The sequence below is a fragment of the Ranitomeya imitator genome, chromosome 8 (assembly GCF_032444005.1).
Source record: "Ranitomeya imitator isolate aRanImi1 chromosome 8, aRanImi1.pri, whole genome shotgun sequence".
NCBI classification, from domain to species: Eukaryota; Metazoa; Chordata; class Amphibia; order Anura; family Dendrobatidae; genus Ranitomeya; species Ranitomeya imitator.
In genome coordinates, this window is record NC_091289.1 from 51,142,393 (window position 1) to 51,719,108 (window position 576,716).

Here is a 576,716-nt window from a genome sequence, read left to right on the forward strand (position 1 = left end):
ACAGCACTCTGTCAGATCACCGATCTGTCTGAGAGCAGTGCAGCGTTACCAAGTGCCTGCTCTGAGCAGGCACTTGGTAAGCCACCTCCCTCCCTGCAGGACCCGGATCCGCGGCCATTTTGGATCCGGGACTTACTGCAGGGAGGGAGGTAGGAGACCCCCGGAGCAACGCGATCACATCGCGTTGCTGCGGGGGTCTCAGGGAAGCCCGCAGGGAGCCCCCTCCCTGCGCGATGCTTCCCTGCACCGCCGGCACATCGCGATCATCTTTGATCGCGGTGTGCCGGGGGTTAATGTGCCGGGGGCGGTCCGTGACCGCTCCTGGCACATAGTGCCGGATGTCAGCTGCGATAAGCAGCTGACACCCGGCCGCGATCGGCGGCGCTCCCCCCGTGAGCGCGGCCGATCGCGCTGGACGTAATATTCCGTCCTTGGGAATTAAGGCCCACCCCACATGGACGGAATATTACGTCCAATGGCAGAAAGGGGTTAAAACATTCAAAATCGACAAGAAATTGGAGATTACAGGAAAAAAAAATGTTAATCTTTCCTATATAATGACTTGTATATAAGGCAAAATTTAAAAGTTAAGTAAACCAAAATGTAGTTTTTATTAAAAATTGGAAATTTCAGTGCAATTTATGAAGGAAGCATGAACTGATAAAATTTAGATGGAAGAGGGACTCATCTACATCCTGTATTAGACATAAAGCAGGGCCTTATACACATTCTGTTCAAATTGTCATGTTGTGGTACTCCTAGACTCATAAAGGCTATGCACTAAGTGCAAAGCCTGCCAAATATTACAAGTAGGGTCATCCATACATGTTGGGGTTAACTATTCCTGCCTCTCTTTGATTTGGGAGTGGCTATTTCTTGGCTCTCTTGCTGGCAGCTTGTGTCAGTGATAGTTTGGGGCTTGCTGGGACTGCTACCTGTGAAACCCCTGTGTTCCTTTTGCCGCTGACCTCCCTTACCTGTTCCTGACCTGTCTCCTGTACCCAACCTAGTTTGACTCTGGTGTGTATCCCCTCTTTTTGTGACTCAGCTAAAACTCTGACTTTGTCTCCTGTTTCCCGTTTTTGTTACTACACGTCTGTCTGGCTTTTTGACCTTTTGGCTTACTCTGACTCCGATCTCTGTCTCACGTCTCTGGTACTGGAGAGCTTCATTCAAATATTGTGAGCAAAATGTAGTTGTGGTACTTCTACACTTATTATGGCTTGGCACACAGTGCAAAGCCAGACAAAAATTACAAGCAGTGTCATCCATACACCTTTGAAGGCACCAACTGGAGTACCTCATTCAAATATTAAGAAAGTGTAGTTGTTGTACATCTAAACTCATAAAGGCTCTGCACACAATGCAAAGACAGAACATTTTTCTAAGGAGGGCTATCCATGCCTCCTTTAAGGCACCAACTGGTGTGCCTCATTCAAATATTAAGAATGTGTAGTTGTGGTACCTCTACACTTGTAAACCAAGTTGAGCTTGTTGGCCAAGCATGGTACATGTGTAAGCTTGTCAAGCTTAACAGCCGCCACCAGATTATGGCTATTATCAGACATGACCATATCTGGTTGCAGGTACAGCGGCAAGAGGCACAGATCTGTCTGGTCTTTTATTCCTTTCAAAAAATCTGCAGCGGTTTGTGTCTTAAACAAGTTAGCTTCAGCAGATCCTGTTGCCGCTTTGCTGAGGCAGTGCTGCAGAGTTTCTGGCTGATGTGATCATCTCTGCAGTGGCGTATCCAGGGGGGGCATCCGGGACATGTGCCCCGGGCGCAGCCAACAGGGGGGGCCCCAGCAGGTAACCTGATGATGTGGCGGTCCAAGGAGGCTCCTCGTCGAGTCATACCCAGGGGTGAGTCGGCAGGGGAGGGGGAGCGGGGGGGCTGTCTAATTATACTCACCTGTTCCTGGTGCGGTCCCTGCAGGTCCCCGGTTCCCCTGCTTCTCATTGTATTGAGCGGTCACATGGTTTTTTTTTAATCGCAGCAACAGCAAATGGGGCAAGTGTCTGTATGGGGCATCTTATGGACCCCTGTTGTGAATTCCGCTCTTGGGCTCCCTCCGGTGGTTGTAAGTGGCACTTTTGTGAGTTCTGCTCTTGGACTCCCTCTTGTGGTTTCTAGTGGTATGGCTGCTCCTTGGAGTTAGCTGTCATCAGCTGCCTCCACTTATCGTCTCTTCTGCTCCGCTATTTAAGTCTGGCTCTTTCTTCAGCCTGTGCCACTTGTCAATGTTTCCTGGCTGGATTCACATCTCTGCTTTGATTCTCCTGGTTTCCTGACCAGTTCTGCAAAGATAAGTTCTGGCTTTGCTCATTTCAGTCCACATGTTGTGGACTTATTGTTCTGTGCATTCTATATTTGTCCAGCTTGTCATTATGGATTATTTCTGTTAGCTGGAAGCTCTGGGAAGCAGATTTACCCTCCACACCTTTAGTCAGGTGTGGAGATTTTGTAAACTCTGTGTGGATTGTTTTGTAGTTTTTATACTGACCGCACAGTATCCTTTCCTGTCCTATCTATCAAGCTAGACTGGCCTCCTATGCTAAAATCTGATTTCATTTCTGCGTATGTGATTTTCCCCTCCTCTCACCGTCAATATTTGTGGGGGGCTATCTTTCCTTTGGGGATTTTCTCTGAGGCAAGATAGGTTTCCTGTTTCCATCTTTAGGGGAAGTTAGATCTTAGGCTGTGCCGAGGGGTCTAGGGAGCGTCAGGTACCCCCCATGGCTATTTTTAGTTGCGCTGCTAGGTTCAGGGTTTGCGGTCAGTACAGATACCACCTCCTTCAGAGCTTGTCTCATGTTGTTCCTAAACCACCAGATCATAACAGGAGCCATAACGTTTGTGCAGCATTATATGGGGCAAGTGTCTGTATGGAGCATCTTATAGGGCCATAACGTTTGTGCAGCACTATATGGGGCAAGTGTCTGTATAGAGTATCTTATGGGGCAATAACATTTGTGCAGCACAATAACGAGGCAAGTGTCTGTATGGAGCATCTTATGGGGCCATAACGTTTGTGCAGCACTATATGGGGCAAGTGTCTGTATGGGGCCATGACCCACATTTGTGCAGCACTATATGGGGCAAGTGTCTGTATGGAGCATCTTATGGGGCCATAATCAATGTTTCTGCAGCACTATATTGGGCAAATGTGTCTACGGAGCATCTTATGGGGCCATTATTAACATTTGTGCAGCACTATATGGCACAAATATCTTTATGGAATATATTATGGGGCCATAATCAATGTTTCTGCAGCACTATATTGGGCAAATATGTCTATGGAGCATCTTATGGGGCCATTATTAACCTTTATGCAGGATTATATGGGGCTCCTGATTCAATATGGATATTCAAAAACACTTAACCTACTGATGTCTGAATTAATTTTTCTTTTTTTGGTATCTATTTTAACATTATGGGGATTCAGGAATGTACCTTGGCTTGGTCATACAGATTCAATAGCGTTAAGGTTCAAATGGGGGAGGTTGGGGGGGTTGGGGGGGGCGCCAAACTGATCCTTTGCCCCAGGTGCAGGAAAGGCTAGATACACCTCTGCATCTCTGAGATAACAAAACAGAGATGAAGGATGACAAGGAGCAGGAGAAAGTGCAGGAACTGGTGTAGAAGGTGGAGAAAATCCTTATAGAAGTAGGGCCAGCAATTCTCGGCATCAGGAATACATGCGGTGTGCCAAGGTGAGACTCAGCTTTGTCCTCCACAATGTTCACCCACTGTGCCATCAGGGAAATATATCATCCACGAACACAAGCGCATGTCCACTTGCTGTTCGTTAAGTGGACAATCCGAATAAGTGTGTTGATAAGGGCATGGGTGATGTTCCTGGACACGTGCTGGTATGAGGCAAGGACACCACACAGGGAGAAATAGTGGCGCCTAGGGACCAAATATCAAAGGACGGCTGCCACTTTGAGTTGGCAGAAATCCTCCATGCTTTCAAGGCTAAAGGCAACATTTCCATGGCAAGCAGCCTGGAAATGTGCCCATTTAGTGTTTGGGCCTGTGGGTGGGTGGCTCGGAACTTTCTTTTTCTTTCCAAGGTGTGGGGTAGGGGACAAGGATCTAGAAATCCCTAATGATGGTGCCTCAGAATGTGCAAGGTGGGAGACATCTGTGCCAGTGTCATGGACAGGGGATTAGAAAGCACCTAACACAGGGAAAGAGGCAGTGGTGTCATCGGCTGGCACCAATTGTGGACATAGGTGTTCGGCCTACCAAATTGGGTGCTTAGATGACATGTGTCTGATCACGCTGGTGATGGTTATGCTATTAGTGGTCAAGCCCTTGTTGATCTTGGCATGACACAGGATCCAAATGCCAATTTTTTGTTGTTGTCTCAGAACTCTATTTAAAAAAGTCCCTGACTGAGGAACATCTAACTCTTTGACGGACAAATTCACGAGTGTTAACTAAGAACCCTTTGTTATTTATATGCACTATTGCTTTTTACTTAATTATAGAAGAGGATATGTTCATTTTGCTTCTATTGCAGGTTTTGTCAACTTAATTTATGATAAATACAAAAATTAAATGTGCAAATGCTTGTGAAATCCACTTTTTGTCCACCATTGCTTTGGATTTAAATAACTGATGTATCATATTGTCAGTATTCTAATATTGTAATATAAGGTTTTGGAGCACTGAATAAGGGATTCTTATTTCAGAATACTTTTTTAAAATAATTTGCAAACATCCATTATTGCTATTTTATCTATTAATTTCAGTATCTGAATGTATTCTTAAAGAGATTTATGCAATATAACACCGATAGCAAATCTTTAGGACCTTATCTACTCCCACCAATCAGCAGAAAGACTGATCACTCTTGTCTATTGGCTATGTCTGGTAAGGCTACTTAGCTATATCCTCTTAAAGAGGACCTATCACTTGCCATAAATATGTTTTTTACTTGGTGTAAATAACGCTGTTCTCTTGAATATGGCAATGTTTTTCTTTTGTTCCTGCTCCTCTCTGCTCCTGAGCTAAAGCCCTCTCTTTTCTCCATGCAAATCTAGTCTTGACTGCCAAATTTGTGTAGTGCTTGACAAGGCTCCCATAGAGAAGTGTTGATGATGATGGCCAACATTCACTTTACATGTAAATAGTAGATGACCATATCTCATTGGCTAATAATGGGGAATCACAAGCAGGCAAAAAGCACATGGAGACTGCATTGTCTAAGATTAGAGGTCAGTATTTTTAAGCCACATTTTCTGCACAAGGTTCAGTACAACTCATTTCCCAATTGCTACCTTTATAAGCAGGGAGAGCACATCAGCAGTGTATTTAGAAACGAATGGCGTCCAGACAATTTGAATATGATATCCAAATAGCGTCCATCAGAAAAAAAGAATAATGTTTTCCAGCAGCCATAAAAATGTTCAACATTTATTGAGCATCCATTCCATAGCTGTCACGAGTGTGTCTCATTAGCCTGGGAGCAGGGGTGGATTAAGGGTAGCCAGGGCCCCAGGCTGTTCAGACACTGTGGGCCATGTGACGGGGTCATGTTACAGGGTCATGCGACGGGGTCATCATATACCTGAACCAGATTATTCCAGAAAAATAGTTTCTGTGTGAAACTATAACCTGTCAAACATCCATTGATCTAGTCAATTTACCCTTCAGTTAGGAAGAAAACAAAAAACACACAAAAAAAACAATATTATCACCATAAGTGCCAGTATTCACAGGAGATCTGTACTTGGTATGCAGTGTCTGTGTAGAGGTAATACAGTGATCAATGGTGACATTATACACAGGAGCTCTGTATATAGTGTCAGTGTATAGGTAACACTGACTCACCAGTGACTTCTCTAGGTGAAGTCCTTCATCTTTCATCCAGCACAGACCGCCATCACTTCATCCAGCCAGGTCTCGTCTCTGCAGGAAATAACACAGTTATCTCGAGCTCCGATTGCAGAACACATTACTTAATTTTTACCAACTTCTACATTACACCACATGAATAAAAAGAGGCGACATAGGGTCACTCTACACAGTAACAGGACCGCCCCCCATTTAAAACAGTGTCCTCAAAAAATAAAATAAATACATCACTGCAGTAATAAGCTCCCTTAATTAGCCCCTATGGTAATCCCCCATCCTGCCCCGTGTATCTCATTCCTGGCTCCAGCCATATGTTCTCCCATCCTGCCCTCATGAGTATCCATTCTGCCCCATATGATGTCTCCATCCTGCCCCATCATTCTCCATCGTATCCATCCTGCCCCATGATCCTGCACGATCTGTCTCCAATCCTGCCCCATGTCTTTCATTCTGCCCATGTCTCCAATCCTGCCCGATCTGTCTCCATTCCTGCTCCCAGTGTGTCCAGCATCTCTGCCCCCAGTGTCCAGCACCTCTGCCCCCAATGTGTCCAGCATCTTGCCCCCAATGTGTCCAGCATCCTGCCCCCAGTATGTCCAGCATATTGCCCCCAGTGTGTCCAGCATATTGCTCCCAGTGTCTCCAGCATATTGCCCCCAGTGTGTCCAGCATATTGCTCCCAGTGTCTCCAGCATATTGCCCCTAGTGTGTCCAGCATATTGCCCCCAGTGTGTCCAGCATCTCTGCCCCCAGTGTGTCCAGCATATTGCAACCAGTGTGTCCAGCAATCTGCCTCGTGTGTCCAGCATATTGCCCTCAGTTTGTCCAGCATATTGCCCTCAGTTTGTCCAGCATATTGCCCTCAGTTTGTCCAGCATATTGCCCCCAGTGTGTCCAGCGTATTGCCCCCAGTGTGTCCCGCATTCTGCCCCCAGTGTGTCCAGCATATTGCCCCCAGTGTGTAAAGCATATTGCCCCATTGTGTCCAGCATATTGCCCCAGTGTGTGCAGCATATTGCCCCCCAGTGTCTCCAGCATATTTCCCCCAGTGTGTTCAGCAATCTGCCCCAGTGTCTCCAGCAATCTGCCCCAGTGTCTCCAGCATATTGCCCCCAGTGTGTCCAGCATATTGCCCCCAGTGTGTCCAGCATCTCTGCCCCCAGATCTAATTTGAGTGCTATCCTTTTCTTTCACAGGCCCAATCATTTCAATAGGCAAGTTTGAGCCACAAATGGGATCAAATTGAATTTTTTTCTTTTTTTTAGGAAGATCGGTCTGCAAAAAAAAGGATACGAGATCATGCTATGCAATATAATGAGTTCTACCCATGAAGAATAGGTAGACACACACAGTACATGAAACATGGACATCTGGATGAGGCCCTATGTTAAGGATTGAATGACAATAGAACTAATCCTAAGCCTGGGGTCACATCACCGTATTTTCTCTCACCTGAGAGAATCAGGCCGATCACATAAATAGAATTCTGATCAAACACTGATTGGCGTTTGATCAGAGTGTGATCTGATTTTCTTGGATGAGAAGATGGCAAAAAAAATCTCCATCTTCTCCCTTCTGTCAGTCCTTGGAATCGAACTGCACTCAGATGCCATCCGAGTGCAGCCCAATGTTTTCCATTCGTTTGCGTATATGACTTCTTACTTTTTCCTTGTTTCATTCGCATTTCTGGATTATTCTAGACATTTTCATACTTTCTGTCAACACAGACGTAAAATAACGGCGTAAAATACTTTTTTTTTTTTTTTAAACAAAGACCAAAAAGAACTCATAGAAAAACGATTTGTATTTATTATGAAATAGTAGATTTCATCCGTAAAACTCAGCACTCCATCAATGGAAAAAAATTAAAACAGCTAATGGACGCCGAAGTCCAGAAGTCACAAGAGAGACAGACATTTTAGGTGAAATTGCTCCTTTATTTTAGACACGGTAAACGTGTCATTTAAAGTTCCTTTTTAAACAAAGGTTTATAAGGGCTGTTTACGTGTCCCGGTGGCCGTGGCTTTTATCCGGCTCTGCGGGGAACTGTCGTTCCATGGTCAGGGGAGGAAAAGGAGGAGAAGGTGAGCTGAAAGTTATTTACCATCTGAAAACCAGGTTGTTCAAAGCCCTTTATTAACGAACCGCTGAGTAATGGATCAGAGAGTTTACAGGCTCGGCATATGGACGCCGTCTTTCAAAATGATCAAAAACTAAAGTGAGCATTCATCATCTAATAAACCATAACGATAGGAACAACAGTTTAGAACATGTGCTTGAGTGAAATGCCTCTGTTAGTTGTGATTTATCGAAATATATCCTAATTCATAGGGATTCCCAAAGATCGTCACCTTGGCCGCAGCCGCTATTCACGTTATTGTGTTATACAATCATGGCCGAAAGTGTTGGCACCCAGAAAATGAAGTATTCCTCCTAGAAAATTATTGCAATTACACGTTTTAATATAATAATAATAATAATAATAATAATAATTTTATTTATATAGCGCCAACATATTCCGCACACACATTTATTTCCTTTGTGTGTATTAAAACAACACAAAAAAAAACTGAGAAAAAAAAAAAGGACATCATTTCACAATTTCATAATTTCAAAAATGGACCGGACAAAATTGTTGGCACTTAATATTTGATTGCGCACCCTTTGGAATATATAAATGCAATAATCCGCCATGTCCAGTTTGCCTTTTTTTTTCCTCTGTTATTTTTTTGTGTGGTTTGCCTTTTTTTGTCCTCTGTTATTTTTTTGTGTTGTTCCAATACACACAAAGGAAATAAACATGTGTATAGCAGAACGTGTGTAATTGCAAACACTTTCTGGGAGAAATCCTTCATGTTCTGGAATCATTTTAAGGGTGCCAACAAGTGATGAGCGAACGAACGTTCTTGGATAATGTGTTTTCTGAGCATGCTCGGGTCTTATTCGAGTATCTTGGGGGGTGCTCGTATAATATATTCGAGTCCCTGCGGCTGCATGTTTGGCGGCGGTAGACACCCGCAACGCAAGTTGTTGTTGCCAAACAAATAGGTAATCCCTGCATGCAGCTGCAGGGACTCGAATATATTAGACGAGCACCCCCAAGATACTCGAATAAGACCCGAGCATGCTCAGATAACACGTTATCCGAGCACGTTCGTTCGCTCATCACTAGTGCATATACTGTTCTCGGCCATAATTGTATAACTCAATAATAGCTATATTTTTGGTGGTAGAATACCAAGGGTATTATTGCATCTAATTTGTAACATCAAATAAGATCATTGCTTTGATAAGCCTATCTAGTTCAAGACTGCACATTTTTGTAATATTATCAGCCAAAAAACGTCTTATCTGTTGTGCACCATGCTATTACACACCTACTTCAAAAGAAGGCTGCCATACTGTGATCTGAACCATTTTTTTTACAATGCATGCCATAAATGTTAGAAGCATAGTCCTAGTAGTGCGCATAAAGAGATTTTGCCATCAGGTTTTTGCTATTCCATTTCAAAGTACCACGATGTAGAGACAGAGAGCCAGATTCCAGCGATGTATCACTTGCTGGGCTGCATCCTGCAGTTTTGATAAAATCACTGTTTTATCTGCTGCAGATTTAGCAGTTCTCTGAATACTGAGCTGTGTAGATCCCCGCCCACACCACTGATTGGCTGCTTTCTGTGTACACTGTGCATTGACAGAAAAACTGCCAATCAGTGGAGGGGGTGTGGTTATACAGAGCTCAGGAATATGGAGGACTACCGGGCAGCAGGTTTACTAGTCCTCTGGTGATAATCTCCTTCTGATAAAACAATGATTGTATGAAAACTACAGAAAGCAGCCATGTAAGTAGCACAGCTGGAAACGGGGTCTCTGCCTGTATTTAATGACGCTCTTAGATTAGGTGACAAAAATCTGGGGAATATCGGTTCAGGTCTCAGGACGATCGCCTTCTGTAATGAGAGAAGTGACCATTTTTGTAAAATGCTGATAAGAATTGTAAGTTTGTGCTCATAAACGGAATTAGTAAAAATCTGCAGTACAAAATATTATCATCGCCCCACTTTGTGCAATTTTGTTTTCATTCTTTAGATGGAAAATGTATAAAACGTTGTCTACAATGTGAAAATCGACTGTCGGTCACAGCCTATATAGGATTTATCTGGCCTTTTACAGCTAATTGTCTACATTTAGGATAGACCATGAGTATAAGATCGGGGAGGTCCGACCCTTGGAAAACAGCTGATCCCCTGAATGAGGCGGCGTTGCAATATCAAGTGCAGAATCTACAAGAAGAGGCTCGGCATGTGCCAACTGGAACCAGTCTGAATCCCAATATAACACTGAAAAAACGGCATTTTTCACATAGCGGCTATGGCCTCATCAAAACACTGATTGGCCGAGGTGAAAAAGAGCCAGACTGCCCCATGTACTGTCCTTAGGGAAAGCCATTAATCCGAAAGGGCTGGATAACCCCTTTCTTTTCCCCTTACTGTCAAGATGTAACTGATTTCAATGTTTTATTGTAAAAGTGATAATTAAGATGAGTCATCATGGCCATTAAATTAGGTCATCGATGTGTGACCGGTAGGTGTAACTACCGTATGATCCTTCATTGCTTATTATTGGGCAGAACAGGACACACTCCAGTGGGCACCATTACCCCTCTAATGTGTGTCCAGGAACATTAGTGGATCCATACGTGCTGGTGTCCATGGTACTCCAACCAGGCGTATGACAGAGCTTCTTCATTTTGCTGATCACACGACCCCAAATCACACATTTATGGTCTATCCTAAGCACAGCCCAGCGTGTTTTCCACTGCCAACCTCTTAAAATTGAACATTAGTAAAATGAAGAGCTTGTAACCACCACTTTATATACCCCATTTTTCTTTATAAACGTGCAGGTTGTTTTTTTCTGTAGATCCACGAGCTGAATGATGTAGGTGCAAAGAGCCTGATTCCAGCGATGTGTCACTTACTAGATTGTGTGCTGCTGTGTTCAATAAAATCAGTGTTTTATCACTGAAGGGCTAGGTGTTTCATAATCAACTGCTCTGTGTAACCCCGCCCCTCACCACTAATTGGCAGCTTCACACCAATCAGCGGTGTGGGCGGGGTTATACACAGCTCAGCATTCTGAGCACAGCTAGATCTGCAGCTAAGAAACCTATGATTGTATCAAAAGGACAGCAAGCAGACCAGTAAGCGACACATCGTTAGAATCAGGCTCTCACCCCCCTTCATTATGCTGTTCTCAGATCCTTGTGACGGATTCCCTTTAAGCACGTCTATAAAGGAATAGGGGTCACTTAAATTAAATATATACTGCACCTGAGTAGTATAAACTGTGTCCCTCAAAATAAATATGGCAAAAACGGGAAAAGAGAAAGTCTTATCTGGCTATATCAATATCACCAAACACTTACGGTACATGTCAGTCAATGCACCTTGACATTTATTCCATTTTGGACCGGCACTAAAAACGTATGTACTGTAATTGGGAACAATGGGGATAATCAACTAAAACTCAACCTCTCAAACTCCACTCGTCACGTGAATGTGTGAATACCCCAGCAGTAACATGTGACTCGGAATGACATAGACTCTTTGTTTCCATCGGGTTCCAGTATTTGCATTCTACGCCCGTCCTGTAATGTTATGGTAAGGAGCACGTTCCTACTTAGCAGCTTTACATCCTTCTTCATCAATTTCTCCTGGGCACAGTAGAAACTTCATGATTTAGTATAGGTCATGATGAATATGAATTTGCAATAGATTGTCAACAATTTGGTTACAAGAGACTGATCAACAGAAGTGATGTCCCTAACGAATGTAATCTGACGATCTGTATGCGTGGGGTTCACCAATAAGAAAAAACAATGTTTAACCCAAGTCAAGGCCGTTACCTCTCCTCCACCAAATATTTGTATTGCCACATAAAGATACCTTTTATAATACAAACTGTCAAGAAGTCCCAAGCAAGGTTAAAAATAAAATATATATATAAATAAAATAATATATATATATATTATATACTATATGTGATAGCCCCAGAAGCTCGTTACAGTACAGCCGTTCTTCCACTTCCGAGCCTGAGAGCTCAGCCAACGTCACCCGTCGTCTCCTCTCCCGTTGCATTGCTTGGCTGGCTCACACAGTGAGGTAATGTAGCGTTTCCTGCTGGTCTGTTCGGGAGCCCTAAGGCTATTCCCACCCATAACAGAGCTAGGAAATCATCCTTCAGGAAACTAACCTGCCACCCAAAAAACGAAGCACACAAACAAAAACAAAAAAAATCTCATCTGTTTCTTCGACTATTATTGCCAAAATCCACATTTCCTGAGACACTACTGGTAGGAATTCCTCTTTCCGTAACGGGTAATTTTGCAGAACTGCTACAACTTTCTTGGGTTTCTGAGGGAGCAGAAGTTTGGTAAAAATCCATCACCCATGATGGCATTGAAAGGAAGCCCTGTGGATCAACTGCGTAAAATTGCTTTGCTCCTCTTACCCTAGAGGAAGCGACAGATAGACTGTTTACGCTGCTGCATTTTTTCATTACACCACCAGGTGGCGTTAAGGAGGGAGGTGGTGAAAAGAGGGATGTGAGGGATAAACTACTAAAAGTCTCTGAGGGCTCACTTGTGCCTCTTAGGCTTCCTCCAGCCCCTTCTTCATCAGAAGGGTCCATAGAGTCATGAAGAGTACATCCAGGACTAGTGCTACCGCCACTGCTATGGCTCCGCTGATGCCTGCGAACCTTCTGAAGTGCAAAACTAGGACGGTTGGTTCTCCTCTGTACCATGGATAATGAAGAAATAGGAAGGGTGGTACGATGTGATGTAGGAGCTACTCGGAGATCAGGGAGGTCCAAGGTGCATTGGGGAGAGTCACTTAGATTTAAACTGTCCTCAAGAGTTGTCTGTAGGCTATCTTCAGAGGTTGGGCTGCCACTTTCAATGGATGAATTGCTTTCTGTTGTCTGAAAATAAGGGAAATCTCCATAATTTACTGAAAAAAAAACCCAATGTAATTACATTTGTCAACACTTTTTTACGTTTTTAGAACACAACTTACCTGCCTAAGAAGCGCACAGTTGACATCAGTTGAGCGTAGCGTTGCCCAAGAATCTGGAGGAGAAAGTTTGGGGAGACTATTCTTGAGGGTTTGTTCTTCTGAATCAGAATCTGTGTTAGGTATAGATGGATGGAAGAACTCTGCAGGCACTGGTAAAAGGGGGATCAATGAGTCTGACGGGCAAGGCTGCGAAGAAACTAGAGGAGCAAAAATTCAGAATGGGAAGTGAAAAAAGAAACGGTTAGTAACACTGTCATGGCAAGCTTGTTTCTAATTCTGCAATGCAAGGCTACATATTATTATTACTATTATTATTATTAGTGGTAGTTGTTATTTTAAAACAGATAGGTCTTCACTTTTTAAGACTTTGTAATACATTATGATTTTGTCTGGCGGGAGTTGAGAACTGGAGGCTCTATGGTGGAGACTTCCCGCCAAATATAAGAAGGCAAAGAACCAAAGCACTCCAAAAGAAAGTAACGGGAATAATCCCATACAAACAAATTAACCAAAGTGGAGGTCTGAAAAGGACCTTGTTCACGGCCAGAAATTGAAAAGTAAAGTGGCACATCTAAAAATGGCGTTAAATTGATCTAAAGAAAGTCAAATATGAGTTGGCATAAAGTTAAACTAAAGTAAGATATGGAAAATTTGTCATCTATCATTATAATAAACTTGGTGTATCCATTCTTGTTCTAAACTGTCTAAATTATAGACAATACTAATAATTGTTCTTCAGTATGAAAGGAAATCTGTCCGAGTAGCGGACAACTCCTTTAAGGCATGCAGCTAAAGGCATTGCTAAGATGATGTAGGGGCCAAATACAGCAGGCTTTTTGTGACCTCCGTCACAGAGGGCAGCATAATTTGGTGACAGACTTGCTGATTTCAGTTGTTGTGTCACACGCGGCACAGGTGGATTGTGGGCCCATTATGAAACGGGACCGAACTTGCCTAGGAGGGGTGTAGCTAAGCAGCCACCTGGTTTTCACTCAACCTCCTGATGGTGGATTCAGGCTTCAACTGCCAGGTACCACTCCTAGGCAGCCCCTGGTACTGCAGCTGCCAAGCCCAAGGGTCGGGTTCACTGTCACAGACTGGAATCGGAGTCACAGACAAGGCTGGATTCACAACCTGTTCAGACAGGTGCGGCTTCAATGCTCAGATATCAACATAGCAGCTTTATATTCAGGGTCTGGCAGTGGGACTACAGAGTTCAGGTACCGCCAGAGTGGCTTCACGATTAAGATACTGCCAGTTCGGATTCAGTGGTCAAGAACTGCTGAAAAGGCTTCAGGGTAACATACACACTATACAGGAATACGGGAACAAAATCAAGATAACAAACTAACTTTAGTAGAATAGAACCGGGCACCTGGCATCATACAGTTTCCCACAAGAGTTGTGAGGAAACTACAGGGGTTGCTCAGGCACCTCCTTACTAGGAGGGTGCCTTATATACTACATGCCTCCCAGCTATTGGCTGGGGGCATCTTCAAGGTGCACATGATGCCCCTTTAAGAACATGGGAGCAAGCGCCACTGAAAAGCCTGTGTGGCATTCACAGGAAGCATGAGATGGGGAAGTCACCGTGTGGCTAGGGTAATGAGTATGTTGGTGCTCCTACATGAGGGAGGAAGGAGAACCATGCAGGGGTGTCGGCATTGGTGTTACTGTCTGTCACTCTTTGCTAATGGTAATTAGTTGTGGAGAACTTAGGGTATGTGCACATGTAGGTTGGATGTCTGCGAATTTTTCCCATTTGTTTTTGTAAATCCGCAGGTAAACCGCACTGCGGATTACCAGCGGATTTACTGCAGAATTACCGCGGATTTACCACGGTTTTCAGTGCGGATTCCACCTATGGTTTTACACCTGCGGATTCCTATTATGGAGCAGGTGTAAACCACAGCGGAATCCGCATAAAGAATTGACATGCTGCGGAATAAACAACGCAGCATTTCCGCATGTTTTTTTCCGCAGCATGTGCACTGCGGATTTTATTTTCCATAGGTTTACATGGTACTATAAACTCATGGAAAACAGCTGCAGATCCACAGCATCAAAACCGCTGCGTATCCGCAGCAATATCCGAACAGTGTGCACATACCCTTACTCTGCACTCCTTGCAGCTGCCAAAGAAGTAAGTTCTCCGAAACTAATTAACATTGACACATAAGTGACAGATCGCTGAAATCAGCATGTCCGCCACTAGGGTTGAGCGAAACGGGTCGAACATTTTCAAAAGTCGCCGACTTTTGGCTAAGTCGGGGTTTCATGAAACCCGATCCGACCCCTGTGCGGGGTCGGCCATGCGGTACGCGACTTTCGCGCCAAAGTCGCGTTTCAATGACGCGAAAAGCGCCATTTCTCAGCCAATGAAGGTAAACGCAGAGTGTGGGCAGCGTGATGACATAGGTCCTGGTCCCCACCATCTTAGAGAAGGGCATTGCAGTGATTGGCTTGCTGTCTGCGACGTCACAGGGGCTATAAAGAGGCGTTCCCGCCGACCGCCATCTTACTGCTGCTGATCTGAGCTTAGGGAGAGGTTGCTGCCGCTTTGTCAGAAGCAGGGATAGCGTTAGGCAGGGTCCATTAACCACAAAACCGCTTGTGCTGCAGCGATTTGCACTGTCCAACACCACCCTCGGTGTGCAGGGACAGTGGAAGTTTTTTTTTTTTTTTTTTTCCCCTCAGCGCTGTAGCTCATTGGGCTGCCCTAGAAGGCTCCCTGATAGCTGCATTGCTGTGTGTACGCCGCTGTGCAAACCAACTGCTTTTTTCAAAGCACAAATCCTCTTGTTCCTTCCTTTCTGCACAGCTATCTTTTTTGTTTGTCCACACTTTTTATTTCATTTGTGCATCAGTCCACTCCTTATTGCTGCCTGCCATACCTGGCTGAGATTACTGCAGGCAGGGAGACAGTAGCTGCCTGCCATACCTGGCTGAGATTACTGCAGGCAGGGAGATAGTAATTGTAGGACATTCCCTGTTTTTTTTTTTTTTTTTTTTTTGGTGGGAGATTAAGATTGGCAATTTGGCATTTCTGCTAGAGTGCCATCCCTGTGTGTGCCATCTCTCTCACATAGTGGGCCATAGAAAGCCTTTTCATTTTTCTGTATTTTTTTTTGTGGGGTGTATAAATTCTCCCTGATAAAAATACAGTGGGAGATTAATATTGGCCTTTGGGCTTGTGTGCCAGTCCTGAGTGTGCCATCTCTCTCACAAATAGTGGGCCATAGAAAGCCTATTTTATTTTTTTTGGGGTTTTATAAATTCTCCCTGAAAAAAAGGGAGATTAATATTGGCCTCTGGGCTTGTGTGCCAGTCCTGAGCGTGCCATCTGTGCCAGCCCTGAGCGTGCCATCTCTCTCACAAATAGTGGGCCATAGAAAGCCTATTTATTTTTTTTTTTGGTTTTATAAATTCTCCCTGAAAAAAAGGGAGATTAATATTGGCCTCTGGGCTTGTGTGCCAGTCCTGAGCGTGCCATCTGTGCCAGCCCTGAGCGTGCCATCTCTCTCACAAATAGTGGGCCATAGAAAGCCTATTTAATTTTTTTTTTTGTTTTATAAATTTTCCCTGAAAAAAGGGAGATTAATATTGGCCTCTGGGCTTGTGTGCCAGTTGTGAGCGTGCCATCTGTGCCAGTCCTGAGCGTGCCATCTCTCTCACAAATAGTGGGCCATAGAAAGCCTATTTAAATTTTTTTTTGGTTTTATAAATTCTCCCAGAAAAAAAGGGAGATTAATATTGGCCTCTGGGCTTGTGTGCCAGTTGTGAGCGTGCCATCTGTGCCAGTCCTGAGCGTCCCATCTCTCTCACAAATAGTGGGCCATAGAAAGCCTATTTAATTTTTTTTGGGGGTTTTATAAATTCTCCCTGAAAAAAAGGGAGATTAATATTGGCCTCTGGGCTTGTGTGCCAGTCCTGAGCGTGCCATCTGTGCCAGCCCTGAGCGTGCCATCTCTCTCACAAATAGTGGGCCATAGAAAGCCTATTTATTTTTTTTTTTTGTTTTATAAATTTTCCCTGAAAAAAGGGAGATTAATATTGGCCTCTGGGCTTGTGTGCCAGTTGTGAGCGTGCCATCTGTGCCAGTCCTGAGCGTGCCATCTCTCTCACAAATAGTGGGCCATAGAAAGCCTATTTAAATATTTTTTTGGTTTTATAAATTCTCCCAGAAAAAAAGGGAGATTAATATTGGCCTCTGGGCTTCTGTGCCAGTCCTGAGCGTGCCATCTGTGCCAGTCCTGAGCGTCCCATCTCTCTCACAAATAGTGGGCCATAGAAAGCCTATTTTATTTTTTTTTTGGGTTTTAGAAATTCTCCCTGGAAAAAAAAAGGGAGATTAATATTGCCCTTTGGGCTTGTGTGCCAGTACTAAGCGTTCCATCTCTCTCTCTCTCTCAGTCAGTGGGCCATAGAACGCCTATTTTTGGTTTTATTTGTTTTATAAATTCTCCCTGAAAAAATCATTTTATTTTATTTGGTTTCTAAATTCTTCCTGATAAAATCACATTTTTTTTATTATTTTTTTTTCTAAAGTCTCCCTGAAAAAAAAAAAAAAAAACAGTGGGAGATTAATATTGGCCTTTCTGCTTGTGTGCCAGTCTTGACTCCTGGGTGCGTCATCTCTCAGTCAGTGGGCCATAGAACGCCTATTTTTGGTTTTATTTGTTTTATAAATTCTCCCTGAAAAAATCATTTTATTTTATTTGGTTTCTAAATTCTTCCTGATAAAATCATATTTTTTTTATTATTTTTTTTTCTAAAGTCTCCCTGAAAAAAAAAAAAAAAAAAACAACCAAAAAAAACAGTGGGAGATTAATATTGGCCTTTCTGCTTGTGTGCCAGTCTTGACTCCTGGGTGTGCCATCTCTCTCTCTCTCTCTCTCCAATTGTGGTCCATAGAAAGCCTATATTTTTTTTCCTTGATTTGGGTTCTAAAATCTACCAGAGAAAATAACTACATCAATCATTGGTAGAAAAATATTGGCCTCTGGGTTTGTGTGCCACTCCTGACTCCTGTGTGCGTCATCTCTCAGTCAGTGGGCCATAGAACGCCTATTTTTGTTTTTATTTGTTTTATAAATTCTCCCTGAAAAAATCATTTTATTTTATTTGGTTTCTAAATTCTTCCTGATAAAATCATATTTTTTTTATTATTTTTTTTTCTAAAGTCTCCCTGAAAAAAAAAAAAAAAAAAACAGTGGGAGATTAATATTGGCCTTTCTGCTTGTGTGCCAGTCTTGACTCCTGGGTGTGCCATCTCTCTCTCTCTCTCTCTCTCTCTCCAATTGTGGTCCATAGAAAGCCTACATTTTTTTTCCTTGATTTGGGTTCCAAAATCTACCAGAGAAAATAACTCCATCAATCATTGGTAGAAAAATATTGGCCTCTGGGCTTGTGTGCCACTCCTGATTCCTGTGTGCGTCATCTCTCACTCAGTGGCCCATAGAAAGCATATAGTTTGTTACATTTGTTTTCTAAATTCTCCCTGCAAAAATCTTTTTTTTTTTTTTTGGGGGGTTTCTAAAGTGTTCCTGAAAAAAATAAAAATAAAAAAAAAATAATAGTGTGACATTAATATTAACATTTGTGCTTCAGTGACAGTCCTGCGTGTGGGGCATCTCTCTAATTTGCAGCCACCAAAAAAAGAGTGTGTAACATTGGGCCTGATTTTCGCTGTGGTCTCACCAACCTGTAAAGGGGTAGCTAAATCATACTGAAGTTATAGCTCACCGTGTAAGTTGTGTGACTGCAACAAATAACGTTAGTTTGGTTACGTTTTTAAAACAATGAGGAAGTCTAGTGGAAGAGGTCGTGGCCGGGGGCGTTCATTGTCAGCTGGTAATGAGGGTAGTGGTAGTGGTGGAGCATCAGGTGGTCGTGGGGGAAAAAATATTGCACCTAAGTCTGGAGCTGTGGAGCCAGGTTCGTCGTCCGGCTACACAAGGCCTCGAACGCTCCCTTTTCTGGGATTAGGAAAACCGCTTTTAAAGCCGGAGCAGCAAGAGCAAGTTTTGGCTTATCTTGCTGACTCAGCCTCTAGCTCTTTTGCCTCATCTCGTGAAACTGGTAAAAGTAAAAGCAGCGCGTCGTTAGTGGATGTTCACGGTCAGGGACAAGTCACTTCCTTGTCCTCTTCAGCAAAAACAACAACAGAGAAGAATGCAGCAGGCGACACAACGGGTTACTCCATGGAGCTCTTTACACATACCGTCCCTGGCTTAGAAAGTGAAGCAGTTAACAGTCCATGCCCATTACAAATTGAATCTGACATGGAGTGCACTGACGCACAGCCACAGCCAGACTACTATGCTGGTCCTTTGACTCAGACCACAACATTGCCCTCGCAGGGTGCTGATCAAGAATCAGACCCTGATGAGACTATGTTGCCCCATCACGAACGCTATACCACCGAACGACACGGTGACACAGACGAAGTTGCGCAGGAGGTACAAGAAGAGTTATTAGATGACCCAGTTCTTGACCCCGATTGGCAGCCATTGGGGGAACAGGGTGCAGGCGGCAGCAGTTCTGAAGCAGAGGAGGAGGAGGGGCCGCAGCAGGCATCAACATCGCCACAGGTTCCATCTGCCGGGCCCGTATCTTGCCCAAAACGCGTGGCAAAGCCAAAACCTGGTGGAGGACAGCGTGGCCATCCGGTTAAAGCTCAGTCTGCAATGCCTGAAAAGGTATCCGATGCTAGAAAGAGTGCAGTCTGGCATTTTTTTAAACAACATCCAATTGATCAGCGCAAAGTCATCTGTCAAAAATGTTCTACTTCCTTAAGCAGAGGTCAGAATCTGAAAAGTCTCAATACTAGTTGCATGCATAGACATTTAACCACCATGCATTTGAAAGCTTGGACTAACTACCAAACGTCCCTTAAGGTTGTTGCACCCTCGGCCAATGAAGCTAGTCATCAACGCAACATCCCTTCCGGCAGTGTAGGACCACCATTTAGCGCACCACCTGCTGTATCTGTGCAGGTATCTTTGCCAGGCCAAAGCAGTCAGGGTCAGGGAATCACCAGTTTCGTAGTAGGAAACACTGCATCTAGGGCACCGGCGGCAACAATACCATCTCCCACCGTCTCTCAGTCTGCCATGTCCACCGGCACCCCCGCTAGTTCCACGATCTCCAGCTCTCCAGTCCAGCTCACCCTACATGAGACTATGGTTAGAAAAAGGAAATACTTAGCCTCGCATCCGCGTACACAGGGTTTGAACGCCCACATAGCTAGACTAATCTCGTTAGAGATGATGCCCTACCGGTTAGTTGAAAGCGAAGCTTTCAAAGACCTGATGGACTACGCTGTACCACGCTACGAGCTACCCAGTCGACACTTTTTTTCCAGAAAAGCCATCCCAGCCCTCCACCAGCATGTTAAAGAGCGCATCGTCCATGCACTCAGGCAATCTGTGAGCACAAAGGTGCACCTGACAACAGATGCATGGACCAGTAGGCATGGCCAGGGACGTTACGTGTCCATCACGGCACACTGGGTAAATGTGGTGGATTCAGGGTCCACAGGGGACAGCAAGTTTGGGACAGTTCTGCCTAGCCCACGGTCTAGTAAACAGTTGTCTGTAGCCGTTCGCACCCCCTCCTCCTCCTCCTCCTTCTCCTCGTCCTCCTGCAGAAGCAAGAGCTCGTCCACAGACCGCAGTCGCACAAACACTCCATCCGCACCTGCCACTGTTGCACACCAGGTCTCCCATTATGGGGCAGCTACTGGCATACGTCAGCAGGCTGTATTGGCTATGAAGTGTTTGGGCGACAATAGACACGCCGCGGAAGTTCTGTCCGAGTTCTTGCAGCAAGAAACGCAGTCGTGGCTGGGCACTGTAGATCTTGAGGCAGGCAAGGTAGTGAGTGATAACGGAAGGAATTTCATGGCTGCCATCTCCCTTTCCCAACTGAAACACATTCCTTGCCTGGCTCACACCTTAAACCTGGTGGTGCAGTGCTTCCTGAAAAGTTATCCGGGGTTATCCGACCTGCTCCTCAAAGTGCGTGGACTTTGCGCACATATCCGCCGTTCGCCTGTACACTCCAGCCGTATGCAGACCTATCAGCGTTCTTTGAACCTTCCCCAGCATCGCCTAATCATAGACGTTGCAACAAGGTGGAACTCAACACTGCACATGCTTCAGAGACTGTGCGAACAGAGGCGGGCTGTTATGTTTTTGTGGGAGGATACACATACACGGGCAGGCAGTAGGATGGCAGACATGGAGTTGTCAGGTGTGCAGTGGTCGAAGATTCAAGACATGTGTCAAGTCCTTCAGTGTTTTGAGGAATGCACACGGCTGGTTAGTGCAGACAACGCCATAATAAGCATGAGCATCCCCCTAATGCGTCTGCTGATGCAAAGTTTGACGCACATAAAGGATCAGGCGTCTGCACCAGAGGAAGAGGAAAGCCTTGATGACAGTCAGCGATTGTCTGGTCAGGGCAGTGTACATGACGAGGTACCGGGCGAAGAGGAGGTGGAGGATGAGGAGGATGATGGGGATGAGTATATTTTTAATGAGGAAGCTTTCCCGGGGGCACGGGAAATTGGTGGCGTGGCAAGGCCGGGTTCTGGTTTTTTGAGGGACACAAGTGACGTAGATTTGCCTGCAACTGCCCCTCAACCAAGCACAACCGCAGATTTGACAACGGGAACTTTGGCCCACATGGCGGATTATGCCTTGCGTATCCTCAAAAGGGACACACGCATTACAAAAATGATGAACGATGACGATTACTGGTTGGCCTGCCTCCTTGATCCTCGCTATAAAGGCAAATTGCAAAATATTATGCCACATGAGAACTTGGAACTAATATTAGCAACAAAACAATCAACTCTTGTTGACCGTTTGCTTCTGGCATTCCCTGCACACAGCGCCCGTGATCGTTCTCACACGAGCTCCAGGGGCCAGCAGACCAGAGGTGTTAGAGGGGCAGAAATCAGAAGTGGCGTTGGCCAGAGGGGTTTTCTGACCAGGTTGTGGAGTGATTTTTCTATGACCGCAGACAGGACAGGTACTGCAGCATCAATTCAAAGTGACAGGAGACAACATTTGTCCAGTATGGTTACAAACTATTTTTCATCCCTTATCGACGTTCTCCCTCAACCGTCATTCCCATTTGATTACTGGGCATCCAAATTAGACACCTGGCCAGAATTGGCAGAATATGCATTGCAGGAGCTTGCTTGCCCGGCAGCTAGTGTCCTATCAGAAAGAGTATTCAGTGCTGCAGGTTCAATACTAACAGAAAAAAGGACTCGTCTGGCTACCCAAAATGTAGATGATCTAACCTTCATTAAAATGAACCACAACTGGATTTCAAAATCTTTTGCCCCACCCTGCCCGGCTGACACCTAGCTTTCCTATGAAAAGGTCTTGCCTGTGGACTATTCTGAATGACTTTTCCAATCTCGTAATTTTCTTCACCTGATTGTCCAGCATACGACATGTTTCCACCTCACGAAATGGCCAAACTCCCCACACGGGGCCGTGCTATCGCCACTTTGCGCTTGGACCCTTGAGAGTGCTGTTTGTCTGAAGAGGTGGGTGTGGCCGCTTTTGGTCGACGGCACTGCCACTGGGTCCCTCATAGTACAATAAAGTGTCTCTGGCGGTGGTGGTGCGCACCCAACGTCAGACACACCGTTGTAATATGAGGGGCCCTGTGCCTGTAACGCCGGCCACAAGACAGTTCCCCCCCCCAGCTCAAACAGTGCTCTACCACTAGCAAAATTATCTCTCACAGCTTCACCAATGTGTAGTCTAGGCGCTGACATCCTTCAATGCCTGGCACTGACAATACCATTGTTTTGACATTTTTGTTATGTTAGGCCTTCGAAGCCTGTCTGCGGTCCCTTCTTTCTACAACTACTACACTGACCAGGCCACTGCTGGCCGTGTTACCCTGGAACCAATTTAAAAGTGCCTACAGTCAGCCCAATTTTGTTATGTTAGGCCTTCGAAGACTGTCTGCCGTCACTCCTTCCACTAGACTTCCACTGACCATACACTGCTGCCCATGTACCCCTGGAACCAATTTAAAGTGCCTACAGCCAGCCCAATTTTGTTATGTTAGGCCTTCGAAGCCTGTCTGCGGTCACTCCTTCCACTAGACTTCCACTGACCAGACCACTGCTGCCCGTGTACCCCTGGAACCAATTTAAAAGTGCCTACAGCCAGCCCAAGTTTGTTATGTTAGGCCTTGGAAGCCTGTCTGCGGTCACTCCTTCCACTAGACTTCCACTGACCAGACCACTGCTGCCCGTGTACCCCTGGAACCAATTTAAAAGTGCCTACAGCCAGCCCAAGTTTGTTATGTTAGGCCTTGGAAGCCTGTCTGCGGTCACTCCTTCCACTAGACTTCCACTGACCAGACCACTGCTGCCCGTGTACCCCTGGAACCAATTTAAAAGTGCCTACAGCCAGCCCAAGTTTGTTATGTTAGTCCTTCGAAGCCTGTCTGCGGTCCATTCTTTCAACTACTACTACACTGACCAGGTCACTGCTGCCCGTGTACCCCTGGAACCAATTTAAAAGTGCCTACAGCCAGCCCAAGTTTGTTATGTTAGGCCTTGGAAGCCTGTCTGCGGTCACTCCTTCCACTAGACTTCCACTGACCAGACCACTGCTGCCCGTGTACCCCTGGAACCAATTTAAAAGTGCCTACAGCCAGCCCAAGTTTGTTATGTTAGGCCTTGGAAGCCTGTCTGCGGTCACTCCTTCCACTAGACTTCCACTGACCACACCACTGCTGTCCGTGTACCCCTGGAACCAATTTAAAATTGCCTACAGCCATGTGTTATTATTTTAGGCCTTCGATGCCTGTCTGCGGTCCATTCTTTCAACTACTACTACACTGACCAGGTCACTGCTGCCCGTGTACCCCTGGAACCAATTTAAAATTGCCTACAGCCATGTGTTATTATTTTAGGCCTTCGATGCCTGTCTGCGGTCACTCCTTCCACTAGGCCTCCACTGACCACACCACTGCTGCCCGTGTACCCCTGGAACCAATTTAAAATTGCCTACAGCCAGCCCAATTTTTTTATTTTAGGCCTTCGATGCCTGTCTGCGGTCCATTCTTTCAACTACTACTACACTGACCAGGTCACTGCTGCCCGTGTACCCCTGGAACCAATTTAAAATTGCCTACAGCCAGCCCAATTTTTTTATTTTAGGCCTTCGATGCCTGTCTGCGGTCCATTCTTTCAACTACTACTACACTGACCAGGTCACTGCTGCCCGTCTACCCCTGGAACCAATTTAAAATTGCCTACAGCCAGCCCAATTTTTTTATTTTAGGCCTTCGATGCCTGTCTGCGGTCCATTCTTTCAACTACTACTACACTGACCAGGTCACTGCTGCCCGTGTACCCCTGGAACCAATTTAAAATTGCCTACAGCCATGTGTTATTATTTTAGGCCTTCGATGCCTGTCTGCGGTCACTCCTTCCACTAGGCCTCCACTGACCACACCACTGCTGCCCGTGTACCCCTGGAACCAATTTAAAATTGCCTACAGCCAGCCCAATTTTTTTATTTTAGGCCTTCGATGCCTGTCTGCGGTCCATTCTTTCAACTACTACTACACTGACCAGGTCACTGCTGCCCGTGTACCCCTGGAACCAATTTAAAATTGCCTACAGCCAGCCCAATTTTTTTATTTTAGGCCTTCGATGCCTGTCTGCGGTCCATTCTTTCAACTACTACTACACTGACCAGGTCACTGCTGCCCGTGTACCCCTGGAACCAATTTAAAATTGCCTACAGCCAGCCCAATTTTTTTATTTTAGGCCTTCGATGCCTGTCTGCGGTCCATTCTTTCAACTACTACTACACTGACCAGGTCACTGCTGCCCGTGTACCCCTGGAACCAATTTAAAATTGCCTACAGCCAGCCCAATTTTTTTATTTTAGGCCTTCGATGCCTGTCTGCGGTCCATTCTTTCAACTACTACTACACTGACCAGGGCACTGCTGGCCGTGTACCCCTGGAACCAACATCAGAAAATATAAAAATAAGTATTTTGCTTATAAAAAAGAAAATACTGGTGAGATATCAAATGCAGACATTTTAACATTAAAAACAAACACACAACTAAAATCTGGTACAGTACTAAAAATGGCCACCAGCTACAATTACTTTCTCCTGCAAGTAGTTAACTGAAAGTTTTTTTAAATTGAAAACACACATATGGCATCCACCGAGTGTTGTCCTGTCGCGTCTTCTTTATATTATTGCCGAGAAGATGCAAAATAATGAAAATAATAAAATCATTAATTACCAAAATAATAGAGAAAGTCAACACCACATTGCAAATAAACATTCATTCCAAATAAAGAAGCAGGGCGCGTCCGAGGGTGAGTATATACCTAATAAGAATCTAATCACCCTCGGACGCGCAATGCTTATTTCCAACAGCCTTCCTTCCTAAGAATCAGCCCTTCCGTCGTGTAGAGAGACGTTGTGTTACACTCCAAGGTGTTCCCCAGGTTGCCTTTCCTGAGCTTCGATCTTCCGGCTCTCGTTTAGTAGTTCTTGGAAACTACTCTGCATTAGGCCTTCAAATTGGGTATGGGGTGTAGAGAGATGGTGTGTTCCACTCCAAGGTGTTCCCCAGGTTGCCTTTCCTGAGCTTCGATCTTCCGGCTCTCGTTTAGTAGTTCTTGGAAACTACACTGCATTAGGCCTTCAAATTGGGTATGGGGTGTAGAGAGAGGGTGTGTTACACTCCAAGGTGTTCCCCAGGTTGCCTTTCCTGAGCTTCGATATTCCGGCTCTCGTTTAGTAGTTGTTGGAAACTACACTGCATTAGGCCTTCAAATTGGGTATGGGGTGTAGAGAGAGGGTGTGTTACACTCCAAGGTGTTCCCCAGGTTGCCTTTCCTGAGCTTCGAAATTCCGGCTCTCGTTTAGTAGTTGTTGGAAACTACACTGCATTAGGCCTACAAATTTGGTATGGGGGAAACATTGGCGCATCTGCGGTCCCTCCTTCCTCTAGGCCTCCACTGACCTGTCTACTGCTGCCCGTGTTCCCCTGGAACCAATTTTAAATTGCCTACAGGCAGCCCAATTTATTATGTTAGGGCTTCGAAGCCTGTCTGCGGTCCCTCCTTCCACTAGGCCTCCACTGACCTGTCTACTGCTGCCCGTGTACCCCTTGAACCAACATCATAAAATAAAAAAAAAAGGATTTTGCTTATAAAAAAGAAAATACTGGTGAGATATCAAATGCAGACATTTTGACATTAAAAACAAACAAACAGCTAAAATCTGGTACAGTACTAAAAATGGCCACCAGCTACAATTACTTTCTCCTGCAAGTAGTTAACTGAAAGGTTTTTTAAATTGAAAACACACATATGGCATCCACCGAGTGTTGTCCTGTCGCGTCTTCTTTATATTATTGCCGAGAAGATGCAAAATAATGAAAATAATAAAATCATTAATTACCAAAATAATAGAGAAAGTCAACACCACATTGCAAATAAACATTCATTCCAAATAAAGAAGCAGGGCGCGTCCGAGGGTGAGTATATACCTAATAAGAATCTAATCACCCTCGGACGCGCAATGCTTATTTCCAACAGCCTTCCTTCCTAAGAATCATCCCTTCCGTGGTGTAGAGAGACGTTGTGTTACACTCCAAGGTGTTCCCCAGGTTGCCTTTCCTGAGCTTCGATCTACCGGCTCTCGTTTAGTAGTTGTTGGAAACTACGCTGCATTAGGCCTTCAAATTGGGTATGGGGTGTAGAGAGATGGTGTGTTCCACTCCAAGGTGTTCCCCAGGTTGCCTTTCCTGAGCTTCGATCTTCCGGCTCTCGTTTAGTAGTTCTTGGAAACTACACTGCATTAGGCCTTCAAATTGGGTATGGGGTGTAGAGAGAGGGTGTGTTACACTCCAAGGTGTTCCCCAGGTTGCCTTTCCTGAGCTTCGATATTCCGGCTCTCGTTTAGTAGTTGTCGGAAACTACGCTGCATTAGGCCTACAAATTGGGTATGGGGTGTAGAGAGAGGGTGTGTTACACTCCAAGGTGTTCCCCAGGTTGCCTTTCCTGAGCTTCGATCTTCCGGCTCTCGTTTAGTAGTTGTTGGAAACTACGCTGCATTAGGCCTTCAAATTGGGTATGGGGTGTAGCGAGAGGGTGTGTTACACTCCAAGGTGTTCCCCAGGTTGCCTTTCCTGAGCTTCGATCTTCCGGCTCTCGTTTAGTAGTTCTTGGAAACTACACTGCATTAGACCTTCAAATTGGGTATGGGGTGTAGCGAGAGGGTGTGTTACACTCTAAGGTGTTCCCCAGGTTTCCTTGCCATTGCTTCGGTCTTCCGACTCTCGTTTAGTAGTTGTAGAAAAGTACACTGCATTAGGCCATACAAAATGGGTATGGGGTGGAGAGAGATGGTGTGTTACACTCCAAGGTGTTCCCCAGGTTGCCTTTCCTGAGCTTCTATCTTCAGGCTCTCATTAAATTGTGGTTAAATGGAACAACTGCATTTGGCGTACTAGTTGGTTTGGGGCCTACTATCGGTGTCTGCCACTCCTTGCTGTTCTCCTCCACTGAACAAAGCTGTGCCGCCTGTTTACTACGGTTGCCAATTTTGAACTGCATTTCGACTACTTACTGATTTGGCCCTACTCTCTGTGTCAGCCTCTCATTCCAGTTGTCCTCCACTGCAATGCCCCCTGGTTATTCCTGTGTTACCAATTTTGAACTGCATTTAGCCCACTTTCTTCTTTGGGCCTATATCTGTGTTTCCACTTCATCGTGCCCATTGCCCAGCCAGTGATAGATGAGTCTGCTGGTACATTGACCCATAACGCAACATTCCCCGTGCACGCTACACAACAACATTGTGACCCTGCTGAAAGTCAGGTTGCTCTTCCCGCATACCATACCACCTTACACGGGGACAAAGAGGAAGGTGCAGATGAAAGTGCAGGTTCCTTCATCAGGTGGGGGGAGGAATACTAGTTGGCGACGTCACTGGCACAGGGCCTCTCATAGTACGCAAAAGTGTTGCTGCCGGTGGGAGGCGCCCCCGCCGTGCAAACACACCGCTGTACTTTGAGGGGCCCTGTGCCAGTGCCAATGCCAACGAGTGGGCCCCCCCTGCTTGCTCAGGTTCACAGCACTTGCAAAGTTGAAATACTTACCTCTCCCTGCTCCACTGCCGTGACGTGGTCCAGATTTCCTGGGCCCACTAATTACTTGAACCAGCCCTACCCCCCACAACTTTAGCCAAATGACCCCCAATTTCAAATGCCTTCCAATTATTATAAGGTAAATTACGCTTGACAAGCTTCATTAAGAAGAATGGATGGTTTTGACATTAAAATGGGCACTCTAGGTGTTTTCCTGGCCCCCACTCACTGCCGACTATGCTGCCCCATTGACTTGCATTGGGTTTCGTGTTTCGGTCGATCCCGACTTTACGTCATAATCGGCCGATTTCACTCGACCCGACTTTGGACATAGTCGGGTTTCGCAAAACCCGGCTCGACTCTAAAAAGGTCAAGGTCGCTCAACTCTATCCGCCACCACTTTGTAGTGCTCTCCGTGAGGACAGTGTAACAGAGGTGACAGGTTCCTAATAAGCATTGCTTAAGATGCTATACAATGAAGTCATACACAACATCTTGATGCTAGAAGGAAAAGCTAAGTTTATGATGTCCCATTTGTAATTCCTAAAAATTAGTGAAGAGCGAGTGTGTTCGTTACTCAAGTTTTCCGAGCATGCTCGGGTGTTCTCCGAGTATCTTGGGCGTGCTCGTAGATGATGTTTTCCCTGCAGCTGCATGATTTGCGGCTGCTAGACAGCCTGAATACATCTGGGGATTCCCTAACAAACAGGCAATACCTGTATGTGTTCAGGTTGTCTAAAAGCCGCAAATCCTGCAGCTGCGGGAACACAAACGTGTACGAGCACGCCCAAGATACTGGGAGAACACTCGAGCACGCTCGGAAAACCCGTGTAACGAGCACACTCGCTCATCACTACTAAAAATAGCTAAAATCCTGACAATTGCTTCTCAACAGTTCCAATTCTCTCACATAAAGGCCAGAGACTGCACAATATTTAGAGGCTGATGACTTGAGCCTGATTGTTGGTCATGGTCAAAGATGAGACACTACACATTTTCCCTTATTTTTTCTTCCCTCCAGTGGAAAAATCTGTCAGTTTCCAGTCTGTAGTTTCAATGTAGAGAAATAAAACTGTAACAAATAACCCAATTTATTCTGCGAATAAAACATTGTGTTGCACTGACTGCAGTGTATTAATTTAGAATTGCGAGAAAAAGCCTGAAAGGATAGAAGTCGTGTTATTGTATGTTTGGTGGACAGAATGCTGGAACATTGCATTTGTAGAGAAACATTGTTATCTAAAGGTCAGTGCCACTCCACAAGAATTGCGTTAGTTCTACAATTTGCCTGAAAACGAGGAGTCATTTTTTTTTTCTATTTTATAGAAAAGCTTTTGAAGCCAAACCATTTTAAAAAGCATTTTCTTCTAAAAGAAACACTCCTCACCTGGGTGGCTCTCTTCTTTGAGCCAACTCTCCCACGACTCTGCTGGGGTTAATGAGACTTTGTCAATCTCACACAGATAGCGATCGGGTGTAGGGGAACCAGGAATGCTTGCAAGAGGGAACAGGTTTTCGCCAAATACTCCAATCCCCAAAGAATCTGGGCTGTCATGGCCTTCCTTTTTAATAAAATAAATTCATGAGTTTTGCAGACAGCTTAATGAAGTCATTAGTAATACAAAATTAGATGTTCAAATCTTTTTTGCCATATCACACACTAAAGACAAGTATGTTAAAACGATTTTTAAGGTTTTTTTTTAATGAATGAAAGATAGATTAATATGCAAGCAGTCTAAACCACAATCAGTCTTAAATAATGAGCGGACCATCGGAAGCACAATATGACAAGACGATTTGGTCCAAAACTTGGAATGAAAATAATGTAAACAATAAGTGTAATGATAACTCATGCATCTGCCCCAGGTTGGGTTTTACCCTCTCAGCTTTTCTGGTTGTCCAGGTCAAAACGCAAGACATTGTAATGCTTCCTATGTACTGTAAATGTGTGATAGTTTTACTTTATGTGGGGATCTGTGTGTCTTTGTCAATTTGTACTCTTTACATTCGTATGTAGAGTTAAGGCGCATCCAACATGTGGAACATCTTGCTGTCGGCTCCAAATAAAAACAATATGTTCTTTCGGTCAAAAAATACATACGATCAGGCGTCACCTTGTTCCACAAACATTAAAGGACCCCATGTTCGCTAGACTAATGTTGGTTGATCCCACTGATATCGTTGGGATGAGACTACAGTCTAGTGTGGATAGGGGTCTCTTGACTCTTGGGAGACTAAAGGACTCGACATGTCCGATTTCCGATGGGCTATCCTTTTGATCAGAGGAGTCCACCAGGAGCTCTCTCATAGAGAACACGTGAGCACTCGGCCGAGTCAAACTTTCCTGTGTATGGGTGACTCAGGAAAGGTAGTTGTCGACTGAGCAGCTACTTTTTTTGTACAGAAAAGGCTGTACACAATTCAGCATGATAGGGCATTATCCAGACAAAAATGTGGTAAGTAAAGTGGTCTGACACACCTGATGCAGTTGTGTGAGACACAACATTAATGGAGTTTCAGGATATGATATCCTGCTACTACAGTTCCCCAGGCTGGAGGATCCAAAGTAATATTGAGGTAACAGGAGATGCGGGTATCCTGCACTGCTAGTTGAAGAATCAAGAAAATTCAATACACGACATGCGAGGAAAAGTGCGGATTAATCTCTACGTGTTTTGAAATACTCTGACTTCTTCATCAGGAGGACCGCAAAGATACTTTGTTCTTTACCTGATGAAGTCAGAGTACTTTGAGACGCGTAGAGATTAAACCGCACTTTTCCTCACATGCCTTGTATTGGATTTTCTTGATTCTATAACCAGCAGCACAGGATACCTGCATCTCCTATTACTTCAGTTTTAGTACTACTTGATCTCATGTTGGTTGATCCTAGCAGCTGGGCCACAATTCTGAAATCTTCATTCCACAATCCATAGCAAAACATTGCTTGTGCTAATAAATTAATAGTCTATTAATCTCTCATCCCGAACTCTGTCCAAAAAAAGATGAATTGTGCTGTTGGAGGTTGGATAATTTCAACTTCTTGGGACATATCCATTTACAAAGAGATGAAAGAAATTAACAGCATCACAATGACATGAGAAGAGGTTGATATGGAATAGAATGATGTTATTTCATGAAGATATGAAGCTCTGTATCTGGCATACGTTTCTGAATCTCTCGATTAATTTAACTGGGTTGTATTATATAGGAGATCACTTGGATATGCTATTAACATGCTGATATGTTTGCATGTTGATGTGATCTGGTGGTATGTTGAAATGGGTTGTTTACTACTCGGACAACCCTTCTAAATCCCTACATTTCCAGATTGTAAAATAACACTTCTACTCACTCTTGGTGCAGACGCCGTTCCAGCGGTGTCAGTCCTGGCTCTAGCACTGGCTTCACTCTCTGATCCCATGGATAAATACCCAGAGGAAACTAGCGCTGATATTACTCTCTCACTTCCTCCGGATGTATGTGATAGGTGAAGGTGAGGAGACTGAAGAGAGGTCTGATTGGCCACGGGGATTGTGTGACATAACAATGTCATGTGATTCCTGGGAAAGCCAGTGCCAACAGATTTGGAACTACGCAGGCACCGAAGGTGGGTACAAGTGTTATTTTACCCCCTTAGTGACATGACCACATTTTTCAAATCTGACATCACTTTATGTGGCAATAACTCTGGAATGTTTCAACATATCCCAGTGATTTTGAAATCAGCAATTTTCAAACTTTGAATGATTATCCCTCTATTCCAGGTGGTCACACCACACAAAACAGTTAATAAATAACATTTCCCTCATATCTGCTTTACATCAGCACTATCTTTAAAATGTTCTTTTATTTTGATAGGATGTTAGAAGCTTTAAAATTGTATTAGCAAGTTTTCATTTTTTTCAAGGAAATTTACAAAACATATATTTTTAGGGACCTATTGAGTGCTGAAGTGACTTTGGGGGACCTATATACTGTATATTGGTAAAACAAAAAAAGTGATACCAATAAAAACAGCGCCCCTCAACGTATTCAAAACTGCTTTCAGGTAGATATTAACCTTGAATGTGCTTTTCAGGAATTAAAGGGAACCTGTCAACCCCAAAATCGAAGGTGAGCTAAGCCCACCAGCATCAAGGGCTTATCTACAGCATTCTGAAATGCCGTAGATAAGCCCCCAATGTAACCTAAAAGATGAGAAAAAGAGGTTAGATTAAACCCACCCAGGGGCGGTCCCGCTGCACCGATGGGTGTCGCGGTCCAGTCCAGGGCCTCCCATCTTCTTACGATGACGTCCTCTCCTTGTCTTCATTCTGTGGCTCCAAAGTACTCCAAAGTTTGCAGAGCAAAGTACTGCAGTGTGTAGGTGCCGTGAAAGGTCAGAAAGGCCAGTGCCTGCACACTGCAGTACTTTGCTCTGCCCTCAACAGGGCAGATAAAGTACGCCTGCGCCGGAGCCGCAGCAGGAAGACAAGAAGAGGACGTCATCCTATGAAGATAGGAGGTCCCGGACCGCGACGCCCATCGGATCGGACCCCCCGCCCAGGTGAGTATAATCTAATCTTTTTTTTCATCTTTCAGGATACATCGGGGGGCTTATCTACAGCATTATAGAATGCTGTAGAGAAGCCCCTGATGCTGGTGGGCCTAGCTCACTTTCGATTTTGGGGGTGACAGGTTCCCTTTAATGCAAAGTGACATGACAGGAATGAAAAATGTTTTTTTACCATCTAAGTGTTTCTAGCTTCTGAACAGTTCACTATAGCCTTGGCCCTGAATTGCCATGGCAACTATCAAGACCACACGATGCTGATGGGGTTAAAGAGGGAGTAGCCACACTCTATTAACCATCTAGATGCCGCAGTCACCATTGACAACAGCATCTAAAGGGTTAAATGGCCATGGTTGGTGCCAACACTGATCATGGCTGATGCAGAAGGGTGTCAGCCATAGTGTACAGAAAATAGCTGCTGCATTTTCACCTATCGGGGGATGACGTTTACTTATATCTCAGGTCAGTTTTAAATTATTTTCGGTGATTTCTAAGGGGCTACAAAGGAGAAACAGGGATTCCGAAAAGGTTGTCCGAGTAGTGGACAACCCCTTTAAGTACAAGTTATTAATATTTCAATATCAGAACAAAGTAGGAATAGTGCATCAAAAATTTGATATAAGATTCCAACATTAGTATAATTCCACGTTTCATATGCCAGTTTTGTGCTCTTATGTACACCCTACCACCATTTTAATTCTTTTATACCTTCAAAACAAAACTTACAGCTGTGTCCATCTAATGCAATGTGATCTCATTGGTCTCTCTGGCATTATATTAACCTTTAAAAACACTAATGTTAACATACTGATAATCAAAACTTAACAAACTGGTAATGTTTTCTCAATGACAATGACTTGACTTTAAGGACACATTCAGATGACTATGGCCTCAAAAAATTGATCCATTAAAAACAGATGGAGTCTGGTGGTGCCATCTGTTTTTTAATGGAGCCTCATAATTTGAATGGATGATTCTGATTCCCCCAAAAAAGGATAAGAATAAAACATGTACTGAGTTTAAAGTGATTGTCCGGTCAGAGGATTTGATAGATCAGCAATATCAGATCAGTGGGGGTTATTTGCTCCTATACATAAGTCATCGATATCATCTGACCGGACACCTACTTTAAAGAAACGGTCACAAAAATCCATTTTTTTTACTAGAGAGTGCATGAACAAGAAATATTGTCACTTAAATGTTTTCCAAAAAGAGTAACTACCATAATCATTGATTACTTATCCACTCAATAGGTGATAGATGTTAGGTTATGTTCTCGTCACATTTCTCTAAGGTGCTCTCCGTTGGGATAGTATGCATTAGTAAGTGTATTGGAAAGCATCAGAAGAATATGGGTGGGTTCCTCTAAAACAGCGTTCATGAGAGCATTCTGTTGGAGGTATCGATTGAAGAATATTATTTACGTACCTCTCCAACATATAGTCTATAGGTGTGACAAGACCAGGCGCCTAGGCTGGTGGAGGTCCAATGTATGACTACAACTCAGAGAAGGCTAAATGCAGGACCAATAGTCAACACTACTAATTTAGCAATGGGTAGGTCCCAGCAGTCAGACTTCTGCAAGCCTTCATTTGATACCTGTTCTTGATTTGCATACCCTTTGGAAGCATTCTCTGAAAGACTGGAGGAAACCACATTTTTACAGGTATCAGAAAATCCCTGATTTTTTTCAGTCCTTCCCGATCATGAAGATAAACACTCTGAGTCATTAAATCTGTATATTTGTCAAAAAGCTGTTACTAGGAATAGAAAATAAACAACAAAATATCCTCTGGATTGGACATCTAAGATGTTGAGCTAGATTTAATGTTGGGTATAATTTTGAGAGGTTACAGAAGGCAATCACTTTTGCACCCTGTCTACAAATATTAGCCAGTTAAATAGGACCTGTCACCAGGTCAAAAGTGGCCAGTTTTGCTTTTACATTATTCAAACTGCTCCCATGTATAGCCATTTTTTTTAAAGCTGCCAAACATTTACAGAAACAGAAATAGAACTTTTATTTATTGATCATTTGTATGATCTTTATCAATGGCGCATCGCTCACTGGACTGTTTGAGAATGCGTCTTTAGGTTACTCTGAATAATTACCCTATGAACACAGATGTCTTGGTAAATACCATAAAAATTAGTACAAAATATAAAGGCCCATAATTCTGGCACCATGTTGAGGATTAAATGAAAAAATAAGCAAAAAACAGAATGCCCAGAGGAGCTGTTGGAATAAAATAAGAGAAAAAACTGATCAATTTTGACCTGGTGATCAACACAAGTTTGGAAATCTAGAACAACTAGAGTTGTTGTTTTTTTGTTTTGTTTTTTTTTTCTCCCTAGAAGACATCATGCAGTGGCGATTGAAAGTTTATGAACCCTTCAGAATTTTCCATATTTCTTTATAAAATTTACCTAAATCTACATCAAATGTTCACACAAATTCTAGAAGTAGAAAAAGAAAACCATATCAAACAAATGATTAAAAGATACTAGGATTTGTCACTTTTATTATGAGAAAAATGATCCAATATCACATGTCTGTGAGAGTCAAAAGTATGTGAACCTTTGGCTTCAGTATATGGTAAGGTCCTATTGTGCAACAACAATTGCATCTAAACATTTCAGGTAATTGTTGACTAGTCATGCACATCGACTTGGAGGAATTTTGCCTATTGCTCCCTAAAAAACAGCTTCAACTCTGATACATTGGTCAGTTTCCCCCCCATGAACTGCTCATTTCAGGTCCTTTCACAACATTTCGAAAGACTTAAGGTCAAGACTTTGACTTGGTAATTCCAAAACGTTACCTTTATTCTCTTTTAACCATTTATTTATTGAGCGACTTGGGTCATTGTTTTGCTGCAATCTCTTGAGATTCTTCTCATGGACAATATCCTGACATTTTTCTTCAAAACTTGCTGATAAAATTCAGAATTTATTGTCCCATCAACGATGGCAGCCGTCCTGGTCCAGAAACTGGAAACAGGTCCAAACCATGATACTACCACCACTGTGTTTCACAGATGGGTGAAGAGTTTTTATGCTATAATGGAATGTCTTTCTTTCTCCAAACAAACCTTTCATGTTGGTATTATTTATCTACAAAACATTGCTAAAGATCATCTGGACAAGCCAAAAAACTGCAGATGAACAGCAATGTTTGTTTTGGAGAGCAATTCCTTTTTTTGCAATTCTGCCATGCACACCATTGTTGTTCAGTATTTCCTGATGATGGGCTTGGGATTCTTTGCGACATTGCAGAACATAATATGCTTTGCATCTCAAGTAAACTTTGTAGGTCGACCACTCCTGGAGAGAGTGATAAAAGTCTTGAAGTTCCTTCATTTGTACACAATATGCCTGAATGTGGATTGATGCAGTCCAAACTCTTTAGAGATGGTTTTAAAAAAAAATTTCCAGCCAGATGTGCATCACAAACTCGAAGGTCCTCAGAATTCTCCTTTGTTTAAGCTTTGAAACCCTTCCACCAATGTGTGGTCAAGACCAGGATTTCATAGATTCTTGTTTCTCAAATAATACAGTTTGCCCAATCACAACTAATTGTCATAACATTGATTGAAAACAACAGAACCAAATGTCACCTTATACTTATCTGTTAATCCTAGAGGTTCACATGCAAACATGTGTTACTGAAGCTTTTTCCTCAATAAAAAAATGACAAAGTTTTAACATTGGTGATTAGTTTACTTGATTTGATCCTATTTGCATCAAACAAATTATATGCTGGTCTTCAGACAATACGTGACTGAAGCCTGGATCCCAACACCAATTATTTGTGTTTAGGGTTATTGGGTTGTGAAAAGCAGAAAATTCAAGCATTTTGCAAGAATAAATTTTGGGCTGTTAACATGAAGAATGAAAAATATCCTTGTATAATGGTATTTGGCCTTAAAATATTGCTATATGAACAGTGGATGAATATTCTGTATGATCCACTTCTCTCCTGTCCTGTATCTTTCGAAGAAGAAATGAAGGAATAGCCTGTTCTATAGAAACATCTACCACTGGAGTGTGTTGACAGGATTTAATCATTACATTGTGAATCGACCATGCATGTTCCATTTTCAGGGGTACGTTCCTCTGGTTGTTTCTGAACTAGAAACTTATTTTTAAAAAAGTTATTGGACTTTTAATGAACAGTGAGGTTGACTTTATGACTTTACCAAAATGATTTTTTAGAGTTTAATGTGGATTTCATCTTTTCTATTTAACTAAAAACACCTTGATATGTTTGGGAGAACCTTTTAGTTTTCATAATTTTTAGTTTTCTTCATTTTGTCCCATTGTTTTAAGTAAAAGAGGAACTATTAGCTATTTTGATATTTCTGTTAAACTCGTACAAGAAAGTCCCAGGATTGCAAGTTAGATAGGAACAATGGGTTTGTTCGTGACCCAAATTTGTGAGCAAGTTGGAACAGGGCTTGTAAAAAAACAAACTAATACCTCATTGCTGATCTCTCAGGCCACTCTGATGCTTGTTTCACGCTTGATTCTTCTTTATGTCGTAGTGCACAGCATGCCTAGCATCTTCACTATAGGCTAGGACCTCCGGTCGCGTCCATGACCCAGAAGTTACTGCACAAAAAAAGATTGTGACATTACAATCTTATGATGTGCCGTGACTTCCAGGGCATGGGCGTGACCAAAAGTCCTGGCCTATAGTGAAGGAGCCAGGAATGTGGCGCATGACTCCAGAAAAAAAATGACCAGACAGCGGGCAGAAGGATGGCTGGAACGGTGAGTATTTAATTTTTTTAACCAATACTCATCTCATCTTTTACCTCTACCGCCAACTCGATGCCTCACATCATAAGTCACATCTTCTGGCTCTTCATTATAGGCCAGGACTAACGTCTGGGTCCAGATCTCAGAAGTAACTTGGCGTAATAAAGTCACAGCACATGTCTTAACATCATGACGTCACACCCTTGCAACAAGAGTGACCCTGGAAGTCTTTGCTTATGGGGAAGAGCCTGGAGATACGGAGCGCAATGGCAGAAAGAAGAGGACCAAAAAGCGGGCGGTAAGCAGTGGGAGGCTGGACAGGTGAGCACTGAGCGGTAGGGTGAATATTAGTTTTTTTAACATCCATTATTTATTTCTATGAGTTGTATGTACATTGAATGTTTGTAAGTTGAGGAGTCCCTGTATTGCCCATGAAGTAACAATTCTTGAGCAACTTTGTCCAGAACACTTTATTATAATGTTCCTCTGTTATTCAAAGAAATTTATGACTAAATTGATAACTGGGTGTTACCATTCCCCTGGTCAAATTATAATGCTGAAGGTGCTAAAGAATTGTTATATTATGGTGAATATAATTATTTACTAAGCCAGATATGTCAGGAAAGTTGGCAGGTGCTCTTTAATACATAATTGAAAGAAGTGTTAAGTGCATCTTGTGAAGCAAGAGTGTGTGATCCAATCTCGAGACCAAGTTTCAAAATATACTGTGGTGATGGTGAAAATGTAGCTACAGCTGTTAGAAATCTGTGTGTTCTTAAAAGTAAGCTGCATTTTCACCGCAGTGATAAGTCACATATCAAATCGGCAAATATCAAAAGTTCTAGAAACCATCTTGACAGCCTGGACTTACACTATGGTAAATACAATGTGTTCGCTTAGCGGACAAATATCTAGTTTATCGGGACAAACATCGGGGATTGTCTGACTGTAGGAGAAGAAGGACTAAGCAATTTAAGCAGTTTATGGTTTAGACTTTAAGCAGCTTAAGTCTTGGAGAATGTATGGAACATGCAAAGTCACATGTGGCTACCAGAGGGTTAGTGATAGGAAGCCTGCCATCACCATCGATATATAACTTTTTGAGGTTTCTCGTTTGTTTTTTTCATACTGTAATTATATTTAGACTTGATTTAATTTAAATTTAATTTAAATTGTTTTCCCGAATACAATATATTGGGGACCTGTCACTTTTCTGTTTGTCAGATGTATTTTTTAAGAGATTTTGTGATTTAAACTATTACAAATATAAATGATAAACCTTTACGTTTTTCTATGAGGTAAGAGACCTAGTCAGCAGCTTCCACACCCTCTTAACATACCCAGGAGTCACTTAAAATTAGATGTTATGAAAGAAAAAAACATCTCACAGACAAAATCCAAGATAAAAAACAAACACATTGCTCTTACACATTGCACATATACCAGATTGTGCTCAGGCTCATTTCTTTGGTTTTGTTGTAGTTTGTTGCACTTTGTACAAATAGCAGCGTAGCTTCTTATGGGCAGGTGTCTGAACAGTCAGGCCCCTATCCTGCTCTGCACTTATTCAAACTGAGTTTGGCTGATACAAGGTAAGAAAATACCAGAGACAGGATAGGACTGCCCCGATTTGGTATACCTTGTCGTGGTAGGATAGCTTTTATGTTTTCTTTATGAAAATCATGTTAACTAAGTACCCTATGTTATATACATGAACTATGGCTATTTGCTTATTTAGTTACTATTGTGTTGTCCCATCAGTACAAATTTGGGCATATAGCTGTCACTCAGTTCTTCAGGATTCAGAACTGCTTAGAAGCAGAAGACCTCAATCTTGAGCACTCTGCCTGTCCATTTATTTCATGAACGTCTGAAAGACTGTCATGTACTACTACATTTCTGCTGCAGTAGCTCTAAACTTTAATTTCTATGTCAGACAAATTGTGTCTGTGTTGTACGGAGATAGACCAGCTACCACTGAAGACAGCAATGCTGCTGTGGTAATGATTGTGAATAATATATTGTTCCTGATATGTTTCCTTGTGGTGACAATTGTTAATTGCCTTGGAGGTTGCAGTACTAGCTCACGGTCACAAGATGTCACAGTCTAGAATGCAGGTGAAAGGTTAAGTCTGCAAGCAACACAGCAGGCACAGAAACAGTATGAGAGTTAAGTCAAGCCCATTATGGGGGGAAGGGAGGGAGTTGGGAATCTTTGGTTAGTGTGAGGAATGGAAGTAGTGTTCAGTTAGAGAAAGTGTGGTGAAGTGACAGCAGTCGCAAGTGATAGGCAAATCGGGACAACGTGGGCCTAATAATCTGGGCAGTGATTTGCCAAAGAACCCTTCCGTGTGAATCTATCTACCAGCCTGGGAACCTTGAGAACCTTGAAATGGATGTCAAAGCACTTGAGCGCACTCAATCTGTGAAATTACAGGGAAATATGGATTCAAACTCTAAGAGGCAGGAGGTGATGCAATCTCGGTGCACTGCTAGTGGTGGAGAAAAATTCGTAGTGCTGTAGAAGTTGGCAAGAGGGATACTTTACCCATAATGAAAACCAGGGCTGAAGTTGTTTCTGGTACCTGTGGAAAAGATGACAGCCCGTTGGGCCTTATCCTTTAAGCTTGTTTGTAAAGACTGCCAGTTGTGAAGTAAAAGTTTGATAGTTTTTACGAATACCATGTCCCCTGCATTGATTTCTGCCAAGGTTCCAGAAAAGGGAGACCCGAAGCCAATGGAGGTCTGTGGGCCAGATGTCATGAGTATGTCATGGCAACCTGGAAGATCTGGGGGTAGAAGATCACTGCGTATTGTGAATCGCAGATCTTCCATTTAGAGTATTTGGATCCCATATTAAATGAATTTGGTTTCCTTTGGTGCTAAAGAGGTTGACAACCCTTTCTATGCTGGTCAGAAACATGCAGCTCCATTTTAGCTTCTTCTGATTTGGTTGTTAACTCTTCCTACAAAACCTGGCTAGACCCTCTGTGTCCTGCCAGTGAAATCTCTCCTTCCTTGCTCTTAGGAGATGCTGTGCTGAATAGGAGTTCATTGTTGCTATTGGAGATTTGTCTTACTGTGCTGTGTGCTAAAGCACAATAGTTGAAGTTTGGAGTTGTGGTGTTCTGTAATTTGTTGTTGTGCGTGGGTGTTTATCTCCTAGTCCCTGTTTCCATTTAGTTTATTCTTCCCAGTCCTTATGATCTTCTCTGTTGTTGGTTAGTGCTTTTGTATAATAGAGGTTTTCTGTTACATCTGTTTTGTCTTTGTGTCAGGATTACCTTTCATTTCTGTCCCATGCCTCATGGGGTGGGGGGAAGAGATAGATTAGGGTTTTTACATGAGCATAGTAAGGTCGTAGACTCGGGCCTCTCTACCTTTAAGAGTACTCCTGGGACAGGGATAGTTAGGGTCCCGGCTCCAGGGACAGTTTGATGCCCCTTTTCCTTACTGAAGTCCATCACAGTGTGACACCAGAAGTAAGTGTGATGCACACCACACGCAGCATGACTACCTCGCTCGGGCATCTTACAGTGTCACCAACTAACAGAGAAAAAGAAAGGACGATTCCAGCTTTTTGTTTGATCAAATATTTTTCCATGTTTATTCATTATTTTAAGAAATCCATGTGTATACAAGCAAAGAACAGGAACACAATATAGTGACACGTTTCAAATGCAAACAGCAGTCTTCCTCAGGGCATTTTCAGGCCTCATCTTCAGCCATGAGGAAGAAGGCTGTTTGCATTTGAAATGTGTTGCCATATTGTGTTCCTGTCCCTTGCTTGTATCCACATGGATTTCTTAAATTTTCTTGAATAAACTTGGAAAAATATTTCATCAAGCAAAAAACTGGAATCACCCTTTCTTTTTCTCCATTGAACATTTCATCTGTCAGAGCACTACTCCTTGCCTCTTGGACATATTGGAGTGAGCTGGCTTTCCATTTTTCTATATTTTTGTCACCAATTAACAACCAACTGTAGTATAGTGACCTATGTTATAGGTAGGGGGCACTGTATGATCTTCCCAGAGTGCGCATGGAGGCGTATTGAGGCCATAGGAATGGATGGCAATCACAGATGTAACTGTGGTGATAAGTCACTCTGCACTGTCAGCCTGAAGTAAGGATGTTCTGGAACCTGTAGTCCTACAAGTGAAGTGTGCTGTTTAGCTAGGGAGGCTGGCAGGCTAGTTCTGAGAGATGGGAGGGTCAGACTAGCCACACACACACTCCCACCTAGGGGAGTGGTTACAAGCATATAATGTGACTGAGGTTTGGTCACATGGGCTCTGAGTGTGGACCTGAATGGTCTGTGCTGGAAGGTCCTGGAGAGCCCATGTGTTGGGAGTGTCGTCTCTCTGAAGAGCACATGGCAGGGGCTCTGGACCTCGCACAGACCAGACTGTGGAACGGATGGAGATCCGTGTTGCACTGACTGGGGTCAGAGTGAGAATGTCGGAAGGATGCCTTTAAGGAAGAGAGGTATCCGAGAACCTGTGCAGCTGTGAAGCGACGACAGGTAACGGATGGAGATCCGTGTTGTACTGACCGGGGTCAGAATGAAAGGAAGAGTGAAAGAAAAAGAGAGACATTGTGTCTGGGGCACCTCTGAGGCCAAGAGGTGTCCAGGAACCCATGTAGGTTGCCAACTGGTAACGGTCTGAAAACCGTGTATTATGCTGATTGGGATCAGGGAGGTACTGTGATAAAGCTGAATATGTACAGACGATGTTCATGCTGTTGTCAAGTTCCTGAAGATGTGGTTTATGTGGATGTGAACTAACACTGGCAGGAGTCAGTGTGTAGAGCCGAAGCTCCTGAGGTAATCCCTGGTATGGGATAAAAACCTGTAATATACGGCAGAGACGTATCTGCCATTGGAACAGACTGTCGGGGTTTAATATGTTCCGTTGATGCATGTAATGTAATGGAGAGAAAAGACGTGACTACCGAATGTTTTGTAAAGCCACACGTGTTAAAGTAACAGACTGTGTGTAACCTGGCTTACGGTGCGGTTTATGATGCTTTATTAAACCAGAACAGACTTAATTTGTGTGAGAAATCGTGCCTGTATGCGTTATTCCCGTGCAAAGCAAGTGTCCCCCAAGACCCGAAGTAAGGGAAATGCTACACAACAAAAATAGCTAAAAAACAGGACCCACTGCTTCTGAACCATTACAATTATGCTCCTACTGTGAATCAATTGTAAAAAGGTTTCTGTAGGTTAAGGGTAACGCCAGACGGAGCAGCGTCACAGTTTTGCAGGTGAAACATCTATTCACTTGCAAAATCAAGTAATTAACTAGAAATTTGAAAACCTCTGTGGTTTTAAGTGGATTTTCAGTTTTACCAAGACAAATTAGTCTGGCCTTACCCTTAAGGTACCGTCACACAGTGGCATTTTGATCACTACGACGGCACGATCCGTGACGCTCCAGCATTGTAACAATATCGCTCCAGCGTCGTAGACTGCTGTCACACTTTGCAATGTACGACGCTGGAGCGATAATTTCATGACGTATGTGCGATGTAGAAGCCGTTGGTTACTATGCGCACATCGTATACAATATCGTGCACACCTTTGTTACACCATGCGATCATGCCGCCACAGCGGGACACTAGACGACGAAAGAAAGTTTCAAACGATCTGCTACGACGTACGATTCTCAGCGGGGTCCCTGATCGCAGGAGCGTGTCAGACACAGCGAGATCGCTGGAACGTCACGGATATATCGCTGGAACGTCACAAATCGTGCCGTCGTAGCGATCAAAATGCCACTGTGTGACGGTACCCTTATTCTTCTTTGCTGAAAAAATAGAGAAGATGTTAAATAGAAGCCATTGAAGTATGCTGGAGGTTTAATCACTCAACTTAATAATAACTACTCCTTAGTTGACTATGCAAAGGTAATTAGTAGAGAAGAGCATCTTGCTTCAAGGCAAATGGAATTTACTTTGAATATCATGACAGCCTCCTTATTGCTAGATTTCAAAGGGCCAGGAAGGGGTTGAAAAAAGAAAAAAAGTACTCAATCGATTTGTCTCCTTTGGTCAACGTTGCAGTCGTCACTGGGCCATAATTGGCGTTTTCTGCCATCTTTAGGCCACATTCACAGGTTCAGTTTTTGTCAGTATTTGCTATGCAAAATCAGGAGTAGAACAATCAGAGGAAAAGTACACAAGAAACAAGTCACCACTTTTGATTTTGGATTACAAATGCTGATGTAAAATACTGACCAAAGTACTGAACTTGTGAACATGGCCTAACTTGCATTCACTAGGCCATAACACCATAACTTTAGTCAGCACAGGAGACACCGAAGATACTGGGCTCTGGAACATGCCAAAGATGCCTGATGAGTCAAAAACATCAAAGTTGGCCAAGTGAAGACAATAGTTTTGGAGCAGAGATGTCTATTGGTGAGGGTTGCGAGAAAATAATGTTTTCAATTTTTACATACAGTGGGGCAAAAAAGTATTTAGTCAGTCAGCAATAGTGCAAGTTCCACCACTTAAAAAGATGAGAGGCGTCTGTAATTTACATCATAGGTAGACCTCAACTATGGGAGACAAACTGAGAAAAAAAAATCCAGAAAATCACATTGTCTAATTTTTTAACATTTTATTTGCATATTATGGTGGAAAATAAGTATTTGGTCAGAAACAAAATTTCATCTCAATACTTTGTAATATATCCTTTGTTGGCAATGACAGAGGTCAAATGTTTTCTGTAAGTCTTCACAAGGTTGCCACACACTGTTGTTGGTATGTTGGCCTATTCCTCCATGCAGATCTCCTCTACAGCAGTGATGTTTTTGGCTTTTCGCTTGGCAACACGGACTTTCAACTCCCTCCAAAGGTTTTCTATAGGGTTGAGATCTGGAGACTGGCTAGGCCACTCCAGGACCTTGAAATGCTTCTTATGAAGCCACTCCTTTGTTGTCCAGGCGGTGTGCTTTGGATCATTGTCATGTTGAAAGACCCAGCCACGTTTCATCTTCAATGCCCTTGCTGATGGAAGGAGGTTTGCACTCAAAATCTCACGATACATGGCCCCATTCATTCTTTTATGTACCCGGATCAGTCGTCCTGGCCCCTTTGAGAGAAACAGCCCCAAAGCATGATGTTTACACCACCATGCTTTACAGTAGGTATGGTGTTTGATGGATGCAACTAAGTATTCTTTTTCCTCCAAACACGACAAGTTGTGTTTCTGCCAAACAGTTCCAGTTTGGTTTCATCAGACCATAGGACATTCTCCCAAAACTCCTCTGGATCATCCAAATGCTCTCTAGCAAACTTCAGACGGGCCCGGACATGTACTGGCTTAAGCAGTGGGACACGTCTGGCACTGCAGGATCTGAGTCCATGGTGGCGTAGTGTGTTACTTATGGTAGGCCTTGTTACATTGGTCCCAGCTCTCTGCAGTTCATTCACTAGGTCCCCCCGCGTGGTTCTGGGATTTTTGTTCACCGTTCTTGTGATCATTCTGACACCACGGGGTGGGATTTTGCGTGGAGCCCCAGATCGAGGGAGATTATCAGTGGTCTTGTATGTCTTCCATTTTCTAATTATTGCTCCCACTGTTGATTTCTTCACTCCAAGCTGGTTGGCTATTGCAGATTCAGTCTTCCCAGCCTGGTGCAGGGCTACAATTTTGTTTCTCGTGTCCTTTGACAGCTCTTTGGTCTTCACCATAGTGGAGTTTGGAGTCAGACTGTTTGAGGGTGTGCACAGGTGTCTTTTTATACTGATAACAAGTTTAAACAGGTGCCATTACTACAAGTAATGAGTGGAGGAAAGAGGAGACTCTTAAAGAAGAAGTTACAGGTCTGTGAGAGCCAGAAATCTTGATTGTTTGTTTCTGACCAAATACTTATTTTCCACCATAATATGCAAATAAAATGTTAAAAAAACAGACAATGTGATTTTCTGGATTTTTTTTTCTCAGTTTGTCTCTCATAGTTGAGGTCTACCTATGATGTAAATTACAGACGCCTCTCATCTTTTTAAGTGGTGGAACTTGCACTATTGCTGACTGACTAAATACTTTTTTGCCCCACTGTACGTCTCTGTGCTATATACTACATGGCTGTGTTATATACTGCATGAGCTGTGCTGTATACTATGTGGGCTGTGCTATATACTATGTGGCTGTGCTATATACTACATGGCTATGTTATATACTACGTGGGCTGTGCTATATACTACGTGGGCTGTGCTATATGCTACATGGCTGTGCTATATACTTTGTGGGCTGTTTTATATGCTACGTGGGCTGTTATATACTACGTGGCTGTGTTATATGCTACGTGGCTGTGCTACATGCTACTTGGCTGTGCTATATTTCTCTGCTGTATCTGTGCATCATGAATCATGGCATGTGTTAAAGAGGGAGGCCCACTGAGACTCTTTCGCCTGGGGCCCTCAAAAACCTGGATCAGGCCCTGGCTTCACTGATTGTTCGCGGCTGGCTGGGCGTGACCAATCAGCGACAGGCGCAGTCCGGCAGCAAATTGGCGCGGAATTTGAACCACGCTTCGCTAATTGGTCACACCCGGCCGGCCGAATCCTGTGTATAAATTGCATTATTCTGAAGACTTCATAAATAAACTACATACATATTCTAGAATACTCGATGCGTTAGAATCGGGCCACCATCTAGTAATATATATATTCGTTTTGCATTAAACAAATTTCATGTGAATCGAATTTCCTGGTCAAATTCAAGCAAACTGCCGTCTTCAAATTTCAGCAGACTCACTCATCACTAGCTATTTGCTTATTGTGTTCACAGCTACCAATGGCAAAGAAGTCCCTCCTATAATATCATTTTAGACACAATGGTATGTAACAACACTTTTGATTAAAAAAATTCTGCAGTACATTTTGAAGAGATAAGGAAAGAAAAAGTAAATGAAAAGATGCTGTGTATTCCGTTGTGTGGTTTTGCTTTAGGGCAAAGTGTGTTATACAGACGTATGCTGTGTGAAGATCAGTCAGCATACTGACCAATGTAATTCAATAGAGTTGTTCAGAAGACAATTTTTTTTCACATGGACCAACTGAACCGAGCCTATGTGTGGAAAAAATAGCAGCATGAGCTATTCTCTTCCAAATATTTGATGAGACCCGCCCATTAAAGTGGGTTCATAATGGGTGCATAAAAAAAAATCAGATCCCATATGGATCATCTGCATTGCATCCAATTTTTACAGATACTTTGCCATTATTAATCAAGGAAGCTGTATTTGATCAATTTTATTTTAAATGTTGATGTATAAATACAGATGTCACATGGTTGGAAAATTCAGACACACAGATGGCACACAGATGATAATATGAATGAAAATTGTTTTGGAATTTTTCATACATTCATCTGACCCTGGACTTTTTAATTCAAACTTGCAAGTGTTTTCATTGATAGCTCTCTCTTTGTTTCCAGGGACATAACTGGCAAAGTAACATATAGAAGGTAAGAAAATGTTGTTAGTTGTGCAAGGTCCAGCAGGAAGTACACAGTATGGACAAAAATATTGGGACTCCTATACATTACTTTTACAGGAGCTTTTATGACATTTTGCTTTGAATTCATAGACAAGCCTTGCAGCTAAAAACATCCACCATTCTGGGAAAGCTTTCTACAAGATTTTGGAGTCTGCCTGAGGGAATTGTGTCCATTAATCCAGAGGAACATTTGGGATGTTGGATGTGATGTTGGACGAGAGGGACTGACTTGCAATCTCCATTGTAGTTCATCCAAAAGGTGATGGATGGGGTTGACATGAGGCATCTGTGTGGGCCAGTCAACATCTTCCAAACAAACTTCACCCAATTATTCCTTTATGAACCTTGCTGTGTGCCCTGTGTCAGTCATGTTGGACCAGAAAATATCCAACCTTACACTGTTTCCACAAAGTTCAATTGTCCAGAATGTCTCACTATACTGTAGCATTAAAATGTATGTTCACTGTAAGTAAGGGGCATGACCTGACCCCTCATAAACAACCCAATAACATTATCCTTCCTCCACCAAATTTTGCAGTTGGCACAGTGCAGTCAATCAGGTAACATTATCTTCATCAGGCTTCCAGATAGAGGAGCATGCTATGTCACTCCACAAAGCATGTTTCCACTGGCATTGTGCTTTGTGAGTGTAAGGCTGTAGCATCAGGCTTTGTTTCCTTCCCTTCTAGCAGCTCCGTTTGTGCTAGTCCATGCTGATTTACTGTGGTAGTGCAGCAAGCACCACTGATTTCATCATCCTAGGTCTTTAGGGCCAGTTTAGCCGGCCACCCACCTTCTTAGTATTCAGAATGTTTAGCACCCTGCTACAACGTGCTTTTCCTGAAGATAACCTCACTTTCCTATAGAATCTTCTCCAGTCAGGTGATTTATTATTTTCACAGTTATGTAACAGTTAATCACAATTTACTGTATTTTTGGAGAATTGTGATGTGATATTTGATCTAGCCAAAAGAGGGCAGCGGCAAGAGGCCAGAGTTAGAGTGCAGGGGTATTGGCAGTTGGTGGGCGGTTGGGAAGAGTGAAAGGAGAGTCTGGGTGAAAGTGAAGCTGCGCATCCTTGGAGAAAGTCTGGATATGGCGTTACAACTCTGGATCTGTTCTTGATGACTCTGGGATGAATTGTTCGGCTTGACATGAGCCGACTAAGTGAGGACAGCCTAGTACAGAGCATCTTGGGTTAGGCCACGTGAGACCTTATCTCTAAGGACTTAGGAAAGCCCTGCATTGAAGAGACCGTAATTCCCTAAGAGCTTCAAGATTACGTTTCTATATGTATGGACTTAGGGAAGCCTTGCATTGGAGAGATCGTAATTCCCTAAGAGCTTTAAGACAGCGTTTCTAAAGCTAAGGACTTATGGAAACCCTCCATTGGAGAGATTGGCATTCCCTAACAGTGTTTACAAAGATCTTTTACTTTAGTTTCAGGATACATCCGTACCATGCTACATCTGAATATATATGTGCATATGTAAATAGCCTTATAGATGTCCAGTTAGTTAGGAGAAAAGGCCTCTTCTGTAAGGGACACCTTGAAAACTGTTCCGAGAAGGCGATTAGTAAAATGCTGGCACAATACTGTCATTTTATTGATTTATACTTAGAAAAAGTTAATTGTGTTGTATTTTGCTCAATTATATTTGTTAATTCTGTTTAAGTGCACATGCATATACTTTTATTCGGTGCTATTAAGAGTAACTGCTGTAATTGTATTTGTTACTTTTACACTGTTTAACTACCATCCTTTCCGTTGTTTTATAAACTGGTTAGTAAATATTCATATTATACTATCTCATCGTTGTGCATGTCTTCTGATTGTTGCTGTACACCTTGTCTTGTAGCCACCCTTCATCCATGTTTCATGTAGAACTTCAAGCAGGGTACAGCATCACAAAGCAGAATGTGACCAGGATGGTAGTGCCATAGTGTCCCTGTCGCTCTCCCGCTGACTCTAAATGCTCCTAGTCTGACCTTGTCAGCAGGGTTCATACTGAGACCACTTGCAAAATTTGACAGCAATAACATGCCAATCGAAGAATGAGCTGATCACATGCAAAGTACATGAAGACTGTACAACCTAGCTGAGGAGCTGCATTCTGACATCACGCTGCATGTGCTAGAGGGAGAAGCCCTGGAAATGGTGACACGCCATCCAGCATCAACATGAAAAATTCTAGAAGGCATTGTGGCCATATTAGAGGTTTATGGAGAGAGAGGCTCAGCCGCTCGTTTTCAGATGCTTCTTTAATCAGCAAGAAGACGAAAGCATCTCCCAGTATATAAATGCTTTACAGAGAATGATACAGATCTGACAAAAAAATGCATGGCTGTAGCCTCTATTTTCACCAATCCTGACACCATCCTGAAAGAACAGTTTGTCCAGGGACTGATGATTTATCGCTGAGACGGACATTGCGGGATCAGATACTGGCAAATGAAACATGGCAGTTTGCTCAGGTAGCTGCTCAAGCTTTGGCTTGGGAAGGTGGGGATGATATGGGCTCCAGAATGGGGTGGGAAGAACTGAGACATCAGACAAATGTCCCTTTGTATAGGTCACCAGAAGAGACCAAGGACCGGATGGCTCCAGCGCTGCCTGACCCACCCCCAAGGACAACCTTGTCCATACTAGGACCAAACCTGAGAACAGCTGAACACTCTCTACCCTGGGGTCCAATACGATGGAGGTGCTGACAAAGAGGGCATGTCTCTCAGAACTGCCCCCAGATCAGACAACGGATGGTAAAGTTCAAGCCAGGACGTTTAAATGAGGATCACCTCTAGTGATGGATATACTGGTTGAAGACAAGAACTTGCACTGCCAAGTAGATACAGGAGCCAAAGTCTCCACTGGAATACTTTGAAACCCATTTTGGTCACTTTATCAAAGCCGAGAGAGGAAAACTGATTAAGCTGATGGCCATTAACTAGACGGAGATTCCAGTCCATGGGATAGCGTGGATGCATGTGACAATTGGAGACCTGGATGTGGGTCAAAAAGGATTTGTGCTGGTGGATGGGCATTCACAGTCAGGAACCTCGATTAGGAATGAATATCCTGTGTGATCTAGACTGGATGATGTTCCAAAAACGTGGGTTTCCTCTGGGTTCTCTGATTTCCCCCCTCATTCCAAAGACATACTGATAGTGAATCTAGATTGTGAGTCCCATTGGGGCAGTGATGATAATGTATGTTAAGCCCTGTGGAATAAGATAGCACTATATTATAAGCAAAGCATAATAAATAAATAAAATGGAATGCCTTTTGGACTCACCATTGCACCATCGTGAGTGCATTTAATGGACCACTGTTTGGGAGAGCTGAACTTTGAATCCATCTTGATCTATCTCGACAATTCATCATTCATGCATCCACCATTGAGCCAATTCTATGAAGACTACGACAAGTGCTGAGTGCTGGCCCATCTATAGGCCCACGGTCTGAAGCTGAAGCCTCAAAAATATCATTTGTTTCAGACAGAAATCGAATATCTAGGGCGCATCGTGTCTTTGGGTGTAGTCTACCCAGCTGGAAGAAAAGTAGAAGAAGTAAGGAATTGGCCTCAGCCACTGACTCTTCGAGAGCTGCGAGCCTTTCTGTGACTAACAGGATATTATCGATGTTTCATCTCTAACTTCGCTAAGAAAGCCAAGCCTCTTCACAAGTTACTGAAGGGGACCACAAAAGGCTCAAAGAACTGGCCCATTGCCTGGGGATCCTCACAACGATGAACTCTGGATCAGATGAAACAAGTCTTGACCAATGCTGCTGTGTTAGCATATACTCAATATGATTGTCCATTCATTCTATATAAAGACAGAAGTCTTCCTGGATTGGGAGCAGTGCTGTACCAAGAGCAGGGGAGACAGGAACAAGCAATAGCATACGACAGTCAGTCTTTGAGAAACTCCAAACGAAACCCAGATAACTATAATTCCTTTAAGCTGAAGTTGTTGGCGTTCATCTGGTCCATGCCTGAGAAATTCACTGAATACCTTACTGGAGCTTGGTCCGGACTGACAATAATCCATTGGCTCATCTGCAAGGTGCGAAGCTGGGGGCCATGGAATAGAGGTAGGTCGCCCGAAAGGTGATGTTTATTTACTCCTTCAAGTACCATTCCGGCAAAGAGAATGCTAATGCTGAGACTTTGTCTTGAGTCACTTTTCCTGTTTCCTCTGGAGAGGTGGATGAAGAAGAAGAGATAGAGACACCAGACTTATGTTGAGTGAAACCTGCTGCCCTCATAACCAAGACTAATGGAGTAACAGCAGTCCAGATGGTGTTGCTCAGCAGGACGCAGGCTGAATGGGCCCAGGCCAAACATGATGACCCTGTAATCCAGATGATCAAGGGCTGACTACTAGAAAGGGAATGGCCTTCCTTCAGTGATGGCCTGGGCCGAATTGTTCTCAGATAACTGGAAGATTCTGCATCAGTGGGAAACACTCCATGTTAAAGATAATTTTCTGGACAGTGTATTTGCCGTCAGAGAGAAAAAAGAAGTGACAAGTCATGATTCCTAGCAGCCTGGATCGGAGTGTGGCTAAGGCTATGACTCAGAAACATGAGGCAACAAAGTCCGACAGTGCATTGTTCACAGACATGAATTTAGTGACAGTGATGGACTATGTTTTGGGGACTGAAAAAAAAAACATATGTTACCATTCACCTCTCTGGCCCCTCTACTCTTGACTGTGACTCACTTGGTCCTTGTTGCATCTTCTAATCCTTCACTACTTGTGCTAAAGTCCTTTCCATGAAATCCTGACTTTGATCATCCGGGTCTCATCAGAACCATAAATCCAACCAATTGTTTGAGGCCCAAGGTTTCCATCGAGAGTGGTGGGGGATCAAAAGATGCGACGAGGACCAGATAGGTAATAGTGAGGAGCGGAGGGGCCGGAAAAGTGAGTGGAGAGGGAAGTATAAGGATTTTTTTTTAGAATATTGCTTTTATTATGCTCTTGAGTCTATAATAATCACAGAGCTTTATAAGGGACATTAAATTTGTGGAGAATAACTTCTTTGCAAATCGAATCTCCATGAAAAAACGTTATGAACAAGAAAATTTTTGTCTGATCTGCTCATTTCTGCTCAATAAGAATTTCTCAGACTATTAGAAGGTGACTGCCGGTATGTTTTAAATGTATTTGAAAAAAGTCTAAACTATTTTTAGTAGGGACTGAAATGAAAAAGAAAAAAATAACAGAAACTTTGTGATCTCTGATAAGGGTTTCTTCTTACTTGTATTCAACAATTTAAAGCAATGAACAACTGAGTGGGCTGAATGCTAATTCCCGGATCACTGGGTGTTCAAGAATATGACTGATGCAAATTTAATTATAAGATAATGCTTTTTCATGTTAAAATGATAACACATTTCCACAGAGTTTACTGATTAAGGATATTATTTTAAGTGGGGCAAGATTAACTGGACTAATCCGTACAAGTATAGTGAAGCATTAAAATGGGCTTCTAATTATGATGTAATTACAGACTGAATCAAATGTATGTACACATTTACCACCATCACATCTTGTAATACATTTTAAACATTTATTGAACTGGTAATGCTTTATCAATAAAAATCACCCAAGATAAATGATTTAACATTTCTAAGAACAGACCTGAAATCTTGTGCCAACACGGACTCTGTGGGACTTTTTCACTAACGCAATATTTCTTTGAAAAAAAGGGAACAAAATCCATATTGCCAATTTTCTTTATAATAACTTGTGTGGGATTGTTTTTCTGTAAATGTGAATTACTCATGACCTTCAGTTATGGCTGACCTTTTGCAATAATTATGAACTATGCTAACCTTACATTGAATGCGGTCTGCCATACAGAGATCAACAGATATAGAGCTTCATATTGCATCTGTCAGTGTGGATAGGTGAAGAATTGTGGAAAAACGTCTTTGACCAAAATGGTCAAAATGTAAAAATGTACATTGACTAAAGCATAGTGGAGATGGTGAGGCCCATGAAACCAACCCCCCCTTTGCGATTCCATTTTTTTTTTACACCTTTTACTTGCATTTTATTCCACAGTTTGTACAGGATGGGCCATATGTATGGACACACCAAAATAAAATGGGAATGGTTGGTGATATCAACTTCTTGTTTGTGGTTCATTAGTATATGGGAGGTGGAAATCTTTTCAAGATCTGTGGTGACCATGGCGGCCATTTTGAAGTCGGCCATTTTGGATCCAACTTTATTTTTTCCAATAAGAAGAGGGTCATGTGATACATCAAAGTTATTGAGAATTTCACAAGAAAAACAATGGTGTGCTTGGTTTTAACATAACTTTATTCTTTCATGAGTTATTTACAAGTTTCTCTTTGTTTACAGCCATTGACACGTGGCAGAGGTTAACACGTGAGGAGCGGAGAGAAATTGTGTTGATGTCTAGTGAACACAGTACCCGGGTCACTGCAACAGATTTCAATGCAAGACACCCTACGCAAGAAAACCGTCACCACTACCATGTTATTTAGATGTATCCATATAAATGGCCCACCCTGTAGTTGGGTATTGCATTATTCTGTAGAAAGAATGTCTCACATGACCCTCTTCCCACTGGAAAAAATAAAGTTGGATCCAAAGTGACCGACTTCAATATGGCCACCATGGTCACCACCCATCTTGAAAAGTTTTTCCCCTCCCATATACTAATGTGCCACAAACAGGAAGTTGCTATCACCAACCATTCCCATTTTATTTAGGTGTATCCATATACATGGCCCACCCTGTAGTTGGGTATTGCATTATTTTGCAGAAAAATGCTCAAAAGTACCATTTTGCATCCAACCCAATCCTTTATTATATATTGTTACATGATCGTCCATGGTTTAATGTCATGATAGGTGAATAGTTGGACATATGAAACATAATTAAAACATAAAAGGATCTAGGTTGTTAAAGAACCATATAAAACAATAAGAGACAAAATGTAAGGAATTCCATCATAATTTTGACCCTAAGTTGAATAACTAGGAACTAGGGAAGAAGTGCAAGCATATCCATAAAACATACTTTCAAAATTAACTTTTAATACTTTAGTTCTCTATTCAAATAATGTCTGAAGTGTTCACTGAGTGCTCTTTCTCTTTTGAAGTGTCCTGTGTATAGTTGAGCAAAAAGTGCCTAGATCCTGTGTCCAGAACAGTCCTCCATGGCATCCTTATAAGGGCAGGCATCACTTTTGCAGACAACATCTTCCATCCAGCATCCTTCTCATCTTTGGTGCCTACAAGGTCTTGCAAAGTTATGATGTCATATGAGATCTAGTGACTAAGTCTCACATGATGTCATTACCTCATTGGGCTTAGTAAGCACAAAATGGGCCCAGATGGGCTGAAGATGTGAGCTGCAAAAGTAAAGATTGCACTGGTGTGGCTGCCACAGAGAACCAAACAGAGCGCTGTACCAGAGGATCACAAATATTTCGCTCAACTCTAGTTCTCTTTCAATGATGGCAATCACTTCTAAACATCTCTCATCCTGCAGACTTTCACGTAGTTCAACATCTTCTGCAGAGTACCAGGCAGAAAGAGTTTGGGAGTGGTGGCTGTCATTACATTAATGTGCCTAGTAAGCACAAGAGGTGTCCTGGATGCAAGGCTGAAGATACCACCTGCTGAGGGAAAGACTGTGCTGGAGTGGCTGACACAGAGAACCAGACTGAAAGCCAAACCAGAGCAGCAAAAATCTTTTTGCTCAACTCAAGTCTTCATTTAATGATGGCAACCCCTTCCAAATAGCCTTCATTCTGCAGCTTTCTATTTAATTCAACCTCTTCTGCAGAGCAGCAGATGGAAATAGTTTGGGAGTGGTGGCTGTCAATTAAGAAAAAGTTCCATCAACATTTTTAGCCTCTTAATATATTGCAATCATCGTATTATTTAGCACTGACTTACAATTTCTCATTTTCCCTTTCTACCCAGTTAATTATTTTCTTTTCCATTAGGTATATGACATAATGTGATTAAATACTGACTAGCTGAATCCTTCCAAGCTCTATGTAGAAACCGGAGATCAATTTTCCCTGCATGAGTCATCACTCCAAAAATGTCTGGCAGGGGGAATAGCAGAGTGTCTGGGTCAGGAGTCGAAGAGAGGGGTGATGAATGCAGGGAAAAGAGACTTCCTGTTTCTACACAGAGCAGAGAAAAGAGAAGAATTAATTGGATGAAAGGCAAAATGAGCAATTGTAAGTACACAGTGCTATATAATATGATGATTGCAATATATTAAGAGGATAAAAACTTTGATTGCAGTGCTTCTGTAGCAAAATGACACTACACAGATGAAAGAATGTCCAGTAGATACTTCAAGAGACATTTTTATATGGAACAGGAGTAGATAAAAGTTGATTTTCTAAGTTAAGAGTTATTAGTGTGTATGTGTACACTTCTTTTCTTAATACCTATGTAATCTCAACGTTTTGAGGGGTCATAAATCTTAGCATATTCCCTTTTAAGTGTTGAAAAATGTATTAAACCAATAATGTTACGTCTGCTATGAAGCACCATTCCAAAACAGCCAATTTGGTATTTTTATGAAGCCATAAAATGAGCACAATGAGGTGTTATCTGGATGGTTCTGATGGCGTCCTAATCAAGACAATGCATGTAGATTAGGGAAGTAATTAAAATCTTCTCTGTTTAGAATTCCAATAATTTACAAAATTTGCTTTTACCTTCATCTCCTTTAACTGACTTGTGACACCTTGTTCTTCTGAACTGAGATCATCAGTCAATACTGAAGAGGACTTGTCAGAGGTTAAAGAAAAGGCCTCCATTTCTGCCAGCTGGACCTAAGTAAAACCATTATAAGTGATATGGATTTGTGAGTTGCCCCGTTCAAACATTTTACTTTTTCCTACTTAGCATACAATCTCCGATTAGAGAATTAAGCTTTCAGAAGCTTTATTTAAATCACCCCTGACTGTTTAGTCTACAGGAGTGCAGGTATTTTATGTTAATCCAATACGTTAATCCCACAGTGCACAAATTCAATACAACTCATAAGCAATGCATGGAAGCCAGCAGTGTTGTTTGCAGATAAACCCCTTCTAGTACCCTCAGGACTGTTGATCTCCAGGAGACCACAGTGGCTTACTATGTTTAATAACTAAAGGTACCTTCACACTCAGCAAATTTACAACGAGAACGACAACGATCTGTGACGTTGCAGCGTCCTGGATAGCGATCTCGTTGTGCTTGACACGCAGCAGCGATCTGGATCCCGCTGTGCCATCGCTGGTCGGAGCTAGAAGGCCAGAACTTTATTTCGTCCTCAGGTCGGCGTGTATCGTCATGTTTGACAGCAAAAGCAATGATGCCAGCAACGTTTGAGATGGAGCGAACAACCAGTGAGAACGATAAGTGAGTCGCCGTTACGTCACTGGTTCGCTCCTGCATCGTTCTGGAGTTGCTTTGTGTGACGTCTCTACAGCGACCTAAACAGCGACGCTCCAGCGATCGGCTCGTTGTCTATATCGCTGCAGCGTCGCTGAGTGTGACGGTACCTTAAGAGCCTGGAATAATCAATACATTGCAGCCATGTTAATTGGCATTTATACCAACACTTTCCACATTGCTGTGGACTTTTTGTCAATGGACATCGTTAATCAAACAGTGGTTTTACATTTCAAGACGACAAGGTTAAATGTGGATAATTAGAATTGTAACAACATTGCAAGATGCCAATTGGGACAGTGTCAATTAACCAGACAGGATGTGCAAATAAGCACCCAGGTACCGAGTGTGATGTGTGTAGTATATACTGCATAGCTAAAGCGCCAACTCTTTGACTTTGTTTGATACACAAATTGCATTTGCATCTGTTTGTAAAGTTTGAAAAGGTACAGGAAGGATACAATAGGATGTCCATCCAGCTGCCTTTGACTATTGAACAAAACAAATTATCGATCTGGATGAAATGAAAAAAATTCAGTGGCTGAGCCTAGGGTATACCCTCATAAAGATTAGACTAAGGTCCAATGCCGATATCAAGAACACCCACAACCAAGCTATAGACTAGTACCAGATAAAACACCAGGCAGAGAATAGATATAAAATGCCTTTATTATATATGACTGGCAATTAAATATATTTTAACAATCCATAATTTGTGCGCACAAAAAAACAAAGGGAATTATTTATCAATAAAAACATATAAAACCAATGTATGTATACAATAAAAGATGGAATATTATAACGGACTGACCCAGAAAATAATATAATGTTGTTTATATATAGGTAGGAGCAACCACTAGAAATAGCCTCATGTCTAAAAAATACATGTCAGGTGACCAAAATTGAAAAAATGGAAAAAACCTATATAAAAAAGAGCCAAAAATAAAGAATAAATATAAAAAATGCCAAAGGTGGTATATGAGGAACAACTGTCCTACTAAAGTGCCATGTGATAAAAAAATATATATCAGTGCACAAAGAATAATGTGCAAAATAAGCAATATACAATAATAAGTGCAATTTTAGCAAAAAGTGTATACAATGGTAGTGCATAAAATCCACATCTAAACCATTTGGCTCCAAAATATATGGTAGTGTATCCAGTAATCAATTATGAAAAAATATATAGAGCTGTAGAACAAGGTGCAATCATCTGTACAATACTGGAATTTCAATCAGAAGTATATACTGTATCATAGAGGTTTGCCCCACAAATGTACTGCACAGTACTAAGTGAATAAAGGTGCTAACGTGCAGTATAAAGTGCTAAACTATAATAAGAAGAGACACCTCATGTCTCCAACGAAATCTATGCGGCTTATCACTGACAGGCTCCTCTGGAGTAGCGCACACCGCAAGGTGCAAATTAGCATAAATAATGTGGAAGCGCACCGTACCTTATCCACAAAAAGCTCTGGGTCAGTCCGGTCCTTTGCAAGAGCGCACCCCGACGCGCGTTTCGGATCTAAGTCCTTCGTCAGGGGGTGACTCATGGAGCGCCAAGGCGCTATATATATAGTATGTGTCCCCAAACTAGTATCAGCTGCCCGGGTGTAGGCGGCGCATGAGCGGTCCTTTCGTTTCCGGGATCCGGACCGTCCGCGTCACGCAGCCGGACGTACGGAGGCAGAGTACCCGGCTGCGTGACGCGGACGGTCCGGATCCCGGAAACGAAAGGACCGCTTTTTGTGGATAAGGTACGGTGCGCTTCCACATTATTTATGCTAATTTGCACCTTGCGGTGGGACTCCTGCTGGAGTTTAATTGTAGCTGTGTGCGCTACTCCAGAGGAGCCTGTCAGTGATAAGCCGCATAGATTTCGTTGGAGACATGAGGTGTCTCTTATTATAGTTTAGCACTTTATACTGCACGTTAGCACCTTTATTCACTTAGTACTGTGCAGTACATTTGTGGGGCAAGCCTCTTTGATACAGTATATACTTCTGATTGAAATTCCAGTATTGTACAGATGATTGCACCTTGTTCTACAGCTCTATATATTTTTTCATAATTGATTACTGGATACACTACCATATATTTTGGAGCCAAATGGTTTAGATGTGGATTTTATGCACTACCATTGTATACACTTTTTGCTAAAAATGCACTTATTATTGTATATTGCTTATTTTGCACATTATTCTTTGTGCACTGATATATATTTTTTTATCACATGGCACTTTAGTAGGACAGTTGTTCCTCATATACCACCTTTGGCATTTTTTATATTTATTCTTTATTTTTGGCTCTTTTTTATATAGGTTTTTTCCATTTTTTCAATTTTGGTCACCTGACATGTATTTTTTAGACATGAGGCTATTTCTAGTGGTTGCTCCTACCTATATATAAACAACATTATATTATTTTCTGGGTCAGTCCGTTATAATATTCCATCTTTTATTGTATACATACATTGGTTTTATATGTTTTTATTGATAAATAATTCCCTTTGTTTTTTTGTGCGCACAAATTATGGATTGTTAAAATATATTTAATTGCCAGTCATATATAATAAAGGCATTTTATATCTATTCTCTGCCTGGTGTTTTATCTGGTACTAGTCTATAGCTTGGTTGTGGGTGTTCTTGTTCTTAAATAGTGGTTTCAGTCCACATTTTTTCTTCCACAGAGCACTGGTCACTTATATTATATTTTATAAGCATATATATTTATAGGCATTTTCACATAGTTATAAGTATATAGTGTTGTGGTGTCTCTGTGGTTGTGTTTAACAATGCCGATATCGCCAGGATCAGCCAACATTCCAATGGACACTCTATCAACAGATGACGTTGGGCAAAAGGAATATCCGGCTAATTAAATTTTAATAATCGATTTTTTTGTGTGTCTGAGAGGAAAGCTGGTGTCAGATAAGTCTGGCAGTGTCTCCCCTAATGATGACACAGGAGTACTTGTCAAACCAAGTGTTTCTGTTTATGGAAGAGGTGGTAGAAATAGCTAGGCAAGAACTAGTCTGGCTAGTTGGGAAGCTCTGGTACTGGATGGTACGTTACCGGAAGAAAGATTGCCAGGAGAGCAAGGGACAGCACAGAGGAAAGGATCTATGATCAGTGAGAATTATTGTGAGATGTCGGTAACTGAACTGAATTTGCTGAGTAAAGTTGTTTTGTTAAAAATGGACTTGGACTCTGTCAGTGTGTGATGATATCTGGGACCGGGACCATGCAACCTGAGGAGAACGCCAATCTAAAAGTGATTGACTTGCATTGCACACAAATCACACAACAGATGGGACATTGTGCTTTCTGTGCAGGGTGCCAGGGTGTGCTGGAACAGCAGCACCTCGCCATGACTACCACCCTGGCCACCTCACACTAGATCAAGGTTATAAGCTCTATGTAGATAACTTTTATACCTACATCCCACTCTTTATGTCCCTCTCAGCGCAAGCTACTGCAGCCTGCAGTACTGTCAGCAAAAATCAGAGAGGCCTCCCTAAGACGCTAATCAGGCAGCTGCTCAAAAAGGGCGAGAGCAGAACCCAATGTAGTGACACCACGCTGGTGGTCAAGTACACAAGTTCACAACTTACGTATGACAACCTGATGCACTCTACAGAACTGTCACTTGCCAAACTGAGGCACTCTACACAACTTACGTGCCAAACTGATGCACTCTACGCTACTCACATATGCCACAACATTATAAAATTTACATAGCAGGAAACATTAGATAAATTCCAATTTGCATCATTTGTTGGGGGTTTCCACTGTCAAGGCATAGCAGGGGCTCTCCAAGTGTGACATGACGCCCGCAGACAATTCCACCAAAGTCTGCATTTCAAAACATCACTCCTTCCCTTCTGAGCCCTGCCATGTGCAAAAGCAGTAGTGTTCTCTAACATATGGGGTATTGGCATACTCAGGGGAGAAATTGCACAACAAATTTTGTTGTCCACTTTATCCTGTTACCCTTGTGAAAATAATATAACTTGGGGCTCAAAGAACATTTTTGTGGAAAAAAAATGATTTTTATTTTCACGGCTCAAAGTTATAAACTTCTGTAAAGCACCTGGGTGTTCAAGGTGCTCACAACACATCTAGATAAGTTACTTGAGTTGTCTAGTTTCCAAAATGGTGTCATTGTTGGGCGTTTCTACTGTTTAGGCACATCGGGGGCTCTCCAAACGCGACATGGCATCTGCTCTTGATTCCAGCCAATTTTACGTTCAAAAAGTCAAACTTCCCTTCTAAGCCCTGCTATGTGCCCAAATAGCAGCTTTCCCCCACATATGGGATATTGTCATACTCAGGAGAAATTACACAAGAGCGTTTCAGGTCCATTTTCTCCTTTTACGCTTTGGAAAAATAAAATAAAATTGGGTCGAAATAAATTTTTGTGAAAAATTTAAATGTTCGTTTTTTCCTTCCACATTTCTTTAGTTCCAGTGAAGCACCCGAAGGGTTAATAAACTTCTTGAATGTGGCTTTGAGCTCCTTGAGGGGTGCAGTTTTTATAATGATGTCACTTTGGGGTATTTTCTGTCATATGGGCCCTTCACAGTCACTTCATTTGTGATATGGTCCCTAAACAACGGCTTTGTAAATTTTGTTGGAAAAATGAGAAATTTCTGGTCATCTTTTAACCCTTCTAACTTCTTTAAAATATGTTTCAAAAATTGTGCTGATGTTAAGTAGAAATGTGGGAAACGTTATTTATTAACTATTTTGTGTGATATAAATTTCTGGTTTAAAAGCATAAAAATTGAAAGTTTGAAAATTGAGAAAAAGTCATATCGAACAAATTTGAGCATTATCAATGTACAATGTGTCAGGAAAATTTTTTCTCCTAATCGGGGATCAGTTCAAGCGTTCCAGAGTTATTATCACATAAAGTGACACTAGTCAGAATGATAAGATTTGGCCTTGTTATGAAGGTGAAAACAGGCTAGAGGTTGAAGGGGATAAGTATGTTGTTTACAGGACACCGTTGTCTACTACACTATTCCAGACTTCTATTTGTAGTATACTATGATATGTTCATGGTTGGGCTTCAGCAGTAATCACGAGGAGATGCTCTGTACACTTGCTGTCATATGCCAAATAGAGTGTCAGCCACATCTGCAGCGTTCTATTCACCAAATAACTGACATTAGTTGTCACCTGACTGCAAGTATGACTGCTCTTGAGCCAGCAGAAACAAATGGTAACTGAGATATATATATATATATATATATATATATATATATATATATATATATACATACACACACACACACACACACACACAATTGTACTCAAAAGTTTACATACCCAGGCAGACCCAGGCATACCAAAACTTTTTCTTCACTCATGGTTAGTGGTTGGGTGAAGCCATCTAATGTCAATCTACTGTGTTTTCTCTTTATAATTCATAATGACAACTCAAAACATCCAAATGACCTCGATCAAAAGCTCACATATCCCATTTTTTAATACCGTGTACTGCCCACTCTTCTTGGCAAAAAGCCTCCAGTTCCTGTAAATTCCTGGACTGTCTAGCATTAACTGCACGCTTGACATCTCCCCAGAGTGGCTCAGTGATATTGAGATCAGGAAACTGAGATGGCCACTCCAGAACCTTCACTTTCTTCTGCTATAGTGAATGACAGGTCGACTTGGCCTTGTGTTTTGGATCGTTGTCATGTTGGAAGGTCCAAGTACGTCCCATGTGCAGGTTCCGGGCTGATGAGTGCAAATATGCCTCCAGTTTTTGCTGATAACGTGCTGCATTCATCTTTCCTTCAACTTTGACCAAGTTTCCTGTGCCTTTGTAGCTCACACATCCCAAAACATCAGCATGCTTTACAGTAAGAAAGGTGTTCCTTCCATCATAGACCTTGTTGACCTCTCTTCAAATGTAACGTTTATGATTGTGTCCAAAAAGTTCAATTTTGGTCTCATCACTCCAAATTACTTTGTTCCAGAAGTCTGGAGGCTTGTCTCTGTACTGTTTTGCGTCTTGCAAGTGAGATACTTGGGGCATTTGCACAGTAATGGCTTTCTTCTGGCAACTCGACCATGCAGCCCATTTTTCTTTAAGTTCCTCCTTATTGTGCATCTTGAAACAGCTACACCGCTAGTTTTCAGAGAGTCCAATATTTAAGATAATGTTATTTGTGGGTTTTTCTTTGCATCCCGAACAATTTTCCTGGCAGATGTGGACTAAATTTTTGTTGGTCTACCTGACATATCCCATTTATCAATACTGTGTATTGCCCCCTCTAACGTCAATGACAGCTTCAAATATTTTGTGGTAGTTGTGGATGAGGTTCTTTACTTTCTCAGATGGTAAAGCTGCCCACTCTTCTTGGTAGAAAATCTCCAGTTCCTATAAATTCCTGGGCTGTCTAGCATGAACTGCATGCTTGAGATCTCCCCACAGTGGCTCAATGATATTGAGGTCAGGAGACTGAGATGGCCACTCCAGAAACTTCACTTTGTTCTGCTGTAGCCAATGACCGGTCAACTTGGCCTTTTGTTTTGGATCGTTGTCCAAGTACGTCCAATGCACAGCTTCCGGGCTGATGAGTGCAAACTTGCCTCCAGTATTCGCTCATAAAGTGCTACATTCATCTTTTCTTCAACTTTGACCAAGTTTCCTGTGCCTTTGTAGCTCAGACAGCGCCAAAATATCAGCGATCCACCTCCATGCTTTACCGTAGGAATGGTGTTCCTTTCATCATAGGTCTTGTTGACCTCTCTCCAAATGTAACATTTATGGTTGTGTCCAAAACGTTCAATTTTGGTCTCTTCACTCCAAATTACCTTGTTCCAGAAGTTTTGAGACTTGTCTCTGTACTGTTTTGCATATTGTAGTCAAGATGCTTTGTGGCATTTGCGCTGTAATGGCTTTCTTCTGGCGACTCGAACATGCAGCCCATTTTTCTTAAGTGCCACCTTATTGTTCATCTTGAAACAGCCACACCGCTAGCTTTCAGAGAGTCCTGTACTTCAGCCGATGTTATTTGTGGGTTTTTCTTTGCATCCCGAACAATTTTCCTGGCAGTTGTGGACAACATTTTTGTCGATCTACCAGACCATAGTTTTGTTTTTACAGAGCCCCTGATGTTCCATTTGTTAATCACGGTTTGAATGCGTCTTACTGGCATTATCAATTCCTTGGTTACCTTGGTTATCTTTTTGCATCACTTTCATGTGTTATGCAGTTCAACTACCTTTTCCCGTCGATCCATTGACAATTCTTTTGCTTTCCCCATGACTCACAATACAGAAACGTCAGTGGCTGGATGAATTATGCAAGAGTCTGTCTGGATCCGAGAAACTCGCTCAGCTTTTATGCACACACACTGATTACAAGAAAACAGGTCACAGGTGAGGATGTTAAGGCCCCTTCACATTTAGCGACGCTGCAGCGATACCGACAACGATCCGGATCGCTGCAGCGTCGCTGTTTGGTCGCTGGAGAGCTGTCACACAGACCGCTCTCCAGCGACCAACGATGCCGGTAACCAGGGTAAACATGGGGTAACTAAGCGCAGGGCCGCGCTTAGTAACCCGATGTTTACCCTGGTTACCATGCTAAAAGTAAAAAAAAACAAACACTACATACTTACCTACAGCCGTCTGTCCTCCAGCGCTGCGCTCTGCTTCTCTGCTCTCCTCCTGTACTGTCTGGGAGCCGGAAAGCAGAGCGGTGACGTCACCGCTCTGCTTTCCGGCTCACAGCCAGTACAGGAGGAGTGCAGAGCACAGCGCTGGAGGACAGACAGAGGTAGGTAAGTATGTACTGTTTGTTTTTTTTTACTTTTAGCATGGTAACCAGGGTAAACATCGGGTTACTAAGCGCGGCCCTGCGCTTAGTTACCCGATGTTTACCCTGGTTACCAGTGAAGACATCGCTGGATCGGTGTCACACACGCCGATCCAGCGATGTCTCCAGGGAGTCCAGCGACGAAATAAAGTTCTGGACTTTATTCAGCGACCAACGATCTCCCAGCAGGGGCCTGATCGTTGGTCGCTGTCACACATAACGATTTCATTAACGATATCGTTGCTACGTCACAAATAGCAACGATATCGTTAACAATATCGTTATGTGTGAAGGTACCTTTACTTTTAGTAGCCATTCAAACCCATTTGTGTCAACTTCTGTGCATGTTATCAAGCCAAAATCACCAGGGTATTTGATCTTTTGATCTGTGTCATTTGAATGTTTTTTTTTTTTTTTATGATTTAAAAAGAGTAAACACAGTAGTTTGACAATAAATGGCTTCACCCAACAACTAACCATGAATGGAGGAAAAGTTTTGATGTTATCATTCACATTCTCTGAAAAATGGTCAAGAAAGCAAAAATTCTGCCGGGGTATGTAAACTTTTGAGCACAACTGTATATATATACTGTCTATCTATCTATCTATCTATCTATCTATCTATCTATCTATCTATCTATCTATCTATCTATCTATCTATCTCAGTAACAAAATATAAATATGTACAGTGTATATATATATATATATATATATATATATATATACAGTTAGGGCCAGAAATATTTGGACAGTGACACAAGTTTTGTTATTTTAGCTGTTTACAAAAACATGTTCAGAAATACAATTATATATATAATATGGGCTGAAAGTGCACACTCCCAGCTGCAATATGATAGTTTCCACATCCAAATCGGAGAAAGGGTTTAGGAATCATAGCTCTGTAATGCATAGCGTCCTCTTTTTCAAGGGACCAAAAGTAATTGGACAATGGACTCTAAGTGCTGCAATTAACTCTGAAGGCGTCTCCCTCGTTAACCTGTAATCAATGAAGTAGTTAAAAGGTCAGGGGTGGATTCCAGGTGTGTGGTTTTGCATTTGGAAGCTGTTGCTGTGAGCAGACAACATGCGGTCAAAGGAACTCTCAATTGAGGTGAAGCAGAACATCCTAAGGCTGAAAAAAAAGACAAAATCCATCAGAGAGATAGCAGACATGCTTGGAGTAGCAAAATCAACAGTTGGGTACATTCTGAGAAAAAAGGAATTGACTGGTGAGCTTGGGAACTCAAAAAGGCCTGGGCGTCCACGGATGACAACAGTGGTGGATGATCGCCGCATACTTAATTTGGTGAAGAAGAACCCGTTCACAACATCAACTGAAGTCCAGAACACTCTCAGTGAAGTAGGTGTATCTGTCTCTAAGTCAACAGTAAAGAGAAAACTCCATGACAGTAAATACAAAGGGTTCACATCTAGATGCAAACCATTCATCAATAACAAAAATAGACAGGCCAGAGTTAAATTTGCAGAAAAACACCTCAAGAAGCCAGCTCAGTTCTGGAAAAGTATTCTATGGACAGATGAGACAAAGATCAACCTGTACCAGAATGATGGGAAGAAAAAAGTTTGGAGAAGAAAGGGAACGGCACATGATCCAAGGCACACCACATCCTCTGTAAAACATGGTGGAGGCAACGTGATGGCATGGGCATGCATGGCTTTCAATGGCACTGGGTCACTTGTGTTTATTGATGACATAAGAGCAGACAAGAGTAGCCGGATGAATTCTGAAGTGTACCGGGATATACTTTCAGCCCAGATTCAGCCAAATGCTGCAAAGTTGATTGGACGGCGCTTCATAGTACAGATGGACAATGACCCCAAGCATACAGCCAAAGCTACCCAGGAGTTCATGAGTGCCAAAAAGTGGAACATTCTGCAATGGCCAAGTCAATCTCCAGATCTAAACCCAATTGAGCATGCATTTCACTTGCTCAAATCCAGACTTAAGACGGAAAGACCCACAAACAAGCAAGACCTGAAGGCTGCGGCTGTAAAGGCCTGGCAAAGCATTAAGAAGGAGGAAACCCAGCGTTTGGTGATGTCCATGGGTTCCAGACTTAAGGCAGTGATTGCCTCCAAAGGATTTGCAACAAAATATTGAAAATAAAAATATTTTGTTTGGGTTATGTTTATTTGTCCAATTACTTTTGACCTCCTAAAATGTGGAGTGTTTGTAAAGAAATGTGTACAATTCCTACATTTTCTATCAGATATTTTTGTTCAACCCTTCAAATTAAACGTTACAATCTGCACTTAAATTCTGTTGTAGAGGTTTCATTTCAAATCCAATGTGGTGGCATGCAGAGCCCAAATCGCGAAAATTGTGTCACTGTCCAAATATTTCTGGCCCTAACTGTACATATATATTTTGGAGGTGTGGGGGCCAAAATAGAAATCACAGGGTCCCATGGCAAAAGTTCTATGTGCGCCCCAACTTGCAGGGCAGTAATAATTAGGGCAATCTGACCTGTTCGGAGCTTTTGTTTGCACAAAAGATCATGGTTCTCGGCAGCATATCGTCCTGTGTAAACGTGACCTACACTGCCAAGAGTAGAGTTGAGCGACCTTGACCTTTTTAGAGTCGAGCCGGGTTTTGCGAAACCCGACTATGTCCAAAGTCGGGTCGAGTGAAATCGGCCGATTATGACGTAAAGTCGGGATCGACCGAAACACGAAACCCAATGCAAGTCAATGGGGCAGCATAGTCGGCAGTGAGTGGGGGCCAGGAAAACACCTAGAGTACCCATTTTAATGTCAAAACCATCCATTCTTCTTAATGAAGCTTGTCAAGCGTAATTTACCTTATAATAATTGGAAGGCATTTGAAATTGGGGGTCATTTGGCTAAAGTTGTGGGGGGTAGGGCTGGTTCAAGTAATTAGTGGGCCCAGGAAATCTGGACCACGTCACGGCAGTGGAGCAGGGAGAGGTAAGTATTTCAACTTTGCAAGTGCTGTGAACCTGAGCAAGCAGGAGGGGCCCACTCGTTGGCATTGGCACTGGCACAGGGCCCCTCAAAGTACAGCGGTGTGTTTGCACGGCGGGGGCGCCTCCCACCGGCAGCAACACTTTTGCGTACTATGAGAGGCCCTGTGCCAGTGACGTCGCCAACTAGTATTCCTCCCCCCACCTGATGAAGGAACCTGCACTTTCATCTGCACCTTCCTCTTTGTCCCCGTGTAAGGTGGTATGGTATGCGGGAAGAGCAACCTGACTTTCAGCAGGGTCACAATGTTGTTGTGTAGCGTGCACGGGGAATGTTGCGTTATGGGTCAATGTACCAGCAGACTCATCTATCACTGGCTGGGCAATGGGCACGATGAAGTGGAAACACAGATATAGGCCCAAAGAAGAAAGTGGGCTAAATGCAGTTCAAAATTGGTAACACAGGAATAACCAGGGGGCATTGCAGTGGAGGACAACTGGAATGAGAGGCTGACACAGAGAGTAGGGCCAAATCAGTAAGTAGTCGAAATGCAGTTCAAAATTGGCAACCGTAGTAAACAGGCGGCACAGCTTTGTTCAGTGGAGGAGAACAGCAAGGAGTGGCAGACACCGATAGTAGGCCCCAACCCAACTAGTAGGCCAAATGCAGTCTAACATTAACAACTACTTAACGAGAGGCTGAAAATGGAATTTCAGGACAGGAAACCAGGAGAAAAGCAAGGAGTGGCAGACACCGATAGTAGGCCCCAAACCAACTAGTACGCCAAATGCAGTTGTTCCATTTAACCACAATTTAATGAGAGCCTGAAGATAGAAGCTCAGGAAAGGCAACCTGGGGAACACCTTGGAGTGTAACACACCATCTCTCTCCACCCCATACCCATTTTGTAGGCCTAATGCTGTGTACTTTTCTACAACTACTAAACGAGAGTCGGAAGACCGAAGCAATGGCAAGGAAACCTGGGGAACACCTTGGAGTGTAACACACCATCTCTCTCCACCCCATACCCAATTTGTAGGCCTAATGCAGCCTACTTTCCGACACCTACTAAACGAGAGCATGAAGATCGAAGTTCAGGAAAGGCAACCTGGGGAACACCTTGGAGTGTAACACACCATCTCTCTCCACCCCATACCCATTTTTTAGGCCTAATGCAGTGTACTTTTCTACAACTACTAAACGAGAGTCGGAAGACCGAAGCAATGGCAAGGAAACCTGGGGAACACCTTGGAGTGTAACACACCATCTCTCTCCACCCCATTCCCCATTTTTTAGGCCTAATGCAGCCTACTTTCCGACACCTACTAAACGAGAGCATGAAGATCGAAGCTCAGGAAAGGCAACCTGGGGAACACCTTGGAGTGTAACACACCATCTCTCTCCACCCCATACCCATTTTGTAGGCCTAATGCTGTGTACTTTTCTACAACTACTAAACGAGAGTCGGAAGACCGAAGCAATGGCAAGGAAACCTGGGGAACACCTTGGAGTGTAACACACCATCTCTCTCCACCCCATACCCAATTTGTAGGCCTAATGCAGCCTACTTTCCGACACCTACTAAACGAGAGCATGAAGATCGAAGCTCAGGAAAGGCAACCTGGGGAACACCTTGGAGTGTAACACACCATCTCTCTCCACCCCATACCCAATTTGTAGGCCTAATGCAGCCTACTTTCCGACACCTACTAAACGAGAGCATGAAGATCGAAGCTCAGGAAAGGCAACCTGGGGAACACCTTGGAGTGTAACACACCATCTCTCTCCACCCCATACCCATTTTTTAGGCCTAATGCAGTGTACTTTTCTACAACTACTAAACGAGAGTCGGAAGACCGAAGCAATGGCAAGGAAACCTGGGGAACACCTTGGAGTGTAACACACCATCTCTCTCCACCCCATTCCCCATTTTTTAGGCCTAATGCAGCCTACTTTCCGACACCTACTAAACGAGAGCATGAAGATCGAAGCTCAGGAAAGGCAACCTGGGGAACACCTTGGAGTGTAACACACCATCTCTCTCCACCCCATACCCATTTTGTAGGCCTAATGCTGTGTACTTTTCTACAACTACTAAACGAGAGTCGGAAGACCGAAGCAATGGCAAGGAAACCTGGGGAACACCTTGGAGTGTAACACACCATCTCTCTCCACCCCATACCCAATTTGTAGGCCTAATGCAGCCTACTTTCCGACACCTACTAAACGAGAGCATGAAGATCGAAGCTCAGGAAAGGCAACCTGGGGAACACCTTGGAGTGTAACACACCATCTCTCTCCACCCCATACCCATTTTGTAGGCCTAATGCTGTGTACTTTTCTACAACTACTAAACGAGAGTCGGAAGACCGAAGCAATGGCAAGGAAACCTGGGGAACACCTTGGAGTGTAACACACCATCTCTCTCCACCCCATACCCAATTTGTAGGCCTAATGCAGTGTACTTTTCTACAACTACTAAACGAGAGTCGGAAGACCGAAGCAATGGCAAGGAAACCTGGGGAACACCTTGGAGTGTAACACACCATCTCTCTCCACCCCATTCCCCATTTTTTAGGCCTAATGCAGCCTACTTTCCGACACCTACTAAACGAGAGCATGAAGATCGAAGCTCAGGAAAGGCAACCTGGGGAACACCTTGGAGTGTAACACACCATCTCTCTCCACCCCATACCCATTTTGTAGGCCTAATGCAGCGTACTTTTCTACAACTACTAAACGAGAGCATGAAGATCGAAGCTCAGGAAAGGCAACCTGGTGAAAACCTTGGAGTGTAACACAACCTGTCTCTACACCCCATACCAAATTTGTAGGCCTAATGCAGCGTAGTTTCCACCAACTACTAAACGAGAGCCGGAAGATCGAAGCTCATGAAAGGCAACCCGGGGAACACCTTGGAGTGTAACACAACCTCTCTCTACACCACGAAAGGGCTGATTCTTAGGAAGGAAGGCTGTTGTAAATAAGCATTGCGCGTCCGAGGGTGATTATATTCTTATTCGGTATCTACTCACCCTCGGACGCGCCATGCTTCTTGATTTGTAATTAATGTTTATTTGCAATGTGCTTTTGACTTACTCAATTATTTTTTTAATTATTGATTTTATTAAATTAATAGTTTAACATCTTATTGGAAATAATTTAAAGGAGACGCGACAGGACAACACTCGGTGGATGCCATATCTGTGTTAACAACTCCAAAAAACTTTCAGTTAACTTCTTGCAGGAGAAAGAAATTGTAGCTGTTGGACCTTTGTAGTACAGTTCCAGATATTTGTTGTGTGTTTGTTTTGATTGTTAAAATGTCTGCATTTGAGATCTCAACACGATCTTATTTTTTATAATCAAATTAATTTTTTAAATATTTTATTAGGTTGGTTCAAGGGGTACACGGGCCGCAGTAGACAGGTCAGTGGAGGCCTAGTGGAAGGAGGGACCGCAGATGCGCCACTGTTTCACCCATACACCATTAGTAGGCCTAATGCAGCGTAGTTTCCAACAGCTACTAAACGAGAGCCGGAAGATCGAAGCTCAGGAAAGGCAACCTGGGGAACACCTTGGAGTGTAACACAACCTCTCTCTACACCACGGAAGGGCTGATTCTTAGGAAGGAAGGCTGTTTTAAATAAGCATTGCGCGTCCGAGGGTGATTATATTCTTATTCGGTATCTACTCACCCTCGGACGCGCCATGCTTCTTGATTTGTAATTAATGTTTATTTGCAATGTGCTTTTGACTTACTCAATTATTTTTTTAATTATTGATTTCATTAAATTAATAGTTTAACATCTTATTGGAAATAATTTAAAGGAGACGCGACAGGACAACACTCGGTGGATGCCATATCTGTGTTAACAACTCCAAAAAACTTTCAGTTAACTTCTTGCAGGAGAAAGAAATTGTAGCTGTTGGACCTTTGTAGTACAGTTCCAGATATTTGTTGTGTGTTTGTTTTGATTGTTAAAATGTCTGCATTTGAGATCTCAACACGATCTTATTTTTTATAATCAAATTAATTTTTTTTATATTTAATGATGTTGGTTCAAGGGGTACACGGGCAGCAATAGACAGGTCAGTGGAGGCCTAGTGGAAGGAGTGACGGCAGACAGGCATCAAAGGCCTAACATTGGGCTGGCTGTAGGCAAGTTAAAATTGGTTCCAGGGGAACACGGCCATCAGTGGCCTGGTCAGTGTAGTTGTAGTTGAAAGAACGGGACGCAGACAGGCTTCGAAGGCCTAACATAATAACATAGGGCTGGCTGTAGGCAAGTTAAAATTGGTTCCAGGGGAACACGGCCATCAGTGGCCTGGTCAGTGTAGTTGTAGTTGAAAGAACGGGACGCAGACAGGCTTCGAAGGCCTAACATAACAAACTTGGGCTGGCTGTAGGCACTTTTAAATTGGTTCCAGGGGTACACGGGCAGCAGTGGTCTGGTCAGTGGAAGTCTAGTGGAAGGAGTGACCGCAGACAGGCTTCCAAGGCCTAACATAACAAACTTGGGCTGGCTGTAGGCACTTTTAAATTGGTTCCAGGGGTACATGGGCAGCAGTGGTCTGGTCAGTGGAAGTCTAGTGGAAGGAGTGACCGCAGACAGGCTTCCAAGGCCTAACATAACAAACTTGGGCTGGCTGTAGGCACTTTTAAATTGGTTCCAGGGGTACACGGGCAGCAGTGGTCTGGTCTGTGGAAGTCTAGTGGAAGGAGTGACCGCAGACAGGCTTCGAAGGCCTAACATAACAAACTTGGGCTGGCTGTAGGCACTTTTAAATTGGTTCCAGGGGTACACGGGCAGCAGTGGTCTGGTCAGTGGAAGTCTAGTGGAAGGAGTGACGGCAGACAGTCTTCGAAGGCCTAACATAACAAAATTGGGCTGACTGTAGGCACTTTTAAATTGGTTCCAGGGTAACACGGCCAGCAGTGGCCTGGTCAGTGTAGTAGTTGTAGAAAGAAGGGACCGCAGACAGGCTTCGAAGGCCTAACATAACAAAAATGTCAAAACAATGGTATTGTCAGTGCCAGGCATTGAAGGATGTCAGCGCCTAGACTACACATTGGTGAAGCTGTGAGAGATAATTTTGCTAGTGGTAGAGCACTGTTTGAGCTGGGGGGGGAACTGTCTTGTGGCCGGCGGTACAGGCACAGGGCCCCTCATATTACAACGGTGTGTCTGACGTTGGGTGCGCACCACCACCGCCAGAGACACTTTATTGTACTATGAGGGACCCAGTGGCAGTGCCGTCGACCAAAAGCGGCCACACCCACCTCTTCAGACAAACAGCACTCTCAAGGGTCCAAGCGCAAAGTGGCGATAGCACGGCCCCGTGTGGGGAGTTTGGCCATTTCGTGAGGTGGAAACATGTCGTATGCTGGACAATCAGGTGAAGAAAATTACGAGATTGGAAAAGTCATTCAGAATAGTCCACAGGCAAGACCTTTTCATAGGAAAGCTAGGTGTCAGCCGGGCAGGGTGGGGCAAAAGATTTTGAAATCCAGTTGTGGTTCATTTTAATGAAGGTTAGATCATCTACATTTTGGGTAGCCAGACGAGTCCTTTTTTCTGTTAGTATTGAACCTGCAGCACTGAATACTCTTTCTGATAGGACACTAGCTGCCGGGCAAGCAAGCTCCTGCAATGCATATTCTGCCAATTCTGGCCAGGTGTCTAATTTGGATGCCCAGTAATCAAATGGGAATGACGGTTGAGGGAGAACGTCGATAAGGGATGAAAAATAGTTTGTAACCATACTGGACAAATGTTGTCTCCTGTCACTTTGAATTGATGCTGCAGTACCTGTCCTGTCTGCGGTCATAGAAAAATCACTCCACAACCTGGTCAGAAAACCCCTCTGGCCAACGCCACTTCTGATTTCTGCCCCTCTAACACCTCTGGTCTGCTGGCCCCTGGAGCTCGTGTGAGAACGATCACGGGCGCTGTGTGCAGGGAATGCCAGAAGCAAACGGTCAACAAGAGTTGATTGTTTTGTTGCTAATATTAGTTCCAAGTTCTCATGTGGCATAATATTTTGCAATTTGCCTTTATAGCGAGGATCAAGGAGGCAGGCCAACCAGTAATCGTCATCGTTCATCATTTTTGTAATGCGTGTGTCCCTTTTGAGGATACGCAAGGCATAATCCGCCATGTGGGCCAAAGTTCCCGTTGTCAAATCTGCGGTTGTGCTTGGTTGAGGGGCAGTTTCAGGCAAATCTACGTCACTTGTGTCCCTCAAAAAACCAGAACCCGGCCTTGCCACGCCACCAATTTCCCGTGCCCCCGGGAAAGCTTCCTCATTAAAAATATACTCATCCCCATCATCCTCCTCATCCTCCACCTCCTCTTCGCCCGGTACCTCGTCATGTACACTGCCCTGACCAGACAATCGCTGACTGTCATCAAGGCTTTCCTCTTCCTCTAGTGCAGACGCCTGATCCTTTATGTGCGTCAAACTTTGCATCAGCAGACGCATTAGGGGGATGCTCATGCTTATTATGGCGTTGTCTGCACTAACCAGCCGTGTGCATTCCTCAAAACACTGAAGGACTTGACACATGTCTTGAATCTTCGACCACTGCACACCTGACAACTCCATGTCTGCCATCCTACTGCCTGCCCGTGTATGTGTATCCTCCCACAAAAACATAACAGCCCGCCTCTGTTCGCACAGTCTCTGAAGCATGTGCAGTGTTGAGTTCCACCTTGTTGCAACGTCTATGATTAGGCGATGCTGGGGAAGGTTCAAAGAACGCTGATAGGTCTGCATACGGCTGGAGTGTACAGGCGAACGGCGGATATGTGCGCAAAGTCCACGCACTTTGAGGAACAGGTCGGATAACCCCGGATAACTTTTCAGGAAGCACTGCACCACCAGGTTTAAGGTGTGAGCCAGGCAAGGAATGTGTTTCAGTTGGGAAAGGGAGATGGCAGCCATGAAATTCCTTCCGTTATCACTCACTACCTTGCCTGCCTCAAGATCTACAGTGCCCAGCCACGACTGCGTTTCTTGCTGCAAGAACTCGGACAGAACTTCCGCGGTGTGTCTATTGTCGCCCAAACACTTCATAGCCAATACAGCCTGCTGACGTATGCCAGTAGCTGCCCCATAATGGGAGACCTGGTGTGCAACAGTGGCAGGTGCGGATGGAGTGTTTGTGCGACTGCGGTCTGTGGACGAGCTCTTGCTTCTGCAGGAGGACGAGGAGGAGGAGGAGGAGGAGGGGGTGCGAACGGCTACAGACAACTGTTTACTAGACCGTGGGCTAGGCAGAACTGTCCCAAACTTGCTGTCCCCTGTGGACCCTGAATCCACCACATTTACCCAGTGTGCCGTGATGGACACGTAACGTCCCTGGCCATGCCTACTGGTCCATGCATCTGTTGTCAGGTGCACCTTTGTGCTCACAGATTGCCTGAGTGCATGGACGATGCGCTCTTTAACATGCTGGTGGAGGGCTGGGATGGCTTTTCTGGAAAAAAAGTGTCGACTGGGTAGCTCGTAGCGTGGTACAGCGTAGTCCATCAGGTCTTTGAAAGCTTCGCTTTCAACTAACCGGTAGGGCATCATCTCTAACGAGATTAGTCTAGCTATGTGGGCGTTCAAACCCTGTGTACGCGGATGCGAGGCTAAGTATTTCCTTTTTCTAACCATAGTCTCATGTAGGGTGAGCTGGACTGGAGAGCTGGAGATCGTGGAACTAGCGGGGGTGCCGGTGGACATGGCAGACTGAGAGACGGTGGGAGATGGTATTGTTGCCGCCGGTGCCCTAGATGCAGTGTTTCCTACTACGAAACTGGTGATTCCCTGACCCTGACTGCTTTGGCCTGGCAAAGATACCTGCACAGATACAGCAGGTGGTGCGCTAAATGGTGGTCCTACACTACCGGAAGGGATGTTGCGTTGATGACTAGCTTCATTGGCCGAGGGTGCAACAACCTTAAGGGACGTTTGGTAGTTAGTCCAAGCTTTCAAATGCATGGTGGTTAAATGTCTATGCATGCAACTAGTATTGAGACTTTTCAGATTCTGACCTCTGCTTAAGGAAGTAGAACATTTTTGACAGATGACTTTGCGCTGATCAATTGGATGTTGTTTAAAAAAATGCCAGACTGCACTCTTTCTAGCATCGGATACCTTTTCAGGCATTGCAGACTGAGCTTTAACCGGATGGCCACGCTGTCCTCCACCAGGTTTTGGCTTTGCCACGCGTTTTGGGCAAGATACGGGCCCGGCAGATGGAACCTGTGGCGATGTTGATGCCTGCTGCGGCCCCTCCTCCTCCTCTGCTTCAGAACTGCTGCCGCCTGCACCCTGTTCCCCCAATGGCTGCCAATCGGGGTCAAGAACTGGGTCATCTAATAACTCTTCTTGTACCTCCTGCGCAACTTCGTCTGTGTCACCGTGTCGTTCGGTGGTATAGCGTTCGTGATGGGGCAACATAGTCTCATCAGGGTCTGATTCTTGATCAGCACCCTGCGAGGGCAATGTTGTGGTCTGAGTCAAAGGACCAGCATAGTAGTCTGGCTGTGGCTGTGCGTCAGTGCACTCCATGTCAGATTCAATTTGTAATGGGCATGGACTGTTAACTGCTTCACTTTCTAAGCCAGGGACGGTATGTGTAAAGAGCTCCATGGAGTAACCCGTTGTGTCGCCTGCTGCATTCTTCTCTGTTGTTGTTTTTGCTGAAGAGGACAAGGAAGTGACTTGTCCCTGACCGTGAACATCCACTAACGACGCGCTGCTTTTACTTTTACCAGTTTCACGAGAGGAGGCAAAAGAGCTAGAGGCTGAGTCAGCAAGATAAGCCAAAACTTGCTCTTGCTGCTCCGGCTTTAAAAGCGGTTTTCCTAATCCCAGAAAAGGGAGCGTTCGAGGCCTTGTGTAGCCGGACGACGAACCTGGCTCCACAGCTCCAGACTTAGGTGCAATATTTTTTTCCCCACGACCACCTGATGCTCCACCACTACCACTACCCTCATTACCAGCTGACAATGAACGCCCCCGGCCACGACCTCTTCCACTAGACTTCCTCATTGTTTTAAAAACGTAACCAAACTAACGTTATTTGTTGCAGTCACACAACTTACACGGTGAGCTATAACTTCAGTATGATTTAGCTACCCCTTTACAGGTTGGTGAGACCACAGCGAAAATCAGGCCCAATGTTACACACTCTTTTTTTGGTGGCTGCAAATTAGAGAGATGCCCCACACGCAGGACTGTCACTGAAGCACAAATGTTAATATTAATGTCACACTATTATTTTTTTTTTATTTTTATTTTTTTCAGGAACACTTTAGAAACCCCCCCAAAAAAAAAAAATAGATTTTTGCAGGGAGAATTTAGAAAACAAATGTAACAAACTATATGCTTTCTATGGGCCACTGAGTGAGAGATGACGCACACAGGAATCAGGAGTGGCACACAAGCCCAGAGGCCAATATTTTTCTACCAATGATTGATGTAGTTATTTTCTCTGGTAGATTTTGGAACCCAAATCAAGGAAAAAAAATATAGGCTTTCTATGGACCACAATTGGAGAGAGAGAGAGAGAGAGAGAGAGAGATGGCACACCCAGGAGTCAAGACTGGCACACAAGCAGAAAGGCCAATATTAATCTCCCACTGTTTTTTTTGGTTGTTTTTTTTTTTTTTTTTTTCAGGGAGACTTTAGAAAAAAAAATAATAAAAAAAATATGATTTTATCAGGAAGAATTTAGAAACCAAATAAAATAAAATGATTTTTTCAGGGAGAATTTATAAAACAAATAAAAACAAAAATAGGCGTTCTATGGCCCACTGACTGAGAGATGACGCACACAGGAGTCAGGAGTGGCACACAAGCCCAGAGGCCAATATTTTTCTACCAATGATTGATGTAGTTATTTTCTCTGGTAGATTTTGGAACCCAAATCAAGGAAAAAAAATATAGGCTTTCTATGGACCACAATTGGAGAGAGAGAGAGAGCGAGAGAGAGAGAGAGATGGCACACCCAGGAGTCAAGACTGGCACACAAGCAGAAAGGCCAATATTAATCTCCCACTGTTTTTTTTGGTTGTTTTTTTTTTTTTTTTTCAGGGAGACTTTAGAAAAAAAAATAATAAAAAAAATATGATTTTATCAGGAAGAATTTAGAAACCAAATAAAATAAAATGATTTTTTCAGGGAGAATTTATAAAACAAATAAAACCAAAAATAGGCGTTCTATGGCCCACTGACTGAGAGATGACGCACCCAGGAGTCAAGACTGGCACACAAGCAGAAAGGCCAATATTAATCTCCCACTGTTTTTTTTTTTTTTTTCAGGGAGACTTTAGAAAAAAAAATAATAAAAAAAATATGATTTTATCAGGAAGAATTTAGAAACCAAATAAAATAAAATGATTTTTTCAGGGAGAATTTAGAAAACAAATAAAACCAAAAATAGGCGTTCTATGGCCCACTGACTGAGAGAGAGAGAGAGATGGAACGCTTAGTACTGGCACACAAGCCCAAAGGGCAATATTAATCTCCCTTTTTTTTTCAGGGAGAATTTCTAAAACCCAAAAAAAAAAAAAAATAGGCTTTCTATGGCCCACTATTTGTGAGAGAGATGGGACGCTCAGGACTGGCACAGATGGCACGCTCAGGACTGGCACAGAAGCCCAGAGGCCAATATTAATCTCCCTTTTTTTCTGGGAGAATTTATAAAACCAAAAAAATATTTAAATAGGCTTTCTATGGCCCACTATTTGTGAGAGAGATGGCACGCTCAGGACTGGCACAGATGGCACGCTCACAACTGGCACACAAGCCCAGAGGCCAATATTAATCTCCCTTTTTTCAGGGAAAATTTATAAAACCAAAAAAAAAAATTAAATAGGCTTTCTATGGCCCACTATTTGTGAGAGAGATGGCACGCTCAGGACTGGCACAGATGGCACGCTCACAACTGGCACACAAGCCCAGAGGCCAATATTAATCTCCCTTTTTTCAGGGAAAATTTATAAAACAAAAAAAAAATTAAATAGGCTTTCTATGGCCCACTATTTGTGAGAGAGATGGCACGCTCAGGACTGGCACAGATGGCACGCTCACAACTGGCACACAAGCCCAGAGGCCAATATTAATCTCCCTTTTTTTCAGGGAGAATTTATAAAACCAAAAAAAAAATTAAATAGGCTTTCTATGGCCCACTATTTGTGAGAGAGATGGCACGCTCAGGGCTGGCACAGATGGCACGCTCAGGACTGGCACACAAGCCCAGAGGCCAATATTAATCTCCCTTTTTTTCAGGGAGAATTTATAAAACCCCCAAAAAAATAAAATAGGCTTTCTATGGCCCACTATTTGTGAGAGAGATGGCACACTCAGGACTGGCACACAAGCCCAAAGGCCAATATTAATCTCCCACTGTATTTTTATCAGGGAGAATTTATACACCCCACAAAAAAAAATACAGAAAAATGAAAAGGCTTTCTATGGCCCACTATGTGAGAGAGATGGCACACACAGGGATGGCACTCTAGCAGAAATGCCAAATTGCCAATCTTAATCTCCCACCAAAAAAAAAAAAAAAAAAAAAAACAGGGAATGTCCTACAATTACTATCTCCCTGCCTGCAGTAATCTCAGCCAGGTATGGCAGGCAGCTACTATCTCCCTGCCTGCAGTAATCTCAGCCAGGTATGGCAGGCAGCAATAAGGAGTGGACTGATGCACAAATGAAATAAAAAGTGTGGACAAACAAAAAAGATAGCTGTGCAGAAAGGAAGGAACAAGAGGATTTGTGCTTTGAAAAAAGCAGTTGGTTTGCACAGCGGCGTACACACAGCAATGCAGCTATCAGGGAGCCTTCTAGGGCAGCCCAATGAGCTACAGCGCTGAGGGGAAAAAAAAAAAAAAAAAAACTTCCACTGTCCCTGCACACCGAGGGTGGTGTTGGACAGTGCAAATCGCTGCAGCACAAGCGGTTTTGTGGTTAATGGACCCTGCCTAACGCTATCCCTGCTTCTGACAAAGCGGCAGCAACCTCTCCCTAAGCTCAGATCAGCAGCAGTAAGATGGCGGTCGGCGGGAACGCCTCTTTATAGCCCCTGTGACGTCGCAGACAGCAAGCCAATCACTGCAATGCCCTTCTCTAAGATGGTGGGGACCAGGACCTATGTCATCACGCTGCCCACACTCTGCGTTTACCTTCATTGGCTGAGAAATGGCGCTTTTCGCGTCATTGAAACGCGACTTTGGCGCGAAAGTCGCGTACCGCATGGCCGACCCCGCACAGGGGTCGGATCGGGTTTCATGAAACCCCGACTTAGCCAAAAGTCGGCGACTTTTGAAAATGTTCGACTCGTTTCGCTCAACCCTAGCCAAGAGCAATAGTAACCTTGACCATTTAGTGTTTTTTTTTATGCTACGGGTTGTTCAGTATGAATGGAATTTTGGACGATCTGGATATTTCCATCAGGCAGAAAAGCCTTCATGTGCATGTAACATATGAGTTTTTAAAACAACTTCTTTTTTAAAGGGATGTGGCCCCACAAGCATATGGTATCAAATCAAGAGAATTAGGACTCATAAGATGCACTACTCTCTTTGGTATCATCCAACAGTGACCTTGAGTTTATAGTAAAATATAAGGGATTGTTACTTATGCAATTTGCCCTTATTAATAGATGAATGTTGTTTTTCTGTCCCTTGTCCACCAGTACGAGATCCCTACATCAGTCCATAGTCACTCACTAATCATGGAAAAAGAAAACCCCTACTTCAATTTCATCCTCGTTTTCCAAAGTCATTGACGTGATGCAGATGGAAAAGTGACATCTTCCTTACATGACATATGACATTCTGTGAAAACTGGAAATATTGGATGGAATTTCGACAATCTACGGAGTAGAGAGACATCTTCAGAAACTGCTCTTGAAAGACCCTCTGTGGAGATACTTCTCTTGTTTCTTCTGCACAAGAAAGAGCAGAGGTATCTGTTCATACAAAGACTTCTTACAGCACCTTGTCCCCTGTGCCCCATTTTTTCGTTTACCTTTTTTTTGTTCTTTTCACTCTCTCTGCTGTAATTTCTCCTCTATTTATATGTTCTTTGATCTCATTTCAGAAGCTAGGCCAGCCTCCTTTCGTTCTATGCATCAGCAGTAAAAATAGTCAGTCATCTAGCTAGTCATCTAGCTCAGTCTGGTGCCGAGTCAGAAATTGCTGTCATGTATCAAGCACAGGACCAGAAGTGAACATATTTGGACGCGATATTGAAGCAATTACCAGAGGATCAGGCCTCTGGTGTAATGGAACAAAATTAGTTAAAAGTTATAAAACTTACTATTTAAAGGTAATTCATGGGGGGTTGTTTTTAATATATTTTTAGGCTGGACAAAATCTTGAACTCATTATCTACCAATGTCCTTTTTTAGGGATGCCTAATCTTTAGCTTCTAGCAACTAAGATTTTATAATTTTTATAATTAGGTCCAATTTTTTGTGTTGTGTTTGTAAAACGAATGTTTTCAAAATAGGAAATCATATCATTGTCATTTTTAATTGAATATTGGGACGCCCTTTTCTGAAAAATCCGTACTTGTAAAAATTTTAATTTGGCAAGTAATGGGTTAAATACAGATTCACTTTAAATTGGGACACTTGTCAACATGCTGGTGTCAGATATTGTAGGTTAGCCACATTTAGGTAAAATTGGTTGAGCTACAATATCGAACACAGCAGAAGACAGGATTAAAGGGAACCTGTCATCAGGATTTCCCACTATAAAGTACGGCCACCACCTATAAGGTCTCTATTAGAGTATTCTAGTATTATACGAGGGGCGATCCAAAAGTAATGATAATCGGTTATTTCTAGTGTTGAGCATTCCGATACCGCAAGTATCGGGTATCGGCCGATACTTGCGGTATCGGAATTCCGATACCGAGATCCGATACTTTTGTGGTATCGGGTATCGGTATCGGATACATAGAGATGTGTAAAATAAAGAATTAAAATAAAAAATATTGATATATTTACCTCTCCGGCGGCCCCTGAACTCAGCGCGGGTAACCGGCAGGCTTCGTTGTTCAAAATCAGCGCTTTTAGGACCTGAGAATCACGTCCCGGCTTCTGATTGGTCGCGGGCCGCCCATGTGACCGCCACGCGACCAATCACAAGCCGCGACGTCACCGCAAGCTATTAACGCGCTCATTTTTAAAAATGAGCGCGTTAATAGCTTGCGGTGACGTCGCGGCTTGTGATTGGTCGCGTGGCCGCGACCAATCACAAGCCGCTACGTCTTTGAAAGCCATTAACGCGCTCATTTTTAAAAATGAGCGCGTTAATAGCTTGCGGTGACGTCTCGGCTTGTGATTGGTCGCGTGGCGGTCACATGGGCGGCCCGCGACCAATCAGAAGCCGGGACGTGATTCTCAGGTCCTAAAAGCGCTGATTTTGAACAACGAAGCCTGCCGGTTACCCGCGCTGAGTTCAGGGGCCGCCGGAGAGGTAAATATATCAATATTTTTTATTTTAATTCTTTATTTTACACATCCCTATGGATCCCAGGGCCTGAAGGAGAGTTTCCTCTCCTTCAGACCCTGGGAACCATGAGAATACCTTCCGATACTTGATGTCCCATTGACTTGTATTGGTATCGGATATCGGTATCGGCGATATCCGATATTTTTCGGGTATCGGCCGATACTATCCGATACTTTCAAGTATCGGACGGTATCGCTCAACACTAGTTATTTCTATTGCACACAGAAATTAAAATACAATGTTTTCGTCTCTCTTAGGTACCCACTAGTCCAGGAAAAAAAAAATTACTTAAATAGACCACGATTCCCGGGAGCTACATTCATTTGAATATGAACTGCCGAGGAGTGAACATCAAAATGGAAAAAAACGAGCTCAGAGCTGTCATCAAATACCTCTGCTTGAAAAAAATGACTACCAAAGACATACACAGCGACTTGGTGGAAACATTGGGGGACTCTTCTCCTCCATATTCCACAGTTGCACGCTGGGCCAAGGAATTTAAGCTGGGAAGAACATCGACGGAAAATGAACATCGTGAAGGACGCCCATCCACGTCCCTCAATGAAGAAAACGTGAAAAAGTTGAAGAAGTTGTATTGGCAGATCGAAGAGTGACTCAGGCATGTAGCTGAGGTCACAGGGATCTCATATGGCAGTATTCAAAGAATCCTTGCAAAAGAATTGCATATGAGAAAGGTCTCCGCGCATTGGGTGCCAAAAATGTTAACCGACGAACAAAAGAAGAAATGAGTTGACATTTCAATAGCAAATCTCGAAAAGTTCCAAGCAGACAAGGAAAATTTTTTGTCACGTTTTTTGACCATGGACGAGACCTGGATCCACCACTTTGATCCCGAAACTAAACAACAATCGATGACATGGAAACGAGCCGACGAACCGACGCCGAAGAAATTCAAAGTGTCAAGCTCAGCAGGGAAGGTTATGGCGTCCGTTTTTTGGGATGCTGAAGGAATTATTATGGTGGACTATTTGGAGAAGGGAGCCACTATTATGGGCTCCTACTACGCAGAACAAATAAGAAGATTGCGGGAGGCTATCAAGGAGAAAAGGCGCGGCAAACTGCGGGCTGGAGTGCTGTTTCACCAAGATAACTCGCCGGTTCACAAAGCTGCAGTTGCCATGGCTACCATTCAAGAAGCGGGCTTTGAACTGGTGGAATACCCCCCCTATTCACCAGATCTAGCCCCCAGTGACTTCATTCTCTTTCCTCGGCTCAAGGAACACCTCCGGGACAAGAAATTTGACGACAATAGCGACGTGATAACCGCTGTTGGGGATTTTTTTGAGGGTCAAGATCAAGAATTTTTTTCGAAGGGAATTCTAAGTTTAGAAAAGAGATGGACTAAATGTGTAGACTTGTTAGGAGACTATGTAGAAAAATAAATTTATTTTTTGACTATATTCATTGTGTTTAGTATTGATTATCATTACTTTTGGATCGCCCCTCGTATGTATACCTTCTTCATCCCCTTTGCATAGTACAAAAAATAGCTGTATGTATGGATATTATTTTTCATATTCTATCTCTCAATGTTAATATTAACCTACCCTTAAAATTCTTGTCTTTGTCAGTGGGCAAACTGACAAAATCAGCAAGTGACCAAATATTTATTTTCCCACTGTACATATGGCTTACTAGAATACTGTAAATGAGGCCTTAAAGGTAGTGGTCATACTTTTTATTGGGAAAACCTTGTGATTAGTGTTGAGCATTCCGATACTGCAAGTATCGGGTATCGGCCGATATTTGCTGTATCGGAATTCAGATACCGAGTTCCGATATTTTTGTGATATCGGAAATCGGTATCGGAGTGTGCGGTGCGTATGGTTCCAAGGGTCTGGAGGAGAGGAAACTCTCCTTCAGGCCCTGGGATCCATATTAATGTAAAAAATAAAGAATAAAAATAAAAAATATGGCTATACTCACCCCTCCGAAGAACCCTGGCTGTCACCGCTGCAAGCGTCCGCCTCCGTTCCTGAGAATGTAGTGAGTGAAGGACCTTCAATGACGTCGCGGTCAGGTGAGCAGTCACGTGAGCAGTCAGGTGACCGGTCACCTGACCGTGACGTCATCAAAGGTCCTTCACTCTCCAATTTTCAGGAACGGAGGCGGACGCTTGCAGCGGTGACAGCCAGGGTTCGTCGGAGGGGTGAGTATATCCATATTTTTTATTTTTATTCTTTATTTTTTACATTAATATGGATCCCAGGGCCTGAAGGAGAGTTTCCTCTCCTTCAGACCCTGGGAACCATCGAGGATACCTTCCGATATTTGTGTCCCATTGACTTGTATTGGTATCGGGTATTGGTATCGGCAAGATCCGATATTTTGCCGATATCGGCCGATACCATCCGATACCGATACTTTCAAATATCGGAAGGTATCGCTGAACACTACTTGTGATAGATTCCCTTTAACAATTATTATGAGATAAGCTTTTATATAACTTACAGCATGGCTAAAAAGTGACAAAGATCCCATCTATGAACCCAGATTTCCAGATTACAAATATACGAAGTTAGGAAAAGTAAGGCACGTCTCTCTTCTGTCAGCGAGTTTTGCTGGGAGTCCATTATATACAGCAATGGAGTATTTTGACACAGATCAATGATCCCTGGGTGAATATCTGTCTCCATTTACTTGTCAAAACTTGAGCAGCCTAAATGACACTTGTTTACAGAAAACCGACCCTAAAAAAAAAAACTGCATACTTCAGTCTCCTGGAGTGCGCAAAGGATTTATCTAGATGTGAGGGAGTTTAATGAACCTTCACATTGCATTGTGCATCAGACGAGATTGTAAGCAGGGATACACAATATTTGGAACAGATATGTGCCTACGGGAATAGGGAGGCTTGATCTGCACAACTGAGGGCCTGTTGACATTCAGATTTCTCTTCCCCAGAGAGATTACAGAAGCTGATATAGGCAGCCTATATACTGTATATTGTATTATAATTCAACTAAATGCAAACACCATCATTGGGGAGACGTAAAAAAAAAATATTGGCATACGGTCCCTTCAAATAACATTGGTGTTGGAAATGCCCCACATTAGCCATGAAAATATTTAGGCAGAAATTCAAGTTTATTCCTGGAGCCTAGTGTTTAAGCACTGTAGGCAGATCATGCTGCTCCCAAGGGCCCTTCTGGAGAGGAGGCCTAGTTCTGGTTCCCGTCATCACTGCTGTTTGGTGGATCCCATTGCCTTGGGCAAACAGGCTGCAAATTACCCAACAAACTATCCAAATCGTGCGCTCGTTGGGTGAAATTCCCTAACAAACAGGCAACCCTTCACATGTATTCAGGCTATCTAGCAGCCACAAATCATGCACCTACGACGACACAAACTAAATCTATGAGCACGCCAAAATACTTAGAGAACACCCGAGCATGCTCGGAAATCTCAAGTAACGAGCATACTCGCTCATCACCATTACCGATCGTTCTGTGTTAATAAGATGAGTGGTCAGCCTGTGTAAGCAGACCTTTAAATGATTGGCCAATGAAAAACATTGGCAATTATTTAATAGCCTCCATTGGCCGGTTTAACCGAGCCTAAATGAGTGAGGAATTGGGCCAAGGTTCATGGAAAGTTATTTTAAGAGATGCCCTTCTTTTTTAGGTGACAAAATGAATACCATAATAGGGGTCCATTTTTCCCTCTGGTTTGTGGTCCCCGTTATTCTCTGTAGGTTATGATCAGATTCAGAACATGTCCATTGCTAATCAAAGCATTTCGGTTCAAGAATTACATGAAGGAAACTTGAGTTTTACGGCTTCATTTAAATAAATATTCTGAAAAATGCTTCTCTTAAACAAGATTTTACTGATGCCGTGTTTTCGGCATATATGATGGTGCTAAATGCAGCCTATAAATGGAGATGAGAAGACTGTGCCGAGCTCAAGTGAAATATATGTAAATGATCCATGAACTGATAAGAGACATGATTTCGACAGAAAATGTGAAAATCTGGGTAGAGTCATAAAGAAAATAGCATCATTAAGTCACTTGCCATAAAAAATGTCAATTCAAGTAAGAACGGCTATGACCTTGCTCTGTTTGTCTCAGAAGGAAAATCTTCAATATTTCTGCATGCAATTTCTATTATCAGATACATCACCTCTAACCCAATATTTCTCGCCTTGGCGTTCCTGATTCTTCAAATTTTGATACATAGAAATATCCAGAATGCTACCTTGCTGGTACAAACTGTTAAAGAACTGTAAAATGACTGACATAATCTTACCTATAGAACATTCAGTAATGCGTATTATCCGTAATTGTCTTCTAAAATCTATATATGACATTGGATTCACAAAAACTAAAACAAGAAACTAAATAGGCGATAAAAATGTCTGCTTGAAGCTTAAAGGGATATTCCCATCTCCAAGATCCTATCCCAATATAATAGGTGTAATAATAATAATAATAATATTATTAGCAAATACCTCCAATTAGAAATGTAGTATAGTTCTTCTGATTTGCGATGTCTCTTTCCTCATATGCAAGACATTGCAGGACCTTAGGTATCTATGGTTACGTCCACTGATAATGTGAGTCAGTCAGTTGCTAGTGGCCGTAACCATGGTTACCCAAGGTCCTGCACTGCCTGCACATGAGGAATACATAGCGAATCAGAAAAAATTATACTACACCTTCTGTAGTATATTGATGTGTGCAAAATTGAAGAATGGTGGAAAGAAAGAACGGACATTCAATGTATTGGTACCTTCCGGAGTTTTGCTGAATGAGACAGTTCTATGCGAACCGCAACATTTTTTTTTTTTTTGGGGGGGGGGGCAGTCACATAGTGATTGTATCGGGCTGGGTCAAGTAAGGCAAAAACTTTTATAAATATTCCTAGGCAAAAGTTTTATGGAGGCCGGTCTGGCTGTCTACTAGTGTCTATTATGGATGGAAGAGATGCCTATCCTGTGCACGCCTTGAAGTACAGAAAGCCATTGCTGTATAGAAGCTTTCTATGAAACTAATACAAAAAAATGAGCAGTCTGCCACAAGATTTTTTCTAATTAACAGTAAAGACAGATGGAGCATTGAAGCTTCAACTAAGGGCCCATTCACAGATCCGCTTAAAAAAATGTAAGCGTGAGAAAGTCCGTTCTTACTATCCATGTGGTTTTCTGCTAGCAGTCAGTGTGTACATACAGTGAAGGAAATAAGTATTTGATCCCTTGCTGATTTTGTAAGTGTGGCCACTGACAAAGACATGAACAGTCTATCATTTTAAAGGAAGTTTAATGTTAGCATTGAGAGAGTGAGAATATCAAAAATAAAGTTCAGAAAATCACATTGTATAAATTATATAAATTTATTTGTATTTTGCAGTGAGAAATAAGTATTTGAGCCCTCTGGCAAACAAGACTTAATACTTGGTGGCAAAACCCTTGTTGGCAAGCACAACAGTCAGATGTTTTTGTAGTTGATGATGAGTTTTGCGCACATGTCAGGAGGAATTTTGGTCCACTCCTCTTTGCAGATCATCTCTAAATCATTAAAGGGAAGGTGCCACCAGTTTTTTTTTTAGTTTTTTTTTTTTTTGTGAAATTAAGCTTAAAAAATTAAAATGTATTAATGCATTGTTTTCACTGTTTGCAAACATTTCTATATGAAAAATAATATATTTTCCTACATATATATATATATATACCACTAGGGGGAGCATTTTCCGTTTTAGACCTCAAGCAGCTATAGTGAGACTTACCAGCTTTACTGTTAGCAGCAAAATTGGGGCAGTAACTGCTGACATCACCATTTCCCTCCCTTTTTGGGTGGTCTAGTATCCCTGGGGCAGAATGAAGAGTAGCATCACAGGGCAGAGCCATTTTGTAGGAAACTGCCCTGTGATCTGCTATCACCAGCAGTTACTTTTTTCTCTCTCCAATCAGTCTCTCTCACCCAGATGACATGATTCTCTCACCTCCCTCCACAATGCCTGGCCATTCACTGCAGTTCCTTATCTTCTCTTACAAAGGGATGAATCACAGCTCCTGCTCCTATAATGCTAATGGTACACTGTTCCTCCTGGATGCCTCTGCTATTCTGCTGGACTTTTCTCCTGCATTTTACTACTGTCAGCCCTCAATCTAGGATCTGTTCTGTTGGAAGCAGTACTGCTTATGTTTAGTTAGTAGATCCAAGGCCTCCATGAATATGGCAGCAGAACACTCCCACTACTGTGAATTTTGCAGCCACAGAGGCATGCCCAGCTCACAGCAGTGACTGCTCCATTACAGTAGATGGAGTCAGTGGAGGTCTGTTATCTGCTATGACCATGAGGTGCCGTATTATGACACTGATAGTGTCATGCTGCTGCTGTGATAATATGTCAGCCCCCAGTGCCTTCTTTAAGCTCCTATAACACACAAAATATGTTTCAAATGCATTCAAAACTTGGTTATAACAGCATGTTATGCTACATTTCATTGATTTATTAACGATCTTCAAACGCGGTACCTTCCCTTTAAGATTTTGAGGCTGTCGCTTGGCAACTCGGAGCTTCATCTCCCTCCATATGATTTCTATGGGATTAAGGTCTGGAGACTGGCAAGACCACTCCATGTCCTTAATGTGCTTCTTTTTGAGCCACTCCTTTGCTGCCTTGGCTGTATGTTTTGGGTCATTGTCTTGCTGGAAGATCCAGCTACTACCCATTTTTAATGTCCTGGTGGAGGGAAGGAGGTTGTCACTTAGGATCTGACAGTACATGGCTCCATCCATTCTCCCATTGATGCAGTGAAGTAGTCCTGTGCCCTTAGCAGAGAAACACCCCCAAAACATAATGTTTCCCCCTCCATACTTGACAGTGGGGATGGTGTTCTTTGGGTCACGGGTAGCATTTCTCTACCTCCAAAAAAGGCGAGTTGAGTTAATGTCAAAGACTTTAATTTTTGTCTCATCTGACCAAAGGACCTTCTCCCAGTCACTCACAGAATCATCTGGGTGTTCATTGGCAAACTTCAGACGGGCCTGCACATGTGCCTTCTTGAGCAGGGGGACCTTCGGGGCACTGCTTGATTTTAAACCTTTACGGTGTAATGTGTTACCAATGGTTTTCTTGGTGACTGTGGTCCCAGCTGCCTTAAGATTATTAACAAGTTCCCCCCGTATAGTTTTAGGCTGATCTCTCTCCTTCCTCATGATCAAGGATACTTCACGAGGTGAGATTTTGCATTGTGCCCCAGATTGATGTCGATTGACAGTCATTTTGTATTTCTTCCATTTTCTTACTATTGCACCAACAGTTGTCTCCTTCTCACCCAGCGTCTTACTTAAGGTTTTATAGCTCATTCCAGCTTTGTGCAGGTCTATGATCTTTTCCCTGACATCCTTATAAAGCTCTTTGGTCTTACCCATGTTGTAGAGGTTAGAGTCTGACTGATTAATTGAGTCTGTGGACAGGAGTCTTTTATAAAGGTGACTATGTAAGACAGCTGTCTTTAATGCAGGTAACAAGTTGATTAGGAGCGTCTAACTGGTCTGTAGGAGCCAGAATTGTTAATGGTTGGTAGGGGATCAAATACTTATTTCTCACTGCAAAATGCAAATAAATTTAGATAATATATACAATGTGATTTTTCGGATTTTATTTTTGATGTTCTGTCTCTCAATGTTAAAATTGTTAAAATGAATTATTTCCTTCACTGTATTTACCACTGTATGATAGATAATAGATAGATAATAGATATATGCATAGATAGATAAATAGATAGATAATGGATAAATAGACGCACTTTTTTCCAAAAAATTTTTTAGGGAAAATGGGGGTGCGACTTATGGTCGGAATATACTTACAAATACTATGGCGGCGATCCCAGTTTAATGCTGCAGGGCAATGCAGCCTCCCTTCCCAGGCTGGTGCAGCTGCGGGGAGTCGGCGGTGGTGCTCCTCTGTGGGGAGTCGGCGGTGGTGATGCTCTGTTTGATGGCAGGGCTCCGCTGGCATTTCAAAAAAGCTCTGATGCCCCGCAGATCCAGTCCTGCGATGCGGTGGTCTCTGGGAAAATGGCCACTGGGGGTGGCACATGCTCAGATTCAGATCTCAGCAGAGAGATCTCATCCCAAGATCCACCGGAGGCCACCGCATCGCAGCATTGAATCTGAGGGGGCCTCTGGGCTTTCACGATATGCTGGCAGAGCTCCGCCAGCCCACAGAGCACCACAGCCTCCGCAGCTCCACAGAGGAGCGCCACCACTGCCGCTACACAGAGGAGCACCACAGAGCACCACCACCGCCACCCCACAGAGGAGCACCACCACCGCTGCCGCCTCACAGATGAGCACCACAGAGCAGCACCACCGCCACACCAGCTTGGGATGGGATTTCCCGGAGGCCACCACACCAGCCTGGACCACCGAACAACCCCTGTGACCACTCCTCCACCTGTGCCGATCCCCCCGGTAAGCTGAATTTGAACTGTAAGACGGACTCCCATTTGACACATTATATTTTTTTCCTATATTCCTTCTGAATATTTGAGGTGCGTGTTATGGTCTGGAGCGTGTTATATTCCAAAAAATACGGTAATAGATAACATAGATAGATATATAGATACATAGATAGATAATAGATAGATGCAAAGATAGATAATAGATAGCTCTATAGATAGTAGATAACAGATGAGTAATGAGCAAAGATAAAGCAGCCAGCTGTGAGCTGATATTATCAGGCTGGGAAGGTCAATGGTTATTGGGCCCTTCCCAGCCTCAAAATACCAACCCGCAGCCGCCCTACAAGTGGAGCTGGAGATTAATTATTGTTAGAAGATGCACTTGTATGTGGGTGGGTACATAATGTACTTCTGTAACTGTTTTGTTAATTATTGCATTTTGGGGAAGATTTGTCAAAATATGTGAAAATAAAAGTCAATTAATTGGCCAGTTTTGCATATAGGTAAAACGTCTATTGATTTTCTAAAGGTGCCCTTACAGTTTGGTTGACAGGTATCTCAATCAGCTTAGTTCAATCTACTTCAGTATGAACTATTAAGGGATATGGATGTCAAATAGGGGTTCCTCCATTTTTGGCCTTCTTCTCTTAGCCAAGCAGAGCGCCACTAACAAAGAATAGGTCTTGCTATGGCTGTCCCCATATTAAAGGTTGACCATGACCATTCATTGAAATGACTAACATGTTATGCCACATGCAGCAGCCAAAATGTAAGCCCCTCTGTAGCATCAGAACATGAAGCCATATCTATTGTGATTGTATAACATCTTTATAGTGGATGTTCAACTTTAAACATTGTTTTACAAGTTACATACATAGAAAAAATTGACAAAGAGTAATATGGAGCCACTTGTCATGCACTGATCATGTTACAGCCATGTAACGGGGTCTACCAAGCTGGGGTACCTCTTTCACTACCACCCCGTGTTTCAGGAGGTCTACTCTGCTTTGGTTCGAGTCTGAATGAAGGACGCTGGGCTGGCTGGAATTGCTTGGTTGCATGGGCGCATATAAAAAAATCACTGTTTCTCCACGTATTTCCAGTCTAACAAAACTTTACTCACAGGACACAGAATATATCACACAGATACAGAGTAGGCCAATAGAAAAGCGGCAGGCCAGACATACATTCTATTTACTATGGGAATTACAAAGGTGGGGGAGGACAAAAGGGGAATATCGTGTCCCCTCTGCACAGGGGCGCAGCCTGTGGGCTGATGCATTAGGGACATGCATCTCATATGGAACCTATTATACATACATATAACTGCACAACATATTCTGGGTGCTGAGTGGTTCCATAACACGTAGCAAGCCTGTTTTAAAATTCATAGCTGCAATCACAATGCTTCTGGTCATGGACAAGTTTGGTATCAGACATGTTGTCTAAAGGTGTAGCTGCTGTAATATAATTTGGTAGAAGAGGGTTTGAAAAATATTGGAGATATTATTTCATGTCAATCATTTGCATCCTATTTGGCAGGGGATTATAAATCCCCCTTCTCATGTGCAGCTGTAACAGGACTCCTAGCTAGTCAGGGGGGGGTCAAGCCTCAAAAGGCTGTGAGTGAAAGATCTCACTCCTTGAGCCAGCTAAGCTCAGAACAAGAGGCTTGCTAGCAAAATAGATACCATGCAGTCTAACTGCTTTGTTAAGTCAGTTATGATTTCATATATGGATTTATTGTAAATCCTGGTCACACTTCACTTCCATTTTTGAGATCTCTGGACTGGACCGAATGCCTTTCAGGGCCTCAATCTGTTGTGGCACCACAGGGTGGAGAGATACACAGAATGTCTAGTAGGAGTCAGGTAGCAAATCTGTGTTTCCTGTCAATGGGTAGCAGGGGCCTGTCCGGATCCAATGGTGCCAAAACCACCTCCCTAGGACCGACCATTAAAGATTTATGACTCGGTTTTGGTGTTTTTAGCTGCTAGAGGCAAGGGATGGGAATTAGGTTCAGTCCAGAGGGCAGGAGGGAAGTGGATAAAGGTTAGTGTAAGGCCATGTGGCCTGTCTATCTGTTATACTTGCGGTTCACTTTGAAGGTGGGGACCATGTCAAGTACCATGCTGTGAAGGATCTTTTCAATCAGCTAGCAGCCCATGCCCCCTGTGGCCCAGCACACACATGGTTGAACATCAACCTGGTAATTAACATGATCCACCTGCTTATATCTTTTGTACTACCACTATTTGTATTTGAATATCTGACCATTGTATATGTATAACCATTGTGTATATAGTGTATTGCCTAGTGTGCACTTAAGGTGATTAAATATGTAATTTAACCTTGGGCTGCTCTTTTATCTCGATCCACGAATCCACCCGTCCGTTTCTCGGCTTAACTTTCCATGCTACCGGGGCTGGTTTCTGGCATGACATGATCCTATTAAAGGACCGACCTTATATATAACGAGGAACTGGTGGCAGTTTTACCGGGCTGACTAGGTGCTGCTTCACGGTTGCTAGTGAAAAGGGCCTCTCATCCTGTCAGTGACTGTGTGCGCCACATCCTCTCACTCCCTAGGCCTCCTTGGAGCTTTGTGGACAGGGGGTGTCTGTGTAAAACTGTACTAAGCTGACCATACGTGTCCCTAAGGGGTGCAGTACGTCACGTTGGTGAAAGTAGGGAGACCGCATTACGTGATCCTTCTGATGTAATAGTGACCTCAAGCAGGGTGTCGAGATGCGGGTTCATCACAGAGGGAGATAGGTTTCCATACATGAAACTACTATACTATGCCTAGTGAAAAGGCTACATTTCCCAGAATGCAAATCATTGGAACAAGTTTTCTGCATACACTAAGGCTATGTTCACATGTACAGTAGTGATCAGCTAGAACGGATCTAGCCACAATCTATTCTGGATCTGTTTTTATAACGCCTTTCTGACCTCGGATAGTACGTCCAAGGTCAGATCCCCTGCTTTGATGTGGGCTTCGGCGGTGAGCCCACATAAAGCCACGACATGTCAGCTGTTTTGAACAGCTGACATGTGCGCACAATAGCGGCGAGTGGAATCGCGATCCACCCGCCGCTATTAACTAGGTAAATGCTGCTGTCAAACGCTGACAGCGGCATTTAACTATCGCTTCCGGCCGCGCGGCCGGAAATAGGCTCATCGCTGACCTTCGTCACATAATTGGGGTCAGCGATGCATCAGCATAGCAACCAGAGGAATCCTTGAGACCTCTACGGTTGCTGATGCCAGGTTGTTGTGAGCGCCACCCTGTGGTCGGAGCTCATAGCAAGCCTGTAATTAAGATACATAGGAGCGATCTGATGATGTAGCAGAGCCGATCAGGCTATGCCAGGTTCTAGCCTCCCATGGAGGCTATTGAAGCATGGCAAAAGTAAAAAAAAAAAAAAAAAAGTTTAAAAAAAATATGAAATAAATAAAAAAATATAAAAGTTTAAATCACCCCCCTTTCGCCCCATTCAAAATAAAACAATAAAAATCAAACATACACATATTTGGTATCGCCGCGATCAGAATTGCCTGATCTATGAACAAAAAAAAGGATTAACCTGATCGCTAAACGGCGTAGCAAGAAAAAAATTAGAAACGCCAAAATTATGTTTTTTCGGTCGCCACGACATTGCATTAAAATGCAATAGCGGGCGATCAAAAGAACGTATCTGCACCAAAATGGTATCACTAAAAACATCAGCTTGGCATGCAAAAATAAGCCCTCACCCAAGCCCAGATCATGAAAAATGGAGACGCTATGGGTATCGGAATAAGGCACAATTTTTTTTTAGCAAAGTTGGAATTTTTTCCACCACTTAGATAAAACATACCCTAGACATGTTTGGTGTCTAATGAACTCGTAATGACCTGGAAAATCATAATGGCAGGTCAGTTTTAGCATTTAGTGAACCTAGCAAAAAAGCCAAGCAAAAAACACGCATGGGATTGCACTTTTTTTTTGCAATTTCACCACACTTGGAATTTTTTTCCCATTTTCTAGTACCTGTCACGGTAAAACCAATGATGTCGTTCAAAAGTACAACTCGTCCCACAAAAAATATGCCCTCACATGGCCATATTGATGGAAAAATTAAAAAGTTATGGCTCTGGGAAGGAGGGGAGTGAAAAACGAGCATGGAAAAACGGAAAATCCCAAGGTCATGAAGGGGTTAACATTGAAGTTTATGGAAAACTGATCCGTTAATTAGCCAGATGTTTTTCCTTCATTCCAAACAAACTAATTTTTTTTGCTTACTGGATCCAGCAGAGATCAGTTTTTTAAAAATGGACTAAAAAGTTGTGTCAATGCATCTTTTTTTTTTTTGCCAACGGATTGCTGATGGATCTGTTGTAACTGATCACTACTGGACATGTGAACACAGCCTAAGGGTCGTTTTGGATTGGCAGATAAACAGCTTTTAAATGAGTGCCAATTGATGATCGTGCTCATTATCTACATTTATTATAATGCATATTAGGCCTGTCCCACACGTCCAGATAATTCCGGTACCGGAAAAATCGGTACCGGAGTTATCCGTGTCCGTGTGTCCGTGTGCTCATGTGGCACATCAGTGTGGCGCACGTGCGGCAGCCGTGTGCCGTCCGTGTGCCGACTGGGTACCACACGTACCGTGCAGGAGACAGCGCTAGAGTTAAGCGCTGTCCCCTGCTTTGGGTGCTGAATCCAGAATTCATTTCTTCTCTCTAGCAGCGTTCGCTGGAGCGAAGGAATGAAAAATCATTTTTTTGTTTTTTTTGTTGTGAAAATAAAGTTCCCGGTAATCTCCCCCCTCCCTCCTCCTGTGCACCCGCCCGCTGGCATTAAAATACTTACCCGGCTCCCTCGATGCTTCCTCCAGCATCGCAGCTCTTCCTGTATGAGCGGTGACGTGGTGACGCTTATTACAGTGATGAATATGCGGCTCCACCCCTATGGAAGGTGGAGCCGCATATTCATCACTGTAATGTGCGGCACCACGTGACTGCTCATACAGGAAGAGCTGCGACGCTGGAGGAAGCATCGAGGGAGCCGGGTAAGTATTTTAATGCCAGCGGGTGGGCACACAGGAGGAGGGAGGGGGGAGATTACCGGGAACTTTATTTTCACAACAAAAAAATAAAAAAAATGATTTTTCATTCCTTTGCTCCAGCGAACGCTGCTGAAGAGAAGAAATGAATGGGGCGTCAGCACCACAAGCTGGGGGGACAGCGCTTACTGTAGCGCTGTCTCCTGCACGGCACACGGACTGCATCCGTGTGCGGTACGTGTTTTACATGGACACATTGACTTTAATGGGTCCGTGTGATACGTGCGCTCCCACGAACACTGACATGTCTCCGTGTTTTTCAAACGGACACACGGTCCGTGAAAACACGCTGACATGTGCAGAGACACATTGATTTTAATGTGTCTACGTGAGTCAGTGTCTCCGGTACGTAAGGAAACTGTCACCTCACGTACCGGAGCCACTGACGTGTGAAACTGGCCTTAGTCAGCGTAAAGCTCCCATACACACCAGGTAACTGTCAGCCAAACAACTTCTCATCAGATCATTTGTCCAGCAGTTATCTCACCTGACTTTCCCATACACAGAAGCGCTCAGTCCAAGATCAAACATGCTGGATCCTTATCTCCTTCAACATCAACATTGTCTCCCCAATACACATTAAACTGTCTACCAAACCCCTCAATATCGTGATGAGTTCAGCCAACATTAGTCTAATGTGTACGGGAGCCTAAGGCTACTTTCACACTTCCATCTTTTTGAAGACTTTGCAATGCGTCGTTCAGTGCAAAAAAACGCATCCTGCAAAGTTGCCCGCAGGATGCGTTTTTTGCACATTTTGCACTTTCAATGTAACCTATTTTGTGTGACGGGTCCGCTATTTTCGACAGCGCATGCGCGGCCGAAACTCCGCCCCCTCCTCCCCGGAACTCATAATGTCTGAAAACTGCATCCGCTGCCCACGTTGTGCATTATTTGCACAACGTCCGTCGGTTCGGGGCCGTCGCAAACCGAAATGTGAAAGAGGCCTAAAGGCTACATTCCCATATTCAGCTCCACTGTGGACCTCTAGCAGCAGAGATGCCGCAGAGATATCTGCAGCAACATTTACTAGCAGCATAAATTGACATGCTATGATCTTAAACCTGCAGTTTCTATCACTTTATGCTGTAAATATATTTCAAAGCATGTGCATGAGATTTTTTTTAAGTCACATACACTATCCTGGTACAGAAAACAGAGCAGATTTTCTGCAAGTAGATATGCAATGAAAAACCTGCTGTTTTTGCACCTTAGCCTAAAAGATACAAGAAGTTATCAATGACTGTTCACTTGTTGCCCATGATCATCATTTGGGCTGTCATTGCTACCTGTTAAAGGACCTTACTTCCCGAAAGAAATTCTGAAAGATTTTAGCTTTGAAGACTGCAGATTTGGGAATGCTACTCTAGGCTATTGCACAGTATAAAAAAAGTGAAAAGATACTATAAAATAATTTTCACTGAGTTGTTATTTTATAATGTGTTTTATCCCTGGCCATAATGTGACCTAAGTAGAACTCTCCTTACATCCAGCACAAAATCGAAAGAATTTATTGACCTAAAACCAAAGTAGTGAATAGCATAGGTCTGGTCTGTACTTTAAGAAACTAGAAAAGTAACAAACCCAAATTTTACCTCCTGCTTATCATGGTTGCACTTTTCACACTCGGCTGGTGAAGAATAGTGATGGAAAACCGACCCAGAGAGGTTATCAATTATCATCAGTTCTCCTTCAAATGAATCCTTGATTATCAAAGAAACGCTGTCCAGCCACAAGTTCTCCTAGAAAAAGATCATAAGGTGAGATGTTAGCAATGTAATACTCACATTATATAAAGAAAGACCATCATTAAAAGGAATCTGTCACCTGAATTTGGTGGGCTATGTAAATGCCCTGTGTCCGGTCCGATGGGTGGTGTTTCCTCTTCTTTCATTCACCCCTTCCTTTCCCGCTGGCCGCAATATTTTCTTGAATTTGAGTCAGTTTCCTCCGTAGTTCACGCGTGCGCAAAGCAATCTTGCCTTGCACACGCGCATTATGCTTTGCCCAACTGCGGGCAAAGGCGAAAAGCATTAGTGCGCATGCGCTGGCGCACTATGTCCTGGAGGTATATCGCTGTGTTCCGGGACATAGTGCGGCGGCGCATGCGAACTAATGCTTTCCAGCTTTGCCCGCAGTTGGGCAAAGCATACTGCGCATGCGCAAGGCAAGATTGCATTGCGCACGCGTGAACTATGGAGGAAACCTTTTGAAATTCAAGAAAATATTGCGGCCAGCGGAAAAGGAAGGGGTGAATGAAAGAAGAGGAAAAGACACCCATCGGACCGGACACAGGGCATTTACATAGCCCGCAAAACTCAGGTGACAGAGTCCCTTTAACGGTAAAAAAAAGTTGCATACAACATGTAAATGAACCAAGATTAAAAGTGACCACTATCCATGGGATAGGAGATAACTTCCCAATCGCCTGGATTTCGACCACTGGGACCCCCACTGATTCAGAAAAGTGAGATTCTGAAGACTCCCATGTGAATGGAGCAGAGGTCCATAATACGCACCTCCGCTTCATTCATTCTTAATGGGACCACCAGAAATTGATGGGAATAGTTTGGATGGTGATTGGCACTCCCATTAAGAATGAATGAAGAGGAGGTGCATATGATCGAAAACTGCTCCATTCACACGGGGCTGTTCAGAGCCTGGTTCTCAGGAATGGTGGGGATCCCAGTGGTCACATTAACAGCAATTATCTTCTCTCCTGTGGATAGGGGATAGTTTATAAACTTGGTACAGACCCTCTAATGAAATCATATGAAAAGAGTTTTCCTATATTATATCTTTATAGTGTGTTATTAGGTCATGCCATCACTTTATGAGACCCTCTAGTGATCCTGAGAATGAAAGGATTGAGTTATGGATTTAGATCTTTACTGTTTTTACTTACACAATGGTGCACCGGTCACCCACGGTGAAGGATCCACAGAAATGCTCATTTCAACCTCAGCAATTCACCATATACCATAGACATCAAGTATTAGTACGGTAATAGGACTTGTCATTGAAAGTTTTCTCGTTAATTGTTGATAAGGAATTAAATCGCTTGTAGCATTTCATTGTATTTAAGACCTCATTTGCTATAGATTTCACAGACAATGTGCTATACCACTCACATAGGAGTCTGTATGTAGTGTTATTTGTGGCTGATCCTCCTGACGTCAGTTGCACGGGAAGAAGACAGTGATTCACTGCTCTACAGAAAAGTCAGTGCTCATGTCATTCATAAGCACTGATGCACTTCTTCTCTTGTCCATAGATAAAAGAAGTCACTGGAAAGTAGGCTGTCTGTTTCAGCAGCAGTCTAAGATTAAGCTGTTAACCCTATAGGATCAGGCCTTGATCACCACAGCTGGTAAGGTTATATATATATATATATATATATATATATATATATATATATATATATATTGAACAGTATGGACATTTATTACAACTGCACAACTATTGCTGACTCATTTATATAGTCCTATGGGTACAATACTAACTCTACAGGTCCTCACATCTAGGATCCTATAAATATAATACTGACTCCACAGGTCGTCACACCTAGGACCCTAAAAATTTAATACTGACTCCACAGGTCCTCACTTGGAGGATCCCATAAGTATAATACTGTCTTCACAGGTCCTCACTTCTAGGATCCTATAAATATAATACTGTCTCCTCAGGTCCTCACATCTTGGATCCTATAAATATAATACTGTCTCCACAAGTCCTCACTTGTAGGATCTTTTAAGTATAATACTGACTCCACAGGTCCTCACTTCTAGGATCCTATAAGTATAATACTGACTCCACAGGTCCTCACTTCTAGGATCCTATAAATATAATACTGACTCCATAGGTCCTTACTTGTAGGATCCTATTAGTATAATACTGACTCCACAGGTCCTCACATCCAGGATCCTATAAATATAATACTGACCCCACAAGTCCCCACATCCAGGATCCTATAAATATAATACTGACTCCACAAGTCCTCACATCTAGGATCCTATAAATATAATACTGACTCCATAGGTCCTTACTTTTAGGATCCTATAAGTATAATACTGACTCCACAGGTCCTCACTTCTAGGATCCTATAAATACAATACTGACTCCAAAGGGGCATGACTAGGTGAGCACTTGACTTTTCACTGGAGCCCCTGATGGTGAGGTTAGTCTTGTCTCCCAATAAATACCAGGTGCTGACGGATCTAGCTGTAATACAGACCGACAAGACAAGTAGGTAAGGGGCAGACAGGCACTACTGAGAACTACTGGACTAAGACCTAAGAACTAGCAAGCTTGTTTGGGAACAGACTAACAATGTTGCACGGGCATCTTCCCATCAGGTGAAGGTGCCTCGTATAATAAGTGCTGCCAGCCATTGGCTGGGGACACTTTAGCATGGCATGTGCTGTCACTTAAAAAGGGCGGGACCGTGCACACACAGTGCCTGGGATCTATGAGCAGACCCCGAGCAGGAGAAGGAGGCGGAAGTGTGGTGAGTGAGTGAGTCGCGTCCCTGCTGGGCGAGGTGGGGCAGAGTGCAGGGACACTGGAGCTACAAAAATGATGAAATGGTCAAATACTCACTTGCCTAAAATTTCTGCATACATTGTACGTAGTATACTGTAGACAAAAATATATCCAGCGGAATGCATATATTAATTGCATATTTTTGCAAGACAACAATATAAAAAAGAAAATATAAAGCCTGTAAATGATATAGCCAAATAATACAGAAGTTAATATTTGGGTAAAGGGTTTGTCAACTACTTGGCCAACCCTTTCTCAATTCCTGTTTGCCCTCAGTAAAATAATAACTCTTACACTCACCTCCGCAGGCGACATTGTTCTAGCAGTGTGCGCACTAGCTCTCCGGGGGCTCAGGTGACACTGTTATGAAATGCTGGCTTCACTCTCCTCGCCTTCAGACAAATCTGACATCCTCTGGATGTCTGAGCTGTGGCTTCTCCCTCACCTCTTCTGGATGTCTGATTTGTCTGAAAGATGGATCAGCGAAGTCAGTGCTTCATAACAGTGTCACGTGAGCAATAGGAGATCTAGTGTCCACTTTTGGCACAGTGCCGGCACGGGAGGTAAGTATAAATGTTATTATTTTACTGAGGCAAAAATTGGGTTTGACTAGGGGTTGTCCAAGTAGTGGACAACCCTTTAAGATGCCAGTGTCATTGTTTGGACCTGATTCTTTAATACTACTTTACTGGTGCGCCTAGTGAATAATAGCATTTGCCACATACAAGGGCCCCAATTGACACATGCAGCTCATGTGGAATACTGTCCTAACATATACAGTTTATGGCATTTGGTGGTAGTCTACACTTCTGATACTGGCAAATAAACAATATATAGATGTCATACATTGGCCCATCAGAACTTCAGAAGTATAGTAGTCACGGGATGTCTTTACATACTTACTTGTACTAAGTGAAACTATCTTTCTAATGCAGCCTGTAGACTTATTGTGCACAGACCATTAGTTCTACTGCAACCTACAATTTCTACAACTATCTCACACTCACCAACCACGTCCAATGGCCAAAAAAATGTCATATCAATGAAAATATCCTCTTTTCGAATATCATTTAACCCTTATTTTTTAGGCTAACCAATTACTTAGGATGTTAATGTTTTTTTAATTTTAAGTAAATTTATTGTTAAGTGTTTACTTAGATTTTTTTTTAAGTCTAATGTACAAAGCAGATGACCAATCAATAGCACACTAAGTTGGAATCCATATTACATTTGGAGACTGCAGAGAGTTGTCTTTCCTTTTGAGTTTGATGATGGTTTTGCTCATATCTGTAGTCATGTCGCAATATTTGCTAAAGGGTAAACCATTTAATTATAAGCTAACTACCTCCACTAGATAGAAACTGGAAAAACAAATGGGTTATTCTGCACTGCCATAGAAGAAAGGATGAAAGACACCAATCTAATTGCATGTGGTTCATTTGTCACCTGCCATTGAATCTCCTGTCCAGTTTCTCATCATTACCTCCGCTAGATGGCATTATAAAACAGTTTTTTTCCTTCTGGAGAGCTAATTTACATAATTTTTTCCCCCAGGTAGCATTGCCTACCATATAAGTCTCCAATATGTCAGTTAACAGTCTCCACAAGGAGAAACATTGCTTCCTAGACCCACATCAAATGCCACTCACCTAGACAACATGCACACTACACTGATGAGGGGCAAAAACCCTAAACAAGTTTTTTTGCAGATGAAGTCTCGTGGAAGACACACTAGTTTAAAAAATGTCAGAAGTAATGTTGCTAAGGCTTGTAAAAGGGTTTGGCGTGAACTTATAGAGTAGTTACCTACAATATATAGGACTAGAGAGGTCACTTTTTTTCTTTTGAATGTGAACTCATTCGTATGCTGATAAATCAGTATCATGATCGGTTTATGCAGCTGGTTTGTTGCAGAAATTTCTGTAATTGAACATTGGTCCCATTGCATCTGAATCTTACCTTTTTTTGCTGTTGGTGCTTGTATATTAAAGAAGCTTTGTGTGACTGTACATGTAGTGAAGGGTTATTATTATTCTCACCCATCACAGTCTTCTCCAGTTTCCAACAATGCTCCAATCTTCTTCACATGACTGACGTTCCGACTCTTGGTATCACACTGGGGTCTATATGTGAGCCGGAAGTTGCTATTACAATGTAAGCCTATGGAAGGTCTAAACAAAGCACCAAAGACTTACATCATACAATTGACCTCTTCGCCTGTGTGATCCGGCGAGTCGGAATAAAAGTCACATGGGTGATAAGAGGACCATAACTGCGCTGTACACCAGGGAAGACCGCGATTGGTGAGTAAATTAAAGACTTTATCTTCATTAAAAAAGTGATTACCGTACCTTGTGCAAAAGTAGTAAAATGTTAACACTATAAATTGGGTGTCAATGTATTAGACCTGCTCTATAAACTATATCATTATTTATCCAACACTGAATGGCATACAAAAAAATGTTAAAACCAATGCCAAAATTGCTGGCTTTAGGTCATCTAGCCTCTCAAAAAAATGAAATAAAATGTGACCAAACACTTATATACTCAAAATTGTACCAATAAAAAGTACTGATTCAAGAAAACAGCTCAAGCTAGAAAAAAATATATATTTTTTTTATATTTATGGTAAGTGACAGGCCATCTTTAAAAGTCCTATTTAGTTCTTAATGAATGACAGCAGGTAACTATCTGACTTCAATCTGTTAAGTAGACTTAAGTAGACAAAGGAGGATGACAGGTTGTAGCTCCATTCACTTTAACAATCGTTTAGTATAAGGTGCGACATCATTATAGAGATAAATGAATCGATTCTGGAAAAAAAATCTAACTTGTGTTGAATCTTAGAAAATTTGCTGGACCCGGTGAATTCAAACAATTTGAGATTCAATATGCTCGAAACAGCAAAAATGCCTGCCAATATTTTACACAATGGTTAGGATTATACTGTATCAGCCACAAAAAGCTCATATGACTTCGATTTTGGCTTCCACATAATGCCCCACATTTTATAGTATGGTACATTCTTTGATTGCCTGTATAAAACCCAAGGCAGGGAGTGCAGCTGCCATTTTGGGGTGAAACTGTTTAGTAAGCAGAAGCTCAGATCACAGCTTATCAATAAAAATATGTTAACAAAAAAATCTTTGAATATACTATACAGATTATGTCAGAGAGAACAGCAGTGAAGAACGATTACCATCCGTTTACCATAGCCAAATATGTTGAGTTCACGTTGACATTATACTAAGGGCTAATTCACAAATCAGTCTCTCATAAACAAGTGCTATCCATTATTTTCACGGTTAGCACTAGTACCCCTGACAGTCTATGGGACTGTTCACATGTCTGATTTTTATTCTCGGACTGAATGGTCCATTCAAAATTGAGGAGACATGACCGATATTGATCCAAGTGTCAAATCAAAATTGGGAATTCAAGTCTATGGGTCTTTGAAAAAATCTGACAGCACTTGGATGCAATCCCTGTGCTGTCCATTTCTCACTGATAGGAAAAGGTGGAGAAACCTTTTTTTAACATCAGTGAAGAAAACTGATGAAATTCTCATGAAATTTTGAAGAAACTGATAAAAATCACTGATGAACTTGTTTTTTCTTTTTCTTGTATATCAAACAATCTTATGTCTGAATAAAGCCTAAAGGTACCGTCACACTCAGCGACGCTGCAGCGATATAGACAACGAGCCGATCGCTGGAGCGTCGCTGTTTAGGTCGCTGTAGAGACGTCAAACACAGCAACTCCAGAACGATGCAGGAGCGATCCAGTGACGTAACGGCGACTCACTTATCGTTCTCGCTGGTTGTTAGCTCCATGTAAAACATTGCTGGCATCGTTGCTTTTGCTGTCAAACATGACGATACACGCCGACCTGACGACGAAATAAAGTTCTGGACTTCTAGCTCCAACCAGCGATGGCACAGCGGGATCCAGATCGCTGCTGCGTGTCAAACACAACGAGATCGCTATCCAGGACGCTGCAACGTCACGGATCGTTGTCGTTCTCGTTGTATAGTTGCTGAGTGTGAAGGTACCTTAAGGCTGTGTTTGTTCTAATGAGCTTAAAAGGAGTTGTACACGTTCCTTGGAGACCTCGGAGTGTTACACACATTTTTCTGGAAAAATTTATCAAAGGTGGCGAATTCAAATATTAACTCCAGGATTTCTAACGTTTCATTCAGATACATTGTGTGGAATTTCAGTGCTGAGAATTATCTACACCTCATCGAATACATAAGCTGAGCCTATAATTTTTAAACCTACATTATTTACCTGAGCTGGGGAAAAACACCTCAAATTACGATGTCCCTCTGTCGCCGGTCTTCCTCCTCGTCCTCCATTATCAAGAGCAGAAACAGGTGACGTTTGAGAACAAAGACCATGAGCTAACTCCATCTCGATCTCAGCGTCTAGCTCTGCGTCCTCCTGTGCTTCTTTATTGCTGTCATCCAGGTGCTTCATTAATACTGCAACCACCACATTTATTAGAACGAACTGAGCTGTGAGCACAAAGCTTACAAAGTACAGAGGGGAGATGAACTGGAGATTGCTCAAGCAGCTGCGGTCATCGTTGGTGCAATCACGGAGTGTATCCTGTGTGCAGATCAGAAGGAACAGCTAAGAATCCCAGTAATTAAATGTAACAAAGAAATAAAACAGTCACTGTTGCAAACAGGTTGAAAAATTTGACTGCCTGGTTAATGAACTAAATACCTATGACATTATACAGTATGTTAGTACATTCCGTGTTACTGCATGTATTTATTATTATGCTAATTATTGATCCAGAATGTAACCTGTCAAGGACAGAAAATGAGCTTTGCTTCCGATTACTGCTGTAAGATAATCTTCCTGTTCAGGAACCACATCTACAGAGAGGGTCTCCTGCTCTAGGGGTCCTGGAGACACAGATTACCTATTGATTTCAATGGTGACTGAGTAAGGTCTCATGCAGATGTCTGTGCAAATAGGTCCAAGCACGGACTTGCCGCGAGTCTCATGATCCAAGAGTGACATCTTCATATAAATCTATGACGCGGTGATGCTTGGGTCGGGAAACTGCAGCTAGTCCGTTCATTGTGGTCCATGCTCCAACTAATTTGCATGGATGTCTGCATGAGCCCTAATGCTTAAATTCCTCTAAAGGCTCATGCATACAGCACAGACCAAAAGTTTGGACACACCTTGTTATTTAAGGATTTTTCTGTACTTTCATGACTATGAAAATTGTACATTCACACTAAATGCATCAAAACTATGAATGAACACATGTGGAATTGTATACTTAAAAAAGTGTGAAACAACTGAAATTATGTCTTATATTCTAGGTTCTTCAAAGTAGCCACCTTTTGCTTTGATGACTGCTTTGCACACTCTTGGCATTCTCTTGATGGGCTTCAAGAGGTAGTTACTGGGAATGGTCTTCCAACAATCTTGAAGGAGTTCCCAGAGATGCTTAGCACTTGTTGGCCCTTTTGTCTTCACTCTGCGGTCCAGCTCACCCCAAACCATCTCGATTGGGTTCAGGTCTGGTGACAGTGGAGGCCAGGTCATCTGGCGTAGCACCCATCACTCTCCTTCTTGGTCAAATAGCCCTTACACAGCCTGGAGGTGTGTTTGGGGTCATTGTCCTGTTGAAAAATAAATGATGGTCCAACTAAACGCAAACCGGATGGAATAGCATGCCGCTGCAAGATGCTGTGGTAGCCATGCTGGTTCAGTATGCCATCAATTTTAAATAAATCCTCAACAGTGTCACCAGCAAAGCTCCCCCACACCTCCTCCTCCTTCATGCTTCACGGTGGGAACCAGGCATGTAGAGTCCATCCGTTCACCTTTTCTGCGTCGCACAAAGACACGGTGGTTGGAACCAAAGATCTCAAATTTGGACTCATCAGACCAAAGCAGATTTCCACTGGTCTATTGTCCATTCCTTGTGTTCTTTAGCCCAAACAAGTCTCTTCTGCTTTTTGCCTGTCCATAGCAGTGGTTTCCTAGCAGCTATTTTACCATTAAGGCCTGCTGCACAAAGTCTCCTCTTAACAGTTGTTGTAGAGATGTGTCTGCTGCTAGAACTCTGTTTGGCATTGACCAGGTCTCTAATCTCAGCTGCTGTTAACCTGCGATTTCTGAGGCTGGTGACTCCGATAAACTTATACTCAGAAGCAGAGGTGACTATTGGTTTTCCTTTCCTGGGGCGGTCCTCATGTGAGCCAGTTTCTTTCTAGCGCTTGATGGTTTTTGCCACTGCACTTGGGGACACTTTCAAACTTTGCCCAATTTTTCGGACTGACTGATCTTCATTTCTAAAAGTAATGATGGCCACTCGTTTTTCTTTACTTAGCTGCTTTTTTCTTGCCATAATACAAATTCTAACAGTCTATTCAGTAGGACTATCAGCTGTGTATCCACCAGACTTATGCACAACACAACTGATGGTCCCAACACCATTTATAAGGCAAGAAATCCCACTTATTAAACCTGACAGGGCACACCTGTGAAGTGAAAACCATTCCCGGTGACTACCTCTTGAAGCTCATCAAGAGAATGCCAAGAGTGTGCAAAGCAGTCATCAAAGCAAAAGGTGGCTACTTTGAAGAACCTAGAATATAAGACATAATATCAGTTGTTTCATACTTTTTTGTTAAGCATATAATTCCACATGTGTTAATTCATAGTTTTGATGCCTTCAGTGTGAATGTACAATTTTCATAGTCATGAAAATACAGAAAAATCTTTAAATGAGAAGGTGTGTCCAAACTTTTGGTCTGTACTGTACGTCCATGGTTATTGGTCTGATCTCGGATCACAGTGCACGAACTGGCTGGGGGTCTCCCAACCCTATCATGACAGCTTCATGTATTCTATGAGGCTTCCATGCTCGGTTAAGGAGAGACACGGCCAGACCATGTATTAAAGTCCAAGATCAGACCAAAATCCATGGACGTCTGCATGAGCCTTAAGGGTGGTGCAGTAAAATTGAACTCTTGCTTCAGATTACGGTACTGGGGTGTACTGTATTTTTTATTAGGACCTTAATGTTATAGCATAAAGCACAATTTTTTTTCGATATACATAACTCCCGAGAGTCTGGGGGCTTAAACGGAATCCCACTCCATAAGACTACATTCAAAGAACCTCAATTTTGGTCCTAGTGTTGTCCGCGGTAAAAAATATCTCAAAGAAAGCACTAAAACTAATAGCATTCAATTGGGCTTTCAGATAACTGTTTTTTTTTATTATGAATCAAATGTCCTCATGAGAAAAATGACAGCATGCACTAGTCTCTTCTGAATTTGAGACTCACCTATCCAAGTCAAAAAATTTGAGCCCGTACGGATCAACTGTAAAGCAACTGATTTTTTCCATTACATTGCCATTATTAAAATAGAAAACTGGTTTTGTTCTAGTTAATGTTATTCCCTGCTGATAATACGAATGACAATACAGATGCAAAAATTGTTTGATTTTTTAATGAAAATCGGACAATTTTTTATACGCTATTGTAAACTTAGCCTAAAACAAGCCTTAAGAAAAAACAACCCCACACTCCAATTTCTGAAAAAGAAAAATGTGATTTTTATTTATTTGTTTAAGCAATCCAAAGTCAATGTCTAGCAAGTATTTCGGTCTATATCTTAAGATTTTCAGTGTTTTCTAAAAAAAGATGTAGAACATAGACGTGTAGAGCTTCAGTATAGGTCTTCTACCTCACCATATGTATGGAAGTGCAAATATTTTGGTTTCCTTGGCACATACACAGTATGGCAGCACATGGATTCACGCAGCGTAAACCTATAGAATACTATGGAAATTATATTTCACATTTATACCATAAGGATCCATAATGCAAATGATGAGCAAATCTGCAAAAATTTGAATTTACAGATTTGTTCAAATTTGTCAAGCAAATTCGAATTATCGCAACTTTATTATTTAAAAATCAAATATGTATATTAAAATGTTGTAGCGTCACTGAGCCGTTATTTGTCCCGCCACATAGTCCAGGCCAGACCGAAAAAGATGTCTGGACAGGAGAGGGGCTGTGCGGCGGGACAAGTGACAAATGAGCGAGTATAATTTTTAATATTTTTTTTGTTTTGCTCCATTTACCAGAAGCAAAATTGCAAATAAAACTGAATTTGGAGGATTTTTTTTAAACTGAAGGCAAATTACTGTAGATTCGCCTTCAATTGTTTTGCTCCTCTCTGCATAATACCCGCTATCTTTTTTATACAGAAAAAGTTGCTGCCAAAAGTTCATGTGGACACACAAATCTATAACAAAATCTATTATTAGCTATAGACAACGATGTATTACCTTCATTATTCCATTCCAGTTATCTCCAGTAGAAACTTGGAAAAGAGTCAAAAAAGCCATTCCGAAGTTCTCAAAAGTAGCATGTCGACTCATTCCTTCGCATGGATGATCATCATTGCATACTGTGGGGGCAAAATGTTCATATTATGCATATATATATATATATATTTATTTTTATATTAATATATTTGATTACTTCTGAATTCTTTTTTAAAAGCAATATTTCTTTCAATTACTCACTAAGTTTCCCAAACAGCTCAACTCCCAGAGCTGCATAGATGAAGAACAGAAGCATGAACAGCAGACCAAGGTTTCCCACCTGAAACAAAACAAAAACAAATGACACACAATAATACAGTGCAGTTAATAATAAAACAATATAACAATGGAAAAATCAGTATAAATAGTATTATACACTGTATATAGTAGCTTTGTAAACATATCTACAATTAAAGGGAATCTGTCAGCAGGATTTCATCCCCAAACAATTTATATACGCATGTAACTCTTTCAAAGACAAGCCCAGCGATACCTTTACATGGGTCCAGCAATCCATTACTCTATTACTGAGAAATCAATGTTTTAATTAATATGCAAATGAGCTTAAAGAACTATGGTAGATCTAAAGCCTCTGTCACTCCAGCTCTATTTCCCTTGTAGCCGTCGCCTCCTTCCACTTGACTGACAGCCTCTGAGCTATTTGACTTTTTTTTAAAGGAGTCATCAATCAAGCAGGGAGCAGGAGGTATCGAGCTGGAGTGGCAGAGGCTTCCAATCTCTACAGCCTCATTTTCACATCAATTCAAACTCTGATTTCTCAGCAACAGCGGAAGGGACTGGCCATGTAAAGATATTGCTATCCTACATCTTTACATTAATCTTTACATTATCTTCTAGACTTGTCATTAAAGGACAATTTTAAAAGACAATTTATACATCTATAAATAAATTGTTTGGGGGGTGAAATTCTGCTGACATATTCCCTTTAAAGGCAAAGGCTTTGTCACACCGTTAACGGCGATAAAGGGGCAGGACGGTGTACTGGGACCCACACCTGTCCCTGCCACTATAATGGGGCCCTTGCTTTCCCTTATCTCAGGGGTACCTATAATGGTTAGGAGGCCTGAGCCTCCAGCGTATCCCTGTCTCCTGTGCAGGTCCTATCAGTGACCCCCCCCAAGGGAGGTGGACTGCACCAGTGTATAAATACGACAATTAAACAGGGTATGCAGACAAGGTAACTAAAATCTCAAACTCACCAAATGCTCACACAACCACAGAGGAAACACAAAGAAGGGAAGAGAAGGAAAAAACAAGGAAGGAAAACAGGTTTAACATGCAACCAAAACAGCAGACAATGGCTGTAGATAAACCTCCAAGCTCCAAACACCACTGCTCCTTCCCACTTCAAGCCAGGCAGCAGAACTGATCACTGACAACAGTTGTAGTCAAAGCTGAGTCTATATAGGAGCGGAGATTACAAAAACCAAATCAGCTGAGAGACCAAGCTCTCAGTAACTTCAGTAACCAGGTTTAACTCCTGCCCTGCTGGCACAAGACAGCCAGGTCAGAATTCAGGAGAAGAGCTTCTGTTCATCGTGTGTGAATGAGGCCCAAAGCGCTGCGGTTCTCTGGAACCTCTCTGTCGCGTTAGCCTCATGACAGGCTTTTTAAGCAAAGCCCAGTTTTGGATTACTCTTGACGCACTACCACTAACCATGATGAGTAGTTAGGAATTAATATACAGCTTGTACCTTACTGGACATATTTTTTTATTCTGCAACATTCAAAACACTGTATCTTGAAGGAATGGTGATGGATCCGATTTACTGTTTTAGGCTGGTTTCACATTTGCGGATGGAGGTGCTGCGGAGGGCTGCGTATGTCTTCCGTGAAGCTCAGCCAACAGCCGCACCCCTATGGTCAGCTCCGCCTATGTCAGCATGCTGCATGCATACCCTATCTTTACCATTAGGTACACAGGCCATGCCAATGTATATGGATGCCTCCGCATGCGTCGTTTTGACGGTGCAGCGACCTGTGCCGAACGCAACGAGTTGCAATTTGGTGCAGTCGCCGCACCATCAAAATGACACATGCAGAGGCATCCGCATACATCGGCATGGCCTGCGTACCTAATGGTAAAGATATGGTACGCACACTGCATGCCGATGTAGGTGGAGCTGACCGGAAGACGTACGCAGCCCTCTGCAGCACTTCCATTCGCAAATGTGAAACCAGCCTTACAAAGGTTTTGTTCCTCGGACAATTTTGAATGTTCCTGATAGATTTTTTTCATGCTGATTTCAGAAATGACATCAGATTTTTCCTATAGAGGAAAAGAAAATGACAAACGGCTTTACAGGAGTGCCAAGCTGGTGTTAGGGGTTGTTAAAACGGAAGATACACTGCAGCTCCAGCCGGATGCCTCGCAAGAGGATCAAACAAGAGCGGACAAAAGAACGGTCATAGGAGCGCATGCGAGACAGTGAGTTGATATAAAATCTTCATTAGTTTTCAACGGAATACCTCCGTTTTCCTCAGGTGGCAGTTAACAACTGCCACCTGAGGAAGACGGAGGTATTCCATTGAAACGCGTTGTGGAAACTAATAAATGAAGATTTTATATCAACTCACCATCTCGCATGCGCTCCTATGACCGGTTTTTTGTCCCATCAGATTTTTCCTATCACGTAAGGTTTTTGAGAAATGATACGAAACATTATAATATTCTGTTATGATTCTAAAAACACAGATTATAAACGAAAGTCGTCTGCAAAACACTTTTGAACAATTGCTTTTGCTACTGACATCGATGTACAAGTACAGTATGTACTGTCCCGGACGTCATAATGTAGACTATAAAGTGTTGTTTCTCAAAAACCTTACGTGATACAGACTTTTGGAGCACTTATTCGTGTTCAGCATATCAAAATCTATAAGATACAATTCAATTTTCTCAGGTGACAAGAACTTCCCTGAAATTTGTTGCGCAGTATTATATGTAATCAGGATAAAGCTTAAGCAATATTTGATCATGGACTGGAGCTGGTACAAATCACCAAAAAAAGCAATATTAAAGGGAAAGCTCCTAAACTGCACCACACCTGTACAAAGGCTGAGTTTGATATTATAGCTCAACTCTATGAGGGTATGTGCACACGCTGCGGATTTTGCTACGGATGCGCAGCAGTTTCCCATGCATTTACAGTACCATATAAAGCAATGGGAAATGAAATCCGCAGTGCACATGCTGCGGAAAAAAACCGCGCGGAAACGCAGCGGTTTATTTTCCGCAGCATGTCAATTCTTTCTGCGGATTCCGCTGCGGGTTTGCCCCTACTCCAATAGAAATCTGCAGGTGAAAACCCGCAGAGGAAACCGCAAAAGAAACCACGGTAAATCCACAGTAAAAACCGCAGCGGTTTTTCACTGCGGGTTTTGCAAATCCGCTGCGGAAAATTCCGCAATGGAATCCGCAGCGTGTGCACTTAGCATTAGAGTGGATGAATCTGAGTTACAATATCACATATAACCTGTAGCAGGTGGAGCACTGTTTTACAAAGAAAGCAGCAATGTTTTTTTTGTCTTGGACAACCCCTTTAACCCCTTCACCTTGAAGTCTGTTTTCACCTTCCTGACTAGGCAAATTTTTACAATTCTGACAAGTGTTAATTTCACTCTGGAACATTTTAATGGATTCCACTGATACTGAGATTGTTTTCTCGAGACATATTGTACTTTATGATAGCGGTAAAATTTCTTTGATATGACTGGCGTTTATTTGTGAAAATTTTTTTGTAATTTTTTTGTAATTTTTAATTTTTATGCCCCTAAATCAGAGAGTCATTTTGCACAAAATAGTTTCTAAATAACATTTCCCGCATGTCTACTTTACATCAGCCCAATTTTGGAAACATCATTTTTTTTGTCAGGAAGTTATAAGGGTTAAAAGTTGACCAGCAATTTCTTAATTTTATAACAAAATTTGCAAAACCATTTTTTTAGGGACCACATTACATTTGAAGTGACTTTGAGGGGCCTATATGACAGAAAATGACACTATTCTAAAAACTGGACCCCTCGAGGTACTAAAAACAATATTCAAGAAGTTTATTAACCCTTCAGGTGCTTCTCAGAAGTTTATATCGTTAAGCCGTGAAAATAAAAAAAATCACGTTTCCCACAAAAATCTTTTTAGCTACAAATTTTGTATTTTAACAAGGGCAAAAGGAGAAATGGACCCCAAAGCTTGTTGCGGAATTTCTCCTGAGTTCACCGATACCCCATATGTGGTCGAAAACTACTTTTGAGGCACAGTGAAAAGCTCACAAGGGAAGTAGCGCCAAATTACAGTGCAGATTTTGCTTTGAGGGTGCCATGTTACATTGGTAGAGCCCCTGAGGTGCCAGAACAGCAGAAGCCCCCATAAGTGACCCCATTTTACCAATTAAACCACTCAATGAATTCATCTAGGGGTGCAGTGATTATATTGACACCACAGGTGTGTCACAGAATTACACCATTGGGCAGTGAAGAAAAAATAATTTACAGTTTTACCACCAAGATTGTGTGCTAGCCCCAAGTTTCACATTTTCATACTGGGAAATGCATAACAATGGCATCAAAATTTGTCCCATCATTTCTGCTGAATGTAGAAATACCCCATATGTGGCTGTATAGTCCTGCGTAGCCATACTGAATGACTCGGGATTTGCGTCATGGAGCACATATTTTCCTAGACTAGTTTGCGGATTCCATATAAAGATCCCCTAAGTGCTAGAAAAGCAGAATCCCGCCTCAAGTGACCACATTTTGGAAATTATACCCCTTTGGGAATTTATCTACAGATTTTGTGACAATTTTGACTCCATGGGTATTTTCCAGAAACAGGCAGCAGTGGATGATGCTGAGTGAAAATTGCATACTGCCGTTGTAGTGACCAGTACATTGTAGTGACCAGTATGTTAGTCACCAGTACATTATGCCCAGCTCATGCTTCCGGAGATACGCACCTGTAAATTAGGCGGGCTCTTATCACCACAGAAATACCAAACATGTGGGCGCTAAATGTGACTAAAGGTACCTTCACACTGAACAACTTTCCAACGAGAACGACAGCGATCCGTGACGTTGCAGCGTCCTGGATAGCGATCTCGTTGTGTTTGACATGCAGCAGCGATCAGGATCCTGCTGTGACATCGCTGGTCGTAGCTAGAAGTCCGGAACTTTATTTGGTCGTCAGGTCGGCGTGATTCGTCATGTTTGACAGCAAAAACAACGATGCCTGCAATGGTTTTTCATGGAGCGAACAACCCGCAAGAACGATAAGTACGTCACTGGATCGCTCCTGCATCGTCCAGCTGTTGCCGGTGTTTGACGTCTCCTAGCGACCTAAACAGCGACGCTGCAGCGATCGGCTCGTTGTCTATATCGCTGCAGCGTCGCTTAATGTGAAGGTACCTTTAGGCATACTGGGGCTCAGAAGGAAGGGAACATTTGGTTTTGGGAGCAGAGAATTTGCTGAATTTCTTTTAGGGAGCAAGCAGCCATTTACCTTTTCCAGAGCTTTTGTGCTACCAGTAACATGAAAGTCCACTATAATTCCGTTAGATGGCAGACCAGAGTGAGGGCTTGATTTTTTTGCGAATTGAGTTGAAACTTTTATTGGGAACATTTTACATAATGTTTGGGATCAAATTTAGCCGGTGCGCTACGCTGACCACTTACTTTGTGGTTTCCATTTAAATCTCTGAGTAACGTAACAGATCAAACACCCAAGGGATGCATTCACTATAATGAGGCAGCAGAGTAACTCTGGACTCCACCTGGCCTCTGTTCAGCGGTGTCCTTTTTTCAGCAGTGCATAAAACTGTGGCCAACAGAACTTTTATGCAATCCTAAAAAGACGTACTGTACACCGCTGGATCACAGGTCCTATGACACACACAGTGCCTCCATCTGCCTCATTAACATGAATCTTCTTCTCTGTCTAAACCACACATTTCAGAAAATTACATGGACACCCCCGTGTAAGCACTCAGCGCAGAGCACAGGATAAGGCCTCTTTCACACTTCCGTCGGTACAGGCCCGTCACAATGCGTCGGGCCGACATACTGATGGACGTTGTGAAATTACTGCATGACGTGGGCAGTGGATGCAGTTTTTCAACACAACCGCTGCCCATTCTGCAGTCCAGGGAGGAGGGGGCGGAGTTTTGGCCGCACATGCGCAGTCAAAAATGGCGGATGCGACGCACAAAAAAAGTTACATTGAACGTTTTTAAAAGATTACTTTTACTGCGGAAACTAGTTTTTGCATCACAATATTTAGACAGCTATAATTTTTCCATATTTTGGCCCACAGAGTCATGTGAGGTCTTGTTTTTTGCGGGATGAGTTGACGTTTTTATTGGTACCATTTTCGGGCACATTACTTTTTTGATCACTTTTGAACAAAAACCAGCAATTCAGGAATTGGTTTTGGGATTTTTTGTATACCGTTCCATGTGTGATAAAATTGGAAGATGGAACTGTATGGCAGCTTGTTTTTTGCAGGACAAGATGCTGTTTTCTGCGGTACCATTTTTTTTTATATCTGTCTTTTTGATTGAGTTTTATTGCACTTTTTGTTCGGCGGTGTATGATAAAGCATTGTTTTTTGCCTCTTGTTTTTTTTACTGTATTCACTGAAGGGGTTAAGTAGTGGGACAGTTTTATAGGTCGGGTTGTTATGAATGTGGCGATACCAAATATGTGTACTTTTATTGTCTTTTTATTTACATAAATAAATGTATTTATTTAACCCCTCTCTGACCTTAGACGTACTGTCCCGTCGAGGTGACCTGGGCCTATCTGACCCTCGACGGGATAGTACGTCATAGCGATCGGCCGCACTCACGGGGGGAGAGCGGCCGATCGTGGCCGGGTGTCAGCTGACCAGCGCAGCTGACATCCGGCACTATGTGCCAGGAGCGGTCACGGACCGCCCCCGGCAAATTAACCCCCTGCACACTGCGATCAAACATGATCGCAGTGTTCTGGCGGTATAGGGAAGCATCGCGCAGGGATGTGATCGCGTTGCTCCTAGGGTCTCTTACCTCCTCCTCCTTGCATCAAGCCCAGATCAAAAATGGCCGCGGCATCCTGGTCCTGCAGGGAGGTGGCTTCACAGCGCCTGCTCAGAGCAGGCGCCGGGAAGCCTCCTTGAGTGCACGTCAGATCGCTGATCTGACACAGTGCACAGCAAAGTGTCAGACCAACGATCTTACACTATAACATGATGCCCCCCCTGGGGCAATGTTATAGTGTAAAAAAAAAAATATTCACATGTGTAAAAACAATTTTTTTTAAATTCCTCCCAAAAAATATATATATTGTTCCTATAAACACATTTCTTTATCTAAATAATAAAAAAAACAATAAAAGTACACATTTTTAGTATCGCCGCGTCCGTAACGACCCAACCTATAAAACTGTCCCACTAGTTAACCCCTTTAGTGAACACTGTAAAAAAAAACGAGGCAAAAAACAACGCTTTATTATCATACTGCCAAACAAAAAGTGGAGTAACATGCGATCAAAAAGACGGATATAAATAACCATGGTACTGCTGAAAACGTCATCTTGTCCCACAAAAAACGAGTCACCACACAGCATCATCAGCGAAAAAATAAAAAAGTTATAGTCCTCAGAATAAAGTGATGCAAAACTATTTTTTTTTTCTATAAAATAGTTTTTATCGTATAAAAGCGCCAAAACACAAAAAAATGATATAAATGAGGTATCGCTGTAATCGTACTGACCCGAAGAATAAAACTGCTTTATCAATTTTACCAAATGCAGAACGGTATTAACGCTTCCCCCAAAAGAAATTCATGAATAGCTGGTTTTTGGTCATTCTGCCTCACAAAAATCGGAATAAAAAACGATCAAAAAATGTCACGTGCCCGAAAATATTACCTATAAAAACGTCAACTCGTCCCGCAAAAAACAAGACCTCACATGACTCTGTGGACCAAAATATAGAAAAATTATAGCTCTCAAAATGTGGTAACTCAAAAAAAATTTTTTTGCAATAAAAAGCGTCTTTCAGTGTGTGACGGCTGCCAATCATAAAAATCCGCTAAAAAACCCGCTATAAAAGTAAATCAACCGCCCCTTTCATCACCCCCTTAGTTAGGGAAAAATTAAAAATTAAAAAAATGTATTTATTTCCATTTTCCCATTAGTTTTAGGGTTAGGGCTAGGGTTAGGGTTAGGGCTAAGGTTAGGGCTAGGGTTAAGGCTAGGGTTAAGGCTACAGTTAGGGTTGAGGCTAAAGTTAGGGTTGCCGCTGAAGTTAGGGTTAGGGTTTGGATTACATTTATGGTTGGAAATAGGGTTGGGATTAGGGTTAGGGGTGTGTCAAGGTTAGGGGTGTGGTTAGGGTTACCATTGGGATTAGGGTTAGGGATGTGTTTGGATTAGGGTTTCAGTTATAATTGGGGGGTTTCCACTGTTTAGGCACATCAGGGCTCTCCAAACGCGACATGGCATCCGATCTCAATTCCAGCCAATTCTGAGATGAAAAAGTAAAATAGTGCTCCTTCCCTTCCGAGCTCTGCCATGCACTCAAACGGTGGTTCCCCACACATATGGGGTCTCACCGTACTCAGGACACATTGGACAACAACTTTTGGGGTCCAATTTCTCCTGCTACCCTTGAGAAAATACAAAACTGGGGGCTAAAAAATAATTTTTGTGGAAAAAATTTTTTTTTTAATTTTCACGGCTCTGCGTTATAAACTGTAGTGAAACACTAGGGTGTTCAAAGTTCTCACAACAAATCTAGATAAGTTCGTGGGGGGGGTCTAGTTTCCAATATGCGGTCACTTGTGGGGGGGTTCTACTGTTTAGGTACATTAGGGGCTCTGCAAACGCAATGTGACGCCTGCAGACTAATCCATCTAAGTCTGCATTCCAAATGACGCTCCTTCCCTTCCGAGCTCTGCCATGCGCTCAAACGGTGGTTCCCCCCCCCACATATGGGGTATCAGCGTACTCAGGACAAATTGGACAACAACTTTTGGGGTCCAATTTATCCTGTTACCCTTGAGAAAATACAAAACTGGGGGCTAAAAAATAATTTTTGTGGAAAAAAAAGGATTTTTTATTTTTATGGCTCTGCGTTATAAACTGTGGTGAAACACTTGGGGGTTCAAAGCGCTCACAACTAGTGTTGAGCGATACCGTCCGATATTTGAAAGTATCGGTATCGGATGGTATCGGCCGATATCCGAAAAATATCGGATATCGCCGATACCGATATCCGATACCAATACAAGTCAATGGGACACAAATATCGGAAGGTATCCGTAATGGTTCCCAGGGTCTGAAGGAGAGGAAACTCTCCTTCAGGCCCTGGGATCCATATTAATGTGTAAAATAAAGAATAAAAATAAAAAATATTGATATACTTACCCTCGGATGGGCCCTGGTTGTCACCGCTGCAATCGCCATGCTTTTCTTCCTAAGAATGAGTGCTTTAATGACCTTCGATGATGTTGCGGCTTGTGATTGGTCGCTGAGCGGTCATGTGACCGCTCACGCGACCAATCACAAGCCGCGACGTCATCGAAGGTCCTTAACGCGCTCATTCTTAGGAATGAGCGCGTTAATAACCTTCGATGACGTCGCGGCTTGTGATTGGTCGCGTGAGCGGTCATATGACCACTCAGCGACCAATCACAAGCCGCGACGTCATCGAAGGTACTTAACAAGCTCATTCATAGGAAGGAAAACATGGCGATTGCAGCGGTGACAACCAGGGCCTGTCCGAGGGTAAGTATATCAATATTTTTTATTTTTATTCTTTATTTTACACATTAATCTAAATCCCGATACCGATTCCCGATATCACAAAAATATCGGAACTCGGTATCGGAATTCCGATACCGCAAATATCGGCCGATACCCGATACTTGCGGTATCGGAATGCTCAACACTACTCACAACACAATGAGTTCCTTAGGGGGTCTACTTTCCAAAATGGTTTCATTTGTGGGGGGTTTCAATGTTTAGGCACATCAGTGGCTCTCTAAATGCAACATGGCGTCCCATCTCAATTCCAGTCAATTTTGCATTGAAAAGTCAAATGGCGCTGCTTCCTTTCTGAGATCTGCCATGCGCCCAAACAGTGGTTTACTCCCACATATCGGGTATCAGCGTACTCAGGACAAATCGTACGACAACTTTTGTGGTCCAATTTCTTCTCTTACCCTTGGGAAAATAAAAAATTGGAGGCAAAAAGATCATTTTTGTGAAAAAATATGATTTTTTATTTTTACGGCTCTGCATTATATACTTCTGTGAAGCACTTGGTGGGTCAAAGTGCTCACCACACATCTAAATAAGTTCCTTAGGGGGTCTACTTTACAAAATGGTGTCACATGTGGGGGTTTTCAATGTTTGGGCACATCAGTTGCTCTCCAAACACAACATGGCGTCCCATCTCAATTCCTGTCAATTTTGCATTGAAAAGTTAAACGGCGCTCCTTCCCTTCCGAGCTCTCCCATGCACCCAAACAGTGCTTTACCCCACATATGGGGTATCAGCATACTCAGGACAAATTGTACAACAAGTTTTCGGGACTAATTTCTTCTCTTACCCTTGGAAAAATAAAAAATTGGGGGCGAAAAGTTCATTTTTGTGAAAAAATATGATTTTTTATTTTTATGGCTCTGCATTATAAACTTCTGTGAATCACTTAATGGGTCAAAGTGCTCACCACACATCTAGATAAGTTCCTTAGGTGGTCTACTTTCCAAAATGGTGTCAGTTGTGGGGGGTTTCAATGTTTAGGCACATCAGGGGCTCTCCAAACGCAACGTGGCATTCCATCTCAATTCCAGTCAATTTTGCATTGAAAAGTTAAATGGCGCTCCTTCCCTTCCGAGCTCTGCCATTCATACAAACAGTGTTTTACCCCCACATATGGGGTATCGGCGTACTCAGAACAAATTGTACAACAACTTTTGGGGTCCTTTTTCTCCTGTCACCCTTGGTAAAATAAAACAAATTGGAGCTGAAGTAAATTTTTTGTGAAACAAAGTCAAATCTTCATTTTTATGTAAACATTCCAAAAATTCCTGTGAAGCACCTGAAGGGTTAATAAACCTCTTGAATGTGGTTTTGAGAACCTTGAGGGGTGCAGTTTTTAGAATGGTGTCAGACTTGGTTATTTTCTATCATATAGATCCCTCAAAATGACTTCAAATGAGATGTGGTCCCTAAAAAAAAATGGTGTTGTAAAAATGGGAAATTGCTGGTCAACTTTTAACCCTTATAACTCCCTAACAAAAAATATTTTTGGTTCCAAAATTGTGCTGATGTAAAGTAGGCATGTGGGAAATGTTACTTATTAAGTATTTTGTGTGACATATCTCTGTGATTTAATTGCATAAAAATTCAAATTTGGAAAATTGCGACATTTTCAAAATTTTCGCTAAATTTCCATTTTTTTCACAAATAAACGCAGGTATTATCAAATAAATTTTACCACTATCATGAAGTACAATATGTCACGAGAAAACATTGTCAGAATCACCAGGATCCGTTGAAGCATTCCAGAGTTATAACCTCATAAAGGGACAGTGGTTAGAATTGTAAAAATTGGCCTGGTCATTAACGTGCAAGCCACCCTTGGGGGTAAAGGGGTTAAAAAATATATTTTGGTTTTCTTCTTTAGTTAAGGAGTTTTAAAAAAATATTTTGACACTTTCTAATTTTTTTAAAAACTTTTTTACATTATCCCAGGGTGAGACATCACTGTATTACATTAGATCACTGATCTGCAGTGCAGAGTATCACATGAGGATCTGACAGGCAGGGAAGGAAGCATGCCGGTGCCTGCTCCCAGCAGGCACGCACAGGCCACCTTCCCTGCAGGACCCAAAAGGACCCCGCAGCCATCTTGGGGCCGGGGGCCTCCATGAAGTCCATAACAGCAAAGTGATCGCATTGTGTTGTCCTGATGGAAGCGCACAGAGAGCTTATTCCCTGTGCGATGATCCTTTATGCCGCTGTCACTACTGACAGCGGCATAGTAGGGGTCAAATGCCCGCAATTGGTGATAACACCGATCGTGAGCATTGCTGCGGGGTGTCAGCTCTCACACAGAGCTGACACCAGCACGCGATCGTCTCAGCGCTCAGAGTGAGGCCGCACAATCGTACAGCCTTATGTATACTGCTCTTTGCGGGAATGCAGCTCCCGCAGACCAGACCCTTAACCATGTCGGGAAAGGGTTAATATTGCATAGTGAAAACACTTAAAGGGAACCTGTCACCTGAATTTGGCGGGACTGGTTTTGGGTCATATGGGCAGAGTTTTCGGGTGTTTGATTCACCCTTTCCTTACCCGCTGGCTGCATGCTGGCTGCAATATTGGATTGAAGTTCATTCTCTGTCCTCCATAGTACACACCTGCACAAGGCAAGATTGCTTTGCGCAGGCGTGTACTATGGAGGACAGAGAATGAACTTCAATCCAATATTGCAGCCAGCATGCAGCCAGCGGGTAAGGAAAGGGTGAATCAAACACCCGAAAACTCCGCCCATATGACCCAAAACCAGTCCCGCCAAATTCAGGTGACAGAGTCCCTTTAATTATCATCAGTGACTGCTGACTACAGATTGTTAGATTGCATTGTTGGCAGGAACTTTAACACGGCCGCGAAATGATAAATCTGTCATAGTTTGTGTGGTCTATGAAAATATTCAGACTCATCACATGCTTCAATATTGTGGAACATCTTGATAACACAATCAGACAAGGCAAATCATCATCATCATCTGCCATAGACTCTGATGCTGCAGGGAACAGAGACAACAGCCATGCAGCTTCTGTCCCGTCAAGTGACTTTAAGAGAATATATGGTAAATAGGACTGGAAGGGAAAGAGCGAGGATAGGTCTATAAATTGGGAAAATACATCAGTGTGTGTACTGAAGGTCCCAGGAGATTTATCAGACGCATGAGCAAGAATATGAAGTAAGAATCAGCTGGTCTGGTGTCGGAGCGGTGATCTGATTTGAAATCAATATCGTTGTTGTCTTTTTCTGGTTCTCCTCTTAATGATCACCTGCCTAAGATTTCTAGGAATAAGGCTCGCTCGAGACCAACTCATCCATCAGGAGACTGACATAAATCTCATTACACTTTCTGTCATCCACAACTCTTTAAAAAGAAATGCATCTGTAGTTTTCATTGTCAATTATGCTGGCGTGGGGAGAACAGTTCCCTTAGGGGTAAGAGTATGGTTGATTGGAAGCAATCAATAGTAGATGAAGAGGAATATTGATCTAATAGGTGGCAGCTCTGTTATGATGACATAGCTGAAGAAGGGAAAAGGGAAGACATAGAAGAACACATGAAAAGGGACTAACGGAGAATTCCATTCACTACAGTTAGATCTATCATCAATGTAGACTGTCGGGGATTGACTAAAGTACAACCTAAACTATTGAAGGGCCTGAAAGGAGTTCAACCACAATCAATGTACATTTTAATTATTAGATCTTAAATTAATAATAAGTTCCACAATTGGTTGTGTTAGAAATATGATCCTGTGCTGAGATAATCTTACAATTTTCCCCGTGCTAAGTACTGTGTGTTGGCTGTGTCTGTCCATGCAGGGATGCTCCAGTTAATGGTTGGCACATACCATAACTCCTGGCCGGGGGAGAAAGCAAAAGTTACTTAATGACATGTGAGTATATAGTTGAAACAGCAGGAGCACACAGCTGCTGCTGCTTTCTAAGGTAACACATTTCCCTGCCTGTTTTATCACAGGAGTGAGAGTTTAGAACGCATTTCTTGATTTCTGAGCTCGTAAATCAGGTTAGTGATATAGGAATTGATGTTATATATCACTGACTTGATTTATGATGAGCTGACAGGCCTGGTTATGTGGCAGAAACACTCATTCTTCTAATTAAACAAGGTAATATGTGACCGCAGGCGGGGGAAATGTGTTACCTCAAAAAGCAGCAGCTGCGAGCCCCTGCTGTTTTGTCTGTACCCTTATATTATTGTTGCCCCCATCCCCCAGCCAGAAGCTGTTGTGTACGTTGGTCTCAGGCAATACGCAGTACATAGCAGGATCAAATATATCATCTCACTACAGGAACATATTTTTAACATATCCAATTGTGAAACTTATTAATTAATTAATTAATTAATTACAATGTACTTTTTTTTTTTGGGGGAGGGGAACCTCTTTAAAGGCCACTCTGCCATGTAAGAAAATACTACTGCTTATTATATTTGTAGTGTGACATTGTGATGTTTGTTATCCCTGTACTGTTCACATTTACTCCTTCTTAAAGGGTTGTACCTACTATTTTTATATTGATCACTTATCCTATAAATAGGTCATCAATATTAGATTGCTGTGGTTCTGACACCCGGTATCCCTACTAATCAGCCATTCTGGGCAGCACGGTGGCTCAGTGGTTAGCACAGCAGCCTTGCAGCGCTGGGGTCCTGGGTTCTAATCCCACCTAGGACAACATCTGCAAAGAGTTTGTATGTTCTCTCCGTGTTTGCGTGGGTTTCCTCCGGGCACTCCGGTTTCCTCCCACATTCCAAAGACATACTGATAGGGATTCTAGATTGTGAGCCCCATCGGGGGACAGTGATGATAATGTGTGCAAACTGTAAAGTGCTGTGGAATATGTTAGCGCTATATAAAAATAAAGATTATTATTATTCTTCCAAGAATGCATTTTGCCTATTGTTGTCTATTAGTTTACCTGCCCTGAACTAAAAGCCCAATTCTCTCATCTCTTATGCCTTTACGCATAACAGGAGAGCAGGAGCAGAGAGACAAAGACCTGCCGCCACTTTCTGTCATCTGTCTCTGCTAAAGATGGATTACACATTTGTAAAAAAAAATAGCCCTAATAAAACATGATGAGCAGCAGCAGTAGCCATCCATAGCAGCACCTTAAAGACAAACTGTCGGTCCTGTAGATTGCACCTCACTATTATGTTATGTGCTTGATGCCGTGTTATCAATAGTTTCAGAATGTTTTACATAACAGCACAAATAAACAACAATTACCAGCCGGAAAAGTCAAAATACATAATCCATAGTGAGAAATGTATTGTGACGCACACTGGAGAATTCTCTTATCATCTGTTCACACATTGGGAGATATAATTCAGGTTCCTTCAGGGTACTCGGTTGCTTTATTGTCACCATTAACACTATTCTCAGCTGTTGATTTATGCTTTTATGCCCGAAGTGCCAATGTAAGACTGTATGTTATTAAGACAATTCTGTGGCTCAGATTTATCAAGCTAAAATACCGTGGTATAACATTTATGCACTTTTTGAAGCACTAAAGCACCTTATGGCAAGGGAAGCCCTCCATCAGATTAGGGTTTGTGTGGGGACAGCCGTCGAGGAGCGGGGGCGCCATTAATGTATGTTAATAGGGTGCCACCCTCCGCTGATAGGCAGGATCCTAGTAGGGACAGTCCATAATTGGTCCCAAACCAGAGAAGATTGCACCTTACATGTTTTATACATTGTTTGCTTGGTATTGTTGCATTTTCTACCCCACCCTATAGGGTCATCTAGAGATAGACGACGGTGAGGTATAGGGTGCCAACATCCGCTGGTAGGTAGGGTGCATGGTATATAGTGCAGCATAGGATTAGGCACTACCTTTGCCTTTCCTGCAGCATGTGTGTTTTATGGTGATGGTTTTGTATAGAGCACTGGTTAAGAGACATATTTTAAGGCATTATTTAATAAAAGTGATATTTTTAATGGTATGTTTTCATTTAGGGCCTTTTCTGTGAGCCAGCCGTAAATCATGTAGCTGCGTCAACAAAAACTAAATTTGTGAGCAGTCAAAAATACTCGGAGATCACCCGAGCATGCTTGGGAAAACCCGAGCAACGAGTATTCTCGCTCATCACTACTAGAGTTAATCTGCCAAAATTAATTTTGGGCAACAAGCTCGATTCAGCCTGCAGATTTGATTTGGAATAGAAATTAAATAGAATATACCACAAAAAAAATATTTATTATGGTCTGAGGTCTATAAATGTAGAGGAAAAAAAAGGGTTAAAAACTATAACATTATATACTCACCTGTCCTGAGACAACCTCTCACTTTTCCTCACACCACCTTAGTTCCCAGATCTCTGCACATCAGATTTTTGTCCTGTCGGCCTTCCCTTCCTGAGCTGAGGCCAGAGATTGCCTCAACAAGGTCAAGTGGGGGCGCAACATGGCATTGACATTAATGTTATGGATCACCCCAAGCAGTCATGTGGAAGGGCCAAGCATGTCATTAACATTCGTCACCACCCACAGGCCTAAGTACTGGGAGGCAGCACCATAAGATTTGAAAATTGGATTGCGGCAAGAAAGGGAGCAGAGGCATAAGGATGAGTGAGGGAGGTGGTCCTAGGACAGGTGAGTATATAAATATTTTTTTTTGTCCCTGAACAGTGCTTAAAAGAAGATATTCTTTTGAATCATATTACAAAAATTTAAAAAATGTGGGATTTACTGTACATGAATGGGAAAATTTCAGGAAACTCATAACAAATTTATTACGAATTAATCGGCTCATCACTAAATTGAACTAATAGTGTAGACTAGACACAGAGATTAAATGGCTGTTGGGTGTAAGATAATTCAGACGATCGTTCAGCTGCCAGCCATCTCGGCCGCCTCTCCCATATCCAAGAGTGCTTGTTCGGTTAAGCGCTCCTATGTTCTCTATTAGAAAGCCGTTGTGAAACACATCTGGTTGTGGCTTTTCTCCACGCCCAAAATTGGACATGCTGGATTGATATTTCCCTTGACAATAAATCGTCTCCCATACACATTAGTCTATCGGCTGAATCTGCCAATGTCACTTTTTTGGCCAACAATAGTCTAAAGTTTAGGGTGAGCTTAACGGTGCGCAAGATTTATCGAACAGTGTGCACCACTAAAATAAATCTGGCATATTTTAAACTTTTCCAATCGAATTCATTATAGCATCTGTGTCTGTTTTTGTCTGGGCTTTGGTGTTTTTTCACTTTGCGTTGAATTCTGTTTTTAATTTATAGTCTATTTTATCTGTGTTCGCCTATTTTTTATGTTTGGGCTAAATCTATCAGTGTGGGTAAAATGTACCAGACTGGAGTCCAGGGCGGATAGCATAAAAAGGATTTGCAGGATTTAATACAAGTGAGCGCACCTTTCAGCTGAAGGCAGGATTAGACCTAAATGGGTTTTAAAAGGGTTGTTTAATGACTGACAGCCCTTTTCATATGGAAGTTACATAGATTTTCCTTTTACAGGGATTAACATTTCTTAACATAAAACAGCAAAATCCCCATAGATGTTAGATATTGTAATTCATACTTGCTAACTTTTCCGAAGGTATGTCAGGGAGATTCTGAAAAGAGGCGAACAAAGCATCATGCTACATTTTTTGGCCTTATGCCCCACCTGCTTATATTGGAAGCTATGCTCATGTTATGTTTCTGCTATACATTTGTGGCTCCATCAAAATTTCTGAAAAATGTGGTCTAAATGGTAGCCAGAACACAGGATTTCGCTATAATGAGGCAGATCGCGTCACTTTTACTCCGTCTGGTCTCTGTTCTTAAATTGTCTTTCTTCAGGCGGGCATCTGAGTACGGTCAACTGCACTTTTCTGCCCACCTAAAAGGATCTGCTCTGCCAGAACTGAGACAAGACAAAGCCCAAAGGGAGTTCATCTGCTTCATTGTAGTCAATGCCGTTGATGGGGTTTTAGTCTAACCTCCACTTTTCAACTTGGCAGAAACATAGTGTGAACTCAGCCAAGACTAATAAAGATCAGAGATCAGACCCATTAAATAAATACACACCCCAAATCTCTTGCTAAATGCAGATAACCAGACTAGACACCTAAAATAAATATGAAGCCATGATTACAGCACCAAAATATAAACCTATGAAGAGATCATACATGAATAAAAATCATGTGACGTTAGTCTCTACTCACAGACAAGCTGTGAGGCTGGATAGTCAAGAGGTCCAAAGTCAAAAGCCAGGAAGGTAAATCATACACACAGGGGTTAGACAAAGGCATAGTTAGGTAACAATCCGGGGACAGAATTCCAAGAAAGTAGCTGATCACCACAAAAGGACTAGGCAAATGCAAGGTCAAAGACAAATCCAAGGTTCAAGCAACTGTATGAAGGTGTACCAGGTCAACAGCTCCTCTTGTGTGTCTGGGCCGGAACTGTCGGACTGTCACCATTATTCCAGGGGGAAGACATTGCTGACTGCTACAGCTCTGAACACCTGACTGGTGGGGGTGGGTCCGACTTAAATAGGGATGTGAGCGGGAAGACAGGAAACTTGACGGGGGACGAGCTTGTGAGTAGAGAGATGGTTGACTCCCTCTCGACGGACCCATGCCAGCTAGCTGTGCCTGTACTCCTGGCTAGCAAGACTGCTGACACCTGCTACCCTCAGATCAGAGAGACATCAGCACCATGTAGTGACCAGGATGGAGTGTATACCTTGGCTCCGCTCACCACCGCGGAGGCACTGCTTAGTCCCATTCTTGCGGTGCCCATTGAGAACCTGACTGTGCCTGTGCCTGCTGGACTGTGCGCTTCTACTGTGGCCTTGTATACTGAACTATCTGCTTCATCCTCTGTGCCACCGACCTTCATCTCTACTTCACCATGTGCCCAGATCAGAAGACCAATTGCCGAAGGACCCGGAGGATTCATCACTGCAAGGAAACAGTGCATCGCCCTTCTGCGGGAATGAATTGGAGACATTTTGCGCCGCCTGCGGCGCCACCGAGGGATCTTCCAGCCACCTTCCTCCAGTATACAGAGACTGATAAGTTGACCCGTTGTTACCTTCTGTATTTGTCTTTCCCCCATCCACAAAAAATAACGGTTACCCCCTACTTATACCATCACTGTTTTATATAAAGAACCTGTTAACCCTTGCTCAGACAGAGCAGTGACTGTGTGTCACTGCATCCTACGCACCTGCTCGCATCCTACACAACAAAGATCAGAATACAAGACTAGGAGCTTAGATCACACACCTCTTAACCCAAGCTATTATTGACAGAAATCTAAGGCAGGGAGCTGGCTAAATAGCCAGGCAATTAGTCTAAACTGGAGACACATGGATAAAGCCCCACCACACCCTAACCCTGATTGGATGACTAAACTGTCACTCAAAACACTAAAAGCTCAGCACGCCCCAGCATCCGATTGGAGAGTTGAGCAGTCCTAAACATACTGACCGTTCAGCTCACCCCTGTCCTAGATTGGACAGCAGAACTGTCATTTACTGCATACAAACATACTGATAGGAGGAATCATGACATATCATCTGAACAAATACAGATCCTTTAATAACATGCACATTATCATGGGATTCTGAATAAATACAGACGCCAGAAACCCTATAGTAAAAGAAAACTCAGATCAGACACCAAAGAGAACTACAGATCCTAGGACAGATATCGCTAACCCAGACCCCAGATCACACTCTCTTACTAAAACACCTAAACCAGACCTGCCTTCATACAAACCTCACACTAAAGCCCTGGATATACTGAAAGATTTGGTTAACCTTTAATAACTTAAGGGAATTGTCCATTCCTAAGACAACCCATTTTGATTTCCTCTATTTTCTCCCAGAAAAACAACACCTATACTCACCTTCGTTGCTGGAACTGTTCTACCGATGTTGATGCTGGCTTTCTCGGGAATCACATGATATTATGTCACTCAAAGCCTTTAGCCAATCAGCTCTGCCTCACTGTCCCCTCCTTTTGGCAAATCAAGACAGCCATCCTTCGGATGTGAATTACATCCACAAGAGAGGAGAATGAAGCCACCACTGATTGGCCTCAGGGATTGCATGACATAATGTCCGCAATCACTGGGAGAGCCAGTGACGATACCAAAGGAACAGCAGCTGACGTGTGTATAAGTGTTGATAGTTTACGGGAGGGAAATATAGGGACACAGAAAGGGCTGTCCGAATAGTGGACAACCCCTAAAATGCCCCTATTAAGGGCAGCTCAACCCGTCGACATCACTGGGCTCGGCCGACAGTCCAAGTTGACAGGGGCCACTGGCTGTCTGATGGTCAGGAGAGAATTTGATCGCACATGTTTGATTTCGAACTGCCAATAACATTGTCCCTCCCCCGAGGTAAGATCCCAGCCGTCATGTCAGCCAGAGGCTTTCTCATAGAGAACACAGGAGCGTGTGACCGAAAAAGAGCTCTTGAGCATGGGAGAGTTGGCTGGGATGGCTGTCGGATGAACGGTTGGCCAAAGCTTTTATTCCTGTAATACATTAGCCCAAAAGTTGAATTTGTACTTCAGATTTTAAAAGACAATATAAAATAAGAACTTTCCAACCGAATACCTCCTCCGCTATAAATCTGAATAGTGTTGTTTCACCAGCAGGTGTACAGATTTCTGCAAGTCCCGAAACAGATGTACGGGGCAGTCATAGAAATTTGTGGAACAAATCTGGTATGTCTAAATATATCCCTAAGTGCCAGCATGACTTCCTAAGAAAATGTCAAACTAATATAGATCATTGTTAAGAGACGTGATCACCATTCACCATATACATTTCACGTTTCATAAATGAATGGGAAAACTAAACTTAACAAAAGCGCTCATAGAGGACACAGGACGGGCCATTGGTTGGCAGGAACATATTTCATTTCAGCAATAAAAGGATTGTTCAAATGTAATCCATGTCGCCAGCATAGGGCCGACATTCAAGGCAAGGGACGAGATGGATTTCGTCTACCCTCTAAAGCTAATTGTACATTGGCCTTATAGATTTTGCCTTCCTCTGGATCATTATTTTTAACTCAAAGTACATATTGTAAGTCTGTCTCCATCCTAACCAATTTACCACACCAAGAAAAAGTTAACCTACTTTTTCCCTTACATTGCCAGATATGACATTTATGATCTAAAAACCTGACATTTAAGGTATAATACCAGTGATACAGTTTGAAGGGAATCTGTCACGAGGTTTTTTCTACCTAATCTGAGAGAAGCATAATGTATGAACAGAAACCCTGATTCAAGTGATGTGTTACTTACCAGGCTACTTGCTGTAGTTTTGATAACAAATTATAGTTTTATCAGCAGGAAAATATCACTAGTAAACTTGATCCCATATAGTCCTCCATATTCATGAGCTCTGTATAACCGCTCCCCCAAAATTGATTGGTAGTTTAATGCCTATGCACAGTGTACACAGAAATCTGCCAATCAGTGGTGTGGATGGGGATATACAGAGCTCAACATATAGAGAACTGCTAGATCTGCAACAAATAAAACTGTGATTTTATCAAAACTGCAGCAATTAGCTCAGTAAGTGATACATCACAGGGTCTCTGATCTTACATCATGCTCCTCCCAAATAGGGTAGCAAAAACCTGGCGATGGATTCCATATATCAAATATTTGCATGAATCGTTGCGTGTGCCGGGTCCAGCTGTATCGCTGTGTCTGGCTCGCTCTGGCATTACAATCACAGTCTATTTGCACCTGACAGTGTATTTCAGTGACTGATTTTTGGGGGATTTAGTGGAGAAAAAAAATTAAAAACTTTTCCAACTGTTCATTCAGTAAAACATGGACAACACTCATGTGGCACTTAGATGGTATCCCTGTGCTGATGTTTTTTTTTCACCGATCCATTGATTTGACTAGGGGATTTGATCTGTGAGTCGTATTAAAAACAGTCATGATTCCTTTTTTATGGACACTGAAACATGTGAGCAGACCTATAGATCATAATCGATACGTGTTATGTTTTATCCATGAAAAATGCAGATAGAACATGTGAAAAATGGACGACTGAAAGAGATTTTTGGAGGTGTAGAACATGTGAGGGTCCTCACTGTGTACATCTCCCACCCATCCAAAGCTATTTTAAATTAAAGCAGATTCCTACCTTTTCTGAGTATCTTTTCTATGACCAATGTGCATGACCAGCTCTATCCTCACCTACTGTATCCTCACCCATCCCTTGTAGATTGTGAGCCCTCGCGGGCAGGGTCCTCTCTCCTCCTGTACCAGTTATGACTTGTATTGTTCAAGATTATTGTACTTGTTTTTATTATGTATACCCCTCCTCACATGTAAAGCGCCATGGAATAAATGGCGCTATAATAATAAATAATAATAATAATAATGACATTTAAGTCTTTATACATGCTGGCAACCAGCTTATATGGCTCCTATAGAGCTGTACAGCCCCATTGCACTGCCAAAGAAAGGATTGTGGGTATCTGTGTGCACAATGACATATGCCCCTTAATGCACTGCATCTATACTTATTTTTTTAATTCTATTTATATTATGAATTTACATAAACAATTGCACAAAATTATTCCAAACTGTACACAAATCGCCTGGTGCCCTCCTCCTCCCGACTCTCGACTTTATCCACAGTCTGGATGCCGATACGGTTGAAAGTATTGGTGGAGGAGGGAGCTGTCAGCTGACGCTCTCTCCTCCATCATTCTCCCTGTGCACCAGAAGTCTCAGTGCAGGAGACACGATGATGTCATTACATCGCAACGGCTATGCTGAGCAATGCAGACCACAGGCTGAAGATACCATAGCAGCGTGGAAATGGAGAGGTGGGCCAACATGCTACTTGTGAGGCCATCTTACTATTTGGTGTGCTATGTGGAGCCATCATATTATTTGGAGGGCTACTTGGGGTGACCAACATACTGTTTCGAGTACTATTTGATGGCCATTATACTGTTTGGAGGGTTGCATCATGACCAATTATACTCTTTGGAGGACAGTGTGGAGGACAATTCTACTGTGTACAGGGCTGTGTGGAGTTCATTATATTGTGGGCAGCGTTGTGAGGGGGCCATTATAGTGTTTGGAGAGTTGTGTTGGGACCATTATACTGTCTGTACGGCTATGTTGGACGCCATTATACTGTTTGGATGGCTAGTGGGGGCTATTATAATGTGTGCAGGCCTCTATACAGTGTGGAGGATTGTGTGCAGGCCACTTATCATGAATGTGCCGAACTCTGCTGGGACCTGCGGTACATCTGAGATTAGAAGAGCTCAGCATTTAGCTGAGTACAGGTCCTCTTTAAATCTACACAGCCATTCATGGGTTAACAGGTTTCTTGTTCCATGGAAAGGGTTTGGAGTTCCTCATTATCTATTGGCTGTGCTGCTTATTGGAACCACCCTGTTATGATATAAACTTGGGCCTGACTTCCCTCCATGCAAGCAATAGAATCTTCATTCTGATCCTGCCTCCATAGGAGAAAGTGGTGCAGAGAGTTGCTTTTCGTCACTTTTAGATTGTTTCATGTGGTTGTGAATACCTCTATTCTCCCTTTTGGTGTTTTGTTGGCGTTATTTCATGTAGCTTTTCTGGCTATTTACTGTGCACCGATTTCCCCTTCGTATTTTATTCTGTGTGTTTGCTGCTTGATTGTGCATTGGTTTCTTCCTGTCTGTCCAGCCTGTGTTTACCCTTTCACTACTGCCCCTTTCCTCCCTTGGGGGGAGGGTGGGAGCAAATTAGGATTTTTTAAGCGAACAGAGAGGTATGAGCCCCAGGCATCTCCACCTTCAGGGGTAACCCCGGGGTTAGGGATAGACTAGGATGCCCCTAGATTAATGGACAGTATAGGGTCCCCCTGCCCCAGCTTTCCTACAGTTACAGCATGACACTACTATATCGTATTAAGGGCCACTATACTGTATGGAGGGCCATCATACTGTATGGAGGGCTGTGTGCGGGCCCTCAGACTGTGTTGGGGACTACGGAGACCATCATACTGTGTTGGAGTCGCTGTGAGAGCATCATACTGTGCGCGGGTGTACTGTAGGGTCATCATGCTGTGCGCGTGGAGTGTACTGGAGAGGAAGTCACTATGAGGGTATCTTATTGTGTTTGGCGGCACATATGTTGGCACCATACTTTCTGGGGGCCATAAAATGGGTATCGTAGCTTGTGGAATACTAACGGGCTCCAATAAGGGCAAACTTATTAATTCTTGGGGTGCTATTAGGATTTTTGTTATGGGGCCCATGATTTCTATGTACACCCTTGCTCCCACTGTATGATTCATCACTGTAAAATCTTCAGTTACACTGACCATAAAACAAAATTAATTATACAAAGTAGAGTAGTTAGACCTTAACATTACCTGCGGCAGAGCCTGAACCACGGTGTCCAGTAATGCCCTCATTCCAGTGGCCATTTTTAGCAGCTTTAACACTGTATATTGGAGACAATTGAGAACAAAGTGTCACCAGAAAAGAAACAGTATTGTATCTTATCATTTGCCATCATCATTAGTTAATAAGATATTGACTTCTAACATACTGACGTTCTTATTATATCCATTGTAGGGAGAACATGGTGTACAGAGACTGCTGCAGCTGGGAGCCAACAAAGTTTCACAGGGCGCTTCAGACATTTCTACATAACGGTCTGAGATCAGACCGCAATGCATGGACTGGTCTGCGCTCTCTCGACCCGAGCATGAAAACTTCATAGAAATATATGACGATGTCACGGTCGAGTCAGGAGAGCCATGGCCAGTCCATGCTTGGTGGTTTGATTTCAGACTGATTTGCATTGACGTCTGAATCTGCCCTAATAGACATTAATCCCTCTTTTGTTCCATTGCTTTGGACTACAACTCCCAGAAACCTTTGCTTTTCTTTGTAACCTGGAAGAGGAAAAGTAGCAGCAGAGGAAAGGACAGATTGGCTGAGAATTACCAAGAGTTTCCCACTGCCACCTAGCTTAACTCAGAGGAAGATTCTGAAATCCATTCCTTGTGTCTCTAAGCACTTGGTCCCTGCAGGCCCATGTTGTATCCCTGTGTGACCGAAGACCTGATACATTAAGGAGTGAGTGGCTACTGTTGTGATTTCTGGTTCCACGGCTGAGGAAGTTATGCTAGAACAACCTGTTAAGGGAGAATTGTCGTGCCGGAACTTGTGGTTCCATAAGCCAAGAGTTAATAATAGGACAATCAATAAGAGGGATTTTGCTTTCATTAAGTTATTAAGTGCACCAACGGTTCCTGTAAGTGCGCCAACATCCACAGCAAACAGGCCCCTATGTTGGACTGCATTATTTGTATTGCTTTAGCCTTTTGTATGTTAAATGTGATTAGTTAGGAGTGTGTTTGCTGTCACTTAAAAGCAAAGTGTTAGGGTACCGTCACACAGTGGCATTTTGATCGCTACAACGGCACGATCCGTGACGCTCCAGCATCGTAACAATATCGCTCCAGCGTCGTAGACTGCTGTCACACTTTGCAATGTACGACGCTGGAGCGATAACTTCACGACGTATTTGCGATGTAGAAGCTGTTGGTTACTATGCGCACATCGTATACAATATCGTGCACACCTTTGTTACACCATGCGATCTTGCCGCCACAGCGGGACACTAGACGACGAAAGAAAGTTTCAAACGATCTGCTACGACGTACGATTCTCAGCGGGGTCCCTGATCGCAGGAGCGTGTCAGACACAGCGAGATCGCTGGAACGTCACGGATATATCGCTGGAACGTCACAAATCGTGCCGTCGTAGCGATCAAAATGCCACTGTGTGACGGTACCCTTATCCTTAACATCCAGGTCCACTGCAAAGCACATTATGTACCTTGAAGAAAATAATATTCCTTCTGCATTTACATGGTATCATTTGTTTTGCTGTTCCTTGTTATTCCCTCTGCATTTTTCACCAATAATCCTGCTATAAACCTGTTAGATGTTTCACTCTCACTCTCCTCCCTTGTGAGTGTGTACCGCCCTTGGACATGAGTTTTCCAAGTTGACCCCTGGCAGAAGAGGAGGACCCTCCTACATTCCACTAGAGCTACCAGAAAGATTTGGGTTGAGGCACTGTGCCATATTGAGGTGAGAACTACTGGACACCCTGCCCACTTTATTAAAGGGTATTATATTATATTATCATCGCCATACTATTATTTGGTTATTTCATTAAATAAATATTTTTTTAAGTATTTATCATTTTGTCTTTTTTTTTTACTTTATTTTATTACCTCTAGTGATGCGTAATACCCTCATGATACGGATAATAGTGGGATTGATAGGCAAAGCAGCATTAATTTCAATTTCTTCCAAAGTGATTCCCATTACAGATAGGAGCACGATGGCCAGATCCAACTGGTTCCACCTGCATAGGAAAAAAAACACATCCTTGAAACAGCCATACATTTTCTTTCATAGAATCACAGTTTAGATGCAACGCTATCCAGGTCTTACTAGATTCCATATTTATACAGATAAATGCTTTTAAGGCAGAATTATTCTGTACAAATGAAGTATAAAGAATACATATCCAATATAAGAAAGCCACTGTATATAATCCAAGGCATTTAGAGGTACAATAAATGGCTCCTGGTCTTCAACATGAGCTCTATTAAAACAGAATAGTAGAACAACCGTATGCATAAGCCCTGAAGGAGTTTGGGTTTTCATCGGCTGTAAGCCATAATCTTCAACATTAACAGAAATAAACACTTGAAATAGATCACTCTGTTTGTAATGACTATCTAATACAGTATATGAGTTTCACTTTTTGTATTGAAGAACTGAAATAAATTAACTTTTTGATGATGTTCAAATTTTGTGAGAAGCACTTGTATCTAGTAGAAGAGAATTAGCTTCAAGTAGCATTAAAGAATCTTTGAAAGCAAATTTCAAAATACAAGATGCCTACATTTTTTATAGATCTTCCAGACTTGGTGAAGCCAGTGTACTTACTTTGAAAATCCATATTAGAATGTCAGCATACTCTTTGTAGATTGTGAGCTTTGCGGGCAGGGTCCTCTCTCCTCCTGTACCAGTCGTGACTTGTATTGTTCAAGATTATTGTACTTGTTTTTGTTATGTATACTATACCCCTCCTCACATGTAAAGCGCCATGGAATAAATGGCGCTATAACAATAAATAATAATAATAATAATACTCTTTTGTGAAATCTATGCCTGTCTATTATTAAAAGGAAGCTTTTATGAGTCCAGCTAAACTAATTTAAATTTGAAGATCACACTGCCTTTCTGGTATGGATTCTTGGAGTGAGTACACCAGGTCATCAAGTCTAGAATATCTATTTATTTTTTGTAGATTCAATTGAAAATCTGGTGACAATTCCACTTTAAATTTTTGTCGACAAGTTGTTCTGCTGGAATTGTTTTCATAGTGATTTCCTCAGGCTTCTCATAAACCTCTCCTGGATGTCTGCAACAAAGAACAGTGTCCGAACATTTGGTTGTCTATTTTTTCCTCTTCACCAAACCATGTACTGTATGCTGCATTTTGCTGGAATGAGAAAGTCTGGAAATTGTCTAATTAGTTCTAATTGTTCTATTAGGGTTCACGCGCATGACTGATTTTTCCGAGTGCTATCAGTGGTTTTTACGGATAGCAATTGTACTTATAAGATTCTGTGGGGCGGTGAAAGGTCCACAGAAAAAATCTGAATAATTTCTAATTGTTATCAGAGTGTCGGATCAAAGTTGGCAATGTGGCAATGCAAGTCTATCAGAATATTGGAATATTATTCCAAGATCTGTTGATTAAAATGAACTTTGTGGGACAACCCCTTTAAAACCCCTTTCTGACCTCGGACGGGATAGTACGTCCGAGGTCAGATCCCCCGCTTTGATGTGGGCCCCGGCGGTGAGCCTGCATCAAAGCCAAGACATGTCAGCTGTTTGGAACAGCTGACATGTGCCCGTAATAGTGGCGGGTGCAATCGTGATTCACCCGCTGCTATTAACCCCTTCATGACCCAGCCTATTTTGACCTTAAAGACCTTGCCGTTTTTTGCAATTCTGACCAATGTCCCTTTATGAGGTAATAACTCAGGAACGCTTCAACGGATCCTAGCGGTTCTGAGATTGTTTTTTCGTGACATATTGGGCTTCATGTTAGTGGTAAATTTAGGTCAATAAATTCTGCGTTTATTTGTGATAAAAACGGAAATTTGGCGAAAATTTTGAAAATTTCGCAATTTTCACATTTTGAATTTTTATTCTGTTAAACCAGAGAGATATGTGACACAAAATAGTTAATAAATAACATTTCCCACATATCTACTTTACATCAGCACAATTTTGGAAACAAAATTTTTTTTTGTTAGGAAGTTATAAGGGTTAAAATTTGACCAGCGATTTGTCATTTTTACAACGAAATCTACAAAACCATTTTTTTTAGGGACCACCTCACATTTGAAGTCAGTTTGAGGGGTCTATATGGCTGAAAATACCCAAAAGTGACACCATTCTAAAAACTGCACCCCTCAAGGTACTCAAAACCACATTCAAGAAGTTTATTAACCGTTCAGGTGCTTCACAGCAGCAGAAGCAACATGGAAGGAAAAAATGAACATTTAACTTTTTAGTCACAAAAATTATCTTTTAGCAACAATTTTTTTATTTTCCCAATGGTAGAAGGAGAAACTGAACCACGAAAGTTGTTGTCCAATTTGTCCTGAGTACGCTAATACCTCATATGTGGGGGTAAACCACTGTTTGGGCGCACGGCAGGGCTTGGAAGGGAAGGAGCGCCATTTGACTTTTTGAATCAAAAATTGGCTCCACTCTTTAGCGGACACCATGTCAAGTTTGGAGAGCACCCGTGTGCCTAAAAATTGGAGCTCCCCCACAAGTGACCCCATTTTGGAAACTAGACGCCCCAAGGAACTTATCTAGATGCATAGTGAGCACTTTGAACCCCCAGGTGCTTCACAAATTGATCCGTAAAAATGAAAAAGTACTTTTTTTTCACAAAAAAATTATTTTAGCCTCAATTTTTTCATTTTCACATGGGCAACAGGATAAAATGGATCCTAAAATGTGTTGGGCAATTTCTCCCGAGTACGCCGATACCTCATATGTGGGGGTAAACCACTGTTTGGGCACTCGGCAGGGCTCGGAAGGGAAGGCGCGCCATTTGACTTTTTGAATGGAAAATTAGCTCCAATTGTTAGCGGACACCATGTCGCGTTTGGAGAGCCCCTGTGTGCCTAAACATTGGAGCTCCCCCACAAGTGACCCCATTTTGTAAACTAGACCCCGCAAGGAACTTATCTAGATGCATATTGACCACTTTAAACCCCCAGGTGCTTCACAGAAGTTTATAACGCAGAGCCATGAAAATAAAAAATAATTTTTCTTTCCTCAAAAATGATTTTTTAGCCTGGAATTTCCTATTTTGCCAAGGATAGTAGGAGAAATTGGACCCCAAATATTGTTGTCCAGTTTGTCCTGAGTACGCTGATACCCCATATGTGGGGGTAAACCACTGTTTGGGCGCACGGCAGGGCTCGGAAGGGATGGCACGCCATTTGGCTTTTTAAATGGAAAATTAGCTCCAATCATTAGCGGACACCATGTCACGTTTGGAGAGCCCCTGTGTGCCTAAACATTGGAGATCCCCCAGAAATGACCCCATTTTGGAAACTAGACCCCCAAAGGAACTAATCTAGATGTGTGGTGAGGACTTTGAACCCCCAAGTGCTTCACAGAAGTTTATAACGCAGAGCCATGAAAATAAAATAAAAAAAATTATTTTCTCAAAAATGATCTTTTAGCCTGCAATTTTTTATTTTCCCAAGGGTAACAGGAGAAATTTGACCCCAAAAGTTGTTGTCCAGTTTCTCCTGAGTACGCTGATACCCCATATGTGGGGGTAAATCACTGTTTGGGCACATGCCGGGGCTCGGAAGTGAAGTAGTGACGTTTTGAAATGCAGACTTTGATGGAATGCTCTGTGGGCGTCACGTTGCGTTTGCAGAGCCCCTGATGTGGCTTAACAGTAGAAACCCCCACAAGTGACCCCATTTTGGAAACTAGACCCCGAAAAGAACTTATCTAGATGTGTGGTGAGTAGGGTTGAGCGAAACGGGTCGTTCATTTTCAAAAGTCGCCGACTTTTGGCAAAGTCGGGTTTCATGAAACCCGATCCGACCCCTGTGCGGGGTCGGCCATGCGGTACGCGACTTTCGCGCCAAAGTCGCATTTCAATGACGCGAAAAGCGCCATTTCTCAGCCAATGAAGGTAAACGCAGAGTGTGGGCAGCGTGATGACATAGGTCCTGGTCCCCACCATCTTAGAGAAGGGCATTGCAGTGATTGGCTTGCTGTCTGCGGCGTCACAGGGGCTATAAAGGGGAGTTCCCGCCGACCGCCATGTTACTGCTGCTGATCTGAGCTTAGGGAGAGGTTGCTGCCGCTTCGTCAGAAGCAGGGATAGCGTTAGGCAGGGTCCATTAACCACCAAACCGCTTGTGCTGTAGCGATTTCCACAGCCCAACACCACCTTCGGTGTGCAGGGACAGTGGAAGCTACATTTTTTTTTTCCTCAGCGCTGTAGCTCATTGGGCTGCCCTAGAAGGCTCCCTGATAGCTGCATTGCTGTGTGTACGCCGCTGTGCAAACCAACTGCTTTTTTCAAAGCACAAATCCTCTTGTTCCTTCCTTTCTGCACAGCTATCTTGTTTGTTTGTCCACACTTTTTATTTAATTTGTGCATCAGTCCACTCCTTATTGCTGCCTGCCATACCTGGCTGAGATTACTGCAGGGAGATAGTAATTGAAGGACAGTTCCTTTTTTTTTTTTTTTTTTGTGGGAGATTAAGATTGGCATTTCTGCTAGAGTGCCATCCCTGTCTGTGTCATCTCTCACTCAGTGGGCCATAGAAAGCCTATTTATTTTTTTGCTTGATTTGGGTTCTAAAATCTACCTGAAAAAATCACTACATCAATCAGTGGGAGAAAAATATTGGCCTCAGGGCTTGTGTGCCACTCTTGACTCCTGTGTGTGCCACCTCTCAGTCAGTGGGCCATAGAAAGCCTATTTATTTTTTTGCTTCATTTGGGTTCCAAAATCTACCTGAAAAAATCACAACATCAATCAGTGGGAGAAAAATATTGTCCTCAGGGCTTGTGTGCCACTCCTGACTCCTGTGTGTGCCATCTCTCACTCAGTGGGCCATAGAAAGCCTATTTATTTTTTTGCTTCATTTGGGTTCCAAAATCTACCTGAAAAAAATCACAACATCAATCAGTGGGAGAAAAATATTGGCCTCAGGGCTTGTGTGCCACTCCTGACTCCTGTGTGTGCCATCTCTCACTCAGTGGGCCATAGAAAGCCTATTAATTTTTTTGCTTGATTTGGGTTCTAAATTCTACCTGAAAAAATCAATAAATCAATCAGTGGGAGATTAATATTGGCCTTTGGGCTAGTGTGCCAGTCCTAAGCGTGCCATCTCTCTCACAAATAGTGGGCCATAGAAATCCTATTTATTTTCTTGGTTGATTTGGGTTCTAAATTCTACCTGAAAAAATCAATAAATCAATCAGTGGGAGATAAATATTGGCCTCTGGGCTTGTGTGCCACTCCTGACTCCTGTGTGCGTCCTCTCTCACTCAGTGGGCCCTACAAAGCCTATTTTTTTTTTATTTGTTTTCTAAATTCTCCCTGAAACAATCATTTTATTTTATTTTGTTTCTAAATTCTTCCTGAAAAATTCATTTTTTTGTATTTTTTTTTTCTAAAGTCTCCCTGAAAAAAAAAAAAAATCAAATCAGTGGGAGATTAATATTGCCCTTTCTGCTTGTGTGCCTGTCTTGACTCCTGGGTGTGCCATCTCTCTCTCTCCAATTGTGGGCCATAGAAAGCCTATTAATTTTTTTGCTTGATTTGGGTTCCAAAATCTACCTGAAAAAATCACTAAATCAATCAGTGGGAGATAAATATTGGCCTCTGGGCTTGTGTGCCACTCCTGACTCCTGTGTGCGTCCTCTCTCACTCAGTGGGCCCTACAAAGCCTATTTTTTTTTAATTTGTTTTCTAAATTCTCCCTGAAACAATCATTTCATTTTATTTGGTTTCTAAATTCTTCCTGAAAAATTCATTTTTTTGTATTTTTTTTTCTAAAGTCTCCCTGAAAAAAAAAAAAATCAAATCAGTGGGAGATTAATATTGCCCTTTCTGCTTGTGTGCCAGTCTTGACTCCTGGGTGTGCCATCTCTCTCTCTCCAATTGTGGGCCATAGAAAGCCTATTAATTTTTTTGCTTGATTTGGGTTCCAAAATCTACCTGAAAAAATCACTAAATCAATCAGTGGGAGATAAATATTGGCCTCTGGGCTTGTGTGCCACTCCTGACTCCTGTGTGCGTCCTCTCTCACTCAGTGGGCCCTACAAAGCCTATTTTTTTTTAATTTGTTTTCTAAATTCTCCCTGAAACAATCATTTCATTTTATTTGGTTTCTAAATTCTTCCTGAAAAATTCATTTTTTTGTATTTTTTTTTCTAAAGTCTCCCTGAAAAAAAAAAAAAATCAAATCAGTGGGAGATTAATATTGCCCTTTCTGCTTGTGTGCCAGTCTTGACTCCTGGGTGTGCCATCTCTCTCTCTCTCTCCAATTGTGGGCCATAGAAAGCCTATTTATTTTTTTGCTTGATTTGGGTTCCAAAATCTACCTGAAAAAATCACTAAATCAATCAGTGGGAGATAAATATTGGCCTCTGGGCTTGTGTGCCACTCCTGACTCCTGTGTGCGTCCTCTCTCACTCAGTGGGCCATAGAAAGCCTATTTTTTTTTATTTGTTTTCTAAATTCTCCCTGAAACAATCATTTCATTTTATTTGGTTTATAAATTCTTCCTTAAAAAATCATTTTTTTTTATTATTTTTTTCTTCTAAAGTCTCCCTTTTAAAAAAAAAACAACAAATCAGTGGGAGATTAATATTTACATTTGCGCTTCAGTGACAGTCCTGCGTGTGTGGCATCTCTCTCATTTGTTGCAACCAACAACAGAGTGTGTAACATTGTGCCTGATTTTCGTTGTGGTCTCACCCACCTGTAAAGGCGTAGCTAAATCATACTGAAGTTATAGCTCACCGTGTAAGTTGTGTGACAGCAACAAATACCGTTAGTTTGGTAATGTTTTTAAAACAATGAGGAAGTCTGGTGGAAGAGGTCGTGGCCGGGGGCGTTCATTGTCAGCTGGTAATGAGGGTAGTGGTAGTGGTGGAGCATCAGGTGGTCGTGGGAAAAAAAATATTGCACCTAAGTCTGGAGCTGTGGAGCCAGGTTCGTCGTCTGGCTACACAAGGCCTCGAACGCTCCCTTTTCTGGGAGTAGGAAAACCGCTTTTAAAGCCGGAGCAGCAAGAGCAAGTTTTGGCTTATCTTGCTGACTCAGCCTCTAGCTCTTTTGCCTCCTCTCGTGAAACTGGTAAAAGTAAAAGCAGCGCGTCGTTAGTGGATGTTCACGGTCAGGGACAAGTCGCTTCATTGTCCTCTTCAGCAAAAACAACAACAGAGAAGAATGCAGCAGGCGACACAACGGGTTACTCCATGGAGCTCTTTACACATACCATCCCTGGCTTAGAAAGTGAAGCAGTTAACAGTCCATGCCCATTACAAGTTGAATCTGACATGGAGTGCACTGATGCACAGCCACAGCCAGACTACTATGCTGGTCCTTTGACTCAGACCACAACATTGCCCTCGCAGGGTGCTGATCAAGAATCAGACCCTGATGAGACTATGTTGCCCCATCACGAACCCTATACCACCGACCGACACGGTGACACAGACGAAGTTGCACACGAGCTACAAGAAGAGGTAATAGATGACCCAGTTCTTGACCCCGATTGGCAGCCATTGGGGGAACAGGGTGCAGGCGGCAGCAGTTCTGAAGCGGAGGAGGAGGGGCCGCAGCAGGCATCAACATCGCAACAGGTTCCATCTGCCGGGCCCGTATCTTGCCCAAAACGCGTGGCAAAGTCAAAACCTGTTGGAGGACAGCGTGGCCATCCGGTTAAAGCTCAGTCTGCAATGCCTGAAAAGGTATCCGATGCTAGAAAGAGTGCAGTCTGGCATTTTTTTAAACAACATCCAATTGATCAGCGCAAAGTCATCTGTCAAAAATGTTCAACTACCTTAAGCAGAGTGCAGAATCTGAAAAGTCTCAATACAAGTTGCATGCATAGACATTTAACCACCATGCATTTGCAAGCTTGGACTAACTACCAAACGTCCCTTAAGGTTGTAGCACCCTCGGCCAATGAAGCTAGTCATCAACGCAACATCCCTTCCGGCAGTGTAGGGCCACCATTTTCTGCACCACCTGCAGTATCTGTGCAGGTTTCTTTGCCAGGCCAAAGCAGTCAGGGTCAGGGAATCACCAGTTTCGTAGTAGGAAACACTGCATCTAGGGCACCGGCGGCAACAATACCATCTCCCACCGTCTCTCAGTCTGCCATGTCCACCGGCACCCCCGCTAGTTCCACGATCTCCAGCTCTCCAGTCCAGCTCACCCTACATGAGACTATGGTTAGAAAAAGGAAGTACTTAGCCTCGCATCCGCGTACACAGGGTTTGAACGCCCACATAGCTAGACTAATCTCGTTAGAGATGATGCCCTACCGGTTAGTTGAAAGCGAAGCTTTCAAAGCCCTGATGGACTACGCTGTACCACGCTACGAGCTACCCAATCGACACTTTTTTTCCAGAAAAGCCATCCCAGCCCTCCACCAGCATGTTAAAGAGCGCATCGTCCATGCACTCAGGCAATCTGTGAGCACAAAGGTGCACCTGACAACAGATGCATGGACCAGTAGGCATGGCCAGGGACGTTACGTGTCCATCACGGCACACTGGGTAAATGTGGTGGATGCAGGGTCCACAGGGGACAGCAAGTTTGGGACAGTTCTGCCTAGCCCACGGTCTAGGAAACAGTTGGCTGTAGCCGTTCGCACCCCCTCCTCCTCCTCCTCGTCCTCCTGCAGAAGCGAGACCTCGTCCACAGACCGCAGTCGCACAACCACTCCATCCGCAGCTGCCACTGTTGCACACTAGGTCTCCCATTATGGGGCAGCTACTGGCAAACGTCAGCAGGCTGTATTGGCTATGAAGTGTTTGGGCGACAACAGACACACCGCTGAAGTTCTGTCCGAGTTCTTGCAGAAAGAAACGCAGTCGTGGCTGGGCACTGTAGATCTTGAGGCAGGCAAGGTAGTGAGTGATAACGGAAGGAATTTCATGGCTGCCATCTCCCTTTCCCAACTGAAACACATTCCTTGCCTGGCTCACACCTTAAACCTGGTGGTGCAGTGCTTCCTGAAAAGTTATCCGGGGTTATCCGACCTGCTCCTCAAAGTGCGTGGACTTTGCTCACATATCCGCCGTTCGCCCGTACACTCCAGCCGTATGCAGACCTATCAGCATTCTTTGAACCTTCCCCAGCATCGCCTAATCATAGACGTTGCAACAAGGTGGAACTCAACACTGCACATGCTTCAGAGACTGTGTGAACAGAGGCGGGCTGTTATGTTTTTGTGGGAGGATACACATACACGGGCAGGCAGTAGGATGGCAGACATGGAGTTGTCAGGTGTGCAGTGGTCGAAGATTCAAGACATGTGTCAAGTCCTTCAGTGTTTTGAGGAATGCACACGGCTGGTTAGTGCAGACAACGCCATAATAAGCATGAGCATCCCCCTAATGCGTCTGCTGATGCAAAGTTTGACGCACATAAAGGATCAGGCGTCTGCAGCTGAGGAAGAGGAAAGCCTTGATGACAGTCAGCCATTGTCTGGCCAGGGCAGTGTACAGGACGAGGTAGCGGGCGAACAGGAGGAGGAGGACGAGGAGGATGATGGGGATGATTATATTTTTAATGAGGAAGCTTTTCCGGGGCCAGTGGAAATTGTTGGCACGGCAAGGCCGGGTTCTGGTTTTTGGAGGGACACAAGTGACGTGGATTTGCCTGAAACTGCCCCTCAACCAAGCACAACCACAGATTTGAGAACTGGAACTTTGGGCCACATGGCGGATTATGCCTTACGTATCCTCAAAAGGGACACACGCATAACAAAAATGATGAACGATTACTGGTTGGCCTGCCTCCTTGATCCTCACTATAAAGGCAAATTGCAAAATATAATGCCACATGAGAACTTGGAACTAATATTAGCAACCAAACAATCAACTCTTGTTGACCGTTTGCTTCTGGCATTCCCTGCACACAGCGCCCGTGATCGTTCTAACACGAGCTGCAGGGGCCAGCAGACCAGAGGTGTTAGAGGGGCAGAAATCAGAAGTGGCGTTGGCCAGAGGGGTTTTCTGACCAGGTTGTGGAGTGATTTTGCTATGACCGCAGACAGGACAGGTACTGCAGCATCAATTCAAAGTGACAGGAGACAACATTTGTCCAGTATGGTTACTAACTATTTTTCATCCCTTATCGACGTTCTCCCTCAACCGTCATTCCCATTTGATTACTGGGCATCAAAATTAGACACCTGGCCAGAATTGGCAGAATATGCATTGCAGGAGCTTGCTTGCCCGGCAGCTAGTGTCCTATCAGAAAGAGTATTCAGTGCTGCAGGTTCAATACTAACAGAAAAAAGGACTCGTCTGGCTACCCAAAATGTAGATGATCTAACCTTCATTAAAATGAACCACAACTGGATTTCGAAATCTTTTGCCCCACCTTGCCCGGCTGACACCTAGCTTTCCTATGTAAAGGTCTTGCCTGTGGACTATTCTGAACGACTTTTCCAATCTCGTAATTTGCAGCACCTGATTGTCCAGCATCCGACATGTTAACACCTCCCTAAATGGCCAAAGTCCCCACACGGGGCCGTGGTATCGCCCCTTGGCGCCAGCACCCGTGAGAGTACTGTTTGTCTGAGGAGGTGGGTGTGCCCGCTTTTGGTCGACGGCACTGCCACTAGGTCCCTCATAGTACAATAAAGTGTCTGGCGGTGGTGGTGCGCACCCAACGTCAGACACACCGTTGTAATATGAGGGGCCCTGGGCCTGTACCGCCGGCCACAAGACAGTCCCCCCCCAGCTCAAACAGTGCTCTACCACTTGCAAAATTTTCTCTCACAGCTCCACCAATGTTTAGTCTATGCGCTAACATCCTTCAATGCCTGGCACTGTCAATACCATTGTATTGACATTTTTCTTATGTTAGGCCTTCGAAGCCTGTCTGCGGTCACTCCTTCCACTAGGCCTCCACTGACCTGTCTACTGCCGCCCGTGTTCCCCTGGAACCAATTTTAAATTGCCTACAGCCCAATTTTTGTTATGTTAGGCCTTCTTAGCCTGTCTGCGGCCCGTTCTTTCCACTATTACTACACTGACCAGGCCACTGCTGCCCGTGTTCCCCTGGAACAAATTTTAAATTGCCTACAGCCAGCCCAATTTATTATGTTAGGCCTTCGAAGCCTGTCTGCGGTCCCTCCTTCCACTAGGCCTCCACTGACCTGTCTACTGCTGCCCGTGTACCCCTTGAACCAACATCAGAAAATATAAAAATAAGTATTTTGCTTATAAAAAAGAAAATACTGGAGAGATATCAAATGCAGACATTTTAACATTAAAAACAAACACATACAACAAAAATCTGGTACAGTACTAAAAATGGCCACCAGCTACAATAACTTTCTCCTGCAAGTAGTTAACTGAAAGTATTTTTCAATTTAAAACACAGATATGGCATCCACCGAGTGTTGTCCTGCCGCGTCTTCTTTATATTATTGCCAAGAAGATGCAAAACAATGAAAATAATAAAATCATTATTTACCAAAAAAATAGAGTAAGTCAAAACCACATTGCAAATAAACATTCATTACAAATAAAGAAGCAGGGCGCGTCCGAGGGTGAGTATATACCTAATAAGAATATAATCACCCTCGGACGTGCCCTGCTTCTTTCCGACAGCCTTCCTTCCTAAGAATCAGCCCTTCCGTGGTGTAGAGAGAGGGTGTGTTACACTCCAAGGTGTTCCCCAGGTTGCCTTTCCTGAGCTTCGATCTTCATGCTCTCGTTTAGTAGTTGTCGGAAAGTAAGCTGCATTAGGCCTACAAATTGGGTATGGGGTGGAGAGAGATGGTGTGTTACACTCCAAGGTGTTCCCCAGGTTTCCTTGCCATTGCTTCGGTCTTCCGACTCTCGTTTAGTAGTTGTAGAAAACTACACTGCATTAGGCCTACAAAATGGGTATCGGGTGGAGAGAGATGGTGTGTTACACTCCAAGGTGTTCCCCAGGTTTCCTTGCCATTGCTTCGGTCTTCAGACTCTCGTTTAGTAGTTGTAAAAAACTACACTGCATTAGGCCTACAAAATGGGTATCGGGTGGAGAGAGATGGTGTGTTACACTCCAAGGTGTTCCCCAGGTTTCCTTGCCATTGCTTCGGTCTTCCGACTCTCGTTTAGTAGTTGTACAAAACTACACTGCATTAGGCCTACAAAATGGGTATCGGGTGGAGAGAGATGGTGTGTTACACTCCAAGGTGTTCCCCAGGTTTCCTTGCCATTGCTTTGGTCTTCCGACTCTCGTTTAGTAGTTGTAGAAAACTACACTGCATTAGGCCTACAAAATGGGTATCGGGTGGAGAGAGATGGTGTGTTACACTCCAAGGTGTTCCCCAGGTTTCCTTGCCATTGCTTCGGTCTTCAGACTCTCGTTTAGTAGTTGTAGAAAACTACACTGCATTAGGCCTACAAAATGGGTATCAGGTGGAGAGAGATGGTGTGTTACACTCCAAGGTGTTCCCCAGGTTTCCTTGCCATTGCTTCGGTCTTCAGACTCTCGTTTAGTAGTTGTAGAAAACTACACTGCATTAGGCCTACAAAATGGGTATCGGGTGGAGAGAGATGGTGTGTTACACTCCAAGGTGTTCCCCAGGTTTCCTTGCCATTGCTTCGGTCTTCAGACTCTCGTTTAGTAGTTGTAGAAAACTACACTGCATTAGGCCTACAAAATGGGTATCGGGTGGAGAGAGATGGTGTGTTACACTCCAAGGTGTTCCCCAGGTTTCCTTGCCATTGCTTCGGTCTTCCGACTCTCGTTTAGTAGTTGTAGAAAACTACACTGCATTAGGCCTACAAAATGGGTATCGGGTGGAGAGAGATGGTGTGTTACACTCCAAGGTGTTCTCCAGGTTGCCTTTCCTGAGCTTCTATCTTCAGGCTCTCGTTAAATTGTGGTTAAATGGAACAACTGCATTTGGCGTACTAGTTACATAGTTACATAGTTACATAGTTATTAAGGTTGAAGGAAGACTATATGTCCATCTAGTTCAACCCATAGCCTAACCTAACATGCCCTAACATGTTGATCCAGAGGAAGGCAAAAAAAACCCATGTGGCAAAGAGTAAGCTCCACATTGGGGAAAAAAATTCCTTCCCGACTCCACATACGGCAATCAGACTAGTTCCCTGGATCAACGCCCTATCAAGGAATCTAGTGTATATACCCTGTAACATTATACTTTTCCAGAAAGGTATCCAGTCCCCTCTTAAATTTAAGTAATGAATCACTCATTACAACATCATACAGCAGAGAGTTCCATAGTCTCACTGCTCTTACAGTAAAGAATCCGCGTCTGTTATTATGCTTAAACCTTTTTTCCTCCAACCGCAGAGGATGCCCCCTTGTCCCTGTTTCAGGTCTATGATTAAAAAGATCATCAGAAAGGTCTTTGTACTGTCCCCTCATATATTTATACATTAAAATAAGATCACCCCTTAGTCTTCGCTTTTCCAAACTAAATAGCCCCAAGTGTAATAACCTATCTTGGTATTGCAGACCCCCCAGTCCTCTAATAACCTTGGTCGCTCTTCTCTGCACCCGCTCCAGTTCAGCTATGTCTTTCTTAAACACCGGAGACCAGAACTGTGCACAGTATTCTAAGTGTGGTCGAACTAGTGACTTGTATAGAGGTAAAATTATGTTCTCCTCATGAGCATCTATGCCTCTTTTAATGCATCCCATTATTTTATTTGCCTTTGCAGCCGCTGCCTGACACTGGCCACTGAATTTAAGTTTGTCATCCACCCATACACCCAGGTCTTTTTCATTGACGGTTTTGCCCAGAGTTTTAGAATTAAGCACATAATTATACATCTTATTACTTCTACCCAAGTGCATGACCTTACATTTATCCCCATTAAAGCTCATTTGCCATTTATCAGCCCAAGCTTCTAGTTTACATAAATCATCCTGTAATATAAAATTGTCCTCCTCTGTATTGATTACCCTGCAGAGTTTAGTGTCATCTGCAAATATTGAAATTCTACTCTGAATGCCCCCTACAAGGTCATTAATAAATATGTTAAAAAGTAGAGGGCCCAATACTGACCCCTGTGGTACCCCACTGCTAACCGCTACCCAGTCCGAGTGTGCTCCATTAATAACCACCCTTTGTTTCCTATCCCTGAGCCAGCTCTCAACCCACTTGCACATATTTTCCCCTATCCCCATTATTCTCATTTTATGTATCAACCTTTTGTGTGGCACCGTATCAAAAGCTTTTGAAAAGTCCATATACACTACATCCACTGGGTTCCCTTGGTCCAATCCGGAACTTACCTCTTCATAGAAACTGATCAAATTAGTCTGACATGAACGGTCCCTAGTAAACCCGTGCTGATACTGGGTCATGAGGTTATTCCTCTTCAGATGCTCCAGTATAGCGTCCCTTAGAATGCCCTCCAGGATTTTACCCACAGTAGAGGTTAAGCTTACTGGCCTATAATTTCCAAGTTCAGTTTTTGTTCCCTTTTTGAATATTGGCACCACATTTGCTATACGCCAGTCCTGCGGCACAGACCCTGTTATTATGGAGTCTTTAAAGATTAAAAATAATGGTCTATCAATGACTGTACTTAATTCCTGCAGTACTCGAGGGTGTATCCCATCCGGGCCCGGAGATTTGTCAATTTTAGTGATTTTTAGACGCCGCCGCACTTCCTGCTGGGTTAAGCAGGTGACATTTAATTGGGAATTCTTATCACTAGACATTTTGTCTGCCATGGGATTTTCTTGTGTAAATACTGATGAAAAAAAGTCATTTAGCATATTGGCTTTTTCCTCATCCTCATCCACCATCTCACCCAGACTATTTTTAAGGGGGCCAACACTATCATTTTTTAGTTTCTTACTATTTATGTAGTTAAAGAATATTTTAGGATTATTTTTACTCTCTCTGGCAATGAGTCTCTCTGTCTCAATCTTTGCTGCCTTGATTTGCTTTTTACAGAATTTATTTAATTTTCTGTATTTATTTAATGCCTCCTCACTACCTACTTCCTTTAATTCTCTAAATGCTTTCTTTTTGTCACTTATTGCGCCCCTTACAGCTCTATTTAGCCATATTGGTTTCCTCCTATTTCTAGTATGTTTATTCCCATACGGTATATACTGTGCACAGGTCCTATCCAGGATGCTAATAAACGTCTCCCATTTTCTTTGTGTATTTTTGTGTCTCAGGATATCGTCCCAGTTAATTGCACCAAGATCCTCTCTCATCCGTTGGAAATTTGCCCTCCTGAAGTTTAGTGTCCTTGTAACCCCTCTACTACACATCTTTTTAAAGGATACATGAAAACTTATTATTTTGTGATCGCTATTTCCCAAGTGACCCCCAACCCTTATATTTGATATGCGGTCTGGCCTGTTGGTTAATATTAGGTCTAGCAGTGCCCCCCTTCTTGTTGGGTCCTGAACCAGTTGTGAAAGGTAATTGTCTCTCATAATTGTCAAAAACCGATTACCTTTGCTGGAACTGCAGGTTTCTGTTCCCCAATCTATATCAGGGTAGTTGAAGTCCCCCATAATAATGACTTCTCCTTGAGTCGCAGCTTCATCTATTTGCTTTACGAGGATATTCTCCATTGCTTCCATTACTTTTGGAGATTTATAACAAACCCCTATCAGTAATTTATTATTTTTTCCCCCTCCCCTTATCTCCACCCACAGGGATTCTACATTTTCATTAAATTCACCTATATTATCGCGCAGGATGGGTTTTAAGGATGATTTTACATATAGACACACCCCTCCCCCTCGCTTATCTGTACGGTCATTTCTGAACAGGCTATAGCCCTGCAAGTTAACAGCCCAGTCATGGCTCTCATCCAGCCACGTTTCAGATATCCCCACCATGTCATAATTATGCTCCAACAACATTAGTTCTAATTCGTCCATTTTGTTGGCGAGGCTTCTGGCATTAGTATACATGCACTTTATGTTCCTCTCTGTACTTCTATTTCTTAAATTATTAACTGTTCTGACCCCACCCCCCATGCCACCGCCACCCCCAACTTCCTTATTTGTGCCCAGGTCTCTGTCTGCACTATCTTCCCCTCCTATAAAATGAATACCCTCCCCCCCAATTCCTAGTTTAAACACTCCTCCAACCTTCTAGCCATTCTCTCCCCCAGCACAGCTGCACCCTCCCCATTGAGGTGCAGCCCGTCCCTAGCGTAGAGCCTGTAGCCAACTGAGAAGTCGGCCCAGTTCTGCAGGAACCCAAACCCCTCTTTCCTACACCAATTCTTGAGCCACTTATTAACCTCCCTAATCTCCCGTTGCCTCTCTGGCGTGGCACGTGGTACCGGCAGTATTTCGGAAAATACCACGTTGGAGGTCCTTGCTTTCAGCTTGCAGCCTAATTCCCTGAAATCATCTTTAAGGACCTTCCACCTACCTCTAACTTTGTCATTAGTGCCAATGTGCACCATGACCGCTGGGTCCTCACCAGCCCCTCCCAATAATCTGTCCACCCGATCAGCGATGTGTCGGACTCGAGCGCCAGGTAGGCAGCACACCGTTCAACGATCCCTGTCTTTGTGACAGATTGCCCTATCTGTTCCCCTAATAATTGAATCGCCCACTACCAGCACCTGTCTGGCCTGCCCTGCTCTCCTATTTCCCTCCTTACTGGAGCAGTCACTCCTCCGGCTTTCAGAGGACATGCCTGGCTGCAGCAGTGCTACCCCTGTACTGGCACCCCCCTCATCTGCCAACTTAGCAAACTTATTGGGGTGTTCCAGATCAGGACTAGCCTCCCTGGCACTCTTCCCTCTACCCCGCTTCCTAACTGTCACCCAGCTAGCTACTTCATTGTCCTGCAGCTCCATCCCACCATCCCCCCCCTCAACTGTCCCATTGAGTGTCTGCTCCGTGAGCAGAAGACTCCTCTCCATATTGTCTATGGATCTCAGTGTTGCCAGCTGCACATTTAGAGTCAGAATCTGGGTTTCCAAATGCACAACGTGCTCACATCTCGCACAGCAGTATGCACCCTCGATCGGCTGCTCAAGGACTGCATACATGTGGCAAGATGTGCACTGGATGGCATTAACAATCGTGGAGCACATTTCCTAATGGGGATTGCACCAGACAGAACAGTTCAATAAAAAAATAAAAATAAATACAAAGTATTAATAAAAATCAGACCACAATTCAGTAATTCCTCCCTTGGAAACTCCCTGAATCCAAAGTCACTGAATCACAAGTCACACTTACCGCCGTCCACACTTACGCTCAGCTCACACTCAGCTCACTCACACTCGCTCTGCTGAAGATTTATAGATTTTTTTTTTTCTATTTCCCCTCAACAGCAATCAACCTTGCTGTTCAAATGCACTTCCAAAAAGGACTTGAGCCCCAAACAGCTGCCCCTTATAAACCCTTAACTATGAGCCCCCACCCTAAGTTAACCCTTATGAATATAGCTACCCCCAATTCAGCAACTCACACCAATTCACACAGGTATTTGTTAAAGGCTTTCCAAATACCTCTTCACTGAATCACAAGTCACACTTACCGCCGTCCACACTTACGCTCAGCTCACACTCAGCTCGCTCACACTCGCTCTGCTGAAGATTTATAGATTTTTTTTTTTCTATTTCCCCTCAACAGCAATCAACCTTGCTGTTCAAATGCACTTCCAAAAAGGACTTGAGCCCCAAACAGCTGCCCCTTATAAACCCTTAACTATGAGCCCCCACCCTAAGTTAACCCTTATGAATATAGCTACCCCCAATTCAGCAACTCACACCAATTCACACAGGTATTTGTTAAAGGCTTTCCAAATACCTCTTCACTGAATCACAAGTCACACTTACCGCCGTCCACACTTACGCTCAGCTCACACTCAGCTCGCTCACACTCGTTCTGCTGAAGATTTATAGATTTTTTTTTTCTATTTCCCCTCAACAGCAATCAACCTTGCTGTTCAAATGCACTTCCTGTTGGTTTGGGGCATACTAACAGTGTCTGCCGCTCCTTGCTGTTCTCCTGGTTTCCTGTCCTGAAATTCCGTTTTCAGGCGCTCGTTAAGTAGTTGTTAATGTTAGACTGCATTTGGCCTACTAGTTGGGTTGGGGCCTACTATCGGTGTCTGCCACTCCTTGCTGTTCTCCTCCACTGAACAAAGCTGTGCCGCCTGTTTACTACGGTTGCCAATTTTGAACTGCATTTCGACTACTTACTGATTTGGGCCTACTCTCTGTGTCAGCCTCTCATTCCAGTTGTCCTCCACTGCAATGCCCCCTGGTTATTCCTGTGTTACCAATTTTGAACTGCATTTAGCCAACTTTATTCTTTGGGCCTATATCTGTGTTTCCTCCTCATCCTGCCCATTGCCCAGCCAGTGATAGATGAGTCTGCTGGTACATTGACCCATAACACAACATTCCCCGTGCACGCTACACAACAACATTGTGACCCTGCTGAAAGTCAGGTTGCTCTTCCCGCATACCATACCACCTTACACGGGGACAAAGAGGAAGGTGCAGATGAAAGTGCAGGTTCCTTCATCAGGTGGGGGGAGGAATACTAGTTGGTGACGTCACTGGCACAGGGCCTCTCATAGTACGCAAAAGTGTTGCTGCCGGTGGGAGGCGCCCCCGCCGTGCAAACACACCGCTGTACTTTGAGGGGCCCTGTGCCAGTGCCAATGCCAACGAGTGGGCCCCCCCTGCTTGCTCAGGTTCACAGCACTTGCAAAGTTGAAATACTTACCTCTCCCTGCTCCACTGCCGTGACGTGGTCCAGATTTCCTGGGCCCACTAATTACTTGAACCAGCCCTACCCACCACAACTTTAGCTAAATGACCCCCAATTTCAAATGCCTTCCAATTATTATAAGGTAAATTACGCTTGACAAGCTTCATTAAGAAGAATGGATGGTTTTGACATTAAAATGGGCACTCTAGGTGTTTTCCTGGCCCCCACTCACTGCCAACTATGCTGCCCCATTGACTTGCATTGGGTTTCGTGTTTCGGTCGATCTCGACTTTACGTCATAATCGGCCGATTTCACTCGAACCGACTTTTGAGATAGTCGGGTTTCGCGAAACCCGGCTCGACTCTAAAAAGGTCAAGGTCGCTCAACTCTAGTGGTGAGCACTTTGAACCCCCAAGTGCTTCATAGAAGTTTATAATGCAGAGCCGTGAAAATAATAAATACGTTTTCTTTCCTCAAAAATAATTATTTAACCCAGAATTTTTTAATTTTCCCAAGGGTAACAGGAGAAATTTGACCCCAATATTTGTTGTCCAGTTTCTCCGGAGTACGGTGATACCCCATATGTGGGGGTAAACCACTGTTTGGGCACACGTTGGGGCTCGAAAGTGAAGTAGTGACGTTTTGAAATGCAGACTTTGATGGAATGCTCTGCGGGCGTCACGTTGCGTTTGCAGAGCCCCTGATGTGCCTAAACAGTAGAAACCCCCCACAAGTGACCCCATTTTGGAAACTAGACCCCGAAAGGAACTTATCTAGATGTGTGGTGAGCACTTTGAACCCCCAAGTGCTTCATAGAAGTTTATAATGCAGAGCCGTGAAAATAATAAATACGTTTTCTTTCCTCAAAAATAATTATTTAGCCCAGAATTTTTTATTTTCCCAAGGGTAACAGGAGAAATTGGACCCCAATAGTTGTTGTCCAGCTTCTCCTGAGTACGCTGATACCCCATGTGTGGGGGTGAACCACTGTTTGGGCACACGTCGGGGCTCAGAAGGGAAGTAGTGACTTTTGAAATGCAGACTTTGATGGAATGGTCTGCGGGCGTCACATTGCGTTTGCAGAGCCCCTGGTGTGCCTAAACAGTAGAAACCCCCCACAAGTGACCACATTTTAGAAACTAGACCCCCCAAGGAACTTATCTAGATATGTGGTGAGCACTTTGAACCCCCAAGTGCTTCACAGACGTTTACAACGCAGAGCCGTGAAAATAAAAAATCATTTTTCTTTCCTCAAAAATGATGTTTTAGCAAGCATTTTTTTAGATTCACAAGGGTAACAGGAGAAATTGGACCCCAGTAATTGTTGCGCAGTTTATCCTGAGTACACTGATACCCCATATGTGGGGGTAAACCACTGTTTGGGCACACGTCGGGGCTCGGAAGTGAGGGAGCACCATTTGACTTTTTGAATACGAGATTGGCTGGAATCAATGGTGGCGCCATGTTGCGTTTGGAGACTCCTGATGTGCCTAAACAGTGGAAACCCCTCAATTCTACCTCCAACACTAACCCCAACACTAACCCCAACACACCCCTAATCCCAACTGTAGCCATAACCCTAATCACAACCCTAACCACAACCCTAATTCCAACCCTAACCCTAAGGCTATGTGCCCACGTTGCGGATTCGTGTGAGATATTTCCGCACCATTTTTGAAAAATCCGCGGGTAAAAGGCACTGCGTTTTACCTGCGGATTTTCCGCGGATTTCCAGTGTTTTTTGTGCGGATTTCACCTGCGGATTCCTATTGAGGAACAGGTGTAAAACGCCATGGAATCCGCACAAAGAATTGACATGCTGCGGAAAATACAACGCAGCGTTTCCGCGCGGTATTTTCTGCACCATGGGCACAGCGGATTTGGTTTTTCATATGTTTACATGGTACTGTAAACCTGATGGAATACTGCTGCGAATCCGCAGCGGCCAATCCGCAGCCAAATCAGCACCGTGTGCACATAGCCTAATTCTAAAGGTATGTGCACACTGCGGAAAACGCTGCAGATCCGCAGCAGTTTCCCATGAGTTTACAGTTCAATGTAGACCTATGGGAAACAAAAATCGCTGTACACATGCTGCGGAAAAACTGCACGGAAACGCAGCGGTTTACATTCCTCAGCATGTCACTTCTTTGTGCGGATTCCGCAGCGGTTTTACAACTGCTCAAATAGAAAATCGCAATTGTAAAACCGCAGTGAAATGCGCAGAAAAAAACGCGGTAAATCCGCCATAAATCCGCAGCGGTTTAGCACTGCGGATTTATCAAATCCGCAGCGGAAAAATCCGCAGAGGACCAGAATACGTGTGCACATACCGAAACCCTAACCCTAGCCCTAACCCTAGCCCTAACCCTACCCCTAACCCTAACCCTACCCCTAACCCTACCCCTAACCCTAACCCTAACCCTACCCCTAACCCTAGCCCTAACCCTACCCCTACCCCTAACCCTACCCCTAACCCTAACCCTACCCCTAACCCTAACCCTATTCTAACATTAGTGGAAAAAAAAATTTCTTTATTTTTTTATTGTCCCTACCTATGGGGGTGACAAAGGGGGGGGGTCATTTATTATTTTTTTTATTTTGATCACTGAGATATAATCTATCTCAGTGATCAAAATGCACTTTGGAACGAATCTGCCGGCCGGCAGATTCGGCGGGCGCACTGCGCATGCGCCCGCCATTTTGGAAGATGGCGGCGCCCAGGGAGAAGACGGACGGGACCCCGGCAGGATCGGTAAGTATGATGGGGTGGGAGGGACCACGGGGGGGGGATCGGAGCACGGGGGGGAATCGGAGCGCGGCAGGCGTGGAACGGAGCACGGGGGGTGTGGAATGGAGCACGGGGGGGCTGGAACGGAGCACGGGGGGGTGGAACGGAGCACTGGGGGGTGGATCGGAATGCAGGGGGGTGATTGGAGCACGGGGGGGTGATTGGAGCACGGGGGGAGCGGACAAGAGCACGGGGGGGAGCGGAGCACTGGATGGAGGGGAGCCGGAGCAGTGTACCGGCCAGATCGGGGGGCTGGGGGGGCGATCGGTGGGGTGGGGTGGGGGCACATTAGTATTTCCAGCCATGGCCGATGATATTGCAGCATCGGCCATGGCTGGATTGTAATATTTCACCCGTTATAATAGGTGAAATATTACAAATCGCTCTGATTGGCAGTTTCACTTTCAACAGCCAATCAGAGCGATCGTAGCCACGAGGGGGTGAAGCCACCCCCCTGGGCTAAACTACCACTCCCCCTGTCCCTGCAGATCGGGTGAAATGGGAGTTAACCCTTTCACCGGATCTGCAGGGACGCGATCTTTCCATGACGCCACATAGGCGTCATGGGTCGGATTGGCACCGACTTTCATGACGCCTACGTGGCGTCAAAGGTCGGGAAGGGGTTAACTAGTTAAATGCCGCTGTCAAACTCTGACAGCGGCATTTAACTAGTGCTTCCGGCCATCGGGCTGGAAATGAGCGCATCGCCGACCCCCGTCACATGATCGAGGGTCAGCGATACGTCGGCAGGACAACCAGAGGTCTCCTTGAGACCTCTATGGTTGTTGATGCCAGATTACTGTGAGCGCCACCCTGTGGTCGGCGCTCATAGCACATCTGCATTTCTGCTGCATAGGAGAGATTTGAGCTTCGCTCCTATGTAGCAGAGTCGATCAGGCTATGCCAGCTTCTAGCCTCCCATGGAGGCTATTGAAGCATGGCAAAAGTAAAAAAAAGTTTTAAAAAATATAAAAAAAAAATAGAAGTTTAACCCCTTCATGACCGGGGGATTTTTCGTTTTTCCGTGTTCGTTTTTCGCTCCCCTCCTTCCCAGAGCCATAACTTTTTTATTTTTCTGTCAATTTGGCCATGTGAGGGCTTATTTTTTGCGGGACGAGTTGTACTTTTGAACGACATCATTGGTTTTAGCATGTCATGTACTAGAAAACGGGAAAAAAATTCCAAGTGCGGTGAAATTGCAAAAAAAGTGCAATCCCACATTGGTTTTTTGTTTGGCTTTTTTGCTAGGTTCACTAAATGCTAAAACTGACCTGCCATTATGATCCTCCAGGTCATTACGAGTTCATAGACACCAAAAATGACTAGGTTATTTTTTATCTAAGTGGTGAAAAAAAATTCCAAACTTTGCTAAAAAAAGAAATAAAAAAAAATAAAAAAAAATTGCACCATTTTCCGATACTCGTAGCGTCTCCATTTTTCATCATCTGGGGTCGGTTGAGGGCTTATTTTTTGCGTGCCGAGATGACGTTTTTAATGATAGCATTTCGGTGCAGATACGTTCTTTTGATCGCCCGTTATTGCATTTTAATGCAATGTCGCGGCGACCAAAAAAACGTAATTCTGGCGTTTCAAATTTTTTTCCCGCTACGCTGTTTAGCGATCAGGTTAATACTTTTTTTTAATTGATAGATCGGGCGATTCTGAGCGCGGCGATACCAAATATGCGTAGATTTGATATTTTTTTTATTGATTTATTTTGATTGGGGCGAAAGGGGGGTGATTTAAACTTTTATGTTTTTTTTATTTTTTTCACATTTTTTTAAACTTTTTTTTTTAACTTTTGCCATGCTTCAATAGCCTCCATGAGAGGCTAGAAGCAGGCATAGCATTTTTCACATTTTTTTAAACTTTTTTTTTTAACTTTTGCCATGCTTCAATAGCCTCCATGAGAGGCTAGAAGCAGGCATAGCACGATCGGCTCTGCTACATATCAGCGATCTGCTGACCGCTGCTATGTAGCAGAATTGCACGTGTGCTGTGAGCGCCGACCACAGGGTGGCGCTCACAGCGACGGGCAATCAGTAACCATAGAGGTCTCAAGGACCTCTATGGTTACCATTCACAAGCATCGCCGACCCCCGATCATGTGACGGGGTCGGCGATGACGTCATTTCCGGCCGCCCGGCCGGAAGCGGTAGTTAAATGCCGCTGTCTGCGTTTGACAGCGGCATTTAACTAGTTAATAGGTGCGGGCAGATCGCGATTCTGCCCGCGCCTATTACGGGCACATGTCAGCTGTTCAAAACAGCTGACATGTCCCGGCTTTGGTGCGGGCTCACCGCGGAGCCCTGCATCAAAGCAGGGGAGCCGGCATCGGACGGTATAGTACGTCCGATGCCGGTAAGGGGTTAAATCACCTCCCTTTCACCACATTCAAAATAAAACAATTAAAAAAAATCAAATATACACATATTTGGTATCGCCGTGTTCAGATTCGCCCGATCTATCAATAGAAGAAAGGATTAACCTGATCGCTAAACGGCGTAGAGAGAAAAAAATTAAAAACGCCAGAATTACTTTTTTGGTCACAGCGACATTGCATTAAAATGCAATAACGGGCGATCAAAAGAACGTATCTGCACAAAGAAGATATCATTAAAAACGTCAGCTCGGCACACAAAAAATAAGCCCTCAACCAACCCAAGATCACGAAAAATGGAGACACTACGGGTTTCGGAAAATTGCTAAATTTTTTGTTTTTTCTTTTTAGCAAAGTTTGGATTTTTTTTTTACCCCTTAGATAAAAAAGAACCTAGATATGTTTGCTGTCTATGAACTCGTAATCACCTGGCAGGTCAGTTTTAGCATTTAGTGAACCTAGCAAAAAAGCCAAGCAAAAAAACAGTGTGGGAGTGCACTTTTTCTGCAATTTCACCGCACTTGGATTTTTTTCCCATTTTCTAGTACATGACATGGTAAAATATTGTAATTTTCACACAGACCACTGGGGATATTCTAAGCATTACCTTTCTGCTGTTTCAGGAAACAACACATGTGCATAGCTACAATGACCAGACTCTGACTTTATTATGTTTTACATTGAAACATCTAATGAGCTTGTGGAAAGATCACTGTGAAGGGAGGAGCAGGGTCAGCTGTGACATCTCCTATTTAGACAATCTCATAGATTGTAAGCTTGCGAGCAGGGTCCTTACTCCACTTGGTATCTGTTGATTTATGTGATTATTGTTATTCTGTAATGTCTTTTATTGTCTGTACAAATCCCCTTTAAGATGTAAAGTGATGCAGAATATATTGGCGATATAGAAGTAAAATTATTATGATATTATTATTGGAGGATCCTGTGTTAACAGCTGTGTATATTGGTGTTATGTGTCATTGTCATCATGCCTCTGATGATAATGAGCTTGCTGAAAACTCCTTCTAAAAGGACAGGAAGCATGAGTCTAAAACAATAGCTTGACTGGTCACTCTGAAAATTGGATAATTATTACTAATTTTGTTTTTAAGAAAGATTTAATATGATTAAAAAATAACTGCTACAATATTTTTTAAAATGCATATAACTCAAACAACTTAATAATATTCTGATGGTAGATTCCATGTAAGAGCTTGTATCCGTTATATGCAATCACATACATTAAGCAATGACTGTAATGTGGTCAGAATATGGAGGAGGGTGGGTTTATATTACTCTAGTTACACTTTTCATTTTTTTTTACCTTTTAAGACATTTAAGGGCTCTCTTCTGCCATTACCTTCTTAAGTGCAGCTCAATTACAGACTAAAATTAATGGTTACTATTAGGTGAAATTTTCAGCCCAGCACTTTTTGCTACTTTTGCCTCCACTGGTTTATGTTGCACGTCTCCCGTGTTCATCCAACACTTTGGTAAAAGTTTTCAACTTATAGAATTGACAGCCATACTTAGCAATAAACTGACAACTTGTTCTATTCCGAAATGTCTGTAATTTCTGCTTTCCAGAAGAATTATAAGGCTATGTATTTCATTCCGAGCCCCTGCAGTTCCATAACATTTAATGACAACATGAACGCATCATGCAGCGCCATGACAGAAACTATGACAGACTCCATTATAATTGCAGTAAAAAAAAAAAGGAAAAATAAGGTCTTGCTGCTGGAGATGTTCCAGACAAAATGATGGCACCAGGAGAATGTACCACAAATATATATTTATTTCTAAATAATAGTGTATGGTATAATGCACAATCACTATAGAAATAAATCAATAAACAAATAACAAAAAATAACGCTATCATAAGAAAAGGTATAAAAATCCGTTACTGTGCACAAATGCCTGCAGGAAAACCAATTTTTTATTTTTTGTTTTCCTCAAATAATTCTCGACTGGACTAGACTGCCAACCGTGCCAAAGCGAGTTGAGGGCAGCAGTTCGACTGGTGATCATTTGTTTCCTTGAGAGTTCTGCCTGACGGCACAACTTATCCTGGTGCGCGAAATTCCCTTTCCTGTCTTCATAAACTTTCGAGGATATGACACATTAGGCATCATTTCTTTTTTTTTTTTTCCTTTTATACCTTTTTGCACACCATTATAAGTCAATGAGTCCTGCGATCACTGTTGGGAATCTCGCACACAGTGGAGGCTTTAACAATGAACATAAGCGCCAATGAATCAGTGAATAAAGCCTAGTATAGACTGTGGGATATATTGATCAATATTGTCTGTTTTTAGACCATGTACATTCATCAAAGTAATTCATGCTGGAGTATTTTAGACCATTTACCATAATTTTAAATCTCTTAGGGCTCAAAAAGACATCTTTGCAACATTGTCAGAGCATGGACCCACATTACACGGACTGGCAACAGTCTCCTGACTTGAGTGTGAAAGCCTCATAGAAATATATGAAGAGGTCACTCTCGGGTGGGAAGACCCATGTCCAGTCCGTACCTTACGGTTCCATGCTCAGACTTCTTGAGTTTTTCATGTACAAATGCTCTCCATGTTTTTCACTGATTGCATACATGCCTATGACAGTCTCTAGGGCTCTTCACGTGTACGTGTTTTTTTGCTGATTGAGTGGTCCGTGCAAAATCAAAGAAACATGTCTGATATTGATCTGAGTGTTGGCTCAAACAAAGCAATGAATTTCTATGGGTCTGAGAAAAAAAATCAAACATCACCCAGATGCCAACAGAGTGCTGTCCATTTTTCACAGACTGATAGATTGAAGACGCTGGAGAAACTCTTTTTCTTTACTCTCGTCAGAGAAAACCTGATGAAACTTTGACCAAACGCTGATGACACTTTGATGAAACGCTGATGACACTTGGGGCATGTCGACATCTGAATGAGGCCTTACTTTGTGCCAGAAATGTGCACCACAACTCTGGTGCTTTTTTTGTGCACAGTGTTGCACATTAAACCGCACCGCTATCCCACCAGGCGACATTCAGTTCTATGAGACCAGATAAGAGGTTGTTGGACAAGAAACATATAGATTCTAAAACAAATCATAAATGTGGTGCAATTCACAAAAGACATCTTTTTATTGTTTACTGCAAATTGTGCCAGAATTCTGGTGCATTTAACTTGATAGATCGCTCTCATGGTTTTAATAATGAGAGACCAGATAATGAATGATGGAAAGCACCCTATAGGTGACCAGATAAAGAAGGATAGATATGACCCTATAGGTGACCAGATAATGAATGATGGAATGGACCCTATAGGTGACCAGAGAAAGAACAATGGAAAGGACGCTATAGGTGGTCAGATAAAAACCATGGAAAGGACCCTATAGGTGAGCATATAAAGAAAAATGGAAAGGACCTTATAGGTGACCCAGATAAAGAACGATGGAAAGGACCTTATAGGTGACCAGATAAAGAACAATGAAAATGACCCTATAGGTGACCAGATAAAGAATGATGGAAAGGACCCTATAGGTGACCAGATAAAGAATGATGGAAAGGATCCTATAGGTGACCAGATAAAGAATGATGAAAACAACCCTGTAGGTGACCAGATAAAGAATGATGGAAATGACCCTATAGGTGACCAGATAAAGAACAATGGAAAGGACCCTGGAGGTGACCAGATAAAGAACAATGGAAAATACCCTATAGGTGACCAGATAAAGAACAATGGAAAAGACCCTAGAGGTGACGATATAAACAACAATGGAAATGACCCTATAGGTAAGCAGATAAAGAATGATGGAAAGGACCAGATAGCAGAAATAAAGAGCTTTAAAACAACCAATTTGGCTGACAATGGTTTATATTCCGCAGATATTTCATGCTCGAGAAGACAGAAAATCTAGAGCACAAACAGCTGAGGGTACGAGAGAAGGATGGCGCACTTTAAAATCCTTAAATTGCTTTTTTGGAAAGAATTTGGAAACGGTCTTGTAGAATTAAATGTAGCAAAAAATTATAGGACATAAGCCTGAAACATCATGATAATTTGCCGTTAAATTGGAGAACATTAAAATTTATGTCAGTGTCGCTCTATGAGCCAGAAATCTCCTTTTCCCTCAAGACAGAAAGCTATTATGTGTAAAAAGTGCATAATAGTGCACGATAGAGAAAATTGTCTCTGGCAAAAACAGATCTATATTTCCACCTGGACACTGTATTCAAGCTTTTAATTGGCTGACTATCTCACTAGGTAGAGAAAAATGTGTAATCTCATGTCACAGATTGTCCTGATTTTTTTATGAGGCTCAGCACGCCGGACAGCTCCTCGGCCAGCCTTACATATAGCAAGCTGAGCTCATCAAACATGCATTTCCAAAGCATACACCTTAGCTAATTACACTATTTACAAGGATCGGGGCCATCATTAAAGGAGTCTGCAAAGTAATCTCTTGCGCTACCCAACGTACACCCTGCTGATCAGGAGCCCTGATGATTCCAGCTTAATTACTCTACGTCCAACGTCTGCTTCTAGATTCCCGACTTTCATTTAGTTAGTGAAGGCAATCACTACGCACCATCAATAAAGCCAATAAAAGCCTAATGATGATATCAATAAAATATGTAAAGACGAGGAGATTACCCGATCATGAAAAGTACCTGATTGGATTTTGAAAGTAATTACCGTAGAAGTTACATAATTCTGCCCATGCGTTGAAAAAATCCCTAATGATCTAAATCTCATGTAATAGTCAACAGCAAACAGCGTGATAGCAATTATTGTAAGTAAAATTCACCCAAAGTCTGGATTTATATTTTATGTAATAGTCTATGACGTCATGGCTCGGTGATATCGTATTCTCCCTATGCTCAGATATATAGTTAAGACTACAATACGTCCCCCATAATTGTGATTAACTAGGTGATAGGTGCTTATATTACATGGAGTATGACTATTGCATGTTTATCCAATGAAGAATAAGGCCAAGTTCACACGTTCAGTATTTGGTAAGTTTTTTACATCTGTATTTGGAAGCCAAAACCAGGAGTGGGACAATCAGAGGAAAAGTATAATAGAAACATATGCATCACTTCTGCATTTATCACCCACTCCTGGTTTTGGCTTACACATACTGATGTAAAATACTGACCAAATACTGCTAGTGTGACCATGACCTAATGCTGGAATTCAGTTTACAGCTCCTCCAAAGGCGTATGTCTTTAGAGACTACAGATTTTCCCATTACTGAGATGGGACATGATAGTTGGTGTTCTAAAGATCTTTGGAGAACTGTAACTACTGTATCATTTTAAAAGAACTTGCAGCAGAATGTCTGTCTGCCTCTAGCTCCTCCCCCTCCATAGAATCTTAGGAGCACCAACTGTCATCTCTTATCTCAGTAATGGGAAAAAAAATGTCTTTATCTGAATTTCTATTTTACCGATTTTACCTATGAATTGAGAGTACAAGATGTTAGGGCTAGCGGAACGCACCAAATGATTAGAAAGATGGTATAAGGTGCGTTCGCAGCCCGGGGTCCACCATGCAGAGATGGAACCTGCTGCTGAGTAATGATGAACTATATGGTGGTATAATGTGGATACACACGTGGGTTAGCTTCACCCGGTATGAAGGAAGTGAACAGGGCCGCGATACCGCACAAAGAGCGCAAGCAAAGAGTCACAGAACTCTGTCCCAAGACTAAGGGAAAGAGTTCCTCTAGACCTCTTGCGCTCGACACCACTACTGGGGTGTCAGAGTTAAACAGAAATAATAATATATTGCACAAGAGTGCGTGCAATGCAGCTCTGGTGGACGCCACTAAACACCTAGACTTGGGCCAGGAATGCGCTCTATTAGCGCACGGTGCCGCACTGGTGGTCACTGCAATTAGATGCTGTATCGTGTGCTAGGTGTGCAGGTAGCACTGTCGGCGCTGGATAGCAAGCATCCACCATTCGCAAGCAGTCAACAACACTAGGAAGGGGATGATTAATGAGCAACAGTCACACATCTACACACACACATTATCAAGTATACACTAGCGCATGGCCGAGCGGCCATGCGAACCTTTTATAGCAGTAGGGCTATGGGACCTTCCAGATGGTCCAATAGGAGCCGCAACAGGACCCGAGCATGTGACCCCCAACCTCCAATTTGAGGTCGTCCCATGGGCATGCTCAGTATGGGAAAAGCAGGACTTAGTCCCAGAAAGACCAGCTCGCTGCTGATCAGTGATGGCTACAAAGGCAGAACCTGGAAGGGCAGCAGTAACCAGTCGCACATTATCAGCTTGAGCCATATGCTGGGACCGACGTCTCCGCTGAGCAGACTCCACTGCGGCTGGCAGCAGAGATGGTTCGAGATTTCCCTGTGCAGAGGCTGGAACTCGACACCTAACACAAGATCAGTCCAGAAGGAGAAATAAGCATATTTCTCTTATAAGATATATTACATTCACCAATGAACAACATTTCCAGGGATCATTCAGAGAGGCAGAAGTCAAATTTCACTACCCAATATATCTAATTTAATACAAGAGGAAATATGGCCACCTCTCAGCAAATTAAATATTGTCAAAGCCTCCGGGCGAGATGACATTCATCCATGGGTACTGAAGGAGTTGAGCTCAGTAATTGACAGTCCGCTGTATCTCATCTTCTTAGTAACTCTAATTTCGGTGTCACAAGATTGGAGGATGGCTGACGTGGTACTGATATTTAAGAAAGGTAAGCAGTTGGATCCAGGCCACTACTGTTTGGTAAGTTTGACATTATGGTGTGAAAAATTTTGGAGGCCATTATAAGAGATGACCTGCAGAGATATATTGCAGAGGATAACATAATAACTAACAACCAGCATGGATTCATGAAGAATAAGTCTTGTTTAACCGATATGTTGGGTTTCTATTAGGAAGTAAGTGCAAATCTGGATGTTGGTCATGCGGCTCATGTGATTTATCTGGAGTTTAGAAAGGCATTTGCTATTGTACCACATAACAGCCTTATACTGAAGCTATAGAAGCAAGGACTGGGGGAAACTATATGCAGATGGGTAAGAAATTGACTAAATGCCAGGAAACAAAGAGTTGTCATAAATGGTACGCTCTCTAAGCCTTTAGATAAAATAATGTCAGCAGTGGGGAAAACAAGGATCTGTACTGAGAGCAGTGGGGACTTCAAGGATCTATGTTAGAACTAATTCTTTTTAATCTCTTTATTAATGACCTTTTGGAAGGGATTGAGAGTAAAGTGTCAGTCTTTGCTGATGGGTATCGTTTCTCCTTATGGAGAGTGACATACCATCTCTGGCTTGTCAAGGTAAGGAGGCTTATTCGCCGTGCAATGCTCCTCTGGGAAATATAATATGTAAATTGCCTCTTCTGAGAAAAAGAGTTAGTTTTAGAACAAATTAGTTCTCATGCTTCGCACTGACGAGGGCCAACAGCCCGAAACACCGTGTCTGCGAATTGAGATACTGATTTGGCTTTTCTTCTAAGTCATATTGCACGACTCGTTAAAGAGTTGATTGTGACTTGTAGAATCGCTACTTCCAACAGGTGGCGCTATAGAAGAGTTTAAGGCCTCTTTTTCTCAGAAGAGGAAATTTGCATATTATATTTCACAGAGGAGCATTGCACGGCGAATAAGCCTCCTTACCTTGACAAGCCAGAGATGGTATGTCACTCTCCATAAGGAGAAACGATACCCCTTAGACCCCAGTCCAGAGCCTCTCACCTAGCCAAATTAGTTCTCATGCTTCGCACTGACGAGGGCCAACAGCCCGAAACACCGTGTCTGCGAATTGAGATATTGATTTGGCTTTTATCCTAAGTAATATTGCACAATTCGTTAAAGGGTTGATTGTGACTTGTAGGATCGCTACTTCCAACAGGTGGCGCTATAGAGTTTCTCAGATGAGGCAATTTGCATATTAAGTCTTTGCTGATGGCATAAAACTATGAAGGATATTAAAAACTGACCTTGACATTACAATATTGCAAAACGACCTGGATAAGATGTCAGAATGGGCAAACACTTGGCACTGAATGTTGAAAAATGTAACGTAATGCACCTAAACCAGAGTAATCCTATTGCTGCAAATATATTGAATGGGAGAATACTCTGGTCTACAGAACATGAGAAGGACTTGGGTATCCTGGTTACAAGTAAGCTGAGCAGCAGTATTCAATGTCAAGCAGCAGCTGCAAAAGCCAAAAAGATTTTAGGGAGTATAAAAAGAGAGATTAAATGCTGTGATCCCAAAGTACTGTTACCTCTTTATAAATCACTGATGAGGCCACATCTAAAATATGGGATACAGTTTTGGTCTCCACATTAGATGGGGTGAAAGTTCTCTCCAATAATGGGAGGTTGTAAAAGTGGGGCTTGTTTAGCTTAGAAAAAGACATCTCAGAGGAGATCTCATTTACATGTATAAATGTATGTGTGGCCAGTACAAAGGACTGGCACATGTCTTATTCAAGACCATAGTAAGGACCAGGGGGCATTCGTTATGGGTGGAAAAACGGAGGTTCCGTCAGCTAAATAGGAAAGGGTTCTTTACAGTTAGAGCAGTGAGACTGTGGAATGTCCGACCACAAGAGGTATGACAGAAAAAGATGGCATACAATTAATTCAAATTTTTAACCATGTATATAGCTGGATTATTAAAGCCTATCATCAATTACTACATAGAACCAAACAAAAAACATAATCACAAGGCTAATATTTATATATCAAAAAATACAATTTTTATTGAAAAAACATCATTTAAAACCATACTGCCAAAACTGGGAAAGAAGGAGAGGACAGATAAACTCATTACTCATAATCATGATGATCAATCATAATCATGATTGTGTCACACAAATATGTAAGGCTACTTTCAAACTAGCGTTGGTACGGGCCCGTCGCAGTGCGTTGGGCCGATGTACCGACGCATGCTGTGAAGTAAAAGGCACAACGGGGCAGCAGATGCAGTTTTTCAGCGCATCCGCTGCCCCATTGTAAGGTCTGGGGAGGAGGGGGCAGAGTTCTGGCCACGCATGCGCGGTCGGAAATGGCGGACACAACGCACAAGAAAAGTTACATGTAGCGTTTTTTGTGCCGACGGTCCGCCAAAACACGACAGATGCGACGTGAGGCAATCCGTCGCAATGCGTCGCTAATGAAAGTCTATGGAGAAAACCGCATCCTGCGGGCAACATTGCAGGGTGCGTTTTTCTCCAAAATGACGCATTGCAATGGAGGCCAAACGACGCTAGTGTGAAAGTAGCCTAAGTAACACATTGGTTCTGACTTATATATGTCCACCTAACCACGGCACCACCCAGCTATCAATAATCAACATACCCGTCCAAAGCATAGTGCTCAATATACATAATCGGGTAGAATGACCTTAGGGTAACCTCGATAAGAGGTGCTGTTGCCACCTGCCCCCTGGGGCGGACGCGCAGTTCCAGGTGGCAGTACATGCACTACACTATACCACATCTAATACTACTACTGCTGATTTTGACACTACTAGACTTCTAGGAGAAGAAAAACAAAATGTAAAAAGATAACGAAAGCTGCAGTAAACAAATATCTGAAAGATAAGAAAAGTTTTTGTTTCAGTCTGAGCTTACAACAAAAATAATATATATTTTTTAGACTAATCATCAGTTTGAAAAAATAAAAATGCGATAGGAAAACCTCTAGAGGTCACACAGCTATCATCTTAGAAAAAGTGTTATTTGCCGATAAAAGCTGTAAACATAAAATGCGCTAATGCACTCCAACAGAGGTTTGCATCGTCTGACACCGCGCAGTGGATCGCTCCGATAGAAAATATATAAAAGTTCATCGCTGGGTCAAATATTGATCCACGAAGTAGTCAAAAAGACATTCTGGAGTCCGAAATAATCCCATAATATAACTCAATAAGGTAAATAAATGGAAATATACAGACTTGTCTGATTGAACAAGGGCAACAATGGAGTTATTACTTCAAATGGGTTTGCAAACATGGTTATCTGCAAATTACCTTCTAAACCTTACTTATCAACTCCGATCTATGTCACCTAAGGAAGGCTGTTTGTGGCAAGATAAAGGATACAAACCCGGTTATAATTGCATTAATGCAATCCTTTTTGTACTTTACAAGATGCTCATTTCTTATTGCCGCCATACACATCAGGGCTCATGTAGACATCTATGGATCTCGGTCCGATCACGGAGTGCAAAGCAGGGACTGGCTGTGGGTTTCCAAACCCGAGTGTAACATCCTCATAGAGATATATGAAGATGTCATGCTGGGGTCAAGAGGGCTGCTGGCCAGTTTGTGCATTACGGTCCATGATTCGACCTCATGATAGCTGTTGGCCAAACGTTGGTAAGGCCAATTGTTTGGTCTGCTTTCCCCTACACAGGAGTGTTGATTCGGCCGACATTCTAAATATCTGACAAATGTATTTATTTCCATAGACATTCAGGCTCATGTAGACGTCTGTGGATCTCGGACCGATCACGGAGTGCAAAGCATGGACTGGCAGTGGATTTCCCAACCCGAGTGTAACATCCTCATGGAGATATATGAAGCTGTCATACTGGGGTCAAGAGGCCTGCCGGCCAGTTTGTGCATTACAGTCCATGATCGGTCAGGCTGGTTTCACATTTGCGTTTTTTGCCGCTGCGTTTTTGCGCAAAAAAAGCATGCGTTTTTTTTCCTATACTTAACATTAAAAACGCATGCTTTTTTTGCATGCGTTTTTTTGCATGCGTTTTGCCCCTTTTTGCAGCCGCATGCGTCTTTTCTATGCATGCGTTGTGTTGCAGAAATGCAACATGTAGTAATTTTTAGCAGCGTTTTTTTGCCGCAAAGAAACGCATGCGTTCCTAATAGGAATATACTCACCCTCGGACGCGCCCTGCTTCTTTCCGGCAGCCTACCTTCCTAAGAATCAGCGCTTGAAGGACCTTCGGTGACGTCGCGGCTTGTGATTGGTCGCGCGAGCGGTCACATGGGCGGTAGCGCGACCAATCACAAGCCGCGACGTCATCTAAGGCCCTTCACGTGCTGATTCTAAGGAAGGAAGGCTGCCGGTTAGTACCAGGGCGCGTCCGAGGGTGAGTATAGCAATATTTTTTATTTTAATTTTTTATTTTACACTTAAATATGGATCCCAGGGCCTGAAGGAGAGTTTCCTCTCCTTCAGACCCTGGGAACCATTGGAAACCCAATGCACTGCATTGGGTTTCGTGTTTCGGCCGACCCCGACCCCGACTTTTCTATAGGATCGGCCGATTTCACTCGACCCGACTTTTGAAAAAGTCGGGTTTCGTGAAACCCGACCCGATCCTATAAAAGTAAAAGTCGCTCAACCCTAATCCTAACCCTAACCTTAACCCTAAAGGGATCCTAACCCTAACCCTAAAGGGATCCTAATCCTAACCCTACCCCTAACCCTAACCCTAGGGATCCTAATCCTAACCCTACCCCTAACCCTACCCCTAACCCTAACCCTACCCCTAACCCTAAGGGTTAGGGTTAGGATCCCTTTAGGGTTAGGGTTAGGATCCCTAGGGTTAGGGATAGGGGTAGGGTTAGGGTTAGGGGTAGGGTTAGGGTTAGGATCCCTTTAGTGTTAGGGTCAGGATCACTACCCTTAACCCTAACCCTAACCCTAGCTATTTCTGTTTATAGTGGGTTTTTTACTTGATTTTGATGATTGGCAGCTGTCACACACTTCTCATCATGCGTTTAAAAAATGCAAACGCATGTAAACGCGTCAAAACGCCGCGTATTTTTCACCACATGCAAAAACGCATGCGTTTAAAAAAACGCAGTGTTTGCACGCGTTTACATGAGTTTTTTCACTATGCGTTTTTTTTAAACGCATGCGTTTTAAAACGCAAGTGTGAAACCAGCCTCAGAGATTCACAAACGTCTGCATGACAGCTGTCGGCCAAACTTTGGTAAGGCTAATTGCTTGGCCTGCTTTCCCCTACACAGGAGTGTTCGTTTGGCTGACTGTCTAAATATCTGACATACGTATTTATTTCCATAGACATTCAGGGCTGATGACTGGGGTAAGATTTGTGCCAAAGCGCAAGGAGGCCGGTGCCACTTGTCAGACGCTCCGGATGGCGTGCACCTCTTAATGAATCAGGAGCGGCTGACTCCAGGACACCTCCTCACCATCACCGATAAGAAAATCACTTGTCTTTATGAGCGGTACCATATATTGCCTTTTCTCTCTTTTTTTTTACCCTACTGCACTAAGTCATAAGATACATATACCAATGTTATAATTTGTTTAATTTTTGTCGGATCTTTTAACACATGTCTTAGAATTAAGGTTGATTAATTTTTTAAGGGCTTTTTCTTTGTGTGGCTGTTTTGGAAAATCGGTAATTAATAGTGATGAGCGAGCGTGCTTCGATACTACGGTGCTATCTGAGCATGCCATGTGCTAACCGAGTATCTTCGGCTGCTCGAATAATATGTTCGAGTCCCCGCAGCTGCATGTATCGCGACTGTTCAAGGCAATCGTTCCATGCTTTAAACAACATGCATGGGGACTCGAACGTATTTTTTGAGCATGCCGAAGACACTCGGTTAGCACTCAATCATAATAACACCTTATCCCAGCACATTTGCTCATCACTAGTAATGAACAATTTTCCTTGATTTACCTATTTCTATTTAATTTTTGGATGTGTCTATAAATTTGCTTTAGTCTCCATTCCCCTGGACCTTCAGGTCAGCCCTCCCTGACTTCGATTCTACAGTTCTAAGATTGCACATAAAAGACATTTCATTTTTCTTGTGTAGCATTGTATGAACCCACAATAAACTGTAACAAAATCCCTGTTATGAAAAAGGAAAAGTGTTTTCTTGCAAACCTTACAGCTGATTAAACACTGTAAACTGCACAAGGGTGCCTGGAGGACTCATACATCAAAATGGAAATGCCAGGACAATTACTAGATAGTAAGGCACAGGAAGAAATCGCACAATTCCCCAATCTTTTGTCGTCAGAGTGTAAGACTTAAAATGTCTCCTTTGTAACAGAAACCATTTCACCTTTTCTCAACTTAGGGAGGTTTTAAAGTGCAGAAAACAGTTGCTGCACTGCGTTTTGTTCTTTTTTGACTCCAAAGCTATTTTATACTAATTTACATTGTAGGCATTGGGCTTTATGACTCTTCAGCCTAAGCAAAATGTACTGCTCTCAAAAATTTACATCTTAGTGACGGAGCCAATTTGGTACTTAATGACCAAGCCAATTTTTACAATTCTGACCACTGTCAATTTATGAGGTTATAGCTCTAGAATATTTCAACGGATCCCACTGATTCTGAGCCTGTTTTTTATGACATATTGTACTTCATGTTAGTGGTAACATATAACTTGTGTTTATTTATGAAAAAAACGGAAATTTGGGAAAAAAAATAAAATTTTGCGATTTTCAAAATTTTAAATTTTGTACCCTTAAATCAGAGAGTGGTGTCACACAAAATAGTCAATAAATAACATTTCCCACATGTCTACTTTACATCAACACAATTTTGGAAACATAATTTTTTTTGTTAGGACGTTATAAGGGTTAAATTTGACCAGCGATTGCTCATTTTTCCAACAAAATTTACAAAACTATTTTTTTTAGGGACCACCTCAGATTAAAAGTGAGTTTGGGGGTCAATATAACAGAAAATACCCCAAAGTAACACCCTTCTAAAAACTGCACCCCTGAAGGTGCGCAAAACCACATTCAAGAAGGTTATTAACCCTTCAGGTGCTTCACGAGAATTAAAGCAATGTGGAAGGAAAAAATTAACATTTTACTTTTTTCACTAAAAATTTACTTTGGAACCAATTTTTTTATATTTTTACAAGGGTATCAGGAGAAAATTGACCACAAAATTTGTTGTGCAATTTCTGCTGAGTACGCCGATACCTCATATGTGGGGGAAAACCACTGTTTGGGCGCATGGCAGGGCTCAGAATGGAGGGAGCACCATTTGACTTTTTGTACGCAAAATTGGCTGGAATCAATGGTGGCACCATGTTGCGTTTCGAGACCCCCTTTTTTTGCGGTCACCGTTATTACATTAATAACGGTGACAGCAACACTGAGGTAGGTAAAAACCATCCAGAATCATGTTCTCTTGGGTCTTGGCTACCCCAGGTAGCCGAAACCCCAGAGAAATTCCGACCCTGGAGGGTGCTATACACTTATTTCACCATTGAAAAGTGTCGCTGAGGCATAAGTACCCATAATTGCCACCTTTAAAAGGCATATCAGCGATCGCTAAGGGAGCGCTTTCATATTACTGTATACAGTACATCCAAATCCATTACTTTTCAGGGATCTCAATCTGTCCAGTTAGGAAACATAAGCCATTGTGAATCAAGTTCACTTGCTGTGGTGCAAATGACAGTGACAACAGGAGCGCTGGAGAGGAATGGCAAGACAACCCTCAAAAGGGATTATTTAGCGGTGGGCACAGCCAATCCCTGTCTTCTTCTCCTGACCGATTTTGTCTTAGTTTGGAACGTGGCTTTGTCACTACTGGTAGTGTGAGGCAGTGTCAAAGCTCACAGACACAAAAAGCGGACTTAAAAATCCTCAAAAAATGTGAAAAAAGTCACAGAGAAAAAAAGCAGAGATGAATACCTGCTCAGGCCTCCAAAACAAATGCACTGGCAGGGTACAATGGACCCGATTAATGATGGCAGAAACACAGGTGCAACAATACCGGTGAAACAACCACTTTCAATCCAGTGTTGGCTGTTTTGGTATGTTGGTGCACAAAAAGATAAAAGATAATAGTCGGTATGTGGCATTATGCACACAAGCAATGCATGTGCCTATTAGTAATGCACATGCTGGCTGGCTGCCCAGTGCTACAAAATGCATGCTGTGTGAGGGTCCGCTGCACCCTACCAGTGCATTTGTTTTGGAGGCCTGAGCAGGTATTCATCTCTGCTTTTTTCTCTGTGAAGCAGTATCTACAGCCCATTCGTGTTGCACAGATACTCCAGCTCATATGTGCTGTTGCAAGGTTTGTTTTGTCTCCTAGCACAATCTCAGGAGCATGGAGCAGATAGCAGCACATGACAGACACAAATGGAGAAATGGACCAGGTAATAAAAGTGCATCAACCCAGTAGAATGATAGGTTTCTGCTTCTTTATGCTGGAAGAACACATTGAACACTGCCAGAACCCTGCAAAACTATCTCCTGTTGGCTACTAGTATGCATGTTTCTGGCCAAGCTTGCAGAAATAGACTTTTTGAGGGCTGCATTAAGGCCCAGTGCTCTTAAGTGGGTCCTTTCCTCAAAGTTCACCACAATGCAGCTTGACTGGCATTTGCCAGAGCACACCAGCAGTGGCAAGTTCATCACTGGTGTCATATTCACTTCATAAATTAGAGCAGGTTCATACTAAGCAAATGTGACAGACATGAAATATTCTGGAGACTCTGTGGTGAATGTTATGCTTCCTGTAAATCATCCAGCATGAACGGTTTGGCGATGAGTCAGTAATAATGGTCTGGAGAGGCATACCATTGGAGAAGTGCAAACCTCCATGCAAAAGACAATGATACACTGACTGCTGTTAGGTACCGGGATGAAATGCTCAGAGTCTTCTACTGTTGCATTAGGCCCTAGATTCCTCCTGATTCAGGATAATGTCCAGCTTCATGTCAACAGAGTGCTTAGACAGTTCATGGATGACAAAGGCTGACTATTCAATGAGCCTGGTTTGGATCTAGTCATGGTCTTCTACTGGCGCTGGTCACGGACTTCTACTGGCACAAGGAATGGATCTTCCTCACAGCTCAGACTTTCTCAGACATCTGTCTGCTCTCAAACCCTTCTGTAATGATGGTGGCTGTAAGCTTACATGGCAGCCAAACAACCTGCCCAGATACAGGTTCTGGAACAAACTCTTCCCTTCTTGATCTGGCCAGGGCATTTATACTTGAAAATAGAAGTTTACATACACTATATAAAAAGACACATATGCATGTTTTCTCCATATCTGACATGAAATCAGTTTACCAGTTTTATCAAGAGGACTGGGCTCAAATTCCGACCAACTATTGTGATATCTCAAACGTTTGACCCAATCATTCAGTTTGAGGGAAATGGTACCAAATACTAATGAAATGTATGTAAACTTTTGACTTTGCAGTAAGTAATAAAAATGCCTTTAAACATTCTCTCTCTCAGAATTTTGGCATGTGGAAAATATTAATAATTATGGTAATCCTAATTGACCTAAATCGGGAAAGGTTTATTTTGATTTCATGTCGGATATTGAGAAAAACACGCAGATGTGTCATTTTATATAGTGTATGTGAACATCTAGTTTCAACTGTATATTTTGTAACTGCGACACAACAGTCACCTGACCTGGTGTTTTCTCAATTCCCTTTCTTGGGAACATAGACTTCTGCTCTTGGGGTTCCTACCCCTATAATTCTTTCTTTACTTTTGCCTTTGACCAGCAGATGGCAGTGTTCACGTGTTCGCTACTTTGCTTTTGTCTGGCTCCTTACATGTCTGTAATGTGGCTATGTCAGTGGCTGTCTGGCAACTGTAAAATGGCTACCATGGACAGGCTGAGTGCAAATCCCAGGCTTTGCTCTGGTCTTCACCATTTATTCCCTACATAGGGGTCTTGACTTAAATAGTTGGCCACAGGCTGGGACCACCGAATAAGCTGCTGTTTGGTGGTGCAGGCTGGCCGAAGAGGTCAGGTAGTTGAGTCAGAACCAAGAGGGCAGGAAAAGCACAAAATTGGAAGATGCAAGAATAGTCAGTTGGTGTTGGTGGACAGCCATTTTCAGGTCTCTCCACAGATGCTCAGTTGGGTTTTGGTCAGGGCTCTGGCTGGGCCAGTCAAGAATGGTCACAGAGTTATTCTGAAGCCACTCCATAGTTATTTGAGCTGTGTGCTTAGGGTCATTGTCTTGTTGGAAGGTGCCTGGTTTTCTCCACACATACCGCTCAGAATTATCACCAAAATGGTCTATTTTCGTCTCATCAGACCAGGGAATCTTATTTCTCATAGTCTGGGAGTCCTTCATGTGTTTTGTAGCAAACTCTATGCTGGCTTTCATACGTCTTGCACTGAGGGAGAGGTTTCCATCGGGCCACTTTGCCATAAAGGCCCGACTGGTGGAGGGCTGCAGTGATAGTTGACTTTGTGGAACTTTCTCCCATCTCCATAAAGCATCTCTGGAGCTCAGCCACAGCGATATTGGGTTTCTTCTTCACCTCTCTCACCAAGGCTTCTCTCCCACGATTGCTCAGTTTGACTGCATGGCCAGGTATAGGAAGACTTCTGATGGTCCCAATCTTCTTCCACTTAAGAATTGCCCACATTTCTGTTTTTTTTTCAGTCAAGATGGGGTGCATAGAGTATATTAATAAGAAACAAAATAAACTTTTTTAGATTTTATGAAATGGCTGCAATGAAACAAAGAGTGGAAAATTTAAAGAGGTCTAAATACATTCTGTACCCACTGTATATCTGTCAGCTTCCAGCAGTAAGATGGAAGCTTAAGCAGGGTGTGGTGCTCTCCAATATGATGAAGCAGAGAGCTAATAGCTCCAGCTGGACAGAACACACATCATTACTGCCAGAATGAATAGCACTGCAGGCCTCAGGCACACTAATCTTAGTGACTGGACAGAACCTGCGGGCATTTGGTTCTGGCATCTCTTCTATCATGAGTGCCGCCCACAGAGTGAATACGGCAGTGTCTGACAACAGAAGCAGAGGACATTTGACAGTATTAGTGCATCTGATGGTGTCAAATAGCGCCAAATACCTTCCAAGAGCTTACTGATGCCCTAATCCATGTCTAGGAGGACATCCCATGGAAACCTGGAAAAGGCCTAGAGTTTATTTTGAAAATGGGCATCACATTAGCTTTGCGCCAGTTACTCGTCACAGTACCAGACACTAAAGCACCGTGACAGAGTGCAGCCCTCACAATCCATCGGCCACCTTAAGATCTTACTATGATGCCACAAAACCTGACGAAAAGTGACAGATGCCATCACTGTAAGACTCTGTGTGATTGTAATTCAAGTTGTCAGATCTTCTAATTATTGAAACTCATCATCTCATCAGAAAAACCTTACTATGTGTAGGTGCTGTACATATGTCCATGAACAAACCGTTTACCTGTCCTTGAAAAAACGTCTAAATCCAAAGGCCACCAACTTCAGCACAGCTTCAAGTACAAATACTGTAGTAAACATGTAGTTGCAGTACTTCAGGGCAATTTCTAATGACTGCAAAAAAAATCATAATAAATAATTTTCAATGAGAGATTAGTGTTACAAAATGTCCATAATATAATATTCCACATAATACACTGAACACGTGCAAGAAATATTTAAAATGTAGCTGTCATTTCTAGGAGAATTTGCAGCAGAATGTCCGTGTCTGCCTCCAGCTCCTCCCTCCTCTTTCCCCTCCGCCTCCTCTCCATAGAATTCTATAAGCACCAATTGCCATCTGCCATCTCAGTAATGTAAATATCTGTTCTTCACTGAACACAAATTTTATCTGTAAACTCAGAGAGAAACATCAATCCAGGAGGGAAACTAAACAAATTTCTCTGATATAAAAATATTACAATGTTGGATATTGTGCATACTATTGATTTATGAACTACAAATTGAAACAATGATTACTTTTTAAAGGGATTTCCTGGTTTTAAAAATATATATTTTCAAATACTCTATTATTTATTGAAGTTGGCTTTGCCTTTATTGAACTTGATTTACTTGCCAGAGAGGAAAAGTGACCTCTTAGGGTCTAACACATTTTGAAGGCCCAGCTCATCCAACTATAATACCAGAAGTCAATTGATTACAATCTTTATTTCTACTGCAAATCATGCAGTTTGCTTCTCGGGTTTCCCAGAGAATCCAATTAATTCTTGAGAGTTTCAACAGTTACCCTCCCACCCAGGTTACTACTGCTTCATCAGAACAACTTTCTAATAAGTAAACTTCAAAACTATCATCAGAACCTCATATGACATTTGGACCATGTTTATAACTTTTTTGGTTCCATCTGAACTTGTCCCTGATGGAGCCCCAAAGAAACCATTCACTATATTGAGGCAGAGAGTGACTTTCTTCCCTGTCTGGCCTCCGTTCCAGCATTGCTGTCTTTTTTAGGTGGACATACTGCCTAACAGATGCCACCAGAAAGGAGGCCAGATAGACTACGCAAGTGACTATCTACCTCAATAGTGCAAATGTCTCTATCGGTGCTCCGTGGGGGCGTCTGAAACCTCATTTTTCAGAAGTTCTAATTGGGCCATCAATGGAACCACAAATATGTTGTCCATACGTGATGTGACCAAGCCCTGGCAGATATTTTGTAAACTGAAAATGTATCTAAATAGATCAATAAGATATACAAAAGCACGAAACTCACCTTCGGTTGACTGTAGTGCTCCAACGACATTGTGATAACATTAAGGCAAATGATAATTGTAATGAATATATCCAGGTAATGGCTTGTACAGACCGAGTGAATTAAGAGACGTGCAGGGCAGTAGGTGGCATAATATGGCAAACGTTGGGCTTCTGTGCAAAACAAGGAAAAAGGAGACTTTTTTTAGATACATTTGAGAGCAAGAAAAGCTGGAAAACACTTGGGGTATTTAGAAACAAGACAATGATCTGTTCTATGGCCAAAGGTATACGGAAACATTGATGTGCACATCGAATTTTGTTGACTTCTACAACAGCGCTGACTTCATTTTGCAGCATGATTGTAGGAATTTTAATTTATTCCCATTTGAAAGTTTGGTCACAAATGCTATATAGTCTTACTCATAGTTTGGAAAGTTTGAGAGAAGGCCTCGGTAATGGCCAGTAAAGTCTTTTCACGTCAACCTTAAAGCACCTATCCCGCATTTTTGGTGGTGCAAACTCATCTAAGTTCCCTGTCCCTAGTCCTATACTTACCAGTACCGTCTTCATCTGTTCCCTGCACCACTCTGGTTGTCTTCTGCAAATTGTGACCTGCTAGAATGCTCCAGTGTTTTCTGAGTGAGCCCAAACACATAACTCAATATATGTCTATGAGGGCCAAAACGAGACCAGAACGAGCCTCTCATAGAATTATATTGAGAAATTGTGACCGTTACCTCTTACTTCTGGTCAGTTCCGCTCTCAAGATGTTAGAGCAGGATGGGCAGCACGGTGCCTCAGTGGTTAGCCTTGTACCCTTGCAGCACTGGGGTCCTGGGTTCAAATCCCACCAAGGACAACATCTGCAAGGAATTTGTATGTTCTCCCCGTGTTTGCGGGAGTTTCCTCCAGGTTCTCCGGTTTCCTCCCACACTCCAAAGACATACTTGTAGGGAATCTAGATTGTGAGCCCCAATGGAGACAGTAATGATAATGTCGGTAAAGCGCCGTGGAATAAGATAGCGCTATATAAGCAAAGCATAATAAATAAACATATAGATTATGATGGCTGGTGAGTATATCACTAGTGGCAGGGAACATACATTAGTGGCACCACTCCAATAAAAACCCAAGCCATGATATGATGAAACTGTCAGGTTGAAGCATAGAAGAGGTTCTCTACTCTTAGTTCCTTAAACCAGGATGGCACAGCTACAAAACAAATCTGAGCCATTATTTCTCCCAAACTCCACAGTTGGCACAATGCATTTGGGCAACTGGTTTTCTGATATGGGTTTACCTGGAATTGCACTTCTCGATCCTTGAGTCTGCATATGGTAACCACTTGCTTACCTGTTGCTCATTTAAAAGCAGTTGAGCTCTCCAGTATAATTAACTCTGCTAAAAGCGTACCGTATATGTCTGTAGAGACCAAATGACTATATTCTTTTTTGCTCCGCTTAGCGATAGCTGTAGCTGATATTGCCGATTCACTGGTTACAATGGGTATCCGTATACTTTTGGTCATTTAATAGAGGTACAGATGAACAGATGACAAGTATTTGCAGCAGATGAAATATTAAGATGAAAATAGAATATTAGGTGCAAAGAAAAGACAACATGAAGGATCACAAGAGGGCATGATTTTCCATCAGACAATGCTTCTAAACTTAAAGCCGATCATTTAAAAGGGAATCTATCATCAGGCTTTTGCTACACCATCCAACAGCAGCATCATATAGGAGCAGAGATGTATCACTTACTGCAGGTTCAATAAATCACAGTTTTGTCTTCGGCAGATCTATCAGTTCTCTGAATGCTGAGCTCTGTATAACCCGCCCACATCACTGATTGGCAGCTTTCGGTGTCAACTGTGCATAGGCAGAAAGATGCCAATTAGTGGTGGGAACTGGCTTACACAAATCTCATGAATATGGAGGACTACATGGCAGCCGGTTTACTAGTCCTTTAATAATAATATCCTGCTTATTAAACGATAATTGTATCAAAACTACGGAAAGTAGCTCAGTTAGTGACACATTGCTGGAATAAGGGTCTCTGTCTCTACATTATGCTGCTCTCAGATTCAGTGGAAAAACCTGTTGACAGACTCCCTTTAAGTTAATCCATTTGCTTTTGTGCTGGGAGAAAGCTGATAGCTCATGCCTGATAATGACATTATACATATACTGAGACCCTTGCACTCTCACGCTGCCCTGAGTCTTGGGTCAAAAGAAATTCTATGAAAAAAATGTATTTCTGAGTGACAGAGGAGAGCAGCACCCCGCTGGACACTTTAATTCCTCCATTTTAGCAAACAGTACGATTCTCTATGACATGCCAAATTTTTGTGCAATTTTTTTTTAAAGTTATACCTAAGTGCATTGATGGCACCCAAGGCTTTACCTCCTTACTAGGTGGAAATATTCCAATAATAGAAATTGCAATATTGTGGGACATCACATTCCCTGCAAATCTACTGCAGCCCTGAAAATCTGGGACAGAGAATGGTCCTGTGTTGGTGTTGAGCAAAAAGATTCACTGTTCCTTGGTTCAATGACCACATCGGTAGACCGGAGTGACCGCCTCTAGACCGGAGCCTTACGAACCTCCTACTATGTGCTGAGTATTAGGCCCCATGACATTATACGTTCGTCATATTGCAATGCAATGATGTAGTGAGGCATACTGTACTGATGAACAGAGGTGTCAAACTGCATTCCTCGAGGGCCGCAAACAGGTCATGTTTTCAGGATTTCCTTGTATTGCACAGGTGATAATTTAATCACCTGCACAGAATGATTTCAGCACCTTGTGCAATGCTAAGGAAATTCTGAAAACATGACCTGTTTGCGGCCCTCGAGGAATGCAGTTTGACACCTCTGCTGATGAACATGCAAAGGTCAGAACTTTGAAGTGCTCTAGCATCCTGCGGCTGCTGAAAAAAGGGCTTGAAAATATTTTTGCTCCACTCTATAGTTTACTTAGTCTATGCGCACTATCCACAGAACAGATCACAGAATAACTTGTGTTTTGTGACATATTTACCAGCACTGCTGGACACTTCTGTTATACAGAGTCACTCTATACCAAGCAGCAGTGCTAATGTTGGCTGCTGCTTGGTACAGAGTGACTCTGTATAACCGAAGTGTCCAGCAGTGCTGGTACAGATCCAACTAATCACAACGACCTGTCAGCGTAGCAATGTGAGGGAAATCAATAGGCGCCCACATTGACCTATGTAACATATCTCCTTTCTCTGCTAAACAACCTAAAAGTAGAAAAAGCAAGCAGCACCGCAATACTTATCAAAATCTGGTGAACTTTATTGGACCTGGTGGCATGGCAATGTTTCGGTTACAATTAACCTTTTTCAACCCTTTTCCTTTCTTTGCCTGTTATTGTAAATTATACCACCCTGATAAGCTAATAAAATAATAAAGGATTTTTTTTATAAAAATGATGAAATTGATTTACAGGACTCTGGTCGATTGGCAACATTAGTCTTCTGTGGTCACCACTAGTGATGAGCGAGTATACTCGTTGCTTGGGTGACCTCCGAGTATTTATGACTGCTCTGAGATTTAGTTTTCATCCCGGTAGCTGAATTACAGCTACTACCCAGCCTGAATACATGTGGGGGTTTCCTGGTTGTTAGGTAATCCGCACATGTAATCAGCAGGCTAGTAGCTGTAAATCATTCAGCTGCCGTGATGAAAACTAAATCTCGGAGCAGTCATAAATACTCGGAGGTCACACGAGCATGCTCAGGAACACCCGAGCAATGAGTATACTCGCTCATCACTAGACATGAGCCTTCTTTACCGATCATCTCTACTTGCCAGCATCCCTAGCCATCATGGTGGCGCAATGCTGGCATGGTGTCGCATGAGACTACCTAATCAAAAGAAGAGTCATGAATGCCATCAGAGAAAGCTGTTTTGAATGATGAATATGGCTACAAAGGTCCTCTCATCTGAATTCCTTTTCTTTTTTCTGACCCAATAATGTTCTTGACAATTTCTATTTCACCTGGTTTCCTACCCTACAGTGGCATGTAAAAGTTTGTTCACCCTGGTCAAAATTACTGCAATTGTAAACAGTTAAGCAAGTTGAACATAAAATGATCTCTAAAAGGCCTAAAGTTAAAGATGACACATTTCCTTTGTATTTTAGTAAAAAAAAATATACGGTATATATTTTCATTTTTGCATTTTAAAAATTACAAAAAGGAACATGTGCAGATGCAAAAGTTTAAGCTCCTTTGGAGATTTGTGTGCTCAGAAAACTTTGACTAAGGTTTCAGACCTTAATTGGCTTGTTCTCTGTCATCATTAGGAAAGGCCATATGATGCAAATTTCCATCTTCATAAAAACCCAGTCTCCTCTAGCCTTGTGCCAAAAAACAGCAGACATGGGTTCTTGTAAGCAGCTGCCTTGCACTCTGAAAATAAAAGTGGTCAAGGCCCACAAAGCAGGAGAAGGCTACAAGAAGTGTGGGTACTGTCCTAGGACAGGGAAAGATAGGACCTTGTGTGGAGCCATAGGCAGCAAGGGACTCACCTCACAGCTCGAGAAGGAAGGCTTTCTAACCTCACCTGAGAAAGGGATCCATAATTGCTTCCAGGCAGACCGGACCTTACCAACACCTGTTACCGGTACCCTGGACTGTGTCCGACAGTAAAGAGGCAAAGAGACTGCAACCTTGTGTCCTCTGATTATTTCTGGCATCACACTATCCTTGCCAAATACACCAGGAGCTTTGAGGACCCACTTTCACCTGTGGGAAACCATACCATGCCCGCTGCCACAACATCACCCCAGTGGATCCCATTAAGTAGCGTTGGTCACCCCTGACCGAATACCACAGGTGGCGTCACAAACTTTCTTATTTCTTATAACCCATTTAAAGACCTTCCCTTTAATTTGGAAGCCCAGGGCCACGGACCGGGTCACTGCCATGTGACTTCCCTTTTAATAACCACCGGACCCGGTACCGAGTACCCCTAGGCCCAGGCAGGGGCACTCCACATGCAAGACAACTCAGGAATCTCACAGAACTAAAAGGATTTTCCAAGGAGGAATGGATGAAAATCCCTCAAAGAAGAATTGAAAGACTCTTGGCCGGCTACAAAAAGTGTCTACAAGCTGTGATATTTTCAAAAGGGGGTGCTACTAGGTACTAACCATGCAGGGTGCCAAAACTTTTGAATCCTCCCTTTTTCTTGTTTGCAACTCTTATAATGCAAAAGATGAAGGAAAAAAAAAATATATTGTCTAAAATATGAAGGAAATGTGTCATCTAACTTTAGCCCTTTTGGAGATAATTTCATCTTCAACTTGCTTAACTGTTCACAATAACAGTAATTTTGACCTGAGGTGCCAAACTTTTACATGCCACTGTACATTTTTCGGATGTGGTTTTGTTCTCTCTGGTTCTGACCTATACTCAGCTTATTCCACTGGCCAGCAGCTACTCCGTGGCTTCAACCCAGGGACCCCTGCATCAAAAGTCAGATCCCATATTGGGATGAATAGATGAAAACCAGGGTGTTCATGGATTCTGGTGAGCAAAGTGGCTCCACAAAATCTATCCTTGAAAGCATATTTTTTAGTTGATGGATTTCTGATGGTATTCCGATGATAGCTGGCTAAGGAGCTATGTCAAATTCAACCTCTCAGCTGTTTTGCATCTGTATTAGGCAATCATTGTGGTCATTTTACTTCCATCTATTTATGTGAAGCATTGGAGAGAATGGACACATCTGCAATGCTTCCATTTGACATTGTTCACATGCAGCTAAAATAAATAACATCGAAATTTTACAGCCAATCTTTATCAAAAATCTTGAATTTTTTTTTTTTTTTTTTTAATGAAGACTGCATGCAAAGATGCCTCATTTTTTATTCAAGATGCACTGAAGCAATATTAAAATGGTGGCAAAGATGGGGAAACATTATAATATATAGGATGTATTTTTATCCTTTTAACTTGGTTAGTAAAAAATGTAATGACCGTATATATTGTCCCATCATAAATTACATTCCCATCACCTTGTCAAGCAAGTCGGAGTGCAAAAGTGTTTATCACAGTCATTTCATGCCATCATAAGACTGAAAATCAGCTTTCAAGCAATAAAGTTATACAGTCAAAAAAATTGACCCAAAACGTGTCAGCGCCTGAGGCAGCCTTAGTATAAAATGATAGGAATAATCAGAAAGAGCTCAATCACTCCAGTCAATGTTTATAAAGTTCAGCTCTTCTTTTTTTTTACCAGTGAGGAAAGTCACCTTGAGATCCTTGGGGGCTATAGAAAGTGTCTTTCAACTTCTGGTATGGTTTTGAAAAATAAAAAAAAGTGTTTTGCAAATGCAAAAGTACTACGGATGAATGAAATAAAACATGGTGAACTATGGCTGAACAGAAAAACACATGAACAATGACAATGGATTTGGAAAGTTAACCCCATTCACTGCCAGAGGGAGTTTGCAGCTGCTTGCAAATTTCCTCCAGAAAGGAAGCGGTTACGGGTAAAGGGTGGGCAAAATACAACAGAAATATATGCAAATTAGTAAGTTATTTTTGCATATGATTACAAGCCACCTCCTTCTTCCCTTATCTATCTTTCTTCACTCCCCCTTTTTCTTCTGTTTAGTGATTTACAATTTTTATTGGTCACATTTAAGTGGACGAGGGGTTAAGATGCAGTAATGGGATTTCCGTTTTGTCTTTGGCAGTTCTTGTACAGTCATTTTTCTATATATAAAGTCTACTAATGGCTCTTAGAGCATAATAGGAGTTGCCTTTGGACAGGCGGCATTAGGGGTTCTCCAGAATTAGAAAAACATGGCAGCTTTCTTTTAAAACCCTGCTGTTGACATCGGTCAAAAACGACCGAACTTGAACTTCAATATTCTTTAAAATTTTCAAGATGCGGCTCTGAAACCCGTGGCCGACCGACCCATCCTCATTTAAGTCAATCAACCACAAGTTTCAGAACCACATCTTGAACACCCCCAAAAATACCAAAGTTCAAAATCGGTCTCCCCAGACCGAAGACAACAGCAGGGTTAAAAACAGTGCCACACCTGTCCATAGGATGCAAGCGATATTGCAGCTAAGCTCAGGGGAGCTGAACTGCCATTCGGGATACAACAAATGGACACGTGTGATGCCGTTTCTGGAAGAAAAAGTTTTTCTATATCTGTGTAAACCCTTTAACCTGGCATATACTGTATAAAACCTATGGTGGGTCTATATATCAAAGCTAACTTGAGAACTATACATTATTAACTGCTAGCTTTAAAAAAAAACAATTATTTAGATTAAAGGGTTTTTTCCATGAACAAAGTAAATGTTAATCAATGTTTTAATCTATAGATCATTAAATTATTATAAATTTCACAATTGGATCTGTTTTTTAAAAAATGTTCCTGTGCCGAGATAATCTTATAAATGTGCCCCTGCTGTGTACTTTGTAATGGCGGTGTCCATACGGAGACAGGGTCTGATCATCCCACAACTCCTGAGCAGGGGAGAAAACTAGAGATTATACAGACAAAACAGTAGGGGATCACAGCTGAGTCTGTCTATGAGGTAAAAGGTTGCCTTAAAAACAGGCAGTGAAATGTTTTACCTCACAGAAAGAATCAGCTGTGATCCCAAGCTGTCCTGTCTGTATACTCTTTTGCTTCCACCCCAGGAGCTGTGGTATGATCAGACACGGCCCTGTACGGTCAGACACGGCCATTACACAGTATACAGCAGGGGCACATTTATAAGATTATCTCAGCACAGGAACATTTTATTTAAACACATCCAATTGTGGAAATTATTATTATTCCAAGATCTATTAGGTAAAATCAACTTCAATTGTGGGAAAACCCCTTTAATATAGTGGATTTTTAGATCTGCAATATCTGAAAAATCATAGTTTATTGCTCCCTCACTACTAAAATAACATATTTAGCCCTTTTCTTATCCCACCAAGCAGATAAGATTAAATTATATCTTTACTTTTTATTAAAGAGTCCCCCCCCAAAAATTACCATAATATAGGTAACATTAAGATGGCCATGTAGAATTATTAATAGAGAATTTTCTTCATTAAGCACAATGGGGCAGCTTTTCTACTGATTTGTGCCACATTTTGGTGCAAATCGTTGCATTTAGTATTAGACCGTTTCTTGTGATGTGTCAAACATTTTTGCTCGAAAAGGGGGCATGTTTTCATGGGTAGGATTTGGCTTAAAATGTACCAGTGTGCACCACATTAGTGTAAAATTTGGAAAGAAAAAAAACAGCAAAAGTATGTCACCTAAGGCTACTTTCACACATCAGGTTTTTTGTATCAGGCCCAATCCGGCGAATGTTGGAAAAAACGGATCCGGCGCAGATTGTGAAAAACTGATGCGACGGATCTGTTTTTTTGATGGATCCGGCTAGCATATCTACACTGCGTGCAGAATTATTAGGCAAATTGTATTTTGATCACATGATACTTTTTATACATGTTGTCCTACTCCAAGCTGTTCAGGCTTGAGAGCCAACTACCAATTAAGTAAATCATGTGATGTGTAGTGCTGAGCGATACCGTCCGATACTTGAAAGTATCGGTATCAGATAGTATCGGCCGATACCCAAAAAGTATCAGATATCGCCGATACCGATATCCGGTACCAATACAAGTCAATGGGACACCAAGTAACGGAAGGTATCCTGATGGTTCCCAGGGTCTGAAGGAGAGGAAACTCTCCTTCAGGCCCTGGGATCCATATTAATGTGTAAAATAAAGAATTAAAATAAAAAATATTGATATATTCACCTCTCCGGCGGCCCCTGGACATCACGCTGGTAACCGGCAGGCTTCTTTGTTTAAAATGAGCGCGTTTAGGACCTGAGGAATGATGTCGCGGCTTCTGATTGGTCGCGTGCCGCCCATGTGACCGCCACGCGACCAATCAGAAGCCGCGACGTCATTCCTCAGGTCCTAAATTCCTAGAATGAGGAGTTTAGTGCCTGAGAATGACGTCGCGGCATCTGATTGGTCGCGTGGCGGTCACATGGGCGGCACGCGACCAATCAGAAGCCGCGACGTCATTTCTCAGGTCCTAAACGCGCTCATTCTAGGAATTTAGGACCTGAGGAATGACGTCGCGGCTTCTGATTGGTCGCGTGGCGGTCACATGGGCGGCACGCGACCAATCAGAAGCCGCGACGTCATTCCTCAGGTCCTAAACGCGCTTTTTAAACAAAGAAGCCTGCTGGTTACCAGCGTGATGTCCAGGGGCCGCCAGAGAGGTGAATATATCAATATTTTTTATTTTAATTCTTTATTTTACACCTCACTATGGATCCGATACCGATACCCGATACCACAAAAGTATCGGATCTCGGTATCGGAATTCCGATACCGCAAGTATCGGCCGATATCCGATACTTGCGGTATCGGAATGCTCAACACTAGTGATGTGCATCTCTGTAATGAGGAGGGGTGTTGTCTAATGACATCAACACCCTATATAAGGTGTGCTTAATTATTAGGCAACTTCCTTTCCTTTGGCAAAATGGGTCAGAAGAGAGATTTGACGGGCTCTGAAAAGTCCAAAATTGTGAGATGTCTTGCAGAGGGATGCAGCAGTCTTGAAATTACCAAACTTTTGAAGCGTGATCACCGAACAATCAAGCGATTCATGGAAAATAACCAACAGGGTCGCAAGAAGCGTGTTGGGCAAAAAAGGCACAAAAGAACTGTCCATGAATTTAGGAAAATCAAGCGTGAAGCTGCCAAGATGCTATTTGCCACCAGTTTTGCCATATTTCAGAGCTACAACGTTACAGGAGTATCAAAAAGCACAAGGTGTGCGATACTCAGGGACATGGCCAAGGGAAGGAAGGCTGAAAAACGACCACCTTTGAACAAGAAACATAAGATAAAACGTCAAGACTGGGCCAAGAAATATCTTAAGACTGACTTTTCAAAGGTTTTATGGACTGATGAAATGAGAGTGACTCTTGATGGGCCAGATGGATCAGTAAAAGGCAGAGAGCTCCACTCCAACTCAGACGCCAGCAAGGTGGAGGTGGGGTACTGGTATGGGCTGGTATCATCAAAGATGAACTTGTGGGACCTTTTCAGGTTGAGGATGGAGTGAAGCTCAACTCCCAGACCTACTGCCAGTTTCTGGAAGACAACTTCTTCAAGCAGTGGTACAGGAAGAAGTCGATATCGTTCAAGAAAAACATAATTTTCATGCAGGACAATGCTTCATCACATGCCTCCAACTACTCCACAGCGTGGCTGGCCAGTAAAGGTCTCAAAGAAGAAAAAATAATGACATGCCCCCCTTGTTCACCTGATCTGAACCCCAGAGAGAACCTGTGGTCCCTCATAAAATGTGAGATCTACAGGGAGGGAAAACAGTCCACCTCTCGGAACAGCATCTGGGAGGCTGTGGTGGCTGCTGCACGCAATGTTGGTCGTAAACAGATCAAGCAACTGACAGAATCTATGGATGAAGGCTGCTGAGTGTCATCATAAAGAAAGGTGGCTATATTGGTCACTAATTTTTTTGGGACTTTGTTTTTGCATGTCAGAAATGTTTATTTCTATATTTTGTGCAGTTATATTGGTTTACCTGGTGAAAATAAACACGTGAGATGGGAATATATTTGGTTTTTATTAAGTTGCCTAATAATTCTGCACAGTAATAGTTACCTGCACAAACAGATATCTTCCTAAGATAGCCAAATCTAAAAAAAAACCACTCCAACTTCCAAAAATATTAAGCTTTGACATTTATGAGTCTTTTGGGTTGACTGAGAACATAGTTGTTGATCAATAATAAAAATAATCCTCTAAAATACAACTTGCCAAATAATTCTGCACGCAGTGTAGATTATTGGATAAAAAAAAAATTGGAGCATGCTCAGTTTAAAAAAACGGAATCCGGCGCCGGAATCTGTCATTTTCTGAATCTCGCACCTTCCAGCTCCCATAGGCTTCCATTCTAGCAAACAGCCAGAAGCTGGCAGAAAACGGACAAAACGCAATGTCATCTGGTGCAATCCGGCACTAATACAAGCCTATTGGAAAAAAAAACAAATCCGGCGGCAACATTCGCCGGATCCGTTTTTTTTAAATTTAGCCGGATTTAGCCTGACAGCGAAAACCTGATGTGTGAAAGTAGCCTAAGAGGTATTGTAAATTTGGGCTGAAGTGTCTTAAATGGAAGCAGTTTATTCCTATATTATCTGACAGCAGCATGATTTAGAGACAGAGACCCAAATTCCTAGTGATGTGTCACTAAGTTTACTGGGTGCAGCAGTTATGATAGAGCGACATTTTTCTCTGCTGCATATCTAGCAGGGCTCAGTTCTTGTACCACCCACAGCACAGTTTTATGTGTGCATTGTATAGTGACAGAGATCAGCCAATCGGTGCTGGAGGCTTGGGGCTGGACTAGGAGGCACAAGGCCAGTTGTCCTGCAGTAATCACCTCCCGTTGATAAAACACTGATTGTATTGAAACAGTAAAAAAAACCAGTAAGTGACACATTCCTGTAATCAGGCTTTCTTCCACTATATCATGGTGCCTTCAAAAACCTGCTGACATATTTCCTTTAAGGTGTCTCAAATGTTTCATCCATCTTTGGCCACTGTGATCCAACTGGCACATTTTAAGACTAAGAATAGGACAGGATGAGTACATCCGGCCATTGCTTTTACTTGATAAATAGACCCTCCAACATTTATTTGTTTAAACATGGCCGATCGATGTCTATTATCTTCCTTTGTTCAGGTCAATAGGGTCTTCAAACTGAAAGTTAAATGTGCATGGTAGATCATGAACACTAATAGTGGCATTGGAGGAAGGAGGAAGAAGATAGGAAGAAGTTATAGTGCCTACGAACCGACCGAACACTTAGGCTTTTTCTTACTCCTTCGTTTTTTTTCCAGACGTCTCAATCGCTTTTCCTCTCGTCTTCGAGCCTCTTCTGCTTCTTGATGCTGTCGGCACTTGTGGAAGTTCTCTACCACTACACCCACAAACATGTTTAACACAAAGAAACTAACAATGAGCAGAAAAGAAATGAAATAGAGTAACATCCAAGGGTTGTGGTTGGTAATGGGCTGGAAAAAAGAAGAAAGGCAAACCATTAAGGACTATTTCCAGCCATTTTATTATTCTTTGTTTAAACCTTTTCTTTTTAGTTTACTAAACAAAAGCCTTCAGTGATTTGTGAACGCAATTCGGCATCTTAACGGCACATTCGAATTCTAAGAACAGCTGCAAATATAAACTCAAGACGGGCTAACGCTAGCAGCGAAGAAGCACGAGTTTCTAAATCTTTTCCAGTTTTATTCTTTTTTAAATAATCACCCTCTAAACGGAAATGAAGGTAAAGTGATTGTGAAATATTTTAGAAAGCCCTACAAGCATGTAAAACAGCAGGCCATATGGCGCTAAATCAATTCAACTGGGAATAACAAAGCAAGAAGAGAACTTGGGTACAGTAATCCAATTAACAGCAAGCTAAGTAGCGGCAGCGCTCAATGCCAAGAGGCAGCTGCAAAAGCAGATACAATTTTAGGGTGCATATAAATAAAAACAAAAGCTGTGCTCCAAATTTAACATTGCCTCAAGATGAAAATTGCTAGTAATGCATCAGCTTAAATATTATTTTTAGCTTTGGGATAAGGAATATATAAGAGCTGGTGCGGGACCTAAGGTGGTCAACTAAATTTATAAATTGACTTGGTGGTGTCTCATAATTAAAAGCTGGACAAATGTAGATTGTTTAAACTAGCAGTGTTATTTTATGTATAATATATATGTTATACATATAGTATTGACCACTGTAATCGATTGGTGGCTGTTACAAGGATTTGTTTCTCGCTGTTGTGGCCAATGATTAGCTGCAGTGCTCATATGAACTGAGCAGGAACAAGTGGGGGACCTAGAAAGTGTTGGAAAAGGAACAGAAGAGGATAAGTATTATGGATTTTAAGATTTTGCAGCATTCTAGGTATAATTTTTAAGAAAACTCGTATGATTGCCAGCTGTAAAATAATAGCACTTAGGCTACGTTCACATTAGCGTTTTGCGTGTTTGCATCATGCGCCCCTATATTTAACATGGGGGACGCATGGACATGTGTTGTGCTGCGTTGTGTGACGCATGCGTTTTTTTGCCGCAAGCGTCGGGCGCAGAAAACGCAACAAGTTGCATTTTTCTTGTGTCCAAATTTCGGCAAAAAAGGATGCATGCATCGCAAAACGCAGCGTTTTTGCGTGCGTTTTGGTGCGTTTTTATTTGCGTTGTGCGTTGCGTCGCCGACGCAGTCACGCACAACGCAAATGTGAACATAGCCTTATACTCACCTTTGGTGCTGGCGCCATTCCAACGGTGTTGACTTTCTCAGTGATGACGCAACATTGTAACGTCACACAATGACTGCGGCCAACAACTTTACTGTCCCCACTTTGAACAAATCACATCCGGAGGAAGTGAGAGCTGCTGCGCATAGAAGGCAGGTAGAACGAAGTGGCCACAGTGATTCTGTGACGTAAGAATGTCACGCGATCACCAGGAGAGCAGACTCCGCTGGAATGGTGCTGGCCCTGTACGGTGAGTATAAGTGTTATTATTTTAATAGGGGCAAACATACAAATTGAGAAGGTTTTGTCTGAGTAGTGGACAATTCCTTTAAGTCAATGTACTGAAAAATCTACTCAATTAGTTGATTTTTTTTATTTTAGTAGGTGGCTGGGAAAATCTTATCGTTTAGCATGTTTTCAACCAAAATATTGATCATACAAGTGGACTAGACAAAGATAACTATCACTTTGGCTTCGGAAAGATATGTACAGTATGTAGCATAACATACGGTCATGCTTTACCATTTCCCCCCAAAAATTACCTCTTAGTTTAGATGTGGTTTCTAGAACTCTGAAATTACTTCCATTATATCCTGGATCTAAATATTTTTTTTTTTAATTAAACTAATCGAAGTGATGGCAGTGTTGAGGTTTTATACCTGTTGGTCCACAGAGACTGCATCTAGTCCATTGTACATGATATTAACCCATCCGTCTTTAGATGCCAAAACAAACAGTGACATTAAGGCCTAAAACAGAAAAGGGCAGATAAGTATGGAGAGACTATAGAAGTGGCAATGCAGCACAATGGTGTTATCACCTTGTTTTTTTAGGTATTACCTGTCCAAGGTTATCAAAGTTGTACTTGTGATGCACCCATTTATAATTGGCAGCTTCACAATCTGACCTGTTCGTGACATTTCGAACATCTATTCCAAGGCAGTAGAAAAATTTTCCCTTAAAAAGCTAAATACAGCAAAAAGAAATATACAGTATATTTATGGAAATTAAAGATGATATACAGCCGCAAATGTAATACATTTTAGCAATGTGGCTTCCCAAAATTGGGAGTTAGAGTAGCATTTATATCTATATATTTGTGTTCACGTGGCGTTTCTGTTCCACATTAGTTGTATTTTATCCTTTATACAATGCTCCGCTAGAAAATATGAAGGTACGCTTAGTAAATTGCCAACAGATCTTATCTAAGAAATTAAGAGATCTTGATAGATGGATGATAATATAACATAACAAGTGATCGTACCTGTACCCCGAGGATCCCAAATATTATAAAGAAGGCACAACAGATCAGGACAATATTTCCAATTGGTTTTAGAGAAGATATTAGGGTTTCTACGACGAGTTTCAACCCTGGAGCTCGGCTTATTACCCTGATTGAAAAGAAAAATACACGAAACAGAGAATAGTTATCTTCATTCCTGTCCCTTGGAATATAATATTACTAATAATAATACTACTAATGATATAATATATTTTTTTAATTAAACTTTTATATATGTAACCTGAATGTAGAATAAATCTTTTGACTAGACTTTGGTTTATACTTAAAAGGTATCTGTTAAAAGAATTATGTGCTCTAACCAAAGTGTATCGCAATGCCGGTGTCCCTGTCTGGTCCTTCTCCCTCTTCCCAGCAGGGACGCCGACATACTCACCGCACTGGACACATCGGTGTCCTTGTTCCTTACTGTACTTCCTCCTGCTTAATGCATGCCGAACACTTCTCCCGGCAGGGCATCTAGTGCGTGGGCTTGCCGGTTATTAAAGAAGCAGAGTGCACACTTTGGAAATTGCATTAAGTATTTAAGGCATGTTCCCCAGTAGGGAGGCGCCTGAATAATGTTATCCATTCTATTGTTTTGTGCAACTAGTGAGTTGCCAAGACCCTGTATTTAGTCTGAACCGTTTCCATTATCTCGTCTTATGTAGCTCTGATTCCTGACACCGCTCCGGTGGTACCTTGTGCCTGAAACCACACTAGCAGTACGTGAACTCTGACACCACTCCCTGTGGTACCTGAGTTTGACACCACAGGAAGAAGTGTCCTCTGGGTTTCACCCTTTCAGCTTCTGCTCATCCAATCTGCCTGATTGACAGCTCTCTCCTGATACGCAAATTGGAAAAGACTTGTAAATCAAGCTGAGATTGGCAGGGATATTCCAGAGGGGAGCTACACACTGGACTCTTGTGTGTCTTAGGAATTAAGCAGCTATTCGTAAACTATATCCACTTTGCCCAATTTGCAAAAGTACTGTACACTAAAATAGGTATCTATTGTATTTTCAGCATACTTTTGTTTTCCAATCATCAATTGCGTTTGGCCCTTCTAGCATGGAATACCTCCAGAAAAAAATACCAATATCCAAGGAAGTTTAGTACAGTAGCTTATGAAGCCAGCAGCAAAGAGAGGAAAGTAATCAGTGACCACTGATCAGTTACCTTTGTATGACCCTATGTTTTTCCATGTATGTATTATCTGCAAAGTCAGACTCTTTCTAATTATAATCTTAGCACTACATGTAATACATCTTATGCTTTGCTGGTTGAGACATTTGGAAACCACAGATTATGTGGACCTACTCTATGTCTTATACAGACTAGGTCAGTTTCTATTACATTATAGCCATTTTTAAAATATTTTTAATTATTTTTGCAGCTTGTCTTGTTATTGATACAATAGAAATTTTTTTATGTGATCACCAGTATATACATATTTTGTTAATATGATGTACTATATGATATGTAGCAGTTGATCCCTTTTTATATTGGTGGTGCCCTCTAATCATTAGTTACATGTAAAGAATAAAATGCTGCAATGATTTGGAAATCTCTTATAGCCATATTTCTCAGTAGAACATAGATCACAGAACAGGTGAATATTGGAAATTTTTTGTATTTCCTTCGAAAAAAATTTACTCGTTTAGGAATTGATGGCTGCAGCACATCTAAAAAAAGTTGGGACAGGGTTAACAAAAGACTGGAAGGGTAAGTGGTGCTAATGAAAAACGAGTGCAATTTTCAACTGAGTCACATATCTGTGTTTAAAAAAAAGCATGTTAGAGAGGCAGAGTCTCTCAGAAGCAAAGATGGTCAGAGGTTCACTAATCTGTGAATATCTGTGTTTAAACATTGTAAAACAGTTTCAGCAAAATTTTTCTTAACATAATATTACAAAGACTTTGAATATCCCATCACCTACAGGACATATCATCAAAAGATTTGAGATTCTGGAGAAATCCATGACAAGGGGACAAGTCCAACGGTCAATAATGGGTGTACAGGATCTAAGTCCCTCAGGTGGCAATGCATTAAATACTGGCACGATATGTGTCAGCAAAACTTCCAGAAATCATTGCCTGTGAACTCAGTTTGCCTTGAAATCCACAAATGCAAGTTAAAGCTCTATCAAGCAAAGAAGGAACCATATATCAACCCAATCCAGAAACTTTGCTGTCTTCTCTGCATCAAAGCTCATTTAATATGGACTGAAGCAAAATGGAAAACGGTTCTGTCGTCTGATGAATCGAAATCTGAAATTCTTTATGGAAACCACAAATGCTGTGTCCTTCAGACTCAAGAGGAGAAGGACCATCTAGCTTGATTTCAGTGGACAGTTCCTGCATCTTTGATGGTTGGGGTTGCATTAGTACCTAGGACATGGGCAGCTTACACATGAAAGGTGCCGTCAATGCTGAGCATTATAGAGAGGTGTTAGTACAGCTTATGCTCCATCTAGGCAATTTCTATTTCAGGGAAGACCTTGCATATTTCAGCCAATGCTAAACCACTTCCAAAATCCATCACAACAGCATGGCTCCACAGAAGAAGAGTTCATGTGAAGAAGTAGCCACCTGCTGTTGAGACCTTTCACCACTACAAAATATTTGAGACGTTTTTATATGAAAAATTTGGCAAAGACCCCGTTGGGCATTGAGAATCCTACATCAGACAAGAACGGGACAATATTCCTCTCTCAAAACTCCAGCGATTGTCTCCTCACTTCCCAGATATTTACAGACTGTTGGGAAAAGTAGAAGGGATGCTTCACAGTGGTAGACATTACTGTCGCTGAATATTTAGAGATGTCTTGCTGCCGCCAATTTTTAAATAAATTAATTTTTAAAAAGAAATGGAAAATGTCCAGCGTTCACCTTCTGATCTGTGATCCATGTTCTATTGTGCATAAAATATGACTGCAACAAATTTCCAAATCATTGCATTATTGATTTACTTCCATTTAAAAAAAAATCTCAACTTTTTTTAGAATTGAAGTTTTGCATAAAATAATATATCACTACTTTCTACCAGTCACCCCATGTTTCAGCTTTAAGAAAATACAAGTTTAATTCTATTCACCTTAGAGGTCGTAATGTCCGTAAAAGTCGTAAAACTCTCAAAACTCCAAGAATTTTTGCTCCACCAGCGGATGCCACAGAAACCACAATATCAATTAATGACACAAAGACAAGGAACCCATCTAGTATATTCCAGCTACTGCGGAGATATGCCTGGTCTCCAAAATAAAGTCCTAGAGAAACCACCTGAAGAAAACAAGGAAAGACATAGAGATAGATTATACTGGAAATAAAGATAAGCAGAACTTCATTTCCATAAAGAGAGGACAAATGTGAATAAATATTTGACTGACTCGGATTGGAATACATTGACATACCTTTAATGTCATCTCAGCTACAAAGATAGCGGTGAATATGTAGTTTGATATACTGAGAAATAGTCTCTCCTGTCGGAGATAAGGAAATAACATTAGTATAAATGGAGCTGACACAAGAGAAGAAAGGTAAAGAGGCTTAGGACATGAGATATGGGTCTTACAGATAATAAATAACAGATACATAATGTGAGCAGTTATTTTGGGTTACACTTAAACCATAGCATCTAGCACATTATAGCAACTGAAAAATAGCAAGACTCAATGAGATGTGAAGAAACATGGGTGTATGGGATTAAGGGGAAATAAGGTCAAGCATGCACACTGCTTCTCCATTCAATATCTGCAGAGTCCTGCTCTTGGGATCCCTGGGGATCCCAACTACAGGAACCCAGTGATCAGCTTATTATCTCCTATCCTTACGAATCATGAAGACGGCCATAAATAAATGCTATCCGCTCATCCCCATGTCATGCCAATGGGCACATGTCCTTTTTTTCCTCGGATAGAGCTGGTCCAGAAAAAAAAGATTGCAGCATGCTCGATTTGTCACCCGATATTCATATCGCACTTGGCCATGTAACTCAATAAAAATGTGGAAACCATCAGACTGAACTCAGATGACAGTTCGATTCTCAGGAACTGACAGAATGGAGAAGATGGTGAATTTTTTTTCGTCATCTCCTCATTCAATAGAATCAGATCAATCAGATTTGCCTAATTTGCCAGATTCTCTTGGATGAGAGAACATACTAGTGTGACCTCAGCCTGACATGGTCCAAACACTGCTGACTATGTAGGGGCAGACCTCTTTGATAGAAGGAATGGCAGTAACTATTGTCAACTTATTCTTACATTTTTAGGTAGAATAACAGAAAAATACATACCGTAGTTATGAGAAAACTCGCTCCAGAATTGTTGATTTATAAGGAATACTTAAGGTACCGTCACACATAACGATATCGTTAACGATATAGTTGCTTTTTTGACATAGCAACGATATCGTTAACGAAATCGTTATGCGTGACAGCAACCAACGATCAGGCCCCTGCTGGGAGATCGTTGGTCGCTGGGGAATGATCAGGACTTTATTACGTCACTGGATCACCCGCTGACATCGCTGAATCGGCGTGTGTGACGTCGATTCAGTGATGTCTTCACTGGTAACCAGGGTAAACATCGGGTTACTAAGCGCAGGGCCGCGCTTAGTATCCCGATGTTTACCCTGGTTACCATTGTAAAAGTAAAAAAAAAACACTACATACTTACATTCCTGTCACGTCCCTCAGCGTCAGCTTCCCTGCGTCCCCCAGTGTCAGCGCCGGCCGGCCGTGAAGCAGAGCACAGCGGTGATGTCACCGCTCTGCTTTCCGGCCAGCGCTTACACAGTGCAGGGAAGCTGACGCTGGGGGACGCGACAGGAATGTAAGTATGTAGTGTTTTTTTTTAACTTTTACAATGGCAACCAGGGTAAACATCGGGTTAGGAAGCGCGGCCCTGCGCTTAGTAACCCGATGTTTACCCTGGTTACGCGGGGACCTCGGCATCGTTGGTCGCTGGAGAGCTGTCTGTGTGACAGCTCTCCAGCGACCACACAACGACTTACCAACGATCACGGCCAGGTCGTATCGCTGGTCGTGATAGTTGGTAAATCGTTAAGTGTAACAGTACCTTTACTAGTTACTAAAACAGACACATCAGGAAAGCCAACAAGTCTTTTTTCAGATGTAATTTGCATGCACTCCGATGGTTTCCGCGGACTCATTGACTTGCATGGCTGAGTGCGATTCCCATATCGGATCCAACAATTTTTTTCTCAGACAAATCAGACATGTGCACAGCCTCATAGACTAGCATTGGTCTGAGTGTGACCCGATCAGTGTCGGATTGGGGTGCCAAGGACCCACCAGTAATAGTGGCTTTGGGAGGCCCCCTTTTCACGTGCATACAAATATTATACTACCCTCATTCACAAATCTACCTATATCTCTATATAATAATATACTGGGTAGTTTGGTTAATGACTGATGAGATGCTGCTTTTTTCTGTACAGAATGAATCAAGTGAATTATGCCAAGTACTGCCCATATAGTGGGATTGGAAGCCCACATCTGCACAAAGGCCCACTGGGGGATCCCCTATTTCCTTATGGGCCAGTAGGAGCCTGGATCCAATGTTTTTTCGTATCACGCTCGGGCCAAAAATACGGCCATGTGCATGAGCCTTCAGACTATATAGAGGCCAAGTACTGCCTATATAGTGGGATTGGGAGCCAATGTCTGCACAGGGGCCCACTGGGGGATTCCCCTATTTCCCTATGAGCTAGTCTGAGCCTAGATCTGACATTTTGTCAGATCGTGCTGAGGCCAAAAATATGGCCATGTGCACGAGCCTTCAGACTATATAGAGGCCAAGTGCTGCCCATATAGTGTGATTGGGAGCCAATATCTACACAAGGACCCTCTGGGAGATTCCCCTGTTCCACTATGGTCTAGTCTGAGCCTGGATCCAATGTTTTGTTGGATCACGCTCGGGCCAAAAATATGGCCATGTGCACGAGCCTTCAGACTATATAGAGGCCAAGTGCTGCCCATATAGTGGGATTGGGAGCCAATGTCTGCACAGGGGCCCACTGGGAGATTCCCCTATTTCCATATGAGCTAGTCTGAGCCTAGATTTGACGTTTTGTCGGATCGTGCTCAGGCCAAAAATAGGGCCATGTGCACTAGCCTTCAGACTATATAGAGGCCAAGTGCTGCCCATATAGTGGGATTGGGAGCCAATATCTGCACAAGGGCCCACCGGGAGATTCCCCTGTTCCCCTATGGTCTAGTCTGAGCCTGGATCCGATGTTTTGTCAGATCGACATGACCATGTGCACGAGTCCTCGGACTGTGCAGAGGCACAACCCCAACTAGAAGACCCAAATTGTCAATTTATTCATACACTTCTATGAGAAATAATAGCAAAATGGTGGAGCTATAAGAAATGATGGTTCATTGCAAGCTATACAAACAATTACAGTTCCGAAATAGCATACAATCACTGTAACATATAAATGCATATCTTGCACATGATAACATGATTATATGGTAGATTGGAGCTCATTTTACCAACGGATCATTACCATGAGATATTCCCCATTAATCTGCATAGTATCACAATGCTAAGATGGCATCTGCCGGAGTTAGCAGTGTTTATTCAGCACGCTCTGAAGGGGTTAACCTTGTCGTTCCTCTCTCGGCTTACTGACTTAATCAGGTTATATTACTACAGTCACTCGAAGAAGAACCCGGCATTCCAGAATAATAAAGATGATTCTCACCGTACTCTTGTGCTCAATCTGAGGCCTCTCCAGAGCAATAGTGATGCAGTTGAGGAAAATAAATGCGAGGACCACATAGTCGAAAAGCTTGTGTGCAATTATTGTCTGACACATGATGCGAAACCTGCATGGAACGGAGACAGAGGCAATCACAGCTCAATCCGGAGACGATGCCTAAAAAAACCCCGCCACTCCACGACACCACTCAATGTATTAGCTCCGTGTATGAAATAATCATTGTGGTCTACACAAAAGCGATCAGCGCTTGTATTATTCCTGTCTGTCAGACCAGATTGAGGACTCAGCGCTTGCTGGATTATATTCAAGCTTATGTCGCGCAATACTTCGGTAATTAAAACTTGGTGCCAGAAAGTTAAATTGCATATTTTGGCTAGCGAGTGCTATAATGAATGATCTCATTGTAACGTACAGTGATTTCCGTGCCATAACATCCTTGCAGCTGCCGTCCAAGGTCCTGGAAAACCTCTCAAGCTTGTCAAATTTTTTTTTTTACGCTTTGACTCTGAGCACAGCTATTTCTGCGTCGCGTGAACCTCATCTTATAGTTTCATGGTAGTTAGTGAACTAGAAGGAGTGGAGCAGGGAGACAGCAGGATGCTCCATGAGTGTTTTCAGCCATCGGATGAAAGAAAACAGCTTCGGAGTTTAATCAAACGCAGCTTTTCAATGCTTTAGAGAGCCGAAATGCAAATCTACCGCCATAGGAGTCCGGAAATGTAATCTCAAAACATAAATTACTGCACTGATCTATTTTCTGGAGCACTACATAAAAGGCAAGGGGTTATGGTGTTGCTCTATTATGCCAATTTGATTCCTAAACCAATACATATTTCCGTGTGTTGCTCATTCAATGAGTTAGAGTCATTTTGATAGAGAATTATTAAACTTCCAGTCTAATATTTTGCATCTTGGGCAACCGGTGATTATTTTGCATCATTACAGCTCTCCAATTTCTGATTCAATAATTGCCTGCTGAGTTTTGTTTTAGGTACAAAATGTTTTAGTCCATAACATAAAATGAATAATTTAATGGATGTGGTTAAAAGGGGGCTGGCTGGTTTAGATGGTCCTCTCTCAGAAATCAGACCTTTCAGATTAGGAGGGTTCATGCTGCTAGGAGCAAATAGAAATAGCGACCTAGTGGGCTAAACCCTTTAATGTAATATAATCTGAGTAACCTTAAAAGGACTTTTTTACTATTTTTTAACTTTTTTTTACTGTTATTGATTAATAAATGTGGGTAATGTTAGGAGTCGAGTTCCCACCGCTGCACAGGGGGAATCTCGAACCATGTCTGCTGCGGTCTCCCATTCTGTATCGGCCGCAGTGGAGCCTGCTCAGCGGAGACTTCGGTCCCAGCATCTCACTGAATCTGATACTGTGCAAAGGGTTACTGCTGCCTCTCCAGGCTTTACTATTGTACTCTGCACTGGTCTGCGGCGAGCAGGCTTTTCTGGGACTAAGTCCTGCTTTGCACACACTGAGCATGCCCAGCGCAAGATCTCTCAGTGGAGATCAAGGGTCACATGCTCAGGTACTGCAGCAACTTCCATTGGTCCTCCAGGAAGGCCCTGTACCTGGTCAAGTTCTGTGGCAGCCTTCCATTGGTCCTTCTTGGAAGGTCCTGTAGGTGCTACAGCTATAAAAGGTTCTCATGACCGCACGGCCATGCGCTAGTATCAATTTATATATGAGCTCAGCGCCAGTGTGGTCATGTTTTGTATGCAGTCAGGGACCCGGCTGAAATAAGCCCCTAGAATGCTGGCACCTCCGGCGAGGAGTTTTATGTGTGTGTATTCAGGGACCCGGCTGAAATAAGCCCCTAGAATGCTGGCACCTCCGGCGAGGAGTTTCATGTTTGCATTTGACTGCATGACCACCATCTGCTCTACTAAGTAGCTGTGTGCCTCTGTGAACCAAACAGGGCACAGCGTTATCTTTGCTAACAGACTCTGTGAAGTAACAGAGTCTGTTTATACCACTATATAGTACCGCCATATCTAGCTGCAGGTGCTTTCCTGCATGGTGGATCCCGGGTTATGAACGCACCAACTTCCTCTAATAAATATATATTCGGTGCGTTACGCCAACCCTAACAGGTAGATTGCTTGGTTTTAGAATTGCTTCAAATTCTCATCATGGTTTCCTATGGAAACTTTATGCCATATTAGTAGTGTGCTGAGAGGAACACTTGCTGAATCCAAGAAGTACCAACCAGTACTGTCTGCTTAAATCATTGCTGTTCCACTGATTCTGGATCAGTTTTTCTTTTTCTTCTGTGCCCCTCCATTTTAAAGTCATAACCTTCAAAAATAAAGATGTAAGTATTCCTTTAAGTAACTGGGCATGTACCCACAAAAATTCTCTGTGGGCGTGGCCTTATTTTGATTGGCTAGCATCATGGGGGGAAAAGGGAAAGGCCTACATAGAAGTTCTGGGGCATATGGCAACCCAATTGAAGGGCAAATTTACATCTTTATTTCAGGAGGGCATAACTTTGGAACGGAGGGTCACAAAAGAAAAAGACAAACTGTTCCTGAATCAGTGGTGAAGCATGAATTGGAGTAGGAAAACGGTTTAAATATTAAAAATCCAGCGAAAGATGCTCTTTAAATAACGCAGCACTAAATAAATTGCATTTTATTTAGTAGCGCAAGAGTACTCCTTTGCCATTCAAACAGCAATTATTTTGGGAGAAAGTCCCACTAGGTATTGTTGTTATTCAATAGAAATATTGTCTCATTTGGACAGGATGGCTTCTAACAGTTGCTGCAAATTAGATAGAGTGCTCTGAACAGCCTGTTCTACTCTGTACAAAAATGCTCAATATGATTAAGATCTGGAGACTGTGAAGGCCAAAGAAGCAAGGAAAACCCACTGTCATATATTTGGAAGCAATCCATACCCATATGACTTTGTGGGATGGTGCAATGTCTTGCTCAAAGTGTCCTTTATCTATTGAGGAAATAAATTAAAATGAAAAAATGAATTGGTCTTCTCAATGCTTAGGTAAAACCTTAACCCCTTAACGACCTTTGTTTTTGCATTTTTGTTTTTTGCTCCCCTTTTTCCCAGAGCCATAACTTTTTAACTTTTTGGTCAAAATAGCCATGTGAAGGCTTGTTTTTTGTGGGATAAGTTGTACTTTTGAACAATACCAATGGTTTTAACATAGCATGTATTGGAAAACAGGAAAAAAAATTCCAAGTGCGGTGAAATTGAAAAAAAAAATGCAATCCCACAGTTGTTTTTTTCTCCCCATGTTCACTAAATGCTGAAACTGACCTACAATTATGATTTTCCAGGTCATTATGAGTTCATAGACACCAAACATGTCTAGTTTCTTTTTAAAGTGGTGAAAAAAAATTGCAAAGTTTGCTAAAAAAAAAAAAAGAAATTGCGCTATTTTCCGATACCCGTATCGTCTCCATTTTTCATGATCTGGGGCTGGGTGAGGGCTTAATTTTTGTGTGCCGATCTGATGTTTTTATTGACACGATTTTGGTGCAGATACGATCATTTGATCGCCCATTATTACATTTTAATGCAATGCTGTGGCGACTAAAAAAACGTAATTCTGGCGTTTTTACTTTTTTCCTTCTACACCGCTGAAAGATCGGGTTAATTCATTTTTTATATTGATAGATTGGGTGATTCTGAACACAGCGATACTACATATATGTATATTTGTTTTTTTTAATTGTTTTATTTTAAATGGGGCAAAAGGGGGGTGATTTGAACTGTTTTTTAAAATTGTTTTAATATTTTTCAAAACATTTTTTTTTTACTTTTTCCATGCTTCAATAGTCTCCATGGGAGACTAGAAGATGCAATTGTCTGATCAGCTCTGCTACATACAGGGGATGATCAGATCGCCTGTATGTAGCAGAAATGCTCACTTGTTATGAGCACCGACTACCTGGCAATGCTCATAGCAATCAAGCTATGACAACCATAGAGATCTTCTGGAGACCTCTGGTTGTCATGCAAACCCATCAGTGACCCGCGATCACGTGATAGGGTCATCGATGAGCTGGATTTCCGGCGCTCTTGCTGGAAACGCAAGTTAAATGACACTGTCAGAGTTTGACAGCCGCATTTAACAGGTTAACAGCCGCGGGAGGATCGCGATTCCACCCGCTGCTGTTCTGGGCATATATCATCTGTATATATCAGCTGTCATGTGCCCGGAAAGGTGCAGGCTCAGTGCCGGAGTCCGCACCAAACAGCAGGAGTCCGACATCAGCGTACTATTACACCTGATGTCGGAAAGGGGTTAAAGTCCAAATCTCCTTCCACATATAACAAAGGACCCGAGTACAACAACACAGAAACAATCCTTGCACTATCACTCCACTTCTACCACCTTAAAGTCTTTACACCTGAGAGGAAGAGTTCATCAACTGCTGCTACTTGTTACAAATTCTGACCAATTCATCAACATTGTGTAACTGAAATCTGGATTAAACTGACCAACAAATGTAATTCCGCTTCTCAGTGATCCAGTTTTTACACTGGATATTGCCTTTCTAGATAGCATTTGACCTGGACAACAATTGGCCACCATTGGCCTGACTATGAACTGCATCTGAGTCGGAAAGAATCTTGCCATTCTCTTTTGACCACATTTATGGAAGAGATGCTTACGTTGACACGGTCCCCTTTCACTGGATATTTTTCCTTGACCACATCATACTTATTACACAGAATTCACAAAGCCATTGAGAAAACCCATCAAGTTTGTAACTACTGACCCCGGTTAGTTTAGCACCAATAGCCATGTTTTATTCCAAGTCGATAATATCACTTGATTTTCCCACTAGTGATGAGCGAGCATGGTTGGATAAGGTATTATCCGAGCCTGCTTGTGTCCTAATCAACTATTTTCGGCATGCTCGAAAAATATGCTTGAGTCTCCACCACTGCATGAACTCGAAGGCTGTTGGACAGCCACAGCACATGCAGGGATTGCCTACCAAACAAGCTATGATGAGAGGTTAGAAAAGTTGGGCTTGTACAGCTTAGAAAAAAAACGCCTCAGAGAAGATCTCATTTATATGTATAAATACATGTGTGGCCAGTATAAAACACTGGTGCATGACTTATTCCTTCCAAAGACCTTAGTATGGACCAGGGGGCCCTCGTTAAGGGTGGAAGAAAGGAGATACCAGCAGCTAAATAGGAAAGGGTTCTTTACAGTTAGATCGGCAAGACTGTGGAATGCCCAATCACAAGAGGTAGTATTGGCAGACATTAACAGCTTTTAAAAAAGGGCTGGACGATTTCCTTGATACACATAACATTATAGTTAAATTAGTGACAAAATATACAATTGGTGGAGAAAGGTTGAACTTGATGGACCAAGGTCTTTTTTCAACCTATTTAACCATGTAACTATGTACCTATGTCAGACCCTGTACTAGACGGGCGCCCAATTTGAGGGACCTCCTTACTAGGAGTCATTTTAGGAGACCAACAGTGAGGTTAAATAGAGGTATTATCCTCAGGGGTTCCTTTCCATGTGGGGACTGCAATGTATGTCCCCACATGGCTCCTACCCGTGACCTCTTTGTTCACCCCACACTCCTTAGTAGGCACTCCCTCAAGGCGTATATTAACTGTAAATCTAGGGATGTCATTTACGCCCTCATCTGCCCGTGCAAAATGCTGTACGTGGGACAGACCTCACAAGAACTGAAGAAACGTGTCCAGAAGCACATTTCAACAATCCATCTAGCTGCTTCAGATTTGAGAAAGGGCAAGACTCTTACCCCGGTGTCTGAACACTTTTTTGCTCACCACGGAGGTTCTTCAACTAATCTCAGGGTGGTGGGTTTGCATAAACTCACTCCAAATGAAAGAGGAGGGGATAGACATAAAGCACTTTTACAAATAGAATCTAGATGGATTTTTCAGCTACAATCAGTAGCTCCCTTTAGGCTGAACGAAGAACTTCTCTTTACGGGATTTCTGGGTAGCTGATCCATCAACGCAACGTATTCAGCCCGGCCTCATTGTGGTTTTAACATTCTTATTCTTTTATAGTCTTCATTGGGATTGGATTGACCCGTTTCAACATCAATTGCCCTGTAATCTGTTGGATGTCGGTCGCTTTTTCACCTGTACATGACCTGTGGGCGACTTGGACCATTGAAGGACAGTGGTATCTGGACGATTACGGAATCGGGACTCGGCTATGGGCGACTTGGACCCTTGAAGGACAATGGTATCTGGATGGCTATGGAATCGGGACTCGGCTATGGACTCATTTGAGCCTGGATCATCTTGGGGCATGATGACTGTATTTCGGTCGGTTGTACTAATCCCCTACTGTTATGTGAGGGATACAGTATTTTAGATGGACAGTTTCTGCAAGTTCTTTGGAGGAGGGATATTTTTGTCCTCTTCCTTATATATGCCTGTACATTGCCATCAGCAAGTGGATATGCCGACGTCGGGCTTGGACAAATTAGTGGTTCCCTGATTTTGGAGCTTTTTTTTTTTTTTTTTCTTTTTTTTATATTTATATATGTCTCCTTTATTATATCTGGGACGGTTGACATTATGGTTGTTGGTTATTATCAATATTTTTGTGTATTATTTTCCTGCACCCATTTATTTATGGGTATGATATATATAGTCACCTGCTTTATTGTATTGCATTATATCATATCTGCATTACCAATATATTTCCCTATGTATTACTGTCTTGTACCCATTTACTTATGGGCATGGTATCTAGCCGCTCCATTGTCTTGCAATGTACTGTATATTAACATCATATTTTTCTTTATTCAGGTACACTTATATTGCCCATGCCCGTATGGCATGCACTTGCGTTTTATTGCGTCCCGTTTTGAGTCGCAGGTCCTTGTGGCCAGCACTTGTGCGCTATTGCGTCATGCTTCTTGTTCTATGTGCCTCTGTGCTTCACCTGTGCCCTCTGATGTACTTCTAGACGCTTGTGCAGCGCGGCTCATGATTTGAGCCGCGTCTGCGCATGTGTCATTCATCTCCATGGAGATTACCGGTACTTCCATTTTTTTTTTTACTCTGAACCAGTGTTCGTCTTCTGGTCTATACCTCCCGCCCCTGTGCGACGCAGCTGTGCACACTTCTGATGATGATCATCTGCATTTATACGTGAGTTATTCATCCCAGCACCCACTTCCCCTGACGAAGCCGCTGCGGCGGCGATACGCGTGGGGTTCTCTCCACACACCCTTTTCTGATTCCATGCCAGTCACTTAGGGCATGGATAGCTGCATGGCATTTTAGAGCCAGTTTATCTGTGGGCTTCGGCTTATTTTCTTCCACATTCAGCTGAGTATATACGGCATTATATCGCTTTCATTGTTTGCATGGGCTATCAATCTTGTTGACTGTTTTCTACCCTGGTTGATGGTCTTTTGGTGAGCTTTTGGACATTTTTTTTTCCTTAGGCTCACTATGCTGATACATATATAGGGAGTGCAGCACATAGGGTCTGGTTTTCCTTATCTACAGGTCTTTTGCACGTCATACAGACATCTCCCTTTTCAGCTATTATATATATATGCTTCTTTGCAAACATGTGGTGATTTATACTGCCAGCCCTACTTATCTTACTATATTATGTTAAAATATTTCTTGCAGACATATTATGTGTGATTAGGGGTGTTCTGTACACACTTGTTGTATTTTTAATGTTTTTAGATGTTCTTTGCTGTGGTGTTTAATAAACTATTTGGTATTTTTCTAGTCCTTGTGGTTGTGCTGGCCTGTTTGTAGTCCAATCTTTTTTTCTTTTCTTTGCCAGACCCTGTACTAGACATGATATACTGTAGGGATTTTGTCCAAAGTATTCCTTTTCTGTTATGCTGACCATACCATGATGCACTATACTACATATACTCATATTTGTTACTCAACCAAATTTCAACACAAAAGCCATCATCAAAAATGTAAATTTAAATGGTCACTGTTCTTATTGACAACTTGATATCATTCGATAGGTAATGTGAAAAAAAGAGAATCTGAAAATCTTGCTGTTCATTCCTGTTATTAAGAAATGGAAATTAATTACAGAAAGTGGGAAAGAGTCTTTCTGCTCTTGCTCTCCTGTCTGTCAAACTGCATACAGGATTTCAGGTCAGGGTAGGCAAGCCAAATGGTCGATGGTAGAAACAATGTATGCTGTAAAGTGAGAGAAGAGGAACCATCCACTGAAAATTACAAGTTATAAGCTTAGGAATCCGATCCTGGGCACAATATACAGTTGTGAGAAGTTTTGTGTGAAAGGGACACGTACGTTTTTTAAAGAGTTACTAAACTTTCACTTTTTTAATAATTTTGTCCAGCACAAAAAAAGCTATGAAAATTTACAAATCAATTTATTGGGGAATTTAGCTTCATTCCTTCAAAACATTACATGTAAATGGCTTCTATACCCTTTCTTTTCACCAGTCCATTTTCCTGCTTTCAGATTCATTAAGCATACTCATTTGGAGTACAGATGATGGCAGTGACAGGGTCAGCACCTGTGTTGTCCTCTGAGTGTTGTGTTTATTAAATAATTTCCTGAAGCAGCTAATCCCCACAGTTACACACAGGTGGGGATACTTTCACTGCCATCATCTGTACTCCAAAAATCTGATTTACATGCCGAAGGGCAGCCGGCTGGACCACAAGAGACCATAAGGATACAACTAATAAGTTTTAATGTGTTACCTGTTTTGCGGTGAGAAAAGAAATATGGACCAGTCTTCCCGTAATTCACACCAGTCAGGCCGGTACACTTCAATCATTTTTCTGATTCGGAAGCATAAACTCTGTAGAGAGAAGCGATATAATATCTTATGGCGTTACACGGCACTACAACTATCTTCTTTTTTATTTTCACTTAGCATTTACAAGTCACTTGTTTATATGTAATTGGAGCTGTCATCTGCTGCCTCAATTCAGCAATGTGTCATTTTTCCAGTAAACTCTGTGAATGTCACAGTGTTTATTCCGCAATCCTAAAAACACCATTACGTTCTGCTGCCATCAGTCCCTTTCATGTAAATACTTGGCAAAGATCCTTTGAAGAGTAATATTGTGCTGATTATGGCCAATCCAAGTCTCTGTTGACTCGAGTCGACACATCTCTATTTAATGGATTAATTATATGTTATCATATCATAATTGCTACTTAATGGTTGCTGAATCGTGTTTACCCCATTAGACAAGTAACATTGGTGTGGATCAGATGCAGTAGCACTCACATAAGCCCTAGAGACTTGTAGTAATCTGGATATGTGCCCACACAAAGCACCAATAGTGGTCACCTGTGTGACCTCTACACAGTGGCGCCGCTATAATGAGGCAAGACGAACAGCTCGCCTCAAGCGGCATCCAGTCCCTCAAAACAGGGGGCGACAGCGCGGCGCGACCCCCTGCAGTCAGATGTACTAGCCATGAGCATGAGGCTTTGTCACCAGCAGGAGGCGGCGGGGATGCCGGGCGCGGTGCTGCCTCCTCACACACTAACTCGTCCAGTTATAAGTAAGTACTGAGGGACAGGGTGGGGAAGGGGTGAGCGGCCCCAGCCAGGGAAGACGAGCTACTTGTGATTGAAGCAGAGCCTGTGGGCGGGGACTGTGCCTGCTTTCATGCTACAAAGTAGCATAGCTACTGGAGGGGCAGAGGGGGCCATCGCCTCGGCCCTGTCACATGAAGGGGCCCACCGGGAGCCAGGGCCACTTCTGTGACGAGGCAGAACACAGCATAGGAGCAGAGCATTATAATGTCTGCTCCCATCTGATGGAGACTCTGCAAGCTGGCTACTAGCACAGTGGCCGGCTGCAGTCTCCCTCCCGCAGTGAATGGTTTCGCCTGTCTGACCTGATCATGAAGTTTTTCCCAGACTGCAGTTTTCTTCACTCTGTGCACGCTGGGATTGGCTCAGGCACGCTGGGCCTAGTGTCCAGTCCACATGTTGCATTTCACCTAGACACTTCGTGGTCCTGCCTGCAGACTTTATCAGTAAGTGGGGATTGAACATTTTAGGTTTATTAAATTCAGGTTTGTCACTGTGATGTGAATGTGAGACCATTGGGGTATTGTGGGGGCTGAAAGTGCGTGAGGGGGGACAGGGTACTGAGGGGGTGGATGTGAGATGATGGGGGTATTGGGTACTGAAGTGGGGGAGGGGAGACAGGGCACTGGGGGGTAAATGTGAGACCATGGGTGTGTTGTGGTGGGTGAAGTGGGACAGGGCACTGAGGAGGTGAATGTGAGTTGATGGGGCATTGGGGCTGAAGTGGGGGAAGAGACAGGTCACTTGGGGCTGAATATTATGTTTTGTTATGATATTATATGTGATCTATCACACGTAATATTTGCTGTCTGGGGAGGCTGGACATGGGGGGGTAGGGGGCTTTTGATACGTACCACCTGGGTCTTTTATGACTATTAGTATATGAAGCCCCCATACAATAACCAAGAGCTGCATCACATTTACAGCACCACTCCAGCATTTTCTTTTATTTCACTGCTGGAGCGGTGCTGAAAATCCAAGTCCCCTGCCCCCTCTCTGATACTCATCTTATGGCATTTTCATCTGTTTTTGGTTTTTGTCTCTGCTCGGCTCCGTCGCCTGCAGTTTGTGACCTGTCTGCTGCTCCAGAATTTCATGGAGCAGCACAGAGGTCAGTAATCAATGTGAGTCTATGGGAGCCTCGGCCTCTTTCTCACTCTCAGGCTATGTGCACACATCGCAGATTTGGCTGCTGATCCGCAGTGGCCAATCCAGCAGTTTTCCATGCGGTGTACAGTACCATGTAAACCTATGGAAAACCAAATCCCCAGTGCACATGCGGCCGAAAATACAGCGCGGAAACGCTGCGTTGTATTTTCCGCAGCATGTCAATTCTTTGTGCGGATTCCGCAGCGTTTTACACCTGCTCCTGTATAGGAATCCGCAGGTGTAAAAACGAAGGCGAAATCCTCACAAAAAATGCAGGAAATCCTCGGTAAATCCACAGGTAAAACGCAGCACATTTTACCTGTGGATTTTGCAAAAATGGTGTGGAAAAATCCACACACGAATCCGCAACGTGTGCACATAGCCTCATAGTCTTACATTGAGCGCTTGTGACATAGCTTCTAACTTCTGGCCAGTCAGAAGCTGCGCTCACAAGTTTGAGCCGCGGGACTGCAGCAGTGCCACAAAATAATGAATACGCCAGAGGATGAGTAAAAGACCGGGGACTTGCGCTTAAAACACCACTCCAACGGTGGAAAAAAATCCCTGGTAGAGTTGTGCTTTAATAATAAGCAATTTAATACTATGAAGTTGATAAAGGCTTGGAATAAATGTCTGCAATCACTTTATGTGACTGCAGACTGCCAAATCATGACATGGAGCTGGGGGCCCATCATACTGTGTATAAGGGAGCTGCGGGCCCATCATACTGTGTATAATGGAGCTGCGGGCCCATCATACTGTGTGTAAGGGAGCTGCGGGCCCATCATACTGTGTATAAGGGAGCTGCGGGCTCATCATACTGTGTATAAGGGAGCTGCAGGCCCATCATACTGTGTATAAGGGAGCTGCGGGCCCATCATACTGTTTATAAGGGAGCTGCGGGCCCATCATATTGTGTATAAGGGAGCTGCGGGCCCATCATACTGTGTATAAGGGAGCTGCGGGCCCATCATACTGTGTATAAGGGAGCTGCCGGCTCATCATACTGTGTATAAGGGAGCTGCGGGCTCATCATACTATGTATAAGGGAGCTGCGGGCCCATCATACTGTGTAAAAGGGAGCTGCAGGCTCATCGTACTGTGTATAAGGGAGCTGCGGGCCCATCATACTGTGTATAAGGGAGCTGCCGGCTCATCATACTGTGTATAAGGGAGCTGCGGGCCCATCATACTGTCTATAAGTGAGCTGTGGCCCCATCATACTGTGTATAAGGGAGCTGCCAGCTCATCATACTGTGTGTAAGGGAGCTGTGGGCTCATCATACTGTGTATAAGGGAGCTGCGGGCTCATCATACTGTGTATAAGGGAGCTGCGGGCTCATCATACTGTGTATAAGGGAGCTGCAGGCTCATCATACTGTGTATAAGGGAGCTACGGGCTCATCATATTATGTATAAGGGAGCTGCGGGCCCATCATACTGTGTATAAGGGAGCTGCGGGCTCATCATACTGTGTATAAGGGAGCTGCTGGCTCATCATACTGTGTATAAGGGAGCTGCAGGCTCATCATACTGTGTATAAGGGAGCTACGGGCTCATTATATTATGTATAAGGGAGCTGCGGGCCCATCATACTGTGTATAAGGGAGCTGCGGGCCCATCATACTGTGTATAAGGGAGCTGCACGCCCATCACACTGTGTAAAAGGGAGCTGCGGGCTCATCATACTGTGTGTAAGGGAGCTGTGGCCACATCATACTGTGTACAGGAGAACTGTGAGGGACATCATACTGTTTGAAGGAAGCTGCGGGCCCATCATACTGTTTATAAGGGAGCTGTGGACCCACCATACTGTGTATAGGGAACTGTGAAGGCATATTGTGCATATGGGAGCTGTTGGCCCATTACACTGTATATAGGGGAGCTCTGGGGGGCATTATACTTTCTATAGTGGAGCTCTGTCAGCATTATACTGTGTAAAAGGAGCAGTGAGAACATCATACGGTGTATAGGGGAGCTGTGGGGGCCTTATACTGTGTATAGGGAAGCTTTGAGCTCCCCTATACTGTGTATAGGGGAGCTGTGGGGGCCTTATACTGTGTATAGGGAAGCTTTAAGCTCACCATACTGTGTATAATGGAACAGTACATGAGGGAACTTAGGGGACATTATTAAATGTAAAGTGGGCACTTAAGCATTACTGTATTTTTATAAGGGCATTCGTAGTATTGCGACCATCAAAGTTGCATATCGTCACAATATGGCGGTAAAATCAATGTTCGTTTTGTATATAGATTTATTTTCAATAACAGAGCGGTCATATTCTGAGGTCCCACTATATTCACAATTAGAGTGTGCAACCGTCACTGTAATTCTCTCGTGCCCCCCCCCCTCTGTTCTCTCGTGCCCCCCTCTGTGCTCCTATGCCCCCGGTATTATGCACTTGTCACTGTCAGAATATAGCAGTGATGCCAGCAGAGTAAATCCCAAGTCATAAATTCCTTCCTTAATATGACAATGGTACCAGTCCCCCTGGCTGCCTGCTGTGTGCCCTCTTTGGTATACACCAGGTAAGCACAGGAGCCACAGGCAGAAGGTGACTGTGTGACCATGAAGGTAAATAGAAGAGGATGTGTTATGTTTGTATTGTATCCTGCCTGGCATTAAAGGGGTTATCTGAGATGGGGAAAATATACAGTATATGCATACTAGTTTATTTAAAATAAATCCTATACAGAGAGATATTGCCCTCCTGTCACCCCCGGGAATTCAGCCACAGACCTCTCTGGTGGTCGACAGCAGCTTTGGAAGTGATGACTGCACCATCTGGATGTCACAGAACAGATAAAACCTGTGATTAACTGCAGCGGTCAGGTGACTGTGAGGGTATGTGCACACATATTTTTGAGGGCTGTGGATTTTTCCGCAGCAGATTTCAGAAATCCGCAGGTAAAAGGCACTGCGTTTTACTGCCGATTTACCGTGTTTTTTTTTTGCATATTTTGTGCAGATTCCTATTATGGAGCAGGTGTAAACCGCTGCGGAAACCGCACAAAGAATTGACATGCTGCGGAATGTAAACCGCTGCGTTTCCGCGCTTTTTTTTCCGCAGCATGTGCACAGTGGATTCCATTTTCTATAGGTTTACATTGTACTGTAAATGCATGGAAAGCTGCTGTGGACCCACAGCGGTGGATCCGCAATTTGTGCACATAGCCCTAGACGTTTCTCTGAAGGGGGGCCTGTGCCAGTCACCTGACAGTTGTGGGCTTTAATTTTCTCTTATTTTGCCAAATTTTCAAAAGAGTCAGGGATGGTCTTAAAACATAAAATTAAAAAAACCCTATTACATTACTTAGAGATTCTCATTCGTGTCGGTGTTCCCCTCTGATACCAAAAGTGTTGTCGACCTGTGCATTATTTACATGACCGCTGCAGCCAATCACTGACCTCACAGTCATTTGTTGTACGTAATAGTACGACCACTGCAGCCTGTGATTAGTGGGGGTCAAATGGTGAAGGCCCCTGCAATCATTATTATTTATCGTACATCTGGATACAGATCTACAGTACGTAGCAATTAAAGGGGTGTTCAGGGCTGTAGACACATTTCTGCACTCTATGTAAATTGAAACTACTGAATGCATGTCAAGAGTAAATGTAATGTAAATTGAATGTAAGTACAGCGTAAACCAGATTTATTCATACTGATTTTACTATGGGGGGGGGGGGGCGCCGTTTTGCAGTTCGCCTCAGGCAGCATAGAGGCTAGGTTCACCCCTGCCTCTACACTGGGCACTAAGAGGGAAGAGGTCCAAAAACATAATAATGTTGTCGTTCTCTAAGTATTTATAAGATATGGATGGGCTCTCATTACCATCTCATGTGAATGCTCCATGGTGATGTTGCATGGACAATGTGTGTAGAAAAAGTATTCGGCGCATCCAACTTGAGTTGCTTAGATGACTTATTGAGCAGGCAAACCCAACTACGGTTGACATTTGGTACAATAGTGCTGCAGAATCAATCTGCAGACTAAATAAGCCAAGATAAGAGCCCCTGCTAAATGGAAGATTCAAAATGGATGTTTCCTTTTAGCGTCCATTATACATCTTGCTTTATAAATGGTCCAGTACTGGATTAAGCCCTGTGGAAACCCCTAGTAAGTAGAGTTGAGCAAATTTCTTTGGGTCCCCGCTTATCCCGAAAGCTATAGCGCTTACCGAATAAGCTGCAGAGGGAACCCAACACACAAGCTTTCAATGCATGTGCTGTGACAGTGACACCGCCACGACACATGCAGCTGTGGCGCCAATCACCTGATCAGCCGGCGCGCTCCATGTATCCGGGTTCCCTCTGTAGCTTATTCGGTAAGTGCTATAGCTTTCGGAATAAGCGGGGACCCAAAGAAATTTGCTCAACTCTACTAGTAAGTCAAAATCTTGTGGCCCCCTCCAGCAAATTATTTTCTAATACATTATTACATTTATCAACAACAACTTTATTAAATCAATTAAATTTTAAGAAATGGAATAAAAATGAAGTTAGTCAAATTTCATTCTAAGCCAGAGAGGTAATGTCTACCATGGGTGTCTTTTTCTATATACTCATCTGTGTTCCCGAAGCTTCTGCTCATAAATGTTCCATTATGATCTAGAGTTGGCAAGAACTTGCGGCCACATACCTGTAATCCGCTCCCAATCATTAGCCAATCACACAATTACCATGCCTGATTGCATTGATGCCCCTCCTCCGCTGCTCGACAATTCTTGACTATGCCCAGCAAAAGCTAAATCAGCATTTCACAACTACTTGCTCTAAGGTTCATAATGGAGCTCCGTTGCTCCATTTGGTCTTCATTTTCAGCCGCTAATTCTACATTTCGTTTAATAACAAATCAATATTTTTCATCCATTGCGCAGGTGCCCCCAATAGACATGCCACCCATAGGCTAATGCCTACTATGTCTACGTGGTAATCCGGCACTGTCTTCACTGGACATTGTTGGGTTGCCTGCCACTAAAATGTTTAAAGGGTTTTTCCCAATATATTAGGTTATTGCCTATCCACAAGATAGGGGATAACTTATTGATTGCTGTGAGTCCAATCTTGAAGGACCCCTCGTGATCCCAAGACTGAGCTCAATGCTCAACCTCTGTTCCATTCATTGTCTACGGCGTGCCTGAAAATAACTGATCTATGTGCTGATCACAGAAGAACTAAATCATATATGTTAATTTTCACACTTTTTAAATTAACTTTTTCCAAGTCAAAGAGTAGACAGCCTATTGATTTCAGACAGCATTACACAGGCAACCCATTTATTTCAATGTAAACAGCATAATGTTCATTTTTCCTGCTGGGCGTATTGACACTTACTGCTGGGTGATAAGACAGATTACATCTGATCGCTAGGCTTTTCACAGCTGGACACACTGAGATCAACCTATTGTTGGAGGATCCTTCTAAGCAGACAGATATTAATAAGTCATAGTAAATTTGATGATTTTTGTAATTTTCTGGTTCTATTTTTAGAGCAGTGTAGACCACCATATGATTAATGTGCAACCAATTCTATTCTCTATGCATATTACATTCACATGAAGGAGGAATTAAAAATGATGACAGTTTATGGTATTAAAATACTGCAGCATGGTGTATTCAAGAGGATACTGTGTGGACCAGACACGTAGCTAACCAGGATGCCAGTGCACAGTGTGCTGAATTTCCCTTATATCATTAGTAAAATATATGACGTAAATAAAAGTAAATAAGAAGAAGACAATAAGATACTGTAAGTCCCAAATATTGTACTATATGTGTACAAAGATATCGGGATAGGGAATTACTTCAAGATCGCTGAGGGTCTGACCACTGGGAGACCCCCAAAACGGAAAACTGGGGTTCTAGAGTGCCTTGTGTGAATGGAGGATTGGTCAATCACAGGCAATACTATTCCATTCATACAGGGCTCGGTCATCTCTGGCAGCCCCATATGTAGCTACCACCATTCCATTCACACAGGGCTCGGTCATCTCTGGCAGTCCCATATGTAGCTACCACCATTCCATTCACACAGGGCTCGGTCATCTCTGGCAGTCCCATATGTAGCTACCACCATTCCGTTCATACAGGGCTCGGTCATCTCTGGCAGTCCCATATGTAGCTACCACCATTCCATTCACACAGGGCTCGGTCATCTCTGGCAGTCCCATATGTAGCTACCACCATTCCATTCACACAGGGCTCGGTCATCTCTGGCAGCCCCATATGTAGCTACCACCATTCCATTCACACAGGGCTCGGTCATCTCTGGCAGTCCCATATGTAGCTACCACCATTCCGTTCATACAGGGCTCGGTCATCTCTGGCAGTCCCATATGTAGCTACCACCATTCCATTCACACAGGAGTCTTTAGAGTCACAGTTCTAGGAATCACAGGGGTCCAACCAGTTGGATCAGCAGTGATTGGGAATTCACCAGTATAACCTTTTTGCTGGGCACTCAAAGGGAAGAGGTACAATAACCTAGTAATGTTGTCATTTTCTAGATCTGACTTCATATAGATAAGGAATAACTGCCAAACTTGAAAATACCCTTTTACACACTTATATGGGCAATAATCAGGAAATAAGCATACAGAGGGATGATCATTCTCAATTATTAACCCCTCTAAAAAGAAAGTCATCAGACAAACCAGCAAAATGTTAGTTCATCCGATGCAATGATTTTTAAGCTGGGTTAAAAATCATTGCTATCGGCAGCACATTGCGAGTCAACAGATGATATGCTGTCAATAACTTGATATTCTATGCACATACAATGATTTTTCCTCCTAGATATTCCATCATCAACTGTAAGTTATTAAAAAAAATAGAAGCATTTAGGAACCACAGCAACTCAGCCACAAAATGTCAGACTTTGCAAAGTTGAAGAGCGGGGTACTCAGTGATGACTGCATAAAAGTCGGCAGCACTCTGCTGACTTAGTAACTGTAAAATCCAAACCTGTTCTGACTTTACCATCACCACAAACACAAAATTACAAGCAGGTCATCCATATACCTTTGAAGGCACCAACTGTAATACATGTAAGACTCATGCTGGTGTGGTAGATGGAGGCAAGTATATCTCGCCCAGGTGTTTGTCCTATGTGAATTAGGCCACTCAGTATCTTCAGGGTGCTAATGGGTTAATGATTGCAGGAATAAAAGATGACCAGCTGGGTGTTTCCAGTCTCTGCCTGGGGCACACAGATTGCCTGCCTGTGTGAGACAAACGTGAGTGAAGAGCTCTGCTCAAGATCTGTATGATGTTAGCTGGGTGGGAGAAGCCCCCCCAGTTGTTGAGATAGCAACGTGTTTGTTTAGTTAGTGCCGGACAGGCTAGGGTTTATTTTTATGTTTTGTTTTTTGTGTTGCTTTCACGTTAATAAATCTGACCTGAGGTCAGCCTGCTCAGAAACCTGCTGTACGCCTCAGATTCAATGCACAAACCACGTGTCCTTTGACCCCAGCAAAGGCGATCCCAGAGTGTTTTGTCACATTGTGGTGGAGAACGCGGGCATACCGTGGCACAGGCGACAGCATGGAAGACGTGGTGAAAGCCTTAGTAAAGTCCACTGCCGTACAGCAGCAGGCCACTGCCGCACAGCACGAAGCTAATCGCTTGATGGCCGCACAGCTGAAGGAGTTACTGGACATGACGGTTGCAGACCGCCAACTTCTCCAACAGGTGGCGCAGCGCCTGGTGAGCATGCCTGACGCTGACCCGGAAGCAGAGTCCAGAAGGATCCATGTGAGTCGATACTGGCAAAAGCTGACTGCAGAAGATGACGTCGAGGCATATCTGACAACGTTTGAGCGGACGGCATTGAGAGAGAAGTGGCCGAAGGCACGATGGGCCAATTTGATTGCCCCGTTTCTCTCCGGCGAGGCCCAAAAAGCTTACCATGATTTGGACCCGGAGGTCGCTCAGGACTTTGAGAAGCTGAAAGCTGAGATCCTGGCCCGGCTGGGTGTGACGACGGCTGTCCGTGCACAGAGGGTACATCAGTGGACATACCAGCAGGATAAACCAGCGCGGTCTCAGATGTTCGACCTGATCTACTTGACAAAGAAATGGCTGCAACCTGAGGTACTGACAATACCCGAAATAATCCAGCGGGTTGTCCTGGACAAGTACCTGAGAGTACTACCCCCAGCGCTGAAAAGGTGGGTAAGCCAAGGAAATCCCACGACAGCCGATCAACTTGTGGAGTTGGTCGAGCGTTATTCCGTGGCAGAAGGACTTCCCGACGACACCGCCAACCCCCGGTCTGTGCCTCCTCCTCGTGGAACCGGTGAGACTGTTCCAGGGACCACGGGTGAAGGAAAATCGCTTAAAACTGTGGGGGAGGAGTCCGGGACTGCTCGCACTCCGAGACCAAGAGTATTGGACGGTGGTCTCAGTAGGGGACCTGTTAGGTATTTCCGCTGCCATGAGAAGGGTCATGTTTCTGCGAACTGTCCTGTTACCGCTGAACCCATGCAGTGCGACGTTATAGACTCTAGAAAACGCATGTCTTTGGTTACACAGCTAGTGAATGTGAATGCGGGTCAAAATGATACAGTGAAACACCTGTGTGAATTATCTGTTGATGGGAAAAATGTTGTGGCATTACTAGACTCTGGAAGTGTGGTGACTCTGGTGAAAGCTAGTCTAGTGGCACTTCCGTCTGGTCCGTCTGACAAGTTTTCTGTGACGTGTGTGCATGGTGACACCCGCTCGTACTTAACAGCGGTCATATGGATTTCTACTCCCTATGGGTCAGTGCAGCACAAAGTGGGACTCGTTCCCGCATTGTTACATGATGTAATCCTGGGCAGGGATTTTCCCTATTTCTGGCAGTTGTGGGAGAATCAGTTGCTCCTTCACGGTAGCTGTACCCGTGAATCTTCTCCCATGCCATCTGGAGGTCCCGAGTCCCTAGAGGAGACCCCACAGGAAGATGTTGCTGGGGAGGTTAGTGAATCTAACCTTCAGTACCCCTTCTCCGTCATGGCGGGGGAAACAGAGGAAACTGAGGAACCTCAGCGAGAGGCGGAGGCAGACAGCCATCCGGCATCCTGCCTGCCAGATTTGGGAGTCCAGGTGGATGACTTCCACAGCGAGCAAATGAAAGATCCTACCTTGACTCCGGCTAGGAAAAATGTAAAAATGATAGATGGGGTACCCGTAGAACCTGACACTAGGCTAGCGTACCCGTATATGGTTCTTGAAAATGATTTGCTCTACCAGGTAGAAAAAAAAGGGGAAGACACAGTACAACGGTTAGTGGTACCCAAACCTTATCGGCGGAAGGTACTGGATTTGGCCCACGGACATATAATGGGGGGACATCTGGGGGTACAGAAAACCACAGAAAGGATATTGCATTGCTTTGTGTGGCCTGGAATACATTGTGATGTGCGTAACTATTGTGAGTCCTGTCCAGAGTGCAAAATCGCGGCCCCTAAATCTCAGTTCCGTAGCCCTTTGGTACCCCTTCCTATCATCGGGGCCCCTTTTGAGAGAATTGGGATGGATTTGGTTGGGCCCCTTCCCCGATCCGCACGTGGGCACCAACATATCCTCGTCATCGTGGACTATGCCACTCGTTACCCGGAAGCCGTCCCTTTGCGTAACACAGCTACCAAGACGATCGCCAAGGAATTGGTACAAGTGTTTAGTCGGGTGGGAATTCCAAAACAGATACTCACCGACCAGGGGACTCCCTTTATGTCGAGGGTAATGAAGGAGCTCTGCAGGCTCTTACAAATAGACCCGTTGCGTACGTCTGTCTATCACCCTCAAACAGATGGCCTGGTTGAGCGCTTCAACAAAACCTTAAAACAGATGCTCCGGAAGGCGATAGACAAAGATGGGAAGAACTGGGATTACTTGTTACCCTATTTGCTGTTTGCCATTAGGGAAGTTCCCCAGTCTTCCACAGGATTTTCGCCTTTCGAACTGTTGTACGCCCGTCGTCCCCGGGGACTGCTGGACGTCGCAAAAGAAACCTGGGAAGGTCAAGTCACTCCCTTTAAAACGGTGATCGACCATGTAACACAAATGCAGGATCGTATTGCCGCTGTCATGCCCATTGTTAGGGACCATATGTTACAGGCCCAGGGAGCCCAGAGGCAAAGTTATGATAGAGGCGCTAAGGTCCGTACATTTGCACCCGGCGATAGGGTGTTGGTCCTAATCCCTACGGTGGATAGTTAATTCCTGGCGAAATGGCAGGGCCCGTTTGAGGTCCGAGAAAGAGTTGGTGAAGTGAACTATAAAGTGTACCAGCCGGGTAAGAGAAAACCGGAACAGATTTATCATGTAAATCTGATAAAATCCTGGAAAGACCGCTCTGCCCTAACGGCGGATCTGCCCCGTCCGGTTTGTTCACCTACTGTACCAGAGGTGCAGGTTGCTGAGACTCTCTCAGAACGACAAAAATCTGAGGTTAAGCAATTTTTGTTACAGAACCGACAGTTCTTCTCCGAAAAACCTGGCCGGACGAAGTTGGTGAAACATGAGATTGTCACAGAGCCTGGCGTCACTGTTCATGTGAAGCCCTACCAGATTCCGGAAGCCCGCCGTGAAGCCGTCTCCCGGGAAGTGATGGCAATGTTGGACTTAGGAGTCATTGAGGAGTCACACAGGCCTGGTCCAGTCCAATTGTGTTGATACCTAAACCGGATGGCTCCATCCGGTTTTGTAATGACTTTAGGAAACTGAATGCAGTTTCTAAATTTGATGCGTACCCTATGCCCCGGGTCGATGAGTTGATCGACCGGCTTGGTAAAGCCCGATACATTACGACCCTGGATTTAACAAAGGGGTACTGGCAGATTCCTCTGGCCGAGGCGGCCAGAGAGAAGACGGCATTTGCTACACCGGAAGGTCTGTTCCAGTATGTCTATATGCCGTTTGGACTTCACGGAGCTCCCGCAACGTTCCAGAGATTGATGGATCGAGTCTTGAGGCCTCACAGACAGTACGCTTCTGCCTACCTGGATGACATCGTAATTTACAGCATGGACTGGGAAACTCATCTACAGAAGGTACAAGCCGTGATTGATGACCTGCGAGATGCAGGTTTAACGGCAAACCCCAAGAAATGCCACATCGGGCTTGAAGAAGCCCGATACTTGGGCTACGTGATTGGCCGAGGAGTGGTTAAACCCCAGATCGACAAAATACAGGCAATTCAGGGCTGGCCACAACCAGTGAACAAGAAACAAGTGCAGGCTTTCCTGGGGATTGCCGGCTATTATCGCCGGTTCATACCCAATTTTGCAGCCATGGCTACTCCCTTGACGGATCTTACCAAGGGGAAGGGTTCCGTCATGGTAAAATGGACCTCAGCTGCTGAAGAGGCCTTCCACAGCCTGAAACGGGCTTTGTGCTCTCAGCCCGTACTAGTGACTCCTGATTTCAGCAGCGAGTTTGTGGTACAAACTGATGCCTCTGATACTGGTGTCGGAGCTGTACTTTCCCAAGTGAGGGACGGAGTCGAACACCCGGTCCTCTATCTCAGTCGGAAACTGAATGTACATGAGCAGAGGTATGCGGTGGTTGAAAAAGAGTGCCTAGCCATTAAATGGGCTCTCGACTCCCTCAAGTATTACTTGGCTGGTAGGAAGTTTAGGCTGGTCACAGACCATGCCCCTCTCAAGTGGATGCACCTCCACAAGGACCGTAATAGTCGGGTAACCCGGTGGTTCCTTGCCCTGCAGGCTTACTCTTTTACGGTGGAGCACCGACCTGGGGTGCAGATGGGGAACGCCGATGCCCTATCCCGAGTGCACTGTTTCAAAAGTGTTCTTGCTCGACCGGAGTGGTCTGAGCAAGGGGGGGGGATATGTAAGACTCATGCTGGTGTGGTAGATGGAGGCAAGTATATCTCGCCCAGGTGTTTGTCCTATGTGAATTAGGCCACTCAGTATCTTCAGGGTGCTAATGGGTTAATGATTGCAGGAATAAAAGATGACCAGCTGGGTGTTTCCAGTCTCTGCCTGGGGCACACAGATTGCCTGCCTGTGTGAGACAAACGTGAGTGAAGAGCTCTGCTCAAGATCTGTATGATGTTAGCTGGGTGGGAGAAGCCCCCCCAGTTGTTGAGATAGCAACGTGTTTGTTTAGTTAGTGCCGGACAGGCTAGGGTTTATTTTTATGTTTTGTTTTTTGTGTTGCTTTCACGTTAATAAATCTGACCTGAGGTCAGCCTGCTCAGAAACCTGCTGTACGCCTCAGATTCAATGCACAAACCACGTGTCCTTTGACCCCAGCAAAGGCGATCCCAGAGTGTTTTGTCACATACATCATTCAAATATTGTGAACAAAGTGTAGTTGCGGTACTTCTACGCTCATAAAAGCACTGCACACAGTGCAAAATCTGCCAAAAGTTACAAGCAGACTCATCCATACATCCTTGAAGGCACCAACTGTAGTGCCTCATTCATATATTAAGAAAGTGTTGTTGTGGTACATATACACTCATAAAGGCTCTGCACACAATGCAAAGCCAGAAAAAAATATAAGGATGGTCATCCATAGATCCTTAAATGCAACAACTGAAGGGCCTAATTGAAATGTTGAAGATTTAACAAATACTTTGTGTGCTGCTGTCATCTGGTGGTGTGGAAAAATTGAGGCAAATCGAGGCTTTGTTCATTTCTATCAGAGTGAGCGTGTCAGCGTTTTCTATTGACAGCCCAAAGCGCCTTCCCTCGCGGCACTAAAAACCCACTCGAACAAGATGCTAGAGGTAGGGCAGCACAACACCTCCAAGGCATTGAGGTACAGCTCATGTCAAGTGTCCAGCTTTGAGATGCAATAGTTGAAGGTCACAGAGAAACTAGGGAGAATACTGGTTTGGTTGACCAGGTATTTCTCGACCATCTTTAAAAACTTGTCAAAGATGGGGATTTTTTCAACATACAGCTCTGGCATTAATTAAATTATGAGACCACCACATCAAAACCCTGCCATGGGCAGCCCAATCTCCAGACTTGAGCTCCATTAAAAACCTCTGGAATGTAATCAAGAGGATGATGGATGGTCACAATCCATCAAACAAAGAAGAACTGCTTAAATTTTTGCACCAGGAGCAGTGTGAAAGACTGGTGGAAAGCATGCCAAGATGCATGAAAGCTGTGATTAAAAATCATGGTTATTCCACAAAATATTGATTTCTGAACTCTTCCAGAGTTAAAACATTAGTATTGTCGTTTCTAAATGATAATGAACTTGTTTTCTTTGCATTATTTGAGGTCTGAAAGCACTGGTTATTTTTTTTAATTTTGACGATTTCTCCTTTTCAGAAAAAAAAACCAAAATGTATTGCTTGGAAATTCGGAGACATGTTGTCAGAAATTTATAGAATAAAAGAACAATTTACATTTTACTCAAAAATATATCTATGAAGAGAAAAATCAGACAAACTGAACATTTTGCAGTGGTCTCTTAATTTTTGCTAGAGCTGTATTTTCCATAATGGCCTTCTGGTATAGCAGCATTTGCTATTATGACGTCATTGCCACTAACAATCTTTGTGGAGTCCTAAAAGTCTTGGAGAACAGCACAAGTCAGACATCCATGCCCACTTTTAAGTTTTTATGTGTGTAGATTGACCAGAAAACTGACAGGAGTGTTGGAGCTGGTATTCAACAATTGGCCTCTGATGCTCACAAAACCTTGCCAGCATGTGGAGTTCCAGCACAGCCATTATCACACACAACCATGCCTGGTTGGCGCTTCAGTGACGAGAGCCATCGATCTGTCTGTTGTACTATTCCTTTCAATAACTCTGCAGTGGTGTGTGCTTTGTCTCTTAGACGCATAAGCTTCAGCAGAACCTTTTGCCACCTTGCTGAGGCAGTTCTGCAAAACTTCTGTCTGATGTGTACAACGTGTTTTGAGTTAACACATTGAAGATGGAGGAAGAGGAGGAAGGGGTGCAGGAACTGGTGTAGGAGGTGGAGGAAACTCTGATAGAAATAGGGCCAGTATTCTTTTGTGTAAGCAGAACATGTGCCGTGCCAGGGTTGAACTCAGTCCCGGCCTTCACAATGTTAACCCAGTGTGCCATCAGGGTAATGTAGCATCCTGGGCCATAAGCATTTGTCCATGTGTCGGTCGTTAAATGGACAATCCCAGTAAGTGTTTTGGTAAAGGCACGGGTGATGTTCCTGGAACGAGCAGGTGCAAGGCAGGGAGGCCACACCGGGAAATATATTGGTGGGTGGGGACTGAGTGCCGAGGTACAGCTGTCGCCATTGACAGTGGATTGGCAAGCATCTAGTACAGAGCAAGAGGCAGTGATGTCACCTGCTGGCATCAATTGTGGATACAGGTGTTTGCGCCACCGAATCAGGTGCTCAGATGACATGTGCCTGACCATGCTGGTGGTGGTTAGGATCTTAGTGGTCAGGCCCCTGCTGATCTTGGCATGACACAGGTTGCAAAAGACAATTTTTTTCTCAGATCTCTATTTAAAGAAATTCCAGACTGAGAAACACCTAACTCTTTGACAGAGATATTCATGATTGTCTGTGCTCTATGGAATAGTTGCGCACCTTCTCCATTTGGTTACCTCACTGCTTCTTCCTGCCTGTTTCAGTGCTGTCAATCCCTCCCCCTCAGCGATGCTGGCCTTAATCTGCCTGCCAGTTTCCCTGCCAGTGACTTCATCATCCACCACCTCGTCTTCCATCGCTGCTCCCTGGTCCTCCTGACTCTTTAGCTTAACAACAACCTGACTTTTTGGCAACTGTGTCTCAACATCATCATCTACCTCCTTAGACAAAGTTTGCCATTTCCCACTATCATCTTCTTGTAACTGAGGCTGCTTTAAGTTTTGTGTATCACTAAACAGCATGTCCTCGGACATGCAAGATAAGAAGACACAATCAAGAAATAATTATGTAAAGAGCTCCCCAGTGTGTCCTAGTGTGGGATAACTGGTCTCCTGGGACTCAACATGGCAGGAGGGAGGAGGATCAGGGTGAGGATAAAGTGATCCAGACTCTTGTCTGGTAAGACTGGACGATGTGGAAGACTGGGCAGTGTTGGCATGAATGCTGGAATAATTATCTGCTATCCAACCAACCAACCACTTATTGGCACTGGTGTGGCTTCAGAAGTGGTGTCTCGTGCCTCCCTGCAAAGTGGGACAAGAAGCTATGTTTCTTGGATGAGCATGTTGCTTGTGCAGTCACACCTGCCCCACATCCTTGCCGTCTGCGTGCACCATCTTCAGAACTTCCACTTCCTTGTCCCTTACTGCATGGCTTACTCATGTTCTAATTGCTAGGTCTCTAGTAACCAAGGTTCCTTGATCAATTGAAACAAAGTTTTTTTTAATAAAAAGCAGGCCAAGCGTTTTCTTTAACCCCTTAGTGACAAAGCCAAATTTTTTAAATCTGACCAGTGTCAATTTATGTGGTAATAACTCTGGAACGCTTCAACAAATCCCAGTGATTTTTAGATTGTTTTTTCGAGACACATTATACTTTATGATAATGGTAAATTTAGGTTGATATGTTTTGTGTTTATTTATAAAAAATATCAGAAATTTGAGAAAAATGTTACAAAATTAGCAATTTTCAAACTTTGATTGATTATCCCTTTAATCCAGGTAGTCCTACCACAGCAAAACATTAATAAATAACATTTCCCTCATATCTGCTTTACATCAGCATCATTTATAAAATGTTCTTTTATTTTGTTTGCATTTTAGGAGGTTTAAAAATGTAGCAGTAATTTTTCATTTTTTCAAGGAAATTTACAAAATTTATTTTTTACAAACTTATCCATGTTTGAAGTGACTTTAGGGGTACCATATATTGGGAAACCCCCAAAAGTGATACCATTTTAGAAACAGCACCCCCTGACATATTGAAAACTGCAGTCGGGTAGTTTATTAACCCTTCAGGTGCCTTTCAGGAATTAATGCAAAATGGCATGACAGAAATGAAAATGTGTATTTTTACCACCTAAATGCCTCTAACTTCTTAACAGGTTACAACAGCCGTCAGACTCTAAGGCCACTATTTGGTCGTGAATTGCTATGGCAAACATCAGGACCACACAATCATGATCTGAGGGCACCAATTGGGATAAAGAGGAAGCCCTCACACTCTGTTAACCATTTATATTGATGTAGTCACTATTGACAGCAGCATCTAAAGGGTTAAACAGATTTGGACGGTGCAAACACTGATCGTGGCTGATGCAGCAAGTTGTCAGCTATAGTGTACAGCCGACAGCTGATGGATTGTCACCTGTATGGGCACGCTATTCTCTTATATCTCAGGTCAGTTAAAAGACGTATTGGCGGTCATTAAGGGGTTAAATTTCAACTACTGTGATTTCACAAAAAGCAGGTTACACTGCATGGATGGCAATAGTCAATTTTTTAAACAAAAAAAATTGGCCAAATCTTGCAAGCCAAGTGTTTTTTTTTTTATTTCAAACCACCATAAGTGGAAGTGCATTGAACAGCAGGGTGGATTGCTGCGGAGGGGAAAAAAAAACTCTTTAAATCTTCTGCTTAGCGAATATGAACGAGCTGAGTGTGACCGGAGCGTATGTGCGAACGGCGGTAAGTGTGTGACTTGTGATTCAGTGACTTTGGATTCAGGGAGTTTCCAAGGGAGGAATTATTGAATCACTATCTGCATTTTATTAATACTTTGTATTTATTTGTATTTAACTTTTCTGTCTGGTGTAATCCCAATTAGGAAATGCGCTCCACTATTGTTAATGCCATCCAGTGCACATCTTGCCACATGTATGCAATCCTTGATCAGCCGGTCAAGGGTGCATACTGCTGTGCGAGATGTGAGCACGTTGTGCATTTGAAAAACCAGATTCTGACTCTAAATGTGCAGCTGGCAACACTGAGATCCATAGACAATATGGAGAGGAGTCTTCTGCTCACGGAGCAGACGCTCAATGGGACAGATGAGGGGGGGGATGGTAGGATGGAGCTGCAGGACAGTGAAGCAGCAAGCTGGGTGACAGTTAGAAAGCAGGGTAGAGGGAAGAGTGCCAGGGAGGCTAGTCCTGATCTGGCACACCCCCAAATATTTGCTAAGTTGGCGGATGAGAGGAGTGCCAGTACAGGGGTAGCACTGCTGTAGCCAGGCATGTCCTCTGAAAGCCGGAGGAGTGCCTGCTCCAGTAAGGAGGGAAATAGGAGCGCAGGGCAGGCCAGACAGGTGCTGGTAGTGGGCGACTCAATTATTAGGGGAACAGATAGGGCAATCTGTCACAAAGACAGGGATCGTCGAACGGTGTGCTGCCTACCTGGCGCTCGAGTCCGACACATCGCTGATCGGGTGGACAGATTACTGGGAGGGGCTGGGGAGGACCCTGCGGTCATGGTGCACATTGGCACAAATGACAAAGTTAGAGGTAGGTGTATAGTCCTTAAAGATGATTTCAGGGAATTAGGCTGCAAGCTGAAAGCAAGGACATCCAACGTGGTATTTTCCTAAATACTGCCTGTACCACGTGCCACGCCAGAGAGGCAACAGAAAATTAGGTAGGTCAATAAGTGGCTCAAGAATTGGTGTAGGAAGGAGGGGTTTGGGTTCCTGCAGAACTGGGCCGACTTCTCAGTTGGCTAAAGGCTCTACGCTAGGGACAGGCTGCACCTCAATGGGGAAGGTGCAGCGGTGCTGGGGGAGAAAATGGCTAGAAGGTTGGAGGAGTGTTTAAACTAGGGATTGGGGGGAGGGTGATCATTTTATAGGAGGGGAAGATAGTGCAGATAGAGACCTGGGCACAGATAAGGAAGTTGGGGGTGGCGGTGGCATGGGGGGTGGGGTTAGAACAGTTAATAATTTAAGAAAGAATAGAGGTACAGAGAGGAACATCAAGTGAATGTATACTAATGCCAGAAGCCTCGCCAACAAAATGGACGAATTAGAATTAATGTTGTTGGAGCATAATTATGACATGGTGGGGATATCTGAAATATGGCTGGATGAGAGCCATGACTGGGCTGTTAACTTGCAGGGCTATAGCCTGTTCAGAAATGACCGTAAAGATAAGCGAGGGGGTGGGGTGTGTCTATATGTAAAATCGTCCTTAAAACCCATCCGACGTGATAATATAGGTGAATTTAATGAAAATGTAGAATCCCTGTGGGTGGAGATAAGGGGAGGGGGAAAAATAATAAATTACTGATAGGGGTTTGTTATAAATCTCCAAAAATAATGGAAGCAATGGAGAATATCCTCGTAAAGCAAATAGATGAAGCTGCGACTCAAGGAGAAGTCATTATTATGGGGGACTTCAACTACCCTGAAATAGATTGGGGAACAGAAACCTGCAGTTCCAGCAAAGGTAATCGGTTTTTGACAACTATGAGAGACAATTACCTTTCACAACTGGTTCAGGACCCAACAATAAGGGGCGCACTGCTAGACCTAATAGTACGGCGGCGTCTAAAAATCACTAAAATTGACAAATCTCTAGGCCCGGATGGGATACACCCTCGAGTACTGCAGGAATTAAGTACAGTCATTGATAGACCATTATTTTTAATCTTTAAAGCCTCCATAATAACATGGTCTGTATCACAGGACTGGCGTATAGCAAATGTGGTGCCAATATTCAAGAAGGGGAAAAAAACTGTACTTGGAAATTATAGGCCAGTAAGCTTAACCTCTACTGTGGGTAAAATCCTGGAGGGCATTCTAAGGGATGCTATACTGGAGTAAGAGGAATAACCTCATGACCCAGGATCAGCACGGGTTTACTAGGGACCATTCATGTCAGACTAATCTGATCAATTTCTATAAAGGGGTAAGTTCTGGACTGGACCAAGGGATCCCAATGGACGTAGTGTATATGGACTTTTCAAAAGCTTTTGATATGGTGCCACACAAAAGGTTGATACATAAAATGAGAATAATGGGGATAGGGGAAAATATGTGTAAGTGGGTTAAGAGCTGGCTCAGGGATAGGAAACAAATGGTGGTTATTAATGGAGCACACTTGGACTGGGTCACGGCTAGCAGTGGGGTACCACAGGGGTCAGTATTGGGCCCTCTTCTTTTTAACATATTTATTAATGACCTTGTAGGGGGCATTCAGAGTAGAATTGCAGATGACACTAAACTCTGCAGGGTAATCAATACAGAGGAGGACAATTTTATGTTACAGGATGATTTATGTAAACTAGAAGCTTGGGCTGATAAATGGCAAATGAGCTTTAATGGGGATAAATGTAAGGTCATGCACTTGGGCAGAAGTAATAAGATGTATAACTATGTGCTTAATTGTAAAACACTGGGCAAAACGGTCAATGAAAAAGACCTGGGAGTATAGGTGGATGACAAACTCATATTCAGTGGCCAGTGTCAGGCAGCTGCTACAAAGGCAAATAAAATAATGGGATGCATTAAAAGAGGCATAGATGCTCATGAGGAGAATATAATTTTACCTCTATACAAGTCACTAGTTCGACCACACTTAGAATACTGTGCACAGTTCTGGTCTCCGGTGTATAAGAAAGACATAGCTGAACTGGAGCGGGTGCAGAGAAGAGCGACCAAGGTTATTAGAGGACTGGGGGGTCTGCAATACCAAGATAGGTTATTACACTTGGGGCTATTTAGTTTGGAAAAACGAAGGCTAAGGGGTGATCTTATTTTAATATATAAATATATGAGGGGACAGTACAAAGACCTTTCTGATGATCTTTTTAATCATAGACCTGAGACAGGGACAAGGGGGCATCCTCTACATCTGGAGGAAAGAAGGTTTAGGCATAATAACAGATGCGAATTCTTTACTGTAAGAGCAGGGAGACTATGGAACTCTCTGCCGTATGATGTTGTAATGAGTGATTCATTACTAAAATTTAAGAGTTGACTGGATGCCTTTCTTGAAAAGTATAATGTTACAGGTTACATATACTGTACTATATTCCTTGATAGGGCGTTGATCCAGGAAACTAGTCTGATTGCCGTATGTGGAGTCGGTAGGGAATTTTTTTCCCCAATGTGGAGCTTACTCTTTGCCACATGGTTTTTTTTTGCCTTCCTCTGGATCAACATGTTAGGGCATGTTAAGTTAGGCTGTGGGTTGGACTAGATGGCCTTAAAGTCTTCCTTCAACCTTAATAACTATTTTACTATGTTACAATAATTTCACAAAAGCAGATTAAACTGTATGGATGACAATAGTCAATTTTTGGAGCAAAACAAGTGTTCACCTGTAGCAGGCCAAGCAGTTGTGTTGGATTTCAAACCAATGTAATTTCACACAAAGTACGTTAAATGGTATGGATGACAAAAGTCAATTTTTGGAACAAAAAATGTGGTCACTTGTAGCAGGTCAAGAATTTTTTTAAAATTTCAAACCACTATAATTTTACACAAAGTGCGGTATTTTAAATGGTATGGATGACAATAGTTAATTTTTGGAACGCAATTGGATGCTTTAGACAACAGTAGATTCCAACTTTGTGGGAATAGTTTGAGGAAATCCCTTTCTGTTCTCCATGACTGTGCCCAGTGCACAAAGTAAGGTCCACAAAGACATGATTGGGTGAGTTTGAGGTGGAAGACGTTGACTGGCCTACACTTGACCTCAACCCCATCTTTTGGTATGAACTATAACAGAGACTGCAATCCATGTCCTTTCTTCTCACATAAGTAGCTGACTCCACAAATGCACTTTTGGGTCAATGGGCAAAAATTATCACACAAACGCCAAAATCTTGTAAAAAATCTTACCAGTAGATTACAAGCTGTTATTGCTGCAATGTGGAGACCAATTCCTAATTGATGCTTATGGGTCTAGAATGGGCTTTCATAACAGCTCCAGTAGTTGTAATATGGAGGTATCCCAATACTTTTGTCTGTATGTTTTGTGTACTAAGGCATTTAAGCCACAAAAAGAGGTATTCAAGGGAAGTTGCTGAAAAATTAAGTATTTGTGCATCTGACAGCTGACCAACTGGTAGGTGAACAGACATCATGCTCTCCACAATATCCAACAAGCACCATGTGCTTGTCTTCTCTTTACATTTAACGTGTAATAGCAAATGAAGAGTTATAGAACGTGTGGAGTTATGAACTGTAAAATGATTTTTGGAATATCTCGACAGGAGTTGCATACACCATCTGGTTCAATGTTGCCACCTGCTTGTTTGTATAATAATTAATAGTGATAATTAAAGTGTCTTATGATTGTAATTGAAATAAATGTTTGATAAAATGGCAACATTCTGAGGATTCAATGCAATGTATTAATAATGGAATATAAAGGACCTGTATATAACTAGATAGGTGTTTGGCAAACTCTGCTCCATATACTAGCTACTGATAAAAGGGGAGCTATGAGCCTTTCCCTCAAGGTACACAATTGAGAAACATCTGTAATGTGCAGGGGCAGACATAGCACTGGAGCAATGTGTGCAGCCGCAAAGGGAGCCAAGGAGTAAAGGGGAAACTACGACCTCGAAATCATCAAACAGCTCCTGTCGTAGACCGAATTATTGGACTTGCCCTTTTCTGCTTACGTCTGCTGCTGGTATAGTGATTTCATTAGGATGCACTGATCCCATTACTTACATAATCAATCTCCTCTTCTTCCTCTTCTTTATCTTTGCGATTGTTCATCTTGGGGAAAACATCTTTCATGATCTGAGAAGCTTTTGCAGACGTGTCATGGTATTCTCCAGATGAACAAGTCACTTTGCTGGGTGCCTTGTGATTTGTATGTAGCCCAGGGTGATCTGGGATATCTTGAGAGCCCTTATTGTCTAGAGACATTGCCCTCCTGTGCTTTAGACTGGATGATCTTCTGGAATGGATTCTCTCTCTATGGTCCTCTCCCCGAGAAAGTAAAGACTCATGTTCTGCTGTACTTGGTCTTGGTTTTATACTGGGTCGACGGCCTAAACTGTTCCAACTAGACCTACGGCTTCCCCATCCGCCAGTTCTGTTCCAATGAGTTGGGCGAGTTCCTGCCTGCAAACCATAATACCAAAAATGTGATAGTTAATCTTTCATGTCATCAATCATTTAAATGCTAAACATTTTGTGTCTATAGAAATGATTGAAAACTATATAGCTTAAGAAATATATGTCTCTCTTTGCCATATATTGACAAGTTAATATCCAGATATTTTTTTGTTTAACATTTTGAAGAGCACAGCCCATAAAGCAAGAATCTGTTCAGATTTGTTCCCTGACAATACAAGTCAATGACAAGTGTTGTTTATATGGTTACACAAAAAAGTTGTACTATTAGGCTAGGGTCACATCAGTGTATATTCTCTCGTCTGAGAGAATCAGGACAATTATGCAAATTAAACTTCGATAAAACTCTTCTCCATTGTGTCAGTCTATCAAAATCGGACTCACCCAGATGACATCCCTGTGCAGTCTAATGTTTTCAACGAACTCACTGACTTGCATGGCCAAGTTTGTTCCAAATATTGGATCCAACTTGGGCATACTGTGACTTTTTTCCTTGGCCCGGCTCGGTTCAAGGAAAAAAATCTAACATAGAATAACATTGGTCTGAATGTGATCCCGTGTTTTTGCACTTAGACCAAAAATACAGTCATGTGCACGAGACCTTATATCTACTATATAATTGTCTAAGGGTCACTTCCGTCTGTTTGTCTGTCTGTCTTTCTGTCTGTCTGTCACGGATATTCATTGGTCGCGGCCTCTGTCTGTCATGGAATCCAAGTCGCTGATTGGTCGTGGCAAAACGCCCACGACCATTGCCACGACCAATCAGCGACGGGTGCAGTCCGGCGGCAACATGGCCGCTCCTTCCTCCCCGCAGTCAGTGCCAGCTCCGTACTCCCCTCCAGTCAGTGCTCACACAGGGTTAATGGCAGCGCTAATGGACCGTGGTGTAACGCACTCCATTAACGCTGCTATTAACCCTGTGTGACCAACTTTTTTACTATTGAGGCTGCCTATGCAGCCTCAATAGTAAAAAGATCTAATGTTAAAAATAATGAAAAAAAAAACATGATATACTCACCTTCCGCTGCCTTTCCCGCTCCTCGCGACGCTCCGGTAACCGCTCCATGCAAGCGGCAGGTTCCGGTGGCAAGGATAGTATGCAACAAGGACCTGCCATGACGTCACGGTCATGTGACCGCGACGTCATCACAGGTCCTGCGCTACCAACCCTGGGACCGGAAGCTGCCGAGGGCACTGCACACAGGCAACATGACTACAAGGGCTCCCACGGAAGGTGAGTATATGTTTATTTTTTATTTTTTAACCTGTGACATACGTGACTGGGCAATATACTATGTGGCTGGGCAATATACTAAGTGACTGGGCAATATACTACCTGGCTGGGCAATATACTACGTGGATATGCATATTCTAGAATACCCGATGCGTTAGAATCGGGCTAACATCTAGTTGTAAATAATTTGCTACTTTTTCTTCAATTTTTCAAGTTTTGGAAGAAAGTTTGGAGGGTTAGCTTTAAACTCACTAAAAAAGAGCAAAGACCCAGAGACATGACAAGTAGCAAAAACAAGTTTCCTTATCAACAGTGACCAGCCATATAAATACAAGAGAAAACCTCATTATGAAAAAAAACTCTTTATTCTTAAAGAGAATTTGTCACGTTGCACATGTAGTACGATCTGTGGACAAAACAACGAGAAGCGGAGTAGAATGATATATAGATTTATTGGAAAATATTCTGAATAATTTCATTTTTTTCATTAGAATCCCTGATGTTTGTAGGTAAATTAGTCCAGTGGGCGGTGCTACTAGTGACTGACAGCTATCACTGCAGGGACAATACAGGGAACACTGTCAATCACTGATAGGCATGCCCACTGGACTCATAGGGACACAAACATCAGGGATTTTAATGAATAAAATACCAGTTTTGCTGAAACTTTTCCCTCAAAATACTGTACAGGTCAAAGTTTGGACACACCTTCTCATTTAAAGATTTTTCTGTATTTTCATGACTATTAAAATTGTACATTCACACTGAAGGCATCAAAACTAGAGTTGAGCGACCTTGACCTTTTTAGAGTCGAGCCGGGTTTTGCGAAACCCGACTATGTCCAAAGTCGGGTCGAGTGAAATCGGCCGATTATGACGTAAAGTCGGGATCGACCGAAACACGAAACCCAATGCAAGTCAATGGGGCAGCATAGTCGGCAGTGAGTGGGGGCCAGGAAAACACCTAGAGTGGCCATTTTAATGTCAAAACCATCCATTCTTCTTAATGAAGCTTGTCAAGCGTAATTTACCTTATAATAATTGGAAGGCATTTGAAATTGGGGGTCATTTGGCTAAAGTTGTGGGGGGTAGGGCTGGTTCAAGTAATTAGTGGGCCCAGGAAATCTGGACCACGTCACGGCAGTGGAGCAGGGAGAGGTAAGTATTTCAACTTTGCAAGTGCTGTGAACCTGAGCAAGCAGGGGGGGCCCACTCGTTGGCATTGGCACTGGCACAGGGCCCCTCAAAGTACAGCGGTGTGTTTGCACGGCGGGGGCGCCTCCCACCGGCAGCAACACTTTTGCGTACTATGAGAGGCCCTGTGCCAGTGACGTCGCCAACTAGTATTCCTCCCCCCACCTGATGAAGGAACCTGCACTTTCATCTGCACCTTCCTCTTTGTCCCCGTGTAAGGTGGTATGGTATGCGGGAAGAGCAACCTGACTTTCAGCAGGGTCACAATGTTGTTGTGTAGCGTGCACGGGGAATGTTGCGTTATGGGTCAATGTACCAGCAGACTCATCTATCACTGGCTGGGCAATGGGCACGATGAAGTGGAAACACAGATATAGGCCCAAAGAAGAAAGTGGGCTAAATGCAGTTCAAAATTGGTAACACAGGAATAACCAGGGGGCATTGCAGTGGAGGACAACTGGAATGAGAGGCTGACACAGAGAGTAGGGCCAAATCAGTAAGTAGTCGAAATGCAGTTCAAAATTGGCAACCGTAGTAAACAGGCGGCACAGCTTTGTTCAGTGGAGGAGAACAGCAAGGAGTGGCAGACACCGATAGTAGGCCCCAAACCAACTAGTACGCCAAATGCAGTTGTTCCATTTAACCACAATTTAATGAGAGCCTGAAGATAGAAGCTCAGGAAAGGCAACCTGGGGAACACCTTGGAGTGTAACACACCATCTCTCTCCACCCCATACCCATTTTGTATGGCCTAATGCAGTGTACTTTTCTACAACTACTAAACGAGAGTCGGAAGACCGAAGCAATGGCAAGGAAACCTGGGGAACACCTTAGAGTGTAACACACCCTCTCTCTACACCCCATACCCAATTTGAAGGTCTAATGCAGTGTAGTTTCCAAGAACTACTAAACGAGAGCCGGAAGATCGAAGCTCAGGAAAGGCAACCTGGGGAACACCTTGGAGTGTAACACACCCTCTCGCTACACCCCATACCCAATTTGAAGGCCTAATGCAGCGTAGTTTCCAACAACTACTAAACGAGAGCCGGAAGATCGAAGCTCAGGAAAGGCAACCTGGGGAACACCTTGGAGTGGAACACACCATCTCTCTACACCCCATACCCAATTTGAAGGCCTAATGCAGAGTAGTTTCCAAGAACTACTAAACGAGAGCCGGAAGATCGAAGCTCAGGAAAGGCAACCTGGGGAACACCTTGGAGTGTAACACAACGTCTCTCTACACGACGGAAGGGCTGATTCTTAGGAAGGAAGGCTGTTGGAAATAAGCATTGCGCGTCCGAGGGTGATTATATTCTTATTAGGTATATACTCACCCTCGGACGCGCCCTGCTTCTTTATTTGGAATGAATGTTTATTTGCAATGTGGTGTTGACTTTCTCTATTATTTTGGTAATTAATGATTTTATTATTTTCATTATTTTGCATCTTCTCGGCAATAATATAAAGAAGACGCGACAGGACAACACTCGGTGGATGCCATATGTGTGTTTTCAATTTAAAAAAACTTTCAGTTAACTACTTGCAGGAGAAAGTAATTGTAGCTGGTGGCCATTTTTAGTACTGTACCAGATTTTAGTTGTGTGTTTGTTTTTAATGTTAAAATGTCTGCATTTGATATCTCACCAGTATTTTCTTTTTTATAAGCAAAATACTTATTTTTATATTTTCTGATGTTGGTTCCAGGGGTACACGGCCAGCAGTGCCCTGGTCAGTGTAGTAGTAGTTGAAAGAATGGACCGCAGACAGGCATCGAAGGCCTAAAATAATAACACATGGCTGTAGGCAATTTTAAATTGGTTCCAGGGGTACACGGACAGCAGTGGTGTGGTCAGTGGAGGCCTAGTGGAAGGAGTGACCGCAGACAGGCATCGAAGGCCTAAAATAATAACACATGGCTGTAGGCAATTTTAAATTGGTTCCAGGGGTACACGGGCAGCAGTGACCTGGTCAGTGTAGTAGTAGTTGAAAGAATGGACCGCAGACAGGCATCGAAGGCCTAAAATAAAAAAATTGGGCTGGCTGTAGGCAATTTTAAATTGGTTCCAGGGGTACACGGGCAGCAGTGGTGTGGTCAGTGGAGGCCTAGTGGAAGGAGTGACCGCAGACAGGCATCGAAGGCCTAAAATAATAACACATGGCTGTAGGCAATTTTAAATTGGTTCCAGGGGTACACGGGCAGCAGTGACCTGGTCAGTGTAGTAGTAGTTGAAAAAATGGACCGCAGACAGGCATCGAATGCCTAAAATAATAACACATGGCTGTAGGCAATTTTAAATTGGTTCCAGGGGTACACGGGCAGCAGTGACCTGGTCAGTGTAGTAGTAGTTGAAAGAATGGACCGCAGACAGGCATCGAAGGCCTAAAATAAAAAAATTGGGCTGGCTGTAGGCAATTTTAAATTGGTTCCAGGGGTACACGGACAGCAGTGGTGTGGTCAGTGGAGGCCTAGTGGAAGGAGTGACCGCAGACAGGCATCGAAGGCCTAAAATAATAACACATGGCTGTAGGCAATTTTAAATTGGTTCCAGGGGTACACGGGCAGCAGTGACCTGGTCAGTGTAGTAGTAGTTGAAAGAATGGACCGCAGACAGGCATCGAAGGCCTAAAATAATAACACATGGCTGTAGGCAATTTTAAATTGGTTCCCGGGGTACACGGGCAGCAGTGACCTGGTCAGTGTAGTAGTAGTTGAAAAAATGGACCGCAGACAGGCATCGAATGCCTAAAATAATAACACATGGCTGTAGGCAATTTTAAATTGGTTCCAGGGGTACACGGGCAGCAGTGACCTGGTCAGTGTAGTAGTAGTTGAAAGAATGGACCGCAGACAGGCATCGAAGGCCTAAAATAAAAAAATTGGGCTGGCTGTAGGCAATTTTAAATTGGTTCCAGGGGTACACGGACAGCAGTGGTGTGGTCAGTGGAGGCCTAGTGGAAGGAGTGACCGCAGACAGGCATCGAAGGCCTAAAATAATAACACATGGCTGTAGGCAATTTTAAATTGGTTCCAGGGGTACACGGGCAGCAGTGACCTGGTCAGTGTAGTAGTAGTTGAAAAAATGGACCGCAGACAGGCATCGAATGCCTAAAATAATAACACATGGCTGTAGGCAATTTTAAATTGGTTCCAGGGGTACACGGACAGCAGTGACCTGGTCAGTGTAGTAGTAGTTGAAAGAATGGACCGCAGACAGGCATCGAAGGCCTAAAATAAAAAAATTGGGCTGGCTGTAGGCAATTTTAAATTGGTTCCAGGGGTACACGGACAGCAGTGGTGTGGTCAGTGGAGGCCTAGTGGAAGGAGTGACCGCAGACAGGCATCGAAGGCCTAAAATAATAACACATGGCTGTAGGCAATTTTAAATTGGTTCCAGGGGTACACGGGCAGCAGTGACCTGGTCAGTGTAGTAGTAGTTGAAAAAATGGACCGCAGACAGGCATCGAATGCCTAAAATAATAACACATGGCTGTAGGCAATTTTAAATTGGTTCCAGGGGTACACGGACAGCAGTGGTGTGGTCAGTGGAGGCCTAGTGGAAGGAGTGACCGCAGACAGGCATCGAAGGCCTAAAATAATAACACATGGCTGTAGGCAATTTTAAATTGGTTCCAGGGGTACACGGGCAGCAGTGACCTGGTCAGTGTAGTAGTAGTTGAAAAAATGGACCGCAGACAGGCATCGAATGCCTAAAATAATAACACATGGCTGTAGGCAATTTTAAATTGGTTCCAGGGGTACACGGACAGCAGTGACCTGGTCAGTGTAGTAGTAGTTGAAAGAATGGACCGCAGACAGGCATCGAAGGCCTAAAATAAAAAAATTGGGCTGGCTGTAGGCAATTTTAAATTGGTTCCAGGGGTACACGGACAGCAGTGGTGTGGTCAGTGGAGGCCTAGTGGAAGGAGTGACCGCAGACAGGCATCGAAGGCCTAAAATAATAACACATGGCTGTAGGCAATTTTAAATTGGTTCCAGGGGTACACGGGCAGCAGTGACCTGGTCAGTGTAGTAGTAGTTGAAAAAATGGACCGCAGACAGGCATCGAATGCCTAAAATAATAACACATGGCTGTAGGCAATTTTAAATTGGTTCCAGGGGTACACGGACAGCAGTGGTGTGGTCAGTGGAGGCCTAGTGGAAGGAGTGACCGCAGACAGGCATCGAAGGCCTAAAATAATAACACATGGCTGTAGGCAATTTTAAATTGGTTCCAGGGGTACACGGGCAGCAGTGACCTGGTCAGTGTAGTAGTAGTTGAAAGAATGGACCGCAGACAGGCATCGAAGGCCTAAAATAAAAAAATTGGGCTGGCTGTAGGCAATTTTAAATTGGTTCCAGGGGTACACGGACAGCAGTGGTGTGGTCAGTGGAGGCCTAGTGGAAGGAGTGACCGCAGACAGGCATCGAAGGCCTAAAATAATAACACATGGCTGTAGGCAATTTTAAATTGGTTCCAGGGGTACACGGACAGCAGTGACCTGGTCAGTGTAGTAGTAGTTGAAAGAATGGACCGCAGACAGGCATCGAAGGCCTAAAATAAAAAAATTGGGCTGGCTGTAGGCAATTTTAAATTGGTTCCAGGGGTACACGGGCAGCAGTGACCTGGTCAGTGTAGTAGTAGTTGAAAGAATGGACCGCAGACAGGCTTAGAAGGCCTAACATAACAAACTTGGGCTGGCTGTAGGCACTTTTAAATTGGTTCCAGGGGTACACGGGCAGCAGTGGTCTGGTCAGTGGAAGTCTAGTGGAAGGAGTGACCGCAGACAGGCTTCCAAGGCCTAACATAACAAACTTGGGCTGGCTGTAGGCACTTTTAAATTGGTTCCAGGGGTACACGGGCAGCAGTGGTCTGGTCAGTGGAAGTCTAGTGGAAGGAGTGACCGCAGACAGGCTTCGAAGGCCTAACATAACAAAATTGGGCTGGCTGTAGGCACTTTAAATTGGTTCCAGGGGTACATGGGCAGCAGTGTATGGTCAGTGGAAGTCTAGTGGAAGGAGTGACGGCAGACAGTCTTCGAAGGCCTAACATAACAAAATTGGGCTGACTGTAGGCACTTTTAAATTGGTTCCAGGGTAACACGGCCAGCAGTGGCCTGGTCAGTGTAGTAGTTGTAGAAAGAAGGGACCGCAGACAGGCTTCGAAGGCCTAACATAACAAAAATGTCAAAACAATGGTATTGTCAGTGCCAGGCATTGAAGGATGTCAGCGGCTAGACTACACATTGGTGAAGCTGTGAGAGATAATTTTGCTAGTGGTAGAGCACTGTTTGAGCTGGGGGGGGGAACTGTCTTGTGGCCGGCGGTACAGGCACAGGGCCCCTCATATTACAACGGTGTGTCTGACGTTGGGTGCGCACCACCACCGCCAGAGACACTTTATTGTACTATGAGGGACCCAGTGGCAGTGCCGTCGACCAAAAGCGGCCACACCCACCTCTTCAGACAAACAGCACTCTCAAGGGTCCAAGCGCAAAGTGGCGATAGCACGGCCCCGTGTGGGGAGTTTGGCCATTTCGTGAGGTGGAAACATGTCGTATGCTGGACAATCAGGTGAAGAAAATTACGAGATTGGAAAAGTCATTCAGAATAGTCCACAGGCAAGACCTTTTCATAGGAAAGCTAGGTGTCAGCCGGGCAGGGTGGGGCAAAAGATTTTGAAATCCAGTTGTGGTTCATTTTAATGAAGGTTAGATCATCTACATTTTGGGTAGCCAGACGAGTCCTTTTTTCTGTTAGTATTGAACCTGCAGCACTGAATACTCTTTCTGATAGGACACTAGCTGCCGGGCAAGCAAGCTCCTGCAATGCATATTCTGCCAATTCTGGCCAGGTGTCTAATTTGGATGCCCAGTAATCAAATGGGAATGACGGTTGAGGGAGAACGTCGATAAGGGATGAAAAATAGTTTGTAACCATACTGGACAAATGTTGTCTCCTGTCACTTTGAATTGATGCTGCAGTACCTGTCCTGTCTGCGGTCATAGAAAAATCACTCCACAACCTGGTCAGAAAACCCCTCTGTCCAACGCCACTTCTGATTTCTGCCCCTCTAACACCTCTGGTCTGCTGGCCCCTGGAGCTCGTGTGAGAACGATCACGGGCGCTGTGTGCAGGGAATGCCAGAAGCAAACGGTCAACAAGAGTTGATTGTTTTGTTGCTAATATTAGTTCCAAGTTCTCATGTGGCATAATATTTTGCAATTTGCCTTTATAGCGAGGATCAAGGAGGCAGGCCAACCAGTAATCGTCATCGTTCATCATTTTTGTAATGCGTGTGTCCCTTTTGAGGATACGCAAGGCATAATCCGCCATGTGGGCCAAAGTTCCCGTTGTCAAATCTGCGGTTGTGCTTGGTTGAGGGGCAGTTGCAGGCAAATCTACGTCACTTGTGTCCCTCAAAAAACCAGAACCCGGCCTTGCCACGCCACCAATTTCCCGTGCCCCCGGGAAAGCTTCCTCATTAAAAATATACTCATCCCCATCATCCTCCTCATCCTCCACCTCCTCTTCGCCCGGTACCTCGTCATGTACACTGCCCTGACCAGACAATCGCTGACTGTCATCAAGGCTTTCCTCTTCCTCTGGTGCAGACGCCTGATCCTTTATGTGCGTCAAACTTTGCATCAGCAGACGCATTAGGGGGATGCTCATGCTTATTATGGCGTTGTCTGCACTAACCAGCCGTGTGCATTCCTCAAAACACTGAAGGACTTGACACATGTCTTGAATCTTCGACCACTGCACACCTGACAACTCCATGTCTGCCATCCTACTGCCTGCCCGTGTATGTGTATCCTCCCACAAAAACATAACAGCCCGCCTCTGTTCGCACAGTCTCTGAAGCATGTGCAGTGTTGAGTTCCACCTTGTTGCAACGTCTATGATTAGGCGATGCTGGGGAAGGTTCAAAGAACGCTGATAGGTCTGCATACGGCTGGAGTGTACAGGCGAACGGCGGATATGTGCGCAAAGTCCACGCACTTTGAGGAGCAGGTCGGATAACCCCGGATAACTTTTCAGGAAGCACTGCACCACCAGGTTTAAGGTGTGAGCCAGGCAAGGAATGTGTTTCAGTTGGGAAAGGGAGATGGCAGCCATGAAATTCCTTCCGTTATCACTCACTACCTTGCCTGCCTCAAGATCTACAGTGCCCAGCCACGACTGCGTTTCTTGCTGCAAGAACTCGGACAGAACTTCCGCGGTGTGTCTATTGTCGCCCAAACACTTCATAGCCAATACAGCCTGCTGACGTATGCCAGTAGCTGCCCCATAATGGGAGACCTGGTGTGCAACAGTGGCAGGTGCGGATGGAGTGTTTGTGCGACTGCGGTCTGTGGACGAGCTCTTGCTTCTGCAGGAGGACGAGGAGGAGGAGGAGGAGGGGGTGCGAACGGCTACAGACAACTGTTTACTAGACCGTGGGCTAGGCAGAACTGTCCCAAACTTGCTGTCCCCTGTGGACCCTGAATCCACCACATTTACCCAGTGTGCCGTGATGGACACGTAACGTCCCTGGCCATGCCTACTGGTCCATGCATCTGTTGTCAGGTGCACCTTTGTGCTCACAGATTGCCTGAGTGCATGGACGATGCGCTCTTTAACATGCTGGTGGAGGGCTGGGATGGCTTTTCTGGAAAAAAAGTGTCGACTGGGTAGCTCGTAGCGTGGTACAACGTAGTCCATCAGGTCTTTGAAAGCTTCGCTTTCAACTAACCGGTAGGGCATCATCTCTAACGAGATTAGTCTAGCTATGTGGGCGTTCAAACCCTGTGTACGCGGATGCGAGGCTAAGTATTTCCTTTTTCTAACCATAGTCTCATGTAGGGTGAGCTGGACTGGAGAGCTGGAGATCGTGGAACTAGCGGGGGTGCCGGTGGACATGGCAGACTGAGAGACGGTGGGAGATGGTATTGTTGCCGCCGGTGCCCTAGATGCAGTGTTTCCTACTACGAAACTGGTGATTCCCTGACCCTGACTGCTTTGGCCTGGCAAAGATACCTGCACAGATACAGCAGGTGGTGCGCTAAATGGTGGTCCTACACTGCCGGAAGGGATGTTGCGTTGATGACTAGCTTCATTGGCCGAGGGTGCAACAACCTTAAGGGACGTTTGGTAGTTAGTCCAAGCTTTCAAATGCATGGTGGTTAAATGTCTATGCATGCAACTAGTATTGAGACTTTTCAGATTCTGACCTCTGCTTAAGGAAGTAGAACATTTTTGACAGATGACTTTGCGCTGATCAATTGGATGTTGTTTAAAAAAATGCCAGACTGCACTCTTTCTAGCATCGGATACCTTTTCAGGCATTGCAGACTGAGCTTTAACCGGATGGCCACGCTGTCCTCCACCAGGTTTTGGCTTTGCCACGCGTTTTGGGCAAGATACGGGCCCGGCAGATGGAACCTGTGGCGATGTTGATGCCTGCTGCGGCCCCTCCTCCTCCTCTGCTTCAGAACTGCTGCCGCCTGCACCCTGTTCCCCCAATGGCTGCCAATCGGGGTCAAGAACTGGGTCATCTAATAACTCTTCTTGTACCTCCTGCGCAACTTCGTCTGTGTCACCGTGTCGTTCGGTGGTATAGCGTTCGTGATGGGGCAACATAGTCTCATCAGGGTCTGATTCTTGATCAGCACCCTGCGAGGGCAATGTTGTGGTCTGAGTCAAAGGACCAGCATAGTAGTCTGGCTGTGGCTGTGCGTCAGTGCACTCCATGTCAGATTCAATTTGTAATGGGCATGGACTGTTAACTGCTTCACTTTCTAAGCCAGGGACGGTATGTGTAAAGAGCTCCATGGAGTAACCCGTTGTGTCGCCTGCTGCATTCTTCTCTGTTGTTGTTTTTGCTGAAGAGGACAAGGAAGTGACTTGTCCCTGACCGTGAACATCCACTAACGACGCGCTGCTTTTACTTTTACCAGTTTCACGAGATGAGGCAAAAGAGCTAGAGGCTGAGTCAGCAAGATAAGCCAAAACTTGCTCTTGCTGCTCCGGCTTTAAAAGCGGTTTTCCTAATCCCAGAAAAGGGAGCGTTCGAGGCCTTGTGTAGCCGGACGACGAACCTGGCTCCACAGCTCCAGACTTAGGTGCAATATTTTTTCCCCCACGACCACCTGATGCTCCACCACTACCACTACCCTCATTACCAGCTGACAATGAACGCCCCCGGCCACGACCTCTTCCACTAGACTTCCTCATTGTTTTAAAAACGTAACCAAACTAACGTTATTTGTTGCAGTCACACAACTTACACGGTGAGCTATAACTTCAGTATGATTTAGCTACCCCTTTACAGGTTGGTGAGACCACAGCGAAAATCAGGCCCAATGTTACACACTCTTTTTTTGGTGGCTGCAAATTAGAGAGATGCCCCACACGCAGGACTGTCACTGAAGCACAAATGTTAATATTAATGTCACACTATTATTTTTTTTTTATTTTTATTTTTTTCAGGAACACTTTAGAAACCCCCCAAAAAAAAAAAAATAGATTTTTGCAGGGAGAATTTAGAAAACAAATGTAACAAACTATATGCTTTCTATGGGCCACTGAGTGAGAGATGACGCACACAGGAATCAGGAGTGGCACACAAGCCCAGAGGCCAATATTTTTCTACCAATGATTGATGGAGTTATTTTCTCTGGTAGATTTTGGAACCCAAATCAAGGAAAAAAAATGTAGGCTTTCTATGGACCACAATTGGAGAGAGAGAGAGAGAGAGATGGCACACCCAGGAGTCAAGACTGGCACACAAGCAGAAAGGCCAATAATAATCTCCCACTGTTTTTTTTTTTTTTTTTTTTTTTTCAGGGAGACTTTAGAAAAAAAAATAATAAAAAAAATATGATTTTATCAGGAAGAATTTAGAAACCAAATAAAATAAAATGATTTTTTCAGGGAGAATTTATAAAACAAATAAAAACAAAAATAGGCGTTCTATGGCCCACTGACTGAGAGATGACGCACACAGGAGTCAGGAGTGGCACACAAACCCAGAGGCCAATATTTTTCTACCAATGATTGATGTAGTTATTTTCTCTGGTAGATTTTAGAACCCAAATCAAGGAAAAAAAATATAGGCTTTCTATGGACCACAATTGGAGAGAGAGAGAGAGAGAGAGAGAGAGAGAGAGAGATGGCACACCCAGGAGTCAAGACTGGCACACAAGCAGAAAGGCCAATATTAATCTCCCACTGTTTTTTTTTTTTTTTTTTTTTTTTTTTTTTTCAGGGAGACTTTAGAAAAAAAAATAATAAAAAAAATATGATTTTATCAGGAAGAATTTAGAAACCAAATAAAATAAAATGATTTTTTCAGGGAGAATTTATAAAACAAATAAAACCAAAAATAGGCGTTCTATGGCCCACTGACTGAGAGATGACGCACACAGGAGTCAGGAGTGGCACACAAACCCAGAGGCCAATATTTTTCTACCAATGATTGATGTAGTTATTTTCTCTGGTAGATTTTAGAACCCAAATCAAGGAAAAAAAATATAGGCTTTCTATGGACCACAATTGGAGAGAGAGAGAGAGAGAGAGAGAGAGAGAGATGGCACACCCAGGAGTCAAGACTGGCACACAAGCAGAAAGGCCAATATTAATCTCCCACTGTTTTTTTGGTTGTTTTTTTTTTTTTTTTTTCAGGGAGACTTTAGAAATAAAAATAATAAAAAAAATATGATTTTATCAGGAAGAATTTAGAAACCAAATAAAATAAAATGATTTTTTCAGGGAGAATTTAGAAAACAAATAAAACCAAAAATAGGCGTTCTATGGCCCACTGACTGAGAGAGAGAGAGAGATGGAACGCTTAGTACTGGCACACAAGCCCAAAGGGCAATATTAATCTCCCTTTTTTTTTCCAGGGAGAATTTCTAAAACCCAAAAAAAAAATAAAATAGGCTTTCTATGGCCCACTATTTGTGAGAGAGATGGGACGCTCAGGACTGGCACAGATGGCACGCTCAGGACTGGCACAGAAGCCCAGAGGCCAATATTAATCTCCCTTTTTTTCTGGGAGAATTTATAAAACCAAAAAAATATTTAAATAGGCTTTCTATGGCCCACTATTTGTGAGAGAGATGGCACGCTCAGGACTGGCACAGATGGCACGCTCACAACTGGCACACAAGCCCAGAGGCCAATATTAATCTCCCTTTTTTCAGGGAGAATTTCTAAAACCCAAAAAAAAAATAAAATAGGCTTTCTATGGCCCACTATTTGTGAGAGAGATGGGACGCTCAGGACTGGCACAGATGGCACGCTCAGGACTGGCACAGAAGCCCAGAGGCCAATATTAATCTCCCTTTTTTTCTGGGAGAATTTATAAAACCAAAAAAATATTTAAATAGGCTTTCTATGGCCCACTATTTGTGAGAGAGATGGCACGCTCAGGACTGGCACAGATGGCACGCTCACAACTGGCACACAAGCCCAGAGGCCAATATTAATCTCCCTTTTTTCAGGGAAAATTGATAAAACAAAAAAAAAAATTAAATAGGCTTTCTATGGCCCACTATTTGTGAGAGAGATGGCACGCTCAGGGCTGGCACAGATGGCACGCTCAGGACTGGCACACAAGCCCAGAGGCCAATATTAATCTCCCTTTTTTTCTGGGAGAATTTATAAAACCAAAAAAATATTTAAATAGGCTTTCTATGGCCCACTATTTGTGAGAGAGATGGCACGCTCAGGACTGGCACAGATGGCACGCTCACAACTGGCACACAAGCCCAGAGGCCAATATTAATCTCCCTTTTTTCAGGGAAAATTTATAAAACAAAAAAAAAAATTAAATAGGCTTTCTATGGCCCACTATTTGTGAGAGAGATGGCACGCTCAGGGCTGGCACAGATGGCACGCTCAGGACTGGCACACAAGCCCAGAGGCCAATATTAATCTCCCTTTTTTTCAGGGAGAATTTATAAAACCAAAAAAAAAAATAAATAGGCTTTCTATGGCCCACTATTTGTGAGAGAGATGGCACGCCTAGGGCTGGCACAGATGGCACGCTCAGGACTGGCACACAAGCCCAGAGGCCAATATTAATCTCCCTTTTTTTCAGGGAGAATTTATAAAACCCCCAAAAAAATAAAATAGGCTTTCTATGGCCCACTATTTGTGAGAGAGATGGCACACTCAGGACTGGCACACAAGCCCAAAGGCCAATATTAATCTCCCACTGTATTTTTATCAGGGAGAATTTATACACCCCACAAAAAAAAATACAGAAAAATGAAAAGGCTTTCTATGGCCCACTATGTGAGAGAGATGGCACACACAGGGATGGCACTCTAGCAGAAATGCCAAATTGCCAATCTTAATCTCCCACCAAAAAAAAAAAAAAAAAAAAAACAGGGAATGTCCTACAATTACTATCTCCCTGCCTGCAGTAATCTCAGCCAGGTATGGCAGGCAGCTACTATCTCCCTGCCTGCAGTAATCTCAGCCAGGTATGGCAGGCAGCAATAAGGAGTGGACTGATGCACAAATGAAATAAAAAGTGTGGACAAACAAAAAAGATAGCTGTGCAGAAAGGAAGGAACAAGAGGATTTGTGCTTTGAAAAAAGCAGTTGGTTTGCACAGCGGCGTACACACAGCAATGCAGCTATCAGGGAGCCTTCTAGGGCAGCCCAATGAGCTACAGCGCTGAGGGGAAAAAAAAAAAAAAAAAAACTTCCACTGTCCCTGCACACCGAGGGTGGTGTTGGACAGTGCAAATCGCTGCAGCACAAGCGGTTTTGTGGTTAATGGACCCTGCCTAACGCTATCCCTGCTTCTGACAAAGCGGCAGCAACCTCTCCCTAAGCTCAGATCAGCAGCAGTAAGATGGCGGTCGGCGGGAACGCCTCTTTATAGCCCCTGTGACGTCGCAGACAGCAAGCCAATCACTGCAATGCCCTTCTCTAAGATGGTGGGGACCAGGACCTATGTCATCACGCTGCCCACACTCTGCGTTTACCTTCATTGGCTGAGAAATGGCGCTTTTCGCGTCATTGAAACGCGACTTTGGCGCGAAAGTCGCGTACCGCATGGCCGACCCCGCACAGGGGTCGGATCGGGTTTCATGAAACCCCGACTTAGCCAAAAGACGGCGACTTTTGAAAATGTTCGACCCGTTTCGCTCAACCCTAATCAAAACTATGAATTAACTTAACAAAAAAGTGTGAAACAACTGAAATTATTTCTTATATTCTAGGTTCTTCAAAGTAGCCACCTTTTGCTTTGATGACTGCTTTGCACACTCTTGGCATTCTCTTGCTGAGCTTCAAGAGGTAATCACCGGGAATGGTTTTCACTTCACAGGTGTGCCCTGTCAGGTTTAATAAGTGGGATTTCTTGCCTTATAAATGGGGTTTGGACCATCAGTTGTGTTGTGCAGAAGTCTGGTGGATACACAGCTGATAGTCCTACTGAATAGACTGTTAGAATTTGTATTATGGCAAGGAAAAAGCAGCAAAGGAAAGAAAAAGGAGTGGCCATCATTACTTTAAGAAATGAAGGTCAGTCAGTCCGAAAAATTGGGAAAACTTTGAAAGTGTCCCCAAGTGCAGTGGTAAAAACCATCAAGCACTAACAAGAAACTGGCTCACATGAGGACCGCCCCAAGAAAGGAAGACTAAGAGTCACCTCTGCTTCTGAGGATAAGTTTACCCGAGTCACCAGCCTCAGAAATCGCAGGTTAACAGCAGCTCAGATTAGAGACCAGGTTAATGCCACACAGAGTTCTAGCAGCAGACACATCTCTACAACAACTGTTAAGAGGAGACTTTGTGCAGCAGGAATTCATGGTAAAATAGCTGCTAGGAATCCACTGCTAAGGACAGGCAACAAGCAGAAGAGACTTGTTTGTTAAAGAACACAAGGAATGGACATTAGAAAAGTGGAAATCTGTGCTTTGGTCTCATGAGTCCAAATTTGAGATCTTTGGTTCCAACCATCGTGGCTTTGTGCGATGATGAAAAGGTGAACGGAAGGACTCTACATGCCTAGGTCCCACCGTGAAGCATGGAGGAGGAGGAGGTGTGATGGTGTGGGGGTGCTTTGCTGGTGACACTGTTGGGGATTTATTCAAAATTGATGGCATACTGAACCAGCATGGCTACCACAGCATCTTGCAGCGGCATGCTATTCCATCCGCTTTGCATTTAGTTGGACCATCATTTATATTTCAACAGGACAATGACCCCAAACACACCTTCAGGCTGTGTAAGGGCTATATGACCAAGAAGGAGAGTGATGGGGTGCTACGCCAGATGACCTGGCCTCCACAGTCACTAGACCTGAACCCAATCGAGATCGTTTGGGGTGAGCTGGACCACAGAGTGAAGGCAAAAGGGCCAACAAGTGCAAAGCATCTCTGGGAACTCCTTCAAGATTGTTGGAAGACCATTCCCGGGGACTACCTTTTGAAGCTCATCAAGACAATGCCAAGAGTGTGCAAAGCAGTCATCAAAGCAAAAGGTGACTACTTTGAAGAACCTAGAATATAAGACATAATTTCAGCTGTTTCACACTTCACTTTTTTGTTAAGTATATAATTCCACATGTGTTAATTCATAGTTTTGATGCCTTCAGTGTGAATGTACAATTTTCATAGTTAAGTAAATAAGGCAGCACACTGCAGCGCTAAAACATGGAAACATGAAACATGAAAATTGAACTGCATTACTGCACTAGAAATATGAAAAATGAGAGCTTTTAGCGCATAAAAATGGCCAATTTTATGTGTATCTGGTAGCCACTTTACGGCATCTCTCTTATACCAGGTCCTAAACTTGCCTTTCCTCGCTGAGAATAAACGTCTCCATCTGAATGGGTTCATGTGAAACCTCTTCTTAGACTAAAATTCTCTCTCTCTGTGTGCTGCCTTATTTACTTAACTACAGGTCCTTCTCAAAAAATTAGCATATAGTGTTAAATTTCATTATTTACCATAATGTAATGATTGCAATTAAACTTTCATATATTATAGATTCATTATCCACCAACTGAAATTTGTCAGGTCTTTTATTGTTTTAATACTGATGATTTTGGCATACAACTCCTGATAACCCAAAAAACCTGTCTCAATAAATTAGCATATCAAGAAAACGTTCTCTAAACGACCTATTACCCTAATCTTCTGAATCAACTAATTAACTCTAAACACATGCAAAAGATACCTGAGGCTTTTATAAACTCCCTGCCTGGTTCATTACTCAAAACTCCCATCATGGGTAAGACTAGCGACCTGACAGATGTCAAGAAGGCCATCATTGACACCCTCAAGCAAGAGGGTAAGACCCAGAAAGAAATTTCTCAACAAATAGGCTGTTCCCAGAGTGCTGTATCAAGGCACCTCAATGGTAAGTCTGTTGGAAGGAAACAATGTGGCAGAAAACGCTGTACAACGAGAAGAGGAGACCGGACCCTGAGGAAGATTGTGGAGAAGGACCGATTCCAGACCTTGGGGAACCTGAGGAAGCAGTGGACTGAGTCTGGTGTGGAAACATCCAGAGCCACCGTGCACAGGCGTGTGCAGGAAATGGGCTACAGGTGCCGCATTCCCCAGGTAAAGCCACTTTTGAACCATAAACAGCGGCAGAGGCGCCTGACCTGGGCTACAGAGAAGCAGCACTGGACTGTTGCTAAGTGGTCCCAAGTACTTTTTTCTGATGAAAGCAAATTTTGCATGTCATTCGGAAATCAAGGTGCCAGAGTCTGGAGGAAGACTGGGGAGAAGGAAATGCCAAAATGCCTGAAGTCCAGTGTCAAGTACCCACAGTCAGTGATGGTGTGGGGTGCCATGTCAGCTGCTGGTGTTGGTCCACTGTGTTTCATCAAGGGCAGGGTCAATGCAGCTAGCTATCAGGAGATTTTGGAGCACTTCATGCTTCCATCGGCTGAAATGCTTTATGGAGATGAAGATTTCATTTTTCAGCACGACCTGGCACCTGCTCACAGTGCCAAAACCACTGGTAAATGGTTTACTGACCATGGTATTACTGTGCTCAATTGGCCTGCCAACTCTCCTGACCTGAACCCCATAGAGAATCTGTGGGATATTGTGAAGAGAAAGTTGAGAGACGCAAGACCCAACACTCTGGATGAGCTTAAGGCCGCTATTGAAGCATCCTGGGCCTCCATAACATCTCAGCAGTGTCACAGGCTGATTGCCTCCATGCCACGCCGCATTGAAGCAGTCATTTCTGCCAAAGGATTCCCGACCAAGTATTGAGTGCATAACTGAACATTATTATTTGTTGGTTTTTTTGTTTGTTATTAAAAAACACTTTTATTTGATTGGATGGGTGAAATATGCTAATTTATTGAGACAGGTTTTTTGGGTTATCAGGAGTTGTATGCCAAAATCATCAGTATTAAAACAATAAAAGACCTGACAAATTTCAGTTGGTGGATAATGAATCTATAATATATGAAAGTTTAATTGTAATCATTACATTATGGTAAATAATGAAATTTAACACTATATGCTAATTTTTTGAGAAGGACCTGTATATACAAGTTGGCAACTTTAGGTTCAGCACCTGTTCACACTTAGTCTATGTTTGGATGTGACGGTCAGGTTTTTGAAATGTACAATTTTCATAGTCATGAAAATACAGAAAAAACTTTAAATGAGAAGGTGTCCAAACTTTTGGTCTGTACTGTATATATATATATATATATATATATATATATATATATATATATATATATACAGTATACAGTGGGGCAAAAAAGTATTTAGTCAGTCAGCAATAGTGCAAGTTCCACCACTTAAAAAGATGAGAGGCGTCTGTAATTTACATCATAGGTAGACCTCAACTATGGGAGACAAACTGAGAAAAAAAAATCCAGAAAATCACATTGTCTGTTTTTTTATAATTTTATTTGCATATTATGGTGGAAAATAAGTATTTGGTCAGAAACAAAATTTCATCTCAATACTTTGTAATATATCCTTTGTTGGCAATGACAGAGGTCAAACGTTTTCTGTAAGTCTTCACAAGGTTGCCACACACTGTTGTTGGTATGTTGGTCCATTCCTCCATGCAGATCTCCTCTAGAGCAGTGATGTTTTTGGCTTTTCGCTTGGCAACACGGACTTTCAACTCCCTCCAAAGGTTTTCTATAGGGTTAAGATCTGGAGACTGGCTAGGCCACTCCAGGACCTTGAAATGCTTCTTACGAAGCCACTCCTTCATTGCCCTGGCGGTGTGCTTTGGATCATTGTCATGTTGAAAGACCCAGCCACGTTTCATCTTTAATGCCCTTGCTGATGGAAGGAGGTTTGCACTCAAAATCTCACGATACATGACCCCATTCATTCTTTCATGTACCCGGATCAGTCGTCCTGGCCCCTTTGCAGAGAAACAGCCCCAAAGCATGATGTTTCCACCACCATGCTTTACAGTAGGTATGGTGTTTGATGGATGCAACTCAGTATTCTTTTTCCTCCAAACACGACAAGTTGTGTTTCTACCAAACAGTTCCAGTTTGGTTTCATCAGACCATAGGACATTCTCCCAAAACTCCTCTGGATCATCCAAATGCTCTCTAGCAAACTTCAGACAGGCCCGGACATGTACTGGCTTAAGCAGTGGGACACGTCTGGCACTGCAGGATCTGAGTCCATGGTGGCGTAGTGTGTTACTTATGGTAGGCCTTGTTACATTGGTCCCAGCTCTCTACAGTTCATTCACTAGATCCCCCCGCGTGGTTCTGGGATTTTTGCTCACCGTTCTTGTGATCATTCTGACCCCACGGGGTGGGATTTTGCGTGGAGCCCCAGATCGAGGGAGATTATCAGTGGTCTTGTATGTCTTCCATTTTCTAATTATTGATCCCACTGTTGATTTCTTCACTCCAAGCTGGTTGGCTATTGCAGATTCAGTCTTCCCAGCCTGGTGCAGGGCTACAATTTTGTTTCTGGTGTCCTTTGACAGCTCTTTGGTCTTCACCATAGTGGAGTTTGGAGTCAGACTGTTTGAGGGTGTGCACAGGTGTCTTTTTATATTGATAACAAGTTTAAACAGGTGCCATTACTACAGGTAATGAGTGGAGGAAAGAGGAGACTCTTAAAGAAGAAGTTACAGGTCTGTGAGAGCCAGAAATCTTGATTGTTTGGTTCTGACCAAATACTTATTTTCCACCATAATATGCAAAAAAAATTATAAAAAAAACAGACAATGTGATTTTCTGGATTTTTTTTCTCAGTTTGTCTCCCATAGTTGAGGTCTACCTATGATGTAAATTACAGACGCCTCTCGTCTTTTTAAGTGGTGGAACTTGCACTATTGCTGACTGACTAAATACTTTTTTGCCCCACTGTATATATATATATATATATATATATATATATCAATCTGACCTGCTCCTTATGCTCTATATCATCCCACCTGCAGATCAGATTCCATTTTCAACAAGACAGGTTCCCCTTAAGTATTACGAAAGACTGACAATTTTTCCACTTTGTGATCATGGAAACTATTATGGATATCAGTATCCAAGAAGTATCGTTTCTCCTTGTGGAGAGTGACATGTTAAGCATTTCGAGGTGAGGAGACTTAAAGCCGCAATGCTCCTCTGGGAAACAGGAGCATTGTGGCTTTAAGTCTTCTCATCTCGACATGCTTAACATGTCACTCTCCACAAGGAGAAACAATGCTTCTTGGATCCCGGTCAGACGCCTCTCAATCAGCCAAACCAAATCTCCACTTTGCACTGACGAGGGGCAGTACCCCGAAACACAGTGTCTGCAAATTGAGATTCTGGTTTGGCTTTTATCCTACGTCATGTGACAAGGCTCGTTAACGGGTCGACATTGACTGTTAGGATTGCTACTTCCAATAGGTGACATTAGAGTTCTAGTCCTCTTCCTCTCTGAAGAGACAATTTGCATAGATATCAGTAGAAATTCACTGAGATGACCACCTACCTGAGATCTCTGGTCGTAGGTCGTTCGTCCTAGTGACATGACGCTGCTTTTCCTGCCGTCCATGGCTATATGCATTTGATCCCTCTGTAATGAATTCCTGGACGTGTTCATCACTCCTGAGATCTGCTGGCTTGTTAGAGGGTTGTTTTCTAGGTGTCCATTTGGAGTCATTGGAACAGTACAAAGCTTTGGATCTAAACGTACAATTAATAGAGCTGGTATGTTCATCTACTAACAATTACATGGGCTACATATCTGATTTGTCCTGATGTCACACATAGCAAACAGGATCGGAGCCTTGCTTATTATTAGGACACTTTGAGTAGTTAACATAATGGATATTTTTACTCTTACCTGACCCAGTCTGGATTTCACGATACTTGTCACAGTCATCCATGTTTGAAGAGCTCCTTTCTTCATCAGAATATGACCTATTGGCATCACCCTGTGAGTAAGAAAACTGTAATAAGCATTCATTATATTCATTTACGTTTCATTTTGATTTATTGATGAACAATATAGTGAAACTGTATGAAGGTCACTGAGCAATTTACTGCCTGTTCTGTACCATTAATTGTGTTTTGCAGACATCCAAACAGAGGATCATAATTCTGAACCCGCACAAGAGTTGCACTGAAGATTCACCTTCACCTTACATTGAACATTGGGGTTACTTAGGCTTTTATGAATCTCACCAAAATGTTAGGGTGATTTCTAAGCTGTGGCACCACAGATATTCCTGAAAATGGTCAATAAACTGACGTAAATATACATAAGTAGCAAAAATGAAAAAGAAAAACATGCACCATTATGAAATACAAAATATCTAAAAGGCAACCTTGGAAATCTTGCTCGTCTTTTGTTGAGCACAGAAAGATAGGTTTCATTATAATGTGTTCCTAACTCCTGCTGCTGTCACCTGCACAGACTACCTATTTTATCGCATAGTTGTATTGTACTGTACTACATTTTTCATTATATTCCTATAAAACTATTTTATAAGAATTGAAAGCAATGAAGTCAATGCAAGTTAGTGGAACGCCCGCCAGGGCCATGGGGTGCTCGGTACCGGGTCTTGTACTTAAAGGGATGTGTCACGGCAGCAGTGACCCGGTTCGTGGCCCTGGGTGCCCAAGTAAAAGGGAAAGTTTGTTTGTGACGCTAACTGTGGTATTCAGAGGTGACTGATGCTCCTTAAAGGGGTTCTCTGGGGTGATGTTGTGGCAGCAGGGATGGTATATCTTTCCACAGGTGAAGCTGGGTCCCCAGGGCTCCCGGTGTATAGATAGAGATGGTGCGTTGTGTAGCAAGAAACGGAGGACACAGGTTTGCAGTCTATTTACCTTTTTTACTGATTAATTCAGGCAGCCACAGTACAGGGCACCAGAACACCAGATGCAGGTGTGGTCAGGCCAGCTTGGAAGCGAGTTGGGAGTCCCCCTTACCAGGTGGCGTTGGAAACCTTCCCTCTAGTGCTGTGGTGTAGTCCCTTGCTGCCTTAGGCCTCACACAAGGTCCTCACATGTTCTCTCTGTCCTCCTTGCAGGTAGGACACTACCTGTATTACAGGTAGCTTGAGCCTTTTTACAGGCTCTCTATCACGACCCGGGCTCTATGCGCTACTGTGTCCTCTGGTTTCTATGGTGGACAGGTGAGTTGTAATCCAGCTGTCCTGCCGGTTTCTGCTGTGAGATGTGGAGTCCTTCACAACCCCGGTCTTCTGGCTACCGGTATCTGCGCTGAGTAGGGCGGTAGCTCAGTCGCAGCTCTTCACTCTCCTGCATTTCACTTCCCCTTCACGCTCTCTACAGCTTGTTCTGCTTTCTTTTCTATTTCTTTCCTTTCAGGAGCTGCAGCACCCTCGTGGCTGTACAGCCCCTCTCTCAGACTCTCTGCCTCAGACTGCTCCAGTCTGCTGTCTGGCACTCACTGACTCATCACACTCACTGACTTTCCCTCCAGACCAGAATATATATATAGGGGAGCCACCCACAAACTGGATCAGAGCTCCCCTTTCTGGCCTGGATTGTGAACATGTTGCATGCTTGTGAATACCTGATAAGAGAGATCCTTCCTCACTTCCAAGCATGACATCACTCTTCCCGTGAGGAAAGCAGTGCCACTGTAACAACCTAGAACCTGGGGTGTTACATTAGACTTTAAAGGGAATCTGCAATGTTTATCATGTTGTAAAGCTGTGTGGCCGCTGAAAGTCCGGCTGCGGGGTGGAAATGAACTAGATTCAACCCTTGCTTTCAGTCATAGAGGTGCGACTTCGGTCACTGCTCAGTGCGTAGTCAGCAGCAGCTCAGGAATTGACTAACAGCCAGGTAAGCAGTGCATAAGTACTGATCCGGCTATCAGTCAGTGTCGGGACGTGGTGACAGCTGCCGCTCATTATGCACTAAATAGTATCTAAAGCTGCGCCGGCCACACCTATTTGGAGGCTGCTGGGAGGAATAAAGTTAATTTGCTCCTGGCAGCGGGGCTCTCAGTGCAGTGCTCTCAGTGCAGGAGCTGCACAGCTTTTAAACATTATGAACCAGAAGATTATCCCCATATCTGCAGGTTAATAGTGTTCCCTTTAAGCGTCCCTATACAAATGTAACTAAAGTAAGCCGAACGGAATCGGCTAACATGCTAATGTGTAAGGAGTCTTGCTAACTGGTTTCTGACAGGTGATGTTAGAGAAAAGAAGAATCTGGTTGTTGAATTTTATCATCATTATTCCTTTTTAATCCTATGTTGGCATTGAACAAAGACTATCTGTATATATGTATACTTACCCAGCAGTTAATGTATCTATAACATTTCCATTATTTTCTAATTGTGTGTGAAAACAGAACAGTGAGCTTCCATCTATGAAGGCAAAACTAGTTATGGAAGATAGCTGTCATACCAGGGCTAAATGAAGAGGGCATGAGCATGATTTTAATCTCATTGTCCAACCTTATGATATTGTTGACCTATCATTTATGCTAGTGTAACACCCCAGGTAACTGCTTGTTACAGTTTTATTGCCTTCCTCTCAGGGAGGGTGATGTCATGCTTGGTAGTGAGGAAGGATCCCTTTAACAGGTATCACAAACATGCAACATGTTCTTACTCCAGGCCAGAAGGGGGAGCTCTGACCCAGTTTGTGGGTGGCTCCTCTATATATATTCTGACTGGAGGGAAAGTGGAGTAGTCTGTCAGAGAGTTCAGGAAGACAGTAGGAGCCATGCAGACGTGAGGATCTGCAGCTCCTGTGAGGAAAGCAGGGGTCGTGCAGACCGTGTTCTGCAGCTCCTTGAAAGTAAAGAAAGGAACAGGACAGTTTGCAGAGAGAGTAAAGGAGGAAGAGAAGCAAAGGAGAGTGAATAGCTGGCAGGAAGCTGCGCCTGAGCTTCCTCCATGCTGAAGCGCAGGAACCAGTGGCTGGAAGACCGAGGTTGTGGGGGTAACTTCATGCCCCACAGCAGAAACCGGTGGACAGCAGATTGCAAGTCACCTGTCCACCATTAATATCCAAAGTCACAGTAACACAAAGCCTGGAGTCATCTGCGAGACCCTGTAAAAAGGCTTGAGTTGCCTGTCATGCGGGAAGTGTCCTACCTAAAGGGGGACAGAGAGAGAGTAAGGACCTTGTGTGAGGCCTAAGGCAGCAAGGGACTACAACACAGCACAGAGAGGAAGGCTTCCAATCCCACCTGTTTAGGGGGATTCCTGAATCGCTTCCAAACCGGCCGGACCACACCAGCACCTGTGATCCGTACCCTGGACTGTGGCTGCCTTACACCAGTAAAAAGGTAAAGAGACTGCAACCTTGTGTCCTCTGATTCTTTCTACACCATCTACCTTCTGTCCCTACTACACCGGGATCCCTTGGGACCCAGCTTCACCTGTGGGAAGTCATACCATCCCTGCTGCAGTACCATCACCCCAGTGGACCCCATTAAGCAGCGTCGTTATCCCTGACCGAGTACCACAGGTATCATCACGAACAAACTTTATTTCTCATTTCAAATCCCCTTTTCTTGGACGCTCAGGGCCACAGACCTGGTCACTGCCACTGTGACTACCCCTTTAACGACCACCGGACCCAGTACCGAGTATCCCTAGGCCCTGGCGGGTGCTCTACTAGATCAGTACAGCTCCATGAACTGTGCAGTAGTGACTCTCGAGTACTGCAGCATATCCCTTGTTGAAGTGAATAGGAGCTGAGCTGCTGTACCCTAGAATGGCTACTATACAGTGTGCGGAGCTGTATTGTTCTGGCTCCTTGCACTGTATAAATCTGACCTGCAAACAGCTGATAGTTTGGGATGAGAGATGTTGGACTTTTTCCAATCTGATATTGATGAGCTATTTGGAGGTCTTAGACAGCCCCTTGAATTTAAGGGTCTGGTCTGAATTCATTTGTGTTGTTATCAAAGCCAGGGTGATGGTAGAAAGGCCAAAAATGTCTGAGCAGAAAACCTGTAGTTGTCATAGTGGTCATGGCTGGAAGGAGAACAAAAATAATCAAGAGACTATCTCATGAAGGAGCAGTCACATCTGTTGACCTTTTTATTTTAGCAATTATTTATGTTCCATGAAAAGCAAACAAATATTCTGACATTTTTGGGTGAAAAATCCACTGCCTATGGTCTATTTAAAGGGAATATGTCAGCAGGGTTTTGCTATGGAATCTGATTAAGGGTGCTTAGTCACCGGAAACGCGTTGACCTTGGTTTTATAATATTTTTTTGTATGCTGATGTTTTGTCCTTTCACTATATTTTAAGTGAAATAAACTATGGATTTTTCACTATTTCGTTGAGCTGGATCTCCTTCTCTTTCCTGTTCGTCTACGCCCTGACACAGCGGTTCCGTGCTCCGAGCTCTTGGGAATGTCGGTATGGTGAGCTGGATTTTGTTTTTTCATGGAATCTGAATGCAGCATGAGGTAGGGTCTGAGATACTGATTTCAGCGATGTCTCACTTATTAGCCTGTGTGCTGCTGTTTCAATACACTGAGTGTTTTATCAGCAGCAGATTATTAATGCTGGACTGGATCCCACGAGAGACCTAGTCCAACCACGCCCCCAGCATTGATTAGCAGGTAACTGTAAATATTCAATGTACATAGAAAGCTTTGGCGTGGGCAGGGAAAGCTTTTTGAGCTCTCCTACATGCTACATCTGTGTCACAACTGCTGCATCCAGTAAACAGTGATACATCGCTGGAATCAGGGTCTATTTTCCTACATTATGCTGCTCTCAGAAGAGGTAGCAAAAACCTGATGACAGATTCCCTTTCATTTGCCTTTGGGTGTAATAACTGGCTAGATCTAAATTTATCACAGTAATTTGATGTTGACCCTGGAGTGCCAAGCACTTTATGAATGAAACACTTGACCCTGCCACACAACGGAAGTTTCTTGTGTTACGCATACCAATAAGGTCATTTTAATATTTTCCACTTAAGCAATTGTGGACAAGATTTGCTCAAAAATGCCAGTGGGAAAACGGACTGAGCTATTCCCACGTAACATATGGTTGAAACTAATTATAATTAGAGACTTGTAATTGCTGGCTATTTAAACATTAAATCCTTTTAATGCACATTAATGATCGTGTATGCAGCTGTGCCATCAAGCTTGACTTATATCCCTGGACAACCTGGGACACGAGTGAAATGTGTTTAATTAACAATTAGGCCATTTGCCACTAAACCCCATAAATAGATATATTTTTTTCTTGCTTTTTTATCTTGCTTGGTTTTAGAATATTCAGGTATTCTGTTCCAAATAGTATGTGGATACTTGAGCCTGCCATGTAGAAATAAGTTGACATAAAGACCACTAACTACAATGTCAAAGCTATAAAATGAGCAAGCCTTGCCATTCTGATTGCAACAATACCTGAACATCTGATCTCCTAGTTTACGTCACGGCTGCATCTTGAGAAGCATGACCTTGTAATCAGTATCACAATAGCAATCTGAGGCTATGAGACAGGCCAGTGGAAGAAATCACTAATGTAGGAATGATGAATAAATATATCGCACTTCATTATGTATGAGCAATGGAGACAAAATAAATGTCAGTCCCAGTTAAACTGCTTTGATTTAGCATAAGACTTACAAATGGCATATTTCAGGAAACCTAGCGAGTGGCTCTTAAAATAGTAATGCTAATAGTAATGCTCACTGTTTATGGATAATTTGACAGCGTTCTTTCAATCCCTGTTACAACTGGAAAGAATAATTAGGTAAAAAAAGTTTCCTTCTTTAATGGCCTATGACTCGATCTTGAGCCATGGCAACTTGATGGATGAACAATCTGTAGGAAGATCGATCTTGGTGAAACCTAGATAGGTCCACCAGGGTCTTCTCCACCGCTATCTCGATTTTATCAAGCAATCGAGTTGCTGGTCTTCTTCTTCACCTTGCATCTTCTATTCTTCCACCCATGATGTCCTTCTCCAGTGATTGTTCTCTTCGTCTGATGTGTCCAAAGTAGGCAAGTCGTAGTTTGGTGATCCTTGCTTCCAGTGACATGTCTGGCTTGATTTCTTCCCAAATTGATTTGCTTGTTCTTCTTGCCATCCATGGTGTTGATAACATTCTTCTCCACCACCGCACTTCAAAGGTGTAGATTCTTCTTCTGTCTTGTTTCTTTATTATCCAGGTTTCACACCCGTAGGCTACCACAGAAAAGACCAAACTATGAACGAACCATGATTTTGTTGCCTGTGAAATGTTCTTCGATTTCAAGACCTTGTCAAGTGTCTTGATTGATGATTTGCCCATATCTATTCTCCTATTGACTTCCGGTGACGTTGATGCTTCTTGAATGATCATCGATTCAAGTAGTCTGAAGTCCTTTACAACTTCCAGTTTGTCGCCATACCTCTCAAATGTGTGCCCGTCTTACCTAGCAGTAGCCAATATCTTTGTCTTCTTTGTGTTGAGTAGCAGTCCCATGTTCGAGCTTTCCATCTTGACACTCCGTAATAAGTCCTTCACTCCATCTACGTTTGTTGCTATCAATATTGTATCCTATATGCTGCCAAATTATAATTTCTATCAGTATGCTTTCATTTCTCTGAAAACTGGACGCTGTTTATGAAACGTTAGACATATTTTCCAAATGATCCAGTTCTCCGTCACCACCAATAGACTTTGGCAGTGTATAATAATATAATAAAAAAAAAATACAATATCATTTTACCTCTGCTTGGAATCCTTCAACCAAAATAGCAACCAGTAGATTGAAGAGGACGTAATTCCCAAATGTCATTAAGGCCACAAAGTAGAGAGCAGCCCAAGGAGAAGTACTGGCCATCCCATTATACAGCACCACGTTCCAGTCTTCTTGTGTCAAGATCTGGGGGAAAGTCGAAAGATAACACAGTATTTTTGAATTGTAGACTTATACAAGACATACATTTTTAATCAGTAAATGTATAGCTAGATTACAAGCAGGGCAAAAAGGCATCATATAGTTTCATAGCTTTTAAAGTTAAAATTTGACATAAGTTTACTGAGGTCAACCTATAACCTGACATGGCACTGGTGTCATCAGTGTTTTAGAACAGGGTATCACCAGTGTATGGTCCGTGTGTCCATTTTTACCATCCATGAGTCCATTTTTACCATCGGTGTTTCATCTATGTGCCCATTTTTACCATCATTGTGTCATCCGTGTGTCCGTTTTTACCATCAGTCATCAGTGTTTTTCACAGATGGATAAATAAATAAATTGCAAATCTTCTCATATATTTTGCAATGCTAAATATAGACAGCACACAGATGCCATTTTTGTGTTACACACATTTTTCACTGACCCATTGACTTGTATTGGCTCTTTTCATCCATGATACCCCCCAAAATAGACCTGTCTCTGTGAGTTTTGCTCGGACACATGGTCCATGTAAAAAAAACATATGTTAGCAGCACCATAAATTATAATGGGTATGTGTTCTATCTGTGAAAAAAAGGTATACAGCACATAAATGAAACACAGATATCTGAATGAGGCCTTATTCAGATTCTGAACCAGCAAGGGATGTTTAGAAAAAAAAACGAATTATTTGTAATGAGAAGGGACTATAAAAGATTCTGTACTGCAGGACTAGTACAAGCTAGTAAAACTCATATTTCAAGACTAACGCAATGTTTTATTTAAAAAAAATGACAGTGTATATATTTAAAGCCTAGAATGATATGACTCTGCACCTAGAGATGGGCGAACTCGAACAGTAAAGTTCGGCATCCGTACTGAACACCTACTGTTCACCAGGAAGTTTGTGTTATTGTTCGGATTTGGCTACCCAAACACCGGGAGTCTGCCACGCTTTCATGTGCACGACAGCGCAGCAAACACAGCCTCTGATCAGCGGCAAAATCATCACCGCTGGTCAGATAGCTGCTGTTCCCAAGCGATCAAAAGACAGTGTGAGCCCGTCGCTATGATGGGAGGTATAAATTTTACCTCTGGTCACTGGTGTCAGCTGATGGGACTACTGCTACCATCAGCCGACGCCTGCTGCCTCTAATAACAGTGAGAGCAGGAGCAGCTGATGGGACTACTGCTACCATTTGAAATCAAAAGACCTTCCCCCATTTTACAATGGACCTCCTGAGTATTTTACATCAGTATTTGTAAGCCAAAATCAGGAGTGGAACAATTAAAGGAAAAGTACAATAGAAACATATGCACCACTTCTGTATTTATCACCCACTCCTGGTTTTGGCTTACAAATACTGATGTAAAATACTGACCAAATACTGTTAGTGTGACGGCAGACTTACAGAAATTACTGATGAAACTCATTGCTGGAGGTCTGCAGTAAATGCTTTCTGTTGGAACATGGCCTTAAAAAACCCCATTAAACAATCCCATTTTAAAAGTTACACAAAGTTATGTAAAATGACTGTAATATAATTAATATAAATATAATATAAACTGCTACAAAGTACCGCTATTAATTAACTATAATGTACATTTGCATAATTTTACTTCTGCTTTTTCCCTTAACACGTGAAAATAAATGCATTGTTTGAGACCAGAACATATTGAAGATTTTTTTTATATTGAAAAATGATAATGTTTTTATTTATAAATGAGAAACCAGCTGTCGAAAATTGAGAACTGCAATTTGATTCTTTTAAAATGTGCTTTAATGCAGATTTAATTAATTTACACTGCATACCGGATAGATGAACAATCTATTCTAGACAATACTAGTAATTAATCTGTTATAGCAAAATAATTAGATAAATTACCACAAAGCACAATAGGTAAGACAATTATCATAATAAAATAACAACAAACTTAAGAAAAGTTAAATGTCGTCCACACACGACAATGGGAGAAAAGTATTTATTTCAACATTCAACAATGGAAGCAATTTACTGAGCAGATATTTTTATTTTACCGTTCATTCTTTATTTTTCTTTACAGTCGATACCACGGAATAAGCCATTAGATGGTCTATATACACAACCACCAAGACTGTGCTTGGCCTATATAACAGTCAGGTGGGGTGGCTGGAACACACTATTTTCTTCTTAAACCCGCCAACATCAGCTAGCTAGACCACAGTGATGGTCGGTCTTCGAAGCAACGAGTTGGAAACAAAAGTGTTAATATGTCAAGAGCAGCTGCCAATTTTCATAAGCAGAAAATTGCAAAAATACTTACTTTTACTATCTGACAATATCAATCTTCGAAGATCAGAATAAACCTTTAAGAGCTACAAGGTTGCTGAAGGACTACTTAGATGTCATTAATTATGTCCTGTACATAAATAAATAAATAAATAATCTTTATTTTTATATAGCGCTAACATATTCCGCAGCGCTTTACATTTTGCACACATTATCATCACTGTCCCCGATGGGGCTCACAATCTAGAATCCCTATCAGTATGTCTTTGGAATGTGGGAGGAAACCGGAGTGCCTGGAGGAAACCCACGCAAACACGGAGATAACATACAAACTCTTTGCAGATGTTGTCCTGGGTGGGATTAGAGCCCAGGACCCCAGCGCTGCAAGGCTGCAGTGCTAACCACTAAGCCACCGTGCCGCCCCTATGTACATATGTTATAGCATATATTTTATGGCCAAGTGTCGCCATTGTACATGAAAGGCTGTGACGGGACAAAGACTTGACAGTTTTCTGGATGACAGCTGAGGGGAAATTATGGAGGTCTGACATGGCCGAAGAAGAGCCTGGTGCTCAAAGAGAAGGGTGATCCTGTTATGCTGTTCCACTATGCTATGATATTTCAGAAGAAAGCAGACTTATGGGCTCTGATTTTTTAAGACTGGTGCTGTACATGAATGGAGTAAGTGGTGCCTGATTCGTTAAGTAGGGCACAACACATGAATCAGGCACATGAATCTGGAGCATCTTATAAGTGGTGTGTGCCTCCATGCTCATCGCAAAAGATCTTACTTCAGGCAGCATTCTAGAGTAATATTTCTGGAGTAAGGTACACCATGACTGGTCATCAATTAGATCGGCAGATATTACCATGCCCACGTCCCTTCCATGCTCTGTTCTCTTTGGAGAACCTGGCCAGAACTGTCACCAAAGAGGATGACAAAGTGATGAATGGCAGATGATGTCATGATGTGTGTCGTGAACTCCTGAGAACCTACGCAAAGCCTTCCTTGGATCAACGACACTTGAAACTCCGGCAAATAGCGAATGGCCTGAAATTCCAATGTGAGCAGCGGGCGTTCAGAAGATGTCATGTGAACCATATGGATGGAAGTGAGTAGCAGAGGGACTAAAGAAGTGAGCAGTGAGGTGAGTATAGCAATTTTCTTTTGCTTTTTTTTGCCTTTTGATGGTTCATTATGATTCAGAAAAATGGAGGTAAGGGGTTGCCAGTTTGCTGAGTCTGCAGAGGTGAAGAACAAAAAAAAATCCTTTTAGCAAATGTGGGTTTTTGTAAAATTCGTGTAGCATTCAATTCCACTAGAATTTATTCTTTCAGCTCTATTTGTGACAACTGGAAAAATGATTGTTCAGAGAAAAAAAGGTGAATGGTGCCATGATTTCTGTGTCATGCCAACAGTAAAGCATCCTGAAACCATCCATGTATAGGAGCTTTTCATCCATGGAGTGGGCTCACTCACAATTTTGCTTAAGAACGCGGCCATGAAAAAAGAATCTAGAAATACAGTGGGGCAAAAAAGTATTTAGTCAGTCAGCAATAGTGCAAGTTCCACCACTTAAAAAGATGAGAGGCGTCTGTAATTTACATCATAGGTAGACCTCAACTATGGGAGACAAACTGAGAAAAAAAAATCCAGAAAATCACATTGTCTGTTTTTTTAACATTTTATTTGCATATTATGGTGGAAAATAAGTATTTGGTCAGAAACAAACAATCAAGATTTCTGGCTCTCACAGACCTGTAACTTCTTCTTTAAGAGTCTCCTCTTTCCTCCACTCATTACCTGTAGTAATGGCACCTGTTTAAACTTGTTATCAGTATAAAAAGACACCTGTGCACACCCTCAAACAGTCTGACTCCAAACTCCACTATGGTGAAGACCAAAGAGCTGTCAAAGGACACCAGAAACAAAATTGTAGCCCTGCACCAGGCTGGGAAGACTGAATCTGCAATAGCCAACCAGCTTGGAGTGAAGAAATCAACAGTGGGAGCAATAATTAGAAAATGGAAGACATACAAGACCACTGATAATCTCCCTCGATCTGGGGCTCCACGCAAAATCCCACCCCGTGGGGTCAGAATGATCACAAGAACGGTGAGCAAAAATCCCAGAACCACGCGGGGGGACCTAGTGAATGAACTGCAGAGAGCTGGGACCAATGTAACAAGGCCTACCATAAGTAACACACTACGCCACCATGGACTCAGATCCTGCAGTGCCAGATGTGTCCCATTGCTTAAGCCAGTACATGTCCGGGCCCGTCTGAAGTTTGCTAGAGAGCATTTGGATGATCCAGAGGAGTTTTGGGAGAATGTCCTATGGTCTGATGAAACCAAACTGGAACGGTTTGGTAGAAACACAACTTGTCGTGTTTGGAGGAAAAAGAATACTGAGTTGCATCCATCAAACACCATACCTACTGTAAAGCATGGTGGTGGAAACATCATGCTTTGGGGCTGTTTCTCTGCAAAGGGGCCAGGACGACTGATCCGGGTACATGAAAGAATGAATGGGGCCATGTATCGTGAGATTTTGAGTGCAAACCTCCTTCCATCAGCAAGGGCATTGAAGATGAAATGTGGCTGGGTCTTTCAACATGACAATGATCCAAAGCACACCGCCAGGGCAACGAAGGAGTGGCTTCGTAAGAAGCATTTCAAGGTCCTGGAGTGGCCTAGCCAGTCTCCAGATCTCAACCCTATAGAAAACCTTTGGAGGGAGTTGAAAGTCCGTGTTGCCAAGTGAAAAGCCAAAAACATCACTGCTCTAGAGGAGATCTGCATGGAGGAATGGGCCAACATACCAACAACAGTGTGTGGCAACCTTGTGAAGACTTAGAGAAAACGTTTGACCTCTGTCATTGCCAACAAAGGATATATTACAAAGTATTGAGATGAAATTTTGTTTCTGACCAAATACTTATTTTCCACCATATTATGCAAATAAAATGTTAAAAAAACAGACAATGTGATTTTCTGGATTTTTTTTTCTCAGTTTGTCTCCCATAGTTGAGGTCTACCTATGATGTAAATTACAGACGCCTCTCATCTTTTTAAGTGGTGGAACTTGCACTATTGCTGACTGACTAAATACTTTTTTGCCCCACTGTATCTAAACATCCTCAAGAACAACTTCTTCATATGATCCAGGAGAAATAAGGCATTGCTAGCTCCTGGAAACGAGAAATGCCTTATCGTGGCTTCCAGGTACACATGAATTGGCCAACTTATGCGCTAAACTTTCTCAATTTTTTCATATTTCTAATGCCGTAATGCAATACAATTTTCATATTTCATATTTACATGCTATGGCGCTACAGTGTGCTGCCTTTTTGTTTGAGAGTATATGAGTTGGTGACTCTAGGTTCAGCACCTGTTCACACTTAGTCTACGTTTGGATGTGACTGTCAGTTTTTTGAAGTTTGTATTCATTAGTCAGGATTAGTGTTGAGCATTCCGATACTGCAAGTATCGGGTATCGGCCGATATTTGTGGTATCGGAATTCCGATCCCGAGTTTCGATATTTTTGCGATATCGGGATCGGGATGAATATTTATGTGTAAAATAAAGAATAAAAATAACAAATATGAATATACTCACCCTCGGACGCGCCCTGGTTGTAACCGCTGCAACCGGCAGTCTCCGTTCCTAAGAATGAGCGAGTGAAGGACCTGTGATGACGTCGCGGCTTGTGATTGGTCGTGTGAGCGGTCACATGAGCGATCACGTGACCAATCACAACCCGCGACGTCATCGAAGGTCCTTCACCCGCTCATTCTTAGGATCGGAGGCTGCCGGTTACACCGCTAAGGTCCAGGGTCCGCCGGAGGGGTGAGTATATCCATATTTTTTATTTTTATTCTTTATTTTTTACATGAATATGGATCCCAGGGCCTGAAGGAGAGTTTCCTCTCCTTTAGACCCTGGTAACCATTCCAGGGTACATTCCGATATTTGTGTCCCATTGACTTGTATTGGTATTGGATATCGGTATCGGCGATATCCGATATTTTTCAGATATCGGCCGATACAATCCGATACCGATACTTTCAAATATCGGAAGGTATCACTCAACACTAGTCAGGATTTGGCCTAAGAGCTGATATCCGGTATATCAGGGCGAAGGGAAGACATCGAATAATAAGCGCCAACGATGGAAATATTGAGTCTTTATATAAACTTGATGCATTTCTTAATATAAGTAAAAAGTTATGAAATGTTTATAATTGTACCTCAGCAACCATAGAATCATCTCATAGATGTAAACATTATGAAGCAACAAACTGGGTGAAAAGCAAAATTTGTGTCAGTCTCTAAACTTTTGGCCAACACTGTAAATTTACCCTACTTTCCTAATATAAGCCAAGCATACTAGGTTATTTTCTAGATATGATAGTCAATGTATAGTTGACAGCTTCCAAAGAAGCGCACATTCACACATTCAGTTTGGTAAGAAATTTGTAGCAAAGATAAAGCAGTTGGAGTGTTATGACCCCTCCATTAAAAAGAGTAATATCAAAAAATCGTATTTCTTTAGGTTTTAAAGTACATATTTAATATTCCAAATTCAATCTGCTGGCATTGTACCAGTTGGGAGTGTTGATTTTACAACTAAATCCTTTGGTACCAGATGTAAATAACTCTCAGTAGCCAATAATTGAAATACATTTCCAGTGACTCATTACTATTGGAAAGTTGCACTCATGTACATAATAATATGTGAAGAAAGGTCATGTGAAATGTGGGCTTTTCAAATAGTCTAAAACCTCCGATTTGTCACAGCTACAGTGCACACACAAGCTGTATTTGACATAAATCCAAGAAAATCAGCTTTGGATGCTATAACATTGTCCCTCAAGGCCGTAACCAATGCTTAAGTTATCAGATATCATTGTTGGAACACCGGAAATGAACATGAATCAACAACTCGTGCACATGGTTGTTTTATAGCTCAGGAAGTCTTTGACAATGCAGCTTAAAGGGGTTGTCCAGCCATTTTCTAGTGCTGAAAACGCCCCCCTCAGCTTATACACGAGTCAATTGTCCAGAAATCCGGCAGGGGAGGGGGATTGGTGGAGCAGCGGGTCACAGGAGGCAGAAGCCGGCGGCTGCGGCTGTAACTGTGCCCGCTGCTAAAGAGAAATCAATATTAATTTCTCTTATAGCAGCACACAGTGACAGCTGCCAGCTTCCAGAAGACATCTTACTCACCCACCAGCGTGTCCTCGCAACATGTCGGTGGTCCCGGCACCTTTGCAGCATCTCGATGGTTCCGATTTCCAGCAGCTCTTCTGATGCGATCATGTGGCGCCGCTCATTAAAGTAAGGAATATGCACTCGTCTCCACTCCCATAGACGTGGAGCGCATATTCATTACCTTAACCCCTTAGCGACCGCCGATACGCCTGTTAACGGCGGCCGCTAAGGGTACTTAAACCACAGCGCCGTTAATTAACGGCGCTGTGGAAAAAGTCCATAGCGCCCCCCAGAGGCCGATTTTCTACGGGGTCTCGGCTGCCGAGGGTAGCCGAGACCCCAGAGAACATGATTCGGGGGTTTTTTAACCCACCCCGCATTTGCGATCGCCGGTAATTAACCGTTTACCGGCGATCGCAAAAAAAAAAAAAAAATGCGATCTCTTTTTAATTTCTCTGTCCTCCGATGTGATCGCACATCGGAGGACAGAGAAAAGGGGTCCCAGGTGGCCCCCCAATACTCACCTAGCTCCCCCGATGCTCCTCGTGTCTCCCGGTGGGCGCCGCCATATTCAAAATGGCGGGCGCATGCGCAGTGCGCCCGCCGGCCGGCACCGGGAGAATCTTTGGGGTCTCGCTGCCGGGGGTAGCCGAGACCCCAAAGAGCATGATCGGGGTCGGTATTACCGACCCCTGTTTTGCGATCGCCGGTAATTAACTGTTTACCGGCGACCGCAAAAAAAAAAAAAAAAAAAGTTAAGTGTAATTCTCTGTCCTCTGATGTGATCGCACATCAGAGGACAGAGAAATAGGGGGATTCGGGGACCCTAGCATACTCACCTAGGTCCCTGGATCCTCTTGCTGCTCCTCCTGGCCGCCGGCAGAAGAACATGGCGGACGCATGCCCAGTGCGCCCGCCATCTGTCTCCATCTGCCGGCCGGCAGGAGAACAGCAGTTGGGGCTAAAATTAGGGTTAGGGGTAGGGTTAGGGGTAGGGTTAGGGGTAGGGTTAGGGGTAGGGTTAGGGGTAGGGTTAGGGTTAGGGGTAGGGTTAGGGTTAGGGTTAGGGGTAGGGTTAGGGTTAGGGTTAGGGGTAGGGTTAGGGGTAGGGTTAGGGGTAGGGTTAGGGTTAGGGTTAGGGGTAGGGTTAGGGGTAGGGTTAGGGTTAGGGGTAGGGTTAGGGGTAGGGTTAGGGGTAGGGTTAGGGGTAGGGCTAGGGTTAGGGGTAGGGTTAGGGCTAGGGTTAGGGCTAGGGTTGGGGCTAAGTTTAGGGTTAGGGTTGGGGCTAAATTTAGGGTTAGGGTTGGGGCTAAATTTAGGGTTAGGCTTCTTTCACACTTACGTCGGTACGGGGCCGTCGCAATGCGTCGGCCCGACATACCGACGCACGTTGTGAAAATTGTGCACAACGTTGGCAGCAGCTGTAGTTTTTCAACGCATCCGCTGCCCAATCTATGTCCTGGGGAGGAGGGGGCGGAGTTACGGCCACGCATGCGCGGTCAGAAATGGCGGATGCGACGTACAAAAAAATGTTTCATTGAACGTTTTTTTGTGCCGACGCTCCGCCAAAACACAACTGATCCAGTGCACGACGGACGCGACGTGTGGCCATCCGTCACGATCCGTCGGCAATACAAGTCTATGGGCAAAAAACGCATCCTGCGGGCACATTTGCAGGATCCGTTTCTTGTCCAAAACGACGGATTGCGACGGAATGCCAAACGACGCAAGTGTGAAAGTAGCCTTAGGGCTAGGGTTAGGGTTGGGGCTAAAGTTAGGGCTAGGGTTGGGGCTAAAGTTAGGGTTAGAGCTGGGATTAGGGTTAGGGTTTGGATTAGGGTTGGTATTAGGGTTAGGGTTGGCATTAGGGTTACGCTTGGGATTAGGGTTAGGTTTGGGATTAGGGTTAAGGTTAGGGTTGTGATTAGGGGTGTATTGGGATTAGGGTAAGGTTTGAGGTTAGGGTTGAGATTAGGATTAGGGGTGTGTTGGATTTAGGGTTTTGATTAGGATTATGGTTAGGGTTGACATTAGGGTTGTTTTGGGGTAAGGGTTGTGATTATGGTTAGGGTTAGTGATTAGGATTATGGATCAGGTTGGGATTAGGGTTAGGGGTGTGTTGGGGTTAGGGTTGGAGCTAGAATTGGGGGGTTTCCACTGTTTAGGTACATCAGGGGGTCTCCAAACACGACAGCCAATTTTGCGCTCAAAAAGTCAAATGGTGCTCCCTCGCTTCTGAGCTCTGCCGTGCGCCCAAACAGTGGGTTACCCCCACATATGGGGCATCAGTGTACTCGGGATAAATTGGACAACAACTTCTGGGTTCCAATTTCTCTTGTTACCCTTGTGAAAATAAAAACTTGGGGGCTACAAAATCTTTTTTGTGAAAAAAAAAATATTTTTTATTTTCACGACTCTGCATTCTAAACTTCTGTGAAGCACTTGGGCATTCAAAGTTCTCACCACACATCTAGATAAGTTCCTTGGGGGGTCTAGTTTCCAAAATGGGGTCACTTGTGGGGGGTTACTACAGTTTAAGTACATCAGGGGCTCTGCAATCGCAACATAATGCCCACAGACCATTCTATCAAAGTCTGCATTCCAAAAAGGCGCTCCTTCCCTTCCGAGCTCTGCCGTGCGCCCAAACAGTGGTTTACCCCCACATATGGCGCATCAGCGTACTCGGGATAAATTGGACAACAACTATTGCAGTCCAATTTCTCCTGTTACCCTTGTGAAAATAAAAACTTGGGGGCTACAATATCTTTTTTGTGGAAAAAAAAATGTTTTTTATTTTCACGACTCTGCATTCTAAACTTCTGTGAAGCACTTGGGCATTCAAAGTTCTCACCACACATCTAGATAAGTTCCTTGGGGGGTCTAGTTTCCAAAATGGGGTCACTTGTGGAGGGTTTCTACTGGTTAGGTACATCAGGGGCTCTGCAAACGCAACATAATACCCGCAGACCATTCTATCAAAGTCTGCATTCCAAAACGGCACTCCTTCCTTCCGAGCTCTGCCGTGCGCCCAAACAGTGGTTTACCCCCACATATGGGGTACCAGCATACTCAGGACAAATTGGGTCTAGTTTCCAAAATGGGGTCACTTGTGGGGGATTTCTACTGTTTAGGCACATCAGGGGCTCTCCAAACGCGACATGGCGTCCGATCTCAATTCCAGCCAATTCTACATTGAAAAAGTAAAACGGCACTCTTTCTCTTCCAAGCTCTGCGGTGCGCCCAAACAGTGGTTTACCCCCACATATTGGGTATCGACGTACTCAGGAGAAATTGCACAACAACTTTAGTGGTCTAATTTCTCCTGTTACCCTTGTGAAAATAAAAATTTGTGGGCAAAAAGATCATTTTTGTAGAAAAAATGCAATTATTTTTTTTCACGGCTCTACGTTATAAACTTCTGTGAAGCACATGGGGGTTCAAAGTGCTCGCCACACATCTAGATAAGTTCCTTAAGGGGTCTAGTTTCCAAAATGGTGTCACTTGTGGGGGGTTTCCACTGTTTAGGCACATCAGGGGCTCTCCAAACGCGACATGGCGTCCAATCTCAATTCCAGCCAATTCTACATTGAAAAAGTAAAACGGCACTCCTTCTCTTCCAAGCTCTGCGGTGCGCCCTAACAGTTGTTTACCCCCACATATTGGGTATCAGCGTACTCAGGAGAAATTGCACAACAACTTTTGTGGTCTAATTTCTCCTGTTACCCTTGTGAAAATAAAAATTTGTGGGCAAAAAGATCATTTTTGTAGAAAAAATGCAATTTTTTTTTTCACGGCTCGTTATAAACTTCTGTGAAGCACATGGGGGTTCAAAGTGCTCGCCACACATCTAGATAAGTTCCTTAAGGGGTCTAGTTTCCAAAATGGTGTCACTTGTGGGGAGTTTCCACTGTTTAGGCACATCAGGGGCTCTCCAAACGCGACATGGTGTCCAATCTCAATTCCAGCCAATTCAACATTGAAAAAGTAAAACGGCGCTCCTTCACGTCCAAGCTCTGCGGTGCGCCCAAACAGTGGTTTACCCTCACATATGGGGTATCGACGTATTCAAGAGAAATCGCACAACAACTTTTGTGGTCTAATTTCTCCTGTTACCCTTGTGAAAATAAAAATTTGTGGGCAAAAAGATCATTTTTGTAGAAAAAATGCAATTTTTTTTTTCACGGCTCTACGTTATAAACTTCTGTGAAGCACATGGGGGTTCAAAGTGCTCGCCACACATCTAGATAAGTTCCTTAAGGGGTCTAGTTTACAAAATGGTGTCACTTGTGGGGGGTTTCCACTGTTTAGGCACATCAGGGGCTCTCCAAACGCGACATGGCGTCCAATCTCAATTCCAGCCAATTCTACATTGAAAAAGTAAAACGGCACTCCTTCTCTTCCAAGCTCTGCGGTGCGCCCTAACAGTTGTTTACCCCCACATATTGGGTATCAGCGTACTCAGGAGAAATTGCACAACAACTTTTGTGGTCTAATTTCTCCTGTTACCCTTGTGAAAATAAAAATTTGTGGGCAAAAAGATCATTTTTGTAGAAAAAATGCGATTTTTTTTTTTTCACGGCTCTACGTTATAAACTTCTGTGAAGCACATGGGGGTTCAAAGTGCTCGCCACACATCTAGATAAGTTCCTTAAGGGGTCTAGTTTCCAAAATGGTGTCACTTGTGGGGAGTTTCCACTGTTTAGGCACATCAGGGGCTCTCCAAACGCGACATGGCGTCCAATCTCAATTCCAGCCAATTCAACATTGAAAAAGTAAAACGGCGCTCCTTCACGTCCAAGCTCTGCGGTGCGCCCAAACAGTGGTTTACCCTCACATATGGGGTATCGACGTATTCAAGAGAAATCGCACAACAACTTTTGTGGTCTAATTTCTCCTGTTACCCTTGTGAAAATAAGAATTTGTGGGCGAAAAGATCATTTTTGTGTAAACAAAAGCGATTTTTTATTTTCACGGCTCTACGTTATAAACTTCTGTGAAGCACTTGGGGGTTCAAAGTGCTCACCACACATCTAGATAAGTTCCTTAAGGGGTCTAGTTTCCAAAATGGGGTCACTTGTGGGGAGTTTCCACTGTTTAGGCACATCAGGGGCTCTCTAAACGTGACATGGCGTCCGATCTCAATTCCAGCCAATTCTGCATTGAAAAAGTCAAACGGCGCTCCTTCACTTCTAAGTTCTGCGGTGCGCCCAAACAGTGGTTTACCCCCACATATGGGGTATTGGCGTATTCAGGAGAAATTGCATAACAAAATTTATGGTTACATTTCTGTTTTTACACTTGTGAAAATAAAAAAAATGGTTCTGAATTAAGATGTTTGCAAAAAAAAGTTAAATGTTCATTTTTTCCTTCCACATTGTTTCAGTTCCTGTGAAGCACGTAAAGGGTTAATAAACTTCTTGAATGTGGTTTTGAGAACCTTGAGGGGTGTAGTTTTTAGAATGGTGTCACACTTCATTATTTTCTATCATATAGACCCCTCAAAATGACTTCAAATGTGATGTGGTCCCTAAAAAAAAAATGGTGTTGTAAAAATGAGAAATTGCTGGTCAACTTTTAACCCTTATAACTCCCTAACAAAAAAAAATTTTGTTTCCAAAATTGTGCTGATGTAAAGTAGACATGTGGGAAATGTTATTTATTAACTATTTTTCGTGACATATCTCTCTGATTTAAGGGCATAAAAATAAAAAGTTTGAAAATTGCAAAATTTTAAAAATTTTCGCCATATTTCCGTTTTTTTCATAAATAATCGCAAGTAATATCGAATAAATGTTACCACTAACATGAAGTACAATATGTCTCGAAAAAACAATCTCAGAATCAGCGGGATCCGTTGAAGCATTCCAGAGTTATAACCTCATAAAGTGACAGTGGTCAGAATTGCAAAAATTGGCCTGGTCATTAAGTACCAAATTGGCTCTGTCACTAAGGGGTTAATGAGCGGTACAACGTGATCGCTTTTCATAGGAAGAGCTGCAGGAAGCTGGAACCATCAAGATTCTGCAAAGGCACCAGGGCCACCTAGATGTTGCGAGGGCATGCTGGAGAATGAGTAGGATAGGGGATAAGGAGCCAAGCATAACAGGATGGGATGGGGAGCCATTCATAGCAGGACAGGCACCGGGGAGCTATGCATAGCAGGACAAGGACTGGGGAGCCATGCACACAATGACAGGAACTGGGGAGCCATGCATATCAGGACAGCGATGGGAGAGCCATGCATACCAGGACAGGGATGAGGCGACAATGTATACCCGGCTTATACTCGAGTCAAAATTAGGTGCCTCGGCTTATACTCGGGTTGGCTTATACTCGAGTATACAGTATATGGTACTTGTGGTCACATGTCCGCTATACCCCAGCACTGGGACCAGAGAATCCTCACAGAGCGCAGTGAATGCAATGTGAGGATTCACAAGTCTGCAGTCACATAGAAAACTGCAGACTTGTAGTTCAATACCAGACAGCCCCTTTAGAAAGAACCGGTCAATTGACAAAAATATGTAACTTTTCTACCTGGTATAAATGCCGCTCCACTCCTAAATTTGGTATTGTTTAATTTTTGTTCCAGTGCCTATCCCTTCCTGTAAAATAGCCCCTTTTCCCTTTTTCCTGTATATTATTTAGTTTGTGCTTTGTGTCTTTTTTTTTAATTTGTACCCAATTCATCATTCTATTGTATCTGTACCTTTTCGAAGTCTATTTCAAAGTATATACCTGCTCGTCTCGTTTTTCTTTATTTTACGCTTTGTGAGCATAGTGATTTTAGATGTTTTCGACTGACTGTTTTTTGGCGACTTTTTTTTTAATTGCTAAACTCCACTCCAATTTCCTCCAGGAGTGATTTTCAGAATGTCAAGCAAAATGTCCCATTTTTTCAACATTTTAAAAAAGAAGCCACTTTTTGCTAAAAAAATTTGCAAAAATGGTTAATGACCGGGGGAAAAAAAGCCTGTTTTTGACATTGCACAAAATTCAAGAACCATATGTGCCATTTTGATGGATTTTTCACAATTAAATTTCATCAAATAAAACAAGACAAAAAAGAAAAATGTAATTTAAAAAAAACAAGAGATGAATCAGTGACAAAGTATTTTTAGCCAACTGTGCGTGGTACTCAAGAAAACACTAGCAGAGAAGAGATGAAGACCACACCCGATTGATTGAAAAGACTAAATTTACATAAAAAGACAAGGGTTTATAAATCAGGAACGGAGAGGAGGCAAACCAAAATAAAAATAAAAACAGATTTATGGAGAAATACTCATTGCATATAAAATATTGAGGTCCATCATAAAAGATGAGCTGGGATCCTTTTCTGGGAGATAAGCAAGGCCTTTCACAAACTCTTTTTTGGAGAAAGGATTTTCTAATCTTCGAGAAGAGGTTTAATAAAACAAAAACAAAAGGGTGAACATAAAAATATCAGAAAGGATCCATAAAAGCCACAAATAAAAGTTACACATAACATTATTGAATTGTAATAATTTTGAGGGCCTCAGACAAAATTGACAGAACAGTAAAAGTATTTACAGCACCCAAGTGTTAACTACATATCAATGAAAAAAATCAAAAGCAATACATTAAAGAATCAATCCAGTGTTTTGTTCTAGGCTACTTTCACACTAGCGTCGTTTGACGCACGTAACAATGCGTCGTTTTGAAGAAAAAACGCATCCTGCAAAGTTGCCTGCAGGATGCGTTTTTTCTCCATAGGCTTTCATAAGCGGCGCATTGTGACGGATTGCCACACGTTGCATCCGTCGTGCGACGGATGCGACGTGTTTTTGCAGTCCGTCGGGACAAAAAAACGTTGCTTGCAACGTTTTTTTGTCGGTCGGGTCCGCTTTTTCCGACAGCGCATGCGCAGCCGGAACTCCGCCCCCTCCTCCCCGGACCTTACAATGGGGCAGCGGATGCATTGTAGAACTGCATCCGCTGCCCCCATTGTGGTTTTACTTCACAGCATGCGTCGGTACGTCGGCCCGACGCACTGCGACGGGCCTGTACGGACGCTAGTGTGAAAGTAGCCTTATTTTACTTCTGCAGTGGCGTCAGTAATGTAAGTTCCCTGCCTCTAGTAAAATATTTACCAGCCGCCGTCTTCTTCTGTGGTCGGCGCAGCTTTACCGTCTTCTGCAGATTGTGAGCTGCCAGATCGCAAGTTATTTTTCCATGAATGTTTATGAGAGCTGGAACAATGCCAGAATGGGGCTCTCATAGATTTCCATTGAGAGTTTGTGACCCTTACCTCTGACTTCCGGTCAATCTGAAGTTGCAGTCATAGGTTGGTGCATTGGGATCAGGGTGGTGCTGGGAAGAGCCGAAGACTGTTGCTGGTATGTATGTTAGCAGGGTATAAGAACTTACATTAGTGGCATCTGCATTCAACCCCTTGGCGTATGTATGTGTGAGTATCCCACTGTGCTTTTTCCACTTTATACGGGAACTGGTAGACACTACGTACTATGTCTTCAGTCTATGGTTCTGCCAACAAGGCTTGAAATATTTGTATGTGCATGTTATAAGTGCATAGCGTCTCCATTGCTTAGTACCAATTGCATATTGGCTGAAGTTTTTAGTGTCTCAAAGGTTTTATCATCATGATAAAAGTTTGGCTAGGGCATTGCACGCAATTTATTAATAAAGAATACCATTTCACGCAACGCGAACCAAGAGGGCTCATCCCAAAATTGCCAAAAGAACCTGTGATTTGCTTATCCCCAGGGACAATCACTTTTCATGACTAGAAGAACAGTCAGATGCCACATCAACATATAAAATATTGAATAGTTGATTAAACTCCAAAATATGTTCAAAATTGTTTGGGTACAAGAGATGCATCGTGCAAGTAAAAAAGTCAACGGTGAGTTCTCTACCACCAATTTCTTATCCCACTCCAACCAGCTGGAGAATGTACCATATTCTTGTTTTTTTCCGTATTATAACAGTGTTTCTCACTAAATATAATTTCTGGGATACATCATCTAACACAAAGCTTCTTAAATTCAAGCTACAGCTGTATTGCACTCATGGTTTCACATTAACATAATATTCTCAACCATGGGCTGTTAACCACCTCCTGTTTCCATACATCTCCTTGATTTTATGTGGACTTCAAAACCTCTCAGGCGTACATTAATATGCACAGAATTTCAAGCATTCAATGCTATTTCAGAAATGGTGGAACATAAAATTACTTTCCCTGACAGATATAAAATCACTGCCACTGGAAAGCAGCTAGTGGAGTAAAAACAAAGATCCGAGCCTGGGCGTCCTCCAAATTTCTAACAACTAAATATTATATTAATAGCAAACTATATGTTGTTAGAAAGAATATGCTTATTATTACCATTACTTTGTGCATATTACATAATATTTTGTGTAGTTTTTGAGTCAAAGTCAGAAATTGGTCAAAAAAGGATTGGAAAGACTAGAGGAAGGTTTCAACCTTTCGGATCTACTTTTGGCTTTGGCTCTAAAAGTCTCCCGGAAGAAGCCAGAGGTGAAACGCGCGTCGGGGAGAGGAGACGCCACAGGGAACTTTTGTAAGGTATATTGGGCTCTCTCCATATTCTTTAACCTTTTATTTACCCATAGTTTTGGCGGTATTTGTACCTGCATCCCTCCACGCTGTTGGATATAGGGCATTTTTGCCATTGGGATAAGCCTAATGTTTTCTGGTATTATTTTACTCTGGAGTTCCCGATACCTTTTTATTTTTCTTCTACTCTTTGCAATTTCCTGTAAGGATAGGGCACACTGCACACTGTCTGTCATTGTACTATTGCTCCTCGATTATGTAGGGATATTTGTGCACATTGATGTAATCCTTTTTACTGAGGTATTTATGATATGCTATTACCCTGTGATAATTAATGATACATTGATAATAGCACTGTGCACTTTATATATATATATATATATATATATATATATATATACATATATATATATATATATATATATATATATATATATATCCTTGATTGTAGGGAGCCTTTGGAAATATATATTATTAATTTGTATTACTACTGTGGATTTAAACAATTTAGCCTTATTTTGTTATTTAAGGGTATTGGTACCCTCCCTTTAGGATTAATTGTGGTTGGTGGTGTCTCCCTATTTTTTGAGACATCTTGCTTCTTTATTTATGATTGTTTTTTAATATGCTGAAATAAACTTACTCATTTTATCTATGGATCTGTGGCGTCCCTGGGGGTCCAGTGGCCACAGGGTGCTGCACCTCATCAATAGGTGTGGTATTCCACTCTCAGGTAAGGAGGGGGCACTGCACAGAACCCTACACCTGCATCCAACATTAGTCAATTCAGTCAGGGCACCTGGACGTACCCTAAGGGAGGAAGGTCTGATATCAGGTTGGATAGGAAAGGGTGTTGGAGGAGTGGGTGTGACAGGTAGAGTAGGGGAGGAGCTTACTAAGCAAGAGTCAGGAAACATCTAGAAAGTTAGTCAGTTGGTGAGAGGAGTGGAGCTGAGCAGACATGAGGGTCTGCAGCTCCTGTCAGAAAGAAAGACTGAAACAGACAGAAAGGAGCTCGCAGAGAGAGGGAGCTGAAGGAAAGTGAAGCTAAAGAAGAAAGAGACAGAAGGGGTTCCTAGAGGCATGGGTAGCGACCAAACTCCCCGTGGGGCTCAATCCAGAAGTGGAGGGACCAGGTTGCAGGCAAGGGGACCGGCCCCATTCTAGTGGAGAAACTAAGGACTCAGTTAGCTAACCGGAGGCTGCGGTATCTGTATGTGCCACAGCCACATCTGAACACATTCACTGAAAAGGCTGCCATATAGGATTCATCGCACACCGCCCGACAAGATCCGCGGCTGCTGGCTTGGGACACTGTGTGGCAGGTGCAGAGCAGGAGAGGCGAAGCCAGTGCAGAGAGATGGCCAGAGAAAGGAACATAGAAAGAGGGTTCTGGAAGGTGTAACCAAATTGCTGGAGAGCTGGCTGGACCAAAAACCTGGAGGACACAGCACCCCGGCTGGGGCAACTAAGAACTGTGATTTAAGCATTGGAAACTGCACCCTGCTATGTCCTCACATGTATTTATCATCAGCATCACCATCTTTTACAGCGTAAGTGCCCCGGGACTAAAGCTCTACCTGTGGAGAGCTGTACCAACTCTGCTGCATCACCATCAATCCCAGCGGTCTCTTCAAGCAGCGTTGGCTAACACGTCACATTTGCCAAGTACCACAGGTGGCGTCACGAACATTTATCCCATAAACTTTAATCCCCTTTTATTGGTCGCCCAGAGCCATGGATGGGGTCACTGCTGTCGCATCACCTTCCCTTTAAGAACTGGCCCTTTACTGAGAATCCCCACAGCCCTGGCGGGTGCTCCAGATCTCTTATTTATCACGGATTGATGGACATCCGTGCTGTTGATGTGTATATATTATTGCAATATATTTGTCAAGATGTAAAAAGTTATTTAAATAGCCAAAATGTCATATATTTCAAGAAACCAGTAGAGGAAAGGAAGAGTTAAGCAGATGCCCAAATGAACGCACAAAGTATCTGTTTTCATTTTTCATTTTTCAAGACCTGGAAGCTTATTGGTTTACTAGATAGTGGCATCGGGTATTCTAGAATATGCATGTCCACGTAGTATATTGCCCAGCCACATAGTATATTAGCCAAAGACGTAGTATATTGCCCAGTCACGTACTATATTGCCCAGTCATGTAGTATATTGCCCAGTCATGTAGTATATTGCCCAGCCACATAGTATATTGCCCAGCCACATAGTATATTACCCAGTCACGTAGTATATTGCCCAGTCACGTAGTATATTGCCCAGTCTAGTAGTATATTGCCCAGCCACGTAGTATATTACCCAGTCACGTAGTATATTGCCCAACCACGCAGTATATTGCCCAGCCACATAGTATATTGCCCAGCCACATAGTATATTACCCAGTCACGTAGTATATTGCCCAGTCACGTAGTATATTGCCCAGGCACATAGTATATTGCCCAGCCATGTAGTATATTGCCCAGCCACGTAGTATATTGCCCAGGCATGTAGTATATTGCCCAGTCACGTAGTATATTGCACAGCCCGCGTAGTATATTGCCCAGTCCGTGTAGTATATTGCCCAGCGCACGTAGTCTATTGCCCAGCCCGCATAGTATATTGCCCAGCCCGCATAGTATATTGCCCAGCCTGCTTACAATTTTCCGGATAGCACCATGTTTCCCCCCAGGATTAGACATGGCTGTAGCTGACTGCTTATAACAGATGTGTGGCCGTTTCAGTATAGTCTTATATTTTTCAGTTCCCTTGTATTGGGGGGAGTTCTGTTGATTTATAAAAAGTCAAATTATATGGTGTTGTTTTTTTACTTGAATGTTCATGTCATGTGCATGTAGCATTGGTCAGCCAGGCCTTCCAGCTGTGGACTGCGGACAGAAAGGGGGTCCCATGATGGACTTTATATTTTGTTTCATAAGTGATGTAATTTAGAAACGATGCCATGTTCTTTAAAAGGAATCGGTGAGCAGGTTGTTCCTATGTAATCTGAGGACATTGAGATAGGGGCTGAGACACAGATTTCAGGGATTTGTCACTTATTAGGCTGTGTGCTATTTTTCCCACAAAATGAATCTTTTATCAACAAGAGATTATCGCTGCCCAGACTACCTCCTTCATGCCAAGTAGTTGTCATTGCCCTGACTACCTCCCTTGTGCCAACTAGTCCGACCACGCCCCCTTCCTCTGTTAAGCAGTCAGTATACAAAGTATACTGTGGTGTGAAAGGGGTCAGCTTTCTGGGCTGTGATTCATGCTGTGTCTGAAAACACAACTGCTGTATCCAGTAAACTAAGTGATACATCATTGGAATCAGGGTCTCTGCCTCTACATTATGCTGCTCTCTGATGAGGTGGCAAAAACCTGCTGACAGATTCCCTTTAGGCTATGTGCACACGTCAGGATTCTTTGCAGACATTTCCTGAACAAAAACTGACTTTTTCTGCAGGAAATCCACATGCGTTTTTTTCACAGTTTTTGCATGTTTTTCTCACGTCTTTTGCGAGTTTTTTTCCGGAGCTTCCCAATGCATTAAATAGTGGGAAATCCGCAAAAAATCTGCAAAATTAATGAACATGCTGCGTTTTTTACCACGATACGAGCACAAAAATTGCGGGTTGTATTCTATTAATAGGATGCTTAATGGATGTTTTTTTTTCGCGGTTTTATCGCGTTTTTATAGCGAAAAAAATGCTAAAAATCCGGAATCCGGAACGTGTGCACACAGCCTTAATCAATATGAAGTTTCTATGGAAAATTGGCCATAACCATTTGGCTTATACATACTTGCGTACTATTTTGTAGTACATCACTATTAGTAAATCTGTACCCATCACACATCTTTACAAGAAATATCCCTGGAATTACAAGTTAAAGTCCAAATTCTGGGTCTGTGAATTGAAAACAATGTTCTTATTACTTTGCAATTCATTTTACATTAATGTTGCTTGCCCAGTGCGTGCTACTTTTCATTATTCAGCAATATGCTTCAGAAAGGAAGACAGGTAAGAGTTATATCTCAGGGGGTTTTAAATACTGTCTTCTGGGATCTCAGCCCACACAATGATTCAGGTATGAATGCAAATATTGTACTGATGTATTATACTTATGTTAATATGTAACTCAGGCTGAATTCTGCATAATGTGTTGCCTAATTGACAACACATCTTAAAGGGGCTTGCCACATGATTGTCATTCAAATAAATGGATGTCTATGTACCGTAATATACAGTATATGGATATAGGCTGAGTCTGCAAGAGTGAAAGTTAAGGTGTGCAGCAGCTATTTGTGCTGGCTAGTACAGGGATTCTCAGCAGGCCACCCCTCTTTGAGCTACATATTCCAGAATAAGATTTCCTCGCTGAAGCAAGCTTTTTAATTCAGAAGTTTAATATAGAGTAAACCATGGTTCAGCCAGGACAGATAAGTAAAAAATGTATATACATCCATTTAATCTCTGCTGTTCCAACACTTCAAAGGCGATCTACCCTGCTGGGTTATAGGCGTAGAACTCCTGTATTCCTTACAAGACAGTTGCTGACAATTAGGCCGGGACCACACATGCGAGAAATACGTCTGAGTTTCGCATGGTAATCCCCGGCCCTGCCGCCTGCACTCCGGAGAGGAGCGTGCGGCCGCATAGCATAGCATACATGAAGCCGCTCACTCCGCTCCTGAGTGTCGGGTGCAAGGACGGGGATTACCATGCGAGACTCGGACGCATTTGTCGCATGTGTGATCCCGGCCTCACTGATATAAGCCCGGCAAGGTATGAGAATAATGAGGCCAGTGATTATGTGCAGCGATCACATACATGTATATACATCCATTTAATCTCTGCTGTTCCAGCACTTCAAAGGCGATCTACCCTGCTGGGTTATAGGCGTAGACCTCCTGTATTCCTTACAAGACCGTTGCTGACAATCAGGCCGGGACCACACATGCGAGAAATACGTCTGAGTTTCGCATGGTAATCCCCGGCCCTGCCGCCTGCACTCCGGAGAGGAGTGTGCGGCCGCATAGCATAGCATACATGAAGCCGCTCACTCCGCTCCTGAGTGTCGGGTGCAAGGACGGGGATTACCATGCGAGACTCGGACGCATTTGTCGCATGTGTGATCCCGGCCTCACTGATATAAGCCCGGCAAGGTATGAGAATAATGAGGCCAGTGATTATGTGCAGCGATCACATATATGTATATACATCCATTTAATCTCTGCTGTTCCAGCACTTCAAAGGCGATCTACCCTGCTGGGTTATAGGCGTAGACCTCCTGTATTCCTTACAAGACAGTTGCTGACAATCAGGCCGGGACCACACATGCGAGAAATACGTCTGAGTTTCGCATGGTAATCCCCGGCCCTGCCGCCTGCACTCCGGAGAGGAGTGTGCGGCCGCATAGCATAGCATACATGAAGCCGCTCACTCCGCTCCTGAGTGTCGGGTGCAGGGACGGGGATTACCATGCGAGACTCGGACGCATTTGTCGCATGTGTGATCCCGGCCTCACTGATATAAGCCCGGCAAGGTATGAGAATAATGAGGCCAGTGATTATGTGCAGCGATCACATACATGTATATACATCCATTTAATCTCTGCTGTTCCAGCACTTCAAAGGCGATCTACCCTGCTGGGTTAGTGGCGAAGACCTCCTGTATTCCTTACAAGACCGTTGCTGACAATCAGGCCAGGACCACACATGCGCGAAATACATCCGAGTCACGCATGGTAATCCCCAGCCCTGCCGCCTGCACTCCGGAGCGGAGCGTGCGGCCGCATAGCATAGCATAGCATACATGGAGCCGCACGCTCCGCTCCTGAGTGTCGGGTGCAGGGTCGCACGTATTTCTCGCATGTGTGATCCCGGCCTCACTGATATAAGCCCGGCAAGGTATGAGAATAATGAGGCCAGTGATTATGTGCAGCGATCACATGAAGGATAAAGGACATAACCACTACAGTCAAGGTAAATAGAATACTGTTGAGAAGGATCAGGGATTTGACACTGGAAATGCAAAGATTAAGTCGGCTATAAATATATAATTTGTTTTACTTATTTATATATAAAAAAAAAATTAAATGCTCTTATAAATGTAAGTATAACCATCAGACAGGCTGATCAGACAGCATTAAAGTCTTGTTCTTACTTATCAAGCACTCCCCAGTCTCATTATTTCCTTTTTGCTGGGTGGGCAGATTTTCCTGCATGAGTGACAGTTCAGTCGAGCAGCATCGATGCCCGGCTAGCCTGAATAGTGCGCACTCTCGTTGTTATATTGAGGCATCCTTTCCTGTTTGCTGCATTGAAAGCTCAATGAGGCTGGAGAGAGATGGCGGAGAATAGGAGCGAACTGCTCAATCCAGCGATCCTGGCTGTCCTCAGTGCAGTGCTTACAAGCTCAGTAGGGAAGAGCTTGTAAGCACTGCATGTATTTGACCACTGCTCATAGACAGTAGTGGTGGCCAGTCCACTTGGCAATGAGCAGTGTACAATTAAAGTACTATTAAAGAAAGTCTACAATTAAAGACAAAAAAGAAACATTATCTTGCGAACAGTGAAATTGTTTTAACAAAAAGTAATTTACAGAGCTGCTTGTTTTTAAATGAAGATCACAGCAGAGCAGCTGACAGTAGAGGTATGGAAAGCATATTGGTGTCAGTCTTGCCATCTATATATATAATTGTTTAAGGTCCACTTCCGTCTGTTTGTCTGTAAAGGAAATCCAGCGTTGCTGATTGGTCGCGCCCGGTCGGCCACGACCAATCAGCGATATTGGGGCAGGATTGCTTCACTTTTTACTATTGATGCTTCCTATGCAGCATCAATAGTAAAAAGATATCATGTTAAAAATGTAAAAAAAAAATCATGATATTCTCACCTTCCGGCATCCCCGGCAGCTTTTCCCGCTCCTTGCGATGCTCCGGTCCCAGTAATGCTTTGCGGTAATGACACCAGATGACCGCTACATCATCAAGAGTTATTGCCACAAAGCAACACTGGGAACGGACCTGGCGGGAGCATCGCTAAAGGCCTGGGCTGGATCCAGGGGCTGCCGGAAGGTGAGTATGTAACTATTTTTTATTTTAATTCTTTTTTTTAGCAGGGATATGGTGCCCACATTGCTATATTCTATGTGAGCTGTGTTATATACTATGTGGGCTGTGTTGTATACTGTGTTGGCTGTTTTATATACTGCATGGGCTGTGCTATATACTACATGGGCTGTGCTATATACTACGTGGGCTGTGCTATATACTGCATGGGCTGTGCTATATACTGCGTGGGCTGTGTTATATACTATGTGGGTTGTGTTATATACTACGTGGGCTGTGCTATATACTACATAGCTGTGCAATATACTACGTGGCTGTGCTATATACTATGTTGCTGTGCTATATACTACATGGGCTGTGTTATATACTACATGGGCTATCTTATATACTATGTGGGCTGTGCTTTATACTATGTGGCTGTGCTATATACTGTGTGGACTGTGCTATATACTATGTGGCTGTGTTATATACTACATGACTGTGTTATATATTATGTGGCTGTGCTATATACTACGTGGCTGTGCTATATACTTTGTGGGCTGTGTTATATGCTATGTGGGCTGTTATATACTATGTGGCTGTGCTATATACTATGTGACTGTGCTATATACTACATGGTTGTGCTATATACTACGTGGGCTTTGTTATATGCTATGTGGGCTGTGCAATATACTATGTGGCTGTGCAATATACTTTGTGGCTGTGTTATATACTACTTGGCTGTGTTATATGCTATGTGGCTGTGCTATATGCTACATGGGCTGTGTTATATACTATGTGGGCTGTGTTATATGCTATGTGGCTGTGCTATATACGACGTGGCTGTGTTACATACTACATGGCTGTGCTATACACTACGTGGGCTGTGTTATATGCTACATGGGCTGTGCAATATACTACGTGGCTGTGTTACATGCTATGTGGCTGTGTTATATGCTACGTGGTTGTGCTATATGCTGTGTGGGCTGTGTTATATACTACGTGGGCTGTGTGATATGCTATGTGGCTGTGCTATATGCTACATGGGCTGTGTTATATACTACATGGGCTGTGTTTCATGGTATGTGTTAAAGGAGGGGGCCACTGAGACTCTTTCGCCCGGGGCCCTCAAGAACCTGGAGCCGGCCCTGGCTTCACTGATAGGTCGCGAACAGCAACAGGTGCAGTCCGGCCACAAATTGGTGCGGGATTTGAACCACGCTTTGCTGATTGGTCGCGCCCGGCCGGCCGAATCCTGTGTATTCATTGCATAATTCTTAAATCTTCAGAAATAAACTACATACATATTCTAGAATACCTGATGCATTAGAATTGGGCCACCATCTAGTCACAAATATTACTTGGATTTAAAAAAAAACGCATCCTCCTCCCCCTTAGTCACCGCATTAGTTTGCCTAGGCCAATTTCACAGCATGGATAAAATTCATAAAAAGAGTATAATCATGTAAAAATACATATTAAAAATATATTATTCATGAAGAATTTATGGACTTACCTGGAATACTGTAACTATGGCCCACAGCAAAGAATCAAAGTTTTTCCGGTCAGGTACAGTATCTCCGGAGTCTGTTCTAAGACTAAATTTACACCCAAAAATATGCATCCCAAGAATACTGCATGGGGAAAGAAACAAAAATTATTATTACTATTATATTCATTGAGACATTGATTGATTTTTTCTAGATAGATATTTAATACAGGTTTTTATCCCTTATAATAATCTTGCATACCTTTAAGGGGAATCTGTCTGTTGATTCATGCTGCTCAAACCACAGGCAGTATGGATCAAAGCCTAAGGCCGGGGTTACCCTTGCGAGTGCAATGCGACAAACTCACGCGAGACGGGAGCATGCGGCTGCATATATTTCTATGCAGCTGAGCCCTCTGGTCCAAACTGCCGGCGGCAGTGCCGGGTATTGATGTGAGAGACTCGCCCAAGTTTCTCGCATTGCACTCGCAAGTGTAACCCCGGCCTAACTGCGCAACTGCAGCCAGGTATTTTTTTTCTGAAATGCTCTGGCATTACATAGAAAACATAGTTAAAAGATCCTGATGTATACACATGGGAATAGTCTGTCAATCAACTAGAGCGGTGTTGGGAGGCGGCAGGTCCAGACTAGTCAGGTGGCTTCCTATGATCTATGTTTTTTTGAAATCTGAAACACCGAAACATGTCAGAGAAAAACATACATGGCTGCAATTCTGGTCTCAGGCTCTGATTCTTGCTTTGCATAATTTGGGTAGCATGAATCAACTGGCAGGTTCCTTACAAGAAAGACTGGGGTTCCCAGGGTCCACCAGTAACATTGACTCTACTGGCCCACTGTTCAGCTATGTGCAAAGATCACGTAAGACTCTTTAAAAAATATGCCTATGTTTCTATATATTAATAAACAGGGTAGTTTGTTAAATGAAGGTTGATATGATGCCCTTTTCTGTACATGATGAAATAAGTGAGTTATTCCAACTACTTCTCATATAGGTGGAGTGGAGAATTCATTCCTCCATGGGGGCCCACCGGAAAATTCTCTTCTTCTCCTACGGGCCGGTCCGACCATGCATGTGACTAGATCTTTCCATCAGCCTCCTCCAATAGAAAAACAGCTTTCCCATGTGAAGTCTGTATTTAGAGGAAGCTGATGGACACGTCTGGTTATACGTTCCTCCATCTGAAGCCACTTTCAGAACAGGAGCCTGTGAGGAAGGCTTCACTAACAAGAGCAGGAGGAAAAAACTAAATATATTTTATTAAATGCCACAACTATAACACATTGGTTAAAAGAAACCTGTAGAGTCAGACTCTGTTATTAAACTGCAAATATTGGGTTAATCTGTAGGTTAATACTGCTATGGAGGTGCTCAGCCATTAAGTTCAAAATGTGATGCCCAAGAGAAAAGTAACCATATTTCTTCCAGGATCTGCCAGCTTTCAGTCATACAGGTGTGCCTATATGGCTGCAGTCATTTCTTACTGCACTGAGAGAGCAGCTGCTGTAAACCCTTATGTACTACTGACCCGGCTGTCAATCAGTACCGGAACGTGCTGTCGCTCTCAGTGCCAGGAGCAGTGACTGTATCTGTGCCGGCTGCATGACTGAAAGCCGGTGGCTCTCGGGAGAAATAAAGTTAATTTTCTCTCAGATGCCGCACTTTCAGTACGGTAGCCAGGCACTTTCGTAACACTATAAGCCCTCAGTTTAACCCTATATCTGCAGGTTAATAGCTTTATTGGACCTGACAGGTTCCCTTTAACTAAAGATAAACTAGACAACCCCTTTAAGTTTCAACAGCTTTTATAATAACCAAGGCCAAAGAAATTTCTCAGGCTTCTCTTGCAGATGTGTCAGTATACTATAAGTAGCGTTTTGGGGCAATTGCAGTAACAAGTAGGTTAACAATGCCGCCATATTGAGATTAGTAATTCTAATATAAAGTATTATGATTATATTGTAAATAAATATTTAGCATTTTTTTACCTGAAAATAAAGATGAAGAGCATAAGTAACATGCAGAACGTAGCCACATTGTCCATTGTCTTCATTAGGACCACCAGCTGCCTCCTCAGCGCAGGCATGAATCGCACAAGTTTTAGCACCCGCAAGAGACGGAAAGTTCTCAGAACGGACAGCCCACCGTCATTCTGCCCTATAATCTCCCAGACACTGAGAAAAAGAGACCAGCACTAATTAGGAGCAATTAATAGAAAATGTGATGATTAGACTGGAAAAAGAAATCAATACACATAATACACATTCCTCAACTTCTAATTCTTCTTAAATTCTCCTTGGATGAAATACCAAGTCAGTAATTACAGTGATTTTCAAAGCCAGTGTGCAAAAGAGCAAAGTTATTTTATCAATGGCCGATTAAACCTGCTGTAGATATTAATAATGCTGGGGACTATGAATTGTAAATGATCATTATAGAGAAAAAAAAGGCTTAATGATTCCTAGTTATACATATTTCATAACTGAAGACTCAGTTCTTCAACGTGGATCCTTCTAGGTTAGAAGGGTCTTGTTCTGTGTGTGAAAACATCTAATTACAGGGAAGGGTAGGAGAAAAATGATGAACACAGCGATAGCAAATGACTGCAACAAGAAAGATAACAGAATACACGAAGCCTGAAAAGTGGTAAAACAAACAAGTGCTGGGAAGACGGCGATGAGTCCATAGTAGAAATGGAAAAGTGAGATATGATCACCATGGTCCTAAGAACTGAACATGCCATGCAGCTTGTGGGATCATAAATAACCATTTTATTAATGACAGCATATGTAAAAAAAAAAAAGCGAAAAGTGGGAGCACAGAGTGGGTCACATTGACTATTAAAGCACCAGTGGATCTTCTGGTGGACCCAAGATCTGACACAGTGAGACCTTCAGGTTTAGCAGAAGATTCCGTTGTATGGAGATGAGTTTATCGACAAGCAACAAACATTAGGTTTTATTTCTCATCAGATGATTTCCCAATTATCAATAAGAACTAATTGATACTTTGATGATAATAACACATTCACAATGCAATTATAAGTAGATGGCCAAGTTCTGCGTAAATGGACCCAGGAGGTTTAGAATCTCATGTAGGTATAGATCGATTTAGTTGTTGTATAACCCTGGCCTAAAATCACCCATAAAAAGCTTTGATCACCCATCTGAATATGAATAAATAGTAATAATCTGAAGAATAGGTAATAAACGTATGAAGTCTGACTACGGGAAACTCCACCGATCTTAAGAATGGATGTCTCATATTTCCAATGAAAATTAAGGTGACCACTGCTTATATAAACAGTGAATATTTCTTTGTTCCGTTCATGCATGTGATATGGGACCCCTATTTTTGGAATTCTTGGGATCAGTGGGAGTACTGCTGGTTGGATGCTCAAAGCTAGGATGAAAAATGCTTTTCGTTCCATAAATCTTTTAATGAGGAATTTAAAATGGCATCTCACCCTACTATGATATACAGATACTGACAGAAGCCATATTGCCTACTGCTGTCCTACCAGTGATTCGAATAAATGACTGTCTATTGGCTGCTGAGATTTACTATACTGTATTATATGCTGGTATGTTTTTTTTAAAGGGGTTGCTTCATGATGGCAAACCAAGTGTTAGGGTTGGTGGAACGCACCAAATATATTTATTAGACAGGATTGGTGCATTCGCAACCCGGGATACACCATGCAGGAAAGAACCTGCTGCTAAGTAAATGGCGGCACTATATGGCGGTAAGAACCAGCTCTGTTAGCTTCACAGAGCAGCCAAGAAAGCAAAGCTCTGTGCCCTGTTAGACTTTCACATAGGCACAGGCTAACTACCCAAACGAGAGCAGTCAGTGGTCATGCATGCACATAAAACTCCTCGCCGGAGGTGCCAGCATTCTAGGGGCTTATTTCAGCCAGGTCCCTGAATACACACAAACACAATCTCCTTGCCGGAGATGCCAGCATTCTAGGGGCTTATTTCATCCGGGTACCTGAACACATACAAACACATGACCACACTGAAGCAAAGCACATAACATAGGAAGATACTAGCACATGGCCGTGCGGCCATGCGAGCCTTAAATAGTTGCAGCACGTACAGGACCTTCCTAGAATGACCAATGGAAGTTGCTGCAGTACTGAGCATGTGACCCTAGATCTCCACTAAGAGATCTTGCCCTGGGCATGCTCAGTGTGTGCAAAGCAGAACTTAGTCCTAGCACCTACAGAACCTTCCAAGAAGGACCAATGGAAGTTGCTGCAGTACCTGAGCATGTGACCCTTGATCTCCACTGAGAGATCTTACCCTGGGCATGCTCAGTGTGTGCAAAGCAGGACTTAGTCCCAGAAAAGCCTGCTCGCCGCAGATCAGCCTGGAGAGGCAGCAGTAATCCTTTGCACAGTATCAGTCCCAGTGAGATGCTGGGACCGTCGTCTCCGCTGAGCAGGCTCCACTGCGGCCGATGCAGAATGGGAGACCGCAGCAGACACGGATCGAGATTCCCCCTGTGCAGCAGAGGAAACTCAACTCCTAACACCTAGTATATGTGACCTATTAGTTCATATGGATGACATAGAGGGAGGTTTCCTCTACTTGGACCCTTCTTTATGAGTGAGTCCTGTTCTGGTGGACTCAAGCCACCCTTGTATTCCAAGAACAGTAATTTATCTAAATGGTCGCCATGTAATATTAGTCTAGAAACCTTATTGCTGCACAATAAATGTCTTGCTGGCTGTGGCTTTCCCTGACAAAATCAACTGTTTGCAAGGGGGTCCTAAGTCAAAGAGCTGACCGCCCATGGGTTATACTCTGAAATGGTTTTCCGTGATGTGATGCTCTCATCAGATACAATAAAATATTATGACTCGGTCTAGTGAAAAAGAGGTCTATTTTTCTATAACAAAGGTATCTATAACCTTTAAATGTGAAGCAGCATGTAAATTTTCATCATTAGAAACATACTGTAAGCCTAATACAAATATTCATTTATTTAATTGCCCAAACTATACACTGATCTAATGTACAGATTCATCTGCATTATCTGTACACAGCGGGGCAGCATTTTATTACATAAAGACAGAAAATCATGGAAACTCAATCAATATACCAGAATAAAGCAGCATGGATGAACCATTATGGAAACAGGAACACATGGGCTACTTGCACAGTGAACAAGTCTGTATGATCATGTTCACACACCACCAAGAAACCTGAAGACACAAAAGAGAATAGTAAAACCAAAAACACTCAGTTTGAAAAAATGTTGCAGTAATCCGCAAGTGCTAGTAAAAGATGTAAAAAACAGGGTATTTGGTTGATACGTTTTTTGCAAAAAATGTATACTAAGCTGCTCTACCAATCTTCACGGTATACCCTTATCAGAGCAGTCCTAACTAATGTATGCAATCCCTATCTGATGTATTTAAAAACCTGATCATCTGTATATAACCTGTGTGAACAGGGTTCAGAGAGGAAAAATCCATGTGTGCATACATGGATTTTTCCTCTCTGAACCCTGTTCACACAGGTTATATACAGATGATCAGGTTTTTAAATACATCAGATAGGGATTGCATACATTAGTTAGGACTGCTCTGATAAGGGTATACCGTGAAGATTGGTAGAGCAGCTTAGTATACATTTTTTGCAAAAAACGTATCAACCAAATACCCTGTTTTTTACATCTTTTACTAGCACTTGCGGATTACTGCAACATTTTTTCAAACTGAGTGTTTTTGGTTTTACTATTCTCTTTTGTGTCTTCATGGATGAACCATTGCAGATATAAGCAGCAGGTAACACCTTCACTAATTACATTAATAGCGTAGATGATTACCAATCTTCTAGAATTAAGCATATCAGTTCATTTGGGAAACTGTTGTAGAAGTTGAGAAACAAGTGTAAAAGACCAACTGCAATACCTGATTATGACAATGATGCCATCAAAGATGTTATATGGGTTTCGAAGATAGTCAAAAAGACCAAAGGCAGAAAGCTTCAGCATCATTTCCAGCGCAAACATGCTGGTGAAGACGATGTTGCTGATCTCTAGGATATTGGTGAGTTCCTCCGGCTGTTGGAACAAACAAATAAATAGTATTAGATCTATTAGTAATATTGGCTGCTATGCAATACAGGTCACCAATATCCAACATCTGACCACTGTAAACTAATAAATTGGCAGAAGAATGTAGCAACAGAACTAAGAAATCACCATGCCAGCGTGCACCTGTTCGGCATGATCTTTCCCTGGGGCCATAAGATCAGCCTAATATATAAAATGACTTATCATTTAGTCATGTGGAAAAAGACAAGTGGAGTAAACAGAAGGCCAAGTGGAATAACACCTTCAAATGTTCTAGTGCTCAATAGGTGTCACAGCAGTTAGGCCGATTGCATGTCCTAGGACTATAAATGGCTCGCGGACCAGAAGTTCCCCACCTTCTGGCCCATGAGCCATTTATAGTTCACAATGTAATTTGCTCCAGGACTCGGGAAAAATTTTTTAGCCACCGACCTTTAATTCTTTCCTAGAGTGCACATGTAGCATTCACTACTAAAAGCCATAGCACGCTACACTGGATTACATCCTGATACTGGCCAGTTCTGGGATGTTCTTTGTGGGCAGAGTTAGCGCATTGTGTGCTTCTGTCCCGCTTCTTTGTGTGATGAATGCATTAGTCGCACGGTCTCATGTGTGATGTATACAGCAGAATTTCAGTGTCTCCATGGGATGCATATATAGCAGTCTCAGTCTCTTTACTATGTGATGTACATAAGACAGTCTTGGTGTCTCCTATGTGATATATATATATATATATATATATATATATATATACAGCAGTCTCAATGTATCTTATGTGATTTAAATATAGCAGTCTTGGTGTTTCCTATGTGATGTATATACAGCAGTCTCATTGTCTCCTATGTGATGTATACAGAAGTCTTAGTGTCTCATATGTGATGTATACAGCAGACCTCCCACTGGTGGAGTTCTATAAACATTACATGAGCAGTGATGAATTTCCCTCTTTGAGGAGACATGCCGTGTAATATAAATGTGTTCAGAGCAACTGAATCAGTTCTGTTCTGTTTGTTTTAAAAACTTATCACAAAGAGTTGATGGTGCACCAGACTGACAGATGCAAAGCTGTAACAGTACCGTATAAAGCTGGAAAAGTACAGTATTTTTTAATTATAAGATGCACTCCCCCACCCCAATTTAAGGGGGAAATGGGGGTTTCTCTTACAATCCAAATGTAACTTACCAATAAGAGGCAGGTGTGGTGGAGTGGGGTCCAAGGAGGCATGGTCACTGGTGCAGGAAGCTAGTGGGGGCAAGAGTGGGACGATGTTGAGGAGGAGGAGGCCTTTGGCAGTGCGAGGCTGTGACAGGCCTCGGGCTTTCACAAAATTTCATCTCGTCAGAGTATCCGCATTTACCATAGTTTTCAGTGCAACGGACATTGGGAAAATGGCCGCCGAAGGCGGCGCATGTACGGATTGAGATTTCGGCTCCCAAGATCTTGGCTGCCGAGATCTCAATCTGTGCATGCTCCACCTCCATCTGCCATTTTCCTGAAGTCCACTGCAGTGAAAATATTGGGAAGTACGGGGACTCTGCCGGCATTTTCTGATAGCTCAGAGCCCACCACAACCATGCACTGCCGAACAGCCCTCCTCCCAGTCCAGGGCCTGCAGCATCACCCCACTCTGGCCTCCGCCACCAGATTCCTGCAGCAGCAACCCTGCCTCCTGGGACCACACTCTACTGCAGCCGCCTAATTCTCCAGTAAGATACAGTAAAAGAGGATTGTAAGATGCATCACCATTATATTAAAAAAAGTTGTCCTATTTTCCTCTCCAAAAATTGTCCTGCGTTTTATGGTCTGATGCATCTTATAATCCGCAAAATCCGGTAGTTGCAAATAGCAACATCATTAATACCAGCTACTTCCCGTTCCTCATCAGGGTGACGCAGTTTCAGCAATCACATAAGGGGTAAGTTAAATGTTTGATCAAATATAGTAGGCTAATTTTTATTTGATAAGTTTGTAAGGTCCCATAATGATGTTATAAATATCCAAATGGCCCTTTTCAGCTCATAAAAAAATATTATTGTTTCATCACAATAAGCTCGCTATTCGATTCTCCAATAACCCATTCTACAGCCACCAATAGTCAATGTAACACAAAGGCTACAGAAGGTAAACAGTACATACATAGTAACATAGTAACATAGTTAGTAAGGCCGAAAAAAGACATTTGTCCATCCAGTTCAGCCTATATTCCATCATAATAAATCCCCAGATCTACGTCCTTCTACAGAACCTAATAATTGTATGATACAATATTGTTCTGCTCCAGGAAGACATCCAGGCCTCTCTTGAACCCCTCGACTGAGTTCGCCATCACCACCTCCTCAGGCAAGCAATTCCAGATTCTCACTGCCCTAACAGTAAAGAATCCTCTTCTATGTTGGTGGAAAAACCTTCTCTCCTCCAGACGCAAAGAATGCCCCCTTGTGCCCGTCACCTTCCTTGGTATAAACAGATCCTCAGCGAGATATTTGTATTGTCCCCTTATATACTTATACATGGTTATTAGATCGCCCCTCAGTCGTCTTTTTTCTAGACTAAATAATCCTAATTTCGCTAATCTATCTGGGTATTGTAGTTCTCCCATCCCCTTTATTAATTTTGTTGCCCTCCTTTGTACTCTCTCTAGTTCCATTATATCCTACATCCTATTATATAAATACAACATTTGATTCCAAAAATGACTTTTAGCCATAAACACATGCAGTTAAGTAAAGTTAAAAAATGCCCCCAAGGTGTCCCACATTTCATAGAACTTTTGTTAGAACACACAGCAGGTCTTTACATTGAAGTTTGTAGAACTTTAAAACTTTTTCTTCATAAAACTGAAATATCCTTAATTAGATGCTTATAAGAACTTGCTCAATAAACGTTCTCTTTGGGAAAGAACAACTCATCTGTGGTACTAATCATATACTGTACAATATGTTTCCTGCCTTCCTTCTTCTTGATCTGTCAAAGTCGGGAAAGTTAGATTTTTTTTTTTAAATTATAATTTTTTAAGACATAAATAGTTGAACCTGCAGCATCATAGGAAGGAGAACCATGATCAGTCTGGGCATTGCGGTCCGTACACAGACCATGGTATATGGCCTACTGGACTTGGCCTAATTCTGTTACTTTTCAGAAGAGCTTCTGCATTTTAGGGTATTTTAACGCTGAAATTTTGCCAAATATTTTGGAGTAGTTTCTGCTTTAAAGTCCACATCATACAATGCTTCAAACACTCTTTCAATAAGCTTCCTATTGGAAAACACTCACATATTACACTTGGTACTAACATTTTACATGTTTTTTCAAGCAAGGAAAAAAATACAATATCTCGATTCTTGAGGCACTTCTGCCTAAAAAGGCTTCGAATTTTCCAACTGAATCGGATAGAAGCAGAAAAATGGCCTTCACTAAAACAGCATAAAAACACACCAGTAAAATCAAAAAGCACTTAAAATAAACCACTTACAGTTCCTAATGTACCATCTCTTGGATTTTTTTAATTCTGTCTTCCGTGTACATTTTCACGTTTCTTATGCTTTTTTTTGTAGAAAAATAACACAAATAATGCCTTACTAACAGCATTTTTGAAAGAAAAATAAACACTGCATTAATCAGTCTTCTCAAAGATCCCCAATGACGCTGTTAAAAGTCTGACATGGAAAACCCCTTTGATTTATTATGCTGATATTCCAATTGCTCACAGTTGCTTAATGTACAGTATACAGTAGCAGAAAATGTTACATTCTTTGTATTTCTAATTAAGGGGATTGATTGTAAAACGCTTAACAGCTATTTTTCTTCACATTTACACCTAGATATTACAAAGAAGACAAGCTGTGAACGGTGCCGACACTTGCAGCATAGAATATAATTGAATATACAGAACATGCCGACTTAACATTTACACGTTTGTTTGCTCCTTGACAATATTTTTGCTTAATCACTTTCTACATCAACCTAAAAAAAACTTTTCTGCTTTTACACACAACTCAAATTTGGATTTAGAGCTCAGCAACACTGATAATGGAGGAACAGATCAGCAATCTCGAACCTGCTAGGAGGAATACATGGCGTGATAGTTTTTGTCTTGTATGCTCTAACATGTCACAATGACCATCTCATATGAGACAGAATATAATGTTCTTCTTTCACTGTATCATCTTGTAATTTTAATGTTTCACACATTGCAAGTACGATGAGAGAACCTTTTAGGCGGGAAACCCACTTGCAACTGCAATGCGAGGAACTCGCGCAAGTATCTCGCCTCAATACCTGGCACTGACCACCGGCACTCAGGACCGGAGTGTGCGGCTGCATGTGTTTCTATGCAGGTAAACGCTGTGGTCCAAACTACTGGCAGCAGTGCCCAGTATTGAGGCAAGAGACTCGCGTGAGTTTCTCGCATTGCAGTTGCAAGTGGGACACCGACCTTAAGGTTCGGCTTGGCAAATTTCCCAATGTTCGCCAAACTTATTTGAGCCCCATAGAATTCACTGGGAGGCAAAACCAAATGCATAGACAACACCTTCAGGGGGGCCCAGAAGCTGTCAAAACAGCTCAAATTAGGGGCAGACACCAGGAAAAGTGGCATCAATTAACACAAAGTACAAATAGTATAATTGCACAGCAAGGGATAGGGCCTGAGATAGGGCTTGGAGCAGCATTTCTAGCTTAAACACTGATCAATAACAGGTGGATGAGTGACAGGTGTAGGCCTTATGCTCTGAGAGCCTTGCCAAATTCAGGCAACACACATGAAGAAGGCCCAACTTGAGTCCAAACATTTCCAAAAATTAGGGGCAGACCTGAGGAAAACTGGCATCATTTAAGCCACAGTAGAATTTTTTTTAGTGGCACAGCAGTGAGTCATGGGCCATGCATGAGACAGGATCTGGGCCAGCATTTAGTTTTGAAATTAAGTTGAAATTAAGAGGTGGATGAGTGAAAGGTGTAGGCCTGGTGCTCTGCGACCCCTTCCACTACAGGCAATCCACCAGCTCCATCTGGTGATCCAACTTGGAGTGTCCACTTTTCAAAAAATGATCTACAAGACATACCACTGTGCGGCTACCAAAGAAATGAAGTCAAGCAGCCCTGTCCAGTAACAGAAGTTGTCAGTTGTATTTGGATAGGACAAGCCAGTGTTTGTTCATTAGAGCTTTCAGTAACATTACCACCTATCCCATGAACACTTTGAAATCCACACCTATTCCCCATTCCACCATGACCTAGGTCCAGAACTGTCAGTCACCTGTCACTAAATTAATGACCAGTATTTATTTGCTGAGATAGTATGGCTGGACCACAAAGGATATATATGCTGAAATGTAGACTGGTGGATGGACCACACAATTGGCACAAAAGATTTAGATGCTGAAAAGTGAAATGGTGGCTGGACCACACAATTAACACAAAGGATTTATATGCTGAAGTGGCAACCGGTCGCTGTCCCAAAGAAAAAAACAGAACTATGGATTCATATGCTGAAGAGGTGACTATACGCTGTAGCACAGCATTTGCACTCCAAATTTACCGTATATGGTGGAAAGCCGATTTGACACAGGATCCTATCTATCTGAACTAGATGAGAGTAAACCGCCTAGCTAACTGACTATCTGCAGAAGCAGCCTCACTATGCTGTTACACTCACAAAATGGTGCCAAAGCCCCATGACAGCTTTTTATATGCAGAGGGACGTGTGAGTTCAGCAGCCAATGACACAAGCCCTTGTGCCTGGATGTTGTGGATGGTTTCTGCATACTGATTGGCTGTCAGAATCTTAACATTAAGATATAAAAAATAAAAATAAAAGTCTGTCGCTCCTCTGACCTCTCCCCACCCCTTCCCCTCATCAAACACGTGCCCCCACCCAACATACAGCACCACTATCCTAACCAAAGTCCTAACAAAAGCATTAGGGAAACTCGATCATTTCTCACAGTTTGACCAAATTTTGACGATTTTGAGGAAAATGCTTGGGAATCCAAATACGAATCTGAAGGCCTGCCAAATTTGAGATTGGCAAACCTTTTCTGAACAAGTTTGCTCAACTCTAGTACCTAATACATACAGTGGGAACAGAAAGTATTTCATACCCCTTTAAATTTTCACTCTTTGTTTCATTGCAGCCATTTGGTAAATTCAAAAAAGTTATTTTTTTCTCATTAATGTACACTCTGCACCCCATCTTGGCTGAAAAATAACAGAAATGTAGAAATTTTTGCAAATTTATTAAAAATGAAAAACTGAAATATCACATGGTCATAAGTATTCAAACCCTTTTCTTAGTCAATAGTAGAAGCACCCTTTTGAACTTGTACAGCCATGAGTCGTCTTATGAATGATGCAACAAGTTTTTCACACCTGGATTTGGGGATCCTCTGCCATTCTTCCTTGCAGATCCTCTCCAGTTCTGTCAGGTTGGATGGTGAATGCTGGTGGACAGCCATTTTTAGATCTCTCCAGAGATGTTCAATTGGGTTTAGGTTAGAGCTCTGGCTGGTCCAGTCAAGAATGGTCACATAGTTATTCTGAAGCCACTCTTTTGTTATTTTAGCTGTGTGTTTAGGGTTATTGTCTTGTTGGAAGTTGAACATTTGGCAAAGTCTGAGGTCCAGAGCACTCTGGAAGAGGTTTTTATACAGGAGATCTCTGTACTTGGCCGCATTCATGTTTTCTTCAATGGCAACCAATCGTCCTGTCCATGCAGATGAAAAACACTCCCATAGCATGATACTGCCACCACCATGTTTCACTGTTGGGATTGTATTGGGCAGGAGATGAACTGTGCCTGGTTTTCTCCATACATACTGCTTAGAATTATCACCAAAAAAGTCTATCTTTGTCTCATCAGACCAGAGAATCCTATTTCTCATAGTTTGGGGGTCCTTCATGTGTTTTTTAGCAAATTCTATGTGGGCTTTCATATGTCTTGCCTGAGAAGAGGCTTCCGCCAGGCCACTCTGCATAAAGGCCCGATTGGTGGAGGGCTGCAGTGATATTTGACTCTGTGGAACTTTCTCCCATCTCCCTACTGCATATCTGGAACTTAGCCACAATGATCTTGGAGTTCTTCTTTACCTGTCTCACAAAGGCTCTTCTCCCATGATTGATCAGTTTGGCTGGACAGCCAGGTCTAGAAAGACTTCTGGTGATCCCAAACTTCTTCCTTTTAAGGATTATGGAGGCCACTGTGCTCTTAGGAACCATGAGTACTGCAGAAATTCTGTTGTATCCTTGGCCAAATCTGTGCCTTGCCACAATTCTGTTCCTGAGCTCCTTGGCCAGGTCCTTTGACCTCATGATTCTCATTTGGTCTGACATGCACTGTGAGCTGTGAGGTCTTATATAGACAGGTGTGTGCCTTTCCAAATCAAGTCCTATCAGTTTAATTAAACACAGCTGGACTCCAATGAAGGAGTAGAACCATCTCAAGGATCATAAGGAAATGGACAGCATGTGACTTAAATATGAGTGTCTGAGCAAAGGGTCTGAATACTTATGACCATGTGATATTTCAGTTTTTCTTTTTTAATAGACTTGCAAAAATGTCTACATTTCTGTTTTTTTTCAGTCATGATGGGGTGCAGAGTGTACATTAATGAGAAAAAAATTAACTTTTTGAATTTATCAAATGGCTGCAATGAAACAAAGAGTGAAAAATTTAAAGGGGTATGAATACTTTCCGTACCCGCTGTAGTTTTAGAAAACATTGCATTATTAATGTAAACAATGTTAGTTGGATAAAGACAAAACTGCTTTGAATTTGCAGATAAGTCAATAGTAACAAATATTACAGTAGAATTTCTCCATTGAAAGGTATAGAAATAAAAATGTGTGACCAAATTCTTCTGACACTAGTAGACTGGAAAAAAACACAGCTCTCTACACCTGTATCTCAACTATCAGAGGAGCTATATCATAAGCATAAGCACATCTATGAGCTGCGGAGATGGGCTGGAATATCCGAAGGAATTAATCTTTACCTTGGTTGACTGAACACAAGGATCTTTTCTCCAGTCTGAGTCCTCTGTTCTCAGTCTGTCACGGAAAAAAAAATACATCTTCTCCTGTCGCAGCCCTTCTTCAGTAGCCCCAGTATGTGTTCTTACAATACATCTCCTCTGTCAGTTGAGACACAGGTGTTGGGAATTGTGTTTCTTCAGACTGCAGCACGTCTTGACATGTGATTAAGACAGGCAGTTCTTTTAAGTATGTAGCTGGGGGCCATTTTACTTCATTCTTTGAAAAACCAAGGACTTTCATATTTGTTTTGCTTTAGACTGACTACTGATTTTAAATTCTTTGTGCCATCATTTTATGATGACGTCTGTGGTGACCGCTACATTAAAAAGAGAGGGCAAAAAAAATTATACCCCCTGGGCTCCTACAAAGGATTTTCAAAATGAACAGCAAAGAGATTTGATGGAACCTAAAAGGATTGGACTTGTTCCCTCAATGACTCCTTGTCATAATTTAGTCATATGGTTCAACACTATGCATGCCTTTAGTCAATTGACATTGTACCTGTTAATGATTTTCAAATACTAATCCTCTCGTTCCTTTTTTTTTAAGGAAAAATTTCATTTCAGATTAGCAAACTTGCTCATCGCTGCAGTATGTACTGTAATAAGGGATGGGAAGTATTCCTCAATAGCATGTATGCCTTTGACAGACTGACATTTAATTTATTAAATTATTTTTTTTTTATTTAAAAAAGAAATACATTTCAGGATCAGCAAACTTATTAAATTTTATACAAATTGGTCAGATTATCTCAGATAGAATGCATTGTAAGAAACACAATATAATACATACAAAAAGAGCATTGATCATATTATAAGTCTCTAGGTTCTCTAATAACCATTAGCATTATCATTCTTCCAGTACAATAATTCACCTTCATATGTATTTATTGGTCTCCAGTCTCCTGTCAATCCCCTTATTCTCATTAACAAAACTGGAAACTTTTTTTCTCTTTTGCTAATTAGTCTTGCCGTTTAACTACCCTGAACAAATTAAATTAATCTCCTTGGTTTCCAAATTAATTTTCCACTCATTCTCCCTTAGTGAAACTTGATGATACTTAAGTTTGTAAGTATCTTTCTCAAACACATTTACCAGTAAACAACTCCATTTAAAATTTTCCGTAATGGGAAGAAGAAGTAGATGTACAGGAATACAATTATACATTCTCCAGAATGTTAGGACCTATGGTCACATATACAGATGAGGGGATTTGGCGAGGTTCTTATTCGCCAAATTGCGCTTATTTTACTGTGAATTTATTTTCTGTAAATTGATCACCCTTTATTATACTCTGGGGTCTAGATAGACCCCAGGGCATAATAAAGCATAGGATTTTGAAGAAGATAAAAAACCCCATTAATACTCACCACTCACCTTCACTACACATTGTCACCCATATGGTCCTCAGTGCCTCTTACCACCGCCATGCACTGAAACCAAAGGCTTCTGCACACTAGGCTGGGAATTATGGCTTCAACTAGGCTCTGGATGTCCCTGAATGCAAAGGTTCATCTCAGCCTAGTTGCAGCCTGATGTCCTGGCCTAAAGTGTTTGTCATCATAAGGTCATGGTGCACATCACCACAACCTTAAAATGCGTATGCACAAAGCCTATCCACTGCTGGAAGTCCCTGCCTAGCATGAAGAAGCCCTGGGTTTCAGTATGCAGAGGCAATAGGAAGAGACAGTGAGAACCATACAGGGGAGAGCAAGCAGACGTGGTGCCTGCAGAGGGCAGAGTAAAGTACTGCAGTGCGCAGGCGCCGAGAAAGATCAGAGAGGCCCGGTGCCTGCGCACTGCAGTACATTGCTCTGCCCTCAACAGGTCAGACAAAGTATGCCTGCGCCAGAGCCGCAGCGTGACTACAAGAAGAAGACATCATCTTAAGAAGATGGGAGGCCCCGGACCTCCTGCCACTTCTGAGGAATGTACTGTGTGTGATGCTAAAGTGGAGGAAGAGGAGGAGAGACCACTTGATGCAGAGCTTGCCATCCACTGGAGCACATGCTCTTTCTGAGTATCACGTAAAAAGGCTTACTGCTGAGCGGCTGCCAAAGAAAGGGCATTGAGTAGGCCGGCAAATAACTGATGTTGTCAGTGGTCTGTGGATAGGACGAGACGGTGTTTGTTCAGTTGAGCTTTCATTCACATTAACACCTCACTTTTTCCAACTCATGTTGTAAGTAGCCTTCCCCTCTTGTACCCGGCTGATTCACAACCTTAGCCCCACAGCTGTCAGTCACCTGTCACTAAATGAATAATCAGTATTTATTTTCTTAGATAGTGTGGCTGATCAACACTGTTATGCCTAATGATTTTTAAGTGAAATTATAGCCTTCTAATTGGCCACTGAAACACAGTTTTAGAACAAACGATTAGGAGTAGATAATTGGGCTTGGTGGATGAAACACTATAGTAAGCCTAACGAATTTAAGTGGAAATCTAGCCTACTGATTGGCCATTGAAACATAGTGTTAGCACAAACGATTTGGAGTAGCTAATGTGGCTTCCGGACACTGCCACACAGTTTTTGCACAATCTACTTCGATGCTGGGAGATCGATTTCACACAGGATAAGTTCACTTTCAGCAGTATCGGCTCTAGCGCAGGAGCTACCTCTCTGCACTGTGACACTGAGGAAATGGCGCCAGCAAAACAACATTTTTATTTAGCCAGGGACATGTGACTTCAGCAACCAATCACAGAAGACTTTGTGTCATGATGTTGTGGATGGTTCCTGATTGGTTGCCGGATTCAACACACATAAAGTTAACGGAAGAAAAAAAAAATGTGCGCCGCTGCTGTAGACTCTCCACATGCTCCTCTGACCTAGACACACCACCTCCCCTCATCAATATTGTCCCCCCGCACCCACGCTCATCATACGGCACCACTGTCCTTGTCAAAGTGATACAAAATCATTAGTGGAAATGCGATAATTTACTGAACTGTGACTGACTTTCGCTGACTTTTAGTAAAAATGCTTGTGAAAGCGAACACGAATCCAAATGTGCTACGTTTGTGCTGAATTTGAGAATTGGTGAACGTTTTCCGAACATGTTCTCTCATCTCTATTTGGGATAAATCACATGCCCCTAGAGTCTTTTTGTAATGGAACAACTCATAAATTCAATATTAGATTTCACTGATGGTACAGTATATTCCCCTGTGCAATTAAATACAAAATAACAATGGCATTAAATGTACACATAACCTTATAATATACTACGTGGGCTGTGCAATATACTACGTGGACATGCATATTCTAGAATACCCGATGCGTTAGAATTGGGCCACCATCTAGTAACCTTATAAGCATTTATATTGTCCCCTTTTCCGATACTAATTAGGGCTTTGACTAGTCGATGGGGTGTTAGTTGCTCGACTATTCAGCTTTCTTTAAATGTTATCACGCCAATGTGGTCGTCATAACATAATTTGTAGGCACTATCGTCATCATCAGCTCTTGTGCATTATCAGAAGTTCAGTGCGGCTCTGAGTGCACCTCTGAAGCCAGGAACCGAACACCCGACTGCAGAGGTGCATTGATGGTGCCGAAATGTGTGACGCGTGTGCACAAGATTTGCAGGAGCTGGTGATGATGACTGCTCCTGGAAATTATGTTATCACGCCCACCGGAGCATGATAACATGTAAAGATTTATTTTGGGATTGCCTGCACAACAATTACCTGACTGTCAAGTTTTCTACAAGATTTACTTGGGATAGGATCCTACTTGGGCACCATTCACAGGAGTGCCGCAATTACCATTTTTGGTTAAAACTTGTGGTTACGACTGTAGCACTCATTGAGTACTATGTATCTCCAAAAGAGAGGACATAAGCGGTGATAAATCACTTCTGTCTTCTTCTTGGGGTCCCGGTGTATGCCTGCAGTAGATAGCTAAACCCGGGGCTAAAAGAGGAGGCGCCCATGCATAGAGAATCACAGGAGTTGCAGAAGGAAACACAGAAGAGGACATAGTTGGGGGTCACCATACGTGAACGTGCTACAGCAAAAAAAAGACTGAGGTCAGAATGGCGCTGCGCTGTGTTCGCTGAACAATTCAGTGGTGCGCTCATATTGCACAGCGCTACCCTAATGAGAAGAAAAACATGGAAAAATTCTGGCACAGCCATCCAGGGAATTAAAGGTAGATTCTTTATTGTGAAGTAGTTAAAATATTAAAAGGCGAGGCCTCGTACCTGTTAATGCTTTAACTACTTCACAATAAAGAATCTACCTTTTATTCCCTGGAGGGCTGTGCCGAAAATTTTCCCTGTTTTTCTACCTATTTTCCTATGATCACCTGTTAGGGGGCCAGGTCGACTGCTCAAATCAGTTGGTCAGAGATCTAGATCCGAAACGATCCCTTTGTATCTGGAAAAATTGGGAGCAATGCAAAAAACATTTTTCATGAACTTACAGGAGGTGCTGACCACATCCTACCCTCTGATCCAGAAATGTGAACAGCAGCTCAGAGCATTAATATAAAGGGTACAGTACAACATAAAAAAAGAACACTTGCACTGGTGGCAAGAAGGCAACTCAGTCAACCAAGCCACATCTCTGCTGCAAGACGGCTAACGACCACCCACGGCAAACAATATATCAGTCCTGAACAGTTTACTCCATAACAATGGGGTTGAGGAAGTGTATGCATGTAATTTTTGTAAGAAAATGGAGGACTCATTTCCAATGTAATAAACCTGACTAGGGTTGAGCGACCTTGACTTTTTTAGAGTCGAGTCGGGTTTCGCAAAACCCGACTATCTCAATAGTCGGGTCGAGTGAAATCGGCCGATTATGACGTAAAGTCGGGATCGACCGAAACACGAAACCCAATGCAAGTCAATGGGGCAGCATAGTCGGCAGTGAGTGGGGGCCAGGAAAACACCTAGAGTGCCCATTTTAATGGCAAAACCATGCATTCTTCTTAATGAAGCTTGTCAATCTTAATTTCCCTTATAATAATAGTTAAGGTAAGGTAAGTATTTAAACTTTGCAAGTGCTGTGATCCTGAGCAAGCAGGGGGGGCCCACTCGTTGGCATTGGCACTGGCACAGGGCCACTTTCATCTGCACCTTCCTCTTTGTCCCCGTGTAAGGTGGTATGGTATGCGGGAAGAGGAACCTGACTTTCAGCAGGGTCACAATCTTGCTGTGTAGCGTGCACGGGGAATGTTGCGTTATGGGTCAATGTACCAGCAGACTCATCTATCACTGGCTGGGCAATGGGCAGGATGAGGAGGAAACACAGATATAGGCCCAAAGAATAAAGTGGTTTAAATGCAGTTCAAAATTGGTAAGAGGACTAACCAGGGGGCATTGTTTTGTTCAGTGGAGGACAACTGTAATGAGAGGCTGACACAGAGAGTAGGCCCAAATCAGTAATTATTCTAAATGCTGTTCGAAATTGGCAACAGTAGTAAACAGGCGGCACAGCTTTGTTCAGTGGAGGAGAACAGCAAGGAGCGGCAGACACCAATAGTAGGCCCCAACCCAACTAGTAGGCCAAATGCAGTCTAACATTAACAACTACTTAACGAGAGCCTGAAAATGGAATTTCAGGACAGGAAACCAGGAGAACAGCAAGGAGCGGCAGACACTGTTAGTAGGCCCCAACCCAACTAGTAGGCAAAATGCAGTTGTTCCATTTAACAACTATTTAACAAGAGCCTCAAGATTGAAGCAATGGAGAGGCAACCTGGGGAACACCTTGGAGTGGAACACACCGTCTCTACACCCCTGACCCAACTTGTAGGCCGCATGCAGTGTTGTTTTCAACAACTACTAAACGAGAGCCAGAAGATTGAAGCAATGGAGAGGCAACCTGGAGAACACCTTGGAGCGGCAGACACTGGTAGTAGGCCCCAACCCAAGTACTAGCCCCACTGCAGTTAGATTTACAAAAAAATACTAAACAAGAGCCTGAAGATCAAAGCTCAGAAAAGGCAACCCGGAGAACACCTTGGAGCGGCAGACACTGGTCTTAGGCCCCAACCCAAGTACTAGCCCCACTGCAGTTAGATTTAAAAAAAACTACTAAACGAGAGCCTGAAGATCAAAGCTCAGAAAAGGCAACCCGGAGAACACCTTGGAGCGGCAGAAACTGGTAGTAGGCCCCAACCCAAGTACTAGCCCCACTGCAGTTAGATTTACAAAAAAATACTAAACGAGAGCCTGAAGATCAAAGCTCAGAAAAGGCAACCCGGAGAACACCTTGGAGCGGCAGACACTGGTAGTAGGCTTTAAACCCAAAATTTTGGTCAATGGAGTTTATAAAATGTTAAAGGGGTACACAGGCAGCATTGGTGTGGTAAGCGGAGGACAATTTCTATTTGGGACTGCAGACAGACTTAGTAGGCTGTCCCCTGTGGACCATGCATCCACAACATTAACCCAGTGCGCCGTAATGGACATGTAACCTTTTGTGGACATGCCTACTGGTCCATGCATCTGTTGTCAGGTGCACCTTTCTACTATTAGATAGCCTGAGAGCATGGACAATGCGGATTTTTACATGATGGTGGAGGGCTGGGATGGCTTTTCTCGCAAAAGAAGTGACGACTGGGTAGCTCTTACCGTGGTACAGCGTAGTCCATCTGGGCTTTATAATTATAAATTAAAGAAAAAAAGTAGGCTGTATGCACTTTGAAATAGATTCCAGGGGTACACGGGCAGCAGTGGACTGGTCACTGGAGGACTAGTGGAAGGAGGGACCGCAGACAGGCGTAGTAGGCCTAACATTATAAAATTGGGCTGTAGGCACTTTATAATTGGTTCCAGGGGTACACGGGCAGCATTGGTCTGGTCAGTGGAGGAGTAGTAGAAAGAAGGAACCGCAGACAGGCTTCGAAGGCCTAACATAATAAAATTGGGCTGTAGGCACTTTATAATTGGTTCCAGGGGTACACGGGCAGCATTGGTCTGGTCAGTGGAGGAGTAGTAGAAAGAAGGGACCGCAGACAGGCTTCGAAGGCCTAACATAATAAAATTGGGCTGTAGGCACTTTATAATTGGTTCCAGGGGTACACGGGCAGCAGTAGACAGGTCAGTGGAGGCCTAGTGGAAGGAGGGACCGCAGACAGGCTTCGAAGGCCTAACATAAAAAAAATTGGGCTGTAGGCACTTTTAAATTGGTTCCAGGGGTACACGGGCAGCAGTGGTCTGGTCAGTGGAGGAGTAGTAGAAAGAAGGGACCGCAGACAGACTTCAAAGGCCTAACATTAAAAAAATTGGGCTGTAGGCACTTTATAATTGGTTCCAGGGGTACACGGGCAGCATTGGTCTGGTCAGTGGAGTAGTAGTAGAAAGAAGGGACCGCAGACAGGCTTCGAAGGCCTAACATAATAAAATTGGGCTGTAGGCACTTTATAATTGGTTCCAGGGGTACACGGGCAGCAGTAGACAGGTCAGTGGAGGCCTAGTGGAAGGAGGGACCGCAGACAGGCTTCGAAGGCCTAACATGAAAAAAAATTGGGCTGTAGGCACTTTTAAATTGGTTCCAGGGGTACACGGGCAGCAGTGGCCTGGTCAGTGGAGGAGTAGTAGAAAGAACGGACCGCAGACAGGCTTCGAAGGCCTAGCATAAAAAAATTGGGCTGTAGGCACTTTATAATTGGTTCCAGGGGTACACGGGCAGCATTGGTCTGGTCAGTGGAGTAGTAGTAGAAAGAAGGGACCGCAGACAGGCTTCGAAGGCCTAACATAATAAAATTGGGCTGTAGGCACTTTAAAATAGGTTCCAGGGGTACACGGGCAGCAGTGGTCTGGTCAGTGAAGGAGTAGTAGAAAGAACGGACCGCAGACAGGCTTCGAAGGCCTAACATAAAAAAATTGGGCTGTAGGCACTTTTAAATTGGTTCCAGGGGTACACGGGCAGCAGTGGTCTGGTCAGTGGAGGAGTAGTAGAAAGAAGGGACCGCAGACAGGCTTCAAAGGCCTAACATAAAAAAAATTGGGCTGTAGGCACTTTATAATTGGTTCCAGGGGTACACGGGCAGCATTGGTCTGGTCAGTGGAGTAGTAGTAGAAAGAAGGGACCGCAGACAGGCTTCGAAGGCCTAACATAATAAAGTTGGGCTGTAGGCACTTTATAATTGGTTCCAGGGGTACACGGGCAGCAGTAGACAGGTCAGTGGAGGCCTAGTGGAAGGAGGGACCGCAGACAGGCTTCGAAGGCCTAACATGAAAAAAAATTGGGCTGTAGGCACTTTTAAATTGGTTCCAGGGGTACACGGGCAGCAGTGGCCTGGTCAGTGGAGGAGTAGTAGAAAGAAGGGACCGCAGACAGGCTTCGAAGGCCTAGCATAAAAAAATTGGGCTGTAGGCACTTTATAATTGGTTCCAGGGGTACACGGGCAGCATTGGTCTGGTCAGTGGAGTAGTAGTAGAAAGAAGGGACCGCAGACAGGCTTCGAAGGCCTAACATAATAAAATTGGGCTGTAGGCACTTTAAAATAGGTTCCAGGGGTACACGGGCAGCAGTGGTCTGGTCAGTGAAGGAGTAGTAGAAAGAACGGACCGCAGACAGGCTTCGAAGGCCTAACATAAAAAAATTGGGCTGTAGGCACTTTAAAATAGGTTCCAGGGGTACACGGGCAGCAGTGGTCTGGTCAGTGGAGGAGTAGTAGAAAGAAGGGACCGCAGACATGCTTCGAAGGCCTAACATAATAAAATTGGGCTGTAGGCACTTTATAATTGGTTCCAGGGGTACACGGGCAGCAGTGGTCTGGTCAGTGGAAGAGTAGTAGAAAGAAGGCACCACAGACAGGCTTTGAAGGCCTAACATAATAAAATTGGGCTGTAGGCACTTTACAATTGGTTCCAGGGGTACACGGGCAGCAGTAGACAGGTCAGTGGAGGCCTAGTGGAAGGAGGGACCACAGACAGGCTTCGAAAGCCTAACATAAAAAAAATTGGGCTGTAGGCACTTTAAAATAGGTTCCAGGGGTACACGGGCAGCAGTGGTCTGGTCAGTGGAGGAGTAGTAGAAAGAAGGGACCGCAGACAGGCTTCGAAGGCCTAACATAAAAAAATTGGGCTGTAGGCACTTTATAATTGGTTCCAGGGGTACACAGGCAGCATTGGTCTGGTCAGTGGAGTAGTAGTAGAAAGAAGGGACCGCAGACAGGCTTCGAAGGCCTAACATAATAAAATTGGGCTGTAAGCACTTTAAAATAGGTTCCAGGGGTACACGGGCAGCAGTGGTCTGGTCAGTGGAGGAGTAATAGAAAGAAGGGACCGCAGACAGGCTTCGAAGGCCTAACATAAAAAAAAATTGGGCTGTAGGCACTTTCTAATTGGTTCCAGGGGTACACGGGCAGCAGTAGACAGGTCAGTGGAGGCCTAGTGGAAGGAGGGACCGCAGACAGGCTTCGAAGGCCTAACATAATAAAATTGGGCTGTAGGCAATTTATAATTGGTTTCAGGGGTACACAGGCAGCATTGGTCTGGTCAGTGGAGGAGTAGAAGAAAGAAGGGACCGCAGACAGGCTTCGAAGGCCTAACATAATAAAATTGGGCTGTAGGCACTTTATAATTGGTTCCAGGGGTACACGGGCAGCAGTAGACAGGTCAGTGGAGGCCTAGTGGAAGGAGAGACCGCAGACAGGCTTCGAAGGCCTAACATAAAAAAAATTGGGCTGTAGGCACTTTATAATTGGTTCCAGGGGTACACGGGCAGCATTGGTCTGGTCAGTGGAGGAGTAGAAGAAAGAAGGGACCGCAGACAGGCTTCGAAGGCCTAACATAATAAAATTGGGCTGTAGGCAATTTATAATTGGTTCCAGGGGTACACGGGCAGCATTGGTCTGGTCAGTGGAGTAGTAGTAGAAAGAAGGGACCGCAGACAGGCTTTGAAGGCCTAACATAATAAAATTGGGCTGTAGGCACTTTAAAATAGGTTCCAGGGGTACACGGGCAGCAGAGGTCTGGTCAGTGGAGGAGTAGTAGAAAGAACGGACCGCAGACAGGCTTCGAAGGCCTAACATAATAAAATTGGGCTGTAGGCACTTTAAATTAGGTTCCAGGGGTACACGGGCAGCAGTGGTCTGGTCAGTGGAGTAGTAGTAGAAAGAAGGGACCGCACACAGGCTTCGAAGGCCTAACATAATAAAATTGGGCTGTAGGCACTTTAAAATAGGTTCCAGGGGTACACGGGCAGCAGTGGTCTGGTCAGTGGAGGAGTAATAGAAAGAAGGGACCGCAGACAGGCTTCGAAGGCCTAACATAAAAAAATTGGGCTGTAGGCACTTTCTAATTGGTTCCAGGGGTACACAGGCAGCAGTAGACAGGTCAGTGGAGGCCTAGTGGAAGGAGGGACCGCAGACAGGCTTCGAAGGCCTAACATAAAAAAAATTGGGCTGTAGGCACTTTAAAATAGGTTCCAGGGGTACACGGGCAGCAGTGGTCTGGTCAGTGGAGGAGTAGTAGAAAGAAGGGACCGCAGACAGCCTTCGAAGGCCTAACATAAAAAAAATTGGGCTGTAGGCACTTTCTAATTGGTTCCAGGGGTACACGGGCAGCAGTAGACAGGTCAGTGGAGGCCTAGTGGAAGGAAGGACCGCAGACATGCTTCGAAGGCCTAACATAAAAAAAATTGGGCTGTAGGCACTTTATAATTGGTTCCAGGGGTACACGGGCAGCATTGGTCTGGTCAGTGGAGGAGTAGAAGAAAGAAGGGACCGCAGACAGGCTTCGAAGGCCTAACATAATAAAATTGGGCTGTAGGCAATTTATAATTGGTTCCAGGGGTACACGGGCAGCATTGGTCTGGTCAGTGGAGTAGTAGTAGAAAGAAGGGACCGCAGACAGGCTTCGAAGGCCTAACATAATAAAATTGGGCTGTAGGCACTTTCTAATTGGTTCCAGGGGTACACGGGCAGCAGTAGACAGGTCAGTGGAGGCCTAGTGGAAGGAGGGACCGCAGACAGGCTTCGAAGGCCTAACATAAAAAAAATTGGGCTGTAGGCACTTTAAAATAGGTTCCAGGGGTACACGGGTAGCAGTGGTCTGGTCAGTGGAGGAGTAGTAGAAAGAACGGACCGCAGACAGGCTTCGAAGGCCTAACATAAAAAAATTGGGCTGTAGGCACTTTCTAATTGGTTCCAGGGGTACACGGGCAGCAGTAGACAGGTCAGTGGAGGCCTAGTGGAAGGAGGGACCGCAGACAGGCTTCGAAGGCCTAACATAAAAAAAATTGGGCTGTAGGCACTTTATAATTGGTTCCAGGGGTACACGGGCAGCATTGGTCTGGTCAGTGGAGGAGTAGAAGAAAGAAGGGACCGCAGACAGGCTTCGAAGGCCTAACATAATAAAATTGGGCTGTAGGCAATTTATAATTGGTTCCAGGGGTACACGGGCAGCATTGGTCTGGTCAGTGGAGTAGTAGTAGAAAGAAGGGACCGCAGACAGGCTTCGAAGGCCTAACATAATAAAATTGGGCTGTAGGCACTTTAAAATAGGTTCCAGGGGTACACGGGCAGCAGTGGTCTGGTCAGTGGAGGAGTAGTAGAAAGAACGGACCGCAGACAGGCTTCGAAGGCCTAACATAATAAAATAGGGCTGTAGGCACTTTATAATTGGTTCCAGGGGTACACAGGCAGCAGTGGTCTGGTCAGTGGAGGAGTAGTAGAAAGAAGGGACCGCAGACAGGCTTCGAAGGCCTAACATAAAAAAATTGGGCTGTAGGCACTTTATAATTGGTTCCAGGGGTACACGGGCAGCATTGGTCTGGTTAGTGGAGTAGTAGTAGAAAGAAGGGACCGCAGACAGGCTTCGAAGGCCTAACATAATAAAATTGGGCTGTAGGCACTTTAAAACAGGTTCCAGGGGTACACGGGCAGCAGTGGTCTGGTCAGTGGAGGAGTAGTAGAAAGAAGGGACCGCAGACAGGCTTCGAAGGCCTAACATAATAAAATTGGGCTGTAGGCACTTTAAAATAGGTTCCAGGGGTACATGGGCAGCAGTGGTCTGGTCAGTGGAGGAGTAGTAGAAAGAAGGGACCGCAGACAGGCTTCGAAGGCCTAACATAATAAAATTGGGCTGTAGGCACTTTATAATTGGTTCCAGGGGTACACGGGCAGCATTGTTGTTGTCAGCGGAGGCCGATTGTAATGAGTGTCTGCCAGTTAGTAGTCCCAAACAATAAATACATGTTAGTCTCTCGCATGACAACAAAACGAAACCACCAAAGGGTGCAATCATTCGGTACTGGGGTGGGCTCCTCTGCGTAGTTTCAGACCTAGTAATTTGGCACAAAGTATTTACTTGGGTAAATATAGGACACTGCCCCTGACTATGTTAAGTACCATCATACATGTCAACACAATGGTATTGTCAGTGGCAGGAATTTACGGATGTCAGCGCATAGACTAAACATTGGTGGAACTGTGAGAGATAATTGTGCAAGTGGTTTAGCAATGTTTGAGCTGGGGGTGGGGGAAATCTCTTGTGGCCGGCGGTACAGGCCCAGGGCCCCTCATGTTACAACAGTGTGTCTGACGTTGGGTGCGCACCACCACCGCCAGAGACACTTTATTGTACTATGAGAGACCCAGTGGCAGTGCCGTCGACCAAAAGCGGGCACACCCACTTCTTCAGACAAACAGCACTCTCACGGGTGCTGACGCCAAGTGGCGATACCACGGCCCCGTGTGGGGAGTTTGGCCATTTAGGGAGGTGTAAACATGTCGTATTCTGGACAATCAGGTGCTGCAAATTACGAGATTGGAAAACTCATTCAGAATAGTCCACAGGCAAGACCTTTTCATAGGAAAGCTAGGTGTTGGCCGGGCAAGGTGGGGCAAAAGATTTCGAAATCCAGTTGTGGTTCATTTTAATGAAGGTTAGATCATCTACATTTTGGGTAGCCAGACGAGTCCTTTTTTTAGTTAATATTGAACCTGCAGCACTGAATACTCTTTCTGATAGGACACTAGCTGCCGGGCAAGCAAGCTCCTGCAATGCATATTCTGCCAATTCTGGCCAGGTGTCTAATTTGGATGCCCAGTAATCAAATGGGAATGACGGTTGAGGGAGAACGTCGATAAGGGATGAAAAATAGTTAGTAACCATACTGGACAAATGTTGTCTCCTGTCACTTTGAATTGATGCTGCAGTACCTGTCCTGTCTGCGGTCATAGCAAAATCACTCCACAACCTGGTCAGAAAACCCCTCTGTCCAACGCCACTTCTGATTACTGCCCCTCTAACACCTCTGGTTTGCTGGCCCCTGCAGCTCGTGTGAGAACGATCACGGCGCTGTGTGCTGGGAATGCCTTAAGCAAACGGTCAACAAGAGTTGATTGTTTGGTTGCTAATATTAGTTCCAAGTTCTCATGTGGCATTATATTTTGCAATTTGCCTTTATAGCGAGGATCAAGGAGGCAGGCAAACCAGTAATCGTCATCGTTCATCATTTTAGTAATGCGTGTGTCCCTTTTGAGGATACGTAAGGCATAATCCGCCATGTGGGCCAAAGTTCCAGTTGTCAAATCTGCGGTTGTGCTTGGTTGAGGGGCAGTTTCAGGGAAATCTACGTCACTTGTGTCCCTCAAAAAACCAGAACCCGGCCTTGACACGCCAGCAATTTCCAGTGGCCCCGGAAAAGCTTCCTCATTAAAAATATAATCATCCCCATCATCCTCCTCATCCTCCTCCTCCTCTTTGCCCGCTACCTAGTCCTGTACACTGCCCTGGCCAGACAATGGCTGACTATCATCAAGGCTTTCCTCTTCCTCTGCTGCAGACGCCTGATCCTTTATGTGCGTCAAACTTTGCATCAGCAGACGCATTAGGGGGATGCTCATGCTTATTATGGCGTTGTCTGCACTAACCAGCCGTGTGCATTCCTCAAAACACTGAAGGACTTGACACATGTCTTGTATCTTCGACCACTGCACACCTGACAACTCCATGTCTGCCACCCTACTGCCTGCCCGTGTATGTGTATCCTCCCACAAAAACATAACACCCCGCCTCTGTTCGCACAGTCTCTGAAGCATGTGCAGTGTTGAGTTCCACCTTGTTACAACGTCTATGATTAGGCGATGCTGGGGAAGGTTCAAAGACCGCTGATAGGTCTGCATACGGCTGGAGTGTACGGGCGAACGGCGGATATGTGAGCAAAGTCCACGCACTTTGAGGAGCAGGTCGGATAACCCCGGATAACTTTTCAGGAAGCACTGCACCACCAGGTTTAAGGTGTGAGCCAGTCAAGGAATGTGTTTCAGTTGGGAAAGGGAGATGGCAGCTATGAAATTCTTTCCGTTATCACTCACTACCTTGCCTGCCTCAAGATCTACAGTGCCCAGCCACGACTGCGTTTCTTTCTGTAAGAACTCGGACAGAACTTCCGCGGTGTGTCTGTTGTCGCCCAAACACTTCAAAGCCAATACAGCCTGCTGACGCTTGCCAGTAGCTGCCCCATAATGGGAGACCTGGAGTGCAACAGTGGCAGCTGCGGATGGAGTGGTTGTGCGACTGCGGTCTGTGGACGAGCTCTCGCTTCTGCAGGAGGACGAGGAGGAGGAGGAGGGGGTGCGAATGGCTACAGCCAACTGTTTCCTAGACCGTGGGCTAGGCAGAACTGTCCCAAAATTGCTGTCCCCTGTGGACCGTGCATCCACAACATTCACCCAGTGTGCCGTGATGGACACGTAACATCCCTGGCCATGCCTACTGGTCCATGCATCTTTTGTCAGGTGCACCTTTGTGCTCACAGATTGCCTGAGTGCATGGACGATGCGCTCTTTAACATGCTGATGGAGGGCTGGGATGGCATTTCTGGAAAAGAAGTGTCGACTGGGTAGCTCGTAGCGTGGTACAGCGTAGTCCATCAGGGCTTTGAAAGCTTCGCTTTCAACTAGTCGGTAGGGCATCATCTCTAACGACATTAGTCTAGCTATGTGGGCGTTCAAACCCTGTGTACGCGGATGCGAGGCTAAGTACTTCCTTTTTCTAACCATAGTCTCATGTAGGGTGAGCTGGACTGGAGAGCTGGAGATCGTGGAACTAGCGGGGGTGCCGGTGGACATGGCAGACTGAGAGACGGTGGGAGATGGTATGGTTGCCGCCGGTGCCCTAGGTGCAGTGTTTCCTACTACGAAACTGGTGATTCCCTGACCCTGACTGCTTTGGCCTGGCAAAGAAACCTGCACAGATACTGCAGGTGGTGCGGAAAATGGTGGCCCTACACTGCAGGAAGGGATGTTGCGTTGCTGACTAGCTTCATTGGCCGAGGGTGCTACAACCTTAAGGGACGGTTGGTAGTTAGTCCAGGCTTGCAAATGCATGGTGGTTAAATGTCTATGCATGCAACTTGTATTGAGACTTTTCAGATTCTGACCTCTGCTTAAGGTAGTTGAACATTTTTGACAGATGACTTTGCGCTGATCAATTGGATGTTGTTTAAAAAAATGCCAGACTGCACTCTTTCTAGCATCGGATACCTTTTCAGGCATTGCAGACTGAGCTTTAACCGGATGGCCACGCTGTCCTCCAACAGGTTTTGACTTTGCCACGCGTTTTGGGCCAGATACGGGCCCGGCAGATGGAACCTGTTGCGATGTTGATGCCTGCTGCGGCCGCTCCTCCTCCGCTTCAGAACTACTGCCGCCTGCACCCTGTTCCCCCAATGACTGCCAATCGGGGTCAACAACTGGGTCATCTATAACCTCCTCTTCTAGCTCGTGCGCAACTCCGTCTGTATCACCGTGTAAGTCGGTGGTAGAGCGTTCGTGACAGGGCAACATAGTCTCATCAGGGTCTGATTCTGGATCAGTACCCTGCGAGGGCAATGTTGTGGTCTGAGTCAAAGGACCAGCATAGTAGTCTGGCTGTGGCTGTGCATCAGTGCACTCCATGTCAGATTCAACTTGTAATGGGCATGGCCTGTTAACTGCTTCACTTTCTAAGCCAGGAACGGTATGTGTAAAGAGCTCCATGGAGTAACCCGTTGTGTCGCCTGCTGCATCCTTCTCTGTTGTTGTTTTTGCTGAAGAGGACAAGGAAGCGACTTGTCCCTGACCGTGAACATACACTAACGACGCGCTGCTTTTACATTTACCAGTTTCAAAAGAGGAGGCAAAAGAGCTAGAGGCTGAGTCAGCAAGGTAAGCCAAAACTTGCTCTTGCTGCTCCGGCTTTAAAAGCGGTTTTCCTACTCCCAGAAAAGGGAGCGTTCGAGGCCTTGTGTAGCCAGACGACGAACCTGGCTCCACAGCTCCAGACTTAGGTGCAATATTTTTTTTTCACGACCACCTGATGCTCTACCACTACCACTACCCTAATTACCAGCTGACAATGAACGCCCCCGGCCACGACCTCTTCCACCAGACTTCCTCATTGTTTTAAAAACGTAACCAAACTAACGGTATTTGTTGCTGTCAAACAACTTACACGGTGAGCTATAACTTCAGTATGATTTAGATCCCCCTTTACAGGTGGGTGAGACCGCAAGGAAAAGCAGGCACAATGTTACACACTCTGTTTTTGGTGGCACCAAATGAGAGAAATGCCACACATGCAGGACTGTCACTCAAGCACAAATGTCAATATTAATCTCCCACTGTTTGTTTTTATTTTTTCAGGGAGAATTTAGAAACCCAAAAAAAAAAAAGATTTTTTAAGGAAGAATTTAGAAAACAAATTAAAAAAATATGATTTTTTTCAGAGAGAATTTAGAAACCAAATAAAAAACAAAAACAAATAGGCTTTCTATGGCCCACTATCTGAGAGAGAGAGCTGGCACACCCAGGAGTCAGGACTGGCACACAAGCAGAAAGGCCAATATTAATCTCCCACTGTTTTTTTTTTATTTTTTCAGGGAGAATTTAGAAACCCCCCCAAAAAATGATTTTTTAAGGAAGAATTTAGAAAACAAATAAAAAAAAAGTGATTTTTTCAGAGAGAATTTAGAAACCAAATAAAAAACAAAAAACAAATAGGCTTTCTATGGCTCACTATCTGAGAGAGAGAGATGGCACACCCAGGAGTCAGGACTGGCACACAAGCAGAAAGGCCAATATTAATCTCCCACTGTTTTTTTTTATTTTTTCAGGGAGAATTTAGAAACCCCCCCAAAAAATGATTTTTTAAGGAAGAATTTAGAAAACAAATAAAAAAAAGTGATTTTTTCAGAGAGAATTTAGAAACCAAATAAAAAAACAAAAACAAATAGGCTTTCTATGGCCCACTATCTGAGAGAGAGAGATGGCACACCCAGGAGTCAGGACTGGCACACAAGCAGAAAGGCCAATATTAATCTCCCACTGGTTTTTTTTATTTTTTCAGGGAGAATTTAGAACCCCCCCCCAAAAAAAAAAGATTTTTTAAGGAAGAATTTAGAAAACAAATGAAAAAAAAGTGATTTTTTCAGAGAGAATTTAGAAACCAAATAAAAAACAAAAACAAATAGGCTTTCTATGGCCCACTATCTGAGAGAGAGAGATGGCACACCCAGGAGTCAGGACTGGCACACAAGCAGAAAGGCCAATATTAATCTCCCACTGTTTTTTTTTTATTTTTTCAGGGAGAATTTAGAAACCCCCCCAAAAAATGATTTTTTAAGGAAGAATTTAGAAAACAAATAAAAAAAAAGTGATTTTTTCAGAGAGAATTTAGAAACCAAATAAAAAAACAAAAACAAATAGGCTTTCTATGGCCCACTATCTGAGAGAGAGAGATGGCACACCCAGGAGTCAGGACTGGCACACAAGCAGAAAGGCCAATATTAATCTCCCACTGGTTTTTTTTATTTTTTCAGGGAGAATTTAGAAACCCCCCCAAAAAATGATTTTTTAAGGAAGAATTTAGAAAACAAATGAAAAAAAAGTGATTTTTTTCAGAGAGAATTTAGAAACCAAATAAAAAAACAAAAACAAATAGGCTTTCTATGGCCCACTATCTGAGAGAGATGGCACACCCAGGAGTCAGGACTGGCACACAAGCAGAAAGGCCGATATTAATCTCCCACTGTTTTTTTTTATTTTTTCAGGGAGAATTTAGAAACCCAAAAAAAAATGATTTTTTTACGGAAGAATTTAGAAAACAAATAAAAAAAAAAGTGATTTTTTTCAGAGATAATTTAGAAACCAAATAAAAAACAAAAACAAATAGGCTTTCTATGGCCCACTATCTGAGAGAGAGAGATGGCACGCTCAGGACTGGCACACAAGCCCAAAGGGCAATATTAATCTCCCACTGTTTTTTTTTTTCAGGGAGAATTTATAAAACCAATAAAAAAAAAAAAATAGGCTTTCTATGGCCCACTATATGAGAGAGAGATGGCACGCTCAGGACTGGCACACAAGCCCAAAGGGCAATATTAATCTCCCACTGTTTTTTTTTCAGGGAGAATTTATAAAACCAATAAAAAATAAATAAATAGGCTTTCTATGGCCCACTATTTGAGAGAGAGATGGCACGCTCAGGACTGGCACACAAGCCCAAAGGGCAATATTAATCTCCCACTGTTTTTTTTTTTCAGGGAGAATTCATAAAACCAATGAAAAAAAAAAAAATAGGCTTTCTATGGGCCACTATTTGAGAGAGAGAGATGGCACGCTCAGGACTGGCACACAAGCCCAAAGGGCAATATTAATCTCCCACTGTTTTTTTTTTCAGGGAGAATTTATAAAACCAATGAAAAAATAATAAATAGGCTTTCTATGGCCCACTATTTGACAGAGAGATGGCACGCTCAGGACTGGCACACAAGCCCAAAGGGCAATATTAATCTCCCACTGTTTTTTTTTTTCAGGGAGAATTTATAAAACCAATGAAATAAAAATAAATAGGCTTTCTATGGCCCACTATTTGAGAGAGAGATGGCACGCTCAGGACTAGCACACAAGCCCAAAGGGCAATATTAATCTCCCACTGTTTTTTTTTTTTCAGGGAGAATTTATAAAACCAATGAAAAAAAAATAAATAGGCTTTCTATGGCCCACTATTTGAGAGAGAGATGGCACGCTCAGGACTGGCACACAAGCCCAAAGGCCAATATTAATCTCCCACTGTTTTTTTTTTCAGGGAGAATTTATAAAACCAATAAAAAAAAATAGGCTTTCTATGGCCCACTATTTGAGAGAGAGATGGCACGCTCAGGACAGGCACACAAGCCCAAAGGCCAATATTAATCTCCCACTGTTTTTTTTTTCAGGGAGAATTTAGAAACCCCACAAAAAAAAAAAAAAAAGAAAAAAAATTCAGGCTTTCTATGGCCCACTATGTGAGATGGCACACACAGGGATGGCACTCGAGCAGAAATGCCAATCTTAATCTCCCACTACTTTTTTTTTTAGGGAGAATTAAAAAAAAAAAAAAAAAAACAGGGACTGTCCTACAATTACTATCTCCCTGCAGTAATCTCAGCCAGGTATGGCAGGCAGCAATAAGGAGTGGACTGATGCACAAATTAAATAAAAAGTGTGGACAAACAAACAAGATAGCTGTGCAGAAAGGAAGGAACAGCAGCATTTGTGCTTTGAAAAAAGCAGTTGGTTTGCACAGCGGCGTACACACAGCAATGCAGCTATCAGGGAGCCTTCTAGGGCAGCCCAATGAGCTACAGCGCTGAGGAAAAAAAAAAAAATGTAGCTTCCACTGTCCCTGAAAACAAAAGGTGGTGTTGGACAGTGGAAATCGCTACAGCACAAGCGGTTTGGTGGTTAATGGACCCTGCCTAACGCTATCCCTGCTTCTGACGAAGCGGCAGCAACCTCTCCCTAAGCTCAGATCAGCAGCAGTAACATGGCGGTCGGCGGGAACGCCCCTTTATAGCCCCTGTGACGCCGCAGACAGCAAGCCAATCACTGCAATGCCCTTCTCTAAGATGGTGGGGACCAGGACCTATGTCATCACGCTGCCCACACTCTGCGTCCACCTTCATTGGCTGAGAAATGGCGCTTTTTGTGTCATTGAAACGCGACTTTGGCGCGAAAGTCGCGCACCGCATGTCCGACCCCGCACAGGGGTCGGGTCGGGTTTCATGAAACCCGACTGTGGTAAAAGTCGGCGACTTTTGAAAATGAATGATCCGTTTCGCTCAACCCTAAACCTGACTAATGATACAACTATGATCCTAATACAATTTCCATTCTTATGGCCCTAACCGATGGATAGAAATATTTCCAGACTGTCACATTCTTCGAGATACATTATTAAATGCAGTGTATTACTAGTGCAGCGGGGACTCTGAATACACTGTTATATCAAGTTCCAAAATACAGAAAAAAGGCAATACATTTAAATTATAATAATTTGGCATATTGAAGAACTATTCAGGATTCCTGTCTGTAATATGCACAATTATCTTTTGCAACCAAACCTTCAATACCTCAAAGAAGCCAGGCTTAGCTGATCAGGAAAAATGAGGACAGACATATTGTGATGTGTGTAATTACAGCTGAATAACATGCAATGATAAGAAATGAGACGGAGCAGGGATGTATGGAATTGCACTGAGCTAATGACAGTATCATTGAAGACACAACTAGATGCTAAATGGAGGTGACAATCGTCACTTCCGATCCTTTATTTGATCTCCTTGATACAAAATAATGAAGAACTCGTAGGTTATTTCTATAGAATGAACCTTTAAAGATACAGATATATAATTTTAGGTGGCAGAACATGATGTTCCATTAAAGACACCAATATATGTTTTTTAATGTGCCCATTATGTCTTGGAACATTGTCATGTGTTTCCAGAAGAGCCAAAGTTCTAGCAACTTTCATAACATAATGAGTTGACACATGTAAGGTGACCCAGACCACTTCCTTACTCCCAATGTGCACCATATGGGTGTGCAAAAGAAGTAAGGTTGCCCCCATCTTCCACTGCACTGGCCCAGCTCAACGGTTCATTAATGGGAATGTAGGAGAAGAGGGATGAGCTGGTGATCCCAGGACAGAAATTACAGCATGGCTGTTTTCACTAATGTTGTGCAGCATAGCAATCATGGACAAAATCTGCATGAATCTTGTAGTCTGGTTATTTGGCTACTTTAGAAAATTGACCCTCATGTATCATTGACCCTCATGTATTATTAGTCAACTAATAATGTGGGCTCCAATGGGGAACCAGACTTATGTGAGTTTAGAATCTCGTTCCACTCTGCTTTGGATAAATTAATGGGCTCTTCTCAAGTTGTTACATGAGTGACATTGCAAAATACTTATAAAAAAAGCAACTTTGCAATTTATTTCTTATTAAAAATCCTCTTCATTCTCAATATTGTTTACCGCTGATTGCCTTGTTTACCAGCCACTGCTGTAATCTATTGGAGCGCCCCAGCCAGGGCTTAGGGGTACTCGGTACTGGGTCCGGTCATCATTAAAGGGGTAGTCACGGTGGCAGCGACCTGGTCTGTGGTAGCTCGGATGGTATGGCTTCCCACAGGTGAAGCTGTGTCCCCAGGGCTCCCGGTGTAGTAGATAAAGATGGTGTAGTAAGAAACAGAGGACACAAGGTTGCAGTCTCTTTACTGGTGTACGGTAGCCACAGTCCAGGGTACCGGATCACAGGTACTGGTGTGGTCTGGCCGACATGGAAGCGACTCAGGAATCCCCCTAGCCAGGTGGGGTTGTAAGCCTTCCCTTCTGTGCTTTGTTGTAGTCCCTTGCTGCTTTAGGCCTCACATAAGGTCCTCACGTTCTCTCTGTGCCCCTTGTTGGTAGGACACTACTCGCATGACACCACCTTCGGGTGTTAATGGTGGACATGTGACCTGCAATCTGCTGTCCACCGGTTTCTTCCGTGGGGCATAGAGTTACCCCCACAACCTTGGTCTCCTGGCTACTGGTACTCTGTGCTTCAGCGTGAAGGAAGCTCAGTTGTACAAATATTATAAACTTTATTGAAGGCAAAAAGCACTGAACACTGCAAAAAAAACACATAAAACACATAAAAACCATACACATGGTAAATACAGAGACCCATAATAGGGTCAAACCCTGGTTCAAGACCCCCACACACAATAATGTGGCTCAATGCAACTGGATAGCTGGTAAACTGAAGAAAAATACACAGTGCAGTCCTAGAGGCAAATAAACATTATATGGTATAACACGTAGGCCTAAACTCACATCTGAGCAGAAAATATCAGGTCCAATGTACCTACAAAGAGGGTCTAATCTGCAAAAACAGCCCCTAGTCAATCCTAAAAATTCAAATCCAGCACAAGAGCACAAGAATCGTGCCAAACAGGTATAGAGAATGTAAAATAGAGGTACATGACCTGTGCAAGGACAAAAAGTGAAACCAGGCCCCTGTGAGGAGTCAAGGAGTGGTATAGGATAAGCAGGGAGGGGGAAGAACCAGGGCACAAAACGCCCGACTGATGTGTACTTCTGCAACACAAGACATCACTGATGAGTGCATAAATCTTCCAAAACAAAAAAATTGCCGTCCAGTAAAGGAGATAAAACATCTTGCACCTTTATTAATATTTTTTAAAACCTGTAATGCAAACTGTGCATTCCCTGAACCATGAGATACCTCCCCCCTCATTGGAAGGAACACACAGTGTGTATTAAAACTCATATGCTGGAAAACAATTTTTGCCTTACACAGCTCTATTTATCTGATTCCATTAACCATCAAAGGGTTGTCTTGCAGTTATAACTTATCACTAGTGATGAGCGAGTATACTCGTTGCTCAGGTTTTCCCGACCACGCTCGGGTGACCTCCGAATATTTGTTAGCGTTCGGAGATTTAGTTTTCATCATGGCAGCTGAATGATTTACAGCTACTAGCCAGGCTGAGTACATGTGGGGGTTGCCTGGTTGCTAGGGAATCCCCACATGTAATTAAGCCGGCTAATAGCTGTAAATCGTGCTGCTGAGGCGATGAAAACTTAATCTCTGAGCAGTCATAAATACTCAGAGTTTTTTTGGTGTTTTCAGGGTGTACATTTGAAGGAGTGTATGCAGATGTTTTGATAGAGCTAACAAAAAAGCAACATTCTTCAACCAGTAGTGCAATCATTTCTAGTAGCCCAAAAATTCCTATTGATAGCCAAAAAAAGTGGAGGCATCACTCAAGCAAAGCTTGATCAAAACTTCGGTTGGGAAGTTGACATTGCTCCACACTTTTGTATACTTTCCACAACCAAATAAGTATGACTTCTGGTGTTTCAAATGCTGGAAACAGAAATTAGAAGATCTTTTGAATTTCGTATTTGTCAAGCTTCACAGAAATTTGGCCAAAAATTCAATTTGCCGCAAATGCAATTAGCAAATCTCAATACTTGGAAAATAAAAGTAGGGAGAAGAAAGAAGAAAAGATAACCCATATTTCATCCAAAGAGTAATACCCAGAGGACTAAGCAAAAGGTTCAGAATGCTTTGAGGATGGAGCCCTTGACCAGGAGAGTATGGTGCAGTATGCACAACCAATATGGCTGTGCTCAGTTATGACGTCAAGTAAACACAAGCTTTACCAGACAGGACACAACAGAAGAACAAATAGAATAATCAGCCATATCTTCATGGAAGGAAACCATATAATATTTTAACAAAAATGTATTGGATGGTTGCCCTGTCTAGGACTCTGTAACTTTTAGATTGGAATGATGGAATGGATCACCATTTTCAATTAGCAGCCCCCAAATGTATGTCTGGCAGCGGGGGTCTAAGTGCCATCGCCAGGCAGGTTCACAATGCTATTAACCTGCAGATTAACCCCATATCTGCAGGTTAATAGCGTTTTTTCAGGTAACAGGTTCTCTTTAATAAGGGAGGCAGTATAGGAAGAATGAATCCATGCCAAGCACCTCACGCTCTGTTAAATATTCAAAGAGCCCCCTGACATTTGCTATCATAGTTTTTTACAGTCCGTTATAATTGCCAGTTTCTCAAATCATTAAATACCTTTCAGCTGCATCAGTGACTATTATTTTAGAAATGTGACATTTGTTTTCCGGAATACATAGGTGTTGGTTTTACCACTGCTCCTGTCACTTTTTCTGTCAATTCTTCCCAGACTAACATTCATCTGGTAATTTGGTCCTAATAGGCTATTAATCACCTGTCACAGCAATCCCACTGAGATGGAATATGCTGCGGAAGAGACAAGCGGAAAGGTGGAGATAAGGAAAGCCTGGCACAGAGCGGCAGAAGGAGGCGGCACGCGGAGGATGAGTAACAGGCAAACAAATAATGATCAGACTTAAAAAAAAAAAGTCTTTACCCCCTGAAAAGGGACATGAGTTAAGTTTCAGGAGAATAATTGGTTATGGTGAAAGTTGGAAGCTTCTGAAGTTTGTCTCTACTCTTAGTAAATGAGTAAGAATAATTATTTGTTCTCTAGTTGCAGACATATCAAATGATCTCCTACTAAACTTCTCTGTCAGGAACTGGAACCAGTCACATTGTAAAAGCCCTAAGTCTTACTCACAGTATTTCGTTTTCTTTCTGTCTTCAAGATCCCATACTGGGATTTGAGCTAAAAGAAAAAAAAGCCGACTACATAAACTTCATGTGAACAAAGCCTTATACTGTGCAGATCCCCACAAGGCATGAGAACAGGAGTAGTACAACCTGCCGAATGCAAAGTACTAATTGTGAGGCCCGGAGCCTATGGTGGAGGCAGGGGCGTCCCACCCAAAGTGGTGGACACTACGGCCGCTTTGGGGCCTGTGAGCTATGGGGGTTTGGTGTCAGGGTTTTCACTCAGCGCAAACTTGAAACAGGAGAGGTCTGTGTGGAGGGAGCAGTAAGGAGGAGCATCGTTGTGATAGGTAATGGAGAGAGGAAGCCAGTGCTGAGCTACAGGGACGGGGCCACAGGAGGGCCGGACTCCACCATCCAATCCCCGCTGAGCCCGCGCTCCTGTAGTATTATCTCCTGTCATCACTGAGCAGCAAGAGCAGCATAACCTCTGCCGGGGTGAGTCTGTCCGAGCCTGTGCTAGTTAAGTATCTTGATGGTGTCCTGACAGGCTCCAGTCCAGACCTGCTGCAAAAGTGTAGGATGGGGCCAGGGCTGTAGTCATGGCCGACAGTAGCCCCTGTATCACCCTGTGGTCCCCTCTCAGCACATAATCATGTTTTTTTCCCTGAGTACCTCAGTGCTGCTTCTCTGTGTTATCTGGAATCTCCCGATATGGGGACGTTTTCTCTACAGACGGGTCCGCAATTAAAGAGTCACAGTCTGGCTTCACTTTAACTTCAACTTCTTTACTCAACACAGCATCATCCAGGGCACAATCAGTCACAACAAAGCTTTCCCTTGCCTCTTCTCTCTGCCGCTAAGCCTGTCCCCGGGACGGATCGTATCCTCTGGTCCCTCAGTGTCCTCAATGTCCAGAATTTCTGCCTCTCATGGGGGTATTCTCAGCCGTTTCGCCCCGGTTCTTAGAATAGTAAACTCTACCACATGTTGGATACTTGTTCCCGTTCTGCTTAGCCTTCTTCCTCTAGCAACTGCAGTCTCACTAATACTGCACCACTAGCACTGCTGCTGCTGTTCTCTCTTCTGTGTTCTGGCCCCCTGGATGCTAACTGCTGGGCCCACTCCTCTTACAATGTTGCATGGCACGGTGTTGCCCTGGGCTAGCCAGCCCAAAGTGAGCCACACAGGCACCCCAGCCCCCAACTGAACTGAACATGAAGACCTCACTTACTTATCCCACCGTGCCCCTCCTATGTTAACTATATCCTATCCTAACTAATACTATGCTATAAGGCTAACCCTGTAATGCCCCATCTAGTGGGCAAACTAGACTAATACTTCCCCCTTTTAGAATATACTCCCATCTAGGGGCCGACCCGGGGTAACTCACTTTCTCTATCTATAACAGGGGTACAATACACATTTACATGACATCAAATGTACTTTAAGTGCTATATACATTTAGCAGGAATGGTAATATACATTATTAGTGTAGCAGTACCAAAGATACAAAAGTGATGATACACCAGTGAGTGTGGCAGTATCACATTACATAAATAAAGGGCATTTGGCAAAACAGATTAGATAAATGTCACATCCCCTACAAAAGCATCATCAATGAGTCAGCTGGTGTGCTCACTGACAGTATAAGCCACACTGTTAGCACACCGGTCAGCTCTCTGAGGATACTGTTATGCCCTTACTAGTGTTGAGCGAGCGTTCTCGGATTGGTCAGCCATAGATCCTGATAAGCAGAGAGCGCGGTCAGTGCAGGCGACACTCTCACCTCACCTTTTGCAGAGAAGGATAAGACTGGCTGTGCCCCATCTGCCCCCTGACAGAACACAGCAGCCCCACTCTCAAGATTCTCACAGGTGTCATTTACACTTCCAAACTGCTCTGAAAAACTTCATTCTTCAGAGGATCTCATTACGTGCAGCAGCAGTATAACAGCAGCAATAAAGGCAGTCATTTCACACAGGTTAAGTCAGCTTACAGTGCACTTGAGCCGCACTTGTACGAAGCAGGGATCTCTCTATCACTTGACTTATCTACCAAGAGCCGACTGGGCTTATCGCTGTCCCTCCTGAACACAGCAGCCTGTCCACTTCCCTAGACTCTGAGTAGTAGGCTGAGTATCGGGACAGATAGTTTTTTTTACTATTTGTTTGCCCCAATAGTACACTCAGTACAGGCATTTAACAATGTCCCAGTCATGGCTCCTCTCACAGCCTCTCAACAATCGCCAGCTTCTTCCTCAGTGACAGTACAAATTACTATCATACGAAACTGATAAGCGCGTTCTAACTAAATGAAGCAAATGTGCATATAATAGCTGACTGTGACTATATTACGTCAGCGTACAAACAAAAAGTAGACAGGTTCCCATCTGAAAAACAGAAAAATCAGAATAACAGCATATGAAAAAAAGTCCTCTGCCTCTGTTCTAAGGACTTAGGAAATACCCGTATGGACACTCCTGAATACGATTGAATACAAAAATACATGGAGTACAGTCCAGTAATCTTTGTACAAACAATTTTTTTAAATATAAAGGCACATTAACATGAAATAATAAGTTGTATCAAGGCAAACAGCATAGATAGGGATGGATAAACAGAAAAATGGGTCTCTCTGTCTGTATCATGTAAAGGGGTGGGGGGAGCAATCATTAGAATTATATATAATATAATTTCAAAAAATGCCAGTGCTTACAAAAGCATATGGGCACTAATACAGAGTCAAAGTTTGCCAATACCAGGCACCTACCAATATAGGGTCTATAGAATATGTAGAAATAACAATGCACTAATTGCTATAAACAAACATGAGTCAAATAATGCTCTTACCCATAATTCCTCAGAGAGACACCACTATAGCAGCCCCAATGCGCGTTTCGTGTTGGCTTCTTTGGGGGGGCCATCAAGCTCCCTGACTATAAGGTGACTGTATGCTGATATTATTTTTCATGGGGGGCTATTTTATTATACAAGGGGTTGTCCAAAACATGAACAACCCATTTAATGGTAGTTGTACTTAGGTCAACTCTGTTTGCACACACTGAGAAGGCTCCTCAGGCATCCCATGTGATCTCACTAGCAGCATTGCTATGTACAGTAGCCCACCAGTCCTCTACAACTGGAAAGGCTATATATGTCCAAAAGTGTGGGGCCCAATACTGCATAGCACATAATCTATGATGGCAACAACATTAAAAACTTAAAGGGAGCCAGAATAAACACCTATACACTAGTTATTGGCTGCATCTGTCTTTTGAGGCTGATTACAGGGGACCCCATTTTGTGGGGAAACTTTACCGTTCATAGTGATATGCACTTTTTCAAACATATTTACCCCATATCCAACAGATTCTGACAAGTTGAAAAGGTGAATACTACAGGTGGACCGGTCCTACCCCATCCTTCAATTCCATGCCCAGTGACATGTGACTATGATTCCTGGTCCAGCCTCATGCTCTCCTCCCCAAACTTAGCATCCTTTGGCTGCTTGTGAAAGCTGTGTCTTGGGATATGTGCAATGTGACCTCAAGCCTCTGGTAAGTAAGTAGAGGTCCACTTTGCCCATTCACGGGTCATTCAAAATGATCAATTCAAAAATTATCCTGCCACATTCAGTTAAACATTTCATTAATTCACCACTAATGTGATGGCTGGAGCTGCTTCTCTTTGGTGAGGCTGTGATGTTAGGTGATATTAAAAATATTGCTACTTGTGACTGCTTTTTCAGGTTTACTTTGATCAGCTGAGCGCAGTTGACTCTTTGCGACCATAAATTTAGAAAATAACTATTCCCAGTAGCAAGTTGTTACACATATGCATATTTCAAAACATGTCTCCTCAAAAGTGGTGAATTTACCAATGTTCACGTAACGGTTATAGAACTCAACCAGTAGAAAATCTGCAGTATACATTATATAGGAGACACCAGAAAGTGCCATATATACATCCCATAGGATACACTGAGACTGCTGTATATACATCACATAGTATACACCGAGACTGCTACTGTATATATTTATCATATAGTATACACTGAAACTGCAGTTTACGTCACATAGGGTACATCAAGACTGCTATATATCACATAACGGAAACTAAGACTGCTGTATACATCACATAAATGGTACTAAGACTGCTGTGTACATCACATAGATGACGCTGAGACTGCTGTATATATCATATAAGTGAAATGGAGACTGCTGTATAAACATCACATAGGATACACTGAGAGTGCTGAATACATTACAGGAAAGAGTGCAGTGCGCAAACTCCTGCCAGAAGGAACGTACTGGCAATGACATTGGGCAGCATTGGACATAATGTAGAATTGAGTGCATGGCAGTAGAATTCAGTAGCGAATGCTGCAAACTCACTTTGTGTAAGAACTAAAGGACTGGTATCAGAAAAAATGTGGTTGGTAGCCCAAGTACTATGGCCAATCAGAATTATGCCCGAGGACTGGACCAAGTGACAGCAAGAAGTTTTCCACCCCTGCTTTAAGGGATGCTTTTGATTCAAGCTAAAGTGCTAATAGAATCTAAAATCTTAGTTTTTTCTTTTTTCTTTTTAATTTTAATTTGTTTTTATTTCTTTTAATCAGAGACACATACATAGGTTTAATTTGTAGTCTGCAGAGGGCAAGTTATTCACAGAGAAGACTAGGTATAAAAAAGATCATATGGTTGTTCAGCCAAAGACTGTCACATTATAAATAGAAAAAGAACTCTACAATGAAAACATGTTTTATCTCAATACTAAAAATAAAAATTGCACAAACTACAAAAATTACCCCATAAATATAATATTAGAAATGTCATACCCAAAGATATATCTATGAATATCTCATAGTAAACAAATCTGATGCATAAATATCCAAGCCGATAAATAATGTTACAGATAAAGCCAATCAGCGGTGCCATATATTAATGGCTCAACACACTAATCGGGATACATTTCTAGTAGGGACGCCATAGGAAAAATCATGATATTCAAGGTTTTTTAGACATTACTCTAATTCCTCTATATAAATTGCCTTCCTGACCACGTTGGTTGGCACAGTGCAATATGGTAGGATGTGGCTTCGTGATGGCCCTTTATATTGGGAAATGTGAGTGGATTTGGGGTATTTTTCCTAGTAGATTTGGATCTCCAATTCTCAATATATATCTACAGTCATTATTAAATCTTAGACATGATGAGGCTGGTGTGATTACTTTAAAATTCCACATCAGCTGGAGCTAGGCTCATAAAATGCTAATTGTAATATTATACAATTCTACATCATAAGTCCCTGGCGGGGGGGAGAGTGGAGCAGCTGGGTCAGGAGCTGAAGAAGGGAAGGAATGTGCCCTCCATGGACTTTACAATGATGTAGAATTGTAGTTCTAATGATGACTCATGCAGGGAAAAGATACTTCCTGTTTCTGCATAGAGCTTAGAAGGATTCAGCGAATCTGCTTTTAATCACGGGATGTCATAGACCCAGCATTGGACTGGAGCACCTTGGGCCCACCAGAGAAAATCATTCTTGGGGCCCACTATGTAGCTACATAGAAATACATTCAAGACCATCAATTGTGCGGTAAAACACGCTAATATCAGGGCATAATATAAGGTAGTACATGTCTTAATTATGTAGCAGGGGTTGGGGTAGCCCCCTCATAGAATATAAAGTAGCCCCCCTCATAGAATATAAAGTAGCCCCCCTCATAGAATATAATGTAGCCTCCCACAGAATATAATGCAGCCCCCCATAGAATATAATGCAAATCCCTCATAGAATATAATGTAGCCTCCCTCATAGAATATAATGCAGCCCCCCTCATAGGGTATAATACAGCACCCCACAAAATATAATGCAACCCCCTCATAAGGTATAATGCAGGCCCCCATAGAATATAATGTAGCTCCCTTATATGGCATAATGCAGCTCCCTTCATATAGTATGATGTAGCCACCTGAGATAATAATGCAGCCCCCACATATAATATAATGCAGCCCCTCCACAGAATATAATGTAGCCCCCTCAGAGTATAATGCCAACCCCTCATAAGGGAACCCCCATAGAATATACTGTAGCCCCTCATAGGGCATAATGCAGCTCCCCTCACATAGTATGATGTAGCCCCCTCAGAGAATAATGCAGCCCCCACAGAATTATAATGTAGCACCCTCATAGGGTATAATGCAGCCCCCCTGAAAGGGTATAATGCAGCCCCCTCCACCATCATCATTTTTCTCCCCCTCTACCATCATACTCATTACCACCTCCATCATTGCCTCCTTCCCCACCACCATTGTCCTTTCCACCACTACCATATTTGTCCTTTACACCACAACCATCATTGCTTTCTTCCCCACCATCATCATTGCCTCCAGCACCATCATCATTGCCCCCACCACCATCATCATCATCATCGCCCCCACCACCATCATCATAGCCTCCAGCACCATCATCATTGCCCTACCACCATCATCATTGCTCCCACCACATCATCATTGCCTCCAGCACCATCATCATTGCCTCCAGCACCATCATCATTGCCTTCAGCACCATCATCATTGCCCCCAACACCACCATCATCATTGCCCCCACTACCATCATCATTGCCTCCAGCACCATCATCATTGCCTCCAGGGCCATCATCATCATCATTGCCTCCAGCACCATCATCATTGCCCCCACCACCACCATCATCATTGCCCCCACCACCATCATCATTGCCCCACCACCATCATCATTGCCTCCAGCACCATCATCATTGCCTCCAGCACCATCATCATTGCCTCCAGCACCATCATCATTGCCTCCAGCACCATCATCCTCATCACCATCATTATTTCTTCCAGCACCATCATCATTGCCTCCCCCCACACACACACAGCTTCACACATGGAGGCAAAGACACACACACACGCAGGCACACACACAGAACCACAAACAGCTGCACACATGCAGGCACACTCGTGCGCCCACACACACACAGCGCACCCACTCACCTCTCTGAACGTTCCCAGCAGCCGCAGCACATCCCGGCAACTTTCTGTCTGAAACAACCACGCTGAATGATGACATCATCCAGCCGCGCTGATACAGACAGGAAGTGCCGGGCAGGAAGGAGGACAGTGTGGATCCCTGCAGCTCTGCTCTGGTCCCAAGCTGCAGGGATTGCAGTCAAGGATCTCCCCCCTTTAGGTGCCCACCTCTGGGGCCCCCCATTCAGCAGCAGCGGCAGGCAGTGTTAGCCTTAGCCTGTGGCTAACGCTGCCCACCATTAAAGTGAAATGGTATTCACGCTTCTCCATGCCCATGGGGACGTGGGGAAGTGTGAATATTCATTTCTTTTTAGCAGCGGGGACAGGCACCAGAAGGGCCCCCCTTGACTCAGGGGCCCCATAGCAGCTGGGTGTGCCGCTATTAGCGACACTCCACTGGCTGGGGGGCCCCTGGAGCAGTAGGGGCCCTAGGCAGCTGCTGGCCAATATGCCAGCAGGTGTCAGTGCCTGGGCCCACCGGAGAATCCTCCGGTTCTTCGGTGGGCCAGTCCGACCCTGCATAGATCTAATGCAAAAGAGAAGGATTAACTGGGTAGAAAAGCAAAATGAGCAATTGTAAGTACACAGTGCTGTATAATATAATTGCTGCATATCAATTAAGAGGATATCAACTTTGATTGGAGTGCTTTTTTAAGTTTTTTTTGCTTTACTTTTTTGTGCAGGAAGCTCTATTTCTAAGACACTGTGTGTGAAATAATGTTCATTTTTAGCCTATTTAAGTGAAGGGTAGCGCAAGATCCAATTACATTACCAGCACACTTAAATTAGGAAATGGGATAATCTGCAGTAACATAACATATGCCTATCAGCATCTTTCCTTTCACAAGTAGACATGTTGCTATAAGAGACCGAGGAACATGCAGAATATCCAATTCCCCTTGGCTCCCTAATCAATCTGTCAGTATACACAAGCCTGTATTATGCTAATGGATTTGAAGGGCAACAGCTGTAATTTATTATTGGTTCATTCTTTCTTTATATATACAGTGGGGCAAAAAAGTATTTAGTCAGTCAGCAATAGTGCAAGTTCCACCACTTAAAAAGATGAGAGGCGTCTGTAATTTACATCATAGGTAGACCTCAACTATGGGAGACAAACTGAGAAAAAAAAATCCAGAAAATCACATTGTCTGTTTTTTTATCATTTTATTTGCATATTATGGTGGAAAATAAGTATTTGGTCAGAAACAAAATTTCATCTCAATACTTTGTAATATATCCTTTGTTGGCAATGACAGAGGTCAAACGTTTTCTGTAAGTCTTCACAAGGTTGCCACACACTGTTGTTGGTATGTTGGCCCATTCCTCCATGCAGATCTCCTCTAGAGCAGTGATGTTTTTGGCTTTTCGCTTGGCAACACGGACTTTCAACTCCCTCCAAAGGTTTTCTATAGGGTTGAGATCTGGAGACTGGCTAGGCCACTCCAGGACCTTGAAATGCTTCTTACGAAGCCACTCCTTCGTTGCCCTGGCGGTGTGCTTTGAATCATTGTCATGTTGAAAGACCCAGCCACGTTTCATCTTCAATGCCCTTGCTGATGGAAGGAGGTTTGCACTCAAAATCTCACGATACATGGCCCCATTCATTCTTTCATGTACCCGGATCAGTCGTCCTGGCCCCTTTGCAGAGAAACAACCCCAAAGCATGATGTTTCCACCACCATGCTTTACAGTAGGTATGGTGTTTGATGGATGCAACTCAGTATTCCTTTTCCTCCAAACACGACAAGTTGTGTTTCTACCAAACAGTTCCAGTTTGGTTTCATCAGACCATAGGACATTCTCCCAAAACTCCTCTGGATCATCCAAATGCTCTCTAGCAAACTTCAGACCGGCCCGGACATGTACTGGCTTAAGCAGTGGGACACGTCTGGCACTGCAGGATCTGAGTCCATGGTGGCGTAGTGTGTTACTTATGGTAGGCCTTGTTACATTGGTCCCAGCTCTCTGCAGTTCATTTACTAGGTCCCCCCGCGTGGTTCTGGGATTTTTGCTCACCGTTCTTGTGATCATTCTGACCCCACGGGGTGGGATTTTGCGTGGAGCCCCAGATCGAGGGAGATTATCAGTGGTCTTCCATTTTCTAATTATTGCTCCCACTGTTGATTTCTTCACTCCAAGCTGGTTGGCTATTGCAGATTCAGTCTTCCCAGCCTGGTGCAGGGCTACAATTTTGTTTCTGGTGTCCTTTGACAGCTCTTTGGTCTTCACCATAGTGGAGTTTGGAGTCAGACTGTTTGAGGGTGTGCACAGGTGTCTTTTTATACTGATAACAAGTTTAAACAGGTGCCATTACTACAGGTAATGAGTGGAGGAAAGAGGAGACTCTTAAAGAAGAAGTTACAGGTCTGTGAGAGCCAGAAATCTTGATTGTTTGTTTCTGACCAAATACTTATTTTCCACCATAATATGCAAATAAAATGATAAAAAAACAGACAATTTGATTTTCTGGATTTTTTTTTCTCAGTTTGTCTTCCATAGTTGAGGTCTACCTATGATGTAAATTACAGACGCCTCTCATCTTTTTAAGTGGTGGAACTTGCACTATTGCTGACTGACTAAATACTTTTTTGCCCCACTGTATATATATATATATATATATATATATACTGTATATATATATATATATTTTTATATATATATATATATATATATATATATATATATATATATATATATGGAATTATTAGCTTAATTGTAAAGTGCTGCGGAATTTGTTGGTGCTATATAAATAAAAATTATTATTATTATTATTATTATTATTATTATTATTATTATTAGCTAGAGCAATGTCTAGGTGGTATCTGTGTAATATCTGATACATACCATTGTTTAGCTACTGTTGAAAGTACAATTATAATAATTAATGCATTGTATTGTTATTAAAATTTCACTCCTCATGTATTAAGGGCATTATGGAAAATATTACTCAGTGGTGCTCCTTTTTTGTATTTACCAGAATGCAGCATGTGCCAATCAGTGACCAAAGCGGTCACATCCTATACTATTGATGCAAATTGCCTGTGTAGAGATGAAGAGGACTTGAATTCTAGTGCCACCTTTTGGAAAAAGCAACCCTAAAAGTCAATATTTTACCCTTTAGCAAGCCTTGCCACATGACTTAGGACAGGGGTGTCAAACTGCATTCCTGGAGGGCTGCAAACAGGTCCTGATAATTTAATCACCTACACAAATAATGAGTTGGTGATTAAATTATCACCTGTGCAGTACAAGGAAATCCTGAAAACATGACCTGTTTGCAGCCCTCCAGGAATGCAGTTTGACACCCCTGACTTAGGATATAAGTCAAGCAAAAAACTCAATTTGCAGACATATGTTTCGGAGTGTTGTTCCTCAGTGCAAAGCATGAGATTTGATTTGCAGCATAAGAGCCCTCAGATTAGGGCCTAAAGGGTAATGATTCACCTAGTGATGAGTGATATGCCTGAAATACACTGCTGTGCAAATTCATTGGGACAAAGCATTTAAGTAAAATCGTAACTTGGTTACCAGTCAGTGATTCAAACCAGTTTTAATATATAATAAATAAATCTTGGTCAACTAGCCAGTGGAAAAAGGTAATTTTCAGAATTAGTATGTAACAGTGCATTATAACATTTTATTGTTTTGCTTTGTCTCAATTAATTTGCACAGCAATATACCAGGGTAAGGACACTTAAAGGCCATGCAATGCTCCTGCGGGAAATTAAATATACAAATTGTCTCTTCAGAGAGACATAGGGTATAAACATTAGAGCCACCTTTTGGAAGCAGCAATCCTAAAAGCCAATATCAACCATTTAACGAACTGACTATTTGCATATTTAAATTCCCAGAGGAGCATTGTATGGCCTATAAGTTTCCTTACGCCAACTCAGTAATATCCACAAGGTATTTTCAAGCTGGTTAGGGGCCATGGATATTGACCTCCAGCCTACAAATAGCAGCCTGCAGCCACCCCAGAAAAGGTGCATCAATTAGATGTGCCAATTCTGGTGCTTTGCCTGGCTCTTCCCACTTGCCTTGTGGTGGTTCATATTTGTGGGGTTGATATCACCTTTGTATTGTCTGGTGACATTAAGCTCACGGGTTAGTAATAGATGCGCTATTTCTGGGCAGTTGCGAGCTGCTATTTTTAGGCTGATGAATATTGGCCCCTTACTAGCCTGAGAATACCAGCACTCAGCTATCAGCTTTAGCTTGGCTGATTGTCAAAAATGGGGGGGACCCCAAGCCATTTTGTAAAATTATTTATTTAACCCCTTAAGCCGCGAGGGTGGTTTGCACGTTAATGACCAGGCCAATTCTGACCACTGTTCTTTTATGAGGTTATAACTCTGGAACGCTTCAACGGATCCCGGTGATTCTGACAATGTTTTCTCTTGACATATTGTGCTTCATGATAGTGGTAAAATTTCTTTGATATTACCTGTGTTTATTTGTGAAAAAAATGGAAATTTGGCAAAAATTTTGAAAATGTTGCAATTTTCCAACTTTGAATTTTTATGCCCTTAAATCACAGAGATATGTCACACAAAATACTTAATAAGTAACATTTCCCACATGTCTACTTTATATCAGCACAATTTTGGAACCAAATTTTTTTTTGTTAGGGAGTTATAAGAGTTAAAATTTGACCAGCAATTTCTCATTTTTACAACTCCATTTCTTTTTAAGGACCACATCACATTTGAAGTCATTTTGAGGGGTCTATATAATAGAAGATAACCAAGTGTGACACCATTCTAAAAAGTGCAACTCTAAAGGTGCTTAAAACCACATTCAAGAAGTTTATTAACCCTTCTGGTGCTTCACAGGAATTTTTGGAATGTTTATAAAACCTGAACATTTAATTTTTTTTCACAAACAATTTAATTCAGTTCCAATTTGTTTTATTTTACAAAGGGTAACAAGAGAAAATCCACGCCCAAAGTTGTTGTACAATTTGTCCTGAGTACCCCGATACCCCATATGTGGGGGTAAACCACTGTTTAGGCGCATGGCAGAGCACGGAAGGGAAGGAGCACCATTTGACTTTTCAAAGCAAAATTGGCTGGAATTGAGATGGGACGCCATGTTGCTTTTGGAGAGCCACTAATGTGCCTAAACATTGAAACCCCCCACAAGTGGCACCATTTTGGAAAGTAGACCCCCTAAGGAACTTATCTAGATGTGTGGTGAGCACTTTGACCCACCAACTGCTTCACAGAAGTTTATAATGTAGAGCCATAAAAATAAAATTGTACCCCAAAAGTTGTTGTGCAATTTGTCCTGAGTACGCTGATACCCCATATGTGGGGGAAAACCACTGTTTGGATGCATGGCAGAGTTCGGAAGGGAAGGAGCGCCGTTTGACTTTTCAATGGAAAATTGGCTGGAATTGAGATGGGACGCCATGTTGCATTGGGGAGCCCCTGATGTGCCTAAACATTTAAACCCCCCACAAGTGACACCATTTTGGAAAAGTAGACCCCTTAAGGATCTTATTTAGATGTGTTTTGAGAGCTCTGAACCCCCAAGTGTTCCACTACAGTTTATGACGCAGAGCCGTGAAAATAAAAATTCTTTTTTTTTTCCACAAAAATTATTTTTAGCCCCCAGTTTTGTATTTTCCCAAGGGTATCAGGAGAAATTGGACACCAAACGTTGTTGTGCAATTTGTTCTGAGTACGCTGATACCCCATATGTGGGGGGTAACTACCGTTTGGGCGCATGGCAGAGCTCTGAAGGGAAGGAGTGCCATTTGGAATGCAGACTTAGATGGATTGGTCTGCAGGCGTCACGTTGCATTTGCAGAGCCCTGATGTACCTAAACAGTAGAAACCCTCACAAGTGTCCCCATATTGGAACCTAGACTCCCCAAGGAACTTATCTAGATGTGTTGTGAGAACTTTGAACCTCCAAGTATTTCACTACAGTTTTTAAAGCAGAGCTGTGAAAATAAAAAATAATTTTTTTTCCTACAAAAATGTTTTTTTAGCCCCCCCAATTTTTTTTTCCAAGGGTAGCAAGAGAAATTGGACCCCAAGAGTTGTTGTCCAATTTGTCCTGAGTGCGCTGATACCCCATATGTGGGGGGAACCAATGTTTGGGCGCATGGCAGTGCTCAGAAGGGAAGGAGCGCCATTTGGAATGCAGACTTAGATGGATTGGTCTGCAGGCGTCACGTTGCATTTGCAGACCCTCTGATGTACCTAAACAGCAGAAACCGCCCACAAGTGACCCCATTTTGGAACGTAGACCCCCAAGGAACTTATCTAGATGTGTTGTGAGAGCTTTCAACCCCCAAGTATTTCACTACAGTTTATAACGCTGCACCGCGAATATAAAAAATAATTTTTGTCCCTCAAAAATGTTTATTTAGCCCCCCACATTTTTATTTTCCCAAGGGTAACAAGAGAAATTGGACACCAGATGTTGTTGTCCAATTTGTTTTGAGTACGCTGATACCCCATATGTTAGGGTAAACCCCTGTTTGGGCGCACGGGAGAGCTCGGAAGGGAAGGAGCACTGTTTTACTTTTTCAACGCAGAATTGGCTGGAATTGACATCGGATGCCATGTCACGTTTGGAGAGCCCCTGATGTGCCTAAACAATGGAAACCCCCAATTCTAACTGAAACCCTAACCCAAACACACCCCTAATCCCAACCACACCCCTAACCCCAACCCTAACCACACTCCTAACCCTGACACACCCCTAACTCTAACCCCAACCATAAATGTAATCCAAACCCTAACCCTAGCCCCAGCTCTAACCCTAGCCCTAACCCTAACCCTAGCCCTAACCCTAGCCCTAACCCTAACCCTAGCCTTAACCCTAACCCTAACCCTAGCCCTAACCCTAATGGGAAAATGGAAATAAATAAATTTTTTAAATTTTTTTTATTTTTCCATAACTAAGGGGGTGATGAAGGGGGTTTTTATTTACTTTTATAGTGGTTTTTTAGCGGATTTTTATGATTGGCAGCTGTCACACACTAAAAGACCCTTTTTATTGCAAAAAATATTTTTTTGCGTTACCACATTTTGAGAGCTATAATTTTTCTATATTTTCATCCACAGAGTCATGTGAGGTCTTGTTTTTTTGCGGGACGAGTTGTTTTTATTGGTAACATTTTCGGGCATGTGACATTTTTTGATCACTTTTTATTCTGATTTTTGTGAGGCACTATGACAAAAAAACAGCTATTCATTAATTTTTTTTTGAGGGGGGGAGTTTATACCGTTCTGCGTTTGGTAAAATGGATAAAGCAGTTTGTTAGGAGTCGAGTTTCCTCTGCTGCACAGGGGGAATCTCGATCCGTCTCCGCTGCGGTCTCCCATTCTCCTCCAGCCGCAGTGGAGTCTGCTCAGCAGGGACGTTGCTCCCAGTGTCTTGCTCGCTCTCACTCTGTACAGAGAGTTACTGCTGCTTCATCAGCTCCTGCCATTAAAGTCAGTGCTGGTCAGCGGCGAGCGGACTTCCCTGGGACTAAGTCCTTGTTTGCGCACACTGAGCATGCCCAGAGCAAGATCTCCCGTTGGAGATCGAGGGTCATGTGCTCTGGCTCTGCAGCGCATTCCATTGGTCCTCTTGGCAGGTCCTGGAAGGCCTTCCCAAAACCCTGTCTGATGACAAATGCACACTTAGCAGGATGCAGCAGACCTCCAATGATAAAGGCTAGGGGCGGCACAGGTGCAAACTACTTGATAAAAACAACCACCCCAACCGAACATTGCAGGGGTTGGCTGCCTAGCAGAAAAAATGCACATTGATATAACTCACATAGGACGCCAGTCACACTGATAGGTGCGGTGCACAGTGTCTGTATGCAACCTATTGATGACGCCCCTAGTATTAACAGGCGGGCTGCCCAGCACTATAAAATGCAGCGCACAGTGAAAGACGCCCCAGAAAAACCTAGCCCTGGGGCGTCTTTCACTGTGCGCTGCATTTTATAGTGCTGGGCAGCCCGCCTGTTAATACTAGGGGCGTCATCAATAGGTTGCATACAGACACTGTGCACCGCACCTATCAGTGTGACTGGCGTCCTATGTGAGTTATATCAATGTGCATTTTTTCTGCTAGGCAGCCAACCCCTGCAATGTTCGGTTGGGGTGGTTGTTTTTATCAAGTAGTTTGCACCTGTGCCGCCCCTAGCCTTTATCATTGGAGGCCTGCTGCATCCTGCTAAGTGTGCATTTGTCATCAGACAGGGTTTTGGGAAGGCCGTATCTCATGGTATGTATTTTTTCTGAGTTTTTTCTATGTTAGCAGGTCCTGGAAGGGCAAAGTTTCTGTGGCCACTTCCTGTCCTGCAATTATATAAACTGCGCATGACCGCACGGCCATGCGCTAGTGTACAATTGAATACGTGTTTGTTGTGAGTGCAAGTTGTTCATTAAATACCCCTACCCTATTGTATGACTGTTCGCGTATGGAGTATGGCTGCTATCTAGCGCCCGACAAATCACTCAACGTGTCACACACGTATCAGCGTCTATTGCTGTGACCGCCAGTGCGGCGCCACGCGCCAGTAGTGCGCTTCCTGACCCATGTCTGGGTGCTTAGTGGTGCCTGCCAGCATGGCACAGTTCGCACTTCGGTGCTCTAATTATAATAGTTACCTAACACACCCTGTTGCGGTGTTGTGTCAGCAAGTGGTCTAATCGGACTTCAATCCTAGTTGGGGTTAAGTTCGCTGACTGCTTGCTCGCCTTCTATGTGCGGTACCGCGATCCTGTGACGCAACAGGATCGCTTCCTTCACGTTGGGTGAAGTTTAACCCACGCGAGTATACTTATGAGTACCGCCATATAGTCCGTCATTACTCAGCAGCAGGTTCCATCTCTGCACGGTGGACCCCGGGCTACGAACGCACCGTACACTATCAGTCTTATTATTTGGTGCGTTCCGCTAGCCCTAACACAGTTTTATTCTTTGGGTCAGTACGATTACAGCGATACCTCATTTAGATTATTTTTTTATGTTTTGGCGCTTTTATTTTTGCATCGCTTTATTCTGAGGACTATAACTTTTTGTTTTTTCACTGATGATGGTGTATTGTGGCTCGTTTTTTGCGGGACAAGATGACGTTTTCAGCGGTACCATGGTTAATTATATCTGTCTTTTTGATCGCGTGATATTCCACTTTTTGTTCGGCAGTATGATAATAAAGGGTTGTTTTTTGCCTCGTTTTTAAAAAAAATTTTAACGGTGTTCACTGACGGGGTTAACTAGTGGGACAGTTTTATAGGTTGGGTCATCACGGATGCGGAGAAACTAAATATGTGTACTTTTATTGTTTTTTTATTTAGATAATGGAATGTATTTTTTGTAACAATATATATATTTTTTATTTATTAAGGAATTTTTTTTTTTTTTTTACACATGTAAACTTTTTTTTAAACTTTTTTACTTTGCCCCGGGGGGGCATCACATTATATTGACAGATCGCTGATCTGACACTTTGCTGTTCACTGTGTCAGATCAGCGATCACACAGGCACAGCAAGGAGGCTTACCAGCGCTTGCTCTGAGCAGGCGCTGGTAAGCCACCTCCCTGCAGGACCCAGATGCAGCCCCGTGGCCATTTTGGATCCGGGCCTGCAGGGAGGAGGAGGTAAGAGACCCTCGGAGCAAAGTGATCACATCGCGTTGCTCCGAGAGTCTCAGGGAGCCCGCAGGGAGCCCTCTCCCTGTGCGATGCTTCCCTATACTGCCGGAACACTGCGATCATGTTTGATCGCAGTGTTTCGGGGGTTAATGTGCAGGGGCGGTCCGTGACCACTCCTGGCAAATAGTGCCGGATGTCAGCTGACACCCGGCAGCGATCGGCCGCGCTTCCCCCGTGAGCGCGGCTGATCACACTGGACATACTATCCCGTCACTGGAAATTAAGTCCCAGGTCACCTTGACGGGATAGTACATCCAATGGGATTAAGGGGTTAAATAATGTAAAAAACAGTGTAGGAACCCCTCTATTCTTGATAACCATCTTACTAACGCTAACAGCTGAGGGTTGCAACCCGCTGCTGTCAGTTTTGCCTGACTGGTTATCAAAAATACAAGGGAACCCACATACATTTTTTTGTAATTAGCTATTTATAGTGCATTTTATGGGTCAATTGATGCCGCTTTTCCTGTTGTCTGCCCCTAATTTTAATTGTTTTGGTAGCTTTTGGGCCCCTGTGAAGTTATTGCCTATGCATTTGGTTTTGCCTCCCATTTAATTCAATGGTGCTTGGCTATGTTCAGCGAACTGTTCGACGAACATAGCTGAACCGAACCTTAAAAGGTTCGCTCATCTGTAGTATTTTTTTCTATTTTGATTACATTTGCAACACTTTTTACATCTTTCTTATAAATTGGATAACCATTTCAACATTGTGCAGTTCCATTCTTACAATATAAATCTTATTGTTGTTGCCAGCAATGTAACAATTTTCTGAAGCCATATAACTACCCCATAGTGTCAGATGGATTTTTATATCTTGCTACAACAACTATTGTCAAAAAAAGCTAAAGATGTTTTCATATCACAAGTATATTGAACAGCTGCTTAGAGAAAATCAGCTGCTCTCCATGGTGCTGAAAACAGAAGTAATGGATATTTTAGGTTACGTTCACAATTGCGTTGCGTCGGGCGCAGGTTCGGCGACGCATAGCGACGCATGCATCATGCGCCCCTATATTTAACATGGGGGCACATGGACATGCGTTGTCTTGCGTTTTGTGACGCATGCGTCATTTTTGGCGCAAGCGTCAGGGCGCAGAGGACGCTGCATGTTGCATTTTTTTTGCGTCCAAAATCAAGCCAAAAATGGACGCATGCGTCACAAAACAATGCGTTTTTGCATGCGTTTTGAATGCGTTGTGCGTTGCGTCGCCGACGCAACGCCCAACAACGCAAATGTGAACGTAGCTACTATGCTTTCATATAACAAACTGATACCGTTCTATAAATCAATAACTTGAAAACTAAGTAGAATGAGCAATGCTTTTAGATCCCTACTGGTCCTGTTATTTTATTTAGGAATATTAGTGACAGCAATGACCTATCAGAATTCGGATTGAAATATGACCGTATTCCGGGACTGAGTCCTGAGTCCTATTTTATGCAGAACATTCTTCATAATAGCTATAATTTTTCTTCTTAACCTTTTGGTGGGAAATGTTATAGGAAACAAGGATCCCTGGAAATCCATCATAGTTGTAATTAATCTAGAAGTTAATGTATCCTGTTAAATTAATCAAACAGTAGCTCAGAAAAGAAAAATTAACAAATAAGGCAAAGCTTTCTTTTGCAAACTGTCTAGGCATCAAGTGCTGCTCCTGTCTGGCATCTGTTCAACCTGATGCTTGGCTTCAATGCACACACATGTCAGCGCTGTCATGTAAACCTGTGTGAAGTCATATGAGGTTACATGTAGGAAGTGATTAATTGCATTTTGGAGAGGTGTCATTTTTTAAAGAAAAATCTGCTTTTTAGCACCTTAACGCACTGCCTGGAGTCCAATATATTATGGCCTACAGGAGTTTTTTGAGGAGTTAACAAAAACTACCCCAACTGTTTCTTTTACTAAATATAGATATTACATGATGCCTGTGCAAGAGATTTTTTACCGCACTTTTGATTCCCAATGGCCGCCTTTGATTATATTTTCCACTTCCTGATGCGGGGCTTGTCTGAAGAGTCGATGTTAGAATGTGTAGGAGGGGGCAACCCAGGCAATTTCCTATATCCCTCAATCCCGAAAAGGGCCACCAGTGAGACTCATACTTTTATAAACTAGAAATTGTAATGATTAATTCAGTCCCGCATTATCAGTTTGGTTTCCGAGGTTAAAATGGTAAAAGGATCTTCGGTGATATCAAGGTCATGAGACTAAATGTTCTTCAACCTGTGGGAATATGGAGGAACTAAAGTGGAGTAGAGAACCTGGTAAGTCTTTTACAGTGTGTGTGTTTGTGAGTGACAGAGTGTGTGTAGCATTCACATATTAAAATACCAACACCGAAAATGAGTATGAGCCGGCAATCACCCAACAAATGAGCAAAGTGTCATGGTTAGGACATGATTAATGTCCTGTTCTCTCAGGGTTAATGTTGTTGGCCTCTCTTTCAATGTGGGAATTGTGGGAATGTGGGTATTTATACTCACTCCAGACTAGGTTTCGCTGTCAGCTATATGTTCTGTTTTAGTCTGTGTGCCTGACCCTTGGAGTGTGTGCTCAGTTGGCATAGTGTTTCCCTTGCTCTCCGTGCCTTAGTCTGTTTGTTGGTTCTTCTGGATTACTGCCCTCTGGCTTCACTTCAGACAATCCCCTGTCTCTCCCCTTTGGTACTTTGTGATCTCCTGGCTCTGATATTTCTTTGTTAGACAACTCTTGTGTTTATCCTTTCTCTGCACCCTGGCATCTGGCTCTGCCCCTGACCACCTCCCACTTTGTCACATGATTCAGGTCCTGTTTGTAACCAGGTTAGTTAGCCAGCATTTTGCTCAGCTCCCTTGCTGCTGTGTGCAGCATTCCCCACAACAGTATTACCAGGGAGCTGTGACACAGAGCAAATGGCAGTAAATAGATTTACAGTAACCAAGTCAACTTATTTGGTCATTGCTCATTACCATTAAATGAAACATTATGTGCTGAACATGTAGGTTTTATATTTTTTGTATATTAAATTTGGTTAAAATTTTAAAGAAAATCTGCCACAAGGTGTCTGTAATCCCATCTGAAGATGCAGAGACCCTGATTCCATAAATGTGTCACTTACTGAACTGTTTCCTGCAGTTTTGATATAATCCCTGTTTTCTCTGCTGCAGAACTCCCAGTTTTCTGAATTTTGAGCTCTATATAACCTCACCAATACCACTGATTGGCCGCTTTCTATGTATACTGTGCATAGGCAGAAAGCTGCCAATCAGTCGTGGGGGCAGGGTTATACAGAGCCAATGAATATAGAGCATTACATGGCAGCAGGTTTACTACACATCTAGTGATAATGTCCTGGTAATAAATCAGTAATTTATCACAGCTAAAACAAGCAGCCCTGTAAGTTACACATTGCTGGAATCAGGGTCTCTGTATCTGCATTATATGTATTGTAGGGTGGCTAATGGTCGCGTATTCAATAGGAGGTATGCGTCACAGAGATGGCTTTCTCTGTGATGTAACCCAGAGTATTTTCTTTAGTGCACGTAAGCACTGAGAGTCTCGTTTGGTGCACCTGGGACTGGGTTGCGGGCAGCTATGAAAGATGGGCGGGTCTGGCTACCCACATACCTGGGTGTGGTTAACGGCCTACATAATGGAGGCTGTTGTTTGGCACATGGTCTGTGATTGGAGGTGTGGTGGGCTCCAGTGTGTGCTCAGACACTGACCTGAGCGGGCGGACCCGCAGTGCTGTATGGATTGTTTGTTTTCTGTTTGTTTTCACTATGTGCCACAGAAGGACATCTTTTGTTTGTGTGGCACCCCTAGGGGTATTTGCCACAAAAATAGTTACTGACAGTAAGTACAAATACTAAAATAGCAAGACTGCACTACCACCTCCGGCCAGAAGGGGGAGTTCCAGAGACTCCCCTTGATCCATTCTGGTCTGAGAGAAGAAATGGCATTTGGGCCAAGGAGCTGATAGTGAGAGGTCATACAGTTGAATCTCTAACAGCCCTGTGACTGTTACCAGGCCTAAATCACCGGCCTGAGGAGAAGAGGGATAGAGAAAAAGGACATTGTGAGAACCGGGTAGCATTAATCACTACCCAGAACAGGCGCAAAGACGGATACCGGATCCGTGGCTGTATTCATTATATATAATACAGCAACCGGAAAAACGTGAGGTGATATCAGCTTCACTAGGGTCGGATGCAGCAACAGACACAGAGTTCAGCGGTACTCCCAGAGGGGGTAAACCGATAAAAGGACTCGGGTTGCCCGTCGAACCAGGACCCGGAGGGGACAGATTGGGCCGGCAGCCAGTTCACATACAGCAGCAGGGCCACACAGAAATTGCGCACAATAAGAGGCGAAGACCCCGGCAGGGTCAAAGTAACTCAGAGTTCCCATACAGACTCCGGTGACAGGACTGGTTGTAAATCCTTTTATGTTAAAGTAAACTGGTTAAACGTTTCAGTGCCTCAGTCTTTCATTTGGACAATAGCCATCTATCCAGGATCAGGATCGTCACCGCTGGGAGAACCTGCTGCTGATCAAGTAAGTGCCTGTCCCCTCATGATACCCCTTACACTGTGCATTGCCTGAGGCCACAGCACCGGGTCAAGCCACCCGTGACATCCCCCTCAAGAGACAGACTCCATTGGTCCGGTGCTGGGTATCCCGGTCTCCTGGGCGTCACAATTGCTTAAACTTAAGCAGGTTTATTGAGCTAAGAAACCTGACTTGACATTTTTATGAAAACCGCTTCCTGTGCTTACCTCAACCCACAGCCCAGTGAGTAAAACCTTACAGTATATATAACATGGCAACAGATTTCATTTAAAGGGGTACTCTATGGAGACCAAATATTTGTTCAATTGCATTAACCAAGGGATATAATGAAGCCAATCTCTAATCTCAGTTGCAAGTAAGTGATTTTGAAGACCTACTAGTCACCGCTGGCCGAAGGCTGAGAAGTTTTAAGATGTTCTGGTGGCATCACGTCACCAAAGAAATGCTGTTCTGGATCGCTCCCCTCACAACTGGCATGCTGAGTCTTAGCTCCTGGGGCAAGCAGTTGTGGCCCTGACAAAGCCGAGCTCAGTAAGTGCTAAGTGTGCAGAGCGCAGCAGCTGTTAATCATTTAACTGCTGAGCTCTGCATGCAGTAAGAAGCAATGATTGAGAGTGGGCCCTTCCATATAAGTGAACCAGAGTGGCTGCCCCTCTACTATGCTACTATATGTGTATATATACTGTACATATCATGCTTGCTGTACTGTAACACTGATGGACAGTTGCAGGCAGGGCCGGCGTTAGCACCCGGCGTACCTGGGCAAGTGCCGGGGCCCTGGCGAGACAGGAGGGCCCATTCAGGGCCGGCGTTAGGGGCAGGCAGCTGCCAGTTTCTCGGGCCCCCACTCCCCCAGGGGCCCTCAGCTAGCGGCACATCACGCAGCTGCTATGGGGCCCCTGTGAGGCAGGGGTGCCCACTTGTCACGAGCGCCAACTCCCCCGCCGCTGCTTTGAACTTTACCAGCGTCTGCCGGTAAAGTTCAAAGCAAATGATGGAGGAGAGAGCGTCACCTGACGCTCCCTCTCCCATCATTCCCCACTCTGACACTGCCACTGCAGGTGCGCAATGATGTCATCGCGCACTCGCTGTGTGCCAGGCAGTGCAGTGGCAGCCGCCGAGACCGGAGCAGGGAGGGAGCAGCGTGGCGCGGGAACGTTGAGAGGTGAGGAGTGTTTTTTCTTGTTGTATACTACGTGGGCTGTGTTATATACTACGTGGGCTGTTATATGCTACATGGGCTGTGCTATATACTACATGGCTGTTCTATATACTACGTGGGCTGTGTTATATAATATGTGGCTGTGCTATATACTATATGGGCTGTTATATGCTACGTGGGCTGTGCTGTATACTACATGGCTGTTCTATATACTACGTGGGCCGTGTTATATAATATGTGGCTGTGCTATATACTATATGGGCTGTTATATGCTACATGGGCTGTGCTATATACTACGTGGCTGTGTTATATGCGACGTGGGCTGTTATATGCTACGTGGGCTGTGCTATATACTACATGGCTGTTCTACATACTATGTGGGCTGTGTTATATAATATGTGGCTGTTCTATATACTATATGGGCTGTTATATGCTACGTGGGCTGTGCTATATACTACATGGCAGTGTTATATACTACATGGGCGGTGTTATATAATATGTGGCTGTGCTATATACTATATTGGCTGTTATATGCTACATGGGCTGTGCTATATACTACATGGCTGTGTTATATGCTACGTGGGCTGTTATATACTATATGGCTGTGTTATATGCTATGTGGCTGTGCTATATACTACGTGGGCTGTGTTATATAATACATGGCTGTGTTATATGCAATCATGAATCGTGGTATGTGTTAAAGGGGGGGCCCACTGAGACTTTTTCGCCCGGGGCCCTCAAAAACCTGGAGCCGCCTCTGCATGCAGGACAAGAAGTGCATGTAAAGAGCAATGCGGGCATGATACAGTTCATTGGGGGAATCATTACATGATGGTGGGAAAGAGAGGAGCAGCATTTGTTGAGGTGGACTTTACTGTGTGGGTAGGAGAATGAGAAGAGTAGTGGAAAGAACAAGTTCTGGTCAAGATTGCTGGGATTTGTTCTTTGTGTTGGAGCTGCACCCTTTTGCAGGAGAGAAAATGTTTACAAAAGTGATGGTTTTTCAGGCTACAACAAGAATAAGGTGACAAGGCAAAGTTACAGAAAAATGAAGACAGGAAAAATTTACATTTAGAGGTACTCTGCATATATTGGGTATAGACCAGACAATCTCTTTAACGAAGCACTCCATCAAAGTGTTCATTCTAATAATATTGCAGTCATCATATTATACAGCACTGTGTTCTTACAATTGCTCAATTTGCCTTTCTACCAAGTTAATTATTCCCTTTTTGTTAAATCTATGACATGATGTGATCAATAACTGACTAGCTGAGTCCTTCTAAGCTCTATGTAGAAACAGGAGGTCAATTTTTTTTCTGAATGAGCCATAAGTCACTGCAAAAATCCCTGGCAGGGGGAGGAGCGGAGCAGCTGCGTCAGGAGATGAAGATGGGAATGATAAATGCAGGGACAAGAGACTTCTTGTTTCTACATAGAGCAGAGAAAAGAGAAGAATTATCTGGGTAGAAGGCAAAATGAGCAATTGTAAGTCCACAGTGCTATATAATAATAATATGATGAGTGCATTTTTTGAGTACAGTTGTCTCCATTTGTGTACAGTTATAATTTATGATAAGGGCATTTGCAGTTATCGTAGATCTAGGTATCTTGATGTATTATTTTCCTGTACAGCCATTGCTTTTTGTGTTCATATATATTCCTTAACTGAACTGAACTGTGAATTTTTCACAGACATTTTCATTTTACTGTTTTTATGGTTTCCGTTGTTGTATCATACACAGTGTGGCTGCATAATGACGATCTACGACACGCAGTAAATATAATGATTATACAGTTTTTATTTTACTTCACATTTTTACCAGCAAGAAATGAAATCTTTTCAGCGAGAGACGTTTTATGTCTGTCTTGATTCTCGAAAACATTCTAACGACATCCCGCTGCTCGCTGTATTGCAACTCCCACTATGAAGGGAATTAGTAATAGTTCAGCAACATCTACAGAACTGCAGCTTCTTTAACAATAATCGAAAGAGCCGGAGAATACTGTGGTGTAGACAAGATAGATTTAAATCACGAACCCAAACGGCCTCCTATGGGGTTGATCAGGAGTCACATCGCAGAAGCTCTTTACTGCTTGTATTTTATTACAGAGCCTTAATGTGGCCTCATTAGTGGCTTGTTAAGCCTCACATACATGATATTAATAATAATCTTTTATTTTTATATAGCGCTAACATATTCCGCAGCGCTTTACATTTTGCACACATTATCATCACTGTCCCCGATGGGGCTCACAATCTAAATTCCCTATCAGTATGTCTTTGGAATGTGGGAGGAAACCAGAGTGCCCGGAGCAAACCCACGCAAACACGGAGAGAACATACAAACTCTTTGCAGATGTTGTCCTTGGCGGGGTTTGAACCCAGGACTCCAGCGCTGCAAGGCTACTGTGCTAACCACTGCGCCACCGTGCCGCCCATTCTCCATTGTTCTCTTTATTCAAGCTCCCTTCCATGTAAGCATTTAAAAGTTTATGAACAATGGAGAAAAGTTTTCCAAACCAATCAACTTTGGAAAGACTGGTCAACTGAGTTATGTTTATGGGGTATGATATGAAAAAAAACCTGGAGAACCCACCAGGGAGGCCCATAGTGGCCTCCACGGACTCAATATTATCCCCCATAGCGAGATATATTGAGAGAATCCTCACTCCTTTCATACAAAAGTCCAGATCGTTCCTGTTAGACACGGGCTCTTTTTTGAAACGTATCAGCGAGATCAACATCATCCCTATAGATGCCCTCTTGGTGACCCTCGACGTTAAGGATTTGTATACCTCTATTCCCCATGAGGAGGGTATCCACTCGGTCCGTCATCTACTTGAAGAAACCGATATGGATACTGACCAAATATCACTATGTATTGACCTCTTAAGGGTCATACTTACGTCGAACTTCTTCTTGTTTCAGAACACATTTTACCTACAAAAACGGGGGACCGCTATGGGGTCACACGCAGCACCTCCATATGCAAATGCATATATGATACACTTTGAGGAGAGCATTATATACATGAACAGCTTGTTTAAGGAGAACATCATCACATGGAAAAGATACATCGATGATGTATCCTGTGTATGGCGGGGTTCAGAGGAAACCCTCCACGCCTTCCTGTCACTCCTGAATACCTCTTGGCCTGGCATTACCTTTACTATAAACTATGATCTCTGGAGCATGAACTTTCTAGACACATTGGTAATCAAGGACCTGGGTGGTCGACTGAGCACAGATCTCTATTCCAAAAGCACAGACCGCAACAGTCTCCTACCTTTTCAAAGTCTCCACCCCCATCAACTAAAAGAGCCATACCCAAGGCACAGTACCAGAGGGTCCAACGTATAGTTTCTGACATCAACACTAGGGACCAACGTACACAGGAGATGACACAGAAGTTCCAAGCTAGAGGGTATCCCCTACCTATCCTGGAGGAATCCAGGGCTATTACCAACAGACCTAGGGCGGACACAACCTCACGTATCCCATTCGTGCACTCGTTCCACCCCTTCATGTACAAACTCCATAGGACTATACGCAGTAACTGGCCGATCCTATCAAATGCCTTTCCCAATGTAGCGGAGTTCCAGCACCCATTTCTTCCGTGCTTTAAAAGAGCCCCAAGCCTGCGGGATAGTCTTGTCAAAGCCGATATCGGCACTAACACCACTGTTAGACAGAGTTTTTTAGGTAAACCCAGGGAAGGCACTTTCCCTTGCTTACATTGTGTTCAATGCAAAAATGTCTTGAAGGGTAACGTAGTCACACATCCATACTCTGGTAAAGAATTCAAAATCAGAGGGTACTTTACATGTAGTTCCACATATGTCATCTATGTCATCAAATGCCAGTGTGGCCTACTATATGTAGGGGAAACATCCCAACCAATTAGGGATCGTGTGTCTAAACACAAATCTACCATCCGCTGCAATAATCTTCTGCTGCCGCTGCCCTACCACTTTCATACATCTGGACATAATATTTCCCAATTAAAATTTCAAGTCCTTGAGCAAGTTCCCATACAGCGCAGGGGGGAAATAGGATACTGATGCTCAGGAAACGCGAGGCAAACTGGATACACACCTTGGATACATTGTCACCAAAAGGACTTAATAGGGAATATGAATTATCTGCATTTATTTAAGGTGTTTTGGTGCTTTTTCTAGTTACTGATGTAGTAATGTTTGAAATGCCTGACATATGCTTGTCAATAATGTATACTAATATATGTCTTTGTTTTCTAGAGTCATCTGTATTAATGATTGATTGGCACATCACGAACCACTGTCACCACCGGATTGATCAGCACTCTCTGTGTCTATATTCTTGTTCATTACCACCGTTCACTACGGACACACTCTCTCTAGACTTAGTAGCATCTAGCGGCATTCTAAGTATATATGTCATAGCATTCCATTCACGCATACAGGTCATAATGCTCTGCACCGCACCCACACCCTATATCGTCAGGGGTTCTATATAACGCCCTTATTCCATTTCTTCTTGTTACTCCCATACACACATAGTCTGTAGTATTTATTGCCTCCACCCCCCAGTTCTGCCCACCTATCATATCGGGTTTTCTCCTTATCCCCATTGCAATCCTAGGGATAGATACGACTCACACATGGGACCCCGCCCCTTCTCCCCTCTTCCTGGCTCCTCCCACCCTCGGCATTTCTATGTGCCTCCTTTACTCCATGTAAATAACTTATGTCCTCCCTTCTCTCCACATTGCCACCGCGCCTTACAGTGGCCCAGGTGCATTGTGTCACATTTGTAGCCGACCCTACATCAATGTTCACTTTTTCCCAGGGCCCCACTTTGTCTAAAACTGGCCCTGGCTGCCAGATATAGTCTTATGATCCTGTTAATGTATCTGTTCCCTGTTTTGACATTTCTTTTGTTCCTGCCTGACAATTTTGTACCTTTGCTGCCCTCTAGCTTGTGACCCAGCTATATGACCATTCTTTTGTCCTGGTTTGCTCTTCCAGACAGCAACCCTTCCATAGAAGCAATCCAGTGAAGGCATTTTAAGACCAGATCCCTGTAGAGGGGTTAAAGGGTGAAGGCCTATGGTTCCTCTGTTATCTGACAGAAGGAGTGGCTTGCACCAATTCTGTCCGAGGTAGCCTTTTTGGGCATATGGCCTTTGACAGAAGCAACAGGAGGCTGGAGAGCAGTGCGCTCCTGAAGGTTAGAACATGGGACAACCCAAAGTTGCAATGAACTTTACTAACAGAAACATACAACGATATGGCTGTGACGTACCTGCTCATGGTGCTCAATGCCCATACTGATTGTGTTCACAAGAATAGCTATCATGATTCCACGATTAAAATATTTGCTGTCCACTATTCCTCTGAGCTTCACACGTATTTCTGCACCAAGTCGTTCACAAAAGCCTTCATCTGCATCTTCTTCTGCATCCTTGTCAAGCTCAGTCATGCTGCCACCACTTTCCTTCTCGCTGGCCTGTCCTTGTGTCCCTTCTTGGCTGGATTTGTTGCTTTCTGCTGCGGAAAGCTTTCGCCCATCATCCCATTTACCTTTGGTACATTGAGGGCAGTTTGAAAGGTCGGATGTTAACGTCATTGCGATGGGCTGTACAATTGCATGAGAAGTATAATCCAATTGACTGTGCTTTTGACATACCCCTAAAAAAGGAAACAGTCAGTTACTCTTATTTTGTAAAGCACAGTGACCTGTTCAATCAAGTCGCAAATGGAAGAGATAAATCCAATGACAGCAATGAACCACTGCCCAGCTAGCATGTCTTTTGTAAGAATTTAGAGTCTTCCAGAAAATAAATCTTCCAGAAAAGTAACAGAGGACCCAATAGTTGCTATTTATAACGGGTATAGAAATAAGATACACCAGAAAACTGGCATAAAAAAATTGTAGTGCAGACATTGGACAACTTTTTCAAATTTTGCACCACCCTCAAAACTTAAAAAAAATATTTAACGCTTAGCCTTAGGACAAAATACTAAACTTTATACCAGAAATAGGCATCAATCTATGAGTTATTGTAAATTTAATTTATGCCAAATGGAAAACTCAAGATCCACCAAATTTATTAAGGGGTGTGAGCATCTTAATATATTTGTCACACCTTCTCAAGCTGATTTGTTTTCCAGACTGGTTTAACCCCTTTACCCCCAAGGGTGGTTTGCACGTTAATGACCGGGCCAATTTTTACAATTCTGACCACTGTCCCTTTGTGAGGTTATAACTCTGGAACGCTTCAACGGATCCCAGTGATTCTGACACTGTTTTCTCGTGACATATTGTACTTCATGACAATGGTAAAAATTCTTTGATAGTACCTGCGTTTATTTGTGAAAATAACGGAAATTTGGCGAAAATTATGAAAATTTCGCAATTTTCCAACTTTGAATTTTTATGCAATTAAATCACAGAGATATGTCACAGAAAATACTTAATAAGTAACATTTCCCACAATTTTTTTTTGTTAGGGAGTTATAAGTGTTAAAAGTTGACCAGCAATTTCTCATTTCTACAACACCATTTTTTTTAGGGACCACATCTCATTTGAAGTCATTTTGAGGGGTCTATATGATAGAAAATACCCAAGTGTGACACCATTCTAAAAACTACACCCCTCAAGGTGCTCAAAACCATATTCAAGAAGTTTATTAACCCTTCTGGTGCTTCACAGGAATTTTTTGAATGTTTAAATAAAAATGAACATTTAACTTTTTTCACAAAAAATTTAATTCAGCTCCAATTTGTTTTATTTTACCAAGGATAACAGGAGAAAATGGACCCCAAACATTGTTGTACAATTTGTCCTGAGTACGCCAATATCCCACATGTGGGGGTAGACCACTGTTTGGGCGCATGGCAGAGCTCGGAAGCGAAGGAGCGCCATTTGACTTTTCAATGCAAAATTGACTGGAATTGAGATGGGACGCCATGTTTCGTTTGGAGAGCCCCTGATGTGCCTAAACATTGAAACCCCCCACAAGTGACACCATTTTGGAAAGTAGACCCCCTAAGGAACTTATCTAGAGGTGTGGTGAGCACTTTGACCCACCAAGTGCTTCACAGAAGTTTATAATGTAGAACCGTAAAAATAAAAAATCATATTTTTTCACAAAAATTAACTTTCCGCCCCCAATTTTTTATTTTCCCAAGGGTAAGAGAAGAAATTGGACCCCAAAAGTTGTTGTACAATTTGTCCTGAGTACGCTGATACCCCATATGTGCGGGTAAACCACTGTTTGGGCGGATGGGAGAGCTCGGAAGGGAAGGAGCGCCGTTTGACTTTTCAATGCAAAATTGACAGAAATTGAGATGGGACGCCATGTTGCGTTTGGAGAGCCACCGATGTGCCTAAACATTGAAACCCCCCACAAGTGACACCATTTTGGAAAGTAGACCCCCTAAGGAACTTATCTAGAGGTGTGGTGAGCACTTTGACCCACCAAGTGCTTCACAGAAGTTTATAATGCAGAGCCGTAAAAATAAAACAAAAAATTTTTCCCACAAAAATTATTTTTTTAGCCCCCAGTTTTGTATTTTCCCGAGGGTAACAGGAGAAAGTGGACCCCAAAATTTGTTGCCCAATTTGTCCTGAGTGCGATGATACACCATATGTGGGGGAACCACTGTTTGGGCGCATGGGAGGGTTCGGAAGGGAAGGAGTGCCATTTGAATGCAGACTTAGATGGAATGGTCTGCAGGTGTCACATTGCGTTTGCAGAGCCCCTAATGTACCAAAACAGTAGAAACCCCCCACAAGTGACACCATTTAGGAAACTAGACCCCCCATGGAACTTATCTAGATGTGTTGTGAGAACTTTGAACCCCCAAGTGTTTCACTACAGTTTATAACGCAGAACCGTGAAAATTTTAAAAAAAATCTTTCCCCAAAAAATTATTTTTTAGCCCCCAGTTTTGTACTTTCCCGAGGGTAAGAGGAGACATTTGACCCCAAAAGTTGTTGTCCAATTTGTCCTGAGTACGCTGATACCCCATATGTTGGGGGCAACCACCGTTTGGGCGCATGGGAGGGCTCGGAAGGCAAGGAGTGCCATTTGGAAAGCAGACTTAGATGGAATGGTCTGCAGGCGTCACATTGCGTTTGCAGAACGCCTAATGTACCTAAACAGTAGAAATCCCCCACAAGTGACCCCATATTGGAAACTAGACCCCCCATGGAACTTATCTAGATGTGTTGTGAGAACTTTGAACCCCCAAGTGTTTCACTACAGTTTATAACGCAGAGCCGTGAAAATAAAAAATCTTTTTTTTTCCCCACAAAAATTATTTTTTAGCCCCCAGTTTTGTATTTTCCCAAGGGTAACAGGAGAAATTGGACCCCAAAAGTTGTTGTCCTATTTGTCCTGAGTACACTGATACCCCATATGTTGGGGTAAACCCCTGTTTGGGCACACGGGAGAGCTCGGAAGGGAAGAAGCACTGTTTTACTTTTTCAACGCAGAATTGGCTGGAATTGAGATCGGACGCCATGTCGCGTTTGGAGAGCCCCTGATGTGCCTAAACAGTGGAAACCCCCCAATTATAACTGAAACCCTAGTCCAAACACACCCCTAACCCTAATCCCAACAGTAACCCTAAACACACCTCTAACCCTGACACACCCCTAACCCTAATCCCAACCCTATTCCCAACTGTAAATGTAATCTAAACCCTAACTGTAACTTTAGCCCCAACCCTAACCCTAACTTTAGCCCCAACCCAAACTGTAGCCCTAACCCTAACCCTAGCCCTAACCCTAGCCCTAACCCTAACCCTAGCCCTAACCCTAGCCCTAACCCTAACCCTAGCCCTAATCCTAGCCCTAACCCTAACCCTAGCCCTAACCCTAGCCCTAACCCTAGCTCTAACCCTAACCCTAGCTCTAACCCTAGCCCTAACCCTAACCCTAGCCCTAGCCCTAACCATAACCCTAGCCCTAACCCTAACCCTAGCCCTAACCCTAGCCCTAATGGAAAAATGGAAATAAATACATTTTTTTAATTTTTCCCTAACTAAGGGGGTGTTGAAGGGGGGTTTAATTTACTTTTATAGCGGGTTTTTTAGCGGATTTTTATGATTGGCAGCCGTCACACACTGAAAGACGCTTTTTATTGCAAAAAATATTTTTTGCATTACCACATTTGGAGAGCTATAATTTTTCCATATTTTGGTTCACAGAGTCATGTGAGGTCTTGTTTTTTGCGGGACGAGTTGACGTTTTTATTGGTAACATTTTCGGGCACGTTACATTTTTTGATCGCTTTTTATTCCGATTTTTGTGAGGCAGAATGACCAAAAACCAGATATTCATGAATTTCTTTTGGGGGAGGCGTTTATACCGTTCCGCGTTTGGTAAAATTGATAAATCAGTTTTATTCTTCGGGTCAGTACGATTACAGCGACACCTCATTTATATCATTTTTTTATGTTTTGGCGCTTTTATACGATAAAAACTATTTTATAGAAAAAATAATTATTTTTGCATCGCTTTATTCTCAGGACTATAACTTTTTTATTTTTTTGCTGATGATTCTGTATGGTGGCTCGTTTTTTGCAGGACAAGATGACGCTTTCAGCGGTATCATGGTTATTTATATCTGTCTTTTTGATCGCGTGTTATTCCACTTTTTGTTCGGTGGTATGATAATAAAGCGTTGTTTTTTGCCTCGTTTTTTTTTTTTTTTTCTTAAGGTGTTTACTGAAGGGGTTAACTAGTGGGCCAGTTTTATAGGTCGGGCCGTTACGGACGCGGCATTTTATTTTATTTAGATAAAGAAATGTATTTATGGGAATAATATTTTTTTTTTCATTATTTAGGAATTTTTTTTTTTTTTTTTTACACATTTTGAAAAAATTTTTTAAACTTTTTTACATTGTCCCACGGGGGGACATCACAGATCGGTGATCTGACAGTTTGCACAGCACTCTGTCAGATCACCGATCTGAGAGCAGTGCAGGCTGCTTCACAGTGCCTGCTCTGAGCAGGCACTGTGAAGCCACCTCCCTCCCTGCAGGACCCGGATCCGTGGCCATCTTGGATCTGGGTCTGGAGCAGGCAGGGAGGGAGGTAAGACCCTCGCAGCAACGCGATCACATCGCGTTGCTGCGGGGGGCTCAGGGAAGCCCGCAGGGAGCCCCCACCCTGCGCGATGCTTCCCTGCACCGCCGGCACATCGCGATCATGTTTGATCACGGTGTGCCAGGGGTTAAAGTGCCGGGAGCGGTCCATGACCGCTCCTGGCACATAGTGCCGGATGTCAGCTGCGATGGGCAGCTGACACCCGGCCGCGATCGGCCGCGCTCCCCCCGTGAGCGCCGCCGATCGCGCTGGACGTACTATTCCGTCGGTGGTCATAGGGGCCCACCCCACCTCGACGGGATAGTACGTCCGATGTCAGAAAGGGGTTAAGAAATGCAAGAAAGAATTGCAAATTACATTCTAAGACGAATGTAAAAAAAACAATGAATGATAGAAGAGAATTTATTTTACTTATCTTCTACATATCAGTCTAGGCATCTGATGTGTCAGAAATACACGCAGAAAACAACAAAGAAGTCTGAAAACTAAAGCATTAATCGAAATTAAAGTGCTATGTGGAGCGGCAGTCATTTGGCACTGCTTAGAGGATTCAGTTACTGGAAATACATTGCGACATTCTTGTCCGTCTGTCCTATCTTTTGATGCCCTTTGTCATTAAGTATTATATCTTTTTCTAGTTATAGAAATATGTGAGCAAAAAGATTGATGCCTGTCACGTGTATCTATGCTTCATCAGTAAATTATGTTAAATGAATTTCACCTTTAAGTTATTACTACAGTTTGGGAACAAGCAATACTTAACATACAATATGTAAATAGCCTCTTTAGAGAGGAAAAGGACTTGAGGAGCATTGCATGGCCTAAAAGTCTCCTTACGGCTGCTTGACGCTTTCCACGACTAGAAATGTTCCTCCTTAGATAACATACAGCACCTTCATTTTATTGTACAGCTACTAGGACAGTAAGTTTTAGTAAAGTTTTTGTCAAAGTTCAGATTTGCAAAAATCTAATCTGTGGAAACAAGCATTACATAACATACAATATGTAAATAGTCTCTTTAGAAAAGAAAAGGACTTGAACTCGAGGCCTAATTAGACACTCCATTTGCAGACTCATGTTTCAGGGTGTTTTCCACTCATTAGTGCAAACAATGAAGTCTGATTTGGCTGGAGGAGGGCCTTTGACTAGAAACAATTCTCCTTGCAGAGAGTGTCAAGTTGGCGAGCCTAAAAGTAAATACCATATCGACATCCAATAGGTGGCACTAGAGATCTTGTGCTCTTCCTCTCTGAAGAGGCTAATAGCATATTTAAACACCACTCCAAAATCCTTTTTAATTTCACCACTGGAGAGGTATCAGTAGTGTCTGTTCCTTGCCCCTAGTAATATACTTATCAGCCAATGTCTTCCGCTCTTCTCAGCGCCGCTGTGGTCCTGTGCCTCCATTTTGTTACCACAATTGTTGTCTGACCTGAAGTAAGATGTAACGATCACAGGGTCCCACTCTAAGTCTATCGGAGCCTCCTTCTGGCCTCCTTCTGGCTCTTATAGACGTACATTGAGTAGTGACTTCCAGATCGCCTAGCAAACACTGGGGCGTTCCGGCAGGTCATAACCTGCAGAAGATGACCGGATCGGTGAATATAGTACTAGGGTCAGGAAACTTAGATTAGTGTCATCACTCCAGTGGTAAAATAAAAACAAAGTACTGGAATGGTGCTTTAAATTCCCAGAGGAGCATTGCATGGCCTAAAAGTCTCCTTACTTCTGCTTGAAACTCTCCACAAGGAGAAAAGTTCTACCTTAAATAACATACAACACTCTCTTTTTTTATTGTACAGCTACTAGGACAGTAAGTTCTAGTAAAGTTTTTGTCAAAGTTCATATTTGCAAAAATCTAAATTGTAAATGCGTTACACTGAGACATATGAAAATAGTGTATAACAGTATCTTGCAGAGTTTTGGCCCACAACAGAATTAATGTCGTCCTTACTGAATTCTCTCTTCGCGGCCCTGGACTTGCTGTCACATAAGATTGAGGCCTCTTTTAGTTTATCATATTTTCTCTTCTAATGTTCTGATTATAATTAACACATGACTATATTGAGCTTGACAGGGGAATGAACATTGAAGTTCATCCTCTGTAGTGAAATATAACATTTAGTGGCATTTAAACATCAATAAACAGTTTTATAAACCTCGGCTAGCAGTTGGGAGTGTTCTTCTTAAAGCTCATTTTAGCATTTAAAGTGTGCGATAACATTTTTAATTATTACTCTGTCTTGCAGAAACTGCAACAATGTAGTAAGAATGGTGTATATACACATGCACCAGATTTGTTGCAGAAATCTCTGAGATCAAAAATCAGCTCTATACATCTGAATGGGGTTAAAAGTGTTGTTGGCGCGTATCACGTGTGCTATGTTTGCATTGTAGGTGCAAGTGCACTGCAGCCGAGGTGCAAGGTTCAGTGGCTAACGCTCTTACTTTGCAGGAAATTGGAGTCCAGGAGCCCAAAATGAAGAAAGATATGTATATAGTCTGTAGAGAGTCTCCCTGTAGTTCCATGGGTTTTCCGAAGAAATCCTGGTCTTCTAATAAACACCAAGAGCATAGTGATGGACTAATTAACCAATATGTGATGTAAAATTTGATTTAAGTGATGCCACTTTCTGTACGGATCTGGTGAATATGTTGGTGCTGCAGAACTGTGCAAAAGTCTTATACAGCTGTGGAAAAAATACTGCAAGTTAAGAATGTGGTCACAAATAGAAGTGTTAATAGATAGGTTAAAAAATACAAAGTGAATGAGCAATAAAAAGAAATCAATATTTAGTGAGAATGGCATTTGCCTTCAAAGCAGCATAAATTCTTCTAGGTACATTATTTGTACACAGTATTTGTAGGCACTCGGCAGGGAGGTTGTTCCAAACATCTTGGAGAACTAACCTCAGATCTTCTGCAGATGTACGCTTGTGCATAACCTTCTGTCTCTTCATATAATACCAGACAGACTATACGATGTTGAGATCCAGGCTCTGTGGAGGCCATATCACCACTTCCTTGGTCTTCTTTACGTTGAAGATAGTTCTTAATGACATTAACTGTATGTTTGGAGTCATTGACCTGTAGCAGGACAAATAAGGGGCCATCCTGATGGTATTGCACAAGGAAGAAGTATATATTTCTCAGCATTGAGAACATCATTTATCTTGACCCAACTTAGTTTGTGGAAATATAGTCCCAAACCTGCAAGGAACCTCCACCATGCTTCACTGTTGCCTGCAGACACTCATCATTGTAACTCTCTAAAGCTGTTCTGCAAGCAAACTGTGTTGTTACAGACAATTACTTCATCTTTTGACCCCTCAGTACAGAACACTTGTTGCCGTTTTTCTGCATCTCAGTTCTTATATTTTTATTCATACTTCAATCTCCTGTCCTTGTTTCCATGACAAATGTATAGTTTCTCACCATAATTTTTCCATGAAGACCACTCTTGAGTCTTGACCAGATTTTTTTTGAACAGTAGCTAGGTGTAGTTTAGTCACGCTGGTTGCCTCCAGGTCTAAGCTGCTGGCACTGCTGGATACTTTACGATTTCGAAGGGAAGTAAGCATGATGTGTTTTTCCATCTGCTACACTACTTTTCTTGGTCGACCACGGTTACCACAGTCCTCAATGTTGCCCATTTCTTGGTTCCTCTTCAAAAGAGTTTTAACGGCAGAGCTTGAAACCCCAGTCTGCGTTGAAATCTTTGCCTGCAAGCGACATTGCTGATACAGTATAACTACCTTGTGTCTTGTTGCTCTGCTTAGTCATGCCCTTGTGTATAGCAAGAAACTGTCCTCCACAACCTTTGCAGTAGAGATTGACTGTTCCTCACCCAATTTTAAGCTTCCTACACTCCTTGACTTTAAGGAAATTATTCTAGAAGAATTGATTCTGTGTTGAAGCCAAATATTGGTCGCATCATATATTGATTTTACTTAGATTTCTCTTTTGTTCATTGCATTTGCATTGTGTCAAATTATCAAAATAAAACATGAACACTTCTATATTTTAAGGCATTCCTACTCTGCAGCATTTTTTCCACGCATGCTTAAACCTTTTGCACAGCACTGTGTAAAAAACAACTTGAATAAATAAGTATCCACTTTCTTCTCTTGACCAATGAGTCTTGTGGATGCATGTCAGATTACAGAAGAACGTTTCTCATGACCTAACTTTATCATATCCTATGTATTGTGACATCTCTATGGAAATACATTGTAATGCCAGGAAATGCCATTAATATCTTTGTATTTAAAGCTCTACCAATGTCAATATATATATAGGATATTACAGCTGTATATTATAAGAATATTAGGAGGCACTCATGAATTCACTGATGACTTAAAATCATGAGGCTGGAAGCTGAAATGTGTGAAGTTATATAGTTCTTTGTTTAAAAAAAAATGGTTCTGCTGAAAATGCAATGTGTGTTAAGAGGTTCTGTAGATGAGCTGCATAAAACAAGTTTTGGGTTTTCCAAGAATGTAACAGTGATGGCTAATTGGCTATTCGTTAAGAAGTGGTTGTGCTTGGCATTGCAGCTCCACTCCTTTCACTTTTATTGGTAATAAGCTGTTGTGAGCTGCAGTACCAGTCACAGCCACAACAAGCTGCACGGCGCTATGCCTTGAGGGATTCTTCCCAAAATATGAAATGATCCTCTATCCAAAGTATACAGGACAACTTACTGATCGCTGACGCCGCCTCGACTGCCCGTGATCATGAGAATGGGGCTCTTAGAAACCCATCTTGAAAAGAGCGGAGCATGCTTGACCTTCACTTCTCTCATTTCCTATGGAACTGTTGTGATAAACCTAAACGCAGCATTCAACTTTTTCCGGCAGTCATATAGACAATGAATGAAGCAGAGGTTGTGTATATGCAACCCCCACTCCATTGAAGACAGGGCTTTGTTCCAGGGTTGCCCAGTTATCAAATTCTTTAGGCGTCCCAATGGTCGGACCACCAGGCATCAATAAGTTATCCCTCATCCTATGAAAAGGGAATAACTTAATATTTTTTGGGGGAATGACCCTTTACGCAGATTCTAGCATTTTAAAATGTTAATTAATCATCTATGATATATCTATTAATTCAGTATCATTAGTTCCGTATGGTAGAATTGCCCAGGGCCTGGTTGTTGCAGCCATATTAGGCCATGTGCACAGGTATAATGGTCCACTGCGGATTTTTCCGCAGCGGATTTGACAAATCTGTAGGGCAAAAACGCTGCGTTTTTGCTGCAGATTTATCGCGGTTTTTCTGCGGATTTCACTGCGGTTTTACACCTGTGGTTTTCTATAGGAGCAGCTGTGAAACCGCTGCGGAATCCGCAGAAAGAAGTGACATGCTGCGGAATGTAAACCGCTGCGGAATCCGCAGAAAGAAGTGACATGCTGCGGAATGTAAACCGCTGCGGAATTCGCAGAAAGAAGTGACATGCTGCGGAATGTAAACCGCTGCGTTTCCACACGGTTTTTTCCGCAGCGTGTGAACAGCGGTTTTGTCGTTTCCCATAGGTTTACATTGTAATGTAAACTCATGGGAAACTGCTGCGGACCCGCAGCTGCGGAAACGCTGCGGATCCGCAGCAAAATCCGCATCGTGTGCGCATACCCTTACAGTCACCTCAAATGGGAATTGGGGCAATTTAACCTAAAGTTTTTCCTACTTTTTTCTGTTTTTAAGAAAACTAAGCAATGTGGCCATGTGATTACTGAATATCAAGAAAATAATATACGGATCTTCACCACTTCCGTTGCCTTTTTTTTTCTTTCAAGTCACAGTTTGCTCCGGATAAGGCAATAAAAATACACATTAAAGATGCCGTTTTTGCTCACATAGACTAATAAGGCAGAGCTGAATTTGTCATTCTTACACAACTGGTGCTGTTCTTTCCCATTGATCCCCAGCTTGGTGTTGTTGAGCTCAATTCGACTCTGTCTTCGGCTTTGAAGGCTCATGTAAAGCCCGACCGTACGACGCTTGGCCTTCCGGAGGATGTGGCAGACATATTGAAAGATCTCCTCGTAACAGTCCCCAGGCTCGGCATAACTAGCGACAGTGCTGGAGGATAAATACAAAGCCCTCTGCTCCTGCATCAGCTGGTGCTCCCTTTGCTTGGTCTCGGAGAATTGAGTGGCTATTACAACTAGGCACAAATTGATCATGAAAAACGATCCGACCTGCAGTAAAAAAAAAAAGAAAAACAAAATGACAACGGTCCACACCGGAACCTTGGCGTACAACTGGCATATTCAGGTGTTCACACAGTTGTGAAAAACTTCCAGCTCCAGGGATGAAAGAGATTCATTGCTTTTCTTACTGAAACAATGATTATAGCGAGAGAAAATTATTCAAAGCAGATGCTTTTTAATTTCTTAAAAGAAAGCCTTTAACTCTCCCTTTAAGCATTGATCATGGCTTGGTTATTAAATGCATTTTCAACATATTTCATTCTTGATCTTCTGATAATCTACATAATGTTATAACTATTACTTAATAATTCTGTTCCCATTCTGCGACATGCTAAATAAAATAAGAAAGCCTGACAAACTACAACCAGAGTGTCACAATTCTGTTGTTGGAATATCCAGGGCCAGGGACACCTTCCCTGTCCCTAACACTAGGGGTGCCATAGCTATCGCTGCATTACTTCTGATGGTGAAGAAGCCGGGGCCAAGTATACTGGATACTTGGCTGTGACTTGTGGTGAAACTCCGCCCACAGCCCAGTCAATCAGGAGGGGTGCGCGCGACTGGCTCACGCCCGGGGGAAGGCACGAGATTCGGAACTTGACGTGACATAAGCGGATGTCAGCAGCGGCTGCAGCCGGAGTCATGTGATGGGGAGTGAGCGGTCAGCGTTAGTGCCACTCACAGGCACAGATGGCAACTATAGGTATTTACAAAAATACTTCTTTATAAGGTTTAAGTCAGTGGGGGCGTTATACAATATAGTGGACAACTTCTTTACCTACATCATCTCGCTGTTTTTGCTACTTCCCTTTTGATGACTCTTTGTTTGAGAGTCTCAGTACATGCTGGGATACTTAAACGAAGCATCATCAGGGCAGAAGATGCTGTCACTGCTTTAACCCTTGCTCTCTCCCGGAAATGAAGCATTATCAGTGACCTTTGTTTCAGGAGTTGTGATAGTCACTGCTTGATGTGCACTTGTGTGATGTGCACAGTGACAGTGCGCTCTTTCTCACTGACTCAGTTCAGCAGTAACGAGCGCACTGTCAAAACACATTATCAGAATACCCAGCGGTCACAGACCCATCCTGCCCCCACAAGTGACTTGCCTATTGCAAGAGCACTTCACTGATAGATTGCTTCTGTATAACATCACAGCAGCTAGGGCTTTTAAATTTCCTGGCTTGGGTGGCTCTGGTCTCTATACAGAAGTCACATCCTGTGAATTTGACTTAAATGTCTGAGATGAGAATAATCCTTCAAGGCTATGGAATTGTGGCTGTATTTTAAAAATGTAAATATATATATAGCGATGGTAGGTAATCTGTGGCATAGGATATGAAATCGGTGGGGGTGCTAGTGTCAGACCCCCGGAGTGTATACCTGCTCCAGCAGTGATCAGATCTGAGCAATGTATGGAGCAGAACATAGAGGGCTGAATGGGAGTATGATGGCCTCAGACAACCTCTTTGAATAATGCGCTCAACTTACAGAAGAGAACTCTGCAGTCTTTGTTCTTCATTGTTTTTAGGTAGCAGTACTGTATGCAGCAGCTGAAAACTGGAGACTGCATATAGCACAATACACACGTAACACGTATTTCTAGGCTTACTCAGTATGCCCAGGCTATAGCTTCAGGCACAACTCTCTGAAAAGGCTTTGTATTATGTCATTCCAATGTCAGCTACTGCTGCCCCCTGGTCCAGACAGCGGCGGACACCAGTGTGTGAAAAATGGAATGGCGATCACTGCTGAAGCAATGCAAAATCATGGATATGAAGCAATGTTTGCATTAAATTCAGCAGCAAGTTTCTGCTACCCAATCTGATTGCAGCATAGTACAGAGATAGAAACCCTGATTCCAGCAATGTGTCACTTACTGAGCTACTTGCTGCACTTTTCATAAAATCACAGAAGATTATCATTAAAGGACTAGTAAACCTGCTGCCAGCCATACTCCTCCACTATTTGGCAGCGTTCTGCCTATGCAGAGTGTACACTGAAAGCTGCCAACCAGCGGTGTGGACGGGAATATACAGGGAACTGCTAGTTCTGAAGCAGAGAAAACAAATTTTTTTTCAAACCTGCAGCAAGAAGCCCAGTAAATGATACATCGTTGGAATCCGGGTCTCTGCCCCTACCTCCTACTGCTGGGTCAGAAAAAATTGGTGACAGATATCCTTTAAACAATTAGTAAAAAGCATCACAACTCCGCATCAAGCAAATGACTTAGTTAAATTAATATATCACCCTTCCAAAAATTCTTCAGTGTAGAAAAACGAGGGAACAAGTGGTCTTATTTTTGTGGTTGTTACATTTTTGATCAGACTTTGCACCTAATTGTTCTTGGTCGCTGCGTATAACACAATACACACGTAGCGTAAATTTCTCGTCATACTCCCGACAATACGCCCGGCCTGCGGCTCCGCTCCAGTGTTTTTTAGAGAAGGTAACCGCTCTGTGCCAGCTCTGTGACCTCTCTGGGTCTCATTAGTGTGGGAACGCTTGGCGCCTCTGCAGAGTCAAACCGTTAGGAAGCTAAATAGCGGGCAACTACAACGGTTCCAAGATAGTGATGTTCTTCTCGGCAGAAACTCAGCAGGTCAGGAAAAGCTCCTAATTACACCCACTGCTGCATTTGGATTCCTTTTGTTTTACAATGTACCATTTGAAAGCAACTTTTATGTGAGTCGGTAAACAACATTTACAGGCTTTTGGGTGAATTCGGAGAGATTTCATTTCCTCAGCTTGATATGATAGCATAGTTGCTGACTGCCGTTTCTGCTATATCTGACTCCTCCGAGTCAAGGCCATTGTGGATTCTTGTACAAGTAGAAAAATATTCCAATGAACATTGTTGGTGGTGGGTACCTAAAATATCACTAAGTAAAGTACAGTGTACATATAACTATATGTCCGCCTAATCACCACCCAAGTATGGAAATATACGGATAACTGCAAGAACAATAGCATAAAAAAACCTCAGAACACCACAAGGCAGTCATGAAATCCAACAACATTTTATTAAAGACACAATCAACAATAAAGGTATAACAGACAAAAAGGTACAATGGGGCTAAAAGAGATGACAAGGACCTCATCAGCATCAAGCCAAGCCCAAGGTAGGGTACATCCCTATATGCCTAATAACCTCAAGGAAGGTACGATACCGAAACGCGCGTCGGGGTGGACGGGCGTCCCTGTGTGTGCTCTCTGCCATCTGCACTAGGTAATGTGTATGCATATAAAGTTATTAAGTATATACTTGCTGGCACAGCAGTTGTGGAAAACTTGTATTGGTCTACCCATTGATTGATTATATGGTTGGCATAGCTGTGTGTCAGTGGTCGCTATCAGTATTGTACTTTTCTGCACTTGGCGGTATGCGGATTCTCTGCATACAATTACCGCTCTCAGGGATGTACCCTACCTTGGGCTTGGCTTGATGCTGATGAGGTCCTTGTCATCTCTTTTAGCCCCATTGTATCTTTTTGTCTGTTATACCTTTATGTTGATTGTGTCTTTAATAAAATGTTGTTGGATTTCATGACTGCCTTGTGGTGTTCTGAGGTTTTTTATGCCATTGTGGATTCTTGCAATGTCTCCACCACTTAAAAAGAATCCGTCGCCAGGCTTTTACTACCACATATGAGAGCACTGATTCAAGTGATGTATCACTTACTGGGCTGCTTGCTGCAGTTTTGACAAAATCCCTGTTTTATCTGCTGTAGATCTACAAGTTCTCTGAATGCGGAGCTGTTTATAACCCCGCCCACACCACTACACTGTGCATAGGCAGAAAACTGCCAATCAGTGGTGGGGGCAGGGTTATACAGATCTCAGAGAGGACTACAGCACGTTTACTAGTCTTTATCAAAACTACAGTAAGTAGCCCCATAAGTGACATATCACTGGAATCAGGGTCTCGGTCTCTACAGTTTGTTCCTCTCAGATTAAGGCAAAAAACCTAGTGACAGATTCCTTTTAAAGACTAGGTTCTCAACTTGTGGAACGTGGGAGGTGCATGTCATACTATATCTCTATCTTTCAGATTACACTGTGCTCAATCATAGCCTTAGTAGGTTTTCTGATTTGTTTGCGTAGGAGGTACTTGCCTTAAAGGGTTATTCTCACATTCTTTTATTGGGGAAAAATTGAAATAGTACATGTAAAACAAGTAACTTTGCAATTTACCTATTATTATAAATGATCTTTGCCCTCAAGAGCTGAGCGATTTATGAAATGTTTTGCTTACTGCTCGTTGCATAGCTGATCACCATTCTGAAGCTGGCCAGATGGCTGGAGTACACTGTTATCTTATGATCTGACCCCCTTCAGTCACTTCATTCTTCTGAAGACGCTACATGAGACAAATTTGCCTCTACGGTGTCGGAGACGTGCACAATACGGACCAGTGGTGCAACGATGCTACTGGTCTAAACTAGAAATCCTTGATTGATGCTGGGGCCACAGGGTTGGGGGACACGTGAGTATTGTGGCAAATATATAGGTAGATGAAAAGTCGGCACTCAATAAGATGAAGTGAAATAATTTAGCAAAATATTTATTCGTGCAATTCAATTTATCCCGAATATCAACGTCTCAGCCCTGAATCGGGCCCTTCATCGGAGTATAGCGGATTGCTAGTGTTGCGGTGAGAGAATCATGTGTGCAGTCCTAGAATCCGCACAACCCTGATGAAGGGCCCGATTCAGAGCTGAAACGTTGATATTCGGGATTAATTATCTGGATATATTGAATTCCATGATTACAATATTTCCTTTGTTTCACTTCATCTACCTATTACGGATCAGAACTTACTTGGGCACCAACTCATCGACGCGAAGTGACGTATTTTATTACCTACAATTGTGATAAATACAAAACATTTTTTTCAGTCCTTCCAAGAATATTGCTTGTCCAAGTCCAACGGTGCCTGGCAGCATGAAGAATTCGATGAAAAAAATTCAGTCTCTCTATCAGATCAGCTAGTTGGTCAAGGGAGTCCATAAAATCTAAGAAAAAGACCTACATCAATGTTTGGGGTACGTCCCTGCATCGCTTCTTTGCTGCAGCTATGCACAGATCAGTATTTACCACTTTGAATATCATTGCAAAAAAGAGGGTGAGTACCGAAAAGGATGAAATACGCATGGACATCTGCAAGATAAATTGACATGCTGCAGATATCAAATTCGTAGAACTTTTATTTTTTGCAGCATTTGCTTGAGATTTCTTAAAATGAAAGTGCAATGGAAAGTCTTCTGGATTTTGATTATCTGGAACCATACCCCAAATATTACAGCTTCTATCTTCTCTTTTCCAGCTACACAGCACCCAGTGATCACTATGATGCACACAGAACCATCAGAATTGCTGATGCTTCTGTAGGACCTGTCAATCACATGATCGCTGAGTCCTTGGCCAGCATAGCAAAGCTGCTGGTTCTTAAAAAACCAAGATCATCTAAGCTAGCAAAGGCTGTTGTGCAGCCTGGCTTTCAGTCATGGCCGGTGTGGCTTCAGTCACCACTCAGTGCACAGTGAGCCCCGATACTGACTGACAGCCAGCTGTCTACTGATACACTGCTGAGCCGGCTGTCTGTCAGTGCAGGATGTGGTCAGAGACGCTGCTTACTACGCACTGAGCGGTGACCAAGGCCCTTCCAGTTGTGCCACTATGACTGAAAGCCAGAGGCTGCAGGGAGGAATAAAGTTAATTTCCTCTCAGCAGCCAAACTTTCAGTGTGGTGGCCGCATGGCTTTAGAACACTATTAAACTGCAGATGAACCCCATATTTGCCGGTTAATAGTGTATTTTCACATGACAGTTTCTCTTTAAGCTTTATTAGTGTCCCATTTGTCAGACCCCCAGCGATTATCAACTTATCACCTTTTTTTATCATTCCATTAATGAACAACTTTTTTAAAGCATACATTACTTACTATAATCAGCAGAATGAAGTAGATAAAGTTATAGAAGGAGTGTGCATCCATGACGTAATACATAATCTCTACCCAGCCCTCTAATGTAATGACCTGTAAGACAGAGAACAGGAATTGGAGCATGCTACTTTTTTTTTTAGAGCAATGACCTAGTTATAGTTATTTTTACAGCTCATTTATAGGCAATAATTCTATCATAGTCACTTGAAAATGTCAATTACAAAACTCCACCTGAAATATGACAATCCAAGCATAACCAATGTTATCAAAGTTAATGGCGCCCTTATGGGGATTGGTGTTGCTGGTGCGACAAACATTGTAGTACTGATTCCAGTTGACACACATGCCGCTGACATTAAACTCCTGTCGGATGGAATTGTAGTAATAATAGTCCTCTTTATCCAAGCAGCATGTATGTCCCCGATCCCTAAGTGGTGGGATCTCGTGACAGCCCATGATTCCATTATCACCAGACAATGAACAGATAAATGGCATTTCATCATCTTCTTCAGGCTGGTAATATGGTGGCAATGTGATATCGCCTTGTCTGAAAGACATAAATCGAAAAACTATGATGAATAATAATTCATATAATGAAGCATACAACAATGTCTAAACAGTATTCAAATGGATAACACAACATTATGACAGAAATCTTTGATGCCACAATAACTCAGTACACATAAGTAAAGACTAAGGACACCATTGACAACGTCCTTGCACAGTGCCGTCATGGGGCACATTGTAACGTCACAATGTTATAACGAACATCAACTGAAGCCTAGTTGGCACCTTGGGGGATAGACAGAGCGTAGAGTCAAACGCCTAGTCACCTGGAAACCACGGCTCAGAGTGAAGCAGAAGGCTGGAGATGAGTGATGTGCGGGAAGGTGAAAAGAAGAGGCGCAGAGGACCGGAAAGTGGGCTGCAGGCCAGTGGGAAGATGAGCCTTAGGCCGGGGTAACACTTGCCAGTGCAATGCGAGAAACTCGCACGAGTCTCTCGCATCAATATCCAGCACTGCCACCGGCATTCGAGACCAGAGTGTGCGGCTGCATGTATTTCTATGCAGCTGAATGCGGTGGTAGTGCCAGGTGTTGATGCGAGAGACTCTCGCATTGCACTCGCAAGTGTGATCCCAGCCGTAAGGAGCAGTCAGACGGCCATATAAATTGGACGAGGATCTCAACGTAATGCTCGGACTGGCCAATGCATGAATCTCATGCTCGGGTCAGGAGAGCCGAAGGCCAGTCCGAGCATTGCATTGCGATCCCAGTTCTAGTTATTCAGCTGTGTGATTCTTCCCTCAGTATTAATTTTTTTAACCTTTTGCTGACCTTCTTTAGCTCAGCAAATTGTCAGCCAATTCTCAGCTGTTTTGTTGAATTTGTGGATCTATACAGGTACTATACAGATGATCAGGTTTTTAAATACATCAGATAGGGATTATATACATTAGATAGGACTGCTCTATTATGGGTATATCTTGGCGATTGGTGGAGCAGCTTAATATACATTTTTTTTGCAAAAAAAATGTATTAACTAAATACCCTGTATTTTTTTCATTTTTTGACTAGCACTTGCTCATTTACTGTGACTTCTTTACAACAGAGTATTTTTGACCTCGCTGTGCTCTTTTTGTGTCTTCATGTTTCTTGGTGGTGTGAACAGGTTTCTACAGACTTGTTCACTGTGCAAGTACCGTTTTTGGTTCTATAATTGTTCTCTTGTTTCTACAAGACTGGGGAGTCTACCACTCCTCTGTGGGCCATTTGCACTAAAGCTGTTCCATCTTGCATGTCCACATGGATATTTTCTCTCTGAACCCTGCTTATACAGGTACTATGCAGATGATCAGGTTTTTAAATACATCAGATAGGGATTATATACATTAGATAGGACTGCTCTATTATGGGTATAACTTGGCGATTGGTGGAGCAGCTTAATATACATTTTTTTGCAAAAAAACGTATTAACTAAATACCTTGTATTTTTTTCATTTTTTGACTAGCACTTGCTCATTTACTGTGACTTCTTTACAACAGCGTATTTTTGACCTCGCTGTGCTCTTTTTGTGTCTTCTTTGTTGAATTTGTGTAGAGCACATAACAAAAATATCTGCATCCTGGAGAATATGAATTTTTGTAAAATTTTAGATGAATTTATCTCCACTCTAATAAATTATTCCACCTCTAGGTAAAAAAAAATGTGCCATAAGTTTCACTTTGAAATCTCCTTTACGACATTGATGAGCAGGCCTCCTTCTTTTCATTCTTCATCCTGCTCCTACAGTAGTGTCAGACATTTCTCTTGTGTGTGTCTCCCTCACAGGAATACATGTCATCCACACATCTGATTTTCTCGCACGAGTGTTATCTGTGGTTTTCGCAGATAACACTCTTACATACAGTATGATAGTTTATGGGTCTGTGCACATGTGTACATTTTTTCCTGAACCAAATGTTCCACGGAAAATGATGGAGACATGTTTAATTTTTATTCGAGCCTTGGATCAAAATTGTCAATGCAAGTCTTATGGGTTCCTGAAAAATCTGAGAGTGGTCCAACATTTCCTTTTTGGGGCCGTAGGCTATATATGGTATATATGGTTGTGTAATCATCAATTGTGAGAGCTGTATGCATCTTATAAGCATATCTTATAAGAAGAAACAGTCTTGGATAGCAAGGTTTGTGCAAAGTTGTCCTTGTCCTTCTTACTACTAATAGTGTCACAAACCGACATGGTTGAGTCCAGCGGATGACACAACGAACACCAACAATTTGATGGAATGGGGAGAGGAAGGCCCTAATAGTAGGGAACAAAGGATGGGGCACCTCTTGAGCTCCAACCTGTGCATGTCTCTAAGCTCTCCTAACGCCCTAAGTGGGTCCTTCCCCCCCAGTACCGTCACGTGCCTAGTCCCTCTTTGTCACCTCACTGTTCCCTGGCTAGTGCACTGGCCAGCAAGGACTTTAGCCTCACCACTGCAGATGGTGAACAACTCCGGGAGAGGGACAACAACAAGACAGACAGAAAAAGGGGAAATAGAACTTAACACTGTCCCTGCTGAAAAGCACCACACAGCTGAGGATAAGGCACCAGGACCATGAACTCCATGAACACAGCAGAAGCACCACTGCAACCAGAGAGCTCTTTACTCCAGGTTTGGTCAACATAGATTACTCTATTACCAACAGTCAGCTGATGCTTCATATGACCTTTTAAAGGATGGTGGAAGTAGTCACCACCCACATCAGCTGACTAGCAACCAAAGCCAAAAAGTTGCCAGCAAGGGAAACTGACATTAATCCTTGCTGGCCCAAAAGGAAAAAAGCTACGTTTTTACATTTAAATTATAGCCGAAACAGAGCTGCCACAAATCCAAAAATGAATCGTGACAAATAGGTTTCCAATCTGTTTTTAATGTATTCATAAAGTATACAACTTTAAAGAGATGTCAGGTGCAGGCCGATGATCTTCCTACCATTATTTTAGTAAAAAGTGAGCTATAAAAACTATAATACAAAAATATTTTGTACAGCTGCAAATTTTGTGATACTCATTGCTATTTTTCTGAGCCAGTTTCTTCAAAATAGCGGACATACTTCATGAATATTGTGCAGAATTAACACTATTCGTTTTTTGTCTTTGACTTGTTTTGAACCCACTTAGCGCAAAAGTCACACATTTTGTAAAATGGTTGTAAAATTTGCACCAAAATAATCACTCTAGGGGGAAACTAATACGCCAAATGTTGGGGATTTTTTACCCCTTCATGACATATGACGTAAATTTGCATAATATGTCTTGAACTTACATCTTATGCATTACCCCTGCCTTTAATGCTAGCTTGAACGCCCCCACACGTGATGGATGATTTAATCAGTCATCATGTTCCTCTAACAGCCACTTTGCCCCAACTTTTAACCTTTTTAATACCACTGTCGATCTTTGACAGCAGCATTTAACATGTACCAGCAGAGGGGAGCATCCTTCCATGTGCTCATCGGTGCACCTGTGATGTGATCGTAGGGTGCCGAAGGGTTTCATGACAGCCGGTGGTCTGCTGAAGACTCCCTGTGCCTGTCATTACAATCCTCCTGTGAAAGCCAGCCTGTGACTGGTGTTCATAGCAGATTGAGATTTTAGCTATATGTAGCAGGGCTGATGCACTGCTTTGTATAGCACAAGAAGTCCCCTAAGGGGACTATTAAGTAGAGTAAAAAGTAAAAAAAAAATTAAATATGAAAAAAATAAAAAAGACAAAAGTTCAAATCACCCCCTTTTTCCCCCATTAACCCCTTTGAGACGAAGCCCTTTTTAATTTTTGCATTTCTGTTCTTTGCTCCCCTTTTTCCCAGAGCCATAACTTTTTTATTTTTCCATCAATATGGCCATGTGAGGGCTTCTTTATTGTGGGACAAGTTGTGCTTTTAAACAACACGATTGGTTTTACCATATCGTGTACTCAAAAATGGGAAAAAAATTCCATGTGCGATTAAATTGCAAAAAAATGCAATTCCACAGTGTTTTTAACATTTTTTTTTACCATGTTCACCGAATGCTAAAAGTGACCTACCATTATGATTCTCCAGGTCATTACAAGTTCATAGACACCAATCACGTCTAGGTTCTTTTTTATTTAAGTGGTAAAAAAAATCCAAAGTTTGTTAAAAAAAAAAAATTGTGCCATATTCTAAGACCCATAGAGTCTCTGATTTTTGTGATTGGGTCAGGGTTTATTTTTTGCGTGCCGAGCTGATGTTTTTATTAATACCATTTTGGTGCAAACTGCAGATATGATCTTTAGATCGCCAGTTATTGCAATTTAATGCAATGTTGTGGCGACTAAAAAAACTTACCAAATATTTGTAGGTTTGATTTTTTTTTATTGGTTTATTTTGAATGGGACATATTTTGTTATTTCTTAAATATTTTTAACAACATCTTTTTTTTACTTCTGGCATGCTTCAATAGTCTCCATGGGAGACTAGAAGCTGCCATAACCCGATCGGCTCTGCTACATACAGGCGATGATCAGATCACCTTTATGTAACAGAATTACTCACTTGCTATGAGCGCTGACCACCAGGCAGACCTCTGGTTGTCATGCCAACCCATCGATGACCCGCAAGATAGGGTTCACCAATGGTTGGATTTCCATCCCGATGGCCGGAATCACGCATTAAATGCCGCTGTCAGCATTTGACAGCGGCATTTAATGGGTTAAATGCCACAGGTGGATCGCAATTCCAACCTCGGATGTCCCGGGAACACGTCAGCTGTTCAAAACAGCTGACGTGGCGGGAAAGATGTGAGCTCACCGCTGGAGCCTGCATCAAAGGGAGAGAAGCGACATGCGAAGAACCAGTACGGCGCATGCCGCAAAGGGGTTAAAAATAAAACTGTTAAAAAATACATATTTGGCATTCCTAAAAGTCCAATCTATCAAAATATAAAATAAACTAAACTGATCAGTAAATGGTGTAACAATAAAAAATCAAAAAGTCTAAATTATGTTATTTTGACCGCCACAATAGTGCAATAAAATGCAATAAGAGGCAATCAAAACATTGTATCTACTTCAAAATGGTATCAATAGAAACATCACCTTGGGCGCAAAAAATAAGCCTTCACCAAGCCCAATATTCCAAAAAATGAAAATGTTACTGGTCTCGGAAAATGTCGACAAAAGCAAAATATTTTTTCAGAAATGTACAAAAAAAATTTCACCATTTAAATAAATAGAAGCACTATACATGTTTGATATCTGCGTACTCACTCTGACCTGGGGAATCATATTGCAAAACTGCATTTTTTTTTTTTCAATTTTAAAGCACTTGGAATTTTTTTCCATTTTCCAGTACACTATGTGGGAGAATAAATGGTGTCATTCAGAAGTACAACTCTTCCCACAAAAAAACTAGCCCTCATTTGGCTCTATTGTCAGAAAGATAAAAAAGTTATAGCTCTTGGAAGAAGGGGAGGAAAAAACAAAAAAAATGAAAAATGGCCATGGTGTAAAGGGGATAAAAAGTCATATTTCATGACTCTGTAAAAAACAACAAAAAAATCCACAGTGGTGTTAAAATCAGAAAACTAACTAAAGCACAAAAGACTTCAAAAGGAGGAAATAATTTGACGAATTTTATAGCTAGTCAAAATGTCACTGATAGATAGGTATTCACACCAAACAACGGACAAAAATGCTGTGAAGAATCTGGCACAACTTCTGACTGACCGGAAGTCTGAGGTAAAATCCACAAGCTCTCAATGTAAATGCTTGTGCACGCGACAGATATCCCTGGTCTTCATAGATAACACCCTGTACAGTACCCATGATATTCTATGAGGGTTCTCACATGTACGATCTTTTCCTCGGACCGAGGGAAAAATCAGAGACATATCCGATTCTGACCTAATTGTCAGATCAATATCGACAACAAGTCTATGGGTCTGTGAAGAAAATCGGAACAGACTGATTTCTCTCCACTTGTAAGAAAAACTGAGGACTCTGGTGAAAATCTGATCAACGTCTGGTCTGAATAAAAGGATTATTTTTCTCGCATGTGAAGAAATAGGTCATGTGACCCTACCCGAAGTCTATGAGAGCCTCGTTCTGGACTTATAAACTTACATTGAGCTGTGACTTCAGGACATTTCGTACATACTGTGGTAAAAGTTACTGTAAATCATGATTCTCCCAGAAAGTACAATGACAGAAATATCTAACTTGTATATATTATTTTTTTATCATATATCATTTTTTATTTAGGTGGAGAAAAAAATTCTGAAATTTAAAAAAACTATATATATATATATTTGTCAACATATATCATATTCCAAGATGTTGAACATTTTTGTTTTTCAATTGACTGAGCAAGGTAATCTGTAACTCTAATCTAATAATTTACAAATTAAAAACACTTAGTTGATTCTTTTCCATTACAGCTGCCGTGTAATATACCAGCAAAAACTGAAAATCCTCAGTATGGCCATCCCCAGGAAAGTTTTTTTGAAAAAAAAGCAAGACCAATTTTCTTCTACATATGAACATCTTATTAATGAAATAAAAATTAGGTCCCGTGCATACGACCAATTGTTATTTTGGAAGAGTACTATCGGTGGTTTACACATATAGTACTCGTACCCATGATATTTTATGGGACTGTGCACATGTCCTATTTTTATCCGAGTCTCAGATTCAAATTGGCAATGCGAGTCTATGGGTCCGTGAAAAACACTTGACCACACTTGGATGACATCCGAGTGTGGTCCGATTTTCACGGACTTATAGGGCCTGAACTGTATAAGAAAAGGCACTGGGACAGCAAAGGAGTAGGAAAGGGTTAAAGAAAAATATGGGAAATTTTGGGGGCTCCTCTGTGTAAAGAGGTGAGATTATTACAGTACATATAGGAGTTTTGACACTAAAAGGCTAATCAGCCATATTACCTTCATCTTGTTAATGCCCCGTCTTCATGCTTTTTCTTTGATAGGCTTGGATTTTGGTGTATAAAGATGGTTTATAGATCCATACATGAAGGTCCAAGGATTTGGTTACAGTTGTTGGTTTATGGATATTTTGTAGCATATTTGACAAAAGGTTTATATATAAAATGCTTTTTATATGGTGTTGTTATGTAAAGTATAAATATGTCACAGCATGGGCCTGTTTCTTGTCCATGCCCAATTATGTTCATTCAGCAAGGCCCGTTGTAATACAGCGTTTGGCCTTTGGGGGTTGAATGAGGAGATCGGTGGAAAGAAAGGAAATGGGCATGGATGGAATTTTGTTGGAATATTTTTGTTTTTTAATAAAGCTGTGGTCAGCCCACTTATCCTACATAAGTTTCTGTATTTTCCTTGTTGGGTAAAGAGGGAATTTATATAAATCAGCCATGTCTTCGTAGGAGGCTGATGTATCACACTCCTTCCAGTGTGAGAAAATGGAGAAGGAGGAGAAACCTTTTCTGTCCACATCTGAGAAAAACTGATGAGACTCTGATCGAACTCTGATTAGAAAAATCAGACAGGTTTATACGGATGGAGAGAAAACAATCATGTGAACCTGCCCTAAAACTAGAGTTAAATTACTTATTTTCTCTCATCCGAGAAAATTTGTCTAATTATGCTAATCATACTGTGATCAGATAGTGTGCTCTGATTTTCTCAGATGTGGATAATACCAAAAAAAAATCCATATTCTCCATTCTGTCAGTCCGTGAAAATCGGCCTGCACTTGGTTGTCATCTTAATGCAGTCTGATTTTTTTCACGGACCCATTGAAGTGAATGGCCAAGTGCGATCCGATAATGGGAAGCAACTCAAGTACACTGAGATTTGTTTCCTTGTACCGACTTGGCAAAAGGAAAAAATCGGACATATGCATTTTCTGGTTGTGTGCACAAGCGCTTAAGAACCTAACGGGGCACATTTGTTAACACCGTTTTATTCTTAGGCTGAGCAAAGTTAGACTACAGTTTTAAAATTTACCAGATTTATCACAGTGGCTCATGATTTTCTAGGTTAAGTTTATAACACTTATTAGTGAGCTTACTTTGAGCCAGAAATTTGTGCCAAAATTGTGGAGCATTTTTGGGTACAAAATATATAAGTTAGGTCCCACTCTTTTTCATTGAGGCCACACCCTTTCTAGAATAAGACACAAAAAGTGTCTAATACATTTTTGGAGCAATTATGCCAGAATTCTTATATTCAGCTTGATAAGTATGCCCTATTATGTTCCCTACATTAATAAATATGATATCTAGCAGACAAAAATAGAATCTGAATTAGTCCAATCTTGTAAATCATTTTAATGGTGAGCAAACAATATGCTATTAATTATAAATAAGATTTTTATTTTAACTGGCCAATTATTACTGCAATTAGTCAAATTTGTATCATGAAGATGATTGCTGTAGAAACCAATATTAATTCATTACGGAAGAGTCGTGGGGTCATGAGATATATTAATAACATCATTTTGAGTCTTAAAAAAAAAGTCAAATTCTTTTTCAATCATGTCTGAATTCTGATTTATTTCTTTATTTTTGCTTCTGGAATTCTGTCATTTATCTCAAAACTTTTTAATCTCAAATTCCAGATAATAAAATTTAGAATGTCATGAGACTATCAGGTGAGAAAGCATTCAAAAAAGAATATATAGAAGTAGGGTTGAGCGACTTTTCTTTTTATAGGATCGGGTCAGGTTTCACGAAACCCGACTTTTTCAAAAGTCGGGTCGAGTGAAATCGGCCGATCCTATAGAAAAGTCGGGGTCGGAGTCGGCCGAAACACGAAACCCAATGCAGTGCATTGGGTTTCTAATGGTTCCCAGGGTCTGAAGGAGAGGAAAGCCGCGACGTCATCTAAGGTCCTTCAGGCGCTGATTCTTAGGAAGGAAGGCTGCGGGTTAGAACCAGGGCGCGTCCGAGGGTGAGTATATACCTATTAGGAATATACTCACCCTCGGACGTGCCCTCGGACGTTTCCTTCCTAAGAATTAGCGCCTGAAGGACCTTAGATGACGTCGCGACTTGTGATTGGTCACGTGACGCCCATGTGACCGCTGACGCGACCAATCACAAGCCGCGATGCCATCGAAGGCCCTTCAGGCGCTCATTCTTATTAAGGAAGGCTGCCGGTGAGAACCAGGGCGCGTCCGAGGGTGAGTATATCAATATTTTTTTTATTTTTATTCTTTATTTTACACTTAAATATGAATTCCGAAACCGATTCCCGATATCTTAAACATATTGGAACTCGGTATCGGAATTCCGATTCCAGATCTGAAGATCGCCGACCTCATGGCCGACCCCACACAGGGTCGGGTCGGGTTTCATGAAACCCGACTTTGCCAAAAGTCGGCGACTTCTGAATCTGGCCGACCCGTTTCGCTCAACCCTATATAGAAGCATTCACTACTTTTTAATCAAATGTTTTCTGTAGGTGTCCACACCAAAATATACAATAACAATCGTCTTGGGATTGTTGAGTTTTTGCTCAAATTTGTCATGCATTTTGCACATTATGTAATGTGCTTTTTGAAGAAGGATTTGTAATCTGTAATTTAGCTCAAAAAAGTATTGATTACGCATTTAAAAATGCAACTACCGCATGGTTTTTATATGCGATTCTTCACATTCTCCACAAAAACTTATAGTGAGAAAATGCACCAATAAACACATAGATCACCATCGTCTTTAGAAGCTCAGTGGCCATGAAATTTCATTAAATCAAACCCACTTTGCTTCTGCAGTTAAACAAAGCAGAATTTCACAGCATTTTTTGCCATATGGGAACATAGTCTCATATTGATATCAAGAAGAATAAATTATTTCTCAAATTGGTGCATTTTATTCTAATTTATATTACATCTTTATATAGATAGCTACAAGTAATGGATGAATCCAAACAGTAAAGGTCAGGGTCCATACGCAACATCTAGTGTCCATGGATGGACCCCAAACACAGAGTTCTCGAGGAAATCCATGTCACTGTTTGGGTTCAGCATCACGAACATTGGTTGTTTCCCAAGCTGTCATCTGTGTGAGAGGTGCAGATGACAGTATGTGAGCCATCAGCTGTGACCGGTGGTAAAGAGTACTAATAGATACGCCTCTTCTAGGGTGACCGCAGGCTGCTATTATTAGGCTGAGAAGAGCCAATATCCATCGTCCTTTTCCATTCTGAGAATACCAGTGCCAAGCTATTTGATTTAGCTTGGCTGGCTGTCAAACATGGGGGGAACCCAAAGACATTTCTTTTAAATATTTATTTAAATAATTGAAAAAAACAGCTTGGGACACCTCTATTCTTGATAACCAGCCATGATAAAGCTGGCAACTGGGAGTTGTAGCCTGCAGCTGTTGGTTGTGCCCGTTCTGGTTATCAGAAATAGACGAGACACCATGTCATTTTTTTAAATTTATTTATTTATTGCACAGGCACCAGCTGATGAATACTCATCTCATCAGTGTCACCTGCTTTCGCTGCAACCAGCATCAGCAGGTGTAGTATGATGAGAGCAGTACTCTCATTAGCACACGACTGTGGCCGGCAGCACCATTTTAACTGCCAATCACAGCTGCTGGCTCACATGCTGTCATCTGCATGACAGCATGGGAATTGCAGCGCTCTGACTGGCGCTAATGATCTTACCGCCGATCTGAGCCCATGTTTGCCGTGCTGTGACCCAGATGACAGAGTAGCAGACAACGTATGTTTGGGCCTCCCATTCAAATGAATGATGTCTGGGTTTGGGTTCAAGTTCGGGTACTGTTCTGGATCCCGAACCGAACTTACTTCTAAATAATCGACCAAACCCGCCAGACCAGAACATCTATGGGTTCCCACATCACTAATAACTACAATACCATGACGACTTTCACATTTTTAATTGACATAAATGTTCTGTTTTTGAGCATGGGTCTACATCTGTCATCACTCATCAGATATTGTTGCAGTAAGTGCGTGAGTAATTTGCTGTCTCTGTAACATGCACTGTGCCTACACTTGACTCTGGAATAGTTTGGACTAGACTGTGTATTACCATCAGTTAATATGTTTATCTCTGAGCTCGGATAATGAACACTGATTTTTTAATAGCTTTTATAATCAGCAAGCTGTACTGCACACGCTGAAAGAAAGACAAATACAGACACAGTTTTAATCCATTAATGATAATGGCACTAATGCCTCCTAGAAATAACTCACTGTATACATGCCAGCTATGCACTATCTATAAAGTCAAAAATAAGAACACCACAACAAAAAGAGCTATTTGGGTGCAAAGCTCCCTAATTATTTACCAAACCTTCAATATAAGTCCAAAAGAAAGGTTCCCACCCAGGAACCGAAACGTCGCCATGTTGGGCCATTAAATAAGAAGCTTTTTCATCTGAATGATGTGCTGCCTCCAATCTTTTGGACTTATCTATGTATCTACAGATAGAAAAAAAAAGCTGCAAAGTAAGAAGTGTCAACAATAATTTATTTTTAGCAATTTTCAAAATGGAAATTGAAATCTAAATCAAATCGATATTTGTTGTGACCACTCTTTGCCTTCAAAATAGTATCAGTTCTTCCATGTACACTTGCACAAACTCAGGGATCTTGTAGGATTACAATCATTACAATCAGAAACAGTCATTACCTGAAACACAAAAAACTGGGCAGGAGGCTTAAAACCAGGTGATTGACAGCCAAATTGTGCCACAAAAGTGAGGTTGTGCACCTTTACAAGATTGAGGACAGCAACAAGGTAGTTATACTTCATCAGCAAGGTCTCTCCCAAGCAAAAATATCAAAACAAACTAAAGTTTTATGCTTTACAGTTCAAGCTCTTTTGAAGAAGCACCAAGAAATGGGCTGAGGGCCATAGAAGCAGTAATGTGTCAAGGAAACTTAGTGCACCAGATGAAAAACACATCCCGATCACTTCCCTTTAAAATAAAAAACTGTTCCGGCTGACATGTGCCGGAATAGTTTTGGGCTCATCGCCAGAGCCCTCAGAAAACAGGGGGAGGCCATGTTAGATGTAACTATACATCTAAGGTTGGAAAGGGGTTAAAAGTAGAATTAATTATGAATAAGGTAGGGAAAATTGGGAATATACCAATATCGGTGGTGCTCTTCATACAGTCTAATTCAACAGTAAATTGGAGGAAAAACGAGGCAATTACCAAATAGTAAAAAAAATCTCTTTTTATCTGTCAATCCATAAAACCAAATGCATCTTCAGAGGGGAAGAGTAGCAGGGTGCATGCATTTTTGCATTGATTTATTGTCATTGAGAACTATTTTTATCTTACAGAATAAGTTGAAGTAAGGATATGGCCTCTACTGAACCCTGATCGCACATAATCGAATATGTGTCGGATTACACGAAGAGACAGAAGGATTAGCACAACTGACATCCCCAGAAGATCTGCGGCTAGTTCTCCAAGATGTTTGGAACAACCTCCCTACTGAGTTCCATAAAAGCTCAAAGGATGTTTACACCAAATATTGATTTGATTTAAATTTCTTTTCTGTTCATTCACTTTAAATTTTGTTAATTGATGAGAATAAGCTAATACCAAATCAATATTTGAAATCATTCTTACCTTGCAGCATTTGTTTTATAACTGTCTAAAATCCTTGTACCTACGTTTTACAATTTTCGGTCAGTAGAGCTCTGTGAGAGCTTACTTTTTGTGTCAGAAAGTGTGCTTTTCATTGGCTTAAAGGGACCCTGTCACCAGGAATAAAGCTGTTAACCTGCAGATGTGAGGCTAATCTGCAGGTGAAAAGCGTTATGATGTTGTCTGGTGCCTGCACGCAGCCGAATGCAGCGTAGAGAAAATGATCTTTGTTATCCCCGCCAGCATTTAGTCATAGGGGCTGGGGTGCCGCCGGTTCAGTCACCACTCTGAGAATACAGAGCTGCCACTGCAACCATGCCCCCGGCCCTGACTGACAGCTGGTGGCAATGAAGAGCCAGTGTCAGTCAGTTCCGGGGGTGCGGTTAAAGGGGCCACTCTGTCAGAGACAAGAGTGGGGTTACAGCAGCCGCGACTGAACCAGCGACGCCCCGCCCCTATGACTGAATACCGAATGATGGTGGGCAGAATAAAAATCATTTTCTCTCCACTGCATTCGGCTGCATTCAGGTGCCGGGCAGCATCATAGCGCTGTTAACCTGCAGATTAACCGAATATCTATAGGTTGAAAGCATTATTTCTGGTGACAGGTTCCCTTTAATTTTCTGGCACATGCAACTTGTTAATTGCTTCTTATTACACTTTTTAGGAGGTGGAATGTATACTGAGCAAAAATATAAATGCAACACTTTTGTTTTTGCTCCCATTTTTCATGAGCTGAACTCAAAGATCTAAGGGAGGGTATGTGCAGATGTTAAGGAATTGTCAGAGCTTTGGACGCAGCACATGTCCGCTGCGTCCAAAGTGCCACTGGCTATTGAATGGAGGTGAATCTGCATGTGTTCACTGAGCTGTGCAGATTCACTGCATCCAATATACTGTATGGGTGAAAATTATCTTGCAGAGACTCGCATCTCCACAAGATAAATAAACATGCTGCAGTCTGGAAAGACGCGCCACATGTCCGTCTCCGCGAATGAACTCATCGTGAGCATGAAATTTCTTGAAATCCCATCCACTATGCTGTATTATCTGGATGCTGCGGGTTGGACGCTGCGTAAGTATTCTACAGGCCACAATCAGCAACCTGATAAACTTCATGTGAAGGATATGTGTTGCACTGCATGAGGACAATGGTGGTCACACAAGAAACTGACTGGTTTTTGACCCCCTCAATACTGTAAAACTGCACATTTTAAAGTGGCCTTTCATTGTGGCCAAACACCTATGTAGAGCAAAAATAAATCACGGTCTTCCGTGCTTATGATTTAGGGCATTTTTTGTTTTTATTGAGGCCAGTCTGAGGCACAACTGTGCATTAATCATGCGGTCTAATCAGCATCTTGATATGTCACACCTGGGAGGTGGATGCATTATCTCGATAAAAAAATAGATCTCTCTAACAGATTTAGATATGAGACATTTGAGAGAAAAAGGTCTTGTGTGTACATAGAAATAGTCTTAGATCTTTGCGTTCAGCTCATGAGAAATAAGAACAGCAACAAAAGTGTCATGTTTATAGGGTTGAGCGAAACGGGTCGGCCATTTTCAGAAGCCTGTGTGGGGTCGGCCATAAAGTCGGCGATCTTCTGAATCTGGTATCGGAATTCCGATCCCGGGTTCCAATATGTTTGCAATATCGGAAATCGGTATTGGAATCCATATTTAAGTGTAAAATAAAGAATTAAAATAAAAAATATTGCTATACTCACCCTCGGACGCGCCTTGGTACTAACTGGCAACCTTCCTTCCTTCGAATCAGCGCTTGCAGGACCTTGCGGTGACGTCGCGGCTTGTGATTGGTCGCGCGAGCGGTCACATGGGCGGTCGCGCGACCAATCACAAGCCGCGACGTCACCGCAAGGTCCTGCAAGCGCTGATTCGAAGGAAGGAAGGTTCCCGGTTAGTACCAGGGCGCGTCAGAGGGTGAGTATAGCGATATTTTTTATTTTGATTCTTTATTTTACACTTAAATATGGATCCCAGGGCCTGAAGGAGAGTTTCCTCTCCTTCAGACCCTGGGAACCATTGGAAACCCAATGCACTGCATTGTGTTTCGAGTTTCGGCCGACCCCGACCCCGACTTTTTTTATAGGATCGGCCGATTTCACTCGACCCGACTTTTGAAAAAGTCGGGTTTCGTGAAACCCGACCCGATCCTATAAAAGTAAAAGTCGCTCAACCCTACATGTTTATATTTTTGCATAGTATATAAAAGAAACAGTAATTCTGGAGTTATTTGTTTAATTGACACATTAACTTAATTCTGCAGTTCGATGTGAAAATGACAATATTGTATATATAAATATATATATATACAGTATATATATATATATATATATACTGTATATATTCATATATATATATATATAATGTTTTACTACTTTAAAAAATCAATTTATTTTTATTCTTTTTTTGGGAATGGGGATTGCAATATTCTGAAGCCCAAAGTTATTTAATTTTTTCTGTTGACAGAGTGGCTTCAGGGTTTATTTTTAGAGGGACAAGTGAAGTTTTTACTTATGTCATTTCTGGGTACATTCAACGTTATTATAACTTTAAATTACAAATTATTGTAAGGTTTGAGGAACAAAAAACACCAATTTTGGTACTGTTGTTCATATTTTTTCTTATGGCGTTCACAGTACAGGATAAATATTTATATAGTTTGATGGTAGGTTGTTTGTTTTACTATTTTTTTCCGAAGAAAATCACTTCAAAAGGGTATTCTCGAGTTCCCAGTTATCTTTTAACTGGTGGATAGAGTATAACATCTCAATCACTGGGGGTCCAGCTGCTAGAAGCATCACCAATCCCGAGAACCAGGGCTCTTCCATATAAATTAAGCAGTGATCAATCAAATGCGCTGCCTTTCCATTTATTCTCAAAGGGACTGCTGGAGATAGTCGAGCACGACGATCTAATGGTCTTCAGCTCTCCCATAAGAATGAAGGCTACAGTGCAATGAGCGGCCTCCTCTCCATCCATGATTCAAATGATGAAAAAAGTCCACTTTTTTCATCATTTGTTGGAGTGCTGCCTCCTTTTTTCTTCTTTATTATTTATACAAATGGGTATTTGTTTGGAGAGCCTTGTACTCTGAATTCATCTGTTCCATTTTTTTCTTATAGATAGATAGATAGATAGATAGATAGATAGATAGATAGATAATTAGTTGATGGGCAATCCTTCATTGACATTCTTTATGCTTTTACCAGCTTTGGTACTTCCTTACTATGAAGTGATGTAAAGGTGTAAATTGTGTATACAAGATAAATGCTCCTAGGATGTTGAAGAAATACATTGAATAATCAGACACAACAGCACACAAACAAGTAAAAAGTACATAAACATATAGAAAGTCATAAATCTTCAAATGGACTTACATAGTAAAGTTCTCTTCTAAGAAGCATCGATTACGAAGCAGTCCTGCCCAAAGCTGCACCCCAATGATTCCAAATATGAAGAAGACAAAAAAACACAGAAGAAGGACATTCCCCAGCATAGGCAATGTATCCAGCAGCAAGTTTACCAGGATCCTCATACCTGCAGAGGAGTGAAAGAAAAAAAAAACTGCAGAAATGGAAGAAGAAATTGTGAAGGAATATGTATAAATAGTATGCCAAAGATTAAAACAAGGACAGCATGGTCAAAGATGATATGGCGGAGAATGAAAGATGGTCATGGATAGTGAGAAGTTGAAATGTGCAAGGAGCTTGGAAAGGAGACGAAAGGATAACCCCAGATGACAGAACATTTGGACAGAAACAAAAGCAGTTTGTCCCATCAGGTATTGATGGATTGATCTTAGTAGTTCCAAACCGAGCATACAACATAATAGTAACAGAGCACATGGAAAGCAATGACGAGATCACAACACACAGATGGTCAAATTGTTGACTAACGCACCCAACATGCTGCGGTGTGACCTTATTGTGATTTATTGCTGTACATGCATCAATCTGGCTTTTAATATGGTGAAGGGACTGCTGAAAATTGTAGAGGATAAGACCAAGAGTAATTTATCCAACGTAACAATTTTTCACAGAATGAAATAAATTAGTTTATTTTTGTATTATTTCCTGTTGATGCTTTCCTGCTGCCACACAAGTATACATATCACGGGAGTAGGGTGATAACTGCGGTCTGGTCTCTCCTCACTCCCGCTCCCTCACAGATCACTGCGCATGCCGGTTCATACTATGTATAGTATGTTTTGCTGAATAAAGAGCACACTTGGAAGAAGCGCAAGGGTGAGTGCTGCATCATTTTTCTTCTCATTATATGGTCTTGTACAAAACTCTGACGATTGCATAGCACCACCCGCAGCTCACAGTAAGGGAGACCTTATCTGTCCTTCTGAAACAGATCGTTTAAGCGAATCTCCAATTGCGCTATAGTGAAGCTCTGTGCCGATCATCTTTCTGTTTCTTGGTATAACGAAGTTTGATGTAAGGTGCCGATGAGTTGCGTCTACAGTTGGGGACCCATCAAAGATCTCAGACTTGCCAAGACTACATGCCTATTAGAAATGACTCAATGCAAAAGAGAGGAAACACGTGTTCCATGGTGCAGAATCCTTTGTTAAAAAGTGCCAACTAATTGGGGAGAGACAGGTGCTCAAGGTAGTATGCTCACATATAGGCGATATGCTACCGCCATCTCCTATATAGCAACAGTCGCACTCAAAAAGGAATTTTCAGAGTATTGGTTGAGCTGAAAAACGTGGTTTTCTTTATTATAGACACCAGAACAAAAGTTATCACCGCAGTGTTTCGTAGGTAATGTTTCGACCCACAGGGTCTTTTTCAAACCTTACTTAAATCAGTAGAAATAGGGCTGGAGGGCACAGGTCCCTTGAGGGGTGAAGTGGTCCCGTTGGGGGCTGGAGATAGAGAAATGCTGGCATCTGCGGCGGAGGTGTGGCTACCACCAGGCACAGCTCTGGTTTGAATAGAATATCAGAAGCCTATTTGAAAAGAGCGCAAGTGCAACGTGTTTCAGCACCAGTCTGATGCCTTCCTCAGGCTACAACAAATAAAGTTCACAGGAAGTATTATGTAGGTGCAAAAATGGTGGGAAGAAGAAATTAGAAATTGCAATGACATCATAGATCAGTGCATCTTGCCCCTTTTCAATTTATCTATCTATATAATGTTTGCTTAACTCCCTGCTGGTTGCACACTGACCTGAGGAAGGCATACGACCATTACTGAAACGCATTGTCCTGTACCCATTTAAAGGGAAAAAAAGGAAAACAGGAGGAGAAAATCAAGAGCAAAAATTAAACACTTTTAAAATGGTGACTGATCTTCTTTAAGCTGCCCATACACTTCTGACAGCTGTTGACCAAATACTTGTTTGACTGATAGCTATTCCTAATTACTTTCCTATATACCGGTACATGCATGCTCGGCTTGATTGCGTATGCTTGTTTTCTGGGCTTGTTCTTCATCTGATGAGAATAAGTCGCTGCCAAAAACATTTAAGGTAAGTTCACACTAGGCGTTTTTTCACATTTTTTTTCTGCAACAAAACCAGATCTCTTGACAGGAATGAAGCCGCAGTAATAAATTGCTCTTTTGGCATTTTTTGCTGTATTTTGTTGTATTTTTTTCTGCTGATTTTGCCTTATAGATTTGTCTCTTGTGCATGCTGATAAAGTTTAGTGTTGGAAAAAAAGTCCTATTCTATAGAAACAGGTTTTGGCACAAAAAACTCAGCAAAACATGCTACCTGCATTTTTGGTGTGTTTTTTTTGCGTTTTTTCACCGCCCTTTCATTTCAATGGGTGAAAAACGCTGAAAGAAGAGACATGCTCTATTGTGTAAAAAAACATGCAAAGCACAAAATACTGATGACAAAAAAACAAGTTGTGTGCATGAGATTTCTGAAATCTCATAGGCTTTGCTGGCACTATAAAACGCAGCTGAAAATTTGCGTTAAAAATGCATTAAAAAACCCTGCAAAAACACCTAGTGTGAACATAGCCTTAGTGACAGCTCATCTTATCTTGGAACAAAAAGGATAAGGTAAATTTAACAGCTCAATACTACCCACTCCCTAACATTTACCGTTGGGTAAACAGTAATGATAATTATATAACTTTTGTCCTTGCCCTAGTGTACATTACAAAACTTCAACAGTAAGGCCGGTGTCACACTTTCAACTGCAATGCGAGAAACTCGCGCAAGTCTCTCACTTCAACACCCGGCACTGCCACCGGTACTCAGGACCGGAGCGTTCATCGGCATAGAAATACATGTAGCTGCACCCTCTGGACCCGAGTGCCGGTGGCAGTGCCGGGTATTGAGGCGAGAGACTCAAGCAAGTTTCTCGCATTATAGTTGCAAGTGTGACCCCGGCCTAAGGCTGCCGTCACACTAGCAGTATTTGGTCAGTATTTTACATCAGTATGTGTAAGCCAAAACCAGGAGTGGGTGATAAATACAGAAGTGGTGCATATGTTTCTATTATAATTTTCCTCTTATTGTTCATCTCCTGGTCTTGGCTTACAAATACTGATGTGAAATACTGACCAAATACTGCTAGTGTGACGGCAGCCTAACCTGAAGTGTCAGTCTAGTGGCATAGAAAAATAGGAAAAAAAAGAATCATAAGAATAGCAACAAATTTAAAGTTATGGTTTTGTTTCTGTTTCAAAGGAAGTTCTTCACTAAAGTACAGGTGCTTCTCACAAAATTAGAATATCATCAAAAAGTTAATTTATTTCAGTTCTTCAATACAAAAAGTGAAACTCATATATTATAGAGTCATTACAGAGTGATCTATTTCTGAGATAAATTAACTTTTTGATGATATTCTAATTTTGCGAAAAGCACCTGTATAGTAATATCTTTTCCATACTGCCAGTGTTGACTCATCCACTTGAATAAAGCACTGTTGATCCTTGCACAAAGGATAATCAGGAGCACCACTTAGCAGACAGTATTGTAAGTCAAGGAAACCTTTGTCAAGGGTATCACCATTATATTTATTTTTTGTCTGGACAGCTTCTAACAAAAGGTATTTTTTCATAACATAGCATGGTCTATGTGTTTTTTTCGATGTATGTTGACTCTGAATTTTATGGTGAGAATGCAGGAGAGGTTTTCTTCTGATGACTCTTCCATGAAGGCCATGTTTGTGCAGGTGTTTCAGAGCAGTAGAACAAGGTACCACAACTACAGTGTCTGCTAAATGTTTCTGAAGGTCTTTTCAGTCAAGCAGGGGTTCTGATTTGCCTCTCTAGCAATCCTACAAGCAGCCCTCCCTGAAATTTTGCTTGGGTTTTGCTTTGGGTTTCCAGACCTTCTCTTGACCCCCACTGTTCTTGTTAACTACCATTTCTTAATTACATTTCGAACTGAGAAAAGGACAACTTGAAAACGCTTTGCTGTCTTCTTATAGCCTTGCCCTGCTTTGTGGACCTCCACCAATTTCATAATGATAGGCGGCTGATTAGTAAAACCCATGGCTGCTGTTTTTGGACACAAAGTTAGGAGGCTGGGTTTTTATAAAGCTGGAAAAAAATTAGCATCACCTGCCATACCCTAATGATGATAGTTAAGGCTTTTCTCTAGGACTGAAAAAATGCAGGTAAAAATGTAAAAGCAACACTCAAAAAAGTGCATAAAATTCTTGATTTTTTTATAAAAGGAAGTCTAAATAAAAAAACGATGACTTGTAAAAGAAGATGCATCCCTACAAAAGGTGCGTTGTATAAACACGTTGTCTAGCTTTTATCCCTACTTGTAAATATAGAGAAAAGTAAGTGCTGACATGTCGTCCGTGCTGCCCATCCATATCTGGTTTTTGTCGGTAAACAGATGGCCGCATTTCCAAATGTCATTAATCTGGCAACTTTCTCTGTGCAGAAATGAGCTCGATAATTCTTTATTCTGCTCTGGAGCACATAGTCTGTTCTCTCACGATCCAACAGAAGGATAACGTTTAGTGTTACTATCATGTGAAAAGCTCTTGTCTGTTTAATGTCGGGCACTTTCTAATTTACTAATTAGGATTTCAGAAACTGGTAATTAACTCCAATAGGGAGAGGGGGTGGAACGAAGAGCTGAATAGGATTCTGATTTGTTTTGTGCCAATGGATGATCTACAACCCTAATTTATATCACCATTATTGACTAAAAATCTCCAGATAATATTTATTGGCTGGCGTTACCTTCAAAAATAGCATGGCCAATGTGACAGCTAATGACGCTTTTGTTTAAGACCACCGTGGCACTTTGCATCCACTTCTGGCAGACTTACAAGATAACAATACGTCTGGGGCATATAAATGCACTAAACATTGTTAGTATATGAAATTCTATTACAATATAATAAAAGAACCTGCACTAAATCAATATTCTCGAAGGTTCGCAGTCAGCTATTCCGATTGCACAGTTACAACTTTGAATGTTGAGAACAGAAGAAGATTAATTGGCATTCATGAATAAGAATCAGGAAGAGCTGGCAAATCGCCATCTCATTGCCCAAATCATCAGTATTATCACATAAAGACTTTTTATGAACTTACTCGAAGTCTTCGAAGTCTCTATTATTTAGTGTGGCTCTGACAGAAAGAGGGCTAGTCATTCCAAGAAGTAACAGCTTCATACATGAGAAGGAATTGTCTCTAAACAAGGTCAGAGTTAAATAATGGAAAATGTAGTCTATTGGCTTCGAAATAGTAATTTAGCTTTGCCCAAAGTACTGATACATAATTATCAATCTATTAATTTTATTAGATCTCAGCTGTAATATGCATTACCCTAGTGCCCTTGCTACAGAGGAGGCATCTGTAGTCCGTTCGGTATGTATAGAGAGGGAAAAGTGAAATTGCCAAGGGAACTTTACCAGCCAGGTATCTTAACCCTTTCATGACATATGACGTATAAATACATCATAGGTCATGTCCTGGCATTTGTTACGTGATCCGGCGTTGAGCCCGCATTTTTTTCTAGCACATGACAGCTAATTTGATCAGCTGTCATGTGCCCCTAACAGCTACGGGTGGAATAGTGATCCACCTGCGGTTGTTAACATTTTAAATGCTGCTGTCAATCTCTGACAGCGGCATTTAACACGATCAAGCCAGAAGCACATCACAAGCCCTTTTACATTTTCTATTTTTTGTTATATTGTCAAAAAAAATTTTTTTCTACTTTTTACTTGCTTCAATAGTGTCCTTAGGAGTCTTGAAGCTGCGATCATCTGATCGCTTATGCTATACATAGCAGGGCTTCAGCTGGCGTTCAGAGCACATCAGCAATGACAAGCACGGGGGTCTCCTGCAGATCCCCGGTTGTCATGTCAACTGATCAGTGCAATGCAATCATGTGATCTCCTTTTGCCCCTTTCAAATTAAAACAATAATAAAAAAAAAATACACATTAGTGATGAGCGAGTGTGCTCGTTACTCGAGTTTTCCGAGCATGCTCGGGTGTTCTCAGAGCATCTTGGGCGTGCTTGTAGATTATGTTTCAGTCCCCACAGCTGCATGATTTGCTGCTGCTGGACAGCCTGAATACATGTGGGGATTCCCTAACAAACAGCCAATCCCTGCATGTGTTCAGGTTGTCCAATAGCCGCAAGGCATTCAGCTGTGGGGACACAAACATAATCTACGAGCACGCCCAAGACACTCGGAGAACACTCAAGCATACTCGAGAAACTCGAGTAACGAGCACACTCGCCCATCACTAATACACATGTTTGGTATTGCCGTGTTCAGAAACACCCAATCTATCAAAATATAAAAAGAATTAATCTGATTATTAAATGGCGTAATGAAAAAAGAATCAAAACATCAGAATTTCTTTTTCTTGGGTTGCCGCAACATTACAATAAAATGCAATAACAATAACAAGCGATTAAAACATCATATCTACCCCAAAATGATATCAATAAAAACATCAGCTAAGCAAGCAAAAAATAAGTGCTCACCAAGCCCCAGATCCAGAAAAATGGAATGCTACGGGTATCGGAAAACGGTGCCTTTTTTTTTTTACAAACTTTGAATCTTTTACCAGCACTTAAATAAAAAACAACCTAGACATGTTTGGTATCTGTAAACTCGCAATTAGCTCGAGAATCATAATCTCAGATCAGTTTTAGCACACAGTGAACATGGTAAAAAATAATAATTGTAGAATTTCATTTTTTCGCAATTTCCCAGTACATTATATGGTAAAATCAATGGTGTTGTTCAAACAACAACTTGCCCTGCAAAAAATAAGCCCTAACATGGCCATATTGACAGAAAAATAAAAAAAGATATGGCTCTAGGAAGAAGGGGAGCAAAAATCGAAACAGCAAAGAATGAAAAATCCCAAGGTCATAAATGGGGTAAAAGGGGTCTTCTCTTCTCGTAAAATGATGGCCACGAGTAAATGGGGCTGTTCCCCATATAACTATGTTACCACTGTGCAGTAAAAGAGATCTTCCATTCTCTAAGGCATTTGTCCACTAGAAGATCATACCCTTATTTTATGGGGAGAAGGTCAATCAAAGTTTTTTCAAGGGATCATTTCTAAACTTAAAAGAACTGTGATCATAGATCATAGTGGTTACATAAAGCTTACCTTTTACTGTACATTCAGGACCTGATTGGAGAGACCTCATTGTCCATAAATGTTAGTGGACAAGGCTGTCCCTCTTAGGCTACATTCACACATCTGTGTGACAAATCCATGTGCTGTCTGTTTTTGTCTCGTACAGCACACTTGCTCAAAAAGTTTAATCGATCCGTACACACATCTGTTTTAAAAACACATCAGTGTTTGGTCCATGAGACTCAGAGCAGGTCCTATTCTCATCCATTTTGCAGATCAGACTCAACCATGAAAGTCTAGGAGTATCCATTAGATACAAATGACAAACGGGAGACATTATTTTTACTTTGTGCTCCATTGGAGTTTCATAAGTTTTTCATTGATCCATTGTTAAGAGTCAATGAATAAAAGTTCAGTTTATCTATTCAAAATAGGATGAAAAAAAGCAAAAAAGCAAGCAGGATAAAACTACGAAAACACCTGAAAAAAAATCGGTCCCTTTCTCTCAGATAATAGCAGTCACACTGATGTGTGAATGAAGACTTAAATGTAACTGTAATGGAGGAACATTTGGGGTCTCAAGCCTAAGGGTAGGCAGAAAACCTGTACATTTAAGTGAACTCTGTTCCTTATATTTTATGCATAGATGTGTGCTTCTTGCCTGTGAGTAGTATATTAAAGTGGTTATCTGTGATTTTTTAAAGTATGAAGGAAATAAGATTAATCCCAATTGGGACATATGGTGGGCAGTATCCTCAGTGGTGATCAAATGTCCTTTGAGAGCTTTAGCCTAAGCTGTCATCCTTAGGATGATCCTCACGTTCCAGGGTTTTGCTTATCAAACCAAATGGGGTGGAGTTGAATAACTTCTAGGTCCTTATTGAGACATGGTGTGTTGACCACCTCTCTTATCATGGATGAACGAACCCGTGGAAGTTTGAGTCCAAAGTTCAGTTAGGGTACCCTAATTGACCATGGATTCAAACCCCATAAAAGTCAATGGGACCCGAATGGTTGTAGTAAGGGCAAGGGGGATGCAAAGAAGGAAAATGGAGGTAAGAGCAAGACAATTACTCTGCAAACAAATGTGGATAGGAAAATGACTTAAAATAACGTAGAAGTAAAAAAATAAAAATATTAATCTTGAACCAGGAGGAAGAGGTCCAAGTGGAGGAGTGTAGCAGTTCCATGCTTGTGTATTTTACTGTACTTGCTCATAAATAAATAAATGTAAAAAACAACATAAGTTCCCCCATAATTTTAATAACCAGCCAAGGGAAAGCAGACAGCTGTGTGCTGGTCTTATTATCCTTTGAAGAGGCTAATATCCATTTATCTTCCAAGCCTATTAATATCAGCACCCACCTGTCTTTTTAGCCTTTCCTGGTTATTAAAATTGGGTAAAGCTAAAAAAATTATGAGGAGTCCATCCTATTTTTAATAACCAGCTAAGCCACAGCAGACAGCTTGGGGCAGATGTTAATAGACTGGGAACGGCAATGGATATTGGCCCCTTACCAGCCTAATAAGACCAGTTCTCAGCCACCCCAGAAATGGCACATCCATTAGATGCACCAATTTTGGCACTTAGTCTCAGCTCTTCCTGATTGCCTTGGTGTGGTGGCAATTGGGGTAATGGGATTGTGGGGTTGATGTCAGCTGTGTAATGCCCGCTGTCATCAAGCTCGTGGGTTAGTAATGGAGAGGCATCTATCAGACACCCCATAGCTAACTCAGTAAGTATAAAGAGGAGTAAACACACAGAAAAAATAAATCTTTATTTGAGAAAAATTATAATCCAGAGGGTCCAGCATAATCCAATTGGAGGTCCCACAATGACCCTCGTCTATTTCATCCAGTGCATGGAGCGCCATTCAGAGAGCAAAGCTCCACAGACTGGATCAGCAGCCTTTGCCAGGTTACTGGGTCTCACTGTCACGAAAACACTTCACTTTTCAGTTCCAGTTATGCTCTTGCAGCTCTCTGGCTCCCCCTTTTCCTCAGGTCAGTCAAGGTACTGCACCTAGGATAAGTAGTCACCGGAGAGGTTGCCCTGTGATGTGCTGATTATCGGGGCACTCAGCAGTGAGGGCGGTATATATTTCCCCAGTCCAAGGCCAGGAGTACATATATAAACTTCTGGTCCATCATTGCCAGGATCCCCCAATAACACCAGAATGCTATGCTGCCATCAGTTTCTTATTATATATAAGCAGTTCCATTACCAAGCCTATATAGGGTCAGAAACCAACCACAGGTAGCGTGAATTTGCTTGGAGTACGTGTCGGTTCGATCATGGAGCCAAAAGAATGAAGCTAGCAAATTTAAAAATTTACTCCAGAAAAAATCGTCAGTGTATACAAAAGTTACAAAATATATTACAAAAGAGGCAAAATACAAATATGCACAAATAGTTATAAAATAAAAGGAATAAAGGTACGAAACTTACTAAATCTCAGTCACAGGTATGATGTGTCTATAAAGGGGAGGAGCGTTCCCAAAGAGATGATTCAGCACCCCAGCATGGTGTTAGCTGCTGTCTCTCCAGCTCTGAATGCCTCCAAAAATGGACATTCCTGCTTATGGTCTGGCCATAAAATTAGGGACTTCCACTTTGGCCGACCTCACATGTGGGTTGTTTTCTGGGATGTACACATATTTTGGAAAGTTATCAAAATTCCTTTTTTCCATATCTTTGGCTTGGAAGCTCACAGGTCAACAATATTGGCATTATTGTTTCCCCTGTGATTTTACCATTCTTAGTCCAAGCACTGTATGTCTGTGATTTATGGGTGGGAAGAAATTCATTTCCCAAGTTTCCAATGGCCCTAAATGCTGCAAAACGGTGCCATGCTTAGCCCCAATTGCTCCGATCCTGGAAATCTAATTTTCATGTTTCTACGATTACTGTTTGTTATTAAATTGGACTTTGAGTATTCTGCCCAGGAAAAGAGATTTGTGGAGGGAAAACACACTTAGTTCTGCTAGCTAGCAGAGCCATAAAAGTTACATTCCAGAAGGACCATTTGGTTGAAGGAATGGGGGAGTAGAAATTCACAAAGAGGGAGAAAGAGGGAACTGCAGCTGTGCGAGGGGCTGCCAGCAGGACTTGGTCCCACAGCATAATGGAAAAATAATTCATATCTTTCTGACGCTCATGCTTTATTCCGCGAGACCCAGCTGCTGTTAACTGGGGTGACGTCAGTAAGGTTACCTCAGTTCGCAGCGGCCAGTTCTCACTAAGGCAGCTCGAGTTCCAGACTGATGATCGGTGAGACCGTTCCTCAGTCTGGCACTACCGCTGCCTTTGTGAGAACTAGCTGCTGTGAAGTGTGGCAACCTTACTGACGTCAACTCAGTTCACAGCACGAGACCTGGCGGTGGCTGCTGCTCCAGTCAATGGAAGTTTGTTTTCTGAATGGAGTTCCATACACTGGATGAAGGAGACAGGGATCATCGTGGAACCTCCATTTGGATTACACCAGACCCTGTGGAAAGAGGGAAATTGTAGGGGAGTGCTTTGCTTTTTACAAATAAAGGACTTTTGTGTGTTTCTTTCTTTTTACTACTTGGCTAGTAATGGGGGTGCCTGATAGACACCAATCCAGTACTATTTCCTGGGCTTGATGTCAGTGGACATTACACAACTGACATCAACCTTAAAACCATTACCCTGATTGCCACCACACAAGGGCAATCGGGAAGAGCCAAGGCTAAGTGCCAGAATTGGCGCATCTACTGGATGCACCATTTCTGGGGCAGCTCAGAGCTAGTCTTATTAAGCTGGGAAGGGGCCAATATCCATGGCCCTTCCTAGTCTATTAATTTCAGCAACTTGCTGTATGTTTTGCTTTAGCTGGGTATTAAAAATAGGGGGGCAGCACATAATTTTTTTGAGGTGTCTCTCCATTTTAATAACCAGCAAAAGCTAAGCAAACAGCTGGGTGTTGATATTAATAGGTTGGGAAGGTCCACGGAAGTGCCCACAGCCTTTACTCTTGTTGAGTGGCTGCACTGCAGCCTTTCAACAAGCTCTATTAGGCTGCTGAACCTGAACAGTAACACAGACATACAGTAAGAAGTCCATGTTCGGGGTTCAGTACCAGTACCACTGGGTGTCTGGTACAAACCCCGAACTTTACAGTTCGGGTTCGATGATCCCTATCCATTATGTGACATTATCCACTGTCCATGATCCATGTGTTACACTGACTTTGGCAGAATTAAATGGTTCTCTCGTCTTAATTGGGTCATTGGGTTGATGGTATGAGGGCAGTGAGAATCTGGAATTGCTTGCCTGAGGAGGTGGTGATGGCAAACACAGTCGAGGGGTTCAAGAGAGGCCTGGATGTCTTCCTGGAGCAGAACAATATTGTATCATACAATTATTAGGTTCTGTAGAAGGATGTAGATCTGGGGATTTATTATGATGGAATATAGGCTGAACTGGATGGACAAATGTCTTTATGTTACTATGTTACTATGGGATGAAGCTCGCAAATGTCCACCACAGGGGCTCCTTACTCAACCGTCCTTATTAGGATGTGCAATATCAATCACTGTGTTCTATGTTTCTCATGAATAGGGCTGAAAATAACTATGGTTGACAATGGTATATGGGGTTGACAGTACTTACATAAGTGGTAGGCAAATGTCCTCTTGAGTGCGCTAGCCTCCGCTGTAATTTTTAGTGAGATAACCAGTGTGCTATGTACTCTACCGCTTTAAGTGGAATTGAATATATGGTACTTATCTGTAGCAATCTAGGTAGAAATTTCTGAGTGCAATCGTTCCTCAAAAACCGGGGTCACACTTGTGAGCGCAGTGCGAGATACTCGCGCGAGTCTTTCGCCTCAATACCTGGCACTGCCGCCGACACTCGGGACCTGGAGCGTTCAGCGGCATGTATTTCTATGCAGCTAAACGCTATGGTCCCGAATGCCGGCGGCAGTGCCGGGTATTGAGGCGATAGACTTGTGCAAGTCTCTCGCATTGCACTCGCAAGTGTGACCCTGGCCAAACAGGAAGATTGATATCCAAATATTTTTGCCACCTTGCCCTTATCTAGCGTAATTTATACCCTGAAAGATTTTACTTACCGTATGTATTGTATTAGTTGGTGAACCAATTTGCCAATTATTTTAATAGTTTAATAAAAGATAAGTATTATGTATTCCACAATCTATGATCTTCAATCCAAGACAGTTTTTTCCTGTCAAGTCAGGCATCACCTCTCAGGCTAGCGATTGGCTGCAGCGGTCAAGTAAGTACCTGAAATGTCATTACTGCCAGATGAGCAGAGTATTTAAAAGTTGTGCTTTTTTTATTGCTTTTGCTGCTTTTAGGGTCAATCCCCTTTAAATTGATAGCAATAACTACATTTATACATGCATTAATTACAGAATGACAGTGTAAGAAGATATATTTTATGTACGTTCCAGACATAATGTGCTAAATGATCTGTCATAAGCAGATTTTGGTTCACAGCATATGTTCAATAAAACTGTATATATAACAAGGAATTAATGATATAATAGCCGGTTTGCAACCACAGTTCTACCCACTCACTTTTTAAATATACGCTTTTATGTGGATGAAATCTTTTAATAAGCTTCTGTGTGCTCTCTAAATAATTCATAGCTTTTTGCATCATGTCAAATAAAACCTGGAAATATGTATATGTATTTGTTCTTTTTTTTTTTTTGCTGTTTATATAGAACTAGATTGTGGCCCGATTCTATCGCATCGGGTATTCTAGAATATGTATGTAGTTAATTTATGAAGATTTCAGAATAATGCAATGAATACACAGGATTCGGCCAGCCGGGCAGGACCAATCAGCGAAACGTGGTTCAAATTCTGCGCCAATTCGCGGCCGGAATGCGTCTGTCACTGATTGTTCATGGCCGGCCAGGCGTGACTAATCAGTGAAGCCAGGAACAGCTTCAGGTTTTTGAGGGCCCCGGGCGAAAGAGTCTACGTAGTATATAACACAGCCCACGCAGTATATAACACAGGCCACATAGTAAATAACATGGCCCACGTAGTATATTGCACAGCCACCTAGTATATAACACACCCCACGTAGTATATAGCAGAGTGACGTTGTATATAACACAGGCCACGCAGTATATTACACAGGCCACGCAGTATATAACACAGCCCACGTAGTATATAACACAGCCCACGTAGTATATTGCACAGCCACGCAGTATATAACACAGCCCACGGAGTATATAGCACAGCGACATAGTATATAACACATCCCACGCAATATATAACACAGCGATGTAGTATATAACAGATCCCACGCAATATATAACACAGCCCACGTAGTATAGAACACAGCGCACGTAGTATACAGCATAGCAATGTGGGCACCATATCCCTGTTAAAAAAAACAATTAAAATAAAAAAAAGTTATATACTCACCTTCCAGCAGCCCCCGGAGCCAGCCTAGGTCTTTAGCGATGCTCCTCGTGATGCTCCGCTCCCAGTAATGCCTTGCGGAAATAACCCATGATGATGTAGCGGTCTCATGAGACCGCTACGTCATCATCTCGCGAGACCGCTATGTGATCTCAAGGCATTGCTGCAATGCATTCTTGGGACCAGAGCATTGCGAGGAGCAGGAAAGGCTGCCACGGACTCCGGAAGGTGAGAATATAATGTTTTGGGTTTTTTTTTAATCATTTTTAACATTATATGTTTTTTCTATTGATGCTGCATAGGCAGCATCAATAGTAAAAACTGAAGCAGTGTTTAAATCCCGCCCCACTATTGCTGATTGGTCGCGGCCGCCGGGCATGAGCAATCAGCGACTCGGGATTTCCACGACAGACAGACGGAAGTTACAAACAGACGGAAGTACCCCTTAGACAATTATATATATAGATGTTTGTTTGCAGATCTGAAAAATACCTGATCAGCCTTGTTTTCAGTTAAGCGACCATTCTCAAGTTTCATCTTCAGGATCACACTGACCACTAGCCTCCAAGTTTACTGATTGCCAGGAGCGGTGTGTTACTGAAGAGTGACTGTTCGGACTAGTGGCACGGGTGTGTTACTGGTCGAATGTGTGTGCTCTCCTATGCTTCATAAAGGATAGTTTTATTTACAGTATATATACTAATATTCTTATTCTTCAAGCAAATCATTTACTTATTTCAAATTTATTTTTCTATTTAATATTCAAGTTTGTACAATTGTGTGACCATGTATTATACCGACAAGATAACGTGATGTGCTGGTCATATAACCATGCAGGACCGTTTCTGCATGCATCTTTTTTGAATGCATTGTCTATTTATTCCCATATTTTTGCAAGTTGTACAGTATCATTGTGGTTTGTCCTGATGAAGAGGTATGATTACCTGGAAACGCATTCATAAATTAAACTTTATCCATGTCGCATCCGTTCTCCCATTGTATATTGTGTTCTTGGCAGCGCAGTTTTACACCCATTTTTATTTCCAAGTTTCCTTACAAACTCTATTAAAAAGAGCCTTTAAGCAAATTACATATGGTAAGAAGAAATCAATATCACCTTTACACACTGAACGGGAAACCACTGGGTAAATCTGACATGGAGAAGGACTTGGGGATCCTGGTTAATGATAAACTTAGGCTGCGTTTACATTTGCGTTGCGTCGGGCGCAGGTTCGGCGATGCATAGCGACACATGCGTCATGCTCCCCTATATTTAACATGGGGGCGCATGGACATGCGTTGTCTTGCGTTTTGTGACGCATGCGTCATTTTTGGCGCAAGCGTCAGGGCGCAGAGGATGCTGCATGTTGCATTTTTTTTGCATCCAAAATCAAGCCAAAAATGGACGCATGCGTCACAAAACAATGCGTTTTTGCATGCGTTTTGCATGCGTTGTGCGTTGCGTCACCGACGCAACGCCCAACAACGCAAATGTAAACGTAGCCTTACCTGGAGCAGACAGTGCCAGGCAGCGGCTGCCAAGGCAAACAGGATCATGGGGTGCATTAACCCCTTTATCCCCAAGGGTGGTTTGCATGTTAATGACCGGGCCAATTTTTACAATTCTGACCACTGTCCCTTTATGAGGTTGTAAATCTGGAACGCTTCAACGGATCCATGCGTTTGTTTTCTTGTGACATATTGTACTTCGTGTTAGTGGTAAAATTTCTTTGATATTACCTGCGTTTATTTGTGAAAAAGTGGAAATTTGCCAAAAATTTAGAAAATTTCACAATTTTCCAACTTTGAATTTTTATGCCCTTTAATCACGAGTTATGTCACACAAAATACTTAATAAGTAACATTTCCCACATGTCTACTTTACATCAGCACAATTTTGGAACCAAAAATTTTTTTGTTAGGGAGTTATAAGGCTTAAAAGTTGACCAGCAATTTCTCATTTTTACAGCACCATTTTTTTTAGGGACTACATCACATCTGAAGTCACGTTGAGGGGTCTATATGATAGAAAATACCCAAGTGTGACACCATTATAAAAACTGCACCCCTGAAGGTACTCAAAACCACATTCAAGAAGTTTATTAACCCTTCTGGTGTTTCAGAGGAATTTTTGGAATGTTTAAAAAAAAAATGAGCATTTAACTTTTTTTCACAAAAAATGTACTTTAGCTCAAATTTGTTTTATTTTACCAAGGGTAACAGAAGAAATTGGACCCCAAAAGTTGTTGTACAATTTGTTCTGAGTTTGCTGATACCCCACGTGTGGGTAAACCACTGTTTGGGCGCATGGCAGAGCACAGAAGGGAAGGAGTGCCATTTGACTTTTCAATGCAAAATTGACTGGAATTGAGATACGACGTCATGTCGCATTTGGAGAGCCCCTGATGTGCCTAAACATTGAAACCCCCCACAAGTGACACCATTTTGGAAAGTAGACCCCCTAAGGAACTTATCTAGATGTGTGGTGAGCACTTTGACCCAACAAGTGCTTCACAGAAGTTTATAATGTAGAGCCGTAAAAATAAAACATCATATTTTTTCACAAAAATTATATTTTCACCCCCAATTTTTTATTTTACCAAAGGTAACAGAAGAAATTGGACCCCAAAAGTTGTTGTCCAATTTGTCCTGAGAACACTGATACCCCATATGTGGGAGAAAAGTACTGTTTGGGTGCATGGCAGAGCTCGGAAGGGAAGGAGTGCCGTTTGGAATGAAGACTTAGATGGAATGGTCTGCAGGCATCACATTGCGTTTGCAGAGCCCCTAATGTACCTAAACAGTAGAAATCCCCCACAAGAAACCCCATATTGGAAACTAGACCCCCAAGGAACTTATCTAGATGTGTTGTGAGAACTTTGAACCCCCAAGAGTTTCACTGCAGTTTATAACGCAGAGCCATGAAAAAAAAATATATTTTTTTCCCACAAAAATGATTTTTTAGCCCCCCAAATTTTTATTTTCCCAAAGGTAACCAGAGAAATTGGACCCCAAAAGATATTGTCCAATTTGTCCTGAGTACGCTGATACCCCACATGGCAGACCTCGGAAGGGAAGGAGCGCCGTTTGGAGTGCAGACTTAGATGGAATGGTCTGCAGGCGTCACATTGTGTTTGCAGAGGCCCTGATGTCCCTAAACAGTAGAAACCCCACACAAGTGACCCCATATTGGAAACTAGACCCCCAAGGAACTTATCTAGATGTGTTGTGAGAACTTTGAACCCCCTAGTGTTTCACTACAGTTTATAACGCAGTGCCGTGAAAATAAAAAGTCTTTTTTCCCACAAAAATGATTTTTTAGCCCCCCAAATTTTAATTTTCCCAAGGGTAACCAGAGAAATTGGACCCCAAAGTTGTTGTCCAATTTGTCCTGAGTACGCTGATACCTCATATGTTGTGGTTAACTCCTGTTTTGGCGCACGGGAGAGCTCGGAAGGGAAGGAGCACTGTTTTACTTTTTCAAAGCAGAATTGGGTGGAATTCAGATCGGATGCTATGTCGCATTTGGAGAGCAGCTGATATGCCTAAACAGTGGAAACCCCCAATTATAACTGAAACCCTAACCCAAACACACCCCTAACCATAATCCCAACCCTAACCATAACCCTAACCACACACCTAACCCAAACATGCCCCACGATTACAGCAATGCCTCATTTATATAATTTTTTTTATGTTTTGGCGCTTTTCTATGATAAAATCTATTTTACCGTATATACTCGAGTATAAGCCGAGATTTTCAGCCCAAATTTTTGGGCTGAAAGTGCCCCTCTCAGCTTATACTCGAGTCACGGTCGGCGAGTGAGGGGGAGAGAGGTCTGTCCCATACTTACCTGCTCCCGCTGCTCCTGGCGCTCCCCCTGCCCGTCCCACGGTCTTCGGTGCCGCAGCTCTTCCCCTGTTCAGCGGTCACGTGGGACCACTCATTAAACTTATGAATATGGACTCCACTCCCATAGGGGTGGACCCGCTTATACATTCCTCTAATGAGCGGTGCCAGAGGAAGAAGCTGCGGCACCCGAAGACCAGCTGTCCGAGAGAAGGAGCGGGACGCCGGGAGCAGGTAAGTATTACATATTCAACTGTCCACGTTCCACACGCCGGGCGCCGCTCCATCTTCCCGTGCTCTGGCTCTGACTGTTCAGGTCAGAGGGTGCGATGACATATAGTGTGTGCGCCGCCCTCTGCCTGAACAGTCATTGCGGAGAGACGCCGGGACGGGATGCTGAGGAGCTGCAAGCAAGAGAGGTGAGTATGGCATTTTTTTTTTATTGCAGCAGCCGCAGCATTATATATACCGGTAGCACAGTTTTATATGGCACATCTATGGGGCAATAATGAACGGTGCAGAGCACTATATGGCAGAGCTTTCTATGGCACATCTATGGGGCAATAATGAACGGTGCAGAGCACTATATGGCAGAGCTTTCTATGGCACATCTATGGGGCAACAATGAACGGTGCAGAGCACTATATGGCACAGCTTTATATGGCACATCTATGGGGCAATAATGAAAGGTGCAGAGCACTATATGGCACAGTTTTATATGGCACATCTATGGGGCAATAATGAACAGTATGGAGCATTATATATGGCACAGCTTTATATGGAGCATCTATGGGGCAATAATGAACAATATGGAGCATTGTATGTGGCACAGCTTTATATGGAGCATCTATGGGGCAATAATGAATGGTTTGCAGCATTATATGTGGCACAGCTTTATATGGAGCATCTTATGGAGCACCGGTAGCTGCTGCATTTCCTACCCTAGGCTTATACTCAAGTCAAAAAGTTTTCCCAGTTTTTTGTGGCAAAATTAGGGGGTCGGCTTATACTCGGGTCGGCTTATACTCGAGTATATACGGTATATAAAAAATAATTATTTTTGCATCGCTTTATTCTGAGGACTATAACTTTTTTATTTTTTTGCTGATGATGCTGTATGGTGTCTCGTTTTTTGCAGGACAAGATGACGTTTTCAGCTATACCATGTTTATTTATATCCGTTATTTTTGCCGTTTTTATGGTGATCAATGAAGGGGTTAACTAGTGTGACAGTTTTATAGGTCGGGTCGTTACGGACGCAGCGATACTAAATATGTGTACTTTTATTGTTGTTTTTATTTAGACAAAGAAATGTATTTATTGGAACAATATATTTTTTTTCTTTAGTTAGGATTTTTTTTTTTTTACATGTGTAAATAATTTTTTTTTTTTACTTTAGAACATAGCCCCAGGGGGGGACATGACTGTATAGTGTCAGATCGCTGAACTGACACATTGCAGTGCACTGTGTCAGATCAGTGATTTGACAGGCACTGCAGGGAGGCTTGTCGCTTGCAAGCCACCTCCCTGCAGGTCCTGCAAGACCCCCCCGTGGCCATTTTGGATCCAGTGCCTGCAGGGAGGAGGAGGTAGGAGACCCTCGGAGCAACACGATCACATCGCGTTGCTCCGAGAGTCTCAGGGAAGCACGCAGGGAGCCCCCTCCCTGTGCGTGTTAGGGCTAGCGGAACGCACCAAATAATAAGATAGATTAAGGTGCGTTCGCAGCCCGGGGTCCACCGTGCAGAGATGGAACCTGCTCCTAAGTAATGACGGACTATATGGCGGTACAATGTGAATACACACACAGGTTAACTTCACCCTGTTTGAAGGAAGCGAACCCTGTTAAGTCACAGGGCCGCGGTACCACACACAAGAGCGCAAGCAAGGAGTCACCAAGCTCAGTCCCAAGACTTGCGATCCGAGTCCGACTAGACTACTTGCGCTCGACACCGCTAATGGTGTGTCAGCTTAACCAAAGTAATAATAAAAGATGCACGAGAGTGCATGCGATGCCGCACTGGCGGACGCCACTAACCACCCAGGCTTGGGTCAGGAAAGCGCTGTGAAAGCGCACGGCGCTGCACTGGCGGTCACAGCAATTAGACGCTATATGGTGTGTAACGTGCTGGTAGCTAAGTCGGGCGCTAGATAGCAATCACCAACCTTCCGTGAACAGTCATCCAATAGGGAGGGGATTGTAATGAATGACTTTCACTCACAACACACACACGTTTACAAATGTACACTAGCGCATGGCCGTGCGGTCATGCGCAGCTTATATAGCTGCAGCACGTTCAGGACCTTCCAATAAAGGACCAATGGGAACTGCTGCAGCATCTGAGCATGTGACCCTCGATCTCCAATGGGAGATCTCACCCTGGGCATGCTCAGAAGGGAAAAAGCAGGACTTAGATCGCTGCTGCCCAGCACTGGCTTCAATGACAGAAGCAGGCAAAGCAGCAGTAATCCTATGCACAGAGTGAGACTGAGCAAGATGCTGGGAACGATGTCTCCGCTGAGCAGACTCCACTGCGGCTGGAGAAGAATGGGAGACCACAGCAGAGATGGTTCGAGATTCCCCCTGTGCAGAGGCGGGAACTCGACACCTAACAGTGCGATGCTTCCCTATGCCACCGAAACGCTGTGATCATGTTTGATCGCAGTGTTCCGGGGGTTAATGTGCCAGGAGCGGTCCATGACCCCTCCTGGCACATAGTGCCGGGTGTCAGCTGAGATAGTCAGCTGACACCCGGCCCCGATCAGGCGCGTTCCCCCCGTGAGCGCGGCTGATCGGTGATGACGTACTATCCTGTCGGTGGTCATGCGGGCCCATACCACTTCGATGGGATAGTAAGCCATATGTCAGAAAGGGGTTAAAAGAGGTCTGGATACACATGATGAGAGCATTCTACTGCCCCTGCACAAATCCCTGTTTAGACCGCACATGGAGTACTGTGCACAGTTTTGGGCACCGGTGCTCAGGAAGGAAATAATGGAACTAGAGCGAGTAAAAAGGAGAGCAACAAAATTAATAAAGGGTATGGGAGAACTGTAATACCCAGAGAGATTGGCAAAATTAGGATTATTTAGTCTAGAAAAAAGACGACTGAGGGGCCAATGCAAATATCTCTCCGAGGCTCTGTTTATACCTAGGAAGGTGACGGTCACAAGGGGGCATTCCCTGCGTCTGGAGGAGAGAAGTTTTTTCCACCAACATAGAAGAGGATTCTTTACTGTTAGGGAACTGAGAATCTAAAATTCCTTGCCTGAGGAGGTGGTGATGGCGAACTCAGTCGAGGGGTTCAAGAGAGGCCTGGATGTCTTCCTGGAGCAGAAGAATATTGTATCTTACAGTTATTAGATTCTTTAGAAGGACGTAGATCTGGGGATTTATTCTGATGGAATATTGGCTGAACTGGATGGACAAATGTCTTTTTTTTTACCTTGCTAACTGTGTTACAATGTTAGAATTTACTTGCTGTGCCTAAAATGCTAAGCTGCAGAAGTGGTTGTTAACCTAGGAAATTTGCAATAGACAATAAAATTCCTCCTTTCTTGACAAATGGTAAATTGAAAAGTTGCTTGTTTTCATATTTATTGATATTGAACCAACCCTTTTAAAACAATAACCACTAATGCCAAGAGATTATGGTTGGTGATTATTATTCTCATTGCTTTTGTTAGTAGCAATAAATATTCAAAAAAATAGTAGTAGAAATACCAACACTAGTAATAACAATGAAATACAAAGTATTCCTATTGAAAAAGATTATAATGACTGCCTAGATTTGCTATTTTAAATAAGACGGTCCAGTGTTTTTTCTCCCTCTAGCCCCTTGATATGACCCTTGGTTAAAAATCTTACTCATTTGGTTGCTAATAGTACAATTCATTTGAAGTTCTTTACATGTCCTCACAGCCCAACAGGAAAACTGATGGGAAAGAAGATGATCTAAAATAATAATAAAAAAAGATTATACTTACTGTTCCCAGATTTGCCGCTCCCCTGTCTTGGATCAGTCTTCTTTTTGGTCTGGATCTTAAGTCATTGACTATTTCTCATGTGGTTATCTGGGGCACTACGCTATTTAAAGAGAGGCATCACCCCACCCAGTCAAGTGGAGCATAATTCATGTAATTTATATCCAATGCACACCTCATGTCATGACGTGAGGCCTATAGTAAGCATCGGAAGTTCAGTACCAAAGTGAAAAGAAGTTAAAGGGAAGACTGAACAGAAGACCGATTCAAAGTGAACTTGGGATCGGGAGGGGAATTATGGTGTCAGAACAGGAAAGGAACTGCCTATGACATATAAATATAATCCTTTTACTTTTAACCCCTTCTCAGCCCTCAAAAGAAACTGGCAAAATGGCAATTGGTTGGTGAATCCAAATATATTGGGAACCTTTTAACAAATTAAATTTGTTATGAATCGATTTGCTCATCTCAAGATGAAATATTTAGGGCAGAGCCCCTCACTCCATGGACCTGATAGCTTTGCATTGAAAGGTTCAATGGTATGTTTATCCTTGAATACCAGTAGTAGTAGTAGTCGAAGAAATAGTAGGAACACAAGTTTTTGTCGTGTTATTACATATTACAGCTTTATTGTCGTTGGATAATTTGTATTGATTTAAAAAATTCCAAGGCACCAGAGGATTATCATCTCGAGATTTGATCTGGCGCTATCACTACCAAGGTCCTTACCAAAATGGCTCGCAGAACGAAGCAAAGCCTGGAGTTTGAATTCGGTCTTCCATCTCCTTTCCCTATGTCATAGCTCAATCGTTATTTATTACTTGTATTTCTGCCTTGAAAAAGGCCTTTCATGGCCAAAACGTTGCATCATCTACCTTATTTTTATAACTTTGCCATGTGATTTTAAGGATGGAATAAGATCTATGTGTTATACCTATGTGAATCCCCTGGTTCCTCGGAATTTCTGAAATTTGCATTGCTCTGGACCTTGTGGGGGATGGATCATCCCGAGTAAGCATGGAGTAACCACTGGTGCATGAGAATCACTCACTGGACTCAGTCATTTGTATTGATTACTATATTAGATAGTAGCTCAATTATTTGAATGAAGCCAATGTAATAATTAATTATTTAGTTTAGTTTAGTGTTGCTGACCTATGGTCAGGAAACTGTATCTTTTATTGGTGCATTGTGCTTCGTTGAAGTGACTGTGACCACAAATTAACATTATAGTTACTGCCGTCTGCCAACAATGTTCCTTGCATTGGGAGCTCTGTGACTTTTATGTGATCATAGTTGACATCACGATGAGCATACAAGGCACTATGTCTCTTTGCTTGTCCCTTTTGCTTCTCAAACGATAATCTTGTATGAAAATTTGAAGACATAAAAGGGGTTGAGCGTGAAAGACTTATCTAAAAAACTAAATGCAATTACTTCATATAAAGATTCAACAGCAATACTATATTTTCATTATAGTTGCAGGTAAACTTTAACCCCTTACCGACCAGAGGTATTTTTAGCTTTGCATCTTCGTTTTTTACTTCCCTTATTCCCAGAGGCATAACTTTTTTATCTTTTGGTCAATATGGCCATGTGAGGGCTTGCTTTTTTGCAGTTGTACTTTTGAACGACACCATTGGTTTTACCATGTCGAGTACTAGAAAACAGGAAAAAAAAATTCAAGTGCGGAGAAATTGCAAAAAAAGTGCAATCCCACACTTGTTTTTTGCTTGGCTTTTTTACTAGGTTCACTAAAACTGACCTGCCATTATGATTCTGCAGGTCATTACGAGTTTATAGACACCAAACATGTCTAGGTTCTTTTTTATCTAAGTGGGGGAAAAAAATTCCAAATTTTGTAAAAAAAAAAATTGTGTCATTTTCCGATACCCGTAGCATCTCCATTTTTCATGACCTCGGGTTGTGTGAGGGCTTATTTTTTGCGTGCTGAGCTGTCGTTTTCAATTATACCATTTTGGTGCAGAAACATTCTTTTGATCGCCTGTAATTGCATTTTAATGCAATGTCACTGCAACCAAAAAAAGTAATACTGGAATTTTGACTTATTTTCTCGCTACGCCGTTTAGCGATCAGGTTAATTCTTTTTTTTATTGATATATCAGACGATTCTGAACACAGCAATACCAAATATGTGTATGTTTGATTTTTTTTAATTGTTTTATTTTGAATGGGATGAAAGGGGGTGATTTGAACTTTTATAATTTTTTGTATGTTTTTTTCAATTTTTTTTAACTTTGGCATGCTTCCATAGTCTCCATGGGAAACTAGAAGGTGCCATAACCCAATTGGCTCAGCTACATATAGGCGATGATCAGATCGCCTATATGTAGCTGAATTACTAACTTGCTATGAGCACCGACAACTGAGCGGTGCTCACAGGAAGCTGGCATTGACAACCATAGAGGTCTCCAGGAGACCTCTGCATGTCATGGCAACCCACCGGTGACCTGCGATCATGTGACGGGGATCACCGGTGAGCAGTTTTCTGGCACGATTGTCGGAAGCACTTGTTAAATGCCGCTGTCAGAGTTTGACAGCGGCATTTAATGGGTTAATAGCCACGTGATTCCACTCGCGGCTGTTCTGGGCACATGTCAGCTGTTCAAAGCAGCTGACATGTGCTGGGAAAGATGTGGGCTCATTGCTGGAGCCAACAGCAAAGGGAGGGAGTCCGACATGAGCGTACTATTATGCCCAATGTCAGAAAAGGGTTAAAGAGGAGGGATTGGGAGCGTATGCCTGTTTCCTCAAAACACAATCAGGGATGGATATTTGTTGGTGCTATGGAGAAGAGGACATAGCCTAATTGGAGTATAATAAGTAGTAGTGAATGATAACTATAATGGTGATGATGACACTGACCAGATAGTACAAGAAGATACAGCTTGGCTGACTGAAAGACAAGCATGACGAGAAGGGTAAAGAATACAATTGTAGGTAGCCACTTTGCTTTTCCCCAAATGAGCATCATTTAGCTGCCATGTTGCCTGCATAGTGTGTCACTGAGATCAACAACTTGCTCCTCTGAAGACATCACCTCTTCCGCACCCCTGTCTCATTACTCGTCCACTACAGAATCATCATTGACATTCCAGGTTCGACTTTCATTTGCATTTTTGAGGTAAATAACTTGAGCTCCTTTCCTTTAGCAGATTCCCAAGTCAAAATTTGGCCTGGCTCAGATAGCTACTACCACTACCAGTGTCCTTAGCAAAATGGATCGCAGAGCCAGAAGCAAGGGTTGGAGTTTGAATCGGGACTTCCATTTCCGCCAGCCCAATACCTTTGGAGTACAAAGGCTGACTGTTCATGTCTTCCAATAAATCAACTGGGAGAAACAACTCAAACAACCAATCTATGGATTACCAGGGAAGCAGCACACAGGAATAGATTATAAAATGCCTTTATTAGATATTAATGGCAAGATAAAAAAAAACAACATCTGCGTGCATAACAGGACTAGGAAGCAACGCATATAGTTGCTTCACAACTTAGGTAGTAATGGCCGACCTAATTTGTATATAAATCAATCCCTCAAGAATGAAAAGTGAAATGTAATGTGTGAAAATATACCTGTGTACTCAAATAATACAAGGATAAAAAAGTGTATCAAATACAAATATAAAAAGTGTAATGTGCAAAGCAGAAATTCATATCAAAATCTGGTGCAAATATATAACTATATATTCATAGGAAATATTTATCAAATCCAGATGTAGTATAATATATTATCCAAAGTGCAATGTGCAAAGCAGCAATTCACATCTCAAGGCCTGATCTCACAGCAAAGTGTATCAATAGACCAAAAGTGCTATGGGCAAAAAAAGAGGGATGAAAAGTACTCAATCTCTACCTTGAGGAGTCGCCACGTCCCGTATTTGCACACACCGACGCGCGTTTCGGAAGTTATCCTTCGTGAGTTAACCCCTGAGGAAGGATAACTTCCGAAACACGCGTCGGGGTGTGCCAATACGGGATGTGGTGCACCCCGACGCGCGTTTCGGAAGTTATCCTTTGGGAGTAATCCCCTGAGGAAGGATAACTTCCGAAACACGCGTCGGGGTGTGCCAATACGGGATGTGGCGACTCCTCAAGGTAGAGATTGAGTACTTTTTATCCCTTTTTTTGCCCATAGCACTTTTGGTCTATTGATACACTTTGCTGTGAGATCAGGTCTTGAGATGTGAATTGCTGCTTTGCACATTGCACTTTGGATAATATATTATACTACATCTGGATTTGATAAATATTTCCTATGAATATATAGTTATATATTTGCACCAGATTTTGATGTGAATTGCTGCTTTGCACATTACACTTTTTTATATTTGTATTTGATACAATTTTATCCTTGTATTATTAGAGTACACAGGTATATTTTCACACATTACTTTTCACTTTTCACTCTCGAGGGATTGATTTATATACAAATTGTGTCGGCCATTACTACCTAAGTTGTGAAGCAACTATATGTGTTGTTTCCTTGTCCTGTTATGCGCACAGATGTTTGTTTGTTTTTTTGTTTTTTTTTATCTTGCCATTAATATTTAATAAAGGCATTTTATAATCTATTCCTGTGTGGCGCTTCCCCGGTAATCCATAGATTGGTTGTTGGGGTTGTTTCTTCTGGTTTGGTGGTATCCACTTCTTTCACAGAGCATCAGATTATTCATATATCATATTCTATATTATTTTCAAATATTTTTATTGGAGCAATTTTCGGTGCGTCTGTGGTTTTAACCAGTAAATCAACTGGAAGAAACTGTTCTAGTGTAGCATCTTCCTTAGCCCCCGGGGAGCTGTTGGTTAAGAGACCAAGGGGCAGAACAGAAACATGTAATTGGCGAATGGAAATTCTGCTCTCTACAGCAATATGTGTTATGGCGGCAGAGGAGATGGACATAGCAGAATACTGACTCGAGCTGTCCGAGGCTACATCATCTTGCCATGACTGAAACCAGCAAAGTGACAGATATTCCATGACGATCTCCGCTTCCTCCTCACTGATACGCTTGCTGAAGGCAATGCACGTCAAATGTGACTTGCACCGCATACTACTGACGGGACAGTTGCTGCCAGTAGTTCTGCTAGCAGCTACCACATTTTTGCTGTGGTATAGATAGCTTTTTCTCTCTTGGTTTAACATCCATTTTAGACACAAATGTAACATATACGTAAGTCGTTTAGCAAAATGTATTATCATCACGCAAATGCAAGGCAGGATACACATGACAGCCAAAAAAGCTAATGCAACACCAGCTTGTGCACAATTTTTGTTAATTAAGATGTGCAGTCATGGTCTGAAGTCTTGGCACCCTTGCAATTGTTCCAGAAAGTGAAGAATTTCTCCCAGAAAAATATTATAGTTACACATTTTGTTATACACATGTTTATTTCCTTTGTGTGTATAGGAACAGCAACAAAAAAGAGAGAAACACACTAAACCCTAAAAATGGGCCAGACAAAATTGTGGGTGAGCAACTCTGTTTCAAGCATGTGATGCTCGTTAAAACTCAGCTGTGGCAAGTAACAGTAGTGAGCAATATGAAAACCACACCTGAAACCAGATAAAAAGCATAGACGTTGACTCAATCTTTGCATTGTGTGTCTGTGTGTGCCACACTAAGCATGGAGAAAAGAAAGAAGAACAGAACCGTCTGAGGATTTCAGAAACAAAATTGTTGAACAATATCAACAATCTCAAGGTTTCAAGTCCACTTCCAAAGAAATTTATGTTCCTTTGTCCGCATAATCAAGAAGTTTACAACTCACGGCACTATAGCTAATCTCCCTGGACATGGACGACAGAGAAAAATCGATGACAGGTTGCAACAAGAGATGGTCCAAATGGTGGATAAGCAGCACAAATCAAGTTCTAAAGAAATTCAATCTGTCCTATAGGCTGAAGGTGCATCAGTGTCAGCGTGAACTATCCATCTATAATTGAATTGAATGAAACACTATGACAGGAGACCCAGGAGGAATCCACTGCCAAAATCCTTCTTGGAAAGCATTTTGTGGACAAATTAGAACAAGATAGAGCTTTTTGGAAAAGCATATCATTCTACTGTTTACTGAAAATGGAATGAGGCCTACAAAAAAAAGAATACAGTACCTACAGTCAAATATGCAGGGAATGCAAAGATCTTTTGGAGTTGTTTTGCTGCCTCTCCAACTAGGTGCCTTGAATGTGTGCAAGGTATCATGAAATCTAAATATTACCAAAGGATTTTATGTCGCAATATAGTGCCCAGTGTCAGAAAGTTGGGTTTGCGTCCTAGGTCATGGGTCTTTCAGAAAGACAATTACTCCGAACATACATCAAGAAGCCCCTTGAAATGGATGGAAACAAACTGCTGGAGAGTTCTGAAATGGCCAGTAATAAGTCTGGATCTAAATCTCATTGAACCTCTGTGGAGAGATCTTAAAATTGCTGTTGGGAGAAGACGCCTACACATATGAGAGACCTGGAGCAGTTTGCAAAGGAAGAGTCATCCAAAATTCCATTTGAGAGTTGTAAGAAGCTTGGTAATGGTTATAGGAAGCGATTGATTGCAGTTATTTATTCTAAAGGAGGGTGTGCAACCAAATATTATGTTGATTGCGCTAACATTTTGTTCTGACCATTTTTGAGGTTTTATGTGACATTATGTCCAATTTGTATTTTTCCCCTTGTTTTGTATTGTTCCATTACACATAAAGGAAATAAACATTTGAATAACAAAACATGTGTAATTGCAATAATTTTCTGGGAGAAATACTTCATTTTGTGAAACAATTTCAAGGGTGGCAACACTTTTGTCCATGACTGTATGCATCCAACGCTAATATTTTGCAAGTGTTTGGTTAAATAGAATAATTCCCCCCTGCACATAATGAAACATGTAACAACAAATTCCAAGTGTAAGAAACGTAGCTTCAAAATGCAGCAACAGACCACTGTGTATTTTCAGGAAATACGGTTGCCAAATTGTAATATTCAAACAGCTATGCAAAAAGTAAATATTGTGTACAATGCTTTCAAATTTTTATTTTTGCAATTTAAAAACACTTATATTACCCCTCAGCAAAAAAGCTATCTAAGAATGCTGCGTTGTTTATTAGGTAATGCACAGCAAGTAAACAACTGCCAGCAGTATTGTTATGGCCGGCACAGTTGTTAAATTCAACTACTACTAAAGTGGTTGTAAATCCTTAACCTCTTTTTCTGCATGTTTGTTTTTTTTCATCCCCCCAACCCTTGAACAAAAATGCAACATAACCCAAACTACTACTTTGAGAAGCAGTCACAGGTAGGTTCACATCAGGAAACAAAATATGGCCATGGTGTGCTGTATGGTCATGGTGTGTACTGTTAATAAATTGGACAATTAAAAATATATAAAGTATATAAAATATATAAAAAGTATATCAAAATTAAAATGTGTCCATTATATAAAAAATAAATAAATTTCACCTTTGATACTTTACAACAAAAAATGGGGTAAGAAAAGCTGTTAGTTTCACACCCCACAAGAAAGCACTTGTAACAAGCCGCTGTCGTCGCATGGAGTGTATGGATCAACTACAACAAAGAAGTATGCAAATAAAGGAACATATCTAACCCCTTCACCCCCCGAGCCTGTTTTTACCTTCATGACCAGGCCAAATTTTAGAATTCTGACCAGTGTCACTTTATGTGGCAATAATTCTGGAACGCTTCAACCGATCCCACTGATTCTGAGAATGTTTTCTCGTTGAAAATTGTACTTCACGATATTGGTAACGTTTCTTCAATATAACTTTTGTTTATTTGTCAAAAAAAATGGAAAGTTGGCAAAAAATTTAGAAAATTTAGCAATTTTCAAATTTTTATTTTTATGCCTTTAAATCAGAGAGATATGTCATACAAAATAGTTAATAAATATCATTTCCCACTTGTCTACTTTAAATCAGCACAACTTTGGAAATATATTTTTTTGGTAGGAAGTTATGAGGGTTAAAACTTGTCCAGTGATTTCTCATTTTTACAACTAAATTTACAAAAAAACTTTTTTTAGGGACCACATCACATTTGAAGTGACTTTGAGGGGCTTAAATGACAGAAAATACTCAAAAGTGACACCATTCTAAAAACTGTTCCCCTCAAGGTGCTCAAAACCACATTCAAGAAGTTTATTAACCCTTCAGGTGCTTCACAGGAATTTTTGGAATGAGGAAGGAAAAAATGAACATTTAACTTTTTGTGACAAAAATTTGAATTTAGCCTCAAATTTTGTTATTTTTGCAAGGGTAGGAGGAAAAAATTGACCCCAAAATTTGTTTTGCAATTTCTTCTGAGCATGCCGATACCCCATATGTGGGGAAAAACTACTGATTGGTCACACGGCAGGTATCGGAAGGGAAGGAGCGCCATTTGACTTTTTGAATTCAAATTCCTAAACTGGCGTGATTTGCCCTGTTCTCATTTTTTGTTTTATCTATGATGTGATAGCTGCCGGGCATTGTTTTGAAGCCCGCATGGTCATTTCTGATGTCCTTAACTTGCTTTGTGTCTCTTCAGCACTGAGATGACACCATGATTTTTTTTTGCCAAGCCAAGTAAACTATTTGAGTTTGCATAGACCTGTGAACTTATTTCAACTCAAAGTCCATTCTTCATGGATTGATACCTATTTTCTTATTTTAATGTACAGCTGTTGCCATAGTTCTAATATTCTTGACATCCCTTTTAAGCTTGTTCTAATGGCAATATATATTCTTGATCAAGTCAAAATTGTGACGTGATGAAACCTAAAGACGGGAGTCATGATTAGAGCTGAGCGAACATAGTCATCTCCCTCCTTATTCGGCAAGCTATAACGCTTCCCGAAGAAGCTGCATCTGGAACGCGGATGCCTGGAGCGCTCCCGATGATCAGCTGTTTGGTGCCGCAGCTGCATGTGTCGCGGCTGTGTAACAGTCACAACAGATGCATTGAGAGCCTGTGTGTGCGGCGCCGAACAGCTGATTATCGGGAGAGTTCCAGGCTTCCGGGTTCCAGATGCAGCTTCTTCGGTAAGCGCTATAGCTTACCGAATAAGGAGGACGTCGACAATGTTCGCTCATCTTTAGTCAAGGTCTACAATTGTCATTCAAGCAATATCCAGTCTACAATATATTATTGTTTCACAGCTTACAATCAACTTTTATTTCATTTCACCAAGTACAACATCGGAATTAGAAGAATAATTGTAGTCCTGCATATTTAGCCAGCTTCATTTACATAAAAGTCAGAGCTGGACCTCATCCAGAAAAGGCCAATAACTTTTCTGGAAGATCAGTAGTTCAGAAAAGTGACTGCTTTGTCACATAAACCTGAATCATGAGACTGTCGGCATGGCTTTGCTTTCTTGCTAAGCAGTCTGTCTTCCTGTTAAACTCTTGGCTGCCAGAGCAAATCCTTTTCTTCTGAGATAACAAGCAAATCAGTGGAGACTGAAAGATTAAATTGAAACTGATAGAGATGGACAGAAAATAGAAAGACAAGGCAAGAATAAGCTGGGAAAGAACAAGTTAAGAGATGGACGAGCGGAAAGGTTTGAGAAACATGGTATAAATGATACAAAAACACGAACCGTGGCTTATAAGAAAAAATATAATCAGGGGAAATTAAGAGGCATAACATAGATAGATTAAAGAAGGTTAAACACAAGAGTAATACAGAGGTTGCTGCAAGACAATCACTATCGTAGACTTCTTCATGTGGGTTGCCCCAATCATAAATCTTAATTTACTCTATCTTCTTGTGCAAGACTGGAAGAGTGATTCTTGACATTATGTAGACTTGCCAATAAAAATGATCATTCTCGAAGGAATATTATTTCACAAACATTGAATAAATTATGTGAAAGAAACCACCGGAGACTAGACAGAGGTGGACATGACTTGGGGATGGGTGGACCGATAACTCCTGCAGCTTTTTTTTTGTATTGCGGTGTAGATTTTAAACAAGAGTGTTGTTGCTTTAAGAGGAAGGAGTTTAGATGTTTGTGCCTGGTGTATTACTGTGAGGAGTGTGGGGCTTATATAGAGGAGGCAACTCTGGCTCTCCCTCTTTCTCTCACAGGATGGACAGGAGGAAACATTACCTGCCCTCCCGCCCTGTTTATAATCTCTGTCCTTAAACTTTTTAATTATTGCTTGTATAATGATAAATTCTTTATTGTATTTTTGAATTTGTCATTGTATATCTTGTACCAGGTTCAATTGTATATTGGCTATAAAGAGTTATTATTTGCGGTAACTGTTGTGGATTCTGTTTTTGGGCTCCCTCTGGTGGTTACAGATGGTACTGGGTGACTTGTGTTTTCTGCGGTCTCTGGTGTCCACCTGTTCTACCAGGATATGGGAGTTTCCTATTTAACCTGGCTTTCTTGTCATTTCCTCGCCGGCTATCAATGTAATCAGTGTGTCTTGTTTCCTCTGCTTCCCGCTTCTGTAATCTTCAGGACGAGCTAAGTTTTTGATTTTCCTGTTCCACGTTTTGCTTAATTTTTGTCTTAGTCCAGCTTGCAGATATGTGATTACTTTTTGCTGGTTGCTCTAGTGGGCTGATATTACTCCTCATGTTCCATGAGTTGGCACATGAGTTCAAGTAATTGCAGGATGGTTTTTTGTAGGGTTTTTCGCTGACCGCGCAGTTCACTTTTGTATCCTCTGCTATCTAGCTTTAGCGGGCCTCATTTTGCTGAATCTGTTTTCATAACTACGTATGTGCTTTCCTCTCATTTCACCGTCATTACATGTGGGGGGCTGCTATTTCTGTGGGGGGTTTCTCTGGAGGCAAGAGAGGTCTGTGTTTCTTCTAATAGGGGAAGTTAGTCCTTCGGCTGGCGCGAGACGTCTAGGAATCATCGTAGGCACGTTCACCGGCTACAGCTAGTTGTGTGTTAGGTTCAGGATCGCGGTCAGCTCAGTTTCCATCACCCTAGAGCTTGTTTTGTTTTTTGTGCTTGTCCTTTTGTGATCCCCTGCTATTGGGATCATGACAGTATAGCCGGCCAAAAAGTGGTAATCGTATTGGCTGAAGTAGGAGGAAAAGTAGTCTGAGGAAGTTTTTTTTTTTCCCCTCAGTGTTTGCTGCCTAGCCTTAATTGCAGCCTGGCTGCGTCTTACCTCCTCTTAATCCCTGAATGGCTCTGACCTCAGCTGTTTATCATGGACGTCCAGAGTTTGGCTTCCAGCCTGAATAATCTTGCTGCTAAGGTTCAAAATATACAAGATTTTGTTGTACATGCTCCTATGTCTGAACCTAGAATTCCTATCCCAGAGTTTTTTTCTGGAGATAGATCTAGTTTTCTGAATTTTAGGAACAATTGCAAGTTGTTTCTTTCTTTGAAATCTCGCTCCTCTGGAGACCCTGCTCAGCAAGTCAAAATTGTTATATCTTTCCTGCGGGGTGACCCTCAGAATTGGGCATTTGCATTGGCACCAGGGGATCCTGCGTTGCTCAATGTGGATGCGTTTTTTCTGGCATTGGGTTTGCTCTATGAGGAACCTAACCTAGAGATTCAGGCTGAAAAAGCTTTATTGGCTCTCTCTCAGGGGCAAGATGAAGCAGAAATATATTGTCAGAAATTTCGGAAATGGTCGGTGCTTACTCAGTGGAATGAGTGCGCCCTGGCTGCAAGATTCAGAGATGGCCTTTCTGAGGCCATTAAAGATGTTATGGTGGGGTTCCCTGCGCCTACAGGTCTGAATGACTCTATGACTATGGCTATTCAGATTGATTGGCGTTTACGGGAGCGCAAACCTGTGCACCATTTGGCGGTGTCTTCTGAACAGGCACCTGAGACAATGCAATGTGATAGAATTCAGTCCAGAAGTGAACGGCAAAACTATAGGCGGAAAAATGGGTTGTGCTTTTATTGTGGTGATTCAGCTCATGTTATATCAGCATGCTCTAAACGCACAAAAAAGGTTGATAAGTCTGTTGCCATTAGTACTTTACAGTCTAAGTTCATTCTGTCTGTGACTCTGATTTGTTCATTATCAGCCATTTCCGTCGATGCCTATGTGGATTCAGGCGCTGCCCTGAGTCTTATGGATTGGTCATTTGCCAACCGCTGTGGGTTTAGTCTGGAGCCTCTGGAAGTCCCTATTCCTTTGAAAGGAATTGACTCTACACCTTTGGCTATGAACAAACCTCAGTACTGGACACAAGTGACCATGCGTATGACTCCCGTTCATCAGGAGGTGATTCGCTTCCTGGTACTGTATAATTTACATGATGTCTTAGTGCTTGGTCTGCCATGGTTACAAACTCATAACCCAGTCTTGGACTGGAAAACGATGTCTGTGTTAAGCTGGGGATGTCAGGGGGTTCATGATGATGCACCTCCGATTTCTATCGCTTCATCTACTCCTTCTGAGGTTCCTGTATTTTTGTCTGATTATCGGGATGTTTTTGAGGAGCCTAAGCTCAATTCGCTTCCTCCTCACAGGGATTGCAATTGTGCTATAGATTTGATTCCTGGCAGTAAATTTCCTAAAGGACGTTTGTTCAATCTGTCAGTGCCAGAGCATACTGCTATGCGGGATTATGTTAAGGAGTCCTTGGAAAAGGGACATATCCGTCCATCTTCGTCCCCTTTGGGAGCAGGTTTTTTTTTCGTGGCCAAAAAAGATGGTTCCTTGAGGCCTTGTATAGATTACCATCTTTTGAATAAGATTACAGTCAAATATCAGTATCCTTTGCCATTGTTGACTGATTTGTTCGCTCGCATTAAGGGGGCTAAATGGTTCACTAAGATTGATCTTCGGGGTGCGTATAATCTTGTGCGGATAAAGCAGGGTGATGAGTGGAAAACCGCATTTAATACGCCTGAGGGCCATTTTGAGTATTTGGTGATGCCTTTTGGACTTTCTAATGCTCCTTCTGTCTTCCAGTCCTTTATGCACGATATTTTCCGTGAATATCTGGATAAATTTATGATTGTGTATTTGGATGATGTTTTGGTTTTTTCTGATGACTGGGAGTCCCATGTTCAGCAGGTCAGGAAGGTGTTTCAGGTCCTGCGGGCCAATTCTTTGTTTGTAAAAGGTTCAAAGTGTCTCTTTGGAGTCCAGAAGATTTCTTTTTTGGGGTATATTTTTTCCCCTTCTACTATTGAGATGGATCCCGTCAAGGTTCAGGCTATTTGTGACTGGACACAGCCTACATCTCTTAAGAGTCTACAGAAGTTCTTGGGCTTTGCTAATTTTTTTCGTCGTTTCATAACTAATTTTTCTAGTGTTGTTAAGCCTTTGACGGATTTGACTAAGAAGGGTGCTGATGTTGCTGATTGGTCTCCTGCGGCTGTGGAGGCCTTTCAGGAACTTAAGCGCCGGTTTTCTTCTGCTCCTGTGTTGCGTCAGCCAGATGTTTCACTTCCTTTTCAGGTTGAGGTTGATGCTTCCGAGATTGGAGCGGGGGCGGTTTTGTCGCAGAGGAGCTCCGATTGCTCAGTGATGAAGCCATGTGCGTTCTTTTCTAGAAAGTTTTCGCCCACTGAGCGGAATTATGATGTTGGTAATCGGGAGCTTTTGGCCATGAAGTGGGCATTTGAGGAGTGGCGTCATTGGCTTGAGGGTGCTAGACATCGTGTGGTGGTCTTGACTGATCACAAGAATCTGATTTACCTTGAGTCTGCCAAGCGTCTGAATCCTAGACAGGCTCGTTGGTCACTGTTTTTCTCCCGTTTCGATTTTGTGGTTTCATACCTGCCAGGTTCAAAGAATGTGAAGGCGGATGCTCTTTCTAGGAGTTTTGTGCCTGACTCCCCTGGAAATTCTGAGCCCACTGGTATCCTTAGGGATGGGGTGATTTTGTCGGCTGTCTCCCCAGACTTGCGACATGCTTTGCAGGAGTTTCAGGCGGATAAACCTGATCGTTGTCCGCCTGAAAGACTGTTTGTTCCGGATAATTGGACCAGTAGAGTCATCTCCGAGGTCCATTCTTCTGTGTTGGCAGGTCATCCTGGAATATTTGGTACTAGAGACTTGGTGGCCAGGTCTTTTTGGTGGCCTTCCTTGTCGAGGGATGTGCGTTCTTTTGTGCAGTCTTGTGAAGTTTGCGCTCGGGCTAAGCCTTGCTGTTCTCGGGCCAGTGGATTGTTGTCACCTTTGCCTATCCCGAAGAGGCCTTGGACGCACATTTCCATGGACTTTATTTCGGATCTCCCTGTCTCTCAAAAAATGTCCGTCATCTGGGTTGTGTGTGACCGCTTTTCTAAGATGGTTCATCTGGTACCCTTGCCTAAGTTACCTTCCTCCTCTGAGTTGGTCCCTCTGTTTTTTCAGAACGTGGTTCGTTTGCATGGGATTCCGGAGAACATCGTTTCTGACAGGGGATCCCAGTTTGTGTCTAGATTTTGGCGGACGTTCTGTGCTAAGATGGGCATTGATTTGTCCTTTTCGTCTGCATTCCATCCTCAGACGAATGGCCAGACGGAACGAACTAATCAGACCTTGGAAACTTATTTAAGGTGTTTTGTTTCTGCTGATCAAGATGACTGGGTTACCTTTTTGCCGCTTGCCGAATTTGCCCTTAATAATCGGGCTAGTTCTGCTACCTTGGTTTCTCCTTTCTTTTGTAATTCGGGGTTTCATCCTCGTTTTTCCTCTGGTCAGGTGGAGCCTTCTGATTGTCCTGGAGTGGACATGGTGGTGGATAGGTTGCATCAGATTTGGAGTTATGTGGTGGACAATTTGAAGTTGTCCCAGGAGAGGGCTTAGCAGTTTCCTAATCGCCGTCGCCGCGTGGGTCCTCGACTTCATGTTGGGGACTTGGTGTGGTTGTCTTCTCGTTTTGTTCCTATGAAGGTCTCTTCTCCTAAGTTCAAGCCTCGGTTCATCGGTCCCTATAGGATCTTGGAAATTCTTAACCCTGTGTCGTTTCGTTTGGATCTCCCGGCATCGTTTGCTATTCATAATGTGTTCCATCGGTCGTTGTTGCGGAGGTATGAGGTACCTGTTGTTCCTTCGCTTGAACCTCCTGCTCCGGTGCTGGTGGAGGGAGAATTGGAGTATGTTGTGGAGAAGATCTTGGATTCTCGTGTTTCCAGACGGAAACTCCAATATTTGGTCAAGTGGAAGGGTTATGGTCAGGAGGATAATTCTTGGGTGGTTGCCTCTGATGTTCATGCTGCTGATTTGGTCCGTGCATTTCATAGGGCTCATCCTGGTCGCCCTGGTGGTTCTCGTGAGGGTTCGGTGACCCCTCCTCAACTGTTGTGGATTCTGTTTTTGGGCTCCCTCTGGTGGTTACAGATGGTACTGGGTGACTTGTGTTTTCTGCGGTCTCTGGTGTCCACCTGTTCTATCAGGATATGGGAGTTTCCTATTTAACCTGGCTTTCTTGTCTGTTATGTTTGCTAATGACAGGTGTTATGAAGGCAATCCAGAAACACAGTGTGCTTAGCGATCAGAGCGCACACAGTGATCTGACAAATACCCAAAAATACAAGAACGAGCTCTGAGACGTGGAAACTCTGTAGACTGCACACCTGATCCTATCCTAAACACAACTAAAAGCGGCTGTGGATTGCGCCTAACAACTACCTAGGCAACTCGGCACAGCCTAAGAAACTAGCTAGCCTGAAGATAGAAAAATAGGCCTGACTTGCCCCAGAGAAATTCCCCAAAGGAAAAGGCAGCCCCCCACATATAATGACTGTGAGTAAGATGAAAAGACAAAACGTAGGGATGAAATAGATTCAGCAAAGTGGGGCCCGATATTCTAGGACAGAGCGAGGACAGTAAAGCAAACTTTGCAGTCTACAAAAAACCCTAAAGCAAAACCACGCAAAGGGGGCAAAAAAAAACCCACCGTGCCGAACTAACAGCACGGCGGTACACCCTTTGCGTCTCAGAGCTTCCAGCAAAACAAAAGACAAGCTGGACAGAAAAAAAGCAACAAAAAAGCAAAAGGCACTTAGCTATACAGAGCAGCAGGTCACAGGAACAATCAGGAGAAGCTCAGATCCAACACTGAAACATTGACAAGGAGCAAGGATAGCAGCATCAGGCGGAGTTAAGTAATGAAGCAGTTAACGAGCTCACCAGAACACCTGAGGGAGGAAGCTCAGAAGCTGCAGTACCACTTGTGACCACAGGAGTGAATTCAGCCACAGAATTCACAACAGTACCCCCCCCTTGAGGAGGGGTCACCGAACCCTCACCAGAGCCCCCAGGCCGACCAGGATGAGCCGCATGAAAGGCACGAACAAGATCGGAAGCATGAACATCAGAGGCAAAAACCCAGGAATTAGCTTCCTGAGCATAACCCTTCCATTTAACCAGATACTGGAGTTTCCGTCTAGAAACACGAGAATCCAAAATCTTCTCCACAATATACTCCAATTCCCCCTCCACCAAAACCGGGGCAGGAGGCTCAACAGATGGAACCATAGGTGCCACGTATCTCCGCAACAACGACCTATGGAATACATTATGTATGGAAAAGGAGTCTGGGAGGGTCAAACGAAAAGACACAGGATTGAGAACCTCAGAAATCCTATACGGACCAATAAAACGAGGTTTAAATTTAGGAGAGGAAACCTTCATAGGAATATGACGAGAAGATAACCAAACCAGATCCCCAACACGAAGTCGGGGACCCACACGGCGTCTGCGATTAGCGAAAAGTTGAGCTTTCTCCTGGGACAAGATCAAATTGTCCACTACCTGAGTCCAGATCTGCTGCAACCTATCCACCACAGAATCCACACCAGGACAGTCCGAAGACTCAACCTGTCCTGAAGAGAAACGAGGATGGAACCCAGAATTGCAAAAAAATGGAGAAACCAAGGTAGCCGAGCTGGCCCGATTATTAAGGGCGAACTCAGCCAACGGCAAAAAGGACACCCAATCATCCTGGTCTGCAGAAACAAAACATCTCAGATATGTTTCCAAGGTCTGATTGGTTCGTTCGGTCTGGCCATTAGTCTGAGGATGGAAAGCCGAGGAAAAGGATAGGTCAATGCCCATCCTACCACAAAAGGCTCGCCAAAACCTTGAAACAAACTGGGAACCTCTGGCAGAATAATAATAATAATAATAATCTTTATTTTTATATAGCGCTAACATATTCCGCAGCGCTTTACAGTTTGCACACATTATCATCGCTGTCCCCGTTGAGGCTCACAATCTAAATTCCCTATCAGTATGTCTTTGGAATGTGGGAGGAAACCGGAGTACCCGGAGGAAACCCACGCAAACACGGAGAGAACATACAAACTCTTTGCAGATGTTGTCCTTAGTGGGGCTTGAACCCAGGACTCCAGCGCTGCAAGGCTGCTGTGCTATCCACTGCGCCACCGTGCTGCCCGTGGCAGAAACAATATTCTCAGGAATGCCATGCAACCGAACCACATGCTGAAAGAACAGAGGTACCAAATCAGAGGAGGAAGGCAATTTAGCCAAGGGCACCAGATGGACCATTTTAGAAAAGCGATCACAGACCACCCAAATGACTGACATCTTTTGAGAAACGGGAAGGTCAGAAATGAAATCCATCGAAATATGTGTCCAAGGCCTCTTTGGGACCGGCAAGGGCAAAAGCAACCCACTGGCACGAGAACAGCAGGGCTTAGCCCTAGCACAAATCCCACAGGACTGCACAAAAGTACGTACATCCCGTGACAGAGATGGCCACCAGAAGGATCTAGCCACTAACTCTCTGGTACCAAAGATTCCAGGATGACCAGCCAACACCGAACAATGAAGTTCAGAGATAAGTTTATTAGTCCACCTATCAGGGACGAACAGTTTCTCTGCTGGACAACGATCAGGTTTATTCGCCTGAAATTTTTGCAGCACCCGCCGCAAATCAGGGGAGATGGCAGACACAATGACTCCTTCCTTGAGGATACCCGCTGGCTCAGATAAACCCGGAGAGTCGGGCACAAAACTCCTAGACAGAGCATCCGCCTTCACATTTTTAGAGCCCGGAAGGTACGAAATCACAAAGTCGAAGCGGGCAAAAAATAACGACCAACGGGCCTGTCTAGGATTCAAGCGCTTGGCAGACTCGAGATAAGTCAAATTCTTATGATCAGTCAATACCACCACGCGATGCTTAGCTCCTTCAAGCCAATGACGCCACTCCTCGAATGCCCACTTCATGGCCAGCAACTCTCGATTGCCCACATCATAATTACGCTCAGCGGGCGAAAACTTCCTGGAAAAGAAAGCACATGGTTTCATCACTGAGCAATCAGAACCTCTCTGTGACAAAACCGCCCCTGCTCCAATCTCAGAAGCATCAACCTCGACCTGGAACGGAAGAGAAACATCTGGCTGACACAACACAGGGGCAGAACAAAAACGACGCTTCAACTCCTGAAAAGCTTCCACAGCAGCAGAAGACCAATTAACCAAATCAGCACCCTTCTTGGTCAAATCGGTCAATGGTTTGGCAATGCTAGAAAAATTACAGATGAAGTGACGATAAAAATTAGCAAAGCCCAGGAACTTTTGTAGACTTTTCAGAGATGTCGGCTGAATCCAATCCTGGATGGCTTGGACCTTAACTGGATCCATCTCGATAGTAGAAGGGGTAAAGATGAACCCTAAAAATGAAACTTTCTGCACACCGAAGAGACACTTTCATCCCTTCACAAACAAAGAGTTAGCACGCAGGACCTGAAAAACCATTCTGACCTGCTTCACATGAGACTCCCAATCATCTGAGAAGATCAAAATGTCATCCAAGTAAACAATCAGGAATTTATCCAGATACTCACGGAAGATGTCATGCATAAAAGACTGAAACACAGATGGAGCATTGGCAAGTCCGAACGGCATCACTAGATACTCAAAATGACCCTCGGGCGTATTGAATGCAGTTTTCCATTCATCTCCTTGCCTGATTCTCACCAGATTATACGCACCACGAAGATCTATCTTAGTGAACCAACGAGCCCCCTTAATCCGAGCAAACAAGTCAGATAACAATGGCAAGGGATACTGAAATTTAACAGTGATCTTATTAAGAAGGCGGTAATCAATACACGGTCTCAGCGAACTATCCTTCTTGGCTACAAAGAAGAACCCTGCTCCCAGTGGTGATGACGATGGGCGAATATGTCCCTTCTCCAGGGATTCCTTCACATAACTGCGCATAGCGGCGTGTTCGGGCACGGATAAATTAAATAATCGACCTTTAGGGAATTTACTACCAGGAATCAAATTGATAGCACAATCACAATCCCTATGCGGAGGTAGAGCATCGGACTTGGGCTCTTCAAATACATCCTGATAATCAGACAAGAACTCTGGGACCTCAGAAGGGGTGGATGACGAAATCGACAAAAATGGAACATCACCATGTACCCCCTGACAACCCCAGCTGGATACCGACATGGAATTCCAATCCAATACTGGATTATGGGTTTGTAGCCATGGCAACCCCAACACGACCACATCATGCAGATTATGCAACACCAGAAAGCGAATAACTTCCTGATGTGCAGGAGCCATGCACATGGTCAGCTGGGCCCAGTATTGAGGTTTATTCTTGGCCAAAGGTGTAGCATCAATTCCTCTCAATGGAATAGGACACCGCAAAGGCTCCAAGAAAAACCCACAACGTTTAGCATAATCCAAATCCATCATATTCAGGGCAGCGCCCGAATCCACAAACGACATGACAGAAAACGACGACAAAGAGCATATCAAGGTAATGGACAGAAGGAATTTGGACTGTACAGTACCAATGACGGCAGACCTAGCGGACCGCTTAGTGCGCTTAGGACAATCAGAAATAGCATGAGTGGAATCACCACAGTAGAAACACAGACCATTCAGACGTCTGTATTCCTGCCGTTCAACTCTAGTCATAGTCCTATCGCACTGCATAGGCTCAGGTTTAACCTCAGGCAGTACCGCCAAATGGTGCAAAGATTTACGCTCGCGCAAGCGTCGACCGATCTGAATGGCCAAAGACAAAGACTCATTCAAACCAGCAGGCATAGGAAATCCCACCATGACATCCTTAAGAGCCTCAGAGAGACCCTTTCTGAACAAAGCTGCCAGCGCAGATTCATTCCACTGAGTGAGTACTGACCATTTCCTAAATTTCTGACAATATACTTCTATATCATCCTGACCCTGGCACAAAGCCAGCAAATTTTTCTCAGCCTGATCCACTGAATTAGGCTCATCGTACAGCAATCCGAGCGCCAGGAAAAACGCATCGACACTACTCAATGCAGGGTCTCCTGGCGCAAGAGAAAATGCCCAGTCTTGAGGGTCGCCGCGCAAAAAAGAAATAATAATCAAAACCTGTTGAATAGGATTACCAGAAGAATGAGGTTTCAAGGCCAGAAATAGCTTACAATTATTTTTGAAACTTAGAAACTTAGTTCTATCTCCAAAAAACAAATCAGGAATAGGAATTCTTGGTTCTAACATAGATTTCTGATCAATAGTTTCTTGAATTTTTTGTACATTTATAACGAGATTATCCATTGAAGAGCACAGACCCTGAATATCCATGTCCACACCTGTGTCCAGAATCACCCAAATGTCTAGTGGAAAAAAAAAAAGTGAACACAGAGCAGAGAAAAAAAAAATGATGTCAGAACTTTTTCTTTCCCTCTATTGAGAATCATTAGTGGGCTCCTTGTACTGTTATGTTTGCTAATGACAGGTGTTATGAAGGCAATCCAGAAACACAGTGTGCTTAGCGATCAGAGCGCACACAGTGATCTGACAAATACCCAAAAATACAAGAACGAGCTCTGAGACGTGGAAACTCTGTAGACTGCACACCTGATCCTATCCTAAACACAACTAAAAGCGGCTGTGGATTGCGCCTAACAACTACCTAGGCAACTCGGCACAGCCTAAGAAACTAGCTAGCCTGAAGATAGAAAAATAGGCCTGACTTGCCCCAGAGAAATTCCCCAAAGGAAAAGGCAGCCCCCCACATATAATGACTGTGAGTAAGATGAAAAGACAAAACGTAGGGATGAAATAGATTCAGCAAAGTGGGGCCCGATATTCTAGGACAGAGCGAGGACAGTAAAGCGAACTTTGCAGTCTACAAAAAACCCTAAAGCAAAACCACGCAAAGGGGGCAAAAAAACCCCCACCGTGCCAAACTAACGGCACGGCGGTACACCCTTTGCGTCTCAGAGCTTCCAGCAAAACAAAAGACAAGCTGGACAGAAAAAAAGCAACAAAAAAGCAAAAGGCACTTAGCTATACAGAGCAGCAGGTCACAGGAACAATCAGGAGAAGCTCAGATCCAACACTGAAACATTGACAAGGAGCAAGGATAGCAGCATCAGGCGGAGTTAAGTAATGAAGCAGTTAACGAGCTCACCAGAACACCTGAGAAGCTCAGAAGCTGCAGTACCACTTGTGACCACAGGAGTGAATTCAGCCACAGAATTCACAACACTTGTCATTTCCTCGCTGGCTATCAATGTAATCAGTGTATCTTGTTTCCTCTGCTTCCCGCTTCTGTAATCTTCAGGCGAGCTAAGTTTTTGATTTTCCTGTTCCACGTTTTGCTTAATTTTTGTCTTAGTCCAGCTTGCAGATATGTGATTCCTTTTTGCTGGTTGCTCTAGTGGGCTGATATTACTCCTCATGTTCCATGAGTTGGCACATGAGTTCAAGTAATTTCAGGATGGTTTTTTGTAGGGTTTTTCGCTGACCGCGCAGTTCACTTTTGTATCCTCTGCTATCTAGCTTTAGCGGGCCTCATTTTGCTGAATCTGTTTTCATAACTACGTATGTGCTTTCCTCTCATTTCACCGTCATTACATGTGGGGGGCTGCTATTTCTGTGGGGGGTTTCTCTGGAGGCAAGAGAGGTCTGTGTTTCTTCTAATAGGGGAAGTTAGTCCTTCGGCTGGCGCGAGACGTCTAGGAATCATCGTAGGCACGTTCCCCGGCTACAGCTAGTTGTGTGTTAGGTTCAGGATCGCGGTCAGCTCAGTTTCCATCACCCTAGAGCTTGTTTTGGTTTTTGTGCTTGTCCTTTTGTGATCCCCTGCCATTGGGATCATGACAGGTAACCTTCTAAGCCCAAGGGAAGGGCAATCTTTCAGCCATAGTTCCCTGGAGGTTTCCTCCACAGGGGGTTTTTCCTCTCCTTAGCGCTGTAGGATGACTCTATGTGAGTCGGGGGTTTGCCAAGTTTAGTCCCATTAATGCTTTTGCAGGGACTTCTAGTTCTTAAGTTTACAAAAATGATTTAATTATTAAAAAAAAAAGTCAAATGAGACTTGGAATTTATAACCCGTCACGGCTTTGCGGTTTAGGAGTCAGGTGGAAGTTGCAGACAAGTTAAGGTGGACTCATTTTAACTAATAGAGGATGTAAAACCTCATGGTGGTGAGCAGGCTTGGCTTTGGTGGCCAGCCTCAAGGATGTTGTAATGGTAACATCAATCAGGGGCGGGCACAGTGGTTAAGCACAGGAGTGAGGATAATAGGGATATTGGTGCCCTGAAAGTTTACTGGCTCTGCTTGAATGGCAAGCCAGTGTGTGCCGCCCCTTTATGGCTGTCTGTCCTGGTGCTGTATGTCAGACAGCTGGGTATATCGCAGTACTTGGGAATCCCAATGTACTAGCACTCCACCTGACTCCTACTGTGATTATTTAATCCTGTGATTTGAATAAAAGCTGTGGCCATTTTGACAACCAAAATAATGTGTTTTGTGTATTTATTTTAGTATCTAAGTCTACAGTAGTTATGGTGGTTTTAAGAAGGAGTGGGGTCCATCCCATATCCAAAAGTCATGTTCGAAAATGGAATTAAAAGTATAATGTAAATGTGTGTGTTGTGTGACAAAGTCACTCGTGTTAAAAATACAAGTCACCCCTGGGTCCTGGGCAGTGTGGCTCTACCAACAACAATGATACATGGTCTTTATCATTTAGCTATGCATGGGTCATTTTTTCTGTAACAAACCATAATTTATAATAATAAATAATTTACTTTTTGTGAACCATGCTGCCCTAACTGTTTTTAAGGGGGTTTTTTAGGTTCTCATTTGTACTGTTCTCTCTTTCTGCTGTGTGATTTTTTTTTTTAAATTTGTTTGATTAATTATGATACCATTTCAATTTATACTTGATATACCCTAAGTGGCGGTATTGGTCTGAATTTATCTCTATAGTGGTTACCCCCCCCCCCCCACACACACACACACACACACACATATTATACTATTACTATGGGTCTGCAAATCCTTTTCATTATATTAAATATTCATTGAAATTCTCATTGAAATGATGTCATTTACTGTATTCTCCTAAAAATTGTGCTAGAAGTCTTTGTATAATGTGAGTATTTTCACATTTTAACTATGGCGGCACTCTTTTCAAACATTAAACAGATTAAGTTGTATACATATATACAGTGGCTTGCAAAAGTATTCACCCTCCTTGGCATTTTTCAATTTTTGCTACTTCACAACCTGAAATTTCATTGTATTTTTTTAAAGTTTGCATCAGTTCATGTAAAGAACATGTCTAAAACTGTGAACATTTGGTTTCCTTTATTTGGTTTTCCTTTATTGTGAAGAAAACAACAAATAGGACAAAATAACTGAAATCTTTAGTGTGCATAACTATTCACCCCCTAAAGTCTGTACTTTGTAGAGCCTCTTTTTGTGGCAATTACAGATGCAAGTTGCTTTGGATAAGAGCTTTTCACATCTTGCTAGTGCAATTTTTGCCCATTCCTGAAGGCAAAACTGCTCCAGTTCCTTCAAATTAGATGTTTTTTTCTGGTGAACAGTGATCTTCAAGTCTGACCAGAGATTCTCAATTGGATTCTGGGCTTTGACTAGACCACACCAAAACTTAAACATGTCACCTTAAAACCACTGGAGAGTTGCTTTAGCAGTATACTTTGGGTCGTTGTCTTTTTGGAAGTTAACATTCTGTCCCAGTCTCAAATCACTGAAGGTTTTTCTCAGGAATATCCCTTTATTTCACACCATCCATGTTCACCTCGACACCGGCCATATTCCTTGTCTTTGCTGCTTAAAAACATCACCACAGCATGATGCTGCCACAACCATTTTTCACTGTGGGGATGGTGTTCTGAGTACGATGAGCTGTGGTGATTTAGCGCCAGATATAGCGTTTACCTTGGTGGCCAAAAAGTTCAGTTTTGATCTCATCTGACCACAGCACTATGCTACATACTTTTAGGGAGTCTCCTAGATGTCTTTTGGCAAACACAAAACAAGTCTTACAATTTCTGTGTGTAAGTAAAGGCTTTTTTACTGCCCCCTATTCCATAGTGCCACCTCTATGGAGTGTACGGCTTGTTGTGGTCACATGGACAGATACTCTAGTCTCTGTGAACTAGAGAACTGTGAATCTATGTGACACTTAGATTGCACACAGGTGGACTTCCTTTCATTATATGATTTATAAAGGTAATTGATTCTACCGGAAATTTTAGGGGCTTTACAGCAAAAGGGGTAAATACATATGCACAAGACAATTTTTAGATCTCTGATCCCATAAATTTAATTTATGTCTATATTTTTCTCACGTCATTTCACCAACTTGGCCGGGTTCACATTAGCGTTTGAGTCCGCAGTGTGGTGCTTCGGACTTCTTTCATTAGGCTACGCCTACTTCCGCATGCATCCTGCTTATCTATCTTTAACATTGGGTACGCAGGGACATGTGTTGCATGCGGATGCGTTCGCATGCATCGTTTTGCTGTACCTCCTGAAAACAACATGTTGTATTTTCTTGCGTTCATGAGGCACATCAAAACAATGCACGTGGACGCATCAGCAATCATACAATGCATGTTTCTGCATATCCAATGTTAAAGATAGGTACGCAGGATGCCTGCAGAAGTAGGCGGAGCTTAAGGAAAGAAGTCCGCAGCACCACACTGCGGACTCAAACGCTAATGTGAACTTAGCCTTAGCCTATTTAGTGCTGATACATTTTTGTAATTGTAATGTAACAAAATAGGTAAAAAGCAAAAGAGGTCAATACTTTCACAAGCCACTATATATATATATATATATATATATATATATACACATATCATATTTATAGTATATATATATAAATATATTTGCAAAATAAGAGGGTCTAATGTAAAAAATAACCCTACAAGAATTATTTTTATATATGTATGCATTAGTGCTTACATTGGATAACTAGAAAGGGAAACGTCAAATCTGACTTGGCTTTGAGAGCGAGTATGCTTCTCATGGTAAAACTATGTTTGTAGATTGCATGCTTTATTCTAAAAAGCTTCAGTACATAGGGGAGAAAACGGAAAATCATGTGGAGCAGGGCATGGAGGAGTCAACTGTCACGGTTTCATAACTGACTGTGGCCTAGGGACGCTGGGAGTGACAGCTCAGCCACCCTATGGAATCTGGAGTGTGCTGGACTTTTGGTTTTGTGAGTGACAGTCCAGTCATCCAATCTGATCCTGAGGCTTGCAGCTCTGTCAGCGTTTTGATTGACAGTCCTGATGCTCTATCTGGTTTAATCTGTTTGCACATATGCCTTCCATCCTTAATTATCCGCAAGGTATTTAGCAGACTAGTTGTTCGTAGTCAGTGTCAGCTGTAATTCTGCTTAAGATAGAAGTGTCTGCTTTGCCCTGTGTCTCTTTTCTATGACTCTGTTGCCAGACCTAGGATTTGTCTTGACTATTCTTGTGAATTCTCCCTTCTGCTTTTGACGCTCTCTGACTTCAGGCATCTGACCCCGAACTTGGCCTCTGACTATCCGTTTGTTGTACTCCCTGATTTTGACATACCCTCCTGGCATTTGACCTGTACTGTTTCCTGACCACGAATTTGACTTACCCCTCTGTACTACGAGACCTACAGGTATCTGACCTTCTGACAACACTGTCTCACGACTGGCCTGTGAGTAGTGACTCAGCGTCACATTGGCCAGGGACAGACTAGTTGGTTCTCTCACTATAGTCCTCAGCTGAATTTCCAAACAATATCTTTTTGAACCACCCTTAGAATTTATGAGCAAAACATACCTGGCTGCAATCCATCAGTCGGGTAGTTAAAGCAGGACAAATCTAATGATAGGCTCTCTTTAAGAGCATTTCTTACTAAAGAGTTTTGTGGGTTCATGTATCCACCTTCCAATTTAAGCTAAAACTTCAGAGTGCCTGCTGTTTTGTTTCCTTTGATATTGCACACCATTAATGGTATAGTAAATCAGATGACTCAAAATAATTGTACATAATGATGGTAAAAATGAAGCAAATTTCTGCGTACACTATTTATATAAGCTCCAAATTAATGACTAGCAGTCTTTCTGACATATTTGATTCTACTAGGTATCTCTAATTCATTAAAACCAAAAGATGGATCTGACATAGAAGATACTCTCAAACCTGTTTGCTACATCTTCCACCACCTACAGACACAATCCGAACCTACTTCCACAAGCGAAAAATTAGCATATTCCATAAAACTATAGTTTCACAGACTGTGTAATTATGCAGAACATGGGAAAAGTGAGGTAAGACAGAAAAGCTATGTGTTGATGTAGGCTTTAAAGTGTTTACCTTAGTGCTTATAATTGACCAAAGGAAGCAACAAAAAGAGCATCGGTCGAGGAAATCTGACATGAGTTATAAAGATATCCTATCAGTCAGTTCCTTGCAATGCAGTTGCCACAAGCACTTTTCATTAGCGTCTGACAGCAAGAGTATTCAGTCATGTTGACAAACCTCCTGCAGCGTCCCAAGCTGTGTCAGGTTTATCCTTTTTTTTTTCCTGTTTATTTTCGGAAGAGTAAACTTGGCCTCTTTTTTTCTAATGGTAACAAGTTTAGAGGAAGTACAAACTCTTTGAAATGGTTTTCTCTGATCTTTCCCTTAGGGATTTCCAGCAAACACTTAGATCAAAAACTAAAAGGGAATAATGCTTTGATGAACACCCACCAGTGTTTACTGAAGGATGTCAGAGTTTGTCAGAGATATTTGTATGGCCTAGTGAGGGATCTAAATGTATTAAGGAGCTTAGTCTTGATACTGGAATGAAAGCAGGATTGGTTAGTCCATGGTGTTAGGGTATTATCCAAAAACAATTATCCTAAATCTAGTGCAAATCGTACAGGTCTTTACAGAAGTCTTTAGGTACCGTTACACTAAACGATTTACCAATGATCATGACCAGCGATACGACCTGGCCGTGATCGTTGGTAAGTCATTGTGTGGTCGCTGGAGAGCTGTCACACAGACAGCTCTCCAGCAACCAACGATGCCGAAGTCCCCGGGTAACCAGGGTAAACATCGGGTTACTAAGCGCAGGGCCGCGCTTAGTAACCCGATGTTTACCCTGGTTACCATTGTAAATGTAAAAAATAAAAAAAAACACTACATACTCACATTCCGGTGTCTGTCACATCCCCCGCCGTCACCTTCCCGCACTGACTGTTAGCGCCGGCCGGCCGTAAAGCAGAGCACAGCGGTGACGTCATAACGTCACCGCTGTGCTCTGCTTCATGGCCGGCCGGCGCTGACACAGTCAGTGCGGGAAGCTAACGGCGTAGGACGTGACAGACACCGGAATGTGAGTATGTAGTGTTTTTTTTTATTTTTTACATTTACAATCGTAACCAGGGTAAACATCGGGTTACTAAGCGTGGCCCTGCGCTTAGTAACCCGATGTTTACCTTGGTTACAAGTGAACACATCGCTGGATCGGCGTCACACACGCCGATCCAGCGATGTCAGCGGGTGATCCAGCGACGAATTAAAGTTCTGGCCTTCTAGCTCCAACCAACGACATCACAGCAGGATCCTGATCGCTGCTGCGTGTCAAACACAACGATATCGCTATCCAGGACGCTGCAACGTCACGGATCGCTATCGTTATCGTTCAAAAGTTGCTCAGTGTGAAGGTACCTTTTGTCCGACTACAGTTTATAGCCCTAGTCCTTCACAGAAGACACACTTATACACAATCAGGGTAGCATACTTTAAACCAGGGGTATATTTTTCTAGCTTTACCTATTCTGTCTAAAGATTAAAACATTAAAACTCATTTGAAAATACAAAATCCCCACAAACTAACCCATCTTCTAATCATCTATGCTGCTGTCTATGTTATCCACCCATCTAATCACTTCCTACTCCATCAATGGTCATCACTTGATCACTGCAAAAAAATAGAGCAGCTCTATCCCTGTCTTTCCATCTCAGACGGAGGATTTAAGGTGAAATATATCTCTTTGTGAAGAAACGTTCCACCTTGAAACCCCGGTCAGATGCCATTCATCCAACATAATCAGATTACCAACTTTACACTCATGAGGAGCAAACACCCTGAAACATGTGACTGCAAATTAAGATTCTGTTTGACTTATTAGTCTAAGAGCCCCGTCACACATAGCGACGCTTGAGCGATTCCAACAACGATACGACCTGTCAGGGATCGCTCAAGCGTCGCTATGTGGTCGCTGGTGAGATGTCACACAGTGCGATCTCCCCAACGACGCAGCAACGATGCGGCGAACTGTAGCGACCTGTAGCGACCTGTAGAACGATGCTATTTCATGATGATTCAATGGGACGTCCTGTCAGCGAGGTCGTTGGTAAGGTGTCAAACACAGCGATGTGTGCTACCCAGCGGGACCTCAACGATCAAAAAATGGCCCAGGCCATTCCGACACGACCAGCGATCTCACAGCAGGGGCCTGATCGCTGCTACGTGTCACACATAACGAGATCGCTACTGAGGTCGCTGTTGCGTCACAAAACTTGTGACTCAGCAGCGATCTCGCTAGCGATCTCGCTGTGTGTGACGGGGGCTTAAGTCAAGTGGCAAAGCTCGTTAAAGGGTCAATATTAGCTTGTAGGATTTCTACATTAAATAAGTGGTTCCAGTTTAAGTCCTCTTCCTCTCTGAAGAGGCTATTTCCCTTTTAGAGGGTACATGACCTCTGCATCCAATTAGTGGTCTCTGAATGGCTGCAGTGGCCACAGAATGTCCTCGTTTGAAAGAGAAAGCAAGGAGACCAACTAGGACATGGGCAGCAGAGGTATGGTGGGTTAGTTTATTTTTTTCTTCAGACAACAATGGACCAATTCACTGTATAGCGTAAAACAAAGTAGACAATTTTTTAAAGCGAACCTGTCAGCAATTTTGGCCGATATAACATGCGGCCACCATCTTTCAGGGATTATCTACAGCATTCTATAACGTTGTAGATAGGCCTCCGATCTGACTTGCAAGATAAGAAAAATATGTTTTATTATTATTTCATTGTCCGATGGGTGCCACAGGTCCGGATCTGGTGCATCCCAGGCATCGCGCTCCTGTGCAGGCATACTTATCTGCCCTGTTGAGGGCAGAGTAAAGTACTGCAGTGCACAGGCACTGGGTCTCTCTGACCTTTCCCAGCACCTGCACACTTCAGCACTTTACTCTGCCCTCAACAGGGCAGATAAGTACACCGATGCAGGAGCGTGATGCCAGGGAACGAGGAAGCAAGCAGGAGAGTGGCATTGCAAAAAGATGGGAGGCGTTGGACCTGAACCTGCAACACCCATCGGACCGGACCACCCCCCAGGTGAGTATAGCAAAACTTATTTTTCTTATCTTTCAGGTTGGACTGGGGACTTATCTACAACATTATGTAATGCTATGGAATGCTGTAGATAAGCCCTGAAAGGCGGTGGCCGTATCTTATATCGGCCAAAACTGCTGACAGGTTCCCTTTAAGCAAAGCAAAATAAAAACCCCAACATAGCCACCTCATCAGATAGTCAATTAAAAAACAACTTAACTCTTAAAGAAGCACTCCTATCAAAGTTTTTATCCTATTAATATATTGCAACTATCGTATTATATAAAACTATGTTCTTACAATTGCTCATTTTGTCTTTCTACCCCGTTAATACTTAGATTCTATTTGGCCAATTATACCACATGATTAAAAACTGAAGAGTTGAATCCTTCTTAGCTCTATGTAGAAAAAGGAGGTCAATTTTCTCTGCATTAGACATGAGTCTCTGCAAAATTCCCTGTCAGGGGGAGGTGAAAGCAGCTGGGTCAGTAGTTGAAGAGGGGATTGATAAATGCAGGGACAAGATACTTCCTGTTTCTACATAGAGCAGAGAAAAACAAAGAATTATCTGGGTAGAAAGGCAAAATGAGCAATTGTAAGTACACAGCACTATATAATATGATGACTGCAATATATTAAGAGGATAAAAACTTTGATGGGAGGAGGAGGAAACTTCTTTAATTTCATTAGTCATAAGAAATACATCTAATCCTGGAAGGTGTATATATTATGCTACTTTTCCTTATAAAATACTGTATATACTCTTAGGTTTGGCGGATTGCATTAAATAAAATTAATAATAAAGTGCAATCGCAACCCGGGGTCCACCATGCAGAGATGAATAACTGCTGCTAGATGACGGAACACACTGCGAGCGATTGATTGTACACACAGAGGTAACACCAGACAGTGTAAACAGGAGGTTGAGTTCCAAGCTCTGTTACTCCACAGAGGGGAACAGCACAAACGAGTACTGAGTGCTGTGTCTAGTTAAACGTCACTGAACAAGCACATGGACTGACCTGGCACTGAAACAGAAATGTGTCACTCACACACAAACAAAAAAGCAGCTCTGCAACTGAACTGTGTCACTCGCATACAGAAACGAAAGAGCTGCTCTGCAACTGAGCTGTGTCACTTGTACACAGAAACAGAACAGATGCTCTGCGCTTAAGACCTTGACTAGGGTTGTGCTTGCTCTGGAACAACACTGTGCTAACTGCTCACACGTAGGAACCAGATGGTAAGCCAATGGCTAATTGCCACCATTGACGCTAGCTGCCTGCCTAAGTGTACAGTCCCAAAGCTAGACAGGCACACAACACATGCAGACAGAGTGGTATAGTATGCACTGACAATAACCACACAGAAATGATACTATCGCCCCGGCGTGCGCCCCTTAGAGCCTTTTATACACTAGGCTCATGTCCAGTCAGACAGGACTTTGCCCGTTGACCAATCCAGAGCTGCCACATCACCAGATAAGCTGACGTCTGTCCACCAAAAGGAAGACGCCACATCACGGACATGCTCAGTAAGGTGACTTCTGGACATAAACTCCAGAGCATCCGGTCACTGCTGCTGATGGCTGGTTACTATAGACTTGGCTGGAGAGCCAGCAGTAACCACGCGAACACCACGAGCCTGAGCGAGACACTGAGACCGACGTCTATGCTCAGCAGCACCTGCAGTGGCTGAAGATGAATAGGAGACTACAGAGGCAGATAAGACTTGGTATCTTTCCCGTGCAGCGGGAGAATCCTGACGCCTAGCATACACTATATTAGTCTACGTTCCCATGATGAGTATTTGATGCGTTTTTCATGTTGCAGATTTTTGGCAGCATTTCTGCACCTATTAGCTAAATTAGGTTACTTGAGTTTTTCATTGCATTTCTGGTTATGTTTTTTACACGTGTTTTTATCACATTTTAATACTATATATTTTATACCTCCTGATATTTAGCTTTTAACAAAACTTTATTGATTCAGACATGTGTTTTTTACCTGAAGATTTTCCCCATTCAATGCAATTCTAATGGGAAAATCCACACATAAAACACAGAGTACCTGCAAAAGAGATTGACATATTGCTGATTTAAAAAATACACCACATGACACTTTATGCAACATAAAAACAGCACAATGGACATGAGAATTCTATTAATCTAATCTAATTTGCTAGGTCGAGAATAACCTGTGTTTTCACAGCAAAAACATACAAAGTCAAAAACTCACCAAAAACTCTTTGTGCCAACTTAATCTTACAAAGTTTTATGTTTTTGCTGGTACTATTAATTCAAAGGAGTTGTTCGCACTTACTTAGTGGGCGATAGGGACCCACCAAGAGGTTCGCCGTGACATGACAGTGGGCTTCATACAGTCTGATCAGAATGTTAAACTAAGAAGAACCTTATGTGTCATCATAAAAGGACTTATTGCTTAAATTTAGTTTATATCTTAAATATATATAGTCGCGTATTAGCCGAGGCACGTAAATTTGCCCCTAATACCTGGTAAACTTATTGACTTGAGTATAAGCCGGGTATGCATTGTCTCCTCATCCCTATCCCGATATGCATGGCCCCTCCTCCCTGTCCTTGTATGCATGGCTCTTTATTACCTATCCTTGTATGCATGGCCCCTTATCCCCTAACCTTGTATGCATGGTTCCTATAAAAAAAAACATCCTACTTACCTTGCTTGGGTGCCCTCGCTGCATCTCGTTCAAGCGCCAGCAGCTCTTCCGGCCGAGCGATCGCGTAGCCCCGCTCATTAAGGTAATGACTATTCACTCCATGCTTATGGGAGTGGAGAGGTGTGAATATTCATTACCTTAATAAGCAGGGCCATGTGATCGCTCGGTTGGAAGAGCTGCTGGCGCCGGAACGAATGAGATGCAGCGAGGACACGTAGGAAGGTAAGTAGGATGTGTGCTGGAAGCCAGCGGCTGCAGCTGCCTCTGTGCACTATTGCAGAGAAATGAATATTCACTTCTCTTTAGCAGTGGCATAGGCTTTAGCCACAGCCGCCGGCTCCTGCCTCTGTGACCCACTGCTTCGCCGCACCCCCTCCCCCACCATCTTTCTGAGACAATTGACTTGTGTATAAGCTGAGGGGGGCGTTTTCAGCACAAAAAATGTGCTGAAAAACTCGGCTTATACACAAGTATATATGCTATATATATATCTTTTTAAACACTGTTGATATTTTTTATTTTCTATATCACTATCATTTTGGAATCTAGCAGCTGTCACTCAGGCCTTAGAGCATTTTATTAATCTGACACTCTCAGTACTGTATAGCTCTAATTTTGGCAGTCATCCTATTATCATCACCAGCATAAAACAATGAAAAAGAACACCAATCACAAAATTAACAATAGGTGATGGAGACAGGTCATTGCCTCCTTCTCCCTGTACAGTGACACCTGCACAGGTTACAGAGCATGCTCACAAAACTCTACAATAGATTCCAAGGGGTCATCGATAGGCTGCAGGTTGCTATTGTCCATATGGCTGCTATAACGCATTTTTCTGAATATTATCAGCAGAAACACAAGCATAATAGTCACCTATATAATCATGTATAGAAAATAAAAACAAAATCTTGAATCAGATAATAAATAAAACAATTAGAGGGAAAGAAATATGTTTCAGTATATGGTGTTAATTAGCAAATAATGAAACAAATTATAGATAATGCATATACAAAAGTTTAAATCACTATATGAAATATATAGATATATACAAATCAATAGCCTTTTTTAACAATCTGTACAAAAATTACCCCTTTTTTGGGAGCATAAACATGTTTGCTAATTGGTAAGTGAAGAAGCAATGGCTTCTTAGAAAGCCATGCAAATATTATCCCTTTTTAAAAATTAGAGTATGGTTCCCGGCAGCAGTACACTATAACTGTACAGTATAATAGACAAGCAGGGGATGCGTGCCTGTCGATGAATCAGCAGCAGCAGGAAAGTATAGAATATGAGGGGACAGGCAGGAGATCTGTGTCTATCAGTAGTGGTAGCAGAAGCAGCAGCAACCGGACAGTATAGAATTAGATGGGACAGAAAATAAATGTGCAACCGTTTATTGGCAATTTGAGCAACAGTGGCAATAACCGCACACTGTAGAATATAACAGAACAGGCAAGGAGATGTCTGGGTTTGTAAGGTCAGCACTGGCAGCCCTGACAGCAGAAGTAGAGTATAGCTGTAAAACGCAATGAACAGGCAGGAGCTGTGTGGCTGTCCACCTGTGGCAGACTACTATTGTCATTTTCTTCAGCACCATAGTTGCACCACATATTACTATCTGGAGTATTTGTCTAATGTTTTAGGCTTTCTCTATCTCTATTGCAGAGCTGTGAGCCTTGATGTCCTCCTACTCTTCAGAATCACCCTCAATGGCTGCTGCATTCCTTGCCTTTGCTTTTATAGAGGCTGAGATACTATCTCCTGACTAACCCTGTATTAGGCACAGATCACATATTTTTTGTTTCTCCCTCCTCTCCAAGGCTACATGGGATCCCACCCCTCCCAGTACCTTCTTATCTTTAGGTGTTGCTTGAAACACCCCCACCACTCAGTTTTACCGCAGTCCTTTCGAAGAGCAGGCTTAACCTCTGTGACTTCTTAGGCTCATTGCACCTGAAAATTCTCACTATTGAAGGTTTGTACTTTCTGGTGGGGGTTTCATCCCAAAAATTTTATTTTGCTCATTTTATGAATGAATAATGCAAAGTTTGTGGATATTTCGTAGAAATACAGTTATATGAAAAAGTTTGGGCACCCCTATTAATCTTAAGCTTAATGTTTTCTAAAAAGTGTTTTTTTGCAACAGCTATTTCAGTTTCGTATATCTAATAACTGTTGGACACAGTAATGTTTCTGCCTTGAAATGAGGTTTATTGTACTAACAGAAAATGTGCAATCTGCTTTCAAACAAAATTTGACAGGTGCATAAGTATGGGCACCCTTATCATTTTCTTGCTTTAAATACTCCTACCTACTTTTCACTGACTTACTAAAGCAATTTTTTGGGTTTTCTAACCTCATTGAGCTTTGAACTTCATAGCCAGGTGTATGCAATCATGAGAAAAGTTGTTCTCCTGTTTGAATCTCCTCTGAAGAGTGGCATCATGGGCTCCTCAAAACAACTGTCTAATGATCTGAAAACAAAGATTATTCAACATAGTTGTTCAGGAAAAGGATACAAAAAGCTGTCTCAGATTTAACCTGTCAATTTCCACTGTGAGGAACATAGTAAGGAAATGGAAGAACTCCGGTACAGTTCTTGTTAAGGCCAGAAGCGGCAGGCCAAGAAAAACATCAGAAAGGCAGAGAAGAAGAATGGTGAGATCAGTTAAGGACAATTCTCAGACCACCTCCAGAGAGCTGCAGCATCAACTTGCTGCAGATGGTGACACTGTGCATCTGTCAATTATACAACTAACGTTGGACAAGGAGAAGCTGTATGGGAGAGTGATGCAAAAGAAGCCGTTTCTGCAAGCACACCACAAACAGAGTCGGCTGAGGTATGCAAAAGCACATTTGGAGAAGCCAATTTCTTTTTGGAAGAAGGTCCTGTGGACTGATGAAACCAAGATTGAGTTGTTTGGTCATACAAAAAGGCGTTATGCATGGTGGCCAAAAAACACTTGCTACCCACAGTAAAATTTGGTGGAGGTTCCATCATGCTTTGGGGCTGTGTGGCCAATGCCAGCACCGGGAATTTTGTTAAAGTTGAGGGACGCATGGATTCCTGTCAGTATCAGCAGATTCTTGACAATAATGTTCATGAATCAGTGACAAAGTTGAAGTTACGCAGGGGATGGATCTTTCAGCAAGACAATGATCCAAAACACCACTCCAAATCTACTCAGGCATTCATGCAGAGGAACAATTACACTGTTCTGGAGTGGCCATCCCAGTCCCCAGACCTGAATATCATTGAACATCTGTGGGATCATTTGAAGAGGGCTGTCCAGGCTCAGCAACCATCAAACTTAACTGAACTGGAATTGTTTTGTAAAGAGGAATGGTCAAAAATACCTTCATCCAGGATCCAGGAACTCATTAAAAGCTACAGGAAGCGACTAGAGGCTGTTATTTTTGCAAAAGGAGGATCTACTAAATATTAATGTCAGTTTTCTGGTGGGGTGCCCATACTTATGCACCTGTCAAATTTTGTTTGAATGCAGATTACACATTTTCTGTTAGTACAATAAACCTCATTTCAGGGCAGAAACATTACTGTGTCCAACAGTTATTAGATATATGAAACTGAAATAGCTGTTGCAAAAAAACAATTTTTATAAAACATTAAGCTTAAGATTAATATGGGTGCCCAAACTTTTTCATATAACTGTAAGTCAGGTTTTAATACAAATGAGAGTGTTTTCTTACAAATGGCCCCTTGGGCACATTGCCCCCAAACACATAATAATAACCTCTGATATAATATAATAATATTATCTGCCAACCTTGCCTTTCTCTCTGCCAGTGTGTTTCTCCTGATGAACTTTTAACGCCTGAATCTGAGTGAGTATGACTCCATTAGCAACTAAGTGCCTTACAATTAAGTTTTTTTCCTAATTTTAATGTTTAGCTATAGTTATGTCCTGAAAACTGAAGGCTATTTGGCAGTATTTGTGAAATTTTGCTACTTTTTGTTCTATTACGCTTATGGTTATTAAATGTCTTTTCTTTTGCATCTAATTTTGTGTACTCATTTTAATTAATCCCTATGAAGATCTTTGATTTCTTGTGGAGCCCAGAAATCGAGATAATTAGGTATTATAGATGGTTTTCTAACCTGTGTCTCTCAGGCGCACTACGCCTGAACTCATGAGCGCCAGAGATGCTCCTGACCCAGGATTAACTGCGCTATACCATGTAATGTGGGCAATATGGGGAAGATTCCGGTGGGTATTTTTATTGCGATTTTCGTTATTCAAATTACAAATTGTTAGTATTAATTTTGTTCATTGAATTTCCTAAAATTTTACACAGATTCGGTTTGCATCAATTCCAATCATCTATCTTGAGAAGAAATGTATGAAAACCACTTTACAAAGTCAGTAGGAATGCTGACAAACCCCAACTGATTCATAAATTTTAAAGTTTTGATGTATATATTTATTACAAATTATATTACAGTCCAATTTTTTCCTCGGACTGAGTGGTTAGTGAAAAATATCGGAGACATGTCCAAATTTGTTCCAAGGGTCTCAACTAGGGTTGAGCGACTTTTACTTTTATAGGATCGGGTCGGGTTTCACTAAACCCGACTTTCTCAAAAGTCGGGTCGAGTGAAATCGGCCGATCCTATAGAAAAGTCGGAGTCGGGGTCGGCCGAAACACGAAACCCAATGCAGTGCAATGGGATACTATGGTTCCCAGGGTCTGAAGGAGAGGAAACTCTCCTTCAGGCCCTGGGATCCATATTTAAGTGTAAAATAAAGAATTAAAATAAAAAATATTGCTATACTTACCCTCTGACGCGCCCTGGTACTAACCGGCAGCCTTCCTTCCTTAGAATCAGCGCGTGAAGGACCTTAGATGTCGTCGCGGCTTGTGATTGGTCGCGCGACCGCCCATGTGACCGCTCACGCGACCAATCACAAGCCGCGACGTCACCGAAGGTCCTTCAAGCGCTGATTCTTAAGAAGGAAGGCTGCCGGAAAGAAGCAGGGCGCGTCCGAGGGTGAGTATATTCCTTTAGGTATTCCTTTAGGTATATACTCACCCTCGGACTCGCCCTGCTTCTTTCCGGCAGCCTTCCTTCCTAAGAATCAGCGCTTGAAGGACCTTCGGTGACGTCGCGGCTTGTGATTGGTCGCGTGAGCGGTCACATGGGCGGTCGCGCGACCAATCACAAGCCGCGACGTCATCTAAGGTCCTTCACACGCTGATTCTAAGGAAGGAAGGCTGCCGGTTAGTACCAGGGCGCGTCAGAGGGTAAGTATAGCAATATTTTTTTTTTTAATTCTTTAATTTACACTTAAATATGGATTCCAATACCGATTTCCGATATTGCAAACATATCGGAACTCGGTATCGGAATTCCGATACCAGATTCAGAAGATCGCCGACCTCATGGCCGACCCCACACAGGGGTCTGGTTGGGTTTCATGAAACCCGACTTTGCCAAAAGTCGGCGACTTCTGAAAATGGCCGACCCGTTTCGCTCAACCCTAGTCTCAACAAAATTGGCACTGTAAGTCTATTGGTCATTGAAAAAACTGGACTGCGCTTGGATGTAATTCAGATGTCATGTAGAGGTGGTCAGTTTTTTACAAATAGACGTGAAATGGTGGAAAAATATTTTTTCTCTCCACGTATGAGAAACCCACTCGGATATGAAACTCGGACCACACTTTACTCAAATTCTGATCAAAATCTGATCAGAATAATCGGTCCGTTTGTCTCGTACATGAAAAATACTGAAGCCGGAATGAGCTCTTGCAAGGAGCCATTTCTCTGCTTAAAGGGAACCTGTCACCGGAATTTGGCGGGTCCTTTTTTGGGTCATATGGGCGGTGTTTTTGGGTCTTTTATTAACCCCTTTTTTTCCCGCTGGCTGCACGCTGGCCGCAAAATTGACTTGCTGTTGATTCGCTTTCCTCCCTAGTTAACACGTGCGCAAAGCAATCTTGCCTTGCGCATGTGCAGTATGCTTTGCCCAACTGCAGGCAAAACCAAAAACCATTAGTGCACATGCGCCGGCACACTATGTCCCGGAACACAGCAAAATACTTCCGGGACATAGTGCGAAGGCAAGATTGCTTTGCGCACGCGTTAACTAGGGAGGAAAGCTAATCAACGGCAAGTCAATTTCGCGACCAGCAGGAAAAAAGGGGTTAATAAAAGACCCGAAAACACCGCCCATATGACCCAAAAAAGGACCCGCCAAATTCAGGTGACAGGTTCCCTTTAAGCAAAATCTTCCATGAAAACTAGGACAAAGATGAAGATGTGTGTTCATAATAAAACCAATGAGAAAACATTGCAGCGTTATGTTTAGCCTATTATCTCTTATAAGTTGAAACACTACATTAATAAAAAGTAATGTGTTATTCTAAAATTCAATTTTAGACCTAACTGAAACTTCAACACAGAAAATGTGTTTCATTATGAGCATAACAAGTAGAAGATGAGACTGAATTGTCCTGAATAGGGTTGAGCGAAACGGATCGTTCATTTTCAAAAGTCGCCGACTTTTGGCAAAGTCGGGTTTCATGAAACCCGACCCGATCCCTGTGTGGGGTCGGCCATGCGGTACGCGACTTTCGCGCCAAAGTCGCGTTTCGTGTGACGCGCTTGGCGCCATTTTTTTCAGCCAATGAAGGGGCGTGGGCAGAGTGATGACATAGGCGTCCACGCCTACGAGAGAGAGAGAGAGAGAGAGAGAGAGAAGAAAAAAAAAAAAAATCCCATTGGCTTTGCATTGGGTTTCGTGTTTCGGTCGATCCTCGACTTTTCGCCATAATCGGCCGATTTCACTCGACTCGACTTTTGAGATAGTCGGGTTTCGCGAAACCCGGCTCGACCCAAAAAAAGTCAAGGTCGCTCAACCCTAGTCCTGAATTTAAATCGACCAGTATCTACAAAAACTTCTAGGATGATAACAATACATTGTGTAGGACCTCTACATGCATAATCAATATTGTATTCTCTCTTAAATTAAATAGTTGTTCATTTTCATGAATATAGTGCTGCCGGCATTATTGTTACTTTTTCTATGCATGATGAAATATTTCAGGGTATAATTTACATAAATATTACAATGCATGAGTGCCATTTTTAGGCTTCGCACGTTAAGTGATGAAAAAAAATCAATATTATTTTTTCTTTAATAAGGTAGCGATGAGCAGATCGAAATTCAAATTCAACAAATCAAGCAGATTTTACTGGAAAATTTGATTTGCAGCAAAATTATTCTCCTCAAATCCAAAGTGCTGAGTTTTTTGATAAAAAATAAATAAAATGGAAAAAAATCATAATCACATCATTACTAACCTGTGTCATGCCATACCTCTGGTCTAGTGTTCACTCTAGGCTTTTTTTACTTATCTCTTCAGCGTTTGTAGTCTTTGTATGCACTGATGTATCTTTGCTGCACCCCTATTAGATATTGGTGGAGAGTGCCCATCCACACTCTTGTTTTTTCTGAGAATAGGTTCCCAAAATCACCCTTGGCCATAAAATCGAGTACTGTGTGTTTGAGACCTGCACTACATTCACTTTTATGGCTATATGGAAGAATTAGCGTACGTGTGACCACCACTCCCATAGACGATATATGGAGTGGTCCCACATGCACAGTATTGTTCACTTGACACAGGGGACTTTAGGAGCCTTGTTCTTGTGAGTGGAGGTCCCAATAGTCAGACTCCCAGCCATTATAGATTAATCACCCAATAGTCAGACTCCCAGCCATTATAGATTAATCACCAGGCCTGTCAATAGGTGATGAATTTTGTTTATTGCATAAACCACTTTTTGGTCAGGAAGAGGCTATTATGAAAGTCAGCTGTCAACTTTCTGCCCATGTTCTGATTTTGAAAATTTACTTTCTCCTAATTCTTGGACACTAGTTTGCCATTCAACACCCTATGTGCAAATATTTGAATCAGGCATCAAATATAAAATGTCAATATGTTTTAGATGTATAAGCTTTTTTCCCCAAAGCTTGGCACATGAGGTAAAACCATACAGCCTTGGTTTGAATAAGGTACAAGCCTCAACACAATTGGATTGTAGAGTCCTGGAGAGGAAACCTAGTTGAGATACTGAACAATATGGCTATGTCCTCTATGTACTGTGCAGTTAAATAGGGATGAGCAAACCCAAACTGGAAAGTTCGGGGTTTGTACCAAACTTCTAGTGTTCAATACCCGACCCCGAAGACAGACTATTTACTATATGTCCGGTTTCTTGTTTGGGTTTATCATCCTAATAAAGCTTGTTGAAAGGCTCAAGCACAGCCAATCTAGCAGCAGATCAGGGTTGCAAACATCCATAAAGTTGACCATTTAAATGGGAGATTCTAAATGTCTGATGGAGTTGGGTCGACTCTCACTTCTGCGTCTGCAGCTTTGTGTAAAACAGTGGTCCACCAGTGGACCATTTAAGCATGCTCATGTATAATTTTTGTTTTTGCGGAAAACAAGACCTTTTCTCAAATCTCATCCAATCCCTTAAACAGGTTTGAAAAATTGGAACTGGAAATGACACCATATCTCATTGTCAGACTGGGATGCCAAGGACCCACCAGTACCAATTGATTCTGAGGGTCCGCTTTAGGCCTACAAGCAAATATTACTTGACCAGCAAACACATTCTCCACATTTCTGAATGGATAGACAGTTAAGCGTACAGCCACAACTTCACTTAAGTATATGGAGGATGTGGTGGGATGCAACTTGTGGACCCCTATCGACCAATTAAATAAGGATCCTAGAGATGGCCTTTATGACTGTTTTGATGATCCATGTTCATGCTACGGCAGGTGGCCTGCCTGTATAATGCTGCAAGCATGCTGTGCCAAGGACTGCTCATGAAAATCAGTCAGGAACTTGGGCTCACTCCTAACAGGGGCCTACCAAACAATTTACCTATTCTTCCATGAGCCGGTTTGAGCCTGCCATAAATGTTTTCATGGTAAGTAGAAGAAGATATAATGTAAGGCTATCATAAGCTAGAAGTATCTATTGTTCACCAGATGCCTGCACTGTGTTAACAGAAACAATATGCTTCACGGTGACTAATTCTAGTGACTAATCTGCCGAATCCACTACTGAAGAGCCTTTTATTTTAGTATGGAACAGCAAGTAAGCAATCAAACTCCAGATGATACCTTTACATTGTGCTAATTAAATATATAAGACAGGATATTGAAGAGAAAATTAACTTCATATGGTCAGGGTTGAGCTAACAGATTCCTACAAAATGTAAGATGTTGCTGTGTAGGTTTAATTAAAGTCAAAATGATTTCATGAAAGTATAAGTAACAGAGAGGTGAGCATACGTAGTGAGAGCAATGATACTGGGAATACCAATAAGGCCATAACATAGCAGAAATAGTATGTTTAATAGTGAATTGTTCAGGGAAAAGTGTCCCTAATATTACTGGAAACCAGTAAATAGGGAACAAAATCAGATAATGGACAACACAAATACAGTATAGATCCAATAACAAAAAACTATGAGTGTGACACGTAAAATAGCTATAACATAACATTTCTTATTGTAAGGACCACATAATTATTATTTTTTTCTGATACAAATCAAAAAGATATGAAATTTGATATTCAGTTTGCAAATGTATCATATGATAAATAAACCAAAAACTGCCACCTGATCAGATGAAGTCTCAAGTAGTTTCAGCATAGAATAAGGGATTTAGTATCAAAAAGGTAAGGTTCCAGAACTGTGGACTGTTAAGCGGTGTCACTTCACAGTGTCACTCAGCTGATTCTCTAAGGGTATGTGTCCACGTTCAGGATTTGGTCAGGATTTTATGCAGGTAAAATCCTGACCAAATCTGCACCTGAGGTCACTGGCAGGTCACCTGCGTTGTCCTTGCGTTGTTTCTGCAATGTAAGGACATGCTGCGTTCTTAAAAGACGCACCGCATGTGCGTTTCTGCGGGTCTGCCGCATGCGTCTTTTAATGCATAGTGGAGACGGGATTTCATGAAATCCCCTCCACTATGCTGTAACATCTGGACGCTGCGTGTTTGACGCTGCGGCTCAATGCAGCGTCAAACACGCAGCGTTTCCTGAACGTGGAAACATACCCTTACTGTGCGCAAGCATCAAATAGAAAGTCCTTCATTATAAATACCATAAGTGACCGGCTAACTGCCTTGTGGCTGTCAAAGCTGATATTTAGGAGACTCAAATATTGACACTTAAAACCAGATGTCGTGGCAAATTTTTGAAATGTATGGTTGACTCCTAAAACCTAATTGCTGCATGTCAACATTTCTGGTTGAGATGTGTTGATCTTTCAAAATTCTAATTCACCTATTTTGCCAATTCCCCCCCCCCCAAAAAAAAAATAAAATAGATTTACGGCAATAAATTTGTGCAAATTTCTGAAAAGCTTGTAATTCTTGAAAAACACAAGAGGGTAGAAGGTTAGGAGGAAATAGAGAGTGATAAAGGAACCTGATCATAATAGTGTACAAGTCTATGGAGGCAGAAACAATGTCCTAGACTTGCTACATTTTGTGTGTCAATCATGAAAGATTATAGAGGTAAATCAGATGGATGGCACATTTTTCTCATCTTGATGCATTGGTATTTCAGAAGAAGCAATAGTCAATGGAAGATCTGCTAAGTATACACAAGACATAGAATAAAGCACAGATTTATTCAGAGTGTCTGAACGTTTAAATGATTCAAGTCAAGCAAAGGCCATGTCCACGTAAACGAAATGCAGTTATAGAGATGATAACACGGCGCTGGGAGCCCATGACTATTCGAAGGCTGTACAATATCCCAGGTAGAAGGAAGACTGAGAGCTATCCCTCTTTTTTTCTCTGTTGTTATTTCTGAAATGCATTTGCAAACTAGTACTCAAAATTGTAAATCTAGCTGTTCTGGAAGAAGAGCTTGTACGAGTAAAATATTATCAATGCTTCTCACACCTAACTAGTTTCCAGCCTTGATGCTGATATATATTTTTCCATCTAACTCAAGTTGTCAGACACATTTTTAGTTGAGTGCATTCCCGCTATAATACAGTCCCTTGTGCCGTGCAAGGTCCAATTAAGATTCCTGATGTTCTCTGCCCTATGTCGTATATAAAGAAAGTTCACACACAGCATACACTTTGTGAAAGCAATTGATTACATTACCGGAACTAGGATATTGCTTCCTGTGCCGGGAACAGTGTTGATCAACCTCTCTTACTGTAATTGTCACCTTTACGGATGAAGGTGCATAACAGGCAAAAGAGGTGGAAGAACAGATCAACCCCTTGGAACTATATGAGCAATATGGGAAAAGATATTTATGCAGCATTTATAATAGGATGTTTTGCAAAGAAAATCTGCAAGCTTCATCCTTCATGTCACAGTTTGTTTCTGAAATAAAGCAGAATGATTAAAAAAACAACTCGCCCTTAGATTAATGCATTCATTTATTTTACTGATGAGACAAGCTGTATATTTACAGGCCCCTACTTCCTTCTCTACTTAAGAATAGCGTCCCCACCCTTTATTAATAGACTGCAAACTCTTTGAAGGCAGTTATGTTTTTTTTAATTTGTTCTTGAAGCAAAGTTGATTGATAAAAATGTATCCAAAAATACTTACTATTAGGGTTGAGCGAAACGGGTCGGCCAGATTCAGAAGTCGCCGACTTTTGGCAAAGTCGGGTTTCATGAAACCCGACCCGACCCCTGTGTGGGGTCGGCCATGAGGTCGACGATCTTCTGATCTGGAATCGGAATTCCGATACCGAGTTCCGATATGTTTAAGATATCGGGAATCGGTATCGGAATTCATATTTAAGTGTAAAATAAAGAATAAAAAAAAAAAAATATTGATATACTCACCCTCTGACGTGCCCTGGTTCTCACCGGCAGCCTTCCTTCCTAAGAATGAGCGCCTGAAGGGCCTTCGATGATGGCGCGGCCTGTGATTGGTCGTGTGAGCGGTCACATGGGCGGTCACGCGACCAATCACAAGCCGCGACGTCATCTAAGGTCCTTCAGGCGCTAATTCTTAGGAAGGAAGCGTCCGAGGGCGTGTCCGAGGGTGAGTATATTCCTTATAGGTATATACTCACCCTCGGACGCGCCCTGGTTCTAACCCGCAGCCTTCCTTCCTAAGAATCAGCGCCTGAAGGACCTTAGATGACGTCGCGGCTTGTGATTGGTCGCATGACGCCCATGTGACCGCTCACGAGACCAATCACAAGCCGCGACGTCATCGAAGGTCCTTCAGGCGCTGATTCTTAGGAAGGAAGGCTGCCGGTGTGTTATGGCCGGCAATCAGGCAACACAGTGTGCAGTAATCAGCGCACATACAAAGATCTGGCAATAACCAAAAACAATAGGACGAGCTCTGAGACGTGGAATCTCTGTAGACTGCAGTACCTGATCTATCCTCACACAACTATAAGCAGCAGTGGATTGCGCCTATCACTACCTATGCAACTCGGCACTGCCTGAGGAGCTGACTAGCCTGAAGATAGAAATACAAGCCTGACTTACCTCAGAGAAATACCCCAAAGGAATAGGCAGCCCCCCACATATAATGACTGTTAGCAAGATGAAAAGACAAACGTAGGAATGAAATAGATTCAGCAAAGTGAGGCCCGATATTCTAGACAGAGCGAGGATAGCAAAGAGAACTATGCAGTCTACAAAAAACCCTAAAACGAAAACCACGCAAAGGGGCAAAAAGACCCACCGTGCCGAACTAACAGCACGGCGGTGCACCCCTTTGCTTCTCAGAGCTTCCAGCAAAAGTTAATAGCAAACTGGACAGAAAAAACAGAAAACAAACTAGAAGCACTTATCTAGCAGAGCAGCAGGCCCAAGGAAAGATGCAGTAGCTCAGATCCAACACTGGAACATTGACAAGGAGCAAGGAAGACAGACTCAGGTGGAGCTAAATAGCAAGGCAGCCAACGAGCTCACCAAAACACCTGAGGGAGGAAGCCCAGAGACTGCAATACCACTTGTGACCACAGAAGTGAACTCAGCCACAGAATTCACAACAGTACCCCCCCTTGAGGAGGGGTCACCGAACCCTCACCAGAACCCCCAGGCCGACCAGGATGAGCCACATGAAAGGCACGAACAAGATCTGGGGCATGGACATCAGAGGCAAAAACCCAGGAATTATCTTCCTGAGCATAACCCTTCCATTTGACCAGATACTGGAGTTTCCGTCTAGAGACACGAGAATCCAAAATCTTCTCCACAATATACTCCAATTCCCCCTCCACCAAAACAGGGGCAGGAGGCTCCACAGATGGAACCATAGGTGCCACGTATCTCCTCAACAACGACCTATGGAATACATTATGTATGGAAAAGGAGTCTGGGAGGGTCAGACGAAAAGACACCGGATTGAGAATCTCAGAAATCCTATACGGACCAATAAAACGAGGTTTAAATTTAGGAGAGGAAACCTTCATAGGAATATGATGAGAAGATAACCAAACCAGATCCCCAACACGAAGTCGGGGTCCCACACGGCGTCTGCGATTAGCGAAAAGCTGAGCCTTCTCCTGGGACAAGGTCAAATTGTCCACTACCTGAGTCCAGATCTGCTGCAACCTGTCCACCACAGAATCCACACCAGGACAGTCCGAAGACTCAACCTGTCCTGAAGAGAAACGAGGATGGAATCCAGAATTGCTGAAAAATGGAGAGACCAAGGTAGCCGAGCTGGCCCGATTATTAAGGGCGAACTCAGCCAACGGCAAAAATGACACCCAATCATCCTGGTCAGCGGAAACAAAACATCTCAGATATGTTTCCAAGGTCTGATTGGTTCGTTCGGTCTGGCCATTAGTCTGAGGATGGAAAGCCGAGGAGAAAGATAGGTCAATGCCCATCCTACCACAAAAGGCTGCCAGAACCTCGAGACAAACTGGGAACCTCTGTCAGAAACAATATTCTCAGGAATGCCATGTAAACGAACCACATGCTGGAAGAACAAAGGCACCAAATCAGAGGAGGAAGGCAATTTAACCAAGGGCACCAGATGGACCATTTTAGAAAAGCGATCACAGACCACCCAAATGACCGACATTTTTTGAGAAACGGGAAGGTCAGAAATTAAATCCATCGAAATATGTGTCCAAGGCCTCTTCGGGACCGGCAAGGGCAAAAGCAACCCACTGGCACGTGAACAGCAGGGCTTAGCCCTAGCACAAATTCCACAGGACTGCACAAAAGCACGCACATCCCGTGACAGAGATGGCCACCAGAAGGATCTAGCAACCAACTCCCTGGTACCAAAGATTCCTGGATGACCGGCCAGCACCGAACAATGAAGTTCAGAGATAACTTTACTAGTCCACCTATCAGGGACGAACAGTTTCTCGGCCGGACAACGATCAGGTTTATTAGCCTGAAATTTCTGCAACACTCTCCGCAAATCAGGGGAGATGGCAGACACAATGACTCCTTCCTTGAGGATACTCGCCGGCTCAGATAACCCCGGAGAGTCGGGCACAAAACTCCTAGACAGAGCATCCGCCTTCACATTTTTAGAGCCCGGAAGGTATGAAATCACAAAATCAAAACGAGCAAAAAATAACGACCAACGGGCCTGTCTAGGATTCAAGCGCTTGGCAGACTCAAGATAAGTAAGGTTCTTATGATCAGTCAATACCACCACGCGATGCTTAGCACCCTCAAGCCAATGACGCCACTCCTCGAATGCCCACTTCATGGCCAGCAACTCTCGGTTGCCCACATCATAATTACGCTCAGCAGCAGAAAATTTCCTGGAAAAGAAAGCACATGGTTTGAACACTGAGCAACCAGAACCTCTCTGTGACAAAACCGCCCCTGCACCAATCTCAGAAGCATCAACCTCGACCTGGAACGGAAGAGAAACATCAGGTTGACACAACACAGGGGCACAGCAAAAACGACGCTTCAACTCCTGAAAAGCTTCCACGGCAGCAGAAGACCAATTAACCAAATCAGCACCCTTCTTGGTCAAATCGGTCAATGGTCTGGCAATGCTAGAAAAATTACAGATGAAGCGACGATAAAAATTAGCAAAGCCCAGGAATTTCTGCAGACTTTTTAGAGATGTCGGCTGAGTCCAATCCTGGATGGCCTGAACCTTAACCGGATCCATCTCGATAGTAGAAGGGGAAAAGATGAACCCCAAAAATGAAACTTTCTGCACACCGAAGAGACACTTTGATCCCTTCACGAACAAGGAATTAGCACGCAGTACCTGGAAAACCATTCTGACTTGCTTCACATGAGACTCCCAATCATCTGAGAAGATCAAAATGTCATCCAAGTAAACAATCAAGAATTTATCCAGATACTCACGGAAAATGTCATGCATAAAAGACTGAAAAACAGATGGAGCATTGGCAAGTCCGAACGGCATCACCAGATACTCAAAATGACCCTCGGGCGTATTAAATGCCGTTTTCCATTCATCTCCCTGCCTGATTCTCACCAGATTATACGCACCACGAAGATCAATCTTAGTAAACCAACTAGCCCCCTTAATCCGAGCAAACAAGTCAGAAATCAATGGCAAGGGATACTGAAACTTAACAGTGATCTTATTAAGAAGGCGGTAATCAATACACGGTCTTAGCGAACCATCCTTCTTGGCTACAAAAAAGAACCCTGCTCCCAATGGTGACGACGATGGGCGAATATGTCCCTTCTCCAGGGACTCCTTCACATAACTGCGCATAGCGGTGTGTTCAGGTACGGACAAATTAAATAAACGACCCTTAGGGAATTTACTACCAGGAATCAAATCGATAGCACAATCACAATTCCTATGCGGAGGTAGGGCATCAGACTTGGACTCTTCAAATACATCCTGAAAGTCCGACAAGAACTCTGGGATGTCAGAAGGAATGGATGACGAAATAGACAAAAATGGAACATCACCATGTACTCCCTGACAACCCCAGCTGGTTACCGACATAGAGTTCCAATCCAATACTGGATTATGGGTTTGTAGCCATGGCAACCCCAACACGACCACATCATGCAAATTATGCAGTACCAGAAAGCGAATAACTTCCTGATGTGCAGGAGCCATGCACATGGTCAGCTGGGCCCAGTACTGAGGCTTATTCTTGGCCAAAGGTGTAGCATCAATTCCTCTCAACGGAATAGGACACCGCAAAGGCTCCAAGAAAAATCCACAACGTTTAGCATAATCCAAATCCATCAGATTCAGGGCAGCGCCTGAATCCACAAACGCCATGACAGAATACGATGACAAAGAGCACATTAAGGTAATGGACAAAAGGAATTTGGACTGTACAGTACCAATAACGGCAGAGCTATCGAACCGCCTAGTGCGTTTAGGACAATTAGAAATAGCATGAGTAGAATCACCACAATAGAAACACAGTCTGTTCAGACGTCTGTGTTCTTGCCGTTCTACTTTAGTCATAGTCCTGTCGCACTGCATAGGCTCAGGTTTACTCTCAGACAATACCGCCAGATGGTGCACAGATTTACGCTCGCGCAAGCGACGACCGATCTGAATGGCCAAGGACATAGACTCATTCAAACCAGCAGGCATAGGAAATCCCACCATTACATCCTTAAGAGCTTCAGAGAGACCCTTTCTGAACAAAGCCGCTAGTGCAGATTCATTCCACAGAGTGAGTACTGACCACTTCCTAAATTTCTGACAATATACTTCTACATCATCCTGACCCTGGCATAAAGCCAGCAGATTTTTCTCAGCCTGATCCACTGAATTAGGCTCATCGTAAAGCAATCCCAGCGACTGGAAAAATGCATCAACATTACTCAATGCAGAATCTCCTGGTGCAAGAGAAAACGCCCAGTCCTGTGGGTCGCCGCGCAAAAAAGAAATAATAATCAAAACCTGTTGAATAGGATTACCAGAAGAATGAGGTTTCAAGGCCAAAAATAGCTTACAATTATTTCTGAAGCTCAGGAACTTAGTTCTGTCACCAAAAAACAAATCAGGAATCGGAATTCTTGGTTCTAGCATCGATTTCTGATCAATAGTATCTTGAATCTTTTGTACATTTACAACGAGATTATCCATTGAGGAGCACAGAGCCTGAATATCCATGTCCACAGCTGTGTCCTGAAGCACTCTAATGTCTAGGGGAAAAAAAAGACTGAAGACAGAGCTAAGAAAAAAAAATGATGTCAGGATTTCTTTTTTCCCTCTATTGGGAATCATTGGGTGGCTCCTTGTACTGTTATGGCCGGCATCAGGCAACACAGTGTGCAGTAATCAGCGCACATACAAAGATCTGGCAATAACCAAAAACAATAGGACGAGCTCTGAGACGTGGAATCTCTGTAGACTGCAGTACCTGATCTATCCTCACACAACTATAAGCAGCAGTGGATTGCGCCTATCACTACCTATGCAACTCGGCACTGCCTGAGGAGCTGACTAGCCTGAAGATAGAAATACAAGCCTGACTTACCTCAGAGAAATACCCCAAAGGAATAGGCAGCCCCCCACATATAATGACTGTTAGCAAGATGAAAAGACAAACGTAGGAATGAAATAGATTCAGCAAAGTGAGGCCCGATATTCTAGACAGAGCGAGGATAGCAAAGAGAACTATGCAGTCTACAAAAAACCCTAAAACGAAAACCACGCAAAGGGGCAAAAAGACCCACCGTGCCGAACTAACAGCACGGCGGTGCACCCCTTTGCTTCTCAGAGCTTCCAGCAAAAGTTAATAGCAAACTGGACAGAAAAAACAGAAAACAAACTAGAAGCACTTATCTAGCAGAGCAGCAGGCCCAAGGAAAGATGCAGTAGCTCAGATCCAACACTGGAACATTGACAAGGAGCAAGGAAGACAGACTCAGGTGGAGCTAAATAGCAAGGCAGCCAACGAGCTCACCAAAACACCTGAGGGAGGAAGCCCAGAGACTGCAATACCACTTGTGACCACAGAAGTGAACTCAGCCACAGAATTCACAACAGTACCCCCCCCTTGAGGAGGGGTCACCGAACCCTCACCAGAACCCCCAGGCCGACCAGGATGAGCCACATGAAAGGCACGAACAAGATCTGGGGCATGGACATCAGAGGCAAAAACCCAGGAATTATCTTCCTGAGCATAACCCTTCCATTTGACCAGATACTGGAGTTTCCGTCTAGAGACACGAGAATCCAAAATCTTCTCCACAATATACTCCAATTCCCCCTCCACCAAAACAGGGGCAGGAGGCTCCACAGATGGAACCATAGGTGCCACGTATCTCCTCAACAACGACCTATGGAATACATTATGTATGGAAAAGGAGTCTGGGAGGGTCAGACGAAAAGACACCGGATTGAGAATCTCAGAAATCCTATACGGACCAATAAAACGAGGTTTAAATTTAGGAGAGGAAACCTTCATAGGAATATGACGAGAAGATAACCAAACCAGATCCCCAACACGAAGTCGGGGTCCCACACGGCGTCTGCAATTAGCGAAAAGCTGAGCCTTCTCCTGGGACAAGGTCAAATTGTCCACTACCTGAGTCCAGATCTGCTGCAACCTGTCCACCACAGAATCCACACCAGGACAGTCCGAAGACTCAACCTGTCCTGAAGAGAAACGAGGATGGAATCCAGAATTGCAGAAAAATGGAGAGACCAAGGTAGCCGAGCTGGCCCGATTATTAAGGGCGAACTCAGCCAACGGCAAAAATGACACCCAATCATCCTGGTCAGCGGAAACAAAACATCTCAGATATGTTTCCAAGGTCTGATTGGTTCGTTCGGTCTGGCCATTAGTCTGAGGATGGAAAGCCGAGGAGAAAGATAGGTCAATGCCCATCCTACCACAAAAGGCTCGCCAGAACCTCGAGACAAACTGGGAACCTCTGTCAGAAACAATATTCTCAGGAATGCCATGTAAACGAACCACATGCTGGAAGAACAAAGGCACCAAATCAGAGGAGGAAGGCAATTTAACCAAGGGCACCAGATGGACCATTTTAGAAAAGCGATCACAGACCACCCAAATGACCGACATTTTTTGAGAAACGGGAAGGTCAGAAATGAAATCCATCGAAATATGTGTCCAAGGCCTCTTCGGGACCGGCAAGGGCAAAAGCAACCCACTGGCACGTGAACAGCAGGGCTTAGCCCTAGCACAAATTCCACAGGACTGCACAAAAGCACGCACATCCCGTGACAGAGATGGCCACCAGAAGGATCTAGCAACCAATTCCCTGGTACCAAAGATTCCTGGATGACCGGCCAGCACCGAACAATGAAGTTCAGAGATAACTTTACTAGTCCACCTATCAGGGACGAACAGTTTCTCGGCCGGACAACGATCAGGTTTATTAGCCTGAAATTTCTGCAACACTCTCCGCAAATCAGGGGAGATGGCAGACACAATGACTCCTTCCTTGAGGATACTCGCCGGCTCAGATAACCCCGGAGAGTCGGGCACAAAACTCCTAGACAGAGCATCCGCCTTCACATTTTTAGAGCCCGGAAGGTATGAAATCACAAAATCAAAACGAGCAAAAAATAACGACCAACGGGCCTGTCTAGGATTCAAGCGCTTGGCAGACTCAAGATAAGTAAGGTTCTTATGATCAGTCAATACCACCACGCGATGCTTAGCACCCTCAAGCCAATGACGCCACTCCTCGAATGCCCACTTCATGGCCAGCAACTCTCGGTTGCCCACATCATAATTACGCTCAGCAGCAGAAAATTTCCTGGAAAAGAAAGCACATGGTTTGAACACTGAGCAACCAGAACCTCTCTGTGACAAAACCGCCCCTGCACCAATCTCAGAAGCATCAACCTCGACCTGGAACGGAAGAGAAACATCAGGTTGACACAACACAGGGGCACAGCAAAAACGACGCTTCAACTCCTGAAAAGCTTCCACGGCAGCAGAAGACCAATTAACCAAATCAGCACCCTTCTTGGTCAAATCGGTCAATGGTCTGGCAATGCTAGAAAAATTACAGATGAAGCGACGATAAAAATTAGCAAAGCCCAGGAATTTCTGCAGACTTTTTAGAGATGTCGGCTGAGTCCAATCCTGGATGGCCTGAACCTTAACCGGATCCATCTCGATAGTAGAAGGGGAAAAGATGAACCCCAAAAATGAAACTTTCTGCACACCGAAGAGACACTTTGATCCCTTCACGAACAAGGAATTAGCACGCAGTACCTGGAAAACCATTCTGACTTGCTTCACATGAGACTCCCAATCATCTGAGAAGATCAAAATGTCATCCAAGTAAACAATCAAGAATTTATCCAGATACTCACGGAAAATGTCATGCATAAAAGACTGAAAAACAGATGGAGCATTGGCAAGTCCGAACGGCATCACCAGATACTCAAAATGACCCTCGGGCGTATTAAATGCCGTTTTCCATTCATCTCCCTGCCTGATTCTCACCAGATTATACGCACCACGAAGATCAATCTTAGTAAACCAACTAGCCCCCTTAATCCGAGCAAACAAGTCAGAAATCAATGGCAAGGGATACTGAAACTTAACAGTGATCTTATTAAGAAGGCGGTAATCAATACACGGTCTTAGCGAACCATCCTTCTTGGCTACAAAAAAGAACCCTGCTCCCAATGGTGACGACGATGGGCGAATATGTCCCTTCTCCAGGGACTCCTTCACATAACTGCGCATAGCGGTGTGTTCAGGTACGGACAAATTAAATAAACGACCCTTAGGGAATTTACTACCAGGAATCAAATCGATAGCACAATCACAATTCCTATGCGGAGGTAGGGCATCAGACTTGGACTCTTCAAATACATCCTGAAAGTCCGACAAGAACTCTGGGATGTCAGAAGGAATGGATGACGAAATAGACAAAAATGGAACATCACCATGTACTCCCTGACAACCCCAGCTGGTTACCGACATAGAGTTCCAATCCAATACTGGATTATGGGTTTGTAGCCATGGCAACCCCAACACGACCACATCATGCAAATTATGCAGTACCAGAAAGCGAATAACTTCCTGATGTGCAGGAGCCATGCACATGGTCAGCTGGGCCCAGTACTGAGGCTTATTCTTGGCCAAAGGTGTAGCATCAATTCCTCTCAACGGAATAGGACACCGCAAAGGCTCCAAGAAAAATCCACAACGTTTAGCATAATCCAAATCCATCAGATTCAGGGCAGCGCCTGAATCCACAAACGCCATGACAGAATACGATGACAAAGAGCACATTAAGGTAATGGACAAAAGGAATTTGGACTGTACAGTACCAATAACGGCAGAGCTATCGAACCACCTAGTGCGTTTAGGACAATTAGAAATAGCATGAGTAGAATCACCACAATAGAAACACAGTCTGTTCAGACGTCTGTGTTCTTGCCGTTCTACTTTAGTCATAGTCCTGTCGCACTGCATAGGCTCAGGTTTACTCTCAGACAATACCGCCAGATGGTGCACAGATTTACGCTCGCGCAAGCGACGACCGATCTGAATGGCCAAGGACATAGACTCATTCAAACCAGCAGGCATAGGAAATCCTACCATTACATCCTTAAGAGCTTCAGATAGACCCTTTCTGAACAAAGCCGCTAGTGCAGATTCATTCCACAGAGTGAGTACTGACCACTTCCTAAATTTCTGACAATATACTTCTACATCATCCTGACCCTGGCATGAAGCCAGCAGATTTTTCTCAGCCTGATCCACTGAATTAGGCTCATCGTAAAGCAATCCCAGCGCCTGGAAAAATGCATCAACATTACTCAATGCAGAATCTCCTGGTGCAAGAGAAAACGCCCAGTCCTGTGGGTCGCCGCGCAAAAAATAAATAATAATCAAAACCTGTTGAATAGGATTACCAGAAGAATGAGGTTTCAAGGCCAAAAATAGCTTACAATTATTTCTGAAGCTCAGGAACTTAGTTCTGTCACCAAAAAACAAATCAGGAATCGGAATTCTTGGTTCTAGCATCGATTTCTGATCAATAGTATCTTGAATCTTTTGTACATTTACAACGAGATTATCCATTGAGGAGCACAGAGCCTGAATATCCATGTCCACAGCTGTGTCCTGAAGCACTCTAATGTCTAGGGGAAAAAAAAGACTGAAGACAGAGCTAAGAAAAAAAAATGATGTCAGGATTTCTTTTTTCCCTCTATTGGGAATCATTGGGTGGCTCCTTGTACTGTTATGGCCGGCAATCAGGCAACACAGTGTGCAGTAATCAGCGCACATACAAAGATCTGGCAATAACCAAAAACAATAGGACGAGCTCTGAGACGTGGAATCTCTGTAGACTGCAGTACCTGAACTATCCTCACACAACTGAAAGCAGCAGTGGATTGCGCCTATCACTACCTATGCAACTCGGCACTGCCTGAGGAGCTGACTAGCCTGAAGATAGAAATACAAGCCTGACTTACCTCAGAGAAATACCCCAAAGGAATAGGCAGCCCCCCACATATAATGACTGTTAGCAAGATGAAAAGACAAACGTAGGAATGAAATAGATTCAGCAAAGTGAGGCCCGATATTCTAGACAGAGCGAGGATAGCAAAGAGAACTATGCAGTCTACAAAAAACCCTAAAACGAAAACCACGCAAAGGGGCAAAAAGACCCACCGTGCCGAACTAACAGCACGGCGGTGCACCCCTTTGCTTCTCAGAGCTTCCAGCAAAAGTTAATAGCAAACTGGACAGAAAAAACAGAAAACAAACTAGAAGCACTTATCTAGCAGAGCAGCAGGCCCAAGGAAAGATGCAGTAGCTCAGATCCAACACTGGAACATTGACAAGGAGCAAGGAAGACAGACTCAGGTGGAGCTAAATAGCAAGGCAGCCAACGAGCTCACCAAAACACCTGAGGGAGGAAGCCCAGAGACTGCAATACCACTTGTGACCACAGAAGTGAACTCAGCCACAGAATTCACAACACGGTGAGAACCAGGGCGCATCCGAGGGTAAGTATATCAATATTTTTTATTTTGATTCTTTATTTTACACTTAAATATGGATCCCAGGGCCTGAAGGAGAGTTTCCTCTCATTCAGACCCTGGGAACCATTAGAAACCCAATGCACTGCATTGGGTTTCGTGTTTCGGCCGACCCCGACTTTTCTATAGGATCGGCCGATTTCACTCGACCCGACTTTTGAAAAAGTCGGGTTTCGTGAAACCCGACCCGATCCTATAAAAAGAAAAGTCGTTCAACCCTAGTCACCAGGTTTTTGCTACCCTATCTGAGAGCAGTATGATGTAGGGAGACCCTGATTCCAACAATGTATCACTTACTGGGCCTCTTTGTGTAAGATCACAGCTTTCTCTGTTGCAGATCTAGCAGTTCTCTAAATGCTGAGATGTGTGTTCCTTCGAAGGAAAATAGTTCTGAAACGCGCGTCGGGGTGCGCACACAAAAGTGACCAGACAGACCTTAAAGGGAACCTGTCACCCCGAAAATCGCGGGTGAGGTAATCCCACCGGCATCAGGGGCTTATCTACAGCATTCTGTAATGCTGTAGATAAGCCCCCGATGTTACCTGAAAAAGGAGAAAAAGACGTTATATTATACTCACCCAGGGACGGTCCCGCTGCTGGTCAGGTCGGATGGGTGTCTCCGGTCCGCTGCGGCACCTCCTATCTTCATTACAAGACGTCCTCTTGTGATCTTCAGCCACGGCTCCGGCGCAGGCGTACTTTGCTCTGCCCTGTTGAGGGCAGACAAAGTAATGCAGTGCGCAGGCGCCAGGCCTCTGACCTTTCCGGCGCCTGCGCACTGCAGTACTATCCTCTGCCCTCAACAGGGCAGAGCAAAGTACGCCTGCACCGGAGCCGTGGCTGAAGATCAGAAGAGGACATCATGGAAAGAAGATGGGAGGCGCCGCAGCGGACCGGAGACGCCCATCCGACCTGACCAGCAGCGGGACCGCCCCTGGGTGAGTATAATCTAACGTCTTTTTCTCCTTTTTCAGGTAACATCGGGGGCTTATCTACAGCATTACAGAATGCTGCAGATAAGCCCCTGATGCCGGTGGGCTTACCTCACCCGCGATTTTCGGGGTGACAGGTGCCCTTTAAAGGTATAGCCCTCCTATCACCACACCACCCTTGATACATTTATCTTGGCACTCTGCATTTTGTTGCATTTGATAATTATTATTATATGTCGGCCTTAAAGGCATAGGCCCCCTTTCTATTTTTGTTATTTTTTTCTATTGCTTTTTACGTTTGCTACTTTGCACTTTACTCCTATATGGAGATCATCAGTTTATGATTGCACTTTTCTGATATGGCACTTGTTGCACTTTTGGCACAATTTGGGCTTTTTTATTATTATCCATATATATTTTAGTCCCTTATTGTAATTGTACTGTTGTTTTAGCAGGAGGTAATATATATGGGGGTCTAATGGGTCACCTTTGGTCTTGGTATACTCTTTAATTTTAAGTCTGATGCATTCATTACTATTGTTGCTATGCTGTGCGCACGCTTTTAATGTATCATTTCTATTGCAATTGCTACTTATATTAATTTAATAAAGGCATTTTAATTTTTATTACTCGTGTCTGGGATTTTTATGGTCCTCCATGGTGTGGGTTTTTCTCACTTTATGAGTCATTATTTGCTCACTTGCTTTTTATTGCACCAGGAATTTTTTATGTAATATTATATATATTTTTTATATTGAAAACTTCTTTATTATCCCAGAAGGTGTTACTATTGTGGTTCTAATATACAGAAAGCTGCCAATCAGTGGAGGGGGCGGGTATACAGCGCTCATGAATACAGAGAACTAAATGACAGTAGATTTTCTCATCCTCTAGAGATAATCTAGAGTGCTTTTATTAAAACTACAGTAGGTAGCCCAGTAAATGACTCATCGCTGGAATCAGGACTCTGTCTCCTTACGTTTCTGCTCTTAAGGTACCTTCACAGATAACGATTTCGTTAACGATATCGTTGCAATGTCACGCTTTTTCTGACATAGCAAAGATCCCGCTAACGATCTCGTTATGTGTGACAGTGACCAACGATCAGGCCCCTGCTGGGAGATCGTTGATCGCTGGGGAATGATCAGTACCTTTTTTTGGTCGCTGATCACCCGCTGTCATCGCTGGATCCAGCGATGTGTTAACTTGTAACCAGGGTAAATATCGGGTTACTAAGCGCAGGGCCGCGCTTAGTAACCCGATATTTACCCTGGTTACCATTGTAAAAGTTAAAAAAAAACAGTACATACTCACATTCCGATGTCTGTCACGTCCCCCGCCGTCAGCTTCCCTGCACTGACTGTCAGCGCCGACCGTAAAGCAGAGCATAGCAGTGACGTCACCGCTGTGCTCTGCTTTACGGCCGGCGCTGACACAGTCAGTGCGGGAAGCTGACGGCGGGGGACGTGACAGACATCGGAATGTGAGTATGTAGTGTTTTTTTTTTAACTTTTACAATGGTAGCCAGGGTAAATATCGGGTTACTAAGCGCGGCCCCGCGCTTAGTAACCCGATGTTTACCCTGGTTACCCGGGGACTTCTGCATCGTTGAAGACAGTTTCAACGATGCCGAAGTCGTTCCCCGGATCGTTGGTCGCTGGAGAGAGCTGCGACCACACAACCCCAGCGACCACACAATGACTTACCAACGATCACGGCCAGGTCGTATCGCTGGTCGTGATAGTTGGTAAGTCGTTTAGTGTAACGGTACCTTTAGAGTAGGTGACAAAAGCCACAGAAGACCTATACTTCTTTGGTCTTTCCTTTGTTTCTCTGCATAATCTCTTACTCGTGCAGGGAAATATTTGTTTTTTCCTGCAAGACCCTGTGGACGATCATAATGGCCACACGGTTCTGTAGGTGAAAAAGTTGTGTCCTTGCATGATTAAGTAATTGTGTAGGGAAATAGTGGAAAGAACAAGGCTGCTGTGGCTAAAGCCTCAACATGGCTGCTGAGTGCGAACATTGCCTTACATGCTCCTATAGATTTCGTAGTCGAGCCAATTGATCAGCTTTAGTTCTCTAGAGAAAAAGGAACCAAATTTATTAAGACTGTGGTTTTCATACACCAATAAAAAAAAATGTTTGAATGAATTGCTACAAATTTATTAACCCCTTCCCAACCCAATTTTACGCTTTCGTTTCTTCCCACCCTTTTTCCAAAAGTCATAACTTTATCATTTTACCTTCAAAATATACGAGTTGCCTTTTTGAATCACACAATTCATTTTACCATATAACTTACTGAAAAACGAAAAATTAAAATATTGGAAAATGCTAAAAAAAAAGCGCTATTCAACATCCATTGTTTTTTTAGTTCCGATTTTATGGTATTCATTGTTTAGTAAAAATGACCTATCACAATGTTGTGGTGGTGGATGGTGGCGCTGGGAGTCACAATGGTTGCGTTATGTGATTGCTCCACTTAAAAGCTGGACTGAGAGACTGACAGAGGCATTTAAGTGGTTCAGCGTTAGCAATCTAGCTCTGATCGCTGCTGGTAAGTCACGGACAGACGGCCATGTAACACAGACTTTGATAGCATTGCTGTGCAAGGACTGGCTGGCGGCTCTCCTGAACGAAGCGTGACAGCTGCATAGAAATACATGCTGCCACGCTTGAGTCAGGAGAGCCGCCAGCCAGTCCGAGCATTCTGTGCACCTGTCGTCCGTGTTATATGTGCCCTTCGATGCAGGTGCTGGCTGTATAGCACAACCTGCACCTACTCTGTATGGAACTGACTCCGATCACCTGTGACCATTGCATGAGAAGTGTAAATGTATGTTTAGGGTCCTCGATGGACAGATATAAGAAGTTGTTAGATTTATGTGTTTTTATTCCTTCGGGTAGAAAAGCAGAGCAAACTAAGTTATTCTGCATGCCAAAAACAACTAAAGCCTGAAGGTTTCTGATCAAATCAGCAAGTTTCGTGTTAAGGGAAAAGACACAAAACAAGACCAAATTGTAGGTTAATTTGGAGCATGCCATGCCAATATCTTTATATTGGCAGATAAAGAGTTTCTTAATCTTCTGGTATACGGCTTTATTCACTCAAGGGTCTAAACAATCATTCTTTCAGGTTAGCAGTTTCTGGCGGTGTCACGTAGGATGTAATCATGCGCCTGGAGACTTGTGCAGGTCTCATTAGAACCCCATTGTGTGCAGATGATTCTCTAGTGACTGGAGTACCATCCTCCCCGGGATGAGAGCATCTCTAATGCCTCTGTAATAGACTGCATTAGGCCTGTTACTATTCAGCCTCAGATATAAAAGCCTCTACAGCATTGCAAATGATCTGGTAACTCTACAAGTTAATTGAACTTTTTATCGTGACCTGACTAAATCAGAAATGGAAAACCTCTGACCATCTAGCTTCTGACTGCTTGAACATTTTTAGACATTTGTTCTGGCACCAGCAGTTCTCGAACAGTTTTATATCTGCAAAATTATGCCTAATAAAAGTAGTTATTGTCATAACAATAGTGACAAATATGGTTCATTATAGATCCTTACCACAACAGTACAACACATTGGTTCCCCCTTCTCAGATAACCCCTTCCAAGTCTCTGTTTCCACCAAGTAAAATTACAACCCCGAAGAAGCCCACTTGAAACGTGCGTTGGGGCTGCTATCTAGCACGCACCGACAGAAACTTTCATGGGTGAGTCCAGTGGTCCTTAAAGGGGTATTCCCTTATACTTTGCAGTATGTCTGGCAGGTTAGAATAAGGGTTGATGGAAAATCTCATGCCTTCTGCCTATTTTACTGACTAAATCTATATATTTGCCCCTGTATTGTAAAATTCATTGGATTCTGTAGTCTGCTGGATAGCCCTTTTTGTTACTACAGTGGCGATGCTTTCCCACGCATGAGATTTTGTCTGTGCCTTGCTCATGTCTGTCCTTATAGAGGTTACTATTATCTATTTATTAATAAAATATTTATTTTATTGATTTCTGTTTTAGCTTGTACTCCTTTTCCTGTGTAGGATTTATGCCATTTCAGCAATGTTGCCACTGGATCTCCCAGTGATCACATGATATTATTATGTCATGTGATCCCTGAGGCCAATCAGCTTCCGCTTCCCTCTCCCCTCTTTGGGACAAATTAAGACATCCAGAGGAAATGAGAGAGCAGTCGTAGGTCTGATTTCCTCTGGAAGTTAATTACGTCTATAGAACAGTAATGTGAAACCAAAGCTGATTTGCCACAGTGATCTTGTGACCTGACAATGTCAAGTGAACCCCAGGAGAGTTTGTGTTGATGCTGCTTGAACAGTGCCAGCACCACAAGTGGGTATAAGTGTTATTATTTTACTTGGTGGAAATATAGGGATTTAGAAGGGTTTGTCTAAATAGTGGACAACCCCACTAAAGGGAATCCGCTATGTAACCTGACAGCACCATGATCTAGGGGTTGAGACCCTGATTCCAGCGCTGTACCACTTACTGGGCTGTTTAGGGTTTTCTACTATTGCACAACTCATTCTTTAATAGTTCCCATTCACGGAACGAAATGAAAAAGGTAATACTTATCTCCTAGACTGGCCCCAGACTTGTGATTTTGGCACTGTATTTCCCAATGGTCAGAGCAGACTTCTACTCTGATGGAATATTGAAAGGCTACAGCTGATTATCAGCCTATTAAGAAGGGGTTGTCTAGTAGCCGTCAATCCATTAACCTAGATTTACATTTGTGATCAAGGCTCCATTGGAAGATTTCACAGAAAAAATGACAGAATTTTGTCCAAATCCATGATAGTCGGCAGGGTCCTTCAGACACTAATCATCATGTGATAGATCTGGCACTGTTGTGATTTTTATTTTGCTGTTTCTTCTACTGGCTATTGATCTACCATTATTCCTTACTACTGCCTGTTAATCTACCCTTGGGCAGGGGACCACAGGTTCAATGGATTGGGTGTAAGGTGAGTATAACTGGGTTAATAATTTTAAAATAAATTTGTAAATTGCCACAGGGCAAGTGGGAAGAACTGGGCAAAGTGCCAGAATTGGAGCATCTAAAGGTACCTTCACACATAACGATTTCGTTAACGATATCGTTGCTTTTTGTGACGTAGCAACGATATCACTAACAAAATCGTTATGCGTGACAGCGACCAATGATCAGGCCCCTGCAGGGAGATCGTTGGTCGCTGGGAGTGATCAGGACCTTTTTTTGGTCGCTGATCACCCGCTGTCATCGCTGGATCGGCGTGTGTGACGCCGATCCAGCGATGTGTTCACTGGTACCCAGGGTAAATATCGGGTTACTAAGCGCAGGGCCGCGCTTAGTAACCCGATATTTACCCTGGTTACCATTGTAAAAGTTTTAAAAAAAAACAGTACATACTCACATTCCTGTCACGTCCCCTGGCGTCAGCTTCCCGCACTGACTGTGTCAGCACCGGCCGGCCGTAAAGCAGAGCACAGCGGTGACGTCACCGCTCTGCTTTACGGACGGCGCTTACACAGTGCAGGGAAGCTGACGCTGTGGGACGTGACAGGAATGTGAGTAAGTACTGTTTTTTTACTTTTACAATGGTAACCAGGGTAAATATCGTGTTACTAAGCGCGGCCATGCACTTAGTAACCCGATGTTTACCCTGGTTACCCGGGGACTTCGGCATCGTTGGTCGCTGGAGAGAGCTGTCTGTGTGACAGCTCCCCAGCGACCACACAACGACTTACCAATGATCACGGCCAGGTCGTATCGCTGGTCGTGATCATTGGTAAATCGTTTAGTGTAACGGTACCTTAAGAGATGCGGCTTTTCTGGGGTGGCTGCTGACTGCTATTTTTAGGCTGGGAGGCCAATATCCATGGCCCTTTTACCAACCTGAGAATACCATCCTCCAGCTGCCTACTTTAGCTTGGCTGGTTATCAAAAATGTGGGGAATCCACACAGTTTTTTTAAATTATTTATTTAAATAATTAAAAAAAACAGTGTGGAGACCCCTCTATTCTTCATAACCAGCCATCATAAAGCTGACAGCTGGAGGTTGCAGGGTTGAATAATACGAGACTTTAAAATCACAGAGAATAACTTCTTTGTAAACCTGGGATAGATGCAAAATCAGGCTAACTTGAATTTTTCCTGATCCCCTTATCACTAAAATTAACCTACATGTTTGTATCTGTTAGTTTCCCTTCATCAGAAGTCTTAACAGTTTGCACAGTATAGCCTCTTTATTTTTCTTTTAGAAGTATGTCTATAGTGCATTGTTATTGTTGCATTTGTATTGTTCACAACTTAAAATTGCATTACTTTGGTTTGTTTTATTCATGCTTTAAATTTTTTAAAATTTGGAAATAAAGTAAAACCAGATGGAGGGTGCAATGTTTCAAAGCAGTGAAAACAACCAGCCAAGAGAAACATTTAGGTACGTAAAAGAATCAAGCACTTACGTGACACAATTGGACGAGGACGCATGGAATGGGCGGGGCTTAGTAACAAAGGCAAGCCGCTGATTGGCCGGAGAAAGACAGGCGATGAGATGGAGAGCTAAAGGCGGAATTGGCCCTGAGAGAAGAAGTACAGTATGCACAGACAGACAGTACAATAATACAGATAGAGGGGTCGGTACATGTAGTGGATTCCCCTAGCTCTTAGTCTGAATAGCCCTGTTAATGTACATAGCTTAACTGATTATCATAAAGTTATAAAAAAGTGTGAAAAGAAATCTTTGTTGTCAAAATTATGATAAAGATAGCATGCAAATATGCAGACAAAGAGCTAAAGGGGGTCCCAGACAAAGATAACACACCCCCATGTTCCACCAACTTCTCATCCACAACAAGAAAAAACGAAAAGTTCAAAGATATTTGAGAAGAAAATTCTAAGGAAACTGACAACTTTTCAGTTGATAATTTACAATTTCCAGCATACCCCAACAAAGCAATGTGGTAGACTATGTTGGGACCTGTATTTAGGCAGCAACTAAAGAGTCTCAGGATACCATACCTAGAGCACAAAGGACACTTACTAGGAACTCTGTTGATGGCCTTCAAGGGTCTTAGGACACGCACAGTACGAATAGCAGATAAATTAATGTTCTGGAGATCCAAGGAGTACTCCACCATCCTGCAATTAATGGAGAATATACATTCAGGTAAATATATAATTGTACATATGTTAGCATAATTAGTAACAAGCAACTTTTCTGTATGATAAAAAGGGAAAAAGTTGACAGGGTTTCTACTATTGCACAACACCTTCTTTAATAGTTTCCAGGCACGGAACAAAATAAAAAATGTAATACTTAACTCCTAGACTGGCCCAAGACTTTTGATTTTGGCACTGTATATCCCAATAGTCAGAACAGACTTCTACTCTGATGGAATATTGAAAGACTATAGCTGATTATCCGCCTATTAAGAAGGGTTGTCTAGTAGATTTAAGTCCTTTAATCTAGATTTACATTTGTGATCAAGGCTCCATTGGAAGATCCCATAAAAAAATGACAGAATTTCATCCAAATCCATGATAGTCAGGAGGGTCCTTCAGTCACTCACTAATCATCATGTGTTAGATCTGGCACCATTGTGATTTTTATTTTTCTGTTTTTACTACTGGCTATTGATCTACCATTACTCCTTACTACTGCCTGTTAATCTACCTTTGGACTATGGAGCACAAACTCTGTAGGTCAAGTTTTAAGGGAACCTATCGCGTTGGGTAACGCCATTTTCCTAGAGATATCGAGTTAATATGCAGGTGAATAGCATTAGAAAGGTGTTTGGATGCTGTACTAAAGCTGCACCACAGAGAGAAAATTATGAAAATAAGCAAGTTTGCAATTGACTTGCTTTTTCTATCTGATGTTGTTCTCCTTCACTGAGAACTTTCATGTTTCATAGTTTACAGCTGGTTTCTTTTGGAGCTCGGACACCAGACTTTGTTCACACTAGTTGCATTCCAGGAAAGGAGTGAAGACTTCTAGCTTTCAATCATACAGGCATGGCTACAGTCATAGCTTACAGTACGGTGAGCGGCAGCTGTAAACACACACTGGCACTTTGACTCACAGCAGACTTTGCAGTGCATCAGTGAAAAGCCAGCTATCAAAGTACCAGGGTGTACTTTTAGGGTTATGCTATATGATGCTACTTTAGCCAAACCGACACTCCTGTATGTCTTAAAGCAATTGGATTCAGGGAGGGATAATGCTAATTTTCTTCTTGGTGACTAGCGTCATATTGCTATCAAAGGGAACCTGTCACGTCCCATGTGCCCCCAGAACCACCAGCAGTTGTGTCTACATAGCTAAACACCCTGCCTAACAGTCCCTGTTTTACTTTACACATCTAAATAAATCTTTAGAAAAGGTATTTCTAAAGTCTGTTTATCTAATATAACAATCGCCAATTGGAACTTCCGGCTGCTGTCCCCGAATCCCATAAGGCATCACAGCAGCGTCACTTGGGCAGGCACAGTTTGTGGCCACAAAGCGAACATGCCTTACCGATACCGTGGGTGTAGGCCACAGGCTGGGATGAGGGGGGGTCTGGGTGTCTCCGGGTGCCCGGCGGTTGCTGGCCGGTACTGCGAGTGTCTCCGGTGCCCAGCGGTGCTCCGGGCATCTCCGGTGCCCAGCGGTGCTGGTTACCTATTAATATATTACATTCACCACATTATATAGCACTGTGTACTTACAATTGCTCATTTTGCCTTTCTACCCATTTAATTCTTCTCTTTTCCATAGCTTAACCACCCTAAGCTTTATGTAAAAACAGGAGGTCAATTTTCTCTGTATGAGTCACCTGTTACTGCAAAAGTCCCTGGAAGAGGGGAGAAGGGAGCTGCTGGGTCAAGAGTTGAAGAGGGGAATGAGTTTGCAAGGACAAGAGACTTCCTGTTTCTATATAGAGCAGAGAAAACAGAAGAATTAAGTGGGTAGAAAGGGTAGAAAGGCAAAATGAGCAATTGTAAGACCACAGTGCTATATAATATGATGACTGCAATATATTAAGAGGATAAAAACTTTGATGGGAGTGCTTCGTTACTGGACTAAATAATTTACAACTGCTAAAATAAGTGCCATCTTTCCTGCTTGGCATTTGATATCCCCCACATCACCGTTCCCAATTTTTCCAGATCAGAAAACTGCCAAATCTTTTGCTTTTATAAAGGTGGTCACGCTTTCTAATCAATGTAAAGTTGTACTTTGTTGTTCTCACAATTTTAAAAGCAACATACGGGGGGAACACAGCAACCCCATACGCTTTGGTCATTTCAGGTACTGCACCTAATCTCCTAGCTACTTGATATTTAAGGAATAGAAGAGTTTTTTGGCCTTTTTATCACTTCTGTGGATACTGCCATATTTTCCAAAGATTTCTAATTACCCATCTTCAGAAATGTTCTCTTATCCTCTGCAAACACTGAAATAAAACTCATCAAACTCTGCGATTAGTCACCCTTGTATTATAACTTAATCCTAATATGGACCGATGGCCATGAAACAACAGCATTTGCCCGAATAGCAAGCAGTAGGAAGTTCTGTACACAAGAGATTAAAAATCTCAGTTGGTCTATAAGTTAATATATCACAGTATATACTATGTTCCTCGGGAGTTAGATGTCAGCGAAAAAAAATACATATTTCCGAGAGTCAAGAAAAAATCTGAGTATGCATATTTCAGAAGATATGGTATGCGTTTGACGAAAAGTAATTACCGTACATGACACTGAAGGAAAATAGAAGAATACAGCTGCAGATATACAGTTAGGGCCAGAAATATTTGGACAGTGACACAAGTTTTGTTATTTTAGCTGTTTACAAAAACATTTTCAGAAATACAATTATATATATAATATGGGCTGAAAGTGCACACTCCCAGCTGCAATATGATAGTTTCCACATCCAAATCGGAGAAAGGGTTTAGGAATCATAGCTCTGTAATGCACAGCGTCCTCTTTTTCAAGGGACCAAAAGTAATTGGACAATGGACTCTAAGGGCTGCAATTAACTCTGAAGGCGTCTCCCTCGTTAACCTGTAATCAATGAAGTAGTTAAAAGGTCAGGGGTGGATTCCAGGTGTGTGGTTTTGCATTTGGAAGCTGTTGCTGTGAGCAGACAACATGCGGTCAAAGGAACTCTCAATTGAGGTGAAGCAGAACATCCTGAGGCTGAAAAAAAAGAAAAAATCCATCAGAGAGATAGCAGACATGCTTGGAGTAGCAAAATCAACAGTTGGGTACATTCTGAGAAAAAAGGAATTGACTGGTGAGCTTGGGAACTCAAAAGGCCTGGGCGTCCACGGATGACAACAGTGGTGGATGATCGCCGCATACTTAATTTGGTGAAGAAGAACCCGTTCACAACATCAACTGAAGTCCAGAACACTCTCAGTGAAGTAGGTGTATCTGTCTCTAAGTCAACAGTAAAGAGAAGACTCCATGACAGTAAATACAAAGGGTTCACATCTAGATGCAAACCATTCATCAATACCAAAAATAGACAGGCCAGAGTTAAATTTGCAGAAAAACACCTCAAGAAGCCAGCTCAGTTCTGGAAAAGTATTCTATGGACAGATGAGACAAAGATCAACCTGTACCAGAATGATGGGAAGAAAAAAGTTTAGAGAAGAAAGGGAACGGCACATGATCCAAGGCACACCACATCCTCTGTAAAACATGGTGGAGGTAACGTGATGGCATGGGCATGCATGGCTTTCAATGGCACTGGGTCACTTGTGTTTATTGGTGACATAAGAGCAGACAAGAGTAGCCGGATGAATTCTGAAGTGTACCGGGATATACTTTCAGCCCAGATTCAGCCAAATGCTGCAAAGTTGATTGGACGGCGCTTCATAGTACAGATGGGCAATGACCCCAAGCATACATCCAAAGCTACCCAGGAGTTCATGAGTGCTAAAAAGTGGAACATTCTGCAATGGCCAAGTCAATCTTCAGATCTAAACCCAATTGAGCATGCATTTCACTTGCTCAAATCCAGACTTAAGACGGAAAGACCCACAAACAAGCAAGACCTGAAGGCTGCGGCTGTAAAGGCCTGGCAAAGCATTAAGAAGGAGGAAACCCAGCGTTTGGTGATGTCCATGGGTTCCAGACTTAAGGCAGTGATTGCCTCCAAAGGATTTGCAACAAAATATTGAAAATAAAAATATTTTGTTTGGGTTATGTTTATTTGTCCAATTACTTTTGACCTCCTAAAATGTGGAGTGTTTGTAAAGAAATGTGTACAATTCCTACATTTTCTATCAGATATTTTTGTTCAACCCTTCAAATTAAACGTTACAATCTGCACTTGAATTCTGTTGTAGAGGTTTCATTTCAAATCCAATGTGGTGGCATGCAGAGCCCAACTCGCGAAAATTGTGTCACTGTCCAAATATTTCTGGCCATAACTGTAGCTATCGGTAAGAGTATTCTCTATGACTTCCCTTCATTAGTGAGGTACATCAGTATAGATAAGCAGTCAGTCCTACTACATTTTCTCCTGCAAATTAATGTAACCCTTTCAAGACCTTGCCCTTTTTAGGTTTTGCGTTTTCGTTTTTCGCTCCCCACTTTCTCAGAGCCATAAGTTTTTCCTTTTTCTGTCAATATGGCCATGTGAGGGCTTGTTTTTTGTGGAATGAGTTGTGCTTTTGAACGACATCATTGGTTTTAGTATGTCGTGTACTAAAAACCAGGAAAAAAAATTCCAAGTGCGGTGAAATTGCAAAAAAAGTGCAATCCCACACTTGTTTTTTGTTTGGGTTTTTTGCTAGGTTCATGAAATGCTAAAACTAACCTGCCATTTTGATTTTCCAGGTCATTATGAGTTCATAGATACCAAACATGTCTAGGTTACGTTTTATCTAACTGGTAAAAAAAAAATTCAAAACGTTGCTAAAAAAAAAAATGTGCAATTTTCCAATACCCGCAGCGTCTCCATTTGTTGTGATCTGGGGTCAGGTGAGGGCTTATTTTTTGCGAGCTGAGCTGATGTTTTTAATGATACCATTTTGGTGCAGATACATTCTTTTAATCGCCCTTTATTACATTTTAATGCAATGTCTTGGTGACCAAAAAAAGTAATTCTGGCGTTTCAAATTTTTTTCTTTCTACGCCGTTTAGCGATCAGGTTAATCCCTTTTTTTATTGATAGATTGGGGGATTCTGAAAGCGGCGATACCAAATATGTGTAGGTTTGATTTTTTTATTGTTTTATTTTGAATGGGGCGAAAGGGGGGTGATTTAAACTTGTATTTATTTTTCATATTTTTTAAAACTTTTTTTTTACTTTTGGCATGCTTCAATAGCTTCCATGGGAGGCTAGAAGCTGGCACAACTCGATCGGCTCTGCTACATAGGAGCGATCATGTGGTAGGCCCCTATGTAGAAGATTTGCTGCAATGCCATGAGCGCCATAGGGTGGCGCTCATAGCAATCCGGCATCAACAACCATAGAGGCCTCAAGGAGACCTCTGGTTGTTATGCCATCTCATCGCTGACCCCCGATCATGTGACTTGGTCGGCGATGCGCTCGTTTCTGGCCCGATGGCCGTAAGCGTTAGTTAAATGCCGCTGTCAGCGTTTGACAGCATTATTTAAATAGTTAATAGTGGTGGGTGAATCGTGATTCCACCCGCCGCTATTGCGGGCACATGTCAGCTGTTCAAAAAAGCTAACATGTCCCGGCTTTGATGCGGGCTCACCGCCGGAGCCCACATCAAAGCGGGGGATCCGACTTCCGCAGTAATAGTATGGCGGAGGCCGGTAAGGAGTTAAACCATTGGCAGAGCAATAGCATTAGTCCAACAATTGGATTACTGTTTTTAACGAAAAAAAAAACCTTTCCTGGAAAATGTATTTTCTTACCAAATATGTCATGCTTCTGCTTTAATGTAACGCATTTTATGACAAATTGTATTATTTCCTAAAATAGAAAACAATGGAGTTCGGAGCTGTGAATTAGCAACAAATCGAAAAAGCCCACAATAGCAGGTGGTGCCAGGTAATCAGATGCTGAAGAATGACTTGAGCTGGGCATTGACTGCATCACAATAGGAATGGTTAAATAGCAGTAAATTTAAACATGAGTGCTCTTTTTGTAGAAGGGGCAACCTGCCATTTGCAGATTCAGGCAAAGCCGCCAAGCCTCCTTTCATTTTGAGGGACAAATAGACAAGGGGAGTAACCACAGGTTGAGTGTAAAATGCCGCATTGGACAGATTCATTTTGAACAAGGCGAATGCAGCTCTAATTGAATGTGGTTGTTATGAAGGTTTCTATCACACGCTATGTTTCAATGTATTGTAATGCAGATTTAAGGTTAGGCCAGAAAAGACAAGAACTGTATAGAGAAAACCTTAACAAAGTGGCAGTATGACTCATTACTGTATTTCACATAGGTACTGTGTTGCTTTGTTACTTTAATGTATTTCATTTTATACACTGCTATTTTATCTGGGCTTTGTGTCCTCTAATGTCTGTCCTTTTTTGCTTCTACATTTTTGTGTTTAGTGTTAGATTATAATAAAGGAAGGCATTGTTACCACTTTGAAGGTGAAAGAGGCAAATGACTAATGGTAGGTTTTAATTAAGGACGCTACAACTTTCGCAAAGTCCAGTTACATTATAAAGTAGCAAGACAGCAAGTACAGAACCCAAATTCCAAGATGTGTCTCTGCTATGGTTCAATGTATTGAAATGTAGATTTAAGGTTAGGCAATGAAAGACAAGCACTGTATATAGAAAAGCTTAACAAGCTGGCAATATGACTCTTTATCTCACATAGGTATGGTGTTGCTTTGATACTTTTAGTGTATTTCGGTTTATGTCCTGCTATTTTATCTGAGATTTGTGTTCTCCAATGTCTGTCCACTTTTTCTTCAACATTATTATTATAAAGGAGGACAATTGTTGACACTTCGAAAGTGCAAGTGGAAAATGACTAATAGTAGTTTTTTAGTTTTTAATCAAGGACACTATAACTTTCTGAAAATCCAGATACATTATAAAGATAAAAGATGGCACAAGCAGAGCACAAATGCCAAGAAGTAACATTCAATTCACTAGGATCCATACAAATACACCTAATAATGATGGCTGATGTCTAGATAACTCTTCAAAAACAATCCCTGGTTAACATCACGCTGAGTGCAAAATCTTTCTCAAAAATTAATTGACTGGTACACCTTCCCTATATTGTATTCACATTTGAAGTACTATTTCGTGTCAACCATCTAATCTGTATTGTGGTCTTCTGACTGTCCTCGAACAGATCATGTTGGCCAGTTGGAATTCAGTTGGCATGGATATAAACCATTGCCAGATACTTAAGATCTAGTTTGTTGCACTGGGTGAAGTTAGTCACATCTCCTGGATCTAGAGCTGCTTCTTCTGTATTCGGTCACTGTGTCCTATTGCTGCCCTGCACATTTGGCTGCAATATTAACCTGCCACACTTCAACAATGTCAGTATTTTGGGCCATATACAGTGCTAAACTAAATTGCACACTGATGCCATCCATGTGCAGTCCATGATTGTCACAGTCCTGTAGACTTGTATGGGTAATTTTGATCCATGACTTGGATCTCAAGTGGACATACACATGATCCACAAAAAACAAGGAAATGTGATCAGCTCCATAGACTATAATACAGAGAGAACATCTACGTGAAAATGGGTGTCTAAATGAGGCTGAATAAGTCATATGGGTTAATAATTTGAGGTGCCTTCAAATGATCCCTTATTCTCTTCTTTCTTTGATTCTGGAAGCAAATATGTTGATAGGATTTTATACAAGTGCAATTTTGTAATTAGCAGTAGAGGACTGCTGCGATCATTTCTGTGTTTTTATTTAACCTTTTTGGGTAGTTGGTTTATTAAGGGTATTTCTCCACAATCCCAAAACTAAGCACTTTAAGGGCAAGATGCAGACCAAGGGCAAGTGTGGACGGCCATAGATTCTGTCATCCAAGAGAATAGGAAAACATACCCTGATCAAACTATAATCAGATGTACTCTGGTCACCTCATTGACATCAGCGCTCGTGAGAAAGTTCTGCTGCAGTGAGCGCTGACGTCAGTGACATGACCGGAGTTCATCAGCTATCTACTCCTCCCACCTGATTGATGCCACCACTCAACACTGAAGCGGAGTTCTCAGGCTCAGCTCAGTGTATCTTGGATTCACGGCTGAGCGTTTGTATCATGCAACCGCTCAGAAATGCAATCCAGATGTAGCAGAGTTGCAGTATGTTGAGGGACATATGGATTATCGTCAGACAACTGAGAAATATGGTGTTTTATTATTTTTAATCTTTCAGTAATAAATAGGTGAAACGAACTTTATTCTGGCTGTGTCTTTATTACAATATGACAATGGGCAGGGGCGGACACAGACTGCAGAGGGCCCCTGTGCAAGAAATCTTCCCGGGCCCCCCCTCCATAGTGCAACAAAGTTATGTAAACATATAGGTTGTAATATTTATTATCAGTTTAGAACACAACTATCAAATCTAAATAATAAATGATGATGATTACTCACGATGACGTCCTCTTCTTGAATTCACGCTGCGGCTCTGGCTCAGGCCTACTTTGTCTGCTCTGTTGAGGGCAGCATAAAGTGCTGCAGTGCGCAGGCGCCGGGCCTCTCTGACCTTTCCCGGCGCCTGTGCACTGCATTACTTTGCTCTGCCCTCAACAGGGCAGACAAAGTATGCCTGCGCCGGAGCCGCGGCAGGAAGACAAGAAGAAAACGTCATCGTAAGAAGATGGGAGGTCCCGGACCGGACCACCCATCGAATCGGACCGCCCACCCAGGTGAGTATAATCTAACCTCTTTTTCTCATCTTTCATTATACATCGGGGGCTTATCTACAGCATTGCAGAATGCTGTAGATAAGCCCCTGATGCCGGTGTGCTTAGCTCAACTTCCATTTTGGGGGTGACAGGTTCCCTTTAACAACTGAATATTACACAAAGCAGTCATGCAATTGATGTCATATCTGTTAGGTGTCGAGTTCCCGCCACTGCACAGGGGGAATCTCAAACCATTTCTGCTGCGGTCTCCCATTCTTCTCCAGCCGCAGTGGAGTCTGCTCAGCGGAGACATCGTTCCCAGCGTCTTGCTCAGTCTCACTCTGTGCATAGGATTACTGCTGCTTTGCCTGCTTCTGCCATTGAAGCCAGTGCTGGGCAGCGGCGAGCAGACACTTTTGGGATCTAAGTCCTGCTTTTTCCCTTCTGAGCATGCCCAGGGTGAGATCTTCCATTGGAGATCGAGGGTCACATGCTCAGATGCTGCAGCGGTTCCCATTGGTCCTTTATTGGAAGGTCCTGAACGTGCTACAGCTATATAAGCTGCGCATGACCACACGGCCATGCGCTAGTGTACATTTGTAAACGTGTGTGTGTTGTGAGGGAAAGTCGTTCATTAAAATCCCCTCCCTATTGGATGACTGTTCGCGGAAGGTGGGTGATGGCTATCTAGCGCCCGACAGCTACCAGCACGTTACACACCATACAGTGTTTAATTGCTGTGACTGCCAGTGTGGCGCCGTGTGCTTTCACAGCGCTTTCCTGACCCAAGCCTGGGTGGTTAGTGGCGTCCGCCAGTGCGGCATCGCATGCACTCTCGTGCATCTGTTATTATTACTTTGGTTACACTGACACCCCCTTAGCGGTGTCGAGCGCAAGTAGTCTAGTCGGACTCGGATCCCAAGTTTTGGGACTGAGCTTGGTGAGTCCTTGCTTGCGCTCTTGTGTGTGGTACCGTGGCCCTGTGACTTAACAGGGCTCGCTTCCTTCACACAGGGTGAAATTAACCCGTGTGTGTATTCACATTGTACCGCCATATAGTCCGTCATTACTTGGCAGCAGGTTCCATCTCTGCGAACGCACCTTAATCTATCTTATTATTTGGTGCGTTCCGCTAGCCCTAACAATATCTGCACAGAAGACACTTGCAGATCATCCTGTCAGCTAATCACAGATGTGCTTGTAAGGCAGTGTCTGATTGGCTGAGAGGTAACCATGCACAAATGTTACAGTGCACTCCATATAACCTTAAACATGTACCAGGCGCTCTGTAAATTTCTATCCCCATCCACCCCCTATATAGTGGATCAATTATTGTAATACATTTATTCCAGGGGGGTGCGGCCCTACCCCTACCTAGACCAGTGATTAATTCATTCCTCCCCTCCCCCCCCATTTTCATGTGTAATGTAAACACCCAGTCCCGCGGATCACTGAGGCTCTGGGAAGAGTGCACGAACTACTGCCCGTGCCAAGCAACAGTGAGTCACAAGCAGAGCAAGCTCCTCTCTTTCTGGTCCAGCGTCTGCTACCCGTCACCTCACCGCAGACCGCAGCAGTGACAGCCAGCTGGACAGCAGCATAATATATGCTAGCAAATGAGGAGGGGGGTTCCTGTTAGCAGGAATACTGCCGCCAGTTGTCATTCACATTCATTGCTTTGTATGTCCGTCGGGGGCCCCCTCCCGCTCTGGGCCCCTGTGCAGTTGTACAGGTTGAACAGGCGGTATGTCCACCCATGGCAATGGGGTTAGTAATGGAGGCGTCTTATAGACACCTCTTTCTCCATTACTAACCCCTGGGCTTGATGTCAGCTGACATTACAAAGCTGGCATCAACTCCACAAATATTACCCCACTTTCCACCGCACCAGAGCAAGAGGGAATAGCCAAGACTAAGCACCAGAACTGGCGCATCTAATAGATGCGCCATGTTTGGGGTGGCTGAGGTCTGATGCTATTAGTCTGAGAGGGGACTTATATCCATGGCCCTTTCCTAAGCTATTAATATCAGCCTGCAGCTGTATGTTTAGCCTTTGCTGGTTATTGAACATAGAGGGGCCCCATGTCATTTTTGGGGGGTCTTCCCTATAATAACCAATAAAGGCTAAGCAAACAGCTCTGACCTGATATTAAGAGCCTGGGAACCTTTAGTGCTATTTGCTCGTTCCCAAAATATTAACATCAGCCCCCAGCCGTTAGCTTTCCCTCAGCTGGTTATGTAAATTAGGGGGATCTCAAGTAGTTTTTTTATTTATTTCTTTATTTTTTCAATAAACACATTGTATAGTAAAATACACACACACTGAGTGCACTATATCACACTAACATCTTTATTACATTGCACAGGTGCTGACTGATGAGAGTACCACTCTCATCAGCATTGCCTTCTCTCGCTCCTATCACCGAGAGCAAGCATACGCTAATGAGAGTAGTAGTGCGGCGCCCCAGGGTCCTGGTCGTCACAGTGTTATTGCTTTCCTCTCGGGGAGAGTGATGCTACGTTTGGAGGCAAAGAAGGATAACTGCATCCAGGTATCACAAACATGCAACACATTTCACACTCCAGACCACCAGGGGGAGCTTCTGCTCCTATTTATTAGGTCACTCCCTATATATATATATATATATATATATATATATATAACTGGTAATTTGTAGGGAACGTTAGTGAGTTCCAGACCAGAGTCTGAGGAGGATAGAGGGTGAAAGGAGCTATGCATGCCCTCAGAGCTGCAGCTCCCACAAAGAGACATTCAGAAGGCAGAACTGTATTGCAGCGAGCGTGAAGGAAGTCATAGTGCAGCGCCCCAGAGACCTGGTCGTTGCAGTATGACGCTCTGCCACTAAGGGGAGTGATGGTATGTCTGATGGCACTAAGGGAGTTCTTCTGACCAGGTATCACCAGCACACATTACACTTCACACTCCGGTCACTAGGGGAAGAAAAAGGCTTTATTTATTGGGCCACTCCTCACACTGGTAAAACTAGGGGTTGGATAGGAAGTTAGTCAGAAGCTGACTGGGTTGGATTCAGGCAACATCCCGTGGCGGGGGTGTTGCAGGGAGAAGATTCAGGGGGGGGCCCTGTCAGGCGTGGGAACCTGGCAGGTACTTAGCGACTAGAACAGAACGTTACGGAACCGCGCCTGCACACCCCGCTGCGGTATCCTAAGAAAGAGACACGAAGCGAAGGATATTGTGGAACAGTGAGAAATGAGATCAAGCACAAAGGAGAGCCAGTAGGAGTCGTGCCCAGAGAACGGCAACATCCTACTGAGACGCGTAGCCGGTGGCCGGAACACCGAGGAAGTAACTGACTCTATGCCTTACTTCAAACTCCGCAGGACAGTTAATTATAGGTTGGCTGTCTACCTTACATCACCTAAGCAGACACAGGGGGCGACCGTGGAGAGGGGCATCTCTAGGGTCCCGGAAGAGCTCAGAGCCTACCCGTCAAACAGGTGCGTCCTAGCCATAACATACCTGGGGGAAGGAGAACTAGAAAGATCTGGAACGAATTAGAAAGAACAAACGAACGAGAACAGAAGTTGTGAGGACTATTCCGAATGCTCAGCAGGGTAGCACTACAACACACAGGCGCTATTGGTAGGCAACGATTTCCACCTGCAAAGGGAACTCTGGATGTGCCATCGGACCGGCCGGTCTCAGACAGCCCTGTTAACTGTGCTCTGGATTGCGGATCCTGAAGTCTTCAGTAAAGAGGTAAAGAGACTGCAACCCTGTGTCCTCGTTATTGTCTGCACCTCACACCATCGCCATCTACATTACTGGGAAGCCCTGGGGGACATACTTCACCTGTGGGAAGGTATACCATCTAGCTGCCATTCCATCACCCCAGCGGACCCCACGCAGCATCGGTCACCCTGACCGAACACCACAGGTGGAGTCACGAAACCTTGACAGACTCGCATCACCTTTCATTGGACGCCCCTTAGCAGGGTCACGGACCGGGTCCAGCCACCGTGACAACCCCAGAACTGAGACAGAAAGGACCGGTACTGAGTAACCTGTGGCCCTGTGTCTGGGAACGCTTCAACAGCAAAGGAGAGAATACCAGAAGGGGACCAGCCCTCCACAGGCTGCCTCCTTCTGAGGCGCAGAATCCCAGTAGCCAGAACACCGAGGGAGTAAGGACCTTTATGCTTTGCTCAAGAGATCAGCAGAACAGCTAATTGCAAGTTACCTGTCTGCCCTACACCCAGGAGGCACGGTGGCAACCCATGTCGGTCGAGGCATGCCAGAGTCCCTATAAACAGCCTCAAGCCACCAGTCATACGGGTTTGACCTCTCTGACTATGGGGGACAGAGAGAAAGACATTACATCTGTGAGACCCTTATGTGAAGCCATAGGCAGTAAGGGACCACACCACTGCAGCACAAGGGAAAGCTACTGATTTCCACCTGGACAAGGGGAGTCTGGACTTGCCTCTAAACCGGCCGGACTCTGCCTGCCTTGTGACCTGGTGTCCTGGACTGTGGATGCTGAAGTCTTCAGTAAAGGTAAAGAGACTGCAACCTTGTGTCCTCGTTCTTCCCTGCACCTTACACCATACCACCATCTACACACCGGGAAACCCTGGGGATCTACTTCACCTGTGGGAAGGTATACCATCTAGCTGCCATAACATCACCCCAGCAGACCCTTTAAAGCAGCGCCGGTCACCCTGACCGAATACCACAGGTGGCGTCACGAACACAAACTTTATCCCTTTAAATACCTTTCCCTTTTACGCGGACGTCCCAGGGCCACAGACCGGGTCAGCCACTGTGACATCCCCCTGTCAACCGCAAGACCCGGTACCGAGTACCCCACGGCCCCATGGAGGCGATCCAGCTGACACCTGACCGGCAGTAACCTTTTTTATCGCTGGTCACCACATTGTATCCCACACTGTCATCTGTTTGAAAGCTTGGGGACCACAGCGCTGTGATCGGCAGTAACATGTAATGTTACCGCCAGTCAGAGACACTGCTTCCCACACTGTCACACAGATGACAGCATGGCAAATGCCGGATGTTCCTGTCACCATTCATTAGAATTGGGCGTTCGTCCGGGTATCGTTCTAGCACCAAAACCAAACTTTTTTTAAATGTTCAGCCAAATCCACCGAACCTGATCATCCACCTTCACTAATCTTGATTCTATGATTTCTAATTTTGCTTGTACATGTTTTTTTCTGGACGGAAACTCAGCTGCAGGGCCGGGACCTTAGGTAGGCACTGTCCTTGGGCACTATTAAACTTTATATAAGGGTGCAAAATAATCTGAATATCTGATGTTTCTTGGCACTATATGAATAATTTATATACACTATTAATATTATAATTATTATTATTACGAAACAAAGTCAGTAAAAAGGATCTTACACATAAAGAATCAAAGATAAACACTGTACAGCTGGCCAGATCCTGGGCATAAATTCTGGTTTATCATGTGACATGTCTTCAAGGCTGCAAAAAACAGCACAGATTGATTTTCATATTGCACAATGTATTTGGATTATCCCTATCAGATCTGAATGGTGTAAACTTGTTAGACAGTATAACATATAAGACAACATATAAATTCTCTTCAATCCTATACAAAGCCACTTGTCAGCCAGCAGGGGACCACATTTTAGCAATGTGTATATTATGACTGCAATGGTGGTGCTTAGACTACTTTCATACATGAGGTTTTCGCCGTCAGGCTGAATCCGGCGACTTTTGAAAAAAACCCATCCGTTGTAAATTGTGAAAACTGATGTGAGAGAGAGAGAAAAAAACGGAATTGGTAGCCGGATTCACGCATTTCACCTGACGTTTCATCCATTTCATCGCTGTGCATCTTTTTGCCGGACAGAAAAGACGTTCCTCTGTATGTTTTCTCCGGCCGCCGGAAGACTACTTTTCGACGGCTATGGAAAAATGGATGAAACGTTAGGCCATCCGTCGCAATCCGACGCTAATTCAAGTCTATGAGGAAAAAACAAGACGTATGTTCATTATTGTCTATCATTTAAAGAAACTGAATTCAATTACGCTGACGGAAAGCCTTTTATGTTTCTGCAGTGGTGTGAACGGTATAGATAAATGAAAACATGGGGAATGTTCCTTTAACATGAATTCCCTACGCACGATCAGACAGAAAGCTCTGTGTTTCTTTTCACCTTTATAAAGGAAGGTAATGCATTTTTAAAATGCCTCTGACACCTCTCCCAGGCTGCATGATGAATCTGTGGCTTCTTTATCACACATAGGGTGTCCTCAAGGGCTGTAGAGGAACTTAGTCTGCAATTACCGCCCATGATGTTCCAAGTGTCTTGTTTCATTCTTCAAGCTGACGGTATGTTCCTGCGCCGTAGTGAAGCATACCTGGGAAGTCAGGCAGAAGCAGGTAGCGCTGATAACTGACCTAAGCAGACAGCTCATTACAGCTGGATGAGAGCGGCTCCAGCAGACGGAAGCCCTCTGACACAGCTTCCAGCATCCCAGCAGCTCCTCCAGAGGATTTATACTCCCCTGACTTGGCTCTGTAGAAATTCACTGTATGCTATCTTCTTCGAAAAGACAGAAAGCTACAACATAGGCCGCGCAAATATATATTTTTAGTGAATGTTGATTCAGCCCAGGGAATATTGTTTCTATTGTTTCTGTCTGTCTAAGAGCTCCTCGACTTGCCGCAGTTGTCTGCTGATCCTCTAGTGCAAAATATTTATTCACTTATTGGGCTCTATGATGTTACAGGAACATAGCACGGAATATGGAATTATCTAAATATATCGCAGGCGTAAACTTGGCCATCATCACTGCTGCAAGTAAAATTTGTTCGTACACATTGGTGCAGAATAGTAACTGGTTAACCCTGCTGTTGTCTTCGGTCAAAAACGACCGACCTTGAACTTCAATATTCTTTAAAATATTCAAGATGCGGCTCTGAAACCCGTGGCCGACCGACCCATCCTCATTTAAGTCAATCAACCACAAGTTTCAGAACCGCATCTTGAACACCCCCAAAAATACCAAAGTTCAAAATCGGTCTCCCCAGACCGAAGACAACAGCAGGGTTTTTAAGCAAACATTGGCAAAAAGTGTTGTACGTCTGCATCATATTAACCTGATATTGACCAAGCGCCATAAATGAGGACTTTAATCCAGCAACATTGTTTATTTGCAGAGCGGAAATACATCTCTTGAAATCTAGGTGGAGAGCGTTGGATCTACAGCTCTCAGATACAGTTAGTTAACTTAGGGAGAAGACAGAAGTGGTTTTTAACCGCTTCTGCCTTCTTTATTCACTATGTAGTGCTCAAAGAGTGGTATGTATTGAATAGACGCCATGCTTATGCTTTTATTTGACCCAGCAATCACAAGATCGACAGGTGTCTGCCTGGTATAGTGGAGATGATGGGTCATAACAGACCCATATCAGTTCTGCCAGTATCTTGTGTCGTTTTAGGGTACCACTGTGGAGATTCCTTAAACAGCCCAGGTACAGTGAAAAAATATGTATGGTAAAAATTATGACATTTTTTTACCCCCACCTTTTAAGGACAAATTATGTAAAATATACCGTATGTTATACACAAAAAAAATCAAAATATCATAAAAGACCTTCTTCAGAAAAATGTACTGGTTTCAAAGAAAATAGAATTGATTACTACCCATGCTAATAGATATCCACAAGAGTGTGTTACAAAAAAGTTATATAATTACACAGAAATGCATACAAGTTCTCTCATGAAAAAATTACTATATACTGTTATATCAGAGAAAAAAAGATTTGCTGCTGATGTGCGGGGAGACAACAAACAAGCAAAAAAATGGCTGATTATTGGGGCCCTTTTAGTCCTAGGGATTAAAGACTTAAGCCCCTAAAACACATTCATGTCATGGTGATTGCATGCGGAAGCAGTGCACACATACTGTCCGTTAGGATGTTCGGTTAGGTTCACATGTTCAGTATTTGATCAGTATTTTACATCATTATTTGAAAGCCAAAATCAAGAGTAAAACAGTCAGAGGAAAAGTATAATAGAAACACGTCACCACTTCTGTATTTATCACCCACTCCTGGTTTTGGCTTACACATACTGATGAAAAATACTGACCAAACACTGAACGTGTGAATGTGGCCCCATCATGGAACCCTGTCATTAAGGCAGGTACACTTCATCTGTGAGAGACATAATCTAAAAATAAAAATTAGAAAATCACAATGCATGATTTTTAAATAATTAAATTACATTTTATTGCATTAAATAAGTATTTGATCACCTACCAACCCGAAAGAATTCTGTTTCTCACAGACCTGTTAGTTTATCTTTAAGAAGCCTTCCTACTTTGCACTCATTATCTGTATTAAAAACACCTGTTTGAACTCATCACTTTTATAAAAGACACCAGTCCACACACTCAATCAATCACACTCCAACCTCTCCACCAAGGCCAAGAAAAAAGAGCTGTCTAAGAACACTAGGGACAAAATTGTAGACCTGCACAAGGCTGAGATGGGCAATAGGACAATAGGTAAGCAGTTCTTACCAAGGTAACAACTCAGCCTAGAACTACGCGGGAGGACCTACTAAATGACCAGAAGAGAGCTGGGACCACAGTCTCAAACATTACCGTTAGTAACACATTATGCAGTCATCAAATAAAATCCTGCAGGGCACACAGGTCTACACTCGGGCTGGGAACATTAGACATGTTAAACCAAATACAGTCTGTACATCTAGGTCTATACTTGGTCTGGGAATATGGGATATATTAAACCACATTTAGTCTGGACATCTGGGTCCATACTTGGACTGGGAATATTGGACAGGTTAAAACTAGTGATGAGCGAATATACTCGTTACTCGAGATTTCTTGAGCATGCTCGGAGATTTTGTTTTTCTTGCCGCAGCTGAATGATTACATCTGTTAGCCAGCATAAGTACATGTGGGGGTTCCCTAGCAACCAGGCAACCCCCACATCTACTGTGTCTAGACAGTACATGCTGTCTAACAGATGTAAAACATTCAGCTGCGGCAAGAAAAACTAAATCTCCGAGCACTAAAAAATACTCGGAGGACCCCCGAGCATGCTCGAGAAATCTCGAGTAAGAAGTATATTCGCTCATCACTAGTTTAAACCTTTTTAGGCTATATATATGTTCTACACACAGTGCAACAAAGAACAGACTGCATGCATGTATCCACTGGCCCAGCATCAGGATTACTTCCACTTTTTTGTAGATATGTGCTAGAAATTAGCATGTTAATGTCCTGTGTTAAAATAAGCGTGGTATATATCCAATTACTTGTGCAAAGGAATGCTTTATTCCTTTTCAGGTCATTCACTCAGTAGTACCCTCACTTAAATTCCCCTACTTTTGAGATCCACACAGTCAGATCTTGTCCGTCAGATAGGTGGTTGTATCCCAATCTCCAGGACAAACCCACCAGTTCCTGGATCACTTTGCACCCTGGCTTTTCCATTTTCTATCCACTGACATACCCACTGTCTTCATGGGGACATCTCCATTAGTAATACAATCTCTCCATCTGCCCTTCATTTTCTATCTACAACTTCCTCTCTTAGATTTATTTTTTATTGCAAACCATGAATCAAACCTCACAATGTTATAATTTGTGTGAAAATGCAAATTTCAGGAAATTTGACTTGAAGTCAATCCTCCAGTTGAAGTTGCTGCCATTGCTATAAGGATAGTAAGACATACAGGTGCTTCTCACAAAATTAGAATATCATGAAAAAGTTAATTTATTTCAGTTCTTCAATACAAAAAGTGAAACTCGTATATTATATAGAGTCATTACAACCAGTCTGATTCTGTGCAAAGGGTTACTGCTGCCTTTCCAGGATCTGCCATTGTAGCCTGTACTGATCAGTGGCAAGCAGACGTCTCTGGGACTGAGTCCTGCTTTTTCCCTTCTGAGCATGCCCAAAGGAAAACCTCTCAGTTTGAGATCTGGGGTCACATGCTCAGGTACTGCAGTAGCTCCTATTGGTCCTCTAGGATGGTCCTGAAGCTGCTCAGTTACTGGAGCAGTTCTCATTGGTCCTCTAGGAAGGTCCTGAACTTGCTGCAGCTATAAAAGGTTCGAATGGCCGCACGGCCATGCGCTAGTATACACTTGTTTATGTGTTGTGAGTGAAAGTCGTTCTTTAATCATCCCCTCCCTTGTGTTTGAATGCTCGAGTAAGGAGGATGATTGTAATCTAGCGCCCGACTTGTAACCAACACTGGTACACAAACAGCGTCTATTGCTGTGACCGCCAGTGCGGTGCCGTGCGCTATCACCGCGCTTTCCAAACCCAAGTCTGGGTGGTTAGTGGCGTCCGCCAGTGCGGCATCGCATGCACTCTCATGCTATTTAATTATTATTTCTGTTACATGCGGTACTGCGGCTCTGTGACGCAACAGGGTTCGCTTCTTTCACACAGGGTGAAGCTGACCCGTGTGTATCGTCATTGTACCACCATATAGTCCGTCATTGCTTATCAGCAGGTTCCATCTCTGCACGGTGGACCCCGGGCTGCAAACGCACCTTATTCATTTTCTCTAATTATTTGGTGCGTTCCGCTAGCCCTAACAGTCATTATCTCAGTAAATTAGAATAATTAGCAAAAAACACCGGCAAAGGCTTTCTAAACATTTAAAAAGGTTTCATACTTTGTTTCAGTAAGCTACACAATCATGGGGAAGACTGCTGACTTGACAGATGTCCAGAAGGCAGTCATTGACACACTCCACATGGAGAGTAAGCCACAAAAAGACTTTGCTAAAGAAGCTGGCTGCTCACAGAGTGCTGTATACAAGCATATTAACAACTTTCTGACATCAGGCATAATAATACAGTGATGTCAGACGCCCTCTCTTTGATGTGGGCTCCGGTGGTAAGCCCACATCTTTTCCGGTTCATGTCAGGTGTTTTGAACAGCTGACATGTGCCGCTAAGAGCTGCGGGAGGAATCACGATCCTCCCATGGCTGTTAACCCATTAAATGCTGCTGTCAAACTCTGACAGCGGCATTTAACATGCACTTCAGGCAAGAGCGCTAGAAATCCCGCCCATTGGCACCCAAGTCACATAATCGCGGGTCGCTGATGGGTTGGCATGGCAACAAGAGATCTCCAGCAGACCTCTATGGTTGTCACGGCTGGATTGCTATGGACAAGTCAGCAATTCTGCTACATACAGGTGATCTGATCATCGCCTGTATTTAGCAAGGCGATAGGGTTATGGCAGCTTCTAGTCTCTCATGGAGACTATCGAAGAATTATTAGTAGAAGTGGCTTTATTATTCTATGCGTTTCAGAGTTCAAGACTCCTTCATCATGAAACATCATAGGTGTGGTGCATCCTGATAAAGGAGTCTTGAACTCTGAAACACGTAGAATAATAAAGCCACATGTACTAATAATACTGAAATTCTAGTGATTCAGTAGCGAAGAGCTTTGCCACAATTATCCCAATGTTGTATCTAATGGCTGGTCCTTCCTGGACTCGTGGATCTGCTGCAGCGAATCCTTTCAATGCTTCAACTCAGCTACATCTGGTGAGTGCAATCTTATGGATTAACCTCTTAAACTTCTCAGATAAGACACTATTTGCTCTCTTTCCTTCAACAGTTTTCATGGAGACTATTGACTACCTCTTGAAGCTCATCAAGAGAATGCCAAGAGTGTGCAAAGCAGTTATCAAAGCAAAAGGTGGCTACTTTGAAGAACCTAGAATATAAGACATAATTTCAGTTCTTTCACACTTTTTTTTAAAGTATATAATTCCACATGTGTTAATTCATAGTTTTGATGCCTTCATTGTGAATGTACAATTTTCATAGTTATGAAAATACAGAAAAAGTGAGAAGGTGTGTCCAAACTTTTGGTTTGTACTGTATGGCTCTGGGAAGAAGAAGAGCAAAAAACAAAAACGCAAAAACAAAAATACCTCCGGTCATGAGGGGCTTAATGGAAAGTTGAGTGGAAGGAAAAAGTGTGCTAGAAAAGGTGCACAAGCCACCGGGATAAACGCAGCCTTGAAAGGATTGCTTGTAAAGGCCAATCGGCCATTCAATAATTTGGGGGAGATTCACAAGGAGTGGACTGCTGCTGGAGTCATTGCTTCAAGACAAGAGCCACCACACACAGACGTATCCAGGACATGGGCTACAAGTGTCGCATTCCTTGTGTCAAGCCACTCATGAACAATAGACAACCCCTGAGGCGTCTTACCTCGGCCAAGGAGAAAAAAAATTGGACTGTTGCTCAGTGGTCAAAGATGTTGTTTTCTGATGAAAGTAAATTTTGCATTTCATTTGGAAAGATGAGAGACACGAGACCAAACAATTCAGACGAGCTGAAGGCCGCTATCAAAGCAACCTGGGCTTCCATGACCTCTCAGCAGTGCCACAGGCTGATCGCCTCCATGCCACGCCGCATTGCTGCAGTAATTGATGCAAAAGGAGCCCCGACCAAGTATTGAGTTTGTTTACTGAACATGCATTTCAGTGGGACAACATTTTGGATTTTAAAATCATTTTTCAAGCTGATGTTATAAAGTATTCTAATTTACTGAGATAATGACTTTTGAGTTTTCATTGGCTGTAAGCCATAATCATCAACGTTAACAGAAATAAACAGTTGAAATAGATCATTGTTTGTAATGACTCTATATAATATAATATATGAGCTTCACTTTTTGTATTGAAGTACTAAAAAAATTACTTTTTGATGATATTCTAATATTGTGAGAAGCACCTTTATAAGAGCAGAAAGTCTTCCTGTTGTCATCTTATTCAAGTGCTTACGCCGTATATGTTTCATAACTATTCACAGTTAGAAAATCTGTTTCTTACACATTCCCTCATATCTATAATGTGTGAAACGCTGTATTCCATATCATGCATCATTGATATCATGTTATGTAATCCATTTATACGTGTATTAAAATATTTTTAGCGTTTAAAAATATAATTATTTTTTTTTCTTTCAGAACTTTCCAGTTGATAAACCTTTAATTGACTATAATGCTTTTAATACAGTAGGGAAATGAGTTATATTGAAAAAGCTATTTCAGCCCAAGGGCACATGCCAGCATCCTCAGCCAAGGTGATAGAGCATAGCAGTTCAATAAAATACATGAGCAAAACATGGGGCAATGTTGTTAGGTGTGTAAAGATTGGATGCATGTAGCGCTTATCCTGGAAAAAACTGTATTTAAGAAAAAAATACAGAGCTTAAAATGATCTAGCATTTCTTTTACTAAATCAGTGTATGTTAATTTTAGCCTAGAACCATATGTCGACTTTGGCAGCGAAAGTCATCAAGAGACCAAAATTTGCTTGGTGCCACTACTACATCGCAGCACCATAGAAGGATGCCGCATTGCGACACTTAAACTACCCGATCAAATAAGTTGCAAAAATCTAACCTGATTTTTTATGACTTGCTTGAAGCAGTTGCGATAGTGAAAGTGTAAAGCCGGGGTTACACTTGCGAGTGCAATGCGAGAATCTCGCACATCAAGTCTCGGCACTGCCGCCGGCACTCGGGATCACAGTGTGCAGCTCCATGTATTTCTATGTAGCTGAACGCTCCTGTCTCGAGTGCCGGTGGCAGTGCCAGGTATTGAGGCGAGAGACTCACGCAAGTTTCTCACATTGCACTCCTAAGTGTGACCCCGGCTTAACAGTGGGACTACATTCTACAGTATAACGCCGCAATGTAGCAGCACCACCAAGCCAACTTCAGCCAAAGTCAATGTGTAGCACTAATCTTAAACTATAACAGTATAATATGCAAGCGGTCAAACGATTTCTGACTCATGTCCCGCAGCTAAAACAGGGACTAACAAAAATGTAAAAAAAAGTATAAAAAAAAACCTAAAAATTTAAATCCCCCACCTTTTCCCAGTCTGAATAATAAAAAAAGGTATATTGGGTATCACAGCATCTGTAAAAGTTCAATCCTTTATAATAGATTTCTTTTATCCATGTCACCAAAAAGAAGGTTGCCATAGTTACAGTTGTTCGGTCAACTTAACACCCCAAAAAATGGAGCAACTTAAAAGTCATATGTATCCCAGAATGGCACTAACGTACTAGCTCACCACCCAATAAATGAAGTTATCATACACCTCCATCAACAGAAAAATAAAAAGAAATGTCTACATTAAAAAATATTGACATATTGGCACAATCCAATATTTTTTCACAAAGTCCTGATTTTTTTTGTAAAAGCAGTGACATTTTTTAAAAAGTACTGAAATTTGGTATTACAATAAGAACAGGTGCAGATGAGCGTATTTTCGATCCAAGTGCGTTCCAGATCACAACCAAACCAACGTAATTCTATGAGTAAATACACGTTAGATCTTTTCCTCAAAAATTAGTGGTCTAAGTAAAAAAATTGGGGCATGCCCTAGTTTGATTCTAGATTCGGATCTCACTTGGCCATGCAAGTGTATGGAAAACATCAGACTGCACTCGGATGACATCTCAGTGTAGTCTAATTTCCATGCACAGAATGGAGGAGATGGAGAATCGGATCACACTATGATCACACTCTGATCAACTCTGATCAGAGTGTTATTAGCATAACCGACCAGATTCTCTCAGATGAGAGAATATACGGCCATCAGCACCTCCCCTAATAAGAGAGAATCCAGTTACCATTGTTACTGCGCATTGAATGCAGTAATAGCAAAACGGAATGGAAAAATGATGTTTTTTATTCCTCTTTTCACTCAACTTAAAATTATCCTCATTTCCAGTAAGTTATATGGGAAAGTAATTAGTCATTCAAAACTATAGCAAAAAAATGAGTGAGGCCTCTTCAACTTTAAATCAAAATCAAATTAGTTTGAGCATTGTTATTAATGGAATGCACACTGAAATCTTCTTTTCAGACAATCTGTAACTTTGTAAGGTTCAGGTAAACTAATGATGTGTTTCAATAATGCCAGATGTTGGAATATTGGCTGTGCCAATGGCCTGTATGTGCACTAAAAACAGCTGCACTATGCCATACACAGACTCTAGTCATCAGATGTCCCCTCTCTTCATCAAGAATGTTAACACATTCATCTGTACAGTAAGCTACATCCTTCATGTTACTGTAATTAAATGTGTTCCCCTTTAAAATGGTGGCTAAAGTTGGTGTGAATATATCCACAGGATCGGCTCCATCAACCACGTCAACAATCTCTGATCACTGGATGAGAGCCCCAAAAACTATCTCTTATCTGACAGCAACTGAACCTCTTCTTTCGATTAGCAACATCAAATGTGTGTGACGCCGCAGCAATAACGTCGTGCCGACCGGCCAATCAAAAGAAGAGCGTGGATGCCGAGAATTAGGAGGCAATTGTCAGGGCTTCCACCAGTGGCCACAGATTACTGATGAGGTTGGTTGACCCGGTACTGTGAATCGATTCTCACCAACTCTAATAGTTTTTTGACGATGTGTTTCTAGTCACGTTATTTTAAGATGGATGCTCGAATATGTTGGTAGTGATGATATTTAATCTGGTGAGACATTGTAGGGATGGATCCTGAAAAAGGAGAAAACCCTGAAACTTGTCGCTCCCCCAATTAGCCTTTTTCGCAAATTATTGTAATTGATAAACATTTTCTATTTAAGTGGTGACATCAATACTTGAGGGTGTTTTGCCTACCGGAGCATCATACGCAATTCTGATATGTTGTTTGAGGAAGTGCGGGGACACATGAGCTGCTCCTCATAATAAGTGAGAGCCTTCATAAAAGTTCTTTGACACTTTCTGGAAGTGACTTGGTGTTTTTTGGTTACTCACTTTCTGTTTTCTAATTTTGTCCCTGCCGATTTTTTAAAATAATCCTGACAAATAGTTACTTTTTACAAATCTTGCTATGCCATTACAATCACAGAGGGAAATCAGGTAATTTATGAGAAAGTGATGTGACTCATCCAATCAGTAGAGACCTGGAATGCCATTAGTTCCTTATCAATGCCACTGTTATTAGTATATTCACCATATTTAGCTGCTTATTTTGCCTCAATGACCTCTACAGCATTGGTAAATCAGAGGAGGAATGACAAGTATGGAAGCAATAAGCTTTAAAACAACAATCGTATTTCAAAGAAGAGAGAGAGAGTACCCCGTTCATAACATCTTACATTTTAGAAGTGGGACAGAAAAGCCCCCATTGATTGTAAGAGCTTACACTCAAGAGGAGAGAGAGAGGACACCATTGACCATAAAGCTACATTCCCACGATGAACATTCGGTGAATTTTTGACACTGAGTTTATTTTTAAAAAAGCAAGTAGCCTATTTTACTTACCTGGTGCAGAAAAGGTGCAGTAAATCTGCAAAACTCACCAAAAGCGTATTCGTGAGAACGTAACCCAAGAGCTTATGCTCTACAGCAAAGAGACGACCCCGCTGGCCATAAGAGCTGTCCATATTTTACTGTTAACTTGGTAGGAGAAACTAAGAATTTTTTTCATTTGAGAAAAGTGGATGCATTATGGATTGTAAAAACTGATGCAAGAAATTAAAGTAGGTCCAACACATTGAAAAAAACGCAGACCGCTTTTCACATTTAAGAAAAAAAAAGTACAATGTGCAAATGACCAACAAACACCAAGGAAACAGTAGAACTGAGTTGCAGAAACTCTATGACTCTTCAAAGTCTCTTAAAATATTATGTTCCTCAGCATTACCTCTTTGGGTGTCTAGCATCTTCTCCCTGATTGTGCTCTGATCCAGCATCATACCAATGTACCATCCTTACCAAATGCCTTTCTAATGGTGACAAACAAATTCCGCTTGCCTCAATCCATGCACCATCTGACTACAATTCCTGGTCACTGGCTTAGTACTGCGCCTTGGTGACTTGAGCTTATAAGGCAGACATTGCTAACAAAGATTACTCCTGGGGTTATGAACTAAGGATTCTCTTTTGTAAAGTCTATAACCCCTTGCAAAAGTTATGGGTGAAGTTCGCATTATGCCTTAAATTCCGTTCTCTGATGTCACCCTAGACAAATGTGTTAGTGATTTTACATCTCTTTTAGGCTGTGTTACATTTATATATTTAATTTGGTGGAGACTGGGAATTCTTTTGCTTTGGTGCCTGGTCTACTTTCATCTGGATCAATGAATTTCCAGTTAATTTTCAGCATCTTTATGGGATGTATCCAAGAACAGACCCTTTATCATGTTTGATTGTCATCTCCTAAGATGAAAACAATATAGATTAAAGGAGTTAAAATACTCTGCTCAAAAAAATAAAGGGAACACTAAAATCCAACATCCTAGATATCACTGAATGAAATATTCCAATTGTAAATCTTTATTCATTACATAGTGGAATGTGTAGAGAGCAATAAAACCTAAAAATTATTAACGTAAATCACAATAATATCCCCCAGAGGTCTGGAGTTGGAATGATGCTCAGAATCAAAGTGGAAAATGAAGTTACAGGCTGATCCAACTTCAGTGGAAATGCCTCATGACAAGGAAAAGATACTCAATAGTGTGTGTGGCCTCCACGTGCACATACAACCTCCCTACAATGCCTGGGCATGCTCCTGATGAGGCAACGGATGGTCTCCTGAGGGATCTCCTCCCAGACCTGGGCTAAAGCATCCGCCATCTCCTGGACAGTCTGTGGTGCAACATGACGTTGGTGGATGGTACGAGACATGATGTCCCAGATGTGTTAAATCGGATTCAGGTTGGGGAAACGGGTGATCAGTCCATAACTTCAATGCCTTCATATTGTAGGAACTGCTGACACACTCCAGCCACATGATGTCTGGCATTGTCCTGCATTAGGAGGAACCCAGGGCCAACCGTACCAGCATATGGTCTCACAAGGGGTCTGAGGATCTCATCTTGGTACTTAATGGCAGTGAGGCTACCTCTGGCGAGCACAAGGAGGGCTGTCTGGTCCTCAAAAAAAATGCCACCCCACATCATTGCTGACCCACTGCCAAACTGGTCATGCTGAAAGATGTTGCAGGCAGCAGATCGCTCTCCATGGCATCTCCAGACTCATGTCTGTCACATGTGCTCAGTGTGAACCTGCTTTAATCTGTGAAGAGCACAGGGTGCCAGTGGCGAATTTGCCAATCCTGGTGTTCTGTGGCAAATGCCAAGGGTCTTGCACGGTGTTGGGCTGTGAGTACAAACCCATCTGTGAACGTGGGGGACTCATACCATCCCTCATGGAATCGGTTTCTAACCATTTGTGCAGATACATGCACATTTGAGGCCTGCTGGAGGTCATTTTGCAGGGCTCTGGCAGTGCTCTTCCCTTTCCTCCTTGCACAAAGGCTGAGGTAGCAGTCCTGCTGCTGGGTTGTTGCCCTCCTAAGGCCCCCTCCACGTCTCCTGGTGTACTGTCTCCTGGTAGCGCCTCCAGCCTCTGGACACTACGCTGACAGACACAGCAAACCTTCTTGCCACATCTCGCATTGATGTGCCATCCTGAATGAGCTGCACTACCTGAGCCACTTGTGTGGGTTGTAGAGTTCATCTCATGCTACCACGAGTGTGAAAGCACAACCAACATTCAAAAGTGACCAAAACATCAGCCAAAAAGCATTGGTACTTAGATGTGGTCTGTGGTCCCCACCTGCAGAACCACTCCTTTATTGAGTGTGTCTTGATAATTGCCTATAATTTCCATCTGTTGTCTATTCCATTTGCACAACAGCATGTGAAATTGATTGTCAAACAGTGTTGTTTCCTAAGTGGACAGTTTGATTTCACAGAAGTTTGATTTACTTGGAGTTATATTCTGTTGTTTAAGTGTTCCTTTTATTTTTTTTGAGCAGTGTGTAATAGCACGGCAGTCAATCAATGAGTTGAGCTGGTCAAGCCTTCTTCCACTGAGCTTAGATATTGTATCTGCAGCGCTGTAGACAGGAGCAGTTGGGGAGACTGAGCAACGTACCCCAGCATTTTAAGTAAAGCATAGTTTTTTTGTTTGGTTTTTTTAAGTACTAATGGAGCTTATAGGAAATACTTTCTGGCAGGCTGCATATGATCCTCCCTTGACAATGTTCCATGTAATTGACTGTTCTAGGAAGACAAATGTGGCATATTCTTCTTAAATGAAGTAGTAATCATGTAGATTAGTGCAAACCAAAACATATTTCCATGATAGACAGAAATCATTACCAGAGATGGATTGTTAGGGCTAGTGGAACGCACCGAGTAAATATAGATGTTTATTATTATTGATGCGCTCGCAGCCCGGGGTCCACCGTGCAGGAGAACCTGCTGCTAGTAAATGGTGGCACTATTTGGCGGTATAGACTAGCTCTGTTACTTCACAGAGAAGCCATGAAAGGAAAACACTGCGCCCTGTTAGACTTCACAGGAGCACAGGCTAACTGCCCAACAGAGAGCAGTCAGTGATCATGCATGCACACAAAACACCTCGCCGGAGGTGCCAGCATTCTAGGGGCTTATTTCAGCCAGGTCCCTGAATACACTCAAACACACAATCTCCTCACCGGAGGTGCCGGTATTCTAGGGGCTTATTTCAGCTGGGTCCCTGAATACAATCTCACATGACCACACTGGCGCAAAGCACATAACTCAGAAAGATACTAGCGCATGGCCGTGGCAGTTTCCCATTGGTCCTTTTTTGGAAGGTCCTGTAGTTGCTGCAGCTATATAAGGGGCTTACTTCAGCCAGGTCCCTGAATGCAATCTCACATGACCACACTGGCGCAAAGCACAAAACTCAGAAAGATACTAGCGCATGGCCGTGCGGTCATGCGCACCTTATATAGCTGCAGCAACTACAGGACCTTCCAAAAAAGGACCAATGGGAAACTGCCACAGAACTTGAGCAACTTCAGGACCTTCCTAGAGTACCAATGGGAAAAGCTGCAGTACCTGAGCATGTGACCCTTGATCTCCAATGAGAGATCTTACCCTGGGCATGCTCAGAAGGGGAAAAGTAGGACTTAGTCCCAAAGATGTCTGCTCGCTGCTGACCAGTATTGGCTACAATGGCAGAAGCTGGAAGGACAGCAGTAACCCTTTGCACAGTGTCAGACTGAGCATGACACTGGGACCGACGCCTCCGCTGAGCAGGCTCCACTGCGGCAGGAGAAGAATGGGAGACCGCAGCGGAGATGGCTCGAGATTTCCCCCTGTCCAGAGGCAGGAACTCGACCCCTAAGGCTACGTTGACATTTGCGTTGTTGGGCACAGCATCGGCAACGCCTGTACACAACGCAGCGTTTTGCGACACATGCGTTGTCATAAGATCGTACAGAGCAGGAATTTCGGCGCAGGGAAAACGCTACAAGTAGCGTCCTCTGCGCCCTGTGTGTGCGTCAATATGACGCATGTGTCATAAAACGCAATACAACGCATACTGGCGCATGTCCATGCGCCCCCCATGTTAAAGATAGGAGTGCATGACGCATGCGTGCTTCGACGACGCTGCGCCCATCAACGCAAATGTGAACGTAGCCTAACATGGATGAATTTATGCTAATGGAACTTAATTCTACTCAAATTTAACAAAAATCCTCATTCTGGCGATTATAGAATTGTCGTAATTCGCTCCTTGCAATCCAGCAATATTGAGGCCAGCTAAAGAGTAAAGGTCAGGGAAAAGGTTAAAAAAAAAATTAACACACTCATGCCACCGCACACATTTCTAGGTGTCCCACTGTTCTCTGTCCGGTTGTTCACTGTAGGCCGGAAATTCTGTTTATGAGCAGGTCCTATAGTTAACTGCTCATGCACAATGAACACTGAGGCCTGCTTTCAGCTGGAAGCCCTGGTCTAAAGTGAACATTGGGTTGGAGATGTGGCACGATGGAGGTGTGAAGGACCAGAGAGTGGACAGGGAGAAACAGAGATGGCCAAAGAGGTGATCGGTCAGTATTATTTTTTCCTTTTACATTTATTATCCTACAGAGTCTCAAGAGAACCCAGAGCATAAAAGGGAACATTCAGAATAAGTTTATTGCAAATCGAATTTCACTATTTTCTTTAAGATAAAAAATGGACCTTTTTTTTATAGACTTTGAATAGGGATTTTGGGTTTCCTAGTTTCTGGTACTCAGAAAGTTCCCAGCTTGTACTCAAGAGTGCCAAGGCATGACAGGAGACTAGATCAAGCGTGATTTGGTGATTTAACAGGATTTTAAAAGCAGCAACAAGAAGATGCATAATAAAAATAGAACCAGACAATAGACCTACTATTCTTGTTAGCAAAAAACAATGACACATAAACAGCAACACCTTGTAGGCATCTCTGGAAGCAGGAAGACAACCAGGGAACAGGCTATCCAGTAGACCAATTGATCTCAAGATTGCTCAGATAAAGCCATCATAGATCCGACATGACTGGATAAGAGGCCCCAAACAACTCGAATAATAGCCTCCTTCAACTGAAATAGCAAGCTGCAGAACTGCACTAGACCACCTTGAATAGAACATCCATCCTTTCCAGTGGAAACAGTAAAATCGTTTCTCTATGGATGACAGAAAGAGGAGCAAGCTTTGAGCCAGATGTAAATCCAGGAAGTTGCTTGCGACTGCAGAATTGATGCAAGCCACAGGAGCAGTGAATATTCCAGCTGCATTAACATTACCATTGTTAAGGAAAGAACAAAAATCATGTTAATGAATCAAAGAAAATAGTAGCCAGGACAATAACACTTCATATTCTTCAGGCCAACATGCATCCAACAAAACTTGGCATTACCTTTCTATAGGTTAGGGGGTCACAAATCAGGAGTCAGCATTAGGCGCCGAGAGCAAACCAGACTCAAGGAAACACAGAAGTCAGAACAATCATAATAGGAATTCAGGATCTTAATTGCTTAAATAGACAACAGGGGTTAGATGGCATCCCATTGCCATGGTGGCCATATGTCATCAGTGGCTTAGCAACGTGGTGCACTCACCTGCTGGTTTCTGCTATGTGTCTTAGAGTCCCACAAAAGCCTCGGTCTTCCGTATACCGGTGTCTGCGCTCAATCAGGGATGCAGCCTAGTCCCAGCTATTCTCCCCTGTTGTCACACTCCTGTGCTTCGCTCTCCGGTATGTTAGCTAAGGGTTGTTCTTCCATCTGTATCTCGCTATCTAGGAGCTACAGCATCTCAGGCTAAACAGCCCCTCACCCATCCTTCTGCCTCAGACTGCATCAGTCTCCTGTCAGGCACCAACTGTCCAAATCTTCCCTCTGCCTAGCAACTAACTCCTCCTCCCAACCAGAGAGAGCAGCTCCCCTGAAGTCAGGTGTAGAGCTCCCCCTTCTGGCCTGAAGTCAGAATGGTGTTGTAAGTGCTAATTTCCTGTTGAAAGGAATCTTCCATCGCTTCCAAGCATGACAACACTCTCCCTCTGAGGAAAGAAATGCCACTGTGACAACCAGGACTCTGGGGCATCACATTTGATTTTCTTATTGTTTCATTTTGAATTGGGCAAAAGGAGGGTGATTTGAACTTTTATATATTTTTTTATATTTTTAAAAACTTTTTTTTTTTTCTTTTGCCATGCTTCAATAGCCTCCATTGGGGGCTAGAAGCTGGTACAACTTGATCGCCTCTGCTACATAAAGGCGATGCTCAGATTGCCTCTATGTAGTAGAATTACAGCATTGTTATGAGCTGACCACAGGGTGACGCTCACAGTTAGCTGGCATCAACAACCATAGAGGTTTCAAGGAGACCTCTGGTTTTCATGCCGACTCGCCAATGGCCCCCGATCATGTGACGCGGGTCACCAATCCATCAGGCTGGCCAGAACCACTTATTAAATGCATAAGTTTGACAGCGGAATTTAACTAGTTAATAGGTGCGGGTGGATCGCGATTCCCCGTGCCTATTGCAGGCACATGTCAGCTGTTCAAAACAGCTGAGATGTCCCAGCTTTGATGCGGGCTCACCGCCGGAGCCCATGTCAAAACGAGGGTACTGCCATCAGACGTACTAATCCGTCCAATGGCAGAAAGGGGTTAATAAAACAAGTAATAACTCCACGCAGGGAGATAGGGAAAAAGTGAGGTAAAATGCAGGCGGAATAGGGAATACAGGGGTTTGGTTGGGGAAAAATCAACTTAGGTAAAACAAAGAAAGTTGTTCTCAATAAAGTCACTTATCTTTAGGGTGTCTTCCTGACAGGAATGGTTCCAGAGTAGATAATGGTGCCAACAGCCATCGACACAATGTGGATCCGGTGTGGTCCTGAAGAAGGCGATGATCTGTTCCCAACTGGCAACATTAAGTCTTTGAAATGGAGTCCATAATAAGGAGACTCCGGTGACCCGCAATGTCTATGGCACAGTCCTGACAAAGTTAAGCGAAGCTCAGCGAATATGCTCCGGGAGGGGGGCAGGGAGCTGTACCAGGTCCAAGTCTCAGTTTCTGTCCAGCAGCACATGCACAGCACTGACTGTTATTGAGCGATCGGCACCTCGATGTCTGAATGCCAACCTGCACATGGCAGTTTTTTTGTCAAAGTCCCTGGGGTAGGTTTTTTCTTACAGCCGGGCGCGCATCTCTGTTCCTAACAGTCCCCGGAGATGGAGCTCTCTCTCTCCTCAGTCGCGCGCTTCGCCGTCCCGCCAAATCTTCCTGTACCCGCGCCCTGCGCCCTCCCTGGTCTCGCTTAGTCATGCCCCCTGTCAGCCATTACCAAGATCGATCTGGATCCCTAAGCTCTCCCTTGGATCGCAGAGGAGACAGCCCCGACAGTTCTGGACCCGGCACAAGAAAGGTACCCCCAGCCCAGTTTCTCTTCTTATAAACCTACTGCAACAGTTCAGAACTTAAATGAGTTCTTCACTGTAATTTATCTGCAGCCCTATTCAGGTATAAATTATGTCTACAAGTGAAAAGATAAATAGAATATGAATAAAAAATAAAAATGAATCTGAATGAACAAAGTGAATAATTGTTTTTGGTCACTCATGACTGGGTTTGGTTCGGTTTGGGTAACAGAACTATACCTGAACTTGAACCAGAACCCAAACCCAATGGAAAACAATGGAGACCTGAACTTTGGGTCTTGGTAATAAAAAAATCTCTCTATCTCCGCAACTGACTTCCCCCAGAACTTCGAAAATTCCAATGGTCTGCCAGGAGAAGTCCACGTTCAGCGTTTAGCACCATTCACTAACTGTCCGGTATTAATCCTGAACTGTTAAGTTCAGGTTCACTCATCTCTTCATTTATTGTTGCTAAAGATAGTGCAATTACAAATTTACATAACTGATATGGGAGCTTGATAAGTTTTTGCCAAAAATAAATGCCTGATTCATCAACTGTGCTACTTGTAAAATCATTTTTCTTTTTTGCCTTGTGATATTTGCTGACACTTTTTGCACCTCATGTTAAGGACTGGCGGAACGCACCATGTACAAGATGAAATGGAACTAGGTGCGTTCGCAGTCCGAGGTCCACCGTGCAGGAAAAACCCTGCTGCTAGTAAGACGGACTATATGGCGGTACTACAAGTATACACGCACGGGTTAAGTACACCCTGCGTGAAGGAAGCGATCCTGTTGCGTCACAGGACCGCGGTACCGCACATAGAGCGCGAGCAAGGAGTCAGCGAACTCAAGCCCAACTAGGATTGAAGTCCGATTAGACACTTGCTGGCACAACACCGCAACTGGGTGTGTAAGGAAACTAAATAATAATATTAAGGCACAAGAGTGCATGCGGTGCCGCATAGACGAACGCCACTAACCACCCAGGCTTGGGTCAGGAAAGCGCAGAGCAAGCGCACGGCGCCATACAGGCGGACACAGCAACTGGTAGCTGTAATGTGTGTTACGTGCTGTTGGATAAGTCGGGTGCTAGATAGCAAACATACACCTTCCGCGAACAGACATTCAATAGGGAGGGTTATTTAAAGAGCGACTTTCACTCACAACACACACACATATTAACAAGACAATACTAGCGCATGGCCGTGCGGTCATGCGCAGTTTATATAGCTGCAGCACAGGAAACAGCTACAGAAGTTTTGCCCTTTCAGGACCTGCCAAAAGGACCAATGGGATGTGCTGCAGTACCTGAGCATGTGACCCTCGATCTCCAACAGGAGATCTTGCCCTGGGCATGCTCAGTGTGTGCAAATAAGGACTTAGATCCAGAAACGTCCACTCGCCGCTGCCCAGCACTGGCTTCAATGGCAGAAGCAGGAAAAGCAGCAGTAACTCTTCGCACAGAGTCAGACTGAGCGAGACGCTGGGATCGACGTCCCTGCTGAGCAGACTCCACTGCGGCTGGAGGAGAATGGGAGACCGCAGCGGAGACGGATCGAGATTCCCCCTGTGCAGCAGAGGAAACTCGACTCCTAACACCTCATTCTTCAAAATGGCACACATGGTTCATGAATCTTGCAGAAAGTAAAAAATCAACTTTATTTATTGTCTTTAACCTTTTTTCTTGCAACTTTTTAGTGCGAAGAGTGGCACATTTACCAAAAAACTTAAAATGCACAAAAATTTCTGGCATATATAAAATTACTCCAGAGAGGGACTCGATTAAATGTATGAAAGTCTCAAATGATGAATCAGACAAATACATCTGAGAACCCCAAACCTTGGCCAGAATAATCTAAAAAAATGTTTTAAAAAACCCAGACGAACATAAAAAAGTGACTTTTAAAAAGATGTGAATTAAAAGAAGAATTAGGCAGAAATTTAAAAAGTGTAAAACATCAAAAACAAATAGGCAAAAGAAAGATGCAACTTTGATAATGAATTGAGCCCTAAGGCTTTATTACCATAATATTACCTTGCATTAAAAATAGGAAACCATTGTACATAAAAAATATACAATAACACATTATATCTTTATTATTTTATACTTGTCAGGTCGGGGCAGAATTTACTTTTTCACGGGACTGTAAATTTCAGCTTCTTCAAAAACATTTTGTTGGCACTCTTGGAGGTAAAAGCATACATGGCTCTCAAAAACCAATTTTTAGTCATAGCTTATCTATACTGCTTTTAACCTCGTCACCATGCCTGACTTTCCTTTAATGAATACTCCACATCTGTATGTCATCTACTTTACTCTTTACTGCCGGAAAGTCGTGCTCTGTACATTTTCTGATGAATTGTAGACGTGCACAATTTTTTAGAAGTGCAACCTCGTAGAAATTAGCAGTCAGTCCAAAAAACATAACAGAATGAGATAAGAGATTATTTTTTCACGAAGAAATCCTGAATCATCATCATTCATGTCGTCTGCTTATTTCCTTTTCGGAGATATTTCCTGCTCTCCGGAAAAATCTTCCGTAACTTCCAATTATGGCTGGACTGAGTGAAGTGGACAGGGCTAATGCGAACATATTATCTCTCAACATCTCTCTTTGACTTTGCAAGGTACAGAATTGTACTGCGTGCCGGAATACAGTTATTATTGTAGAGATTCAACCAAACAAAAAAATAGAGAATATAAAAAAAGAGATACGGTAATTTAGAGACAAAAATATTGACTATAGTTGAACCTTTTTGAATTCTTGACCTGATACAACAGCACATTATGATTTCGATAATGTTCATGATTGATAAAACATTCACTCGTAACATTTATAACTCAGGGAGACATTGTCTAGAGCTATTGTTTTTCCCACTGAAGTAGGTTAATAGGGTCCCTGTTGCTTACACTACGTCTTGTCGTCAGTTCAATTTAACTCCTTACTAGACATTGAAAATCCATTAAAATCACTCATCAGACTGTAACGAGTGGGTGCTGTGCTTAGGCAGAGATACATATGCACTTGTATTTATCTCCCGCAGAGAGTTATTTTTATCCTCCATGTGTATCAGCAACCATCCGTGCAGTAGTTAGGGAGGTTAGTGTTACAAAGAGAGCGACAAAGTGGAGTAAAAATAGCAAGTATAATAATATTTATATATATACTAGATGGTGGCCCGATTATAACGCATCGGGTATTCTAGAATATGTATGTATGTATGTATATAGCAGCCACATAGTATATAGCACAGGCCACGTAGTATGTAGGAGCCATGTAGTATATAGCAGACAAATACTACGTGGCCTGTGCTATATACTATGTGGCTGCTATATACATACATATTTTAGAATACCCAATGCGTTAATACAGGCCACGCAATATATAACAGTGGCCACGCAGTATATAACACAGCCCAAATAGTATATAACACAGCCCACGCAGAATATAGCAGTCACGCAGTATATAACACAGGTGACATAGTATCTAACACTGGCCACGTAGTATATAGCAGCCACGTGGTATATAATGCAGCACATGGGGTATATAACACTGCCCACGCAGTATATAATGCTGCCCACATAGTATATAACACTGGCCACGTAGTATATAGCAGCCACGCGGTATATAACACAGCCCACGTGGTATATAACACTGCCCACGTGGTATATAACACTGGCCACGTAGTATATAACACTGGCCACGTAGTATATAGCAGCCATGCTGTATATAACGCAGCCCACATGCTATATAACACTGCTCATGGAGTATATAGCAGTGTGGGCACATTTCCGTGTTTAAAAAAGATAATTAAAACAAAAAATAGTTATATACTCACTCCCTGGGATCCAGCGAAGCTGTCCCTATGCGCGTGGCTGCCGCCATCTTCCGTTCCCAGGACGCATTGTGAAATTACCCAGATGACTTAGCGGTCTCGCGAGACCGCTAAGTCTTCTCGGTAACTTCGCAAAGCATCTCTGGTAACGGAAGGTGGCAGCAGCCGCGAGCGCATCGTCGGACTACGGAAGGTGAGCATAGCAAGTTTTTTGTTTTTTTATTATTTTTAATACTACATCTTTTTACTATTGATGCTGCATACGCAGCATCAATAGTAAAAAAGTTGGGGACCCACAGGGTTAATAGCAGCGGTAACGTTACCCACGGCATAGCACGGAACGTTACCGCTGGCATTAACCCTGTGTGAGCGGTGAGTGAGCGGGCGGCGGGCACTGACTGCAGGGGAGTAGGGAGGGACTAATCGGACTGTGCCCATCACTGATTGGTCGCGGCAGCCATGACAGGCAGCTGGCAAGACCAATCAGCGACACAGGATTTCCATGACGGAAGTTGCAGACAGAAAGACGGAAGTACCCCTTAGACAATTATATATATATAAATATATATATATATTTGTTATTATTATTATTTTATTTTTTTGTTGTTGTTTTATAGAATGTGTTTATCTACATTTTTATAGAGACAACCCAATTTTGTGAGCCCATAACTTGAATTGCAAAGCAGTAATTTCCTGCACAAAAGATTACGGGCTCAACATCAACTTCAACTGTTCACCCCCATTATTCTAGGTTGTAAAACATTAATAAAAATACACGAATGTTGTTCAGGTAAAATTATATCATATAATATATAAATATAATAAAATCTATTTCTCTATAAAAACCTTAAGAACACCCAGTGCATTAGAGATGTAGTGAACCACTACCAAAAGTATAGAAAAATCAAGCTCTTCCCATGGTAAAAAATCCAAAAAACGAATCAAGACAAGGATATAATCAATATAATTTTATTAAATTCCACATATAAAAACTATTTATTACAAGAGAAAAAAATGAAAAAAATAAATATCAATATATATGCAACCAAATAATTAATATGTGCCCCAATGCAACTGGCTATTTATAGTCTGAATCACCATAAGGTCACTACTCATTCCTACCACCTGTTACTAATATTAAAAAATATATATATTAAAAAACCAATTGAATAGAAAGTGAAAAAGTGCAATGTGCCTCAGTGCAATAACATACATGTGATGTAATGGATCTAGTTGTAATAGCTTGCAAGAAACAATAAAGTGCTACTGTAAAAAGTGTAAACACAGGACAGGTAGGCAGAAGCCAGAAGACACTTACTCTGATTATCTCTTATGTACTCCACTGTGGGTAGCCAGGACATTTAGGGGCACCCCGACGCGCGTTTCGGACGCACTTGCTCCTTCGTCAGCAAGTGCGTCCGAAACGCGCGTCGGGGTGCCCCTAAATGTCCTGGCTACCCACAGTGGAGTACATAAGAGATAATCAGAGTAAGTGTCTTCTGGCTTCTGCCTACCTGTCCTGTGTTTACACTTTTTACAGTAGCACTTTATTGTTTCTTGCAAGCTATTACAACTAGATCCATTACATCACATGTATGTTATTGCACTGAGGCACATTGCACTTTTTCACTTTCTATTCAATTGGTTTTTTAATATATATATTTTTTAATATTAGTAACAGGTGGTAGGAATGAGTAGTGACCTTATGGTGATTCAGACTATAAATAGCCAGTTGCATTGGGGCACATATTAATTATTTGGTTGCATATATATTGATATTTATTTTTTTCATTTTTTTCTCTTGTAATAAATAGTTTTTATATGTGGAATTTAATAAAATTATATTGATTATATCCTTGTCTTGATTAGTTTTTTGGATTTTTTACCATGGGAAGAGCTTGATTTTTCTAGGTTGTAAAACAGAAGACAAGACTCCTGTCTGGTTCCCTTCATGTGTTTGCTAATATTACATTGTTGTGAAAGAAGTAAAAGTGCACCCATGGGAAAGACAAGGATATCCATAGCTAAGCTCAACTCTTCTTCAAACCTATGTACACTCTTATTTGCTTGTATAGTGGCTCAGTGGTTTGCACTGTTTCGTTGTAGCCTTGTGTCCTGGATTCATATCCCACCAAGGACTTTGCTTAGTGATAAGTCAGTATCATGAAGCTTTTTTACAACCTATAAAGAGTATTTGAAAAGTAGTGTGCCAAAGGAGATAGTCCACACTGGCTTAGAACATAAATCTGACCACATTCTTTGCTAACACAGAGCAAAAATTTGCTACATATAACTATAGCCAATGCGACCAAGCTGAATGGGTCATACTTGCTTATAACTGATACCATAAAAACAGAAACACTTGTATTCTTAAAGCTTTTTACCTTTTACAAAATGTCTACCAATTCTGATATACTTGTAAAATTACGAAAGATTAAATGTTCACCTTCCCTGATTTCAGCATTTGCTATCTGCCACTGCTGTGTTCTCTTTGTGTAGGTTACAGGAATGATGTCATGTTGATTGCACACATGACTGCTGCAGCCAATCACTCAGCGGCTCTTAGGATGTAGGCATTGACCTTAGTGATTGACTGTAGCATTGATATTCACTGTCAACATCACTTCTCCTGCTACACACCTATCCCAGGAATTTCAGATTCTGCTTACATCACCTTGGTCCACTGCCCTGTGTTGTGCTCCACGTCAGGTTTTGCAGGTTGCCCAGCGTAGCTCAGTGACACATCTCCCTAATCATATTTAAGATCCCTAATGGCACACACCTGTGCCTTGGGATTGAGACTCTATACTTCTGCTTGGTGTCCTCCACATTCTGAGCTTCAAATTTCTTTCATCCCTGCTGAATTCCATTTCACCCATCCTACTGCTCCTTAGATTTCTGAGTGTACCAAGTCCTTGCATTTTTCTTAAAGTATAAAATCCACTTTAATGGAATGTTTCCTAACTAAATATTGCCAGAATTTATTCAGTGGTTCCCAGGAAAAAGAAGACCTGTTAGATTTTACTGTACAAATGGCAAACTGATCTCACCCTTCTTTAAAATGCTTGGCATAACAGTCAACACATTTCAACTAGAATAAGCTGCATAGTTAGTCTAGAATTACAGATTGTTCTGACTACCTTTACACCAAGATTCCTTCAGCTGGGAATGAAAGTAGAGATTCCTCAAAATTGTTGGAGGGTTCCTCATGCTTATGGTATGGGAAATCACTATTCTAAGTCATCTAATAGGAAGTACTTCCTTGCGCCTCTTCCTCTTGATGGGCACTTGGCACTCGGTCTGGTGAAGATTTCTCCTTAAAGTAGCGCTCTCAAAATTCCCATTTTTAAGTTATTTTTTCTCACTAAATACTTTGATGTTATCTGTTTTACTCACACTCCTGGCGAAGGAACAAAAAGCAAAAATGTTGCGACTTTGCTGATGCTTGACGTATGAAAAGCGCTTCATTACAACTTAATTAATACTCTTTGACTCATTACTCTCATTTTTCTAATTATTTCCAGTAAAAGAGTATATTTAGTCAGATTAAAACATGAGTCTTCATTTCTGTATGATTACCGACATTGCTAAAATCACTTCCCCAATCAGTGTTGCTATCTTATTGCAGGAGTGGAAAAATAATTTTGATATTCTTGATCTCTTTAACTTTGCAACTGAAGGATACAAATTTTGAACTTTGATTGGAAGTCATTGTAATCTTTAGGCCACGTTCACAACGTCAGTATTTTACATCAGTGTTTATAAGCAAAAAAACAGAAAAATGCAGAAGTGGTGACGTGTTTCTATTATACTTTTCCAGTCTTAATTTTGGTTTACAAATACTGATTACATTTCTGACCAAATACTAAACGTGAGAAGGTGGCCTGAGACTAAACTTTTGTTAACTCACCTTCTGATGATGTCTCCATGCTCCCAGTTCTCCCGTGGCTCTTCCCGTGTCTGTGCCGACATCCGATCATGAGATCGGCACAGCACAGTGATGTCATCACTTTGTGCTCTGGTCACATGATCTGAGGCCTGGGAAACGGGAAGTGCAACCGAGGAGCTGGGAGCACGGAGCCATCATCAGAAGCTGAGTTAAGTGTTTGTTATTTTATCATGTGTGTGCCTGCAGGGGGCATGTAGTGACTGGGGGGTGCATGTGTGTGTGCCAGCAGGGGGGCATATATAGAGAGGGGGGCCATGTGCGTGCCAGCAGGGGGGCTTATATTGATGGGGGGCCATATCCAGGATAAGATGAGGGGCAGTGTGCCAGCTGCACAGGGGGGCAGGGGGGAAGCAGCACAGGGGGCAGTGTGCCAGCAGCACAAGGGGCAGTGTGCCAACAGTGCAGCACCCAGGTGACCGGTTGCTGCAGTGATGTTGCTTTTCCTTTTGGGGTAAGGTAGTGTCATGCTCAGAAGTAATGGTGTTCTCTTCACCAGGTAAGGCACACACATGCAACACATTCTGAATCCAGGCCAGGAGGGGAAGCTCAAGACCCGGATTCAGGGGAGCTTTCCTAAGCTATATGTATCCTTACCTGGAGGAGGAGTTAGGCAGTTGGTCCAGAGAGACCAAGCAGACGAGACGTCTAGGAGCGATGTAGAGCAGCTGCTGGAGAAGGAGACGCCGCCGACTGGAGATCCGGACCTTGTGACTGCAACCCCGACAGAGCCAGAAAGTAAGACCCTGCCGGAACGTGAGGCGACAACACCGACGGAACAACTGGACTTCACGACTGCTTCCCCGATGGAGCCGGAAAGTGTTGCCGAACCAGAAAGCGAGACGCCGAACACGGAGATGACCACACAGCAGCACCAGGCCCTGCAGCCCGCGGACCAGGCATGGCAACCAGACAACCTGACCCCAGTGGAGGAGGCAAAACAAGACCCTGACACCAGCGAGACAGGTATGTTCACTGCCCCGGTAGCTGAAGACACCTTAGTGGGACCACTAGCACCCCCACAAACCTTAATGCTTAAACAGATTACAATGGCCATAACCTGGGATCGCATGACTGATGTGTGTGACTCGTTAACTGAACCAATGACCCCAGTAACATCGCCCCTGAAGGCATGTAGGCCCAAAGAGACAGTACATTGGAAGCACCCTAGTAGAGACCTTATGGGATTGCCAATAGAGGCCTTATCAGCAGCAAATGGTGTGCAATTGACTGACAAGGAGGACTATTGTAAACAGCAGATCCTTAAACTAGCAGCAGAGGAAAGGCAACGCCAAACTAAATGGGAGGCCATGGAACAAAAGAACCTGTTAGCCAAAGCTCAATCCCACACCATTAAACCAGCCAGTAGAGGACCTATTAGATCTGGAACTGTTATGTCCTTCAATTTGGACTGAGGATGGGGATTTATAAGGGAACAAACCGGCAAAAGGAACTGTTTGTCAACCACAGGGATGTGGAATCGCACCTCTTAAGGGGACACCCTGATCATGACTTATACCCTGGTGACAGAGTGACATATACCCGGCACCACAGAGAAAGGGGATGCTATGCCCTTCATGTTAAACGTCTAGGAGAGACGTAGAGCAGACAGAGAGGCCGGAGCAGCCAAGAGGGAGCTGCAGCCCCTGGAAGGAGGAAGACCTGAAGGGATGTATGTAGAGTAGCCAGAAGGGAAGGAGCAAAGTAGAGGAACAGGGCTCAGAGGGGAACTGTGACCGGGCACCCTCATAGCGCAGAAGCCGGGTACCAGGAGCCCGAGGCTTTAGTGGAACTCTATGACACTTGGCAGAACCAGAGGGCATAAGATCAAACAGACATTGTCCACGCCACACCTGAGACGCAGCAGCACCTGAGGAGCCTGGGGCAGGATAGAGTCCCTATAAAACAGCTCAAGCTGCTCATCATGCAGGTACCTGTCTTAGGATGGGGGAATAGAGAACTCTGCAGGAAGCTTCAGGCAGCAGGGACCTCACCTTTAACGGCGCTAGTTGGAAAGGCTCACGGACCTCTACTGGAAAAGGGAACCCTCCATTGCCTCTGAGTCAGCCGGACCACCATCATCCGTGCCTGGTACCCTGGACTGTGGCCTGCCAACTACAGTAAACCAGGTAAAGACTTACATCTTGTCTCCTCCATTTATTCAGCGGCACGTACCATCATCTTGGCCACACACCATAGGACCCTGCTTCACCTATGGGAAGTGTAACACCCGTGCTGCTGCAACATCCCCCAGGGGACCCCTTCAATGCAGCGTCGGTCTCACTACTGACCGAATACCACAGGTGGCGTCATGACAGACTCATAAACATTTTCCCCTTTAAAGACCGTTCCCCTTTAACGTTGAGCCCAAGGCCACGGGCTGGGTCGCAGCCACCGTAACATCCCCCTTGAGACCGGACCCAGTACCGAGTGCCCCACTCCCCTGGCTGGGCAACCCAGCAGCACAGTGGGCAGTGTGCCAGCAGCTCAAGGGGGGCAGTGTGCCAGCAGCACAGGGGGCAGGTGTGCCAGCAGCACAGGGGGGCAGTGTGCTAGTAGCACAGGGGGCAGTGTGCCAGCAACACATGGGGGGCGTGTGCCTGCAGCACAGGGAGGCAACATTCCAGCAGCACAGGGGGGCAGTGTGCCAGCAGCACAAGGGGGGCAGTGTGCCAGCAGCAAATGGGGGAAATGTGCCAGTGTGCCAGCAGCACAGGGGGGCCATATGCCAGGATGGGGGATATATAGATACCAGGATGAGGGACATATATATGATTTGTAAGATAGACACTGGCAGGGGCGGACTGGGCCGGGTGGCAGGAATGCATGTGCCCCCCGGGCCGGTGCCTGTGCAGCTGCACAGGGCCGCTGGAAGACCGGCAGCGATTTTACTACATAGCGCACCGGCCCTTTAAATGGTCCTGTATGTGTGCGTTCAGTTGCCCGCACTCACAAGGGCCGCGGCGGCTGGCATCAGTGCGGGTCACGGGAGCAACGAGCAGTGCACGGCCGCGGTCCTTGTTCCTGCCGCCTGCGTGTGCTGAGTGTGCACGTCTGCTGCTGCTGCCCTTGCCAGCGCGGGCAAGCAGGAGACCCCGCGTGCACACGGAGATATTTGAAAAGGCTGGCGCGCGAATAGGGCGCCTCCACCTGTGTCTGACGCTGGCCGGCCTGAACCAGCGTCAGAGAAGACTGCACACTAATGCTGCCTGCGGTCGGGATCCTCTACCGCCGACGCTGGGACCCGACCCACCTCAGCCCTTTATCCTACCGACCTCCCCCCCATCTCAGGGACCTGGGTAAGTCCCAAGATGATTTTTTAAAATGTGTATATACAGCAGTTGCACCTATATAATGTGTGAAGACTGCTATATATACATTATATAGGTGATGCTGCTATATATAATCACTGTATCACCTATATAATGTATGTATAGCAGTCTATATACATTATATAGGGAATGCTGCTACTGATGTATAGAGATTATATAGGTGACACTGCGGTGTGTGTGTGCATATATATTTATATACACACACCCGTACATATATACACAGCAGTATCATCTATATAACGTATATACACATCAGTAGCAGTATTCACTATATAATGTATATAGACTGCTATACATACATTATATAGGTGATACAGTGATTATATACAGCAGTATCACCTATATAATGTGTGTATATATATATATATATATATATATATATATATAGCAGTCTATATACATTATATAGGAAATACCGCTATTAATGTGTATATTCGTTATATAGGCAATATTGGTGTGTGTCTATATACACACACACGTACATATATACACGGCAGTATCACCCATATATAACGTATATATCACATCAGTAGTAGTATTGCCTATAGAATGTATATAGACTGCTGTATATACAATATATAAGTGATACTGGCTGCTTCTGTATATAATGATAGTATCACCTATATAATGTATATACAGCAGTCTATATACATTCTATAGGCAATACATACTGCTACTGATGTGTATATTCGTTATAGTTGACACTGCGGACGGTGTATGTATATATATATATATATATATATACACATACACACACACACACCCAGCAGTATCACCTACATATAACGTATATACAGTACCAGCATCTCCTATAGAATGTGTATAGACTGCTGTATATACATTATGTAGGTGATACTATCATTATATACAGCAGTAGCAGTATATATAACGTGTATCCAACATTTGCAGTATCATCTGTATAATGTATAGACTACTTCATATTCGATATATAGGTGATACTGCTGTGTATAGTCGCAGTATCTATCTATCTAATCATCTAAGGGTCACTTACGTCTGTTTGTCTGTCACGGAAATCACGGTCACGGCCAGCCGCGACCAGTCATCGACGGGCACAGTCCAGCCACGAATTCGCCCCCTCCCTACTCCCCTCCAGTCAGTGCCCCCATAGCGGTTTAGCAGTCCATTAAACGGACTGCGTTACACCGCGGCATAACACGGTGTAATGCAGTCTGTTACCGCAGTTATTAACCCTGTGTGACCAACTTTTTACTATTGATGCTGCTTATGCAGCATCAATAGTAAAAAGATCTAATGTTAAAAATAATTAAAAAAAAATAAATTGTGCTATTCTCACCTTCCGGTGCCTTTCCTGCTGCTCCTTGCGGCGCTCCGGTACCAAGAATGCATTGCGGCAATGACCGGAGATGACGTAGCGGTCTCGCGAGACCGCTACATCATCACGTGTTATTGCCGCAATGCATTCTTGGGGCCAGAGTGTCGCGAGGAGCATTGGTAAAGGTCTGGGCTGGATCTGGGGGCCGCCGGAAGGTGAGTATATAACTATTTTTTATTTTAATTCTTTTTTTAACAGGAATATGGTGCCCACATTGCTATATACCACATGGGCTGTGTTATATGCTACGTGGGCTGTGTTATATACTACGTCTCTGTGCTATATACTACATCGGCTGTGCTATATACTACGTGGCTCTGCAATATACTACATGGCTGTGTTATATACTACGTGGGCAGTGTTATATACTACGTGGGCTGTGCTATATACTACGTGGCTGTGTTTTATACTGCATGGGCTATGTTATATACTGCATGGCCTGTGTTATATACTACGGCTCTATGCTATGTACTACGTGGGCTATGCTATATACTACATGGGCTGTGCTATATACTACGTGGCTGTGCTATATACTACGTGGCTGTGCTATATACTACATGGCTGTGCTATGTACTACGTGGCTGTGCTATATACTACATGGCTGTGCTATATACTACGTGGCTGTGCTATATACTACGTGGCTGTGCTATATACTACGTGGCTCTGTGCTGTATATTACGTGGCTGTGCAATATACTTGGTGACTGGGCAATATACTACGTGGCTGGGCAATATACTACGTGGCTGGGCAATATACTACGTGGCTGGGCAATATACTACGTGACTGGGCAGTATACTACGTGGCTGGGCAATATACTACGTGGCTGGGAAATATACTATGTGGCTGGGCAATATACTATGTGGCTGGGCAATATACTATGTGGCTGGGCAATATACTACGTGACTGGGCAATATACCACGTGGCTGGGCAATATACTACGTGGCTGGGCAATATAGTATGTGGCTGGGCAATATTCTACATGGCTGGGCAATATACTACGTGGCTGGCCAATATAGTACGTGACTGGGCAATATAGTACGTGGCTGGGCAATATAGTACGTGGCTGGGCAATATAGTATGTGGCTGGGCAATATACTACGAGGACATGCATATTCTAGAATACCCGATGCGTTAGAATCGGGCCACCATCTAGTGTATATATATATATATATATATATATATATATATAATTAGTCTAGAGATGTTTATATAGTATGGCGCTATGTATATAGTGTAGAATTCACACTATACAGTATATACACTGCCACATCTCTACACTATATAATATTTACACCGCTCTATATTCCATAACACGGTATAAAATATGCAGCTGTGTATATAATATAATGTAGTATACCATATATACTCGTGTATAAAGCCGAGTTTTTCAGCATATTTTTTTTTAGCTGAAAAGGCCCCCCTCGGCTTATACACGAGTCATTGTCTCAGAAAGACGGAGGGGGAGCAGCGGGTCACAGAGGCAGGAGCCGGTTGCTGTGGCTAAAGCCTGTGCCGCTGCTAAAGAGAAATGAAAATTCACTGCGCTGGCAGTGAATATTCATTTCTCTTATAGCGTGCACAGCTGCCGGCTTCCAGCACACATCCTACTTACCTTCCTTGCGCGCCCTCGCTGCATCTCGTTCCTGCGCAAGCAGCTCTTCAGGCCGAGCGAGCATGTGTCCTCCGCTCATTAAGGTAATGAGTATTCACCTCTCTCCACTCCCATAAGCGTGGAGTAAATATTCATTACCTTAATGAGCGCGGGACACGTGATCACCCGGCCACAGGAGCTGCTGGCACCGGAATGAGATGCTGCGAGGGCATGCAGTGAAGGTAAGTAGGATGTTTTTTTGTTTTTTTTAATAGGAACCATGCATACAAGAACAGGGATAAGGAGCCATGCAGACAAGGACGGGGATAAGGAGCTATGCAGGCAAGGACGGGGATAAGGAGCCATGCAGACAAGGACAGGGATAAGGAGCCATGCAGACAAGGAAGGGGATAAGGAGCCATGAAGACAAGGACGGAGCCATGGATACAGGAATGAGGGAGCCTGATTAATTGTTAGAAAAGTAGCGGACTCTTTACTGGCCCATGTGGCAATGTTTTGGATCCATAACTGAACATTTATGGGAGTGAAATGTTGCCACATGGGCTAATAAAGAGTATAAAAAAAATTGGTTCCATTTTCTTCCACAAAAGTGGTACAATTTTCTTCCCACTTGCTGTCAGTGTGCAGTCGTTTTTTTTTTTTTCTCAGATGTTGCAGTCCGATACACGGCGAGTCAGACCATTGAGGAGATGGAGAAATGAATTTCTCCTTCTCCTCCACATCTATGCTGCGAGAGCATTGGAGCACGGACACTTGGCTCACGCTCGCAGCAGAGCAAGAGCCGGGTATCGTTGGCATATCACATCCGATTCCATATTCTAGTGTGATTCCACCTTAATGAGTACCTGTATTAAGCCCACATTCACAAGGTCAGTATTTGTTAAGTATTATAATCAGTATTTTTAAGCCAAAACCAGGAGTGGGACAATCCAGAGGAAAAGTATAATAGAAACAAATGCACCACTTCTGCATTTATCACCCACTGCTGGTTTTGGCTACAAATACTGAGGTGAAACACTGACCAAATACTGAAAGTGTGAATGTGGCCTTATCTGTATTGTACTGTATATCTGCACAGTACCGCTCCTCCTATCCTGTATATATACACTGCACAGTGCCGCTCCTCCTGTCCTGTATATATACACTGCACAGTACCACTCCTCCTGTCCTATATATATACACTGCACAGTACCGCTCCTCCTGTCCTGTATATATACACTGCACAGTACCGCTCCTCCTGTCCTGTATATATACACTGCACAGTACCACTCCTCCTGTCCTGTATATATACACTGCACAGTACCGCTCCTCCTGTCCTGTATATATACACTGCACAGTACCACTCCTCCTGTCCTGTATATATACACTGTATAGTACCACACCTCCTGTATATATACACTGCACAGTACCACTCCTCCTGTCCTATATATATACACTGCACAGTACCGCTCCTCCTGTCCTGTATATATACACTGCACAGTACCACGCCTCCTGTATATATACACTGCACAGTACCACACCTCCTGTCCTGTATATATACACTGCACAGTACCGCTCCTCCTGTCCTGTATATATACACTGCACAGTACCACTCCTCCTGTCCTGTATATATGCACTGCACAGTACCACACCTCCTGTATATATACACTGCACAGTACCACATCTCCTGTCCTGTATATATACACTGCACAGTACCGCTCCTCCTGTCCTGTATATATACACTGCACAGTACCACTGCTCCTGTCCTGTATATATACACTGCACAGTACCGCTCCTCCTGTCCTGTATATATACACTGCACAGTACCACTCCTCCTGTCCTGTATATATACACTGTACAGTACCACTCCTCCTGTCCTGTATATATACACTGCACAGTACCGCTCCTCCTGTCCTGTATATATACACTGCACAGTACCACACCTCCTGTCCTGTATATATACACTGCACAGTACCACTCCTCCTGTCCTGTATATAAACACTGCACAGTACCACACATCCTGTCCTGTATATATACACTGCACAGTACCACTCCTCCTGTCCTGCATATATACACTGCACAGTACCGCTCCAACTGTCCTGTATATATACACTGCACAGTACCACTCCTCCTGTCCTGTATATATACACTGCACAGTACCGCTCCTCCTGTCCTGTATATATATACTGCACAGTACCACTCCTCCTGTCCTGTATATATACACTGCACAGTACCACTCCTCCTGTCCTGTATATATACACTGCACAGTACCGCTCCTCCTGTCCTGTATATATATACTGCACAGTACCACTCCTCCTGTCCTGTGTATATACACTGCACAGTACCACACATCCTGTATATATACACTGCACAGTACCAAACCTCCTGTATATATACACTGCACAGTACCACACCTCCTGTCCTGCATATATACACTGCACAGTACCGCTCCTCCTGTCCTGTATATATACACTGCACAGTACAACACCTCCTGTCCTGTATATATACACTGCACAGTACCGCTCCTCCTGTCCTGTATATATACACTGCACAGTACCACTCCTCCTGTCCTGTATATATACACTGCACAGTACCACTCCTCCTGTCCTGTATATATACACTGCACAGTACCACTCCTCATGTCCTGTATATATACACTGCACAGTACCACACCTCCTGTCCTGTATATATACACTGCACAGTACCGCTCCTCCTGTCCTGTATATAAACACTGCACAGTACCACACCTCCTGTCCTGCATATATACACTGCACAGTACCGCTCCAACTGTCCTGTATATGTACACTGCACAGTACCGCTCCTCCTGTCCTGTATATATACACTGCACAGTACCACTCCTCCTGTCCTGTATATATACACTGCACAGCACCGCTCCTCCTGTCCTGCATATATATACTGCACAGTACCACTCCTGTCCTGTATATATACACTGCACAGTACCACACCTCCTGTATATATACACTGCACAGTACCACTCCTCCTGTCCTGCATATATACACTGCACAGTACCGCTCCTCCTGTCCTGTATATATACACTGCACAGTACCACTCCTCCTGTCCTGTATATATACTCTGCACAGTACCACTCCTCCTGTCCTGTATATATACTCTGCACAGTACCACTCCTCCTGTCCTGCATATATACACTGCACAGTACCACTCCTCCTGTCCTGCATATATACACTGCACAGTACCACTCCTCCTGTCCTGTGTATATACACTGCACAGTACCACACATCCTGTATATATACACTGCACAGTACCACACCTCCTGTCCTGTATATATACACTGCACAGTACCACTCCTCCTGTCCTGTATATATACACTGCACAGTACCACACCTCCTGTATATATACACTGCACAGTACCACTCCTCCTGTCCTGCATATATACACTGCACAGTACCGCTCCTCCTGTCCTGTATATATACACTGCACAGTACCACTCCTCCTGTCCTGTATATATACTCTGCACAGTACCACTCCTCCTGTCCTGTATATATACTCTGCACAGTACCACTCCTCCTGTCCTGCATATATACACTGCACAGTACCACTCCTCCTGTCCTGCATATATACACTGCACAGTACCGCTCCTCCTGTCCTGCATATATACACTGCACAGTACCACACCTCCTGTCCTGCATATATACACTGCACAGTACCGCTCCTCCTGTCCTGTATATATACACTGCACAGTACCACTCCTCCTGTCCTGTATATATACTCTGCACAGTACCACTCCTCCTGTCCTGTATATATACACTGCACAGTACCACACCTCCTGTATATATACACTGCACAGTACCACTCCTCCTGTCCTGCATATATACACTGCACAGTACCGCTCCTCCTGTCCTGTATATATACACTGCACAGTACCACTCCTCCTGTCCTGTATATATACTCTGCACAGTACCACTCCTCCTGTCCTGTATATATACTCTGCACAGTACCACTCCTCCTGTCCTGCATATATACACTGCACAGTACCGCTCCTCCTGTCCTGTATATATACACTGCACAGTACCACTCCTCCTGTCCTGCATATATACACTGCACAGCACCGCTCCTCCTGTCCTGTATATATACACTGCACAGTACCACACCTCCTGTCCTGTATATACACTGCACAGTACCGCTCCTCCTGTCCTGTATATATACACTGCACAGTACCACTCCTCCTGTCCTGCATATATACACTGCACAGTACCGCTCCTCCTGTCCTGTATATATACACTGCACAGTACCACTCCTCCTGTCCTGCATATATACACTGCACAGTACCGCTCCTCCTGTCCTGTATATATACACTGCACAGTACCACTCCCCTGTCCTGTATATATACACTGCACAGTACCACTCCTCCTGTCCTGTATATACACTGCACAGTACCACTCCTCCTGTATGTATACACTGCACAGTACCACTCCTCCTGTCCTGTATATACACTGCACAGTACCACACCTCCTGTCCTGTATATATACACTGCACAGTACCACACCTCCTGTCCTGTATATATACACTGCACAGTACCACTCCTCCTGTCCTGTATATATACACTGCACAGTACCACTCCTCCTGTCCTGTATATATACACTGTACAGTACCACTACTCCTGTCCTGTATATATACACTGCACAGTACCACTCCTCCTGTCCTGTATATATACACTGTACAGTACCACTCCTCCTGTCCTGTATATACACTGCACAGTACCGCTCCTCCTGTCCTGTATATATACACTGCACAGTACCACTCCTCCTGTCCTGTATATATACACTGCACCGTACCGCTCCTCCTGTCCTGTATATATACACTGCACAGTACCACTCCTCCTGTCCTGTATATATACACTGCACAGTACCGCTCCTCCTGTCCTGTATATATACACTGCACAGTACCACTCCTCCTGTCCTGCATATATACACTGCACAGTACCGCTCCTCCTGTCCTGTATATATACACTGCACAGTACCACACCTCCTGTCCTGTATATACACTGCACAGTACCGCTCCTCCTGTCCTGTATATATACACTGCACAGTACCACTCCTCCTGTCCTGCATATATACACTGCACAGTACCGCTCCTCCTGTCCTGTATATATACACTGCACAGTACCACTCCTCCTGTCCTGCATATATACACTGCACAGTACCGCTCCTCCTGTCCTGTATATATACACTGCACAGTACCACTCCCCTGTCCTGTATATATACACTGCACAGTACCACTCCTCCTGTCCTGTATATACACTGCACAGTACCACTCCTCCTGTATGTATACACTGCACAGTACCACTCCTCCTGTCCTGTATATACACTGCACAGTACCACACCTCCTGTCCTGTATATATACACTGCACAGTACCACACCTCCTGTCCTGTATATATACACTGCACAGTACCACTCCTCCTGTCCTGTATATATACACTGCACAGTACCACTCCTCCTGTCCTGTATATATACACTGTACAGTACCACTCCTCCTGTCCTGTATATATACACTGCACAGTACCACTCCTCCTGTCCTGTATATATACACTGTACAGTACCACTCCTCCTGTCCTGTATATACACTGCACAGTACCGCTCCTCCTGTCCTGTATATATACACTGCACAGTACCACTCCTCCTGTCCTGTATATATACACTGCACAGTACCGCTCCTCCTGTCCTGTATATATACACTGCACAGTACCACTCCTCCTGTCCTGTATATATACACTGCACAGTACCGCTCCTCCTGTCCTGTATATATACACTGCACAGTACCACTCCTCCTGTCCTGCATATATACACTGCACAGTACCGCTCCTCCTGTCCTGTATATATACACTGCACAGTACCACACCTCCTGTCCTGTATATACACTGCACAGTACCGCTCCTCCTGTCCTGTATATATACACTGCACAGTACCACTCCTCCTGTCCTGCATATATACACTGCACAGTACCGCTCCTCCTGTCCTGTATATATACACTGCACAGTACCACTCCTCCTGTCCTGCATATATACACTGCACAGTACCGCTCCTCCTGTCCTGTATATATACACTGCACAGTACCGCTCCTCCTGTCCTGTATATACACACTGCACAGTACCACTCCCCTGTCCTGTATATATACACTGCACAGTACCACTCCTCCTGTCCTGTATATACACTGCACAGTACCACACCTCCTGTCCTGTATATATACACTGCACAGTACCACACCTCCTGTCCTGTATATATACACTGCACAGTACCACTCCTCCTGTCCTGTATATATACACTGCACAGTACCACTCCTCCTGTCCTGTATATATACACTGTACAGTACCACTCCTCCTGTCCTGTATATATACACTGCACAGTACCACTCCTCCTGTCCTGTATATATACACTGTACAGTACCACTCCTCCTGTCCTGTGTATACACTGCACAGTACCGCTCCTCCTGTCCTGTATATATACACTGCACAGTACCACTCCTCCTGTCCTGTATATATACACTGCACAGTACCGCTCCTCCTGTCCTGTATATATACACTGCACAGTACCACTCCTCCTGTCCTGTATATATACACTGCACAGTACCGCTCCTCCTGTCCTGTATATATACACTGCACAGTACCACTCCTCCTGTCCTGTATATATACACTGCACAGTACCACACCTCCTGTCCTGTATATACACTGCACAGTACCGCTCCTCCTGTCCTGTATATATACACTGCACAGTACCACTCCTCCTGTCCTGTAGATATACACTGCACAGTACCACTCCTCCTGTCCTGTATATATATACTGCACAGTACCACTCCTCCTGTATATATACACTGCACAGTACCACTCCTCCTGTATATATACACTGCACAGTACCACACCTCCTGTCCTGTATATATACACTGCACAGTACCACTCCTCCTGTCCTGTATATATACACTGCACAGTACCACTCCTCCTGTCCTGTATATATACACTGTACAGTACCACTCCTCCTGTCCTGTATATAAACACTGCAAAGTACCACTCCTCCTGTCCTGTATATATACACTGTACAGTACCACTCCTCCTGTCCTGTATATATACACTGCACAGTACCACTCCTCCTGTCCTGTATATATACACTGTATAGTACCACTCCTCCTGTCCTGTATATATACACTGCACAGTACCACTCCTCCTGTCCTGTATATACACTGCACAGCACCACTCCTCCTGTCCTGTATATATACACTGCACAGTACCACACCTCCTGTCCTGTATATATACACTGCACAGTACCACTCCTCCTGTCCTGTATATATACACTGCACAGTACCACTCCTCCTGTCCTGTATATATACACTGCACAGTACCACTCCTCCTGTCCTGTATATATACACTGCACAGTACCACTCCTCCTGTCCTGTATATATACACTGCACAGTACCGCTCCTCCTGTCCTGTATATATACACTGCACAGTACCACTCCTCCTGTCCTGTATATATACACTGTATAGTACCACTCCTCCTGTCCTGTATATACACTGCACAGTACCACTCCTCCGGTAATGTATATATACACATATATACACTGCACAGTACCACTCCTCCTGTCCTGTATATACACTGCACAGTACCACTCCTCCTGTCCTGTATATATACACTGCACAGTACCACACCTCCTGTCCTGTATATATACACTGCACAGTACCACTCCTCCTGTCCTGTATATATACACTGCACAGTACCACTCCTCCTGTCCTGTATATATACACTGTACAGTACCACTCCTCCTGTCCTGTATACAGTTAGGTCCATATATATTTGGACAAAGACAACATTTTTCTAATTTTGGTTATAGACATTACCACAATGAATTTTAAACAAAACAATTCAGATGCAGTTGAAGTTCAGACTTTCAGCTTTCATTTGAGGGTATCCACATTAAAATTGAATGAGGGTTTTAGGAGTTTCAGCTCCCTAACATGTGCCACCCTGTTTTTAAAGGGACCAAAAGTAATTGGACAGATTCAATAATTGTAAATAAAATGTTCATTTTTAGTACTTGGTTGAAAACCCTTTGTTGGCAATGACTGCCTGAAGTCTTGAACTCATGGACATCACCAGACGCTGTGTTTCCTCCTTTTTGATGCTCTGCCAGGCCTTCACTGCGGTGGTTTTCAGTTGCTGTTTGTTTGTGGGCCTTTCTGTCTGAAGTTTAGTCTTTAACAAGTGAAATGCTGCTCAATTGGGTTGAGATCAGGTGACTGACTTGGCCATTCAAGAATATTGCACTTCTTTGCTTTAATAAACTCCTGGGTTGCTTTGGCTTTATGTTTTGGGTCATTGTCCATCTGTAGTATGAAACGACGACCGATCAGTTTGGCTGCATTTGGCTGGATCTGAGCACACAGTATGGCTCTGAATACCTCAGAATTCATTCGGCTGCTTGTGTCCTGTGTCACATCATCAATAAACACTAGTGACCCAGTGCCACTGGCAGCCATACATGCCCAAGCCATCACACTGCCTCCGCCGTGTTTTACAGATGATGTGGTATGCTTTGGATCATGAGCTGTACCACGCCTTCACCATACTTTTCTCTTTCCATCATTCTGGTAGAGGTTGATCTTGGTTTCATCTGTCCAAAGAATGTTCTTCCAGAACTGTGCTGGCTTTTTTAGATGTTTTTTAGCAAAGTCCAGTCTAGCCTTTTTATTCTTGATGCCTATGAGTGGCTTGCACCGTGCAGTGAACCTCTGTATTTACTTTCATGCAGTTTTCTCTTTATGGTAGATTTGGATATTGATACGCCGACCTCCTGGAGAGTGTTGGTCACTTGGTTGGCTGTTGTGAAGGGGTTTCTCTTCACCATGGAGATTATTCTGCGATCATCCACCACTGTTGTCTTCCGTGGGCGCCCAGGTCTTTTTGCATTGATGAGTTCACCAGCGCTTTCTTTCTTTCTCAGGATGTACCAAACTGTAGATTTTGCCACTCCTAATATTGTAGCAATTTCTCGGATGGGTTTTTTCTGTTTTCGCAGCTTAAGGATGGCTTGTTTCACCTGCATGGAGAGCTCCTTTGACCGCATGTTTACTTCACAGCAAAACCTTCCAAATGCAGCACCACACCTCAAATCAACTCCAGGCCTTTTATCTGCTTAATTGAGAATGACATAACGAAGGGATTGCCCACACCTGTCCATGAAATAGCCTTGGAGTCAATTGTCCAATTACTTTTGGTCCCTTTAAAAACAGGGTGGCACATGTTAAGGAGCTGAAACTCCTAAACCCTTCATCCAATTTTAACGTGGATACCCTCAAATGAAAGCTGAAAGTCTGAACTTCAACTGCATCTGAATTGTTTTGTTTAAAATTCATTGTGGTAATGTCTGTAACTAAAATGAGAAAAATGTTGTCTCTGTCCAAATATATATGGACCTAACTGTATATACACTGCACAGTACAACTCCTCTTGTCCTGTATATATACACTGCACAGTACCACACCTCCTGTATATATACACTGCACAGTACCACACCTCCTGTCCTGCATATATACACTTCACAGTACCACTCCTCCTGTCCTGTATATATACACTGCACAGTACCACACCTCCTGTATATATACACTGCACAGTACCACACCTCCTGTCCTGCATATATACACTGCACAGTACCACTCCTCCTGTCCTGTATATATACACTGTACAGTACCACTCCTCCTGTCCTGTATATATACACTGCACAGTACCACTCCTCCTGTCCTGTATATATACACTGCACAGTACCACACCTCCTGTATATATACACTGCAGTGTTGTGAATTCTGTTGTCGAACTCCCTCCTGTGGTCGTGAATGATACTTCGGCGAGTTCTGTCTATGGGCTCCCTCTGGTGGCTGTGAGTGAAGCTGCTGCTTCTGAGGTTCCTTGCACAGGTGACGTGGTTTATCCTTTGGTTGACTGCTCTATTTAACTCCTCTCAGATCGTTACTCCATGCCAGCTGTCAATGTTTTTGCATTGGTTCAGTTCGCTCCTGGATCTCTCTGGTGACCTGCCTTCTCCTGCAGAAGCTAAGTTCCTGATATTCATTATTTGTTCTCTGTTTTCTTGTCCAGCTGGTTTTTATGATTTTGTCTTGCTGGCTGGAAGCTCTGGGATGCAGAGTGGCCCCTCTGCACCGTGAGTCGGTGCGGAGGTCTTTTTTTGCGCACTCTGCGTGGTCTTTTGTAGGTTTTTGTGCTGATCGCAAAGTTACCTTTCCTATCCTCTGTCTATTTAGTAAGTTTGGCCTCCCTTTGCTGAAACCTGTTTCATTTCTGCGTTTGTGACTTTCATCTTTACTCACAGTCAATATATGTGGGGGGCTTCCTTTACCTTTGGGGAATTTCTCTGAGGCAAGGTAGGCTTTATTTTCTATCTCTAGGGCTAGATAGTTCTTAGGCTGTGACGAGGCGCCTAGGTCTGGTCAGGAGCGCTCCACGGCTATTTTTAGTGTGTGTGATAGGATTAGGGCTTGCGGTCAGCAGAGCTCCCACATCCCAGAGCTCGTCCTGTATGAGGTTTAACTATCAGGTCATTCCGGGTGCTCCTAACCACCAGGTCATAATAGTACAGCTGGCCACCATTGGTACGGTACAGTCTAAATTTCTTTTGTCCGTTACTCTGATTTGCTCTCTGTCGTCCTATTCTGTAATGGCATTTGTGGATTCAGGCGCTGCCCTGAATTTGATGGACTTGGAGTTTGCCAGGCGCTGTGGTTTTTTCTTGGAGCCCTTGCAGTATCCTATTCCATTGAGAGGAATTGATGCTATGCCTTTGGCCAAGAATAAGCCTCAGTACTGGACTCAATTGACCATGTGCATGGCTCCTGCACATCAGGAGGATATTCGCTTTTTGGTGTTGCATAATCTGCATGATGTGGTCGTTTTGGGGTTGCCATGGCTACAGGTCCATAATCCAGTGTTGGATTGGAAATCTATGTCTGTGTCCAGCTGGGGTTGTCAGGGGGTACATGGTGATGTTCCATTGCTCTCAATTTCACCTTCCACTCCTTCTGAAGTCCCTGAGTTTTTATCAGATTACCGGGATGTATTTGAAGAGCCCAAATCTGGTGCCCTACCTCCTCATAGGGATTGCGACTGTGCTATTAATTTGATTCCTGGTAGTAAGTTTCCTAAGGGCCGTTTGTTTAAATTATCTGTGCCAGAGCACGCCGCTATGCGGAGTTATATAAAGGAATCCTTGGAGAAGGGTCATATTCGTCCGTCGTTGTCACCATTGGGAGCAGGGTTCTTTTTTGTGGCCAAGAAGGATGGTTCTTTGAGACCTTGTATTGATTACCGCCTTCTTAATAAGATCACAGTCAAATTTCAGTATCCTTTGCCGCTGCTGTCTGATTTATTTGCTCGGATTAAGGGGGCTAATTGGTTCACCAAGATAGATCTTCGTGGTGCGTATAATCTTGTGCGAATTAAACAGGATGATGAATGGAAGACGGCATTTAATACGCCCGAGGGCCATTTTGAGTACCTGGTTATGCCATTCGGGCTTTCTAATGCTCCATCTGTGTTTCAGTCCTTTATGCATGACATCTTCCGAGAGTACCTGGATAGATTCATGATTGTATATTTGGATGACATTTTGGTCTTTTCGGATGATTGGGAATCTCATGTGAAGCAGGTCAGAATGGTGTTTCAGGTCCTTCGTGCGAATTCCTTGTTTGTCAAGGGGTCAAAGTGTCTCTTTGGAGTTCAGAAGGTTTCATTTCTGGGTTTCATTTTTTCCCCTTCTACTATCGAGATGGACCCTGTTAAAGTTCAGGCCATTTACGATTGGACTCAGCCGACATCTGTGAAGAGCTTGCAGAAGTTCCTGGGCTTTGCTAATTTTTATCGTCGCTTCATCGCTAACTTTTCCAGTGTTGCTAAGCCGTTGACTGATTTGACCAAGAAAGGTGCTGATGTGGTCAATTGGTCCTCTGTGGCTGTAGAGGCTTTTCAGGAGTTGAAGCGTCGTTTTGCTTCTGCCCCTGTGTTGTGCCAGCCAGATGTTTCGCTCCCTTTTCAGGTGGAGGTTGATGCTTCTGAAATTGGAGCAGGGGCTGTTTTGTCGCAAAGAAGTTCTGATGGCTCGGTGATGAAACCCTGTGCCTTCTTTTCTAGAAAATTCTCGCCTGCTGAGCGCAATTATGATGTGGGCAATCGGGAGTTGTTGGCCATGAAGTGGGCATTCGAGGAGTGGCGACATTGGCTTGAAGGAGCTAAACATCGCGTGGTGGTCTTGACGGATCACAAGAATTTGACTTATCTCGAGTCTGCCAAACGGTTGAATCCTAGACAGGCTCGATGGTCGCTCTTTTTCTCCCGTTTTGATTTTGTGGTTTCATACCTTCCGGGATCTAAGAATGTGAAGGCTGACGCCCTGTCAAGGAGTTTTGTGCCTGACTCTCCGGGTGTTCCGGAGCCGGCGGGTATTCTTAAAGAAGGGGTAATTTTGTCTGCCATTTCCCCTGATTTGCGGCATGTGCTGCAAAAGTTTCAGGCTGATAGACCTGACCGTTGTCCTACGGAGAAGCTGTTTGTCCCTGATAGATAGACTAGTAGAGTTATCTCGGAGATTCATTGTTCAGTATTGGCTGGTCATCCTGGAATCTTTGGTACCAGAGATTTGGTGGCCAGATCCTTTTGGTGGCCTTCTTTGTCACGGGATGTGCGTTCTTTTGTGCAGTCCTGTGGGATTTGTGCTTGGGCTAAGCCCTGCTGTTCTCGTGCCAGTGGGTTGCTTTTGCCCTTGCCGATCCCGAAGAGGCCCTGGACGCATATTTCCATGGATTTTATTTCTGATCTCCTTGTTTCTCAAAAGATGTCGGTCATTTGGGTGGTTTGTGATCGCTTCTCTAAGATGGTTCATTTGGTACCCTTATCTAAACTGCCTTCCTCCTCTGATTTGGTGCCATTGTTTTTCCAGCATGTGGTTCGTTTGCATGGCATTCCAGAGAACATCGTCTCGGACAGAGGTTCCCAGTTTGTTTCGAGGTTTTGGCGGTCCTTTTGTGCTAAGATGGGCATTGATTTGTCTTTTTCTTCGGCTTTCTATCCTCAGACTAATGGCCAAACTGAATGAACTAATCAGACTTTGGAGACATATCTGAGATGCTTTGTTTCTGCTGATCAGGATGATTGGGTGTCTTTCTTGCCTTTGGCTGAGTTCGCCCTTAATAATCGGGCCAGCTCGGCTACTTTAGTTTCTCCTTTTTTCTGTAATTCTGGTTTCCATCCTCGTTTCTCTTCAGGGCAGATTGAGCCTTCGGACTGTCCTGGTGTGGATGCGGTGGTGGACAGGTTGCAGCAGATTTGGACTCATGTGGTGGACAATTTGACATTGTCCCAGGAGAAGGCTCAACGTTTCGCTAACCGCCGGCGTTGTGTTGGTCCCCGACTTCGTGTTGGGGATTTGGTTTGGTTGTCATCTCGTCACGTTCCTATGAAGGTTTCCTCTCCTAAGTTTAAGCCTCGTTTCATTGGACCATATAAGATTTCTGAAGTTCTTAATCCTGTGTCATTTCGTTTGGATCTTCCAGCTTCTTTTGCCATCCATAATGTGTTCCATAGGTCGTTGTTGCGGAGATACGTGGCGCCTATGGTTCCCTCCGTTGATCCTCCTGCCCCGGTGTTGGTCGAGGGGGAGTTGGAGTATGTGGTGGAGAAGATTTTGGATTCTCGTGTTTCGAGACGGAAACTCCAGTACCTGGTCAAGTGGAAGGGTTATGGTCAGGAAGATAATTCCTGGGTTTTTACCTCTGATGTTCATGCTGCCGATCTTGTTCGTGCCTTTCATTTGGCTCATACTGATCGGCCTGGGGACTCTGGTGAGGGTTCGGTGACCCCTCCTCAAGGGGGGGTACTGTTGTGAATTCTGTTGTCGAACTCCCTCCTGTGGTCGTGAATGGTACTTCGGCGAGTTCTGTCTATGGGCTCCCTCTGGTGGCTGTGAGTGAAGCTGCTGCTTCTGAGGTTCCTTGCACAGGTGACGTGGTTTATCCTTTGGTTGACTGCTCTATTTAACTCCTCTCAGATCGTTACTCCATACCAGCTGTCAATGTTTTTGCATTGGTTCAGTTTGCTCCTGTATCTCTCTGGTGACCTGCCTTCTCCTGCAGAAGCTAAGTTCCTGATATTCATTATTTGTTCTCTGTTTTCTTGTCCAGCTGGTTTTCATGATTTTGTCTTGCTGGCTGGAAGCTCTGGGATGCAGAGTGGCCCCTCCGCACCGTGAGTCGGTGCGGAGGTCTTTTTTTGCACACTCTGCGTGGTCTTTTGTAGGTTTTTGTGCTGATCGCAAAGTTACCTTTCCTATCCTCTGTCTATTTAGTAAGTTTGGCCTCCCTTTGCTGAAACCTGTTTCATTTCTGCGTTTGTGACTTTCATCTTTACTCACAGTCAATATATGTGGGGGGCTTCCTTTACCTTTGGGGAATTTCTCTGAGGCAAGGTAGGCTTTATTTTCTATCTCTAGAGCTAGATAGCTTTTGGCTGTGACGAGGCGCCTAGGTCTGGTCAGGAGTGCTCCACGGCTATTTTTAGTGTGTGTGATAGGATAAGGGCTTGCGGTCAGCAGAGCTCCCACATCCCAGAGCTCGTCCTGTATGAGGTTTAACTATCAGGTCATTCCGGGTGCTCCTAACCACCAGGTCATAATACTGCACAGTACCACACCTCCTGTCCTGTATATATACACTCCACAGTACCACTCCTCCTGTCCTGTATATATACACTGCACAGTACCGCTCCTCCTGTCCTGTATATATACACTGCACAGTACCACACCTCCTGTATAAATACACTGCACAGTACCACACCTCCTGTCCTGCATATATACACTGCACAGTACCGCTCCTCCTGTCCTGTATATATACACTGCACAGTACCGCTCCTCCTGTCCTGTATATATACACTGCACAGTACCACTCCTCCTGTCCTGTATATATACACTGCACAGTACCACACCTCCTGTATATATACACTGCACAGTACCACACCTCCTGTCCTGCATATATACACTGCACAGTACCGCTCCTCCTGTCTTGTATATATACACTGCACAGTACCGCTCCTCCTGTCCTGTATATATACACTGCACAGTACCACTCCTCCTGTATATATACACTGCACAGTACCACACCTCCTGTCCTGTATATACACTGCACAGTACCGCTCCTCCTGTCCTGTATATATACACTGCACAGTACCACTCCCCTGTCCTGTATATATACACTGCACAGTACCACTCCTCCTGTCCTGTATATACACTGCACAGTACCACTCCTCTTGTCCTGCATATATACACTGCACAGTACCACTCCTCCTGTCCTGTATATATACACTGCACAGTACCACTCCTCCTGTCCTGTATATATACACTGCACAGTACCACTCCTCCTGTCCTGTATATATACACTGTACAGTACCACTCCTCCTGTCCTGTGTATATACACTGCACAGTACCGCTCCTGTCCTGTATATATACACTGCACAGTACCGCTCCTCCTGTCCTGTATATATACACTGTACAGTACCACTCCTCCTGTCCTGTATATATACACTGCACAGTACCGCTCCTCCTGTCCTGTATATGTACACTGCACAGTACCACTCCTCCTGTCCTGTATATATACACTGTACAGTACCACTCCTCCTGTCCTGTATATATACACTGCACAGTACCGCTCCTCCTGTCCTGTATATATACACTGCACAGTACCACACCTCCTGTATAAATACACTGCACAGTACCACACCTCCTGTCCTGCATATATACACTGCACAGTACCGCTCCTCCTGTCCTGTATATATACACTGCACAGTACCGCTCCTCCTGTCCTGTATATATACACTGCACAGTACCACACCTCCTGTATATATACACTGCACAGTACCACACCTCCTGTCCTGCATATATACACTGCACAGTACCGCTCCTCCTGTCTTGTATATATACACTGCACAGTACCGCTCCTCCTGTCCTGTATATATACACTGCACAGTACCACTCCTCCTGTATATATACACTGCACAGTACCACACCTCCTGTCCTGTATATACACTGCACAGTACCGCTCCTCCTGTCCTGTATATATACACTGCACAGTACCACTCCCCTGTCCTGTATATATACACTGCACAGTACCACTCCTCCTGTCTTGTATGTACACTGCACAGTACCACACCTCCTGTCCTGTATATACACTGCACAGTACCACTCCTCTTGTCCTGCATATATACACTGCACAGTACCATTCCTCCTGTCCTGTATATATACACTGCACAGTACCACTCCTCCTGTCCTGTATATATACACTGCACAGTACCACTCCTCCTGTCCTGTATATATACACTGCACAGTACCGCTCCTGTCCTGTATATATACACTGCACAGTACCGCTCCTCCTGTCCTGTATATATACACTGTACAGTACCACTCCTCCTGTCCTGTATATATACACTGCACAGTACCGCTCCTCCTGTCCAGAAAGGCCGTACTGGGGGCCCACGGCACGTAAAGGGAGGCCGCCATGACGGGGTTACGTGGGACCTGGGGAGCTGGAGCAGTTAGAAGGGATACGGTGGTAAGGGGTTAACTGGGAACTTGAGGGGTGGCTTTAGGGGCATTTTTTGAAAATAAGGGGTGGAACTAGGGGACTGTGGGGAGGGGGCACATAAAAAGGGGCACGCTCCTCACGCAGGCGTCCATTTTAGGTGCCTGCTTGACAAGTGAGGAATCTCTGTCACACTTACCAGAATGGACGTTGAAGCGATCCTCCAGCGTCTCCGGACGGCAGCCAGCTCCCAGGGGACAGATTGGCTGAATGCATCCGTTAACAGCCTTCTCCAGGGGACATCGGGAGCACCATCGCAGGCACCGCAGGACGGGCGCCGGCCGCGGAGGACTAGGCCTCCGGCGCGCCTAAGCCCGGACATCATCCCCAGGGCCCGGCGCCGAAAGCGCGGCGCCGGGAGGAATCCTCCAGTGCGGCGGGGCCTACAACGGGGGGTGGATCCATCCTCCCCTCCTTCAGTGTCCGGGCGACGTGGGGCGGCAGGAGCAGGAGCCGGTACGGCGGCCGCCAGCATGCCCGCTGGCGCCGCTCAGCGTGGGAGGCAGCGACAGCCGAGGAGACGGGGGTCAGGTGCGGTGGCCCCTCAGCGCCGAGGATTATGCGGGCGGCAGTCGGCTGGCCCTGGCATCAGCGTGCGGCCTTCTGCAGTGCACAGCTCTGGAGTCTTCAACGCAGCAGCGCCCTCTGCTGGTGGTGGCCTGGATATTGCAAGTTCTGCGCCCTCTGCTGGTGTTGGCCGGGATTTTCCTGCAGCTGCGCCCTCTGCTGGTGATGGCCGGGATTTTCCTGGATCTGCGCCCTCTGCTGGTGATGGCCGGAACTTTCCTGGATCTGCGTCCTCTGCTGGTGGTGGCGGAAATTTTCCGGATTCCGGCAGGCGACATTCCGTCGCTTCGGTACGCAGTGCCGGGGACGTATCCGTGGCAAGGAGCCGCACATCTTCCATCGGGCGGCAGGATGCTGGCTCGGCCTTTTCCCTTTCCGCAGCACCAGGGCAGTCGACGGCATCACCGAGTCGCCAGGACACGGATACGGCCGCCAGGAGTTCGGCGGGCAACATCGCGGATCAAGCCGGTCGGGATGCAGGACACCTTCGGCTGGGAGCTGGATCTTCGGCTGCTGGGCTCACAGCACCCAGGCAGCTAGGTGAGAACATTTTCCCTATCTTTAATTTGCCAGGCATAGTTTCCCCTGAAGCTAGGAATAGTGACATTACTTCGGGAGTTGCTAGCGGGGGTATGGGTTTAATCCTTAGAGGTTTAGGGGAGCTAGCGGGCTTGTGGGGGTCCGGTCTTAGCAGGGGGTCTTTGCCGTCAGCTGCTTGGTTGGGAAATACGGGGTCGTTTGAGGGGTCTAGACAGTTGTCTGAAGTTACGGGTACATCCAGCAGTGCGGGTCCTGCGGCAGACACGGGGAGCTCATCAAGGGAGAAGGACGGAACAGCACCAGGGCCTGGGTCAGGAATTGATGCACCAGGTGAGGGAGCTTTGCAGGATAAGGAAAAGGAGGATGTACCGCAACTAGACGATGCGGCTAGGGGGGAGGTCTATGTCTGCTTCGAGGGCCCGTTAGGGGCACATTTAAAACAAGAGGTTAGGGAAAAAATCTGGAAAGGGGAGTACATAGAAATATTTTCTCTTTTACCCCTAGAGAGATTTAATTTGGATAGACCTAGAAGGGAGGACTCTAAAAAAGAAGATGAGGAGAAACGGAGATATAGGCTGATTCCCAGATCATTTTCAAATTGGCTGCAAGCTTTCGCTATTATGGCTAGCGTAATCGGGGAGAAGGCCCCGGAAAATTGCTCGGCATTATTTTGTTACTTAGATGCCATAGGGGAGGCTTACAGGACCTATGGGGGACAGGGTTGGTTACGCTATGACGAACAGTTTCGTCAGCGTAAGGCTTTTAGGCCAAGTATCAGGTGGGATCACAAGGACATAGCGTTGTGGATGAGAGTTATGGTCCCGTCCCGTTTAGGTTAGACTAGCCAGCCTTTTCACGGGGGCGCCGGGAGTTCAGGGCAGTCAGGACACTCGGCGGCTTTGCAGAAGGGACTGTGTTTCGCCTTCAATGATGGCATATGCAGATTCGGGAGCAAGTGTAAATATAGGCACGAGTGTTCAACCTGCGGGGGGGTGCATAGCGCTTCAAAATGTTTCAGGGGTAACAGGCAAAAAGTTGGAGATTCAGCTGACAAAAGGGGTGACTCCGGTGCAGTGGGTCGTGATGGAGGCCTTTCTAAGTAGATACCCTGATAGGTCAGCTGCAGTTTTATTGCGCGACGGTTTTAAGGAGGGTTTCAAAATCCCTTATGTTGAGCAGGATGTTAGTTTAAAAAGAAAAAATTTGAAATCGGCGTTACAATTCCCGGAGGTCGTGTCAGAGAAGTTGAATAAGGAAGTTGCTCTGGGAAGAATGGCAGGCCCGTTTGTCGCCCCTCCGATTGCAAATCTGAGGGTGTCACCTCTTGGCGTGGTCCCTAAGAAATAACCTAATAAATTTAGGTTAATCCATCACCTGTCATTTCCGAAGGGATCTTCGGTTAATGATGGTATTGATCCCGAGTTGAGTTCGGTGTCGTACTTATCATTCGATTCAGCGATGGAGTGGGTTAGAGCATGTGGAAAGGGGGCTAAGCTGGCTAAGACCGACATCGAAGCGGCCTTTCGTTTGTTGCCAGTTCATCCTGACAGTTTGCATTTATTGGGTTGTTTTTGGGATGGCGGCTTCTTTGTTGATCGTTGTCTTCCCATGGGTTGCTCGATTTCATGTGCTTACTTTGAGGCCTTCAGCACGTTCCTAGAATGGGTGGTGAAAGATGTGTCTGGGATACGCTCATGTTCGCACTATCTGGATGACTTTCTGTTTATAGGGCCAGCGGAATCAGCAGATTGTTCGATTTTGTTGCATACAATGGAGAGTGTGACAAAAAACTTCGGGGTGCCTTTGGAGGATAAAACAGTTGGTCCGGTGACAGTGTTGAGCTTCCTAGGCATTGAAATCGACACGGTAGCAATGGAATGTAGGCTACCTGCAGACAAGGTTACCGCGTTGCGCCAAGATGTGGTTAATACGATTGGTTTGAAGAAGATAAATTTGCGCAGTTTGCAATCGTTGTTAGGGAAACTGAACTTTGCATGTAGGATCATGCCGATGGGTCGAGCGTTCTGCCGCCGCCTATCCTTGGCAACAGTAGGGGTAAAGTCCCCTTTGCATTTCATCAGGATAAAGAAAGAGTTTCGGGACGATTTGAAGATGTGGGCGGATTTTCTTGACGAGTACAATGGCAGATCTCTGTGGATTCAGCCGGTGGCAGATGCTACCTCCTTGGGCATTTTGGTGCATGTCGTTGAAATGAGTGGCTTTGGTCTTTTCTTTCATGGTAGCTGGTCAGCAGCGGCTTGGCCGGAAGAATGGAAGGAGGAGGGGTTAACAAACAACCGGCTACTGTTGCATTTGTTCCCCAGGGTAGTTGCGTTGGCCCTGTGGGGTGACAAATTGAGGAATTTGAAGATTTCGTTTCATTGTGAGCATGTTGGAACGGTGACGGCGGTAAACTCGTTGTCAGCGGCTACGCCTGCAGTAGTGAAGGTCTTGCAGCACTTGGTTTTCCTGGGTCTTAAGTTTAACTTATGGATTGTATCTGAAGTTCGCTTGTCAGCGCCTGATCCAATAGTTGTTGCTCTTTCTCAATTTCAGTGGCAGCTTTTCCGGGATTTGGCACCACAGGCGGAGAGCGCGGGCCGGGATTGTCCAGTGGAGTTGTGGAACATGCCGCGAGGGCCGTAACAGAGTTATTTACCAAATCGCTCGCGGATTCATCTTGGTCTCATTATAATCAGGCTTGGAGCTTGTGGGAATCCTGGATGTCAAGTATGGACCAGGATATGGAGGAGGAGTATGGTTTGTTGTTGTTCTTAGGTCATCATTGGGAGGCAGGTTTGTCTGTGACACGTTTGAATAAGTTTCTGGCGGGGCTAGCCTTCAACCTTAAATGGAGGGGGGGTAAGGATATAACGAAATCCTTCTTGGTTCGGCAAGTTGTTCGGGGTTGGAAGAAAGGCTGGAAGATTTCGGACGGTCGCCGACCCGTATCTTATGAGGTGCTCTCAGCCATTGAGCGGAAGTTGCAAGAGGTGTGTTTTTCCGAATGGGAAGTGGTTCTGTTCTGTGCAGCCTTTTCTTTGGCCTTCTTTGGGGCATTTCGGTTAGGTGAGTTGGTTAGCCCGTCCGTTAGTAAAAAAGGTATTTTGTTAAGAGAAAACGTGGATGTCGAAGGGAATAAGGTGGTAGTGTTTATTAAGGCTTCCAAAACGGACGTGTATGGGAAAGGGTGCAAAGTGGTGTTGTTCAATGTTGAAGGATCCCCGGTGTGCCCGGTGGCATCCGTGAAGAAGTACATGGCAAAGGGCGGGGTGTTAGACGAGCCATTCTTGGTGCACGAAAATGGGTCTTTCTTGTCCCGTTTTCAGTTTATTTCTGTTTTTAGGAAATGTTTGGTGGCAGCGGGCTTACCTGCAACACAATATAGTGGTCACTCCTTCAGGATCGGGGCAGCGACTGAGGCCGCTAGGTGGGGCCTTGGTGAGGATGTGGTTCGGAGAATTGGGAGGTGGGAATCTTCAAGATTCCAGTCGTATGTTCGCCCAAACCTATTGTGAGTTAGAAGCTGTGTTAAGTTAATTGTTTGTTGCCTTTCTTTCTGTGTTGCAGGGCCTGATCCGATGCTCGTCTGGATCATGGGGCATTCGTATGTTGTATGGGCTGCGTTGCGTGCTGCGGTTCGTCCGGACGGTCGTCAGTTGGGTCTTTCTCGAGAGATAGTGACTTTACGATGGATCGGTAAAAGGGGGATGGTGTGGAAGGAATGGTTACCTGAATTTCATCGTTTTGTTAGACTGGATAGAGTGCCGGAGATCGTGGTGATACATTTAGGGGGGAATGATTTGGCTAAACGGTCTTGTAGGGAGCTGATTAAGGATATCAAATTCGATATCCTGAGGTTCTGGGTCATGTTTCCAAAAGTGTTGTTGGTGTGGTCCGACATCATTCCCCGTAAAAGATGGAGAGGTGCTAGATCACACGAGGGGGTGAACAGGGCCCGGATTAAAATAAACAGGGCTATATCTCGGTTTATGGTGAGGAATGGCGCGTTGGCCGTGAGACATGTGGACTTGGAATCGGGTCAAGGAGCTTACTGGAGAGCTGATGGCGTGCACCTGAACGCGGTGGGTAATGATATGTGGTGTTTGGCTATCCGTAGTGGCATTGAATTAAGCTTGAAGGTGTGGAGGGACATGAATGGCTAAGGTGTCAGGCCATTCGTGTTCGTGGCGGGGGTGGAGGTCCTTGAAGTCGGTGGAAATGGTAAATCGTGGTTCAATGGGGTGGGGATCTTGAGAGGTCCTGGACACCCCATGAGAGAATTTAACAAGGCGCGGTACGGTTATTCCGCGTGAGGTGGATTTATGGACCCCTGGCATGGGGGTGGGTTCGGTGGACCAGGATTGGTTGTTATCTATCCCTGAGCTGGTGCTTTACGGCTGGGGGTAAGACTCATCCTGGGCTGAACATTGTGGAGTTTTTGGGATACTGAGTTTTTTATAACTTTGGGGCTTCGAGGACCGCCCCTCCTATTCTGGGTTGTCATAAAAGTTCTGTTATCTTTTATTTAATAAAATGGCTGCTGTGGCCAATTAAATCCAACATATGTCTCCGTCTGCTGTTTTGAGTACGTTAGAAGTTTATTCTTTAGATTGTTAAGAGATCTGTTTAAGGGGGTTGGGGTAATTTTTTCCAGGTCACGGAACTCACGTATACCCTATGTCATGTATATATACACTGCACAGTACCACTCCTCCTGTCCTGTATATATGCACTGTACAGTACCACTCCTCCTGTCCTGTATATATACACTGCACAGTACCGCTCCTCCTGTCCTGTATATATACACTGCACAGTACCACTCCTCCTGTCCTGTATATATACACTGTACAGTACCACTCCTCCTGTCCTGTATATATACACTGCACAGTACCGCTCCTCCTGTCTTGTATATATACACTGCACAGTACCGCTCCTCCTGTCCTGTATATATACACCGCACAGTACCACTCCTCCTGTATATATACTCTTCACAGTACCACACCTCCTGTCCTGTATATACACTGCACAGTACCGCTCCTCCTGTCCTGTATATATACACTGCACAGTACCACTCCCCTGTCCTGTATATATACACTGCACAGTACCACTCCTCCTGTCTTGTATGTACACTGCACAGTACCACACCTCCTGTCCTGTATATACACTGCACAGTACCACTCCTCTTGTCCTGCATATATACACTGCACAGTACCACTCCTCCTGTCCTGTATATTTATACTGCACAGTACCACTCCTCCTGTCCTGTATATATACACTGCACAGTACCGCTCCTGTCCTGTATATATACACTGCACAGTACCGCTCCTCCTGTCCTGTATATATACACTGCACAGTACCACTCCTCCTGTCCTGTATATATACACTGTACAGTACCACTCCTCCTGTCCTGTATATATACACTGCACAGTACCGCTCCTGTCCTGTATATATACACTGCACAGTACCGCTCCTCCTGTCCTGTATATATACACTGTACAGTACCACTCCTCCTGTCCTGTATATATACACTGCACAGTACCGCTCCTCCTGTCCTGTATATATACACTGCACAGTACCGCTCCTCCTGTCCTGTATATATACACTGTACAGTACCACTCCTCCTGTCCTGTATATAAACACTGCACAGTACCGCTCCTCCTGTCCTGTATATATACACTGCACAGTACCACTCCTCCTGTCCTGTATATATACACTGCACAGTACCACTCCTCCTGTCCTGTAGATATACACTGCACAGCACCACTCCTCCTGTTCTATTGTCAGAGAGGTGACTTTGGACTTTGGAAAGTTGGGAAGGTCATTACTGGTTTATTATTTTCAGAGTTTTTTTAATGGGAAAGTTAAAAAAAAATATTGGAAAACCCATTTAAATTGATATGGGTTTGTGTGGCAGGCAGGGCTGCTTTTTTGTCCCAGTTTGGCCCTGTGTTTGTCTCATTATACAGTGGGACTGTGCGTGTGTGTGTGTCAAAATATATATATTATATATAATTACATGCTTGCAGTAACAAGACCACCTGTTCCCGGCGCTGGCACCAGAGTATCATCACAGTGCTCACGATATGAGGATTCACATATAGTGTCTGTAGACATGTAGCTTAAGATCCAAAAACCCCTTTAAGAATGGGTCGCCACTCATGGGCCACTGCTGTGCGCTTGCCCCCCAGGCTAAAATTTGCCAGCCAGCCCCTGGACACTGGCATTATAAGACAGACCCCCATTTAACAAAATTATTTTTTCTCTTTTTCTTCACCAAATTTGGGGGTGCGTCTTATAATCAGGTGCATCTTATAAAGCGAAAAATACGGTATTTGGAATGAGGAAAAAAGCTCAAGTACTATTATTATATGAAGCAATTAAAGACTCCATGTGAGTTGTTTGCCTTTTTCTAGATCACAGTTATAACATGATGATTTTGTGTCTTTGGTTAAATTTCTTCTCTGTGTTACTCAATGATCTAAAGCTCCTCTTCGATTCTAAACCAGGACTCTAGCAGCTGAAGGTTTCACTCAGACATATTTCCTCACAATCAATCTAGGTACCACCTATCGTTGTTTCACGGCAGGGCCCATCATTTATATACAACTTACCACCTGCTTGTTTTCCCTCAGTCTGCATTCTCCTTCTTTTCTGTTTGACAGCCCTGGCTTCACAGAGAAGGGCAGTGATCGATGGAAACCAAGTGAAACGGAAGGTGCACTTATTAATTATTGGCTCTGTTGTAAATCACTGAGTGCCTGTACTTGGTCCGAACACTCATTCTGTGCTAACATGGTCCCTTTAAAGAGGTTCTATCAGCACAGAATAATTGTTCAAACCATGTACAGGCGCTTGATGCACCTTTGGCATGGACAAACATTTAAATACACTTTCCACCTACTTGTTTTCCCTCTATCTCCATCCCCCCATCCTCTTAATTGATTAATAGCTTTGTCTTTATAGAGCCAGAAAATGGCAGAGATAAATAGAAAACAAGTAAGTGAGAAGGTGCACACACCAAGGGTGTACTTAGAGGGAACAGTCATTTTGTGCTTTCACAATCCATTTAAATTTCGCCCCCTGTGCACATTAGTGAAGACATTTGCGTAATGCAGTTTCCAGTTCGGAAAAGGTGATTGTTAAAGGCTAAACAAAGCATCAAGACCATAATTCATATCTTGAAGGACAGCTATGTGGCATGTTATACTTCTTACTTGTTGTATGTATGTCTATTCAGATTTTTTATTTTATTTCTTGATCGACTAAACCAACGCTACTAAAGGCATCATCCATTATGATAGATTATCCTATGCACACTTAGCGCATGCAATTTAGGATCAGGCAACTTACAACTTGAAGCACGTCAGACTATGTAGCCACCTATCTTGCCCCTATGGTCAGTGTCCCTTTGACTTCCATCTAGGTATTATTTCTGTTCATTTGGTGCGATTACGGGCCAATAGGAGGACAATAGGAGTAATATGAACCATTTTTTCCAACCTCTTTGTGAATTGTTGCACAGATATTACTTCTGCTTAGCTCTCCTTCCTACGTTTTTGCTATGCATGCTGTGTCTATAATTACTCTGGCCTTACGGACCATGCAACAACCCTCTCCTCCAGCTTGTTTTAACCTCGGACATTTTTTTATGCTGTATGGCAATGTTTGCCAGCAGCCTTCTGTTAAACTCCACCCTTTGAACAGAGCTTGCATCCAACATTGCTGTTCTTCTCTACCCTTTTTGTCTTCCTATTCTGTTTTTGGAATATTTGTTGCCAGCAGTAACTTTCCAGGCAAAACCTCTTCTCCATTTTTCCCCAGCCCAACAGACCTCAAGGAGCCATGTGGCCTTACTTTTTTTACTCTGGGGTCTCCCCCCTTGCACTTGACAAGTCTTGTCTGTTGGAGGGGCAGCTTGTTATTTTATTATTCTACTTTATTTCTTGCCCTGTAAATACTGCAAAAGCATATAGTAGGTCCCCATCCTCTTCTGCTTGCCAAGGTTTCCGGTGGTGCAGTTTTCATGGATAAAATAGATGATTCTGATGGTCCTTCTCATTCCAAAAGTTTTAAAATATGGGCTTACGGGGCAAAGGGTTGCGGGCCTAACATGGATTTAGCTAGCACTCTCACTAGCTCTCAGTGTTAGTGTTAGCTATCCCTCAACTCACATGCATATGATGGTATTTATAAGGATATGGTGTAAGTCCACTTAGTCATCATTTAAATTTTGAGCAATAGTTATATTTGGTCTTTGATTTCTGTTGCTCTCCATATTCTAGACAAGGAAGATTTAGACAACCGAATCATCAAAAGTCGAGGATAGTCAAGAACATAAACTGTTGGTTAAAGGGCTTTTCCGTGCAGGACTATGTTATCAGTCAAAAGTATTCTGAATGCTATGGATATTCTGAATCATGAATACTCTTGCATGGTGTGCATAGCATCTATGAATTTCATGGTGGCAACATCTGATTGCAAAATCTGCTGATGTTTAACCTCGCAGCTGGAAATTTGTTACTTTGTAAAGGCAGTGGACTTTTTACTACATTTGATGGTAGCTTAAAATATTCCCTCATTTTCTCTACAGTGTGAGGCAGTGACCAGTGTCAAATGTGAGGGACGCTATGGGTCCCCCAGGATGTGCACAGAAGCGTATTGAGGCTGTGGGAGTGCATTGCAGTCACAGACATAGCTGTGATTGTAATGCAAAATAAAAGTAAGTGTTGGTCTTGGGCAAGTGTGATACCCCAGGGTCCTGGTCATCACAGTGACATTGCTTTCCTCACGGGGAGAGTGATGTTACACTTGGAAGCGATGAAGGATATCTCTCTATCAGGTAATCACAATGCACGCAACACACTCCAGGTCACAAGGGGGAGATTTTGATCCTATTCCTAGGTGACTCCCCTATATATATTGTGGTTTGGAGGGAAAGTCAGTTAGTTCCTGTGAGAGAGACAGAGGAGAGTGCAGACCAACATAAAGTGTCAGAAGGTCTGAAGGGGCCCTGTAGTCCAAGGTACTACAACCCCTGGAGAAAGAGAGATACAGAAGGAAAGAACATCGTTCAGTGAGCGTGAAGGAAAGCGAAGCACAGGAGAGTGACATCAGGGGAGACCAGCTGCAAATGAGCTGCCTCACTCTGAAGCGCAGATAACCGGTAGCCGGAATACCATGGTTGTAAGGGACTCTAAGACCTACAGCAGAGACCGGCAGGACTGAACTGCAAGTTACCTGTCTGCCTCAATACCCAGGAGGCACAGTGATGCATAGAGCCCGGGTCATGAGAGAGATCCTGTAAAAAGGCTCGAGTCACCTGTCATGCGGGTTTGTGTCCTATCCTATATAGGGGACAGAGAAGAACTGTGAGGACCTTATCAGAAGCCATAGGCAGTAAGGGACTACAACACCACTGCTCTAGAAGAAGGCTTTTAACTCCACCTGGTAAAGGGGAACTCTGGATTCGCTTCCAAGCCGGTCGGACTCTGCCTATCCTTTGATCTGGTACCCTGGACTGCCGTTGCTTGAAGTCTTCAGTAAACCAGGTAAAGAGACTGCAAACCTGTGTCCTCGTTCTTTACTGCACTATTCACCATCTTCACCATCTTCCATATACACACCGGGAGCCCTGGGGATATACTTCACCTGTGGGAAGTTATACCATCTAGCTGCCATAACATCACCCCAGAGGACCCCTTTAAGCAGCATCGGTCCCCACTGACTGAATACCTCAATTTCCCTTTTACATGGGCGCCCAGGGCCATGGACCGGGTCGCTGCCACTGTGACATTCCCCTGTGATCACTGGACCCGGTACCGGGTACCCAACTGCCCTGGTGGGAGACTCATCTTGGTGTCACGAACAGGATGGACTGACCCAGCAAATCGGGTCATGTGCACCTAAAAGACTGTATTGTGTTGAGAGATTGTGCATTGTGAATTGCCACCAAAACTGCCACCATTATGATGGTACCCAACAGTACACATGATAACAAAAAAAAAATAAATGCCAAATAACGATCACATTTATAAATAAATCCTTACTGATGCTCAGGGGATGGTGCCACAGGGGGCTGTGGCACCATCTCCTGAGCATCAGTAAGGATTTATTTATTAATGTGGGGCTGTGGCACCATCTCCTGAGCATCAGTAAGGATTTATTTATTAATGAGGGGCTGTGGCACCATCTCCTGAGCATCAGTAAGGATTTATTTATTAATGTGATTGTTATTTGGCGTTTATTGCTTTGCTAGTATGCTTACTGTTGGGTAGTGGGAACCGGGCATGCCATTATGGCTTGATGATTCCTATTGGTGATTTGAGGTATTGATATTGCTCTTTGCGTCCCACCTAGAATTACGCTAGCCTTAGCAATATATTGATGTGAATATCACCATTCTTTGCTATGCTGTTTGCTCAGTAGTGGTGCCACTTATATTTCTTTGGCTCATGTACCAAGCACTTTTTGGCTACCAGGTTTTTAAACTTTGTGTGTTCCTAAGTTAAACTTCATTTTTTATTCTAATAAAGATTTGTTCTATATACGCATCCTCCGTATATGTTTTTCATACATGTAGCGTAGAACATGTGCTGACTACTAATTTATGTGGACGCTGTACCTTTTTCTATTTTTTGAAAATGCGTCCTTTTGACTAGGGGTATTTGTTAGATTTCTTCATCTATTTTGCTGTGTATTTTCACAGAATTAAGTACCTCCTGCACTCATGGACTTTAAAGCCAGGGTTAGCGTCTTGCTGACACAAGTAACCAAGGTGTTCGATGAGTCAAATTGCACGGGGTCGGGAGAAAATAATGATTTGAGCACTCTACAATTGAAAATACAAAGGCTCATGCACAAAAGAGCTAAAATCTGGTGGAATCGGGCATTCCTTGAAAATTACATAAAAAATAAATATATTCCACGTGGTCTTCGGATCCAAATTTTTCCTTCGTTTCCAGTTGAGGATGAAAGTTTCATCACAAGATGGGAAGAGATATGCAGCAAAGGATCTTATCAATTTATGGAGCTACTAATTGAACTTAATAAGAATTCAATCACCGTGATTGAAGGTGAGATTGATGAATTATATACTATACTAAAGGGAGATGGTACACCAGAGACAATTGCCACCTTTAATACACTTATGACTAAAAAATCTGAAGAATGGGAAGAACAGATTAAGTTAACACAAGGGAAAAAACTGACACGTGATACCATGGATTACCAGCAGAATCAGGTGTATAGGTGGCGGAGACGAGATATGAGGACACGTAACAAAAGATCATCTTCTATGTCCTCAGCATCTTCAGTCGGGGAATTATCTGATAACTCCCAGTATTCCTATAGGTCAATGAAGACTCGCTTTGGCAACAATAAGCGAAAAGCTGATCATAAACTTCCAAATACAAAGAGAAGGGCACACGATTCAAAAAATGTACCAAAGGTGATTAATCTATCTGAGCACTCCTTTTCTGATGTTGAACTTGAACTTCTGTCTAAGGGTTTAACTTTTTCACCCAGTAGTAGGCTCGATATCTTCACGGCCGTCAAAGATCTTCACATTTTTGCCAGATCACTTGTTTTTAAAAAATGGTTTCACAACGAAGACATAAGACGTACGTTTACGATGCCCGAAGAGCAGGAAGCATTACAAATCTTGGAGGATCTCAGCAGAGAACATGACCTGCCATCTTTAGGTATTGTACCCTCTATAGTTAAGCAAAAATCTTAAAAAATTCCTCCGCTATCTATGTGTCCTAATATTGAAATTTTTGTACAACTTGTAGCAAAAGATTTTGAGGAAATATCTATGAATATTTCTAAAGACAATTTGACCACAGCCAAACGCCTTAAAAAACTTGACAATGTAATATTTAAGCCTGCCGACAAAGGGGGCAATATTGTGGTATGGCCGAATAAGATGTATGAAACTGAAGTGTATCACCAACTCAGGGAATCAGTCTGTTGCAAAAAATTGACTTTTAACCCAATGTCATCATATAAGGAGAAGTTGGGAAAGATACTCCAGACAGCATTAGATATGGAGATTATCACTCAGGAAACATGAGATGTCCTATGGATCAAAGACCCAGTTATCCCTACATTATATTTGCTACCAAAAATACATAAAGATACCAAAAACCCACCAGGTAGGCCCATCATATCTGGGATTGGGGAATTAACCGAGAACACAGGCAAATATATTGACTCTTTTTTTTAAACCTTTGGTTGAAACAATTCCGTCGTTTTTACGAGATACCTCTGATTTTTTGTGTAGAGTGGACTCCATACACATTGAAGAGGACATGTTGCTCGTCACATGTGATGTGGAGTCCCTCCACACAAGTATTCGACACCATGATGGACTACAGGCTGTACAACATTATCTCTCCATGACTACACTATCTCAACATGAGATTAAATTTCTAACTAGTGTTGAGCATTCTGATACCGCAAGTATCGGGTATCGGCCGATATTTGCGGTATCGGAATTCCGATACCGAGTTCCGATATTTTTGTGATATCGGGAATCGGTATCGGGATTAAGATTCATGTGTAAAATAAAGAATAAAAATAAAAAATATTGATATACTTACCCTCGGACGCGCCCTGGTTGTCACCGCTGCAACTGCCATGCTTCCGTTCCTAAGAATGAGCACGTTAAGAACTTTCGATGATGTTGCGGCTTGTGATTGGTCGCTGAGCGGTCATGTGACTGCTCACGCGACCAATCACAAGCCGTGACGTCATCGAAGGTCATTAACGCGCTCATTCCTAAGAATTAGCGCGTTAAGGACCTTCGATGACGTCGCGGCTTGTGATTGGTCGCGTGAGCGGTCACATGACCGCTCAGCGACCAGTCACAAGCCGCAATGTCATCGAAGGTCCTTAACGCGCTCATTCTTAGAAAGGGAAGCATGGCGGTTGCAGCGGTGACAACCAGGGCGCGTCCGAGGGTAAGTATATCAATATTTTTTATTTTTATTCTTTATTTTACACATGAATATGGATCCCAGGGCCTGAAGGAGAGTTTCCTCTCCTTCAGTCCCTGGTAACCATAGAGGATGCCTTCCGATATTTGTGTCCCATTGACTTGTATTGGTATCGGATATCGGTATCGGCGATATCCGATATTTTTCGGATATCGGCCGATACCATCCGATACCGATACTTTCAAATATCGGACGGTATCGCTCAACACTATTTCTAACACATCTGTTGGATTTTCTCTTAATTCACAACTTTTTATTTTTAATGGGTCCTTCTACCTGCAGCTCCAGGGAACAGCGATGGGGCGGCATGTGCACCATCTTATGCTAACCTGTTCCTGGGGCTGTGGGAGAGGGACCTGTTCTCCACAGATCAGTGTTCGTCGATGGACCGGATCATTCTTTGGACCTGGTACATCGACGACATAATTCTGATCTGACGGAGGACACCAGCTGCCATGGAAGACTTCTTTCATGACCTGAACAAGAATGATCGCAATATCAGATTGACGTACAAATATCATACTACCCAAATTGAATTTCTTGATGTTGTGGTTAAGAAGGATGTCTCTGTTTTTTTACAGACGGACATTTATCGTAAAGATACTGCTGTGAACGCCATTCTACATGCAGCGTCATCCCACCCTACACATACGGTGAAATGAATTACTGTTAGTCAGTTTTTAAGAATTCAACGGATTTGTTCAACAACTAGTGATTTGGAAGCACAGGCGACTGAAATGAAGAAAAGATTATTGGAACGTGGATACAGTCAACGCTCTATTAAGTACGCATATAATAGAGCTAGAAATGCCCATCGCCATGATTTGATGTATTAAAAACCCCCGAAACCAAAGATGAACTCTTTAAGGATGGTGACACGGTACCACTCCCACTGGCGAAGAATTGTTGTGAATTCCGCTCTTGGGCTCCCTCCGGTGGTTGTAAGTGGCACTTTTGTGAGTTCTGCTCTTGGGCTCCCTCTTGTGGTTTCTAGTGGTATGGCTGCTCCTTGGATTTAGCTGTCTTCAGCTGCTTCCACTGATCGTCTTTTCTGCTCGGCTATTTATGCCTGGCTCTTTCCTTCAGCCAGTGCCACTTGTAAATGGTTCCTGGTTGGATTCACATCTCTTTGGATTTCCCTGTTATCCTGACCAGTTCAGCAAAGTTAAGTTTTTGCTTGCTCTTTTCTGTCCATAGATCGTGGATTTATCCGTTCTGTGCTTTCTACGTTTGTCCAGCTTATCAGTATGAATTAATTCTGTCTTGCTGGAAGCTCTGGGAAGCAGATTTACCCTCCACACCTTTAGTCAGGTGTGGAGATTTTTTGTAAACTCTGCGTGGATTTTTGTAGTGTTTTATACTGACCGCACAGTATTCCATCCTGTCCTATCTATTTAGCTAGACTGGCCTCCTGTGCTCATCCTGGTTTCATTCTGTGTATGTCTTTTCCCTCTCCACTCACAGTCATTATTTGTGGGGGTAATCTATCTTTTGGGGATTTTCTCTGAGGCAAGATAGTTTTCCTGCTTCTATCTTTAGGGGTAGTTAGCTCTTAGGCTGTGACGAGGTGCCTAGGGAGAGTTAGGAGCATCCCACGGCTACTTCTAGTGTTGTGTTGAGCTTAGGGACTGCGGTCAGTACAGTTACCACTTCCTTCAGAGCTCGTTCCATGTTGCTCCTAGACCACCCTATCATAACAGTACAAGTGGCCAAAAATGAATTAAATGCATCTTAAAAGAAGGAAAAGAAAGTTCTGAACCATTTTTTTTTTCTGTGCTCTGGTTTGTCTCTTTTTTCCTCTTGATATCTGGGTGGTTCAGGATATATGCTTTGGCATGGATGTTCAGGGTTTGTTTTCTCATGTGGATCATCTTGCTGCAAGAGTACAGAGTATCCAAGACTATGTTGTCCAGACTCCGGCTTTAGAGCCTAGAATTCCTACTACTGATTTGTTTTTTGGGGACAGATCCAAGTTTTTGAACTTTAAAAATAACTGCAAATTGTTTTTTGCTTTGAAACCCCGTTCTTCTGGTGATCCCATTCAGCAGGTAAAAATCATCATATCCTTGCTGCGTGGGGACCCTCAAGACTGGGCTTTTTCTCTTGAAACAGGGGATCCGGCATTATTGAATGTAGACGCATTTTTTCAAGCGCTCGGATTATTGTATGACGAACCTAATTCTGTGGATCATGCAGAAAAAACCCTGTTGGCCTTGTGTCAAGGTCAGGAAGCGGCAGAATTATACTGCCAGAAATTTAGAAAATGGTCTGTGCTCACTAAATAGAATGAGGAGGCTCTGGCTGCTATTTTCAGAAAAGGTCTTTCTGAAGCCCTTAAAGATGTTATGGTGGGCTTTCCTATGCCTGCCGGTTTGAGCAAATCTATGTCTCTAGCCATTCAGATTGATCGGCGTCTGCGCGAGTGCAAAGCTGTGCACCATATGGCAGTGTCCTCTGAGCAGAGTCCTGAACCTATGCAATGTGATAGGATTTTGACTAGAACAGAATGGCAGGAATTCAGACGTCAGAATAAGCTGTGTTTTTACTGTGGTGATTCTGCTCATGTTATCTCTGATTGCCCTAAGCGTACTAAGAGAGTCACTAGGTCTGTTACCATTAGTACTATACAGCCTAAATTTCTCTTATCTGTGACCCTGATTTGCTCATTGTCGTCCTTTTCTGTCATGGCGTTTGTGGATTCAGGCACTGCCCTGAACTTAATGGACTTGGAATTCGCCAGGCGCTGTGGTTTTTCCTTGCAGCCTTTGTATTGATGCCACACCCTTGGCCAAGGATAAGCCTCAGTACTGGACGCAGATGACTATGTACATGGCTCCAGCACATCAGGAAGATTGCCGTTTTCTGGTGTTGCATAACCTGCATGATGTTGTTGTACTGGGTTTTCCATGGTTACAGGAACATAATCCGGTGCTGGATTGGAAAACTATGTCGGTGACTAGTTGGGGTTGTCAAGGGGTACATAGTGACGTCCCTTTGATGTCAATTTCCTCTTCCCCCTCTTCTGAGGTCCCTGAGTTTTTGTCGGATTTCCAGGATGTATTTGATGAGCCCAAGTCCAGTTCCCTTCCACCGCACAGGGACTGTGATTGTGCTATTAACCTGATTCCTGGTTGCAAGTTCCCTAAGGTCCGACTTTTCAATCTGTCTGTGCCAGAGCATGCCGCCATGCGGAGTTATGTTAAGGAGTCTTTGGAGAAGGGGCATATTCGGCCCTCATCGTCACCATTGGGAGAGGGTTTCTTTTTTGTTGCTAAGAAGGATTGCTCCTTGAGACCCTGTATTGATTATTGTCTTCTTAATAAGATCACGGTCAAATTCCAATACCCCTTGCCTTTGCTTACTGATTTGTTTGCTCAGATTAAGGGGGCTAGTTGGTTTACTAAGATTGACCTCCGAGGGGCATATAATCTTGTTCGTATTAAACAGGGTGACGAATGGAAAACTGCATTTAATACGCCCGAAGGCCATTTTGAATACCTTGTGATGCTATTTGGGCTCTCTAATGCTCCATCTGTGTTCCAGTCTTTCATGCATGATATTTTCCGCAATTATCTTGATAAATTCATGGTCGTATATTTGGATGATATTTTGATTTTTTCTGATGATTGGGAGTCTCATGTGAAGCAGGTCAGGATGGTGTTCCAGATCCTTCGTGATAATGCTTTGTTTGTGAAAGGGTCTATGTGCCTATTTGGAGTTCAGAAGGTCTCTTTTTTGGGTTTAATTTTTTCCCTCATCTATAGAAATGGATCCTGTTAAGGTCCAAGCTATTCATGACTGGATCCAACCCACATCTGTGAAGGGCCTTCAAAAATTTTTGGGCTTTGCTAATTTCTATCGCCGTTTCATTGCCAACTTTTCCAGTGTGGTTAAGCCCCTTACTGATTTGACGAAGAAAGGCGCTGATGTGACGAATTGGTCCTCTGAGGCTGTTGAGGCCTTTCAGGAGCTTAAACGCCGATTTACTTCTGCCCCTGTGTTGAGTCAGCCGGACGTTTCTCTTCCTTTTCAGGTTGAGGTCGACGCTTCTGAGATTGGGGCAGGGGCCGTTTTGTCTCAGAGGGAGTCTGATGGTTCTTTGATGAAACCGTGTGCTTTTTTTTCCAGAAAGTTTTCGCCTGCGGAACGCAATTATGATGTCGGCAATCGGAAGTTGTTGGCAATGAAGTGGGCGTTTGAGGAGTGGCGACATTGGCTTGAGGGAGCTAAGCACCGCATTGTGGTCCTGACCGATCATAAGAATCTGATTTACCTCGAGTTGGCCAAGCGGCTGAATCCTAGACAGGCTCGATGGTCCCTGTTTTTCTCCCGTTTTGATTTTGTGGTCTCTTATCTTCCGGGATCTAAGAATGTTAAGGCTGATGCCCTCTCTAGGAGTTTTTCGCCTGATTCTCCTGGAGTCCTTGAGCCGGTTGGCATTCTTAAGGAAGGGGTGATTCTTTCTGCCATCTCCCCTGATTTGCGGCGGGTGCTTAAGGAATTTCAGGCTGATAGGCCTGACCGCTGTCCTGTGGGGAAGCTGTTTGTTCCTGATGGATGGACAAGTAAGGTGATTTCTGAGGTTCATTGTTCAGTGTTGGCTGGTCATCCTGGGATTTTTGGTACCAGAGATTTGGTTGCTAGGTCCTTTTGGTGGCCTTCCTTGTTGCGCGATGTCCGTGCTTTTGTTCAGTCCTGTGGGACTTGCGCCCGAGCCAAGCCTTGCTGTTCCCGCGCTAGTGGGTTGCTTTTGCCTTTGCCGGTCCCTGAGAGGCCCTGGACGCATATTTCCATGGATTTTATTTCGGATCTTCCTGTTTCCCAGAAGATGTCTGTTATCTGGGTTGTTTGTGACCGGTTCTCTAAAATGGTACATCTGGTACCTTTGCCTAAGTTGCCTTCCTCCTCAGATCTGGTTCCATTGTTTTTTCAGCATGTGGTTCGTTTGCATGGCATTCCGGAGAATATTGTGTCTGACAGAGGTTCTCAGTTTGTCTCTAGATTTTGGCGGGCCTTTTGTGCTAGGATGGGCATTGATTTGTCTTTTTCTTCGGCGTTTCATCCTCAGACTAATGGCCAAACTGAGCGAACTAATCAGATCTTGGAGACCTATTTGAGATGCTTTGTGCCTGCTGATCAGGATGATTGGGTGTCTTTCTTGCCGTTGGCCGAGTTTGCCCTTAATAATCGGGCTAGTTCGGCTACTTTGGTTTCACCTTTCTTTTGTAATTTTGGTTTTCATCCTTGTTTTTCTTCTGGGCAGGTTGAGCCTTCTGATTGTCCTGGTGTTGATTCTGTGGTTGACAGGCTGCAGCAGATTTGGACTCATGTGGTGGACAATTTGACGTTGTCTCAGGAAAGCGCTCAACGTTTTGCTAACCGCCGTCGGTGTGTTGGTCCCCGGCTTCGTGTGGGGGATTTGGTTTGGTTGTCTTCTCATCATGTTCCTATGAAGGTTTCTTCCCCTAAGTTTAAGCCTCGGTTTATTGGTCCTTATAAAATTTCTGAAATTATTAATCTGGTGTCTTTTCGTTTGGCTCTTCCAGCCTCTTTTGCCATTCATAATGTTTTCCATAGATCTTTGTTGCGGAGATATGTGGTGCCCGTTGTTCCCTCGGTTGACCCTCCTGCCCCGGTGTTGGTTGAGGGAGAGTTGGAATATGAGGTTGAGAAGATTTTGGATTCTCGTTTTTCGAGGCGGAGGCTTCAGTATCTTGTCAAGTGGAAGGGTTATGGCCAGGAGGATAATTTTTGGGTTGTTGCCTCCGATGTCCATGCCACCGATTTGGTTCGTGCTTTTCACTTGGCTCGTCCTGATCGGCCTGGGGGCTCTGGTGAGGGTTCGGTGACCCCTCCTCAGGGGGGGGTACTGTTGTGAATTCCGCTCTTGGGCTCCCTCCGGTGGTTGTAAGTGGCACTTTTGTGAGTTCTGCTCTTGGGCTCCCTCTTGTGGTTTCTAGTGGTATGGCTGCTCCTTGGATTTAGCTGTCTTCAGCTGCTTCCAATGATCGTCTTTTCTGCTCGGCTATTTATGCCTGGCTCTTTCCTTCAGCCAGTGCCACTTGTAAATGGTTCCTGGTTGGATTCACATCTCTTTGGATTTCCCTGTTATCCTGACCAGTTCAGCAAAGTTAAGTTTTTGCTTGCTCTTTTCTGTCCATAGATTGTGGATTTATCCGTTCTGTGCTTTCTATGTTTGTCCAGCTTATCAGTATGAATTAATTCTGTCTTGCTGGAAGCTCTGGGAAGCAGATTTACCCTCCACACCTTTAGTCAGGTGTGGAGATTTTTTGTAAACTCTGCGTGGATTTTTGTAGTGTTTTATACTGACCGCACAGTATTCCATCCTGTCCTATCTATTTAGCTAGACTGGCCTCCTGTGCTCATCCTGGTTTCATTCTGTGTATGTCTTTTCCCTCTCCACTCACAGTCATTATTTGTGGGGGCTAATCTATCTTTTGGGGATTTTCTCTGAGGCAAGATAGTTTTCCTGCTTCTATCTTTAGGGGTAGTTAGCTCTTAGGCTGTGACGAGGTGCCTAGGGAGAGTTAGGAGCATCCCACGGCTACTTCTAGTGTTGTGTTGAGCTTAGGGACTGCGGTCAGTACAGTTACCACTTCCTTCAGAGCTTGTTCCATGTTGCTCCTAGACCACCGTATCATAACGAGAATGTATGAAGTAATGCAAAGACATTGGCCGATCTTACTGGCTGATAAGACACTAAAACAATACTTACCTAAAAGACCTACAATAACAGCAAGACGTTGTGATAATTAACGGAATCATCTGGTGAGAAGCTACTATACACCGACTAACCAACCACAGATTTTTATAGGTAAAAGAGGCCTACTAATATTTGGGGATGTGTACCAAGTGGAAAATGTATAGCATGCCCTAATATAGAAGAGACAAGGGAATTTTTATCATCAGACGGGAAAAAATTTGTGATCACACATGCCATTAATTGCATGATGCAAACAGTTGTGTACCACGCAACATGCCCCTGCTCACTAATATATATAGGTCTGACAACAAGGGCCCTTATAGTTAGAGTACGGGAGCATGTTCGAGATATTCTGGCGGCTGAAAAGAGGATGACTTGTAACAATTAAAGACACTTCCAAGACGCTTGAAAAAATACCATTCTTGTGATCTGTCTGGTTTGAAAGTCAAGGGTATTGATCATGTGACCGCTCACGCGACCAATTACAAGCCGCGAAGTCATCGAAGGCCCTTTACGCGCTCATTCTTCGGAACGAAAGCAAGGCGGTTGCAGCGGTGACGACCAGGGCGCGTCAGAGGGTAAGTATATCAATATTTTTTATTTTTATTCTTTATTTTACACATTAATCTTAATCCCGATACCGATTCCCGATATCACAAAAATATCGGAACTCGGTATCGGAATTCCGATACCGCAAATATCGTCCGATACCCGATACTTGCGGTATCGGAATGCTCAACACTAATCTGGACACTTCGCACATTACAATTAGATGGAATCAATGAAGCATTGAGCTTTGCTCCTTTTATTTAATCCCTTATCGACCTTTGACGCATATGCTGCGTCATGAAAGTCGGTGCCACTCCGATCTATGATGCAGCATATGGGTCATGGTTTGATCGCGTTCCTGCGGGTCGGGTGACCGGGGTCAATGAAATGTCACCTGACCCGCAGGTACGTGAGGACCTCTAGTTAACCCCAGGGGGGTGGCTTTGCCCCCCATGGCCACGATCGCTCCTGTGCCCTCTGTTTTACCCCCTCCAGCTCTGATTGGAAAAAGCGGCTATGTGACGCTTTCCCTCCAATCAGATGTGGAGGGGCGGAGTGAAACATGTCTGACATCACTCTCCAGCTTCATCCCTTCCGTGGAAGCTGGAGAGTGAGGTTCCTGTCTGCTGCACCCGCCGCTGCCACTGCCTGTTCGCCGCCGCTGCTGCCGCCGCTTGATCGCCGCTGCTGCTGACTCCAGATCGCCACCGCTGCCTGATCGCCGCCACTGCCACCTTCCGGTACTCCCCCCTCTGCCTCCCGCTCCCCCCACCGTCTGATCCCCCCCTGCCGTCCGTTAACTCCTCCACTCCCTCCCACGCCCCAAAAATCAGCCCCCTGCCCAGTGATCACCCAGGCTCCTACATCACCCCTGCCCCCTCCTTCCCCCCGCTCCTGACAGCCACCTTCTGCCCCCCGGTGATCATTCACCCCAGTGATCACTCTGATCACCCCCTGCCCCCCTGATCACCCCCCCTGCTGCTGCTGGCTCCTGCATTTCCTCAGGCCCCTTCGCCTGACAGCTCCCCCGTGCCCCGCTGATCGCCGCCTGTCCGCCTTCCGGTCTGATGATCGCCGCCTGTCTGCCTTCCGGTACTCCCCCCTCCCCGCTGCTGCTGCCGGCTCCAGCATCTCCTCAGGCCCCTTCGCCTGACAGCTCCCCCGTGCCCCGCTGATCGCTCTTGCATGATCGCTCCCGCACCCCGCTGATCGCTCCCACATGATCGCTCCCGCGCCCTGCTGATTGCTCCCGTGCCCTGCTGATCGCTCCTGCGTGATCACTCCCGCGCCCTGCTGATTGCTCCCGCGTGATTCCTCCCACGTGATTGCTCCCGTGCCCTGCTGATAGCTCCCGCGTGATCGCTCCCGCACCCTGCTGATCGCTCCCGCGCCCCGCTGATTGCTCCCCTTACTGCTGCTGCCGGCTCCTGCATCTCCTCAGCCCCCCACGCCTGAAAGCCCCCTCCTGCAGTAGAAAGTTTCACTAGACACTCACACATACACACACACACTATAATAAAGCTTAGTTTTTCTACATGCACACACACACAATGTCCCACTCATCCCAGTCACAAAGGCTGTACTCGGCAGAGGAGGCATATTCTTTTATTGCCTCCGAAACTGATAGTGAGGGAGAGGACCCTTCCTTTCTCTATTCCTCCCACTCTTCCTCCTCCAGTGACACGGACTCACCACCACCAAGAAGTCGCAGGACAAGAAATCGTCCGGAGCCCAGGGAAAAAGAGCCGGAACCCAGGGAAGAAGAGTCAGAAACCGGGGAAGAAGACACACAACCAAGTGTGAGTAACCCCCAACCTAGTGCTAGTCATGCCCAACCTAGCACTAGTACCCCCACCTGGACCCCGTCCCTGAAAATTTTGCTCCACGGATTCCTGATTTCGTTTTTTCAAAGTCTTTTTCTCGGAGTCAATCGTCAGTCTCATGGTGGAGGAAACAAACTTATATGCCCTGCAATTTTTTGCCCAAAACCCAGTTTCATCATTTTCTGCTTGCAGTCCCGTTGACTCTGGAGAAATGTTGAAATATTGGGGACTGGTCCTTCACATGGGGATTGTGAAGAAACCAGAACTTCGCCAATACTGCAGTACTGATATTTTATATAAAACTCCAATATTTGGCATGGTTATGATTCGCAAACGTTTTGAGGCGATTCATAAATTTCTCCACTTTAGGGATAATACGGATATCCTTCCCCGCGATGACTTGAATTTTGACAGACTGTTCAAAATTCGGCCGGTCATCGAACACTTCAGCAACAAGTTTGCTGAAGTGTACATTCCCTAAAGGGAAATTTGTGTGGATGAATCCCTCATCCACTTCAAAGGAAGGCTTCAGTTCCGTCACTACCTGCCCAGCAAGAGGGCGAGGTACGGGATTAAGCTCTATAAGATCTGTGAGAGTACCTCAAGGTACACTCTCAGCTTTAGAGTTTATCAAGGAAAGGACACCAGGATCCAGCCCCCAGAATGTCCACCTGCTCTGGGGGTGAGTGGGAAAATAGTGTGGGATTTGGTCCACCCACTGCTTGATAAAGGTTACCATCTGTACGTTGATAACTTTTAAACAAGCATCCCACTCTTTCAATCCCTCTCTGCCAGAGCTACCGTTGCTTGCGGTACCGTGCACAGAAACCAGAGGGGTCTCCCTTTGTCACTAATTGAGCAGGTTCTCCCAAAGGGTGAGAGCAGGGCCCAATGTAGTGGCAACATGCTTGTGGTCAAGTTCAAAGACAAAAGGGAAGTCTTTTTCTTGACAACAATCCATGGTCCCGGCACCACGGCCACCACTGTTAGAGGTGCCACAGCACAGGTCCACAAACCGGACTGTGCGCTGGAGTACAACAAACACATGGGGGAGTTGATCTTTCTGATCAAGTCCTCCAGCCCTATAGTGCCATGCGGAAGACGAAGGTGTGGTATAAAAAAATGGCTGTGCACATCGTACAAATGGCACTGTATAACGCATACGTGCTATCATGATGTGCAGGTCAGACCAACAACACCTTCCTTCAGTTCCAGGAGGTGGTGGTAAAGGCCCTGATGTTTGGAGACGAGGAAGGAGCGGGCCCCAGCACTGCTGGAACTTAAGGTTCCTGTATGGTACCAGGGCAAAATTTTCCCAGTGAGGGGCGAAAATGAAAAAGGTGCCAGGTATGTTATAAAAGGGGGGTAAGAAGGGAAACTCATTTCCAATGTGAAACGTGTCCCGACAAACCTGGACTGTGTTTGAATGAATGCTTCAGAATTCATCACACGTCCGTGAACTAGCCACATCCTGATATTCTACTACAGCACTCACCCACACCAGCCTGATATACACAATACACCACACACACCAACCTGACGTACCCTACACCACACAGCAACCTGAAGTACACTACACCACCCACACCAACCTGACCCTACGTCAAATTGGTATGTGTGGTGTAGTGTATGTCAGGTTGGTGTGTGGTGTGGTGTACGTCAGGTTGGTGTGTGTGTGGTGTAGTATACACCACACACACACCAGCCACATGTACACTACCACATGTACACTACCCATCAACCTGATGTACACTACTCCACACTCGCCAACCTGACCCTACGTCAGGTTGGTGTGTGTGTTGTAGTGTATGTCAGGTTGGTGTGTGGTGTACATCAGGTTTGTGTGTGCGGTGTAGTATACACCATACACACACACCAACCTGACGTACACTACACACCAACCTGATGTACACTACTCCACACTCGCCAACCTGACCCTACGTCAGGTTGGTGTGTGTTGTAGTGTATGTCAGGTTAGTGTGTGGCGTGGTGTACGTCAGGTTGGTGTGTGGTGTAGTATACACCACACACCAACCTGACGTACACTACACCACATGTACACTACACACCAACCTGATGTACACTACTCCACACTCGCCAACCTGACCCTACATCAGGTTGGTGTGTGTGTTGTAGTGTATGTCAGGTTGGTGTGTGGTGTGGTGTATTTCAGGTTGGTGTGTGTGGTGTAGTATACACCACACACCAACCTGACGTACACTACAACACACACACCCCAACCTGATGTACACTATGTATGTCAAAAAGTCAAATGGCGCTCCTTCCCTTCTGAGCTCTGCCGTGTGCCCAAACAGTGGTTTACCCCCACATATAAGGTATCAGTGTACTCAGGAGAAATTGCTCAACAAATTTTAGGATCCACTTTATCCTGTTGCCCATGTGAAAATGAAAAAAATTGAGGCTAAAAGAAAATTTTTGTGAAAAAAAATACTTTTTCATTTTTACAGATCAATTTGTGAAGCACCTGGGGGTTCAAAATGCTCACTATGCATCAAGATAAGTTCCTTGGGGGGTCTAGTTTCCAAAATGGGGTCACTTGTGGGGGTGCTCCAATGTTTAGGCACACAGAGGCTCTCCAAACGCGACATGGTGTCCACTAAAGATTGGAGCTAATTTTTCATTCAAAAAGTCAAATGGCGCTCCTTCCCTTCTGAGCTCTGCCGTGCGCCCAAACAGTGGTTTACCCTCACGTATGAGGTATCAGTGTACTCAGGAGAAATTGCTCAATACATTTTAGGATCCATTTTATCCTTTTGCCCATGTGAAAAAGAAAAAAATTGAGGCTAAAAGAAATTTTTTGTGAAAAAAAAATTACTTTTTTATTTTTACGGATCAATTTGTGAAGCACCTGGGGGTACAAAATGCTCACTATGCATCTAGATAAGTTCCTTGGGGGGTCTAGTTTCCTGGCTCCAGTCTCAGCAGCTGCAGTCTGCCCAGCCACACAGCAGGTAAGCGATGATATGACGTCATTGTGCATCCGCAGTGTCAGAGGCAGAGCGGGGAATGATGGGAGAGGGAGCGACAGCGGACGCTCTCTCCTCCATCATTGCATTCAACTGTATCGGTGTCATAGATGCTGGTATAGTTGAATGCGGCGGCGTTGGCGGGGGGTGAGTCGGTGCTGGGGGGGAGTCGGCACTGGCAAGCGGCCCACTACTGCCACTGGTCCTTCTGGCATTTGCCAAAAGTGCTCGACGGCCAGTCCGGCGCTGGTGCTCACCTTTTAAGGTCACTGATGCCACAGGCTGCTGCTCTGGGACTGCTTCTTTGTTGATGTCTTGGCTAATTATACATTTTGACCTAAAGTGAGTCCGCTGTCCAGATGTGCATTGTTCTTAATTCTGATTCCATTATTTCTATTTTATTTTGCAGGAATCCTGTGTTTGTCAGGGTCCAGCCCAAGGTTAGCAGACGACAACTTAGCAAAAAGAACTTTAAAGGCTTTGTTTGTACAATATATGACAATATTTCCCACAGGATTCTTTGGTTTCATACATTTCTTTTGATTGAGATGTTTCTCTTCTTACGAAGGCAGGGTGAGTGAAATCTGACATTGAACTAGCCTTCTGTCTTTTGACATTGCATTCTATTTGTTATTTCCTCCTCTGTGCTGCATTAAGGATTTATCTTCCTATGGACTAATCCACTTAGTACCTCTATTTCAAGATATTAGCTCCTACTTAGAATGGTGGTAGGAAACCAGTTTCAGCACTGTCATTACCTACTTTGATGATTTCCATTTCACGGTACCCATGGTTTATGATTTTTAAAGAAAAGATGCAGGACAGACCTACCACACTCTTTGGTTGGGCATCAAGACTGATATGCTGTGGATGTTTTTGATTGCTTTTTCAACATGGTTGTTGTGGGTTTTTAAAGTTCTGTTTCTAAAGTTAATTTGCATCAAATACAGTGCCTTCTAGTTTTCCTTTCCCTTACTTATAATTATGTCTATAAGCAAGATTTTTCGGATCACAAGTTGCTCAAATCTCATTGGGTTAAACTGCCAGAACATCGTATTTAGCAATTGGTCAGATTGTTTTTGGACTGACAACTTTAGAGTTGTTTATTGTGTTAAGACTCAGCAAAAAAGAGGTTCTAATGTTAAAATATAAATTTCAGGGATATTCCCAAAGTAGAACAATGGAGAAGCCTAAGTAAGCCACTTATTTTCCAGATATTAGGCATACATAGGCACAAAAAAAGCATGACATACTGTAAATGCTATATGTAAGTGCCGTATTAATAACTATGACAATAATAAATTGCTTCAATGTGGGAGACAGCAACACGGATCTAAGAGTAACCTTCCCATTTTTTCTCTGTTAATGCAGCACTCTGTACTCCAGATAGCTTTAACTTGTCACTACAAGATTTGGCGCCCTTCTTGTACCTAAATTAAAATTTGAAAAAAGTTTGATATTTATCTATTTTATTCCTTTTTGTCCTCAATATGTACATTCCCCTATTAACTCCTCAGAATTGTGGTAGTAGCAAGTCAGGATAGATCTTTTTTTGGGGTGGACACAAGGTTAGTGCTATACTTGGGATCCTTGTGAGAGTGGAAGCCACTGCACAGGGCATGACAGGGAGAATTATGGTCAGGCCATATTCACACATTCAGTAATTGGTCAGTATTTTACATCAGTATTTGTATGCTGAAGATTGCTGGCTCTGCTTCTATCAGGATTTCCTCCTCCTCTAACACCAGTTCCTGCACTCCCTTCTGCTTCTCCTCATCCTCCATCTCTGATGTGCTATCTCGTAATAGGTTGTCTATATCAGCCAGAAGCTGGAAACTTTGCAGCACTACCTCCACAAACCAGCATCTGGCTCTGCTGAATCTAATTTGTCTAGGAGACAAACAGCACATTGTGGCAGAGTTATTAAAAGGAATAACAAACCAGAAAGATCTGTGGCTCTCACTAGAGAATTCATAACCAGACATGTTTGTGTGTGGCCAATGGCCCTAACCTAGTGGCAGCAGTGAAGCTTGGCAATCTCCACACGTACCATGCTTGGCCCACATGATCAATTTGGTAGTTCAGTGGTTTCTGAAATCCTATCCAGATTTGACAGAGATTCTGGTCATGGTGTGCCCACTTCCGCAATTCAGCCACAGCTGTCACCGCTCTGGCAGTGCTGCAGCAGTGCATGCAAGTGCCAGCTCACCGACTGATGTGTGCTGTCACCATGCAATGGAACTCCACACCACACATGGTATCAACGCTTTTTGAGCAGTAAACGCCATTTATGAAATACCAGTTTCAACACGCCCATCAGTATTCTGGTCAGCTTCTGCACATAACAACTGAAGAGTGGGTATAGATGTCTAACATTTGTTCAGTTCACCAAGATTTTGAGGGCTCCTCAAAGATGGTAAGCGAAGCGGCAATCACGCCATCATCAGCACAATGATTCCGCTTTTGTGCCTACTTAAAAAGTCACTGCTGACAAATAAACATGAATCTGTTCATGAGGACAAGGTTGAGATGGAGGAAGACATGAAAAAGGGAGATACTACCCAGCCTCATCTCATCTGCTCAGTGCAGATTGGGTAATAATGAGGAGGTTGAGGCTAAGAAAGAGGAGGAGGAGGGACAGGAGCTGGCTAGTACCCACACAAGCTTTGTCCCATCTCTCGTGTGTGGATAGGTTGAGGAGGGGAATGAGGAGGCAAAGATGGAGGAGGAGGAGAAGGCGATGGAGAGTAGTTATCATGGTGGACACAGGGAAGTGTTGCCTGTTTATCGTTGATTATGAATTTTATTGTCTGTCCTTAAAGTGGGGTAAAAGTGGATTTTTTTATTGCAGAGCTGGAGAGGTGATGCTAATGTACATTCCCTGCCCTTAGTATTGTACTTACCCGCCACCATTTTCATCTGTTATTAGCGCCTCTCCAGTCATCTCCTGAAGATCGTAATCTGCTGAATCACTCCAATGTTTTCTGGGTGATCACAACTTATTGTAAGTCTATGAGAGTTAGGACAAGGCTCTCATAGACTTACATTGAGAGCTAGTGACCATTTCCTCTGACTTCCGGTCAGTCAGATGTCCCAAGATGATGGCGCTGGCTGAAGTGGCCTGGGACCAGCTAAAGAGAGCAGATGGTAAGCATAAGACTATAGACCGGGAACTTAGATTAGTTGCACCTCTCCGGAGTTGTACTTTAAATAAAAAAAACACTCCACCAATATTCATGCAAATTTACTTCTATTGCACTATTCAAATGCTGCTGAACAGGGCTGGTTTTGTTGGATTTTTTTTCCAATAAACTTGTGACCATTTACTAAAGGAATTCTGTCCACTGTTATGATTTTGGACTTCAAGTGTGTAAACAACATAAACACTTAATAATAAATATAATAATTTTACTTATATAGCGCCTACATGTAGCACTTTACAGCAAGACTTAAGACTTGTTCTGCCTCCCAGCAGTCATCATACCCGTGACACAGGATCTGGGAAATCTTACTGAAAAGGTCAATGATTGACTGCAGCAGAAATTAAATTTTAATTTTCAGTAGTTGAATGGATAAGCATAATGACATCAGTGACATCACAGTGGAAATGTAATTATCACCCAGGAAGCAATTTTCTATTTGTAAAATCTCTGTTATTTCCAGAACCTCAAGAAGAAGCAATTCTTAGAAATCAGAAGCGCAATGTGTCCTGAGCCCACGACAAATAGTAATGTTCTAACAGGAATGTGTGTGGAATATGTTCTGACAACTGGAGGGCCAAACTCAGCAGTTCATGTCTAAGCCACTTATTTCACATCTCACCGTAGCCTCAGTTTACAAAAAAGAGACTGCTAATCAATTTAATAAAGAAGGACAAAGCATGGAGGCACTTCACACCATTTATTAATAACAACTTCACCATCACATGATGGCTATAAGAACACAAGGGAAGTATATAGCATTTTCATCTAATTAAAATGAGAACCTTAGCAACAGGATTTGTTTTATAAAAAACACTCCTACAATGAGTTTTCGGGGAGTTTTTGATGTTGTAGATTTTCTGCACCAATTAGGTAAATTTGCATTGCATTTTTTTCATTGCATTTTTGTGTCCTTTTTTACATGCGTTTTTATCAAATTTTTGACGCTGCATTTTTTGTCTCTTTTTGGTGTGTCATGTTTAAAATAAAGCTGCTTTTTTTTTAGATACTTCTTGGCGTTTGGCTTTGACAGATCTTCTTTGATACAGTCATGTGCAGATTATATGTGTTTTAGTGCATTTCCGCAGTAGAGTCACACTAAAAACACTTTTGCGTTTTTACCTATACAAGTCTACGGGAACAATATGCACATAAAACTCAATGTATCCACAAGAGAAAGTGAGATGATTTCAAACTCATACCGCAGGTCAGTTTACGCTGCATAAAAAAAGCACAGTGGGCAAGAGATTTCTATAAATCCCATCCACTTTGTTGGAACTGTAAGATGGTGCATTTTTGAAACAGCAAAAATACGTAGCGTAAAAATCTCGCCAAACGTAACCTAAAAACTACCAAAAGGTTTGCTCATTAAGGCTACATTCCCACGATGAATATTTGGTGAGTTTTTACCTCAGTATTTGTAAGCCAAAACCAGGAGTGGAACAATCAGAGGAAAAGTATAATAGAAAAACGTCATCACTTCTGTATTTATCACCCACTCCTGGTTTAGGCTTACAAATACTGAGGTAAAAAACTCACCAAATACTGAACGTGTGCAGGTGGCCTAATACCCACAAGTTGATATGTGCATTGAATAGCCTTCATCTCCGTGACTTTTTTGACATTTCATAATTATGCAAATTGTCTCTTCAGAGAGGAAGAGAGCTAGAACTCTAGTGCCACCTATTGAAAGGTAGCAATCCTACAAGCAATGTCGACCCTTTTAACGAGTCTTGTCACATGACTTAGGATAATTGCCAAACCAGAATCTCAATTTGCAGACACTGTGTTTCGGGGTACTGCCCTCGTCAGTGCAACATGGAGATCTGGTTTGGCTGAATGAGAGGCATCCGACCGCTATCCATGAAGTATCATTTCTCCTTGCGGAGATTGACATGCTAAGCATGCCGATTGACATTTCATAATATTTTTTGATTTGCAATACAAACACACAGAAATACAAATGAGAGAAAAGCTGCCTACTGCAACAAATTCCAAAAGCTGAAAAAATAAAATGGATATAGAAAAGATAATAGGTGGCAGAAGACTGGGTGAGCTTTATGATGTTCAAACATAATTTTTTGAGACATGTCAGAACCACAAGTTTTTCAAACAGGCACTGCATTTTGGAAGAGTTTTAGAGGAGCTTTTCTCTTCTTGACAAGTTTTTGCAACCTATTCTTTTGACTGTCCCTAGTTTTCTGTCTCTTCAAGGAAGCAACATGCATTTTCTACCCGCAAGAAAAAAAACACAAGCTTTGGAAAAGAATAAAAGGCTCTCACGTAGAGGTTTTGATGGGTTTTTTCCACAAGTCTCATGAGGAAAAAATACAGCATTTTACACTAACAGTATCATTATTGAAATTCCTATACAGTAATATCATTCACACATTGAATTTGTTTTCCTTGCCCTTTTTGATGTATAGTATTTTTTTTTAAATCTCTACTTGTGAAACCTTTCAGCGTTTTTATTGTAGTTGTTCCCCAATCGAGATCAAGTTGGTTTAGAAGTTTTACAAAAATACATAAAACTTTTACGTAATGTCCATAAGTTACAACCTGCATTTTTCTGGAATAAAAAAACTGCATTGCAAAAGCCATGTGTGAACATACACTTATATGAACAGAAAATTACATTTCACATTGAAGTAGGAAGATTTAAGCTGTTGTAAGCTGTTTTTTTTAAAGGCATTTGGAGCATATTTGCTCAAAAAAACCCTCTTTAAAAACTCCATGTGTGGATAACCACAGATCTTAAAGAGTTGGGCAAAAGCAGGCACAAGTCTATGAAGAGCCTGTCTTAGCATTTACACCTTCCTAGTAGGTTGATAGCTGCTGCTCCGCCCCAGAGGATCATTAGAAACCTCTCTTCATCAGTGAAGAACGACACAGAAGAAATATATTGCGTACAGACTTCTATCACTTGGGTCTGGTATTGTTTTCTTTCATATACAAGTACCAACGAATCATTAGGAGTAAAATTAGAAAGCAGATTTATTCAGATAAAAAAAGCATTTCTACGCTGCTCCTGCGCTTTAGTCAGATGCGTGAAGGCGCAGGAGCTGCACAGAAATAATTTGTTCATCACTGTCTAAATAAAATTGCTATCTACATTAATCCCTGATGTTTCATTGATATAAAACAAAGCAGCGCCTGGCCCAAATGAAGGAGTTTCCCCTCCCCTGTATATTTTTTATATTAAAAAGAGGTAACACATTTTACTTCCAAAAAAACATACTTTGCACATAATTATTTTTGACAATATCATATGTTTCCAAATCTCCAAACAAATTACTAGCTAAGCCCAGCTTTACGTTTGTAAGGAAATTACATTATGCTTTTATGCTATACATATGTTTGCCTATTTGATACAGCAATATATTTCTTTACAAGATATGAATAATGTACAGAAGCTAGGCTTGCTGGGATCACCAAATACATGCAGAGAACTTACAAGGCATAAAGTCAACCAACGCTATTCCTTCTCTTTCTAACATCAGTTACGTACAATCTTTTTAACTGGTTTTAAAATAATAGTAATTTACAGAAAATATTCAACCACTACCACCTTCATTCTATTCAAGTCATAGGTCAATAGCTGTAGCCTCTCCACTGCATAAAGCACTTACTGAAAAAATGTGGAATTCAGTTCTACAGTTCTACAATGCAATGAATATATTTATATGAAAGGTGAAGAACCATGGAAGTAGGAATTGATCTGAATACTTGTTTTGATAATCTCAGTAATACAATGACCATTCAAGGGATTTTACATTAAATGGAAAACTCATTCTTAAATAAAGTATCTCCCCTTTTAAAATAAAAATAACACATACAGTACTTACCTCCTTCTCTGGTGCCATTACAGCGATGGATGTTAACACCGGCTCTCCTTGGGCTCACAATGTCCCACCAGTCAATGGCCGCTATTGGGATATTGCGCTCTCATCTCCTTTGGATGAGTCTCAGACAAGTGTAACAAATGAGAGTGCAGCAGTCCAATAGTGGCCACTAGGGTTGAGCGAAACGGGTCGAACATTTTCAAAAGTCGCCGACTTTTGGCTAAGTCGGGGTTTCATGAAACCCGATCCGACCCCTGTGCGGGGTCGGCCATGCGGTACGCGACTTTCGCGCCAAAGTCGCGTTTCAATGACGCGAAAAGCGCCATTTCTCAGCCAATGAAGGTAAACGCAGAGTGTGGGCAGCGTGATGACATAGGTCCTGGTCCCCACCATCTTAGAGAAGGGCATTGCAGTGATTGGCTTGCTGTCTGCGACGTCACAGGGGCTATAAAGAGGCGTTCCCGCCGACCGCCATCTTACTGCTGCTGATCTGAGCTTAGGGAGAGGTTGCTGCCGCTTTGTCAGAAGCAGGGATAGCGTTAGGCAGGGTCCATTAACCACAAAACCGCTTGTGCTGCAGCGATTTGCACTGTCCAACACCACCCTCGGTGTGCAGGGACAGTGGAATTTTTTTTTTTTTTTTTTTTCCCCTCAGCGCTGTAGCTCATTGGGCTGCCCTAGAAGGCTCCCTGATAGCTGCATTGCTGTGTGTACGCCGCTGTGCAAACCAACTGCTTTTTTCAAAGCACAAATCCTCTTGTTCCTTCCTTTCTGCACAGCTATCTTTTTTGTTTGTCCACACTTTTTATTTCATTTGTGCATCAGTCCACTCCTTATTGCTGCCTGCCATACCTGGCTGAGATTACTGCAGGCAGGGAGATAGTAGCTGCCTGCCATACCTGGCTGAGATTACTGCAGGCAGGGAGATAGTAATTGTAGGACATTCCCTGTTTTTTTTTTTTTTTTTTTTTTGGTGGGAGATTAAGATTGGCAATTTGGCATTTCTGCTAGAGTGCCATCCCTGTGTGTGCCATCTCTCTCACATAGTGGGCCATAGAAAGCCTTTTCATTTTTCTGTATTTTTTTTTGTGGGGTGTATAAATTCTCCCTGATAAAAATACAGTGGGAGATTAATATTGGCCTTTGGGCTTGTGTGCCAGTCCTGAGTGTGCCATCTCTCTCACAAATAGTGGGCCATAGAAAGCCTATTTTATTTTTTTTTGGGTTTTATAAATTCTCCCTGAAAAAAAGGGAGATTAATATTGGCCTCTGGGCTTCTGTGCCAGTCCTGAGCGTGCCATCTGTGCCAGTCCTGAGCGTCCCATCTCTCTCACAAATAGTGGGCCATAGAAAGCCTATTTAATTTTTTTTTTGGTTTTATAAATTTTCCCTGAAAAAAGGGAGATTAATATTGGCCTCTGGGCTTGTGTGCCAGTTGTGAGCGTGCCATCTGTGCCAGTCCTGAGCGTGCCATCTCTCTCACAAATAGTGGGCCATAGAAAGCCTATTTAATTTTTTTTTTGGTTTTATAAATTTTCCCTGAAAAAAGGGAGATTAATATTGGCCTCTGGGCTTGTGTGCCAGTTGTGAGCGTGCCATCTGTGCCAGTCCTGAGCGTGCCATCTCTCTCACAAATAGTGGGCCATAGAAAGCCTATTTAAATATTTTTTTGGTTTTATAAATTCTCCCAGAAAAAAAGGGAGATTAATATTGGCCTCTGGGCTTCTGTGCCAGTTGTGAGCGTGCCATCTGTGCCAGTCCTGAGCGTGCCATCTCTCTCACAAATAGTGGGCCATAGAAAGCCTATTTAAATATTTTTTTGGTTTTATAAATTCTCCCAGAAAAAAAGGGAGATTAATATTGGCCTCTGGGCTTCTGTGCCAGTCCTGAGCGTGCCATCTGTGCCAGTCCTGAGCGTCCCATCTCTCTCACAAATAGTGGGCCATAGAAAGCCTATTTTATTTTTTTTTTGGGTTTCAGAAATTCTCCCTGGAAAAAAAAAGGGAGATTAATATTGCCCTTTGGGCTTGTGTGCCAGTACTAAGCGTTCCATCTCTCTCTCTCTCTCAGTCAGTGGGCCATAGAACGCATATTTTTGGTTTTATTTGTTTTCTAAATTCTCCCTGAAAAAATCATTTTATTTTATTTGGTTTCTAAATTCTTCCTGATAAAATCATATTTTTTTTATTATTTTTATTTCTAAAGTCTCCCTGAAAAAAAAAAAAAAAAAAAACAACCAAAAAAACAGTGGGAGATTAATATTGGCCTTTCTGCTTGTGTGCCAGTCTTGACTCCTGGGTGTGCCATCTCTCTCTCTCTCTCTCTCTCTCTCTCTCTCTCTCTCTCTCTCTCCAATTGTGGTCCATAGAAAGCCTATATTTTTTTTCCTTGATTTGGGTTCTAAAATCTACCAGAGAAAATAACTACATCAATCATTGGTAGAAAAATATTGGCCTCTGGGTTTGTGTGCCACTCCTGACTCCTGTGTGCGTCATCTCTCAGTCAGTGGGCCATAGAACGCCTATTTTTGGTTTTATTTGTTTTCTAAATTCTCCCTGAAAAAATTATTTTATTTTATTTGGTTTCTAAATTCTTCCTGATAAAATCATATTTTTTTTATTATTTTTTTTTCTAAAGTCTCCCTGAAAAAAAAAAAAAAAAACAGTGGGAGATTAATATTGGCCTTTCTGCTTGTGTGCCAGTCTTGACTCCTGGGTGCGTCATCTCTCAGTCAGTGGGCCATAGAACGCCTATTTTTGGTTTTATTTGTTTTCTAAATTCTCCCTGAAAAAATCATTTTATTTTATTTGGTTTCTAAATTCTTCCTGATAAAATCATATTTTTTTTATTATTTTTTTTTCTAAAGTCTCCCTGAAAAAAAAAAAAAAAAAACAACCAAAAAAAACAGTGGGAGATTAATATTGGCCTTTCTGCTTGTGTGCCAGTCTTGACTCCTGGGTGCGTCATCTCTCAGTCAGTGGGCCATAGAACGCCTATTTTTGGTTTTATTTGTTTTCTAAATTCTCCCTGAAAAAATCATTTTATTTTATTTGGTTTCTAAATTCTTCCTGATAAAATCATATTTTTTTTATTATTTTTTTTTCTAAAGTCTCCCTGAAAAAAAAAAAAAAAAAAACAACCAAAAAAAACAGTGGGAGATTAATATTGGCCTTTCTGCTTGTGTGCCAGTCTTGACTCCTGGGTGCGTCATCTCTCAGTCAGTGGGCCATAGAACGCCTATTTTTGGTTTTATTTGTTTTATAAATTCTCCCTGAAAAAATCATTTTATTTTATTTGGTTTCTAAATTCTTCCTGATAAAATCATATTTTTTTTATTATTTTTTTTTCTAAAGTCTCCCTGAAAAAAAAAAAAAAAAAACAACCAAAAAAAACAGTGGGAGATTAATATTGGCCTTTCTGCTTGTGTGCCAGTCTTGACTCCTGGGTGCGTCATCTCTCAGTCAGTGGGCCATAGAACGCCTATTTTTGGTTTTATTTGTTTTCTAAATTCTCCCTGAAAAAATCATTTTATTTTATTTGGTTTCTAAATTCTTCCTGATAAAATCATATTTTTTTTATTATTTTTTTTTCTAAAGTCTCCCTGAAAAAAAAAAAAAAAAAAACAACCAAAAAAAACAGTGGGAGATTAATATTGGCCTTTCTGCTTGTGTGCCAGTCTTGACTCCTGGGTGCGTCATCTCTCAGTCAGTGGGCCATAGAACGCCTATTTTTGGTTTTATTTGTTTTCTAAATTCTCCCTGAAAAAATCATTTTATTTTATTTGGTTTCTAAATTCTTCCTGATAAAATCATATTTTTTTTATTATTTTTTTTTCTAAAGTCTCCCTGAAAAAAAAAAAAAAAAAAACAACCAAAAAAAACAGTGGGAGATTAATATTGGCCTTTCTGCTTGTGTGCCAGTCTTGACTCCTGGGTGTGCCATCTCTCTCTCTCTCTCTCTCCAATTGTGGTCCATAGAAAGCCTACATTTTTTTTCCTTGATTTGGGTTCCAAAATCTACCAGAGAAAATAACTCCATCAATCATTGGTAGAAAAATATTGGCCTCTGGGCTTGTGTGCCACTCCTGATTCCTGTGTGCGTCATCTCTCACTCAGTGGCCCATAGAAAGCATATAGTTTGTTACATTTGTTTTCTAAATTCTCCCTGCAAAAATCTATTTTTTTTTTTTTGGGGGGTTTCTAAAGTGTTCCTGAAAAAAATAAAAATAAAAAAAAAATAATAGTGTGACATTAATATTAACATTTGTGCTTCAGTGACAGTCCTGCGTGTGGGGCATCTCTCTAATTTGCAGCCACCAAAAAAAGAGTGTGTAACATTGGGCCTGATTTTCGCTGTGGTCTCACCAACCTGTAAAGGGGTAGCTAAATCATACAGAAGTTATAGCTCACCGTGTAAGTTGTGTGACTGCAACAAATAACGTTAGTTTGGTTACGTTTTTAAAACAATGAGGAAGTCTAGTGGAAGAGGTCGTGGCCGGGGGCGTTCATTGTCAGCTGGTAATGAGGGTAGTGGTAGTGGTGGAGCATCAGGTGGTCGTGGGGGAAAAAATATTGCACCTAAGTCTGGAGCTGTGGAGCCAGGTTCGTCGTCCGGCTACACAAGGCCTCGAACGCTCCCTTTTCTGGGATTAGGAAAACCGCTTTTAAAGCCGGAGCAGCAAGAGCAAGTTTTGGCTTATCTTGCTGACTCAGCCTCTAGCTCTTTTGCCTCATCTCGTGAAACTGGTAAAAGTAAAAGCAGCGCGTCGTTAGTGGATGTTCACGGTCAGGGACAAGTCACTTCCTTGTCCTCTTCAGCAAAAACAACAACAGAGAAGAATGCAGCAGGCGACACAACGGGTTACTCCATGGAGCTCTTTACACATACCGTCCCTGGCTTAGAAAGTGAAGCAGTTAACAGTCCATGCCCATTACAAATTGAATCTGACATGGAGTGCACTGACGCACAGCCACAGCCAGACTACTATGCTGGTCCTTTGACTCAGACCACAACATTGCCCTCGCAGGGTGCTGATCAAGAATCAGACCCTGATGAGACTATGTTGCCCCATCACGAACGCTATACCACCGAACGACACGGTGACACAGACGAAGTTGCGCAGGAGGTACAAGAAGAGTTATTAGATGACCCAGTTCTTGACCCCGATTGGCAGCCATTGGGGGAACAGGGTGCAGGCGGCAGCAGTTCTGAAGCAGAGGAGGAGGAGGGGCCGCAGCAGGCATCAACATCGCCACAGGTTCCATCTGCCGGGCCCGTATCTTGCCCAAAACGCGTGGCAAAGCCAAAACCTGGTGGAGGACAGCGTGGCCATCCGGTTAAAGCTCAGTCTGCAATGCCTGAAAAGGTATCCGATGCTAGAAAGAGTGCAGTCTGGCATTTTTTTAAACAACATCCAATTGATCAGCGCAAAGTCATCTGTCAAAAATGTTCTACTTCCTTAAGCAGAGGTCAGAATCTGAAAAGTCTCAATACTAGTTGCATGCATAGACATTTAACCACCATGCATTTGAAAGCTTGGACTAACTACCAAACGTCCCTTAAGGTTGTTGCACCCTCGGCCAATGAAGCTAGTCATCAACGCAACATCCCTTCCGGCAGTGTAGGACCACCATTTAGCGCACCACCTGCTGTATCTGTGCAGGTATCTTTGCCAGGCCAAAGCAGTCAGGGTCAGGGAATCACCAGTTTCGTAGTAGGAAACACTGCATCTAGGGCACCGGCGGCAACAATACCATCTCCCACCGTCTCTCAGTCTGCCATGTCCACCGGCACCCCCGCTAGTTCCACGATCTCCAGCTCTCCAGTCCAGCTCACCCTACATGAGACTATGGTTAGAAAAAGGAAATACTTAGCCTCGCATCCGCGTACACAGGGTTTGAACGCCCACATAGCTAGACTAATCTCGTTAGAGATGATGCCCTACCGGTTAGTTGAAAGCGAAGCTTTCAAAGACCTGATGGACTACGCTGTACCACGCTACGAGCTACCCAGTCGACACTTTTTTTCCAGAAAAGCCATCCCAGCCCTCCACCAGCATGTTAAAGAGCGCATCGTCCATGCACTCAGGCAATCTGTGAGCACAAAGGTGCACCTGACAACAGATGCATGGACCAGTAGGCATGGCCAGGGACGTTACGTGTCCATCACGGCACACTGGGTAAATGTGGTGGATTCAGGGTCCACAGGGGACAGCAAGTTTGGGACAGTTCTGCCTAGCCCACGGTCTAGTAAACAGTTGTCTGTAGCCGTTCGCACCCCCTCCTCCTCCTCCTCCTCGTCCTCCTGCAGAAGCAAGAGCTCGTCCACAGACCGCAGTCGCACAAACACTCCATCCGCACCTGCCACTGTTGCACACCAGGTCTCCCATTATGGGGCAGCTACTGGCATACGTCAGCAGGCTGTATTGGCTATGAAGTGTTTGGGCGACAATAGACACACCGCGGAAGTTCTGTCCGAGTTCTTGCAGCAAGAAACGCAGTCGTGGCTGGGCACTGTAGATCTTGAGGCAGGCAAGGTAGTGAGTGATAACGGAAGGAATTTCATGGCTGCCATCTCCCTTTCCCAACTGAAACACATTCCTTGCCTGGCTCACACCTTAAACCTGGTGGTGCAGTGCTTCCTGAAAAGTTATCCGGGGTTATCCGACCTGCTCCTCAAAGTGCGTGGACTTTGCGCACATATCCGCCGTTCGCCTGTACACTCCAGCCGTATGCAGACCTATCAGCGTTCTTTGAACCTTCCCCAGCATCGCCTAATCATAGACGTTGCAACAAGGTGGAACTCAACACTGCACATGCTTCAGAGACTGTGCGAACAGAGGCGGGCTGTTATGTTTTTGTGGGAGGATACACATACACGGGCAGGCAGTAGGATGGCAGACATGGAGTTGTCAGGTGTGCAGTGGTCGAAGATTCAAGACATGTGTCAAGTCCTTCAGTGTTTTGAGGAATGCACACGGCTGGTCAGTGCAGACAACGCCATAATAAGCATGAGCATCCCCCTAATGCGTCTGCTGATGCAAAGTTTGACGCACATAAAGGATCAGGCGTCTGCACCAGAGGAAGAGGAAAGCCTTGATGACAGTCAGCGATTGTCTGGTCAGGGCAGTGTACATGACGAGGTACCGGGCGAAGAGGAGGTGGAGGATGAGGAGGATGATGGGGATGAGTATATTTTTAATGAGGAAGCTTTCCCGGGGGCACGGGAAATTGGTGGCGTGGCAAGGCCGGGTTCTGGTTTTTTGAGGGACACAAGTGACGTAGATTTGCCTGCAACTGCCCCTCAACCAAGCACAACCGCAGATTTGACAACGGGAACTTTGGCCCACATGGCGGATTATGCCTTGCGTATCCTCAAAAGGGACACACGCATTACAAAAATGATGAACGATGACGATTACTGGTTGGCCTGCCTCCTTGATCCTCGCTATAAAGGCAAATTGCAAAATATTATGCCACATGAGAACTTGGAACTAATATTAGCAACAAAACAATCAACTCTTGTTGACCGTTTGCTTCTGGCATTCCCTGCACACAGCGCCCGTGATCGTTCTCACACGAGCTCCAGGGGCCAGCAGACCAGAGGTGTTAGAGGGGCAGAAATCAGAAGTGGCGTTGGACAGAGGGGTTTTCTGACCAGGTTGTGGAGTGATTTTTCTATGACCGCAGACAGGACAGGTACTGCAGCATCAATTCAAAGTGACAGGAGACAACATTTGTCCAGTATGGTTACAAACTATTTTTCATCCCTTATCGACGTTCTCCCTCAACCGTCATTCCCATTTGATTACTGGGCATCCAAATTAGACACCTGGCCAGAATTGGCAGAATATGCATTGCAGGAGCTTGCTTGCCCGGCAGCTAGTGTCCTATCAGAAAGAGTATTCAGTGCTGCAGGTTCAATACTAACAGAAAAAAGGACTCGTCTGGCTACCCAAAATGTAGATGATCTAACCTTCATTAAAATGAACCACAACTGGATTTCAAAATCTTTTGCCCCACCCTGCCCGGCTGACACCTAGCTTTCCTATGAAAAGGTCTTGCCTGTGGACTATTCTGAATGACTTTTCCAATCTCGTAATTTTCTTCACCTGATTGTCCAGCATACGACATGTTTCCACCTCACGAAATGGCCAAACTCCCCACACGGGGCCGTGCTATCGCCACTTTGCGCTTGGACCCTTGAGAGTGCTGTTTGTCTGAAGAGGTGGGTGTGGCCGCTTTTGGTCGACGGCACTGCCACTGGGTCCCTCATAGTACAATAAAGTGTCTCTGGCGGTGGTGGTGCGCACCCAACGTCAGACACACCGTTGTAATATGAGGGGCCCTGTGCCTGTACCGCCGGCCACAAGACAGTTCCCCCCCCCAGCTCAAACAGTGCTGTACCACTAGCAAAATTATCTCTCACAGCTTCACCAATGTGTAGTCTAGCCGCTGACATCCTTCAATGCCTGGCACTGACAATACCATTGTTTTGACATTTTTGTTATGTTAGGCCTTCGAAGCCTGTCTGCGGTCCCTTCTTTCTACAACTACTACACTGACCAGGCCACTGCTGGCCGTGTTACCCTGGAACCAATTTAAAAGTGCCTACAGTCAGCCCAATTTTGTTATGTTAGGCCTTCGAAGACTGTCTGCCGTCACTCCTTCCACTAGACTTCCACTGACCATACACTGCTGCCCATGTACCCCTGGAACCAATTTAAAGTGCCTACAGCCAGCCCAATTTTGTTATGTTAGGCCTTCGATGCCTGTCTGCGGTCACTCCTTCCACTAGGCCTCCACTGACCACACCACTGCTGCCCGTGTACCCCTGGAACCAATTTAAAATTGCCTACAGCCAGCCCAATTTTTTTATTTTAGGCCTTCGATGCCTGTCTGCGGTCCATTCTTTCAACTACTACTACACTGACCAGGTCACTGCTGCCCGTGTACCCCTGGAACCAATTTAAAATTGCCTACAGCCAGCCCAATTTTTTTATTTTAGGCCTTCGATGCCTGTCTGCGGTCCATTCTTTCAACTACTACTACACTGACCAGGTCACTGCTGCCCGTGTACCCCTGGAACCAATTTAAAATTGCCTACAGCCATGTGTTATTATTTTAGGCCTTCGATGCCTGTCTGCGGTCACTCCTTCCACTAGGCCTCCACTGACCACACCACTGCTGTCCGTGTACCCCTGGAACCAATTTAAAATTGCCTACAGCCATGTGTTATTATTTTAGGCCTTCGATGCCTGTCTGCGGTCACTCCTTCCACTAGGCCTCCACTGACCACACCACTGCTGTCCGTGTACCCCTGGAACCAATTTAAAATTGCCTACAGCCATGTGTTATTATTTTAGGCCTTCGATGCCTGTCTGCGGTCACTCCTTCCACTAGACTTCCACTGACCAGACCACTGCTGCCCGTGTACCCCTGGAACCAATTTAAAAGTGCCTACAGCCAGCCCAAGTTTGTTATGTTAGGCCTTCGATGCCTGTCTGCGGTCACTCCTTCCACTAGGCCTCCACTGACCACACCACTGCTGCCCGTGTACCCCTGGAACCAATTTAAAATTGCCTACAGCCAGCCCAATTTTTTTATTTTAGGCCTTCGATGCCTGTCTGCGGTCCATTCTTTCAACTACTACTAC

General features: G+C 43.2%; 1 protein-coding gene across 1 annotated transcript; it reads right to left on the reverse strand.

Moving 5' to 3' along the window:
* Positions 1–10,993: 10,993 nt before the first annotated feature.
* Positions 10,994–470,669, reverse strand: CACNA1I (calcium voltage-gated channel subunit alpha1 I). Its single transcript, XM_069737599.1, has 35 exons — positions 470,573–470,669; positions 385,905–386,064; positions 369,601–369,916; positions 369,370–369,462; positions 363,068–363,412; positions 360,123–360,299; positions 352,397–352,729; positions 292,059–292,210; positions 288,124–288,309; positions 286,143–286,260; positions 260,355–260,510; positions 253,515–253,605; positions 253,161–253,354; positions 231,375–231,773; positions 224,375–224,662; positions 208,107–208,219; positions 199,071–199,194; positions 195,749–195,817; positions 195,433–195,617; positions 192,320–192,446; positions 191,896–192,021; positions 191,715–191,804; positions 189,615–189,807; positions 177,693–177,844; positions 176,424–176,533; positions 134,262–134,395; positions 132,382–132,452; positions 108,371–108,449; positions 108,131–108,252; positions 104,084–104,404; positions 96,847–96,993; positions 55,672–55,788; positions 29,502–29,676; positions 12,946–13,142; positions 10,994–12,850 (listed from the first exon to the last, which is right to left on the reverse strand). The coding sequence occupies exons 1-35, from the start codon at positions 470,667–470,669 to the stop codon at positions 12,167–12,169; spliced, it is 6,441 nt and encodes a 2,146-aa protein (XP_069593700.1). The 3' UTR covers positions 10,994–12,166.
* Between the last annotated feature and the right edge of the window lie 106,047 nt (positions 470,670–576,716).

Bases quoted from the DNA above. Each gene is read 5' to 3' on its own strand.
- CACNA1I (XM_069737599.1), bottom strand. From the start codon at position 470,669: ATGGTGGAGTACTCCTTGGATCTCCAGAACATTAATTTATCTGCTATT. The intron at 224,663-231,374 runs GTAAGTAATGGG...TGCATGTCCGAG, and splicing joins AAGAAGAGGAGATTGATTAT to GACATGCTGTTTAGTGATAC. The intron at 13,143-29,501 runs GTGAGGAGTGTT...TTGCTCCTCTAG, and splicing joins CAAAGAAGAGAGCCACCCAG to TTTCTTCGCAGCCTTGCCCG.